The sequence below is a fragment of the Dasypus novemcinctus genome, chromosome 23 (genome assembly GCF_030445035.2).
Source record: "Dasypus novemcinctus isolate mDasNov1 chromosome 23, mDasNov1.1.hap2, whole genome shotgun sequence".
NCBI lineage: Eukaryota > Metazoa > Chordata > Mammalia > Cingulata > Dasypodidae > Dasypus > Dasypus novemcinctus.
In genome coordinates, this window is record NC_080695.1 from 15,583,428 (window position 1) to 16,105,517 (window position 522,090).

The 522,090-nt window shown below is 54.2% G+C and overlaps 27 protein-coding genes, 3 long non-coding RNA genes, 2 other non-coding genes and 2 pseudogenes across 66 annotated transcripts; 18 read left to right on the plus strand and 16 right to left on the minus strand.

Moving 5' to 3' along the window:
* The first annotated feature begins 4,328 nt into the window (after positions 1-4,328).
* AGFG2 (ArfGAP with FG repeats 2) lies at positions 4,329-28,881 on the plus strand. Of its 4 annotated transcripts, none has more exons than XM_012524650.4 (13): positions 4,329-4,706; positions 12,997-13,090; positions 15,012-15,127; positions 17,230-17,383; positions 17,943-18,108; positions 19,485-19,610; positions 20,402-20,434; positions 25,209-25,329; positions 25,481-25,563; positions 25,778-25,840; positions 26,863-26,991; positions 27,286-27,371; positions 27,730-28,881. In XM_012524650.4, exons 1-13 carry the CDS (start codon positions 4,486-4,488, stop codon positions 27,787-27,789), a joined length of 1,452 nt encoding a protein of 483 aa, XP_012380104.1. In that variant the 5' UTR covers positions 4,329-4,485; the 3' UTR covers positions 27,790-28,881. The 4 variants fall into 4 exon arrangements, with proteins under 4 accessions (XP_012380104.1, XP_058141849.1, XP_058141850.1 ...); XM_004457160.5 differs by having other exon boundaries at positions 4,338-4,706; positions 25,757-25,840; XM_058285866.2 differs by lacking the exon at positions 26,863-26,991 and having other exon boundaries at positions 25,757-25,840.
* Positions 28,882-35,269: 6,388 nt separating this feature from the next.
* SAP25 (Sin3A associated protein 25) lies at positions 35,270-37,042 on the minus strand. The gene is made up of 6 exons (XM_004457154.5): positions 36,715-37,042; positions 36,388-36,560; positions 36,176-36,282; positions 35,933-36,086; positions 35,714-35,811; positions 35,270-35,637 (listed from the first exon to the last, which is right to left on the minus strand). Exons 1-6 carry the CDS (start codon positions 36,858-36,860, stop codon positions 35,344-35,346), a joined length of 972 nt encoding a protein of 323 aa, XP_004457211.2. The 5' UTR covers positions 36,861-37,042; the 3' UTR covers positions 35,270-35,343.
* Positions 37,043-37,184: 142 nt separating this feature from the next.
* On the minus strand, positions 37,185-47,893 carry LRCH4 (leucine rich repeats and calponin homology domain containing 4). 3 transcript variants are annotated; one of them, XM_004457156.5, is made up of 18 exons: positions 47,611-47,893; positions 44,040-44,184; positions 43,762-43,888; positions 43,467-43,572; positions 41,688-41,824; positions 41,442-41,557; positions 41,203-41,302; positions 40,845-40,935; positions 40,692-40,765; positions 40,522-40,583; positions 40,283-40,417; positions 40,009-40,077; positions 39,812-39,912; positions 39,593-39,682; positions 39,297-39,382; positions 38,992-39,129; positions 38,817-38,894; positions 37,185-38,552 (listed from the first exon to the last, which is right to left on the minus strand). In XM_004457156.5, exons 1-18 carry the CDS (start codon positions 47,828-47,830, stop codon positions 38,355-38,357), a joined length of 2,073 nt encoding a protein of 690 aa, XP_004457213.1. In that variant the 5' UTR covers positions 47,831-47,893; the 3' UTR covers positions 37,185-38,354. The 3 variants fall into 3 exon arrangements, with proteins under 3 accessions (XP_004457213.1, XP_012380101.1, XP_004457212.1); XM_012524647.4 differs by having other exon boundaries at positions 37,185-37,564; positions 39,812-39,915; positions 47,611-47,890; XM_004457155.5 differs by having other exon boundaries at positions 39,812-39,915; positions 47,611-47,890.
* FBXO24 (F-box protein 24) lies at positions 46,863-57,106 on the plus strand. 5 transcript variants are annotated; one of them, XM_058285868.2, is made up of 10 exons: positions 46,863-47,123; positions 50,352-50,450; positions 50,557-50,740; positions 51,670-51,908; positions 52,142-52,376; positions 53,051-53,209; positions 53,470-53,591; positions 53,807-53,938; positions 55,997-56,167; positions 56,491-57,106. In XM_058285868.2, the coding sequence occupies exons 1-10, from the start codon at positions 47,073-47,075 to the stop codon at positions 56,848-56,850; spliced, it is 1,752 nt and encodes a 583-aa protein (XP_058141851.1). In that variant the 5' UTR covers positions 46,863-47,072; the 3' UTR covers positions 56,851-57,106. The 5 variants fall into 5 exon arrangements, with proteins under 5 accessions (XP_058141851.1, XP_012380098.2, XP_058141854.1 ...); XM_012524644.4 differs by lacking the exon at positions 46,863-47,123 and adding an exon at positions 48,010-48,408; XM_058285871.2 differs by lacking the exon at positions 46,863-47,123 and adding an exon at positions 48,010-48,408 and having other exon boundaries at positions 53,539-53,591.
* Positions 57,107-58,159: 1,053 nt separating this feature from the next.
* Positions 58,160-62,896, plus strand: PCOLCE (procollagen C-endopeptidase enhancer). The gene is made up of 9 exons (XM_004457150.5): positions 58,160-58,360; positions 59,157-59,265; positions 59,692-59,950; positions 60,796-60,920; positions 61,302-61,438; positions 61,669-61,922; positions 62,195-62,272; positions 62,365-62,535; positions 62,662-62,896. The coding sequence occupies exons 1-9, from the start codon at positions 58,266-58,268 to the stop codon at positions 62,826-62,828; spliced, it is 1,395 nt and encodes a 464-aa protein (XP_004457207.1). The 5' UTR covers positions 58,160-58,265; the 3' UTR covers positions 62,829-62,896.
* Positions 62,897-68,439: 5,543 nt separating this feature from the next.
* MOSPD3 (motile sperm domain containing 3) lies at positions 68,440-70,940 on the plus strand. Of its 2 annotated transcripts, none has more exons than XM_004457149.5 (6): positions 68,440-68,553; positions 68,922-69,189; positions 69,426-69,501; positions 69,699-69,928; positions 70,473-70,637; positions 70,729-70,940. In XM_004457149.5, exons 2-6 carry the CDS (start codon positions 68,985-68,987, stop codon positions 70,758-70,760), a joined length of 708 nt encoding a protein of 235 aa, XP_004457206.1. In that variant the 5' UTR covers positions 68,440-68,553; positions 68,922-68,984; the 3' UTR covers positions 70,761-70,940. The 2 variants fall into 2 exon arrangements, with proteins under 2 accessions (XP_004457206.1, XP_012380100.1); XM_012524646.3 differs by lacking the exon at positions 68,440-68,553 and adding an exon at positions 68,558-68,643.
* Positions 70,941-74,583: 3,643 nt separating this feature from the next.
* Positions 74,584-91,045, minus strand: TFR2 (transferrin receptor 2). 5 transcript variants are annotated; one of them, XM_058285874.2, is made up of 19 exons: positions 91,003-91,045; positions 89,825-89,875; positions 89,345-89,594; positions 89,059-89,245; positions 82,765-82,905; positions 82,484-82,595; positions 82,257-82,379; positions 81,745-81,861; positions 81,479-81,618; positions 80,945-81,108; positions 80,047-80,166; positions 79,669-79,751; positions 79,523-79,586; positions 79,361-79,428; positions 79,180-79,256; positions 79,002-79,086; positions 78,672-78,899; positions 78,239-78,379; positions 74,584-75,195 (listed from the first exon to the last, which is right to left on the minus strand). In XM_058285874.2, the coding sequence occupies exons 2-19, from the start codon at positions 89,855-89,857 to the stop codon at positions 74,950-74,952; spliced, it is 2,379 nt and encodes a 792-aa protein (XP_058141857.1). In that variant the 5' UTR covers positions 89,858-89,875; positions 91,003-91,045; the 3' UTR covers positions 74,584-74,949. The 5 variants fall into 5 exon arrangements, with proteins under 5 accessions (XP_058141857.1, XP_058141856.1, XP_058141855.1 ...); XM_058285873.2 differs by having other exon boundaries at positions 90,790-91,023; XM_058285872.2 differs by having other exon boundaries at positions 90,786-91,022.
* A 295-nt stretch (positions 91,046-91,340) lies between these two features.
* On the minus strand, positions 91,341-101,182 carry ACTL6B (actin like 6B). Its single transcript, XM_004457145.3, has 14 exons — positions 101,055-101,182; positions 100,542-100,618; positions 100,186-100,351; positions 99,802-99,902; positions 95,488-95,585; positions 94,781-94,875; positions 94,609-94,715; positions 93,855-93,944; positions 93,660-93,721; positions 93,428-93,542; positions 93,258-93,338; positions 93,074-93,169; positions 92,814-92,900; positions 91,341-91,630 (listed from the first exon to the last, which is right to left on the minus strand). Exons 1-14 carry the CDS (start codon positions 101,077-101,079, stop codon positions 91,550-91,552), a joined length of 1,281 nt encoding a protein of 426 aa, XP_004457202.1. The 5' UTR covers positions 101,080-101,182; the 3' UTR covers positions 91,341-91,549.
* Positions 101,183-103,810: 2,628 nt separating this feature from the next.
* Positions 103,811-113,966, plus strand: GNB2 (G protein subunit beta 2). Its single transcript, XM_058285882.2, has 10 exons — positions 103,811-109,088; positions 111,274-111,419; positions 111,609-111,647; positions 111,765-111,871; positions 112,150-112,213; positions 112,295-112,457; positions 112,531-112,597; positions 112,884-113,085; positions 113,171-113,387; positions 113,480-113,966. The coding sequence occupies exons 1-10, from the start codon at positions 108,341-108,343 to the stop codon at positions 113,584-113,586; spliced, it is 1,860 nt and encodes a 619-aa protein (XP_058141865.1). The 5' UTR covers positions 103,811-108,340; the 3' UTR covers positions 113,587-113,966.
* Positions 113,967-114,096: 130 nt separating this feature from the next.
* GIGYF1 (GRB10 interacting GYF protein 1) lies at positions 114,097-128,278 on the minus strand. 4 transcript variants are annotated; one of them, XM_071211164.1, is made up of 29 exons: positions 128,215-128,278; positions 125,180-125,254; positions 124,447-124,636; positions 123,591-123,747; positions 123,435-123,495; positions 123,195-123,308; positions 122,967-123,096; positions 122,748-122,843; positions 122,533-122,644; positions 122,314-122,422; positions 121,914-121,954; positions 121,546-121,716; positions 121,082-121,335; positions 120,855-120,960; positions 120,132-120,269; positions 119,849-119,949; positions 119,480-119,651; positions 119,191-119,357; positions 118,968-119,068; positions 118,779-118,883; positions 118,556-118,656; positions 118,288-118,370; positions 118,043-118,183; positions 117,732-117,959; positions 117,297-117,481; positions 117,040-117,200; positions 116,789-116,952; positions 116,512-116,644; positions 114,097-116,414 (listed from the first exon to the last, which is right to left on the minus strand). In XM_071211164.1, the coding sequence occupies exons 6-29, from the start codon at positions 123,227-123,229 to the stop codon at positions 116,362-116,364; spliced, it is 3,087 nt and encodes a 1,028-aa protein (XP_071067265.1). In that variant the 5' UTR covers positions 123,230-123,308; positions 123,435-123,495; positions 123,591-123,747; positions 124,447-124,636; positions 125,180-125,254; positions 128,215-128,278; the 3' UTR covers positions 114,097-116,361. The 4 variants fall into 4 exon arrangements, with proteins under 4 accessions (XP_071067265.1, XP_058141862.1, XP_058141864.1 ...); XM_058285879.2 differs by lacking the exons at positions 125,180-125,254; positions 128,215-128,278 and having other exon boundaries at positions 117,297-117,484; positions 124,447-124,584; XM_058285881.2 differs by lacking the exons at positions 123,435-123,495; positions 123,591-123,747; positions 124,447-124,636; positions 125,180-125,254; positions 128,215-128,278 and having other exon boundaries at positions 117,297-117,484; positions 123,186-123,274.
* A 10,982-nt stretch (positions 128,279-139,260) lies between these two features.
* Positions 139,261-140,359, plus strand: POP7 (POP7 homolog, ribonuclease P/MRP subunit). The gene is made up of 2 exons (XM_004457131.5): positions 139,261-139,480; positions 139,684-140,359. The coding sequence occupies exon 2, from the start codon at positions 139,694-139,696 to the stop codon at positions 140,114-140,116; it is 423 nt and encodes a 140-aa protein (XP_004457188.1). The 5' UTR covers positions 139,261-139,480; positions 139,684-139,693; the 3' UTR covers positions 140,117-140,359.
* An 11,275-nt stretch (positions 140,360-151,634) lies between these two features.
* Positions 151,635-154,009, plus strand: EPO (erythropoietin). The gene is made up of 5 exons (XM_004457179.3): positions 151,635-151,647; positions 152,165-152,325; positions 152,551-152,631; positions 152,889-153,068; positions 153,244-154,009. The coding sequence occupies exons 1-5, from the start codon at positions 151,635-151,637 to the stop codon at positions 153,397-153,399; spliced, it is 591 nt and encodes a 196-aa protein (XP_004457236.1). The 3' UTR covers positions 153,400-154,009.
* A 7,139-nt stretch (positions 154,010-161,148) lies between these two features.
* ZAN (zonadhesin) lies at positions 161,149-201,157 on the plus strand. The gene is made up of 47 exons (XM_071211460.1): positions 161,149-161,212; positions 161,295-161,345; positions 162,121-162,267; positions 162,397-162,668; positions 162,869-162,956; positions 164,119-164,271; positions 166,932-167,096; positions 167,407-167,498; positions 167,669-167,747; positions 167,851-167,949; positions 168,520-168,791; positions 169,100-169,184; positions 169,539-170,726; positions 172,392-172,576; positions 174,841-174,979; positions 175,125-175,241; positions 175,575-175,699; positions 175,877-176,022; positions 176,554-176,697; positions 177,054-177,161; positions 177,265-177,434; positions 178,052-178,254; positions 179,856-179,997; positions 180,888-181,135; positions 183,342-183,522; positions 183,799-183,910; positions 184,315-184,403; positions 184,618-184,794; positions 185,054-185,262; positions 185,404-185,548; positions 185,841-186,088; positions 186,180-186,344; positions 186,494-186,621; positions 187,409-187,701; positions 194,320-194,531; positions 194,994-195,135; positions 195,455-195,702; positions 196,387-196,516; positions 196,732-196,906; positions 197,153-197,323; positions 197,509-197,648; positions 198,028-198,227; positions 198,322-198,460; positions 198,874-199,014; positions 200,027-200,117; positions 200,202-200,254; positions 200,695-201,157. Exons 1-47 carry the CDS (start codon positions 161,149-161,151, stop codon positions 200,787-200,789), a joined length of 8,166 nt encoding a protein of 2,721 aa, XP_071067561.1. The 3' UTR covers positions 200,790-201,157.
* A 1,737-nt stretch (positions 201,158-202,894) lies between these two features.
* On the minus strand, positions 202,895-220,245 carry EPHB4 (EPH receptor B4). Its single transcript, XM_004457129.4, has 17 exons — positions 219,955-220,245; positions 217,450-217,520; positions 216,964-217,251; positions 215,806-216,202; positions 213,543-213,698; positions 213,019-213,351; positions 212,598-212,722; positions 212,048-212,213; positions 210,033-210,135; positions 209,768-209,832; positions 209,544-209,657; positions 209,205-209,452; positions 206,251-206,466; positions 205,821-205,970; positions 205,277-205,470; positions 204,970-205,125; positions 202,895-203,832 (listed from the first exon to the last, which is right to left on the minus strand). The coding sequence occupies exons 1-17, from the start codon at positions 220,004-220,006 to the stop codon at positions 203,703-203,705; spliced, it is 2,964 nt and encodes a 987-aa protein (XP_004457186.1). The 5' UTR covers positions 220,007-220,245; the 3' UTR covers positions 202,895-203,702.
* Positions 220,246-227,289: 7,044 nt separating this feature from the next.
* Positions 227,290-240,075, plus strand: SLC12A9 (solute carrier family 12 member 9). Of its 5 annotated transcripts, none has more exons than XM_071211165.1 (16): positions 230,797-230,907; positions 231,396-231,505; positions 231,619-231,841; positions 232,040-232,174; positions 232,549-232,680; positions 233,076-233,384; positions 234,346-234,453; positions 234,548-234,659; positions 235,226-235,383; positions 235,494-235,576; positions 235,755-235,879; positions 236,028-236,220; positions 236,408-236,582; positions 236,788-236,934; positions 238,776-239,317; positions 240,046-240,075. In XM_071211165.1, the coding sequence occupies exons 3-16, from the start codon at positions 231,661-231,663 to the stop codon at positions 240,067-240,069; spliced, it is 2,424 nt and encodes an 807-aa protein (XP_071067266.1). In that variant the 5' UTR covers positions 230,797-230,907; positions 231,396-231,505; positions 231,619-231,660; the 3' UTR covers positions 240,070-240,075. The 5 variants fall into 5 exon arrangements, with proteins under 5 accessions (XP_058141870.1, XP_058141869.1, XP_071067266.1 ...); XM_058285888.1 differs by having other exon boundaries at positions 238,776-239,308; XM_058285887.2 differs by lacking the exon at positions 230,797-230,907 and adding an exon at positions 227,290-227,322 and having other exon boundaries at positions 238,776-240,057.
* LOC131275477 (uncharacterized) lies at positions 237,110-239,673 on the minus strand. Its single transcript, XR_009182933.2, has 2 exons — positions 239,585-239,673; positions 237,110-238,157 (listed from the first exon to the last, which is right to left on the minus strand). It is a non-coding gene; the product is annotated as an uncharacterized lncRNA (long non-coding RNA).
* TRIP6 (thyroid hormone receptor interactor 6) lies at positions 239,701-243,977 on the plus strand. Its single transcript, XM_004481821.5, has 10 exons — positions 239,701-240,084; positions 240,501-240,702; positions 240,925-241,043; positions 241,161-241,286; positions 241,521-241,898; positions 242,194-242,287; positions 242,392-242,561; positions 243,040-243,218; positions 243,460-243,580; positions 243,711-243,977. The coding sequence occupies exons 2-10, from the start codon at positions 240,594-240,596 to the stop codon at positions 243,840-243,842; spliced, it is 1,428 nt and encodes a 475-aa protein (XP_004481878.1). The 5' UTR covers positions 239,701-240,084; positions 240,501-240,593; the 3' UTR covers positions 243,843-243,977.
* An 869-nt stretch (positions 243,978-244,846) lies between these two features.
* Positions 244,847-258,655, plus strand: SRRT (serrate, RNA effector molecule). Of its 7 annotated transcripts, none has more exons than XM_004481822.5 (20): positions 244,847-245,116; positions 245,371-245,504; positions 251,156-251,284; positions 251,551-251,697; positions 251,922-252,134; positions 253,956-254,125; positions 254,292-254,476; positions 254,696-254,794; positions 254,878-254,995; positions 255,183-255,340; positions 255,667-255,728; positions 255,850-255,928; positions 256,241-256,429; positions 256,786-256,959; positions 257,062-257,215; positions 257,312-257,505; positions 257,699-257,855; positions 258,047-258,148; positions 258,254-258,380; positions 258,466-258,655. In XM_004481822.5, exons 2-20 carry the CDS (start codon positions 245,383-245,385, stop codon positions 258,539-258,541), a joined length of 2,655 nt encoding a protein of 884 aa, XP_004481879.1. In that variant the 5' UTR covers positions 244,847-245,116; positions 245,371-245,382; the 3' UTR covers positions 258,542-258,655. The 7 variants fall into 7 exon arrangements, with proteins under 7 accessions (XP_004481879.1, XP_004481880.1, XP_004481881.1 ...); XM_004481823.5 differs by having other exon boundaries at positions 258,257-258,380; XM_004481824.5 differs by having other exon boundaries at positions 258,059-258,148.
* Positions 258,656-258,713: 58 nt separating this feature from the next.
* UFSP1 (UFM1 specific peptidase 1) lies at positions 258,714-259,535 on the minus strand (the record flags this gene model as incomplete). Its single annotated transcript, XM_004481834.5, has 1 exon — positions 258,714-259,535. A coding segment is annotated over one exon (678 nt), but the record flags the coding sequence as incomplete, so codon positions are not given.
* Positions 259,536-259,950: 415 nt separating this feature from the next.
* On the minus strand, positions 259,951-265,535 carry ACHE (acetylcholinesterase (Yt blood group)). 3 transcript variants are annotated; one of them, XM_012520958.3, is made up of 5 exons: positions 265,461-265,535; positions 262,820-263,901; positions 262,044-262,528; positions 261,105-261,274; positions 259,951-260,289 (listed from the first exon to the last, which is right to left on the minus strand). In XM_012520958.3, exons 2-5 carry the CDS (start codon positions 263,873-263,875, stop codon positions 260,168-260,170), a joined length of 1,833 nt encoding a protein of 610 aa, XP_012376412.1. In that variant the 5' UTR covers positions 263,876-263,901; positions 265,461-265,535; the 3' UTR covers positions 259,951-260,167. The 3 variants fall into 3 exon arrangements, with proteins under 3 accessions (XP_012376412.1, XP_058141875.1, XP_004481888.2); XM_058285892.2 differs by lacking the exon at positions 265,461-265,535 and adding an exon at positions 264,207-264,467; XM_004481831.5 differs by lacking the exon at positions 259,951-260,289 and adding an exon at positions 260,376-260,996 and having other exon boundaries at positions 265,461-265,527.
* LOC139437404 (uncharacterized) lies at positions 264,645-310,096 on the plus strand. 4 transcript variants are annotated; one of them, XR_011647176.1, is made up of 4 exons: positions 264,645-265,276; positions 269,742-272,288; positions 273,361-273,762; positions 309,636-310,096. It is a non-coding gene; the product is annotated as an uncharacterized lncRNA (long non-coding RNA). The 4 variants fall into 4 exon arrangements; XR_011647177.1 differs by having other exon boundaries at positions 269,742-269,817; positions 272,159-273,762; XR_011647175.1 differs by having other exon boundaries at positions 269,742-273,762.
* Positions 276,962-277,870, minus strand: LOC101433199 (complement component 1 Q subcomponent-binding protein, mitochondrial pseudogene; annotated as a pseudogene).
* On the minus strand, positions 304,079-305,422 carry LOC101430987 (suppressor of cytokine signaling 5-like; annotated as a pseudogene).
* Positions 306,583-306,709, minus strand: LOC111761464 (small nucleolar RNA SNORD22). The gene has a single exon (XR_002794826.2). It is a non-coding gene; the product is annotated as a small nucleolar RNA SNORD22 (small nucleolar RNA).
* A 5,505-nt stretch (positions 310,097-315,601) lies between the features above and the next one.
* Positions 315,602-361,394, plus strand: MUC3A (mucin 3A, cell surface associated). The gene is made up of 24 exons (XM_058285883.2): positions 315,602-315,901; positions 317,429-327,745; positions 327,837-328,025; positions 328,945-329,060; positions 329,190-329,248; positions 329,707-329,864; positions 330,226-330,291; positions 330,638-330,800; positions 331,232-331,402; positions 331,499-331,584; positions 331,893-331,945; positions 332,072-332,110; positions 334,105-334,393; positions 343,566-352,289; positions 353,057-353,158; positions 353,589-353,716; positions 354,021-354,085; positions 356,300-356,451; positions 356,717-356,791; positions 356,905-357,067; positions 357,846-358,007; positions 358,999-359,075; positions 360,893-360,981; positions 361,131-361,394. The coding sequence occupies exons 1-24, from the start codon at positions 315,766-315,768 to the stop codon at positions 361,170-361,172; spliced, it is 21,621 nt and encodes a 7,206-aa protein (XP_058141866.2). The 5' UTR covers positions 315,602-315,765; the 3' UTR covers positions 361,173-361,394.
* Positions 361,395-362,052: 658 nt separating this feature from the next.
* On the plus strand, positions 362,053-403,848 carry LOC131275511 (mucin-17). Its single transcript, XM_071211461.1, has 17 exons — positions 362,053-362,167; positions 377,037-377,138; positions 377,568-382,596; positions 382,719-385,573; positions 385,635-387,519; positions 387,594-389,071; positions 389,136-390,554; positions 393,135-393,323; positions 393,780-393,907; positions 394,215-394,273; positions 396,283-396,434; positions 396,984-397,049; positions 397,141-397,303; positions 398,214-398,375; positions 398,544-398,641; positions 401,635-401,714; positions 402,995-403,848. Exons 1-17 carry the CDS (start codon positions 362,086-362,088, stop codon positions 403,034-403,036), a joined length of 13,989 nt encoding a protein of 4,662 aa, XP_071067562.1. The 5' UTR covers positions 362,053-362,085; the 3' UTR covers positions 403,037-403,848.
* Positions 375,017-375,466, plus strand: LOC105745051 (large ribosomal subunit protein eL32-like). Its single transcript, XM_058285893.2, has one exon. The coding sequence runs from the start codon at positions 375,017-375,019 to the stop codon at positions 375,422-375,424; it is 408 nt and encodes a 135-aa protein (XP_058141876.1). The 3' UTR covers positions 375,425-375,466.
* A 459-nt stretch (positions 403,849-404,307) lies between the features above and the next one.
* LOC111761530 (small nucleolar RNA SNORA1) lies at positions 404,308-404,441 on the minus strand. Its single transcript, XR_002794871.1, has one exon. It is a non-coding gene; the product is annotated as a small nucleolar RNA SNORA1 (small nucleolar RNA).
* Positions 404,442-437,260: 32,819 nt separating this feature from the next.
* Positions 437,261-440,622, plus strand: TRIM56 (tripartite motif containing 56). The gene is made up of 3 exons (XM_023585636.2): positions 437,261-437,371; positions 438,068-438,194; positions 438,318-440,622. The coding sequence occupies exon 3, from the start codon at positions 438,319-438,321 to the stop codon at positions 440,584-440,586; it is 2,268 nt and encodes a 755-aa protein (XP_023441404.1). The 5' UTR covers positions 437,261-437,371; positions 438,068-438,194; position 438,318; the 3' UTR covers positions 440,587-440,622.
* A 23,061-nt stretch (positions 440,623-463,683) lies between these two features.
* Positions 463,684-471,231, plus strand: SERPINE1 (serpin family E member 1). The gene is made up of 9 exons (XM_004482116.5): positions 463,684-463,843; positions 464,696-464,967; positions 465,563-465,796; positions 466,300-466,494; positions 467,040-467,238; positions 468,293-468,393; positions 468,505-468,591; positions 469,164-469,247; positions 469,593-471,231. Exons 2-9 carry the CDS (start codon positions 464,697-464,699, stop codon positions 469,628-469,630), a joined length of 1,209 nt encoding a protein of 402 aa, XP_004482173.2. The 5' UTR covers positions 463,684-463,843; position 464,696; the 3' UTR covers positions 469,631-471,231.
* Positions 471,232-474,030: 2,799 nt separating this feature from the next.
* LOC131275478 (uncharacterized) lies at positions 474,031-481,189 on the minus strand. Of its 2 annotated transcripts, none has more exons than XR_009182934.2 (3): positions 480,965-481,189; positions 479,794-479,914; positions 474,031-474,540 (listed from the first exon to the last, which is right to left on the minus strand). It is a non-coding gene; the product is annotated as an uncharacterized lncRNA (long non-coding RNA). The 2 variants fall into 2 exon arrangements; XR_011647178.1 differs by lacking the exon at positions 474,031-474,540 and adding an exon at positions 478,607-478,832.
* A 6-nt stretch (positions 481,190-481,195) lies between these two features.
* Positions 481,196-487,200, plus strand: AP1S1 (adaptor related protein complex 1 subunit sigma 1). Its single transcript, XM_058285895.2, has 5 exons — positions 481,196-481,318; positions 483,088-483,266; positions 483,937-484,045; positions 484,929-485,066; positions 486,278-487,200. The coding sequence occupies exons 1-5, from the start codon at positions 481,316-481,318 to the stop codon at positions 486,323-486,325; spliced, it is 477 nt and encodes a 158-aa protein (XP_058141878.1). The 5' UTR covers positions 481,196-481,315; the 3' UTR covers positions 486,326-487,200.
* An 814-nt stretch (positions 487,201-488,014) lies between these two features.
* VGF (VGF nerve growth factor inducible) lies at positions 488,015-490,961 on the minus strand. The gene is made up of 2 exons (XM_058285894.1): positions 490,782-490,961; positions 488,015-490,281 (listed from the first exon to the last, which is right to left on the minus strand). The coding sequence occupies exon 2, from the start codon at positions 490,269-490,271 to the stop codon at positions 488,421-488,423; it is 1,851 nt and encodes a 616-aa protein (XP_058141877.1). The 5' UTR covers positions 490,272-490,281; positions 490,782-490,961; the 3' UTR covers positions 488,015-488,420.
* Positions 490,962-496,038: 5,077 nt separating this feature from the next.
* On the minus strand, positions 496,039-503,580 carry NAT16 (N-acetyltransferase 16 (putative)). 2 transcript variants are annotated; one of them, XM_058285897.2, is made up of 4 exons: positions 503,343-503,580; positions 499,574-499,973; positions 498,653-498,877; positions 496,039-498,056 (listed from the first exon to the last, which is right to left on the minus strand). In XM_058285897.2, exons 2-4 carry the CDS (start codon positions 499,967-499,969, stop codon positions 497,484-497,486), a joined length of 1,194 nt encoding a protein of 397 aa, XP_058141880.1. In that variant the 5' UTR covers positions 499,970-499,973; positions 503,343-503,580; the 3' UTR covers positions 496,039-497,483. The 2 variants fall into 2 exon arrangements, with proteins under 2 accessions (XP_058141880.1, XP_058141881.1); XM_058285898.1 differs by having other exon boundaries at positions 502,600-503,354.
* Positions 503,581-522,090: the final 18,510 nt, after the last annotated feature.

The following is a 522,090-nucleotide window of genomic DNA, read 5'->3' on the forward strand; positions in this document are numbered from 1 at the left end:
AAATAGAAAATTTGAACAAATAAGTTATTAGAGATAGAAAAAAAATCAAAAGAAGAAGTTAAAACTACCATTATTTGAAAACAATATGATCTATACCTGGAAAATGAAGAAAATCAACTGAAACAAGGGTACTTGAAATAATAAGTGAATTCAGTAGAATAATAAGTGGATTCGTAGGGAGGCAGGTTACACTCTTGAGGCACTAATCTAGTACCAGCTTCACAGGGAATCTGCCAAGGATCGGGTGGCAAGTCAACTCACTCACAGAAGGGGTAGTGATTTACATTCTCTGGAAGACGTTCCTGTATCTGGATTTTTCTTTCCCTGCAGGTCATGCCTCTGACTATTTTACCATTTTTGAAATTAATGACTGCATGACAAAGGTGATCCAGTCAAAATTGTCTTCAATGAAGGAATTCACTTCCCAGTGTAAGAGGGAAGACAGTTGATAACCTTGGGTTCACTGGTCTTATCATATTTCCCATCTACCAGAAGCAGTTGGCCTTAAAGAACAATGAAATGATCTACTGAAAACAGATTGAGCAGTGAGCCGGGGACGCCCTCCTGCAAAAAGTAAAATGTGCTCTCAAGCAGTGAGCCAATTGCATTGCCAGTTCTCCCTCAGCCAGAACAGAAACCAAGCTTTGGCGTGGGTGAAGGTGGCAGCTCTCAGTATTACTTCTCTCTTTGCTTTCCATCCTCCAAGTCATTCAAGTTCTGTGGATTTAACTGTTCAAGCATGAGCTGGGGTTTTTTTGTTTGGTTGGTTTTTTGGTTTGTTTTTTAACCAGGGGACCCAATATGGCCATTTGGGACACCTTCTGCCACTAAGGCAAGGGCAGTCCCAGTGCTGGCTGTGTTGCCCCTGATTAGGAAGGGGAAAGAGGGTTGTCACTCTGTGATAGGGCCTGGGAGTAGAGGTAGAAGGAGGATGGGGTAGTTGCCTCCTTGCACTACCACACCCAGTGCCAAAAATTAACAGAAAATTGTCAAAATCTATATTGATGGTTTAATTTTCCTCCCCCACAACTGTATACTTGGGGGGTTAGTGGCAGCTAAATTTACTCATTTGTTCAAATTTTCAGGACGGTAAGAAATAACCTTTGGCTAACAGGAAAGTATAGGAGGAAGAGACAGCATTTGGAAATTGCATGTTTTGAAGGAAGGAATATCTAAAGTGTTCTGAGACATCACATCTGCGTATCTGGATATGACTTAGTACTGCCTTATTTTAGGGATGTTGAGTGTATTTATGGCTATGATGACTGGAGAGGTAAAACAAAGTACACATGGGAGTGCCCCAGACTTAGTTCTGGGCCCTCTTTTTTTCTCTGTTTATATGTTCTCCTTAAGCAACCTCAATCAGTCCCATGACTTTAAGTAACTTCTGTATATTGATGACTCCTAAACCTACATTTCTAGCTCGGCCTCACTATGGACATCCAGACTACATGTCAACCTACCCACGTGATCTCTACCCTTGGAAGCCTTTCAAGCATCTCAAATCAACATGCCCAAAGCAAACCTATTGTTTCTGGTTATCAGCATCCCCTAACTTGCTCCTTCTTTTAACTCCCCATTTTTTATAAATGGTACCATAAGTCACCTGGCTGCACAAAACAAAAACCTAGAGCTGCTCTGTCTAATACAGTAGCCACTAGCCACATGTAGTCATTTACACTGTAATTAATTAAAAGTAAATAAAATTTAAAATTCAGTTTCTCAGTTTTACTAGTCACATTTCAAGTCCTCAATAGCCAGTGGTAGCTAGTGGCTACTGTATTGGACAGTCAGATATAAAAAATTTCCATCATCACAGAAAGTTCTATTGGACAGCACTTCTCTAGAAATGTTGTCATTGATTCCTCCTTCCCTCACCTCCTGCATCAAATCCATTGGTAAGTTCCTGTGGATTTTACCCCTGAAACATTCCCTGAACCAATCCACTTCTCTCCAACCAACTCCTAACACCCTGGTCGACCTCTGGACCCATTTACTAACTGTCTTCCCTGGTTCCAATCGTACCCACCTATAACCATCTTTCCTAGAGTGGACAGAATGCTTTTCTCAAAAAGAAAAATTAGATCATGTCTTTCCCCTGCTAAAACCCTTCCAATGGCTTCTGTGGCAGACTATGTTTTTATCCTAACATCTCATCTTTCCATCTACCTCAGCAGTGGAACCTCTGAAGTTTAGGAGAGCACATGGAAACCCAGAATAAAGAATACATTTTCCAGAGTCCCTCCCTGCACTTAGATGTGGTCATGTGACTAAGTTCTGGCCAATGGGCTGAGAGTTGACCTAGTGCTCTGTGTCCTGGAAAGTCCTTTAAAAGAGCTGTAATGCAAGCATGATGGCTGAAGCTGGAAGAGATCAGCTTGTGAGTGGAGGTAATGTATTGTGGAGCAACAAGATAGAAGGAGCCCATTTCCCTGACATGGAACAATTCACCAGCTCTGGAATGCCCACCTAGACATTTGTGAGAGAGAAATAAGCTTCATCTTGGTTAGGCCCTGTGGTAGTATGAGGCTTTTGTGGACCCCAGAAAATTACGTTCTTAAATTATTTCATTCCTGTGGGTGTGAACCTATTGTAGATGGGACCCTATGATTAGATTACTTCAGTAAGGCATAGCCCAGGGTGGATCTTAAACCTCCTATGGGAGCCCTTTATAAATGGAATGAATATACACAATAAAGAGACCACAGAAACAGAGAGAAACCCTCAGAAGCTGAGAGAGAAGGCCCCAGGAGGCAGAAGCTGAAATCAGTAGAACACAGAAGCAGAGGGAAAGCCACTGAAGCCAGAAGCCAAAAGCAATGAGGCATGGAGGAGAGGGGAGAGATGAGTGGACATTGCTATGTGCCTTGCCATGGGAGAGGAATTCAAGACCACCAGCAGCCAGTGCTCAGGGAGAAAAGCATCACCTGATGAAGCCTTGATTTGGACATTTTCACAGCCTCAGAATTATAAGCTTATAAATTAATAAATCCCCATTGTAAAAGCCAATCCATTTCTGGTATATTGCCGTGGCAGCCTTTACCAACCTAAAATAGGCCCCAATTACTTAGGATTTCCTGTCACAGTAGGACCTAATTCTAACTCACATAGTTTCCCATAACACTTAGAAGAAAATCCAAACACCTTACCAAAGTCTGGATGATACATGGTCTGGCCCCACACCAGTATCATCCCCACCACTCTTCCCTCACTCACCATGCTCCAACCAATCTGGCTTTCTTTTTTGCTGCTTCTACACACCAAACTTCTTCCTGTTTTTGAGCCTTAGCACTTCCTTACCCTCTGTCTGGGATGCTCCTCCTCAGGTGTCCTCATGGCGGACATCTTTTTGTTATTCAGGTCTCAGCTTATATTAAATAGCTCCCCTGACCAACGCAATCCAAACCACCCAAGATGACACTCTTTTACAATACTGTATTGTAATTCTTGGCATAAAATGTATCATTAACTGATGGTTCTTTGTTTTATTGTCTGCCTCCCTTAGAGGTGCTCTCCAGGAGGACAGGAATTTGTTGATTTTGTTCACTACCGTATTCCCAGTGTCTAGAACAGTGCCTGAAACATAACAGGCGCTCCACAAGGGGTTGTCAAATGAATGATCAAGTACTATTCCACGAATAATATGGTGGTTATGTGTTTCTAAAGTCAAAAGAGCCTGATTAAGGTAGCACCTGCTTCCCATGTATGAGATCCTGGGTCCAATCCCCAGTGCCTCCTTGGGAAAAAAAAAAAAAAAGACCCCAATTAGAATCCTAAGACTGCTTTCTTCTCTGTAAAATGGGGATTCTACCGATGGCATAGGGAAATATCAGAAAGCACTTCCTTTCCTTCTCCCTCCCTTTCCCTGAGAACTCCTTTCTTTCCCCTCTCTCCCTCAGCCCCTCACAGGGCCACTTCTCTTTTGCTTTGCACGCCTCGCCACACAGTCTAGCTAAGAGTTGGCGTTTGAAGTTTGGCGGGCATTAACATCATCCATCGTGAAGACGAGAACTGCGCACGCGCGAGACACCTACTCTTTCTCGCGCGCTAACTTTGCGGTCTTGCCAGCCAATCAGAGTTAGCGACGGAGGGAGTTGGAAGAGGACTCACCAATCAAAGCTGAGAGGCGGGCCGCAGAGAAGGCAGTGGCGAGAGAGGGAGGGGACAAAGAGACGACCCGCACGGTTCTCGCCGCGGTGGCTCCACCGCTCTGTGGGAGAGGCCTGAGGCCTTAAGCCGCGGGGCGTGGCGTTGGCGGCTCCCGCAACCCAGACTGTCCAGTGCAGGGCCAATCGGCGCGGGGAGGTGGGAGGAGACTAGCCAATCAGCGTGCAGGATAGGGAGGTGGGGGCTGAGGAGTCTCTCCCGGACGCGGACGCCGCCGCCTCCGGAGCTTCTGTCAGGGGCGCGGAGCGTGCGGAGGCGGCGGCGGTTGAAGGAGTGGCTGTGGAATTGCGGGCAAGGGGTTCGAGCGAGTGGGCAGCGATGGTGATGGCGGCGAAGAAGGGCCCAGGCCCTGGTGGCGGGGTCGGCGGGGGCAAGGCGGAGGCGGAGGCGGCCTCGGAGGTGTGGTGTCGCCGGGTGCGGGAGCTGGGTGGCTGCAGCCAGGCCGGGAACCGCCACTGCTTCGAGTGCGCCCAACGTGGGGTCACCTACGTGGACATCACCGTGGGCAGCTTCGTCTGCACCACCTGCTCCGGCCTCCTGTGAGTGGACCGGCGCGCGCCAGCCCCGGGGCGGACGGGCCGAGTCGGCGAGGGGCGCCCCGGGGGCCCGGGGCGGGCGGGAAGCCCACGCGGCGGGGGCGGCGGGGGAAGCCGAGGGACGCGCCCCATGCGGCGAGAGGGTCGTCTGCCGCAGAGGTGTCCTGCGGCAAGGGCAGGGGAGAGAGACGGGGCGGAGGAGATTGGAGTCGCGCCGTGGGGTGCGGATGGAAAGGGAGGAAACCTCGAGAGTAACGGAGAAACTCCCTGAGCGAGGCGAACTGAAAGTGGGGCGAAAGTGGGGGGGATTGAAAGGAACCCGGCCGGGGGTGTGGGGAGGCGGAGGTGGAAAAGGATTTAAAGGGCCAGGGAATGACATACACATTTAAAGGGAACTTCCTTTAAAGAGGTGGGGAAAGCTGGGCTCAAGATGAGGACAAGCCCATCCCTGGAGTGGGAGATGGAGAAACCAATTTAAAATAGATCATTTCACCCAGGATGACAGCATGGAAATCGTGGCAGGGAAGGAGCCATGTTCCAGTGGTCGGGGGCAGCTCCTAATCTTGCAGAACTTTAGCATGCTACCCGGAGGGGTAGCATTAAGAAGCCTAAGAAATAAGAACCCATGCTTTTCCCTGGTAGAGAGCTTAACGTTTCCAAAGGTATGGAGATCTGAATGAGTCATCCTTAAGAATCATAATTTACCCTTAAGCTCCTTGTTGCTATGGCTGCATCCTGGTGATGGCATCCAGCAAACTCTAGATTTGGGGGGTTTTGTTGTGTAATCTGCACTTCTACACTTGGCAGTGGCCCAGTATTTGGTCACACCTGAGCTAAATTAGAGCCACAGTTCTAGCCCAGCTTTCTGGTTTTAAGTTTAGTTCCTGCCCCCCCCCCCTAAGAAATTAATTACTTGGTTAAATGCATGACTAACATCTGATACCAGGCCTGGATCTCTGGATCTAAATTTATTGAGGGATTTATTTAAATTATTTTTTTAAGGAGGTACCAGGGAATGAACCCCAGGCCTCATACCTAGGAAGCTGATACTCAAACCACTGAACTACATTCACTTCCCAATGAGAATTGTTTTCTCATTTGTTTATTTTTAGGAGGTACTGGGGATGGAGCCTGGCTGGGAAGCAGGTGCTCAACCACCTGAGCTACATCCGTTCCCCAGTATTATTTTAATAGGTTTTTTGTTTCTTTGTTTTTTAATCAGGTAAAGCTTTCCTTCTCTCCTTACACCTTTAGGAGACAAGACAAAAAGGAGGCAGTATTGTTTTGCTTGCATGACAGATGGGAGAACAGCAGCAAAGAGAGATTTAGTAACTTATTCAATGCCATATGGTGAGGGGAGGGTTGCTGTTCTCAACATTTGGTGTTTGATATTAATTATTATCATGGCCGGCCAGAAATGAGGATCCAGGTATCCTGAGATACAGCTTAGGGTTATTTCTCTACTCAGTTTTTACCTCCTTTGGCAAACTTCTCTCTCTGTTCTGATCACCCTCACTTGTGTGTTGTGAGGATGGACTTGATTTTAGTCTAAGTCAATGTCTTGGGAGGATAATTTAGAACCAAGCAGGAATGTGCCATAAGTTTGAGACAAAAATTCAGATGAAGCAAGAGGATAGACTTGAGACCCGGACAAGGAAGAGGAGAAAAGGAGCAAAGTTTAGGAGTGTTTATAGTGTAAAGTAGAAGGGGAGAGAGCAGATTTCCTGAAGATCCTGCTGGGAAAAGGAAAATCTGATTATAAAGTCTAGAGAGAAGTAAAGAGAAGCAGAGGGATAAAATTGATCATATTTCAAAGTCTGGGTCCTAGGAAGAGATGCAGGGAAACAATTCCGACTGTTAGCTGTGATGGCATGCAAGATAAATGCCGAATAAATAGGAAGTGCTTACATCATTATCATTATTTTATAGCTCTTGGTCTAAAGTGCCCCATAAATAACATTTCCTTTCTATAACAAATATCCCTCAGTAAGGTCAGAAGGAGAACCAGGGGATCTGGGACACACTAAAAACCTGGTTTCTTTTACTGGAAAAGCTAATGCCTCAAATGTTGGTGCACAATTTGCAGAACTTTACCACTTCTTCCCTGTGGTCACCTTTATTGATCTCATTAATGAAAAGCCCAACACCTGTGCTCAGGGCATACCCGTGGTGAAGGTTATGATCCAAGGATTGACGAGTTGGTTTGAATTGAAAATACCTCAAGAGGACTGACTCTGTCCAACCTGTATGTATCTCATAATGACAGGTAGGAGGAATATACCAGCCCTTCAGTACTTTTTTAGTTTCCAGAGATTCTAGGAAGGAATTTTTCTTCATTATTTTGGTAAAGTATTATGAGAGTCATTCAGACTTTACTTTCTTTTTTAACTTTTTATTTTGAATACTTACAAACTTAAAGGACAGTTGCAAATATAATAATAAAAATAATATAAAACCAATATAGAGAATTCCAACATACTACCCTCTCTCCCCACCTCTGGGAGCGATTCTTGAGTTGATAGACTTTGGAGAACATATTTTGGTGGCTGGGAAGTGAGAAGCTAAGGCGGGCCCTTTGTTAACAGGAAATGAGTGTAAAGAACCCAGAGGCTGGGCCAGTAAATAAAGCTGAAATGAAGGCATGTTGAGATTAAAAGGAGAGAATTAGCAGAAGCAACTCTAGCCCAAAGCTGTGGCTTCCCTGGCTGTGACTGTCTCTCGGTTTGGTGATACTTCTCATTTGCTAATTGGAGTTCTAATTAGTATGGACTAGGGCAAGACAGATAAGCCTTTTAAAGGAGTCTTAAAATATCACTTGTGTCCCTTTGATGTGCTGTGGGAAGAGCTAGGAGCTGACAGATGAGCCATAGACAGAATATATAAGGCATCTTATGCTGATTGCCAGCTGCAAAGTGAGGGAACACCACAGTACAGCAGGTAGTGGAGAGGCATGGCCCCAGGTGGCGCACAGAGGACCAGCTAACATCTGAAATCCACAGGCGTGATTACCATAGATTAGGATTTTGTGAATTTGGAAAATGAATGTTGTGCCAGGTCCACTGCCTTGGTATTCATTCATTCAGTCAGCAAATATTTATTGTGTGCCTATCATGCCTCAGACACATAGGCATTGGAGATGCTAGGGCAGTGAACCAAATTGGCAAAGTTCCCATCTTCATGTATCTTACATCCTAGTAGAGGGCAATAAATAAATCATTAAAAATATTTAATCTCAGGTAACGATAAGTGCTATGAAGTAAAATAAAACTAAATACAGTATTCATTAGTGAGTGGTGGGGACTCCCACTGAGGTATGGTGAAAAGAGAAGAAATGTTCTTTGTTAAAACGAAGAGATTATTGGGAGCAGGTATAGCTCAGTAGTTGAGTGCCTGCTTGCCATTTACAAGGTCCCGAGTTTGATCCCTGGGACCTCTATTTTTTTAAAAAATGAGAAGAGGAGTCTGAGGGGAAAAAATTGAAGTCCCATCCTTACCACGGTAGCCAGAGAAAGGAGACCACAGAATTGGCTTTATTTTAAAAGCCAATTTTCTGACTGAGACTGAGTATGTTACAATTATTTCTACTTCCTAGGGGTACAGAGTCTTCTGGGGGCAGAGAGCAGAACTGCTAAAATTCCCATCTGGCTGGATTGGCTGATGTGGCAAAATCTGAATTTCCCAAGATCTGAAGAAAAATTCAGATTTAAAAATTGCTCTGTGGGTGTGACTGTGCTTTCATCCCTGAATGTGTGAGCTCATTCTTGCTCTTCTTTTTTTGAATTAGAAGTATTTTCTCAGCTGTAGCAAAGTCCCCCAACATTGGTGTGAGGACCTGAGAGAAAGGCTGCTAGTTTCTGCCATTTCTAAATTTACATACATGCTGCCACAATTGTAGGTCCCAAATTTGACCTAGTTTTACACATTTGGTTTCCTTCCAGTACCCAATTTCCTTAACCTGGATGTGGATCCTTTTTATCCAACATATACATATGCTTGCTTGTTTAGTTATATTTCTGACTCTTCTACTAGAGGGTGTGCCTGTTACTTGAAGCTTAGAATGGGTAAACATTGATGCTAAAAAGGCTCTATTTCCTCAGCATTGCTTCACACATCTTGTTTGCCTGGATGCCTCTATTGATAAACCACTCTTTTTTAGTAAGAAAATGGATGTTAAGGCCTGAGATCATGGGAACATCAGGGATGGACACTACCCTTGGCTTTGACACCCAAAATTTTCAATAAAGTTTTACCATGCTTTCCCAGTCTGGATGGTTTGGTTTGTCCTTTACTGCATTGCCCTCAGGGCTCAGTAGTCTTTCCTGTCTCCCCACACCTTCACCCCTGATAAAGAGAGTAAAAATCAAGAAGGAAAGAGCTCTGGGCCAGGTATCAAGAGATGCCCTTGACAGCTGTCTTATTTTGTGAGAAGTTCCTACCTTCCTTATGCCTTAGTTTCCCTGTCTTGCTCACTGTTTATTAGCTGAAGCACTTTTATCTCCATGGAAGGAAAAGTGTAGTATGTTGTTCAATAATTCAGTACTTTTCCGTCTGTCTGGGTTGGAGAGGCACAGGTGTACCCAGCTCCTCTTTTAGTCCCATCCTTCCATTCCCTTCTATCTCACCTTTCTTATTCACGCTGCTCTTTCACAGAGGTGAAAGAGTCTCACTAAATTATAGTTGTAGGCACTCTACCTTAAGGGGTACAGAGACCAAAGGAATAAGAAGGGGAGTGGAGTGTAAATTGAACCTGAAGATGAGAGCAACCAGTAATGTTATCAGGACTCTTAACAGGCTGGTATATAGAGTGGACAGTTGTTTATCATTGCCACTGGGAAGAATTAGAGGAAACAGATTGCAGCAGGAGAATTTAGATTAGAAATAGTTTTCCTAACATTAGTGAGAGTGACCCTGGAGCTAGGTAAAAGGGAGCCTTGGACTATTCTTCCTTATGTTTAAATTCAAGATACGAGCTAACCTGCTTTATCTGTAGCCTGCTCAGAGACCGTGGAGAGGCCTCCCAGGAGCAAAGGAACAATCTAGGATACTTGAATTTGAACACAAATATTCAGAGGCAAGGAATACCTAGATTCAAATTGGCACAGATAAAATATCTTGGGTGTTGGGGGTGGAAACTGGCTTTTTCCATTGTTGACCTGGCAAAACCTTTTCTGAGCAGCTGAGCAAGTTTGATGCTCTTATAAAGCAAGGTAGAAGTAAAATCCAGGCCAGCCTGAGGGTGATGACCACAGAAAAACAAAAGGTGGGATATTTGTGGAAAGAGTAATATGTTTAATAGAATCAAAGGGGAGGGGAGAGAGAAGGAAAGGGAAAATTGGGAAGACTTTAGGATCTAAAGTGGCTTCATTTGCTGAGTGTTTCAGACCACTGCAAATGCCATTTGGGTGCCCTGTGAAAAAGAAACTGAAGGAGATGAAGAGATAGGACTGGGAAAACATGGCTTAGTTCCTTCCTACTAATGTACTTTCTTTGCATTAGAAAAATTTACCCTACTCTGGAAAAATAAATTCACCTCTGTATTTCCCCAACACCTCCTTGTTGGAAATAACAATAGATTTACTGCGATAACTGGAAGAGCAATATCTCCTTTTAGTTCTTCCTTCTTTCGGAAAGAACCTGAGAGTTACATAGGGGAGATGAAGTAGGGTCAGAGAGTGAGTTGGGTCTGTAATTCCAAACCAATGGCTCATATTGACCCATTGCGTGACCCTGGGATGTGTACCCATTGACATTATATACCTGGACCATTTGATTTCAGCTACTGGGTAGAAAGGGGCTCTTATTTCTAAATTGAATTCTCTCAGCCTGCGATGATTTCTATACTTTAGACACAAACACTCTGACTCATAGGCCATGTAACTAGGCCCTCTTCCTGGGCTTCATAGTGTTGCCTTGTGGAGAATTCTCCCTGCCCCCAAACTGTGGTTCTGGTTATACATAATCCAGTCTACAGATAATCAAGGTCAGAGCAAGGCTTTTTGTACTGTGCTGTGGAAACATCCTGTTCCATCAGACTTATTTGGCCCAAAGCATCTAGATCTCTTATTTTCTCTGCCTTCCTCTCACCCCACCCTTCCCCCCAAAAACCTCCAATGCCAGCTCAGCCATAGGATGTTCTGTTGTTCTAAGCAGTCCCTCTCGATGGAGGCCTGGGGGGAGACCCCCCCCCTCCCCCTAACAAGGAAGTTCACCTCTCTGTTATGCTACAATTTGCTAACAGTTCCGGTTGTCCTTTCAGGAAATGTCAATGACCTCTTTGTGATAGGCTTAGAATCTGTTTTTCTAGTGTAACAATACATTTTACTTTCCACGTGACCATTTCTCATCCCTCCACCCATCCTGGAGTCACAATCTCCCTGAACTGTCTGTGCTTGCCTGAACTCACTCTACTGCACTGAGATACAGTACCCTAGTGCAGGCTTTCTGGGCCCTCCTTGCGAGCTCCTGATGCTCAAGGGTCAGGTCCTATTGTTTTTGTATCCCCCAAAGTGCCTACCACAATGCTGTGTATTTTGGCAAGTAAACATTCATTAATAGGAGATGAAGGGAGAGGTCAGCTCTGGCTAGTTTAGAAAAGCCTGGCATTCTGAGGGGAAAGGCCTAGTAGATAAGATGAGAAAGAGTGAGGGAAAGTAAAAACCAGGCTGTCTCAGATTCCAACCAAACCAACCCTTAGTAAGAGAGGCTTCAGGAGGGAAAACTGGAATATCTCTGAAATGTGATCAGAAGACAGTCCTCGGGGCAGATCAAGTTTAAGAGCTATTGTTTGACGTGTAGTAACAAAGCCTTCCTTTTGGTTTTCCCTGCCCTTCCCTTGAGGCATCAGACTTCTTATCCTTTTAAAGGGGTATTTCGAGACCCTTTACTTGAACTTGTAGTGGCAGAAAGTGGGTGGCTGAAAAACACCCTCAGTTATAGCCTCTAGTGTCCTGTCCTTTATTAATAGATTTCCATGATCAGTAATTTGTCATCGGAAAGAGCAGCCCTTCACCGTTCACTCTGTACTGTCATCTGTTCCCCCGCCCGCCCCCACAGCTGTCACTTTTGCTAATAAATATACTGCTCTTCTCCCATATTTGGCAGGAGCACCTTTATCCTGTGTGTTTGCGCCTATAAGCCTAAATGCATGCTTTCCCCACCTTCTTTATGAATCTTTAGGATTTCTACTTGATAAATTTTATCTCTTCCCTCTCCCTTGACTTTCCTGGAGATACCTGTCAGGCTCCTATTCTAGAGTTGCTTTTACTTTAATGTCTTGATTTGCCCATTTTTTCCCCCAGGGGAGTGAAAATCTAAAGAAGCCTTATCAGCTGAGACTCTCTTTCCTGCATATGCCACTAAACCAAGTTTCCGTGGTTCTCCACTACTGGTTCCTCAAGGGGCTTAAACCTGATAAGGGCAGTAGGTCTAGATCAGAGTAAAACTTGAAGTGTAAGGAAAAGAGAACCTGTGAAACTCTGCCTGGCTCAGCCCCAAGTTTCCCCTGTTAGAACACTCCGGAGACCAGCAGAGTGGGCACAAAAGAACATTTTTTCTGCCATGATTGCCACAGGGTCTCTGTGGGCAGAACTGGACTTCAAGGAGTTAACAGAACATACAGAGCAGGCACAAAAGCATCACTACAGGATATGTGTTCCTGGCATGTGCCAATCTCATATCTCATGGTTGAACTTGATTTCCTCCTGCTTCATCCTGCTTTCATTCTAGAAATAAGGAAGTCTGGAACATTTCTTTCTCCAGAGATCTCATCCTGAAAGAGAGATCCTCTACATGTCCTCCCCACCACTGTGTAGACAAGGGGAGGGGCAGCTTGCCTAGGACTCTGGTTTTTGTCACCAAATCCTATCTTTGTTAGTGGTATCGGGAATAGTTGTGGGTCTTTAGTTTCACATTCCCTCATTCTTGTGTTTTTGTAGGTTTTGGGGTCTTGGGCATGTGCTGTAAGTTCAAAGCAATGATAAAACAGGGACTGGGAATTGGCTGCATGTCTGAGCTCCCTGAAAGTACCCAGTAGCCAGCAGGCTAAATGTTAAAATTCTCCAGGTCTGAGCCACGGTGGAGGAGGATTCTGGGTGAGGAGGCTCTGCCCTCCCTCTCCAGAAAGGCCGGGGTTGCAATATATTCCTGAGGGTTTGGAACAGGAAGTAATTTCAGGCAAGGGGTTCTTTTCTAAGCTGAATTTATGGGCTGTTGTTTTATCTTTTCTTTCTCCCATAAGCAGACCTGCAGTGCTAACTGCATTATACTTCTATTTCTTTCTATTTCTCTAAACTAGGAGAGGCCTGAACCCCCCTCATCGTGTCAAGTCCATCTCCATGACAACTTTCACTGAGCCTGAAGTAGTATTCCTCCAATCTCGAGGAAATGAGGTGAGCTCCCAAGGATGGAACAGTTAGAAGGCGATGGTTACACTATCTGTTGGCAGATCTTTGTCTCAAGATGGTAGAAGAACCCTAAGGTTTTCTTCTAGGTCAAGTTTCTTTTCTTTTATTTTTTTAGTATGTAAGGTTTATTATCTTATGGATATTTGTATATTATAGACTTGTCTTTTTTTAATATATTTTTTATCCATTTTTAAAAGATACAAAGTTATACAAAACGTTACATTGAAAAAATATAGGGGATTCCCATATGCCTCACTCCCCACACCTCGCACTTTTCCCACATCAGCTTCTTTCATTAGTGTAGTACGTTAATTGCAATTGATGAACACATTTTGGAGCATTGCTACACAGCATGGATTATAGTTTACATTGTAGTTTATACTCTCTCCCACTCCATTCTGCAGGCCATGGCAGGATATATAATGTCCTGTATCTGTCTTTGCAATGTCATGCAGGACAATTCCAGGTCCCGAGGATGCCCCGTATTACACCTCTTTTTCCCTCTCCCTGCCTTCAGCAGCTCTGGTGGCCACTGTCTCCACATACAATTTCTTCCATTGCTAGAATCCCAATAAGTCTATAGTAAAATATCAATAGGTCTACTCCAGTCCATGTTTTGTTCCCCAATCCTAAGGATTCTGGGATTGTGATGCCCACTCTCCCTCTAATTGAGAGGGGTCTTCGATCCCATATGGCTGATGGATGGGATTCTCCTGCTTGCAGTTGCAGACTCTCTCAGTTCCTTGGTGTGATGGTTCGTGTGATGGTTGTCCATTCTCACCTCCTTGTTAGTTGTCCTAAGTGAGTCCAATGAACTGGAGAGTAGGTGTTCAACTCTGCTGAGGCTCAGGGCCCAGCTGGCACATGAACAGTCCAGAGATTCAAGTCTCTTGGACATAAACCTACCAACTCCAGCACCAACTACAGCTTCAATAAAAGGAACAGAAGAGGCATGTGTAGAGAAGTCACATCTGAGTGCAACTCTGTTACACTCAGGAGCACAAACTCCAGAGTAGGGCCCACTGGCAAGGTACCAAACTCCAGAGCTATCTGCCATGCCTGTAGGACCTGGGTGTCTCCGGAGCCCTCAGGAGCCCCACTATTTGAGGTGGTATCTACTTTTGTCTGTCTATGAGATACTCCTGAGACATGCATTAGCGTTACCTCTCTCATGAACTCCAGACTCATTTTGAAGTCTCTTAGACATATTACAAACTCTTATTATATAAACTGTGGTTTGTCTGGGCCCCCTTGCCTGAGGAAGCAGGGGAAGGAACACTGTCTGTAAGGGGTGGTACCTGGGCACTCTAGGGGGAAAATGGTTGAAGATTCCTGTTGATTGAGCACTCAGAGTTGACTGGGCCACCCCTCTGTGTGAGATCTTCACCAAACCAGCTTTGTTACCTTCAGCCTAGGCAATCCTCATTTCAGTCCATGTCATTTATTTGAAAATTAAACTCCTTCTCTGCTAAATCAACAGATTGTAAGTTGCCAGCCTTGGTGTTAGCAATACCCCTAGTTTGATTTACTTGGAGAGTCCAAACATCTGGAAGAGTCCAAACATATGGAAGATGTCCTGAAAGCCATAAGCTCTGAAAGTAGTCTCTGACCCCTCCCCCTTCCAACTTTAGTTCCTCATAATTTTCATGGTCCTCTGCTTTCCTTTGCAGTACTTGTCACAGGATGTAATTATAAATTTATTTTTTATTTACCTAAACCATGACCTCCCTCCCATTACACTACAAGCTCTGTGAGGGCAGGGATCATGTCTGTTCTGTAGGAATACCCAGATCCTTGCCCTGTGCCCATGCTGAATAAATAGTTATTGATGAATAAATTGAAGTGGTGTCTTTCCTATTATATGCTTTCTGTTCCAACCCTGTGTTACCTGACTCCATCCCTATAGGTTTGCAGGAAGATTTGGCTGGGTCTTTTTGATGCTCGGACCTCTTTAGTACCAGATTCCAGGGATCCTCAGAAGGTGAAGGAGTTTCTTCAAGAAAAATATGAGAAGAAGAGATGGTGAGGAGAAGAAAAGAGATTTCTGTGGAGACATTGAAGAAGACATGCTTCATCTGACAGTCCAGTTTCCAGAGTCAAATTTGGGGTTCTCTCAAAGGCTAGACTTTGGTGTCTGTTCCACTCAGAATAAGTTAGAGTTGAAGTCTGCCTGACTTCAAAACAATAAGTCTATGTAAAAGGACAACTTGTTCTCAGTCACTAATTCTGTAACTTGCTGTCCACTTTTTCGGTGTGAGGGTAGACTGGTTGGAATGGGGAGATAAGTCTGTGGGAGTGCATATTATTTTTATGACTCAGCTGATCTTTTATATGGGGAGAGATGGCTGGAAGTACATCTATAGCTTTATGCTTTTGACCCATAATTTAATTCATGATTTATATGTCTTAATTCTGTTTTCCTGGTGAAGAAAATACCATCTACATTCTTCCTTGCCTTTTCTTTCCCCTAGTGTCACTTCAGTTGTTTGTTCTCGGCTTTGTGCATGTTGGAGGTAATTGTAGGGTAGAGAAGAGAATGTAGAGAATAGCAGATTGGTGTGGATATAATAGCATATTGGAGTTCCTGGTAGGGATGTCCTCAGGATAAAGAAGGTACTTCAAGAATAGGCACCACATAAACTGGTGGAAGGGGATTTTTCAGAAATAGCAGGAGCTTATAAGATCAAAGTACCAGATTATGAGCACTTAGAGGATGAGGTGGCAGAAAAATTTTCTTTGGGACTAGGAGGGAGGAATCTGAAGATAAATAAAAAGGGAGATGTAGAGTAGATAGTTGGGAAATAGAATCTTTGTCCATCAGCATTATTTTTTGTCCTCCCCTTCCCCCACCCTACTGTTTTTTTGCTGTCCATGTCCATTTGCTGTATGATCTTCTGTATCTATTTCTCTTTTTTTTTTTTTTTTGGCTTCTTTTCTTGTCTTTCCTCTAGGGTTCACTGGGATTTGATCCTGGGGACCTCTGATGTGGAAAGAGATTCCCTGTCAATTGTACCACCTCAGTTCCTGGTCTCTGCTGTGCTTCAACTTGACTCTCCTCTTCGTCTTTTTTTTTTTTTTTTAGATTTATTTTGTATTTATTTCTCTCCCCTTCCTCCCCTCCTCCATTGTCTTCTCTCTGTCCATTTGCTGTATGGTCTATGTCCGCCTGAATTGTTGTCAGCAGAATGGGGAATCTGTGTCTCTTTTTGTTGCGTCATCTTGTTGCAGCAGCTCTCCTTGTGTGCTGTGCCATTCCTGGGCAGGCTGCGCTTTTTTCGCGCAGAGCAGCTCTCCTTATGGGGCGCACTCCTTGCGCATGGGGCTGCCCTATGCGGGGGACACCCCTGCGTGGCACGGCACTCCTTGCGTGCATCAGCACTGAGTGTGGACCAGCTCACCACATGGACCAGGAGGCCCTGGGTTTGAACCCTGGACTTCCCTTGTGGTAGGCAGACACTCTATCACTTGAGCCACATCTGCTTCCCCCCTTCATCTTTTTGTTGCATCATCATCTTGCTGCATGACTCACGCAGGCACTGGCTCACTGCGTGGGCACTCAGCTCACTGCACGGGCACTCAGGTCACCATGCATGGACTCAGCTCCCCACGTGGGCACTCACATGGGCACTCAGTTCACCGTGTGGGCACTTGGCTCGCAATGCAGGCACTTGGCTCACCACATGGGCACCACATGGGCCCTCAGCTCGCCATGTAGGCACTGGCTCACTGCGCAGGCACACTTACTCTTCTTTTCCACCAGGAGGCCCCAGGGATCAAACCCAGGTCCTCCCATATGGTAGGTGGAAGCTGTATCACTTGAGCCACATCTGCTCCCCTCCATCAGCATTATTGCATGGTAGTGTTACTTGAAACCCAGATGGTTTGAGATGTCAAAAAGAGGAAGAAGAGGGGAGAAAAGGCACAAGTCAGAGCAAACCAAATATGCCTGCAGAAAAAAATGAGCATCTGATGGTAAAGGGGGAGCTCAGGATTTAGTTCAAAAATGGGAATTAATAGAGAAAAGATAAGAGAAGACTTTGCTGTAGCTGTGTTTTCCCAAACACCTAAGCTGAAGATGTCCAAGGTTTCGCCTCTCTCCTTACAGCCTCTGTTCTTTCCCAAAGGTATGTTCCCCCAGACCAAGTCAAGGGGCCCACTTATACCAAAGGTAGTGCCTCCACCCCTATCCAGGGCTCCATGCCAGAAGGGAAGCCCCTGCGGACACTTCTGGGTGATCCCGTGCCATCTCTCTCTGCTGCTGCCTCCACCTCTAGCCAGGTAAATATCAGGTCTGCCCTCAAGTTGATTTTGGGATTTGAAAGATGCATGTCAGTTTCCCAAATCAAATCAAATCAAATTCCTGAACTTAGTAGACAGCAGTACAAGAGCTGTCTATCACCTTTGCACTCCTACCTTTTGGAAAGAAAGAACCTAACAGGATGAGGTATGTAGGGAAGTCAGAGTATCACCTATAAAATTCCTGACCATCCCTCCAAAGACACCCAGAAATGGGTTAGGACACTGTTTCAAATACTTAGGAAAGATGAGGTAAGAGGTGACAGCTTCAGGGGCACTAGTTGGCAACAATCCTGTATATCTCAGGATTGCCTTGACTAATAGACTCTAAAATGTGTGCTGGGAGCTGGTATACTGAGAAGTCAGGGGGATTAGGTATGAGAGGGACCAAGGCTGCTCTTGCCTGGGAAACCTCTTGGCTGAGGGCAGTTTCTTGCTTTCTTCTCCATCCACTTACCTATCGTGGGGCACTTGGGGAACCATGGAGGGGCCTGGGTCATGTCTGGGGTTCTAAGTGCTATATGTAAATTCCTTCTCCAAGTCTGTCAGTCAGTCCCAGGCTCGGATATCCCAGCCCCGGAGCTCCCAGCCACCTCCCCAGTCCTCTGTCAAGAAAGCCAGTACTGACCTGTTGGCTGACATCGGTGGAGACCCTTTTGCTGCTCCCCAGGCAGCACCAGCTTTTGCTGCATTCCCAGCCTTTGGGGGTAAGTGGGACTTGGGATGACAACCTTCCTACAGCTTATTTACCCAGAACACAGGGATTCCCTTCCTTGGGGTGGCCAAGTTTCATGTGGCTCTAGATCTCTTTATGTGAATGAACATGTTGGTAACTCCAGAGCATCTAGGCTAAGAGGGTTAGGGGTTGTATTAGTCTGCCAAAGGACTGCTGATGCAAAGTACCAGAAATCTGTTGGCTTTTATAAAGGGTATATATTTGGTATAAAAGCATACAGTTATGAGGCCATAAAAAGTTCAACTCAGGGTTGCTTTCTCACCAAAGTCAGTTACCTCTTGTTGAAGCAAGGTGGTCACCTATCTCTGGTTGGTCTCTGCCTTCCTCTTTGGGCTTCCTCTTCCTCTTCAAACTCCATGGGCCCAGCCTCTTCAGGCTTCATGCTTAAGTGAAGTTCTCTTTCTCCTGGCATAGGGCTTGTTTCTTCCCGGGTCTCTTAACATCAGTCTCAGTTGTTCTGCTTTCTTCCAAATCTCAGCTATAAGCTATCAGGCAAAATGTCTCATCTCTTCCCAGGGCTTTAGCTGTTTGAGCCTTCTCCTTTCTGTTACATGTCATTGAAAATGACAGAGCTGTTTCTTCCTGTGTGTCTTCTTGAGTGAGTGTCCCTTTGTATCAGACCCAGCAAGGGGGCAGGAACTCACCCTGAATCAACCTGAATCTGACATAGTCAAATCAAAAAGCCTAATCTTAGCAGATAATCTAATCAAAGGTTATCACATTCAGGGGGATAGATTAGTTTACAGCAGAGTCTTTCTCTTTTTGGGATTCATAAAATAATCTCAAGCTGCCACAGGAGTCAAATAAGTACAAAAGGGATTGTGCTGGGAGTTTGGCTGGAGTACATTAGCGTTGGGGGCTCCCAGAACTTTACTGTAGAACACTGGAATGGCTTTTTATTACTCTTTCTCTATATTCCAGTGGGGAGGGAAGTTGCCTGTGTTCCATTTCTCCTGACCAGTAATAGTCATTAGAGGGTTGAATAAAGCAATATCTAGTTTCCGTTTTTCCTTTTCAACTACCTCCTGACACACAGATTTTTTTTTTCATATGATTCTGCCCCAAACTAGGCCCTGAAAAAAATATATTAAGGCCCCATCCAGTATGGATAAAAGATGGTGGAGAGTGAACTTGGAGGCCTCTGAAATGCCCCTTTCCACCTAGCTTTGTCTGACTGCTCTGCTCCCTGATTCTGCCCCAAACCCCTACCATCTTCCTCTAAAGAGGACTGTGTGGAAAGGCAGATGTCCCATAAGAGAGTTACCTGTGTCCTTTAGAATTAGAAATATATATTATTTAGATACACATTTTATACGTATAACCTCTGTATTTCCTCCACCTATATAGGCCAGACACCTTCCCATGGAGGCTTTGCCAACTTTGATGCCTTTGGCAGTAGCCCCAGCTCGTCTGCATTTGGAAGCATTCCTCCAGCTGGCCAAGCCCCATTCCAGGTCCAGCCAACACCCACAGGTAAACTGCTCCACTGTTTGCCTTTCTTTCTCCAACTGCATCCAATTTTCCATGTCAGCCTTCATTCACTTCCCTACTAACCTAAAGAACTATGTAAAGGAGACAAAGAACAAAGAAGAAACCCAAGAAAGGATGACAGGAGCCTGCCAGAGATTCTTGTTAGGAAGAAGGGGCTCTAGTTGTCTTTTTTCATGTAAGGAAAATAGCTAAAATTATAGTAGGAGCTCTACAGTTTATACAGTAAGGAATTTCTGACTGGAAAGTATGGGAGACCTCAGTACTAGAAAAATTTTAAATTAGGCCAGTAAAAAGTATTTATTTGGGAAATGGAGGAAAGAACAGAGCTTGCTGAGACATGGAAGAGAAAGACGGAAATACACATGAAGATTTGGTGCAGGCTCCTCTAGGCAGAGAGAGCTGAGAAAAATTTTTGAAGTGCTCTGATGGTCTGTGTTAATGTACTGCCCAAAGGGACCAAGGGGTTGGGTCAAAGTTCAAGGTAGTCCCCAGAGTCCTCACACTATCCCTGTAAGAGCAAAAAGCTGTCAATTCTATGTTGTGTTGTTTAGCAATTGAAAGAGTCTATAAAGGCTCTCTTAAAGCATTCGCTTCCTCCCTAACCTCCCAGACATCAAATCTTATTTCCTTTGGACACAGTGAAGGCTGGGAGGGCAGCTGGAATGCTGGAAAGATGGGGCATCTGGGGGAAAGCCAGTGATGGACTGATATCTTACACGCTTTCTTTCTCCCTTCCCCTACCCGTCCTTTCTCTTCTTCCCCCTCCCTGCCAGCCAGTCGGATGCTAACTGGAAGTTATAGCTTTGGTAAGTTGTTATTCCAAAGTTATTCTCATGTCCTCTGACTACAGAAAGTTGAGGTCTGGAAAGAACCCTTAGAGTTCAGCCATTTGACAAATGAGGCAGTTAAGCAACTTACTTGATTATGTAGCCCACAGAGTGATAGGGCTGGGAACAGAACCTGGCCTTCTTTTTTCTTTTTTTTTTTAATTTTAGTAACATATATACAACATAAAATGTCCCCTTTTTAACCACATTCAAATATATAATGTAGTAGTGTTAATTACACTCACAATGTTGTGCTACCATCATTGTAATCCATTTATACCCCAAACAGAAATTCTTTATCAATTTAGCAATAACTCCGCCTTCTCTACCTCTTCCCTAGCCCCTGGTAACAGCGGAAACCTGTATTCTAGTTTCTAACTCTATGGATTTTCTTATTCTAATTATTTCTTATAAGTAAGATATATAATTTTCTTTTATGTCTGGCTTATTTCACGAACATGATGTCTTCAGGCTTCATTGATGTTGTTCCTTTTCATGACTGCATGATATTCCATTGTGTGGACAGACCACATTTTAGAGCCAGGTTTTTTAACTCTCATTCTGCCTTCAGCCTTCCCACGGTGCCACTGTACACTAGTGCTTTTGCTTTTATTTTATTTTTAATGGGACAAGAAGAGACATTTTATTTTGATAAAAGTTAAAATTCACAAAGAAGTTCTCACAGTCATGAACTTAAAGCACATAGCCTTGAATTCAAAAAGCAAAAATTAATGGACACAATGAGAATCTAGTAAACATAGAGTGGGAGACTGTAATGCATTTTTTCACAAAATTAAAAGATCCAGTAAATAGATAAGTACAATTATGATTTGAGTAACACTGGAGCACATTTTTTTTTTTTTAAAGACTTATTTATTTATTTAATTTCCCCCCCTCTCCTGGTTGTCTGTTCTTGGTGTCTATTTGTTGCATCTTGTTTCTTTGTCTGCTTTTGTTTCTTTGTCCGCTTCTGTTGTCGTCAGCGGCATGGGAAGTGTGCGCGGCACCATTCCTGGGCAGGCTGCTCTTTCTTTTCACGCTGGGCGGCTTTCCTCACGGGCGCACTCCTTGCGCGTGGGGCTCCCCCACGCGGGGGACACCCTTGCGTGGCACAGCACTCCTTGCGCGCATCAGCACTGCGCATGGCCAGCTCCACACGGGTCGAGGAGGCCCGGGGTTTGAACCGCGGACCTCCCATATGGTAGACGGATGCCCTAACCACTGGGCCAAAGTCCGTTTCCCTACTGGAGCACATTTGACCTAACAAATATAAGTAGAACTTTGTACCCAAAAGACAGAATATTCTTTTCAAACATATAGCCCTTATATAATTTGACCATATACTAAAAAACAAAATCTGCATTAATGCTAACATATAGAAATTGGATAGGTCACATTCTACATGAAAAAAGAAACCATCTTAAACAAAGCTTAAAGGCATGAAACAGATGAAGAGAAGACATTGACAGCATGGAAAACAGATGAGAAGTTAATATCCATAAAGTATTCTTTAAAACTCCTATATTGGGAAGCAGACTTGGCCCAGTGGTTAGGGCGTCCATCTATCACATGGGAGGTCCGTTGTTCAAACCCTGGGCATCCTTGACCCGTGTGCAGCTGGCCCATGCGCAGTGCTGATGCTCGCAAGGAGTACCCTCCATGCAGGGGTGTCCCTCGCATAGGGGAGCCCCACGCGCAAGGAGTGCGCTCCATAAGGAGAGCCGCCCAGCGCAAAAGAAAGTGCAGCCTGCCCAGGAATGGTGCCACACACACGGAGAGCTGACACAACAGGATGATGCAATAAAAAGAAACACAGATTCCTGTGCCGCTGACAACAACAGAAGCAGACAAAAGAAGAAGACACAGCAAACAGACACAGAGAACAGACAACTGGGGCAGGGAGAGGGGAAGGGGAGAGAAATAAATAAATAAATCTTTAGAAAATAAATAAATAAAACTCCCATAAGTAAGAAAAAGAATAGACAAGGAGACGAGCAGATAATATCTAGAAAGATAAGAAAACGTCCTGACCCTAACTAATAATGGGAAATACAAATCAAGGTAAGATAGTTCTGTACATTATATTGGCAAAAATGTTGGCCACTGTTGGGTGGGCAAATTGGCCCTTAAACAACTACTGTTGGTGTTTGCACAGGAATGTCCAATTTAGCAAAAGGGTGTGGAACTGGGAGTGCTAACCAAAACGATCTATACAAGGTTGTTATAGATTGGTCCCTTCAGAAATGTGTTTGTTGCACAGCTGATTGCTGTAATGATGGGCCTTACCTGGGCAGGGCCTGAGCAAGGATGCAGGGAAAGGCAGGCCCAGCCTTGCAGTCCTTCCAGGCACCAGACCCCTTGTCTAGTGTCTGTTCATCTCAGAGAGCAGGCAACCTGCACCAGCACCAGAAGCAGCCCATGTTTGTGAGGCTTTGCCACGCCCTGGCAATCCACCACTGCTAGGGGCTCTCGCATTCCTCCCCAAGCAAGGGAAGCACTTGCTCCATTCGGCAGTTGAGGAAACTGGCTCAACTTAGCCAGCGACGGGGCAAAAACCGAATGACTGACAAGTGGCAGATCCTGTTCAGTTTCCACCACACCAGGATCATGAGGGCATTTCTGTAAGTGTGACATAGAAAACTACCAGCTACAAAGTAGGAAGGGAGGTTTTGGTGAGAAGTAGGTGTCTCTTCTGAGACACCTGGTTTTATTTTTATATTTCTGAGGGGGAGTATGGAGAGGGGAGTTTTGAAAACTGCAGTTTCCTCTGAAACTGCTATAAGGTATGTGTACAAATCTAGTAGCTTGGATTGGGGCTCTGGAAAGATGTACGAAGCGAACAGCCCGGCATTCCTGGCAGCCAGGGCCCCTTTCTAAAAATCCCGCATGTGTGGGATGCTTGGGTCAGAGCCGGCTCTGCCCTCTAGTGTCTACAAAAGCATACAGCAGTGCCTGACGCCAGTGGGTTTGGGGACTGGGCCTCCATGGAAACTCTTTGAGCATGCAGGTCCCAGGCAGCAATGAAGAGGCTGACCTATATGAGGACAGCAAGCTGTGTTCGCTGGGAAATTCCATATTCCCCAAATCAGCCAAGCCCGAAAAAGGCCTGGGGCTTGGAGAGTCAGTGGAAGCTCCAGCACCACCCTGCAGACTTTCCAGCCAGCACAGAAGCTTGAGTGCCCAACAAGGGAAGGGGCTGTTGGAGACAGTTGATGCAGAAAGAAACAAACAAAAACTTATCATTACAAATATGTCAAGTACTATGAGGAAAAGAAAGGGTGCATGTGAGGAAAAGCAGGGATCAGGTTCACTTCAGTGGGTCAGGGAAGGCCCATTAGTCGAGACTGAAGAGCAGGCCTCTTGTCAGATGGAGGGAAGAAGATTGCAGACCCTTCAAGAGAGGGTCTTGGTTCACTTGTGTTTACTAACTGAGACCTTGTCTTGTTCTGACCTTGAACACAGTTTATCACTGGTACAATGACAGTACCTCACATTCATCCCTGTGAGATGATGAGGGGAAAAAGTGGGCTCAGGAGAGTGAGAGTGTTTGCCAAAGTCACAAGCAGCAAGTGGTAGAGCCACAACTAGGATCCAGTTCTTCTGACTCAACTTATAGAATATTCACTCAGCGTATAATTAGTGAGCACCCACATTGAGACAGACACTAGTGGAATTTGTTTTACTTCAGTAGCAATAAGCCTGCCAGCACTCATCCAAATAAAGCCTTTTCCTCACAGCCACTTGGAATGGTGGACGGTCCCGTTATATGGATGGGGACTTTGATGCACAGAGAAAGAGACTTTTTGGGAAGCAGATGTCACTCAAATGGTTGAGTGCCTGCTTCTCACGGTGAAGGTCCTGGGTTCGATCTCTTGTTCCTCCTAAAGCAAACAAATGAAAAACCAACTTTCATTGGGGAGAGAATGTAGCTCAGGTGGGTCAGCACCTGATTTCCATGTGCAAGGTCCTGGGTTCATTCTCTTGAGACTCTTAAAATGACAGGGGCTCAGGCCTCTTCCCATGAGACCAGATCATTTGGAATCCCAGGACTCTGACTTCTCAAGCTGTTCTGTAAGACTTCTGGGGCCTTGCCCTCAGTACTTTTTCTTTATTGATGTGAAAATCACGGAGGATAGGAGTCTTGCCATCAGCCCAGCCTAGAAGCAGTATGCTCAAGGCCTGGTGTAAGTTCATAGTGCCAGGATGCTCCCCCAAGAGGAGGCAGCTCTGATGGAAGTGGGCACAGTGCTGACGCCTGAAGGGGTATGCTTTTCACTTCCAGAAGTATCTTCACAGTCTGTGAGTGTCTCCTCAGTGTCCCCTGTTTTCTGGCCTTCACAACTCCTCTGCCCATCTTCTCTGCCTCCCCTTCATACATTTTTCAAGAAACAGAAATGCTGGATTGAGGAAAGGGCAGATTTTTCCATCTCCTGAGGAAAAATGGGAAGTATAAGCCAAACTAGAGCAGGAAAAACTACTACTTTTCTTTCAGCCATGGTGACTTTGAGCCCTCAGGAGATTGAAAAAGGCTGAGCTGTCACCTTGCCTAGAATGTGGGAGAAAAGCCCTCACAAGCTGGGGGGGGTGGGGGGTGGTTCCGTGGGAAATGGGAGAATGGGCTGGCTCTGGAAGCCAGGTTGGTGCCCATCGTGTACCACTCTGCTGCTCCCCAGTACCCCCACCTCCATCTCTCCTGCCCCTTCCCTCCTGTTGCCCCCTGGGCCCTACCTTGTTATTTCCTGTGATCGCCCAGGGAGCAGCCAGGTGACGCCCTGTGGTGCCTCTCCTTTTGCGCCTGCCAGCCAGCCAAACAGCCTCGTGGATATGGGCAGCATCCTGGGACCCAGGGCTTCAGCTGGAGCTGTCCCTAGCAGGTAGGTGCAGACCTTAGGGCTGGAAAGCCGGCTGAGAAACCCTGGCTTTTCCTGTCCTGCTTGCCTCTCCCTTGCTCCCCCATCTTGTCCTTGCTCACAAGGATGGGGTTGGTTGCAGAGGCCTTGCCTGCCAATTTCTCCCCATTTGCAGCATCTTTGGGGTGGCTGGCCAGGCCACCGTACTCCAGTCAGCCACCACTGGCGGCAGTGGCAGCACAGGACTTACCTTTGGAGGTGAGTTCAGCCTGTGGAGACCCAGGGAGGGAATCTGAGACCAGGAGAAAAGTGGGGGCTCGGGACAGGAAGGGAAGTGGAGTGGGATGCACACTGCAATTTAGAGGAATGCGCAGTGGTCACAGTATTAGCAAATCAGAGAAAAACATAATGATCTTGTTCTCCCACCTCAACCCCATTCCACCCTGAACAGCCTTCACCAACCCTTTCACAGCACCTGCTGCTCACCCCCAGCTGCCTTCCACCAACCCCTTCCAGCCCAACGGCTTGGCCTCAGGTAAGCCAACAAGACTGTCCCCTGGCCTTTTTAGACTCTCCAGGTTACAAATTCCCCTGTACCTCTCCCCTCTCCCCTCTCCCCTCTCCTCACATCTCACACCATTAGGGGGAGTGGCCAGGAGGCATGGGGGCAGCCTCAACCCAGAGTTGTCCTTCCACCAGTCTCCTTCCCTGCCAACTCTGTACCAGCTGGGGCCAGATCTGATTTAATTTCCAGACCACCTAGTGGAGAACAGGTAGAAGCACCCAAGTCACAAAATAAGAATTTTAGAATTAGAAAGAAACCAGACTGCTACTTAGCTTTTTGTGTTCATCAACAGCAGCAATGTTTCTCCTGCCTGTCCCCCTCAGCAGTGGCCCTCTGGGAGGCCAGCCCTTTTCCCCTCTGTGTCCCAAGCCCAAGCCACCTGAAACAATGACCCTCTTCCCTGCCTTGTCAGAGTCCTGTGGTCCTTCCCACTCTTCCCCTCCCCAGCCTCTGCTTTTCTCTCCTTAAACTTGTGCCTCCCCCCACTTTTTTTTTTTTCTAATCTACTTTATTCATTTTTTCCCCCCTGCTTTTTGACTCACCCAAACCTTGAGGCCAGCAAGAGAGTAAGAACAGCTTCCAGAGCTGACCCACATGCTGGACCCCATGCTGAGGACTTTACACTCACTGTTTAATTTCCACAACAGCCCTGAGATAGGGACTGTCCCCATTTCAGAGGTGGTAAGAGGTGGTTTGTAATTTGCTTAAGATTGTGCACTTTAATAGGTAGCAGAAAGCTAAACCCAGTTCTGTGCCCATACTCCCACCTGCTTCCTTTTCCATGCCCAAGCCGCCGTGGGCTGCGAGGGGCAGTTTTTGTGGTCATATGAGAAGTTAAAGAGTTCCATGACCAATTCAGAGGACTTCCCCCGGGTACCTGTTGTTAGGGAAAAATTATATCCCATTTTCCCACTTTAAAGGGATTTAAGAAAAACTGCTTTTCAACATGCCTTCCAGAAGTTCACCTGAGCCTCATGTCTCTCACTCCACAGGGCCTGGCTTTGGGATGAGCACTGCTGGCCCTGGTTTCCCCCAGACAGTGCCCCCCACGGGGGGCTTTGCCAGCACCTTCCCACCCCCTCTCTTCCCCCCACAGACCTCAATGGCTCAGCAGCAGAATGGTAAGGGGTTCCGATGGTGCCCTTCTCCCTTCCTCCCCACCCCAGGGGCATGATGGCTAGCTGGCTAGACCCTGAGCCACGCATGAATATCAGGGAGACAGACATCTGAGCTCCTTCCCTCTTTGACCAGTCGTAGGGGTCCAGAAGCAGCAAACCTGCCTCTGGGTTTGGACTTGGTCCCCTTGGGCTGCCAGCCTTGAGAAGGAGCCTGGGCCTGCGCTATAAGGGGACAGGCTGAGTCGGGCAGCGCCCGCCGGGGGCAGCTTCAGCTGAGCGATTGCTCTTGCCTCCTAGGCTCTTCCTTCGGGGACTTAGGATCAGCCAAGCTGGGGCCGAGGCCACTAAGCCAGCCAGCTGGGATCTCCACCAACCCTTTCATGGTGAGGAGGAGGCGCCTCAGGGGCCAAGGCGCGGGGCAGGGTGGATCTTCTATTCTGGGGCTTGGGGACTGGATCCTTCCAAAAGAGGGAGAAGTGGGGCGGAACTCCTGATGTCCCTTCCACGTGTACGTCTAAGTATTGTCCAAGCCAGGGGTGAGTGGTCTAGTTCTTGGGCCTCGGCTCTTCTTGGCCCTGTCACCTCCCATCCTCCCTGGCCCCATCCTTCGCCTCTCCCTCACTTTCCTACTTCGCCCAGCAGAGTGATTCTGAGGGAGAAAGGAATCCTGGACTGCATTTCTTCTCTGGCCTCTAGCTTTTCTCCCCCAGGCTAATAGTATTTTCTGTCATTTCTTTTCAGACTGGATCCTCATCGAGCCCATTTGCCTCCAAACCTCCAACCACCAACCCATTCTTATAGCACTGTGTCCTGCAGTGGGGGCCTTTCTTGCTTTCTGGGCCCCTCTGTTCCCCAGAGCTCTGGGACTGCTTGCCTGTCAGCATCTCTGAGGGTCTGAGCCCAGAATGGGCCTTCCTTTGCAGGGTAGGAGTCTTGGAGATGGTGGAGGTGCTAATGCTTTGCTTGGGGCTTGCAGAAAAAATGGTGGCTTCCAGGGTCCGCTGCCCCCAAAGGCTTCCTCCCTCCCTCCCTTCCTCCTCCACCCTTCACTCTGGTGGGAGGCCCAGCAGGGTAGAGGCAGGGCCCGGGCTAGAGGAGTGATGGTGTTTGTTTTTTTTCACATGATTAATGATGATAAAATAATCCTCCTCCTCCTTTGCTGCCTTCAGCACACCCAGCACGCACCCCTCACTCCTGATCTGGTGGCAGAGGAGGCTGTGGATACACACTGACCAGCTCAGCCTCCCCTATGGGAACATCTCTTCCCCACTCCTGAGCTTTTCTCCTCCCAGGCAGAAGCACAGTGGGAAAAGTAGGGCAAGGGCGGGAGGTGAGGTGTGATGTTGTGGGAGTGATCACCTGGTGCCCCCTTGTCCCCACCTCCCACCGGGCAAGGAGCCCTCTGTGTTTTGCTTCCCTAGCTCCCCTCCCTCATCCTGGCCACTCAAGATGCCCAGTTGTACCTGCTTACATATACATGCCCAACTCCCGTCAAGCACTTTAGTTAGCCGTTGGTGTCATGTTTGGATACCAGTGTTTTATATTTATATAGAGAGAATTTTCTAATATAGCCTATTATATACATATATATATGTACACACACACGTGCGTATAGCCATTCTCCCTCTCCGAGACAGCACTTTTACATGGGGAATGGGATGAATTCCCATCTGTGCCTCGACTGCCAAAGCCTGAGCTCCAGGCAGGAGGAGGGCAGCCTTGTATCCTGACCACCTCAGAGCCTGAGCTTTTCCAGGGAAAGGCTTTGTGCAATTGGCTGGGTTTTGTTTGTTTTTTTTCCATTTTCCACATGCCTCCCCCCCCCCCAAATCTCGGCACCAAAGCTCATTGCAGGCAATGTTGGAAAAGAACTGCATTTGAAAGAAAAAGAAACTGGCTCTTGTGGTCTTGTTTTGGGCCAGCTCTAGGGGTCACGTGTCAGTTACCATGACTGATCCTTGACTTGATTCCATCAGTTGGGACTTGCTGAGTTAATGGCAGTGCTGCCTTTGGCCAAGGACAGTACTCGTTGCCAGACAGAGCCGGTCCCTGTCTGGACCGCAGTTCTGTTGTTCTGCAGTGGCCAGGACAACCGGGTGGGAAAGGGGCAGAGTCCACAGGGGCTGGAGTTAGGAAGATGTAGTGGTGGTTCCTGCCAGGGGTAAGGGGTGGGCACATGAGGCAGGCACCACCTGGAAATGGGATCATGGGATGGGCACTTAGTCTGCATAGAGTGGACCACTCTGGGGCCTGGGGGCATTCTCAGCCCCTTCCTGGACTCTTTCCATCTGAGGATGTTGTGTCAACAGCCATGGTGTCTGGTCTGTTTGTGTGGAGACAAGGCACACTGCTTGGGGTAAATACTCCACTGGCGGAGGGGAAGCCCAGTACTCTCAGAGGCTGTTTAGCCCAAGGATCAGGAAAGGTTCTTCCCCTTTCCACTGCTGCCCTTTAGCTGCTCATTGTTTGAGATTTCTCTGGGTCTTTCCACCCAATAACCCCTTATAGAAGGGGATGTGGGGATTGGGTTGTCCCTTTTTTGACTTTGAGAATTCTTCTGGAAATATACCTCTATGCTGCTATTTGCCCGGCCAGACATGCCCCTCACCCTTTTCGAGGAATAATGACCTGATTTGTCAGGTCTGTTCCTATTTTCCCAGTCTCTGCTTTCCTGGTGGAACCTTCTAGAGTGGACCATCCTTTTTTGTTCCCTGAATCTTTCCTATTCTGAAAGAGTCCCCTTCTCCCCATTTCTCTCTTCTTTCTGCCTACAGCTAGGGAGGGGAAGGGAGCTGAACCCTGTTAGGGTGCAGTAGGAGGGGAATCTTATTTTTTCCCACCCCAGGAGCAGAAGTGCCTTTTCCTATATGCTTCAGTCACGCTTCTCTTTTCCAGGGGGCTCTTCCCTGACTGCTTGTTGCCTGGGCCTAGGGCCTCTCAGCTGTCCTAACACAAACCCCCACCCCTCCCAGCCACTGTCCCACAGGATGCTAGCCAGCTCCAAGTGGGAGAGGTTAGGTTGGGTCAGCCTCAGACCCCAGGGCAGGAAAATCAAGAGTTCCCTGGGCACAGGCCAGGACCAGCGAGCGCTGCGCGGACTGCCTCGGCTTGGAACAAGCACAGCACCTCGGATCCCAGCCCACCATCAGGCGTCCTCTCCAGGCTCATGGCAAAGGAGGGAAGACGTCCTGGTGTGACCGGAAGTGTCATGACCAGGCTGTGTGTACACACGCCACGAGGCTAGAGTGATTGACCCAGGCTCACACCAGGCTTCTGACCAAGTCCTCAGCATGTCCTGGCCAATGCTGTGACCATCCTCTGCAGACAGCAGGCTTGACCTGGCCCCAGCTTAAGCCTATCAACTGCGGGCTGCTCCTGTGGGGGAGGAAATGAGGGCCAGCCCCCAGGGACCTCTGTGGAGAGAAATGCTGCACACTGGAACCTGCCAGGTCAGGCCTGGGAGCCAGGGAGTGGGAAGGACTGTGGAACAGGGCTCTGGCCCCACACCTCCCCCACGGAGAGGTAGGGACTCAGGATCCAGGAGGAGGCCCAGGAACAAACAGCCTAAGCACCCTGTCCTCTCCTTGTAGTTCTGTCCCAGTAATGGGTTTTCTTCCCTAGGGACACAGAATGTGGCGGTTCCATCCCAAGGCTGCCCTGCCCCTGGCATTAGGATCCAAAAATAGACCACACAGGTTGGGAGAGGGACTTTCCCAGGCAGAGCTGAGGTTCTGCCAGTTCCTGCCCCTAGGTAGCAACTCAGGTTACCACGGCAACAGGCTAAGATAAGTCTGGTCTGGGTCTGGCCAAGGGTTGTGTTGCTAGGGTAACAGATTAGGCCAGTTGTTTTGACTCCCTGCTTTTCCTGCTACCCAGCAGGCTAAATGAGGTCACCTGGCCCACCTGGCATTGCTTACCAACACAGTCTACTCTTGCTTGCCCAGACCAGGTGTTCACGTCCCAACTGCTTCCTCCTCTATCTCTACCCAGCACCTAGGGGTTCAAGAACACAGGTTTGGGGAGCAGATGTGACTCAGTGACTGAGCACCTGTTTCCCATGTACAAGGTCCTGAATTTGATCTCTGGCACCTCCTAGAAAAAAAAAGTTGGAGCCAGACTGACTGAATCGCTGTGATTTCACAAGGACTGGGGTGAACAAGGTGTCTTAGGTGAGGGGGAGCAGGAAGGAGTGGTTATGAAGAAACCCTCCTATGATAGGTTCAAATCAAGATGGGGGGGGCAGAGTAAGGCTCACAGACCAGGAGCACGGCAGGCGCGTGTGTAGCACTGAGGTGGGGATGGGGAGGGGGATATGCAGACACCAGGTCCTTTGTGTCCCTGCCCCTTCTTACACTACACTTCACACCCAGGCCTTTGGCCACTCTGGGGCTAGGACCTTGGCCACTGTCCTGATTGGTGGTCACTTGACCCCATTGCATAGCTGCCTCTCACTGGCCAGTGCCCAGCAATGGCTGCTGTGCCACCTGCACTCCCATCACCTCTCCTGCTCTTTGATGGGGATTTGGCTGATGGGGAAGCCTCCAGAATGGGCACTGGGCATCACCTGCCCGCTGGTCCTGCTGCCCAGGCTTACAATGCCAGCTAGCTGTGCATCTCACCCTCAAAATGATCCTTGAAAAGGTGTTTGGGGATCCCAGCTACCACACACACTACATCACTGGCTTCCCCTGTATTCCAGCTCACAAACGAACCCCTTCTTCCCAGGAACAGGAAGTGAGGTTTGTGATTAGGAAGTCCTGGACCTTGGGCTATTCTAAAAAAAAAAGAGCAGGGTTTCTTGGCTTTCGTACCCCTGTATCTTGTGGCTGAGGGAGAGCCTCCCATCTTTAATAGAGACCGCCTGTTGCCCTCCCAGCCCTCACCTCCCCACTTGAGGTATCTTACTTGCCGCAGAAGTACTATCATGAGGCCCTCCCCTCCCACCACCTTGTGTGATCTGCTGGTATGTCTCGCACTGACCAACACCATCACCCCAAGTGAGTCGGTGGTCCTTGGGAAGATCAGGAAAGGGGTACAAAATGTTCCATCCTCAACCTCAGAATGCACAGGGCAACGCCACCCTCCAGCAGGGAATTGGCATCTGGCCTGTGCTCACAGTCTTCAGCTGGTCCCCAGGTGGCCTTCTGATCAGCGATGAAGGAGAGGGGCTGAGGGCAATGGACAACATGAGGGGGTGCCCGAGCTGAGCGATGGCCTCGTCGTCCCCACGTTCTCCTTCAGTGGTCCCTGGCCAGAAATTCTGGTGGGTGTGGTCCGCATGCAGGGACCAGCGCAGAAGTTCACTTATCCCCGCACACCTCCCCAAGATGAGGAAGAAAATGAACCTGCAGCTCCTCAGAAATCAACACAGCCCAAGGCTCTGACCAAGGCCCCAGCATTACTTGGGAAGGAAATATACAAAACATTTCTGGGTGGGAAGGGGAGTATAGGTGCTGGACGCCTAGAGCCCGCGGGGGGGCGGGTGCTGCTGTAAAGGCCCCGCTTGCCCACCCTCTAAATGCCAGGCCAGCGGACGCGCCGCCTGCGCTGCCACTACGCACTCAATCCCGTTTACCCATATCTCACAAGGTCTCCCAGCTTTCCCAGCTTCCCCCCGGCACAGGCAGGCGGAGATGCCCCACACTGCCCGCCCCTGGAAAGGCTCCCTGCCGGGGCGGGAGGACACGCTGCTCCTGAACTTCCCAGCCCAAACTCCGTCCCAGGACCCCGAACTCCAGCGCCCGGGCCGGAAGGGTTAACCCGGCGGGGCTGGCGATTCGGGAGCCATCGGCGGCGCCCTAGTTAGGGGAGCGAGGGGCAGGCGCCGCGGTAGGCCGGGGTCGGACCTCTGGGGCCGGTGCAGCCAGGCGCTCCGGGTGTCGCAGGCCACCCGCAGGCGAGGGGTGCTACTGCCCCTGGCCCCAAACTTGAAGGCGAGAGCAGGCGAGACGCTGGGAACCAAAACGGGTCACAGCCTGCCAGGATGCTGCCACCCACTGCCTGGGAACCGCCCGGGAAGAAGCCCGGGGGCGGCGGCAGCCCCACGGCCACCCAGAAGTCCAAGCATGCCCCTCGGCCCGCCACTGGCCTGGCCCTGCCCGGCCCACGTGCGGCTCCGCGAACGCCTGCGCAAGCAGAAGTCCCGGCGCCGCCGCGTCTTGGTGCTCCGCGCCGACCCGCCGCGCCTCGACGGCTACCAGAGCGAGAAGTTGTTCCTCCGCGGCGGCGACGGCGGCCGCAGCTCAGCGTGAGCCTGGCGGGCGCGTGCACCAGCAGCAAGGGCGCGAGCGCGCGCCAGCGCCACACCCTCGTCCTCTACACGCGCGACCGCAGCCTGGGCGTGGCGGCGGCCGGCGCGGCAGGCGTGGTACCGCGCCCGGCTCGAGGTGCGCGCCGCCCCTGGGGGGGCCCAACTCGGCGGCAGGGGGACGCGGGGTCTCAGGGGCCCTCCTCCTCCGTAGCCCGCCCCTCTGCCTAGGTCGCACAGCTCAAGTTGACGAGTTTGCACCCTTCCTTACGAGGTTGCACGTTTTCAGTTCTCCGGAAACAAGAAGTCCCAAGTCCGGGCTAGGGCACCCCTCTGACCGCCCATTCCTTGTCTTGCCAGGGCCCTGCTCCCCGGGGACCCCGGCGCCTGGATCCTCGCTCTTTCAGGACATCTGGCCGGTGACCGTGCGGCCCAAGGGGCCGGGCAGGACGCGAGGCCTGGGCAGCATTGGCTACCGCCTGTGCCTGGCGCCGGGGGCACGGAGCCTGCTGCAGAGGCCCGGGGACAGCGGCGCCCCGCCGCCCGCCCCAGGAGCTCTGCCGCTCGGCGCCCACGGGGCCGGGGAGCTGTGGCTGCAGGTGCCCGCCGCTGTGGTGGCCCAAAGCAGTCGCGAGATGGTCCTGGCCGCCCCGGGGGCGACGGCGCAGGCGGTGGGCCTGAGCCCCTCCCAAGGGCACCCTTGATGTGTACCTCCAGACCCTCTGTCCCCCAACCATACGAGAGCCCGGGCTTCGCAGCCCAGTCAAGCCGCCTGGGTGAGGTGAGCAAGCCACCCCCTCAAGGCCCCGGCGAGACCCGGGACTGCGGCCATGTGCCCCGAGGCGTTGGCGCGGGGCCAGGGCTGCCTAACCGTGGGAGCCCCGGGATACCACAAACCCATGAGGGGCGGCGAAGCGAGCGGCGACATGGCGACGGCGCCCCCGGCAACCGCCCTGGCCCTCACCCCGCCGCCCCCGCCGGCCGCTCCCGGGCTGGGGGCGCAACCGAATAGGTGCCCCTGGGCCTCTTTCCGCCCGGGCACCGCCGCCACTGGCAGAAGCTCAGCGCTGCTCGCAGCCGCCGCGCCAGCCGGCCGGGGAGTACGTGTGCCTCCTGGAGGAGGCGCCCACCGGCTCGGCCGGGTGGCCCCGGCGGCCGCCTCAACTACGTCGACCCGGACCTGGTCCCGCCTCTGCAGGCGCGCGGCGACGTCCCCGGGGCCCGCCCTCCCAGCTCCGCGCGCCGGACTTCTAGGCCTGGGGGGCCCCGGCTTCTCTGCGGCCGGGTCTAGCAGTGCACGGGAGGGGGGCGGGCAGCGATATGGACGCGCCCCCCTCCCGCGGCCGCGCGGCAGAGAGGTTCGAAGGCCCTGCCCCATCCAGCTGTGGTGCCTCAGAAACCTTCAGGAGGAAGCTCCCCCAAGAACTGGATTCTTTTAAGGAAGAAAATTCTAGAATTCACGCCTCCCCGCCGTCGCCGTTCCCCCCAAAAGGACAAACTTTTGGGCGTTCTCAGTGGCAGCCTTGACCCTCTGTTTCCCTGCAGCATCATTCAAGAGCCTCAGGTCTGCTCTGGCCTCCCCACGGACCCGCTCTTGGGACCCCACCCCCCCATCCTTGCAGTGCTCTCATGGCATCGCCTCTGAGCCTGAGAACCCTCAGCCCTGTCTCAGGATTGCAGGCTGGGGCCACAGTACAAGAGGAGTGAGAGCACAAATATCCAGTGCTGCGCCCCCAGTGCTGTGCCCCCCCCCCCCCAGGGCCAACCTCATGCTCACACATCCTTCCTTCTTGGCTGGAGAGCCCACTAAATCTTGGCCTCCCAGACTCTCCGCCTGGGGCATGGACCCCCCTCCCCGATTAAAGGTGCGCTGCTTGGTCAGCCTGAAAACAACTTAGGTTCATGGAGTCCCCTGCCTTGCTACAGAATTTGCAGACAGGACAGCCAATGCTGGGATGGACAAAGAACACACACACACACACACACACACACACGCTTCTATGCCTCCCTCTGCCACCAGCCACAGGGAGCCCCTTTTGCAAACCAACACTGCTTTATTGTCAACAGAACCTGCCTAAGGCCTAGGGGCCCATTCGGCCCCAGGGAGGCTATTGAGAATGGGTCTCTGGGGTGGGAGGAAGAGATGGGTCAGGGCAGTGAGAACCGCGTGGACCACTGCCGGGGACTGGGTGGCCAGAGACAGGGTGGGAAGAGCCAGCGGGGAGCATGGGGGCGGCCGGGGAGCTGTGTCTCGGCTCCGCCTGGCTCATCTGCAGCAGACCAGTGAGGGCGATCAGCTCAGGCCCACTGAGCCAGGTGGTGGAGCGGCCAGGGGACGGGGTGGGGAGGACCCTGGCGGACATGACGGGGGGTGGGGACAGCAGCTGCAGGGAGCCCATCACCTGAGGAAAGAGGAGGGGCAGTGTCTCAGGCTCTGCCTGAAGGCTGGGGCGAGGCAGGGGCAGGAAGAGCTCTCACCTGCTGTGGGGCCTCGGACAGGTACAGGGGAACACGGTGCCCACAGGGCAGCAGAGGGTCCGAGAAAAAGACATCTTCACAGCATGTCACCGGGAGCCCTGGGGAGGAGCCACTGCTGGGGCGACACTGGAGTCCAGGCTGGGAGGCCCACCCGGCCAGCTCGGCCCTGCGGGAGACCCGGGGCGAGCACACCCACCCGCTGGGGCAACCAGGCTGTACCTGCCTCCCTGGGCACCTGCTCTCCGTTCTGATGCCCTGCAGTGGGGGCCAGGGGCCTGAGGGCCCTGCGCGAGGCTGCCTCATACAGGGGCCAGAGTGACGGATGGCACAAAGTCCGGCTGGAGAAGGAGGCACCCGCCCCACAGCTGGCGCCCTGTGGAGGAGCAGGAAAGACCCCTGGAGCCTTCTCAAAGCCTGGCTGCCCAGCCCTGAGGCCCGGGCCACGTGGTGCCCCCAACTCACCCCCACCAACCGAGGTCCTGCTTCAGGCTCGTAGCTGGGGTCCCAGGGTGCTAGTAGGCTCATCTTTGGGGGGTCCACCTCCCAGGCTACCTGAGGGGAAAGGGGAACTGCGGGGGGATGGGGAGGAGGACATTTGAAGAGATTAACACAGACTCAAGAGTGAGTGGAGGGGTTTTGGAGAGTATTTAAAGGCCCCAAGGCCTTGTACGTACCTGGGGTTCCCAGGGACCGCTTAGGAGCCAGGCCTGGGGGACTGCCCAGCCTCAGCTGCTCCCCAGAGCTCCTGGAAGGGTTCCCCGGAGCTCCAAGCACTTGCTCCCGCGTCCACCTTTCCCCCTCCAGGTGTGAATATTTCCTTGAACCCAGTGGCAGGGCTAAAGGGTGCCTGGCGCGGGAAACAGATCATGCCGGCAGTTGCCCCCAACCCAGCCTCCTGTGCGGACCACCGAGACGTTCTCAATAGCAGGGAAAGCATGGGGCAAAGGCGTCGAGGGCCCCAATCGGATGCCCAGCCTCGTGCCTCCCGGCTTACCCCTCACCTGTCCTGTGGGGGCGAGCCTGGCTCCCCCGGGGCTTCCTCCCCGGAGCTCCAGGCCTCGCCCTGGTCACTGTCCTCCGAGGGGCCTCGCTGCTCCAGCGCCTCCTCCTCTCCTGAGCCCCAACGCGGAAGGGCCCAGGGCAACATGCCACGCCTGGGGGCACGGGGGCAGAGCAGCACGTCCGCACCCCCGGGCCCGGCTGCGCAGCCCTCCCCTCCAGCCAGAGGGCCCGTCTTTGTCTTCCGAGAGCCTCGCGCGACCCGTCGGGCACGTTTCCGGGCCACGTGGCCCACGCTCCCGCCGCGACTCGGGCGGCGGCCGGCGCCCCCTGGTGGTGGGGGCGCGGGGGTTCCCCTCCGCCGGACTCGGACAGGGTTGAAGCTGGAGCCCGCGAAGGACAAAGCAACTGCAGAACCCCGACCAGGAAGCCACAGCAGCTCAGACACTCACACATCCGAGGGCCAACAAGAGGACTTCCGACTTGTCTTTATTGCGCATGACACACCAGGCAACCATCCCAGACCCTCCGCCGCACCCAGAGGCGCCAGGCACCTTCCTCCTTGCAGGGCCGGCGTGAGGGCAGGGCCTGCTTCCGACTCCTTGGGCCCCGAGAGGTGCCGAGGAACAGGCCGCCCGAGGCCGCCCGAGGCCACCCTCGGCGGAGTCGGCGCTAGCAGCAGCAGGGCCCGGGCTGCCCGCCTTCTTCTGTTCCTGGGGTGCGAGCCGTGCGCCCCTACCTCAACCCCTAAGGCCGTTCCAGCAGCGCGTGGACGACAGCAGCGACGTACGGGAGGCCCCTCCCCGGGGCCCCCTCCTCTTCCAGGATGTGGTGGGGCTGGCACAGGGACTCCTGGGGGGAGGGGCCCAGGTAAGTTACCTCTTGTCACCTTCCCCACTCAGTTTCCCTGCCCCTGGCAGAGGGCCAGGTGTCTGAGACCAAAGTCCCTAAGGGAGCCTGGACCAAGGCCTAGGGTCTGAGGGGCTGGCCCTCCAAAGGTGGGAGGCAGAGGCCACAGGCATTCTGGACACACGCTCTGGGCCCACAGCTTGGGGACAAACGAGAGGCAAGGAAGCTGCCAGCAGCTAACAGAGGGAACTGCTGGAAAAGGCAGGACGGCAGAGAGACCAAGGGCCCGCCAGGCCAGCCTGGCCACAGCAGGAGCAGACGCACACACGTGCACACACACATACACACACAGAGGCGGCCACAGTCTGTACAGTTTATACACAGAGGCAGGGGCCCAGCCTGGGCCCTGCATCTCCTACAAATATAGTTCTCTCTACAAAATATAGATAATTTAGCCCCCAGAGTAGCCAGGGGGAGGGAAGGGACACACGGAAGGGAAAGATTCGAGCTCCTGCCCGAGAGAGAGGAGCAGGGGCAGGGAGAGGGCTCCAAGGCACCATCAGCGGTGAGAGGGTGAGGGGCACGGTGAGGGGCTACAAGAGGGCGGCCAGAGGCTGGGGACCCAGAGTCTGGGGGCACCAGAGTGGGGCCTCTGAGGTCAGGGTCTGTGAGGGAAGGGTACGCTAGTGTCTTTGGTAGGGGCTGAAGGCACCACTTGGGGGATGGGAGGGTTGTGTGGGAGTCTTATAAATAGAAGCAGGGCTAGGGCTGCTGGGAGGAGTGACTTCCGGTCCTAGGAACCCTGGAGCCGAGTGTAGACGACATAGAGCAGCAGCATGAGGACCACGTAGAAGAGGACGAAGCCGCCCAGACCAGAAGGGGGCCAGAGGGGCGGAGGGGCGCTGCCCTCCACCCGCTTCACGGCCTCCAGTGTGGTTCGCAGCCCCTGGGCGGTGCCCTGGAGGAGATCCGAGGGCGAGCACAGGTCAGCCTGGGAAGGGAGAGTAGGACAGATGGACAAGGACAAATGACAGACCAGCAGCAGCAAGGCAATCCCCCCACCCCTGCCCTCACGTGCCTGCGCCAGAAGTGCAGGGCCCTGCGTGCCAAGTGCAGGGAAGGGAGCATGCAGGACAGAGCATGCAGACGCGCTTCCTTCAGGAACAAGCACCGTGTGAGCGGAACCCTGCCCTCCATGCAGGGTGCTCAGAGCCCGGGATGTCGCCACTCTATAGTAGAGACCAGCCCCCCATACCTCAGGCACCCCAATTTTTCGACAGGCTTCTAAGAAACTCTCCACATTCTTCCGAGACTTGAGGGCACTGAGTTTTGGCTGGAGGTGGGTAAGAAGGGAAGGAGACAGAGGGTCAAGGAGAAGCCATAGAAGTCCCCTGCCCCCTCCCCTACTTCCTGCCCTCGGCCCGACTGACCACAGCAGGTGAGGGCACGTGAATGAAGGGCACAGAGCGGGGCCGGAGGTGGTTGGCCAGCTGGCACAGGATGACCCCATTGGCCAGAGCTTCTGCCAGGTCCTCAGGCAGGGGCCGCTGCAGCCGGGACTCCAAGACCTGGGGGTGGAGGATGGGGGCTCAAGGTCAGCAGGGACCTCAGGCTGCTCCTTTCCATGCTCAGGGGAAGTACTAGGGCAGGGGAGGGAAAGAGGGTGTTGAGGGAGGCCTGGGAACCGAGGACAGGGAACTCGAGGAGGAGCCACACAGATCCTTCCCCTCCTTACCTGGCGCAGCTGGGCCATTGCTTCCTTCTCATCCAGAACCTGGGGGGACCGCCGAGGTCTCAGCAGAGAGTCCGGTGAGGAAGGGCCTAGGGGAAGAAAGAAAGTTTGTGGGCTGTCTCTCCTCCCAAGTGTCAACTTTGTAGCTGGGTCTCAGTGGTCTGGCACCCACCTCTACCTCTCTGCTTGTGGGGTTTTCAACACAAAGGGACAAGAGACCCAGAGTACTCCCAGACCAGCAGCAGAGACAAAGCCCAGGGCTAGTACTGGGGTGGGGAAGGTGGGGAGTGGAGACCCACCTGAGCTGCTCTGAGAGGACGAACGGAAGAGGAAGCTGTTTGGTCTCTGAATGGAGCCGAGCGGCCGGGGCGCAGACACTGTTGCTGGGGCTGGAGTCAGGTGACAGAGCAAGAGACAGAGACATCCCCTCAGTGTCCCACTCTTCCCTCAGGCCACCAAGTCCCAGCTACCCCCTCACCTCCATGGGCCCCCACTTCTTCCCAAAGTCCCTGTCCCACCTGATCCTGCTAGAGGAAGGGGCTCCTGGTAGCTGGGGGCAGAGGCAGGGGCTCCCTGCCCCACTGAAGCTCCTGGTTGGGTGGCATTGGACTTCGGTGTGCTGCTGAGGAGAATCAGCAAGGGAATTGGGGGGGATGGTCAAGGGAAGGGTGAGCAGGGAGAAGACTCTGGGAGGGGACTGTGGGAGAAGACATACTTGTAGGCGGCCTGAGTGGATGGGGCAGCTGCACCTCCCCCAGGGGTCCGGATCCCCAGCTTCAGGAAACTAGAGAAAGAACAAGGAGATGTGGAGTCAGCAGTGCCAGAGCAGCGGCCCCGCCAGCGCAGAGGGGCAGGGTAGGCTGCAGGCGGGAGCCAATCAGGCAGCTCCGAGAGGGGGGCCGCAGGCCCTAGGAGCACTTGGCTCCAAGGCCCAGCCCGCCACAGCCCACCAGCCAGCAGCAGCCCCATCCCTGACCCTGTGTCCATACCTGTCCTTCCTGGGGACCCCCCACACTCCACTCTGCTGCTGCTGCTGCTGCTGCTGCTGCTGCCGTCGCTCCCGCTCCTGCCACAACTGCAGGGTGTCCGGGCGCCGCCGCTCCTCCCCTGCTGGTTCCTCCCGCCTGAAAGGCCAAGACAGAGAGACAAACCCAGGGAAAGGAGAGAAGGGTCCGGGGAAGTAGGAGAGGAGGGAGGAGGGATCAGCTTGGGTGGCTCCTAGTGATACCTGTTGCTTGGTGCCTGCTCCCCACCCCCTGCCACAGGGCGTGATTCTGGTGGCCGCTGCTCCTGAAAAAGAATGGCAGAGAGTTCAGGGACGGCCTGTTCCCCCAAGCCTCCAACACCTCCCTCCAGCTGGCCCCTCTCGTGCCTGAGGGACATGGGCTGGGCCCTCACCTGGACAGCATCTGGCTCTTCCTCCCCGGGGATATGGCTGTCGATGAAGTCAATCTGCTCAGGGTCTCCATCAGCTGGAGGGGCCAAGCGCACGTGAGCAAGCAGAAGGGAGCCTTCAGAACCTCGCCCAGGCCCCCGGCCCTCACTACTCACCAGAACCATCCTCCCTCCGTTCCTTGGGCCCTCGAGGCTCCCGGGCCAGCTCTGAGATCCGGAATGACAATTCTGAAAACTCATCTGTTGACTGGAAAGACAGTGATGCAGAGATAGGAGGCAGCCCCTTGGCAGTACTGAGAACTCCTAGCGGGTCAGGGTCTCAGGGACACTATGTGGGACCAAGAACGAGGCCTGCTGCTGAGTCAGCCCTTCCCCAGGACACTTGGGATAGGGAAAGGAAGAGGACAGCTCTAGCCACCAGCTCTCAGAGGTTGAGGGGCCAGGCACAGGGTCCTAGGCTCAGAGGTTCTCTCCTGGGGCTGAAACCCCCAGTCTCCCTTATCCTGGCCCTTACCTCATTTCCAGACCACCTCTTGCTGCCACTGTCCACGCTGTGGAAGCCTGAATCCAGCCCGCTGTCGTACCGACGTCCCGGAAATAAATCCTCAGCTGGGCTGGGGTCAGCCAGGGAGGTCTGGTCAGCCCCTTTCTGGGCAGCAACCCCCTCATCCTTCCCTCAGAGGCCACAGAGGCCCTGGTACCAGGAAGGGGCATCAAATGTCCAAATCGCCCTTCTTTTCCATTTGGCCTTACCAGGGACTGAAACTGGGGGGGCGGGAAGGGGCCAGGTCCCCCTGCACAGAACCCCCGCGCCGACCAGCCTCTGTTGACAAGAACTTGAAGATATGAAGCTTTCCCTTCAGGCAGATCTGGGCATGAGGAGGCATATAGGGGAGTTAGAGCAAGGAAGGGGTGGCTCCCCAGATCCTCCTTGGCTGCCATCTACTTGGCTGCCAAATGGGTCCATTCCCCCCCTCCCACCCACACCCACTGTCTCACCTGGGCAGGGGGGCTCTGCAAGGGGTTGCTGTCCAGCAGAATGACCTGCAGGTGCCTGAGGCGGCAGAAGGAGACTGGGATGCGGGAGATGCGGTTACAGGAGAAGTCCAGGCGGACAAGAGGAAGGTCCCCCAGCTCTGGAGGGTGGGTGAGGGAAGAGTCAGGAGCAGGCCCAAGGACGGGTGCCCTCTGCACTGGCATGCCAGGCCCCTCCCAGCTCTGCACTGACCAGATCACAGAAGCCCTCCCTGTTCCTTAAGTGACTACTACAGGACAAAAACCAAACTGGGACATCCCGTGGCTCCAAAACCTTCAACGATTGACAGACAGGGCAGCTGAGATTAAGTGGTCTGTGCCCTGCACAAAAGCGCCCGGTCAAAAGGGGGCTACAGTTCATCTGCCTTTCTGAGCCCAGAACCCTGGTTGTGACTGTGCCCATCCACAGGAAGGGGCACGGTAGAGATCAGCAGTAGCCCCAGACCCAGAAGAAAGTCCCAGATCTCTAGTGCAGCATGGTCAAGGCTTCAGATCTGGCTCAGCCCACATTTCCCACTGCACTGCCCCCACCCCACCCACCATATCGATCATCCAGTCTTTCAGCTTCTGGGCCTTTTCACATGCTGTCTGCTTGGCTGGAAGGACTCTGTTTTTCTGTCCACACATCTTTCAAGGTTCACCTCCACCGTGAATCTTTCCAGATACCTCAAACTCAAGTAGGACTGCATTACTCCTTCCTCTCTGACCCTAGGGCATTTTGCCTTGGTTTCTTTTATGGCCCAGAGAGAGCCCTGATCAAACATTTATTTGTACCCTTACTGACCTGGAAACAGGAAAAGAGGATAGATGCATAAAGAGGAAGACGCCAGAGAAAATTACACCTGACTCTCTACCCTCATTCTTCAAAACCGAGCTCACACTCTTTAGCATGGCATGAGGCCCTTCCTGCCCTAGCCCTGGCTTGCCTTTCTAACAGTATCCATGGACCACACTCCCTGCCCACCTCCAGGCTTTGCACATGTTCCTCTACCAGAGATACAGGTGGATGCAGAATTCTCCTTTAACAGTCAGCTCCTGCTGCACCTCCTAGGTGAAGTCTTTCCCAGTTCCCCAAGCAGAACTGAACACTGCCCCCATCTAGCACCCGTGGCACTTTAAACATCCTGCCCTAGCACTTCCCTTACTGCTCTATAAGTGTCTGTCCCTCCCCCCAACCCCCAAGCCATTAAATCCTTAAGCCTTGGCCCCAGATCTGTCATCTTCCACACCTACCCCGTTCCCACCTAAAACACAGAAACACATACAACAAGAATGCTGGCTGAACAAAGGAAGGTGTGCCTGCTTTGAATCAAGGCAGCCAAAGGGTGGTGTGTACTGCAATTAGCTCACCCAAATGGGGCTGCTTGGGCCCCAGCAGAGTCCACTGATTCAGAATCTCTGCTGAGGAAACCCAGGTCCCTGTCACTGCCTGGGTGAGTGGTGATGATGACCTTAAGGTCCCTTCCAACCTTGGGATCCTCCATGGTGCAGGTACACTCACCTACTCCCTTTCAGGGCCTGTTTCCACATTTTTAAAAAAGAGCTAATAATCCATGTTTTGCCAACCTCTGAGAGTCGCTAGTCAAGATCAAGTAAAATAATTTATAGATTGTTTGTTTATACACTACAAAATGCTCGGCAAATATGATGTGATTCTTCTTTGAAGATTCCTTGATTCTGACTTCTCTAGGGGAGATACACCCACTCACATGCTCACACCCTCTAGTTCTTCATTTGCCTCACCATCAGGAAGGGTGCTGAGATGGTTCCTCCGAACGTTGAGATCCCGCAGGGAGGTGAGGCTACACAGCTCTGCAGGAAGGGACTGCAACTCATTGCTGCTCACATCCTGGAAGGAGGAAAGAAGTAGGGAAGGGGCAAGGAGCCCAGCAGCAGCAGAACCTGCCCTCCTGTCTCTGGCCACCGCCTTTCATCCATATCTTTCCCCTAAGACTTCCCCAGAGCCATCCTACTTCCCTCCAAAAGGTCCCTAATATCTGGCTCAATAGTCTCTGTAACTCCCGTTACCCATCCTCACAAGCTGTCGCAGGCTTCCCAAGGCCCTGATGTCAGGAGGCAGTGCTCCCAGCTTGTTGTTGCTGACAATGAGCACCCGCAGGGGTAGCTGGCAGATGTAGGGTGGCAGAGATGACAGCTGGTTTCGGCTGCAGAAAACAGAAAGGCAGTGGGCTTGCTCCCTAGGCATGGGTCCAAGCACTGCCCTCCTCTCAGGGCCAGAAGGGTCACTCAGGGTGCTGGGCATTGGCACATGAGACTGAGGACAAGATCTCTCCCCTCCCTGGTCCTGCCTCCTACCTGAGATTGAGGTAGGTGAGGGCTGTGAGATTCCCCAAGGCTGGGTTCAGGCATCTCAGGCAATTGTGGTAAAGGCTCAGGCCCTCCAGGGACACCAGCTGGCACGCTGCCTCGGGCACCTCGGGGAACCGGTTCCGGGACAGATCTGGGGGAAGTAGGTATCAGGAGAGAGCTGTGGGAGGGCCCAGCCCTGGGCAGCAGGACCGTGGGCTTCCCCAGAGCCAGATGCCCAGCCCTGTGCCCTCTAGCAGATCGAAGGAATCAGGCCCCAAAACTTGTGCATCCTGGGGAAATAACAAAGCCTTCTGCAAACTGGAGGTCTTTCCAAGCATGACCAGATGGCAGAATTACCAGACTGGAGAAACCCAGGCTTGGGGCCACAAGTCATGAACACGGTCTTTAAATCCACATATGAAAGGCTAGCTACCCTGGAAGGGTGGTGGGATTCGATGACTTGTAGTTCCTGCTGTTCTGAGATGCCAAAAGAGGTAAAAGGAAAAAGGTAGGAGAAGGCTGACATTGGGGAGAAAATAGCAAGGTGATGATCTGGGGGGCTCAAAGTGAAAATACGGAAAACCCCTGGAGGAGAGCCCATTCCTCTTCAGCAGCTCTTCCTCCCAACCTCAACTTGTTTTCAACACAGTGGGCCACCACGGGGAAACCAACAGTCACTATATCCTGGCTCTAGAAATTAAGGCTCTTGACATGGGACAACAGTTTTTCGCCAGCCCCTAGGACCAACAAACCAGGCCCAGGGGACTGTGAAGGTATAGATCCCAAGGACCAGGAGGGAAAGGGCAAACCAACCAAGCTGGAGGTGGGAGCCTGGAGTCCTCAGGTCCCTCACAGCTGGGCGCCTCCTTCCCGGGGATGGACCTCCTTCCCACCATCTTCCAGGGCTCATCAGCTTTCCTCTATTTCCTCTCATAGTGACCCAGACTTCAAGAGGTCAGCTCTTTTGCCTGAACTTGGGCATGAGTGAGAAGTAGAGAGGCTGGAGAGAAGGGTCGAAGAGTCCATTACCACCCCTTTATCTCAAACAGTGGTTTCTGCTTAAACGCTAGGAGTCAGGCACTGGGATTCCCTCCAGTTTTAGAGCTGCTACCTTCTTGCACCCCTATGGAAGCCTGGATTTCTGTTTCCTCTGCTCTGCTTGTATGGGTAGGGGCCCCAGCCTGCTAGGGGAAGTCCCAGGGTGCGCTTCTTAGAAGTCCCTCCCCAGGGAGGGGCAAGCAAAAAGCCCAGGTGAGGAGGAGCTGGGGTATATCCCCCAAGGAAATGGGTCTTGTGACAGGAAACTGAAGTAGAAGCAATCTATCACGGTCTGTCTCTGACAGACCTGTGTCTACAAGGGCAAATAATAGCCTGATGCCCCAGAAAGCATTCTCTCCCTCTCTGCCCCCAACTCTGTTAATACAGATAGAAGATCCATCACAGAAGATAGTTCTAGAAAGGGGGGAGGACTGCATCTTATGCTCCCACCCTGTCATCACCCTCTACCTGCCTGCTTCTCTGTATCCACAAATGTGGATGAAGATGAAGGGGTGGAGATGGGTTATGACAGGGTAAGTGGGTGGGAGGGGGCAAGAGCTAGACCAAGAAGGGAGGCCAGGCTGGAGGAGGCAGGGCACAGGAGGCACAGGATGTGGTCTGTGAGAGAATGAGCTATACTTCTCCTTTGCCATTGTGGGCCCTCCCCCACACCCCAGGATTCTTCCCACTTGGGGCCCCAGGGACCTGAGCCATGGGAGACATGCTTGGGAGACACTGGTTCAGAAAAAGCTGGTGAAGCAGGAGAAAAGGGTTCAAAATGATTCAGGCAGCAGAGCATTAAAGCTGAGTCTGAACTGGAAGGCAAGGTGGTGTGGAGGACAGGGTATGGGCAACACTCTGTTTTGTCACTTCCCCTTTCCACCCTAGGCTACAAGCACCCTTGCTTGGGGAGCTGGGTCAGAAGAGAGTTCTGGACAAGATGGACCTCCCCCCCACCCGCCATGGCCGAGAACCCCTGGGCCCTGAAAGGACAAAGGATTCCTGCATAGAGAGTAAGGCAGAGAGGGGTCCTCAGGAAGCTGGGATTTTCCCATTTCACCACACAAGCTCACACACGGGGGAACTGGCTGCAGCCTGAGTGGGAATGCTGGGAGAGGAGAAGGGGAGGGGGAAGATGCTGAAGGAGGGGCTGAGGCGTTCTCGGTAGATTTCCCCACGAATCCACTGAGAGAGTCAGAGCCCTAAGGAAGTAAAAACTAGCATTTGGTCTTTGTCAGAAAAAAACAAGCAAGGGCGGGGGAGAGGAACAGAAGGCGAGTGTCACACAGCTGCTGGGGTCAATCTGGAGCTTGGGGGTTGGGCGCTGGGGGGCGGGGGGACAGTGCGGGCAAGAAGCGCCTCTTAGGGTGCTCTCATTCCAAAAACTCACTCACTGCACAGTGGGCAAGTTAAGTTTACCGAGCAACCCAAGACAAACGGAGAGGTTTAAACTGGTTCTCTCCCGGCGAGTAGGCGAAAGAGAGTTATCTATGCACCTTGGGTGTCTGCAGGTGAGTGGGCACCTGCTGGGGCAGCAATGCCCTCCCAGGGGAGGTCATCCTGCCCCGTGACCTCCACCCTGAAGAGGGAGGGGACTCCTCACACCCAGGGCTAGGCCGGGGTGGGGCTTGGGGAATGCAGTCTCACTCCCATCCTCTCCCCCTCCCCGCCCCCTCCGCTGCCAGCTCTAGGTCAGACGCTGCCTCCAGAGCAGTTGAGAACAAACTGACTCACCTGTCCTAGCAGGGGCCCCCACCCCCACCCCCACGGCCAAGAGGCACCAGGGTGTCGGGAGCTCGTTTAGAGGGATCCCAAGGGTGGGGCAGTGGAAGGACAGTCTCTAGTTTCCCAGTACTCCCAGCTGGGAGATAAGATTTCCTTTCTTCCAGCAACCGCCTCCAGCCCCTCCCTCGAGGGAAAGCAGAAACTGGAAAGAATTCCAGGGTCTCTGTGAGGTCACAGGCCCAAGTGACCTCACACAGGCAGGAGGAGTGGCTGAAGATGAAGGAGCCGGGGATACTAGGAAGAGCTCCGGGAGAAGAGTTGGGGCAAGTAAGGGATTTGCTCCTTTCCCCCAGGTGGGCTGGGTGAGGAGTGTGGCGGGCCAGGCACCTGAGAGGGCGGGGCTACAAGCGGAAAGCTCAGGTGCAGAGGGGGCCGGGGGCCGGGGCTGCTCGGGCCTCAGAGCAACAGGGGAAGGAGACCAAGGGGAGGGAGAGAAAGGCGTGGCTGTGTTAAACGGACCGGTCAGAAGGGAGGTGCCAGAGGTCAAGCGGATGAGCCCTGCAGGTGAGGGGCGGGCCCCGGCTACAGGTGCGCAGATATGCAAATAAAGAAAAGCGGGGGCTCGGCCGCAGAAGCTGCGCGGTCCGCGCGACGCGAGCGTGGGCAGCGCCCGGAGGTTCTCGGCGGGGAGGGGCGGCGCAGGCGAGGCCAGGAGGGAGGGTCGAGCGCCCCGACGGCCAGGTGAGGGGCGGGGCCCGGCGGGGCGGGGCTATGCAAATGAGGCCGGCCGGGTCGGGGGCCTGCGCGCACTCACCGGCCTGGGTGATGTCTGACAGGTCGTAGCTGCGGGCCGCGCCCCGGGGAAACTGCTTCAAGCGCCGGTTGGACAAGTTCAGGGTCCCGGTGGCCACGGCCTCCTCTAGGGCCCGCTCTGCGCTGCGGCTCCCGGGCAGTCCCGGAGAGCCCGGGACGGAGGTCGTGGCCGCCGCCTCCTCGCCCCCAGCGACGAGCGGGGCCGCTACTGCCGCAGCCATCCGCTCCCGGCGGCTCCCGCGGCCTGACTGACGGGACCGGCCGTCCCTCCTCGCCCCTCCCCCTCCTCGGAGCCGCCGTAGTCGCCTTCAGGGGGAGGAAGCGGGCTCAGGGACCCCGCGGACCAATCGCCGTCGCGAGACGCGTCGAGAGCGGCTAATCAGAACCCGCAGCCGGGTGGAGTGTCGGGCGCCGGAGGGAGGCGAGGGAAGGGCGGGGGAGGAGAACGGAGCGCTCGCCAACGGCCGACGCTCAGGGCCGGCCCGCCCCGCGCAGCCGCACCCAATCACAATGCTTAGAGTTGGAGGTGGAGCCAATCAGGTCCGACCAGGAGGCGGGGACACCGGCGCTCGACCAGAAGGGCTAGAGGCCCAGAGACCACACGCCGGGTGCACCCAGTCCTCGTCCAACGAAGCCCAATCGCAAGACAGATACAGGCGAGTGACTGTCAAGAAGGCCAATTAGATTCTCCGGAGGGACCCCGCCTCTACCCTGAGGAACGGCTCCACCTACCAATAGCATGGGCGAGAAGGCTGTCCCTTCGCTAAGGAGGCGGGTGAGCGAGAACTTTGAGACTGAGGTAAAGAATGTGAGCCCGGCGCGCGGGGCCCGGCTCGGAGCAGTGCAGGTGTCCCGGAGCGAGCCGGCGCGCAGGAGGGTTGTTGCAGCCAGAGGGACCGCCGAGGCCACGTCCGGCTGCGAGGGACCTCGGGGTCCCGGGCGCCGCTGCCTCAAGGAAGCTGTGGCCGGCCGGCCCGTGGAAAGCTGAGGGGAGCCGGGCAAAGCCCCTAGGAGGGGGCCTGGGGATACGAGCGTCTGCAAGGGACCTCGTCTGACCAGTGAGGAGACAGGCGCCGAGGAGGGTCAGTGGGTTAGTCAGAGGCAAGGCAGGGTCCTGCCCCCGACCCGGGCCCTTTCCCACTCCATCACCTTTTTCCAGGGGGCTTTTTCTCCTCGCCACTTCCTGTTGGCCTCCCGGAGGGGAAAGGGAGTGGCTAAAGGGGCCCAGATACCAGAGGAGGCTGAACGGGCTTTTTCTGTCTATTCTGTCCTCAAACCCAGTCCACTTAATACGTGTGTATGTTCACAGTTGCCGACCCACAACCATCTAATCTTCCTCATAAGGCACCTCCCAGTCGCTGATGTTCCTAGACATTTATTTAAACGGTTAAAATTACATCCCAGGAATCCCGACCTAGCTGTTAGCTAGTCACCATAAATCAGGGAGTTGGGATGGTTGACAACAGCCAAACGGGATTGATCTTGTAATGAACCAGGGCTGGTTGATCACCGGGACTGGATGCCGCAGAGCCCCTGGAAGAGCCGGCCACTCCTTAGGCTCATGGGCTCAGGCCTTCTGCCCCTACTTTTATAGAGGGGACCTGGACTCCTGCTGTTCCTCATAAATTTCACTGCACCCCTCCCCGCCAAAAGCAGGAAGACTCTGGAAGAGATCCTAAGCTTTCAGAGGAAAATCAATCTGCCCCTTTCTCCCACCGTAACAGCTTGCCCTTCTCACGTGCAATGATGTTACTGTCCCAGGAAAGCAATGTGCTCTCCAGGTGTGTTTTTCAGGAGACTGCAGGAGTTTGTGCTGACTGGTCTCCACTTCTACCTGCTGCATGCTTTGTGAGCTAGGTGGTCCTTGGCACGATCACCTGCTTTCCCCCTTGACTGTCAAACTGAGTTTATACTTTTAATTTATTTCGAGTTTACACTCAATCTACAAATCCCCTCGAGGCCCTGGCCTGCTGGGATATGAACTCACCAGTGTTTCTCTACAGAGTTAATGCTGAAAGGGGCTCAAGTGGAAAGCCCTCCTACTACTCCTTAAAAGAACAGACGTCATCTGCCAGTGTTCATGCTTTATTTCTCCTGTAAAATGCGCAGTCCATGAGCCTTCCGGTGGCTAGAGCTAAGCTAGAACCCAGGAGCTAAACCAGGAGATAAAGTCCTGGGCCATCTTGTGGAAAATAGGTCATAGTGGCAGGACGGTGAGGTCACAGAGAGGTCTGTTTGCCCCAGACTCCGTAAGGGGAGGGGCCTAGGAGGCAGAGGGGCCCCAGAAGTCCCCATGCCCAGGCAGGGGACATGGTGTGGGAAAGGCAACAGGGCCATGGGCCAGGGAGCTGAGTACAGGGGTCCAAGGGGCCTGGAGAGATGAGGGCAGGAGCAGGGAGGGGGCAGTCAGGATGGTGAGGAGAAGCTGGAGGCGGGAGGCGGTTGCTGCAAAAATTCTCAGGGCTGTGCAAATGGGAGGAGGGTCTCCGGGTGAGGGGCGGGAAGGCAAGGGAAGGGCCCGGGAGATAGCAGCAAGAGGTCGGGGCAAGGGTTCTTGGGAGAAGCTGGGACACAGAACAAGGCAGACCTGGAGGGCTTGCAGAGAGGGATGGGAAGATCTGCCAGTACAGAGCTGGAAGTCAGAGTTATGAGCCCCAAGATAGGAATTAGTGCAAGTAAGGCTGACAGGGAGAAAGCGAGGCATGACCTCACGGGACCCCTGTGCTCCCCCTTCTTGGGTAGGTGAAGCGGAGCTGCCCTTCATGTGGCCCAGAGCCTGGGGGTGAAGAAAAGAAGGGAAGAGGGAACCCTATTTCTGTTCAATTGTTCCCCCCAGAGCTGGTAAGTCCTTGGGGAAAGAGGTATTATGAAAAAAGGACTGGGGGCCAGGCCACTGAGGGGGTGCCAGTGACCCCCCCCCCCCTGCTTCTTCCTTCCTGTCCCCCAGGTGGAGCATATCATCTCATTCCTCCCAGTCAGAGATGTAGTTGCCCTAGGCCAAACCTGCCGCTACTTCCATGAAGTGTGCGACGCCGAGGGCGTGTGGAGACGCATCTGTCGCAGGCTCAGTCCTCGCCTACGAGAGCAGGGTTCTGGGGTCCAGCCCTGGAAGAGAGCTGCCATTCTTAACTGTACAACTTCCCCAGAACCTCCACTCCTCCTTGCCTCTGTCCTACTTTACTTTGGGATCCCTCCTGCTCCATAAAGTTGCCTGATGACCTCAGCACTCCCTGCCAACTTCCCAAGGCCTTTTTCTCTGGAAGAAACTTGATAGACTGAAACATGCTCCACTAACTACTTCCTCAAAGTCTCTAGAGCCACCTGTTGAGAGAAGCCCCACCCAGAAGTTCCATTACTTCTGTCCCTGCTCAGTCTCCCTCCATATACAAACTTTCTTCCACATCTTACCAAAGACCCTCTCTTCCCCAAACCCCTTGTCACTACTGACATTTTGGCCAAATAATTCTCTGTTGTGGGGGCCATCCTGTGCCTTACAGGTTGCTTAGCAGCATCCCTGGCCTCTGACCACTAGGTGCCAGTAGCAACAACAAAACGTCCCCTGAGGGACAGCATTACCCAGGTTGAGAACCTTGTTCCAAACCCTTTCCCCTCCCAGGGAACCCCTATCTGCTTCCTCCTTCCTGCCCCCTCAGGTGCCCTCCTCACTGGAAGATTAGGGGAGAAGATTGGCTTCCCAATAGCACATCCAGAGCTGGACTTGAAGGAGGGTTACTAGCCTTTCTCATCCTTTTTTTACTCTTCTTTTCTGCTTTTCTATGTATATTTCCCTCGATGTTTCTCAGGCAATGTTGGACCAAAGGAATGCTCACTTAGATGCACCCTGGGCTGAGGTGGGGCCAAGAACTAAAGTTCAGACATGGGGAGTAATTGAGGAAATTTATCCACTTTCCATAGCTCCTTCAGAAGGTGTCATCCTGCAGTCCTAGGGATGGGAAGGAACTAGATAATAGAGTGTCTGCAAAGTCTAGTTTGCCCAAGCTCTGACTTAGCTCCCTGTCACACCACCCCTCTGAACCTTCCATCTCCTTTCCTCCTCCAGACACGAAAGGCCTGTATTTCCAGGCATTTGGGGGCCGCCGCCGCTGTCTCAGCAAGAGTGTGGCCCCCCTGCTAGCCCATGGCTACCGCCGTTTCTTGCCCACCAAGGACCATGTCTTCATTCTTGACTATTCCGGGACCCTCTTCTTCCTCAAAAATGCCCTGGTCTCCTCTACGCTTGGCCAGATCCAGTGGAAGCGGGCCTGCCGCTATGTTGTACTGTGTCGGGGAGCCAAGGATGTGAGTAGCAGAGCCCTGGCAGCAGAGAACAACCTCTTCTCCAGGGACCCAGGGTCCACATCAGGCCTGGGTATCCCCTCAAGATGTCTGCCCTCCCACACCAGGAACCTCAAAACAAGTCCTCATTTCCATCCCTGGCCCAATATCTCATCTCCCCACCCCAGGATCCAGTCACCCCAACCTCAATCCGCTCCAAGGCTTGAGATCCCAGACATCCTCATCTTTTCCCACAGTTTGCCTCAGACCCAAGGTGTGACACGGTTTACCGTAAATACCTCTATGTGCTGGCCACTCGGGAACAGGCAGGAGTTGTAGGCACCACTGGCAGCCGAACCTGCGACTGCGTTGAGGTCTACCTGCAGTCCAGTGGGCAGCGCGTCTTCAAGATGACGTTCCACCACTCCATGAGCTTCAAACAGATTGTGCTGGTTGGTCAGGAGACCCAGCGGGCTCTACTGCTCCTCACAGGTGTGGCCTAAGGCAGTGGTTTTCAGATGGTTTCCTGCACATGCTTCAGGACCTTTTGTAGGGGATGGGGAGGGAGGCCTCTCAGGGCTCTGCATCCTGCCTCATCCTAGTCTCAAATATCTGCTTCGGTCTGTCTCCTAGTCTAGAATTCTGTGTAATATTTAATACAGATAAAGGGCCCTGCTGCCAAAAAATAGTTTGGAAACCACTGCTCTAGTGAACACCTAATTTTTAAAATTCTAATTTCCCTAACCTCTCTGCCAGGGACCTGACTTTATAACCCAAACTGCCCTTCCCACCCCTGCTCTCCAAGTGTGCCACTAAACTGAACCACACCCCCCAGTCTGACACCCTCTGGATTCTCAATGCCAAGGAGGGCCCTAAATCTCCAAACCTCGTTCTTCCTAACACTCAAATTGGATTCTTCCTAATCTGACTGCTAGGTTTTCTCAACCATCATTTCTCATGCTGAAGTTCTTCCCTGGTTTGCTTTTGGTGGTAAGAGGCTGGAATCTGGGAACTTGAGGTCACAGTTCCCTTATTTCATCTCTACCCTTTCCAGCCCTACTCCATGACAATCTGTCATCCTGTGGGGCTTAGGCAGTCTGTCGGGAAGGTAGCATGCTTCCTGGAGGGTCCCCTTCCCCACATAATTGCTGGCCTTCCTTCCCCAGAGGAAGGAAAGATCTACTCTTTGGTGGTGAATGAAACCCAGCTGGACCAGCCACGCTCCTACACAGTGCAGCTGGCCCTGAGGAAGGTGTCCCGTTGCCTACCTCACCTGCGTGTGACCTGCATGGCTTCCAACCAGAGTAGTACCCTCTATATCACAGGTAAAAATCACCTCTCTTCTCAAGACCCAGCCTTGAACAGACCCTCCAGAGGCCAACAGCTCCTATCCATATTCCAGCCCTATGCTGAACCCCCAGGACATTCTAGTTAAAAGATAGGGGTTCAGGTTCCCAGACAGAGCTGGTACTATCTTTGGTGGGTGTGAGACTCCTTGGGTCATGCAGCTTTCCTCCCAGGTGGGGCCTTGTTACTAGGAAACAGGTGCCCAAAGCTGCTGAGCTGAGGGCTCCTGACCCCCCAGACCAGGGGGGAGTATATTTTGAGGTGCATACCCCAGGGGTGTATCGTGATCTGTTTGGGACCCTTCAAGCCTTTGACCCCCTGGACCTGCAGATGCCGCTTGCTCTCTCACTGCCTGCCAAGGTAGGATCCTGGAGGGACAGGGTGGACCAAACGGGGAGGGGCTTTAGGGATTGGAAAGTGCTAAGGGTCTGAAGTATAGGCAGGAATCAAATGATTGATCAAGGAGGGAGAGGGGTAAAGCAAGCAGAGGGCAGGTTTGTAAGGGATCAGTTGGGGGTGGCAGGTGAGCAGTTGGGAGACTCAGAAGCTCAGAGTTCTTTGATCTCACCTCCTAGATCCTATTCTGTGCTCTTGGCTACAATCACCTTGGTCTGGCGGACGAATTTGGCCGAATTTTCATGCAGGGAAATAACAGATATGGGCAGCTGGGAACGGGGGACAAAATGGACCGAGGGGAACCCACTCAGGTGAGATTGTTTCCCAGCAACTCTCTTCTTGACCCCCTCTTCCTGCAATTCCCTAATCCCTAGATCTGTCCCCTTTTCCAATTTCTGTGGAATCCACTTTCTACTCTGTAGGGCAGGTAAGCCAACCAGTAGTAGTGGCTGTGATACCACTGCTTATCCTCCAAGGGCTGGCACTGGGAGGTACGAGTCTGTGCTGTTCTGTGCAGTGCCTGCTTTACACGCAGCAGGAATTTAGTGGAGGGGGATCAGGGTGGGCTGTGGTAACCAGAGGAGGTGAGGTATGAACTGGGCCTAGTGGCTGAGAAAGAGGGAAGGAAGGGGGTTCTGTGTAACTATGATGGAATGAAGCTCACACATACCTGGGACCATGTGGTCCTTTAGCCTGACTAAAGCAGAGGGGGTGTATCAGGAATCAGAAATGAGGTAGGAGCCTGAGAGGGGACAGATATAGATTGGGGACAGAGTCGGTATAGAGTCTGCAGGAGAAGGTAGCCCCCATGGGGTGGCTGAGGACAGGCCACCTGACAGGTAGTGCATAGGAGGCAGGCTGTGGGAGGGCTTCTGGAGGCTGATGAGTGATTGCAGCTCTTGAGACAAGGGCCTGGGACCAGTGTAGTGTCAATGAGAATGAAAGGAATGGGCACAGGAGATGTTTCCACAGCAAATGAATAGGCCCTGGTAACTGGATAGATGCAGGGAGGGAGGGGTGTGTCAGAGCTGGCTCTGGAAATAGATCCCTTGAAAAAGATGCTATGCCAACCAATGTGAGAGTTAAAAAGGGATGATGGCTTGAGGAGAGAGGATGAGTGTGAACCAGGACTTTTTGCAGTGATAGTAAAACAAAAGTACACATGTCTAGCTGGCAATGAAGAGCTAACCCAAGTTGGAACAAGGGTGAGATGACAAAAACAAAGAGAAGAGCAAATCCGGGGCAGTAGCCACCATGGCAGGCAGGGAGGATGAGGAGCTGACCCTGAAATGGGCAGCATGCCTCACAGATGCCATATCCCAGAAGCCACAAGAGCAGAATATTTCTAACAGGAGGTGGCTAATGGTGACAGTAATAATGCAGGAATGGATTTACTCTTTCTAGATGAAAAATCTGTTGGTGAAATGGTTTAGATAGTACAATCCCATTTTTGTTTAAAAAAAAAAAATGTATTATTTATATGTATGTATTTGTATAGGACACAGAAAGAAGAATACCCACCAAGATGCTAATAGTGGGTGGTGGGATTTCCAGTGATTTTTAAAATTTTTGCTTGCCAGTATTTTATAGTTTTTCTATAATTACCATAAATTCCTCATCTGTGTTCTCAAAGTTAAAGCACTAACAGTCTCAGGAGAATGAGCAAACAGGAGAAGCTCTGGGATTGGGCCACTGGTTGGTCAAGTACCTTTGGAGAGAGCATGTCAGTGTAGTAGGGAGAGAAGCCAGGTGTCAAAGGGACTCAGGAGAGCCCCGAGGTGGTGAGCAGGAAGGTGGTCAACCTCAGGTGGGCTGTGTGTCCAGTCCTGCTGTTTAAGAGGTAGGAAGCAGGTGGAGACTTTTTTCAAAGTAGGGTAGCCACTTTGGAAGGTAGTAGTATGACTAGTTGAAAATGTTCCTGAGGGAAGGGAGAACTGGACAGGAGAAAAGCCCTTCCTTGGGAGCTAACCTGGAATTCCACAGAGACGGGGAGAGGTTTGAGCCCTTGGGAAGAGGAGAGCTATTATATTCCTTCCCTCTGAGGCTGGAAGGCATGAGACGAGAGGCTGGACCCAGTAGACATAGACATATGTGGTGAGAACGAGGTTCCTCTTTCTTGGGGAGCAAAGGCAAGGGACCCACAGAACTGCTTGGCCCCCCTTGGCCAGCTGAGAAGCTTCAGGAGCACCAAGAAAAGAGCTCGCAGCCGATCCACATGCAGCATGGCAGACTTTCTGGGGATATACTGGACCCTATTTCTTCCCTCTCTATCTTCCCTCCTGCCCTGTGCCTTGCTGTCAACCTTCTCTGACCTCAGTCCCCAGTGCCCTGGAGTTCCCCCCTCAGGAACCCTGGTCCTGTGTCCTCAGGTACATTATCTGCAATGCCCCATTGCCCTGTGGTGCGGCCTCAACCACTCCCTGGTGCTGAGCCAAGGCCCGGACTTCAACAAGGAGCTGCTGGGCTGTGGCTGCGGGGCTGGAGGCCGGCTCCCCGGCTGGCCTAAGGGGAGCGCTTCCTTCGTCAAGCTCCACGTCAAGGTGAGAGCAGGAGCAGGCAACCAGGCAACCAGGCAACCAGGGAGGGCAGAGCAAAAGAGCCAGGTAGCCCTTAGGACTGGAGCTGGGGCTCCCGCAGGGACCCAGGAGTTCCATTTCCCCAGCACCACCCCACCTCCCTCTCCTGCCACGCACCATAGCTCTTGGTTCTCTCTGGCCTTACGTAGCTCCTGGGGCTCAGCCAGCTGTCAGCTCACTTACCAGCTCAGTTTCAGAGGAAGGAACACAACAGCCCTGATTTGCCAAACTTCCTGGGAACTCCTGCAGTAAAGGCCCACTCAGCTGTGACCCTTTTCTCCTCCAAGGTCCCTCTGTATGCCTGCTCCCTCTGCTCCACCAGAGAGTGTCTCTACATGATGTCCAGCCATGACATCGAGCACCATCTTGCCTATCGGGACCTGCCAGCCAGCAGGGTGCTGGGGACCCCGGAGCCCAGCCTGGGGGCTGGGATACCCCAGGACCCTGGGGGGGCAGCCCGGGCCTGTGAAGAGTACCTCAGCCAGATCCACAGTTGCCCCACATTACAGGACCGCATGGAGAAGATGAAGGAGATCGTGGGCTGGATGCCCCTGATGGCTGCACAGAAGGATTTCTTCTGGGAGGCCCTGAACATGCTGCAGCGGGCTGCTGGAGGGGCGGGCCTCCCAGAGCCCCCTGACCCCTGAGGGCTGACCCCCCTCTCCTAGCCTAACCCCTGGAGGGACAGTCTGGCCAGAGGCTAAGGAGAGGTGGGGTGGTAGCAATGAACATTATGTGTGTGCACGGGAAGGGAGACACAGCGGGGTGGGCACTGCCAGACATGGCAGGGTGGGGCAGGGAACTGTTTTGTAAAACGTTCAGGGGGCTGCCCAGGAGGGGCCCCCAACCTGACTATCGTGGACAAGAGATCTGATGGACAAATAGAATAAAAGGCTGAAGCAGGCTGGGTTTGGAAACCTGGGGCCTGGGCCAGGGGCATGGGGGTGGTGCAGAGGCCTGTTTGGTAAAGGGGGCCGGAACATGGCAGGGGTCAGATAGAGCAGGAGTGCTTCAAGCTTTCATTTGTTGTTGAGCTGACAGCACCTGAGTCCTTCAGCTTGCTTTTCCCTTCCCACTTCCTAGACCCAACCTAGTCTTTTTGACCTAAGAGTCCTAACCCCACCTTCTGGATCAGCTCCAACATGGACAACGTGGTTCCCCACATGGGTCCTGTCTTCCAGACCTTAACCTCATACTGAGAAGGCCATTTCCTTCTGACTTTAGAAAGCTTCCTGCCATTTCCCTTCATTCCTGTGAAGCCTACCCTACCCCCTGCTTTTTACCTCCCAGTCTGAGCTCACAGGTCCCTCTCTCCCTTTACTGTCTACTGCCTTACGGTATGGTGCCAGACAGCTGCTCCTTCTTTGGTCTCTGCCCCCTCCTCAGTCACCTCCAGGTGCCCTCTCCTTTGTTCCATCCCTTTGGCCGATGTGAGAAAGCAGACTCAGTTGACCACTTTGTTTCAATATTCCCTATCATGCTTCCTATGTGCCTTCAAATACTTGGAAGAGAAAAGGGGTGAGCATAAGTCTGTCTCCCTGGCCTATCTGGCCTGGGATGGAGAGAAGGGTAGTAGAAATTTGAAGTGGAATTGAGCTAGGGCAGGGGGAGGCCAGGAAGGGGGTGAGAGGGGGTTGGAAGTCCAAGGAAAGACTTGCTCTGGGTGCTGAGGGAGCCAGGATGGGGAGGGCCATGGGTGGGCTGGAGAGTCCCGGGGAAGGGCCAGAGTCTGTGTTTGCAGGATGCTTGGGCACTGGCCAGAGTGGGCTTCCAGCTGACACCACTGGATGTCTGGATTCTGCCCCTCATTGCTCCACCCCCTCCTTAGGGCAATATTTGTGTGTCCTAGACCTAGAGAGGCCCCTGGACTCAGCACTGTCCGGGCTCTGCTCTCCCTGTCCCGCCTCCCCCCACCCGCCCCACTGGCCAGTCCCCACGCCCACACACCCGAGGCTGCCTCATCTGGCACTGATTATCCTGCTGCTGCTGCCGCTCCCGTTGCTAAAGTCTAAAGTCGGCTGCTGCCTCTGTCCCGAGGACCCCAGCACCTCTCCCCGGGGCCATGCTGCCTGCTGCCACAGCCTCCCTCTTGGGGCCCCTCCTCACTGCCTGGGCTCTGCTGCCCCTCGCCCAGGGCCAGACCACCAACTACACCAGGTAGGTCTCTTGGTTGGCACTTTCCAGATCACTCAGTGAGCCCTGACTCCTGGCGGGGGGGGGGGGGGGGGGGGGGGGCGGGGGCGGGCGGTGTTAGGCCTGTGGGGCTTACGGATTCTTTTGCTAATTCCTGGCTCACAGCCCCCACCTCCCCCTGGTCCCCAAAGTCGTCACTCTGCTGCAAAACCACTGTCTCCCACAGTTCACCTCCACTCCTCATACCTCCCCGCTTCACCCTCTGCCCCCCAAGTCTCCCCATCTACCCAGACCCTTGGTCGCCCCTGGAAACAGAGCCAAGACTCTGAACTTGCCTGGTAGCTGGACATCTGGATTCCAGGAGGGAATTAGAAACTGAGAGGGAAAGGGGCCAGCGAGTGGGGCACTTGGGCAGGAGCCGGGCAAGGGTTGGGAGCTCAGGGAACCTCACCTCCAGGTTCACTTTGAGGGCTGCTGCTGCTCCCCTCGTCTCTCCGCCCCCTCCCCGCCCCCACCGCCTCGCCTCGTGGCTGTGCAGACATCTGGAAGTAGTTAGGCGGTTCCTGTCCCTGACTGCCAGGCTGGATGAGGTGGGGAGAGAGGATTCCGGGAATTCTAGTCGGGATGGGGGTGGGGACTCGGGCTTGGAGGGGTGGCCCAGTCACTGACCCCGACCTCACTATGTCCTTATCCTTTGCGGGAGTGTTTCCCACCCCAGTCCCATCCACGTGGCTGAAGCTGCCCCAGATCCCTTAGGCCTTGCTCCCTCACCCACCCAGCCCCCCACTCTTAACTGGTCCGTCTTCCCTTCCTTCTCCAGACCTGTGTTCCTGTGCGGAGGGGATGTGAAAGGGGAGTCAGGTTACGTGGCAAGTGAGGGTTTCCCCAACCTCTACCCCTCCAATAAAGAGTGCGTCTGGACCATAACGGTGAGAAGGTCCCTCTGGTCACTCATCCAAGCCCCCCGGCCTGGGTCCAGGCAAGCAGAAGGTCCAACTAAGAAAAGCCCTAGCACTCCCCGCTCCACCTGGGGAGGTCCAAACCCTCTCTGCTCTGGTCGCTGATGGCATCAGTCCAACAATAACACTTGGTGAACACCTCCACCCTTCCAGGGCACCTGCCTGAACTCAAATCTGGACTCTCCATTCCCAACTTCTTTCCTGTCCTAAGTTCTCTCCAAAGAGCTGGGGTCTTGCGCCCTGCACAAGCCAGGGCTGCAGAGCCCAGCCCCTCTGCTCTAAAGCCCTGCCGGCTCCCATACTGCCCCTTTCCGGTTCAGGCCCAGTTACCAGGAGAGAGGCCCTCTGCCTGGGTTGTGTGACTTTGAGGTTCCCTGCCCCTGTTCCCGCTGCCAGGTGCCTGAGGGCCAGACCGTGTCCCTCTCCTTCCGAGTCTTTGACCTGGAGCTGCACCCATCCTGCCTCTACGATGCCCTGGAGGTCTTTGCCGGGGCTGACACTTCTGGCAAACGACTCGGGCGCTTCTGCGGGACCTTCCGGCCGGCGCCCGTAGTCGCCCCGGGCAACCAGGTGACCCTGCGAATGACGGCGGACGAGGGCACGGGAGGACGCGGCTTCCTGCTCTGGTACAGCGGGCGGGCCACCTCCGGCACTGGTGAGACTCCCTCACCTCCGCCCCCCTCCTGGCCCCGCCCCCTGCGCAGGCCCCGCCCCCAGCCTTAACCTCCACCCCAGGACCACCCTTCGCCCAAGAGCCTAGGGCCCCCACTACCTCCCTTACCCTTTTCCCTCACTAACTGCCCCTTCAGTCCCTCCTCCCCGTCTTCTCTCCCCCCCTCCCGCTTCCACCCACCTCCTCTTCCAGGCCCCCCCCCAGGCGCCAGGCGGAAATGGGTCACGGACCCGCGGGTGGAATGGGCGGCCTGGGGTTACTGGGACGGTGAGTAACTGCCCGCCCTCATCCGCAATCGGGCACCCTCCAGCAGGCGCTAGGGGGCACCCCAGGGCTGAGGGGACTAGGTTCCCCCGCCCCGGAGCCCCCTACACCCAGCCCCGGCTCCCGATTGCGGTCCCATCACCCCCTCCTGGCGGCAGAAGTCTCTCTCAAAATGTTTCAGGGAGGTACCGCCCCAAAGGGACCTCGGGGGCAGCGCCCCAAATCGAGGGCACCCTCACCGAGCGGGGGCTTTGCAGCCTGTAGGAGGGGACTTTTCTGCCGGGCCGGGGAGATGGGATCTTCCAGGGGAAGAGGAGCGCGAGGCTGCGGGGCAGGGGAGGGGCAAGGAGGGAGCCTGTCCAGCTGACCCTGCCGCGCCCTCCACGCCCGCCTGGGCGCCCTCTCGGCGCCCCCTCTGCTAACCCCACCCCCGCCCCCGCTTTCCTCCCCCTCCCCTCTCCCCTTCCTCCGAACTTCCTGCAGGGGCTCCCGGCCTGGCGTTCTCCCCAGCTGACCCACGGTCTCCACTGCCCCCCACCCCCGCTCCTCTCTCCCCTCCCCAGAGCACCAGTTTTGCGGGGGGCGACTGGAGAAGGCCCAGGGAACCCTGACTACACCCAACTGGCCCGAGTCCGATTACCCCCCGGGCATCAGCTGCTCCTGGCATATCATCGCGCCCTCGGACCAGGTACCCACCCCCTGCCCGTCTGCCCTCGGGGAGCCAGGCGCTTCCTCCAGCCTGCAGCCAGCAGAGATGTAGTGACGGTCTGCTCGCTCCGAGCACTGAGCTCGCTCTGGCGGGGAGCAAAAAACAGACCCAGAGCTGCTTGCACGCAAACAACCCAAAAATGTACAATTGCACCTGGGACGAGTCTTAGGAAAGCGAGGTACAGGCGGCGGATATGAACTCTGTGCGTGAGAGGGGGATGTGTTCCGCAGCGCCAGCCAGGACCCGCCCCGCCGCCAGCTGCACGCCCAGGGCGCGGGCGCGGGGGTTCCTCGGAGGGGCTCCAGGGGACGTGGGCAGGGGAGAGGCTGCTGCCAGCACCGCCCTCCCCCCCGCCTCCAGGTGATCTCGCTGACCTTTGGGAAGTTTGACCTGGAGCCCGACACCTACTGCCGCTACGACTCGGTCAGTGTGTTCAACGGAGCTGAGAGCGACGACGCCAAGAGGCTGGGGAAGTTCTGCGGCGACACGGCCCCGGGGTGAGGGGGAGGGACCCACCGGGACCACACAGCGGTCGGGCCGGGGGCGGGGCTTAGCTGGAGCGGCGGGATCTGAACCCAGGGCCGCCGTCGCGTGGGCAGCGCAGGTCCAAGGCGAGGCAAGGAGGGAAGCAGGTGCTGCCCTGAGAGGGGCAGAGGTTAAAAAGGCCACCGTGCCACGGGGCGTGACCTGCTCTGACTCCCCTCCCCCAATGCCCCGCCGGCGGCAGTCCCATCTCCTCGGAAGGGAATGAGCTCCTTGTCCAGTTCGTCTCGGACCTTAGTGTCACAGCCGATGGCTTCTCGGCCTCCTACCGGACCATCCCACGGGGCTCTGCCGGAGAGGGGCTGGCGCGGAATCCCTCAGAGTCCGGCCCCAAACCAGGAGATGGGCCCAAAGTTAAGCCGCCCGCCGCGCCCCTACTGCCAGCTGCGGAGAAACCAAAGGCTGCGCCTGAGGCCAAGGCAACTCCTGTGGGCCCTGGTGAGTCTGGGAAGCGGGAGGAAGACAGTGTGGACCGAAGGGAGCATGTTTGAGAGAGTTCTCTCTGGACCCATTCAGTCATTCAGCCACTCACACTTAAATATAACACTCACTGGTGCCTCTTCCTTGCAAACGGCTGGTACAGGTGCAGGGACCCAGACCTGCACAGGGCTCAGAACAAGTTCAAATCAGTGAGGCTGTTACCGGGATAGCGGTTCCTCCTACCTGCTGGGTAGGTCACCCTCGACAAACAGCACCCTCTCTCTCCTTAGATGCCCGAAGTGACTCCTGCCCAAAGCAATGCCGGCGAACAGGCACCTTACAGAGTAACTTCTGTGCCAGCAGCTTGGGTAAGCAGCCCCACCCCCAAGGTCCCCCTTCTCCTGGTTCCAGTCCTGCCCTAGCCTTCTGAATCCTCACCTTCCACCCCCGCCCTCCCCAGTGGTGACTGCGACAGTGAAGTCCATGGTTCGAGGCCCAGGTGAGGGCCTCACTGTCACCGTCAGTCTCATTGGCGCTTACAAAACCGGAGGCCTGGACCTGCCATCTCCACCCACTGATGCCCCGCTGAAGTTTTATGTACCCTGCAAGCAGTGTCCCCCTATGAAGAAAGGTAATAGAGATGTGGGGAAATGGGAAGGGTGAGAATGGTAGGGGTGGTGGGCCCTGAGGGGCTCAGGTGAGGAACTGTGTTGACAGGGTCTCAGTAACATGAGTTCTCAATCCCTTCTTCCCCCAGGAGCCAGTTACCTGCTGATGGGCCAGGTGGAAGAGAACAGAGGTCCCGTCCTTTCTCCAGAGAGCTTCGTGGTTCTCTACCGGACCACCCAGGACCAGATCCTCGCCAACCTAAGCAAGAGGAAGTGCACCCCCCAGAGTGTGCCGGCTGCCAGGTCCCAAGCCTGAGACCCAGGCCAGCCTTGGCCCACCCCCTTAGCCCCCGTTCACATCCAAATAAATGTTTCTTGACTGAGGACAGGATCCGATCTCCATTTCTATGGTTTGGGAACCCATCTGGGAGTTTTTGTTGTTGTTGTTGTTTTTAAGATTCATTTATTTCTCTCCCCTTCTCTGTCCATTTGCTGTGTATTATTCTGCATCCACTTGCATTATTCTGCATCCATTGCATGGCAATGGGAAACTGCGTCTTTTTGTTGCATCATCTTGCTGTGTGTGGTGCCATTCCTGGGCAGGCCGCGCTTTTTTCACGCAGGACGGCTCTCCTTGTGGGGTGCACTCCTTGCGTGTGGGGGACCCCTATGCGGGGGCACCCCTGCATGGCACGGCACTCCTTGTGTGCGGCAGCAGCACTGCCCATGGGCTAGCTTACCACATGGGTCAGGTGGCCCTGGGAATCAAACCCTAGACCCTCCATATGGTAGATGGATGCTCTATCAGTTGAGCCATGTCTACTTCCCCATCTGGGAGTTTGTTTTCATTTATTTAACAGACATTTACTGTAAAGAAAACCCTTTTAAAATCTAAGTCAGATCTTGTCACATCTTTGCTCAGAGCTCTCCCGTAGTTTACCAACTGTCTCAGAATTAGACCCAAAGTCCTTACGTGGCTATAAGGGTCCAGTCGATCTGCATCCTTCCTCCCTCCTCATTGCCGCCTCTGTTCCAGCCACATGGCCTCCTCACTGTTCCTTGAGCATGTCTAGGACAATTCTGCTGGAGGGCTTTGCCTTTGCTGTCCCCTCTATCTGGAATTCTTTTCCATGGATACCTCTGTGGCTCCCTTCCTAACTTTAATCAGAGCTCTGCTCAAATTTCATCCTATTTTCTCATTCATTCATTCATTCAAAAAATAATTATTGGTGTTGATGGCAGCATAGGAAGCTCTAGGAATCAGTCCCTCCACCAAAACAACTATTTAACTGACAGGAACTATCCGATTCAACTCTTTTGAAACTCTGGAATCTAGTAGAACACCGCAGCATCCAGAGAAGATCTAGAGGAAGGGCTGGTAAATTGCCCTAAATAATGGCGAATTTTGCTCTTCATGCAGTAGTTACTATCCCCTATTCCCCACCCTCGTGTCAGGCAGTGGACATGTTGAGACTGGCCCCTGGTGCAGCTGTCAGGATGGTCTATAAGGACCTAGTCCTCCAGACTCCCAGGGAGAGTGGTCTGTTCTGTAATTGCTTTTCATCAGCAGCTTTTGATTTCTGGGGGCCTGGCTCTGAGGACAGCCACTGTTCAACCCCTCTCAGGCAAAAAAGCAACAGTGAGTCTTTAAGAGGCAGTATTTTTTTTTCCCTTTTCTCTTTCCATTCCCCATTGCAGAACATAAACAATTTGGAAAAGTCACAAATTGATGGCTTCAGCCCTCAACAACAAAAACTAGTGAGAAGTGGGAGAGTTAGATTTCCAGAGTTATAATACTCAAAAATCCAGTTCTCAACAACAAAAAATAACAAAACATACAAAGAAACAGGAAATTATGGTCCATTCACAGGAAAAGAAGAATTTGCTAGAAACCAACCCTGAGGAAAGTCATACAATAGAACTTTTAGAGCCAAGACTTTAAATCAACTGTCTTAAATAGATTCAATGAGCTAAAAATCCATATACAAAGAACTGAAGGAAATCAGAAAAACATTGACAAAATAAAAGGATAGAAATTATTAAAAGGATCCAAACAGAAGTTTTGGAGGTGCAAAATACAGTGATTGAAATGAAAAATTCACTAGATAGATTCAACAGCAGATTTGAATGGGCCAAAAAAAGGATCAAAAAATTTGAAGACAAGACAAATGACATTTTCCAGTGTGAAGAGAAAAAAAAATTATGAAAAACATTTAGAGCCTGAGGAACCTGTGGAACACCATCAAGCATACCAACATGCACGTCATTGGAATCCCAGAAAGATGAGAGAGAGAGGGGCAAGGAAAAAGCATTTGAAATAACAATGGCTGAAAACCTCCCAAACATGATGAAAGACATGAATACACACATCCGGGACGCTCAAAAAACTCAAGATCTCTAAGAGATCTACACCAAAACACATTCAAATGATACTGCCAAACTCTAACGACAAAGAGGATTTTGAAAGCAACAAGAGAGCAGCGACTCGTCAACATACAAGAGATTCCCAGTAAGATTAACAGTGGATTTCTCATCAGAAACCATGGAGGCCAGTGGGATGATATATTTAAAGTCCTTAAAGAAGAAAACTGTCAAGCAAGAATTCTGTATCCTGCAAAATTATCTTTCAAAATGAAAGAGAAATTAAGACTTACAAATAAACAAAAGGAGAAAGTTCATTACCAGAAGATCTGCCCTACAAAAAATGCTGGAGTATTTTAAGCTGAAATAAAAGGGCACTAGAGAGGAATCAAAAACCATAAAAAGAAAGAACACTGATCATATGAATATTTACATAGGAAAATATTAAACCCTATTATATTGTACTTTTGATTTGTAACTGTCCCCCAACCCCCATTAATTCAACAGGCAAATATGTAAAATAACATTTCGGTCTATGTTAATGGGCATAAGATGTATAAAGATGTAATCTGAGACAATAACAATATAAAGGTGGAGAGGTGGAAATATAAAGGAGTAAACTGTATACTACTGAAACTAGGTTGGTACTGGTTGAACAAGGTTGTTATTAGTTTAAGATATTAACTGTAATTACAGGGAAGCAGGTGTGGCTCAAGCAGTTGGGGACCCGCCTACCACAAGGGAGGTCCTGGTTCAGGTCCCAGTGCCTCTTAAAGAAGAGGAGCAGACACCACACATGCTGCAATGAGCTAGATGCCACACCTGCCACAACAAGCAGATGCCTAATGAGCAGATGCCACTAACAACAGACACCACAGCCCAGGCGAGAGCAGATATGGCTCAGGCCGTTAGGACACTTACCTGCCATGTGGGAGGTCCCAGGTGCAGCTCCCCGTGCTTCCTGGAGAAGACAAGCAAACGATGAGCAGACAGATGAGAGAACCATCTGGGGGAGGAAGGGGATAAATAAAAAATAAATAAATACAGTAAATCTTTAAAAAAAGACTGGTAATTACAAAGGTTACACTAAGAAAATAAGTAAATATATAGGAAAGAAAATAATGGAATCAAAATGGCATACAAGGAAAGTGGATTTCGCCCAATGGATAGGGCATCCACCTACCACATGGGAGGTCCAAGGTTCAAACCCAGGGCCTCCTGACCCGTGTGACGAGCTGGCCCACACACAGTGCTGATGTACACAAGGAGTGCCGTGCCACGCAGGGGTGTCCCCCAAGTAGGGGAGCCCCACACGCAAGGAGTGTGCCCCGTAAGGAGAGCCACCCAGCGCAAAAAAAGTGCAGCCTGCCCAGGAGTGGCACACACGGAGAGCTGCTGTAGCAAGATGACACAAGAAAAAGAGACACAGATTCTGGGTGCCGCTGACAAGAATACAAGCAGACACAGAGGAACAAACAGCAAATGAACACAGCAGACAAGTGGGGAGGGGAGGCGGGGAAGGGGACAGAAATAAATAAATAAATAATCTTTTAAAAAATGGCATACTAGAAAAAGCAACTAAATAATTTTTTTTTAATGCAGTAATGGAGTATTTAAGCAACAAAAACATACACGAGGAGCCAACGTGGCTCAGTGACTGAGCACCAGCTTCCCACGGGGCCAGGTTCAGTCCCCGGCCTGGTACCTAAGAAAAAAAAAAAATATATATATATATATATGAGATAGAGAAAACAGAAAAGAGATATCTAAAGTGAAAAGACAACCTACAGAATGGAGAAAATTGTTTCAACCTATATATATATATATCTGATATCCAGAATACATAAAAAGACGAACAACCCAATGAAAATACAGGCCAAGAACTTGAATAGACATTTCTCTACAGAAGATATTCAAATGGCCAATAAATATTTGGAAAGATTTTCAACATCATTAGCCACTAGAGAAATGCAAGATAAAACTACAATGAAATACCACTTCACTCTCCTAGGGTGGCTATTCTGAAAAAGACTGACAATAGCAAGTGTTGGCAAGGATGTAGACAAACAGAACCCTCATATATTGTTAGTAGGAATGTAAAACGGTACAGAAGCTGTGGAAACAGTCTGGTGTTTCCTCAGAAATTTGAACAGAATTACCATTTGACCCAGCAATTCCACTCCTAGGTATATATACCCAAAGGAATTCTAAGCAGGGACTCGGACATGTATTGTACACCAGTGTTCACCACAGCATTATCCACAATAGCCAAAAGGTGGAAACAACCCAAGTGTCCATCAACAGATGAATGGATAGACAAAAGGCAGTGTATCCCATATAAGGGAACATTATTCAGCTGTAAAAAGAAGTGAAATGCTGATACATGCTACAACATGGATGAACCTTGAAGACATCATGTTAAGTGCAACTAGTCAGACACAAAAGGACAAATGTCTGATTTACATGAAATGCTTAGAACAACAAATTCTTAGAGAAAAGTGGTTACCAGGGGTGGAGGAAGGGGAAATGGGGAGTTATTACTAAATGAGTATGAGTTTTGGTTTGGGATGATGAAATTAGTCAGGTGGAAAACGGATGTGGCTCAACAGATAGAGCGTCGGCCTACCATATAGGAGGTCCAAGGTTCCATACCCACGGCCTCCTGACCCTTTAAAAAAATAGTCTGGAAACAGACAATGACGCAACTTGCACAGTATTGGTAAAGTACTTAATGCCAACAACTATCCACTCAAAATGGTTAAAATAACTTTTATGTTGCGTATTTACTACAATAAAATAATTAGTTTTAAAAATAATTATCGAGTATCCCCCAAATGTTTTCGGTGCTGAAGATACAACAGAAAACAAAGCAATGTCCCTGCTCTCGTGGAGAGTATATTCTGCCGAAGAAGGGATAAACAATAAAATGACTATGACATCAAAGAGTGCTATAAAATATATGAAGAAAAATAAAACATGGTACGGGGACAGAACGAAGGGGGCTTGGGACGGCTCTTGGATGAGATCACCAACTCTTGTTTTTGCTCCACTGCTATCTAATGAATGGTGTGACGGGAGTGGTGAGATCCTTCATCTCGCTGAGGCCGTTTCCTAGTCTACAAACGGGGAGTTAACAATGAAATTGTTGAAAATTCGACGGGCAGATGTAAGGGGCGGAGCTTGGTAAATTCTTCCACTACAAACGTGATTTTCCAGACCAGTGCATGAAGGAGAGACGCAGGAAAGGAGATCCGGCTTCCACGTGGGAGCGACCTCCAGCTCGCACTACAGACGCTGGGCTTCGATTGCTGCAGAGGCTTCCAGGCGCGCTCGAATGGAACCAAGAGAACCTCGTGGGAAACCCAGCATCTCGGCCGCTCTCAGCGCCCGCACAGAGAACAAAGCCCAGCTCGCGGCCCCGCCCCCGGACCCTCCGGCTTCCGGCTTCAGCCCTGAACGCCTGTGCAGTGGTGACGTCATTGGGACCCAGCCAATCACGGCGCCAGGAGGGGGCGTTCTGTTATGTGTCTCAGCGCACCAATCGGCGTACACCGCTGGCTGAAACGAGGCCGCTCTGGCCAATCACAGAGGCCGTACGGCGGAAATGCGGAAAAGGCTTCTCGGGAAGATGGCACCCTTGGTCTGGCCACAAGCTGATTGGCAGGTCCTTTGACCAAAAGGTAAGCCGACCACCGCCGGCCGCCGTTCGGAAGCCGAAGCACTAAGGAGAGTGCGGGCCCGAGCTCGGGGGGCAGGGATCGCAGCCACAGGTGGACATTCCCCGGAGAACAGGAGGCGCAACCGGCAGCTCCGGAAGAGTCCGCGTCCGGCCTGAGAGGGGGCGCGGGGGCGGGAGGCCTGGAAGACCCGGATTAGCGGGGTGGGCGTGACCCATTAGGTGGGGCTTGGGGGCAGAGCTGCGGAGGGGAAGCGTTTGGGGCGCCTGGTCTGGCTCTGCCAGGTCCCGAGGTGCCGGCAGAATCAGTCCTGGGCCAAACCCCACCCCCACGAGCTCATCCTGTCCCCTTTTGCCTCCCTCGCCTCCCAGCTCTAGACTCCAGCCCCTGTCCCCTGAGCGCTGCCCTCGGATGTCCGACCGCCCAGAGTCTGCATGCGCCGTGGGGCGCCCCAGGACCAGGAGCTGGTGGGTCCGGGGCCCCCTGGGCGGGGGTCCCGGGGCGCCCCTCCTCCCGCGGGTCTCGTTGTCCCGGTCCTTGTCTTTCCCCCGGATCTAGTATTCAGGGCGGACCAGCGGAGCGGACCCCGACAGCTGCTGACCCTCTATAACCCCACAGGAGCTGCGCTGCGCTTCCGAGGTGAAGGGGTGGGCACTTGTGCTAGGGAGCTGGGAGCTGGCAACAGGACATTTGGGGGTCGGGTGGGCCGGAGGAATGAGAGCGGGAGGGTCAGATATCCAGCCTTGGAGGACCGGAAGAGTCCCGACCAGCCCTGGGATAGAAGGCCAGGGGGACTCTAGTGTCCCTCTAGGGGCAGGACTCCTGGGGGATCTGTGAGGCAATAGTAGGTGTCCGTGTGTGTCTTTCTCCCCCAGTCCTCTGCACAGCACCTGCCAAATACACAGTGTTTGACGCTGAAGGATATGTGAAGCCTCAGTCCTGCATTGACATGTGAGTAGGAGGGGATGGGGAGGCCGAGGGAAGCCAGGGCCGGAAGCCACTGTGCTGTTGTCTGAGGCCTGAGTCCTCTTCACACTGTCTCCCCCACCCTCTGTCTGCATGCTGAAGGGACACCGTCTCAGAGGGTCCCAGGGTCATTGCCTCTCACTCATTGCCTCTCCATGGCCTCTCTCCCGCCTCGGGACCAGAGTGATTCGCCACGTGGCCCCCATTCCCAGCCACTATGATGTCCAGGACCGCTTCCGCATTGAGCTGTCTGAGGAGGGGTCCGAGGGCCGAGTAGTGGGGCGCAAGGACATCCCCTCGGTTCTGAGGGGCCCGGCATACCCCCTCGAGCTTCCGGGACCGCCTGACCAAGCACCCCCCCCAGGGCCTCCTGCCTGGACGCCACCACCCACGGCCAGACACTTCCCGGAGAGTGAGTTGGGAGGCTGGGGGATCTTGAGTTCCTTAGGGAGCGAGGGGCTGGCACTGGCCTAGAGCCGAGCGGGACTAGATTGGAAGAGGTCTCCTGGGGCGGTCTTTCACCTTGTGGTGGAAACTCTCCTGGTGAGTTGGAATTTTATATCAGGTTAGGGGAGAAAAGACTTTGGCAGTTTCTGGTTTCTGCTTAGAGAAAAAGTTCTTTCTTGGCTCTAACTCCGGTACTTCTTATCATGTGCCAGCTCAGTTCAGTTCAAGGAGAAACAGGTATTGAGCAATGATGTACTAAGTGGAGCGCCAGGCATAGGGGATAGAGAGAGGTCCCTGCCTGTCAGATGGATACATGCTGAAGGCAGAGAGAAGAGAGGAAAAGGAAAGAATGCTGAAAGAGCGAAGAGAGGGGGGTCTCTCGTGCCTGTGGGGCCAGAGGCTCCGGGGGGAGGGTACACTTGAAGTGGCCTCCTGCTCCGTCTTCAGCTCCTCCCTGGAGGACCTGAGGTCTGGCTTGGGCTGGGCTTCTGATGGGCCTTGTCCCCCAGGCCCCCGCCCGCCGCTGGCCACCAGCTCCTTCGTCCTCTTCTTGCTGGCGGGCCTGGTCTCTGTGGCCTTCCTGCTGCTCCCTCTGCAGGACGAACTCGGCAGCCAACTGCCCCAAGCCCTCCACGTCTCCCTGGGACAAAAGCTGGTGGCAGCCTATGTCTTGGGTGAGCACACACAGAGCCCCAGAGAAGCGGGGTGGGGGGGTGGGACCCAGGCTCAGAGGACTGAGTGCTGAGTTGCTGTCCCCCCCCCCAGGCCTCCTCACCATGGTGTTCCTACGGACCTGAGCTTCCTGCTCGACCTCCGGGCCCCCCTCCCTGGCAGGGGCCTGAGACAGCCACTGTGACGCTCCTACCTTGCCTCAACTCCTGCCCCCTTCTCCTGCCTTCCTGACCCTTCCGCCCTCGCAAAAATACCCAGGGATTTGTACTCATTTTCCAAGTTAAATAAAAGGAATTTTAAAAATCCGAATGAGAACTGTAAGGAGCTGGCCCCTTGCTTCCCGCTTCTTTCTTGGCATCCAGGCATCCTGCAGTGCCTCCACTCCCAGGCCCAGGGGACGCAGGCCTGCAAGGCAGCAGAGGGGCCCAGCCCTGGCGCTGCGCTGCCAAGATTGTGCGGCCTTGACCAGTCATTTAATTTCTCTGAGCTTCAGGTCCCACCTCCAAAAGGAGGGAGCCAATTGGGCAAATTCATCCAAAGATCCCCCCTTAGCCCTAAAATAGGCTTTTGGCCCTAAGCCAACATACCTAAGCTTGAAAGAAACCACCAAAAATACTACCTCATCCGTGCCTGCTGTAGAACTCCAGTCTCACCACCTTGAGCCATCAGAACCTCTTCCCAAGGTACCCAGGATCTTTTCCTGCCTTTCTCCCATTTATCTGTTCATTGTCCCTTGGATGAGAAACACCAAGGTTCCTACCAAGATGGGGGAAATGGCATTGCCCGCCATCACTAGGCTGGGGGAGATCACAGCACAGAAGAATAGGAGTCTCAAAAGGCAGACGTGCAGCCCACCCGCCCCCCTCGGATGCAGTGACTGAAGGGGAGGACAGGAAGAGGACAGCCAATGACATGGGGCAGATGGTCAGCTGGGAAGAAAAAAATCAGCAAGATGTGGAGCAGGTAGAGCTCAGTGGCTAGTGTATGCTTCACATGTCTGAAGTCCCAGGTTCAATCCCTCGTACCTCCTAAAAATAAAAAAAAAGGCATCCTGGAGAATGGGAGAAAATAATTGCTAACCATATATCTAGTAAGGATTTAATACCCAAAATACAAAAGGAACTGCAACAACAAAAAAATAACCACAAAAAATCAGCAAAAGACTTATGTTAAGACTGGGCCAGTCTTTCACACCTGTGGAAGGTTATCGGTTGTTTCAGCTTCACTTTGGGGGGTCTTGGGACCTGCTCCCCTATCCTGGGAATCTTGTCTCACTCCAGATCCACCCCAGTGGGTGTGGCCCCAGTAGGCTGCAGGGAGATGGGGCTGCAGTCCAGGTCTAGGAGTAAACCCCTGTCATCAGTGACGCGTGTGTGGATGGATGGATGGCACCCACTGGCACCGGGCTGGCTGTGCCCAGGTACCCAAGATGCATTAGAGGAATCACAGGTGAACGTCCCTGCTAGCACCTGCTGGGAAAAGGGCTTTTGGCCGGTGGGAGGAGGAAGGCTTCCTGTGACACTGCTGTGAAGGGGCAGCCAAATTTATGGGACACGTACTTTTTTATTGGTATTATTTATTTCTTCCCACCCCCTTGTTGTTTGCACTTCTTGTGTCTATTTGTCTTCTTTTTAGGAGGCATCAGGAAAACAAACCTCGGACCTCCTAGGTGGGAGATGCCTAATTGCTTGAGCCACCTCCACTCCCTGCTTTGTTGTGTCTCATTATGTTTGCCTCTTTGTATTGTTGCATCATCTTGTTGTGTCACCTCACTCCACCTGCCTGTTGAGTCAGCTTGCTGTTTTGCTCATCTTCTTTAGGAGGCAGTGGGAACTGAACCCAGACCTCTCACATGGTAGGCAGGTGCCCAATTGTTTGAGCCATATTTGCTTCCCAGGCACTTTTTTTTGTTAAGATTTTTTTTTTTTAATTTCTCTCCCCTTCCCCCCCACCAGTTGTCTGCTCTCTGTGTCCATTCGCTGTGTGTTCCTCTGTGGCCGCTTCTATCCTTATCAGCAGCACCCGCAACCTGTGTTTCTTTTTGTTGGGTCACCTTGCTGTGTCAGCTCTCCGTGTGTGCGGCGCCATTCCTGGGCAGGCTGCACTTTCTTTCGCGCTGGGCAGCTCTCCTTACGGGGCGCACTCCTTGCACATAGGGCTCCCCTACTCGGGGGACACCCCTGCGAGGCACGGCACTCCTTGCGCGCATCAGCACTGCGCATGGGCCAGCTCCACAAGGGTCAAGGAGGCCCGGGGTTTGAACCTTGCACCTCCCATGTGGTAGACGGACGCCCTAACCACTGGGCCAAGTCCACTTTCCTAGGCGCTTCTTTTCTAAGGTGAGTTTTTTTGGAGAGCAGTGCTGAGCTTGCAGCAGTCAGCAAGGGGGCACATTCATTCCCGTGGCTGCTGTAATGAACAACCACAGACGTGGGGACTCAAATCAATACAAACTGGTTCTCTTGGATTTCTTGGGGTCCAGAATGACTCTTACAGGGTGTCAGCAGGGCTGCGTCCCTTCAGGAGGCTCCAGGGGGAAATCCAGTTCTTTGCCTTTTCCACTTTCTCGCGGGCACCCGTATCCCTCGGCGTTCGGCCCCTTTGTCCACCTTCAAAGCCAGCAGGGTGGCATCTTCAAATCTCCCTGCCTCCAGCCCTCGGCTTCTGTCGCCACATCCGCTCTGACTCTTGATGCTTCTATTACATTCTGCCCCTCCTCCAGTAACCCAGGGTTATCTCCCCACCTTAAGATCCTTAGTGTCACCTGCCAAGTCCCCTTTGTCTTGTAACCTTGTAACACAGTCACGGGTTCCCGCGGTCAGATGTGGACATCTGCGGAGGCCGTCGTTCTGGCTGCTACAGGAAGCGAATGGACAAGGCAGAGGCGGTTCCTGACCCTGGGGCAGGCTCCTGAGAACCCACCAAGTCAGGCTCGGGGCACTGGAGGGGACACTTCACTTCATCCTGGAGCCAAGGGCCTGGGGCCTCCCAAGCCTTAGACCAAGAGCTCTTCACTGCCCCGTGCCCGAGGGGCTGGTTAGGACCTCCCTCTCCACCTGGGAGTGGGCGAGGGGGGGGGGGGGCCTGCAACAGGCCCTAGGCTTTCTGTCAGCTGCTTCTAGGCGTGGGAGCCGGGACAGCAGCCTCGGAAACAGGGACTGAAGGTCTGGGGGTGCCAGCAGCACCCAGAACCTCCTGCCCTCGTGTAGTTTACGCCTCCTGCACTCCCCCTTCCCTGGACAAAGATCATCCAGATGGGATCCCGGGGCAGAGAAGTTCCTGGGCAGGGCCAACCGCACAGGTGTGTCCCCACTACGCCCTGCTGGGGCCCTGTGCTCAGAAGGGGGTGCTACGTGTGGGGTTCAACGTCCTGCGGGCACCGTCTTGAAATTCTCATTTCATCTCTGAAGTTAGGTTTTGTAAGTGAAGTCCAGGACAGTGGCGCGTGCAGGGCGGGGCTCGCCACCCACCTCCCCTGGCTGGGTTCTCCCGTCCTCTCAGCTCCCCCACCCCACCCAGCCCCAGCTGCCACCCTCCTTCCCCAGCAGGAACTTGAGCCCTGGGATGGTCGGCCTGAGTGCCCGCTGGGCTCTGCACTGGCCCCGAGTGCACCACTGCCCACGGGAGTGCGACCTTAAAGAGCAAATAAGAAACACTGTGACGGGAGAGTGTGGAAGCAATCAAATAAGCTTTCCCCCCTTCCTAGCAAGGGCCCTGCGTTTTGCTCTGGCCCTGCAAGTTACCCAGAGACAGGTCTGGAGCCAGCCCCCACCCCCACCCCGGATCTTTATTATTAGGTAGTTTCCTGTTTCTTGGGTAACAGGAACAGCTCAGAGTTTCCCCTGTGGCGACAGCTCCCACCGTCCCCTTCGGCCAGACTGCCCGCTCCCAGGTCTCTCCCCAGAGGGATGTGTGGGTGAGGCGGAGCGTGAGAAGAAAGCGTGAACAGACGTGGCGGGGTGGTTTACTAAGTCCAAACCCCACATGCCTCCCCCCCACAGACCCCGTGGTGGCCAGAAGGCAATGGTCCCACTTCTCGGTCCCACCAAGAGGGCCGGGTCCAGCCCTGGAGCCTTGGGGCCTTGGAGGGTGGTGTCAAGGTGTGGTGGGCCCTGCCCCCTGGTGCTGACAGCACGAGTGCAGGCCGGCCACATCGCAGGGCCAGGGATGTGGGTGTCTGTCCGCTGGGGACCCAGGGAGGGGCCGGGAGGGCTAGCGAGTTGTGCCCGGGCAGCTCCATCACCCCGAAATCGCTCTCAAGTGGGGAGAGGAGGCGCTTGCGCGTCTGGGCACAGGGGGGGCCCCAGGCGGGCCTCAGAAGTTGTTGTCGATGTTCCAGACGTCCCCGCTGAGCGCGTTGGCCGCCCCCTGCAGCGTCCAGGTGAGCAGGGCCAGCTGGCGCCGGAAGCGGCTCTCCTGGAAGCCCCCGGGGCCCTCGGTGCGCAGCAGCCGCAGGTGGTCGAGGAGAGCACCCAGCGTGTGGTCCCCATGGCCCAGGAAGATGTGGCGGAACGGGGAGTCGGCCGGCGACACGTACTGGGACAGGAAGTAGAACTCCACCTGCACGGAGGGGGGGTCAGGTCGGGTGGCAGCTCTGTCCCTGGCGCCGAGGCCTGAACGAGCCCTCCTGCCCTGCATCTAGCAGGCGCTTAATAAATCTTGTTTAGGTTAGAGATTATCAAGGGAGGGGGGAAGAGGGAAAGGGGAGTTGTTTGGCGCGTTTGGCGTGTTGGTAAATCCGCGGTGGGGGAGACGGAAACGAGGATAGGTACAGACGGATGATGATGGGTGGACAGGCAGGTAGAGATGTGCAGGTAGACACCGGGCCGCTTCCTCAAGGCCCACCTCCTCCCGACCACCCAGTCGGGGTGGGCATCCCGGGACGCCCCCAGCAGCCGAGGAGGAGGCGTCCCCTGGCTGCGTTTTGGGTTCCATCCCTTTCTACCTCCGGAGCCCCCGAGCCTCATCTAGGTCTCCCCAGTCCCTTCGGCCATTCGCTTCCCTGCCAAAAGCCTCTCGAGGAACAGCCCAGCGTCCCGCGGGTTCTCCCCTGGGTCCCGCTCCCCGCCCCTCACCTGTGCAACGGCCCCACCTCCGCCAGGTTCTCCGCCCAGAGTCGAAGGTCAGCCGGCGGCAGAGCCCCAGCTGCGCCCGCTTCTCCCGCCCTCACCCTCCGATCGAGGCGCCGCGCCCGCGTTGCCCAGGCGGCCTCACTGCCGGCCCGGTTCTCCCGCCACTTCCCTGCCGGCCACCCGGGCTCTTCTGCGCCCACAGTGGGCGGGGGCGCTTCCACCTCCACCCTCCGCTCTGCTCTTTACCTGCAGCCGCCGTTTCCAACCGCTGCAGATTAGCATCACCTGGGGGTGGGGTTAACTTGCCACCGCCTGAGGGCCACCCCGGCAGAACTGGAATCTCAGCACGCCTCGTCCCTCCGCTTACCGCGCTCATCCCCGCCCCTGGCTTCAGGCCGGACCCGAGGAGTTCAAACCAGCCCCGCGAATCCTGCCCACGGGGCACGGGAGCCCTGGACAGAACCTCACCTGGCGCACACGCACCAACCGCCTCCAAAACCTGATCCCCGCGCCGCCTCTGCTCCCAAGAGGCTCCAGGGTCGCAGGTGCGGCGGTGCCGCGGGCGGGGAGCTCCCTTGGGCCAGGCTACCTGGTGTCTACTCTCGCCTCCACCACTGACTGGGCCGGGATCTGGGGGGCGTTGGCCCCTCTGAGCTTTGGCTCCTGGGTACAATACTAGCAACCTCATAGCGTTTGGGGGAAAACGACAGAAGAAAATGAAGCAAAGCACCTGGCACATAGTAGGCCCTCAATGGCAGCTATGATGGTCACTCTCTCCTCTGCCCCCAACATCCCGTCTGGCCATTTCTCCTCAAAGGCCTCATGTAGTCTGTCCTCTCGTCCCCTCTCCCAAACGCAGATTTCATCGGCTGCATTCCCTCTTCAGGCCAGCTACACTCTGAGCAATTTCTTTCCCCAAAATTTCCCTTGCCCCCCCATCCCTACCCTGCCCAGAACCCTTCCTCATTTCCTTGATGCCCAGACCCTAAAGATCCAAACTTCTTATCCTGGCGTTCAAGGCTCCCCAAGTTGAGCCTCGACTGGCTGCCTGCCGCCCCGGGCCTCTGCTCTCCCGTCTGCGTGCTGCTCCCGAGGGAAGTGGGGCCTACTTCCCTGCCACGCCCTGCTTCTGGGTCCCTGCCCTGGAATGTCCTGCTTTCTCTGCACCAACCCAAATTCTTCTGTTCTTCAAGGCCCAAGACACAGGCTAAAGCAGGGGTCAGCAGGCTCTTCTCTAAAGGGCCAGAATATCCGTGTTTTAGGCATTGCGGAGCAGGCGGTGTGACTTTTCAACTCTGGCCCCGTTGAACGGTGGCATACAGGCAGTATGCCCACCGACGAGCACGGCTGTGTGGCCATGGTTTATTCACAAAAGCAGGCGGCAGGCCAGATCTGGCTTGTGGGCCGCAGCTTGCCAGCCCCTGGGCTGGAGCCGTGAGGCTGTCTGGGTCTGGCTCGGCCCAGGTTCCCAGCGTGGAAGTCCTGAGTCTGCAGCTCTGGACTTTTCATCTCTCTGAGGGCGGTGACTGCTGGGGGTGGGTGTCTTTTTGTGTTCCTGGGGTCTGACACAGCAGGGGTTAAAAACCAAGGTCTGTGAAGAGGGACGATGACCCCAGGGTCACAGGTGTCTTGGTGGAGGGGCAACAAAGGAAGGGGAGGAGAGAAAGAGATCAGGAGGGGGGCAGGGAGAAGGAGGAGACTAAGGAGGAGCGAGGAGAAGGGGAGAATGAGAGAGAGCAGGAGAAAGAAGCCCGGGGAGAAAGCGCGAAAGGGGCAGGTAAGCGAGCAGAAGGGATGCGGGAGGCTCAGGGGGCAGGTGGGGGCACAAGCAGGAAAAACCAGCTGCAAGGGGCAGGCGTGTTCTCAGAAAGCCAAGCACGCGTGCGCTCTGCGCCCCGTGCATGCTTCTAGGGTGCCCTCACCCCAGCTCGCTGAGGGCCTCTTGCTTATATTTTTGCTCTCTAGCTCTTTCTCCATGCCCAAAGTCCCGAACACCCCTTTTCCCACCATCAGAGAATTGAGGGGCTGAGTTCAGCAAGTGCGGAAATGATAGGAAGAGGTGGGGCTGGAACTGGAGTTAGGGCAGGTGCGGTGGAGGGAAGGTGCAAAGTATTCAAAGCTAAGCAGGAGGGATCTGCCAGGGAGTAATAGCTTGTACAACTTTCACAACACCTCCTCTGGGCAGCCTTTCTGGATTTCACCCATCTCAAGGGTGAAGAAGGAAGAGAGGTCTCATTTGCTGAATTTCTTTACCTCTTTGCACCTCCCAGCCCAGGACCTCGTGTCTCTCGTCCTGTGGACCACTGTGTCCACGCTTTGTCTCTCCAGAGGGGCGGGGAGGAAGTAGGGGGCCACGTGGGCCATGCGGGTGTGGGGATGAAGGGAAGCGCCTCGGCCCAGTCCCTACACATGGGCCGGGTGAGGGTGACTGTGCCCAAGGGGCCTGCCTCCCGGTGGCTAAGGTCCCCCCGCCTGGCGGGCTGTGAGCGCCCGCGCACCAGGGGGAAGGGGCGGGGCCGCGCGGGCCTCACCCGCATGATGCGCACGTTGTACATGCGCATCAGCCGCTCGTCGCTGTCCTCCGAGCTGTAGATCTCCTTCCGCAGCTTCTCGGCCGCCCGGATGTAGTCTCCCCGCGCCGAGTACACCCACTGCAGGGTCAGCCCGCGGGCCTGAGGGCGGAGGCGAGGGCTGGGCCGGGCAGCGGGGGCCTGGGCAGCACCCCCCGACAGGGAGCAGGGTCAGGGCGCGGGGCAGGGGGACGCGGCTGGGACCCTGGGCCCGGCAGGGGCCGGGAGGGGGAGGGGGAAGAGTGCCGGGCTGGGCCGCGGTGAGGGGCCTTCGGAGGGGTAACGGGGCCAGAGGGGACGAGAGCCCGGGGGCGGGGGGTGCAGGGGGCCCGCCTGGCCGGGGCACCAGCGCCCCCCACCCCCCGAGGCGGGGCGCCGCGCGGGCGTCCTGGACCTTGAGATCCCCCGCGAACTCGTTGAGGCTGCCCATGTGCCTGAGGGCGACGTCCCCGTAGCAGCCGAAGTCGAGGGGCAGCAGGTGGTCGTGGCTGAGCCGGATGAGGAGCAGCCCCGCGAGGCGGGCCACGGCCTGGGCGACGGCGGGCAGGCGGCCCCGCAGCGCCGCGTGCAGGTTGTCGTACGTGTCCTCCTTGGTGTGCAGGAACGGGTACGCCTGGCCGTCCTGAGGGGACAGCGCGGGGGCTGGGCCAGGGGCGCCGGGAGCCGGGCGGAGGGTCCGGGGTCGGGGGTTCTGGGTGGGGGGGGGAGGGCGCGGCGGGCTCACCTCCAGGAAGGAGAACTCCACGGCTGGGACCCCCGCGTAGGCCGTGAAGGAGTAGGCGCTGCTGTCCATGGGCAGGGGCCGGATCCTGGCGGCAGCGGGGAGGGGGGTGGTTCAGTGGAGCTCCGTGGGCTCCCGCCCCCCCCATTCTCACGCCTGGCCTCCCCCTACCCCCACTTACACCTCCGCATCCCAGCTGGAGTTGGTGAACACCACCTGCTCATAGAGGGTCTGCCCGCTGCGGTTAGGGGAGTCCACCTGGGGGCAGGTGGGGGCGCAGTGAGGCCCTGCCCCCCCTTCCCAGGCGCCCCCCCTCCCCAGTCTGACCGCCCACCGCCTGCGCCCCCTGGCCCCGCCCTTGCCTGCTTCAGGATGCTTTGGATGAGGTTGGTGAGAAGGGGACTGGTCTTGGCGTGGAACCTGTCGTCTCCTGAAGGGAGGGGAGGGGACAGACGGAGGCTCAGGGCCTGCCCCGGGCGTGGGGGTGGACCCAGGGCCCAGGAGGTGGCATTGCCGGGGCTCACCCAGCACTGCGTTGTCCAGGCTCACATAGACGACGGCTTTGAGGTGCAGGACGCTGAGGTAGCCCTGTGGGTGAGGAGGGGTACAGTGTGAGCACCCCCAGCCTCTCGCCACTGCCCGGCTCCCCTGCCCAGGCCCTCGCCGTCACCTCCAGCCACTCCGTGGAGCCCACGCTCCCAAAGTCGCCTCCATCCCAGCTGACAAAGAGAAGACTCCTGCGGGGCTGGAAGCCTAAGGGAAGCGGGAGAGGAACGGTGGGCTCACCTGGGGTGGGGGGCAAGCACAGAGCCCCTCTTTGTCCTCTGACTGTCCTGGCTCCCTGATTCCGGGGTCTCCCTCTGCACAGACCTCCAGCCCAGCCCGGGGCTCACCCCGAGTCCACCCGACCCCATAACGCGATGGTGGCGTGCAGCGGCATTATGTCCTCAGGCCCACGGGGCACCGCTCTTCCATTGTTAGCGGAGGACGTGGAGGTGGCGTCACTGCCCCTCAGCCCCAGAGCCACCGTCCCCGGCCCATGGCTCACCATCGCTCACCATGGAGGAGAAGGTCCGCACCAGCTCCAGCAGAATGGCGGTGCCCACCGCAGACTTGGCCGCTCCCGGGCCCCACGCGTCCCTCTGAGCCCCGATGACAACATAGTGGTCTGGGGGAGGGGGTGGTTGGGGCCCACCTCGTCCTGGTGGTACCCAAAGGCTTCTTCCACCTGGGGGAGGGTGGGTGCTCCCCGGGCCTCCAGTGGTCTCTGTCTCACAGCCCTTCACATCTCTGCAGCCCCAGCCCTGCAAACTCCACTGTCCCTAAAGAGACCCCTTCACCCCCCCAAAGGGCCTGCTGCATCTGCAGGGCGCCTGGGGTCGGCAGGCCCCAAGGGATTCTAAATCCTTCTCCACCCACCCCTTTCCCTGACTCCCACCACCAGCATTCCTCGTCCCGGGCTCCCTGCACCTCTGCCTAGGTACACTTGGGGGCCACACTCCCAGCTGCTTTTGTCGCCCACTTGCTTGCTCTTCACTGCTGCCTGCCGCCTCTAGTTACGCTGGGAAGTGCCCCTCACCTAAGCCTTCGCCCCCTCGTGCTCCAGCCTCTGCTCTAGCGCAGTTCTAAGCTGTGCTTGCTCCCCCCCCAGTGCAGGGTAGCTCACTACCGTGCAGACCACCCCTTCCGGCTCTGGACTCCTTGGATTGGGAGGTCCCTCACGGCCACGGCCATGGCCCCAGCTCGGCCTCGGTTTGCCGGCCTCCCTCCCTCCTGGCGCTGACCCCTGCCGCCCCGTCCACTCCAGGCAAAGCTGCCCTGCCCTCGCGGGCACCACTCCTGCCCCCTCTGCTGGGCTTCGTGCCCAGCCCCATCTCCAGCCAGCACCTGTGAGCAGCGGCCCCCGGAGCCTGGGGGGATGATGCTGGGTGAGGGAGGCAGCCCACCTGGTTCGGAGCGGCCCTCGATGCACCCGAAGATGTTGCTGATGGGCGTGGAGACCCTGCGGTTGTGGACCCCTAGGAGCAGGCCGGGCCCGGGGCCCAGGCGATAAGGGGAGCCTGGGAGGCGCCCCTGCCATTCCTGGGGGGCCACAGGACCTTCGAGCTTCCTAGGTGAGGGGCAGAAAGAGTTGGACATGGCAGAGGCTTAGGATATAGAAGAACCCCAATTGCCCCCCACCCCAGCTTTCTCTCCTTCCCACCGCCTGGCCTGCCTGGGGGTGGGAGGGAAAAGCGGAGGGCAATGCAGCCAGGGCCGTCTTGAACAGTTGTGCAAGTCGCATCCTGCTCAAGGGGGCCCCCCAGAGATGGGGGTGGTGGAAGCTGGAATGCAGATGAGCTCGTTACCTAACTGGACCCTGACAAGAGGGTGTGTGGGCTCAGAAGGGGCGCCTTTTCCAATTCCCCGAGGCACCCTCGGGCCAGCCACAGCCTCCCTCTCCCCGCGGCCTCCTCTCCTGGGCCCCAGGTGCCGCTCACCTCAGCAGGTGGGAGGCCACGTCTGCACTGATGGGCTGCGCTGGGATGCTGGGGAGGCCCGAGGACTGGACTGGAGGGAACTGGGTTTGATTGAAGGAAGGGAAGCCAGGGGTGTAGGGGTCCCCGGTCCCCAGGTGCACCTGGAGGAAGAGGGGTGCCCCCGCTGAAACTGCAGGCGGGACTCCCAGGAGAGCAGCGAGGCAGCCCCATCCAGGAGGCGCTGCCCCGGGGTCCCTGGCCCGCGCTGCCCACCTGCCCAGACTCACGTGTCCGTACACAGCCCGGTGGCTGGACAGGCTCAGTTTGTGTGCGTCCCAGGACAGGTCTGCTGGGTCAGGGTAGATGAGCACGCCGCTGGCCCCAAAGGCCTGGGCGCTGGCCACCTGGCGGAGGGACAGGGCTACAGGCCACCTCCCAGGGAAAACCCATTGCCAAGGGCGGGAGAAGCAGGTTCCAAGTGAAACGGGCCAGCCTTGGAGCTGCACCCATGGGACCCGCCTGGCCCAGGGAGCACCCTGCCGGGCAGCGCCGCCCCACTCTCCGACCTTCCAGCCAAGCCTTGGCATTCCTCAAACTCTCCCATATCCCCGAGTCACCCCACATTCCCCGTCGCCTCACTCCTCCAGAATTTTCGCAACTGCCTTTGTTCCCTGCCAACACTCTCTTTCAGTCCTCTCGGTTCTTTCCTTTCTCCTTCTGACAACCTTCTAGAGTCTACTCATTGGCCCCCTCCCTCTGGTTCCCCGCCCTCCCCCTCCCCCCAGGCAGGGACCCTCACCTTCTGGGCAAAGCTGACCTTCCCCACGCGCACCAGCAGGAGGCGCCCCGCCGGCTCCACGCCCTGGGCCCGCAGGTCCTGCAGGTCCGCCGGCCGCCCGTAGTGGGCGTACACCAGCTGTCCCTGGGGGGGCGGGGGCAGACTGAGGCGCGCCCCCCGCGCCCCCCTCCAGCTCCAGGGGGAGGCCCGGGCGGCCGCCGTCCCGGGGGCGGGGCAGGGGCGCTCACCGTGGCGTTGCCCGCGGCGCTGTAGGGACAGTACACGTCGGGGTCCTCCAGCGGCAGCGGCTCGCCGGCCTTCCCGGCCGCGCCGACCCAGTGCAGCGTGTTGGGGTGAGCCCTAAGGAGCGGGGGTGGTGAGCGCCGCCCCGCGCCCCCGCGCCCCCGCGCCCCCGCGCCCCCGCGCCCCCGCGCCCCCGCGCCCCCGCGCCCCCGCGCCCCCCGCGCCCCCGCGCCCCCGCGCCCCCGCGCCCCCGCGCCCCCCGCGCCCCCGCGCCCCCCGCCCTCACCGGTCCGGGAACTGCAGCCCCACGTAGTGCGTGTCGGCCCACACGTGGTCCAGCTTTTGGCGGGAGAACGCCGCGCGGATGTCCTGGGCCAGGGCGGCCATCCCCGCCGAGCCGGCCGCCCGCTCGCGAAGGCTGGTCTGCCTGCGCGGGGGAGAGGCGGGGTGGCGCGGGCTGGGGCCTGAGGGCACCAGGAGCAGAGGACAGGAGCGGGGCTGGGTGCCAGAGACGTGGGGTGGCTCGGCTATGGGCAGCGAGGTTCCTCCTCCTCGAACCCCCCCCCCACTGACCCCATCACCATCTGGGCCCGGAGGGTCTCCAAGGCCTCCTGCCTGACACCTTAGCCCCCGGTGCCAGGCGTCCTGTCCACCATCCTCCAGCTCAGGCCAAACTTGCCAACCCTCTGCTGCCCCAGAGCTACCCAGCAGTGGCAGCGCATCCGCCATCTCCCCAGTTCTCTACCTGGGCCACCCCGAGGCTCTGCCTCCTGGAGACCTCACCCGCCTTCTTCCATAGTCACCACCTAACAAGACTCCTTGTCACCTGAGCCGTCCCTGCCCTGCCTTCCATTTCACTCCTGCCACCGGCTGCCTGCGCATGCCTCTGCGCGCGGTTCTCTGATGCTTTCCATAGCAAACAAACCTCCCTCCCTCCTCCTCACCACAGCACACCCCTCCTAGCTCCTGCCTTGGCAGAAATCCGGCTCTCCAACCAAGTCTCCCATGGCCCTCTTAAGAGAAAGCCATCAGTGTCCCTCACCTGGGGCTTGGAGGGGAGGCTTGCCCCTGCAGCCACTTTTCAAATTTCTGATCGTTCCACCACAGGTAAAACTATTCCTTCCAAGGCCCTGCCATCCAGCTCTGCCACCCTGTGCCCCTCTGCACTGCTCACTGCTCGTTCCCCGAGGACTTTGGCACCTGGCCTCGCGTGGTTTGCCACACCTTCTAAATGCATGTGGACGCGGGACCCTGGTCTAAGCCACCCCCTCCCCCTTCGCAGGGCTCACAAGAACGACTGCGATCCCAGCCACGAAGTGGCTTCCTCGATTCCATTCCTGTCCTCTCCAGGGACTCAAGTGTTTGTCTGAAAATGCACAGGTGTCCAGTACCAACGAAAAGGGTATATAAAATACAGCGGTGGGCACTGTGGAAGAAACCAGAAACTAGGCGTACACGCTGAAGTGTAGATGGGCCTTTCAAGTACAGCGGTCTTAAGTTAAAAAAATGTCTAAATGAAGCACACACTAAAGTTTGTTGGGGGTGATGGAAAAGTTTGGAAATAGAGAGTGTCAATGATTGCACAACATGGTGCATGTAATTACTGCTACTGTGCTGTACATTTAAAAGTGGCTAGGGGAGCAGGCGTAGTAGCTGAGATGTTGAACACCTGTTTCCCATGTACAAGGTCTCGGGTTCAATTCCGGTGCCTTCTAAAAATAAATAAATAAAAACAAAAATGGTTCGATATCGTCCCAAATCCCTCAAGACTGAGGAATGAGCAAAAGTTGGGGGGGAGTATAACCACTGAGCACAGCAGATGTATTGTTATTGTAGTTATTATCCTGTGTTAACTGAGTAACTTGTAGCATTGATATAAAAAGGCATTTTTTAAATTGAAAAAAAAAAGGTTAATGTGGTAAACTTTATGTTTTATATATTTATTACAATAAAACTGTAAACACACGCACAGGCTAAAGATAATCACCACTGAATAGGGAGTCTTGGGGTGATCATTTTTTTTCCATGTTGCTTAAATTTTAAAATAACGAACCTATGGCAATTTTACAGAGACAATAATGCTTTTTAAATTGATGTATACACGTGAAACATTACGTACATGACAAAACCACAGGAGTATTTAAAGGTACACACACATCAGACACATTGGAGGAGAGGCTCCTGGGGAGGGGACAGAGAGGCGCGCTCAGGGAAGAGGGAGGAAATTAAACAGAAGGACTCTTGCTCTGGCCAAGAGAACATTGGGAAGGAGCAACTCCATTCTTTGCACTTAACACACACCCGCAAAAAAAAAAAAAACTTGCCCCCCTCCCATCTATTCATGATATTCTCTTGCTCGAAACTCTTCAGATCATTCTCTTTGCACTTGAACTAAAATCCCAAACAGCTCATGCAGCCAGTGGAACCCGTTAGGGCCTGAGCTGTGTCTATCTTCCCGGCTGAACGACCTTCTCTCACTTCCTTGAATAGGCTGCAACCTTCCCGCCCCAGACCCTTTGCACATGCTGCCTCTGGCCTGGAATGCTTGCCCACATTCTCTTTGCCTTTTTGCCTTGGTGAGCTACTCATCCCTGAGGTCTCAGCCTGTCCCTTCCTCCAGGAAGCCTTCTCTGACCTGCAATCTAAGGCATTCATCACATCCTTTCCTTTTCTTTCAAAGTTATGATCCCAGTAATCAGGATGTAGTCATTAGTGTAATTATTAGTTTAATACCATTTCCTCCAATGGACTATAAGCACCACGGGGGCAAGATCCAGACTGCTTGGTTCTCTGCTTTGTCACTACCACCTGGTACCTACCACGTGGTGCCAGGATATAGTGCCTTATACTCCACTTCTGGAATATTTTTCCATTGAGGATTTTTAAACAACTACTAAGTGCCAGGCACTCTGGCAAGTTCTGGGGGCTCCAAGATAAAGAGGACACAGTTTATCAGATAAATCTTAATGGCTCCAGAATCCCACTCTCTTCGCAGGGTCCAAGTAGTTCCCTTCCCATCACTAAACTTGCTCTTCATGCCCGCAGAGTGCTCCAGACTTCCCCATTTCCCATCTATCAGCTCCTCCCTGGCTTCTGTATCTTCCCCATTCAGCCTGGAGCTGCCATATCACGTCATTGCTGTTCCCCACCCACGGCCTCCCTGCCTTTTGAGGGCACCCACAGTGCTTTTGAGGGCACCCACACCGTCTACCGGCCCAGCCTATACTCAGACTATCAAATGCTGCTCAAGGAAAAAAAAATTAACCCTGAATGCTGTCAATGCCACAAACTTAAGGTCTTTCAGCAAGCTGGACCCAGCAGTCTATCAAATATACCTTTATCAAGTATAGCATTGATCTTATGAAGGTGAGGAAATCTATTAATACAAGTTCTACATAAACGTTAAGGGGAAAAATCATATCATCTCAGTATCTTCTGGAAAACATATATTTAAAAATTCCATACCTGTTCCTCCTTTCTGATCATTAAAATAAAATAAGTTTTGGTAAGCTAGGAATAGAAGGAAATTTCCCTAATTTGCTTTTAAAAAGCTATCCAAGGAAGCAGATTTGGCTCAACTGATAGAGCATCCACCTACCACATGGGAGGTCCAGGGTTCAAACCCAGGGCCTCCTGACCCAGGTGGTAAGCTGGCCCATGCACAGGGCTGATGCACACAAGGAGTGCTGTGCCACACAGAGGTATCCCCCACAGAGGGGAGCCCCATGCGCAAGCAGTGCGCCCCATAAGGAGAGTACCCTGTGCAAAAAAAAGTGCAGCCTGCCCAGGAGTGGCACTGGACACACGGAGAGTTGATGCAGCAAGATGATGCAATAAAAAGAGACACAGGCCCAAGTGCAATGGCAAAGACCAAAAAAGAAGGAAGGTCCAACAATGAGCCCTTGATACTAATGACTATACTTGTAAGCCTGTGCTCCTGAAATAAGAACAAGGCCTAGAGCTGCAGGGTGCCTAAAAGTTACCTCCTGAGAGCCTCCGTGTTACTCAAATGTGGCCAGTCTCAAAGCCAAACTCAGCACCTAAATGCGTTGCCTTCCCCCCAGCATGGGACATGACTCCCGGGGATGAGCCTCCCTGGCACTGAGGGATTACTACCAAGTACCAGCTGATGATGTAACTAGAAAATGACCTTGAATAAAGGGGTCAACTCGGACCAGCAGAATATCTCAGTCTACATATAATACCAGGAGTTAAAAATGCTTTTTGACCTGAATAAAAGGGGGAAATGGAAAGGACAAATGAGTTTATATGGCTATGAGTCTCCAAAAAGATCTGGGAGGTTATCAGAGGGGTTGCCCTTATGCACACCTGAGCAGAGTCCCAGAGACAGATAAAAGTAGATGCAATCCCAGGTATTGGTGGTTCTGAGGGCTGCAGAGACCCACAGGTTCTATGGTCATGGCAGATGGAGTTCAGTGCCATGTCAGTTGGCCCTACTTCGGAGTTTGTGTTTCTGTGTGATGGAACTGGACTCAGATGTGATCTTTGTCCACAAGCCTCTCCTGTTACTCTTACCAGAACAGCGTAGTTGGTGCTGGGGTTTAGTGTCTACCCAGGGGACCTGAATCTCTGGACTGACCATGTGGTAGCCAGGCCCTGGGTCACAACAGACTTGCAGCTCCTACACTCTGGTTTATTGGACTTACCCCACTCAGCTAACATGGAGGTGAAGAAGGTCAACCACTACACCAGGGAGCCAAGAGTGCCTATAACTGAAAGCAGGAGAATTGCATCCAGCATCCATGTGGAATCTAAGCCCCCTCTTGATATAGATGTGGAGTGGACACAGCCATTCTAGGGTCCACAGGATGGAGGAATAGAGAATGGATTAGAGTGGGCTTACTGATATTCTATTCATGAACTATTGTGATTAGTAATCGAAGAAAATGTGGCATTGGTGTGGAGAAAGTGGCCATGGTGGCTGCTGGGGATAGGGAGTGGAAGAAGAGATATGATGTGGGGGCATTTTTGGGGGTTGGAGTTGTCCTGGGTGGTGCTGCAGGGACAGTTACCAGACATTGTATGCCCTCCCATGGCCCACTGGGTGGACTGTGGGAGAGTGTGGGCTATGGTGTGGACCATTGACCATGAAGTGCAGCGGTGCTCAGAGATGTATTCACCAAATGCAATGAATGTCTCATGATGATGGAGGAGGTTGTTGTTATGGGCGGAGGAGTGGGGTGAGGGGGGTGGGGGGTATATGGGGACCTCATATTTTTTTAATGTAACATTAAAAAAATAAAGAGAAAAAAAAAAAGAGACACAGATTCCCAGTGCTGCTGACAAGAATCCAAGAGGACACAGAAGAACACACACAGCGAATGGACACAGAGAGCAGACAACGGGTGGCAGGGAAGGGGAGAGAATAAAAAATAAATCTTAAAAAAAAAAAAAAGCTATACAAATGAAAAAAAGAATACAGAAAAAAAAAAGTCTGGAGCAAAATTCATACTCAATGATAAAATATTACAAAAACATTCCTATTGAAGTCAGGAAATAGACAAGGACACCTGCTATCACTACTGCCAGTCATGTCCTCTCCAATGCAATAAGGCATGAAAAATAAACAAGAGAAAAAGAGGATCTGCATCTCTCACTAATAGCTCATATTGTTGTCTACTTAAAAGACCCAGAAGAATCCACTAGAAAACTATTCTGGAACCCAAAGAGGGCTATGGCCTGGCCTGACTGCCCCTCAATCTGGGAAGCTCCTTTCCTCTAGGGAAAGGTGACTCTGCAGCAGGACAAAAGAATTACAGGTCTACTTGAGAGTGGTTGAGAGGGCAGAGTTTTATGTTGCATATATGTTTCAAAGAAAAAAAAAATGACTAAAGATACAAGAACAATTAATCCAACTAATAATAGCGGAGAAAAGACCCCAAGCACATTATTGGGATATATGAAAGAAAAAAAAAAAAAGACCAAGAAAATAGACTGTAAGCTTTATATCAATGTAAAATTGCTTGAACCTGATAACTGTACTTAAAGGGGTTACGTAAGTGAAGATTTTTGTTCTCATGAAATGGAAGTAGTAAGTGTTCAAGGAACTTGATAGTTCAAGGAGCAGAGAACCTGCTCTCAAATATTTAGAAAATAAAGATAAGATAGGTAGAATGGTACAGCAAAAGTGGCAAAATATTCAAAGTGGGTGGCTCTGGGTATCTGGGAGGGAGGGGGGAGGGGGGGTTGGTGTTCTCTGTATGGGATTTGTTATTATTTTTGCAACTGTCCAGAAAACTTGAAAAGCTGCCACAGATCAAAATCTCAGCTCCCTGGAGTGCCAGGAAAGATATGGGTCTGTCCTACCTCGTGTCTCTCTGCTGGACCCCCCCTTCCTCATTCACAGTCAGCTCTGTCCTTTCTCCCATATGCCAGGATCACTCTCCCCTCTGGAACCGCCCTCCCTGCTCTCGACACCTGCCACCTGCCATCCTTCCCAGGACCCCTGAGCAGGGGGCCAGGAGGAAGGGCTCAGAAGGGGGACCCAGACATGGGGGTCCTGGATGAGGAAGAAGGGAGGCTGAGTCTGAGCAGGTGAGGGGAGAACGGTGACCCTTACCTCATGGTGTCCTCCAGGTGCCCCTCCCCCAGCAGCCGCAGGAACATGGCCTGGAGGTCGCTCCAGTACAAGGTGCCCTGGTGGGGGTCCAGGCCTGGCTCGTAGTTGACGTCCTCGCTGACCACCAACACGGAGTCCCCGCATGTCTGGCAGGACCCTCGGAAGGCCACGTATCCCAGAAGAAAGGCTAGCAGGTAGCACGACGGGGAGACTTCTTGAGCCCCCTCTGGACACCGGCACTCCCCCCTTCCAAGGCCCTGCGCTGGGGGAGGGGCATGATTCTCACCCCCGGTGAAGATCAGCAGGGCCATCAGGACCAGGTAAGGGGCAGCCCTCCGTCCTGCTGCTGCCCAGGATCCGAGGTTCTGCTGCCTGGGCCTAGAGCCTGGGGGCTCGGGGCCCCTCAGCTCCATGGGGCGAAAGTGGGCAGGCGGCTCGGACCCCTCCTCCCCGTCGTCGTCCTCCTCTAGGCGCCCCTGCTGGGTGCCTTCCACACGCCTGTAGATGGTCTGAGAGGGTCGTGGAGACAGCCCTTGCTGTGGGGGATGGGGTGGGCATGAGATTGTGGGGAGAGACCTGGCAACAATTGTGTTAGTGGCTTTGGGGTACAAATGACTACAAGGAAGGGAGGGGGGGGCCTGAGGGGCAGCCTGGGAGGGAGGGGCCAGGAGGTGTGAAGGGAAGGGGCCAGTTTGGAGGGTTGGGGTGGGGGCTCAGGGACCTGGAGAGAAGGCCTAAGGTGTCCCCCAGCCCCACTCAGTCTTACCGCTCTCCAGAGTGGACCCCAAAGTCGCTCCATGTTCCTGAGCCCTGCAGGCTGTCCCCCCACCCCCCAGTGATAAACCGTTTGTGGGAGCCCAGAGAGGGCCCCTTATCAGCCAGGGCAGGCCGAGCCTGAGGCAGGCCCTTCCTCCCCACCTCCACCCCCCAAGGGTGTGGGGGGAGTCCTGGCCTCAGCTCAGCCTTCCAGACCCGGCCCCCCAGAGCAGGAGGGTCTGTGCTCTCCCCCCCCCAATCCCTCCACAGCCCCACTCCTGCGCCTTCCTTGCAAAACAATCCATTTTTGACCTCAGGGCAGACTTTGGCCTCTTCGTTCCCGTCAGGGGTGGGGGAGGGGGCTGCTGGCTGGGAAGAGGGCGATATGGGTGCCCCCTCCCCTCTCTGGTCTTCACCCCTACCAGTGTCCTTGGGGACCCCTTCCTAAGCCCCCCACACCCACCTGAAGGCCCACCACGAGGACCCCTGCCCCTCCTCATCTTGCTGGCAGGCTCCCGGTGCCCAAGCCCTGTGACAATGACCTGCCCTTCCTGTCCTGGCCCCTGCCCCAGTGGGATCCAGAGGCGGAGCGCCACAGTGGGGTAACCTGGGGGGGTGGGTCTGGCCATGTGGATGCCTGTCTCACCGAAATCAGGCTCTACTGGCTGCTGGGGATGGAGGGGGTACGGGAGGGAGCCCATGGTCAGGAGGATCCGGGCTCCGGGAGGATTTGTGGGTCAGAGCCCACGAGGTGAGGGGAAAAGGTCCGGGCCAAGGTGTGGGCAGAGTTGGGTGACCTTGGACCAGTCACGCTCCCCCCACCCCCGGGGCCCAGCTCCTCTTTGGTGACCAAAAGACTTGGGTTCCACGGGTTTCGGTCTCCCGGGGGTCTCGGCCTCTCTGAGAGCCTGATGGAAGGCCATATGCCTTACCCCAGAAACCCTTCCCGGGCACAGCCCACCAAGTTTTACCTACAATTCCAGGCAGGGGGCGCAGACCCCCCAGCCCGGCCGAGGACCCCAGGACAAGCAGCTCTGGAACAGAAGGGCTCAGGGGCCCCTTGGGGGTCTCCCGTGGGAGACCTCAGCTCCTGAGCCTCCGGGACGCGCCAGTCCCCCAACTCCCCGCTCCATTGCGGTCACCGCCGACGGCCGCGGGAACGAGGAGCGCCGCGCCGCGCCGGCTCACCTGAGCTGCGGGGCCCCGAGCGCGCGAGCCAGGCTGCCCGGGAGCCCCGCCCCCGGCACGAGGCCCCGCCCACCGCAGGCCCCGCCCAGGCCCGGGCCTTCCCGTGCCCCGCCCCCGCCCGCCGCGCTGCTGCGTGCGGCCCCGCGCGGCCCTCGCCTCGTGTGCGTCCCCGGGCCGCTGTCCCCCTGCACCCTGACGAGGCCGTGGCTCCTCGGGCTCTGCCCCCCGCCGGGCTGTGCCCGCCGAAGGATCCCTGGCTGAAGGCAGGCGCGGCGCCCCCCACCTCGCTTCCTTCCCGCCCCGCTCCCACTCCCCACCCCCAAGGAGGCCACACTTGGTTTTTCTTAAAACGTTTTTACTCCTTTCACCTCAGAAACATCACAATCTAAGAGGAAGAGAGGGGAGGGGAGGGTGGGTGTGGGCGTGGGTGTCAGGGGACTTTGATTTGAACTTGGAGGCCTGGGAGAGCCCTCTCCCCGTCCCCCCCCTCCCCCCCCCCCCCCCCCCCGCTGCGGGCTGGCCTGGGAGGGGGGGAGAAGGGGCGCCCTCAGGGACACTTCCGCTCCACGCACTGCTTCCCGCCCTCCTCATACTCCTGCTTGGAGATCCACATCTGCTGGAAAGTGCCCTGGGTGGTGGGGACAATTCGGTAACCAGGGCAGCCCTGGGGGGAGGACCGGGCCCTGAGGGGGGTGTCCGCATCCCTCCCCCAACCGACCTCCCCGAGGCTCCCAGCCCCTCCTCCCGGCCTCTCCTTCATAATCAGAGGGAGAATACCCCCTTCGTAGCATTCAAGCAGTGATTCATTCATTCAACAAATGTTACTTGAGCCTCCACCTGCCTTGGGCCCAGCACTGCTCCCCGCTTCCAGCTGAGGGATGGCGCTTACAGCCCCCGCCCAACTGACCTGCACCCCAACACCCAGTGCCCTCACCTTCCTCCTCCACTGGGTCTCCCCTCCCTCCTTGCTTAGGAACTTGTCAGTTTCCCTCATTCCCAAGAAGAATCTTCCCCCACCCTGGCGGTGCTGACACCACCCAACTCGTGGCTAGACTTGCTTCACTCTGGCCCCCCACTCCCGCCTCCACCCAGAGGGCCTCCGACAAGGGGCATCTCACTCTCCCTTCTCTTGATGGCTGCTCAGCTTCTGCCGGGAGGCTGGTGTCCCTTTGTCCCTGGCTTCTGTCCCCGTTTTCTTCCTGGTCTTACAGGGCACGCCTTCCTGTCCGATCTCATCTTCCTAGTTCACCTCATGAGCTAACCGCACCCCCCTGCACCCCTCTTCCCAGTCTCTTTTTTCCAGTCCAGGTCTCTGTGCTGAACTCTGGATCCAAATACCTAACGGACTGTTGGACACCTCCCCCTGACGGTCCCTCGGGACACTCCACATGTCCACCCATTGCCACCCACTCTTTGACTCCCGGACCATCGAAAGGGCCCCATTCCAAAGTCCCCTCGCCTCCAGCTCACACCAGACCCTAGAGCCTCGCGCCTGACCTGCCCGCCCAGGTCGTTCCCCAGGCAAGCCCCCTTGGCCTACCCCTGTGTCTCCCTCTGCCCATCCAGTAGGGTCTCACCCTGGCACCCAAAGCCACCACCATCTCACCCCACCCAACCTCTCCAGCTTCCTGTCCTTCTGCACCCTGGTTTGTGTCTTGACCAAACCGTCATCCTTCCGGGATCACCGGCTGCCCTTTCCCTAAACTAAATATTTGTTGAATGAATGAAGGAGGAGGCAGGCGGGGCGGGGGGGCTGTCTGGGTCTGCCCCCTCCCCACGGTCAGCCCTGGGCCAGGCCCCCTCCCTCTCACCAGCGAGGCCAAGATGGAGCCCCCGATCCAGGGGCTGAACTTGCGCTCCATCGTGCTGTTGCTGGCGATGAGCTTCAGCCGCATGCTCTGGGGGGAAAGAGGGGCTGGGGGAAGCGGACACCTGGGTCCTGGGAAGGGCCGGGGAGAGGGAGACTGGGAGGCCCCCGGGGCAGCGGGTCTGCTCTGGCACGCGGGGAGGCTGGAGGCAGGACCCGAGTCGGAGCGGGCGGGGGTGGGGGGGGTCGGGGCTGGGCTCCTACCGGTGGGGTCTTCTGGGAAAGCTCTCGGTTGAGCCTGTCGGTGAAGCCCTGAAGCAGCGTGTTCCCGCCGGTGACAATGACGCTGCCGTACAGGCCCTGGGGACAGGGAGGAGGCAGGAGCGCTCGGGACGTGCCCCTCCCCCCCCCACGCTCCCGGGCACTGTGCCCCAGCCTCCAGCCTCACCGGGCGGATGTCGATGTCACACATGCCGATGCTGGTGGTCACCACGTGGCCCACACCCAACATGGTGTTCCCTGACAGGCCCTGCGGAGACAGGCGCCGGGGGCGTCGGGCCCTCTGCCCCCCTCTCCCAGCCCCCACCTCCAGGCTCCAGGGACTCCAGCCAGCCAGACCTTGACATTGGAGGGGTCAAACAGGCCCTCTGGGATGCGGAGCCGCTCGGCGCCGTAGTCCGTGTTGTAGCCATTGGGCATCTCGTAATGCACTGTGGGCATCTGTGCCGCCACCCTGCCCGGAAGCAGCAAGACCCTGCCTGGGGCGCTCGCGGAGGACAGCGTGGGGGTGGGGTGCTATCCCCTCGCGGGCCCTGCCCTCTCCCACGCTCCAGCCCGGGGCCCCACTCACTGCTCATCGTAGGGAGAGTCAGACACCTGCAGCACTGAGGCCTGGAAATCCTGGATCACCTCCTGAGGACCAGGGGAGGGCGTGAGGACCCGTCCTTCCTGCTGCACCCCTCCACCCATCCCCACTCACAGCAGGGGAGTAGGAGCTGGGGAGGGGCGGGGGGGGGGCCGGCGGGGACCCTCTCCAGTGCCTCACGTTGCACATGTAGTTATGCCAGGACTTGGAAACCTGGGGTAGCTTCTCCTTCTTCTTCCAGTTCGGGGGGGCACCCTCCCGTACGGGCTCCTGTGGGGGCACGGCCAGTGAGCCCCCTACCTCACCCCACACTCACCCTGCCTGCTCTGACCACACGCCTCGTTCCCAGCCGGCGGCAGTCTCTGCAGCCAAGTGGCCCTGGGATCTCGGCGCTGATGGCCAGGAAAGCTTTCTCCCCTTTCCCTGGCAGGGCGCAGAGGGACTGGGCAGAGCTCGACCCCTGGATGCCAGGCATGCTGGGGGCACCGCTGGCCTGAAGGGCCCCCGTCAGAGGAGGTGGTGGCCCAGGGGCCGCAGTGTTCTGAGCAGGGTCCCCTGTGGGGGTCCAGGGCAGACCCTTTGCTTGCAGTGTCTCCTGAACACTCACAACTTTACCAGACGGGAAACTGAGGCTCTAGGCCTGAATGTCAGGCTCTGGGTCACACAGCTCTTAAATGGCAGAGGCGGCACCTGAGCCCAAGGACCCCTCCCCCAGTGGCCCTCACGTAGCATGCTTCCAGCTGGCTGCGTGACTTCGTCAAGTCCCCCCCCCCTCAAATCTCTGATTCCTCGACTGCGAAACGAGGAACCAGACCCAGGGTCCTTGGGGGGCCCCGCCACCCTCTGCGCCGCGATCTGACGGGGCAGAAGGCTGATGGTGGTCGGGTGCCCCACACCCTGCAAGTGCAGCCCTGGGGCTCCCCGGAGGCCCCACCTTGGCTGCGATCATGTAAGGGGGAATGATGTCAATCGCCATCTCCTGGAAGAGCTCCCGGCACTGCATGGAGATGAAGTCCCCGGCCAGGGGGGACTTGACGATGCCTGGAAAGGGAGCAGGTGTCAGGGCCTGGTCCTCCCCAGCCCCCCGACCCCCGCCGAGGCCCCACCTTGCTGCAGGACGTAGCCGTCATGCACTGGGATGGCCGTGGTGTGGGTGGCCCCACTGTCCAGCACGAGGCCCGTGGAGCGTCCATTTGCAAAGCTGGCGTGGGTCACGTGGGTCAAAGAGACAGGGCAGCTGGTGAAGGGGCTGGGGCAGGGGTCTGCCTGGTCCTTCTCTGCTCCGCTGGGGTCCAGGCCCCAGGCCCGGCCTGCAGAGCTCGCCTTTACGACCCATCTCCTGGAGGATGGCCTCTGAGCCTCCAGTCTGAACGAAAATCTCTCCCTCTAGTCCTGGCCTCTGAGTTCCTAGCCTCTCTTTTCCTTGCTTCTATGTCCTGTGGGCTCCCTGAAGTGTGCAAGGCAGAGTCTTACAAATTCAATGTTTGCAGATCGGCTGTTTGGGAAGAAGTCTCTTTGGCAGCGTATACCCTTCCCTCCCTCCCTCTCTCCAGCCGCAGCCCCTGCTGCCTGCTTGGCCCAACTCTCCCTCTTCCTTGGCTCAGCCTGATCCCAGGAATGGGGATCTGATCTGGCCATCCCAGGATCCAAGGCACTTAGCCCAGGGGCCTTGTGCTCTGCTGAAGTCAGGGGAGGGGTCTGCCCACCCGGGACATTGACCTTCACTGGATCAGGCCCAGCCCCAGCTCAGAGCACCACACACCCCACCCTGACCCTCCTCCACCCGGGCAGAGCGGCTCAACCCAGAGGATACGCGGTAAGCACAGCTGTCTTGCATAAGAAGAAGGCAGGAATGTTGTACTGCTCGAACATCAGCTCTGTCAGCTTCTCCCGCTTGGCCCGGGTGTTCCACTGGGGAGAAAGTGTGGGACAGGATTCAGGGAAGAGAAGTACAGACCCAAGTACACACACACACACACACAACTTGGACTAGGGGACAGAGGTCAGTCCCCTTGACCCCCACAGACCTTTCGAATGGGAAAACTATTTAAAAAAAAAAACAACTGTAAAGGTCACAGTCCAAACGACCTAGCTGAGGAAAACAAAGCTCAGAGAAGGGAAGTAGCTTTCCCAAGAGCACACAGAAAGCTCTCGGCAGAGCTGGATCTAGAGCACAGGCTCTTGACTCCTGTCCCAGTAGCTCTTAGCTGTACAATACCCACTTCAGGCTCATCATCTCAGCGGCAAGGAGGATGTGGAAGAGGATTTCTGGGTAAAAATGGTGGATTGAATAGAAGCATCTAATCATTTTCCCTCCCAAGATCCCAGCAAAATTACAGTAAAAGAGCAATTTTAAAAGACAAGGCCACAAATGGCTGAGAAGCATGTGAAAAGATGCTCAATATCATTTGCCATTAGGCAAGTACAAATCAAAACCCCGGCGAGGTACCACGTCATACTCCTCAGAATGGAGATTAAACAAGCAAACAAAACAGAAACTAACAAGCGTTGGTGAGGGGAGAAATGGGAACTGTTATAAGTTCTAGTAAAAATGTAAAATGGATCAGCTGCTGTGGAAAACGGTTTGGCCTCTTCACATAGAGATATGATCTGACACTGCAGTTCTTCTCCTAAGCCTATATTCAAAAGAATGGAAAACGGGGACTCAAAGATACTTGCAAAATGCGTGTTCAGAGCAATATTATTTATCCAAAAGGCGGATCAACCCAAATGTCCTTCAGCCGATTAAGGGATAAACAAAATGTGCCATATTCAGAAAATAGGATATTATTCAACCATGAAAGAGAATGAAGTGTGGATACCTGCCACACTGTGAAAGGAGATTGAAAACATTATGCTAAATGAAAGAAGCTAGGCACGAGAAATCACAGATTGCATGATTCCATTTATAGAAACAATTCAGAGTAGGTAAATCACAGAGGTAGAACACAGATTGGTGTTCTAGCGCTGCTTAATGGGTATGGGGTTTCCTGTTGGGAGTGATGAAAATGTTGTGCAGCTAGATAGAGGTGATGGTCGCACAACACTGAGAGTATTCAGTGCCACTTAACTAGCCACTTTAAAATGGTGTGAACTTCACCTCAGTGAAAAAACACATAAACGCTCCAGATTGGGAATAAGAAAGGAGAAAATAGCAACACATTTTTGAAAGTTGGGAAACAGGGGAGTGGTAATGGACTTAACAGACTCAAGAAAGTTGACTCCTATATTGGTAATGGAAAAAGCCAGGAGGAACTCTGTTTTCAACTACAGAACCTTCAGAAAGGTCATAAATTGGTAGCTTCAGGTTTGTCTGGAAGTGGGAGTGAAGGGGAAGCTAATATAAAATTGTTTAAAGTTATTCAAGCGACCAGTCCCTAAATTCTCTCTCCATCTTCGTATGGCTGGGCTTTGCCTTACCCCCACCCCAGTAGAAGACTGGAGGTTTATTCTCTGGAGAGAATAAAACTAAGGGACTCTTAGGAACCCTTGACATAGTTGGGAGTGATGATACTATACTTAAAACAGGAAAATTAAGTGATGTTGTGCTGCAGACTGATTGCTGAGAAACCTGGTTTGGATGACCAGGCCTTGCTTTGGCATGGAAATGTTCTCTGTGGGATCAGACCAAAGATCTAAAGTTGCTAATATCAGAGGCTTCCCAACAAATGGCCCCATCAGATAACAGTAGCAAAGATCCTAGTCCACAATCCTTATCCCTACACAGCTTTTAATCAGGTTTTTAATCTCCCCACTCAAACATAAGCAAATAACCAAGGATTCTCAGAAATCTGAGCCCCACCTCTAAAATGAGATAGTAATCAAAAAATGGAGGTGAGTACAGAAGCAAAGCAACCTGGAAAAAATAGATGATCCAGGGAGACAAAAATTGCTGCCACCAAAAAATGCAAATCAGGGAGTAATATCCTTAGTAAGGTAACAGATGATACTGCACCTATGAAACAAGAATCAAAAGTAACATTCAGGGAACAAAAAAGATCCTTTGGAAATTAAAACTACAAGAGCAGAAAGGAAAAAGTCAGAGGAAGAGTTGGAACTGAGGGGGAATTCCCTGGAAATTAGAGCAAAAAGAAAAAGCGATGGAAAGCAGAAGAGAAAAGATAAGTAGAGAACCAAATCAGGTGGTATAAAATCCAAATAACAGAATTTCCCAAATAGAGAACAGAGGAAACTGAGAGAAATAAATCATCAAATAAATAATTTAAACTATTTTCACTGAACGGAAAGACACAGGTCTCCATATTGAAGGGACATACTGAGTGGCCAGAGTAATGGAGGAAAATAAACCACTATCAACACACGTAATTGTGAAATTTCAGAACACTGTAAGATTCTATAAACTTTTGTAAAGAAAAACAACCACGTGAAGAGTTGGGAATCAGATGGCTTCAGTCTTCTCCTTGACAGCAATAGAAACTGGTAGACAAATGAACTGCCTTCCAGATTCTGAAGAAAAATGATTTCCTAACTTGGAGTTTTATACCTAGCCAAGCTATCAATCCAAGATCAGATATGCAAGATTTCAAAAAATATCCTTCCCATGACCTTTCTAAGGAAGGTACTGAAGTTACTGGTACCTGGGTTGGGAATTAGATGGTTGTGGATAGCAGTGAGGGGGATCCTTGGGGCTTGGGCAGCCGAACGTGAGGGAGGAAATTAAAAGGATTAGTGAGAATAAGAAAGAGGGCCTCTAACAGCGGAGAGAGGCAAAAGGATTTTCCAAGATGATGGTGCAGGGAAATGCCAAGTGTAGAGGGGAGCTAGTCCAAAGTGAAGGTCAGTGGGCTCCTGGAGAGATTCTTGAAGATGAAATTGACAGAACACCTAATGAAATTAATGTTGTGAGAGAAGATATAGGTAACTAATGGCCAATTTAAGGTCGCATTATTGATAAGTAGATAGAAAACTAAGTAAAATAAAAACCAAGAAAATTTCTGTTTTAGGGAGCACAAAAGGTTGTGCAGGAAATGGAATGTAATCATGGTTTATTGCCTTGGTTAGCATACATAGTAATAAGACAGTAAACCTGAGAACTGATCTTTAAAGAAAACAAATTAAAATGCAGCTATACTTAAAGGTGGGGAATGAGAAATGTGTGTGGTATGGACTGAAGGAGGAAATTGAGCTGTGTGTTCGTTTTCTACAGTGGGAATTCCATAGATAACGCCCCAAACTAAAAAATGCACAAGCAATTTATGCATAATATGTAGACATCTGGAAGGAAAGACCAATAATAATAATAATAATAATAAGCTAAAAGATATAAAAAGTTGTTGCCTCTGGAAAGGGGGGATTGAAAGGAAGGGTGGGGAAGCAAACTTGGCCCAGTAGTTAGCGCGTCCGTCTACCACATGGGAGGTCCACGGTTCAAACCCTGGTCCTCCTTCACCCGTGTGGAGCTGGCCCATGCGCAGTGCTGATGCGCGCAAGGAGTGCCCTGCCACACAGGGGTGTCCCCGCGTAGGGGAGCCCCACGCGCAGGGAGTGCGCCCTGTAAGGAGAGCCACCCAGTGCGAAAGAAAGTTCAGCCTGCCCAGAAATGGCGCTGCCCACACGGAGAGCTGACACAACAAGAGACGCAACCAAAAGAAACACAGATTCCCGTGCCGCTGACAACAGAAGTGGACAAAGAACATGCAGCAAATAGACACAGAGAACAGACAACTGGGGCAGGGGGGAGGGGAGAAGGGGAGAGAAATAAATAAATCTTTAAAAAAAAAAACAAAAAACAACCTATTTTAAAAAAGAAAAAGAAAGGAAGGGTGTAGGAACTGCATTTTTTTTTCTTAACGTACTCTTTAAAGCAAATTGACTCTGTACATATATAATGTCAACAAAATTTTAAGTTAAAAGGTCAAAAATAGGTTTGGGGGGTTAAAGGGCATGTTTCAGAGGGACTAGGGGAAGGGCAAATGGATATAGAGCAGGGGAGGGGAGGACCAAGCCAGGAAGGACGGGAAGTGGTCAAGGAGCTCCCAAGTTGGAAGGAAAACCTGAGGAGGCAGGAGGTGGTGTGACTGATGGTAGGGGTGAGAGGTCAGAGGCGAATGGCAGAAATGAGCGCCTGGGCCCCAGGGCTGGACTAGGGGCTGGAAGAGGCACTTACCGGGGCCTCGGACATGAGCACTGGGTGCAGGTTTGGTTCGGACTTGACGTGTTTGCTGTAGGTGTGATCCAGGATGGCACGGAAGCACTCCCAGTCCTCAACTGGGGCCAGCAGACCAGTGACATGGGCGGCCAGCCATGGGTCCAGGAGGGACAGGAAGGAAAGAGGAAGGAGGGGGGCCAAGTCCAGGGGAGGGGAGACTAGCTCCAGGGGGAAAGCCCCTCTCCTGGCACTCGGTGGGCCCCTGGATTGGGAAGCAGGCAGCTGTGGGGAATAGTGGTGGTGGGGGGGGGAGGTTCCTGGGACTTGGTTGGTTGTGTCCCAGGTCTTGGGAAGTGAGCTACCGGTCTGTGTCAGGAGGTAGTGGGTGGGGGGGTCCCTTACTCATGCCGTTCTTGAGGGGTGACATGACCTCCGCCCCATCCCGAGGCACGTGCAGGGCGTTGGTGTCGATGTGGAAAATCTTGCCTTTCTTCTCTTTCTCCCCCTCCAGCTCCAGCCCGCCCCCCTCCTCCGCGGCCAGCAGCCCCACCGTGGTGGGGAAGTCAGCCTGAGGGGGGAGGAGAGGGGTCACCCTCGTGCCCCCCGTGCAGCCCCACGGCCAGGGCCTCAGCTTGCCCCTCGGGGCACTCCCGCGTTCCCGCTCAGCAGAGGCTCGGCTGGGAGAGCCCAAAGTCACCAGAAAGTCTGGAGGGGAGTCCGGAGCCCCTGGGATTTGGGGAGAGGGCTGGAAGGCTCACCTTGGGGCAGTCCTCCCCAGCGTACCCAGCGCGGACTGAGAAGGAGCCAATGTCAAAGACCAGCGCCCCCACCTCATCTGTGCGGGGAGACACATTTTGTCAGGGGCCCTCCCTCAAACTCTCTCGCCCAGGACAGCTCCGAGAGGTGGGCAGGGCTGAGCCACAGTCTCGCCACCTTCGGCGCCGGCCGGTACCGGGGGCAGGTGGGAGCTCGGCCTGGAGTCCGGGGGTCCTGGCAGTGGGGGGCAAGCCGGCCACTTGTTCCGGCCACTCTCCTTGGTGAGGAAGGACGGGGCCGGGGTCCCGGCGGCGGGGGGCTGAGTGGTGGAGAGTTGGACCCGGTGCCCGCGAGGCGTCCGGGAAGGACAGAAGGTAGGGGTGGCGCGGGACCCAAGCCCCGGGCCGTGCCCGCTCGAGCGCCGAGGTGACAGGCCTCGGGGGGCCCGGGGCTCGGGTCGCACGGGTCCGGGGCCCAGGGCTGCGGCTGCGGCCGGACGTCCGAGGCTCGCTCACCTCCGCCGTAGACGCCCCCGCTCATAGTGGCCTCTCCGCGCGGCCGGCGGCCCGTGGGCGGCGGCGGGATCAGCACCGAGGCGGCCGGACAGCTCCCGGGATCCCGGGCGGGGCGGGGCGCGCGGGGGCCAATCGGGAGGCTGGATCCCCCGCCCCCAACGGCGCTGCCGATTGGCTGCGAGGCGAGACAATAACGCGGCCGGGGGCCGTCGCTTTAAAGCGGCAGGAGCCTCGGCGCGGGGCGGCGGGCCGGGGCGGCGGGAGCGCCGAGGCGTGGAGACCGGCCTTAGAGGTAGACGGACCGAGAGGAGGAGTAGCAAAGAGACGACTGCCCGGCCATCCAGGGACCTGGGCTCCGCAGCGTGTCCGCTGGGGCCCCAGCTCCTTCACGGTTTAAGCGGGGTCGGGAAGAAGGCGCCGCGGTGCCGGAGAGCTGTCTCCCACCGTGGCTGATTTTAAGCCAGCGCTCGCGAACGTAGTTCTGCAAAGCCTGGGCCGAGAGAAGTCGACCGGGAGAGGGAGGAGAAGGGAGAAGCAAAGAGAGAAGTCCTGGAGGGGGTGTGGCCCCTTCTTCTCCCTGGTTCTTTCAACTCTCAACTTTCTGACGGCCCTTCTTCCCCCATCCCCACCCCGTCCCCTAGTGCCCCCCCTAGAGCCTGGGCCTTCCATATACACACCTACCTGTACACACACTCACACACAGGCGCTCAGCTAACCCAGTCTTAGCTTCCTTCCCCTATTCCTCTCTCTTCAGTCCCTGGCTCGGCCCTGGAGGCATTTATCAAGCAAGTGGGTCTCGAAGACTTCCAGGCTGGCCTGGGCTGTGGCTCAACTTCACCTCCACAGCGGGTTGGAAAGTGGTGGTGAGGAGCGGCCCTTATAGCTGGGTTGGCTAAGAGCGTCTTGTGAAAGCATGTGTGTGTGTAGGTGTGCGCCTGTGGGTACTAGTTCAATACGTGCGTGGGCAGGTGTAGCTCCGTGCACGGGGTGACTATTGCACGCGTATATATGTGGATGGTGGGATGCTCCCCACTGCTTGTTTGGGAGGGAGGGCTTTAAGACCAGAGAGGGCAGAAGAGGAGGATACTATGAGTATAGTCACCGGGTCCCTGAAGGCTCTCTGCTCACCAGATGCTCTCCCTGGAAGAAGCCCCGCCCTTCCCCAGCCAAAGGTTCTGCACTGGCCACAGTGGCTTCTGACATGCAGGGGTTGGTTGGTTCTGAGTCCAGGCTGGCGGGGTCTGAGCTGCAGTGGGAGGGGTGAGCTGTTGGGAGAGTACTGGCCCAGAAGCTGGGAGATTGAGGCTCTCCTGAGTGACCCTAGAGCAGTCATTGGCTTCTCTATAAATTGAGGTCTAGATGAATTGGGTGAACCCCTTAACCTCTCAGAGACTGCATTTCCCCACCTTTCACAGTGTTGAGGTGAGGATTAAAGGAACACTGGCGGAGAGTGAGTCCACTCACAGCCTGTGCCTCTCTATTTGTTGATGTTTAATGATGTCAACTTCACTTCCTGTGTACATTTACCTTGTCAATACCCATGATCACCTGGGGCAGCCACCTCCGAGTCAAAAACTGCCCCAGTTGGAGAAACCTCAGTGATCGTTGATCCAACACCCAGATTTTGCAGGGGTTTCCCCAGAGAGCAGCAGGGCCCTGCCTTGGGTCATGCAGCCCTTGGTGGGCAGAGCCAGGCCTAGAGCCCAGCTCTCTTGTCAGCCACTTGAGAGATGACCTTGTTTCTGTCCCTCCGCCTCCCGCCCCAAGCTTCACTGTCCTCATCTGCTGAATGACTGGTGGTGAAGACTTAACCTGACACCAGAATCAGGTGCCGGCTAAGAGCTGAGCATTGGGACTACTTGGTGGTCATCGGGCCTTCAGAATGTCCTTGGGAAGTCTTTGAGGCTTTACTATTACTAGACATAAGGCAGAAGATGGTAGTTTATCTGGTACTGAGAAGTGAATTTGCCTCTCAGGTCTGGTGGAAAAGCTATAATCTGCTATTACAGGTGGACTTGGTTTACCTTCCAAGCTACTGTAGCCAGTTTTCATTGGCCATGGGACCTGACAAGAGAACGCACTGTATTATGGTGGTGGTTGAGGGGAAGTTTGTTATATTTCATTTACCCATTTGTTGACTCAAGATACATTTTTTTTTTAAGATTTATTTTATTTATTTCTCACCCCCCCGCCATTGTCTGCTTTCTGTGTCCATTCACTGTGTGTTCTTCTGTGTCCGCTTGCATTCTTGTCAGGTGGCACCAGGAATATGTGTCTTTTTTTGTTGCATCATCTTGCTGGGTCAGCTGTGTGTGTAGTGCCACACCTGGGCGGGCTGTGTTTTTCCTGTGGGGTGGCTCTCCTTGCGGGGTACACTCCTTGAGCGTGGGGCACCCCTATGTGGGGGGGGCACCCCTGCATGGCACGGCACTCCTTGCCTGTGGCAGCACTGCGCCTGGGCCAGCTCACCACATGGGCCAGGAAGCCCTGGGTATCGAACCCTGGACCTCCTAAATGGTAGGCAGACGCTGTCAGTTGAGCCACATCCGCTTCCCTCAAGAGACACTTTTTATGCCTACTGTGTGCCAGGCATGAGATTACTAAGATGTATAAGCTATATCTCTGCTTTCAAGGAGTTTTGGTGCAGTGGGAGCTCAATCTAGAAGGTGGATTAACCATGAGCTGTTGGCAGAGGCAAATGTCATGTGGGGGTGAGACTGGGCAAGTAGTCAAAGAACAACTCTTTCATATCTGTAACTCTATTTTTATTTAGCAGACAAAGCATCTAGTATGTGCCAGGCACTGTTATAAAGGCTTTACAAATATTAAGTCATTTAATAAATCCCCATTTTGCAGATGGGGAAACAGAGGCATGGAGAAGTTAAGTGACTTGCCCAAGGTCACTCAACTGTTAAAGAACAGAGCTGGGATCTGAACCAAAGCATATGAAGAATGCTGAGCCTGGGGACAATGTTATGCTTTCATTCATTCCATAACTGTTCCCTAGGTGCCTGGTAGGCACTGGGAATAAAACACAGAATGACTTCACAGAGTTTGATGTCTAGCCAGGAAGGTTGGTGCTTGAACAATTCATTCAATAATGACATCCAGTGGTTCTTACATTTCACACATTCAGATGGACGAACTTGAGCACCTGATGATGACATCCAGGTGGTAGGAAAAGCCCTCTCAGACCCCATACCTTGGAAATTTGTCATCTTGTAGGGGTCTGTTCATTGCTTGCTGGGCTCTCATCTAGAATTCTGCCAGATAAAAAAGTGTGCCCAAGGGGGAGGGGGTGGGTTATGTGGGATTCCCTATATAAATGCCAGTAAAAAGAATTTATTGGAAAATGGGGGACAGAACAGAACTTGTTGAGAAAAGGGAGAGAAACATGGAAATATGCACCAAGAATTGGTATGGGCTCTTCTAGGCAGAAGGAACCCCCCCCCATATATATGTATTTTTAAATTGTTTAATTTTTTTCCCCAAGATACATGAGTAAAACAAAATGTTAAAAAATAAAAATATAAGAGGTTCCCATATACCCCACTAACCACAGCCCCCACTCCTCCCACATGACAACTTCTTTCATTAGTGTGGTACATTCATTGCATTTGATGAGTACATTTTGGAGCACTGCTATACCGCATCCCCCCTACGTTTTTTATTTATCATTTATGTAATCTACGGCTTCTTAAAAAAAAAAAAAAAGTCTGCCTTGGCTTCACCGGGAGCCCCTGGCCCAGAGCAGGTGGCAAATGCCCAAAAATAAACCGAGTCCAGGAAAGGCTGCATTGCAGCATTTCAGCGGGGCACAGACAACAGTGTACTCATGGAGTGCTTCAAGGAGAGACGGTATTTAGACTAAGCCCAAGAAAATGACCTGAATTTCCCCAGCTGCCAAGGAAGTGGAGTTGGAAGGCATTCTGAGAGGGGACAAGACCTAGACTGTGTGTCATCAAAAAAGTTTGGCCCTTTTCATGGAACTACTGCATGGTTTGAACAGAAAAGTTACATGATCCAATTTACATTTTAGAAAGATATCCCTGGGAGCTATTTGGAAGGTTGATTAGAGAGGGACTATCCTAGAGGCCAGGCCGAAATAGGCAAAAACCAAGATAAGAGTTATTGGCAAGTAGCAGAAGGGCTGGATTTAAACAATATTTAAGAGGTGGAATTGACAGGATTTATCCAGCAATGGCATGGCCTGCTGGCTCACACTAATATCTATCTCCTTTCTTTCTTTCTTTCTTATTGTTTTAGCTGGATACATGGCTGGAGACTACATTTCCCAGCCTTCCTTGTATCCGGCCAACTTCTGAGCAGAGTTAGTGATGTCTTTAAACAGGAAAGAACTTGTGCTCTCCATCCCCCCTTCCCAGTGGATGAGATTCAGATACGATGGTAGGAGCTGCCTGGACCATGGTGGATCCAAAGATGGAAGCTACAGGCTGAGGTTGGCAGCAATGACTCCACAATCTGGGCGTGGCTACTTTGGATTTGTTGCCTAAGTCACTGTATTTTTGGGCTTTTTTGTTTTAGAAGCTTAGACTATATCCTAACTAGTTGATCATCCTTTGGATGTGGAAAATGAGGGAATAGGAAGCTCCTAGGTGGATAGGGATGCTTTTAACTGGGCCAAGAGATTCTGGAAAGAGCAGGATGGGGCAGGGTGCAGGGCGGTGGAAGGTGATTAGTTATGAAGATAGTGAATGTGGGAGGTCTGTGAACACTGGTGTGAGTAAATGTTTTAGCAACCAGCTCTGGGGAAGTGGGGGAGGGGGAAGAGCCCTGGTCTGAGGCATTTGAGGATCTCCATGGTGTAAATAGTCCCACCATGGCTAATTTTAAGTTCCTACTATCAACATGACTTCACTGGACAAAGAGTTGGGGAGAGAGGTATACAATGTATGAGCTGGCTGGCACAAGCTGACTCCAGCATACCACTGTTCATGAGCATCCAAATGGAGATATTTGATCTGCAGTTGGACACACAACAATTCCGCACCCAGGGAGAGACTTCTGACTGGAGATGGAGGTTTGAGAGTTATGAGCAATTAAGAGGTAGTTCAGGGAAGTGGATGTGGCTCAAGCGATTGGGCTCCTGTCTACCATATAGGATGTCCAGGGTTCAATTCCTAGGGCTTCCTGGTGAAAAGCAAGCTGGACTGAGCAGTGAGTTGGCCCATGTGGAGTGCTGGCCCATGCAGGAGTGTTGGCACGGCATATGGAGGCACAGAGGAGAGACAATAAGAGATGCAGCAGACCAGGGAGCTGAGGTGGTGCAAGTGATTGAGCGCCTCCCTTCACTCTGGAGGGTCCTAGGATCGGTTCCCAGTACTGCCTCAAGAGAAGACAAGCAGACACAGAAGACCACACAAAGAGCAGACAGAATGTGCAAAACAATGGGAGGTGGGGGCGTGGAGAAATAAATATGTGTCTTAAAAAAAAAAAAAGAGGTAGCTCAAGTCACATTAGTGGATGAAGTCACCAATGAATAACAGAGTGAGGAGACTGAAGTCAAGATCATGGGAAACATCAATTTGTACAGGGTGCGCTGAGGAGGAGAAGGTCAAAGACAAGCCTGAGAAAGAATAGAGGAAGGAGGAAGTGTCCCACGACCCATCAGAGACACTTCCTCCACATGTGCTCCAGGGCTTCTGCCTTCTCAGGGAAGTTGGTCATCTGTTGGCCATCCCGTACCTCTGTATTGGCATCTAAACAAGCTCCAGGAGCTCCCATCAAAAAAAATGCCTTGACTCCACATTCTCTTCCACTACTGCCCTATCTTTCTGCACCTCCTCCAAACCAAGATACCCAATGGCTTGACCACTTTAGTTATCTCCACTGCCTCATTTCTTCATCACCCTCAGTCACTGCAAGCAGATTCCTGACACTACTATTTACTGAAAATGCTCTGGACAAAGGCACCCACCAGTGACCTCCATGTTATTCAACCCTACGTACACTTCTCAGTCCAGTCTTGCTTCATCTCCCTGCAGCATTCAACAATTGCCCTTTTGGAATGTGTTTTTCTTCTGGCTTCCAGAACACCACATTCTCCTCATTTTCTTCTTAGATCTCTGGCTTCTCCTTTGGCAACTGGTTCTCCTCTGCCTGACCTCTAAATGTTGGAGCTTCTCAGGGCTTGGTCGTAGGCCATCTTGTCTCTTCTCTGAACCTCTATGACTTCATCTGCTCTAATATGCCACTCACTCCCAAGGCACTATTCCAACCCAGGCTTCTCAGCTAAGTTCCAGACCTGCTTCTACAGCCGCAAATGAACGTGTCTCCTAGTGTGTCTCACAGGCATCTCAAACCAACACGTCCCAACCTAAAATTCTTGATCTTCCTTCCTAAATGTGTCCCCTCTAAAGTGCTCTGCTCTCAGTAAGTGGCACTCCCAAGCAACCCACGCTAATTGTTATTTCAATGACTACCCCACTCCTCTTTAGATTGTAAGCTCCATGGAGGCAGCAGATAGCACACATGCTATCCAGGGTTGAACCCTCTGTGCCTACCCCACAGCCTAATACATGTGTGGGGCTTGATAAATGTTTGCTGTATGAGTTAAAACAGGCAAGCATTTATTAGCACAGAAACCAATAGAGAGGAAGCAGCGTCAGATGCCCTAGAGAGATTAACAAAATTTGGTTCTGGTCCTAGGCTGCTAGTTTTCTGACTGACTTTAGGGAAGTCACTTTGCCCATTTATAAATTGAGGAAATTGAAATACATTACCTTTACGAGGTCTCTTCCAAATTTTAACAGCTGACTGACATCTATCATCTACCCTAATGTGTCACTGAATTGGGAGGTGCCAAAAAACAATTTATGCGCAACTAAGAATGTGACTTTTTTCTTAAAAAAGAAATTCTGCTTTGAGAAATTATTTGTAGTACCCTTAACAGAGGAGAAATGAATAGCTGCTACTTTTACTTTCAAATTGCACAAGGTTTCAAAGATTGTTGAACTTTCACAATCCATGGGGATCTCAGCAGTCCAAGACACTTGTGGGCGGGTAGCTATCAACACCCTCATTTTACAGGCCCTAAACTGAAACTGAGCCCTACCCCTCCATTCTCGTCGTTACAAGGATGGCCCACAGGGGAGTCTCATCAAGAGGCTAATACTGATATAATTGCACAATAAAGTCATTACAGCCGCCTTGGTTCACATCCCAGCTCTGCAGCCCTAGGTCTGTTTCCGCCACGATAAAATGGAGATAATGCTAGTACTTAACCTCACAGGATTGTCGTGAGGATTCAATAAATCTGAGCTGCTATGACAGGGACATGCGGCCCTGAAAAGGGCTCTCCAAAAGCCCACCGGGCCCCGCTTGGGCCCGGGCAGGACGCTCTTCACAGCATTCCCAAGGGTGCGCACAGGTCCCTCCGCACTGCAGCTCCGGGACCTGGGGAACCGCCGCTTTTCCCGCGGCCGCCTCGTGGAGGGCCCAGCCCTGTCCCGGTCCGGGGATCTCTGAGAGCGGGCTCGCCCCAGGGCGGGGGGCGATGTCAAACCCAGAACTGGGGCGCCGAGCTCCCCAGCCCAGTCCGGAGCCGCCCAATCCGGGAGGGGCAGGAGGCCTCTCACGTGACCACCGAGCGGGTTCCCCCCTCCGCGGTGCCGGTACCACCTCTGTTAGTCCCGGGGGAGACCCCGGCGGAGGTCTTGCTCTTCTTCAGGAAGCAAATCATTTCTTGGGGCCCACCTTTTTTTTTTTGGCGTCGAAAGAGCGCGGAGTCCTCCCTCCGTTGTGTCCGGTTCCACCGCGGCACCGAGGCGGTGTTTTTCCCTTTCGCCCTCCCCGCACGCAGGCGTTGGTCTCGTCCAGCCGGACCCTGGGCGCGGCGGCGGCGGCCGCGTCACCGGCGGGCGGGATCCCTCCGCTCTGGGGAGCGCAGCGCCGGCGGCCGAGCCTGGGCGACTGAGGAAATCCATCCGCGCCGCCGCCGCCGCCTCCGCCGCGGAGGAAGACAGGACGTGCCGCGCTCCTCCAGCGACCCCCGCGCAGAGTCCACCGCCACAGGTACCGCCGCGAGCGCGCTCGCGCTCGTGCCCCCAGCCCCACGGCCCCTGGGGGGCACCTCTCTCCCTTCGCCCTCCGCGGTCTGGCCTCTCGGGAGCGGACGTACCTCTCCAGACCTCTCCCCTCCCTTCCTCCGGCCCCGTCGTTCCCCAACCCGGAAGGGGAGCCGGCGGGAACCCCTCGCCCCCCAGTCGTGCCCGCGCTCCCTGCCGCAGAGGCAGCCTTCTGCCCGGCCCCAGGCCCCAGCCCCGCCTGCCTGCAGAAGTTGGGGGGCTGAATTTGGGGGTTCCTCTAGGCCCCGTCCCGCCCCCTGCCCTCCCCTCCGCCGCCCTCCCGCCGGGCCCCGGGCAGCACCCCGAGCCCCGCGTCCCGCGCCCCCGCCGGCACTCGCCTTGCCAAACTCCAGAAGCCTCGGGACTGCGAGCCGGGCGGCCAGGCCACCCCGTCTCGAGCCCGCCCTCCCCCCCGGGGGCCCTGCCCGTGGCCCCGGGCCCCCGGGCCCCCAGCCTGGCGAGCCCCCGGCCGGCGGCGCCCCCCGCCAGTCCTCGTCCCGAGCCCCGCTCCCGGGCGCCCCCGCCCAGCTGGCTTTTAGGCAAAATGGAGGTCGCGCGGGCCGTCGGGCCAGGCCCACAGCGCCTCGCAGCGCGGCCCCGGCCCGCGCCTTCCAGCCGCCCGGCCCGGGGGCCCCCGGCCCTCCCGCCCTGCGCCCCGCCAGACCTGCGGAGGCGGCGGCGCCCCGCTTCTCCTGGGCGCCCCAGCCGCTGGAGCCCCCGAAGCCGGGGGGCCGCCGAGGGGGCCTGGCCGGGGCTGGGGACCTTGGGCAGGGCGCGTCGCCCCCGCCCCCCGCCGCTTCCTCCCTGCCTGCTTCCTCCTGCCCCGGGCCGCTGGCCTGGCCGCCGGGCCCGGGCCGCCGGCTGCCGGGAGGAAGGGGCTTTGTCCCGAGCTGGGGGTGTGGGGGGGGTCCGGGTCCTCCTTCCCTTTCCTTTATTTGGGGGAGGGGCCCCGGCGGGCGCTGGCGGAGAAAGCTGCAGGCGGCGGGGGCACTGTCAGCGGGAAGAGGAACGCCCAGGGCCTGGGGGAAGTGGGAGCTGGGTGGGGGCCCCCGGGGTCGGGGGTGCTGGGTGCCGGGCCGCCGCACACAGGTGTCCGGGGAGGGGGGGGGCAGGACGCGGGCGCCGGGAGCGGAGCCAGCCGGGCGGGCGCCGAGGGGGCCGAGGGCGCGGGGGCCGGGCCGCCCGGGGCCGCCGCCGGCGCTGGGAGCGAGCAGCTCTGCGCCTCGGGGCCGGGGCCCTCTCTGCGGAGCCTTAATTACCCGCGAGCCGCTCCCGCGGGCCGCGTGCGGGCGCGGCGGGGCGGGCGGCCGCGGCGCCAGCGGGGAGAGGCGGTCAGGGGCCACCTTCCCCGCCGCCCTCGCCCCCTCGCCCCCTCCCGCCGCGGGCGGCTAATGGGGCGCAGCCGGCCCGGGGATTATCCGCCGCGAGCCGTGCCGAGCCTATTAGTGCCCGATCGGCTTGGCCTGAGCCTGTGAAGAGCCGCCCGGGCCGGTTCTGGGGAGGGGCGGGCACCCGGGCCGGCGGGGGCGAGGGGCCGGGGGTGGGGTCACCCACCCTACAGGTCTCTGCCACGGATGCGGTTGCCGTGGCAACCGGGCTAGGGTGGGGGCCCTTCACCAATGAGGTGCTCTCAGTCTGGGTGACGGTTGCCTAGGCAACCCCACGAACAGCCCAGCTTCCCCCTCTGGTCTCCCCCCTGCACACACACCCCCGTCGAAGCTGGGGGTGTGTGTGGAGGGTGTGCGGTGTGTGGGGGTGCGTTTAAAGAGCCACCGCCCATTTGAAAATGAGGTGCTTGGAGGGCGGGGCCGGGGCGGACGCCTGGTCTGTTTTCGAAGGGACTCCCCACCCCCCCAGCCCAGTTCCTGCCTTCCCGCCCGGCTGCTGTCCGAGGGAGGGGTTTCCCCTGCGCTTCCTCTTGCACTTCTCGCTCCGTTTCCGGGGGGCGGGAGGAAGATTGGGGAAGTCTGTGATTCCTGGGCCAGAGTCCCCCTGGGCCGCGGACCCTGTCCTGCCCGGCGGCCCGCCCCCTGCCCCTCCCGCCGCGGGCTCACCCCTTCCGGGCCGTCCACCCCGCCTCTCCCCCTGCATCCCCGCGGCCCCGGGCCTGACGTCAGCCCTGCATCCCCCAGGCCTCGGGCCAGCGGCGAGGAGCTGCCTCCCCCGGCCCCCGTCCCGCGGCCCCCCGCCGCCCCCAACCCCGCCCCACGGGCCCGGCGCCATGAGTGAGCTGGAGCAACTGAGACAGGAGGCCGAGCAGCTCCGGAACCAGATCCGGGTGAGGGCCGGGCGGCTTGTGTGCACTGCTGCCCCGCGGTCCGGAGTGGGCTGGAGAGGGGGTTGTGTTTTTTTGGTGGGGGGACCTAATCGTTCAGTGTCTACTCTTTTCCTGCCTGTCTTGTGTGTCCTTTGTGCCCCTCCCCCACTTCTCTCCTCTGTCCTCTGACTGGCCCACCATTTCTTACAGGATGCCCGGAAAGCATGTGGGGATTCAACGCTGACCCAGGTGAGGAGTCCAGGGCTGGGCTGGGGGTGCAGGGAAGGAGCCAGGAGCCCCCAGCCACTGTTTCCCTGGGGCCCAGCTGCCTGACCCTGTCTGAGCCCCTGCTGCCTCTGCCTCCAGATCACAGCTGGGCTGGACCCAGTGGGGAGAATCCAGATGAGGACTCGGAGGACCCTCCGTGGGCACCTGGCAAAAATCTATGCCATGCATTGGGGCACCGATTCCAGGTGTGTGCTGAGGGGGCAGTCTCTGTGTGCAGGTGCTCGGGGGCCGACTTGAGAGCAGGTAGAGGGGAGGGGAGGGGAGCTGTGCGAGTCTCTGGGGGGCCGGACAGGATGCCCACCTAGCTGGAGTCCACTGGGGAAGACTGTGACTCCCAGCATCCCTGTGGGTCATACCAAGGGCAGCTCCTGGGCCGCTGCTGGGGGTCATCTCCGAGGGCCTCCCCCAGTGGGGAGAGAGGGAGGGTGACCTGACGCCCCTTGCCCCTGCCGCCCTTCACCAGGCTGCTGGTCAGTGCCTCCCAGGATGGGAAGCTCATCATCTGGGACAGCTACACCACCAACAAGGTAGAGGCTGGGCCTGGGGCCGGGAGGGGCGGGCCGCGGGGCCGGGCTGGCTCTGACCCTGGGCCCTGCCGTCCTCCTCAGGTCCACGCCATCCCTCTGCGCTCCTCCTGGGTCATGACCTGTGCCTACGCACCCTCAGGGAACTTTGTGGCTTGTGGGGGGTTGGACAACATCTGCTCCATCTACAGCCTCAAGACCCGTGAGGGCAATGTCAGGGTCAGCCGGGAGCTGCCTGGCCACACTGGTGAGAGGGCACTGCTGCGGGGAGGGGGTGGGGCGGCCCTGTTGAGACCCAGCTGACCAGCCCCCTTCCCCAGGGTACCTGTCGTGCTGCCGCTTCCTGGATGACAACCAAATCATCACCAGCTCGGGGGATACCACCTGGTGAGCTGCTGCCAGGGCTGGGGAGTCTGGGCTCACTCTTCCTGCCTGGAGGGCCTGTGACCTTGGTCCTTAGCACGAAGTATCTGAAGTATCCGCCCTGAGAGTCGGGGCAGAGTCCTCTTCCTGAACACCTTGCGGTCTCCTGGAGGGCACAGAGAGGGTGGCCTGGGGCAAGAGCAGGCTTCTGTGATCTGGGGCTCCAGGGACCTGGTGGAGGGGGTTGGGGTCAGGCTGTCTGTCCTTCACCCCATCTCTGATCCCTCCTTTCTTCCGGTTCCCACTCCAGTGCCCTGTGGGATATCGAGACAGGCCAGCAGACAGTAGGCTTTGCGGGACACAGTGGGGATGTGATGTCCCTGTCACTGGCCCCCGATGGCCGCACCTTTGTGTCTGGTGCCTGTGATGCCTCCATCAAGCTGTGGGACGTGCGGGATTCCATGTGCCGGCAGACTTTCATCGGCCACGAGTCTGACATCAACGCCGTGGCCGTAAGTCCTGGGGTGGAACTGGGCTGGCCCCTTCCTTGGCCGGCCTCGGCCCTGCCCTGACCGCACCTGGTCCTCTGTCCTGCAGTTCTTCCCCAACGGCTACGCCTTTACCACGGGCTCCGACGACGCCACTTGCCGCCTTTTTGACCTGCGAGCTGATCAGGAGCTCCTCATGTATTCCCACGACAACATCATCTGTGGCATCACCTCTGTTGCCTTCTCGCGCAGTGGCCGGCTGCTGCTCGCTGGCTATGACGACTTCAACTGCAACATCTGGGATGCCATGAAGGGGGACCGCGCAGGTGAGGGCCGGGGGGCCTGGGGAGGGGGAGGGGTGCAGGCAGGGCTGGGGATACCAGATGGGATCCGTCCTCATCTCGCCCTCCCCTCCCAGGTGTCCTCGCAGGCCACGACAACCGCGTGAGCTGCCTGGGGGTCACTGATGATGGCATGGCGGTGGCCACAGGCTCCTGGGACTCCTTCCTCAAGATCTGGAACTAACTGCCCAACCCCAACCCCAACCCCAACCGGGCCCAGGCTGGGAGGGCCCTGCCCACGCCCACACTACAGGCCGGAGCCCCGGGGCTGGGTACACCGGAGCCTCCCTCCCCGGGCCACAGGGCCTTGGGTCCCTGCTCTCCCCCAAGGCTTGGTTCCTCCCGGGGCCCCCGCTGTGGAGATGAAGATGGGAATAGAACGGGGAAGGAGGCGGCGGCAGAACACCTCCTTCCTTCTGCTGCCTGGGGTCGGGGCCTCACCCCTCTGGAGGGCCAGAGGCAGGAGGTGGAAACTCCCAGGGGCTGGCTTTTTTAAAACTGGTTTTATTTTAATTTTTATTATATTTTCAGTTTTTCCATAAAGGAACCAATTCCAAGTCTGTACCTGGTCTCCACTCTGGCTCGTGTCTTCCTCACTCCAGCTCTCTGCTGCCAGGGCAGCCAGGCTGGAGGGTGCCCAGCCTTGACCTCCCACCCCCAGCATCCCCTTCCCCCAAATAAGGACAGAGGCATGGAGGGAGAACACACACCGAGATTTATTGGGGCAAGGGAGGTATTTACAAGGGCAGGTAAAAGAAAGGGCAGTCACACGGTGGAGGCTTGGGGGGGTACCAGGCAGACAAGGGAGTACAGCACGACCCCCTCGCCCCTGCACTACCCCAACCCCAGGAAGGGTGGGGAGGCAGCTGGGGCCGTGGAAGACTGGGATTGGGAAGGGGGCAATGGGGGTCTGAGTCCCTGGGCTGGGGGGCTCAGGGGCTTGTAAACATTGACCACTCTCAGAAGGGGATGGGGGTGGGAGAGGGCTCCCCCTACACTTCCTCACAGGGTTAAGGCCTCTCCAGGCTCAAGGGCCCCCTAAATTCAAAGTCTCTTCAGCTGGGGGAAAGGGGAAGGAAGGGACAGGGAAGAGTATCACTCCCCTCCCCCTGCACTGGCTGCAGCAGGGGTGGGGGCAGTTACATTCAGTCACAACAGTAGCCCCCCCCACCTCTAATGCCACCAAATACTGGCGAGAGGAAAAGGGGAGCTGGGGGGCCAGCAGCAGCAAGACATTCCCCCTGGCCCATCACCCCCTTATTGCTTTAGAGAGAATATTGTCTTTTCACGGACGCTAACACTGTTGAAACCAGGGAGAAGCAGCTGGAGGGAGCCCTTCACCCCCAAGGCCAGCTCTACCCCCCAACACTGACCCAGTTGCCACTTTGGTGCAAAAAAAAAAAAAAAAAAAGGATAAAAAAAGTCTCAGGGGACAGACAGGAAAGCAAACTGGGGGAGCAGCCACTCCCCAGTCCCCCAGGGCAGGAAGGGTAAATACATTCACGGCAGGGAGGCAGCGGCAGGAGCTCGCCCCAATACTGCGCTCTGAGCAATGAGGTCCTGGGGGGAGCCAGATGAGAAACCCAGGAGGCGAGGAAATGAAACAGTTTAAACCAAAAGAGCAGGACGAACCAGGTGGGTGATGAGGAAGAAGTTGGGGAGAAGTAAAAGGCAGCCTACCCCTGACCTAGGGCAGCCGCCTCCGTTCTTGACCCCTAAACTTAACATTAAAAACAACTTGGGGGTGGGGGTGCAGGGAGGGAGGGGAGCTCACTCCTCCCCCATTTGGTCAGCGGAGGGGTGCACGCGCAGAGCTGGGGGCACCACATGCCACCCCAGCGGCTACAGGTGGGGGGCCCCTGGTACCAGCCTCTGGCAGGGGGCCACAACCCCAAGGCCCGGCTGCCCCTCCCTTGCCCCCGGCCCTCCTGGCGGCAGCAGCTCCGCTCGGCAGGGGCACCTCCCTCCAGCTCTGGGGCGCCTGGGCCCCCACCTCTTCTGCTCAGGGCTGAGGCAGAGGCTTGGGGTCCAAAGGATACATTCATGTGGCAAGGCAGGGGGCTGGGGCCTCGGCTTCACACCCAGCCCCCTCCCCCGAATGGCAGCGGCGGGGAAGCCCCTCACCAGGGCCAGAGTCAAAGTTCTGCCGCCCTGACAGCCAGAGGTGGTTGGCACTGACCCGGCCCTTTCCCGTCGTCCCCGTCGGCTGGCGCAGGACGGAGCCTGGGGAGCGGAGGCGGCTCATCCGATTTGTGCGACTTTCCCCCACAGCAGCAAAGCCAAGGGGCTCCCCGGCACCCCGCCCACCCCGGACACTCCTGCCAGTCACAGCAACAAGGAGCCGTTCACAGCAACAAGGAGCCGTTCACAGCGGGGCCGGCAGGCGGGGCTCCGAGGGGCCTCGCTGTGCAAACTGCTGGCACCCCAGCTTCCAGTTACCCCCGAAGGCCCACCTCGCAGGGGCAGGGAGGGTAAGTGCAGCCTTGGGGGCCAGGCAGGACAGGTCCGTGGGGCCTGAGTCCCCACTGCCCCAAGATAACAGTGTGTTTTTTCTTTCAGTCTCCTAGCCTTTTTTCATTATTTTTCTTCTCTTTTCTTACAAAACAAAACAAAACAAAAAACAAAACAAAAAACTCTGTGGACCTTTCATGTCATCCCCAACTACCCCAGAGGGCAAAGGGGGGTTTAGAGTCTAGTTTTTAAAGATTTTTTTTTGTCTTCAATGTTGCTTAAAATTAAAAAAAGAAAAAAGGAAAAAAAAACCCTTCCCCCCCAATCTGTAAAGTGCCTCGTGGTGGGTGAGTTAAGGTGCATCGTGTGGTTTGTAACAAGTGCTGGGGACCCTGGCCCCGCCTCCTCCTATGCTCCTTGCGGGGAGCCCGCAGGCCGGGGACCCAAGGGTCCAAGCTGCTACCGCTGGCCCTGGTCGAGAGCCCAGGGGGCCGGCGGGCCGGGCTGCTCAGTAGTCATCCACGCTCTCGAGCTCTCCAGACGACCCGTGCAGGGAGTACCCTGAAGCCCGGGGAGAAGCTCGGCTTGAACTCCCCCCGGGGCGCCACCTGCCCCGTGTGGGGAGGGAGCCGCCCCCGCCACCCCAGTCCAGACTTACCCAGGATGCTGGGGTCTGAGTGGAGCATCAGGGCCCGCCTCTTGGCCTTGCTGCCCTCCCCAGGGCCGAGGGTCCCGGTGCTGTGGTTGGTCTGAAAGGCCGTCTGCAGGGAGGCACTGCTCAGCCAGGCCTCCTGGGGGGTGGAGGGGGTGGTCAGAGGGGCAGCTGGCCACCCTCACCAACCCCCACGGCTCAGTCAGGCCTCCTGCAGGTGGGGAGGGGGCGGCCAGAACAGCGCTGGCCACCCTCACCCCCACGGGCCAAGGCTCTGACTCACCTGCTGCTGCTGCCTCTGCTGGCTGGCTTTCTGCTTGGCCCTCCGCTCCAGGAATTGTTTGGCAAATTCTTTGGCTTCCAGCGTGTCCCCCAGGCAGGAACGGATATAGTCGTGGACGTCGTAGGGGGACTCCACCTCCTTCAAAATTGCTACAGCCATGGGCACTAGGGGGCAGGAGAGGGCTGTCAGGGCTGCGGTCAGATCTGGGACCAGGGGCCCACCCTGGTCGCCAGGACCCAGCCCGCCTGTACCGTCCAGGCTGCCTGTGGTGCTCAGTGTGTGCAGCATCTGCTCGCACCACTGGGTGAAGCCATCCTGGGGCCTGGGGATGCCCTGGAGCAGCTTCAGCAGCTTCTCCTCTTCCTCTGTCTTTTTGCGCACAGGCCGCCCCGAGAGGTGGCTGTAGGAGTCACTAAAGGGCAGCATGGAGGAGAGACAAGGGATGGGCTCTGCAGCTCAGCTCCCTTCTACCCCCGACCACCTCAGGCCCTGGGGCCCCAGCACCCACCTGAGAGATGGGCTGCTCCGGCTGTTCTTCAGGCCAAGGCTGCGAGCCAGGCTACCGCCACTCTTGAGGGTGTCCTCCCAGAGCCCCAGGCCACTGCTGTTGCCCCCACTCTTGTCGGGCCCGCCCCACAGCGGCCCAGCCTCAGATACCCACTGGGACAAGGGGGCGGTGCCTAGGCCCCCAAGCTGCTATGGACAGCAGGGAGTCAGGTTGGCTCAAACAAGGGCACCCGAGAAAGCCAGGCTTGTAAGGGTGGGCAAGGTGAGGGCCGTGCAGAAGAGGGAGCCTCCCAGGCAGATAAAGACCCAGGATTTGGGTTGGAAAGGTCTGGGCTTAGTGATTCCCCCTCCCCTATGTCACCCTGGAGGCTGACTGGAAGGGGAGTTCCCGAGGGCAGAGAATTCCAGTCACCCAGGGAGGGTCCAGGCTGCTCACCGCTCGGTGGTTGGGGGCCTGGGCCCGTGACGGCTCCCGAGGCAGGGGCTGCTTGTGCAGCTGCCGCTCACCCTCCAGCTGCAGCTCAAGGAGCGCCTTCATGGACAGTCCCTGCTTGGCCAGGCCAGCCCAGAGTGGGGGCGGGGAGCTGGGTGCAGGGGGCACGGGGACGGTGGCCACTGCCTGCTGCTGCTGCAGCAGCTTCAGCAGCAGTTCCTGCTGCCGCACCTAACCAGAGAGCCATGGTGAGGGCGGCCGGCCTGGCCCCCGAGCACAGGCCCGGCAACCCAGGGGCCCGGCTGGGGGTCAACCTGCTTGCGCCGGAACAACTCCTCCTCCTCCTGCCTCCGCTTCTGCTCCTCCTGCTGCTGCTGGCGCCGCTTCTCCTCCCGGCGCTTCCGCTCCTCCTCCTCCCGCTTCACCCTGAGCTCCACTTCTCGGCGCTCTTGGAACTGATGCCACCGAAGAGGTCAGAGATGAGGTCAGGGAGTCTCTGGCCTTGGGATCAAGTCCACCCCTTGACACCCGGGACTCCTGTTCTAGAAGGCCTACTCACTTTATGTTGCAGCTGGAGTTGTTCTAGAATTGGACCCTGAGTCGAAGAGTTAACTGGTATATCCCAAAGACTGGCCTCACCACCTGTGGGGGGCAAGGAAACTTCAGGAGGGAGCTCAGGCCCAGCCCCCTGGCCAACGTTCGTAGTCAGGCTGCTCATCCCCCGAGGCAGATGGAGCAGTGCCAGGGTGAGCAGCAGACCTCGGGCTCCCACCTGACCCAGAGGCTGCCAGGGAGGGCAGGCTGAAGGCCAAGGGCAGGCCACGCACCTGACTGTGATGAGGCTGAGGTATGTACATCCCAGAGGGAGCCCGAATCCGGCACTGACAAGGAACGGTTCATCGTTGGGAGCAGGTTCTGGTCCCCACCTCTGAAGGGCAAAGCACCGATTCTCAGGCCGTGGGCTCCACCTGTGGTCTGCCCCATCTCCCCTTAATCTTGAGGGCTGGTGCAGAGCCACAGAGACGCCCAAGGAGAGGGTGACCCACGGACCTGGGGGCTTTGAGAGCCTGGAGCTGCTGTAGGAATGCCGTGAGCGGTGGCGACGGGCCTCCCAGAGCTGCCTTTTCCCGGAGCGCACACTGTGGGAGCTGGCGGCTACAGACACACAGGAGGGCATGGGGGTCACAGGGCCACACACATCCAGTGCCCTGGCTACTTCCAAGCCCTGCTGGTCCCTACCTGCTGACCAGCTGGAGAAACTGCTGTTGCTGCAGCTGCTGGTACAAGGCGGCCGCTGCCAGCTCCTGCTGCTTCTTCAGCCGCTCCTGATCCATGTTTCCCTGGGAGAAGGGGTGAGAGCATTCCCAGAGGGGAAGGTGAGGCCCTCCTCGAGTCCTGCACCCACTACTCCTTCCTGCCCCAGCCAGCCCCCAAGCCCCTGCTCTCCCTCCTCCATGCTCACCAGCAGCGGTGGTGGCGAGGGCCCTGGGGAGAAGGGCACACGACCCCACATCTTGATCACCTCGCCCAGCGGCTGGAAGCCCTCATCGCAGCCCCGCTTCACAAGCAGTGACATTGAGAAATAGCCAGCCTGGAACCACTCTGCCATCTCCTGGGTGGTGAAGGGACCTGACCAAGGGAGAGAGGGAAGCAGGAAGGAAACGTCTCCCGGGGCCAGAAGGCAAGCCTTACACCCTGAATGAGTATGGCTTCCCAGCATGCCCCTGTGCCTCCCCGCATGCTGTGGGTACCTTGGATCTCCCCCTGCGGGTCCTTGTAGAACCACTTGCGAGCTGCACCATGGCTGAGTGGGAGGGCAGTGGCGGCTGCAGAGTGGCGCAGGCCCTGGGCCTGCATGGCGGCTGTGAACTGCTCTTCCTCCAGGGAGCTGTCCTGCAGGGAGGCCACCAGCTTCTCTGCCTCCTAGGAGGCCAAGAAGGCAGATGAGACTCAGCTGGCTAATCGTGGCACATCAGGATGGGGCTGAGGTCGGGACTGGGGTTGGGGCCAAGAGGTCAGGTCATGGTCAGTGCAGGAGAAGCGGAAAAACTTGCAATCTGGGGGAGGGACAGACAGACCACAGCAGGAAGGTTCCTTAGGACTCTCGGGCACCCCCACACCTGCTGCAGGTGCTTCAAGCCTTCATCATCTTCCAGATCTCCTGGTGGGCCAGGGGCGGAGGCCACCCCAGGACTCAGCTGGATGCCCCTCATGTCATCTCCTGGGAAGGAGGGAAGAGAAGCGGGGATGGGGTGTGTGGTCTAGAGAGGGGAGCAAGACAGACCCCACCCACTCTCAGTTCAGAAGAATGGGCTCTAGCTTAGCCCCCGCCGTTCAAATGCACCCCCCACCCCCACCCAGGACCCTAGCCTACATAGAAGAATGCCCCCTGCCCCTGTCTACCTTCAGTCACTGGGAGGTCTTTCTCCACAGCTTCGTCACCTTCCCCAGTGGTTCCCCAGAGTGGGCCCAAGGTGGGCAGCGGGGACGGGGAGCTGGGCTTCTCCTCCTGAGGCGGCAGTGGAGCCAGTTCCTTCCCACCTGCGAGAGAAGAGGAACCACCACAACTCAGAACACAGAGCTCCACCGCCCTGAAAAGGATCCAGGTAAAGCCTTCCTTTGCCGCCACAACTTGGTCTCTCAGACGCCCGTTTAACTTTAGTCGTTCTGTCAGCAAGTCCGGCGGTCCCCGTCCTCTGCACATGCTCTTCTGTCCCACATGACAGTGGCCACACCGTGTGTGTGCCATTTCCCTACAAGACTGTGTGTAACACCGTAGATTTGGTCCTGAGTTCTACAGCCTTTTGAATGAATTTTCAGGTCCTTTTATTTTTAGGCCGTCCCGGAAACTGAACCCAAGACCTTGTACATACAAAAGAGGTGCTCAACCACTCAGCTACACCCGCTGCCCAGAGGCCATTGTGACTGTGTTGGGTTTTTATCCGACATGCTGTCTTTACGACGACCTTCCCCACAACTGTCGGGAGGACTCCGCTTTCCTCCTGCTTCCCAGCAGCCTTATCCCAGAGGCATCTGGACAGCCAGTGTTCACCCTGGCAACGGGCCCCACCTGCCTGGCCCAGCTCAAGGCTCCCGGGCCACCTCTGCCCTGCCCAGCAGGCTCACCTGCCTCAGGCCTTTCCTCTTCTCCTTCCGCAGGCTCGTCCTCCTCTTCCTCCAGACCCTGGAAATCCAGCTCCTGCTCCTCAGGAATTGGCTCCTTCGGGCCCTTCTGCATGGGGTTAGGGAAGACGCCGGGGAGGTGAAGGGGGCAGAGGACGAAGGGGAGGGAGTGAGGGGACCCAACCAGGGCAGGTTCCCGCCCACCTCTTCCCTCGCCTCCCCACAGGTACCTTGAGAGGCAAGAAGGCCCCTGAGGCGTCGAAGGTGCCCATTTCTTCGTCCTCGTCATCCAGGCACCACTCCGGGAGCCCGTCCTTGTCGTCATCGAAGCCGTCAGGCCCCCGGCACCTCCGGAGGTGAGAGCTGACCCCCCCACCCCGCCCCTCCTCTTCACCACACCCTCCTCGATCCCCTCGCAAATCAAATTCAAACTTGCGACGCCGCTCCCCATGTTCCCGCCAGCCAGCAGAGCGGGGGCCACCATCTGGGCAGGAAAGTCAGAGAAGGAGAATCGGTAACCCGGTCCAGCCGGAGTCTTCGCTCTTCTGCTGCCCACCAGGATAACACAGGACTGCGCTCCCATGCACCCTACCCCGGGAACTGCTCTGCGACTGCCTTGTCATCAGGGAAGCCCACCCCGTGGGGACAGTTCTTGCCTCCTCACCCCCCAGGGCCCATCTGGCCCCCGTCTCACCAGGGCTGGCTGAGCGCCAGCGATCGCCGTCTCGTCGGGGTCCTGCCCCAAGCCTCCAACTGCCCTCCTCCTCTTCCTCTTGCTCCTCTCGGAGAGACCGCCAGTTCTCACTGTCGGAGCGGGCGTGCTCCTTCCTCGGGCCAGCCCCTCCCTCCTCAAACCCAGACCGGGCTTGGGGGGAGGGAAGGAACATACTGTTAGCAAACCTGGGAGCCCCTTATGATCTAATTATCACTCCTGCCGGTTATCGAGGAGCCCAGCTCCAGGCCTGCTGCCCCAATCCCCTAAGAAACATCCACTTCAGCCCCCTACCCCTGCCACCCGTTGACCTTGAGGCCCCAGTCGCCAGTCTCATCACCCTTCCTTACCTCCATCCCTCCTTGCTGACTTCTCAAATCGCCTCTCGCCTCTGCAGAAGGAAAGGTGATGTCAAAGCAGCACAGCGTCCCCTCCCCTACCTATGGGATCACTGCACGCCTTGCCCATTCTGCCCTGAGAAAGGTGAAGGGAGGAAGGGAACAGAAGGGACTCGGGGAAGAGGGCCCAAGGGGGAACCTAGAATAGGAGGCCAAGGCACCAATGGGCCCTATGAGAATCAGAAGGAAAGGGGAAGGAGTCAGAGGGCAAAAGGCTCTCTGACAAGGGATTATCTGGTGGGTTCACCAATGCCCTCTGATGACAAAGACCAGAGCCACCCTCCATGGGGCCCCGAGGCCCAACCCTGGAGCACCTCCCCACACTGCCTCTACGCCACCATTCCTCCTGCACCTGTCATCCCAACTCTGGCTACGCTGGATTTCCCGGGGGTTTCGTCCAAAGGCCCCATCGCCTTCTTCGATGCTTCTTTGGTAAAAGCAACTGTCACCGCGGCCACGGCCTGCAGATGAGGAGAAACATGTGTAGAAAACGAGGTGGTGGGGAACGTGCCGGATAATCCCCCCAGCACCCCTCCTCTGCCCAACCCCCGAACACTTAACTCCCTTCTACCTCGGCTCCGCGTGCTGCCCCTGCCCCGGGAGTTGCCACTGAGCGGGGGGGCAGCCCCCTTTCCCATCAGCCTCAGCACAGCTGCACTGTTCACTGACAGGGAGAAGTTCCTCTGAGGAGGGAGCCAGGGGTGGGAGTGAGGACCCAGGCTCCCGGGCACCCCCACCTCCACCCAGACCATAGCCTTTCTCAGGACCCTGCCGCCTCAGCCCCACCTGCTCCTCCTCAGTCAGAGGCTCCAGGGCCAGGGGTTGCAGGGGCTCCTCCTGTAACACGGCAGCAAATTCCTTGTCCTGCAGCTCCTCTGGGACCTGCCGGTTGGGGCGGGAGTGCCAAGATACCACCAGCTCCTGGGCCCTAGCTGCTGGTTGAGGCCCGTGAGCATCATTGCCAGCTACCACCCATGTCCACCCACCTGTCCCCTGCGTCCCCACCTTGTTCTCCTTGACGTAGAGGGCCAGCATCTCCTCTCGCCCGTAGCGATAGTCGGCCAGCTTGTATTTGGGCATGGCGGGGGATGGGGGTGGGGAGGCCACACTGCCCCCGCTGGAGAGGGCCCTCAGCCTAGGAGAGGGGTGACAGGGCAGGAGAGAGGTGGGAGTCACAGCAGCCCCGTCCTTCTCCCTGGCCTCTCCTCACCACCAGAAGCACACCTGACTCACCACTCAGGCCCAAAGTTGAGAGTCTCAGCGGCCATCGTGGAGCTAGGCTGGGCTTCCTTGAGGTGGGAGGGGAGGAGCAGGAGAGGCAGGACCTGGCGTTCACGCCCCAAGTACCTGGGGAGGCACAGGGAACATGGGGCCTGGAAGAACCTCCAGGAGGTTCGGAGCAGGTGTGACACCTGGCCCGGACAGCCAGGAGCCTCAGGCTGGTGGGCGGATCCCAGCCCCAGAGGGACTCACCTAAGCCAGTCCCGTAGCTACTCCCACCATGAGTTAAAGACCAGCCGAGATGGGGAAAGACCTGCGGGAGAGGAGGAAACAGGGACGCTCGAGCCCCTTCCCGACTCGGCAGGACTTGTGCGCAGGCGCCGCACCCTTCCCCGCTGGCCCACTCACCTGGCAGTCTTGTCCCAGGGCAGGGGGGCGGGTGGGGCCGGGCTCTTTAGGCAGGGGCCTGTGCTGGGCTGAAATGTGGTTTCTTGGACCCCAAGTGACAGGTACTGGGCTGGCCTTAGTAATGCCTGCGGAGAGACCTTCACATCTGGGGAAGGTCCTTTACAAGGAACAAGGGAAAGAAGGTCGGGTTAATCTCATGCGTCAGACAGGACTCCCTGCCCAGGATCCCCGGCCCCTGCTCCTCAACTCTCCCGACGCACCGCCTGTGGAGCAGTTAATTCATCATCACCCTGAGCAAGTGCCCACAACTGAAAGGCAAGAAGCCGCGCTGGAGGGACGACAGAGAACACACCAGGCACGGCCTCCAGGGCATCCGCCCTCTCAAAGGAAGGCGGCCAGAGGAGGTGGGGACAGTGTCCAGTAAAGGGGTGGTCAAGGCATGTACAAACATTCGGGACAAAGTGAAAACAAATGCGACCGTAAGTCCACTGGAGCTCCTGCTTTCCAAGAGGAAAGGTTAGTTATGGAAAAAAGAACTAGATATAAATCTGGGAGCACAACTACATCCCTCACAAAAAAATCAGGGCTGGCTGCTGGGAAGCTAGAACCCAGGAACTCGGTGTGGGGAGAAACCCAGGATGGGCAACAGGCAGACTGTTAGAGGGTCACAGATGGGACACACACCGACGGCTCCAGGCAGGAAGGTCTGGGCCAACCCCTCCTGGGACTGGAGGGCCAAACAGCCATCAATGCCTGGACCGCCAACCCCATCATGTATACGAAAGAAGTAAGGAGGGACAACATCGGGACAAGAGCTGGGGAAGAAGTTTCCTCACCATGAAGTAGAAACACTTACTGAGGCAGAGCTGGAAGAGGTGGCAGCGTTCTGTTTCTCTAAGGAACCAGAGAGGAGCCTCTCAGGAGCTGACGAATTCCTGGCAGGGCCCTAGCAGGGGCAAGGGTGGCGTCCCTAGGAGTGTCCCCAGGGCTTCTGTCAGTGGACCAGAGCGCCTCTAGGTACCCATGAACTCGCAGACTCTCCGGTTCTGGGGAGGAAGAAGAGTTTCCACGAGGGTCTCACCCACGGCCGGCAGACAGGAAGATGAGGCAAAACGGAATGACAAACACATCCACCCGCAGAAAAATCACAGCGTCTGGGGCAAAAAGCAGCTTTTAGAGCCGAGTCAGAGCTAGGCTAGGCCTCCCACCCCCACCCCCTGCCCCGGCATGGACGTGTTTCCACAACAGCTGCTGCTGGATGCTTCTGGCAACAGAGCACCTCATACTGCTCAAAGCCGTCACAGGAGACCCGGCTATCAAGAAGTTCTTCCACTGGCCGAATCAGAGGAGGTCCCTCAGAACCACAGGGGAAGGTTAGCGCCTCTCCATTCCAACCCTTGAAACACCTGAGGATACCTGCTGCACACCTAAGGCTTCCCAACGCCAAGAAAACGCCCCACAGACATTCAAACAAAGTTCAGGAGACGCCTCACTAGCCACTTCACCCCAGAAGAGTCCTTGTCTCCAGGGGGACAAAAACTGGTCCCCGTGGGAAGGAGAGGGGAGAAGAGGAAGAAGGAAAAACTCACCCTCCCACCTTCCAGGTAGTGGCAAAGGCAGTGCTCTGTGTGGTGTTTTCTGCTTCTTGCCTTCACCTTTTTGTCCTGGGCATAAGGAGCAGACAGAGGAACAGTGGCTCGTACCCAGCTGAGAAGGCAGCCTGCAGAGGCAGGGGAAGCCAGGCAGGGCTGAGAGGGAGGGACAGGGCAGCAAAGAGCCAAAGCCATCCCACCTGCTTGGAGCAAAGCTGGGAGGAAAAGTCCAAGTCCCGGGCCCAGACAGAGAAGGCTTTGCTCCCAGACGCGTGTGTGCGCGCGTGGGGGGGCACTGCCTGGCGCTTCCCCGACCCTGAAGAACCACTGTGAAGCAGCAAGCAGGCACGCCATCCCCCCACTTCCACCCCTTCAAACAGGGATGCTTCCTTCCCACGTGCTGCCTCAGAGCCAGTGGTTCACAAGTGGGGGGACTCTCCTCTCCAGGAGACATTTGGCAAAGTCTGGAGACATTTTTGGCTGTCACAACTAGGGGACAGCTAGCTACTGGCATCTAACAGGTAAAAGCCAGGGTTGCTGCAAAAACAACACACAGGGCAGCCCCTGATGACAAAGAACTATCTGGCCCCAAAGGTCCCACTGTTGAGGAACTGCCTCTCCACTATCAGCCCAGGTAAAGGCCATTCTGTGCTTGGGAAGGACAGAAGACCAGAGAAACCAAACTGACTCTGGTTCAGTCTCCTCTCTGAACAGCAGGGAACTCATTCCCTAATTACACTGTCCCGTGAGAGAAATCCAAAATCCTGCTGGGAGAAAAATCCTTGCAGAAACAGGCTACAAATAAACAAGCCAAAAACCCCCTGTCCTAAGTTCCTGTATCACAAACTCTCAAAATCAAGCATTTGGGCCCTTCCCTACCAAGGGAAGCGCTGAGAGTGGAGGCACAGGACCAGGGCTGCACAACTGTCCTTGCTGTCCCCTTCCATGGCTACCTGATCTAAAGGGCTCCCTCTCACAGGCCCACTCTGGCTTCACCACCACCTCCTAACTCTCCCCTCAGCCTTTGTCCTCTCCCTGCTCCCTGCCCACCTTCTCTTTCTGGGGCCTCAGTCTACCCTCACTAACCTAGCACCTAGATTATTGCTGATAGAAGGCTGCCCCCTGCTGGAGACTGGGGAGAGGACACACACCAGACTTTGGGGCTCACACCATGCTTGAGGTTAACAGGAAGAGGCTGTTCTGGGGGTTCAGGACTCACATAGAAGGAGAAGACCCAGAGACGGGCAGTGCCAGCGCGCACTAAGTTAAGAACATTATGTTGATCCAGGGCAATGTCCCTTGGCACAGAGGGTACCCCTATCAGCAGAAGTTGCCCAGCATTTGGAAGCCCTCAGCCCCGAGTCCAAGGGAGGGGCCTTAGCAGTTTTTCTCAAGATGGAAGGATTCTCCACAGAGAGCGAGGGCCCTGAGGCTTGAAAAGGGGTGGCAACCTGTGCTCTTCTCTATTAGTAATAGCTCCACCATCACGATAAATAAGGCCGCTTGGCATTTACAGACTATCTTAACAGGTGTCAAAACCCTTGCCCACCTGACTCTCACCTGGTGCCTTCTGCCCACTTGCCTGTTCTTGGGCTGCAGCATTGGGGAAACAAGCAAAGGGCGCTGCAGCTGCCCCGACCTCCCTATCACCCGCTCCAAGACCGGAGAGAAGGAGCGGGCATCAGCCATCACCACGCCAAGCTCTTGGCCAGACTTTGTGAAGTTTAAGCCCTTTTAATTTTGTTAGATTTCTGTAACCCTTCAAACAGCCTCCTCTTTTCATCGTCTGTCCTCTAAAGAGTGTGGCTATTTTTTCCTACTCCAAACTCTAAGGACAGACGTCAAAGCGAAGCCAAACTGGGGTCCTTTATCCACAAAATTACACACGACACTAATGCATCTGCTGGCTGAAAAAGCGAGGGGAGAAGTTCAAGCACAGGATTCATCAGACTCTAACCACTATGCGGTGTCCTCAGGGCCCCTGGTGCCCGGGCAATGGCAGGGACACAAAGTCCAGACCTGCCCCCCACGCCTTCCCAACTCCAAGACAGGACAAAGTGGGGACCAAGACCGCCTGTGAGGAAACAAAACGGGAGGCGGGCTGGGAGGACAGGCCGCCTGGGGCTGCAAAGAAAAGAGGAGCGAGGGCCAGAGACCAACTCCCACACGGTGCGGGCCAGGGGGGCTGAGGCCCCTGGGGTGCTGCCGGGGTTTCAGGTGCGAAGGTAAGTGGGGGAAGCCAGGTGAGTGGAAACGGCTTGGGGGGCCGGGGCAGGGCTGGGAGAAGCCCGAGGGGCGCAGGCCCGGGGCGGACGGAGGACGCGCAGCCACAGGTATTTCCTTCGCCTCTCGCGGCCTCCAGACGGGCAGACCCGGAGACTCACGGGGCCTCCGAACGAGGGGGGCACGCGGGGAGACCCGGGGAGCTCGGCCTCCTGGAAGTTACTTGGCGAGAAGGCCAAGGTGAGGGGCTGGGGCTCCCCGGGAGGGCCTGGCTGGGGGGGGGGGGGCGGCCCCCGCGCCCCTGAGAGGACGGCGCTCGGGCGCGCCACCGGCCGAGGGGACCCCGATGACCAAGCACTACCGCCGCTCGCTGACAGGAAACTCGGGGGGCGAAGCAGCCGCGGGGCCCGGGCGAACGGGAAGGGCTGCCGGGGGAGGGGGGGCCCGAGCCGCCGAACGCGGGGACTCCGCGGCCCGCCCCGAGCCCCGCGGGAGGCACGCTGCGGGGAGGCTCCCGCGGGCGCGGGGGTCGCGGCGCCCTCGGCGGCGGCCCCCGGGCAGCGCCGGGCCCGCAGGGGCGACCGTTAGCGCGCGGGGGTGGGCGGCGGCGGCCGGGCGGCGAGGACGGCGTGCCCTTCAGGGCGGGGGCGCGGGCCGGCGGGGGCGCGGGCGGCGCGGGGCGGGCGGCGGCGGGGAGGGCGGGGAGGCTCGCGCCGGCGGCCCGCGCTCTGCCCCCGGCTCCGGGCGCGCGGCGCGGCCGCCTGGGCGGCGGGGGCGGGCCGGGGGGCGGCGGCGCCGCGAGCGCTTACCGCGGGCGGGCGGGCGGCGCGAGGCGCGGGTCCCGGGCCGGGGGCGGCGGGCGGGGGGCGGCGGCGGCGGCGGGGGGGGGGCGCTGGCGCTCCCGCGGCGGCCGCTCCTCTCTGTTTGTGTTTGTAGCAAGATGGCTGCCCGCCTCGCACCACGTGACGCGGACGCGGGGACGCGGGGCCGCCCCCTCCGCCGCCGCCGCCTCCCTCCGCGCCTCGGGCCCCGCACGGCCCCGCGAAGCCCGCGGGGCGCGGCCCCCCGCCGCCCGCCGCCCCCGCGGCCCTTGGCACGTGACCCGGGTGCCCCGCTTGTCACGTGACGCGGGCCCCGCGGGCCGGGGGGGGGGCGTGGGGGGTGTCCCCGGGCGGCTTCCTGCGCCGGTCCCCGGCACGAGACGCGCGGCCGTCGGGCGGGAGGGTCGCGGCGAGTGGCATCGTCGGCCCCTCCTGGCCAGGCGCCCTCCTCCGGGCAGCCCTCCTGGGTTGAAGGAGACGAGCTCCCCTGGGCGCTAAGGAAAGCGGTGAAGCACCTCCGATTTTAGGGTCAGCCCAGGCGGCCCTGGCTCCTGAGACCTCGTGCTGCAGCCATTGACTAGCTCGTACACCTCAGGCACATGAGTTGACGCTTTCGAGCCTCAGTTTCCCTCTTGTAGATGGGTCTTAATGCTGTTCTCCTCCCCGCTTCTCCCCGCCACCCCCATCGCCTTCTCTGATGGCTTTCAGAATTAAAGTAGGTGAACGTGAAGGGTCTTGAAAAGAGGGCAACTGCCAAGCAGAGTGAGACGTGGACGGAAGTCTCCTTTGTTGGAAAGAGAGGTTTTCCTAATGGCTTTTCCGAGCTGCTGGGTTTTAGGGTGGAAAAGCGGAGTGTGTTTTCACCAGTCCCTTTGGACGTCATTCCATAATGGATACTCTCCTTGCCCGCGTCCTAAACCCGCTGCTGCCAAACACAATGCACTCCTCTTGACTGTGCCCAGGTAAGCTCCGGACTTGGAACTTGAGCCCCTGGTGCTGTCCTTTATAGAGCCCCTGGCAGCTCCCTCCCAGGTCCTTTGTTCCTGCACCTGGAGTTTTAGCGCCTGCTTTCCCGCCTTCTCTGGGCTCTCTCTGCAGGCAGAATTCTTGCTGCTTTATTGACAGACAGGCTGCTGGCTTCCAGGCTGGACAATGCAGCGATTGAGAGAGAAAGGGCTCCTGTGCTGGTTCCATCCCTTCCTGCTTGGGTCCTTATACCCGTCTCTCCTACAGCACTTAATAGAGTGGGTGGCACAGGGCGAGCACTCCACAAATAGTAACTAATAGAGGCCTCTGCTTCAACATGACCAGTGAAACACAATATTCAAGACTGTTAACACTGTATGAAAATGTATCAACAGCATCCAGGCTTGGTCAGAGAACTCTTCTCCTGGAAGATAATTTTACCACAGCTGTTTTTTCCTCATTCAAAAGCTTTGGTTGTTGGTTGGTTTGGTTGTTTACCATTCTGGATTGGAGCTGAGTTCTGGGAGGTAGAAGTTACCAGCAATGCAATCTCTGAACGAGTGGGCTCTTAGCATGGTTTTAATAGTTAATAAGCAAATATGAGATCATAGACTATGGTGGAGAAGGACATGGGGGTGGGAGAGGTGGTAGCCTTCAGGGACAGTGGTGGCTTGAGTGGATCTGGAGGGAAGTGTAGATTTAGGAAAAGTGGGCGTGGGTTTGGGAGTATCAGCAGTCCAGGCTGACCTGAGAAGAGGATTTAGATTGCTAGTTGGATAAGGAGTGAAGTGAAGCTTCAGTTGAGGGTCTCGAATGCCACCCTGAAAGTCTGTTTTGATTTGAGAGTAGCACCCTTTGTAGATGCAGCATGTCAAGGCCCTTGGAGTGGGTTAGAAGATGGGAGTGATCACTTGGGCTGCCTGGTGTCTTGGTGTGTGACCCCGGGCAAGTCATTTAGTCTCCTTCAACTGTTAAGTAGGGCTGCTGCTGCTGACACTGGAAACCGGATTGTGTGAGTGCCCACTTTGAGAAAGGAAACTAGGAAATCAGAATTGTGAATACCCCAGGCAGAATTGAAGAAAAAGATTATGAAGCAGCCATTTGGACCTGAAATACTTTTATTTATTCAGGGGCTATGCTGTAAAATGTCTTGGAGTGTGTTGTTTTAAATTTGCATGCTTTTGAACTAAACAAAGAGATTTGGCTAGATGATTAATCGAGCTGAAAGGACTGTCTCAGGGAAAACTAAATGACCAAGGATGCCTTTTTTAAAAAGGGTGGATTCCTCCCCGTGTTTTCCTTCAGTGAGGTGTAAAGAGATAAGGGCTCTATTGTTGTCAGATTGGTTTATTACAGAGCCTGGCTTCACCCACCTAAATTGTAAACCTTTGTATTTATCTGGATGTCAGATCTGTGAAGCAGATTTCAGCTCTCATGAAAAGACACACGACCTGAGTAATGTAGTGAGAGTTCATAAACTGTGCTTATTGTTAATTATTGCAGACATAATGGGCCTTAAAATTAATTTATTGCCAGCAGAATTGCTTTCCGCCATGAGCCAAGTGCTTTGGTCTCCTTATTTATAAAAGTTGCAGTGCTCCTGTCAACATTTGAAACGGCCCCTTTCTATTTACCCCTCCTACAGAGGGTGAAGTAAAAGTGCGCCTGACAATTTCATAACCTAAAGGAAATGGAGGTATCTTTATACCTAGAGAATACCCGCTTCCCAGGCTTGGTGCAAGGGCCAGGTGAGAGAATGTTCGGGACAGCACTGCCAGTGTGAGGTGCGGTGTTCACCACTGGACTTTTCTGAGCTTCCCTCTCTACTGGATCGTTTTCACCAGCACCCTGATTACAAAGAGAAAAGGAAAACAAACACAACTGCAAACCTCTGGTGACTGCACTGTCCCCTCCAAATCCCAGCCTCTCTCTGTGGGCCCCTGTGCAGCTGTTTCTCCGAGGGTGGCCTAAACTTGGAATGTGCATTTCCCGCTCCTTCTGCCTTACAGCCACATCAGCCAGGCATTGCCCCGACACTCCAGCCCACTCTGCCAGGCACGTCACCCATGAGCGCCGCGCGGCCAAATCCAGGGGACTCGTCTTCCGCAAGGCTTGAAGCTGCCCCGTCCGGCTTGCTTTTCCTCCTGCCTCACCAGCTCGGAGTCAAGCTCCTCCTGATTTCCCGGGTCCCCGCTCTTCTCCCCGGCCTCTGGAAGTGGGGTGCCCCAGGGCTCAGTCCTTCAACACTGCCCCTTGGTAAGAGGAGGGACTGCCCGGGATACGGGCCGCTGCTGGCAGGTCAGGAGGTGGATGCCGTGGTGGGTTTTGTGGGAGAGAATGAGAATCGCGTGAGCCAAATCCGAAGGGCGAAAGAATGGCTGGACAGCCCTGCCTCAGCTTAGCTATTGCTTCCTTAAGAAAACCCTGGAAGCCCCAGCCGTGTTTGCTGGCCCTTTGTTTTGGGGGGTGGGGGGTGGGGGGGGCCAACTGCCCCCTGCATGTACCTGCCCCTTGCATGTGCGGGTCACACTATCCTGCTCATCTTGTCTCCCACACAAAGCCATAGGCTGCTCAGAGCCCAGGATTATATAATATAACCAGGATTCCAGCAGGCTAGCAGGGCTCCTGCCTCCACCCTTTGCCCCCTACAGTTCGTTTTCAGTACAGCAGCCAGAGAGACCTTTTTGAAACCTAAGGGGAGCAAGCCTCTCCTCTGCTCCAGACACTACAGTGGTTTCCCATCGCGCTCAGATTAAAGCCAGAATTTTCACAGTGACCTCCAGGCGGGGGGGCAGGCCCTGTCATGATCTCCTACCCTCTTGGGCTGGTGTGAGAACAAAACGAGTTACTACACGTAAAGCTCTTAGCACAGGGCCTGGTAGAGGGTTAGCACTATGGAAGGACTAGTTATTGAGACAGGATTCTGCCTTGATTTCTGCTAAATTCTGAGCCCCCAGCACAGTGTCTGTCACAAAGTAGTTGTCAGTAAATATAGTTAGAGCTAATGAAGGAATATGTGAAGAAACTAATTCAAATGGGGACATCTGATGGGCAATTGTGCATGTAGATTATTTATTTTTTTAAAAGATTCATTGGGAAGCAGATGTGGCTCAGGCGACTGGGCTCCTGCTGACCACATGGGAAGTCACTGCTCATATCCCGCTGCCTCCTAAAGTAGACAGTGAGCTGGCGCAACAGGCAGACACAGCAAGCTGACACGAGACACAAGAGAAAAACATAATGAGAGACACAAAAAAGCAGAGAGCAGAGGTTCCCGGTACCTCCTAAAGAAGGCTGCAGCAAGCTGACATGACAGGCAGGCGCAGCGAGCTGACGCAACAAGAGATGTGGGGAGGAAAAACATAATGAGAGACACAACAAAGCAGGGAACAGAGGTGGCTCTAGTGATAAGGCACCTCCCTCCCACATCAGAGGTCCCGGGTTTGGCTCCCGGTTCCTCCTAAGGAAACAAGACAAACAGACACAGCAAGTGAAAAACAACTAGGGGATGAGGAGAGATAAATAAATAAAATCTTAAAAATTTATTTATTTTATACATTCTCCCCCCTGCCCCCCAAAATTATCTGCTCTCCGTATCCATTTGCTGTGCATTCTTCCGTGTCTGCTTGTCCTCTCTTTAGGTGGCACTGGGAACTGATCCCAGGACCTTCTGGAGTGGGAGAGAGGTGCTTAATCTCTTGTGCCCTGGTCTGCCATGTCTCTTATTGTCACCACTCTGTGTCTATTTTTGTTGCATCATCTTGCTGCACCAGCTCTCTGCACAGGCCAGCTTGCTGTGTGGGCCAGAACTCCCGCGCAGGCCAGCACTCCTATGCGGGCCAGTACTCCGCTCAGGCCAGCTCGCCACGTGGGCCAGCACTCTGTTCTGGCCAGCTCACCTTCACCAGGAGGCCCCGAGTATCAAACCCTGAACCTCCCATATGGTAGACAGAAGCCCAATCACTTGAGCCACGTCTGCTTCCTGCATGTAGATTATTGAGAACATACCTGTTGGTCAGCTTCCATTCTTTTTTTTACCTTTTGTTTTGGTGGGGAGGGAATAATTATAAATACAATAATTTGCAAAAATACTGCAGAAATTTTGTGCGATCTATGTATCTTTAAAAAAAGATTAAAAAACAAATACTGCAGAGAGGTAGTAAGGTCCTGGGTGCCCTGCTCCCACCTTCCCCGGATGGTAAAATCTTATATAACCACAGTACATGATCAAAACCAGGCAATGGACATTGGTTCAATACTATTAACTATTACTGGGATTTCACCGTTTGTCACATGCACTCATTTGCATGTATGTGTATGCACTTCTATGGAATTTGATCTCATGTATAGATTCGTGTAACCACCGCCACAATCAAGCTACAGAACTTTTCACTGCTACCAAAGAAGCCCCCTCTCGCTGCCTCTTTGTAGTCACCCCCCACATCCCTAATCTCTGGCGCCATCATGGGTTCTCCACCTCTGTAACTGTGCCGTTCTGAGAACGTTGTATAAATGGAACCCTCCAGTTCGTCACCTTCCACAATGGGCTTTCTTCACTCAGTACGCTGTCCTCGAGAGCCATCAAAGTTGTGGTGTGGAGCAAAGACTCCTTTTTCTTGCTGAGTAGTGTTCCGTGGTATGGAGGCAGTGCAGTTTGTTTCTCCAGTCACCCGTCAAAGGATGGGTTGTTTTGGCTATTACAAAGAGAGCTGCCACGTACACTTGCGAGCGGGTTTTTGAATGCCTAGGAGTGCTGTCACGAGGTCCCATGGTAAGCATATATCTGATTTGATAAAAAACAGCCAAACTCGGAAAATTTTCCAGGGCGACTGTACCATCTTCCATTCCCACAAGCAGTGTATGAGAGGCCCAGTTCCCCGGCATTCTCCTCAGCACTTGGGAGTGTCACAATTTTTTATTTTAGCTCTTCTTGTAGGTGTGTATTGGTATCCCATTATTGTTTTAATTTGCATTGTATTGATGGCTAATGATGTTGACTGTCTTTTCATGGGCTTACTTGCCATCCTTATACACTTTTTGCTGAACCATCTGTTAAAGACTTTTGTCCATTTTCTTTTTTTTATTTTTAAAGATTTATTTTATTTATTTCTTTCCCCTTCCCCCCTTCCTCGCAGTTATCTGTTCTCTGTGTCTATTTGCTGCATGTTCTTCTTTGTCCGCCTCTGTTGTTGTGTCATCTTATTGTGTCAGCTCTCCGTGTGTGCTGCACCATTCTTGGGCAGGCTGCACTTTCTTTCGTACTGGGCGGCTCTCCTTATGGGGTGCACTCCTTGCGCATGGGGCTCCCCTACTCGGGGGACACCCCTGTGTGGTAGGGCACTCCTTGGGCGCATCAGCACTGTGCATGGGCCTGCTGCACATGGGTCAAGGAGGCCCAGGGTTTGAACCGCGGACCTCCCATGTGGTAGACAGATACCCTAACCACTGGGCCAAGTCCACCGCCTGTCCATTTTCTAATTGGATTGTGTCCTTATTCTTAAATTGAGAGAGTTCTGGATACAAGTCCTTTGTGAAATCTGTGATTTGCAAATATTATCTCCCAGCCTGTGGCTTATCTTTTTCAGCTATTAACCTGTTCTTTCACAGAGCAAAAGTTTTAAATTTTGAGGGAGTCCAACTTACCAAAACTTTTCTTTTATAAATGTGCTTTTGGTGCCACACCTAAGAACACTTTGTCTAATACCAGGTGTAGCAGTTTGATATTATTAATGAATTACAAAAAAAAATACTGGATTATGTTTGCAAACTGATCTTTTCCTCTGGGCATATTAGATTATATTGGATTCAGAGGTTTACTTGATTATTTATTTATTTTATTTTATTTTATTATTTATTTATTTCTCTCCCCTGACCCCCCACCCCCACCCCCGTTGTCTTCTCTCTGTGTCCATTTGCTGTGTATTCTTCTGTGACCACTTCTATCCTTGTCAGTGGCACCAGGAATCTGTGTTTCTTTTTGTTGCATCATCTTGCTGTGTCAGCTCTCCGTGTGTGTGGCGCCATTCTTGGGCAGGCTGCACTTTCTTTCACGCTGGGCGGCTGTCCTTATGGGACACACTCCTTGCATGTGGGGATCCCCTACGTGGGGAACACCCCTGCATGGCACGGCACTCCTTGCGTGCATCAGCACTGCACATGGGCCAGCTCCACACGGGTCAAGGAGGCCCAGGGTTTGAACTGTGGACCTCCCACGTGGTAGGCGGATGCCCTATCCAATGGGCTAAGTCCACTTCCCAACTTGATTATTTATGTAAACCTCTTTTGCCAATAGGGTACTGAGTCCCCAGCCTTTGGTGGGTGGGAAATCACAGATAAAAGGCATGGCAAGGGAAACGGACTTGGCCCAGTGGTTAGGGCATCCGTCTACCATATGGGAGGTGTGCGGTTCAAACCCCGGGCCTCCTTTAAAAAATTTTTTTTAAAAATAAAAATACAATAAAAATAAATAAATAAATAAAGGAAATGTAAATAAAAACCACACTGAGGTATCAAAAAATAAAAATAAAATAAAAGGCATGGCAAAGGACAGAGTTAAGGGATTTTTGTTTTTGTTTTTTTATCTGCCCTCCCCCTTTGCGGCTTTTTGCTTGCTGTCTGCTCTCTGTGTCCATTCGTTGCATGTTCTTCTGTGTTTTTGTATTTTTTTTGCTCGTCTCCATTTTTGTTGCATCACCTTGCTGAGTTGGCTCTCCATGTCACTTGTGGGCTGGTGGCACTCCACGGCACCCACGGGCTGGGCAGCACACCACAGTGCCTGTGGTCAGTGGCTCTCACAGTGTGTGGGTGAGCCTGCCTTCACTAGGAGGCCCCTGGACATGAATCCAAGGCCTCCCACATGGTAGATGGGACCCCAACTGACTGAGCCACAGCCGCTTCCCAAGTTAAGGGTTTTTGATGTTGGAGTTTTGATGCTGGAGTTTGATACTGAAGCCTTATGCTGGAGCCCCAGGAAGTCAGCACACAGAGGAAAGAGAAGCCAACCCCAAGAAGGGAGGAACCCAGGAAGCCTGAACGCTCACAGACATCGGCAGCCATCTTGCTCCAACACGTGGAAATAGGCTTTGGTGAGAAGTAACTTATGCTTTATGGCCTCCTATCTGTAAGCTCCTACCCCAAATAAATACCCTTTATAAAAGCCAGTCAATTGCTGATATTTTGCATCAGCACCTCTTTGGCTGACTAATATACCAGGTCAAGGAGATTATTTTTTATGTTTTCTTCTGAAAGTTTTATAGTTTTACATTTTATATTTAGATCAACCATCCATGTTGTGTTAATGTTTATATAGGGCAGAGGTTCAATTCTTTGCCCGTGAGTATCCAATTATTTCAGGACCATTTGTTGAGAAGACATTCCTTCCTCTGTTGAATTGCTTTTTTACCTTTGTCAAACATCAGTTGGCTGTACTCATGTTAAGTCTGTTTCCTGGGTTCTCTATTCAGTTCCATTGGTTTTTGGGTCTAACCCTCTGCCAATACCATACTTTATTTTGTTAAATTTATACGTGTTTCCTTTTTTGGGGAATGTTTGTAAATGGTATTGGGTTTTTATTTAATTTTCTAGTTATTCATTGTTAGTGTATGGAAATACACATAATTTTTATATATTCCTCTCCTATCCTACAAATTTGTTATGTTCACTTACTAGTTCTAGGAGTTTTTAGATTTTTTGGTAGGTTCCTTGGGATTTTTTATGTCTACAATCATGTCATGTACAAAGAGTCAATTTTATTTCTTCCTTTCCAATCTGTATCCTCTTCTTGCCTCACTGCACTGGCCAGGACTCCCAATAAGAGTGATGAGATAAAACATCCCTGCCTTGTTCCTGATTCTAAGAGAAAAACTTGCAGTCTTTTACCTTAAGTATGATCAGGGCGAGGAATTTCTTTCTTTTCCTTGTTTGCTGAGTTGTTTTTCTTTTTTTATCATGGTATTTGTTAAATGTCTTTGCTCCATCAATTGATATGACCAATGTGGCTTTCTTCTTTAGCCTGTTAATATGGTGGATGACATGAATTGGTTTTCTTCTGTTGAACCAGTCTTGCATTCCTGGGATAAACCCTACTTGGTTGTGGTATATAATCCATACTGTGTATTGCTGTATTCAATTTGTTTCTGAGAATTACCTGTACTTTTCTTCTTTTGTATTGTCTTTGTCTGGTTTTGGTATTACAGTGAGGCTGGCCTCATAAAATGAGTTAGGATGTGTTTCCTTTTTTTCCATTTTCAGAAAGAAATAGCATAGACTCTTTAAATGGTAGAATTCATCATTGACGCCATCTGGACCTAGATACTTCTTTTCTAAAGGCTTTAAACTATGAATTTAATGGCTTTATAGTTAAAGGACTATTTAAATTTTTTATTTCATCTTGGGTGAATTTTGCTATTTATGGGTTTTTTTTAGGAATGGTCCATTTCATCTAAGTTGTCAAATTCATGTATGTAGAGTTGTTTATGGTATTCTTTTAGTATGTGCTATCCCTTTAGTGTTATTCCTTTTATTTCTGATAATCATAACTGTGCCTTCTTTCTCTTACTTTCTTTTTTGTCATTCTTGCTAGAGGTTAATTGCATCGATCTTTTCAAAAAACCAGCTTTTGGTTTGATTGATTTTCTTTTAAATTAAAAAATTTTTGGTCTCTTTATTATTTCCTTCCAGTTTTTTGAGCTGGAGGCTTGGATCATGCTTCCTTCTCTCATTTCAAATGCTGTCCAGCGTTTCTAGAATGCACTTCTGTTTCTAGGTTCCCTGAAGAACTTCTGTTTATCCATTAAAACTTAGATATCACTTCTGAGACAGAAGGAGTAGAGGTAGGAATATAAACTCTGGAGCCAGCCTTTCCTCCCTCCCCACCTTTTCCACATAAACCCAAGTTTGTGGTTAAAGAAAGAATATGAGGCAAAGGAGAACTACGGGATTGAAATAGTGCTCAGAGAAAAGTTCTCTTTGCAACCTCTAGTCAAATGGGGGCAGAAGCCGCCGTAGGCAACCAGAAGAAGGCTGAGGGGTATAAATATGCCAATTCACATGTGTAGGCTTATGGTTTACAAATTTACAGTTTACAAAACCAATATAGTTTTAGGAGTTATCACCCCATTTTGGGTGATGGGGAAATTCAAGGAGAGAGTTGTTCAAGGTCTCCAATGCAGGTACAACTCAGTGCGTTTCCGCCCGAATGCCCGGAAAGCTACACGGATCTGGCCGGAGACCCCTACCCAACACCCTGAGGTGGGAAACTCCTTCCCACCGCCTTGGAGAACCGCGAACCCTGAGCGCGCTGTCGCTCTCCCCTGCCCGCCAGAGGGCGCGCGCTTTTCTCTCGGGTCACAGGCAGCAGCGGAGGAGCTGGTGGAGTAGGGTTGAGGGGTGTATGTGTGTGAGGGTCCACGTGCTCCGGGGGGTGCAGCCCTGGCCCCTACAAACTCGAAGGCTACATCACAGTGAAGGCTAGCCTTACGGCCCGTGGGCTGGGCCCCTAAGGGCTAGCCCGGCACAGACAGGAGAGAGGGACCGGTCCCGGGGCGCTGTCCTCCGCCGAGGTGGCAACCCGGCCCGGCCCCTCAATTCCTCCTTCCGTCTTAGGGCAAGGAAACCTTGGGCGGGAGGTCAGTTCTGCCAACTCCCCCCGCGCCTTTCTGGCCAGAGGGACTGCGATGGACGCGGGAACCCCGACTTGCCTCCAGGCCCCTTCACGATCTCGTCCTCCTGAACTCAGCCCTCTCCCTGCTGTCTCTGGGAAGTCCCCCCACCCTCCACGACCTTAGAGTTGCCTCTTCTCAGGCAGGACCCCTCGGCGGGCCGGGAACGTCGACTCGCCCGAGGAGGGGCCACCCCCTGCCCGCTCCTCCCCTGCTGGGACTTGGTACACTCCTCCAGCCTCCTCGCCCCGCCCCCGGGGCGTACACGTGGTAGAGCCCGGCACCTCCCGAAGCCTCGCGTGACTCAAACCCCTCGCGCGGTCACGTGGCCCCCGGGGAAAGGGGCGGGGAGAGCAGAGCGGGGAAGGCGATTCGTGGGTTACGCGGTCGGGCCTGGGTACGGGGAGCGTGCGCGCGTGCGCAGTCCGCAGCTTTTTCAGGAGTGGGGCGCTGGCGTGGCGTGGCGTGTCGGGGCTGGTGTGCCGGCTGCGCGCGGCTTCATTTCTCTTTCCTCCTTTGGGGGTTTGGGAGTCGCGGGCAGCTCTCTCGTCTAGGGCCTGTCGGCGTCACCCCTCCTTGGCCCGCCGGGGAGCGGCAGCGTGCGCGCGGACGGCGCTGCTCCGGAGCCAGTAGGAGCGGGGAGGGGGCGTTGGAGGGCGCGGGGCTGGGGGGAGATCGAGAGCTGGAGGGCAGTGGGAGGGCGAGTGAGAGGCTGGAAGGCACGAGCGGCGTCGTGTGCGCCCCCTCCCGCGTGCCTCGTTTGGAAATGGGGTGGGAAAGGCTGCCAAGTCGCCGGTGGCCCTTCTCTGACCCCGCCCCTTTCCCGAGCCAGGGCACCCAGCATGGCCGAAAACCGAGAGCCCCGCGGCGCCGTCGAAGCCGAACTGGACCCAGTGGAGTACACCCTTCGGAAGCGGCTTCCCCACCGCCTGCCCCGGAGGCCCAATGACATCTATGTCAACATGAAGACGGACTTCAAGGCCCAGCTGGCCCGCTGCCAGAAGCTGCTGGACGGCGGGGCGCGGGGTCAGAGCGCCTGCACGGAGATCTACATTCACGGCCTGGGCCTGGCCATCAACCGCGCCATCAACATTGCCCTGCAGCTGCAGGCGGGCAGTTTCGGGTCCTTGCAGGTGGCTGCCAATACCTCTACTGTGGAGCTTGTCGATGAGCTGGAACCAGAGACTGACGCGCGGGAGCCGCTGACCCGCATCCGCAACAACTCAGCCATCCATATCCGTGTCTTCAGGGTGACACCTAAGTAATCGGACTGAGGCTGGACCCCCGTGGCCACCCACCCCCACCTCCCTCAGTCAGGCTCACCCGTGGCTCTCCCTGGACTGGGGGACTGCCGTGGACCTCCTAACTGAGGCCGTAAGGGGAGGCCTGCCCCCACAGCCCAGAGGACTCTGAACTGAGGAGGAGGTGGTGTCTCTTGTTGGACCCCAGCAGTGGGTGTCTGTGTGGTCTGTAACCATTGTCCTTTTCAATAAAAAGTATTAACTTGTGTTAGTGTCCTGTCACCACACTGCCACTGCCTGTCTCTCCTCTGTATACTTGGAAAGGAGAGTTGGAGACTACAAGTATTTAGCTGTAGAAGGGGCACCCGAAGGTTTCCTGCCCGCACAGAGAGCATAGATCATCCTGGGGCAGAGGTTTCTTACCTTTTTTGTCCCATGGACTCCTTTGCCAGTCAGGTGAAATGAATACTACTGTAATTTATTTATTGCATGCATTAATAAGTGAAGGAAATGCTAGATTTTAGAGATCAGAGAAAATAAAGAGAATTTTTTTTCACTTCTAGGTCATGGATCCCCTGGGGTCTGTGCCCCCCGACCCACTTAGGAACCTCTGTCCTAGGGCCTGGGTAATGTGAAACTGTCTAGTAATGCAGAAGCCTGACAACCCCAATATTTGCATTCAAATTTCTTGTCCTCTCAGAGGAAGGCTGGAAGGGTAAGTGCCCACTCTTACCCAGTGAAGTGCACCTGGGATAGTTGTAGGCTTGGGAAGCCTCAGGCTGCTTTGTTTCCGTTCCCAGGCACAGAAACAGTGAGGGCTTAAGGATGAAGGGAGAAAATTGAAGACCATCGGGGCCTCATTTTCACATTAGGAAATAGTCAACTGACAAACTGCCTCATTCAGTTCTTGGTCCTGCAGGGCTCACATTGCCCCTAAGAACCTGTGGGATGGGAAAGGTCAAGTGCTGCTGGCCAGGCCGCTCTGGTGGGAAAGGTATGCCTTCCCCTTCCCTGAGTAATCCCTAGACATGCAGGGAATACGTTCTTGTTTGGATATTTGTGGGATGGTCTGCTTTTTTCACATTTATCAAACTAGGGTCATCTAAAGCAATGTTTGCCAAAGCCGGTGGTTACTCATTTGTGAGCCTTCAGATCAGTTACAGGGTCACAACCTTCACAAGAAAAAAGTGCAACTAAGGCAGTAACTTTATTGAAGCTTCAGTTACGTATGCATATGTTTGCACGTGTACTAGTCGTGAAAGTTGTGTTGGTTGAGGTCACGAGTTTAAAAGCATCTGATCTAAAGGTTAGGATATTACTCTAGTTCACTTGCAGGTAGTTTGGTTTGGGAGTCTGAAGACGAGAATCTTAAGTTTTCACATTCCCTCTTTCGGCATATTTGTGTGTTCCTGTTGACAAGGGCCTTTTCATGCTGGGTCAGTGACTGCCCCCAGCTCAGGCAAGCAGACTCCTTGCAGGAGGACTACTGCCTCGTGCATATGGCTAAATGTGCTGAGTGAACAAGACCTGGGTTGGACTCCAGGGATATCAAGACGCGTATGAAGGGAAGCGAATTTGGCTCAACTGATAGAGCATCCGCCTACCACATGGGAGGTCCAGGGCTCAAACCCAGGGCCTCCTGACCCGTGTGGTGAACTGATCCATGTGCAGTGCTGATGTGCACAAGGAGTGCCATGCCACGCAGGGGTGTCCCCTGCGTAGGGGAGCCCCACGCACAAGGAGTGCGCCCCACAAGGAGAGCTGCTGCGTGTGAAAAAAGCACAGCCTGCCCAGGCGTGGCACTGCGCACACGGAGATCTGACGCAGCAAGATGATGCAACAAAAAGAGACACGAATTCCGGGTGCCGCTGACAAGAATGCAAGTGGACACAGAAGAACACACAGCGAATGGACACAGAGAGCAGACCACGGTGGGGGGGCAGCGGATAAGGGGAGGGAAATTTATTAAAAAATTAAAAAAAAGGCGAGTATGAAAAAGCCCCTGCCTTCAAGGAACTCATCATCTAATTGTGAACGAGTGGGAAGTGTTCTTTCAACTATGAGGTATGACATAGAAATGTGAAGAAGGAAATGGCTAACTTCCTGGTGAGATCCCAAATGGTTTCATCTTTGACCTGGGTATTGAAGTGTGAATAGGAGTTTTCCGGACAGAGATGAGAAGAGAGGGCAAACCTGGCAGAAAGTTCAGCATGTATACAGTTGGGGCTTCATGTGTGGACAGGGTGTGTTCTGGGACTGTAGACACATTGAGGGTGGCTAGAAAGCACGAGGCGCTGGGGAGACTTGGGGGAGATAAGGCCGGAAATATCTTTATCAGGCTACCCCCGCCCCCCTTCGCGTTTCATTGCAGGGTTTCCTTGTCCTGAAGCCCCCAGTAGTGGAGCAGGGAACCAGCAAGGCGCTGGATAGAATTATGTGTCTCCCTGCACGTATGTCTTCCTGTGTCTGCACTCCCGGCCGGAGGCCAGCCGAGGTGGTGGCAGGCGGCCCTTGCGCGTTCGGTTTGTCTTGGCAGTTTCCACTCCCAGCCTGTTATTCCATTCCATGTTCTCTCACTGCTTGCCAGTGGGGCTTCCCTTGGGGCAGGTCTGCAGAAACAGCCCCTGGATGTTGCCCCTGAAGGAAGATAGGTTCTGGGGGCTCACCGGGTGGGTGTGGGGGCAGACCGGGAGCATGGGGCAGGTCCCGGCGTCCCCTGGAGTCCACATGAAGTGGGCAGGCGAGGGGACTCTGCTCCCCGCTGTGGGCCTCCCATCTGCCCTCTGCTGGCTCCCTGGTGGGACTTCCATGGAAGCTGGGATTGGGGGGGAGGGGTGGGCTTGGGGGTGTGTCCAAACGCAGTTCCCCTCCTGTCTTTTCACTCAACTGCTGAGAGCCCACAATGAGTGTGAAAGACCTCCTGCAGCCACACATCCCCGGAGTCCAATGCTGATCGTGGGGGGACTAGACATTCCACTTACCCATAACTTACCCGTAAACATTTGCTGAGCCTCCACTAGATTTAGAGACCTGCGTGAGATGCCAGGCCTGCAGGAGAGGTTCAAACCACCGGTCCTGCCCTTAAGAGATTTGCAGTCTAGTAGGATGTAGGACAGAGAGATTTCAAGAGACAAATAATTTGTAGACTGTCAGGAACTGTCTTGGCAATAGTCAGGGCTCAATAAATGTTGGCTACTGTTGCTCGTCAGAGCCATTTTGCTACGAAATGGTTTTGGGTCTCTTCAGGGGGATGGCGAGAAGGGAAGGAGTGTGGTTGAGTGTGCTCGACTCACCAAGCAAGGCTATTAGTTCTGCTTGCCTGGCAGGGCCAGGCCCTCGGGACACCAGCGGGTTGAGATGGGCTTGACGATCCTCCCAGGAGTCTCCTGGCACTTCGTACAACCCAGGTGAGGACCTGGGCAGAGCTGGGGGGAGAGTGGCCTGTCCCACAAACCCTTGATTCTCCAGAGGAGTTGGGTGACACGAATGTGCTGAAGTGCTCCTTGGGGAACAGGTGTCCACCTTCACCGAGTGAGGCAAAGGGCATCCCACCAAGACAGGAATCTGAGAAAATGGCCGCCTAAGCCACCATCTTCCCACTGGCATGATGGATGCTTTCTCATTTATGTTTTGGGTTAACCCTTGTGATGGCTACCTTTATGTGTCAATCTGGCTAGACTAGGGTGCCCAGTTGTTCAGTCGAACACTAGCCTAGTGGCCATGAGGGTACTTTGAAGATGTGCTCAGCATCTACCAGCAGGTGTCTTGAAGTTAAGGAGCTGGCCCTCCGTAAGTGGGTAGACCTCATTCGCTCCGTTGAAGGCCGTAAGAGCAAAATCTGAGGTTTCCTGAGAAGAAGTAATTTTGCCTCAAGATTGCAGCAACTCTTGCTTGCCTGAGTTTCCTTCCAGCTTCCAGCCTGCCCTGTGGATTTTTAGATTTGCCAACCTCCACAATTGCATGCACCAAGTCCTTAAAATACATACATACATACATATTATACACACACACACATATATATCTCCTGTTGGTTTTATTTCCCTGGAAAATCCTAATACAGGACTGTGTCTTCTATTTTTTAAAGGATCATATATTGTTTTTATTTTTTAAAAATATTTGAATCAAATTACTTTTTTTGTTTTATTTTTTATTTTTAAACGATGCTTAGATTACACAAATATTACATAAAAAATATAGGGGATTCCCATATACCCCACTCCCTACCCTTCCCACACTTTCCCACAATAACAATATCCTTCATTAGTGTGGTACATGTTACAATTGATGAACACGTATTAGAGCATCGCCACTAAGTGTGGATTATAGTTTACATTATAGTTTAAACTATCTACAGCACAATTTTGTCAGTTGTGGCAAGATATATAATGGCCTGTATCTGTCATTGCAATGTCATTCAGGACAATTCCAATGTCCTGAAAAATCCCCCATATTACATTTTTCCCTCTCCCTCCCCTGAAACCTCCATGAACCATATTACTTTCTTTTTTCTTCTTCTTTAAATGTTACATTAAAAAAATATGAGGTCCCATATACCCCCCACCTCCCCCCCCACCCTTCCCACATCAACAACCTCTTCCATCATTGAGGCACATCCGCTGCACCTGGTGAGTACGTGCTGGAGCACCGCTGCACCACATGGACAGTGGTCCACATTGTAGTCCACACTCTCCCCCAGGCCACCCAGTGGGCCAATATTGTTTTTATAGTAAGAAAAAGTTGGGAAGCGGATGTGGCTCAATCAATTGGGCTCCCATCTACCATACGGGAAAGGGCCTCCTTGTGAAGGTAAGCCGGCCTGCACCTGCGGAGAGCTGATGGCCCACGCCTGCGGAGAGCTGGCGAAGCAAGATGACGCAACAAAGGGAGACAAGCAGACACAGAAGAACACACAGCGAATGGACACAGCAGAGGGCAAGCAAGCGGCAAGGGGGGCGGGGAGATAAATAAAATAAATCTTAAAAAATGATAAGAAAAATTTAATTATTTATGAAACCTGTCTGATTGATTCCTGTTCTCTGTGGGGTGATAAGGGCTTTGGTTATAAAATTGATGAGGTAACTTCAAGGAGAAGAACTCATTTTATTGCCCAGTCCAGTAACTAGTAAATATCTGATGAATGAAGGCAGAGATGGCTGGATGCACAGATGAATGCACAGGACAACTTGCCATCTACTCAATGACAACAAACCTCTGCTCCCTTGAGAAACACCACACGTCACGTCAACTGATGGATGTAAGCAGAGGCTGGACCTTCACTGTCAGGGGACCACCTAGGTTTCTTCCAACTTAGACTCTATGAATCTTGCTTGTTGCAAGAAAAAAATATGCTTTCTTGAACACACTAAAACTTTTCAGTGGTTCATGAACACAAGCAGTGGGACTCACATATATAAATCAGGGAATGCTTATGGGGTCAAACAATAATGGTGATTTCTTGTCCCCAGCAACCATGAGCAGTTTGGGAAAATATCAGCTAAATGGATGCTTAAGAGTGTGTCTGAGGCAGCTCTAAACTTCCCTTAAGTAGATTTTTTTTTTTAAGATTTATTTATTTTGTCTCCCTCCCTGTCTGCTCTCTGTGTCCATTCACTGTGTGTTCTGTGTCTGCTCGTATTCTCATTAGGCAGCTCTGGGAACTGATCCTAGGACCTTCCAGAATGGGAGAGAGGCGATTACTCTCTTGCGCCACCTCGGCTACCCTGTTCTGCTACATCTTCTTATTTTCTCTCCTCTTCTGCGTGGGGCTGCATTCCTGCATGGGCTGGCACTCCACGTGGGTCAGCTCACCATGTGAGTCAGCTCACCGCATGGGCCAGCTTGCCCTCACCATGAGGCCCTGGGCATTGAGCCCTGGACCTCCTATCTGGTAGATGGGAGCCCAATTGATTGAGCCACATCCGTTTCCCTCTCTTTGTGGCATCATCTTGCTGTGCCAGCTCTCCGTGTGGGCCAGCACTCCTGAGCAGGGCAGCATTCCTGCGTGGGGCAGCACTCCACAAAGGCCAGTACTCTACATGGGCCAGCTTGCCACATGGGCCAGGTTGCCTTCACCAGGCGGCCCTGGGTATCGAACACTGGACCTCTTATATGGTAGATGGGAGCCCAATTGGTTCAGCCACAGCCGCTTCCCCCTGAGGAGATTAAAAAAAAATTTTTTTTTTGAGGCACCAGGGATTGAACCCGGGACCTTATCTCATGAAGCAGGTGCTCAACCACTGAGCTACACCTGCTCCCCATCCCTTGAGTAGATCTTGACCTATATTTCTCCAGTTAGGAAGGGTGGTGAGCACGGATAGGGCTGCTCTGTAGAGTTCATGCAAAAGCCTCAAAAAGTCACTGAGCCCCAGGGGAACAAAATGAAACGTCCACGCACACAACAGCACACCTCCAAAGGCCTTACCTGGGAGGACAACAACAACAACAACAAATCCCTCGCATTTGTATTGCCAATAGTGTTCTGCTTAAGTTAGGACTCGTTAATTTTATTTGGAGAGGAAAGCTCTTCTGGTCGATTTACCGACTATCTTCTGTTATAGGATGGGTGACGTGGGAAGGGGTGACTTGGGAGCTGGAGATCCTCGCACGGGGTCTGAAGCTGTTCACCGAGACCCAGCCGGGGGTTCAGGAGCGGAAGGCTGAGTCCAGGCCCTCCAAGGAGGCAAGTGTTTGGGGGATTCAAGAGACATGGAACCAAGGAAGGTGGCCCTACGATGCTTCAGGGCTCCTCTAGGGGGGGCGCAAAGGTCTCGCTCAGCCCAAGGCCTTTGGAGCTTCTCTCCAGGCCTTCCTAGGAGGCGACCCACGCTTCCAGGGCAAGCTTAGAAATTCCTGGTTGGCCCTCGGCCTTGAATAGACAAGTTTGAGACTGTCGTGATATACGCCGCTCACTGCTCCCCTCCCCCCTGCCCCCAGCAGTCACTCCATTTCACTGAGTTGTGTTCAGGGGCACGTTTCTCCAAAGTGTGGTCAATATACACCCATAGAAACTTCCACCCACACCCCACTATTTTGATGACCCTTTTAAGTGAATTGCTTGGTGAGGGCAACTCCAACACCAGAGAGAAGGTGCCATAAAATCGTCCCCAGCTCCCAAGAGGGAACAGTGAAGGCTGCTGGAGGAAGGCTGAAGAATACGCTGGAAATCTGACCCCTCGGCCTCCAAGGAAAGGACACGTAGAAGGAGGAAGGACGGGAAATATAGCTAGCGCTGATTGCGTACCATATGCCAGGCATTATCTAATCCCACGACAACCCTGGGAGGCGATTCCTGTCACCGTCACCATCCCTGCTCTACAGGGGTGAGTCCCAGGCAGGCGCTGGCCCAGGCCAGAGCTCAGGCCTCAGACCCAGGCCGCTCTCCGGTCAAGCCCCTTCAGCTGCTGGGCCCCAGGACAGAAGACTGCACTCCTGGCTCCACCTCTCACGTGACGACTTTGTGACCAAGAAAGTAACCTTTGCCTCAGTTTCCCCAAGCGGAACTTCCCAAAGAACATGGCCCCCATTCTCCAGCAGGAGTCCCTTCCAGTGTCCCTTCTCCCTTTCCAGCCGCCCCCCCAGCCACCTCACTTCCCAGCACAGCAGGGCTTCTGGGCCTCTGGCTGAACTCCCCAGCTGAGCCGAGAAGCCACCGCTTTGGCGGGAGGGGGGAGAGGCCCGCAGGCCCCTCCCCCCAGCTCAACCGCAGGCAGCTGGGGCTCCGTGCTGCCTGGGGATCTGGGACAGCTCAGGGGGGCTGTAAATTTGCTTCTCCTTGGACTTTCCATCTGCCTTGGCTGCCAGGAGCAATCCATGGAGCAGAGCCCACCTCCACCCCCGCCATCCTCTTGTCACGGTCGTCCCTTTCCAGCCCCTGCCTCAGTGGCTGCCCGCTCAGGAAGTGGACAAGGCCTCACCAGCCCCTGGGCTCCCAGAGAACTAGGTTGTCTGGGGCAGGCTCCAACCTCGCTACCCCGCCTAGGCCCCCCATTCTAAGGCTGAGGAGTCTGGAGAGGAGGGACCCCGTAATGCACCTCCACATGCCAGAGATGAACAGGCAGGCAGCGAGTTGGGTGCCTGGTGGGTGCGGAGGTGAACAAGACCTTCCAGACCCATGCTTCTCCCCTTGACAGGGCACCTGTGCTGCATGACTCCAGAGGGGACCATTCCCATCAGTGTCTACACGAAAGGCACCCCCTGGAGTTGTGCAGTGCTCAACCTTGACAGTTGTACATGGGAGCCCTGCAGGTAGACGGCCTAAGCCATATACTGAAATGATGGACATGCAGAGGAAAGAGGCAGTACTCCCTGAAGGGGAATCGGGAAAGGCTTCGTGGAGGAGGTGATGCTTGGAGGTGGGCTTTGAAGATAGGGGTGGCTTTTGTGGAAGGGCAGTCGATGTGGAAAGCATAGAGGTAGCCCAGCTCAGGAAGCTGCAAACTGCCTGCGTTCATGTGATGGCAGGCGTGGAAATGAGCCCCGTGGGAGAACAGGCTGGGAACGCTGGGTTGATGGGTCTTAGAAATGGGGCAATGGGGAGCCACCGTAGGCTCAAGGGGCACGAGGCACACAGGCCATTCGATGGGAAAGCTTGAGCTGGCAGCACTTGGGGCATGAACTGGAGTGGTCCGAGAGTCAGTGAGGGGCTCCTCTGAGGGGTGCTGGGACCAGCTCAGCATGTCAGAGGAGTAAAGCAGGCCATTGGAGTGGGCGCTGGGCAGGTGGGCAGCAAAACGGGGGCCCCAGGTAGCTTCTGGGCTTTTTTTCCTGCCCCTTAGGACCAGCTGCAGTGGAGGATGGCTGCGTAGAGCCCGGCTGGGCAGTGGGCAAAGAGCACCTGGGATGGAGTTGGACCACCAGGCAGCCCCACTTAGCAGGGTTGCTCCAGCCCAAGGAGTGGGCGCAGGGTAGACCAGGACTCTCTCTCACCTCTCACCCAAGCTGCAGTCATGGCTCTCTCTCCAAAAGCCCCAGGAGCTGGGCATGCCAGCACCACCAGGCTCCAGCAGGCCCCAGCATCTCGGAGGACGTAGGGGCCCATGCTTAAGCCTGTCTCCATTCTCTTCTCACGGGCAGGGGCCAGGAGGTTTGCTCCAGGCCTGTCAAGTTTCAGGGAGGGGAGGAGCAGGCCCAACAGCCAAAAGTCTCCTTCCTCTCTCCTCTCTCCTCAAGCTGTGTCCACCAGCCCCCCCCCCCACTGTCCCTGCCCCCCTCTTCATGGTCAATTCAGGGCAGTGACGCAGGAGCCAGGGGACTGGGAGAGCAGAGCACTGGCGGGGGGGGGTGGGGGGTGGGCTGGGGGGTGTCGGGCCAGGACGCACGTGCGGACGTGTGTGGACGTGAGAGCGCGCGTGCATGTCTCACAGCTGGCTTCTGGAAAGGAAGCAGAACCTGGCTCCCGGGCCGCGCGGGGCTGGGAGGGAAACGGGGACCAGAGCACATAGTGGAGTGCGCAGGAGTGGGGGCCAGGACGTCAGGTTCAAGGAGGGTCCCGGGGCAGGTGAGGTGTGGGCAGAGGAGGCGGGTTCCTGCCTTCCAGCCCGAGAACGTCACCGGCGGCCCTGCCTCCTCTCTGTGCATCTGCCCCACCGTGCCCCTTTCTAAGCCCCTCTTTGACCATGCTCACCCCCTGGCACCTTAGAGCTCCCTTCCACACCTGGGACCACCTTCTCAGGGTGGCATCACTAAGTCATCTGAAATTCAGTGCCCCCAGCCCCCCGATCTCCCCTCAGGGCCTTTTCTCCTTAGTTCTGAGTGCCATACAACATTCTTATTCATTTCCATTTACTCTCTGCCTCCCCACTAGAGTGTCAGCTCCACAGGGGTGCACATTCTTATCTGTCTCATCTCTGTCACCAAGTGTCTAGCCAGGAGTAGGTACTCCATAACTATTTCTTGGATGAATGAATGAATGCTTCCCACTCTTTCCAAACAAAGTCCAAATTCTTTGGAGTAGCATACCGGGCCTTTCACAACCAGGCCCCTCCCCTGGGCTCTGGCCCAATCTCCCCCCTCCCCATGAACAGCCACCCCAATGCACCCAGCCCTCCATCTGCTTTTGCTGAATCGGCTTCTCCCACCGGCCTCCCATCTCTTCCACTGAAATCCCACCCACCCTCCAAGGCCAAGCTCACTGTCACCCCTCCATCAAATCCCCTGTGAATCCCCCAGCTAGAGGTAAGCTCCCCCTCTTCCAAACTTGTGCCGCCTCCGAGCTGCACAGTTCAGCCCTTACACACAGTCCTGCCTTCCTATCTTGTCACAAAGTAGAAGCAACAAGCTCCAGGGGGGCAGGAGCTGGCTCTCAACATGTCTTTCTGTCCTGCAAAGCGTGTAGCCAAATGTCTTGCCCAAAGTGAGCACCGAATGCATGCATAAAATATCTGGTACTGTGGGGCAGGGTAGGGAATGCATAATCACCGAGATTTGTAGGGTTTTCCTGTCGTTTGAGACCTGCATGAGGTGCAGCTGAGGCTTTCTTCACCCCCATTTGACAGATGAAGACACTGAGGCTCAGGGACTCAGGCCACTCCCAAAAGTTTGAGAGTCCAACTGGCTTTGAACTCCTGGTCCCCAGGGCTTGCCAGAAGCCACAATGGCTTAGCTGTAAATCCAGATTCCCATTGCTCCTGGGGTTCCCTCTCTTTCAGGGTTCTTAAAAATCTTGTGACACAGGCTCACCTGTATCACAGGTGGAAAAAATGGATGTCGAGGTGCACATGTGTCCTGCCCAGCGTGCCATGTGCCCTAAAAATGAAGGTTCTGTGTTCTTGGGGTTCTAGAAATTAGGGATGGGAGGAACCCCAAATTCCTTGCTCAGTTCACCCCCATCGAATTCCTCAAAGACACCCCTGGGATGGTGAGAAGGAAGGCGACAGACGGGGCCCTGCCAGCAGCCTCCTGGCATCCAGCGGCAGCTCCTGTGCAGGAACCCGGGCACTCCCAGCTCTGAGCTAAGGCCCAAGGTTGGGACCTGCGCCCCCACCTCCCGGGGAGCTTGGGGGTCCCAGCCTTTCCCAGAATCGCCCTCTTCACTCTGGCCCAGGCATTCTGCTAATCCCGACGGGTGCACCCCCAGCCGCGTTGCCCTCCCAGAGCCCGGGGGTCCCGCGGGCGAGCGCCCCGCACCCGCGCCTGCGGCGGCTCCCGCTCCCGCCCCGGCGAGCCCCCGACCCAGGCGTCCTGCCCCCCGGCTCTGACCCCGTTTGGCCCCCACCTCCGGCGACCCCTCACGCACACACCCTGGCCCCCACCCCCCCCCCCACACGCACGCACACACGCTGATAACAGCCCCGACCCCCGGCCCGAGCCGCACAGTCCCGGGGCCAAGCCGGGGCGGCCGCGTCGCCGCGCCTCCTCCCGAGCCCGGCCAGGGGCGCCGCGCTCGCTCCTCCGCGCCCGGCTCGGCGGCCGCACCCCGACCCGCGCCCCGGGGCCAGCGGCCCCTTCCTTCCAGCCTGCCCCGCCGAGCCGCCGGGGATGAGGGCTCCCGGCCGGGGGGTCGGCCGCGCCCCGGGTCGCTGAGGGCCCCCGGCGAGGCGCGGAGATGGGGGTGCGCGGTGAGTACCTGCCGGCCAGCGCCGCTCCCGCCGCTGCCGGCCCCCTGTTTGCGGAGGGATTTGCCGCTTGGGGCTATTGACCGGGAGGTGGCTGGGTTCAAGGACCCGCGACTTGCCAAGGACCCCGGAAGGGGAGGGGGTGGGGCAGCTCCACGTGCCGGCAGGGGTCGGGGAGTCCCTGGGGGCGGCGGAAATCCGAGACCGGGACCAGGTTTTCGGGGTTCGGGGAGTCGAGGGGGCTGCCGTGTGGGTGGGGAGGAAGCTGAAAACGGGGTCCCGGAGCTGCGAGAGGGGCAGCCTGTCTCCCGCCGGGATTGAAGTTTGGCCCCAGAAGTGGATGCGGGTGGCTGGGGGGTGGGGTGCGTGGGTGGCGCGCGAATGAATGGAGGCCGGGGAGGCAGAGCCGCGGGGCTTGGAAGCTTGGGGTCAGGGGGGAAAGGGGGACGCGGAGGAGCGGGATGTGCCAACGTGGCCCTCCCCATCACCCCCTTTTCTCCCCTCCCCGCCCTGCACGCAGCCTGGCTCCCTTTGCTGGGCCGCCCTGCCCTGCCGCTCCTGCTGGCTTTGCTGCTGCCCCCCGCCGCTCTCCCAGCCCTGGGCTCGTCCCCTCGCCTCATCTGTGACAGCCGAGTCCTGGAGAGGTACATCCTGGAAGCCAGGGAGGCCGAGAATGGCACGGTGAGGCGCCCCCCACCTTCCGCAGGTGGTCCCGGGTCTCCCACGGGATCAGGGCACCTGGACTTCTTGCGGGCTGGTGTTCAGGGTGCAGCGGTGGGGGGAGGCCAGACACCCCCTCCCTATAAAAATGACAAAGCCGGTAGCCCCCGAAGCGTGCGTGGCAGCTGAGAGAGGGGCCAAGCCCGCCGCCAGCTCCTGGGCTCTGATGGGGACTGTGACTTTCAGGTTGGCTGTGCCGAAGGCTTGAGGGACAACCTCACCGTCCCAGACACCAAGGTGAACTTCTACACCTGGAAGAGGATGGAGGTGAGGGCGTGGGCGCCTTCCTCGTGGGGAGTCTCCTTTTGGGAATCCGACTGGCTTGGGAGGGAGAACGACAGATGAGGCTGAGCAGCTGAGGCGGGAGCTGGGTGGCGTTCCTTCACTCATTCACTCATCCTTTTAGTCATTCAACAAACCTTATTGCACCCCTCCTCGTGGCTCCTCTTGCAGCTTGGTGCTGGTGGCGGGGAGCAGGGAGGGATGGGCCTGGGCCAGCTGACTCCACGTCCCGCTCCCTTTAGCTTGGCCAGCAGGCCGTGGAAGTCTGGCAGGGTCTGGCCCTGCTGTCTGAAGCTGTCCTGCGCGGCCAGGCCCTGCTGGCCAACTCCTCGCAGGCGCCGGAGGCCCTGCGGCTCCACGTGGACAAAGCTGTCAGCGGCCTGCGCAGCCTCACCTCCCTGCTCCGGGCGCTGGGAGCCCAGGTGGGTAGGACTGGACCCCCTCACGCTTGTGTCTGCCCCTTCCGTGAAGTGGGGGGGCCGGGCCCCTGCCCAGGAATACTGGAGCTCTCTTCAGTTCCCTCCCCCTGACGCTGTCCCCAATCTCTTTGGGGTCCCTGGCACTGCACCAAGCAACCTCCTGTTCTCTCCTTGGCAGAAGGAAGCTGCTTCCCTTCCAGATGCAGCCGCTGCTGCTCCACTCCGAACGTTCACCGTTGATACTTTGTGCAAACTTTTCCGAATCTACTCCAATTTCCTTCGGGGAAAGCTGAAGCTGTACACAGGGGAGGCCTGCAGGAGAGGGGACAGGTGACCAGATGCCCTCAACCCCTGGGGCACATCTGCCACATCGCCCACCACCCCTGCCTGTGCCGTGCTTTCTCACAACCACTCCCACCACCCTTTGCGGAGCCATCAGCGTCAGCCTGTCCCAGGGACACTCCAGTGCCGACGGTGACATCTCAGGGGCCAGAGCTCACCTCTGAGATCTCAGGATGTCACAGGGGCAGCCTGAGGCCCCGGAGCAGGAGGAATTCAGAGATCAGCTTTCAACTCAGGGACAGAACTGTGCTGGGGCGTTGACACGTAAACTCATTTCTGTGCCCTGCAGAGCTGCGATGCCACAACAAGCTTTGGAAGGAAAATTCCTTTTGCCCCCACTGCGCAGGGCCTGGATGGATGGGAGAATTTAGGTGGTGAGCCATGAATCCTCCAGGTCCAACGGGGACTCCCACGATAGCAAGCACCCACTGGACGGCGGGGGTGATGGGAACTGTGCAAATGGGATGGGGGCTGGCCCCTGGCTCACACGGGGTCCAACGTTTCTGTATGTTTCAATCTCACTGGCAAGACCCGAAACCACCAACCCGTCTCTTGGCTCTTCCGTTTCCCCTGCCTCTTCGGCTTTGTCCCCGTAGCCTCCACAGTGGCCCGTCCCGGCGGTGGGGCAGACGGGGGGAGCCCGAGGTGGAGGGCGGCAGGCCCTACGTGCCGCCTCGCACGGCCGGGCCGACCTCATGACCCCCTGGGCCTCAGGCCACAGCTCTGCCCACACCGGTCAATAAGGCGTCTCCAGTCAAGGCCTTCTTTCCGCAGGCGGCTGCCAACCCACCTAGGCCAGGCCTGTCGTGAGCCCCGCGGCCCTCGAGGAATCGGGAGCCACCACCGGGGTCCCCAAATCCTGCCCACCGGACCCTGGTGGTTTCCCACCTCTACAAGGCCCCCTTGGGCAAAGGCCACGCGCCCGGCAGCCACCTCTGCCCCTTCAGCGCTCTCGCCCCCTCTAAATGCAGCTTCCCGCCTGCACCTCCACCGGGGATGCGCCACCCTGGCACCCCCAGAAGGGTCACGGCGGGGCAGGAGGAGCCGCCGTCACCGACGGCGCAGCAGAGCAGCGTTCTGTGCCCAGCGCCGCTGGCCCCCGGGACCTCATCTTATTCCAAACGCGACACTGCGAGGCAGGTTCCAGCTAGCATTCCCACCATACAGATGACGAAGCGACGTTGCTTGCCCAAGGCCAAGAAACCCAGAACCCCCAGCAGCCCCCAGCCCCCTCTGCACCCTGCCCTCACCAGCAGGTTCCCTCTGTGTGCGGCAGAACAAGCTAACTCAGCCCCTGCCTTTTAAAAAATCTTTTATTGCGGCAACATGCCCACGACTCAAAATGTCCCATTTTAACCACTTTCAAGGGTACAATGCAATAGTATGAATTAAATTCACAATATGGTGCTACCCTCTGTTAGCCGGTCTTTTCCATCACCTCAAACAGAAACTCTGCCCCCATTAGGCAATAACGCCCCTGCCCTTCCCCCAGCCTGCCCCTGGCCACCTGGAAATCTACCTGTAAACTAGCTGTCTCCATGACAACCCTCACTCCTGTTTTCTTTCGAGTTTAAACCCTCGCTCTTGATGCCTGCTCCCTACTTCTAACATGACCCTTTCCTCTGACCACCGATTTCGAGTTCCCTCCCAGAAGGAACCCTTCCGCTGAAAATCACCGCGCAGAAGAGAGCTGTCACTGAACTGATCGCGTCCCCAGTCCTGACCCTTGACCTGTACATGAGGATCATGTACATGAGGATTCTATCACAAAAATGAGAGAAATCGGCTGAGCCGGGGGAGGGGGAGAGGGGGGAGCTGCGGTGGGAGGGGGCGGTGCAGAGAGGGACCCCAGGGGGCCGCCGGCGCTGCCGAGCCGCTCTTGGGCTGCGGTGCCCTCTGCAGGCCCTCTCGGGAACTGTTGGAGAAACCCGTAGGTAAAAGCCTTTGGGCTTTGAACACATCCATTTCAACACAATCCCCGGGGGGCATCTGATTCTTGCACCCTCGCCAGGAGTCGGTTAGGCAGGAATCGCCTCCTGGGGCCAGGGAAGTGGAAACTGAGAGTTCTTAAGTCCAGGGAATCCCAACACAAGACTTAGGGCTCATCACCCCAAAGCCTCGTCCATGCCTTAGCCTGATGGGTGCCCAAGCCCGGGAGCCCTCCTCTCCAATACCTGGCTCTTTCCTCCAGGTGATTCCCTGAAGACTTCTTCCTGCTTTCTAGTTTAAAAAGTAGTGGCTGTCAAACCTGAACTCCCCGCTGCCAGTGGGAACACGCTTCATTCACTCCACCTCTGGGGAGTGCGTGCTGTGGACCAGCTGCTCGCCAAGGGCCAGGATGGAGGAGGTGACCCTCGGCCTGGGCCACGGCTGACAGCTGCTCACGGCGTCTCCCAGGCCCTCCCACGCGGGCAGGCCCGTGGGGTGGAAAGGTGGGAGCACTTTCATTCGGGCGCAGTCGGCCGGGCGTGTGACCGAGGTTGCCGTGGGCGGGCTGCAGCGTTCTCACCCGTGAGTACGCCCTAGTGAGGCAGAGTCATTGCTAAGGGACACGGCGGCGCAGGGAGGCTGCTGCCAGATTCCCGAGGCTCTTCAAGGGCAGGCCAGGACTGCGGGCCTTATTCTGTGCAAATCTGATGATGATGAGCAGCACACTCCATCTCTGGTTCCTTTGTGATCGACCACGATTCTCACAACAAGCCCACGAAGCAGGAGCACAGAAGGCATCATTCCCACGTGTCAGGTGGGCAAACTAAGTTCTGCGAGGTAAGTGACCGTGCCAGCTCCCGTCGGGGACAGGAGCCAGCCCATCACGGTCCTGAGTCAGCAGGATTGTTCAACGGTGGTGCCTTCTGTTTATGGAGAGCTCCATGCTCAGCAAGGCGCTTTCCCTTCCGTTCTCTCTCCTGCTCTCCTGATCCTGCAAGGAAGGCAGGGATGGTAGAGGAGCCCCATTTTGCGGGAGGAGACGGGGGTCTAGATAGATTAGTGGTCTTGCCCAGGTCCTGAGACACGGAGAGGGACACCCAGGACCAGAAGCCAGGCTCTCTGACCCCAGAGGCCCTCTTCATCTGAAGCACAGCGTTGGGGACGTGTTCAGGTCCCCCCACCGGGTCCTGTGGATGTGAACCTGTGGATGTAAATAGGACCTTTGAAGCTGTTATTGGTTAAGGTGTGCCCACGCCAAACAATAGGGTTGAGGTCCTTGAACAGAGAAGACTGGCGCAGAGGTCGAGAAGCTACGGGGAGCAGCCAGGGCTGGAAGTCAACGGAAACCGGAAGAGAAAGGCAGCGATGGGCGCTGCCACGTGACGACAAGCCAAGGAACCCCAAAGATGGCCAGGCAGAAGCTTCCGACCCTGGGAAGAAGCAAGCCTTTTGCCTTTGAAACCAGGAGCCCATCAATTCCTGTTGTTGTCAACCCATTGCATGGCATTTGTTTTAGCAGTTGGGAGACTAAGACACACAGGGCGAGGAGCGAGCAGAGGGAGTGGACCACAGGAGGACACAGCTGCGGCCATCGAGGTGTTAGGTCTGTCCACCCCTCACTACCTCAACTGCAGCCCCTGGGCCTTTCCTGGGCCTGAGCCTCAGGCTGCCGGAATGCACCTGCCCGACCCCTAGGATTTTTACTGGAACTGCTCAGGCTAGTAGTCTCACCACGGTGGGTGATCATTGCCAGAGCTGAGTTAGCTAACGGGGGTCTCTTAGACAGTGGAATCTCTGCTGAATGCTAGTTCTGTTATTTCAAGTTGTTCAAGGCTAACGCCACTAAAAATCCATCATAAAACTGTGACCGTATGAAAGACAACTGGCAAAAGAAACCAGGACAGTAATGGTTTCCCAACTCATGGCTGTGAGTCATGCCCAAATATCTATAACCTCCCTTCTTGTAAAAAGGAATTCTTGGGGGAAAAAATTATGGAACACTCCCTCCACACATGGATTTCCAATTACCAACAACAACAAAAAACCCTGGGTTGTGCTGATTCAACATCCCTCCTCCACCTTACTAGGAAACTAAGGCCCAGAGAGGATGAGCAAAGTGTCCAAGGGCACAGAGTGAAGTCAGGACTGGGGTTCTCTGGGGTGAATCCCAGGGCTTTCCCACCTGCGGGGTCTTCACACCAATTCCTGCAGCTGCTGGCCTCGCCGCGTGCCAACCCCCTCGCCCGGACCTGCCCATTTCTGCCTTGCCTTGAGCATCTGTCCTGGGCTGAATAGGGTCCCCCACAATGCATGTCCTCCTGGAACCTCAGACGGTGACCGACTTTGGAAATAGGCTCTTGGCAGATGTAATCAGCTACGTTAGGAGAAGGTCCTGAATCCCACATGACTTGTATCCTTATAAGAAGAGGCGAAGAAAATAAAACAAACAAAAATGAATCAATAAAAGAAAAAAAGAGAAAAGAAGAGCCACAGAGCCAGGAGGAAGATGGTGGTGTGAAGGTGGAGGCAGAAGATGGGGTGACGCGGCTACAAGCCAAGGAACCCTGGCCACTGCCAGAAGCCAGGAAGGGGCAAGGAAGGGTCCTTCCTTCCCTAGAGCCTCCGAAGGAGCAGGGTCCTGCTGACACCTTCTGTTCTCCAGGACTGTGAGTCATTTCTTCCAGCAACCCCAGGAAACTAAGGCCGCTCCCAGCCCCCAGCTCCAGGCAGAGGGACGCCAAGCTCTCCAGCCCTTGGCGCCAAAGGGAGGTCAGCAAAAGCTGCCCTCAGGGGACCTGTTGCCTAACCCCAGGGGGCTGCAGATCGATTGCCTTCTGCAGTCAGTTAACCCTTTCCTGGCGCTGTCCTGTTGATTGCTCTGCTAACCTGCTATCTGGGTAGATAAAGGTTTGGGGTGGGCACCCTTTGGCCCTGCATTTTTGTCCCAGTTTGACCCTGGCCTGGGCCCCGTCGGCGTTCCACGGCGGCGCTCTCCAGCCTGGTCTGGGCAGGGGACCCCGGCACTGCACAGGGGCTTCACTTCTTTCCTGGACATCACTGTGTCGCTGCTTCCCGACAGCTCTGGAGAACGGCCATGGTCAGGGGCAAAAGCCAGGCACTCTGGGTGCAGATTTGACAGTTCTCGAAGTCCTGGGTGGGGAGGGATACAAGGAAACTCAGCCCAGTGTCCCGCCCCAACCCTCCAGCCTAGAGGCAGCCCCGTGTGTGCTGGGGGCCTCCACAGACTTTTGAAGCAGCACAACTGCCCTTTCCGTGAGATCGCAGGTAGACCTGCTGCCTATGAAACTGGTAAAAGCAGAGCCCTTCTGGCAGGGAGGGTACCCTGTCCTGCTCATTTGGATGTCCCCAGCAGCCCCGGGTGCTCTTCTGCAGAGCTGTGGATCTCAGCTGAACACGCATGGGGGCCTTAGGGGTGGTGGAAAAGCACCGGCTTTGGAACCAGCCTCGTGACCTCACACTGGGCAATCGGCTCCATTTCTTCACTTTCACATCTGGGAAACGAAGACGAGAACATCTGCAGTGAAGAGGAGATGAGCTTTGGTTGGGTTAGGTTGCAAGAACTGGAAAGCTTCTGGATCCACTTGCACCCCCAGCCCCGCTGCCTCGACTTTGGACTGTAGCGTGGGTGGTACCACCCATCTCCTCCCAGACCCTCTTTAGGCAGCTGCCAGAGCAACCTTTCAAAAATGTGAGTGGGTCAAGCCACCCCCATGCCTTAAAAACTTTGGGGGGCTCATCAGAGCTTGGGGCATCAAGGTCCTTCAAGAGAGTCTACTATCTACATGCACACATGCATGAGCCGTAAGGAACACTCCTGCCTTTCTCCAAAAGTGCCGTGCTGAGGAGTGGGGGTGGCTCAGTGGTTGAGCGCTTGTTTCCCATGTACGGGGTCCTGGGTTCAATCCCCAGTACCTCAAAAAAAAAAAAAAAGTGCCGTGCTCCCCCAAGCTTTGCCTATCCCCTCTGCCTGTTAGGCTCCTTCCCTCCTCCTCTGCCTAATTAACATATCCTTGTCCTGCAAAAGCAAACCAGGTGTCACCTTCCACAGAGTGCCCTCCCTTCCTTTAGCACAGGGGCTTTTAACCAGGGGCCATGAGCTTGAATTGAAATTCTTTTTTAATTTTTTAAAAAGATTTATTTTTATTTTATTTATTTCTCTCCCCTTCACCTCCCACCCCCAGTTGTCTGCTCTCGGTGTCCATTTGTTGTGTGTTCTTCTGTGTCCGTTTGCATTCTTGTCAGCAGCACTGGGAATCTGTGTCTCTTTTGTTGCGTCATCTTGCTGCGTCAGCTCTCCGTGTGTGTGGCGCCACTCCTGGCAGGCTGGACTTTCTTTTGCGCAGGGCGGCTCTTCTTTCAGGGAGCACTCCTTGTGCACAGGGCTCCCCTACGCAGGGGACACCCCTGTCTGGCACAGCACTCCTTGCGTGCATCAGCACTGTGTGTGGGCCAGCTCACCACTCGGGTCAGGAGGCCCGGGGTTTGAACCCTGGACCTCCCATGTGGTAGGCGGACGCTCTGTCAGTTGAGCCAAATCCGCTTCCCGAGTTTCCTCTTTGAATTCTTTGCCAATGGGCATTTCCAGTTCCCATTCCCCTTGACCTTCCAGTAGCCTTTGCCACTGTTGCCAACTATAGAATGTTAGGTTCAAAACGATATTCCCTTGGAATTCTGCAAAGTTCCACTGCCTTTTAGAATCCACGGTTACGATTGAAAAGCCCAGTGCCATACGCGTTCCTGATCCTTAGTATGTGACCTGATTTTTTCTTTCTGAAAGTATTTAGGATCTTCTCCTTACCCTTGGCATTCTGAAATGTCCTGACCCAGCTCCCCTGGGGCTCTGTGCCTTCATCGTAGTAGGCACCTTTTCATCAAGAGAGGCGTGTATTTCAGTTCTGGGAGATTGTCCTGTCTATATATATATTTTAAAATTTCCTTTCCTCTGTTCTCTTTTTCGGGGGTGCTAGACTTCCTGGACTAACCCCCATGTCGCCTGCCTTTTCTGTCACTTCCCACCTTTCTTCCTTCCTTTCTCCCTTCTTCCCTCTCTCTGCTGGTTTTCTTGCCTCGACTGATTTCAGTTTCTAACCCTTCCCTGGATTTTAAATTTCGACAGCATAGATTTGGCTTCGCAGAGCTTGTCCTTGTTTCTGGTTGCCCATTTTCCACAGCGTCCTGGGGAGGGGGGGCCGGGCGAGGAGGGTCCCGGGCATGTGACACTGTGCCCCCCTCTCCCCTGACAGCCGCCTCTGAGGTCTCTCATGCTGCCTCCAGTCTGGACTCTGGTGCTGCTGGTGGGGGCTGCCTGGGGCCACGCCCCCGCCCCCTTCCGGTAAGCTGGGCTCAGGGGGTGACCGAAGAAGAGCTCGGGCAACGCTGGGGGAGGCCGCGGGGACGTCGGTGCCCCCTGGGGCGAAACACAACTGGGGCCCAACAGCCGGCATTTGAGGCAGGGGTTCCAGGTGGGAGAAGCGGGACAGAGCTGAAAGGGAAGGGGACAGGGCCCCGGGCTGGGGAGACAAGGCTGAGGAGGGGAGGGCGAGAAGGTCGGGCCCTCAGAAAAACAGGCAAAGCCTGTGGGAGACGCAGCTGAGGAGAGAGACTTCCAGTGGGAGGCAGCAAGGAAGGAGGGCTGGCCTGGTGTCCAGGAGCTTGTTTGGGGCAATTTGAACGGGGAAAACAAAGGGCGGCCGGCTTCTCTGTGGAACTGGGGGTGGGTGGGGGAGGTGGGATAGGGGTGGTCTCCTCTTTTTACTCATTTATATGTCCAGTCACACGTAGCCGGAGAACCATGCCCCTCACCACCCACCTGGCGAGGGGCACCGACGCAGTCCCTTGGCTATGGGGAAATGGAGGTATAGCTCAAAAAAGACCTCCATCAGAGGCAAGGAGATACCCAGGGCACAAGCCTCTCAGGCACCATGTGAGAATTCCCAGGCACGGGGGTGGGCTCCTCCCGCGCGCTGTGCGACAACTCTGAGGCCCAGGGTGAGTGGAGAGGAGCTCGGAGGGGCTAGGAGGCGCCCACTTTTTAGGAGCTTGAGAAGAATTTAAGGTGAGGAGGCTATTGGGTGACCTTTGTGAAAAACTTAAAGACAAGTAATATCTGTTCACTAATATGGTATAAAAAAGAGAAGGCTCTTTCACAAATCACTGTAGAGAACGCTTGTAACTGTAGAGCCTTATAATTCTTGATCACGGCAAGGATTGCCTTTTCTCTCCCTCCAAATCCACCCCAAGAAGAGAGAAGCCTCTGGACTGGAAGCCGGTGGTTCGCAGAGCTAGGGAAAGCTGTGAGTTAAGACCAGGCCTGCTCGGGCCTCCTCTCCCCGCTCAGAACCAACGTTCGGGCGCCGGCTCACCAGGTCCCTGGCCCAGGAGGGGCCCCCCCAAGCGCCCTGGGGCCCTGGACCCTGACCTAGCCGTGTAATGTGCATGCCAACAGCAGCCTGGGATGCCAGGCAGGGAGACAGAGCACCAGCCCTGCCTGAGAGAGTCGCATTCAAATGAAAACACAACATGCTGTACTGCCAGACAGACAGAAGCTGTCTGCCCAGCTGACTTGAGCCCCTGGTTTGCAACCCTGACCTGGTCATTCTGGTCCCCCCAAGAGATGACTTATTTCTCTAATTCCTTCTCCCAAATCATTGCTTTGGACCCTAAATCCCAGGAGGCCCCCTAGTAATCGTGTTGACCTTGACCCCCCCACTTTGGCCTGTCCCCCATCCTTCTCCTCGGCCTCACAGCGTCCCTTTCCTCCCAGCCGTTCTCACACAGTGTAATTTTGAGAATGACTCCAAACCCCTCTGTGGCTGGACCCAAGAGTCTGAAGATGATGGGGACTGGACTCGAAAGAAGGGGTCTGCCCGCAGTGACATTGCCACGGCCAAGGGCGGGTACCCCAACGGAGGTGAGGGCCAGCGGGCTCCCCTAGGTGGAGGGAGGCAGTTGCAAGTCAGCCTGCCTGGGCTCCAGGCAGGGAGCGGAGGGGGCAGGGCCTCACCGCCCCCCCCCCGCCCCGGGACCCTGCCTCCCGCAGAGGGTGCCTACCTGTACCTGAACTCGAGTGCCATCCGCTATGGCGGGGTGGTCCGCCTGCGCAGCCCCCTCCTCTCGGTGTCTGGCCCACTCTGCGTCCACTTCGCCTACCAAGTGTTCGGGCGGCCGTGGGGTGCCCAGCTCAAACTGCTGCTGCTGCCCGGCCTCTGGGGCAGGCCCCGCCAGCTGCTCTGGAAGCAGACGGACACCCAGAGTGCCACCTGGATGCCCGTCATCATCACCGTGCCCACGGGGCTGGCCCGGAGCCGCCGGGTGAGGCCGAGGGCAGAGCCTGGGACTCCAGTGCTGGGGATCTGGGGGCGGGGGGTGAAGGGGGTCTGCAGCGAGGAGCAGGTGTTGGGGGGGGGCGTGCCATCTGTATTCAGGGGGGAGCCTGGGAGCCCGAGGCAAAGGGGCAGGAGGCCTGGCCGAGAGGCTCACGGGGTGGAGTCCCCTGTTCCTTCCTGCTGCAGCTGATATTCGAGGCAGTGAGGGGCAACAAGGCTTACTTAGACTTTGCCCTGGATGCCGTCTCCGTCCGTCGGGGGACCTGCAATCAGGGTGAGTCCCTGTGCCCCTCTCTCTCTGCCCCTGCACATCTGCGGGGCTGGGGGTGTGTGCAGCGGCAACTCAGGGAGCAAAACCCCGCGTTCTCCCCGAGTTGGGGCTACCTGCTCCCCTCTACTGCCACACCCCATACCTTTGACTCTTGAAGCAGTCCCACCTAGAGAGGTTCTCGTGTAACGCAGAGTTGTGATCATGCCCAGTTAGAATGACCAGCCACCCCAACTTGCCCTGAAAAGGGAGCCCTGAAATCTCCACATGGGTGGGAAGCCCTCAGCCCTGGGCCAACAGGGTCATTTGGTCACCCTAGCTGTTACCCCAGATCTATCAAGAGCTAGTCCTCGGGAAGCGGACGTGCCTTAATTAATAGAGCATCTGCCTACCATAGGGAGGGTCCAGGGTTTGCTACCTAGGGTCTCCTGACCCGTGTGGTGAGCTGGCCCAGGCGCAGTGCTGATGTGCGCAAGGAATGCCGTGCCATGCAGGGGTGTCCCCAAGTAGGGGTGCCACACATGCAAGGAGTGCGCCCCTCAAGGAGAGCCACCGCACGTGAAAAAAAGCGTAGCCCGCCCAGGAGTGGTGCCGCACACACACAGAGCTGATGCAGCAAGATGACGCAACAAAAAGATGCAGTTTCCCAGTGCTGCCTGACAATGCAAGCAGACACAGAAGAACACACAGCAAATAGACACAGAGCACAGACAACAGGGGGAAGGGGAGAGAAATAAATAAAAATAAATCTTAAAAAAAAACCACAAAAAACTAGTCTTTTAAGCTGAATAGAGACTCAAGGAGAGGAAATGCAAAGGAAGGAAAACTCCAGAAGCTGGGTGAAGGGTACTAACATTTGCTGAACACAGGCTCAGAACTAGATGCTTCCCGTACGTATCTGATTTACGCCTTGTGACAGCTTGGTGAGGTGGGCACTGCTATCCCCAGTCTATAGATGAGAAAACTGAGGCGTAGGTAGGCTAAGTCATCTTACCAGGAATCCAGCCAGCAGGCAGTGGGGCTGTAGCTGGCTCGAAAGCCCGCTCTGGCTCACAACAGGATCCATCCAGATTTGAACTCAGAATTCCGACTCCACATCGAGTCGTACTTTTCTGAGCTGCCTCCTCTTAGAACAAGCTACATCTTCCCTTCCTTTCTTTGCCTGCAGTCTGTGTGATGCAAACCTGCAGTTTTGACATCTTGAGTGACCTCTGTGGCTGGAGCCTGATTCCAACTGTCACAGGGGCCGGATGGGTCCAGCAGCCAGGGTCATCGGGGAAGCTGCAAGCAATGCCCAAGGACGACTTTTCTAAGCCTGGCAGTGAGTAACGGTGGATGCCGCATCCTTTGACTTCCAGTATTGGACGCCTAGTGTCCCCCTGGGGACTTTACGGTGTCTGTCTTACAACTCTACAGTAACTTGGCCTTGGGACAGTCTGAGGTGAACCCCAGCAACCTCAAACCTCTATTAGCTCAAGCCTCATGGCAAGAAGCAAACTCCAAGCACCCACCCAGCTTCCACTGCTATCACCCCACTAGTTCCACTTGGAAAAAATGCAGCCTGCCCCTCACTTCCTTCCCTTCACTCATTCAATCATTCATTCAGCAAACACTGTGGGGCATTTGAAATACATCAGGGTACAAGCAGACAAGGAGCAGTGGGGGACAAGGGGAGACAGTTACTGAAACAACAAATAAGGAAATTATATCATTATAAGGTGAGCAGTGCTATTGAAAAATAAAAAGTTGGACAGAGTGAGGGGGTTGGTAATGCAGGGGCGGGGGCGGGTGGCATCTTTTAAATAGGGTAGTCAGAGTGGGGCTCATTCAGCTCACATTTCAGCAAAAACTTGAAGGAGGTGAGGGAGTGAGGCATGGAACTATCAAGGCAGAAGGGCCAGCCATGCAAAGGCCCTGAGGTAGCAGCAGGCCTGAGGGGCTGGAGGAGAGCGCAGGGAGCCAGTGTGGCTGGGATGGAGCGAGAGGGAGTTAGCGTGATGGACACAGAGCTTAGACAGGTCATGGGAGGGGCAGATTGCCAGGCTTTTACCCTGTATGATTGGGTAGGCTTTGAGGGATTTTGAGCAGTGGCATGACTTGATCTGATTTATATTTAAAAATACCACCTGGTTTTTGGGTTGAGAAGCCACTGAAGGGAACAGGCAAGGGAAGATGCAGGGAAACCATTCAGGAGGCTTTTGCAATAATCTGGGCAATTCTCTTTCTCTTCTATTCCATTCCTGTTTACCTCCAGCTTCCTTGTCAACACTGCCCTGCACCCTTGCCTGGGTTGTTCTTTTTTTTAAAAAAAGATTTATTTTATTTCTTTCTCTCCCCTTCCCCCCATTGTCTGCTCTCTGTGTCCATTCGCTGTGTGTTCTTCTGTGTCCACTTGCATTATCTGGTGGCACTAGGAAACTACGTCTTTTTGTTGTTGTGTCATCTTGCTGTGTCAGCTCTCCGTGTGTGTGGTGCCACTCCTGGGCAGGCTGTGCTTTTTTCACAAGGGGCGGCTCTCCTTGCAGGGCGCACTCCTTGCGCGTGGGGCTCCCCTACACGGGGGTGCCCCTTGTGTGGCGCGGCACTGCTTGTGCGCAGTAGCACTGCGTGTGGGCCAGCTCACCACATGAGTCAGGAGGCCCTGGGTGTGAACCCTGGACCCTCCATATGGTAGACGGATGCTCTATCAGTTGAGCCATGTCTGCTTCCCTGGGTAATTGTTCTTTCTACTGTTGACCCCTCCCTCTCTCCTTTCCTTCCCTTCGGGCCCCATTTTCTCTTCCCGTTTTCTCGCTCACTCCCCTCCATACGACACGTATGTCCAGCCCTCGTTGAGTATGGGCTGTGACAGGCTTTGTGGTGAAACACAGAGGACCAAGCTCCGTCCTAGTTTGTACCTCTTCTTTTGTCCTTTTTTCCATTGCATCTCTCCATTCTCCATCCTTTGCCTTCCTTTTGCCTTATTTCTACCTTTTCTTCTCTCTTCTCCACCTTTCCCTCACCCCTCTCCATAAGGCCTTTCTGTCCCCTCCAACCCCCCGGGCTCTCCTTCCTCCTATCTTTCCTGCTGCCTGAGGTCTGCCTTCTGGAAAGGCCTCGAGAACCACCACCTCCACCTTCCCCCTGGCTTCTTGGTCCCGGGGGCGCCAGGTCACCATCCCCGGGCCCCACAGCAGCTGGCTCTGAGCCCAGCAGTTGCCGTAAATGTCGGTTGCCTTCACGTTTTTCCTTCCTCTCCCTCCCCCTTTCACCGGGCTTACTGCCTTCTACTTTTTCATCTTTTCCATTTCTCATACGTCCCCATTTTTCTGCCATCACTTTACCGTTTCTTTTCCGTTCTCTCCCCTCCTCCCTCCCACTTGTTTCCCCTCTATTCTCTTCTTTTCCCTCTCTCCTCTTCGCTCTCCTCTCTCCCTTCCCACAGCCCGCCTTCCTGGTCCCGCAGTTCAGAGCACAAGGCTGGACCCAGTGGCCACCGGGCACCGGGCACCGGTGCGCACGCGCCCCCCGCCACCCCCACGCATCAGCCCCTGCTTCAATTTTCTCCCTGGCTACTAGTTGCGTCACAGAGCGAGGTCCAGGCTGATTGGCTGGCTGAGCTGGAGGCGAGGGGTTGGATAGGAAGCCCGCCCTTGGACCTCCCAGCGGTCCTCTTTCACGCGGGGGTGTGATGCGCTATATCCAGTGAGTCAAGAAAGGGAAGCGAATGTTAGGCTAGGGACCCTAAGAAGCCATAACCCAAAGAACAGGAGTCTTCGAGCTGCGGCTTGGGAGAGGACGCCCCCATTTCATGCGGTCGCCCCAGCGTCCTCACCTTGCCAGTCATGCACTTGGAAAGGCAGGGGGCCCCAGCCAGTCTTGGCTGATTCTAGGCTGCTGTTGGGGCTCCCCTGGGCCAGTGTCTCCCCAAGGTCCCCTTGGCTGCCATAGTCCCCCAGCTCCATCCCTCCTTCCCCTTAACTGGTCTCTCTTCCTTCCCAGAGGGTTTCTACCTGCTCCTGGACCCCAAGAATGCCAAACCGAAGCAGAAGGCTGTGCTTCTCAGCCCCCTGAGCCTCTCCTCCGGCTGCCTGAGCCTCACCTTCCACTACACCCTCTGGCCCGAGTCTCCTGGCGCCGGCCTCCACGTCTTCGCTGAAGTCCTGGGTTAGAGTGGGGAATTCACGGGGTGACGCTGACCTTCTGGGGCTCATCTCCCAGAGCAAGGGGTGGAAGGTGAAATACAGGGCATTCTTCGGGGTCCAGGGAAATCGGGGACAGGTGAGAGATTATCCCACAGAATGGGACTGGGGACCTTGGAGAGCCCTGGCTAGATAAAGGTGCCAGGCCTTTCAAGAAGGATGAACTTGCACTTGGGGAAACATCCTCCAGTTATTCCCTCTGCTCTGCACCCTCCTGAGTCTAGGTTTAAAGTTGCTTCCCAGAGCCCTTAATCTTGCTTCTCTCCTCATTTTAGGCAGCATCCAGAAAGACATTCTCTTCTCAGGAAAACCTGGACCCAACTGGCAGCCTGCTGTTGTCAAATATACAGGCCACGGGCAGATCCAGGTAGAGTGGAGCAAGGGGCCAGGTCTCCTTGTCCAGGCACCCGCCAAAGTCGAAATGTATGGAGGGTGTGGGCTCTAGGAGCGGGCTGTCCCCAGTTCTCGAGTGGACGAGAGTCAGGTGGGGGGCTTGGGCCGGAGCAAGCACATGGCCCACTCACCCTCTCTCTCTAGTTCATCGTGGTGGGCGTATATGGAGAGACCCCAGAGCCGGCTGTGGCGGTGGATGCACTCGCCATTGCTCCCTGTGGGGGTGAGAGCAGAGCCCCGGGGGACCCAGACCTCTCTGAATCGGGCCGGGGGAACGAATGGAGAGCATGGAGGAAATTTCCCAAATCTCCCATTTTGATCCCCAGAGAGCTTTCCTCAGTGTGACTTTGAAGATGATGACCACCCTTTCTGTGACTGGACTCAGGTGCCAGGGAATGGTGGACACTGGTCCCGGGGGATAAAAAGTACGTCCAGGGCAGGGGCCCTTCTGGAGGTTACCCGGTGGGCGATGAGGAGTTTGAGGGCCCTTCAAGCCCGGGGGTCATGGGATATGCTCCCAGCTCTAGGACAGGCTGGTGTGGCCAATGGAGGAAGAGGCCTTAGCATGTTGTAGATGGTGAAGCTCAGTCAGCAGCTGTTCATTGGGAAACCACCATTTGGCCAGGGCTGTGGAGGTGACCAAGGTAGAATCAGTTGAGGCTTCTCATGGTCAAGGGATCACTGAAACCCCCCAACAAATCCAGGCGTCTCACTCCATTGAGCCCCGGGCTTCAAAATCCCACCTTATTTTCAGTCAAGCCCCTCGATGCTATGGCCAGCAAAGGAAGCTGGCTTCCTGGGCTGGCTTTCCCCTCTCTTTCCCATCCTGCCTTCTTCGATTTGAAGTGCAAAATGAGCAAGGGGGAAAAAAAAGCCAGAAGAGGGGAACTTGGATCTGCCTCCGACCCCCGTTTGGAAATCCCGGAGCTGCTCAAGCAGCAGTTGTCACGACCTCTTGAGATTTCTCATCTGGCCTGTCCCCTCCCCTGGTCCAGAGCTTCACTACATCTACGTCAAGGCTGACAAGGAGTCCCCAGTAGGAAATTCTGTCCGACTGATGAGCTGGCCCTTTTGTGCCACCGAGACCATCTGCGTGGATTTTTCTTACCGCTTGTTTGGCCCTGGAGAGGGAAGTGCCCTCCAGCTCCTGCTGGCGGGTACTGGAGGGACGGCCGCCAAGTCTCTCTGGGCCCGCGTTGGGTCTCAGGGCCCTGCCTGGCAGCACGCCAGTGTCACCATCCCTTCAGGACAACTGCAGCCCTGGCAGGTGAGAGGTGGAGGGAGTGCACGCTGCGTGTGTCCGTGGGGGCGGGGTGAGCGAGGCAGGATACCTGGGATCCTGGGGGACGGCAAAGGCTGAGCAGGTGGAAAGCTGGAGGGGAGCAGGGCAGAGGGGAGCTTAGCGTTAGAGAGAACATCTGGCTCCTGCCAGGGAGGGCGGCAGGGCTGGACCGGTGGGGCCAGGACAAGGCGTCCCGTTGGCAGAGGACAGACTCGATGCCCAGTGGTGTTGCCGAGCTGCGAGGGGTCGTTTTCATTTCTCTCTTCCTTCTCCCCCCGCCCGGTCTCCTTCAGCTGATACTTGAGGGCATCACAGGCACCAACGTGACCTTCGACATCTCTGTGGGTTTCATCTTAATCCACCCTGGGGTCTGTCCAGGTAAGACCAAACTCTGGGCCCTGGAAGGGGGCCGGGCCCGTCTTGGAGCTCCTCCATCCACGCTGGTTAACGTGAGTCTCCTTAGTGCTGGAGATTTCACACTGCCGACCCTCGCGCCCCCATCCCCTTCCATGGTCCTGAAGGCAGGAGCCACCTCCTCTACCTTCCTGGAGCCTGGGACAGTTCCTGACGTTTAGTAGGAGCAAACTGTGTGTTGAGTGAGAAAAGGTTGGTGATGGCATGGAGCGGAAGAGATGTGAATAGTTAGGCCTTTGAGCCCACCTACTCCAATTATGTGTGACTGAAGAGGGCGGTGGTATGATTTTGACTAAACTCCAGGAATGTTTTTTTCAGCACCTGTGCCCACAGTGCTTCCTACTACAACTGCCACCTCTAAAACCACTCTCCACCCCCAGAAGCCCACCACTCCCACTGCAAAGTCTACTCTCCCCACCAAGAAGACCACCGTCCCCACAGAGACCACCGCCATCTCTACTGTTCCCACAGAGAAGACAACGGTCTCTACTGTCCCCACAAAGAAGACCACCGTCCCCACAGAGACCACCGCCATCTCTACTGTTCCCACAGAGAAGACAACGGTCTCTACTGTCCCCACAAAGAAGACCACCGTCCCCACAGAGACCACCGCCATCTCTACTGTTCCCACAGAGAAGACAACGGTCTCTACTGTCCCCACAGAGAAGATCACCGTCCCCACAGAGACCACCGCCATCTCTACTGTTCCCACAGAGAAGACAACGGTCTCTACTGTCCCCGCAAAGAAGATCACCGTCCCCACAGAGACCACCGCCATCTCTACTGTCCCCACAGAGAAGACAACTGTCTCTACTGTCCCTACAGAGAAGACCACCATCCCTACTGTCCCCACAGAGAAGACAACAGTCTCTGCTGTCCCCACAGAAAAGACAACGGTCTCTACTGTCCCCATAGAGACCACCACCATCCCTGCCGTCCCCACAAAGAAGATCACCGTCCCCACAGAGACCACCGCCATCTCTACTGTCCCCACAGAGAAGACCATTGTCCCCACAGAGACCACCACCATCCCTACTGTTCCCACAGAGAAGACAACTGTCTCTACTGTCCCCACAGAGAAGACCACCATCCCTACTGTCCCCACAGAGAAGACAACAGTCTCTACTGTCCCCACAGAAAAGACAATGGTCTCTACTGTCCCCACAGAGACCACCACCATCCCTACTGTCCCCACAGAGAAGACAACAGTCTCTACTGTCCCCACAGAGAAGACAACAGTCTCTGCTATCCCCACAGAGAAGACCACTGTCCCCACAGAGACCACTGCCATCTCTACTGTCCCCATAGAGACCACCACTGTCCCCACAGAAAAAACCTCCACCCCCACGGAGAAACCCACCGTCCTCACTAAAAAGCACCCGGCTCCTCTGACACCCACCCCCAGCCCAACACTGCAGCCCGTCGGGCCGGCAGTCTGGTCCGTTTCCAACAGCGCGGCCCAAACCACAACCGTGAGCAGCACCGAAACCCCTGCGCCATTTCCAGGTAGGAGGCAGAGCGTGAGGCGCAGCTGAAAGTTAGAGATAGTTACTGAGAGAGTTAGGGAAAGGGAGTCTCTGGTAGGAAATTTCGTTCTGAGAGGCGGGATGCATCAGACCATGACAGCTTTAGAAGAAAGTGGGGACTGTGATTGGCAAGAGGGACAGCAGTGCAGGGGTGAGGGATGGGGAGTGGCAGGAACCAAGTACCTGGCTCGCTTCTGTTTTTTTCTTTTAAAATTGAGATTCAATTCACATGCCATAAAATTCATCGTTTTAAAGGGTCAAGTGTTTTTTCAGTATATTCACAAGGTTATGCAACCATCATCACTTAATTTTTTTTAATTGGAGAAAAATCATGCAGAAAGTAGAATTCCCATGTTACCCCCATTTTCCTTATTACTGACATCTTGCATTAACCTTTATTAACAACTGATGAAGAAATATTACTATTATACTCTTACTTTAATCTGTAGTTTACATTAGGGTTCACTGTTGTACACTTTTGTGGTGGTTAACATTTTTTATTCTGGTAACATATATACTGCTTAACATTTCTCATTCTTACCACACCCAAAAATGCAATTGAGTGGTAATTACATTCGTAATATACTTGCAGCACTACCATCCATTACCAAAATTTTTCCTTCACCCCAAACAGGAAACTCTGTACCATTTAAGCATTAACTACCCATTCCCTACCTCTACCCTGGCCCCTGGTAACCTGTATTGTAGTTTCTGACTCTGTGAATTTGCATATTCTAATTATTTCATATATGCAAGATCATACAGTATTTGTCCTTTTGTGTTTGGCTTATTTCTCTTAACCGGATGTCTTCGAGCCTTGCGTGTTGTAACCTGCATCAGAACTTTATTCCTTTTACTGGCTAATATATCACTGTATGGATAGACCACATTTTTTATCTGTGCCCTGTTGATGGACACACTTGGATTGCTTACATCTTTTGGCAGTTGTTAATTAAGCTGCTAGGAACATAGATGTGCATATGTGTGTCCAAGTCCCTGCTTTCAGTTTTTTTGGGTATATACGCAGAAGTGGAATTGTTGGGTCGTATGGTAGTTCTCTACTTAACTTTCTGAGGAAACCACAAACTCCTTTCCACAGTCTGCCCCATTTTACGTTCCCAACAATGAACTGGTGTTCCTGTTTCCCCACAGCCTCTCCAACTCTTCCTATTTTCTATTTTTCAGGAGTAGGCATCCTAGTGGGTGTGAAATGGTATCTCATTGTGATTTGATTTGCATTTCCCTAAAGGTTCATGATATGTCCTCACTTTTTGATTCCAGAACATTTTCATCACCCCAAACAGAAATCCCACACCCTTAGCCTTCACCCCCTATTCTCTCCTTCCCCAGCCCCTGGTAATCACTTGCCTACTTTCTCGCGCTATGGTTCTGCCTATTCTGGACATTTCGTATATAAATGGAATCATGCAATAAGTGGCCTTTTGTGGCTGGCTTCTTTCCCTTAGGGTAATGTTTTTTAGTTCACCCGTACAGTACCGTGCTTTAGTACTTGGTTCCTATCTACGGCTGGACAGGACAGACCTATTCTTAGAGAACTTGAGTTTGGGGGTACAGGGGAAATAGGAAAGCTCCCTGATGAAAGCTGTAGCATGGAGGCTTGATGGTGGCTGTGCTTTCCCCTTAGTGAAGTGTCCCCCAAGAGCCCACCTTGAATCCTGTGCCTGCCCTGCCTCCTGCCAGAGCCCCAAGCCCCGCTGCGAGCTCCCCTGCAAGGCAGGCTGTGTCTGCAACCCTGGCTTTGTGCTTAGTGGCTCCCGCTGCATCAGATCCTCTTCTTGCAATTGTTTCTACAAAAACTCCGTCTATAAGGTAAGACCGCCGGGATGCCTGGCTCCCCTGCCGGAAACTGCTAGCAGAACACCTGGGTGTCAGCTCCATCTGCTTCCCAGGTGACGTGAACTTGGATCAATGGGATCAGTTTAAAAGCTGTAGCTACAGCCTTGGAGTCATCCAGGCAGCATGAGGTTTTTGATGATCATCTCTGTTCAGACAACACATATTTGTGAAGCACCCACTTTGGCCTGACATGAGGCTGGGAAGAAGATTCGGCCGTGCTGTGCTCAGTGGCCCTCCCAGCCTCGTCTTCCCATACTTTGTGCCCTGCAACGGCAGCCCTAATGATGTGGTGTGGGACCCTCCTGGCCTTCCTGAGGACAGCTGGGGTCCCTGCAGATACAGAGAGCACTGGCTGCTGGGTAGGGTGTCGGGAGTTCTAGGGCAAGACCTGGCATCCTAGAGTCTTGGCCTTTTCTTCCAAAGGCACTTGCAAATCCCACTAGGTCAAAAAGAGAGAATGGATAATGGCCTCCTGGAGAGGCTCAGCCAGGGTAGGCGCTCTGGAGGGGCCGCAGGCTCTGGAGCAGAGCTGTGCCATGGAGAGAGCAGGCGAGCCGCGCGCTTTACGTTTCCTAGTAGCCACAGCTGAGGTAAAAAGAACCGGGTTAAATGAGTGCTCGTGAGATACTAAATGCCAACTACAACTATTTCAACATTGGATCAGTGAAATGTTAGTTTACATTCTTTTTTTTTTTTTTTCATACTAAGTCTTCAGAATCCAGTGTGTATTTTAGGCTCACAGCCTATCTCCATTTGGACTGGCCATGGTTCAAGAGCTTAGTTGCCTCACTGGCCGTGGCTGTAGCAGCACAGGTCTAGTCAGGCAGAGCCAAGTTCAAATCCTGGCTCCAGCATGCATTCACTGGGCGACCTTGGGCAAGTTTTTGGTTTTTTTTTTACCTCCCTAAATTAATCTCCGGATCTATAAAATGTGCACAATAAGATTTTCTGCCTCATAAGATTGTTGTGAAGGTAAAATTAGATCCTGACACATACCCCTTACTTAGTAAACGTTAATTATTATTATTAGCAATTTATGATGAGTAGCATATGCCACCTACTTATGAAAAGTGCATTAAGCTCCTCGTTTGCGTCCCTGCCTCTCCCTCATCCCCAGCTGTTCTTCCTGTCGCTGTTCAGAGCTCCTGCTTGTCTCCTCTGGGGCCGCCAGGTCCCAAGCCCCTTTCCCCGGCCCCCTGGCTCTCCCTGTGGCAGGCTCGTGGTTAGCTGCACCTGCAGCCTGGGAAAGCCCTGTCACGCCGGCAGCGTCAGGCGGCTCCTCCCTCTGCCGGGGAGACGTTTATGGACTTACTCCTGGCCCTCAGGTGGTCTCGGATTCTGAGGGGCACCCCAGCTCTTGGTTCATTCTTTCATTCAACAAGTTTTTTTTTAAAGATTTTATTTTTTAAAATTTATTTCTCTTCCCTTCTCCTCCCTGCCCCCCGTCTCTGCTCTCTGTGTCCACTGGCTCTGTGTTCTTCTGTGTCCATTTGCATTCTTGTCAGCGGCACCCAGAATCTGTGTCTCTTTTTGTTGAATCATCTTGCCACGTCAGTTCTCCACGTGTGCAGCCCCACTCCTGGGCAGGCTGCGCTTCTTTCACACGGGGCGGCTCTCCTTACGGGGTGCACTCCTTGCACGTGGGGCTCCCCTACGCAGGGACACCCCTGCGTGGCACGGCACTCCTTGCGTGCATCAGCACTGCGCATGGGCCAGCTCCACACGGGTCAAGGAGGCCCGGGGTTTGAACCACGGACCTCCCATGTGGTAGACAGATGCCCTATCCGTTGAGCCAAGTCTGCTTCCCTCATCCAACAAGTATTGACTGAATGAGAGCTCTCAGCTGGGCCCCAAGCTCCGGGGTAAGGCTGAGGTGGCAAGCAGAGCCAGACACGCTCCGTCACACAGGGCGCTTCCGGTCCAGCAGGCACACAAATCCGTGTAAAAGTGCACGCGGGGCCCATCGTCTCCAGGAAAGGGCTCCACCGGTCGGGGAGGTCTGAGAAAGTGCCCCTTGAGCTGAGTTCCGCGGGCTGCATAGGGACGACTTAGCGAGCAGGGAGGGAAGAGCGGGCCAGGACGTGAGGAGGACATGTGCCAGTGTCCTGCGGTGGGAGGGGCTATACCTGGGAGGCGTGGGACGAGGAAGCCTGGGGGCAAGGGCGGGTCTGCGTGGTGAGAGGAGAGCCCAGAGCGCCCCAGGCTACAGCCGGGTGACCCTGGTTCCTTGCTCTCAGGCTGAGCAGGAGTGGTTCGGCCCCAGCTGCACAGAGCGCTGCCGCTGCTCAGGCAGTCAGGTGAAGTGCTGGGCCTCTCAGTGCGGGACCCACAGAGTGTGCCAGCAGCGGAACGGCCAGTATGGGTGCTACCCCCAGGGTGAGACCCTCCCCTCATGCCGTCCCTGCCTGCCGGCCTGTCAGAGTGGGCTCCCCAAGTCCCCCCTTGACCAGAGGAGGTGGCCAGGTCGGGGAGGGGGGCCGTGGCACCAAGCGTCACGCCGCCCCCGTTTTCCCTTCCGCAGGCAATGCCACCTGCACGGTCTATGGAGACCCTCATTACCTCACCTTTGACTGGAGGCCCCTGACCTTCACCGGCAAATGCACCTACATCTTGGTCCAACCCTGTGACAACTCGACAGGTAGGGCCCCGGAGAGCCCGGCGGCAGCCTGGGAGAAGGGTCTGAGTTCAGAAGTGCCGGGCCTGGGGTGGCACGAGCGGGGGCAGCACAGGGCAGGGGGCTGGCGGGTGTGGGGGGAAAGAGGCAGAGGAGGCGGCAAGGCCTTCTGAAGAGCCGCACCCAGAAGCGGGAGCTTTCTCGGGGACCAGGCGGCGGCCCGAACGCAGGTGGCGCGACCTGCTTCTCCAGGTCATCGCCGCCTCGGGGGCCTCTGTTGGCCTGGTGGAGGGGCTGGCCCCCGCTCTGGGCCCGTGGTGCCCGCAGTCGGCGCTCAGGGGTGCCTCTCCCGCGCAGACCCGTACTTCAGGGTGGCAGCCAAGAACGAAGAACGAGGCCAGGGAGACGTCTCCTGCCTGAGCAGAGTCTACGTGACCCTGCCCCAGACCACTGTCACCCTGCTCAGGGGCCGGCAAACGCTGGTAAGCCCCGTGTGCCCCGCACCTGTGTCCGCCGAGGGTGGCCTCAGCTCCAGCAAACACGGCGGAAGCCCCCCGGGAGAGGGCTGTCCTGCCGTGGAGGAGAGCAGCGGAACGCGCTGGGGGGCTCTCCCTGACCCAGGTGTGTCTCTCCGTCCCCTCCCTCGCCCCGCCTTCCAGGTCGGGGGTCAGCAAGTCACCCTCCCAGCCGTGCCTTTTCAAGGGGTCTCCCTCAGTCTGAGTGGGCGATTTGTGGCGCTGCAGACGGCATTTGGCTTGCGGGTGCAGTGGGATGGCGACCAGCAGCTGTCCGTGACTCTGCCCAGGTGAGGGGTGACCAGGCACCTGCCATGTCTCCTCTTCTCTTTCCCCCCTCCATTCTCAATCACTTATGGACCTCCCAAAGGGTGGGAAGCAGTGAGCCCGAGGCAGGGGACGCGGACAGACACAGGACGCTTTAGGAATGTGCTAGAAGGAGTCGCGGGTGGGCCCCGGGGGCTTTCAGGAGGGTGGCCCCTTTGATCCGGGTCTCCAAGGAAGAGCGTCTCCCCGATGGACAGACAAGGGAAAGACAGACTTTATAGGAACAGTGAACAGCCAACGCAAGACTAGAGTGTCTTAGGGCCGGTGAGAGGTTTGCTCAAGGTGGGAGATGGGGTGTGGGCAGAAGAAGCAGACGAGGGCGGACTGGAAAGACGGCTCCGGGGTGCGGGCTGTGAGGTGAGGGCCTTCCTGGTGGGCCCGGCGCCCCTGTCCAGAGGCCACAGCCAGCCGGGGCTCCCCAGCTCCCCTTCTCCACACGGTCCCTCAGTGGCTGGCCCGCTTTCCACTCCCTGCCTGCCCCGCCCCCGCCACAGCACCTTCTTCTCCAAACTCTGTGGTATCTGTGGAAACTATGACGGCGACAGCGACAACGACAACCGGCGGCCGGATGGCCTCCCCGCGGCAGACGACCAGGAGCTGGGGAACAGCTGGCAGACAGAGGAGGATGGGGGTGCCAAGTGAGCGGGGCCACCCCACCCCTCTCTGCCCTCGCTCTCCTCTGCCCTGTCAGGAGCCGTGCCCCCCGACTCCCATGCCTCCCCGCCACTCCTTCCCCGACTTCCTCCCCTAACTCTCCTCCCCTGCCCACTCGACCAACGCCCTCACCCCCACCGTCAACTGGACTCAAGCTCTGCTGCCTTTCCGGGGAGCCCAGCTTGCCTGTGACTGAAGATTCCAGGCCTTTCCGCCTCCTGTGGGGCTTGGGGTTCAAATGTTCCCCACGGGCTTTGCCGAGACCCGCGGGACCCTTTTCGGCCTTGCTGCCTGCCGGGCCCTGGCCCATGGGGTTTTTTTTGGGGGGGGGTTCTTTCAGGTGCGAGAACAACCAGGAGAACCCCGCGTCCTGTGGCAAGTCCTTGCAGAGCAACCTGACCAGGTCACAGTTGTGTGGGCAGCTCATCAACACCCAGGGCCCGTTTGGGTACGTAGGAGGGCAGGGGGGCCCATGCGGGGCAGCTTGGAACCTGGAACCCCCCCCCCCCCCCCCCGGCACCACCCCCTGCTGACTTTGCCCCTCTCCTCAGGACATGCCTGCCTCAACTCCGGGACTCGTTTTACTACAACAACTGCTTGTCCGACCTGTGCAACTTCCAGGGGCAGCGGCAGAGCCTCTGTCTCCACATGGCGGCCTTGACCGAGGCCTGCCAGGCTGCCGGCCACACGGTGACGCCCTGGAGGAGCCCCCAGTTCTGTCGTGAGTGGCGCCGAGAAGCAGGGGAGAGGGCGCGGGACCCCTTCCTTCAGACACGGGCGCCATCCCTGCCCCGGGATCTGAAAGTATTAGCTCGAGCTTGGAGGTGGCCTGGTCGAACCCCTTCACTTGCCCCAAGGAGGGCGAAACCTGGAGAGTTAGAAACAGCCACGGATGAAATCACAGAGTCACACGTAAACTCAGAAAGCCTCAGTGACACGAGGCTGTGTTGATGTATGTACTCTCACGTGATACACGCAGAAAACACAAGTGCGTGGCAGGGGTGCCTGCCAGGACTTCCATTTCTTCGTCGTTGGTGCATGTAAAGCGGTGCCACTGAGGCTCAATCTGCTTTCCATGTTGGTTCTTGGCCCAAGCTGCTTGGTTAGCTTCCTGGATCCTTTGATCCAGTAATGGAAAGATCCAGAACAATCCAGAATAATCCAGATCTTGGCCGGCCCGCCAGGCCCGGGGAGTCCACTGTGTCTTCTCAGTTCCGCTTCTCCGAGTCACTCTCTCTTTGAAGATCGGGCAGGAGACTCTAGTCGTGGTATTGGGCGCGTGCCCCCCCATCCTGCCTGCCCTGGCCCCCTTCTCACCCGACGCGCTCCCTCCTCCAGCTTTGGCCTGCCCACCCAACAGCAAGTACACGCTGTGTGCCAAGTCGTGCCCTGACACCTGCCATTCAGGATTCTCCGCCCTGTCCTGCCCAGACCGGTGTGTGGAGGGCTGCGAGTGCCTCCCGGGCTTTGTCCTCAGCGGTCTCCAGTGCGTCCCCCGGAGCCAGTGCGGGTGCCTCCATTCTTCAGGGAACTACTACCAGGTGAGGGGGAGGGAGGCTCCTCCCTCCTCCAAGGACATCCGTGGACCAGGGCCCAGGGCGGGAGGCCAGAGAAAGAAGGCCAGGGGGAGAGCCGGGGATTTGGGCTTAGGGCGGGGGGAGCTGGCTCCCATCTAGTTTCCTCTTTCCACTTTTCTTCAGCTGTAGCGCTTCCCCTGCAACAGCCTCCGTTCGCTCAGTGCCTCCCGCCCAGGGTCTGTGGAGGCTGGTTCCCTCCCCTGCTGCCTCTCCCTGCTCTTCAGGACATGAGTCATTTTGCCCAGCTTTCAGATTTTCCCATCTCCAGAGACCCAAGCTCCCGCCAGTCACCTTGTCTTCTCTCCTGCAAGGCGCCTTCCTCCACCAGAGGACCTCGGTCCCTTCCTTTGCCCCGGTTGCCAGCCTTCTCAGGCGGCGTTTGGAGCCAACCCCTCGCCTGGGCCCTTCCCTCTCTTTCTTCTTTGCCTGCCCCTCACCCAAGGCCAGGAGACGGGGCTGGCCATCAAAGCCCACCCCATGTCCGCTCAGCTTTCCTCCCCATCTGCCCCACCCCACTCTAGCACCCCCGAACCCTCTTCACCCGCCTTGCTCTTCTCCCACTTTTGCCTCCGGCCCACCCCTTTTCGCCCTGCTCCACCTCCCAGCCACCCCTGCCTGCTGGAATCCTTTTTTTTTAATTTTTTAAATTTTTATTTAAAAAATTTTAAAATTGTTTGTATACTTTTTTTTAAAGATTTATTTTTATTTATTTCTCTCCCCTTCCCTGCCCTCCCCCCACCTAGTTGTCTGCTCTCTGTGTCCATTCGCTGTGTGTTCTTCTGTGTCTGCTTATATTCTTGTCAGTGGCACCGGGAATCTGTGTCTCTTTTTGTTGCGTCATCTTGCTGTGTCAACTCTCCATGTGTGTGGCACCATTCCTGGGCAGGCTGTGCTTTTTTCACACTGGGCGGCTCTCCTTATGGGGCAAACTCCTTGCATGTGGGGCTCCCCTATGCGGGGGACACCCCTGTGTGGCAGTGCACTCCTTGTGCGCATCGGCACTGCGCATGGGCCAGCTCATCACACGGGTCAGGAGGCCCGGGGTTTGAACCCTGGACCTCCCATGTGGTAGGCGGACGCCCTATCCATTGTGCCAAATCCCCTTCCCTGGAATCCTCTTTTGACGCCCTGCTGAAATGCTGCATCCTCCTTGGATCCTTCCTGATAAGCCGAGTTGGAAAACATCCCTCTAGACTCTTGTCGCAAATGCACATCATCGGCGTCGACGGTGCGAGACTCTTACTGGGTTCCTTGATTGCCTTATTTGGGTGCACACTGCATTTGAGCCTATTGTGTATTCGTTTATTGTCCCCCGCCGGATGGAAAGGTCTGTTCAGACAGGGGCCTTGGCCATCATGTTCATTACTGAATCTCCCACGTTCATTACTGAATCTCCCCCTGTGAATGACCTGGCACGACGCTGAGAGATTAAATAGCTGTCGAAATAGGGAGCAAGCAAAGGAATGACCGAAGGGCTGAACGGCTGAACTTCTGGAAGACAGGCGTAACAGCACCTGGCTATTGTGTCCGGCCTGGAGATGACCCCTCTCCCCTCCCGCCCCCAGGTAGGGCAGGAATGGTACCTGCCAGGGTGCAAGCAGCGCTGTTATTGTGACAAAGACAGCAAAATTCGCTGCGTGCGGTGGAAGTGCGAGCACCCCTATGTCTGTGGCACAGAGGACGGCATCTTTGGCTGCCATACCCAAGGTGAGCACTGGGGCTGGCTGAGCGGCGGTGCCCCGGCGAGCCCAGCCTCGCTCAAGGGGGAGGGGACACCCTCAAGCCGCGCAGAGGCCTGGCCAGGGGCTGCCAGGCCGTTGCCCAGAGAGGAGGATCTTCAAGGCCCCGGAGGGTGTGGTGGGCTGGAGGTGGATGGAAATCTCTCCCTCCTCGCCAACCTCAAGTCGAGGAACTCACCGCCTAGGGCAGGGTTCTTAAGCTTCTTCCTTCCACGGACCCCTTTGCCGGTCAGGTGAAAGCCACCGACCCCTTCTCAGAATGCCGTGGCAGATAGTTTTATGACATTCAGTTAGCGTCTTGTCTAACAAGTACTGTAATTTCGAAGTGCGGATGAGTGTACGCGATTTTTTGAGATCCGCAACAACTGTAATGTGATAGGAAATGAATACCACTGTAATTTATTGCATACATTCCTAAGTGAGGAAATGCTAGATTTCAGTTTGAGGTCAGAGGAAATAAACATAATAAGTTGTTTTTTTTTCAGTTCAAGCTCACGGACCCCCAAGGGATCCGTGGACCCCTTGTTAAGAACCGCTGGGAAGTAGATGTTGGGCGTCCACCTACCCCATGGGAGGTCCCAGGTTCAGTTCCCTGTGCCTCCTAAAAAGAAGATGAACAGACACGGAGAGCACACAACGAATAGACACAGAGAGCAGACAGCAGGCGCAAAGAATGAGAGACGGGAGAAATAAATAAATCTTAAAAAAAATAAAAGAACCCCTGCCCTAGAAAAGCAGGAAGGCTGGCCTTGGGCACCATCCTAACCCAGACTCACCAAGATGGCAGCTCTGGATCAGGGGCTTTCTGGGTGTCCCTGACGGGCAGCGAATCTTGGAACCCCATCTTTTCGTCCCCAGCTACTGGCACCTGCGTTGTCTCGGGTGTCCCCCACTTGCAGACGTTCGATGGAGCCCTGCACCACTTTATGGGCTCCTGCGCCTACACCCTGACACGGACCTGCTGGTCTGGGCACCCAGAGGCCTCCTTCGTTGTGAGCATCACCATGGGGTTCCGCGGCGGCAACCTTGACCTTTCCTACATCAGAGCCGTCCACGTGCAGGTCTTCAACATCAAGCTCAAGCTGTTCAGAGGCCGCAAGGTCATGGTGTGTGCCTTCCCCTACCCGGCGGACCCCGCGCCCCTGCGCAACCCCTCGTTGCCCACACACCCACTGTCTGGCTTCTTGGAGCCCCTGGGGGTGCCCCAGGGCAGGCCCAAGCCCACTGGGGAGCACCCACCACCCCCCTCCTGCTCTCATGGGTTCTTGTTTCATTTTTTATTTTTCTTCTCTTTTTTTTTCTTTTTTATTTTTGTTATTGCCTTTTTAAAAAGATAAATAGACCACACAAAACGTTGCATTAAAAAACATAAGAGGCTCCCATATACCCCACTCCCCACCCCACCCCACTCCTCCCACACCAACATCCCCTTTCATCAGTGAGGCACAGTCACTGCATTTGGTGAATACACCCTGGAGCACTGCCACGCCGCATGGACCAGAGTTTACATTGTAGTTCACACTCTCCCCCAGTCCATCCAGTGGGTTATGGCAGGATAAACCATGTCCTGCATCTGTGCCTGCAGTATCATTCAGGATAACGCCAAGTCCTGAAAGTGCCCCATATCACACCTCTTCCTCCCTCTCCCTGCCCTCAGCAACTCCCAGGGCCACAGTCTCCACATCAATGATACAATTTCTTCCATTGCTAGAGTCATAACAGTTCTATAGTAGAATTGGATGTGGCTCAAGCAGTTGGGTGTCCACCTGCCACATGGGAGGTCCACATGGAGCAAGTCCACTCCAATCCATATTTTATTCCTCCATCTTGTGGACCCTGGGATGGCAAGTGGACATGTGGGGCTTAGATCCCACATGGCTGATGGATGTGATTCTCCTGCTTGCAGTTGTAGACACTCTCAGTTCCCTTGTGTGGTGGCTGACCATTCTCGCCTCCCCATCTGCTGACCCAGGTACCTCTAGTGAACCAGAGAGTAGGTATTGCAACTCTGCTGAGGCTCAGAGCCTAGCTGGCACATGGATAGTCCAGAGATTCAAGTCTCCTGAGCATACACAAACTCCAGCGCCAATCACAGGTTCAGTTAAAAGTGACAGAAGAGGCTTGTGTAGAGAGGTCACATCTGAGTCCAATTCCATCACAGGAGCATAAATTCCAAAGTAGGGCCCACTGGCAAGGCAATGAACTCCAGAGTCATCTGTCATGACCATTGAATCTGAATGTCTCTGTAGCCCTCAGGAGCACCAGTAACTGGGGTTGTACCTACTTTGGCTGTCTCTGGGGTCCTGCTGAGACATGAGTAAGCGTGACCCCTCTGATGACCTCCCAACTCATTTTGAAGTCTCTTAGCCATATAAACTCATTTGTCTTTACCATTTCCCCCTTTTATTGAAGGTATTTTCCTAGTTGCATCACCAACTGGTGGTAATAGTAATCCCTCAGCACCAGGGAGACTCATCCCTGGGAGTCATGTCCCATGCTGGGGGGAAGGTAATGTATTTACATGCTGAGTTTGGCTTAGAGAGTGGTCACATTTCAGCAACATAGAGGCTCTCAGGAGGTAACGCTTAGGTACCCTGCAGCTCTAGACGTAGTTGAAATTTCAAGCACACAGGTTCATAAGCATAGTCATCAATATCAAGGGCCCATCATTGGACCATTCTTCTTCACTGGTCTTTGTCCTTGCACTTGGGGGATTGTTGCTGTTCCATTGGGGAATGCAACAGAGCTCCCCAGGATGGGAACTCAGCACTTCCTCAGTTGTCATTATGACAATACCCAATTAATTTTTTTTATGGAACATATGCACATAACATAAAAATCACTTTAGCTGTTTTTACTTGTGCAACTCAGAGACATTAAATACGTTGATGATGTGGAGTAACTGTCACCCCTGTGTCTTTCCAGAACATTTCCATCCTCGTACCCATTGAGCAAAAACTACCCCCTCTCCTCCTGGCGTTTCGTTTTGCTTCCTGTTTTAGCCGCCTTTGAGGGTGTAATTCAGTGACATCTGTGACCTTCACAATGCTGTGTGACCGTCACTGTCCCCATCACCAAAACCTTCTCATCGCCTCAAACCGAAACTCAGTCCCCATTAAACAGTGACTCCCCACTGCAGCCACCCCCTGCCCCTCGTAACCTCTGGCCTCCTTTCTGTCTCTGAATTTGCCTGTTCTCGGTGTTCTTGATCAGCGGGAGCCTACGTTTGTCCTTCTCATGTGTTTGCCCCCGTGCTGTCCTACTCTCAAGTTCCTCTCTGACCCCCCTGTCGTGCCCCCCCCAAACCTGCAGCTGAACGGTCGCCGCATGGCCCTGCCCCTGTGGTCTGCGCAAGGCCGCGTGAGCGTGGCGCTCAGTGGCTCCTTTGTCCTCCTCCAAACCAACTTTGGACTTTGGATCTACTATGATGGCTACCACCTGGTTGAAGTGATAGTGCCCTACTACTACACCGGCCAGCTCTGTGGGCTGTGTGGTGAGCTCCCGGGCGCCCGCGGGGAGAGACAGGGCGACAGGCGGGAGCCGGGTGCTGGGCCCAGCGGTCGCGACGCGTGTGCTGGGCGTCCTGAGGGCTGGTCACGGACAGATGTTGCTCAGGGCAGGACCGCAGGGAGGCCAGAGATGGAGGAAAAGAAAGCGTTGGCCTCGCTTGGTTGAGTGACTGAGTGAGGGCTGCCTCTTCTGGGAAGGAGGCGGGGGGTGCCCACGCCAGGGCGCTGTTGTCCCCATCCCCACCTCCTCCCCTCTGCAGGGAACTTCAACAACAACAGCCTGGATGACAGTCTGCGCCCCGACGGGCAGCCCGCCGAGGACTCCGTCCAGCTGGAGGTAGCCTGGATGGCGACGGACCTTTCGGAACCCGGGTGAGTGGCGGGGACGAGGGGGAGCCAGGGACGGGGAGCTGGGCCCAGGGGGGAGCCTTGGGGCTGCCCGGACGTGCTCCCTGGGCATCCGCGTGCCCGCGGGCCGCCCACCAGGTCTCTCCCCGTTGTTCTCCCTGAGACTGGAGTTGGCGAAAAAGTTGTCCCGACCTTCCACGCCCCTGCGTGTTGAGTTCTCCTATGCTAACTGATCTGCCTGTTTGGAGACCCCTCTTGGGAAGTCCACCCTGAGAGCTAACCTTTCCTCCTCCTGCTGCATCTGCCGGCCGTCCTCCTTGAGGGCGCCATTTTGTTCTCTTCCCTCTGTCCCTCTTCACTTTGGCTCCAGCGTTTTGGGGGCGTTTCCTCCAACACGGTACCCCTATCCTTCCTCCCCTCCCCTGCAGCTGCTACGCTGTGGGTGGCAAGCCCCCCAGCTGCCCAGGGAACTCGGACACCTGGAGTAAGAAGTGCGAAGTCTTAACCAGTCCCCTGGGTAAGCCACACCCCTTCCTGACTGGTGTCTCTTCCCCGGGGTGGGAGACAAAGGGGGGAGACTGGGCCCGAGGGAAAGAGGGAGACGCGTGAGGAGGAGGAGAAAAAGAAGTCAGAGTCAGCGCAAGGCAGCCCAGGGCCGAGGCCGAGCTTCAGGGTGCTGCCCCCTCTTGAGCTCCCCTCCTCTCTCTCGCCCCCTCTGCTGCCTCCCCCAGGACCTTTCTCCCAGTGCCACAAGCTGGTGTCCCCACGTGCCAGCTTTGACACCTGTGTGTACGGCCAGTGTGGGAGCCGGGGCGACCCCCTGACCCTGTGCCATGCTCTGAAGACCTACGCCATCCTGTGCGCCCAAGCCGGCCAGCCCCTCGCCTGGCGCAACAGCACCTTATGCCGTGAGCGCCCCGCGGCCGCACCCGCCCTCCCCCGTTCCCCGCACCTCCCCTCTCTCTCAGCCTGCCCTGGGCCACGCGGGGCCTCCTCTCGCCAGGCACAACCCCTTCCCCGGGCTGCCTGCCCGCCCCATCTGGCTCTCACCTGGGCCCCGCGTGCTGCCCCCATGCCTTGTCTCCCATCCTGGGCCTCCGTGCCCTGCGGTCGTCAGGGAGCCAGGGAGCCCCCTTGCCCTCTACCTGACGCTGCTGTTCCTCCCAGCTCCACGGTGCCCCCCAGGCAGCAGCTACAGCCCCTGCGCCAGCCCCTGCCCCGTCACCTGCCTGAGCACGAGCTCCCCAACCAACTGCCCCTCGCGGCTGCGCTGCACCGAGGGCTGTGAGTGCCAGAAGGGCCTGGTGCTGAGCGACACGACCTGCGTGCCCGTAAGCCAGTGTGGCTGCACCCTCCAGGATGGCACCTACCACCCGGTAAGCGGCCCGACCTGGGAAGCACGCCCAGGAGCCTGGAGGCCTGCAGGGAGCTGCGAGGGGTGCGGCCTCGAGAGGGGTACACACAGGGCCCTGGTGCCCGCCCAGGTGCCGAGTATCCCCGCCCCTGGCTCCCCGCAGGTGGGGAAGAGCTGGTACTCAAACCAAGCCTGCAGCCAGCTCTGCACCTGCTCCAGCCAGAGCCAAGTCTCCTGCAACCACAGCACCTGCAGCAGCTGGGAGAGGTGCTGGGTGCACAACGGGCTGCTGAGCTGCCGGCGCATAGGTAAGACGGTGCCCTTCACGCCCACCCCCCACACCCACCCCGCCGGTGGCTGTCCTGCCGAGCCCCTAGGGGGAGAGGCGATCACCCCCCTGCCACCCGGAGATGGACTGTTAGCAACCCCTCCCCTCGCCTGCGGTCCTCGCCCCAGCCCCAGGGCCTGGATTCTTTCCTTGAACATCTTCCTTGCCTTTAGTCTTTAGCACATTCTTTCCCCACAGGCAGAGAGGACGCAGGGCTGCCTCCCGGGGGGATCCCATCCCGCCAGCCTTCAGCCGTCTCTCCCCCTCCACAGGAATGGGGATGTGCCACGTCTCGGGGGACCCCCATTACGTGAGCTTCGACGGCAGTTACCATTCCTTCAGGGGCACCTGCACTTACATCCTGACGCAGGTGTGCCACCCGACCATGGACTCCTTTTCCTTCAAGATCACGGCCAAGAATGAGAAGTGGGGAGGCCAAATGCCGACTTTCTACATTAGCCAAGTCAACATTTACATCTACAGTGCCCGAGTCACGTTGGAAAAGGGCCACCGCGTGTTGGTGAGCAGGGCAGCGTGGCTGGAGGAGGGCAGGGGGCCTCGCGGGGCCCTCCTCCTCCTCATGTCCCCCCCCCCGCCATGCTCCCCCACAGATCGATGGCAGGCCCGTCTCCCTCCCCTCCAAGAACCAGATCTACGGGGTCTCCATCACGTCCAGCGGCACCTACACCAAGTTCGCCACTCACTTTGGGCTGTTTGTCACGTACGATGGCAGCCATCTCTTAGAGATCCAAGTCCCGCAATCCTATTACAACCGGGTGAGGGGCAGGCAGCTGGGGAGGGGGGATTCGCATCTTGATAGACCAGAGAGGTCAAGCCCAGGAGCGGGGAGGGCTGGGGAGTCTGCCTGTTTAAGGAGAGTGGGGAGGAGGGCTCCAGACCCTGAGAAACCCCTCTGCCCACCCAGGTCTGTGGCATGTGCGGAAACTTCAACGGCGAGAAGGAAGATGATCTGATGATGCCCAGCGATGACCTAGCCAGGAATGACATTGAATTTGGCAACAGCTGGCAAGATAGGGATGACACTGACCCAGAGTAATTGTCCCCTAAGACTTGGGAACAAGATTTGGGGATCTTAGTCTACAGGGCACCTCTGAGAAAATACCGGAAGCTTCTCTTCTGTGTGTCATTCAAGGGGATGGTTCCTGGGTTCCACGGCTGCAGGAACCTGTGGGTGAAAACGTGAAGGTCTTGCTTTCTTTGCTTAGAAACTTGGGAGTGGGGATGGGAAGCGGATGTGGCTCAAGTGATAGAGCTTCCACCTACCATACGGGAGGACCCGGGTTTGATCCCTGGGGCCTCCTGGTGAAAAAGAAGAAAAACTGTGCCTGTGCAGTGAGCCAGTGCCTGCCTGGTGAGCCGGGGGCCCACGCAAGTGAGTCACGCGGCAAGATGATGATGCAACAAAAGAGAGGAAGGGGAGAGTCAAGGTGAAGCACAGCAGAGACCAGGAACTGAGGTGGCTCAATTGACAGGGAACCTCTCTCCACATCAGAGGTCCCCAGTATCAAATCCCGGTGAATCCTAGAGGAGAAAGACGAGAAGAGAAGACAAAAAGAGAAATAGATACAGAAGATCAGACAGCGAATGGACATGGACAGCAAAAACAGCAGGGCAGGGGGTGGGGGGAGGGAGGGAATAAATAAATAAATCTTTAAAAAAAAAAGAAATTTGAGGGCCAACCTGCCCCATGGAAGGTTGGCCAGAGCTCAGGGGGCTCCCCAGGGAAGAGAAGAGGGGTGGGGGACACTGGAAAGTTCTCTCAGTTTTCCTAGGTGGGGTTGTGGCTGACCCTGTGCTGACACCCCCTCTCCCTTCCCAGTTGCCACCCAGATAAGCAGAGCCAAGTAGACTCCCAGGTGATGCTAAGTCCAACCTGCAAGCCAGAAGACCTCGCGCAGGCCCACCTGCACTGCCAGAGAGCCTTCCGGGACCCCGGCTGGGCGCAGTGTGCCACCAAGGTGGTCTCCAGGCCCTACCTGCTCGGCTGTATCCATGCCTTCTGCGAGCTGGGAAACCTGAGGCATGCCCTGTGTGACACTCTTCAAGACTTTGGCGCTGCCTGCCAGGCGCAGGGGCTCAGCACCCCGAAATGGAGAAACAGCAGCTTCTGCCGTGAGCCTCCCCTGCGGTCACCTTGAACCCCTCCCACGTCCCGTTTCTCCTGCTCTCCTTCCGGTTGTGCCTGGCCTAGATCTGACCGTGGTGTCTGTCACGTAGACTACTGACGATCCCCTCTTTACTGGTGACCCTGCCATCAGGATGGCCCAGGAGAAGCACTGTGTGTCTCCAAAGGAAATAGCGGGGCGCAGCTCTCCCCTGCGTGGCTGCATCCTGCAGGCTGAAGTCCAGGCACTTCCTTTGATGGACAGGACCACTGCCCCAGCCTCTCCTCTCCCACTGCCCCCCCACCTCTTGCCGTTCACGTCAGAGACACAAACCACCCCATTCCCCATGCAGGCCTTGGAGTTTTTAAAAAATAAGGGCAGTTTTAGGTTTACAGAAAAATTGCACAGAAAGTATAGAAGGTTCACATACCCCCACTCTTTATTTAATTAAAAAATTTTTTTTCATGGTCAAAAAACATATATATTTAGAATTAGCCAGCTGGACCCAGTTTAGATGATCCCAATTTTGTTGGCAACATCCAAAGCATCATAGTCGGGAACCAGTCGAATATAGGCCTTCTTCTCTCCACCAGGCCCGATCAGGGTGTTGACCTTGGCTATGTCAAGGTCATGGAGCTTCTTCACAGCTGCTTGCTCTGGTGCTTGTTGGCTTTGACATCCATGATGGACACCAGCGTGGCGTTGGCTCCAGTCTTCTTCATGGCTGATTCAGTGGTCAGGGGGACCTTGTTGATGGCACAGTGGTCACGCTCGTTTCTCCTGGGGGCGCTTTTCCGAGGATATTGGGGCTGTCTCCTGAGACGCAGCACCTTAGGCCGCCGGAAGGCGGGTGATGGCGGATCATCTTTTTCATGTGGCTGTGGACGAGTCCTGCCTTCTTGGCTTTCAAAGCTTTTGCTTTTGCTTCGGTTTTGGGAGGCTCAGGGGCTTCCTGCTTCGCTTTCGGCCCATCTTCATGAAAAGCCCCACTCTTTATACTAAAATAATTTCAGACTTACAGGACAGTTGCAAAAATAACGCATATCCCATTCAGAGAATTCCAACATACCCCTAACCCTCAGATATCCACAACCACCAATTTGAATATTTTGCTATGTTTACCGTATCGTTCTTTTTTTTTACACTCTTTTCTTTAAGTTAATAGATCACAAAGAATGTTACATTAAAAAACATAAGAGGTTCCCATCTAACACACTCCCCACCCCCACCCACATAATTTTTGTAAATTGTATTGCTTTGAAGATATATACATCTCAAAAAATGTTACATTATAAAACATAAGAGGTTCCCGTCTACCCCCCCACCCCACTCCTCCCACACCAACAACGTCCCCCATCATTGTGGCACACTCATCGCACTCGGTGAACACATTTTGGAGCACTGCTGCACCACGTGGATAATAGTTTACTGTAGTTCACACTCTCCCTTAGTACATTCAATCAGTGGTTTATGGCAGGATATATAATGTCCAGCATCTGTCCCTACAGTATCATTCAGGACAACTCCAAGTCCCAAGAATGCCCCCACATCACACCTCTTTTTCCCTCTCCCTGCCTTCAGCAAGTCCTGTGGCCACTGTCTCCACACTGATGATATAATTTCTTCCATTGCTAGAGTCACAATAATTCTATAGTAGAATACCAGTAAGTCCACTCTAGTCCATATTTTATTCCCCAATCCTGAGGATTCTGGGATGGTGATGCCCACTCCTCCTCTAACTGAGAGGGTCTTCGATCCCACATGGCTGATGGATGGGACTCTCCTGCCCACAGCTGTAGACTCTCTTGGTTCCCTGGTGTGGTGGTTGTCCATCCTCACCTCCCTGTCAGCTGACCTGGGTCAGTCGAATGAACTGGAGAGTAGGTGCTGCAACTCTGCTGAGGCTCTCTTTCTATTTATATATTTTCTGAATATTTGAGAGCACTTTGCACACATCATACTCCTTGAACACATAATAACACGTCCATGCACATTTCCTAGGAACAAGGCTATTCACTTACATAACCACCTTAAGTGCAGTTTGTCAAATTCAATAAGTTTAGCATTGATATAAAACATATTTTATAATTTAATTTTTTCATGTGTCTCAGGAATGTCCCAATAAAGTCCTTTTGGGTATTTTTCTCTTCCTGCTTAGGTCCCATCCAAGATCACATATTGCATTTACTTGTCATTGTCTTCTCAGTTGCTGGCTCTTTTTAAAAATATATATATATTGCGGAAACATATGTGCAACATAAACCTTCCTATCCCAACCCTCCCCAGCAGACCGTTCAATAGGGTGACTCACAATGGCAGTGTTGCAGTGCCCTCACCCCTCACCACCACCATCACCAGAACTTTCCCTTCACCCCCGACATAAACCCTACACCCCTTAGGCATCAGCTCCCCATTGCACGTGTCCCATGTCTTTGGCAACCTGTACTCTATTTTCTGTCTCTATGAACTTAACATTTTCTCCAGTATTCTCTTTGTGGTTACCATGGGGCTGAAATTTGACATCCTAAATCTATAAAAATCTCATTTGGTTTGATACTATCCTAACTTCAGTAGTACACACGGACTGTGTTCCTGTACTACTCTGTCCCCCACCTTCTTGTGGTTCTTATGACAAATTACATATTTATGCATTTTGAGTCCCAAACCATTGGTTTAGCACTACCTTTTATGTATTTGTCTTTAGAACCTGTAGGAAGTAAAAAGTGGAGTTAAAAACCAAAACTGCAATAGTACTCATATTTATATTTATCCATCTTGCCATTATCCTTACTGAAATTTGCTGTTTCTCTGTGCAACTTCAATCTTTCGTCTAGTTTCCTTTCCTTTCAACTCCTTTTAGCATTTCTCAAATGGCCAGTCTAGTGGTAATGAACTCCCTCAACTTTTATCTGATTTTCTTAACCTTATCCTCAGTTTTGAACGACAGTTTTGCTACATATAGGATTGTTGATTGGCAACTTTTTCCTCTTGGTACTTTATGTCATCCTGCTGCTGTCTTGCCGCCAGGGTTTCTAGTGAGAGAGCAGCACTTAATCTTTTTTTCCCCCGATGCACTCGGGGCTTGTCCCTCTTCCACTGTCCTTTATTTATTTATTTATTTATTTATTTATTTATTTATTTATTTATTTAAATATATTTTTTACTTAATCTTGTTGAGGCTCCCTCATACATAATATATTGTTTCCCTCTTGCAGCTTTCAGAATTCTTCACCTTTGGTATTTGACAGTTCAATTATAATATGGCATGGTGTGTGTCTATTTGGGTTTATGCTGCTTGTTGTTTGTTGAGTTTCTTGGATGTACATATTCCTATTTTTCATTACATTTAGGAAGTTTCTTTTTTCTTCTACCCTTCTGGTAGACTACTAGGCATCCTTCTCTAGATGTTTTCTTAAAAAATCACTATCTAATTCCAGGATCTTTAAGATTTAAAAATAGGAATTTAAAAAAATGCTTTTAGTGTGTACATTCTCATGGTTCAATACCTTTGAAAGTATTAAGAGGTACTCAGTGAAAAGGCTCCTTCCTGGTAGTTAGTGCTTAATGGGTACAAGTTTCTGTTTGGGGTGATGGAAAAGTTTGTATAATGGATGGTGAGGGCAGCACAGTATGGTGAATATAAATGCATACCACTGAGTTATGTACTTGAAAGTAATTAAAATGGGAAATGTTATTTTATATATATATATATTAAAATACAAATCAAAAAAACTTTTTTAAATTTCAAAAATCTCCTTCTGAAACTGACCCCAATTTACCTAGTTCCCAGCCTGCCAAGGTACCTGCTCCTATCAACATTAGAGTATTCTTTGAGATCTTTTCATTCATTCATAACACAAACAAATACAAATGTATATTCTTTGTTTTCTCCTTATTTCTTACAAATGGTAGCATACCAGACAGTATTTTTTTTTAAATGATATATTTATTTCTCTCCCCTTTCCCCCCGCCCTGGTTGTCTGTTTTCTCTATTTGCTGCGTCTTCTTCTTTGTCCGCTTCTGTTGTTGTCAGCAGCACAGGAATCTGTGTTTCTTTTTGTTGCATCATCTTGTGTCAGCTCTCCATGTGGGTGGTGCCATTCTTGGGCACACTGCACTTTCTTTCGTGCTGGGCAGCTCTCCTTATGGGGTACACTCCTTGCATGTGGGGCTCCCCTACGCGGGGGGGCAGCCCTACGTGGCACGGCTCTCCTTGTGCGCATCAGCACTGTACATGGGCCAGCTCCACACGGGTCAAGGAAGCCCAGGGTTTGAACCGTGGACCTCCCATGTGGTAGATGGACACCCTAACCACTGGGCCAAGTCTGCTTCCCCCAAACAGTATTCTGCACTTTTTTTTTTTTTTCATTTGACAATCTAACTTGGAGTTCTTTCCATGTGAGATATATGAAAACCTTCTTAATTCTCTTTTAAAATTGCTGTAATTTATTTAACTAGTCTCTGATTGAAGGACTTCCTAGTCTTTGGCTATTATAAATGGTGCCTCGGTGGATAGCCTTGTGCATATGTGATTTTGTAGGTGTGTGACTGTTTCTGCAGGATAAATTCCTACAAGTGGAACTGTTGGGCCAAGGCCTGTATGCATCTGTACTTTTGTGAGAGGTTGCCAACAGCTTTCCCAGGGGTCAAGGAATTCACATTTCCACTAGCAATGTATAGTAGTGCCTATTTCTACACAGCCTCACCCACGTAGTGCATTATCAATCTTATGGGTTTTTTGCCAATCCGATAAGTGAAAAATAGCTATAGTCATAATTTGCATTTTTCTTATTGTGAGTGAGGATATGCATCCTTTCAAACAAACTGTTTGAATTTCCTTCTCTAGGAACTCTCTGTTCACATCCATTCACCATTTTTCGACTGGCTTGTTGGTCTTTATTTTACAGAAGTCATCTATTACAGAGAGTAACCCTTTATTAGTGCTATGAATTATAAAAATTTTTCCAGTAATTTTTCTTTTGTCTTTTGACAATTTTTTTTGTTTGTATAAAGTTTATTTTTATGGGGCTGAATTTATTAATCTTTGTTTTAAGGCTCCTGCAGTTTGAGCCATAGTTACAAACGCCTTCCCCACTCTGAAAAACAAAACAAAATGAAGAAAACCGTGCTTTACTCTTGTACTTTTATGGTTTCATTTTTTTATTTAAATTTTTGATCCATGGGAATTTGTCTTGGTGTGTAGTATGAGATCTGAATTAATCCTGTTTTAAACAATTTCCAGATGGCTAGCCAGTTGTTCAGCATTCTTAAATGACTAATCTCTCTTTTCCCCACTGACCTGAGTTACCACAATGTATCACATACTGAATTCTCATATGTATTTGGGCCTATGTCTGGGCTTCGTCTCCCACCAGTAACAAATGTTGTGTTTACTGAGCGCTTAAAATGTGTTTTAATTTCTGGTGGGAACATTCACTACTCACCACTCTTTTTTATAGAGTTTTTCTGACTTTTGTAGTTAATATCCTTACCCCAACTTTAAAATCATTGCCCTACTAAAAAAATATATAAAAAATAAAAATCAAGCAACCCTGTTGATATATTTTACTCGAGTCCTATTAAATGTATTAATTAACTCAGGGAGAGTTGACAGCTTTCTGTTGTTGACTCTTCCTATCCATGAACATGGTAGACCTTTCTGTTCGCTCACAACTACTTTTGCTTGAAGGACTTTCTTTAACTCAGTCAGATTTAATACCCTCCTGTACACACACACACCTTTTTCTACTTACTGACCTCACACACTTAATTGAGATGGCCATTCTTTTTATTTATTTTTTTCATTTTTTTTTGTAAAAATATTTTATTGTGGTAACATATATATATATATATATGTAACAAAATTGGCCATTTTAACTATTTTCAAGTGCACAGTACAGTGGCATTAATTACATTTACAATGTTGTGTTACTATCACCATCCATTATCAAACTTTCTCATCACCCCAAATACCCAAAACCCTTTAAGCAGCAACTCCCTGTTCACCCCGCCTCCCAGTCCCTGGTAATATAGTTTGTCTTTAGGGAGTTGCCTATTCTGGACTTTCATATAACTGAATGGATGTCATACAATATCCATATTGTTTGATCCTGGGATCATACAATATGCGGCCTTTTGTTTCTGGCTTATTTCACCTAGCGTCACATCTTGAAGGTTCATCCATGTTGTTGCCTGTCTCAGAACTCTATTCCTTCTTTGGCTCAATAATATTCCATTTTGTGGGTAGACCCTGTTTTGTTGATCCGTTCTTCTGTCTATGGACACTTGGGTTCTTTCTGCCTTCTCACTATTGTGCATAACACCATGGTGTACATTGCATACAAGTAACCGTTTGAGTCTCTGTTTTTCTATTCTTTGGAGTATATAACCAGAGTGGAGTTGCTGGGTCACGTGGTAATTCTACGTTTAACTTTACGAGGAATCAGGGACGTCCATTCTTACTCCTTCTTTCTTCAGCACCTGGCAAGGCCAATGCTCAGGAAGTTTATTGAGGGAATAAGGAAAGGAAGAAAAAGTCCCAAGTCTCATGATCATCATCAGCCCCAGCTCAGTTTTCAGAGCCGCTGCCCCCTCCACTCACGTCCTCTCCACTCTCCCCCCGCAGCTCTGGAATGCCCTGCCCACAGCAGCTACACATCCTGCGCACCCACCTGCCAGCCTTCCTGCCAGGACCTGGAGGGCCGGTGCAAGGGCTCCAAGAGCAAGTCCACGTGCTTGGAGGGCTGCACCTGCGAATCTGGCTACGTGCTCAGCGAGGACCAGTGCGTGCCCAAGAATCAGTGCACCTGCAGGGACACCAACGGCTTCTCCCTCCCAGTGAGTGGGAACGGGTCACACCTTGTGGACGGAGCTTTTTCTTTTCCTTAATCTCGCAGCCTGGGGTGCCCGCACTTCTGCAGCTGGCCCAGGGCCCTGGAGCCTGATGAGCCTGGCCTGGGCTGGGGGTGCATGGTTCAGGTTTGGATCTGGGGAATTCCACTGACTGGCATGTGGCATGACGCTGCAGAAAGGCCTGGGTGTGAACCCTGATTAAGCCAGGTTGCCTCTGTGACTTCAGTTTCCTCACCTGTGAATTGGCTCCTGAGCAACCTATGTGGGACCCCAGCACAATGCCTCGCCGGGTGGGGGAGGGGGCTCAGGGCCCCCCTGGGTCCAGGTGGCACTATCCCTGCCAGTTGGGGCGGCACAGGGTTCTGACCTTGAGCTTCAGCTAAGGGGGCCACGGGAAGGAGGCCCGGTCAGCCCTCTCACTCCCTGGCTCCTCGTGGGGCTTCTCAGGTGGGCATGACGTGGCTGTCCTCTGACTGCACCCAGAGCTGCACCTGCACGAGAGGGGTCATCCAGTGCCGGAACTTCCAGTGCCCCTCTGGCTCCCACTGCCAGCTCACCTCCAAAGGCATCAACAACTGCGTGCCCAACTGTAAGGGTTGCGGCTCCGGCAGGCAGAGAGGGAGTGCTCAGAGCTGAGGTGGACAAGCGGGCGGGGACAAAGGGGCTCAGAGTGGGGGCGGGTGCTGGCGCTGGGGGGCGGGCTGGGTCCTAATTCTGGCTCTCCCTGCTCTGGGCCTTGTGCAGGTACTGGTCTTCTCTGGGGCTCCTTACCTAATGGGCAAAGGGGCTGGGAGAGGGAGAAAGCTGATGAGCCAGTACCAGGGAACCCAGGACCAAGAGCGAGGGTGACGGGAACCCGGGGTGGACCTCAGGCGGGGTCTCTTCCCAGCGCCCGGCCTCCTCGGCAGGGTTGGATCACTGCTCGGTCTTCGGGGACCCGCATTACCGCACGTTTGACGGCCTCAGCTACCGCTTCCGGGGCCACATGACGTACGTTCTGATAAAGACGGTGCCCGTGCTGCCCGATGGCATGGAGGCCCTGCTCGTGGAGGGGCGCAACAAGATGTATTTGCCCTGGAGCCCGGTCTACCTGCACGAGGTGTTGGTGACTGTCTACGGGTACAGAATCCAGCTCCGGCCTGGTTTGGAGCTTGTGGTAAGAACTGAGAGGGTCTGGGGAGGCCCCCGGGAGCAGAAGCAGCCAGGGCTCCCCGTTCCCTGGGAAACTCGCGGCAGGGGCAGCCTGAGCCTGGAAGCCGGAAGCAGTGCCGGAAGTGGACATGGCTCGACGGATAGAGCATTCACCTACCACATGGGAGGTCCAGGGTTCAAACCCAGGGCCTCCTGGCCCGTGTGGTGAGCTGGCCCACGTGCAGTGCTGCAGCACACAAGGAGCACCGTGCCACGCAGGAGCACCCCCGTGTAGGAGTGCCCCACGTGCAAGGAGTGCGCCCCTCAAGGAGCGCCGCCCCACGTGTAAAAAGCACAGCCTGCCCAGGATCGGCACCGCAGTTTCCCAGAAGCAGTGCCAAGCTCGCTCCCTGGGTAGAGGCAGAGGAGGGCAGTGGGATCAAGCAAAAGGCTGGAGAGAGCCACAGGGAAAAGAGAGACAGTGGCCAGAAGATCAAGCCCACATGGAAGAAGTGCCAGGGCATCCGCTGCACCAGTTTTTTTGCAGGGAAGGGGCGGGGGCTGCAAAGGGCGTCACCTTTGCCCCGTGGGATAGCAAGGCCTACTGGGGCATCTAGTGCTACTGCACGACCCTGCCTGAGGGGTACCAAGCAAGGTGAGGGCAAGCACGACAGAGGGCTGGGTTGGCGCTTCTGTCTTCCTCCTCCAGGTCAATGGAGAGAAGGTGGCCGTCCCCTACCAGCCCAATGACCATCTGCAGGTCTCCCTGCGGGCCCACCGCCTGTACCTGACCACTGACTTCAAGCTGGGCGTCAGCTTCGACGGAAGCAGCAATGCAGGTGCGGGGTGTGGGGAGGGGAGGGGGGAAGGGACGGTCCTGGGATGGGGGCGGGGACGCCACCGCTGAGGCAGGCAGGTCCCGGGGGGAGGGGCCCTGCCTGGGCACGGGGCACCCAGCTGCAGGTGGGGAGCAGGAGGGGGTGGCAAAGAGGAGAGGCTGGAGAGCCCAGAAGCGGGGTGCCCGTCAGCCCCGGGCGCCCCCCCTCTGCTGCAGTGATCACCCTGCCCAGCGTGTACCAGGGGCTGGTGCGCGGCCTGTGTGGCAACTTCGACAGGAACCTGGGCAACGAGTTCATGCTGCCCAGTGGCGCCATCACCCAGGACCCCAAGGCTTTTGGCAACAGCTGGGTGGTGAAGAGCGACAAGGCCATCCCCGCCCGCTGGCGGAGGTGAGAGGGCTCAGGCTCTGGGCGGGGAGGCCGGGGCCCTGGCGGGGGCAGCCCTGGGGCAGGTGGGCGCCCACCGGGTCCCTGTCCCCGCCTGCTCCCCCTCGCCGCCCTCGGCGGAGAGCCCAGGGGACTGGCCTGTTTCCTTCCGTCATTTGCTCTCCCAGCCACGAGCGAGAGGCCCTGGGGGACCCTTGGCCTCGGGCCCAGCTCCCCCTGCCTTAAGGCTTCCCGCGGCCTCTCCTCCAGGGCCCTGCAGGAGGAAGAGGCAGGAGAAGGAGCAGCAGGCTTCCGGGTGTCAGGGTGCAGCCCGGAGCAGCTGGCGCTGGTCAACAGCTCCCAAGCCTGTAGGGTGCTGGGGGACCCCCAGGGCCCCTTTGCCGCCTGTCACCAGACTGTGGCCCCGGAGCCCTTCCAGGAGTGAGTCGGGGGCCCCACTGCCCGCTTTCTGCGCTCTGCTGGGTTTGCTTTTTCTTTGGGCGGCCTCACGTCCCGGGCACCCCCACCCCCACCCCGCACACCGCCTGATCTCCTTCTGCTCCAGGCCCCCTTCCCCAGGGCGGGGTCTTCTGGCCTCTCCCTCTCTGATGACTCCCCCTCCCCAGGCACTGCCAGTTGGATCTGTGTGCCGCCCGGAGCCCAGGGGAACGGGAGGAGCTGCGCTGCCGGGTCCTCGGCGGGTACGCCGCCATCTGCCAGCAGGCGGGCGCCACCCTGGCCCGCTGGCGCCACCGCACACGCTGCGGTGAGGCCCCCACCCCCGCCACCATTCCTACCCTCTGCTCTACAGCGGCGTCCCCTGCCCCTCAGCTCAGCGTTTATAGGTCAGCGCAGCCTTGCGCCCCATTCCAGTCCCCCTAACGTTCCCCCCCCCCCCGAGAAGGCTCCCCGCCGCGGGTTACCCCTCCCTGTGCCTTCTCCCCAGCGCCCATCTTTGCTGTGGATGTCCCTTCGCAGGCTTCAGTGTCCCCAACCAAGACGTGCAAACAGCCAGCCCAGGCCCCGCCCCCGCCCCGGCTCCCCGGCCTGCAGCGAGCTCTGCTCTTGCCCCTCGTGGCCCCCAGATTCCCCACAGCCCGTTGGGCCGCCGCGGCCGCCCCCTGACGGCAGCGCTGTCCCCCCAGCCCTGGCGTGCCCGGCCAACACCGTGTATCAGAGCTGCATGACAGCCTGCCCCGCCTCCTGCGCCAGCCCGCGGGCCCCAGGGGACTGCGACGGCCCCTGCGTGGAAGGCTGCGCCAGCGTCCCCGGCTACATCTTCAGCGGGGCCCGGAGCCTCCCGGTCGCCGACTGCGGTTGCACCCGCGACGGCGTCTACTACCAGGTGCGCCTGGGAGCCGGGGACTCTGGGCAGCCGAGAGATCAGCCCGGGGCTGAGGCCCAGGCCTCTTCCCCCCAACCCCTCTCCCTTTTTCCAGCTGGGTGACAGCTTCGTGACCAGAGATTGCTCTCAGCGCTGTACGTGCGCCAGGCGGGGGGTCCTGCGGTGTGAGCCCTTCGGCTGCGGCGCCGGGGAGACCTGCACCCTGGCCAACTTCACCCGCGGCTGCTTCCGAGGTGAGCCTGCTCCAGGGCTGCAGGCTGCACCCCCCACCCCGGGCCGTGGGGTGTCCCTCCCCGTCCTCAGGAAGTTGGTGCCCTTCAGTCGTGCTCTTGCACTTGAGGCCTCCTTTTCAGGGAGGGGCGGAGGGAAGGCCCCTGGGGGCCCCCACGCCTGTTCCTTAGGGCCCTAAGCTCTCTTCCAAGCCTGTCCTCAGCACCTGGTGGTAAGCGCCCTGTCCCCAGGTGGGGACGGGGAGCGCTTCCCAAAGCCCGGGGCCCGGAGCGGGCTGGCCAGAGCTCTGCCACTGCCCCTGATCCTGGGTCCCAGCCCCCCGCCAGGTTTCTCCCTGGCTGTGGATGTCCTCCCAGAACTGGGGGGCTCCCCCGACTCCCCTCTCCTTGCTCACCACCCCCCTCCGCCTTGGCAGAAAGCCCCTGTCTACAGAACCCCTGTCAGAATGACGGACGGTGCCGAGAGCGCGGAGCCAGCTTTGCCTGCGAGTGTGAACTCGGGTACGCCGGAGACCTCTGCTCTGAGCCCTGGGACACCCCAGCCCCCGGAAAGCCAGGTGAGCGCTCCATCCGGGGCCCCTTCCTCACCAACAGCCGCCCCCAACTGGTTTATTATTAGTATCATTAGAACATTCTCCCTAGAGATGCGCAGGACAAGGGGTCCTCGAGGAACCAGAGTCCCCGTGCCCATCTCGTGCTCAGGAGTGTCGAATCTCTTCTCTGACACCCCCCTCCCCATTTGGGCTGTTTTCTCCTCCCGGCTTGGAGGCCTCCTTGCCTCTCTGCTGACTTCTGTTTTTCCCTCTCAAATCCCCTAGAGGCCCTGGGCCAGTGCTTCTCAAGCTGTTAGCTTTATTTTTTTTCAAAGATTTATTTTATTTATTTCTCTCCCCTTCCCCCCGTTGTTTACTCTCTGTGTCCATTCGCTGTGTGTTCTTCTGCATCTGCTTGCATTATCCATTGGCACTGGGAACCTGCGTCTCTTTTTTTTTGCGTCATCTTGCTGCGTCAGCTCTCCGTGTGTGCGGTGCCACTCCTGGGCGGGATGCACTTTTTTTGTACGGGGTGGCTCTCCTTGAGGGGCACACTCCTTGTGCATGGGGCACTCCTACACGGGGGACACCCCTGCATGGCATGGCACTCCTTGCGCGCATCAGCACTGCACGTGGGCCAGCTCCACACGGGTCAAGGAGGCCCGGGGTTTGAACCGTGGACCTCCCATGGGGTAGGCGGACGCTCTATCCGTTGAGCCACAACCGCTTCCCATTAGCTTTTATCTCACCTAAGATTGAGGGGAAAGGTAGCTTGTTGAAAATGTCCAGTGCAGGACCCCCCACAGATGGGTCAGGAGCGGGCCCAGAAATCTGAATTTTTAACGAGCCCAGGTGACTGATGGGAGTGCTTCCGGGCTGCTCTTGGATGCCAGGGGGCTGGCCAGATGAACAGCCCCTAAAAGGGCTTGTGGGAGTTGTGTATCTGGAAACAATGTGTTCTGGTCTCCTCCCCTACCCCTTGGCCCCCCACGCTTTCCTTTCCCATGTCCCTATTTCTGTTCCCTGCGCCCAGAAGCATCCAACCATGTGGCCGTTCTGTTGGGAATGGTGGCGCCCATCGTAGTGGCAGCACTGGCTGTAATCAGAGAGCGCCTTCACAGGAAGAGGCGAGTTGTGGGGAAAGGGGGTGCGCGGGGCGGGCGGGGAGAGGCCCCATGTTCTGCTGACCTGGCCGCGGCCCGTTCCCCAAGACCTCCCAGGGTGAGAGCGCAGAGCCAGGACCGAGCCCGGCTGGCGGACGCAGGTGAGAGCCGCCCCCGCCGCCCTGCCCTCGGCGTCCCCAGGTGCGGTGGCTGTGCCTCTAAGGCAGGTGTTCTCCCTTTCTCCTCAGAGTTTGTTCCAGAGAGTACCTCCAAAGACACTTAATTTTTTGAGTTGTCCTCAGAAAGGGAGAGGGAAAATAAAATGATTTCTTTTGGGATGGGGATGTCCATGTGATTACGGTGAGGGGACTTGGGTCTGAGGTGGGTTTGGGGGGTATGAGGTGGACAGGTAGGGGGCCCAGGCAGGGCACCTGCCCAGCTGCCATGGGGGCGGGGCTAGGTGTGAGGAGGTGGGGGCGCCTGGGGTGGGTGCTCCTGCAGCCCCGGGGACGCCTCATCTGTGGGAGGGGCAGTGAAGGAAGATGGGGGAGGAAGGGTGGGAGGCAGGAGGGAGGTTTCCCTTTTCCTGTGTCCACTGCAGAACCCCGACTCTTAGAGGCTCCGAGCACCGCCCCGGGGAGAGAAAAGCGAATTCTGAGACTTTGTTCATCTCTCCTGATGAGTTCAATTGGTTAGGGGAAGTGGATGTGGCTCAACGAATAGAGCGTCCGCCTACCACATGGGAGGTCCAGGGTTCAAACCCAGGGCCTCCTGACCCATGTGGTAAACTGGTCCACGTGCGGTGCTGATGCGCACAAGGAGTGCTGTGCCACGCAGGGGTGTCCCCTGCATAGGGGAGTCCCATGTGCAAGTAGTGTGCCCCGTAAGGAGAGCCGCCCCATGTGAAAAACATGCAGCCTGCCCAGGAGTGGGGCCGAACGTACGGAGAGCTGATGCAGCAAGACGACACGACAAAAAGAGACACAGATTTCTGGTGCTGCCAAGCATGCAAGTGGACACAGAAGAACACACAGCGAATGGACCCAGAGCAGACAACTGGGAGGGGGGGTGGGGGGAAGGGGAGAGCAATAAATAAAAAATAAATCTTAAAAAAAAAATTGCTGGTTAGAGGTTAAGGATGGGGAAGTGGCTTCTTCCAAAGGGTGAACTGGCTTGCGACCCCCTGGGGAGACCCCCTCCCTAGGTCCCACTGCTGTTTCCCTAAAGGGCCCAAGAGTTGCTATGGTAACAGGGTGAGGTCTGGTAAGGGGCTTGCTGAGGAGCTGAGCTCCACCCATCCAGCGCGAGGCCAAGGAGTAAGCACCTGCCCCCTCCCCTGTGCTTCCTGCCAGGCGGGTCCCAGCTTGAGGGACCCGGGCTGGGACATCCTGTTCGGGCTCTAAAAGGGGTCAGGATATAGGACCCAAAGGCCAAGGGGCTTGGGTTTGGGGATGCCAAAGCAGACAGTTCACTGGGTCCTGGGAAGGTCTCCTTACGGTGCTTACCCTCTGGTTGCGCTGCCAGCAGCCACCTTCCTTAAAGAGCCCCAGGGAGGAAGGGAGGGCTACCTCCCCAGGCCCCCTGCCTGGCTTGCCTTTCCCATCCCGTATGGGTGGGGGCAGCTCACACTCGGGGGCTGCGCAGCCGCATGCTTGGGGCAGCTTCTGGGCTTGGAGTGGGCCCGCTTTTACCTGGGCACCGTGGGGCACCCTGCTGCACCCTCGCCATGAGGCCGGGCTCCCTTCATCTGGCCCCTGACCCTCGGCTGCTCTATTCTTTCTCTGCCCCGTTCCCTTGACCTTTGTTTCTCCCCTCGCCAGCTAAGGTGGCCTTATCTAGCCCGGATGTCTGCGTCCCGCTCCTGGCCCCCGCTCCCCTCCTCCCTTGGCAGCACCGAGTTCCTCCCGCTCCGCCACCTCCTGGGGGTGCCCAGAACATGGGTGATATGTCAGCAAGGGAGGGGACAGAAGACCCGAGTTCCAGGGACCCCAGAAGAGGGTCTTGGGCTAGGAAGTAGGGGCAGGATGACCGCTGAGGCTCCCAGGCCTTGCAATGACTCTCACACGACAATAGGGGGCAGGTGAGAGTCTCGTGGAGATGGGAAACCCTGGGAGCCGCTCTGGGACGGGCGAAGGGGCAAATGGAGAAGGTGGGGCTGGAAATGGGGCTGAGCGTGGGAAGGGCCCATCCCATCTTCCTGTTTGGGAGGGAGAGGTCGAGGGTTCCCCCTTCCCCTCCGGGAGCTGGGAGAACCTGCCTGGCAGGATCTTGAATAGGGGAATTGTCTGCCCGACCCAGCTGCGTGTGCGTGCGCGCACATGGGTGTACGTACACGTGGGGGGTCCACCTTCGCAGCGCCCAGCTCCCCTCCTCCCTCCCCCACAGCTAACCCAGACATCGCCCCCACTGCCTCTAGACCAGCCCCAACTGTCAACATCTGGCCCACATCTGTCTCCTCCATCTGACTGGACTCCCGCCCCAGCCTGGCTGCCCCTCCTCCCTTTCAGGGGGCTAGAGGGCAGGGCCATGAGCTCCACACCCCTTCCCCCACCCGGGCCATGGTTAAGGAAGGGGGAGCAGCGGGAGGGGGCAGCCCCACCCCGGAGGTGCCCCGGGCTCTTGGCAGAGCCAGCTGGAGCCGTTAGAAGCAGCTGCCAATGACTCACCTCCCAGTACCCCTACCCTGCTGGCTCCAGCCCTCTAGCCCCTCTCAACGTGCCATAAAGCCCCCCAGGCCCGACCCTGCTCTCCTCAGGACCCCAGTCTTTCCACTGCTCCCAATCACCCCCCAAACTTTGGGGCACTTCTCATTTTCTTTTATTTATACAAAAAAAAAAATTAAATATAATTTAAGAACCCCTCCAAGCACCGATGTCTGCTGTTCACCACCTCACCCCTCACATCCCCTCACAGACACAGCTTGGGGGTACCTGGGAGACAGGGAAATGCCTGGGGGTTTGTGGCCGGAACAAGGCACGGTTCTGGAAACAGACACGATGGGTCCCTGTTTCAACTCGGGCAGACGGAGATCCCAGAGAAACAGGTTCCCTCCAACACAAAAAAGTTATGACAAGGACGGTAGAAAAACAAAACAAAAATTAAAATTATTAAAAAAAGGAAAAATAAGACCAAAAACAAAAAATAAAACTCAAAAAACCTTCAATATGAAGGCAACAGATGGGGGAGGGGCATTTACAAGGAAAAAATAGAGTTCGGTGGTGACAGCAGCAAGGCCCAGATACCAAAGTCCAATGATTTTGTCACTGGTCATGACACCCGTCCCTGCCGAGCTGGCAGGCTGGTCGCCCCCCTCTCTTTGGTCTGCAGGGGCAGAGCTCCCGAGGTGAGGGGGAGCACCTGGGAGCCCCAATCGGGGATCAGAGGGTTGCCACGGGGATCCCCGCCAACCCTCAGGTCACACCCAATCCTGGGGGGAGGGCAGAACCCCCCAATCCAGTCTCTCCACATTGCCCCATGGGTTCAAAGTGCAATCCAGCGGGGCGCAGGGATGGGGCCTCCCGGAGTCCCCACCGACTCTGCCCCAGGAAGAAGCGGGGGGCTGCGGCCCCGGGGTAGGGGGCGCCCGGCGCTCCAGGGCTGTGGGCCAGGTCAGTACTGAGGGGCTGCTCCTCCGGTCCCGCCCGGCGCTCCAGGCTTGGCCTGGGCCTTCATGTGCTGCACACTGGCCAGGATCTTCTTCTGGTGTCCTGCTAGAGTCACGCCAATTCGCAGCAGGTCCCTGTGGGAGGACGACGGGCGCGGTGAGGCCAGCCCGCGAAACCCGATCCCCGCCCCGGGGCTGCCGGCCAATCAGGAAGACCAAAGGGGGACGGGGTGAAACGCCAGCAGTTGCGGGGCAGATTCTGAAGGATTCAGGAGGCGGTGCAGACATTCTGCGCAGCTGCGGGTAGAGGTGGGGCTAGGTACTTCACAAGCCAGGGCAGCAGGGGGCGGCGGGGAGGGGGACCGGGGCGCTGAGGCCTGGAGACCTGGATCCTTGAGTCCGGATTAAGAAACGGTGGAAAAGGCAGGGCAATCAGAAGAGAGGCTGGAGAAGCGCCGGCAAAGTGCGGCTGGGGGAAGGGGCCGCACAGAGTGCTTTAGAGGGGAAAGGAGAAGCTCCAGAAGAGAAGGGACCAACAAACCCAACCCAAACCAACCAAACCCTGTCATGTGGCACCTCCCCCAATCCTGAGGCCTGGAGACTGAGATGAGGGAAGGACAGAGGTGGAAAATGGAGAGAAAGAACCTGTATCAAGGAGAGCCCAGCTCAGCTTGCCTGGGAGGGGCCCCCAAGGACCCTTCTAGTTCCAAAGTTCTAGCCCTATTTTTCTTATTCTAGGAGAAAGGAGAGACTTTGGGAAGGAAATGGAAAGAGGAGGCAGGAAGGAAGAGTACCAGAGAGAGGCTGGCGAGGGAAACAGTATTTGGGAGACACCAGAATCGGAAAGTCCTTTTACTTTAAAGATTCTTCTCCCAGTCCTAGCCCAACCTCCTTTAATGGGTGGGAAGAAGAGTTGACACGCTGATGCTGTTGACATGAGAGCTGGGTTTGGAATGTCGATAGCTGCACAGAGACAGATGGAGAGAGCAGGGGGGGTCGTGAGATGGGGGCTGTGATGGAGCTAGGAGGAGAGGTGAGCTTGGAGCATTCTCTGGATTCTCAGCCCCAGCAGCTATTACTGTTTTGGGAGGCTCTCCCAGGCTGGCATATGGGTCCACTCTTCCTTGACGTTGCTCCACTGACAACACAAGAGTTGGCACCCGAATTTGACCCCAAAGGTCCCTGCTGCCTCGCCCGGCGCCCACTGTTCCCAGGCTCCCCTCTGGCTGCTCAGCTCTCACCACTGCCCCGCGAGCTCCTGGGATGACTTACTCAGCGGAGATCTGGCTGACCAGCTCGAAGGAGCCAAACCCAGCGGCTGCAAAACTTTCTTCGTATCTTCCCATCTTGATGGCTCGAAGCCACTCACCCACGGAGCCGAAAGCCGAGTAGTGAGGCTGCCGCTGATCCAGGAGCGGATGCGAGGCCCTGGGCGGCAGGGACGGGGAGGACGCACTGAGCCCGCGGCCCGATGTGGACGGGAAGGCGAGCCAGCCTTGGAGAGGAAGACAGACACCGCCTCCCCCCCAAGGGTAGTGGCAGCGCATGGGAAGGAAGGCGACTCCTCAGGGGCCCTCACCCACTGTTCTCCCTGGTCACGATTTTGAGGCTGGCAGGGTTTCGGATCATCTTGTCGAGGGCACTGACCACCTGGGGGAAGCGGGGTCGGGCATTCCGGTCCTTCTGCCAACAGTCCAGCATGAGCTGGTGCAGGGAGGTGGGGCAGTCTGGGGGTGGGGGCAGCCGGTAGTCCTGCTCGATGGCGTTGATCACCTGAGGTAGGGGGAAGGGGACAACGAAGATGCCAGAGGGCCCCAAGGAAATGGTGACCTCGTAGACACAGATGGGAGCCACAGCCCCCCATCGCAGAATGACAGCTCTGTGAGTCCTCTGGGCTGGGCCCGAGGCTGGGGAGGGTTGGCTGTCCAGCAGCTCTGGGGTTACGGTCTAGACACGTGACTCCCCAACTTGCTATATCTGACTCTTTGATACTAAGAACACCCCTTCTTCCTGCCACTCTCAGCACTTCCGGGACCCAGCAGGGGTGAGGTCTTTCGGAACCCCAACCCCATATCCCAGGTGAGAACATGCCAGAAAACCTTGGGAGGCCACGGGACACTTACATCCTGATTGCTCATATCCCAATATGGCCGTTCCCCAAAAGACATGACTTCCCACATCACAATCCCGTAACTCCAGGCGTCACTGGCAGATGTGAACTTGCGGAAGGCGATGGCCTCGGGGGCGGTCCATCGGATGGGAATCTTTCCTCCCTGCAGGAGGCGGAGGAAAAGGTGAGCAGAAGGACTCCTACCTAGGCACCCAGGCCCACTGCCCACCCCCACTGCTTTTCCACCTAGCCCCCCCAAATGTTCTTTTCTTAGCCACCCTGGAGCCCTGCTCCCCAAGCCCACTGCACCCTGAGGTCTGCATTCCTAAAATTCCTGGGCTCCACCTCTTAGTCTGCTTCTCTGTCCTCTCCCTGGACACAGCTGTCAATCCCCGGCCTCCTGCCTCTCCAGCCTTCCCTCCCCACCCACCTCCCAGTCTTACAAGTGAGCTCGTGTAGGTGGGATCCGAGGAGTTCTCCTCCAGGAAGCGTGAGAGCCCGAAGTCAGACACCTTGCAGACCAGGTTGCTGTTGACCAGGATGTTGCGGGCGGCCAGGTCGCGGTGGACGTAGCTCATCTCGGCCAAGTACCGCATGCCCGAGGCGATTCCCCGCAGCATGCCCACCAGCTGGATGACCGTGAACTGCCCGTCGTTCAGCTGCGGGGGCGCAGGAGGGGCGCGGTTGGCGCGGCTCGCTTGCCGTTCCCGTCCTTCCACTTCCTACATGGTCCCCGCCAGGCCCATCTGACAACTCACCCGCCTGCTTCTCCGGGGAGCCCTCCTCTTTGTTCTCCCCAGAGGCCTCTCGGCCACCACCGTATTATGACACCTTGTTTATGAACGCCCCTGTTTCAATATGTGCATTTGGCTTCTCTTGATTAGATGATAAGGAGATGCTGTTTCAATTTTTTGCTCCATATAACCTAGGACGGTGCTTTACACCCAAGAAATACTCAACCAATGCTTTTTTTTTTTAAAGGAGATAGCGGGGATTGAACCCAGGACCTTGTACATGGGAAGCAGGCACTCAACCACCGAGCTACATCTGCTCCCCAATGCTTTTAATTTAATATGCTCCTTTGATAGCAAGAGATTTCTCTGGATTAGGAGCATCCTTTGCACCACCTGCCTGCAGGTGGAGCTGATCCAGCTGCAATCTAGCGCAGCGCACTGGACCCACTATGTGTGTTCTTGCAAAAGAGTTCTGAGGAACTGGGGTGTGGTCGGTGCCCACAGGGGTAAAACCCAGGCTCTAAAGCCCGACCTTGACCTTTTTATAGAGTTTGCTCTCACCAGTTGAGCCAGTCATGAGATGATTAACTGATCCCATCTTCTGGGTTCAACCGGGATGCAGGGGGCCCTCTGCAGGCCCGTAGCTCGAAGACACAGAGCCCAAACATCGGGTGCTTAATCCTGCCAAACCTGCACCTGCCCAGGCCTCGCATCTCAGGCCACCCAGCTGCTCAGCCAGAGCACCCAGCTGCGTCTCCGTCAACCTGTCCCTCGCCCACCACTGACAGCTCACCAGCAAGTTCTCCTGGCTGCTTCCGAAACACATGCCCCAAGACGCAAGCACTGCTCTGCACCCCCGCTGCACCCCCACTATGCCCCCGCTGCATCCCTGCTCCCAGAATGACCATAGCTGCCTCCCCTTGGCCTCCCTGCTTCCCTACTGCCCCAGCAGATGGCCAGAGGATCTTTCAGTCACCTCACCCTCCTGCCTCAACCCCTTCCCTCCAATGGCTTCCCCTTGCACTTCCCATAAAATCCAGATTCCTGCCTGAGGCCACAAGGCCTGGCACAGCCTGGCCACCACCCCGCCCGCCACCTGCCGTCAGTCCTCCGCTCGCCCGGCCCCGCGTGGCTTCTCAAACGTGCCCAGTCCCTCCCGTCTGGGTCCTCACTCTCTGTCCTAAACACACTTCTGCCTCATCTTCTCACTGGCTCTTCCTCAGGTACCCAGACACCATCTCTTCTAAGCCAGATGCCCCCTCCTCCGTTCTGCAGCGGGATCTTCGCATAGTACCAGTGCCACAACGCAGACTCCTGGGTCCATGCGGGAGGGATTGGCTGGCACCACCCTAATCCGGGGGCCCACCTCTGCCTCGCTCGCGCACGAGCCCAACAGGATGCAGTCAGAAGGACAGGCATCCCTCATGCAGCCCAGCCATAGACGCTTAATTCTGAACTTATCAAAGCGTTAGAATGTTCCAGAAGGCAGAATGTTCAAGAACACTGGCCCGCTGAACTGTTCTGAACTTGAAATGGCTCAGAAATAATAATGAGGAGCAAGGCCCTGAACTGGATCCTGGTTTGGATAAACCAGCAAAAAAGGGCCTTTGGGGGACACTTGGGGAAATGTGATTATCGACAGGGTATTAAATGATATTATGGAATCAATGTAATTTAGTAAAGTGCAATGATGTTACTTTGCTGTGTAAAAAGTATTTCTGTTTTTTAAAACCATGCATGGTAAAAGTTAAAAATAATCAAGTTCTGGTGGCGGACTTGGCCTAATGGATAGGGCATCCGTCTACAACATGGGAGGTCCGTGGCTCAAATCCCAGGCCTCCTTGACCCGTGTGGAGCTGGCCCACGCGCGGTGCTGATGTGCGCAAGGAGTGCTCTGCCACGCAGGGGTGTCACCCGCATAGGGGAGCCCCACGCGCAAGGAGTGCACCCTGTAAGGAGAGCTGCCCAGCGCGAAAGAAAATGCAGCCTGCCCAGGAATGGCGCTGCACACACGGAGAGCTGACACAAGATGACGCAACAAAAAGAAACACAGATTCCCGTGCCGCTGACAACAGAAGCGGACAAAGAAGAAGACACAGCAAATGGACACAGAGAACAGACAACCGGGGTCGGGGGGAAGGGGAGAGAAATAAATAAATAAATAAATCTTAAAAAAAAAATCAAGTTCAGTAAAAACGGCTAAGAAAGTGACATTAGAACAAGCTCGTCCTGCCTCACCCCCAGCCACTTTTCTATTCCGCTGTTTTTCTCACCTCTGTAACCACGTATTTACTTTTTAAAAAGCCACCCTACTTTTTTACTTGTCAGTTCTCCCCCATTAGACGGCGCCAGCCCTGCTTGCGGTGTCTCCCCAGTGCTGAGAACAGTGGCTGGCCCCTGGGGGGCCCTCAGTAAAGACTGAACTAAAGGACAAGTGATGACCCCACGACGTCCTGGAGTCAGCCACCCCCGAGAGGCCCACGGATCCGCCGCCGAGGGACAGGCCAGTGCAGGGGACTCGACGCTTCCCCAAAGGAAAACCCGGGGCAGAGGTCCAGGGTACGGCGGGGGGTGGGGGGGAACGCTGTCTGCCCCGGGCTCTGCGCCCGAGGCCCCCCGCTCCCCGGCTGCCCTGGCTGGCGGGGTGGGAGGCGGGGGCTCACCCGCAGGAAGGAGTCCAGGGCGCCGTTCTCCATGAACTCGGTGAGGATCATGACGGGCACGCTGTTGGTGACGACGCCCTCGAGGCGGATGATGTTGGGGTGCTCGAACTGGCCCATGATGGAGGCCTCGCTCAGGAACTCGCGGCGCTGCCGCTCCGTGTAGCCGCCCTTCAGCGTCTTGATGGCCACGCAGCCCTCCTTCTTCCCCGGCGCCTTGAGCCGCCCCCGGCACACCTCGCCGAACTCCCCTGGGGGGCGGACGCCGGGCTTGGCTCTCCTCCCGGCCCTGCCGGCCCCAGCCCGCCTCCCGCCCAGGGACCCCAGCACCTTGCCTCTCACCTGCGCCAATCACCTCTTCTATTTTGACGTAGGAGACGTCGATTTCTTTGGCAAATTCCCTCACGGCCTCATTAGGGTCTTCGTAAGTGAAGGGGTCAATGTAGACCTTCGTACCTGAGGAGCCAGGCGGGGCCCGTTAGGAGGAAGCGCCGCCCGCGGGACCCCGGCGTCCTGCTCCCCGGCTCTTCCCCAGCCCTCGCCGCCTCCGGGACAAGCCCACGCACCGTGCCCGATGAGGTACTGCCCGTGCTTGTCTGAGTACTCCGCTTCTCTCCCACTGCTCTGCTTCCTGCAGCCAACGAGAATGGAGCAAAAGGGAAACCGAGTCACGCCTCTCTACGTTTCCCGAGGGGCAGTTCAGGCAGGCGGAAGGGATCAGCTTCCCGCTGCGAACAGGCTCGTGGCGCATCGCGGACGTCCGCTCTGCGGCGGCGGGGCGGGTGGCCCCCGCTTCCCGGGGTCTCCCTGGGGTCTGCCCGGAGCCCTCACCTGAGGCAGAGCACGGCGACCACGACCACCACCAGCACGAGCACCACGCCCACGACCGCCGTGCCCGCGATCAGCGCCAGCTGCTCCCGCCAGCTCTCGTGTTCTGGGGGGGGAAGAAGCTGGTGATGAGGGAGAGCCCACCGGCCCCCGGAGGCCACCGCTCCAGCGCCCGGGAACGGGCGTGAGTCAGCGGTGAGGGATGGGGGAGAGGGCACAGGCGAGGCCGGGTCAGGGAGCCCAGTGGTCTTCAAACTGCTTTCCACAGGGTCCTCCCAAGTCCCTCAGGGCAAGCGAGGGAAGTCTCCCAACCTTGTTACCAATTTTGTTTTCTTATAAATACTGGTGTCCACAAAAAGTTCTATTTGAGCAAAAGATACTAAAGGTTAAATGTCCTAAGGTCTATACCCCAAAGTGTAGACAATCCAAATATCCTTCAACTCACAAAAGGATAAACGAAATGCAGTCTATCTGTGCAATAGAATATTACGCAGCTGTCAAAAATAATGAAGCTATGGGAAGCAGATTTGGCTCAATGGATAGAGCATCTGCCTACCACGTGGGAGGTCCAGGGTTCAAACCGAGGGCCTCCTGACCCGTGTGGAGCTGGCCCACACGCGGTGCTGATGCGCGCAAGGAGAGCCGTGCCATGCAGGGGTGTCCCCCGCGTAGGGGAGCCCCACACACAAGGAGTGTTGTTGGAAACTGTGGTACAGTGGCCTCACAGGAGAGACGTGCTGTTTCCATGGCTATGCTTGCAACCTAAGGAATGCAGTAATTAAGAGTTCCCAGCAAATGGAATGAAACTATTAAAGGCTGAAAGAAAAGATGGGCACATACCTTTTGTAGTAAATAGAACACTTAGACTTTGTACCTTGAGATAAGATTTTTTAAAATTCCTTAGACTATGGGTAATACTGATAGTTAACTGCATGGTGCTGCTTGTTGTCCTGTAGACTGGGGTATATAGAGAGCCCCTTGTAAACAATATAAAGTTGTCTAGGAATTATTACTTGCAGACCCCCTGATCCCTGCTCTCTCGCTCGTTCCTTCCCCCTTTCCTCTTTCTTTCATTCCCGATACCCTTCGGGTCCAAATCTCCAACAGAGTGTGCCCCGCAAGGAGAGACGCCCTGCATGAAAAAAGTGCAGCCTGCCCAGGAGTGGCGCTGCACACACGGAGAGCTGACACAGCAAGATGATGCAACAAAAAGAGACACAGATTCCCAGTGCCACTGATAAGAATGCAAGTGGACACAGAAGAACACACAGCGCATGGACACAGAGAGCAGACTACTGGGGGAGGGGGTGGGGAGAGAAATAAATAAAAATAAACCTTAAAAAAAAAAATTAATGAAGCTCTGATTCATGATACAACATTGTTAAACCCTGAAAATCTGTTGGTAAATGAAAGAAGCCAGAGCAGACACAAAAGGCCACAAATTGTCTGATTCCACTTATAGGAACTGTCCAGAACAGGGAACTCGACAGAGACAGAAGGGAGATTAGTGGTTGCCTAAGCTTGGGGGCCAAGGCTAGCGGGTACAGGGCTTCTTGCCCAGGTGCTGAAAATGTTCTAAAATTTTGATCCTGGTGAAGGACACACAACTCTGCGACTGTAACTAAAAGCCACTGATTGTACACTTTAAGTGGGCGATATGTATGGTATGTGAATTATATCTCAATAAAGCTTCAAATTTTTTTTACAGGTTTAGAAAACCACCAACCCAGCCCGTTACAACTAACCCCCCGTTACTTCACGTAAGACAGCTTGACCATCTTCCCATCTTATCGGATGAGGGAGTGGGGACTCAGAGGTCAAGTTCTTGCTGAAGGTCACATAGCCGGTGAGCGGCCGAGCAAACGTCCCACCAGGCTGTAGGTGTCTCAGCCTCATGCTCTCCTCACTAGGGCATGATGCCTTGTGGCTGCTGCCTGCAACTCAGGGGGTTCTATGGGGGCAGAGGCGACCTTCCCACCTGGTGGAAGGCGGCGCCCACGCCCGGCTCCCAGGCTCACCGTCCCGCTGCGTCTGGCTGTGGTGCTCTTGGCCGAAGGGCCCGTAGCCAGCCTCGGAGCGTGCCCGCACCTGGACCAGGTAGCTGGCTCCCCGCTTCAGCCCCTGCAGCTCCACCCGGTTTTCCGAGGTCTTCAGGAAGTGCACATTGCTGGGGCCTTCTGCGCCCTGTGCAGGAGGAGGAGGGGGCTGGGTGCAAGGCAGAGCTCCCAGTTCCTGCTGCAACCCCTGCCTGCCCCGCTCGGCTCTGTTGCCCCCTCACCAGCCCCTCGGGCCTGTCGGGTCACAGGTGAGCCTTTGTGCTCGTGCCCTGTGCTGGGGGCTTCCCCCCGCTTCTGTCATTTGATCCTTGTAGCAGCTCTGTGTGTAGGTACTGTTCCCAGAAGCGTGTTACAGCGAGGGGGGCTCAGAGAGGCCATGGGGTTTGCCCTGGGTCACTGCGCTAGTCATGGCAGAGCCAGAGTTCAGCTGCCGGCCTGAGGCTTGGGTTCAGGCGCCCCCACCCCCGGCCCACTGCCCACCCCCACTGTCAGGATGGGAGCCTCATCTCACCTTCTCGTGGTACTTGACCTCGTAGTCTAGCACGGCCCCCCCAGGCGCCCGGGGAACAGCCCATGCCAGGCTCAAGCTGCTGGGGGATGACCGTGTCACCCGGATGTCAGACACTGGCGGGGGCACTAGGGGAGATGGAGAGAGGTCGGGGACTTGTCGTCTCTAAGTCTTCCCCCGCTGGGTGCACTTGTGCCAGTCCTTCTAGCAATTTTAGTAATTCTGACTTCCCTGCTCCAGCCCGCTCGGAGAGCCCGCCCCATCCTTGGCTCTCCAGCCAGCCTTTGCTTTCTTTTCCCTTCCTCTTTGCGCCCCAGCCCCCTCCTTTTCCCTCCTGGCCTTGACCTGCACACACCCCTCCCTGGCCTACCCGGCCAGCGTCTCTCCCACCCGACAATGGCCAGCCCCCGGCTCCCAGACTCACCCTCACGGTCGGTGGTGACGTTGACCGGCTCAAATGGTGCCGGCCCCGCAGCCAGAGAGGACACCCCGTTCAAGGCAGTGACATCGAAGGTATAGGTGAAGTCGGGGCGCAGCCCACGGATCGTCACCCAGGGTTCGACCAGGTCCCGGGGGCCAGGGTCGAAGGTCAGGTCTCCCCCACAGGGCACGCAGGAGCCCCCGGGGCGGCACTCCCGGCAGCGGAGGGCGTAGGTGAGGTCCTCTCGGCCCCCAGACTCCAGGGGGGCGCTCCACTCCAGGTGCACGGAGGAGCCGTTCAGGCGGGAGACCACGCTTCGGGGAGCAGAGGGGGGCGCTGCGAGAGACCGGGGCATCAGCTGACACGATGAACAGGTGGCCCCTCAGACTTCGCATCTTTGGTCCACCTGCTTGTCCACGCTGGGCACTGGCATGCCAGGGGGCACGAGGAAGCTCTAGGAGGACGGGGCCCACCCAGGGGACTGAGCTCCCTCCCTGCTAAGCTCTCCTGGCCCATGGGTCACTTACTGGTGCAGGGTACTCCCCGCGGGTCCGTGCGAGCCCGGAAGTACCCAACGCGGCACTGGCAGACGGACGAGCCAACGGCATTGGAGTTGCTGTTGGGTGGACATGGCTGGCAGGACCCCTCCCCTGACAGAGGCTTGAAGGTGCCCTGGGCACAGGCTGAAAAAGAGAGAGGCTCGTCAAAACCATGCAGCAACCTGGGCTGCCCATGTGCCGGCTGGGTCCTGAGCCTTAGCGGAGTTGCAACATCTACTCTCCAGTTCATTGGACTCACCCAGGACAGCTAACAAGGAGGTGAGGATGGACAACCCCCCCACCAAGGTGGTCTACAGTCACAAGCAGGAGCGTCCCATCCATCAGCCATATGGGATCGAAGACCCCTCTCAGAAGTGGAGTGAGCATCACCATCCCAGAATCCTCAGGATTGGGGGAAAAAATATGGACTAGAGTGGACTTACTGGTATTCTACTATAGACTTACTGTGACTCTAGCAGTGGAAGAAATTATATCATTGATGTGGAGACAGTGGCCACTGCCGGTGCTGAAGGCAGGGAGAGGGAAAAAGAGGCATACTATGCGGGCATTTTCAGGACTTGGAATTGTCCTGAATGACATTGCAAAGACAGATACAGGCCATTATATATCCTGCCATAGTCCTTTCTTGATAGAAACACTTCAAGCGATAGGCACAGCTAGCACTGGATGAAATTATATCATTGATGTGGAGACAGTGGCCACTGGAGTTGCTGAAGGTGGGGAGAGGGAGAAAGAGGTGCAGTATGGGGGCATTTTTGGAACTTGGAGTTGTCCTGAATAATATTGCAAAGGCAGATTCAGAACATTATATATCGTGCCATAACCTACCAAATGGAGTGGGAGAGAGTGTAAACTACAATGTAAGCTATAATCCATGCCGTGTGGCAGTGCTCCAAGTGTGTTCATCAACTGCCATGAATGCACCACACTAATGAGAGAAGTTGTTAATGTGGGAAAAGTGGGAGGAGTGGGGAGTGGGGCCTAAGGGAATCCCCTGTATTTTTTTATGTAACATTTTATGTAATCTAGGCATCTTTTAAAAATAAGTTAAAAATATATTTAAAAACAAAAAACCCCACAGCTTTCTTCTCAAGTGCACCAGGGTCACGTGCAAGGACACACCGAATGTCAGGTCACAAAACAAGTCGCAATAAATTTAGGGTTGAAATCGTACCAAGTATCTTCTCTGACCACAATGGAATGAAGCTAGAAATCAATGACAGAAGGAGAACTGGAAAATGCACTCATGTGTGGAACTAAACAGTATACTCTTGAACAACCAAAGAGTCAAGGAAGAAATCCCAAGGGAAATTCAGAAAACCATGTTGCCTCCTCGCTGAGGAGACCCAGCTGCTCGGAGTCTGTCTGAAGCTCTCAGCGGGGAGTAGTTTAGAGACCTCCTGTCCAGGAGAAGGAGACCCTCCCTCCAGAGCCGCCTCTGACCTGGAGCCCTGGACAGCCTGGTGGAGCCTGAGGACCCCTACTCAGAATGATTTAAAACACATACCACGAAATAGCCAGGCTCGCAGAGGTCACCGATTATGTTGAAATGAAATGATCAAAACACCAAGAAGACAAGTTAGGGACGGGGAAGGGGTGGGGTTCTTTACTAACAAGACAGAGCTGCCGGGCTAATAGCCACCAAAGTCGAGGTGAGCAAAAGCAGTACTCTGGGATTCTTGCAGCACCTTCAAGGGGATACAAAAATATCCCCGCTTTGTATGGTACCCACAGCTGAGGTCCTGCGACAACCGCCGGCCTCTGCGGCCAGGTTCCATACGGAAGGCGTGGCCGGGTTTCAGGTGGAGAGTAGCAAAAATAAAGTCATCTTGTCCTCTATCACAGCTCATAGAGCTGCTGAATTTTCCACAAAACCCAGGCTAAGAACCCCTGCTGGAGCCAGAATTTAGCATCAGTAAACCTGAGAAAACCCACAACGAGCAAGAATTGAGGCAGTGATGCCACCAACGTACCTAGACCCTGACGAGCCAGCTTCCCCTGCCCAGAAAGAAAATGAGTTGGAAATGGTTAGGGGGAAGATTCTGGAAGAGAGGAAGTGTTCACAGCCATGGCAAGAGCTCTGAACATAGGCCTTTCAGCAGCCAGACGGGAGAGGGAAGTGTGGGCAAGACGGAAATCTTCAAGAATGGCTGGAGGGGTCTCAGCGAGGGGTCCAGCAACCCTCCCCCACGGATGCAGGCGCACTCTGCGGGAAGGCGCCAGCCCTCACCTCGGCACCTGGTGTTCCCCTCGGCGGCCTCGAAGCCCGGAGCACAGCTGCAGCCGGTGACGGGCTGCTCAGCCCACTGGCCGTCCTCCCGGCAGTAGAGGCTGGGGCTGGGGCCGGGCACGGGGATGGCATTGGCTACGCAGCTGCCTGCCACGGGCACCACCAGCTCCCGAGGCACGGTCTCTGGGAAGCGGGTCAGGTTCACGGTCAGCTGGGCGCACTTCTTGTAGAAGAGGTGCAGCGACAGCAGGGCCATGCAGGCGCCCTGGTCCTGGAAGGCCAGGTAGAAGCCGGCCTTGGTGAGCGGGCCCAGGCGCAGCGTCTTGACGTTCACCTTTCCCGTCGCCTCGGCCCCAGGGCGCTTCCGCGTCAGGTGCTCGGCGGCCACTGTGTCCACCTGCCGGGAAAGACACTCACTGCTGCTGTCCTCCATGCCCCCCAGCAACTGGGTGGACTTCTGCTTCCTAATGTACCCTCTCCCTGACTTCCTTGGCTCCTGTTCCGGAACCTCCTTTCTACCTTCCCCAACATGCCCTTTCCTGCAGGTGCTGACATGATCCATTAATACGAGCTCCTCCAATGTGCCCAGACTTAGCCCTGCACCCCATTTTCTGTTCATTCACTCATTCCACCAATGTTTATCGACACAGGCTCTGTGTCGAAATGGAAGCGAACGGAACACAGACAAGCTCTAAAGCACAAGGAGCGCTAACACGGGCATATGGACGGAGCGGTATGGGACCCCAGGGCAGGGAGAATCTGCCAAGGTGCCACAGGAGGCCTCTGAAGCAGAACGTAAAAGACAAGTAGGAGATAGGTAAAAACGGCAGAGAGACGGCACCCCAGGGCAAGGCATCGGCCGATGCCAAGACACAGGGCGGTGAAAGGACAAGGCGCGGCCGGAGGACAGAAAGGTGGTGTAGCCCAAGCCGTGGGGCAGAGCGGCCAAGGTGGCCAGAGAAGCAGGAGGAGGCCCGGGCCTCCCATGGGCGCCAGGCCAGGCAGCAGGACTGATTCTGCTGCTCCTACCCAGCAGCCCCCCTCCTGCCCTCCCCAGACTTCAGCCTCCTGTTTCCCAGCCCCCCAGTTCTCTCTTGCCCTTCAGACCACATGCCTGGCCCCGAGCTCCCACCCTGGCCGTGGCCCTGGCTCGGGTACCTTGATGTAGGGGTTCTCCATCCAGGGCGGCGTGACCGCCGTGGCGGTATCAGCATCGCTCTCATAATAGAAGACGGTGAAGGTCTCCTTGCAGGAGCGGCCAGCCCGGGGCAGGGAGAGGCACTCGAGCATGGTGAAGCGCAGTGTGGCGTACACGTGGACGGCACCACGCCGCGGCACCCAGCCCGTGCGCAGCCAGTGGGCCAGGCCCGGGGTCCGCTGCACGTCGCACACTTCGTAGGTCCGCACGCTGTGCTGCTCCTCATCCAGGCCGCTCACCTCCTCCCACTGCCACGGGGACAAGGGGTCAGCTTGGGGACTGTTGCGGAGGGGCCACTGGAGAGGGGCTGTTGGGGAGGGGACTAGTGGGAGGGCTGGTGGGAAGGGGCCACTGGGCGGGGCCTGGGGGCTGATGGGGAGATCTGGGACGCCCTCCCTTCTCCCTCACGTCCCCCCAGAGCCCCAGGCCCCGGGCCCAGCTCCTACCTGCCCCTCCACCTGAGGAAACGTCACCCACTGCAGGTCGGTAGTTTCCAATTTTGTGTTCAACAGGGTCTCTAAGACAGACAGACAAAGTCAGCGGCTGGGGGAGTCGGGGAGGACAGACCCCTGGGAACTGAGAGGAAGGTGAGTGGTCAGGAGGAGGGGAGCAGGTCCTGCCTTCGGCCACCCCTGGCTCCTCCTTCTCGGTGCCAACTCTGCCCCTAACAGCTGGTAGGCACCCCGAGGCCCACGCCCAGCTCTCTCAGACCTAGGGCTCCAGGAACTGGTGGATGTGGGAGGAAGGGGCACGACTGTTGGGAGGCAAGAGGGTGAGCTCAGGTAAGGGTTAAAATTCGAGCCCTGACCTGGCCCAGACCTGGCAATAAGCAAAGGGAAAGGGCTACCTGACAGCCAGGGCAGCACCCTACCCAGCTCCTGCCTCCCACCCCCCAACTGCCACACCTCTTCCAAGAGCCCGCCCCTTTCCAGATCCCTGGCACGGATCTGTGGCCCCCAAGTTTTCAGGTGATGCCCGAGCCCCCTGCCGCCCCCCACCAGCGAGCTGCCAGGTGAGGAGGTTGGGAGCGCTGCAGGCTGGGGCGCCGGGGTTCCCGCTCTGCCACCCGCCCGCCCGCTGGGGCCTCACATCTGGATTTGGTTCCGGGAAAGAAAAGGGGAGGAGATTTTAGGGGTGTTGGGGGAAGGCGAACACACCTGGCTGTGCTCTGGAATGGGGGATTAGGAGAAACCACAGAGCCCCTGGCGGTGGAGGGCAGGGAAACCCCTTGGAGGCCAAGACAACGTGAGGGCAGGAGGCCGGGCCCGGGAGGGGGCCCCCGGGATGTCCCAGCGACCCCGCAGGTCGGCAGGAGAGAAGGGAAGGTGGCATGGGGGGGAGGTGGCCTCCTCCTGGGGCTAGGCGGTGCCCACAGGGCAAGGGGTCAGTCTGGCCAAAGCGCCAGCCTGAGGTGAGGCCCAGGCTCTCCAGGGGTGGAGAGAGATGGCCCAGCACGTTGGGGACAGGATGCCCACGTTCTGGGAAGGGGGGTGGATGAGGCTGCCGTCCCCACCCTCCATTGTTCCAGCCAGGACGGTGTTTTCCTGTCTCCCTTCAGGGCTGTCTCCCAGCGCCTCACTTTCTCTCATCCAGACTCAGGCTCCTCTCGGCCTGTCAGTCCCCGCTCTTTCCCGCTCACGGCGCCTCTCTAGTGCCACCCTGTCACTCCCTCTCCTTCGTTTCCGGCCTTCTACCTTCCCTGGGGCACACGGCTTTGCATAAACGACTCAGCTCTTCTCTAAGCCTCAGTCCCCCCATCTGTGCGATGGGGGGTAGCGAGCCCTCCCACCCAGGAGGGGAAAGCCCTGCTGGCAAATGCTCAGCAGGGGCCTGCAGCCTGAGCCCGCAGGTACCAGGCAGGTACCAGGACTGGAGCCGCTTGCCTCCTCTCCTGGCACTGTTTTCTTTCCCGTCTTCTTCCCCTGCCTGCCTTCCCCTTTCCCTCTCCCAGTTTTCCCCCTTCTCCTTTCTTGGGGCTGCAGGGGGGGGCTCCCCTTAAAACCCACCCCCATTCCCATACTGGCCAGCTCTGCCTGGCCAGAGGGAGACGGGTTTTTCCAGCTACTTCGATTCTGCCCTTCAGCAGCACCCCAGGGTCCACTCCCTGGAGACCCCTTTGATTCTCGACAGCAAAAGGGGGAAAGAGCGGCTCACTGGGAAGATTAGGGATGCAGGAGGGGGTGTGCAGGGCTCCTGCCCTCCCCCCCGGCCCAGGACGAAGAGAGGAGAGAGGGATACCGTGCAGAAACATGTGGGGGATAGAAAACATCTACACTGGGAGATTAGGAGGTAGGCTGGGAGAGGGGTCACGGGGGGCTGCCTGGAGGCTGGAGGAAAGCAAGCTTCTCCAGGTCCGGGGTCTAGATGGCATTTAAAGGGATGGGGCACGGCCTGGGGGGAAACCCAGGAGAAGCAGCTCTGCAGCCAGGGCCGCGGCTTTGAGGACACGAGAGGGGACTGGAATGTGAGGGCAGAGCCGGGGGCCTCTGGGGCCGCGCAGGATTTTGGGGTGAGGCCAAAGGCCTGGGCGTGGGGCATCTCCTGGCCTAGCCTGAAGGTCTGCATTCATCTGCAAGTTTTTCCTCCAGAATCGTATCCTTATGTTTGGCGGGAGGTAGGAAGTGGGACAGAGACTTGGGGGGCAGTTTTGAAGCCTGGGGTGGGGAGGAAAGGCGAGGCTGCCAAGGACGTGAGGAGCCCGGAGCCACAGTTCGGGGAGCGGGGATCGGGGAATGTCCCGGGACCGAGCCCGACTCCCTCTTTCCCAAACAAAAGAAAACTCCACTCCCCCGCTGGGCGCCTCCTCCCCGCCCCCCTCTCGCCCCAGCACTATTGGTCCGAAGTGTTTGGGATCGGGGTGCGGTGGTAGGGGTGGAGAGAGGTCAGCCCCTCCACTCTGAGGCCAACTCCGGGGGGCCCAGGCGTCTCGGGGTGCCCCCGAGCAAACTCACCTTCCAAAGCGGCGGCCAGCGAAGCCCAGCAGAGCAGCGCCCGCAGCTCCATGGCGCCGTCTCGTTCCGTTCGGATCTGATCCGACTTTTGGGGGGGCGCTAGCCCCCCCAGGTCTGAACCCCCTCCCCCCCCCCGAGCAGGTCCGACGCCGACTCCCCGCGCGGGCCGCCCCGTCGGACCCTCAGCGCGCGGCCATGCGGGGCACTAGCGCCCAGGTGTGGCCCCGCGTCTCGGCCACCGGGCCGCGCCGAGCGAGTCGTGGCTGGAGCCGGGGGTCCCTGCGGGGCCTCGGGGGCCCGCCCCGGCCGCGCGCGCTCTCCCCGCCCCCCCCCCCCGCGCCCTGGACTCGCCGCTCGCGCCGCGGGGCCGAGTGCGCCGCGCGCCGCCGGGGAGGGTGGGAGCGAGCGGGGCCGGCCGCGGAGGGCGGGCGAGTGGCGCGGGCCGGGCGGGCCGGGGGGCCGGGCGGCGCCGGGCCGCGCGGGAGGGGCGCGGGGCGCGGGCCGGGGGGCGGGCGCGCGGATTGGAGCGCGCGCTGCTGAATAATTCATGAGGCAGCGGAGCGCGGCGCCGAGCGGAGCAGGTCGGGAAGTTGGGAGAAAGTTTGGGGAAGGGGGTGGGGCGGCGCGCGGGGAGCCCCGGGGCCGCCCGGACGCGCGCGGACGCGTGCGGGGGGCCGCGCGGGCCGAGCCGCACCCACACAAAGCCCGCTCGGACCTGCTGCGGCCTCCCGCTCCCACGCCGGGATTCGCCCGCGCCCCCCTAGTTGGCGCAGGGGACTGTGGGGGGGGGGAAAAGGGGCGTGGAAAAGGCTCGAAACTTTTGAGGACGGAGGGTGGCCCATCGGGCCGCGAGACGGTGACCCAGTTTAGGTAATCCTGGCGCGACGTTCACACAGTCACTCAACAAACAGGACGTCTTGGGGACCTACTGTGCGCGCCAGGCAGCGCTGAAGAAGGTGGGGGGGAAGTGAGGCGCCTGGGTTGACCTGGGAGGAGTAGAAAAAAGTCGAGGGACCCAGAGTAAGTAATGGAGGGTGAGGGGGACGGCTCGACCTCCGAGTCACCTCCCGCACTCTCACTTGTGCGTGTGTGCTTGGGAGACTCCGCCGCCTGCAGCCCTGACCCCTGGGGGGCGTGGCCGTGGCCGTGACTGCTGCTGTCTTTCCTGAGGCTGTTTCCTGTCTGGCTTCTGGGGGCCCTGGGGATGGCTGGGAGGGGCCCTTCCTCCCATTGCCAACCTCCCCCAATCCCATCGGTTGGGGGGCAAGGCCCGGGGATGCAGTGCTCCTCCCACCCCACCTCCCTTCTAAAGCTGGGCACCTGGAGTTAGAGTGTGGGCAGGCGGTGAATGGGGGTGTCGCTGGAAGGAAAGGGCTTAGGCTCCAAAGTTATGACGGGGAACCCAGGAGGAGCAGAGAGGGAAGGCGGAGTCTGGAGGAGCCTGGGGGGCTGCCAAGTGCCTCTAAGCCCCCGGAGAAGATAACCAGACCTGCAGTGACCTCTTGTCGCAGCGCACTTATCTTCCTGCTACAAGAGGTGCCCCATACCCCTGCCCTTCCTCGTTGCCCTGCCTGGGTTCTGCTCCGGGGTGGGGGGTCACCGGGGGCAGGAAACAGCCGGCTCTGCTGGAGCCAGGCAGACCAGGGCAGGCTGGGAATTCCCTCCTCCCTCCCTCCCTGGCCATCCCCGTGAGCCTGGTATCCCCTTCTCTGGTTCAGCCTCTCCCTCCGGTCCACCCCTCGCCCCCAGCCCCCTTGGCTGCTCAGATTCTCTAGCTTCTAAATCTGTCTTCTGGCTCCTCCCAGCCTCTGCCCTCCACTGCTCCCCCCTTCTCCCCTGGCCCTTGAACTCTTGAATGTTCTCATTTGGTGGGGAATGCAGTTCATCCTTAATGGGGGAAGGGGCAAGGAGATGTGGGGAAACTAGGCCTGGACGGTGGGGAGACTGAGGCAGGAGGGAGTAAGAGATGGATGAGTCTGAGGGCTGAGGAGATATCAGCAGTGGGGGGAGAGAGGAACTGCTCATTGGAACTTGGACTTGAATGTCTGGGGCCCAGATTAGAAAACATCCCATCTGTCCCATCACCTGGGCTCACCAGCCCAGCAGGTAATCCAGATCCTACATCCTAGCAGGAACCAATACAAGAATACTGTTTGAACATCTACTATGTGCTCTGTGAGCAGTGGGCTAGTTTTCAAGATTTGGAGAACATGGACTCCTGGCCTCAAAGATCGTGTAATCGGATGGAAACCCCATGATTCACTCTCTCTGTGGAGAGGACGCCTGAGATTTCCGCTCAGGAATCATCCTTGGTCTTTCTTCTGGGTGCGATGTCATTATCTTCACCCTCAGACCACACAGGACCCATTTCCCAGGCAAGTGGATTTGGTGGGTATGAATTGCACAGGTGAGCATCGCTGTGCCCCTCTGCAAATCTCGGGACCCTCCTTTTCTACATCATGAAAGTACGTCACTGTCACCCCACCCCAAGTGCTGGACTGTCACCCCTCTTCCCTGCCCATGAGCACTCTGGTGCCATCACATACTTCTGTGCAGGACTTGGTCCATCCCCAAGCAGCCAGTGTCTTAAGTTTTTAAAGTGGAGTTTAATTTTTGCTCTTCGCTTCTTTGCAGTTGTCTTGTGCAGTCTTGTAGTTAGGACTTTTCCTTTATGTTTCGGCAACACACTACCAATCATCTCTTTTCACCGTACACTCTAGAAATGGCCACTCCTCTTCCCACATCCCAGCCTCCCCTCTTCTAGTCCCCCTAATTGCATCAGGTCCAGAGTTAGGTTTACCTGGAAGCTCATGAAGTGTCAGCTGCAGCTCCCCTGCATTGCCTGGCTCCTTCCCTGAGCCTGGTGAGCCAGAGCCATCAATTTAAACAGCTTTTAGCATGTGACCAGTTTGGGTTTACAGCACAAAGACGCTTGAAATGGCCTGAAGTCTCACAGCTTTTAGGAGAAAGGGACGGCGGTTTTGGCATTACCAATGTTAAGGAAATTTTTACCAACTCTCAATAATAAACAACAATAATTCAATCAGGCATACTAGAGGAAAGACTGAGCTAGAGAAGAGAAAATAATATAGAATCGTTAGCCTATGAAGAGGTGATCAAAGAGTATATATCTAAGAAAAACATAGGAAATAAGTCTTTTAGAGGTGTGTCGGGCAATCTTTTACTACTAACATTAGGTTATTTTTCTGGATTTTGTCATGTTCTAAACATTTGCAACTGGTTGTGATTCTTTAATCGAAATAAACATTAACTTATATACCTAATTTTATACCGATAATTTTGTATCCGTTTCCTCAAAGAGTGGTCGCCAAATTGTGTCAACTTTCAGGCCCCACAAAACTTGAGTCCACCCCTGGTCTGATCACCACAAACCTTCCTGAGGTGGTCATTTACAAAGCCGTAACAGACATGTGTAGAAGGCTTTCTTACTTCATTAGTGATTGCAAATTCACTTGTACGTGGCTCTAAGTTTCAGGAAAGCAGGCACAACATAAGTTTTGTTCATTGCTGTAAGTCCAGTGCAGGCCTGGCCCATAGTAAGTGCTCAATAAATAGTTGACACTTTAATTCCTTTATTGACTAGTCATTCTCTAATTTAGTCAGCAGTTATTTATTGAGCACTTAGTATGAGCTAGGGCTGAGAACACAAAGTCATCTTTGCCATTCAGAATTTAGCTGAAGGGTAGAAACGGTCTTTTTTTTTTTTAAAGATTTATTTTCCTTTCCCCACCCCCCTGCCCCGGTTGTCTGTTCTCTGTGTCCATTTGCTGCGTATTCTTCTTTGTCCGCTTCTGTTGTTGTCAGCGGCACGGGAATCTGTGTTTCTTTTTTTGTTGCGTCATCTTGTTGTGTCAGCTCTCCGTGTGTGCGGCACCATTCCTGGGCAGGCTGCACTTTCTTTCGCGCTGGGTGGCTCTCCTTATGGGGCACACTCCTTGTGCGTGGGGCTCCCTTACATGGGGGGCACCCCTGTGTGGCAGGGCACTCCTTGCGCTCATCAGCACTGCGCATGGGCCAGCTGCACACGGGTCAAGGAGGCCTGGGGTTTCAACCACGGACCTCTGATGTGGTAGACGGACGCCCTAACCACTGGGCCAAGTCTGCTTCCCCTAGAAACTTCAGCAGACCCCAGGCTACATGCTGTACCTCAGCTGACCAGACAGCTTTCTGGGGAGGGCACCGCCGTTTGAATGAGTCCTAGAGAAGCCTGGCTGACAGAAAGGCCTTTAGAGGCAGAAGGGGCAGCAAATAGAAAAACATGGCGACAGTGGATGGCCCATTCCGTGTGCTGTCCAAGTTTATGACATCAGAGTGTAGAGTGCTAGGTCAGTGACAGCCAGCCTCAGACATCGCAAGGACCCTTCCAGGGCAGTGGGCTTGTCCATGCCTTGGGGACCCACCAAAGTGCTTTAGGCAAAGAAGCATCATCATCAGATTTGTATGGAAAGATCCCACTGGCATGACTTTGGAGAATGGATTGAAAGGGCTCAAGACTGAAGGTAGAGAAATAGTTGCAGTTATCCAAATGACAATGAGGGCTGGCCAGGAGGGGGGTGTACGGGTGGGAGAGGAGCGAGGGTTGGTAAGGAGTGGCAGTAGGTAAGCTGTGGGCTGCAGGATCGGAGCCTGGCTATGGGGTTGGGAGAAAGGATGACAAGTTTCAGATTTGGGCAGCCACGTAGGAGCTAGCGACACGGCACATGGGGGAGGGCAGTGGGGGATAGACTGAGGTTCCCCGTGCGCCCTCTGGCCAGCAGGACCAGAAGTCAATGAGAAGCCTGCGTCTCGAACTCAGAGGTGGCTCTTCTGGCTAGACATGCGGGTTTGGGAGTTATACGATGGCGATGGAAGGGTGGTGTAGAGGGGACTACAATTGGTGAAAGACCTAGGCAAGTTTTGCAACCTCATTTCTTCTTTGTTTTTTAAGAAGACAAACTTTGTATTTATTTATTTATTTTTTAAGATTTATTTATTTCTCTCCCCTCCCCGCCACCCCAGTTGTTCTCTGTGTCTATTTGCTGCGTCTTGTTTCTTTGTCTGCTTCTGTTGTTGTCAGCGGCACGGGAATCTGTCTCTTTTTGTTGCATCATCTTGTTGTGTCAGCTCTCCCTGTGTGCGGCACCATTCGTAGGCAGGCTGCACTTTCTTTCACGCTGGGCGGCTCTCCTTACAGGGCCCACTCCTTGTGCATGGGGCTCCCCTGCGTGGCAGGGCACTCCTTCCGCGCATCAGCGCTGCACATGGGCCAGCTCCACACGGGTCTAGGAGGCCCGGGGTTTGAACCGCGGACCTCCCATGTGGTGGAGGGATGCTCTAACCACTGGGCCAAGTCCGTTTCCCAAACTTTGTATTTAAATCATCCTAAGATCCTTGCAAGGGAGGCAGGACAGGGAGGCAGGACAGGTCCGGTGAAACCCATTTTAAAGACGGGTTTAAAGAGGCAGGCGCAGAAGGTCAGGAGACTTCTTAAAAGCACTCAGCTAGTAGTTAGCCTGTGTCTGCCGCCTCCACTGCCGGGTCCTGCCCCCGCCCTCCCTCCTGGACGACCTTGGCCTCCAGCCCACCTCCAAAGACCTGGACAACCAACCCCTCAGGTCCTTCCCCTCCTTCCTCCCCCAACGCCCAGGGTCAGGTACAGGAGGAGGCATTTGCCTGCCTCTGCCTTCCAGGCTTTTTCTTGCTGAGCTTCTGCCTTCCATTCGTCAAGAGAGGAACTTTCCAGGGTGCCTTTCCACCCCCGGGTCCAGCCACAACCACAGCGCTGTGGGGAGAGGCAGGGACCCTGGCGCTGACGGGATGGCAGGGAACTGACAGAAACAGCGGATAGGGACTGGGGTAGGGGAAGGGCAGGGCTCACAGCAGGGCCTGGGACTCAGAAGGGCACCGAGAGGAGGAGGCTAAGGGGCTGGGGCCAGCGCTAAGGAAGAGGGGTGGGGTGAAGGGAGTCCGAGGTGGGGGCGTGGTGGTGGGAGGCTCATTGTCCCAGCAGGGGGAAGTCTTTTGTTTCCTCTCTTCCCCTGGCAGCCTGACAGGATATGAGGCCAAGCCCCCCCCATGCCAGGATCCCCCCCCCCCCACCCAGTGGCCCTTTCCTTGCCATTGTGTCCTTGTCAGGAATGGGGGAAGGGGTAAGCAGGAGACCGGCTCTAGGAGGAACTAGAAGCGCTCTTCGTGGTTGGGGGCTAGGCTGCCAGGGTTCCTGAAGGGATGAGGAGCCCTGGCTGGTTAGAGGATTTGGCAGGGGAAGATCTGCTTCTGGGGAGAAGCAGGAAGCCAGCCTTGGGTGGGGCCAGAACAGGGTAGCAGGGTGGGCCAGGGGCGGTAGCCTGGGCCGCAGAGGAGATGACGCAGGGCTTCAGGCCTCTCCCAGCCCCCACCATTCCAGCGGGTGGGGGGAGCGGGGGAAGGCACGTGCACCTCACCTGAACCTCAGTGCCCCCACCGCCCCCTCCATTCCCTGAGGTTGACATCACTCTTGCCAGGGCAGCTGGGATCTGGTGGAGCCCAGCAAACCCAGGTATCCTGCCCCAGCCCCCCACATCCAATTCCCTAGACTCCCTCCCCAGGATCCAGGAATTTGGCCTCCCTCTGGTGTCCTCCAAAGAGCCTGGAATTCCATCCCTCCTCTCCCTCCTGGGCCATTTTGCTCCATCAGCCGTTCCAGCAGGAAGGGCGCCCTGCTCTGCCTCTCCTCCCTTCCCGAGCCTTTTGTTTGCTGGGTCTGCAGGAAATTGGAGGGGCGGTGGCCAAGGGCTCATCTGCCCCTGGGGCCGGGGGGAGGGGTACCTGAAGTCACCCGACTTAATCCTGGGGAGCGGGGAAGCACGCCCGGGAATTAGCACTTAACCCTGAACTCGGAGCGGAGCACCCGGGAGCTGGGCGTGTTGGACCGTGTTGTCCGTGGAACGTGTGTATTCGGGTGCTCCTGGGACTGGAGGCTGGACGGACACCCGGGAGTCATTTTAAATGTTGATGGGAGAGGGGACGCCAGCGGAGCAAAACCCAGCTACCGAGTCCCACAACCCCGTCCTCAGAACCTCGGATCCTGGGGAACACGAGGGGTGGGGAGGCGGCAGGTAGGCTGCATACCTATACCATGCACTCGGAGGCTTAGCTCATTTTTTTTCCTTAAAAAATGGTGGGGAGAAGGCCCAGCCCGGAGCCCCGGAATTCGCGCCTTCCCAGGACGCAATCGCAGAAAAAGCGCCGGCGTGGACGCTCTGGTAGGCAGGCGCCCTCTCGTTGGTTGCCCTTACCCTGAGGCCACTCCGGGCGCCGCCATCTTCCCTTCTCAGCTGGCGGGGCTGCTGCTGTCACGTGACGAGCGAGCGCCGACGCCGCAGGCTGGTGGGTACCGGGAGAGGATGGGGCGATCCCTTCAATCACGGCCAGTGAAAGATTAGTCAGGGCTAATCAAGTGCCAGGGACTGTTCGAGGCACCAGAGCTACTGCAGTGAATAAAACAAAAGCTTCTGTCTTGGTGGAACTTAACTTTGTATTGGGAGTAGGGAATGAACAGAATATACAAGTGAACAGTATTTGTTAGATGACGTGAAGTGCTAGCGGGGAGATAGGAAATGGGGAGGGGGAGTGTACTTACACCGGGGAGGCAGAAACCTGGGCTGAGTCAGGTCACCCTAGTCCTGGGTAGTTGGCGTTGACTCTAAGGGTTGGAAGTCATTGGAGGGTTCTGAAAAGAATTATGTCCGGAGCGGATAGTTGCTTTAAAAGCATCACTCGAACTGCTATAAAGAGAATAGAATGTAGGGGCCAGGGCTGAAGCAGGAAAACCAGCTAAGAGGCTGTTGCAGTAACGCTGGTAAGAGAAGATGGTGCCTTACTAGGATGGTGAGACGTAATTGGATACTGGTTATGTTTTAAAAGTCCAGGTGAAAGGAATTGCTGATGGATTTGATGTGGCCTGTGAACGAGTATTCAGGCATGACCCCCAGGTTTTTAGCCTGGGCAATTGGAAAGATCGGAAAACCATAGGAGTAGTTTGTGGGGATATGATCAGGTATTTAATTTGGGATATACCAAGTTTGGGTTACCTGTTTGATGTCCAAGCAGAGATGATAGGAATTTTGCTATAAAGAATAACAACAAAGAAAGGGGTTGCTAGCTGGGATGGTGTAGTGGAATCAAGAAAAATATATATTTTTAAGACAAGAGAAATACCAGTGTATTTGTATACTGATGGGAATGATCCAGGGGAAAGAAAAAACAAGATGATGAGATGGGAACTAGTGCACAGAGGCAGGTTGGCCTTAGCCGGGAGCATGAACAATTCATCCCTCGTATCAGAGGGAGGGCAGAGCCAAGGGCATTGATTCAGGAAGGTGGGTGATTGGAGGGATGGGAGCTTTTAGAGTCTCTTCAGATGGCTTTGGTTTTCTCAATGAAATGGGAAGAAGACAATCAGCCAGAGGGTTAAAGAGAGAGGCATGAAAATTTGAATAGTCATCCAGAAGTGTGGGAGAGTGAATGGACTAGAGAAATGTCAGAATGCTGGGCAGCATGAAAGACTCACTCTTAAGTTCAAGGTCATGAATTTGAAATGTGATGGTTGCCACACATGTGATGGCGTTTTCTCCAGCCACATTCAGGTACTTGGGGCAGGATCAGAGGAGGTAGAGAGGCTGTTGTTTTGCCAGGTAGGTAAATAGAGAGAGAGACAAGAGAGGGAGGGTATCTGCAAGGGAGTGATTATAATTGACTGGGAAATTTAATCTGGGTAAGAAGGAAAGTACAGCCATGGAGGGGGTAAGCGAGGGAAGAGAGTAGGATCAATGGATAGGGTATCCAGTGAGGTGGAGGATTGTTGGGGTCAGGGCATACTAGAAGAGGTGAACTGAAAGGGAAGAGATTGGGGAGGGGCTGCTGTTACCAGTAACAACATGGTCTAGGGCACAACCCTTGGGGTGATTGTCTGAGTAGAGTAGAGGGTGAGCTATTTGGAGAAACAGCGTTCAGGGAACTAAGGGTCCAGGGTGTTTGAAGTCTCATCCGTGTGGGTATTGAAATCACCACAAATGATGACAGGTGTGGTGTTGGAGAGGTCCAGGAGGTAAACTGAGGCATGAGCAGCAGAGATGACCACTGAAAATCCCAGAATGTAACTGTCAATCAAACCTCTTCCTGAAATGATCAGAGGTGATGGGAGCACATTGTCGTGAATGTAATTAACAGCACTGAATTGTGTGTGTACTCGGAGTTGAAAGGGGAAGTTTGGGGTCATATACGTCACTAAAAGGAAAGCTAGAGGATGACACATGGGACTGTATAACATAGTGAACCCTGTTGTGGACAATGAATGTGGTTAATAGTACAAATATAGGAATGTTCTTCCATGAACTAGAACAAATGTATGTCACTATTACAAGGTGTTAATAATGGGGTGGTATATGGGAAAAATATATCTAATGTAAACTATGGACTCTAGTAAGTTAACAGTAATATTTTAATATTCTTCCATCAATTGTAATACAGGTACCACACCAATGCTAAGTGTCAATAATGGGGGGGGGTATAAGGGGTATGGGGTTTTTCTTTTTGGAGCAATGAAAATGTTCTAATATTGACTGGTGATGAAAACACAACTCTGTGATTTTACCAAATACCATTGATTGTATACACTTTCGATGGATTGTATGGTGTTGAGCTGCTTTAAAAATGTCAAAAAAACCCCACAAAAACATATATATACAGTTTAAAAAACAAAATAAAACAAAAAAACACCTGTCCCTGGCAAAACCACATTTGGGCTGGTTTGAGCCCTTCCTCTCCTAGGCAGATGTTGCAGATAACCTCTGGGGGCCATCGGTGGTAGGAAAGGCGGGGTTGATTTCCGAAGATTCAAAAGACAGCATAACCATAAAAGACCATATGAAAGTTGGGAACTGAAGCGCCTCAAGCTGCAGTTTCCTGACTTGTACAATTGAGATAATAGGAGTAGCTGCTTCCCAGAGTGGCTATGCATATTTCATGTAGGACTGTATGCAAAGAATTATTTATTGAACCTTCAGGCAGCGTTCTAAAGTGCTTTGTGTCTCTTGGCTGATGGAGCCCTCGCAGCAAACTTATGAGGTAGGTTGTTGTTACTTCCCATTTCGCAGATGAGGAAGCGTTGGCAGGAGGCGCCAAGGTCGACCGCACCTGTTTAAGAGCGAGGGGGAGGGTCCCAGCTCTCCGAGGTTTACTAGGATTTGGGCTGGAGGTGAGAACACCCTGGGGCGAGGCAGGGAGAGCTGGCGGCCGAGGGCGCCGCCCGATGGTGGCCCGCGCCTCCGCAGAGCCGATGGCGGCCAATGGCTCCCTCCGGTGGCGACGCGAGGGGCGCACCTGGGGGCCGCACCGGGCGCGGGCGAGGGGCCCCGCGGTCCAGAGCGGTGAGGCGCGGCTCGGGAGGGCATTCTGAGATATTCTGGGATGGGCTGGAGGGCTGGGAGCCTGAAGGCGCCGTCCGACGTGGCCCGGGGTCCGGGGCGACGCACCTGAGCAGGTGCCATGGCTCCACCCACCTCCAGGCCGCCCTTTCGCCATCGAGTCGTCTGACGACCTCCGATCTCCGAGTGGTGGCGCTGGTTGCAGCAGCCACGCCAGGTTGGGGGGGGTCGGTGGGGACTGTGGCCCACACTGCGCCTGAGGGGCACGTCTGAGGGGGCGACCTGGGGCGGTCTCGGGGCGCGCACGTGAAACTCCGGCAGCGCTCGCAGCCTCCAGCGCCTGCCGGGGGCGGGGCTTCCCTGGGCCCGCCTGCGGGGCGGGGCCCGATCTGGGGACCAATGGGGAGCCGGTGCTGGGGGGGGGGGGGCTCCCGGCCTGGCAACCCGGTAGCCGCAGCTGTCTTTCCCGACAGCCGCCCCCTCTCCGCCGTGGCGGTCCCTGGGCACCCTGTGCTCCTTCCCGAGGGGCCGCGTCCTCCGGGCCGGGGTGAGTGCCGCCCCCGAGCTGTCAGCCTGCTCTCCGCACGGTCCGACGCGCTCGGGGAGAAAGTGGCAGGATGGGGTGCGGGCCGGGGGAGCCGGCGGCTCTTGGGTAGCGTGCTGCCAGCGGCCTGTGTGTTTGGGGGTTGAGGGGTGTGCTCAGGTTGGGAGGAGAGTTTTGGGGGCGCCTTGTGTGGATGGGAGGGATTGGGTGGGACTGAAAAGAGGGGGAGGAGGAGGTTTGAGGGCGATTAAGGAGAGGTTGGGGGGGGGGGTTGGGGAGATGTGGAAGTTTGGTGCTGCCCGGGGGCCAGGTGTAGGCATGGGTGGCCCGGGAGGAGGGCTCCGGGCTCAGGAGGAGAGGGCGTGAAGGGCTGCCTTCCCAGAACTCACTTCCCTTTTGGTGGGCTGCTTCCTCTTGTTCTGCTCGTGGAGGGAGAGGACGGCAAAGGCTTTGTTGCCCGAGCATCCTTGGCCCTTCTTGGCCCTTCGCAGAGCCGTGGCTAGCCTCGTCCCCGGGGGACCCAGCGGCCTTGATATCCAGGTGCTGAGGGGTTTTGAGCCCACCATTGTCCCGTGTACCTGTGGACTCTTGAGTGTCGCTGGTAAGTGTGTTCGTGTTTCCTGCCATTTGAGGGGGCTTCTGGGTGATCAATGACGAGGTAGTTTTTGGGGTGCCCAGAGAAGCTGCTTTCCATCGGCACAACCTCTCTTGCAGGCCCCGTCACCCATCTGTGGCTTCCCCTGCTTGCGCTCAGCCATGGCCAGCGAGAACTCCCCTCTGCTGGCCTACCGGCTCCTGGGGGAGGAGGGAGCCACCTTCCCAGCCGCCGGGGCTGCGGGTCCTGGGGGGGCGTCTCCCCGGAAGCTCTCCACCTTCCTGGGGGTGGTGGTGCCCACCGTTCTGTCCATGTTCAGCATAGTTGTCTTCATGAGGATTGGTGAGTGGCTGGGGACTTCCCTGGGGTGTGGTGGCCGAGGAGAGGCGGGCCTGGGCCGAGGCTGGGGAAGGGCCCCGGGAGAAGCGGGTGGGTGAAGGGTTTGGGGAGAGGGATGCCCATTTGGGTAGAGGGTGGGGTGGGGGTAGGGGGCGTGGTGGGTTTCCCACCCTGTGACTTGCTTTCCTGCTCCCGTCCCAGGGTTCGTGGTGGGCCACGCCGGGCTGCTGCAGGCCTTGGCCATGCTGCTGGTGGCCTACTTCATCCTGACGCTCACCGTCCTCTCTGTCTGTGCCATCGCCACCAATGGAGCCGTGCGGGGGGGCGGAGCCTACTGTATCCTCCCACAGCAGGGGCCCGGGGTCTGCCTTCTAGGAGGGCTGCGTGGTGGGGGTGACCCAAAGCCCCCTTTGCATTAGAGCCACTTTCTGATCTGCCAGGTGTGTCCCTAGCTGTCATAGCTTGGTTCTCCTAATGCCCTTGTCAGTGACAGGTGAGGAAACTGAGCTCCTCAGTGACTTGTGCAAAGCCACGTGGCTGGGCCGTGGCGGCGCTGGGACGTGGCTGCCCTGGGATGTGTTGCTGCCCTGGCGTGTGCAGGGAGACAGGGCCGCGGAGGCCCAGCCGGAGCACGTTTTGTTCTTTGACCCCGTCCTCACGCTCCATTTGTTTCTCTTCCCTTAACGCTCACCCCCTGCTTCTGCTTCCAGTCATGATCAGCCGCACGCTGGGGCCGGAGGTTGGGGGCAGCATCGGCCTCATGTTCTACCTGGCCAACGTCTGTGGCTGTGCTGTCTACATGCTGGGGCTGGTGGAGGCGGTGCTCGATGTCTTCGGCGCTGGTCTGTGAGCTCCCCACGCCGGGCCTGGTTTACTGGCGCTGGGATTCTGGGATCTGAGGGAGAGGGACCGCCTCTAGGAGAACGGCAGAGTGACTGATGAGCTGGGCATTCTCGAGCTTCTGCCATGGGCCCAGCCTTATGCAGGAGATGTAGACGCCCACAGGGAGCTTCCCATCGAGTCAGGGTGCCGGGCTAGCACCCCTAAAATAGAGCAAGATTGGTGTTCCCTTGCAGGGAGGGCAAGGGTGCTGGGGGAGAGCTGGGAAGGGGACGTGGGAAGGTGGCGTCTGAGGACAGGTGGGCCGGGAGGGGGTCTGCTCCTGCGCTGGGTCGTGATTGGGGTTGGGACCCTCCTTGGGGCCTGGCCTTCTGACTCGACCCCTGCCCCTCTGCAGATGCCACAGGGCCCAGCGGGCTCCGGGTCCTGCCCCAGGGCTACGGCTGGAACCTCCTCTACGGCTCCCTGCTCCTGGGCCTCGTGGGCGGCGTGTGCACGCTGGGGGCTGGGCTCTATGCGCGCGCCTCCTTCCTCACGTGCCTGCTGGTCTCCGGCTCCCTGGCCTCTGTGCTGCTCAGCTTTGTGGTGGTGGGGCCCAGGGACATCCCCCTGACTCCTCGGCCTGGCCCCAATGGCTCCTCCCTGCCGCCGCTCACCGGTCACTTCACCGGCTTCAACAGCAGCACCCTGAAGGCCAACTTGGGTGGTGAGCGGGGCGCTGCGGTGCCAGGGCTCCGGGGCGAGGGGCAGGCACCTGTGGGGGCACCTGTGGGGGACTCCCTTCAGAGTCCCTGGGTGGGGACAGATGGCGGAGAAAATTGAGGGCAGGGCATCGAGACCTTAGAGCAGCACAGTTTGATTACACCTGCCTCGCGTGGGTGCGTGGGGCTGGGTGTTTGACCTGGCAGGGCACGAGAGAGAATGCAAGATGGTCCCCGCAGGAGAGGAACTTGGCTTCTCGATGGAGAGAGAAGATGCACATTCAGGAAACAATTAAAAAGCAGAATAAGACAGTGATTCAAGCAGACAAGAATCAGTGCATGGGAAGTGGATGTGGCTACAGTGACAGGGCCTCCATCCACCATATGGGAGGACCTGGGTTCAATCCCTGGGGCATCTGGTGAAAAAGAAGAGAAAGCGTGCCTGTGTGGTGAGCCAGTGCCCACGTGGTGAGCCAAGAGCCCACGTGGTGAGCCAGTACCCGTGCAAATGAGTCACGCAGCAAGATGATCACGCAACAAAAGAGAGACGAAGGGGAGAGTCAAGGTGAAGTGCAGCAGAGACCAGGAACTGAGGTGGCACAATTGATAGGGAACCTCTCACCCCATCAGAGGCCTCCAGGATCGAATCCCGGTGAATCCTAAAGGAGAATGATGAGAAGAAAAGACAGAAAGATAAATAGATACAGAACATCACACAGTGAAAGGACACAGCAAAAACAGCGGGGTGCGGGAGGGGAGAAAAAATTAAAAACAAAAAAGAATCAGTGGCGCATAGAGCAGGGAGAGCTGGGGGTGGGCCCAGGAGGGTCAGAGCATCCAGCGAGGAGCAGGGAAGCCAAGAGCGCCAGCTAAGCCAGGTGGGAGGCGGGGGGGGGGGGGGGGGGGGCCTGGAGAGTGGGGAGAGGGGCGCTGACGTCCTGTCCCGCCTGGGAACACTCCCCTCAGCGGAATACGCCCGCGACTACACCACGGGCACCGTGATGACCTTCGCCAGCGTCTTCGCTGTCCTCTTTAACGGCTGCACGGGAATCATGGCCGGGGCCAACATGTCAGGTGAGAGTCCCTGCTGCCCTGCCTCGGGGGGCAGGCCTCGGGGGGTGGCCTTGGTAGGGTGGGCTCACTTCTCCCTCTGCTCCTCTCCCTCCAGGGGAGCTGAAGGACCCCAGCCGGGCCATTCCTCTGGGGACGATCATGGCCGTCGTCTACACCTTCTTCATCTATGCCCTGCTTTTCTTCTTCTCCAGCTTCACCTGCGACAGGTACCCAGGGAGGGGCTGAGCCAGGCCCTGGGGAGGGTGGGCGCAAGGTGTCTGAGCAAGGCTGGTACACCTGGGTCACTGGCGGAATCACAGGTTGGGGAGCAGATCGCCACGCTTTTGGGGTGAAGGAAAACAGGGACTCTCTCCCCCATTGGGAGTTAGCGCTGGAGCGGGGTCTGACACTGATGGAAAGGCCAACCAGGTGGGGATGGCCCACCTACAGCCAGCGTTTGCCATGGACCTGGTTCTGCTGTAAACGCTTATTTGGGGGGCAGAGGGTGGTGGCCTTTTAGACAATTGGCATTTTTGCAAACAATTGGCCTCCTGTGCACATGCTGTTGGGAATGAACTCCACATAACTAACTCTAAAGCAGCCAAAGGAGAACCAACGAGTGCCAGGTAAATCCCTTCGGCGCCTTTGATCCATTACAGGGATCCTTGGCCTTGGCCCTGGACTTGGTTGGGAATACACAGCTCAGAACTGCAGAGCGTTGCAGACACTTGTCTATCAAGGACCCCGGGACATGGGCACGTTTGTTATCTACGGCCCCCTCCTCCCCTCCTAGGACCCTGCTGCAGGAAGACTACGGGTTCTTTCGCGCCATCAGTCTGTGGCCTCCCCTGGTGCTGGTTGGCGTTTACTCCGCGTCGCTCTCGGCTTCCATGAGCGCCCTCATCGGTGCCTCCCGCATCCTCCACGCCCTGGCCCAGGATGATCTCTTCGGTGAGTCCCCCATCACCTCCTCGGCAGCTCTGTGTACACCCCATATTTTGGTCCATTTTGGGCCCTGCTTGGCCCAGGCTGATGTGTCTGCCCCGTTTCTGTGTCTCCAGGGGTGATCTTGGCACCGGCAAAGGTTGTGTCCCGAGGAGGGAACCCCTGGGGGGCAGTGCTGTACTCCTGGGGCCTGGTGCAGGTAAGCACCCTTCTTTGAGCTCCCCTTCCACACACCCCTACAGTCAAGGGTGCTGGTTCTCGGCATCAGGAGGGAACTGGGTGGGCTGATGTGTACCAAAAGCTAAGGGGGGGGTGGCATTTTGGGGGTGCATATTGGCACAGTGGAGCAATGCCCAGCCTCTGTGGTCCTTGTCCAGCTGATGCTCCTGGCTGGGAAGCTGAACACCTTGGCTGCCATCGTCACCGTCTTCTACTTGGTGGCCTATGCCGCGGTGGACCTGTCCTGCCTGAGCCTGGAATGGGCCTCAGCCCCCAACTTCCGGTGAGAGAATCACATGCCTGCGACCCCAGAGACCCAGGAGGAAGCTGGAGGCCTGGGATCATGGAGGGTGGGGTGGGGGATTGGCCTGGCATGGCCAGGAGTGCAGGACAGGTCCTGAGTTTCCTTCCTCCCCTCTGCCCATCCCCAGCCCCACCTTCAACCTGTTCTCCTGGCACACCTGCTTGGTGGGGGTGGCCTCCTGCCTGCTCATGATGTTTCTCATCAGTCCTGGGGCCGCCGGCGGCTCCCTGCTGCTCATGGGTCTGCTCTCTGCCCTGCTCACAGCGCGAGGAGGCCCCAGCAGCTGGGGCTACGTCAGCCAGGCTTTGCTCTTCCACCAGGTCAGGGAAGCTTGGAGCAGGGTGGTGGGAGGGACGCAGTCTGGGCAAGTCCACCTGCCACGGGGCCTCCTCTTCCCTCGGGGGTCGGGATTCACGTTCCTGCCCTTCCTCCCCCCACTTCACCCCTGTGTGGTGCAGGGGCTGCCTCTTCCAGCCCTTCCTCCCCCCACTTCACCCCTGTCCCCAGGTACGCAAGTACCTGCTGCGGCTGGACGTCCGGAAGGAGCACGTGAAGTTCTGGCGGCCCCAGCTGCTGCTCCTGGTGGGGAACCCCCGGGGCGCTCTGCCTCTGCTGCGGCTGGCCAACCAGCTGAAGAAGGGGGGCCTCTACGTGCTGGGCCACGTCACTCTGGGGGACCTGGGTGAGCGGCGCCCCTGCTCGCCTCCCTGTCCTTCCTCGCTGCCTCTGTCTCCACGTTCTTTGGGTCCCGGGCCGCCTCTAGCCTCTTCCCGCATGACCCACCGGCCAGCCACAGCCCCGCCCAGGCTTCTTCCTCTGTCCGTTTGGGGTTTGGTCTCTACAAGAAAGTGAGTTTGCCCAACACTGGCTGCCTCCCTTCCCTGCAGACTCCCTCCCCTCGGACCCCGTGCAGCCGCAGTACGGGGCGTGGCTGAGTCTGGTGGACCGGGCCCAAGTCAAGGCCTTTGTGGACCTCACCCTCTCGCCGTCCGTGCGCCAAGGGGCACAGCATCTGCTGCGAATCTCGGGCCTCGGTGAGCCGCTTCTCTGTTCCCCTGCCCCTTTAAATCTCAGCTCCCCTGTGCCAGAGAGTAAACCACAAACCATAAACCCCAAAAGGAACTCACAGTCTAGTGCTGCTAAGAGGCAGCTGTTCAAAGATAAGGACCCTAGGCAGTGGATGATAAGAACTAATCGGAGATGCAGAGGTCTAGAAATGAGGTGACATCTTTTTTTTTCGGAACCAAAAAACATAGGCTCTGATGAGTATGTTGTACTTTGGGGGTCAGTGGAAGAATTGAGTTTGGGGCTGCCCCATCCTATTAAGGCAGATAGTTTCTCACCACCAGAGTTCAGGGAAAGGAAGACCGTTCTGCACTGATGTGCGATTGTGCAAAGGGACAGTATCAGGGCCCCCTTAGAGGGTAGAGAAGGTGGGGGTGGCGCAATGCCGTCCAGAGGCCACAGCACAAAGAGCTGATGCTTTCAGATGGGGGCAAAGGTCCCCAGCTTGTGACTGTGTCTTAGTGCTGCAGCTTCTGGCCTTGTCCGCCGGTCCTGCCAAATCCACGCTCAGCTGCCTTCTTCTCCGTCCATCCCGGGGCTGGTGTCTGTCTGCTCTCTGAGTGCAACCTGCCTCCTCCTTTTAGAAACCGGCTCACGTTCAACAGTACTGGACATTGCCCTGTTCAGTGCAAGTCAGAACTGGAAAAAGCTCAGGAAGGGGTATGACTGGTATAATTTGCAAGGTCAGCTGGAGTTCAGCTTGCCTGAGACATGCTGGGGTGTTATCCACCCTAGCAATAGTGGGTAGCCCTGGGGCATCTGAGAGCCACCCTTTGCCAGGAAACCTGTGCAGAGACCACTGCTTTCACGGAAGGCATCCTAATTCAGGTAAAAGAGAAAGGATCGCCTCTAAATGGGAAATGGTCCCAGCACGTAGAATTTGACTTACAGGTAAATTTTTAGCGACCCATTTGTTTCTCAAGAAAGGGGTCTTAGAGGTCTCAGAATTTTCTTGCAAACTCAGTCCTTTTGAAGGAGGGGAAGGGGAAATTGTCCAGTTCCACACTGATGGTTCAAAAATTAAAACTCAGGTCCTCAGGGACTGAGGACGCTGCCGTTTGGGCACACCACAGCTACCAGTGGTTTCGAGAATCGGTCGTGGCGCTGGGCTGTTCTCATGCGGGTTCCGGTGCTCACTGGCGGGGAGACTCTGGGGATATCACTTCACTGCTCTGTGCCTCACTTGCCTTGTCTGTGAAAGGGGGAGAACAGAGTGCGTTGTTTCAAGGATTAAATGAGGTAAAATACGAGGTGCTTCCAGCAGGAGCTGGCCCCTGGTACGCATGGAGGCTGTTAGCTATGTCTTTTTCCAGGACTCTTCCATGGCAGACTATCATTAGGGCTTTGCAGAAGTGGCAGCAGACTGCACAGCTCCCCGTTCTCCTCCTCCCTCAGCGGGGTCAGGAGTGCTGTCCCCGGGAACTGAGGCCTTGAGCTTGACTAATTAGGGTGCTGGGTCTGCCCCGTGGAGTCAGCCTCTCATCTTCCACTGTCCAAAAGGTGTGCTGCTTAAAAGCTTGGGGGTAACTAGCCTGCTGTCTGCGACCAGGAGTGCTCATTAGCTAGAAGAATGGACTTGGCCTATTTAAGTGGAGGAGACTAGTCGTGCAGATAATCAAATAAATGCTTGTGAAAGAGCGTGGGAGAAAGTAGCAGTCACTATGCACACGTGCACAAGGAGGCCTTAAGAAGCCCAACCCGTAGCAGACAGATGTAATGCCTCCCGGCCGCCGCGGTCATGTGCGTCCACCACCACAGTCACACGGCTCTGATGCCCGTGACCTTCCCGCCCCATCCTCTCGCCCCGCAGGTGGCATGAAGCCCAACACGCTGGTGCTGGGCTTCTACGACGACGCCCCGCCGCAGGACCATTTCCTGATTGACCCCGCCTTCTCGGAGCCGGCTTCGGGCACGCCGGAGGGCAGCGCCCCCGCCCTGAGCACCCTGTTCCCTCCTCCCCGGGCCCCCGGAAGCCCCCGGGCCCTCAGTCCGCAGGACTACGTGGCCACCGTGGCGGACGCCCTGAAGATGAACAAGAACGTGGTGCTGGCCCGGGCCTGCGGGGCCCTGCCCCCTGAGCGGCTCAGCCGGAGCTCGGGCGGTCCCTCCCAGCCGCACCACGTGGACGTGTGGCCCCTCAACCTGCTGCGGCCCCGCGGCGGGCCCGGCTATGTGGACGTCTGTGGCCTCTTCCTGCTGCAGATGGCCACCATCTTGGGCATGGTGCCTGCATGGCACAGCGCCCGGCTCCGGATCTTCCTGTGCCTGAGGCCCCAGGAGGCCCCCGGGGCGGCCGAGGGGCGGCTCCGGTCGCTGCTGAGCCAGCTGAGGATCCGGGCCGAGGTGCAGGAGGTGGTGTGGGGCGAGGGGGCCGGGGCGGGGCCGCTGGAGGAGGCGGAGGAGGAGGAGGGGGACTTCGTGAATGGCGGGCTGGGCGACGCGGAGGCCGAGGCCCTGGCATGCAGCGCCAACGCCCTGGTTCGCGCGCAGCAGGGGCGCGGCAGGGAAGGAGGGCCCGGGGGCCCTGACGGGGGGGACGGAGACGCGGGGCCTGCCACTGCCCTGACCTTCCTGTACCTGCCTCGGCCACCGGCGGACCCTGCCCGCTACCCCCGCTACCTGGCCCTGCTGGAGGTCCTGAGCCGGGACCTGGGCCCCACGCTGCTCGTCCATGGCGTCACCCCTGTCACCTGCACTGATCTCTGAAGCCTAACGTGACCCGCTCCTCCAGGGGGCACCCGCCTGCCTCGGTTAGAGGAGGAGGAGGAGGGAAGCACCTCCTCCTGCTGCCTGCCCGGGTGCCTGAGCCCAGTGACCTTTAGGGGGCGCTGGGTCCGGGCAGCCCCCTCCCTGGGGTATGAGGGCCAGGCAGCTCCACGTTGCTGTCCCCACATGCCAGGGGATGGGGGGAGTCCGCCGTCCTCTCCCTTCACTGGTGCCTTGACGGGAGGGGCTGGTTCTCCTCTTTTGACTCTAGGCTACCTCAGTTTCCCCCTTCGTCGCTGACAGACTCACTGATATCCTGAGGTGATGTTTTTGTTCTGTTTTATTTTTCTAACTCTGCTGAACGTGAATAAAAGACCCAAACATTATGGGCTGGCTGAGCACTGCCTGATGGGGTAGGTGTGTGTGGGGGGCCCAGACGGGCTGGAACTTTGGGGAACAGAGAAATCTGCTTGGAGGGTGCGGGAAAGAGGAGCGCTGTGCCGTCCCTGCAGCAGGTTCTGTGCAGGAGTTGGGGGCGATGAGGGGCACAGAGGCTGGTTTGGGGTGGGGGGTTCTTGGGAGCTGGAGGCAGGCCGGGGCCTGGCGCCCCCACCCAGGAGCTGGGCGCAGGGCCCGTCTCCCCAGGCTGGCGGGTGGAGCCCTCCCCACTCTGCACAAGGGGGCCAAGTCGGGGAGGGACGGCAGTTTAGGGCCTAGGGGGCCACGTGACCCTCCCCCAGGAATGCGGTGACGTCACCGGGGGCGGGGCCGTCCCCAAAATTGGGGAGGAAGAGAAAAAAAAAAGCTAGAAAAAGTTTCTTTCCTGGAGTCCCAAACGAGGTGTGGAACTGCAGAGGGGGCCCCGGCTAGAGGACTCCCTGGGGCCCTGACCACTCGCTGGAGCGTTCCCCGGTCCCAGGCCATGTCGGGGCCCACCTGGCTCCCCCCGAAGCAGCCGGAGTCCACCCGAGCCCCTCCCGGGAGAGCGTCCTCCCGAGGCTCCCCAGGGCCACCGCCTGCCCACGGAGCAGGTAAGGCAGCCCTGCGCGATGTGTGGGGACCCCCGCGGCCTAGCACTTGGCTGCCTCCCTCAGCAGGGCCTGCTTCCTGCCGCCCCCTCCCCCAGGCCGGGCTGGGACTGGCCGCCAACCTCCCCCGCCCTCCCCAGCCGGCAGCCCTCCCGCCTCCTCGGGCCCCAGGTACAGCCCTCCTCTCCTCCCTCATCCCACCTTTGGTCTCTTTTCTCATCCCAGCACTCCAGCCCCACCCCAGGGTCAATTTTTGCCCCCTCCCATCTGAGCAATGTTACCAGGCCCCAGAGGATCCCGGGCCAGCCTGGGTGGGGTCCCATGGAGCACCCCAGCGCTCACAGGTGAGAGCTGGGATTACGGGGCGGGGTGTGAAGGGTCCCCGGAGCAGAGCATGAGGGGACCCAGGGCAAGAGGAGACACTGTGATCTGCATTCTCCCTGCTTTTGTTCCATCTCCAGGTGCTCCCCCCAGACAGGGGGGGCTTACACCCAGGAAGTCTGGATGCTGAGATTGATTCTCTGACCAGCATGCTGGCCGAGCTGGACGGGGGTCGTGGGCACGCCCCACGGCGACCAGACAGACAGGTGACCCACCGCCCTGCCCCATTACCCCCCCAGCCTGCTTCCTCCCCTCCATTCTCCATCTGCCCCTAACCGCCACCCCCATCCTACCCCATACACTGATATTGAAAAGAAACTGGGACACAAGTTCTTACTAAGCTGTCAGCTGCTTGAGGCAGGACCTCCTGGAAACACCAGGTGGGGTTTCCACGTGGCCTGGTATAGGCCGTGCTCACTGTGGTCTGTGCTTCCCCCCAGGTTTATGAGCCCCCTCAGCCCTCCGCCTACCGCACGAACTCCCTGAAGCCGAACGGAGGGGGTGTTCCAGCCCCACAGCTCCCAGCATCCCCCTATGGGGGTCCCACTCCGGCCTCCTATGCCACTGCCAGCACCCCGGCTGGCCCTGCCTTCCCCGTGCAAGTGAAGGTGGCACAGCCAGTGAGGGGCTGCGGGCTGCCCAGGCGGGGGGCCTCTCAGGCTGCCGGGCCCCTCCCAGGCCCCCACTTCCCTCTCGCAGGCCGAGGGGAAGTCTGGGGGGCTGGCTATCGGAGCCCGCGGGAGCCAGCGGGTAAAGAGGAGGCTGCTGGGGTCTCTGGCCCTGCTGGAGGAGGAAGAGGAGGTGGTTATGGGCTCCAGGTAAGCCCAGGGCACTGCTGGGTACTGACTGGGTTGGGGTGGGGGGGTGGAGTCTAATGGTCTGATTTAGGAGCAGAGACAGAGCTGCGTGGCATCAATGCTCTGGCTCCCCAAAGGGTGAGAGGGGTGTGGGCAGCCTGGGAAAGAGAAGGGAGGGGGCCGGAGCTTCTCCTAGTTCATGAGGCACCCTCCTGTACCCTGGTCTGGTGTGTTCTCAGGTGAGCTTTCTGGGTTGAATTGCTTGTCATTGATGGTTGGCAGAGGTAGGACTAAACCCCTGATCCCTGCCTCCCAGGCCCCCCTGAGCCAGCCTCCCGAGGAGGAGTTGGAGAGGCTGACCAAGAAGCTGGTGCATGACATGAACCACCTGCCCAGCGGGGAGTACTTCGGTGAGCAGGGTGGTGGGAAGGGGCCGGAGTACTGGAGAGTCACAGGGATAGCAGCCAGGCTTTCTGGGTCTGTGCAGCCTGATTTGGTCCCTCCCTGTCCCTAGGCCGGTGTGGGGGTTGCGGAGAAGATGTGGTCGGGGACGGAGCTGGGGTGGTGGCGCTGGACCGAGTCTTCCACGTTGGCTGCTTTGTCTGTTCCACGTGCCGGGCCCAGCTCCGGGGCCAGCATTTCTATGCTGTGGAAAGGAGGGCATATTGTGAGAGCTGCTATGTGGTGAGTGGCTGGGGGGCGGGAGCCGAAAGCAGGAGGCAGGGGGCTTCCATCCAAGCTGGGAACTCTATGTCCAAGCCTAGCAGAGGTACAGGTTCAAAGCTGGGGACTGGACATTGAGACGTAAGAAGAGAGGAATTAAGAAAGTAGCTAAAGACCTGAGCTGTTGCTGCTGGGGGCAAAGGACAACAGTCCCTTCAATTGTGCGGCATTTTAGAGTTAAGGGGATGTGTTAAATTCCCACAGACCCCTGCCACGCAGATATTACTATTGCTTCCCGTTTCATAGGAAACTGAAGCTCAGAAAGGTGAAATAACTAGTCCAGTAAGCTGCAGTGCTGGGACTTGAGCTCAGGTCCTCTCCAATCTATCTTTCATTGCATCATGTGAAAGTGGGCTAGATAGATGGGTGGGCTGGCAGTGTGCCTGGGGGGGGGCGGCTGCCGTGGGGCTCCCTGACTGTCCTGCTCTCCTCCCCACAGGCCACCCTGGAGAAGTGCTCCACGTGCTCCCAGCCCATTCTGGACAGGATCCTGCGGGCCATGGGGAAGGCCTACCACCCTGGCTGCTTTACCTGTGTGGTGTGCCACCGTGGCCTTGATGGCATCCCCTTCACAGTGGATGCCACCAGCCAGATCCACTGTATTGAGGACTTCCACAGGTCAGGCCTGGCTCCTCCCTTTCTGTCAGGACGCCTGGCTCTTCCCTTCTCCTTTGCTTCTCCTGCTTGCCCCAGCAGTAGTCCTGGTCCTAATCCCTGGCCCTGCCTCTTGCTCTTCAGCCTCACACTTCTCCAAGACCTATGTCCATACCTCTGGCCTCTCCCATTCCCTCCTGCATCCCATTGTTAGGCCCCTCCACCCCTGCGTCTTCACAGCCTCCTTGGTCCCCTTCCACCACAGGAAGTTTGCCCCACGATGCTCTGTGTGCGGTGGGGCCATCATGCCTGAGCCGGGCCAGGAGGAGACTGTGCGAATCGTTGCTCTGGATCGCAGTTTTCACATTGGATGTTACAAGTGTGAGGTCAGGGGGCCTGGGCAAGGGGAAGTGGGGTTTGCAGTCTGGGGTGCTGGCGATGGTTGAGTGATCTCGGCTAGAGCATGGGAGAAGGAACTCAGGAGCTGATAGAAAGCTGTTGCTTCTTTCTCAACAGGAGTGTGGGTTGCTGCTCTCCTCTGAGGGTGAGTGTCAGGGCTGCTACCCGCTGGATGGGCACATCCTGTGCAAGGCCTGCAGCGCTTGGCGCATCCAGGAACTCTCAGCCACCATCACCACGGACTGCTGAGTCTTCCCAGAAGTGTTAGCTGCATTCTCAGCTCCCGTCTGCCACCCTCCTGACATCTACCTTTACAACTTTGTCACCAAATGCTGTCTTCCCTTCTAATCACGAAATAATAATCCCTCAAGAGTTTACAAAACATTTTCAAATTTGTCTCATCTGATTCTCACAGCAGCCAGACACAAACAAGCGCCATTGTTATTTCTGCCTGCATTTCACTGTGTGAGAAGGCTAGAGTTGAGAGGTCACTTCCCCAGATGGTGGGGTTACCAAATGTTAGAACCAAGATTCGAACATGGGTCTTAGCCCTTCCTGTTTCAGCTTTTTTTTTTTTTCCTCAACTCTACTATACTCTTTAGTGCTGGTTGATGTACAGACATCTCTCCTCTCAGGGCTGGGAGCAAGGGTACAGCAAGCTCTAAGGAGCCAGCGTTTCCTCCTCTTAGCCTTCACACTCCATTATTTAAAAAGAACTTGGTGTTATCACCCCACGGTGTTGGTGCATTTAATCTGGGGGAAGACAAGATCCTGCCTGGCCATCAGGACCTCAAGTCTATAGGTTGACTATTGGTTGGGGATAAGACTGGGGTTTGCCAATTTTGTTTAAAGATGGGGCGCCTTTGCCAAAGAGCAGGATCGCTCGGTTTTGAAGGCAGCGCACGGCTGTGGTACGGAAAAAGGCTGTTCTCTGGTGGCAACACGAAATGGTGGGAGGAGATGCTTTAAGATGGTCGCTCCCTCCCCCTAAACGCCCCCCGCTCCCCAAGCCCATGCCCTGCCCGAGGAGAGGAGCGAAACCGCCCCTAGATGAGGTCAGAAGGAGCCCCGATCTAAGATTCGAGCTTAATGGCTGAAAGCCAACCAGCTTAAGGCGCGGACACATCTGGCAAAGCGCGACCCCCAATCTCACGCCCAGCGAGCTCTACCGCCGTCGCGAGGACACGTTTGGCCCTGCCCGGTTCCCGTAGTTTGTCTCCCTCGCGCAGTTCTCGTTCCGGAGAGCTCGCGGGACCTCCTGGTCCCCACCCCTTCCCATCATCCTTCAGGTCTCCCCCGTTAAGTTCCAGTTCGGCGCGCGCTGGGAGCGCTCCCAGTGTCCGGGCTCCTGGCGCAGGGGCAGTGCTAGCGGCGAACGCCAACCGCCCCTCGCCTGCAGGCCCACGCCCCTCCCGCCTCATCGGCCCCTTTTGTTATTGTCTGCCGGTGGCAAGCTTCGGGCCCGAGTCACCGGGAGAACAGGCCCGCCCGAGCGTGAGGCCAACGGCTGCGACCGCTTCCAGGTGGGGGAGGGGCCGGGGAGCTGGAGCCGAGGGCCGGTGGGGAGCTCCCTGGAGGGGGCTGTCGGGTCGGGGCCGACGGCGCTGGGGCGGGGAGACCCTTGGGGGGCAGTGGAAGTGTGGTGGCCGTCCACCTGCCGGGGAAGAGGAGTTAGGATGGCTGGGACGGCGGGAATGGGGCGGTCGTGCTGCTCTTGAGGGGCGATCCTTTCATCTTCATGTCATTGTTCATCACTGCCCTGGCCACCCCTCCCCAGGCCCTTTGAGATATGGGTGACAGTGATGACGAGTATGATCGCAGGCGCAGGGACAAGTTTAGAAGAGAGCGCAGCGACTATGACCGTTCCCGGGAAAGAGATGAAAGACGTCGAGGGGACGATTGGAACGATCGGTGAGACGCTTTCCTTTCCCTTGGCCTTCTGACTCATTTTGTTTCATTCCACTCTCTTTACTTTTCTCCTATAATTTTGTTGGGGTGAACCTTATGAAATCGCCAACATTGGGCCGTTCTGATGTACAGAAGCCGCAATTTCATATGGTGCAACCTATTTGCTGTTGATCAAAGTATTGGTTATGTACAGCTTGACAGTCGGAAGGTTCTGAAGATCAATTCAGTATAACTAGAAGAGGTTGAGTGTGAAAAGGCAACATTTATACATTGTAGCTAAAATGTATGTTATATGTTGTAGATTACATCTCTGAAAGGTTGGTTCAGAAAAGTAATGTTGTAGAACTGACCTTACTGGAGAGTTTGAATGACCAGTTCCTTGGCAGGATATGTTTAAAATTTTTGTAATTGTTTTGCCAAAAATCTCCAAATGAATTCTTTGGGCAGTGCTAGTTGAGTTAATTGATTAGCTTTGACTCAGCGAGTGGTTAGTTTTCTGGAGTGCTCTTGAGTGGTTAAGGTGTTACCCTTAGGAAGGTTCTTAAAGGGTTTCAGATAGTGAATTAGTGCAGAGGAAATGTGGAAAGCTTTTTGTCTGAGGGGCTCCACAAACATTTGTAATTGTGGCTTAATTTGGAAATAGATTGCTATAAAGTGTTTGAGGTGTCTTATTGTAATAGCATTTATTTGTCTAAAATCAATTGGGAAATGAGTTTGTTAAACCATTCAGTCTGTCATTGCATCTTGTGGAGACCGTGGCCACCCTATTTTCCTTGGTATTTTTTAAGAATGTCGGAAGAAAAGGGTATTTTGAGTTCTGAAGGTGGAAAAAATGTGGTCATTTCCCTTAAGGAGCTTACACTCTCGGGCTTGGAGTGGGGGGCAAAGTGGGCTTGAATGTATGCTGCTCACGGAGTGTATAGAGAGAATCATAAAGACGGCAAGCCTGGAGGAACAGTTTTTCTGGGGGCGGGGGAAGGAGTGGTGAAGGTGGTGTGTCAGGAAGAGCTACAGGAAAGTGACACTAAACTAGACTTGGAAGGATGAATGGGATTTCCCCAGACACAGGTGGAGTGAACAGCTTGGAGTTGCGGGTGTACATTGTGTGAAGGAGGCATCTCATTCTAGTTTGTTTAGAGTAGCCATACTCAAATGTGGTCCACAGACCCCTGTTGGTCTCTGAGACCCTTTGTGTGGGTCAGTGAAGTAAAAGCTGTTTTTATAGTAATATTAAGATATTATTGCTATATTCACCATGCTGACATTTGCACTGATGGTGCTACAGCACTGGTGGGGGTAAAGCTTTTGGTACCTTAGCACAAATCAAGGCAGTGGCACTAGTTTCACTTTTGAGTGTCCTTGATGAAACAGTAAAAGTTGTTAATGAAGTTAGACTTTTAATACCTGCAATGAAATGGGAAGATGCAGAAAGCATAGTAGTGGTATCTTGAGGAAGAACACTTGTTATTATTCAGTTGAGTTGAAACTGACTGCTTTTTTTCCCATGGGATGCCACTTTTAATTGAACAAATGTCAAATTTGGTAGATATTTTCTTGAAAATGAACTAAAAGAACCTGTTCAAGGAAAACAATTTGTTGCTAATGATGAAGTAGAACTTTCAAGTGAAAATTAAAATTGTGGAAAACTTGTATTTACCATTGTGAAAGCTTTCCAATACTTAGATTTAAATGATAAGATTGGTGGTAATTTTAATGAGTATGATATATATTTTTTTAATTAAAAACAAAATTTATCGACCCCCGTTGTCTGCTCTCTGTGTCCATTCTCTGTGTGTTCTTCTGTGTCTGCTTGCATTCTTATCAGGCAGCACTGGGAATCTGTGTCTCTTTTTGTTGCATCACTTTGCTGCATCAGTTCTCCATGTGTGTGGCGCCATTCCTGGGCAGGCTGCGTTTTTTTTTTGCTCAGGGTGGCTCTCCTTGTGGGGTGCACTCCTTGTGCATGGTGCACCCCTATGTGGGGGGCACCCCTGTGTGGCACGGCACTCCTTGTGCGTGGCAGCACTGCACTTGGGTCAGCTTATCACATGGGCCAGGAAGCTCTGGGTACTGAACCCTGGACCTCCTATATGGTAGGCAGACACTCTTTTCAGTTGAACCACATTCGCTTCCCATGAATATGGATATTTTAATGTTATATAATGAATGTGTCAAGATCCATTCAAGGAGCAAGATATAACAGTGGGTTTTAATGTAGCACTGTATGAAATGGTCATTGAGAGGTTTCAGATTCCATATTGTAACTAAACTTTAGGAGACTACCACTTAATCGAGTTTGGATCAAAGAAGACTATCCCCAATTTTCTGAAAAGGCATTCATTCATTCATTCATTCATTCATTCATTCATTCATTTATTTATATATTTATGCAATGATTTATTTTTTATTTATTTCTCCCCTCCCCGCCCCCAGTTGTCTGCTCTCTGTGTCCATTCGCTGTGTGTTCCTCTGTGACCACTTCTGTCCTTATCAGCGGCACTGGGAATCTGTGTTTCTTTTTGTTGCATCATCTTGTTGTGTCAGCTCTCTGTGTGGGCAGCGCCATTCTTAGGCAGGCTGCACTTTCTTTCCCGCTGGGTGGCTCTCCTTACTGGGCGCACTCCTTGTGCGTGGGACTCCCCTATGCGGGGGACACCCCTGCATGGCAGGGCACTCCCTGCGCGTTATCAGCACTGTGCAAGGGCCAGCTCCACACGGCTCAAGGAGGCCTGGGGTTTGAACTGCAGACCTCCCATGTGGTAGGCAGACGCCCTAACCACTGGGCCAAGGCTTTTAAATTAAGCTACTTCCTTTTCCAACTGTGGCAAGAGCTTGGATTTTCTTAAATGTACTTCAACTAAAACAACATGTCACAACAGATTGATCATCTGTTTTTTTCTTTCTTTCTTTTTTTAGGTAGCAGAGTCAGGGATTGAACCCCCTGGGACCTTGTATATGGGAAGCTGGCTCTCAACCACTGAGCCACAGTGGCTCCCCAGAGTTTTTTTTTTTTTTAAGCAGTTTGAATGTAGCAACAAATGTGAGAATCCAGCAGTCTTTCATTAGCCAGACCTTAAATAGATTTACAAAAATGTAAAACTGACACTTTCCTTACTAATTTTTTGAAAAATAGTTATTTTTTCTCAAAAACAAAACTTTTGTTAATAACTTAAAAATTAATAGATACTGTTTTGGCAATGTCAGCGGTGGGTATAAGAGGAGGCAGCACAGAGCACTGTGCTTGCACAGCTGCACAGCAGATGTCCTGGGGGAAGGGTGGCCAGCTGGACTCTGCAGTGACCAGCTGGGCCTGGAGCAGAGAGGGAAAGGATCAGGATGGACAAGGATGTGCTGACACCTTTAAGGTCCTCATTGTTGGTGAGAGTGGGGTGGGCAAGTCCAGCCTGCTCTGGAGGTTCACAGATGATACGTTTGTTTTGTTTTTTGTTTCTGTTTTTTAAAGATTTATTTTATTTAGTTCTCCCTATCCCCTTGTTGTTTGCACTTGATATGTCTGTCATCTTTTTTCTTTAGGAGGCACGGGGAACCGAACGTGGAACCTTTGGTGTAGGAGGGAGGCACCTAATCACTTAAGCCACCTTCATTCCCATTCCCTGCCTTGTTGTGTCTCTTGTTGTGTCATCTTGTTACGTCAGTTCGCCGTGCCTGCCCGTCGTGCCAGCTTGCCATCCTGCTCGTCCTCTTTAGGAGGCACTGGGAACCTCTGCTCCCAGCTTCGTTGTGTCTCTCATGTTTTCTTTTGTCTCTTGTTGCATCATCTTGTTGTGTCAGCTTGCTGTGCCTCCCTGCTGTCTTATTTTTTTAAAGATTTATTTTACTTATTCTGCCCTGTCCTCATCCCCCCACCGTGTGCACCCACTGTCTGCTCATCCTCTCTTTAGGGGGCACTGGGGAACCAAACCTGGGACTTTCCATGTGGGAGAGAGGCCCTCAATCACTTGAGCCACCTCAGCTCCCTGGTTTGTTGTGTCTCCCATTGTCTTTCATTTTCATGTCTCTTTGTTGCATCATTTTGTTGAGCACTAGCTCACCTTATCCAGGAGGCCGTGGGAACTGAACCTGGGACCTCTCATGTGTAGGCTGGAACCCACTCGCTTGAGCCACATCCGCTTCCCCAGATACTTTTGTTTCAGAACTTGCAGCTATAATAGATGTTGACTTTAAGGTGAAGATTTTAGTGCATGGAAATAAGGCTAAACTAGCAATATGAGATACTGCTGGTCAAGTGAAGTTAAGGACGTTAACTCCCAGCCATTATAGAGGTGCACAGGGTGTGTTATGTTAGTTTATGTTACAGGAACAGACATCTTTGTTAAACTGGATAATTGGTTAACTGAATTGGAAACAGTGCAGTAAGGTTTTTCCATCTTTGTTTCAGAAGTACATTAGCAGTGTTTACAGTAATTCATACAGTACTTAACAATTTTCAGATGTGATACTTTTTTTCATAAATGTTGGTAGTGTTTGTCTGTGTACCTTAATTGTAGCTTGTTTAATGTTTATGATGATTTGTGTTTTAGACTTCTGTTAATGACTAGTTGACATTCAGAAACTTATTTCTGTGTTTTGAGGGGTAAGAGAAAGAAAATACTAAATGACAACTTGAGAAAGGCTTGTTGCTTCTACAGGGTGATATGTGTGGTACTGTTGTAATGAAAATCTTGATAATTTATTGTAATGAAGTAGCCAGTAGTTTATCAACACTGACTTGTCCATAGGAATAAAATCTTTTCCACATTATTCAGTTTTCAAAAAACCAAAGGAAGATATTGAAACTTTTGTTTTGAGTATGGCAAATATTGATAGAAAAACCCACGTAAATAAAACCTTGATGTCCTTAATTATAAGAGTGTAAGGAGGTCTCAAGGCCAAAAAGTTTGCAAGCAGCTAAAACATCTGGGTTAGTGCAAAGATTTTCCTTTTTTTGGGAATGGTGGGGTGTGTGTGTGATGATGGTGACTGAGGAGAGACTGGAATGACAGCTAGGAACCAAAGTTTTGAACAGTGTTGTTGACTGGCATTTAAGCAAGGACACGGCATGATGAGATTTTTGTTTTGAGAGAGATGCTTGACAGCAGAACAGAGAGGGGGAGAGATGAGAGGCAGGTAAAGCCATTGCTGCTGTTCCTGGAGAAGCAATAAGTGTTTGTGAGGATGGCACAACAGAGGACAGCTCTGAGAGGCTTTTTAGCAGGGGATTATCAAGAGAATATCAAGTCAGCCGTGAGGGCGGTGAGGGTGGTGCTGAGAGCTGGAGAGATGAGGCTATGTTGCTAGAACACACAGGGAACAGGAGGGAAGCAAGTGTGGGTGTCTAGTGACAGGACTCAGGCTCAGTCCTGACATGTAGAATGTGAGGTGACAGTGAATGCCATGTGGAGGGTTATTAATGTGGGTCTGGAGCTCAGGGAGAAGACCAGGCTGGAGGTGGATGGAGCTGACGAGCCGTCAGTTTGTGGGTAATGGTTGAAATGGTAGAAGCTAAGTGTTAAAGGTAAGAGTCTTTTTCTGTTTACAGTGTAGCTTTGTAATTTAAGGCTTTTAGTCAAATATGTCAGGAAAAACCTGTCCAGGAGGGTGGTCTTGGGGTGTCCAGCTGTCTCTTGAATCACTGTTACTTGTCCTTACTCCAGAGAGTGGGACCGTGGCCGGGAGCGTCGCAGTCGGGGTGAATACCGGGACTATGACCGCAATCGGCGAGAGCGCTTCTCTCCCCCGCGCCACGAGCTCAGCCCCCCGCAGAAGCGCATGAGGCGAGACTGGTGAGATGGCTCGTGTTGAACCGTATCCCCTCCTTAGTTCATTTCCATTCGGGCCTCTCGGCTTTCTTCCCTCACTTCTGCTGAAAACTTTTTTTTTTGTCATTTTCTTTTTCTAATTTCCCATAAACCCATTGTTTTCTTTGTCCTTTGTAAACCCTTGGGTGAGAGACCACATTCCCTAGATGCCCCTCCCTGCGTCCCTTCCTCCTTCGGGCTCTGGAGAGACGGTTCCCTTCTCTGTCTGACTTTCGTGTCCCCTGCCTCAGGGATGAACACAGCTCTGACCCATACCACAGTGGCTATGAGATGCCTTATGCTGGGGGAGGTGGGGGCCCAACTTATGGCCCCCCTCAGCCCTGGGGCCACCCAGATGTCCACATCATGCAGCATCATGTACTGCCTATCCAGGCCAGGTAAAGACCTGGGGTTCTTGGGAGAAGGGAGTTGGTAGGCTTGGGGGTTGGATGGGGGTTACTGACGACCACGGCTGGAGCCAGGTAGCAGGTCAGGCATGCAGAGACATGCCTGCAGTGGGTGGAAGCAGTTGGTGCCTGGCATTTGTCCATGGTGGGCCAGGAAGGGGGCAGCTGGCTACCTCGGCCCCCCCATCCCCCCACCCTCTTCCCCCACAACCAAGACCTCCTGACCGGGCCCCCCCCAGGCTGGGCAGCATCGCAGAGATCGACTTGGGTGTACCACCACCTGTGATGAAGACCTTCAAGGAGTTTCTCCTGTCACTGGATGACTCTGTGGATGAGACAGAGGCAGTGAAACGCTACAATGACTACAAGCTGGACTTTCGAAGGCAGCAGATGCAGGATTTCTTCCTGGCTCATAAAGATGAGGAGTGGTGAGTGCCCCTATTTCCCTGCTACTTCTTCCCTGGCATGTGTCCCCTGGCCCAGCCAGTGGAGCCTGCAGCCCTGTCCTCTTCCCATTTCCCCAATCCAGAATTTCCTGGGGGTGGGGGATGGGAAGTATAACAGCATTGGCTGATGGGGTCTCCTCAGTTCAGTGACTGCCATGGCCCCCCACTCCAGCTCCCTTCCCCACTGTCCTCAGTGAGTGGGACACCTCCGGGCAGCTGACTGCAGCCATCTGGCCCCTTGGGACAGCAGACAGACCTGCTTCCCACTTGCTGGCATTGGGTCGTTGTCATCCCTGATCGCCAGGACCCTGTGTGGCTGTGGCATCCTCCCAAAAGCGGCGAGTAAATCCAGACAAGAAAAGCAAAGCTTCTCAGGGTCATTTGACAGAAAAAGAATTTTAATTTTTTTTCCTTTTGTGGATGTTTTAATTTTAATCAACCATCTTTTCCCCCCTTCCTGCTCCTCCTCCTCATCCTCTTTCTGCTCCTCCTCCTTGAAAAGAGCCAGAACTGGGAACTACACCCGCTCATCGACGGAGCTCGGAGCAAACCCACCTCCACCCCCACCATACCCAGCCCATACATGAGCCCCCTGGGCTGAGCCGCGCTGCCCCGGCCAGGCAGACAGGCAGGGCACTGCTGTGCACAATGCAGCGGTTTAGCTGAATGTGATTGCTCAGGCAGTTAGTCAGTCAGGGCCCCCACCGCGGAGTCCCGCGGGGGTGGGGCATCCGGGCCGGGACGCCCAGCCAGGAGCCAGCCGGTGGCCCACCAGCCAGCATGGGCCCTGGGCGCGGCTAGTTAAATCTTGAGCTCTGTTTGACCAAGCAGCCAAGGTAAAGATCCTGGAGGTGATGCCTACGGCTTTTCCTTTTCTCTCCCGCTGAACTGTGGTTCTGTTCTGCTTTTCTCTGTCCCCTTCTTTCCTCCTCTGTACGTCCTTGTCTCAATCTCTTACATACCTTTTGTTCTTTATCTGTCCCTGTTCCTCCTCCTCTCTTGCCTAATGCTTTCCTGTTTTTCAGTTGTTCTCTGTCTGGTCTTCAGTTTTCCCCTTTGTTCTTGATTTCTGGGACTTTATCTCTTCTTTCTCCTTTTTTCCCTCATACTCCTCTAACTTTTCCTGTCTTTCCCTCAAGGTCCTATTTTAAATGTTTGCTTTTTTCCTGCCCCACCCTCATCCTCCCCCCTCACCTTTCTCTGTCCGTGGGCGATACTTGAGGCTATAGGGGCACTTCAAATTCTCCCTTTGGTCTTCCCTGTCCTTTCACCATCTTGCCTGTCTTCCCTTCCCAAGGGGGGAGAAAGGTATCCTGCCTCTTTGGCTTCTCCTACCTGGTGCATTTCAGGTTGCCCTCTGTCTTGCCCCTAGGGATGGAGGGAGTTGGTGGGAACAGTCCTTTTAATGACTGTAGTTCGGGATTGGCAAGGAGAGGGAGGTTCTTTGGGTCCTAATATTTCCTTAGCCTTCCTCTCTGAAGCTTTGGGAAATTATACCCATTAAGTGTTTTCCTGAGACTTGGGACAATTAATCTGCCTCCAACCCTAGCCTCCCCCTATAGCCATTGCTCTTCCCAAGTCCAGAGCTCTTGGTTCTCCCCCAGATCCTTTCAGAGCACCACCTCTAGTTCCCTTTGGGGTGAATGGGTGGTCCTAGGGCCCCCCTCCCCTAATCTCTGCTTTCATGGCCTTTTGTGGGTGTGAGAGATGGGGGCTATGCCCTGACTTTCCTGGGCCCCTCCCCTCATCCTGGCCCTGGCCTCCAGTGACTATTTTGTCTTCCCTACCTCCCTCCCTTCCCAGGTTTCGGTCAAAGTACCACCCAGATGAGGTAGGGAAGCGTCGGCAGGAGGCCCGGGGGGGCCTGCAAAACCGACTGAGGGTCTTTTTGTCCCTCATGGAGAGTGGCTGGTTTGATAATCTCCTCCTGGACATAGACAAAGCTGATGCCATTGTCAAGATGCTGGATGCAGGTGTGTAGATTTGGAGTGGGGGCAGGGGTGTAGACATCTGAGCCCCATGGGGGTGGGGAGTGTCTGGTGACCAGGGTCTTCGCTGGGAATCAGGAGCAAGTTGACAGAAAGCCAGAGCCCTAAGCCGGGGCTCTTGAATTGTGACATCTGCTTCCTTTGTTGGTAGCTGTGATTAAGATGGAAGGAGGCACAGAGAATGACCTACGCATCCTGGAGCAGGAGGAAGAGGAGGAACAGGCAGGAAAGCCTGGGGATCCCAGCAAGAAAGAGGAAGGCCGGGCTGGACCAGGGCTTGGGGATGGAGAGCGCAAGGCCAGTGATAAGGACGACAAGAAGGAAGACAGCAAACAGGTCTGTGTGATGGGGCCTCTGGGGCCTGGGGAGAAGGGCAGCATTGGAGCTTTTCTGGAGGTGGTTGGGATCCAAAGGAGCTGGAACCTAGGGCGGCTGTGTATAGGGTAGGAGGGGAAAGAGGACAACTTCTGGACTCAGCTGTGACAGGTGGGAGGGGGCCTTCTGAGAAAAGTTGAAGGGGAGATTTGACATCCCTATGATTGTCCCTTTCTGAAGGCTGAGAATGACAGTTCTAATGATGACAAAACAAAGAAATCTGAGGGTGATGGGGACAAGGAAGAGAAGAAAGAAGACTCTGAGAAGGAAGCCAAGAAGGTAGGCTGTCTCTAGGTGGGGTGAGGATGTCAGGGCTGGGGGCCTGGCTGGCTGACTCATCCCTCCTGCTGTGGCTCCCACAGAGCAGCAAGAAGCGGAACAGGAAGCACAGTGGTGATGACAGCTTTGATGAAGGCAGCGTGTCAGAGTCGGAGTCGGAGTCTGAGAGTGGCCATGCTGAGGAGGAAAAGGAGGAGACGGGTAGGCTTTATTTTCTGCTTGCAGGCTATTCTCTTCCGATGGAACACAGTGTGGAGGCATGAGAGGTTGGTGAAGTTGAGGCTGGGGTGGCTTGTACCAGGAGACTTATCTGGGAGGGCAGTAACCACTTATACTTCTCCACTCTCCCCTCAAATAAGATTCACCAATTCCACCACTTTCTTCACAGAAGAAACACTCAAGGAAAAGGAGAAGACCAAGGAAGAAGAAAGGGAGAAACCTAAGGAGCCTCCAGGGCTGGAATGTAAACCCCGGCCGCTGCATAAGACGTGTTCTCTCTTCATGCGTAATATCGCACCCAATATCTCCCGGGCTGAGATCATTTCTGTGAGTGGAGAATACTGTATGGGGAGCAGGGATGCCACCTAGGTTCTTACTGCAGGCTCTCCTTGGGAGCCAGAGATGGCACCTTTCGACATGTCTCCCTACCCCTCATTTCTCTAATAGGGAAGGCCCCCTTCCCTTGTGTTCTTACCCTTATACTGCCGGCCCAGGATTGCACCATTTGCTTTTAAGTGCTGGCATTCTTAAGCCCTATATTGGGTTTTCCCGGCCCATTAAAAGGCAATTCCCCAGGGTTCTGAGGACTTGGTGTTTGGAGAAAGACGTCTATCCTTGAATCACTAAATGCAATTTCTCTTGCGCTCTTTCAGCTTTGTAAAAGATATCCAGGCTTTATGCGTGTGGCACTCTCAGAGCCTCAGCCAGAGAGGAGGTGAGGAATTGAGAACAGTGGGACCCTGCATACCTGGCAGAAAAGGTCAGGCCAATGCTATCCTTACCCTTACCCCTACCCCAAGGTGACATCGAGGTTTTCTTGTGTTTCTCTCATTTAGATTTTTCCGTCGTGGTTGGGTGACTTTTGATCGTAGTGTCAACATCAAAGAGATCTGTTGGAACCTGCAGAATATCCGAGTGAGTATTAGGAGTGAGGCTCTTTTGAGGAAGAGAGTTTGGCTCTGCCTGTCCCATATGATCTCTGATGTTTATGCATTGATTTGGTCACGCTGCCCCTGGCCCATCCATTCAGTTTGCTCACAGGGACTGTTAACTCTTGTCTCTGGGTTAGGCTCTGGGGCAGTTACTGTGAGCAAGATCCATTTGGTCCCTTTCTTCAGGGATCTCAAAGTCTAGGCCCTGGAGCTCTATCACCAGGGCCAGTCTTTGAGCTGCTGCTGCTTGGGTAGTGGTGGTGGGGCAAGCCTTCTGAGTACCTGTTCCTTACAGCTCCGGGAGTGTGAGCTGAGTCCCGGCGTGAACAGGGACCTGACCCGGCGTGTCCGCAACATCAATGGCATTACTCAGCACAAACAGATAGTGCGCAACGACATTAAGCTGGCAGCCAAGCTGATCCACACGCTGGACGATCGGACCCAGCTGTGGGCCTCTGAGCCTGGAACACCGCCTCTGCCCACAGTCAGTGACTCCCCAGGGGACTTTTTCCAAATCAGCCCACCCATCTCATCTGCTGTGGGCCTTTCTGACCTCATTTGATCTAAAGCATTGACTCCTGTGCCTGTGCACTCCCCTCCCTTCCGCCTGGGGTGAGGGGTACCTCCTCCACCTCCAACATTGACATTAGCAATTATTTGTGGGTTAGGGTAGAACAAATATAAAAATGAGGACAAGTAGTGAGGAGGCAGAGGTAACAGTGGTTATAGTGACCCTCACGGTACCTTCTATGCCAGGAGGTTCCTGGGCTATCTACCTGAAGGGCTTTTCTTCCTCACTTGTCCCTGCTCATCAGCCCCACCTTCTCCCCTCCCCACCAGAGCCTGCCCTCTCAAAACCCAATTTTGAAGAACATCACTGACTACCTGATCGAGGAAGTGAGTGCTGAGGAGGAGGAACTGCTGGGGAGCAGTGGGGGGGCCCCCCCTGAGGAGCCTCCTAAGGAAGGGAACCCAGCTGAAATCAACGTGGAGCGGGATGAGAAGCTGATCAAGGTGCCAGCTACGGCAGCACGTGGGTGGTGGAGAGTGGGTCTCAGGGCAGCAAAGGGGCAGTAGAACCGACAGGTCCTGATGTGCCTTGCCGTTTCCTTTTAGGTTTTGGACAAACTCCTGCTCTATTTGCGCATTGTGCATTCCTTGGATTATTATAACACGTGCGAGTACCCCAATGAGGATGAAATGCCCAATCGCTGTGGCATCATCCATGTTCGGGGGCCCATGCCACCCAACCGTATCAGTCATGGAGAAGGTGAGCGTTCAGGGTCCCCGTTTTGATTGCCCTTCCCACCCCTTGCTTCTCGCTGTCTTCTCCAACCTGCTTTTCATCTCTCTCGGCTAACCACAGTGCTGGAGTGGCAGAAAACGTTTGAGGAGAAGCTGACTCCATTGCTGAGTGTGCGGGAGTCTCTCTCGGAGGAAGAGGCCCAGAAGATGGGTCGTAAAGACCCTGAGCAGGAAGTGGAAAAATTTGTCACCTCCAACACCCAAGAACTGGGCAAGGATAAGTGGTTGTGCCCTCTCAGTGGCAAGAAATTCAAGGTCTGCGATGTTAGAGTTGGTTTGTTAGAGTGGCTGGAGGAGGGGGTTGGACCAGGAAGCCTCCTAAAGGCTTGGGTAGCAAGTAGGGCTCCCTGGAGACTGGTAGGAGGGGAGGTTGATTACTCCTGATTGGGTGTGAGGAGAGGGAAGCCACATTCCTTGCTCTGTCCTGACCACTCCATTCTTCACCCAGGGCCCCGAATTTGTGCGCAAACACATCTTCAACAAGCATGCAGAGAAAATTGAGGAAGTGAAGAAGGAAGTGGCATTTTTTAACAATTTTCTCACTGATGCAAAGCGCCCGGCTCTGCCTGAGATCAAGCCAGCTCAGCCACCTGGCCCTGCCCAGAGTAAGATACGATCCATGAGGGTCTGTCACATTCCCTCTACCTTGACAATATCCAGGAACTCCTGTTGCTCAGTAATCTGTCATTCCCTAAGAAATTTCTACCCCACCCTCAGGCCGTATTTCTAAGTGCCGTTTGTGTTTGTCTGCCTCCCCACCCCCTCCCGCAGTAATTCATGTCCCTTGTTCGTATTGTACTCCCCCCAGGTTTAACCCCAGGACTCCCCTACCCACACCAGACACCCCAGGGCCTGATGCCCTATGGTCAGCCCCGGCCCCCCATCTTGGGCTATGGAGGTAAGTATAGGAGGGAGGAAAGGGCTTGGTTATGTGGGAAAAAGAAAACTAATTAGGTAGGACGAAGTTGAGGTGGGTTCAGCCTCGCATTGACCTTTTCCGCAGCAGGTGCTGTCCGTCCTGCAGTCCCCACAGGAGGACCTCCATACCCCCATGCTCCGTATGGTGCCGGCCGAGGGAACTACGATGCCTTTCGAGGCCAGGGTGGTTATCCTGGGAAACCCCGCAACAGGTAACAAAGAGCTAAGAGGTCCACGTTTTCTGACTTGTCTTGCCCTCTTCAAAGGGATTCTCTACTCACCTCATCTGTCTCACAGGATGGTTCGTGGAGACCCAAGGGCCATTGTGGAATATCGTGACCTAGATGCCCCAGATGATGTTGATTTCTTTTGAGCCGTCCACTTTTCCTCACGTACGGTATCTATACTTGTGACTGCCTTGTCCCATTGAGCTCTGAGAATTTTTGTACGTTCAGCCCTACTGCCAATAAAAGCACTTCTCCAGTGACTCCTGACTGTGTCGTATGCACCTCCCTGATCATCCCAAAGATCCACCAGGGCAACAGTTAGCTAGGACTTGCCACTTTATTGATGTCAGAGGCCCCAGGTTCTCCTGGGACTTCTAGGAACCTGACATCAGGCAGCCCTCTCTGCCTTTGAGAGGTGCGAGATGTGCATGTATGGGCCCAGAGATGGTTCTGGAACCATCCTCAGGCCAGGGTGTGATGTTGCTTTTCAGGGTTATGGCTGGTTAAGCACAGATTGTAGAAAGAGTTGGTGTCAAAGGCTGTGCTTATCTCTCGCCAACCCACCCACCCAGCAATCTGTAGTTGACTGGCGTTTTCAGGAGTGCCCCAGCAGTGAGGGTCCAGTACCAGGACATAGGCTTCTGTGCCTGGCCCCAGGCAGACTCCCAGCAACGCCTTGGCCTGGGCATCCGCATCGCCCCCCACCATTACAGGTCCCCCACCCCCTGCGAAGTGGGAGTAAAGCCTTTCCAGTTCCCCCTGAAGCCCCGCTCCACGTGGTACGTGGCGTAGGCGCCCCTGGGGCCCTCCGAAGTGGCCCAGGCAGAGGCTGGCCTCTACACAGCCGATCCAGCTCGGGGAGCCCCGGAACCCAGGAGGCTTGTCGCCCATGTCCTCCAGGGCCGCCTGCATGTCAGCCAGCTCGGGCACTCCAGCGGGCTGGCCCTCTGGCCACGAAAACAGCGTCTGCAGCGTGCGGTAACCGCAGCCCCAGCCCCGGTCATCCAGCCCATCGCAGCCGTAGTGGTAGTAGAGGTAGTGGCCCGAGACGAGTGCTAGACGAGCAGGGCCGCGGCATGGCGGGGCCAGGCCCAGGTGGACATCCCTCAGCGGCTCCAGCGCGCGTGGCGGGAGTGACGGTCACTAAGGCGGGCAAATGCGTCCTCCCGGTGGTGTGGAGCAAACTCCAGGGAGATCCAGGCTCCAACGCGTGCTCTCGGCCCCGGTCTTGCGTGAACTCTGGGCACACGCACCCGGCACTAGACAGCCGCAGAGGAAACGACAGGCACCCGTACAGCGGCCCCTCCCTGCGCGGCTCCCACAATGCACCGCCCCGCTGCTGCGTATCCCACGGCGCGGCCTTACGGCGCAGGCGCGATCTCCATGGGCCGGGGCGGGGCGGGGCTCGGCTCCGAGGTGGCTGTGGGGCGCAGGCGCGGTGCACACCACCCCGGAGAGGCGCGAACCCCACGGCCTCTGGCCCGTTCTCCAGTTCTTCCGCGCAATGATTCAGGCTTTGAGCCCCTACCCCCGGCCCCCCAGTCGCGCACACTCCTCTAGCTGTAACAGTTTATTGGCAGCCCAGAGGGGCGAAGGCACCGCGGGGAAAGGAGCGCGACCCGAGACATGCAGAGGACGGGGAGTCCCCGGGGAAAGTCGGGGTGGTGGGCAGGGCCGAGGGCTCCGCAGTGTGATATCCCAGCCCTGAATTAAATAGTATATACAGCTCGGGGCCGGGCGGGCGCGCAGGCGGGTGTGGGGTCCCGCCTGGGTCACAGGTCTGAGCAGCGATCCTGCTTGCTGTAATGGTCGAACTGGTTCTTCCAGTGCACCATGTAGGAGCTCCAGCGGTGGAACTCGGCCTTCCACTGGCGCTCCGCCTCGTCCAGCGTGTCTGCGGCCAGGGCGCCGGCAAGTGGGGGGGGGGGAGCGGGGGGAGACATGGGGAAGGTCGGCAACGGACGTGCGGGGTGGGGGGGCGCGTGAGTGCGAGGACGGCAAGACACACAAGAAGGTAGAAAGCCGCGGGGGACGTGGAAAGAGGATCCGGAGAACAGGGAGAGGGAACGTCAGGGCAGAGGCGGGGCAGAGCGGGAGGGCAGGATGGGAGCGGGTGGAGAAAATGACCAGGGGACACGGCGACAGGGGGCCAGAGGAGGAGGGTCGGCGGGGAAAGAGAAGAGACAGAAATGGTTGACTGTTATAGCCCCAATGGGGGTGCATTCCAGCCCCGGTTCTTTACTCTCCCCCCAGCATCAGGCTCAGGCTCCAAAGCATCATTTTATAAAAAAATAATTTTTTTTTCCATTTCCATTTAAACAATTAAACATTTAAAGGGTCCCTGAGGCGGGCCGGGGGGTCACTCCTCCCCCCTTTCCGGTTTGAGAAGGGAGTGGGCGCTGGCTTGGAGGTCCCTGAGTGGGGCCCTTCCATGTGGTCCGATCACTCATTAGAGGAGGGTCCCCTGAGGCCGGAGGGCAAGGGGCCGTGGTCACAGCTGCAGGAGCCGGGAGAGGAGGAGGAGGAGATGGATGAGGGGCACAGGGAGGCCGGGCCTGGGCCTCCAGGCGGGGCCTGAGCAGGTGCGGGGAGCCTCCAGGGCTGGGGGGAGAAGAGAGGGGTTACACCCGGCCGGCCCCACTCTCTGTGCGCCCTCCTCTCTCCCCTACCTCCCAGGCCCTGCCTGGCCGGTCCCGGGTCCCCGCGTACCGGTGGCGCTGAGCAATTTGGGCAGGAAGCGGTTCCAGAAGGCGCAGGCCTGCGCACGCAGCCCTCGCCGCACCTCCAGCGGCCGCAGGTTCAGGCTCACGTACTGCTGCGCTCCCGCCGTGTACGGTGGCCACAGCGGGGACTTGGGGTCCCGAGGGTCATTGGGGTCTCTGCGGGAAGAAAGGGAAAGGGGAAGACTCAGACCCCTGCAAGCCTGCCTGTCCTGGGGGGTGGGGCTGGGGACTGACCATTACCGTTTTCAATTCCCTGGAAAACCCTATTCCTCCCTTGCACCCCTTCTTTTCTCTTCTCCGGGGTCCCCCGTTTCCCGCCAGTCTCCCCCTTTCTCCTGCTCCTACCCTCCCTCTTGCTGCCTCTCTCTTTCCCTGTTCTTCTACTCCTCTCTCTGTTTCTCGCATTAAAACATTTGCTACGATTTACTGAGTTCTTAATATGTCCTGCCTCTACAAACAACACATTTACTTTTGCGACACCCCTTTGATGGCCGACCGATTGTCCTCTTCTTCCGGCCAGTAAACTCATGCTGGGGGAGAGGGGGGTGTCACACAGCTAGTCAATCATCCCTGTTCCATTTAACCCAGCGGGAAGTTCAGCCTCTAGCTGCTATCTTGACTCCTCTGGCTGCGTCTCTCTGGCCACCTCTTTGCTTTTTCCTCCCTCTGCTTGTCCCTTCAGGATCTGCCACCCTGTCTTCTGCTTCCCCCCCAACCCCCCACCTCCCTGCTGCCCGCCTTGCTTTCTCTCTGGATCTCTCTCCTTTGTTTCTCTCTCCTTTGTCTCCTCCCTTTTGTGAACTTTCCCCTCTGCCTCCTTTTCTGTCTCTTGGGCCCTCTCCTCCTGCCTTCCCTCTCTCTGTCTCTCTGTCCCCCTCCCCCTTGCTGGTCCCCTGCGGCCCTCCTCCCCCTTGGCACTGCTGACCCTGTGCGGGCGAAGTTGGCCCAGTATCTCATCAGCCGCTGGGCAAAGCTTCTCTCCTCGACGGTGTAGTTTAGTGAGGGTTTCAGGGGGAGCCCAAAGATGAACTCGATCTCGTAGCCGTGGGGCACCCCCATCCAGAGGGGCCAGGAGAGTGTGGAGGCACGGTGGTCGAAGAGGTAGGCGTAGACGCGGGCCCCCTGGGCGGCCAGCCGCCCGGCCAGCTGGGCCACGGGGCATACCACGTTGTGGTCGCCCACCACGTCGCTCAGGGCCTCCCTAAGCCGTGCCGGGTCCTCGGGGTGCAGCCAGTCTGTGTAGTGCAGGACCACGGCCTCGGCCGCCAGGTCACTCACCTGGGGGACCCCGACTCGCACCCCCGCCAGGAACTGGGCTCGGCTGATGAGAGACTCGTTGTCTTTGCTGAAGCCTGGGGCCCCGTAAACCAGAAAGTAGGAGCCCTCGTCCTTCACCACGCCCACCAGCACCTGGGGGACAAGATGGAGGGATGGGGGCACAGACAGACAGGAGGACAGAAACAAAGAGCCAGAGAGGTGAACAGTCATAACCCAGAACCGTGGAGGAAGAGCGTGCGAGGCTGGGGAAAGGACAGAGAGAGAGAAAATGTACCCGGACTTCCATTCCTCTCTGCCCCCCCTGGCCCTCCGGGCCTCTGGGAGGGGATCTTGAGGCCAGCTCATGCTTGAGTCCTTGGGGAAGGGACCGGCGGGAGAATGGGCCAAAAGGAACCAGTGCCCCCCCTTCCAGCCACCAGTCACCTGCAGGCCGTGGAAGTCCCCGGCGTTGATGAGGGCGTCAGGCGTGTCACTGAGGAAGTCTCCGTCCACCACGGGCACGAAGGAGAAGCGGAAGACACTTTCTTGCGGCAGCACATGCCACTCATGATCCACCAGGTCCTGGGCTGGCCGCGCCCGCAGGCAGGCCACCAGCTCCGTGTCATTGCCGCCGGCGCCGCCGGGGGGACAGCCGACGAGGCGGGCCAGCAGTGTGGCCCTGCGGCGGGCCTCTCCCACGCCCACGGTGGCCCAGGGCCCGTTGGGCGCCCCGCTCTGCAGGACAGCCCTGTGGAACAGGCTCCGACTGGGCGGGGACAGCAGGTGCATGCCCACAGAGGCGGCGCCCGCGCTCTCCCCAAACAGCGTCACCGACGTCGGGTCTCCCCCGAAGGCCGCCACGTTCTCCTGCACCCACTGCAGCGCCAGCCTCTGGTCCAGCAGACCCACATTGCCTGGTGCCTCCCGGCTCCCCGGCAGGGCCAAGAAACCAAAGGCTCCCACCCTGTAATTCATGGACACCAGCACGGTCCCCTCGGCCTGTGCCAGGAAGCGGCCATCGTACACGTCCAACGAGGAGGCCCCGCTGTAGAAGCCGCCCCCATAGATCCAGACGAGGACGGGCGCGGGGGACGCAGGACGGGGGTAGGGTGTCCATACGTTGAGGTAGAGGCAGTCCTCACTCAGATCACGGTTGGGGTTCCACATCTCGGTGCCTTCGAAGCCCGGGTACAGGGTGTCCACGTATTGGTAGCAGACACTCTGGAAGGCTGTGGCGTCCAGCACCCCTGGCCAGGGTCGCTTGGGCTCCGGCGGCAGAAAGCGACGGGGGCCCACGGGTGGCTCCGCATAGGGCACGCCCAGGAAGGCAGCGACAGGGCCCCCAGGGGCCAGGAGGCGGACACCCCGCAGACGGCTCCCCCGCAGGGTCACCAGCAGCTCTGGGTCCTCTGCCCGGGCCCCTCTTCCCAGGAGGAAGAGGAGGAGAAGGAGTGGGGAAGTCAGGCAGGGCCTGTGCGGGGGTCGCCCCGGGGGCCCCATGGCTGCCTGGGCGGGGAGGAAGGCTTCTGCGGGAGAAAGAGAAGCACAGCGTGAAGGCGTGAGGCCTCCAGGAAGGCGCGGTTAGGTAACAATCTTGTCCAGGCGTTATCGCGGAGCTGCAGAGGAGGTGGGGCAGCTTGACAGCGAGGAGAGTCCGGGAGCGAGGGAGGGAGGCAGGAGGCGGCAAGGACACAGGCAGGCAGGGAGAGGCAAGAGGGGACCGGACCAGGCAGACATACACCCGCACAGACAGCTGCGGGGTGGGGGGTGGGGGGGGGAGCGCGGCTAGGGAGTACTCCCCACCCTGCCCGCCGAGGCCCACTGCCCTCACCTCCTTCCCCCGGCCCGGTGACTGAGCTGGGCCCGAGCGTGCAGTGCGGGCACCAGAGGCCGCAGTCCACGCACGGGCACCGCGACAGGGGCGGGGCCCTCACTGACGGGCGGCGCTGATGGAGGAGCTGGCTGCGGCGTGAGGGCGCAGCCCAGGCTTCTCCGGGGCTGGCCAGGGCCGGGGACCTGGACGGGGTGGCTTGGGCATTCAGGGGCCCCCCAAATCCTGCTTACTGTGCCGCACCCTGCCGCGCCCCAGCCACTGTCTGGTCCAGCGCTCCGGTGCCAGCCGCGCCCGCCCCCCCTTCCCCCCCGCACCTAGCCCCAGCCGACAGGCTCGCGCGCCTTGGCCCCCCGGGACTCGCGGGCCCTCCATCGGTCCGAGGCTGCGGTGCACGCCGCCGCCAGCGGGGGGCAGTAGAGACCGAGGAAAGGACGGCGCCTCCCGCCCGCATCCCGCGAGCCGGGAACTTGGGGCGGGGGTCTAGGGGTTCGCGGGCGTTGCACAGGGGCCCGAAGGGCGAGCCGGGACGCCTGTGTTCCCGGAGCCCCCGAGATCCCGGGCTGCAGGGGCGGCGGCGCTATTTTGGGGCAGCAGCTGCCGCGGATCCGGCATCTCCAGCCAAGGGATCAAAATTCCCCGGGTCGGAACTCCCCTTTCTCCCGGCGGCCACCCCGCAGCCCCCGCCGCCCTGAGCTGGGGGTGGGGATGGTGGTACTGGAGATTAACTAGGAAACCCGAGTGGAGCTAATTATAACTCGGGGCTTCCGCTGAGCCTTCCCTTCCCCCCAAGCAGAGACGGAGTCCCCGAGGGAGGGGGGCGCCTGAGCCTCGAGGGGGCCTGGGCTAGACGCTGCGCAGGGGCGCTGGGGTCCCGGCCCTCGGGAAGTGGGGGGCCCAGTCGGGCGCAGGAACCTGCGCAGCTCGGGGTCCGCCCCAAGCAGGGGGCGTCTTCCAGTGGCCCCAGACTTGGGGGCGAGCTGGAGAAGCGGTGCTGGGGGTCTCCGCAGGACTTTCAGAGGAGAGGCGGCGGCCAGTCCTGCGGGGTGCCTGCTCCCCCGCGGGCGTCCGTAAGTATGCGGCGGAGAGGGAAGAGGGAAGGATGAGTGGGGGGCAGCTGTGTGTGTGGGGTGTCCCTGGGCAGGTCCGGGGGCACGGGGGGCGTCCCGTTTGGGGACCTAGATCCCTCCGGGGCGCACCGTCCCCCGGACACCGGCTGGGCCGCGGGCCGAGGGAGGGACCCGGGAGACTCACCTGGGCAGCCGAGCCGGGCCGGGCCGCGCCGGGAGCTGGAGGCGGCCGCTGTTCCCCGGCGCAGGCTGAGCCGACTCTGACAGCCGCCGCCTCTGGCCCCCCGCACACACCCCCTCGGGGCCGCACGGCGCCCCCGCCCGCCCCCGCCCACTGTCTCCGCCCCCGCCCCTCCCCGCTGCCCGGGGCTGCCACCTCCCCTCCCTTTCCCTCTCTGCACCCCTGGGGCCTCCGAAGTGGCCGAGGCCACAGGGAGCCGGGAGGCCCAGACGGACTTCAGTGACAGACACGACAGAACGACCCGCAGCGGAGGAACAGACACCTACGGTGACCGGCGGACAGAAGCCCGCGGTGACAGACACACGCAGCGGACGGTCTCATGCAGCGCCAGACACAGACGCAGTGACCGACATTCACAGACGGCCGGACACACCCGCACACATGGACAGCCTCGGTCGAGGCTGGGGAAGTTGTCGCCAGGCCTCGAGACCGAATAAATGAGCCTCCTGGGCCACGACACAGCCAGAGGGGGCGTGGGGGGTATCTGCACGTGACAGTGTGGCTGAGGGCCTACAGGGGACGGGGTGGCACTGGAGGAGAAAAGGTGACGGGGACACTCCTGGGATTGAAGGGACACCTGTGAGAATGAAGATGTGAACATGCGCTCACCAGTGGAAAGGAGGGGACCCCGTGGGGGAAGCAGACCCCAGTGGGGAGGGGAAGAGGAGACTCCGGGACACCGCGAGGCAAGGCCGAAGTGGTGGCACGCGCAAGGCTGCGGGGCGAGGCCGCTCTCCGCTGCCGCAGTGGAAACTTCTGGAATCCCTGCGGGTGGGTGTGCGTTGGTTCCGTGACGGGTGACCTCGGACTTTCGTCACCAGAGTCCGGCCGGGGCATGACATCACCAGGCCACCTTCCCATTGGCCGCCGCGGCCGGCAGGTGGGCGCGGCCAGGCCGAGGCGCCCCCAGCCTGCGCCGAGGGCCTGGGCCCTCCAGGGGATGCCCAGGGGGACGGGACGGCGGCGGCGTCCCCGCGCCCGAGCGGAGGGTGGAGGAGGCGTGGGCCGGGTGACCGGCAAGGTCGCCGCGCGAATGGGTCTTTCTCTCCGGGGTCGCCGGGCTCGTGAGCCCGCCAGCCACGGCGTGGGAGACGGGCCGGCGCGCGTGAGCGTCCGGGCGTGCGTGCGCGCGGCTGTGCGGGGCGCTGCGTGGAACGGGCGCGCGCACAGCCTGGCCACCGTGCGCCCCGCAGCGCCTTGGACCTGCGTGCCCGACCGTGAAGGGCCGAGGGTATCCGGTCTCGGCGTCCGGTTGAGAGTCGCGGGGCTCTTCCCGTGTCCAGGGACGTGCCCTGCCCCGGGCCGAGCGGTTCCTGGTTCTCCAAGCGGGGCGCGCCCCAGCCCGGCCCCGGGAAGCGGCCCCCCGCGGGCCCGGGAACCCGCGCCGGGTCCTCTCTGCGCTCGCCGGCGGCGGCCGCCAGGTGGCGCCGAAGGCAGCTGCTCGGGCCTGGGAGAGGCGGGTGGCGAGGGGGCGCTGGGGAGATGAACCCCTCGTCGTCTCTCGCCACAGTCTCTGGCGCTCCGCGCTCCAGTCTTCGGGCGCCCCAAGTCACCTGCCTGGTCACCGAGGCCCCGCTACCTCCGGCCTCTGGCTGAGGACTCGCTGCCAGTCAGTCCTGGTCCTGCGGCCCAGCTCTCGGAAGAACGGGCAGCAGGGCTGTGGGTAGAGGTGGGGTGGAAAGACGGACAGTGGGTGTTGCTTCGGGGAGGAAGGCTCCCAGGCAGGCTCGGGTCGTGCTCATTATGCCTTATTAGAGTGGTGGAAAAAACCACGAGCCAGGGAGCGGAGCGCTGCCCCAGTCCTAAGGCCGGAGGGCGCCGTGGCCCTAAATGCCCGGCTGGTGACGGGCTGGTGCCTCCTGGCCACGCTCCGAGACCGGCTGGGTCCTCCAGGTGCAGCAGGTAACGGGCTCCACGCAGGCGTCACCGGGTGTGCAGTGGAGATGGTGAGGTCAGGGACAGCTTATCACCCAGGGTTATTACCAAGGAGTGAGCCACGAAGGTGCTGAGAAGGTGAAAGGACAGGGCACCGTCCTAGGGGCTGGCCCCGTGGAGACCTCCTCGGAGAGGTCAGCGCTGACCCCAGGCTGCCCTGTGGCTGGAGTCGAGGACAGGGTGCCCAGGTGTGGGGACCCAGGGCCCCCTCTAAGTCCTCAGCACGGAGCTGCCTAGGAGACCTTGGCCTAAGTTACAGGTTCCCCCCAGCGGAAAGGCTGTCTTAGACCAGCTCTCCGCGAGGAGGAGAAACTCAATCCTGGGGTAACGTCCCCAGACCCCGGGTGCACCGTCTTGGGACCCTAACAGGAGCTCTGTTCTCATAGCCTATGGAATGACTTTGTTCTGAGACCCCCTCGATCGCCCCTCGTTTTCTCCCGTCCTCCTGCGGAGCGCCAACTTCCTGCTTTGACCTGCTGCCCTCAAGGAATCGTCTCCTGTCTCTAAGTCCCACTAAAGCTGATATCGGATCCCCTGCCTGGTGCGGTCTTTGCTCTCGCGGCCTTGCCAGCTTGTGCCCTTCAGGAGTTGGGCTGGATCCCCCAGGGAGGAGGGCCCTCTTTTCAGCTGCGTGGGGGTGAGTGGGTTTAGCCCAGATCTGCTGCGGCAGACAAGGGCCGATCCTGCCAGCTTGGAGGTGGCAGCAATGGGACAGCTCCCGTGGGGGACGCATGACTGACTTCTGGAGCTTCTGAAGCCCATCAGGGCGTCATTCTTTTCTCGGGAGGCAGCTCTGGGACATCAGTGGGCAGGAGATGGAAGAAGTGGAGTTTCAGAGGCTGCTTGAGAGTCGAGCAGGAGGAGTATGCGACCATTTAAGTCAACACCCCCTCCCCTTCCCAGGTCTGCGGAGGACGGGGAGGGAAGGGGAAGGCAGCTGGGCCCTGCAGGGCAGTGGGCCTGGGCCCAGGAGGCGTTCCTGCTCCCGGGGCCCAGGAGCTAGTACTGGCTGGTTACAAACAGTATGTGTGCTTTCACCTTTTCTATTCATTTTCCAAAGATTAACATACGTCCTTTTTACCAATTCTGCACAAGTTAGCCCTCAGCTTTCCATTCTCTAACCTCATTCTATTTTTCCGGTGCTGCATATTCAAGTTATTAACTCCATGAAATTACACGGTATATTTAGTTCATAGTAGCAGAATCATGCGGTATTTGTCTTTTTGTGTCTGGCTTGCTTCACTCAACATAATCTCCTCCATGTTGTCATATGCTTTCTGAATTCTTTTCTTCTTGCGGCTGCGTAATATTCCGTCATGTATATACACCACTGTTTATCCATTCATGGGTTGATGGACACCTCTCCCCATTGAATATGATGTTAGCTGTGGGTTTTTCATATATGCCCTTTTTCATATTGAGGAATTTTCCTTCTATTTTCCTATCTTGTGAAGTGTTTTTATCAAGAAGGATGCTGGATTTTATCAAATGCCTTTTCTGCATCTATCAAGATGATCGTGCATTTTTTTTCGTTCAATTTGTTAATGTGATATATTATATTAATTGACTTTCTTACGTTGAAACACCCTTGCATACCAGGAATAAATCCTACTTGGTCGTCATGTATGAGTCTTTGAAATGCTTTTGGCCTTCTGTATCTCTTATAACATTTTCTCATTTAAAGTCTGTTTTGTCTGATATTAGTATAACTACCCCTGCTCTTTTTTGGTTACTGTTTGCATGGAGTATCTTTTTGCAACCTTTCACTTTCAGCTAGACTCTATCCCTGGACCTAAGGTGAGCCTCTTGTAGGCAGCATATGAATGGCTTGTTGTTGTTTTATTTTTTAAATTATACAAACATACAATTTTTAAAAAATATTTTAAAATTTATTTCCTTCCCTGATATGGCTCCCTTATCTGTTAGATTGTTGTTTCTGCTCATTGTCCACTTGCTATGTCTGCTCGTTGTGCTTGTGCATTGTCCACTCTTTATGTCTGCTCATTGCCTGCTTGTTGTGTCTGCTTGTCTTCTTTAGGAGACACTGGGGACCAAACCTGGGACCTCCCGTGTGCTTGAGCCACATCCGCTCCTCTGGCTCATGTTTTTTATCCATTCCGTCATCCTTTATCTTTTTTTTTTTTTAGAATTAGTTTCCAGCCTTTATTTATTTATTTTCTTCCCCTCCCCCTTCCCCACCATGCTGTTTTTGTTCTCTGTGTCCATTTCCTGTGTGATCTTCTGTATCTTTTTCTCTTTTCATCTTCTCTTCTCATCTTTCTCCTCTAGGATTCACTGGGATTTGATCCTGGGGACCTCTGATGTGGAGAGAAGTTTCCTGTCAATTGAGCCACCTCAGTTCCTGGTCTCTGCTGTGCTTCACCTTGACTCTTACCTTTGTTTCTCTTTTGTTGCATTATTATCTTGCTGCATGACTCACTTGTGCGGGCACTGGCTTACCACATGGGCACTCACTCGGGCACTTGGCTCACCATGTGGGCACTTGGCTCACTGCATGAGCACTTGGTTTGCCAAATGGGCACTGGCTCACAGTGCAAGTGTGCTTTCTCTTCTTTTTCGCCAGGAGGCTCCAGGGATCAAACCTTGGTCCTCCCGTACGGTAGGCAGAGGCCCTATCACTTGAGTCACATCCACTTCCTATCCTTTATCTTTTGTTTGGGGAGTTTAATCCATTCACATTCAATGATATTTCTGTAAATGGATTATTCATTTCCACTATTTCTTTGGTTTTCATATGTTATATCTTATTTTCATCTGTCTTTTTTTACTCTTTTGGTTATCCTTTCTACTATTCTTCTATACTCTACTTTTAGCCTCTCTCTCCTTTTTCTTTCAGGCCATAAAGCTCCCTTTAATATTTCCTGTAAACGTGGATTCTTTTTTACGAACTTCCTTAGTTTCTGTTTATTTGTGAATATTTTAAATTTGCATTCATATTTGAAGGGAAATTTTGCTGGATAAAAATTCTTGGCTGGTAGTTTTTCTCTTTCAGTATTCTAATTGTATAATTCCACTGTTTTCTTGCCTCCATGGTTTCTGATGAGAAAACTACTAAGTTTTGTTGGGCTCCCCTTGTGTGTGATGATTTGCTTCTCCCTTGCTGTTCTCAGAATATTCTCTTTATCTTTGATGTTTGATATTCTGAGTAGTATGTGTCTTGGAGTAGATCTATTTGGATTTATTCTGATTGGAGTATGCTGCACTTCTTGGACATGCAAGTTCATTTCTTTCATTAGAGTTGGGGAATTTTCAGCTACTATTTCCTCAAATACTCTTTCTGCCACGTTTTCCCTTCTCTTCTCCTTCTGGACTCCCGTGACATGAACATTATTGCATTTTGTGTTATTATTCAACTCCCTGAGCCCCTGCTCAACTTTTCCTGTTCTTTTCTCTCTTCAATTTCAGTTGTTTTGTCTTCTGTATCACTTATTATTTCTTCTGTCATTTCAATCTGCTGCTTATGCATCTAATGTGTTTTTGATTTCACCTATTGTGTCTTTCATTCCCATGAGCTTTGTTACTTTTCTATTCCTGGTTTCACATTCTTCTTTTTGTTCACTCAGTGTCTTCTTGATTTCCTTTATCTCTTTAGTCATATTGCCTGTCAACTCATTAATTTGATTTTGGAAATATGTGTGCATCTTGGTGATTAGTTGTCTCAAATCCTATGTCTCTTCTGGGACTTTGATATATTCCTTTTCTCCAGCCATTTCTTCCATTTTCTTAGTATGGCTTGTAATTTTTTTCTGATGTCCAGGCATCTTATAATGTTGATAAGTTTATTCTGATGCTCAATTTCTCCCTCTTGTGTAGGGATTTAGTGGCAGGAGACTATGTTATTGCCGTTCTTACATTCTTCATTCAGCCTGTTCTAGGTCTTTAGGATTGTCCCTGTTAGTTCTTCAAGTCTGGGCCCTGGACCCAGTAATGTTGTCTGCAGATTCACTTCCAAGGGCCTTGGGGTGGCAGGCTATAAAGGCCAGAAAAAGCCTCTCATTTACTTTTTTTTTCTGTAGATACTGGAGATTGAATCCTGGACCTCGTACATGGGAAGCAGGCACCCAACCACTGAGCTACATTCGCTCCCCCTTATTTACTTTTAATCCACTAGCAGATGGCATTCTTTGGCAGGCTTCTCACTTCAAACCCTGTTTGGAGTGTGTTCATTGCCACAGGGACAGGATCAATGGGATGGAAGATCCTGTCTGGAGGCTAAGATCCTCATAATTCAAATTTTCTCAGAGGCAGTTCTCCAACCTTTGCTTGTAGCCCCCTCCATTTTCCAGGGTAGGGTGTAATTCTGCTCCCCTCTGTGTCTTCAACAACCAGTCCCAGTCAGTAGAGAGGGAGATTGAGAGGGTCGGATCTCTTTAGTCCCTTGCTGGCTCCCAAGGCAAACAATGGTGCATCCCACCTAGTCTGGAAGGGCTTGTGGGACACAGCAGACCAAATTTTTGGGTCAAAAGCTGAATCAGCCTTATGCTGTGTCCCTCTTTCTTTTGTTTCCTGGGGAGGTGAATCCCTAGGGCCGCCTTTCTCTATAGCTGCTGGCCCATGTCCTGGAAATTCAAAAGTATTCATAGGGTTGGGGGAGGATGCCAGAAGTTGCAGCTGTCACTTTTAACTCACAGTGTTGCCATCATAGTTCTTTTCCTTTGCCTCTCTCTTCTCTGGGTGGTGTCCAGCCTTCCCCTGGAGTCCTGAACTATAGAAGATTTTTTTCCATGCTGTTTCTGCCTGTCCTCTAGCTATTTTATTGGGAAAGAAGAGAGTTCTGTGTTTTTCTAGTCCACCATCTTTTCAAAATTCCCCCAGGTAAGTAACTTTTGATTGACTCCCTCAAGGTTTGTGCAGATGGGTTATTAATGTTTTGTAACCCAGTTGCTTGATTATAAAGCTTTTGTATATTCAACGCAGTTTGGATTGAGGTATTTAGCCAAGTACAACAAGAGGTGTTAGCTATTGTGCACACTCCTCCTTTTCTGATAGGAGATGGTCCAAGGCTGTTTTGTTGTCCGTGACCACATTGGTCAAAGTGTCGACAGAGATTCAGATAGTCTCTAATGCTGCAGAGGAGTTAGCCAGTTCTTTCACTGCATCTGTCAAGTTATGCAGAGCTGCTTCTTGATAGGCCAACCTGAACCAAGGAACTTAGAGTCCTCTTGCTAAACCTAAGCCAGCTATGATCGTATCTAGTGCCTGTTTACTACGATGATGAAGGGTAGGTTGGTAAATAGAAATATCCAACTTTAAATACCTTCAGGTACTCTGGCCCTTTATCCAGGCATTATTTACACATTGGAACATTCTGACTTGAGTATCAGAAATACTGTATTCAAAACCTTTAAAAGGTAACCAGCTCCTTGGGCTTCCAAAGAGAATTTCCCAGGAAGTTCTCTGTAGAGCCTGCAATTGACCAGACACTTAAGGGCTATATAAGGTTTTGTTACGATCTGGGCAGAGAGCTGACAAAGGGCCTTCTTTATAGGGTTCATGTAAACTAAGGTCTTACTAAGGGAAAATATTCCCTGGTTTGGAGTGCCGTTCTCTATTCCAACTGATAACGAGAGCACCTTCATCACTAATGTATTTAACACTTTAGGAATTGATGGGAGGCTACATCCATTCTGTAGACCACAATCCACAGGAAAAACTGAGAAAATGAATCATACCCTAACCAAGATCTTCCAAGAGAGAAATTTAACCTGGGACAAAGCTCTGCCACTTGCCCTGCTTAGGATAAGGGTAGCTCCCAGGAGCAAGCTTTGTTTGCACCCATATGAAATAATGTATAGGAGACCCTTCCTTAGAACCCACTGCGATCACAATGTAGACAGTGAGCATGTTCTTACTGAATTGCAAACTGTAAAATCTGTTTAATCCTTAGGAGCTGCTCTCTCTGCAGTGCACCGATACGTCTCTGATCAGCTCCTGTTTCCCACAGATGTCCCCCTGCATCGTATCAATCCAGGGGACTGGGCACTTTTTAGAAATTGGAAAATGCAGCACCCAGATAGCCAATTAAAAGCCCAATAGGATAGACCTTATCTAGTCTTGCTTGTTCCTCATTCTTCTGTTAAGTTACAGGGCATCCAGCCCTGGATCTATCACTCGAGGGTGAAACCCGTTGTCATCCAAGAAGGCGATCCTCCATCTTCCTGAAAAAAGCCTGAGCTTCACGTTTTTTGGCACCAGAGCAATACTGCCTCCCCAATCAAGGTTCTCCACCCCTCAGTGACACTGCGAAGCCATCACAGATGTAAGACCGCTTTTCAAAAGGAACAACAAGGTAAGTGATGTCTGATGTAGATTGTACTGCTTGGCCATGTATTCTTCTCTTTTTTGTTGCTGGATTCTTTTAAATAAATAAATAAATTCAAAGACATTTTATTTGTTTATTTATTTTTAAAAAGATTTTATTTATTTATTTCCCCTCCCCCCTCCCCAGTTGTCTGTTCTCTGTGTCTATTTGCTGCGTGTTCTCCTTTGTCTGTTTCTATTGTTGTTGGCACGGGAATCTGTGTCTCTTTGTTGCGTCATCTTATTGTGTTGGCCCTCCTTGTGTGCGGCACCATTCCTGGGCAGGCTGCACTTTCTTTTGCGCCGGGCAGCTCTCCTTACGGGGTGCACTCCTTGCACATGGGGCTCCCCTACGCGGGGGACACCCCTACGTGGCATGGCACTCCTTGCACGCATCAGCACTGCACGTGGGCCAGCTCCACACGGGTCAGGGAGGCCCGGGGTTTGAACCGCAGACCTCCCATGTGGTAGACGGACATCCTAACCATTGGGCCAAGTCCGCTTCCCTTAAAGACGTTTTAGACTACAGAAAAATTACATAAAAAATGTAGGGTACTCTCATATCCCCCGCCCCTCCCCCTCTCATATTTCCCCCTCTTTTTAATAATATTTTATGGGCTAATGAGGGCATGCCTCTTATCTAAAAGCTGGAATCATTCTTCTGTGTAACGAATCATCTGGATTCCTCAGTACCGTAGACTAAGTATCAGGTTGTAACCACTAGTTAAACCCTTTAGATTAGATGATAAAAATGATTGGTATTGTTTTCATCCTTATAACCTCGTCTGCTTGTAACCTCCCTTGTCACATGGAAAAGTGGAAGGAACATTTCACTGTTCAAACTTTCCAAGCCCTGGCCTGGAGAGGGCAACTGAGGGATTGTTGGCTGTGTCACCCAAATCCTTCTGCAGAATCCTCTTCCTACCTCACATACCAGTCCCAGGGTTCCTCAAGTCCCAGAGTGAGTCCTCGGAAGGGTCGTCGGTCCCTTGCCCTTGCTCCAGTCCTGCTTCCTCTCATACCTGCTCCCCGGGGTGAGGCGGAAGGTTTGGAGCCCTGCTCCTCAGCGCCCCCAGCTGCCTCGTGTTATTTGTGAGCACGGAGCTGATACATCCCGGGTCTTGCAGACAACCGTAATCAAACAACCTGTGATGATGCAGTGAGTGGGGCCCCTAAGGAGGCGGCAATTCGTTGGGACCTAATGAGAGAAACTATAAATGTAGAAGGAAGGGATTATACCTATTATACCATTGAAAGGTCTGATAATGACCAAAATTGGGATTTGGCATAGAAAAAGCCAAGCAATTGGAAAAAGTGGGAAAGACCCTGCAAGAATCCCCCCTGCAAGTTACTTCAGACCCTCTTTCTGTTTGGCAAGGGAAAGCCTTACCCCACCTGAGGGGTCCACAGAGGCGTGCGGGTACTGGTAGTTTCCTTGGGCCTTTGGCATAACAGTGACGTCTATTTGCCAGCCTTGCCCTAATCCTGTTCCTTGTGCTTGAGCTCCGCTCCCCAGTTCTAGGAGGTACCGGGGATGAACCCAGGACCTTGTATGTGTGCAGCAGGTGCTCAACCACTGAGCCACATCCGCTCCCCTGGAACCCCTCTTTTAATCAGGGGAGGGCCTGTCTTGGGATTGATTCTGGCACAGACAAGACCCTCTTGAGTCACTCTTTGCGTAGTCTTTCTCATGCCAGGACTACCACAATGTAGCCGCAGGTACAGGGTCCCTCCCACAGTGAGTGCGCTGGTGTAAATAGGTGATAACTCTTTTCACTAAGTTTTCTGGAATCAGGGCTACTCCTTCCCTATGAATCCAGCCCTCTGGAGTGATCTGCACGGGCTCCTCTGATGCCTCTGGATTACACTGTGGATGTACAGCTTTGGAAGGAAAACCCCATTCCTTGGCTTTTTAAAAAAAGATTTATTAATTATTTTTTTCCTCTCCCCCTTCCCTGCCCCTGCCCTGCTGTGTTTTGCTGTCTATGTCCATTCGCGGTGTGATCTTCTGTATCTATTTTGTCTTCTCTTCTAGTCTTTCTCCTCTAGGATTCACTGGGATTTGATCCTGGGGACCTCTGATGTGGAGAGAGGTTCCCCATCAATTGCACCACCTCAGTTCCTGGTCTCTGGTGTGCTTCGCTGTGACTCTCCCCTTCGTCTCTTTTTGTTGGGTCATCATCTTGCTGGCTGACTCACTTGTGCAGGCACTGACTCACCACGCGGGCATTGGCTCACTGTGCAGGCAATTGGCTCACCATGTAGGCACTTGACTTGCCGCGCAGGCACTGGCTCACTGCGCAGGCATGCTTTCTCTTCTTCTTCTTCTTCTTTTTAAAGATTTATTTTTTATTTATTTTCTCTCCCCTCCTTCCCCATTTGTCTGCTCTCTGTGTCCATTCACTGTGTGTTCTTCTGTGACCGCTTCTATCCTTATGAGCGGCACCAGGAATCTGTGTTTCTTTCTGTTGTGTCATCTTGTTGTTGCATCAGCTCTCTGTGTGTGCAGTGCCATTCTTGGGCAGGCTGCACTTTCTTTCGCGCTGGGCGGCTCTCCTTATGGGGTGCACTCCTTGCACGTGGGGCTCCCCTACGTGGGGGACACCCCTGTGTGGCAGGGCACTCCTTGCGCGCATCAGCACTGCACATGGGCCAGCTCTACATGGGTCAAGGAGGCCCGGGGTTTGAATCATGGACCTCCCATGTGGTAGGAGGACACCCTATCCATTGGGCCAAGTCTACTTCCCTCTCTTCTTCTTTTTCACCAGGAGGTCCCAGGGATCGAAGCTGGGTCCTCCCATATGGTAGGCAGAGGCCTTATCATTTGAGCCACATCTGCTTCCCATTCCTTGGCTCTTGACAGATCATTTGAGGAATATTGGGGTGTAAATGGTGTGTCAAATCAATACTTGGAATAAGAGCTACAATAATTACTCTAGGTGCCTGAAACTTTGCCACCTCTTTTGCTACATGATCTGCTAATAATAGATTGTTTCCTGTTGCTATTATTCCTTTGATGTCCAGGGAAATGGATGACTTTTTTTCTTTTTATTTTGAGAAAAGAAACCAATTTTATTTTCCATCAAGTTATATAAAAATCCAGAAATAAAAGTTTTGTAGAGAAGGAACAAATGAATAGTAAACAAGGGTGGAAGAGAATTTAAATTTGAAAAAATTTTCCCATGCTATTAGGATGATAACCATTTCAAAGCACATATAATGTCTGGCCTTCGGAGTAGGTTTTTATTCACTGGCCAAAGCCTGCCCCTAAAATGAAGGTTTTCAACGCCTTTGCTCTGCTGGCTCTGGACAAAACTTCTGAGGTCTTCTAGAAAGGTAAGGCAATCCTGTGCTGCAGGGCAGCGCTGAGCTCTACCAGCTCACCTGCCTTGCTCGTCCACCAGGAGACCCGTTAGATTGTCCTACAAGGCCCAGGCCAGAGCGTCTGTGGTGTGTAGCTGGTGTCTTTCCAGGCAGGCCTGCTGGTGGACTGAAAAGGTCCCTCTCGTCCTCCTCTTCTTTTCCGGCTTCCTCCTCTGGATAGTGACAGTCCAGCACGAAGCCCCTCTTGCCATCCCTCTATAACTTCAGCCCCAAAACTGGGAGGTGGATCCACTCAGGCTCCTGCTCTTCAGTCTTCTGCCCTTGTGAGGGCTCCAATCCCCATCGCGTGGCAGAAGGGACGCTGTTGTGAACGTTGAACATGACAGTGACCTTTTCCCTGGCAACCTTCAGCACTAATTCAGCTTCTTCCCATTCACTTCCAGCTCCAACCTCCGGACATCTTGGGGAGAGACTTCATGTCTGGATTTTCTTCTCCTCCTTAATCTCGTCACTCAGGAATTCAGCAAAAGCTTTGTCCTCTTCAGAGTGCAGCACACCACAACTGCAGGCACAGGCGCAGGGCTGCGGGGCCGCAAGAGGCCGGGTCGCTGACGCCACCAAGCACTCTCGCTGAGCAGCCCTGATGGCCATGCACACCCCTGGGGCACCTGCTGCAGCAGCTGCCAGAGTGGCAGGGAGGGCGCGGTGGCGGGGAGGCTGGTGATGGCAGAGCTCAGGGCACAGGGTGCGCCACACAGCAGAGGTGGCCTCATGGGGCTGAGGCCCTGGCATGTGTAAATACTGACTGCTCCTTCTTGAGGCTGCCTTATAGCATCTAATGGCCAGAATTATGAGAGCATGTTTTATCTCCTTTTCCCCGAGGTTAACAGAATTCTTTCCTTCCAAATGGCCAACCTGATGATGCTTACCTAGAGTACTTTTCTTTCTTTCCCCAAGTGTAGGGCCCTGGTGAGGGCTATGAATTTTCCTCTTTGAGCAGACGTACCTGGAGGGGGGACCTCGGTGTTCAGCAACTCTCGCAAGGTCACTATCACCTACCCAGCTGTTCTGTGTCCCTGGCCCGGGAAGCTGCTTCCATTGGTGAGCATCTCCAAGTCTGGGATCTCTAGGGGTTGATCTGTATAATCAGGGTGACTAGAATCCACTTCCTCAATTAACTGTATATAGCCATGCTCCAGGCCTGCTTGGTGGTTGGGAAGTCATGTCACCAGGGTTAAAGAGGAGACTGCTTTTAACCCCACATGGGGTTAGGCATCTGCCTAACCTCCCAGGTGTGAGCCAGCACACTCCTTTGTGCTCACGGAGGGGCAACACACAGTGTGGGGTTGTCCTAAGATAAATTTCTCTGCTTCTGGCAGCAAATCACAAGTAGCTGCCTCTGCTCAGAAGCAGCACAGCCAACCCCATGCTCCTGCATCAAGTTGTTTCAAGAAATAGGCTTCCGGGTGCGACCAAGGCTCTGGGTTAATAGCCCCCCCTGACTCCTTGCCATGAAGAAACAAGTCAGAAGACTTATTTTTTTTTCAATTTATTTCTCTCCCCTTCCCCGCCTCCCCCTCTCCCCGCAGCTGTCTGCTCTCTGTGTCCATTCCCTGTGTGTTCTTCTGTATCCACTGGTATTCTTGTCCAGAAGACTTTTAAGTAATTTATTTTTTATGCCTGGGAGAGGATATTTGTCAGGCTTCTCTAGGGAAACAGAAGAGACGGGAGAGATCTGTAATTAGTTTGAGATTTTAGAAGATTATCTCACGTGACCGTGGGGACGCACAACTCCAAGTTCTGTAGGGCGGAACGCAAGCCAGCGCCGGTCCTTGCTGAGTTCCGCAGGAGATGCTGCTATCTGAAGTCGAGATGGGAATTCTCTCCCTGAATGCCGAAACAGTGTCTCCTTGGAAGGCCTTCAACTCTTTGGACGAAACGTCACTCATTGCCGATGGCAATCTCCTCAGCTGATTGTAGCTGTAACCAGCCTTTTATGTAACCAATTTACTAATGATTAAAGTCCATGAAATGTCCTTGTCTTACAGTCAGCCGGAGACGTAACCAGCCATTTAAGTAATCAGCTTCCTTGTATTGCAGTCACCCAGTGCTTGCCAACTGGGGACCATTACCTGGTTGAGTTGACACATTAGCTTAATCCGTCACAGAGATCTAGGACGTGGCAGTAAGTAGTTTCTCCTTTAATTTATAGAATGCTTGTTTGCATTCAGGTGTGTACTTCAGCAGTTCTTGGTGTCCGCCGTTTAAAGCTGCATACAAGGGTTCAGCTAAAACCTGGTATCCAAAACCAGGTATCCAAACACAGCAGAATCCTGCCATTCCTAGGAACCCGCGCAGTTGTCTCCAGGTGGTTGGCTCAGCCACTCTGGCTAAGGCTTCCTTCTGTCTGGCAATAATAAGTTTCTCTGCTTTTTTGACAATTTAAACCCCAAATAGCTTCACAGTAGGTTATGAAATTTTATATTGCTGGTCTGCTAGGAAATTTAACATTAGAATGGTATTTTTTTTAAAAAAGATTTATTTTTATTTATTTCTCTCCCCTTCCCCCCTTCCTCCTGCCCCAGTTGTCTGTTCTCTGTGTCTATTTGCTGCGTGTTCTTCTTTGTCCGCTTCTGTTGTTGTCAGCGGCACGGGAATCTGTGTTTCTTTTTGTTGCGCCATCTTGCTGCGTCAGCTCTCTGTGTGTGCGGCACCACTCCTGGGCAGGCTGCACTTTCTTTCGTGCTGGGTGGCTCTCCTTATGGGGCGCACTCCTTGCGCGTGGGGCTCCCCTATGCGGGGGACACCCCTGCGTGGCAGGGCACTCCTTGCGCGCATCAGCACTGCGCATGGGCCAGCTCCACACAGGTCAAGGAGGCCTGGGTTGTTTTTTTTTTTTTTTTTAATTATTTATTTATTTATTTTAATTACATTATGAAAAATATGAGGTCCCATTCAACCCCACCGCCCCCGCCCCCCACTCCCCCCACAGCAACACTCTCTCCCATCATCATGACACATCCATTGCACCTGGTAAGTTCATCTCTGAGCATCACTGCACCCCATAGTCAATGGTCCACATCATAGCCCAGACTCTCTCACGTTCCATCCAGTGGGCCCTGGGGGGATCTATAATGTCCCGTAATTGTCCGTGAAGCACTATCCAGGACAACTCCACGTCCCAAAAACGCCTCCACATCTCATCTCTTCCTCCTGTTCCCCACACCCAGCAGCCACCATGGCTACCGTTCCCACACCCATTCCACATTTTCTCTGTGGACATTGGATTGGTTGTGTCCATTGCACATCTATGTCAAGTGAGGGCTTAGATTCCATATGGGTACTGGATGCACTCCTCCCGCTTCCAGTTGTAGACACTCTAGGCTCCATGTTGTGGTGGTTGACCTTCTTCAACTCCATGTTAGCTGAGTGGAGTAAGTCCAATAAATCAAAGTGTAGGAGCTGAAGTCTGTTGAGGCTCTGGGCCTGGGTGTCATATTATCAGTCCAGAGATTCAAATCCCCTACATATATCTTAAACCCAGCACCGACTACAATTCCAATAAAGTAGCATGCAAGTCTTGTGAAAAGAGATCCCCTCTGAGTCCAATTCCATCACGCAGAAACACCAGCTCCAAAGAAGGGCTATCTGTCATGGCAGTGAATCCCTTCTGCCATGACCATAGAACCCGTGGGTCTCTTTATCCCTCAAAAGAACCAATACCTGGGGTTGTATCTACCTTATCTGTCTCTTAGACTCTGTTCAGTTGTACATAGGGGTATTCCTTCTGACAACCTCCAGACTCTTTTTTAGAGACTCACAGCCTTATAATCTCATTTCTCCTTTCCATTTCCCCTTTACATTAGGTCAAACAGCTTCCCGAAGTCATGTTATTATATGTAGACAGGTATATTCTGCTGTTCCGCATTGAATCTTTAATTCAAGGTCATTTTCTAGTTGCTTCTTCAGCTGGTATGTGGTAGTGATCCCTCGGTGCCAGGGAGGCTCATCCCCGGGTGTCATGTCCCACGCTGGGGGGAATGCATCGCATCTACACGCTGAGTTTGGCTGTGAGAGTGGCCACATTTGAGTAACATGCAGGCTGTCAGGAGGAAACCCCCAGGCACAATGCTACTCTAGGCCTTGTTCTTATTGCAGGTGTATAGGCTCAAAAGTGTAACCATTAGTATCACGAGCCCACTGTTGGGCCCTCCTTCCTTCCTGGTTCTTGCCGTTGCACCTGGAGGATTGCCGCTGCTCTCCCAGGGCCCACAACAGTGACCCCCCGGCCAGGAGCCCAGTACCCCCCCAGCTGTTGTTTTTGTTTCCACTATGAGTATATATAGACATTACCATATACCCTGGGCATATGCCCTGTATAACTCCCTGTCAACCATATATATCCTGTCAATAACATCCCATATCAGTATTCCTCCGCTGCCATTGTTGAACCACTCTGTGATCCAAAACTTCCCGTAAAGTGAATCTCAACATAATGTCAGCTTCAGAAGAGTCTTAGATCACCGAAATTCATATATACAATATACAGTATTTCCCCAGATCCACCATAAAACCTTTTCCCTTGCACAGCAATAATCTTTTAACTTATTCATATCATATTTCCTGAAACTGATGTACAGATTCCAACACTATAGTTTTCAAACAAGGTGACATTTGTGCTTACTATGTGGTCCATATTTTAGGCTGTACAGTTTTCTAAATTTTTTAGTTATCCTATGTTTTGTCTTATGGTTTTCATTATTAGTCTGTCATCCCCTATATGTTTTTGGTGTAATATTAGCTGTTTTATATTCATCCTCGTGTACTCTCACATAACTCCTCTTTTTCCCCCTTATTTACCTTTGTTCCATCCATTCCACATCCATTTTCCCCTCCCCTTAGGCCCACAACGCCTGCCAATCTAATACCCTGGGAGCCGTCCTTTCTCACGAGAGATACAGTTCTCTCTATTCAACGGCATTAGTCTTCCCCAGGATATGGGTCCACCCCACCCAATGGTAGAACCCACCTTGGCAAAATGAGCCTTCAGCTATTCCCTCCGGAGTCCGTCACGCATCAGACCATACCCCCTGAGCGTCCTAACCAGGTAACCCTCCTACTTATACTGTGATACGTTTTACTCAACATTTAGTTCTCAACGAACTTCTGACACTCTCCCATATTCGTATGTTGCCCCTCCCTCCCACCTATTTCTTGGACAATATTACCCCTCTTCCCATCCCCAGCCCCCCTCAAACCCAGAAAACCCCACCCGAAGGTAACCCCTTGCCCCCATTTTGTCCCTTCTTTGTGCTCATACTTACCGCCAGCTCATCACAGATTCCACCCCTGCAGACATTAACTCACATCCTTCCTCCACCCCCCGATTTCCTGTAAGCCACTTTTCCAGACTCTAGCTCTCTGAGGCAGTTAACTTATTTCATATCATTGAGGTCATATAGTATTTGTCCTTCAATGCCTGAGTTGCTTCACTCAACATAAGATTCTCAAGGTTCATCCATGTTATCACGTGCGATTGTAGTGTATTGGTTCTTACAGCTGAGTAGTATTCCATTGTGTGTATATACCACATTTTATTGATCCACTCATCTGTTGATGGACATTTGGATTGATTCCAACTTTTGGCGATAGTGAACAATGCTGCTATGAACATTGGTGTACATATATCGGTTTGTGTCCTTGTTTTCAGATCTGATGGGTATATACCCAGCAGTGGTATTGCTGGGTCATATGGCAAATCTATGGATAATTTTTTGAGAAACCGCCAAACTGTCCTCCAGAATGGTTGGGTCCTTCTGCATTCCCACCAGCAATGGATGAGTGTTCCCCTTTCTTCACATCCTCTCCAGCATTTGTATTCTACTGTTTTTTTCATGGCTGCCAATCTTATGGGAGTAAGATGGTATCTCACTGTAGTTTTGATTTGCATTTCCCTGATTGCTAGAGATTTGGAGCATTTTTTAATGTGCTTTCTAGCCATTTGTATTTCTTCTTTGGAGAAGTGTCTGTTTAAGTCTTTTTCCCATTTTTTAAATGGGTTGTTTATCTTTTTGTTTTCAAGATATATGAGTTCTTTATATATGCAAGTTATAAGTCTCTTATCAGATATATGGTTGCCAAATATTTTCTCCCATTGTGTGGGTTCCCTTTTTACTTTCTTGACAAACTCCTTTGAGGTGCAGAAGGCTTTAATTTTGAGGTAGTCCCATTTATCTATTTGTTCTTTTGCTGCTCGTGCTTTTGGTGTGATATTCATGAAGCCATTTCCTATTACAAGGTCCTGTAGATGTTTCCCTACACTGCTTTCTAAGGTCTTTATGGTCTTGGCTCTTATATTTAGGTCTTTGATCCATCTTGAGTTGATCTTTGTATAAGGTGTGAGATGGTAATCCTCTTTCATTCTTCTACATATGGCTATCCAGTTCTCCAGGCACCATTTGTTGAATAGGCCATTCTCTCCCAGTTGAGAGGGTTTGGTGGCTTTATCGAATATTATATGGCTATATACATGAGGTTCTATATCTGAACTTTCAATTCGATTCCATTGGTCTGTGTGTCTCTCCTTATGCCAGTACCATGCTGTTTTCACTACTGTAGCTCTGTAGTATGTTTTGAAGTCAGAAAGTGTGATTCCTCCTATTTCGTTTTTCTTTTTCAATATGTCTTTGGCTATTCGGGGCCTCTTTCTATTCCAAATAAATTTCATAGTTAGTTTTTCTAGTTCCTTAAAGAAGGCTGTGTTGATTTTTATTGGGATTGCATTGAATGTGTAGATCAGTTTTGGTAGGATAGATATCTTAATAATATTCAGTCTTCCTATCCATGAACAGGGAATATTCTTCCATTTATTTAGGTCTTCTTTGATTTCCTTGAACAATCTTGTATAGTTCTCGATGTATAAGTTTTTTACCTCTTTAGTTAAATTTATTCCTAAGTATTTGATTTTTTTATTTACTATTGTGAATGGTATTTGTTTCTTGATTTCCTCCTGATCTTGCTCATTATTGGTGTATAGAAATGCTACTGATTTTTGCGCATTGATCTTATAACCTGCGACTTTACTAAACTCATTTATGAGTTCTAGGAGCTTTGTTGTAGATCTCTCAGGGTTTTCTATATATAGGATCATGTCATCTGCAAATAATGAAATTTTGACTTCTTCCCTTCCAATTTGAATGCCTTTTATATATGGTTCTTGTCTCAGTGCTCGAGCAAGTACTTCCAAGACAATGTTAAATAGGAGCGGAGACAATGGGCATCCTTGTCCTGTTCCTGAGTTTAGAGGGAAGGATTTCAGGATTTCGCCATTATAAACAATGTTGGCTTTCGGTTTTTCATATATACTCTTTATCATGTTCAAAAAGTTTCCTTGTATTCCGATCTTTTGGAGTGTTTTTATCAGGAAGGGGTGCTGTATTTTGTCAAATGCCTTTTCTGCATCTATAGATATAATCATGTGGTTTTTTTCTCTCAATCTGTTTATATGGTGTATTACATTGATTGATTTTCTTATGTTGAACCATCCTTGCATACCTGGAATAAATCCCACTTGGTCATGGTGTATAATTCGTTTAATGTGTTGTTGAATACGATTAGCAAGTATTTTGTTAAGTATTTTTGCGTCTAGGTTCATTAGAGAAATTGGTCTGTAATTTTCCTTTCTTGTGGTGTCTTTGTTTGGCTTTGGTACTAGGTTAATGTTGGCATCATTGAAGGAATTAGGCAGTGTTCCTTCTGTTTCGATTTTTTGGAATAGTTTCAACAGGATTGGTGTTAGTTCTTTCCGGAATGTTTTGTAGAATTCACCTGTGAAGCCATCTGGCCCTGGGCTCTTCTTAGTTGGGAGATTTTTAATGACTGATTCTATCTCTTTGCTTGTGATTGGTTTGTTAAGATCATCAATTTCTTCTTTCGTCAGTATGGGCTGCTTATGTGTTTCTAGGAATTTGTCCATTTCCTCTAAATTGTCATTTTTGTTGGAATATAGTTTTTCAAAGTATCCTCTTATGATAGTCTTTATTTCTGTGGGGTCAGTGGTGATATCACCTTTCTCATTTCTTATTTTGTGTATTTGCATCTTTTCTCTTTTTTTCTTTGTTAGTCTCGCTAAAGGTTTGTCAATTTTGTTGATCTTCTCAAAAAACCAGCTCTTGGTCTTGTTTATTTTTTCAAGTGCTTTCTTATTTTCTATTTCATTTAGTTCTGCTCTTATCTTTGTTATTTCCTTCCTTCTTCTTCCTGTTGGGTTACTTTGTTGTTGTTTTTCTAATTCCGTCAAAAGTGCAGTTAGTTCTCCAATTTTTGCTCTTTCTTCTTTTTTGATATATGAATTTATGGCTATAAATTTCCCTCTCAGTACCGCTTTTGCTGCATCCCATAAATTTTGGTATGTTGTGTTATCATTATCATTTGTTTCAAGGTAGTCATTGATTTCTTTTGAGATTTCCTCTTTGACCCACTGTTTTTCTAAGAGTGTGCTGTTTAATTTCCAAATTGTCGTGTGGAGTCTGGGTCTCTGTCCCTTGCAAATTTCCAGCTTCACTCCACTGTGGTCAGAGATATTGTTTTGTATGATTTCGATCTTTCTGAATTCATTAAGCCTTTCTTTGTGGCCTAGCATATGGTCAATCTTGGAGAATGTTCCATGTGCGCTTGAGAAAAATGTATATCCTGCTGTGTTTGGGTGTAATGATCTATATATGTCTATTAGATCCAGCTCTTCTAATATACTGTTCAAATGTTTTGTTTCTTTAGTGATTCTCTTTTGAGATGTTCTGTCCAGAGTTGATAGTGGTGTATTAAAATCCCCCACTATAATTGTAGATGCATCTATTCTTTCACTTAGTTTTTCCAGCGTTTGCCTCACATATTTAGAGGCGCCCTTGTTAGGAGCATAAATATTTATGATTGTTCGATCTTCTTGACAGATTGTCCCTTTCACTAAAATATAGTATCCTTCTTTGTCTCTCACAATTGTTTCGCATTTAAAGTCTATTTTGTCTGATATTAATATAGCTACTCCTGCCTTTTTTTGGTTGTTGTTTGCTTGTATGATTGTTTTCCAGCCATTCACTTTCAACCTCCATGAGTCTCTGGGTCTAAGATGTGTCTCTTGTAGACAGCATATAGATGGGTCATATTTCCTTATCCAGTGTCCCAGTCTGAATCTTTTAATAGGTGAGTTTAGTCCGTTGACATTCAGTGTTATTACGTTTAGAGAGTTATTTATGGTAGCCATATTTTGGTTGGATTTGTGTTTGTTATATTTTGTTTGTATTATTTTATTTTCCCCTTCTATTTTTGTCTTTCTTGTTGCTTTTACACTCTCCTCCATCTCTGACTGTCCTGTTTTTTCCTTTCTTCCTGCAGAACTCCCTTAAGAATTTCTTGAAGGGGAGGTTTCTTGTTGATATACTCTTTCAGTTTCTGTTTATCTGTGAATATTTTGAACTCTCCATCATTTTTGAATGCTAGTTTAGCTGGATAGAGTATTCTTGGTTGGAAATTTTTTTCCTTTAGTACCTTGACTATCTCATACCACTGCCTTCTTGCCTCCATCGTTTCAGATGAGAAATCAGCACTTAATCTTATGGAGTTTCCCTTGTATGTGATGGTTTTCTTTTCTCTTGCTGCTTTTAGAATTTTTTCTTTGTCTTGAGCATTGGATAATTTGACAAGTATATGTCTTGGGGTGGGCCTGTTGGGGTTTATGACCAGTGGAGTGCGCTGTGCTTCTTGGATATGTACATCTGTCTCTTTCAGTAGATTTGGGAAGTTTTCATTCATTATTTCCTGCAACAGTCCTTCTGACCCCTTTCCCTTCTCTTCTCCTTCTGGAATGCCTATAATACGTATGTTTGAGCGTTTTACGTTATCATTCAGGTCCCTAAGTCCTATCTGGATTTTTTCTACCTTTTTATTGACCACTTCTACTATCTGTTTGATTTCCAATGCACTGTCTTCCACATCACTAATTCTCTGCTCTGCCTCTTCTAGTCTGCTGATATTTGCTGCAAGTGTATTTTTGATTTCTTGAATTGTGGTGTTCATTTCCATCATATCTGTTATTTTTTTGCGCATGTCTGCAATTTCCCCTCCAAGTGTTGTCTTCATGCTGTTAACCTCTTTCATTACTTCATCAAATTTGTCGGTGATAAATGATCTGAGATCTTTCATTGCTTGTGTGAAGTCCTGCCCCCCTTCCTGATTGGATTCAGCCATGTTTTCCTGATTACTGGTTTGGTTTGTAGATTTTTGTTGCTGTCTTGTCAACATTTTTTCTTGACGGGTTTAATTAGTTCCTTAGCTTCTTTGTCTAGTCTTGGAGATTAATTAGCTGTTGTTTTTGCGTAAGTGTTATATCTTCTCTTTGTCACTTTGTTCTTCTTATTCCAATTTCTTATTGCTAGTTAAGCTCACTTTAAAGGAAAGTATTAGTGCTGGGGAAAGGCAATTGTGTAAGGGAGGAAAAAGTGTGAAGTAGTATTGGTGATATATGTTAACAAAGCAACAATATGAGTTCTGGGAGGATGGAGGTTAGATCATGTAAATTGTGTAGAGTTATAGTAGTAGGAAAGTACCTATAATGAGGTAGACGACTGAATATGGGAGGAATGTGGTACGTACTAAGAGGCTATTGTTTCCGTGAGAGAGGGAAAGAGAAAAGAAAGGTAATAGTTTCAGGGACGAATACCAGATGGAAAACTAAACAAAGGTATTAGAAATTAAGAGTTAGATAATTTGCGGATCAAAGAAAGGGAGATGGAATATAGGAGAGATAGCAGATGGTGGAGGATATCAAGTTGTAGGGGAAAGGGGATAGTGTAGATAGGCTAAATCTATTCACAGAAAAATGAGGCAGTGGAGGGTGAGGAAACCCAGCAAATGTGAGGTATTTCCTGTAGGACCTATTGTATTGTTAAGATAAAATAGTATAAGAAGAATATTGGGAACAGGAAAGAGAGGATTAAAAAACAACAACAACAACAACAAAAATAAAATAAAATAAAAAATAAAAAAAAACAAAAAAAACCAAAAAAAACACAAAAAACAAAGAACAGAAACCCCGCCGCCAGGCTCGGCTGGGCTCGGCTGGGCTCGGCTGGGCTCCGGTCCCCTGCCCTCCACGGCTCGGCTGGGCTTGCCTGGTCTTGGCTAGGCTCGGCTGGGCTCGGGTCCCCCGCCCGTCGCGGCACGGCTGAGGCCCGGGGTTTGAACTGCGGACCTCCCATGTGGTTTGATCTGATACTTCCTTTGATCGACCAGCTATCAAGGTGTCATCTACAAATTGCACAAGTGCTCTGTCTTGGAGCTGTAACTCTTTTAAGTCCTTGGCCAAAGTGTCCCCAAATAAGGGAGGCGTGCGTTTTTTAATCCCTGAGGGAGCAGTCCAACAGTATTGCTGTTTTGCTTTCTTCTCAGGATCTTCCCATTTGAAGGCAAATACTCAGATTCTAGGCTTAATAGCACACAAAAGAAAGCAGCTTTTTGATCTAACACTTTAAAACAACAAAGGGGAAAACAGATATTGGGCTCCCGTCTATCATACAGGAGGTCCAGGGTTCGATTCCCGGGGCCTCCTGGTGAAGGGGGGCTGGCCCACGTGGAGTGCTGGCCCACACAGAGAGCTGGCCCAGCAAGATGATGCAACAAAGAGAGACACAGAGGAGAGACGACAAGAGATGCAGTAGACCAGGGAGCTGAGGTAGTGCAAGAGATTGAGCACCTCTCTCCCACTCCAGAAGGTCCCAGGATGGGTTCCTGGTGCTGCCTAAAGAAGACAAGCAGACACAGAAGAACACACAGTGAATGGACACTGAAAGCAGACAGTGAGAAGATAAACAAAGGGGGCGGTGGTGGAATAAATAATTCTTAAACAATCACAGCAACAACAATGGTCTTCGGACAGAGTAGTTAACGATGTGCATGGATTTGGCACCACTGGGTGGACCTCCTCTACTATTTGATTGATGGCTCTCAAACCCTGCACGAACCGAACCCCCCTTTTGGTACCTGGCTTTAAGACGGGTAGGATGGGGGTATGAAATGGACATGGGCAAGGTTGAATTCACTGCTGTCTAAGGAACGAGTCTGGCGGTGGGTTTATACCTTCCCAGGCCTCTCTTTTCAGCGGGTCTTGTTTGACATTAGGAGCTATTGCGTCAGGCTTGACTCTTACCGGAACTGGCTCAGCATTTCTAGGTCTCCCTGGAATCCCATCCACCCATACCTCTGGCTTTATCTTCCAGAGGATGTTTTCAGGGGTTTCCAGCTGGACTCCTTTTCCTAAGTTCAGCAAAGCGGACTGGAGGGCACAAGCCTGGTTGAGGACACTTCAGAGTCCCATCTATCTGCTGGAAAGGCCACTCGCACATCCAATTTAGTTAGTAAATCCCGTCCCAGTAGTGGCATAAGACACTCAGGCACATGAAGGCATCTGTTTCAGATGGGTGTTCCTAGCCGACATTCGCGTGCTTCTAAGAGAGCCTTACTATTCGAGGCTCCAGGCATTTCAACCACTGCATCTGGTTTTGGAGACAGAGTCCCTTGCTTCTGATTTAAAATGGAGCCAAGTAGCTCCAGTGTCAATGAAAACGTCTACAGGTTTTTTCCCACTAGTATAGACATCCGGGGCTCCTCGTGGGAAGTGAGGATGTGTCCACTAAGCACAGGTCCCAGGCATATGAGGGTTACTTGCTAAAGTGCTCACTTCTGGCTGTGGGTTCACGTCCCCCTCCGGTCTCTTTCCTACTGACATACTGGTTGTAAGATCTCTGGTTAAGGCGCCATAGATTAAAATAGTAATTATGGGAAATGTTAACAGTACTGATGGCTGCAGCCATTTAAATTGTGTTTTGGGGAAGCGGATGTGGTTCAAGCAGTTGGGCACCTGCACGGGAGGTCCTAGGTTCAGTTCCTGGTGCCTCCTGAGTAAGATGAGCAGGACAGTGAGCTGGTGCTATGGGCAGGTGTGGTGAGCTGATGCAGCAAGATGACACAACCGGGAAACACAACGAGAAACGCAGCAAGCAGGGAACAGAGGTGGTCAAAGGATAGGGCCCCTCCCTCCCACATGGGGGGTCCTGGGTTCCGTTCCTGATGCCTCCTAAAAAGATGAGCAGACACAGAGCGCGTACAACGAGTCGACACAGAGAGCAGACAGCTCTCTCTGGCTGTCGTGGCCGCACTCCTACCTGGGCTCCTGGTGCCTGGGCTGCTGTATGGCTTTAGTCAGTAGGCCCGGATGGTCTCCCGGTGTCGGAGATCAGGATGTCGGCAGGGCGGGGCTGCCCCTGAAGCCTGCCTCTTCCTGGTTTCTGCAGCAGCTGGCGATCTTTGGCGCTCCTGGGTGCGGGGCAGCAGCCCCTGGTCTGTGGCTCTGTCTCCGCATGGCCTCCTCCCTGTGTCGGCCTCTCCACTTGGCGTACTGCCCTCCTAGGTCTGCTTCTCTGTGCCCACCTTTCCTCTCCTCATGAGGTCGCCAGTCGTATTAGACTAAGGGCCCGCTCTGGTGGGACCTCGTTTTAGCTTTAATTCCGTTTTCTTTTTTTTAAAGATTTATTTATTTTTTATTTCTCTCCCCTTCTCCTCCCCCCCGCCCAGTTGTCTGTTCTCTGTGTCTATTTGCTGCGTGTTCTTCTTTGTCCGCTTCTGTTGTTGTCAGTGGCACGGGAATCTGTGTTTCTTTTTGTTGCGTCATCTTGCTGTGTCAGCTCTCCGTGTGGGCGGCGCCATTCCTGGGCAGGCTGCACTTTCTTTCGCGCTGGGTGGCTCTCCTTATGGGGCATACTCCTTGCCTGTGGGGCTCCCCTACGCGGGGACACCCCTGCGTGGCAGGGCACTCCTTGCGCGCATCAGCACTGCGCATGGCCAGCTCCACACGGGTCAGGGAGGCCCGGGGTTTGAACCGTGGACCTCCCGTGTGGTAGGCAGACGCCCTAACCACAGGGCCAAGTCTGCTTCCTAATTCCATTTTCAATAACCCTGTTTCCACATGAGGGCACGTTCCCAGGCGCTGGGGGCCTCGATTCCACCCAAAGCTGACACCACGCAGGGCCAGCACGGGCAGCGCAGGCCCCGGACCTGTGCCCCGTGGGAGAGGCTGAGGCGCTCTGCCCGTGGCCGCAATCGCAGCTTGGTCACACCTAGGGAGGTTTTAGGGTGGGGGATCCGGGACTGCCAGCCGTCTGCTCATGTCCTCTTGTCTATCATTGTAGTTTCTAGATAAGGACTGGCTTAAAAATTATTGTCTTAAGTTGGGTGCCCCCAGCTCCCATGTTGTGGGTCAGAGCCCCAGTTTCCAGGCTTGGGACAAGCCTCTGGAAGTCGCCCTAGAGCTCTGGCAAGAGTGTAGAGAAATGGCCAGGGTCTGAGGGCTGTCTGGACATATTTATTAAAATGATTGTTTGGCTTCTTTGCCAAGTGATGTGTACAGGAAACTACTGCCTCGTTTCTTAATGCGACAGAGGAAGCCACTGAGATGGCCCCCAAGAGGGGGCTGCTTACACAGCGTGCCATGTCTGCATTATGGGGTGCTCTGCGGCTGGTACAGCAGCACGGAGTGGTGACCCCAAATATCGTTAAGTGAAAAACGAAGCAAAACAAACTGCAGAAGAGCAGAGGCTTTTGGCACTTGTTCCTCTAGGCATTTTGGATAACGCTAGCCGACCCTCTCTTTATACTGTAATCAGAAGAGACATTAAAAAAATTTCTGGGGGAAACGGACTTGGCCCAGTGGTTAGGGCGTCCGTCCACCACATGGGAGGCCCGCGGTTCAAACCCCGGGCCTCCTTGACCCGTGTGGAGCTGGCCCATGCACAGTGCTGATGCGCGCAGGGAGTGCCCTGCCACGCAGGGGTGTCCCCCGCATAGGGGAGCCCCACGCGCAAGGAGTGTGCCCGTAAGGAGAGCCGCCCAGCGTGAAAGAAAGTGCAGCCTGCCCAGGAATGGCGCCGCTCACGCTCCCCGTGCCGCTGACGACAACAGAAGCGGACAAAGAAACAAGACGCAGCAAATAGATACAGAGAACAGACAACCGGGGAAGGGGGGGGCGGAATTAAATAAATAAATCTTTAAAAAAAAAAAAATTTTGGGGAAGTGGATGTGGCTCAACAGATAGAGCGTCCACCTACCATATGGGAGGTCCAGGGTAAAAAACCCAGGGCCTCCTGGCCCATGTGGTGAGCTGGCCCACGCGCAGTGCTGATGTGCATGAAGAGTGTCGTGCCACGCTGGGGTGTCCCCCGTGTAGGGGAGCCCCATGCGCAAGGAATGTGCTCTGCATGGAGAGCCGCCCTGTCCCAAAAAAGCGCAGCCTGTGCAGCAGTGGTGCCGCACACACGGAGAGCTGACACAGCAAGATGATGCAACAAAAAGAGACACAGATTCCCCGTGCCGCTGACAAGAATGCAAGTGGACACAGAAGAACACACAGCGCATGGACACAAAGAGCAGACAATTGGGGGAGGGGGGTGGGAAGGGAAGGGGAGAGAAATAAATAAAAAATAAATCTTAAAAAAAAATTCCCACAACATAGCATTAGGTGAAAACAGTATTGCAAAGCAGTAAGTTAGGTATTATGCTATTTTTCAGGGAAAAAAAATCTATTCACACAGATAAAAGTACAGAAAGATAAACCAAAAGAGTAACAGTGGCTCATACTGGCTGATTGGTTTATAGATGATTTAAATTTTCTTCTTTATAGCTTTTTTCTCCTCGAAGATTTTTTTTGACAATGAAAAGGCATTCCTTTGGTAATAAGACAAAACAAGACAATGAGGGCCATCTTTTTTTTCTGGCAGGGAGATGGATTTATTTTGAAAGGGCCGCTAACACGATAGCCTCAGGAGAACGCAGCGGGCACTGGCTTACAGATGCTCAGAGCACGCTCTGTCCGTCCAGGCCTCTGTCTGGACGTCGGGACAGTCCTGTCTCTGGGTCGGGAACAGCTCTGGGGGTCTTGGCCCGGCATGGGATTCCCAGCAGCCTGCCGCTGGAGGTGTGAGTTCTTGGGTCCGGCTCGGCGTCTGGAACAAGCCAGGCGAGTGGCAGGTTCAGGTAACCTGCTGGCTTCTCACTGGAGGGGACTCAAGAGGGTGGGGCTCTCTGCCTCTCCCGGGGCCCCCTGTGCTCCTAGGCCCCCTTGTGGCCCTGCCCTCAGAGCCGCACCACCGCCACCACTGCTGCTGCCTCTTACCCTGCCCTGGTGTCCCGGCTGCTCCACTGGCGGGTGGCTGGACGTAGCCTTCCTCCAGTTCAGCCCATCTGCTACGAGTGGGAGGCCTTTCCTGTACGTTGTAGCCCAAAGCTGCCTTTTCTCTCCTAATGATGCTGCCCTTTGATTAAAAAAAAAAGCTTTTCATTTTAAAGTAATTTCAAACTCACAGGACATTTGCAAAAGTAATACAAAAGCCATACAGAGAACTCCAACATACTCTCTACCCAGATACCCAGCTCCACCAACTTTTTAAAAAAAAAAGATTTATTTATTTATTTTTCTCCCCTTCCTCCCCACCCCGGTTGTTTTCTGTATCTATTTGCTGTGTCTTCTTTGTCCACTTCTGTTGTTGTCAGTGGCATAGGAATCTGTGTCTCTTTTTGTTGCATCATCTTGCTGCGTCAGCTCTCCATGTATGAGGCACAATTCCTGTGCAGGCTGCACTTTCTTTCGTGCTGGGCGGCTCTCCTTACGGGGCGCATGTGGGGCTCCCCTAAGAGGGTGACACCCCTGCGTGGCACGGCACTCCTTGCGCGCATCAGCACTGCACATGGGCCAGCTCCACATGGGTCAAGGAGGCCCAGGGTTTGAACCGCGGACCTCCCATGTGGTAGATGCCCTAACCACTGGGCCAAGTCCACAGCCTCCACCAACTTTTAACATTTGCCATTTTTCTGTTTCTTCCCTCCCTCCCGCCCTCTCTTTCTTCCATTATCCCTCTCTATCATTTATCATCTATCAATCAATCTATCTATCTATCCATCCAACTATCTATTTTAGCTTCCTAGGCTGCTCAAAACAAATACCATTGGGAAGTGGATTTGGCTCAACTGATAGAGCATCTGCCTACCACATGGGAGGTCCAGGGTTCAAACCCAGGGCCTCCTGACCCATGTGGTGAGCTGGCCCATGTGCAGTGCTAATGTGCACAAGGAGTGCCATACCATGCAGAGGTGTCCCTCGCATAGGGGAGCCCCATGCACAAGGATTGCGCCCCATAAGGAGAGCCGCCCAGTGTGAAAAAAGTGCAACCTGCCCAGGAGTGGTGCTGCACACATGGAGAGCTGATGCAGCAAGATGATGCAATAAAAAGAGACACAGATTCCTGGTGCCACTGATACGAATACAAGCAGACACAGAAGAACACACAGCGAATGGACACAGAGAGCAGACAACGGGGGGGGCGGGGGAAGGGGAGAGAAATAAAACAAAAACAAATACCATGAAAAGGTTCAGGTTAAACAATGGGAATTTATTTGCTCATGGTTTTGAGGCCGGGAAAATGCCCAAATCAAGGCATCACCAAGGCTACCCTTTCTTCCTAAGGACTGGCCTCCTGGAGCTGGCTGCCAGTGATCCTGGCTCCCCTGTCACATGGCGAGGCACATGGTGGCATCTCCAGGCTCTGCTGATGGTCAGCCTCTGGTTGCTCCATCTGCGGCCCTTTTCCTCTCTCTGTTTGAATTTCATTCTTTTATAAAGGCCTCTAGTAATAGGATTAAGACCCATCCTGAAGGAGCTGGGCTGCACCTTCCCTGAAGCAGCCTCCTCAAAAGGCCCTGCTTACAATGGGGTCCCACCCACAGGAATGGAGTAAGTTTAAGGGCATGCTTTTCTGGGGTCCCTACAGCTCCAAACCACCACAGCATCCTTCTGTCCCCCTTAAGGTTTACTGAAGGGCTGACCCCATCCAACTCCTTCGCCTCTTTAATCTACTCAGGGCTGCCACCCTCACCAATCTTTCCCCTTTGGACAAAGAAGTCACCGTGTGTAGCCTTGGGACCCTGCCCGTCATGGTGCTTTTCCTCCACTCAGGCTTTTGTAATGAAGCTTCTCAGAAAGCCTTTGCTTGAAATGTTAGTCCAGCCAAGCAGGCTTTCGATGTGTAGGAAGTGGCAAGGAGCTTGTGAGGTGCAGAGGTCGATGGCCAGGTGACGGTGAAGGGTATTTGAGGGAGAGTGCCTGGGTCGAATCCGTCTTGCGTTCTACAAAGTTGGGTCTAGTGGGGTGTGGAGGGAGGAAGGACGGGGGCAGGAGGTGGGGACAGACATCCCTGCCCAATGGCAGGAACTACTAATACCAGGCTCCTAGAACCAAGGGGGCAGGATGGCCCAGCCAGCACTACTTTGACCAGACTTTTTTCTAGAGTGGTCTGTGAGGCCTGCCTTAGCTCTCCTGGGGTCCATAAAGCTTCCAGGTCTCACCCTCTGGGTGGGGAGACCAGTGCGGAGACCCAGCTGTCCCCTCCTTTGCAGTGTCCCGGGTCTGATGACTAAGCCCTCCCTATTGTCTGCCTGCGGGTTAGTCCCTGCATTTCCATCCCACTCTCTCTGGGAGCTTTCCAGGTCAAGCCAGGGCAGCAAGGAAATTGATCAGAAAAACCAACATTTCCCCATCCTTCCATTTCCAGTTTTCCCTCTTCTAAATAAGCTTTTATTCCCACATTTTAAAATAAAGATTTATTTATTTCTCTCCCCTTGCCCCCAACCCCGTCATCTGCTCTCTGTGTCCGCTCGCTGCGCGCTCTTCTGTGTATGCTTGTGTTCTCGTCAGTGGCATCAGGGATCTGTGTCTCTTTTTTTGTTGCGTCATCCTGTGTGCGGCGCCCCTCTTGGGCATGATGTGGGCTGTGGGTGGGAGGCTCTTTGTCTCTTCGGAGATAACCTTAGCCTAAGCTGTCTGTCCTGGCTTGTGGGTGTGGAATGGTGAGAGGCTGCGGCCCTGCCCTTGGTAACCATGGCAACGACTCCGGTCCCAGGAAACAGTTTATCAATGCAAACTCTATAAATTTTAAATATTCAGGGGAAATGCAAATGCTAAAAGCTTATTTAGGAATGTATGAAGTCCATGCTAAAAGCTTACCTAGGATGTGGAAGATATATGCTAATTCAAGCCTATTGAGTACTGAAACAAAAGGACCATTTGGCCTTTCCTCTCTGTATAAAAGGGACTCAAAAATCTTTTTTTTTTTAATTTTATTTTATTTATTCATTTTTTAAAAAATATTACATTAAAAAAATATGAGGTCCCCATTCACCCCCACCGCCCCCACCCCACCACTCCCCCCACAGTAACACTCTCCCCCATCATCATGACATATCCATTGCGTATGGTGAGTACATCTCTGGGCATCGCCGCACCCCATGGCCTGTGGTCCACACCATAGCCCACACTCTCCCATGTTCCATCCAGTGGGCCATGGGAGGACATACAATGTCCGGCAATTGTCCCTGCAGCACCACTCAGGACAACTCCAAGTCCCGAAAATGCCTCCACATCTCATCTCTTTCTCCCATTCCCTGTCCCCAGCAGCCACCATGGCCACTTTTTCCACACCAATGCCACATTTTCTCGATTATTAACCACAATAGTTCATGAATAGAATATCATTAAGTCCACTCTAATCCTTACTGTATTCCTCCTTCCTGTGGACCTTGGCTTGGTTGTGTCCATTCCACGTCTATGTCAAGATGGGGCTTAGATTCCACATGGATACTGGAAGCAATCCTCCTGCTTTCAGTTGTAGGAACTCTAGGCTCCATGGTGTGGTGGTTGACCTTCTTCAACTCCATGTTAGCTGGGACTCAAAAATCTTGTTCGGGGCTCGGGATTCAAACAGAAAGCTCCCGAGTCCGGCCGGCTGTCAATAAACCATTTTTCCTTCTTAAAATCATTCCTGAGTCCTGGCCTCTCTATACGCAAATAATTGAACCTCTCTCAAATTCTACAACAGGCAGTCTGTTCTTTTCTCACGTGGGGGTGGCTCTCCTTGTGGGGTGCACTCCTTGTGCGTGGGGCACCCCTATATGGGGGCACCCCTCGCGTGGCACGGAGCACTCCTTGGCGTGGGAGCACTGCACATGGGCCAGCTCACCACATGGGTCAGGAGGCCCTGGGTTTGAACCCTGGACTTCCCACATGGTAGGCGGATGCCCTATCAGTTGAGTCAAATCCTCTTCCCCTACACATTCTTTCTTGATGGACATTGGCTCATTCCTCAGTTTCGACTGTTAGGAGGAGGGTGCCCTCACAGGCCGATCCACAGAAGTGGGGGCAGGAGTGACTTGTTGGATATTTTTGCAAGGTTATGCTTTTTATTTCACAACATTTCCCCCCTCTGATGCCCCTATACACTTTTTATAGGGAGTCACTCATGCTAAGTGGAAAAATGACTTAAGGTAGTAAAGCATTCTACAAGACACAAGTACACTATTAAGACTAGTGTCCTTTCAGCTACGCTCCAGTCTCTGGGAGCTGCAGCTGCCAGTCCATTCCAAACAGCAAGCCGAGCAGTCTGAAGAGGAGCAGGAACCAAAGGGAACAGTTTATCTAGGCAGGTGGTGATGATTCGCGCTGGCTCTGGGTAATTTGGATTTTCAAGGGGCAGTCAGGTACAGGGTGAGTTGTCCAGTTGTTTTGTTTTTCATTGGAGTGTGCCCTTTTAATTTTAGTATGATGAATCCAAGGGCCAGTACCTGAAACTTTGAGAGCAGTGGGGGTTACAAAGATAACAGTATGTTGGCCCACCCAGGTAGGTTGCAGGGGCTCTTTTTCGTTTTTTTTTTTTAACCCAAATTAGGTTTCCTAATGAGATGGAATCCCGAGACAGGATAGTTTTGTGTATTTGGGCTAGGATTTTTAACTGCTGGAGGATAGAATCCTGGTCAGTTTTTCCTAGGAGCCTGAGATTTCACTTGAAGGTTTGAGTAATTGGGGGTGCTTGTTTAAATAGAACTTCAAAAGGTGAGGAGGCTGAAGGCCTGGGGGCATGCAGTCTGACTTTAAGGAGGGCTACTGGGAGTAGACTTACTCACAGGAGGTCAGTTATTTATTTTTTACAGACCTTGGCTAGGGTGGTTTTGAGGGTTTGATTTATGTGTTTCACTTTCCCTGAGCTATAGGCCTATATGCTGTGTGGAGTTTTTATTTAATTCCAACATTTTGCTAGCTCTTGGACAACAGCTGACACGAGAGCTGGCCCATTGTCACTGCTTATGGATAAAGGTATCCTGTGCTGGGGAATTATTTTCGGAGCAAAGCTTTGGTTACTTTTCTTGTTTTTCAGTGTGGGTGGAATAAGCACCTATACCTTTGACCTGGTTTCACTTTTGCAAAGTCCGCTGTTAAGTTTTAAAAAGGGGCAGTTCCTGTGGGTTGGGTGCTGGCCGGGGCCTGGGGAAACTGGGAGGGGTTGCTTTCAGCGCAGGTTTGGCACCGGCTGCCCACAGTGGTGCAGGGAGAGGTTAGGGCAATGTAGCAATATTTTCTGAGCAGGGCCTTTAAAGCAGTTTTTTTTTTTTTCAAGTAGGTGAGCTGTGGTGCTGTTGAACAAGGGTGTACACGGCCCCTCTGGGATGAAGACCTGGCCATCCGGGAGTAGCCAGCCCCGCTCTGGGGTCTGGTGTCCCTCCCCTTCCTTGCCTACTCCTGCTTCCCCCGGGTACAGTTCAGCCTTTCAATGCATTGTTTTAAAAGGGACAGGTGAGGCACCGGTGGTGGGGCTGCAGCTCGAGGGCCCCCGTGGTTGCCTGTCGAGCCGCCCCATCGGCCAGTGCATTTCCCCAGCAACTGCATCTGTCTCCTCTGATGCTCTTTTTTTTTTTTAAAGATTTATTTATTTATTTAACTCCCTCCCCCTCCCCAAGTTGTCAGTTCTCTGTGTCTATTTGCTGCGTCTTGTTTCTTTGTCTGCTTCTGTTGTCGTCAGTGGCACGGGAAGTGTGTGCGGCGCCATTCCTGGGCAGGTTGCACTTTCTTCCGCGCTGGGCAGCTTCTCCTTACGGGGCGCACTCCTTGCGCGTGGGGCTCCCCTACGCGGGGGACACCCCTGCGTGGGGCGGCACTCCTTGCGCACATCAGCACTGCGCATGGGCCAGCTCCACACGGGTCAAGGAGGCCCGGGGTTTGAACCGCGGGCCTCCCATGTGGTAGACGGACGCCCTAACCACTGGGCCAAGTCCGTTTCCCTCCTCTGATGCTCTTGACTGCGCATGACGGCGCCCCTGCCTGGCCTCCAGACCGCCTTTAGCAGTTGAAGAATCTTCTTTTTTCTTTTGCCTGCAGTTAGGAGTCCCTTCTCCTTATAAATTGCTCCATGGATAGGTACAGCAGCGAATGCACACTTAGAGTTAGTGTACGTGTTTACTGTTTGCCCGGTGGCCAGTTGTAGGGTTTGTATCAGTGCCCAGAGTTCTGCTTGCTGTGCAGACCACCCCCAGGTAGGGGAGCCCCTTCACTACTTATTTAGCTGCGGCGACTGCGCTCTTCGGAAGCCTCTCCTCATTGCTGACAAAACCGCTGCCGTCCTTGAACAGGGCTTGATCTGGGCAAGGAAGTGGCCCGGCCTGAGGTTGGGGCGGCCGGTGCACGCCTTCTTGTCACTTGTGCGCAGTTGCGCCCAGGAGGTCCTCTTTCGGTTGGCAGGATTTAGGAAAAGAGGTGGGGGAGTTTTTTGTTTTTGTTTTAAGCTCGGCGGGAGCTGAGTCCAAGTTAATTGGGTCCTTTAAATCCAGACACGTAAACCAGGTGGCCCCAGGCGGTACTGGCCGCAGCGGGGAGTTCCACGGTGACGTGTCCCCCCTTTGCGGGGTGGCCTTTCTCGATTGGGTGGGTCTGGATTTTGAAGGCTGCTGCTAACAGGGAGACCTGCTGTTTCATTGGCTTTTTGTTTTCCCTCAGCAGTTTTGTAAGTTTTTGTGTGATGTCTGGGGCCGCCTGGATGACGAGAGCTGCGCTGTCACTTCTCCGGCTTTCTGTGGCTTCTGGGTAGAAGGCGGTGTACATTTTGAAGGCTTTGCAGAGTTGCTTAAAAAATTTCCTGGAGGTTCTTCAGGCTTTTGAGTGACGGAGGCCGTTTTGAACCTGTTTGCGGCCGCCTCGTTCCTTCCATAGCCCCCGAGGAGGGCTTCTCGATCCACTGAAGGGCAGCCGCTCCTGCTCTGCGTGGCAGTCTCAGGCCGGCTGGGCCTCCTGGGCCGCCTCTCGGGCCCATTCCTCTGGCCCCAATTCACCTGCGGGGCCTGTTCTCGCACCCCCTTTCTGGCCTCCGTGGGGACCCGGCGTCTCTCCTCCGCACTGACCAGGGTTAGGGGGAGTTGGTGGCAATCATCCCGAGGGGGCGGTGGGTTTGGAAAACGGACGCCACGAGGCCGCTAAGAGCCTGAGGCTTTTCTGAACACGAAGGGGTGTGGTGCTTCCAGTTTAAAGATCTGCAGTTGCGAAAGGCTGATAGAGCAGGCTTGGCCTCCTGGTGGGCAGTCCTGCCTACACCGATCTGGGCTGGGCCTGTGGTTCACGGAGGGGCATCTGGAATGCAGGCTGTATAGACCCAAGTCTTTTCATCAAAGGGTCTCAGGATCCCCCCTGGGGGAGGCTGATGGGCCCGGGGAGACTGAAGGTGGAGGGGTCTCAGGGAGACCTGCTTTCAGAGGATCCAGGGCAGGGAGATGCCCTGGAACGGCTGGAACAGAGGGTGGGGGTGAAGTGTCTTCCTCTGGAGGTCCCTGTAGAATAATAGGCTTCCGAGGTCTGGCCATCTGAGCTACTAGGACCCTGCTCTGACCCTTCCTTTCAACACAGAATCGAACCTAAGGGGGCAGGGTTTGGGCAATTTTTAACCAGGAATTGATGTAGGGAAACCAATCAGGGTGGCCAGGGGCTTCGGTGACTGCCTGCCCAACTGCACAAACTGTGGCCATCTCTAGGGTTTTCTCTGAGGGCTAATTAACCCTAAACTTAGGCCACTTGGCTTTGCGCAGAGTCCGGAGAATTTTGGGGGACATATGGACACTGTAATTCCTGGAAAAGCCTTTTTCGAGTTTTTTTTAAAAACATATTCTCTAAGACTGTGAGTTTGGACTGTGATCCCATCCCTGAACTGGTGTTGCAGGACAAAGGAGAGGGGCCCCTCCCGAGGCCACTCAGATGCCCGCCTGTCCAGTCTCTCGTGAGAACTCAGGCCCTCTTAGCTAAGGCTTCCGTGCAGAGTCCGGATTAGCCGTTATGCCGTCTGACGCAGCCGCGGAGGGAAGGTTGGGGCCCCCTCAGACTCTGTAGCGCAGGCCGTGGAGCCACAAACTGGATCAGTGAAGCAAGCCTCTGCAGGCCCCCGTCATTCACTCAGCCACTCAGAGGTTACACAGTCCCACCCAAGGGACTGCCCTATCCTGGAATCTCGAATCTTGAGATTTTGGGGGGTGGTCAGTCTCCCCTTCCATCCTGAGATGGGCCTGACTGGCACTCAGAACCCCGGGGCTTTACCTTTCCAACGTTTCCTGATGTTGCTTAATCCACCTCTCCACCGAGTCAGGCCGGGGTGGAGGACGCGGCCCACAGGGGTCCTTTCCCGAAGCAGGCCCCATCAAGGGGACAGGTGGCGCCACCTGGTTCTTGTGATCTCCGCAGGCCGCGCCTGCCAGTCCCAAATCCAAGGCTCAAAGGGCCAGTGAGGTTGGGTTTCCCGGTCAGGGAACCAAATGTTGCAGCAAAGCCAGGATCTCTGAACGGCAGAAAGGCTCAAAACCGGCACTCCAGAGGGGTGGAGGAACAGATTTATTACACGCAGGTCCAGAGCAGAGTTAATCTCCAAATTTTGAGCCCTGAATTTCAGTTTTCATAGGTTTATATAGGATTTCAGGTGGGATCAGTAACTTTTGCTCATTGGCTAACATATTGCTAGGCGGAATTTTGCAAGCAGGGGGGTTACAGGGGCAGAACACAGCTGCAAGGTTGTGGGCTGATTTACAGAAGTGGGGGGGGAGTCACTTGTTTGATATCTCCTTACTAGGCCATGTTTTCACAGGCTGATTTACAGAAATGGGGGCAGGAGGTATTCGTTTGATAGTCTCCTGCAAGGCCATGCCCTCACAGGCCGATTCATAGGAGCAGGGGCAGGAGGGACTTGTTAGATATTTCAACAAGGTCATGCTTTTTATTTCTCAACATTATTAGGTGTTATTCATTAAATCAGAAACAATAGCATATTGCGTCACATTGTAAACAGAAACTGGCAAGCTCTCTTACTCATTCCCCTTACTTTCTTCTCTCAATGATGTTTGCAGCAGATCATAAAGCTAATGATTCATAGAAACCTACATTAAATTAGTGGTGATAAGAGGAAAATGATAATAAAGATAAAAACAGAACTGACTGCCACTTGAAATGCCACTTAGTGATCTTAGTTTCCTGAAAATTTCAGTTCAAGTGTGAGCTAATTGCTTGATTTTATCCCAGGAATCACTATGTGTGTACAAAAGAACAAAGTAAGGAAGAAGAGAGAGAGTTAGGGAGGGCAGGGAGGTTAAAGGGAAAAAAAAAAAACTTCCCATGGAAACCGAAGTTAAAAAATATATTGAAAATCACTTTGCCTATGGCGTTCCTATATCATAAATATACTACAGAACCCATAAATAACCAGCGCTATCATACTCAGTCAATTCTAAAAGTATCTTTGGAAGCATTTAATATATAGTGACCATGGGAATAGGGTTGAACAACTTAAGTTTTTTTTTTTTACAAGAACACCAAACATGCTTTATTAGCACAGAAAAGCAGCCATAACAAGGCACAGCAAGCAGAAACATACATTAGCAGTCAAAGGGTTAGTGTTGCATACAAATATAGCTTTTCTTTTTTTTTTGTAGCCTTGGCGATAGCCATAGGGGGTATAAAATAACATTCTGTAGCAGCAGGTAAGGAAACTAAGGAGCACTCACCAGTGGTACAGAGCACATTAACAAAAAGACACAAGAATGGAGTTGACTACTTTAGGGCAAAATGTCTAGGAAAGAACTGTAAATTCAGTTCAATACTAAGAAGCAAACACTAGAATTCGGTATTTCTTCCAAAAAGAGCGTACTCAAGTAGTATTGCATACTATTCTAAGTGACAAAAAGGTGCTAAGTAAAGTTATTTACAGATACAATGTTGTCAAGTACCTTTAAATCTGTAATTTAGTTTCAGACTTTCCATTAAAATTAACTGCACTGAAATTCTACAAATTATATTTCAGCAATTCAGCTATAAGAGTTTAGGACAGTGATGAATACCACCATCCAAATTATTAATTACATTTTAACAATAATCTTGACATCAGCAACCACTGTAGTTGTTATTATCTGACTCATCTGGACATCATTTATCCTCATTTTCTTCATGGTTCACAAACTCATCATGGGCATAGGAAAAGATCCAACTTTAATGAATCTACGATTAGTCTGCACATGTCAAATTAAAAAAAAAAATCACACGCAGGACTACATTGCAGAAGCTATTCCAAATGCCTGTTTAAGTTAAAGCGTTCATTAAAAAATTAATACTTAGGGCCTTTAAATAAATTTCTACTACTAACTTTGTAAGTTTAAATTTTAAGAACTACTATTTAGAAAACCTGGTTTATGTAACAGTACCTTTTGCAGAAGAGAAAAGGACACTGACTAGAAACTATATTAACATTTAAGTGAACTGCACTATGCCCTTGTGGCCAGAAAATTGCATTTCTTCTCAAAGGAAGGCAGTCTTTGTTTTTTGGGCTTCCGAAGCTTGAATTATAATACCTACAAATATCACTATTTTTGGAAGGTTATAGAAAAATTCTTAGAAAAAAAATAATTTCAAACATTAGTCACACTGTTGAAATACTCATCCAATATTAATTTGTTTTTCAGTAAGAAATAGAATTCTTCATAGCAGTGCCCCATTGCTTCACTCAGTTACCAAAGCCATTAAAAACCAAAACTTTAGCTAAATGTTTTTATAGGCCTTCCTGAACACCTGTAGCTCTCTCCTTTGTTGTTTCAATAAGCACCAGGTTTATTTGAGTAAGTAACAGCAGATTGCACCTGACAGACACTATCACTAAGTTTACATACTGTACTGAAAAAGCGTAATACTGATACGTGTGCTTGCTATAGGTGTACTGTCAGATGCACATAAAAACAGATCTAGTTCATGCCCTTTGGGGACAAGGGAGTTTACTTTGCCTTGACTGGCTCTCGTTCTAACCAGCAAACCCTAACTTTTTGTTTATAATGATATTCTTTTTAAAAATCCTGTAACATTGATGGTAAAGGGAGTCCATCAATTCCATCATATGTAGTGCATCTGCAGATTACTGCACGACAGATATACTGAAGGCTAAAAGGAAAAGTCCTATTTAATGATATAGTAAGCAAAGGTTCGAAAAACATGCAAGAACTGGGATCTCTGTAATGTTCCAAAAGTCCTGTTACAGTGGAGGAGTGAAATACACATGGGTCATGGACATCGAAACTAAAGTTGTGATTCCACTGTTCAATGCGGGCATGCAGGGATCTGTTGTAGCGACGGGAGCTCAGAGAAGAGGTAGTCCTCTTGTGCAGAGTCCCTGAGCAAAAACGTGCCTTCAGGTTTCCCTTCGAGAAGGGCTTCTGCTTCATATCGGTCCATCACTCCCCAGTAACAGGGATTACCCGTAATCTGAAGCAAATCAGGCACGAGGCAGTGTATGTGATCGATCTGTGTATGGACTTTCCAAGCTCCCTGTCTGCTAACACGGGCATGGCTGTCTCCAGATACCTGGCGTTGCTTCTGCCTACGTGACTGCAAACATAGGGTGGTTGTGTCCTCTTCTGAGTCACAATTAGCTTGTGGAATTGCAGAATTGTCCCCACTTATTTCAGTCATTCCAGGAGCTAACTTTGGTCCAAGTTTATATAATGGATTAACCTGTGCAGTAGCTTCAACTGTATGTATTTGTGCATTGGGAGGGGGGTCAACCCCTTCTTCAATACTAGCCGTCTTCTCTCTCTAAGTCTATCTTCTTCGTCTTCTGTAGAAACCAAAGACTGATCAAATGTATCAAAAAACATTGAATGTGGGCTTACAGGAGCTGGATGCTGTTTAATCAAATGACATTTTTGGGCTAAATCTGAGCCAGCAGGAAAGGGGCATTTCTCAAGCATTAATTCAGAAAGATGTATTTTTCTTTTATTAGAAAGAGGGGCTTTGACTGCTTGTTATAAGTTCTCATGGGAAAACACAACCCAACAGTGTCCTTCAACCTTTGTCTCAGAGAGCGACTACCTACGGTTCTGCTGGAAATGCTATCCATACCGTGTACAGAGCTTACACCATATCGCCTTTCTCTCTTTTGAAGTCCACTTCGAGTTCTACCAAACTTTTTATCAGTATCCAATGAGCTTTGTGTCTTTGTAGAACAGGAATGTTTTTTCTTCCCACCCCATGGAGCATGTCGAGAATAGGAGTCTCTTCTTGCAAGTCTTGTTCCTGGGGTGACGCATGAATCATTATCCTTTTCAATGCTTATTTCAACAATCTGAGTGATGTCAGTGGCACAGTTTTGGTTTCTCCTTGAAGAATTCTTTGAAGGGCTTAATCCCAGTTGTAAGGCAACATTTTCTCTTAAGGGACTGCTTTGTCGCTGAGGAGTTGAGTCTCCTATACAGATGTTCTTCTCTTTGACAGACAGACACCTGTTGGAGCTCATGTCCCCATTTTCACTACGGCTTCCTCCCTCATGACTGAAGAGATTCTGACACCTGTATTTGACGTTATTCCACATTTTCCCCACTTTATCCGTTGATTACAGTATCGGTCGGGCACACGGGGCGGCCTCATCCAGGGGCACCTGCGGCCAGGCAGGACGGGCCCGGACGGCGCTGCCACAGAGAGGGCGCCCGCCGGCGGGCCCCGTCCCGTCCCCTCTGACTGCCCGGGCGAGCGCAGTCCCATTTCCTCCGCACGGAGCCCAGGGACCCCAGCTCCGCCGGATGCCCCCGCCAGGCCTCCACCCCCTTCCCTGCCTGCCTCCCCCTCTTCCCCCCCTTCCCCTCCCCCCTCTCCTCAACCCCCACTCGAATGGAAAATCGCTTTTTTTTTTTAAGATTAAAAAAAACTTCATTTGGAGACAGTAGAAAGGCTGAATTGTATTCTAATTTGAACAGCTACACTGGACTGCCTTGAGGTCCTCCAAGATTTGAGTTCTTTAATGGCAGACAGGAGTCCAGCAGAAATATGACTCAAGAATTTCCCTCAGATCACTGCTTGGGCTCCAGGCAAGGTGCTGGACTTTTTAGCGAAAAAACTGCTTACTAACAGCACCTCCTAAGGTGGGAGTCTTCATTTGTTATTCTGAAACAAGCTGCTTCTGAATCAGAAAACCATGTTAATTAGTTAAGAATTCTAAATATCCAAAGTGCTCTAACATGGTTACTGGATACGGAAAACTAAACAAATGCTGTAGCCATCTATGTACCTCAGACAGTTCCTTACGGGACAAGTTCTCGTCCTCTCTCCCAGTTAGCCCCAGTGTGTTCACCATTTACCAGCTCTGTGACCAGAAGAGGGGTTAAGACAAGATGTTTGTTCCTCACAAGCAAACTTAAGCTTTTTAAAAGATCACTTTGTAAATGCTGTTTGTCTTTTCAATCTTTTATCTGTCTTTCGCATAGCAAATCATTCCCCTCCAGGCATTCTTGGTCTACTTTCTGTTGTTTTAGGTATCTTTTCCCTGCAAAAATGTTAATATTCTTAGGTAGAAGAACATGACTACGTTTATTTTTATAGTTTTTAATTTTCTTGACTTTATTACAATAATCTCCTCGGCTACCAAGTCATATAGGTAGCCCGAATTTTCCTCTAGGATATGTACCGATTTTTCCTTATGTTTTTGATTACTTTGCTTTAAAATTTAAGGTCATAAGATAAAGATAGAACTTTGTTTTCTTTTATGTGGATAGTCCATTGTGTTATTAAGTAAACCATTCTTTCCTCTGAATTAAATTTCACTTTTGTTTTATATTAAAGTGATGGGATCTATTTCTGGCTTTTCCACCCTGTTTCATGGATCTATTGTTTATTATCATGTCAACACCATGCTGTTTGGATTATGGTAGCTTCATGGTTATCTCTTTTTTTAAAAAGATTTATTCCCTCTCTGCCCGCCCCACCACTGCCGTTGTTTTGGGCTCACTGTCTGCCCTGTTAGTCTTCATTTTAGGAGGCACTAGGAATGAACTGGGGAAGGAGGCACCCAATCACTTGAGACACCTCAGCTCCCTTGGTTACCTGTTCTATTTTTCACAATGTTCTAGTATATTCTCAGCCATTTCTTCATTGACATGAACTTGAAAGTCACTGCATCCATTAAAACCTTTAATCTCATTGGGATTTTAGTTAAAATTGTGTTAAATGTATATATTACTTTTGGGAGACAACATATCTGTGTCGCTAAAATCTTTATACCCAAGAGTGTGGTTCATACTTTTCATTGTAGTACTAGAAAAACCTAGTGCAGCCTACATATTGAGGCATTGGACCGAACCTTTGTAACCAAGGGTTAAGAATTATATAGATGCTGTATAGTATGAAAAACAGCAAAAGGTTAGTATCTGAAATGGCTGAAACTAGCTGGATTTAGGCTAGACCTGCTGTGATGATGGTCCTTCTAAACAGGTCTCACCCCTGTTGAATGGCCACTCAAAACTTAGCCTCTCCCTTGAGTACAGCCACTCCACCCTCCTGTTTGGTCTCCATATGGACCACCTCGTGACTGACCTCTACTCTACTTTCCTATCCCAGAATCTCCATCACTGATAATGGTCATGACTTTGTGACTCACCCTGGTTTGGTACCCGCCCCACCATGTTCAACCCCGTAATGTTTATTAACGAAGGAACCTGTGTCCAACTCTGCCTCAACTATCCATTAGCATCCCGATGGTGTAAAATATTAGAATTTCTGCAGTTGGTGTAGGCTGATTTGAGATTGTACCTCTTCGGTCTCCCACCAGTGAATAAACCCTCTTTTCCTCCCTACCCTAGTTCAGTGTGTTTCTCTATTCTGCTGTTGAGCAATGGAACCCAGTCCAGGACCACCCTGGTCCCTTTTCATCATTTGTTTAGATCTTGCTTTATGCCCTTGAATAAAATGTTATAGATTTCCTCATATGTGTTCATTTTTATTAAATTTATTCCTAAATAATTTTCTGTTTGACTTGCTATTGTGAATGGAACATTTCATCCAATTTATGTTTCCAGCTGGTTATTTCTGGAATGGAGAAAATTATTTATATTATATCCAGCCACCTTATCAAGGACTCTCATTAATACAATGGTTATTTTTTCCAATAGCTTCTTTTGGATTTTGTAATTGCACAATAGTTTCATCATCACAAATGGGAATACCTAAATTTTTCTGTTTATGCCAAATATTTATTTTTATTTTTGCTTTATTACATCAGCTAAAACCTCCCAAATGATGTTGAAAAATAATGGCAATAACAAGCATTCCTGACTTGTTTTTGTTGTCAATAAAAATACCTTGAGTAGTTGATTATTTAGAATGTGTTGTTACTTCCTATTTCCTTAACTTGTGTTTTTTAATTGAGAAATATATCGTTCATCCAAAAGAATAATAATAAAAGAATATCCACGTACTCACTACCCCGCTTAGGAAACTGAAAATCACATACTTAAAAAACCCTTCAAATGCTTCTCACCAATTACATACTCCTCCTTGTGCCATGATAACTGCTATCCTAAATTTTCTATTAAAAATTATGTTTTCTTCATAGTATTACTCTACATATAGATAATCCTAATCAAATACTATTTAGCTTAGTCTTTAAAAATTCATATAAATAAGAGTTGTACTGCATGTGTTCTTCTGTGAACTGATTCTTATGCTTACTATTACTCTATTTCTTGATTTTCTTTCTTTTTTTTTTTAAAGATTTACTTATTTTTATTTAATTCCCCTCCCTCCCCCGGTTGTCTGTTCTCTGTGTCTATTTGCTGCGTCTTATTTCTTTGTCTGCTTCTGTTGTTGTCAGCGGCACGGACAGTGTGGGTGGCGCCATTCCTGGGCAGGCCGCACTGTCTTTCGCGCTGGGCGGCTCTCCTTACGGGGCACACTCCTTGTGCATGGGGCTCCCCTACGCGGGGGTCACCCCTGCTTGGCAGGGCACTCCTTGCGCACATCAGCACTGTACGTGGGCCAGCTCCACACGGGTCAAGGAGGCCCGGGGTTTGAACGGCGGACCTCCCATGTGGTAGACCGACGCCCAAACCACTGGGCCAAGTCCGTTTCCCTATTTCTTGATTTTCAGATGTGAAACACTGTGTTCTGCCATCTCCCACAACACCAAAGTACTTCCCATTACTGTCATCATCTCTTCTAGAAAATTCCAGAAATGACCCAAGTCATTACCTCTCTCCTTTTTACCCTACTCCAGATATTGACACGGGATCCAGTATTGAGGTTACCTCCCTCCCACTGATAGTAATTTCTTCTCATCCTTCTAGGAGCAAGTCATTGAATTTCCCCAAATCCAGCCGGCTCTCCTCTCTAATATGACCAGAAAACCCAGCTTCTCCAGTATTGTTGGAAACAAAGACATAATGATCTCATATGGACAGACATGCTGTTTCCCTGGTAACGCTTGCACTGTTAGAAGTTCGGCAGTTGGGGAGTGTTGGGAAAGAACACTCAAGCAGGATGAAGCTGTCACGGGCTACGAGAGTAATGAATACATGTACCTGGTAGATATATAGAACATCTAGACTTTGTACTCTGAGATAAGGCCTTTTACTTTCTTAGGATGGATGGGTGACTTGAGACAATAGTCGACTGAATTCTGTAGGTTATAGGTAGTATTAATGTTTAACTACATGTAGCCGCTTGTTCGCATGTATGCTGGGGTATATATAGAAGCCCCTCTGAAGCAATAAATTTGTCTGCTGAGCCTTACTCACAGACCCCTTGATCCCAGCTCTCTCTCTCTCTGTTTCATTCCCGATACCCTATGGGCCCTAGTCTCCAACACAGCATAGTTTTTCCTCCTTCCACTATGGGGGTTCTCTGCGATTACTCTCTTGTGCCACCTCAGCTCCCCTGTTCTGCTACGTCTTCTTATTTTCTCTCCTCGGTGTCTCTTGTTGTGTCATTTTGCTGAGCCAGCTCTCTGCATTGGCCAGCACTCCTGTGTGGGGCAGCTTTTCCTGTGTGAGGTGGCATTCCCATGCAGGGCGGTTCTCCTGCAGAGGGCCACATTCCCACATGGGCCACCACTCCACATGGGCCAGCTCGCCACGTAGGCCAGTTTGACCTCACCAGGAGGCCCTGGGTATGGAACCCTGGACCTCCTATATGGTAGACAGGAGTCCAATTGGTAGAGCCACATCTGTTTCCCCCAGTGGGCTCTTGTTTAACATAAGCCCTAGTCACTCCCAGGATCTCAACTGTGGCAGATCATTCAAAATATTTGCTCTCCCTCCCTGGACTGAATTACACTTCCCTGCCAAGACTTTATCAGGCTCGGCTGCCTGACTTGTGGTGCCTCTCCCTGATAAGGGATTTTACATCTGCCTGGTTAACTCAGGGGCAATCCTGGGACTTGCCTTGCCAACAAAACATGGCTGGAAAAGATGCACATCACCTCTGGAAAGAAGCTTTAAGAGTCAGGCATGGCTGTGCTGTCTGTCTTTTTCCACTGCCATGACACCGGCAATGTCACAGATGGGGGTTGCTCCAGCAGTCTGGGTCCCAGAGTGAAGATGACATGGAGGATAACATGGGCAATGCGATGGCAAATCACATTAGTGAGAAATGGCAAGTTGCATTGCGAGAAATAAACCTTTGCTGTTGCAAACCTCTGAGACTTTAGTGTTGCTTGTTACAGCAGCATAACCTAACATCTCCTAACTGATATTCTCACTGGCTTCTGTTTCCTCAAAGCCAAGTATCAGCTCCACCCTACGTAGTCCACCTGCAATCATGATGTGAGGGACAACACTGGGCAGCATCTTGACTGCCACCTCCTGACACCATTCGGGAGACAACTGCATTCACAATTCAGACAGTCACACAGTGGAGGGGATGGCGAGTTCACTGGCCTGACATTCCCAACCTCCCCCATTCCCCCCTCACTCCTCGGGCGAGAAGGAGTGACCTGTTCCACTAGCTGAATTTAGAAGCAGAAACTGGTCAAGCATCACTAGACCCTCCCTCTGGAGATGAGCTGCCAGCTCAAAGCAGCTCTTCTTCCTTGCTCCTCCATGTTTAAGGCTTCAGGGGCAGACCTCCCATGGGGAACCCCTAGTTCAACACCGTCTGGAATCCAGTGGGTAAGTTTGTCTAATTGTGAGGTCAGGATTAGGAGTCCCGCTTGCCAGCGATATAAGCCACATCCTCCACACAAGCTTTCTAAGTAATAAAGATGACAGTTTCGTTTCTGATGGGAGTCTAAGATACCTGATTGGTATCCTTATTTCTTGATGGACTTAAAAGTCAGGTGGGGACAAAGGTGCTATTTAGTGCACCCCCTCAAACACCAGCATTAAGAGCTGACATGCCCTTGGGTTGGTTTGTTGTCAGTTCTATGTCCTCCTCCCCTTCCCCCATTCCTTCCCCTCTTGCCCACCTCAAATATCTGGATTCCCAGCCTGTCATTCACACTTTATCCCTAATCTGTGACATTTGGGGGGGTGAGGTTGCCAAGGTACGGGTCCCAGCTTGTACTTTCCCATCTTCCCCCGGGCACCTGTGACAATGGTGAGACCTTAGAGAGAGGCCAAGGGCCCTCAGTGATCTCCTGTGGACCCCACTTTAGCCTGTGGAGTGAGGAGCCCAATGGTGGGTGCCGCTGATGATTGGGCCAACTCCTCCATGCTCGCCCATGGCTTCCCAGCTCTGCTCCTTCTCCCCAGCAGCCTCTCATCTATCTTGACCTCCAGCAGGTGGCTGGGGCCATTGTCACTTCTGGGGTCACCTCTGGGTCTGAGGCATGTGGGTGGACTAAAGAAAGGCTCGTGCTTCCAAGCCTGGTCTTGCTCAGCAGGGCAAACAGATGCGGGGCCTGCTGCTGGGTCTCTCCCTTACGTCCTTTCCCACGAAGGCTGGGCCCGAGGTGGGGCTGAGGAGCCCTGAGACAGCAGCAAGAGGGCTCCAGCCTCTTAGCTGGTCCATCTTCTCTCCAAGTGGAGCTGGGGCTCCCCTGGTTGCTGCCCCAGCTGGGAGGGCAGTGGTGTCACCTTCCCCTCCCCCTCCTGGGCAGGCACACAAATGACTCACACCAGCCAGAGACTGATAAGTGAGTGTCCTGGGAGATATCACTAATAAGCACAATTACAGTTCTGGAGAGAGAGGTGTCAATTCCTGGAGGGGAGGCAGTGCGAAAGGATGAGTAGGGTTTTCAGAGCTGAAAGAGAAAGAAAAAGAGAAAGGAAGGGGGCAAAGGCCGGAGTCCCCTGAGTCCCGGAGGTCTGCGGCCAGGAGGCCAGTTTGGCTGGGGCAGCAGGAGGGGGTGGGCAGGAGAGGGGAGGAAGCTGAGACGGGGTGGGGAGGGATCAGGAAGCTGGGGTTCGACTTCCCCAGAGCCTGGGTGTTCCTTACCCCCAGGATGCATTCACGGGGCTGATTCTCACTTGTGTCTCCAGCACAGTGACTGGCATTTTGTGGTGTTTGATGCTTTTTCTTTTGTTTTTAGATTAAAAACCCCCCAAACCTCCAGTTTTGCTTCCAGCCTCTTGGCCAGTGCTGGCTGGAGGTGCCTGAGGACAGAACCCCAGGCCCATGGAGATGTCTCTGAAAAACCAACAACACTGACACTTCTTGAACATTTTAATGCTGTGCGAACTGGTCAAACACGTTAGGAAATTGGAGTGGCAGACCCCAAGAGCGGCCCAGGCTCCTGGCTGCTCCCTCCCTGATCTGCAGCTACTGAATCTTCGTCTGGTTCTGGACTCCACCTCATCCGGGTGCTCTCTCTTTTTACTCCTCTGCTCACTGCTCCAGCTTGACTACACACCTCAGGGGCCGGGGCAGTATCTAATGTACCCCCAGATTTCAGCGCGGCTGGCAAGAGGCACATTCCCCTCAAGTTGCTCCCCACGAGCCTGGCAGAGGTGAGCTTTCTCCCTTCTGCTTTGTTCCTCCCTGGCCCCCCTGGGTGGAGGGGGATCTGCAGGCTCCCTCGGTACAAAGGCTCTTCCCCAGACCCTCCGGACGGTCATACTTAATTTCATAGTCCTAATTTTGTATTCTTGTTTTGAAAGAGAAACCCCCAAATTGTATAAGCTTCAGATCCCCAAAACCTGAATCTGGCCCCCAAGTGTGGTGAAGCTGGCACTTCCAGCTCTGCCCTCAAATCCCCTGTCCCCCCTTCTCCGCCCACCACCCCCGAACTCTAGTCCTTCCGGCACCAACGTGGCACTCCCCTGACTTGCCCCTGCTGGCTCTCTGGGCCTCTCCGACCTTCGCCCCTCCTGGGTTCACTGTGGACAGAGAACCCTGCGGAAGCTGATAGCTTCACCGCAGGTGTGGACTGACACGGGCTGGGATCTCTTTACCAGACATGGCCTCCGGGGCAGACGCCACTTCCCTGACCACCAGCCTGCCTTACTCTAGGTTTTCCAGTTTAGATGATCTTCCAACACAGAATAGAGTTTCTGAGTAGAAAGTGAAACTACGGAGAGGGCTCAGGTTCTGGGACCCTAGTTCCTTCCAGCTTCCCAGAGCTAACCTGAGCCCCGGGGTCATATGGGTGGGGCTGCTTCCACATTTTGCATGCATCTATACATCTCTATATATATCTGTATGTATCCGTAGGAAATATATTCCTGAGTATGTTTTAACAAATGTCTCTCTATTGCTCTCATTCAACAAGAGGTTCTTTCCATGATAGAACCTTGTTGTTCTGGATGGGAGCCTAGCAGAGAAGGATTCCATAGTCTTTCTAATCTCCTCCTGGATTGCTTCCAATTTGCAAGTTAAAAGTCGAACTGCAATAAACACCCTCATGCATGTCTCCTTGAAGTGCTTCCTGAGTGCAGAGAAGGGCATGGACTCCTCTGTCTAGAGTGAATGAGGTCACTGATAGGAAAATAGCTAGAATAAGCAAACCCACAGAGGCATAAACTAGACTCTAGATGACCGGGGGCTGGGGCGGGGGCAGGGAGTAGAAGTGAAGGCTTCAGATGCACAGAGTGCCTACTGGGAATGAGGGAAAGGTGTTGGTGATGAATGGTGGTGATGGTAGCACAACACGGTGAACAGAATCAACAGCACTGAAATAGATATATCTGGAGGTGGTTAAAAGGGGGAATGTTAGGTTGTATATATGGTACTAGAATAAAACATAATAAAAATAAAAAAAAAAAGAGTCCATTTAATTGCATAACACAGTGAACCCTAAGTTAAACCATGGACTATAGTTAATAGTACAATTATCATAATGTGCTTTTATCAATTGTAACAAATGTTCCACACTGACGCAAGGTGTTAATAAGAGGGGGGCATATGGGAATCCCGTATTTTATTAAACCCACAACTTCCCTAATTAAAAAAAATAAAAAGAGAAAAAATGGAGCTACAAGGTGTTAAGAATATGGAGATACATGGCAAAAACACAACTATTGTAACTTAAAGACTATAGTTAACAGTAATAGTGTGATGTTTTTGTAGCAAAGAAGGTACTATATCAATGCTAAAGGAAAAAAAAAGAATATGGGATTTAGTCTTATGAGATGTGAATATGATCGAGCATTTTTTTTGAGCATTTTTTTTTTCATTGTCCTCATTAACAAGGACACCTTGGTCATGGCATTTAAAACCCATTTCTGCTCATTTATTTATCTTTCAGAAGACTGGAGAAACAATTTTGTTTTTAGGATTAAATAACATAAATGTGCCTGGACAGGATTGTTTAAAATAATTTGGTAAGCTGCCTTTTGTCTGCTATTTTATTTTTTGAAGTTCAAATAAAGTTTCAAAAAAAAATTCATAGATGCCACCAAATTACCACCACAAAATTGCCTTTTGAAAGCAATCCACCCCACTTCTGCTCCCTCCAAGGGTACCGGCGTCTACTCTTCCCACCTTTGCAAGGTGGAATCAAGCTGTTTAACGTTTGTGTCCATTACCCACCCCATTTCCTTTCCTGGGACCCGCCCCGGCTCTTGGACTCCTGGTTGGATCCGGTACTGTCCCGTGCCTTTGTGTGGCACTGGTTGCAGTCCCAGAGTCCTGCTAACGGTGGGATGGCAAGAGTGAGGCGCGAGGGACAGAGGCCGAGGGACACAGTGACCAGGGGAGATTTCTACCCCCGGCTGGGATGGAGGAGCCGGCGCTGGGGGCAGGCTCCAGAGTCCAAGGCCTCGGCCAAGCCTGTCTCCCTCCAGGTGTGCAAGTTCCTGGGGGGAGGGGAACTGCAGGCAGGGGTGTGGCCACCAGCGCTTCGCGGGCCTGACCCCTGCCGCCCCATTTGTTTCTGGGTGTTTTCCTCCCCACCGTGCTGAAGTCGGGATCCAGGCGGGAGGGGGCAGCAGGCTGAGGTGGGGAGGTGCAAAGGTGAGGCTGCGCTCATCCAGTACCCAGCAGGGTAGAGGGAAAGCCGTCACTTTCACTTGCGCTGGGTGCTGAGCGCAGCTGGGAACGATGGGGTGGCGTCCCTGCCTGCTGCCCCCCCTGTGCTGGCGCCCCTCTGCACCCGCCCCCCAGCCCACGGGGCCCATGAGGCCACTCAGGTTCCTCGGCCTCCTCTGGATGCTCGGCGCCTCCCCAGGGCTCGCAGGTGAGGAGGACAGGTGGGGGGGGCTGGAGGGAGCCTCCTGGGGGGGGGCCGAGGAGCGGTCACTCAGAGCGCTGGGAGAGGGAGGCTGGGACCAGCGGGTCGTTCGCCCCCCAGGACTGAGCAGTTTGCAGCTGTGCTCACACCCTGGAGGCGGGGGATCTCCCCTCCCTTCGTTCACTCCCTTTCCGAGCCCCCCCACTCCTCGTCTGTCCCCCGGCTTCCCTCGCCCCTGGACTTCCTCACCCCGGGACCTATCCCTCCCTCTCCTTCCATCGGTGGCCCCCTTCGCCTCTGTCCCTGGTATCCCTCCTCTCCCTTGGGCTTCCCCACTTTGTGCCCCCAGGTCCCCCTCCCCCAGCCTGCCCCCAACTCTCCCAGCCCCCACCAGGACCCACAGCACTTGGACAGGAGGTCCCTCGAGTCGACGGTGCTCCCAAAGGTGGGGGGTCTGAGACCACTCAGTGTGAAGTCCCGGACCTTCCTTCAATCCCACTTTCCCCACCGAGGGCCCCGCAGGTCACCCTGTCACTCACCTCCAGGGCCACATCCTGGTTCCAAGGGCTGTAGCCCTAGGATCTTTGTGACCCTCACCCCGGGCCTTCCTGACACCCCCGAGCGAGCGGGGCTGAGCGTGAATCTCCAGCTCTTGACGGAAGCTGCACTGTCCCCTGCACTGTGCCCCAGAGAGGGCGAGGCTGATGGGGCGCAGGCCGGAGGCGGGTGGCGCTGCCCACTCGGCACTGCCGCGCCCGCGGAAGCTCCCCTGGCTGCCCGCCAGCCCAGGCCCGTCTCGGAGCCTCCAGGCCACCATCTGTAAAGAGGGGCTCCCGCTGGCGCACTAACTAATCCAGGGTCCCTCAGAGCAGGTGGCACAAACCACGTCCATGTTTCTTAGTAACACCCTAGACCTTACCATCTCCAGAACTCGGACCTGCCTGAGTTACCCCTTCCTAGAAGCTTCCGTCTCTGTCCTTTCCTTCAGCCTCTCGGTGTGGCCCTCTCTCTAGGTCCCTCGAGCTCGACAGTCCTTCTCTCCCTTTACCATTCTCCAAGCTCCTTTCCCTCTGGTTCCCCCTTCCTGCAGGGGTGGCAGTGGGTCTGCGGAGGGGTGAGGGGCAGGGCAGAAGGAGGGGGGCAGAGAGGCAGGGGGGCAAGTGGAGGAAAGAGGCAGAGGAAGAAATGGCAAGAGGTGCCCAGAAGACGAGGAACGGGTGTTGGGGATGGGGGCGGCAGGTGGGACCTGAGCGCAGCTGACCTGGGACAGAAGGTGGGCAGCCGGCCAAGGCAGGGCAGGGAACGGCAGGGGCCGCTTCTCTTGGAGAGGCCCCTGGGAAAGACAGAGGGATGGCCAGGAACCAGATGGCTCCCAAGGCCACACTCCCTCTGATGGGGGGAGAAGTGGTGATACAGTTTGCCCTTGGTGATACCCATCTGGAAATCAGAGCGGAGACTAAATGAGGGAGTGCTACCACGAAAAAAAGAGCTGCAAATTCACCGATGAATTCCTCTATTCTGCTGCCAATACAGGGAGCCTATCCATGGCTATCTCCGCCCCTAAAGCACATTCCTGGGGTGCAGAAGCAGCCCGCACAGCTCTTGACAGCACCCCACACTCCAAAGGCCCAGCTGGGTGGCCTCTCCAGAGGGCTGCAAACACTTACACCTTTCCAGGCAATAGGAAAGGCACTCCGATGGTGACCATGTCCCCCCGTTTCAAACTCATGAATGAGACACTGCTTGAATCTCCAACTAATGGGAGAACGTCGAGCAAGTTTGTTCTCAGAGTGGACACGAGCCCACAGACCCTCATTCTCTACGATACCAGGACAGAGTGCGTTTCACAGACCACTCTCGTAGTCACCATCACGTACCCCACAACCACCTGCGTGACACAGACAAAAGTAAGCACCACAGCCTCTTACACCACCAGGCCAGGGACATTGGAGACAATGACAAGCACCATTAGCAGTACCGCTCATCCCACCACCACAGGCACCCTTGAAACCCCATCGACTGTCCACAGCACTATCACAACATCCAGTCCTGCCACCACCTCTGCCCAAACTCCCACTGAGAGAACCACAACCGTCAGCACTGTCACCACTCCTTCCCGTCCTCTCTCCACCACCGCGCCATCCACGTCTGCCACCTCTTCCTCCACATCGACCAGCAGCACGACAACCACCAGCACGCCAACCACGCTTCCACCCACCACTCATTCTTCCACAGAAACCCTCAGCACAGGAACCACCGGCACCTCCCCACTCACTTCTTCAATCACCCCCACGGCGACAGTCGTTTCAACACCCACCACCTCCACCCCCACAACCGCCGCTACCGTTCCATCCTCCACCCACGTGGCTACCACCTCTCCCGTTGTCACAGGCACGCAGGAAACCAGTGCCACCACCCACACCAGCCCCACCACCACCCTGGCCACCTCACTTGGGACCACCACTGCAGCGTCCACACCGACCCCTGTGACCACCCTCTCTGTGACTACCACTAGCGCCTCCACAAGTCCCAGGACAGAATCCACTTCTCTGCCCACTAGCACTGACACATCCCCCAGTACCACTTCTAGCACCACAACTCCTCCCACAACCCCAACAGAGCAAACAGCAACCACTGCTACCACAACGGCTGTGACGTCTTCCACTCACACCTCTACACACGGTACACCTACTGTCCCTTTGACAACCCCCTTCTCCACAACGAGCACGCCCACCTCTGCCACTACCACCACACCCACGTCTTCTGTTACTGGGGCGACGGCAACTTCTGCAACACCTTCCTCTCCGAGCACAGAAAGTCCTTCAACCACACCAACAACCATCACCTCCTCCACTCCGGGCACGACTGGCACACCGAGCGTGACGACAGGCTTGACTTCAACACCCACAGACAGCTCTACCCCGGCGACCCACACGAGTACACTTCCACCCCCATCGACTGTCCACAGCACTGTGACAACATCCAGTCCTGCCACCACCTCTGCCCAAACTCCCACTGAGAGAACCACAACCGTCAGCACTGTCACCACTCCTACCCGTCCTCTCTCCACCACCGCGCCATCCACGTCTGCCACCTCTTCCTCCACATCGACCAGCAGCACGACAACCACCAGCACGCCAACCACGCTTCCACCCACCACTCATTCTTCCACAGAAACCCTCAGCACAGGAACCACCGGCACCTCCCCACTCACTTCTTCAATCACCCCCACGGCGACAGTCGTTTCAACACCCACCACCTCCACCCCCACAACCGCCGCTACCGTTCCATCCTCCACCCACGTGGCTACCACCTCTCCCGTTGTCACAGGCACGCAGGCAACCAGTGCCACCACCCACACCAGCCCCACCACCACCCTGGCCACCTCACTTGGGACCACCACTGCAGCGTCCACACCGACGCCTGTGACCACCCACTCTGTGACTACCACTAGCGCCACCACAAGTCCCAGGACAGAATCCACTTCTCCGCCCACTAGCACTGACACATCACCCAGTACCACTTCTAGCACCACAACTCCTCCCACGACCCCAACAGAGCAAACAGCAACCACTGCTACCACAACGGCTGTGACGTCTTCCACTCACACCTCTACACACGGTACACCTACTGTCCCTTTGACAACCCCCTTCTCCACAACAAGCACGCCCACCTCTGCCATCACCACCGCACCCACGTCTTCTGTTACTGGGGCGACGTCAACTTCTGCAACACCTTCCTCTCCGAGCACAGAAAGTCCTTCAACCACACCAACAACCATCACCTCCTCCACTCCGGGCACGACTGGCACACCGAGCGTGACGACAGGCTTGACTTCAACACCCACAGACAGCTCTACCCCGGCGACCCACACGAGTACACTTCCACCCCCATCGACTGTCCACAGCACTGTGACAACATCCAGTCCTGCCACCACCTCTGCCCAAACTCCCACTGAGAGAACCACAACCGTCAGCACTGTCACCACTCCTTCCCGTCCTCTCTCCACCACCGCGCCATCCACGTCTGCCACCTCTTCCTCCACATCGACCAGCAGCACGACAACCACCAGCACGCCAACCACGCTTCCACCCACCACTCATTCTTCCACAGAAACCCTCAGCACAGGAACCACCGGCACCTCCCCACTCACTTCTTCAATCACCCCCACGGCGACAGTCGTTTCAACACCCACCACCTCCACCCCCACAACCGCCGCTACCGTTCCATCCTCCACCCACGTGGCTACCACCTCTCCCGTTGTCACAGGCACGCAGGAAACCAGTGCCACCACCCACACCAGCCCCACCACCACCCTGGCCACCTCACTTGGGACCACCACTGCAGCGTCCACACCGACGCCTGTGACCACCCACTCTGTGACTACCACTAGCGCCTCCACAAGTCCCAGGACAGAATCCACTTCTCTGCCCACTAGCACTGACACATCCCCCAATACCACTTCTAGCACCACAACTCCTCCCACAACCCGAACAGAGCAAACAGCAACCACTGCTACCACAACGGCTGTGACGTCTTCCACTCACACCTCTACACACGGTACACCTACTGTCCCTTTGACAACCCTCTTCTCCACAACAAGCACGCCCACCTCTGCCACCACCACCGCACCCACATCTTCTGTTACTGGGGCGACGTCAACTTCTGCAACACCTTCCTCTCCGAGCACAGAAAGTCCTTCAACCACACCAACAACCATCACCTCCTCCACTCCGGGCACGACTGGCACACCGAGCGTGACGACAGGCTTGACTTCAACACCCACAGACAGCTCTACCCCGGCGACCCACACGAGTACACTTCCACCCCCATCGACTGTCCACAGCACTGTGACAACATCCAGTCCTGCCACCACCTCTGCCCAAACTCCCACTGAGAGAACCACAACCGTCAGCACTGTCACCACTCCTTCCCGTCCTCTCTCCACCACCGCGCCATCCACGTCTGCCACCTCTTCCTCCACATCGACCAGCAGCACGACAACCACCAGCACGCCAACCACGCTTCCACCCACCACTCATTCTTCCACAGAAACCCTCAGCACAGGAACCACCGGCACCTCCCCACTCACTTCTTCAATCACCCCCACGGCGACAGTCGTTTCAACACCCACCACCTCCACCCCCACAACCGCCGCTACCGTTCCATCCTCCACCCACGTGGCTACCACCTCTCCCGTTGTCACAGGCACGCAGGCAACCAGTGCCACCACCCACACCAGCCCCACCACCACCCTGGCCACCTCACTTGGGACCACCACTGCAGCGTCCACACCGACCCCTGTGACCACCCTCTCTGTGACTACCACTAGCGCCTCCACAAGTCCCAGGACAGAATCCACTTCTCTGCCCATTAGCACTGACACATCCCCCAGTACCACTTCTAGCACCACAACTCCTCCCACAACCCCAACAGAGCAAACAGCAACCACTGCTACCACAACGGCTGTGACGTCTTCCACTCACACCTCTACACACGGTACACCTACTGTCCCTTTGACAACCCTCTTCTCCACAACAAGCACGCCCACCTCTGCCACCACCACCGCACCCACGTCTTCTGTTACTGGGGCGACGTCAACTTCTGCAACACCTTCATCTCCGAGCACAGAAAGTCCTTCAACCACACCAACAACCATCACCTCCTCCACTCCGGGCACGACTGGCACACCGAGCGTGACGACAGGCTTGACTTCAACACCCACAGACAGCTCTACCCCGGCGACCCACACGAGTACACTTCCACCCCCATCGACTGTCCACAGCACTGTGACAACATCCAGTCCTGCCACCACCTCTGCCCAAACTCCCACTGAGAGAACCACAACCGTCAGCACTGTCACCACTCCTTCCCGTCCTCTCTCCACCACCGTGCCATCCACGTCTGCCACCTCTTCCTCCACATCGACCAGCAGCACGACAACCACCAGCACGCCAACCACGCTTCCACCCACCACTCATTCTTCCACAGAAACCCTCAGCACAGGAACCACCGGCACCTCCCCACTCACTTCTTCAATCACCCCCACGGCGACAGTCGTTTCAACACCCACCACCTCCACCCCCACAACCGCCGCTACCGTTCCATCCTCCACCCACGTGGCTACCACCTCTCCCGTTGTCACAGGCACGCAGGCAACCAGTGCCACCACCCACACCAGCCCCACCACCACTCTGGCCACCTCACTTGGGACCACCACTGCAGCGTCCACACCGACCCCTGTGACCACCCTCTCTGTGACTACCACTAGCGCCTCCACAAGTCCCAGGACAGAATCCACTTCTCTGCCCACTAGCACTGACACATCCCCCAGTACCACTTCTAGCACCACAACTCCTCCCACGACCCCAACAGAGCAAACAGCAACCACTGCTACCACAACGGCTGTGACGTCTTCCACTCACACCTCTACACACGGTACACCTACTGTCCCTTTGACAACCCCCTTCTCCACAACAAGCACGCCCACCTCTGCCATCACCACCGCACCCACGTCTTCTGTTACTGGGGCGACGGCAACTTCTGCAACACCTTCCTCTCCGAGCACAGAAAGTCCTTCAACCACACCAACAACCATCACCTCCTCCACTCCGGGCACAACTGGCACACCGAGCGTGACGACAGGCTTGACTTCAACACCCACAGACAGCTCTACCCCGGCGACCCACACGAGTACACTTCCACCCCCATCGACTGTCCACAGCACTGTGACAACATCCAGTCCTGCCACCACCTCTGCCCAAACTCCCACTGAGAGAACCACAACCGTCAGCACTGTCACCACTCCTTCCCGTCCTCTCTCCACCACCGCGCCATCCACGTCTGCCACCTCTTCCTCCACATCGACCAGCAGCACGACAACCACCAGCACGCCAACCACGCTTCCACCCACCACTCATTCTTCCACAGAAACCCTCAGCACAGGAACCACCGGCACCTCCCCACTCACTTCTTCAATCACCCCCACGGCGACAGTCGTTTCAACACCCACCACCTCCACCCCCACAACCGCCGCTACCGTTCCATCCTCCACCCACGTGGCTACCACCTCTCCCGTTGTCACAGGCACGCAGGAAACCAGTGCCACCACCCACACCAGCCCCACCACCACCCTGGCCACCTCACTTGGGACCACCACTGCAGCGTCCACACCGACGCCTGTGACCACCCACTCTGTGACTACCACTAGCGCCTCCACAAGTCCCAGGACAGAATCCACTTCTCTGCCCACTAGCACTGACACATCCCCCAATACCACTTCTAGCACCACAACTCCTCCCACAACCCGAACAGAGCAAGCAGCAACCACTGCTACCACAACGGCTGTGACGTCTTCCACTCACACCTCTACACACGGTACACCTACTGTCCCTTTGACAACCCTCTTCTCCACAACAAGCACGCCCACCTCTGCCACCACCACCGCACCCACATCTTCTGTTACTGGGGCGACGTCAACTTCTGCAACACCTTCCTCTCCGAGCACAGAAAGTCCTTCAACCACACCAACAACCATCACCTCCTCCACTCCGGGCACGACTGGCACACCGAGCGTGACGACAGGCTTGACTTCAACACCCACAGACAGCTCTACCCCGGCGACCCACACGAGTACACTTCCACCCCCATCGACTGTCCACAGCACTGTGACAACATCCAGTCCTGCCACCACCTCTGCCCAAACTCCCACTGAGAGAACCACAACCGTCAGCACTGTCACCACTCCTTCCCGTCCTCTCTCCACCACCGCGCCATCCACGTCTGCCACCTCTTCCTCCACATCGACCAGCAGCACGACAACCACCAGCACGCCAACCACGCTTCCACCCACCACTCATTCTTCCACAGAAACCCTCAGCACAGGAACCACCGGCACCTCCCCACTCACTTCTTCAATCACCCCCACGGCGACAGTCGTTTCAACACCCACCACCTCCACCCCCACAACCGCCGCTACCGTTCCATCCTCCACCCACGTGGCTACCACCTCTCCCGTTGTCACAGGCACGCAGGCAACCAGTGCCACCACCCACACCAGCCCCACCACCACCCTGGCCACCTCACTTGGGACCACCACTGCAGCGTCCACACCGACCCCTGTGACCACCCTCTCTGTGACTACCACTAGCGCCTCCACAAGTCCCAGGACAGAATCCACTTCTCTGCCCATTAGCACTGACACATCCCCCAGTACCACTTCTAGCACCACAACTCCTCCCACAACCCCAACAGAGCAAACAGCAACCACTGCTACCACAACGGCTGTGATGTCTTCCACTCACACCTCTACACACGGTACACCTACTGTCCCTTTGACAACCCTCTTCTCCACAACAAGCACGCCCACCTCTGCCACCACCACCGCACCCACGTCTTCTGTTACTGGGGCGACGTCAACTTCTGCAACACCTTCATCTCCGAGCACAGAAAGTCCTTCAACCACACCAACAACCATCACCTCCTCCACTCCGGGCACGACTGGCACACCGAGCGTGACGACAGGCTTGACTTCAACACCCACAGACAGCTCTACCCCGGCGACCCACACGAGTACACTTCCACCCCCATCGACTGTCCACAGCACTGTGACAACATCCAGTCCTGCCACCACCTCTGCCCAAACTCCCACTGAGAGAACCACAACCGTCAGCACTGTCACCACTCCTTCCCGTCCTCTCTCCACCACCGTGCCATCCACGTCTGCCACCTCTTCCTCCACATCGACCAGCAGCACGACAACCACCAGCACGCCAACCACGCTTCCACCCACCACTCATTCTTCCACAGAAACCCTCAGCACAGGAACCACCGGCACCTCCCCACTCACTTCTTCAATCACCCCCACGGCGACAGTCGTTTCAACACCCACCACCTCCACCCCCACAACCGCTGCTACTGTTCCATCCTCCACCCACGTGGCTACCACCTCTCCCGTTGTCACAGGCACGCAGGCAACCAGCCCCACCACCACTCTGGCCACCTCACTTGGGACCACCACTGCAGCTTCCACACCGACCCCTGTGACCACCCTCTCTGTGACTACCACTAGTGCCTCCACAAGTCCCAGGACAGAATCCACTTCTCTGCCCACTAGCACTGACACATCCCCCAGTACCACTTCTAGCACCACAACTCCTCCCACGACCCCAACAGAGCAAACAGCAACCACTGCTACCACAACGGCTGTGACGTCTTCCACTCACACCTCTACACACGGTACACCTACTGTCCCTTTGACAACCCCCTTCTCCACAACAAGCACGCCCACCTCTGCCACCACCACCGCACCCACATCTTCTGTTACTGGGGCGACGTCAACTTCTGCAACACCTTCCTCTCCGAGCACAGAAAGTCCTTCAACCACACCAACAACCATCACCTCCTCCACTCCGGGCACGACTGGCACACCGAGCGTGACGACAGGCTTGACTTCAACACCCACAGACAGCTCTACCCCGGCGACCCACACGAGTACACTTCCATCCCCATCGACTGTCCACAGCACTGTGACAACATCCAGTCCTGCCACCACCTCTGCCCAAACTCCCACTGAGAGAACCACAACCGTCAGCACTGTCACCACTCCTTCCCGTCCTCTCTCCACCACTGCGCCATCCACGTCTGCCACCTCTTCCTCCACATCGACCAGCAGCACGACAACCACCAGCACGACAACCACGCTTCCACCCACCACTCATTCTTCGACAGAAACCCTCAGCACAGGAACCACCGGCACCTCCCCACTCACTTCTTCAATCACCCCCACGGCGACAGTCGTTTCAACACCCACCACCTCCACCCCCACAACCGCCGCTACCGTTCCATCCTCCACCCACGTGGCTACCACCTCTCCCGTTGTCACAGGCACGCAGGCAACCAGTGCCACCACCCACACCAGCCCCACCACCACCCTGGCCACCTCACTTGGGACCACCACTGCAGCGTCCACACCGACCCCTGTGACCACCCTCTCTGTGACTACCACTAGCGCCACCACAAGTCCCAGGACAGAATCCACTTCTCTGCCCACTAGCACTGACACATCCCCCAGTACCACTTCTGTCACCACGACTCCCCCCACGTCCCCGACAGAGCAAACAGCAACCACTGCTACCACAACGGCTGTGACGTCTTCCACTCAGACCTCTACACACGGTACACCTACTGTCTCTTTGACAACCCTCTTCTCCACAACAAGCACGCCCACCTCTGCCATCACCACCGCACCCACGTCTTCTGTTACTGGGGCGACGTCAACTTCTGCAACACCTTCCTCTCCGAGCACAGAAAGTCCTTCAACCACACCAACAACCATCACCTCCTCCACTCCGGGCACGACTGGCACACCGAGCGTGACGACAGGCTTGACTTCAACACCCACAGACAGCTCTACCCCGGCGACCCACACGAGTACACTTCCACCCCCATCGACTGTCCACAGCACTGTGACAACATCCAGTCCTGCCACCACCTCTGCCCAAACTCCCACTGAGAGAACCACAACCGTCAGCACTGTCACCACTCCTACCCGTCCTCTCTCCACCACCGCGCCATCCACGTCTGCCACCTCTTCCTCCACATCGACCAGCAGCACGACAACCACCAGCACGACAACTACGCTTCCTCCCACCACTCATTCTTCGACAGAAACTCTCACCACAGGAACCACCGGCACCTCCCCACTCACTTCTTCAATCACCCCCACGGCGACAGTCGTTTCAACACCCACCACCTCCACCCCCACAACCGCCGCTACCGTTCCATCCTCCACCCACGTGGCTACCACCTCTCCCGTTGTCACAGGCACGCAGGAAACCAGTGCCACCACCCACACCAGCCCCACCACCACCCTGGCCACCTCACTTGGGACCACCACTGCAGCGTCCACACCGACGCCTGTGACCACCCTCTCTGTGACTACGACTAGCGCCACCACAAGTCCCAGGACAGAATCCACTTCTCTGCTCACTAGCACTGACACATCTCCCAGTACCACTTCTAGCACCACAACTCCTCCCACGACCCCAACAGAGCAAACAGCAACCACTGCTACCACAACGGCTGTGACGTCTTCCACTCACACCTCTACACATGGTACACCTACTGTCCCTTTGACAACCCTCTTCTCCACAACAAGCACGCCCACCTCTGCCATCACCACCGCACCCACGTCTTCTGTTTCTGAGGCCACGTCAACTTCTGTAATACTGTCTTCTGTGAGCACAGATATTACTTCAACAACAGCAACAACCATCATCACCACGTCTCTGGGTAGCACTGGCACATTGAGTGTGATGACACCTCCTTCACCCAGTACCAACAGTATTCTCACAACTTCTTCCAGATATACACCTCCTTCCTCTACTGCAGAAACTATGGAAACTACAGGAACAACCTTCACAACTCTCTCTACTAGAACTTCTTCACTTACTTCTCCTCCCATTTCTATTCATACGGCAACCACACCCATTCATTCTATCAGTGTTCCTTCCACCACTCCATGTCCGGAAACTATACCAATTACATTAGTCTCACTCTCTCCCACTACTCCATGTGTTGAAGTTGATTCCAGTACTGAACTTACGAGCACCCACTCCATAACCACCTCACATATCCCTGGCTTCACCAGCATGTTACCCACAACAAAGCCACCCGTCAGCCTTCCTGCCATGACAACTTCAAGCATATCGACCCACTCTACCCCAATCCACATGAGTACTTCACAAACTCTGATATCCACCACCTGGACTTCTACTACCCTGATGTCAACCAAGACAACTTCAACCTCTACGCAGACGTCCACACAGTCAACGTCAACTGCCACTCCAGGTTGGGCTTCCTTCCTTTTCCCCTGCCGATTTCCTCTGCTACCTCCTGTCATACTCTAGCATGAACTGCCCTTGCTTCTTGTGCTGCCCAGGCCCCTGTCTGAATGGTGGGACCTGGGAGCAAGGCCGTTGCCACTGCCACTCGGGGTTCTCTGGGGACCGCTGTGAGTCCCAGGACTTCGAGTGCAAAAACGGGGGAACATGGGATGGCCTCAAGTGCCATTGTCACAACACCTTCTACGGCTCCACCTGCGAGTTTCCAGTGGAACAGGTGGATCTGGGTGAGTCGCCACAATGATCATCTCTGTATTTTTTCCACTGGCCCGGTCCCGTTGGTGGCCTGGAGGAACTCAAGTCGTTTTGGCCAATCCCTCCATCTCAACTCCAGTCCTTCTCTGCCTTCTCTCCCATCCCTTCTCCTACCCCATGACAGACATCCCTTTCATCCTCACCTGTAGGAGGACCACACACCTTCCTGGCACTTCCTCTCAGTCTGCCTGTTTGGCAGTTATGTTGGTTTCCAGTTGCTCCTGTAACAAATTACCACCAACATAGCACACGAACCCCTTATCTTACAGTTTTGGGGATTAGAAGTCCAACATAGGCCTCCCTGGGCACACTCAAGGGACCTGCAGGGCTGTGTTCTTTCTGGAGGCTCTCGAGAAGAGTCCATTTCCTTGCCTTTCCCAGCTTCTAACAGCTGCCCACATTCCTGTCTCAAGGCCTCTTTCTCCATTTTCAAAGGCAGCAACATGGCAACTGTCTGTGTCTTTCTTCCATAGTCACATCTTCCTCTGACCTCTCCTGCCTTCCTCTTCTGCCTTTTTGGATGCTTCTGATTAAACTGTGCCCATCCGGATAAGCCAGGCAATTTCCCTATATTAAGGTCTGCTGACTGGCAACCTTAATTCCACCTCGCTCCTCCCTTGCCACGTGACATTGCATATTCACAGTCCTCGTGAGTAGGGCAGATTCCCCTTTGGGGGCCATTATCCTGCCAATCACAGGGTCAGGCAAGGCGGTGGCACAAGCCACCTCCCACCTTCTACCCCAGAACTCCCAGCTGCCTCCTGCTCGAGTCAGTCTTCAGAGGACCTGGGAGGGCAGAGGGAGGAGCCCCTGGGTGGTGGGGACCGGGGGGACGGGAATGTCGGCAGGAGCCGATGGGAACACGACCAGAGCAGGGCACATTGTGTGCAGACAAGGTGGAGGCTGAAGTGGGCATGGAAGTGTCGGTGGACGAGGAGTTCTCCGATGACCTCAAGGACAACACCTCACAGGCCTTTAAGAACTTCAACGCCACCTTCTGTGCTAAGGTGAGGGGACGCTGAGGGGAACGAAGGGCCCAGGGAATTCTAGGTCCTCCCCTGGAACTGGACTGGGGCCCCTGGGTGTCCTCAAGTCTGGAGGTTCGGACATGAGCCCAGGGGTCCTTGGCATTGCAGGTGAAGCAGATTTACCAAAACGTGAAGTCGTTCAAGGCCGTGGAGATCCTGGCTTTGAGGTAGAAGACCCTTCTGGGGACACAGGGGAAGGGGGTGCAAAGGCTGGAGCATCCATGCTCCGCTTTCTGAGCCATGAGGTGTCACAGAGAGAGGGAGGGAGGACGCACGTGTATCACCCCAGCGGGGATTTTGGCGTTTGTCTGTAGGAGGGCTGCCGTCCCTCTTCAAGCATGTTGGAAGGAGGGCGATTGCCTGGGGCCAAGCCGCTGGGGCACGAGGGCTGCTGGGAAGCCTGCTGACTGGGCCTCTCGGGCTGGCCCCCGGCCTGTTGGGCAGTCAGCGTGAGAGAGGCAGGACCTCCACAAAGCAAAGAGGATGCCTTCTGCAAAGGATGTGCTGGCATCCCTGCTCCTTGCTCCCCACCCCACCCTGATGCACTGCTGGCAGTCCTCGAGGGGCCCCTCCAAGGACTTATTTGTCTAAGCCTGGGTGCCCTCTAAGCCCCTGTCACCCTCAGGAGTGGCAGCATCGTGGTGGACTACGTGGTGTTGCTGGAGCTGCCCTTCAGTCCCCAGCTGAAGACAGAGTACGAGGAGGTGAAGATGGCGCTGCAGAAGGAGCTCCAGAATGTCAGCCAGAACGAGGCTGGCTGCTCCGGTAACCAGAGCACCCAGAGTGAGCGGGGCTGGAGGCCTGGGGCCAGAGGAGGCGCAGGGGCTCAGTCACCACCCCAGCCTGCTGCAGCTCCAGCAGGGGCGCTGGCTCGGGCTCGGGCCTGGTGGTCCCCGGGGCGGGTTGGGAGAAGGGGCACAGGCACTCACCCAACTGGGTCAAGGGCGAGGCTGGACAGGGACCCGGGGCGCTGAAGAAGGGGCCCTTGACAGCTATGGCCAGGGACGCCTGATTACTCAAGGGAGATGAGGGAGGCCAAAGGAGTCTTCCCTTGGGGCGGCTCCACGCTCCCCCGTACTGACTGCCTTCTCTGCCCCTCCCCGGGCCTGTGCCCTCCATCCCCGCTGTGCCTGCCCACACCCAGTCCTGTGTTTTAAGCCTGACTCCATCAAGGTGAGCAACAGCAGCAGGATGGAGCTGACTCCGGAAGGTGAGTGTGGGGCGGAGGGCTAAGCGCCCCCAGGAGGCCGTGACCCCTCCCATCAGGACATCTGCCCACTGAGTTTCCCTGGGAAGGAGGGGAGACCTGGCGGGGGGCGGCAAGCGATGTGGCCCAGGGCTCCCCTCCCGACCCCTGCTAGCAGCGTGCCCCTGAGGACCAGCGGGGAAGATGAGGCGCCGGTGAAGGTCCTGGGGGCCTGCCCTCCCCTGGCCTAACCCCTGGGCCTACCCCACAACGCCGCTCTCGGAAACGGAGTCCTCCCATCGCCCCCAGGCCCCAGAGTAGACTGCAGGAGGCCCTTTCCCCGCGCAAACCCCTACCTAAACCTCCCCAGCCATCTGCCGTCGCTACGCCGCCAAGGGCTACGAGGATTTCTACTTGCCCGTGGTGGAGGAGAACCGACTTCGCTGCGTCACCAAATGCGCGTCGGGCGTGGACGGCGCCGTCGACTGTAACCAGGGGCATTGCGTTCTGGAGAAGAGCGGCCCCGCCTGCCGGTGAGGCGCGCCCGAAAGGAGCCCCGCCCCGGAAGGAGCCCCGCCCACAAAGAGCCCCGCCCCGGAAGGAGCCCCGCCCACAAACGAGCCCCGCCCCGAAAGGAGCCCCGCCCACAAACGAACCCCCGCCCACAAACGAGCCCCGCCCTGAAAGGAGCCCCGCCCACAAACGAGCCCCCGCCCCGAAAGGAGCCCCGCCCACAAACGAGCCCCCGCCCCGAAAGGAGCCCCGCCCACAAACGAGCCCCCGCCCCGGGGCCCCGCCCACCACGACCCGCCCTTGAAGTCCCGCCCACTTCTCGCACCCCCACCCGCCCACTTGCCTTAGGCCCCGCCCACCCGCCGGCCCCTGCTGAGGGCGCACGTGAAGACTGGCGGCAGGTTGGGGAGGGGGCTGCGGGGAGCGCCTGTGACCTTTGACATCCCCGCAGCTGCTTCGCCACCGACACGCACTGGTTCTCGGGCCCGCGCTGCGAGGTGGCGCTGCACTGGCGGGCGCTGGTCGGGGGCCTGGCCGGGGCCGCCGCGCTGCTGCTGCTGCTGCTGCTGCTGGTGCTGGCGGGGGGCGCCTTCCTCGTGCGCTGGCGGAGGCGGGGCGGCAGGTGAGCGCCCAGGGCGGGCTGACGGCAGCGCGGGGGGGTGGGGTGGGGGGGAGCCCGACGCGGTGGCCCTGACCTGGCCGCGGCGCTCCCACCCAGGACCGAGGATAGGAAATGGTTCAAGATGCTGGATCAGGACCTCGTGGGGACTTTTTCAAAGTCGGACTTCGAGGACCACGGATCAGGTGAGCCCGGCCTCCTGGGGAAGGGGATGAGGGCCTTCGCTGGGCCCCACGGCGACCCGGGCAGGACCGGGCCACCTCCCCAGCTCAGGACAGACACACGTACAGTGCCGGGGAGCTTCTGGCCTGCTCCCCGGCGTCCCTCTCGTGGAAGGCCCAGATGCTGCTAGGGTGGCCCCTGGGGGCAGGCCCAGGAGCACAGAGCCCCTTGAGACCCCACCTTCCTTATTTTTCCCACCCCTTCCCCTCCTTTTTCACCCCTTCCATGTCCTTCCCTCCTCGCCCCTCCCTCTCCTTTTCTTTCTTTCTAGTAAAGAATGAAAACTTCCATGTGGACTTGGAGAATGTGGACACTAGTAAGAAAGTGAGTGGGGCCAAAGGGGCGGGCTCAGGAGCTCTCCGTGCACCCCTCTCCTCCCCTCCCTCCCGTCCCCTCCACTTGCAGGGTCACTTTCCTCTTCTCACCCCCCTCCCTCACCTGCTCTGACAGGTGCTGATCCAGAGACCTGAGGTGACCTCGTCCTGGGTGTGAGCCCTGCGGGGGCCTCTTCGCCACCCCTTCCCTCCGGCCGCGGACAGCAGGAGGGCGCCCCGGAACAGAACAGCTTCTTTGACGAGAGTCGGAGAGTCAGCCCAGGGACCTGCGATGCCTGAGGCGAGTGTCCTCAGGCAAAACTAGCCGGCTGCTCGCACCGCCACCCTTCTCCCCTCTTGGCTGACTCTCACCTGGAAACTCAGTTCAAATCCGGGCGCCTCCACACTGTGGCACCGTGGGCAAGTGGCTGGCCTCCCCAAGTCGGTTTCCTCGCCTACCTGCTGGCCGCCCGTGCAGTTACTGTGAAAACCAGCGGGGGCCTGGTCCGTCAGCCCCCTCCACCTCCACTCCTGCTGATGTTGCCTGTCTCCGGGCCCAGCTGCCCACAGCCCCGCCTTGGTCTCAGGCCTCAGCCCCCGTTTCCCTGTTGGCGCCTCTGCTTCCTGGCCCTAGCCCCATCCTCTACCCTGTACCCCTTGTCCCCAATTCCTAAATTGTCCCCCCCCCATCCCACACCTCCTTCCCTTTCTATCCCCTCCCCTCCCCAACCTTGCATCTGCAGCCCTAAGCCTTACTTCCCCCACCCGGGCTCCAGTCCTAAATCCCCCCGCCCCCTCTCCCCCCTCCTTGTCCCTAGATAGGTGCCCCCTGCTTCTTAGAATCCCCCAGTTGGTGTTCCCCAGGCCCTGATCCACCCCTCCCCCCTTCTCTGGCTCCATCCCTTCCTCCCCTCCCCCCCAAGGGCTTCTGGTGACCTGAGTGTCCTGGACCTTTTCAGGGGTGGGTGGGGGTGGGTGGGGGTGGGAGTTTCCAAGGGCCCTCTGGAGAAGGGGAGCTGGGCCTGGAGTGGGGATAGCCCCTCTGCCCCTCCCCCCCATTCCCCTAATGCCCCCTCTGTCCCTTACTGCCCCACCTCCTCCTTCCCGGCCCCTCCCTGCCCTCCCCCCCCCTTTCCCCTCCCTGGGGTCCCCTCCATCCCTGCAGCCACTTCTGAGCCCAGAAACTTTCAGCCTTTGCCAGGAAGATGTCTGGGGTCAGGAAATTGGCTCATGGCTCATTTTCTGAAGCAAACACAATATAGCATTGATTGTCAAAGAAGTTGCCGTGTGTCGTTGTCCTTCCCAGCCCCTGGTGGTCTCTGCTCAGTTGGAGAGCATGGATCCTTCTGGAAGAGATGCTGTGGGAGGGCCTGGGGAGCATCTGTTTCTCCCAGAGGGGCAGAAGGGAGTCTGCGGGCAGCCCTTGGGGGGCGGTGACTCTCAGAGAACACAAAGATGAGGGGGTCCATTTTGTTGGGCAGGGGCCCTTTGGGGGTGGCCATCCGTGCCCCCCTCCCTCCTCCACGCTGGGTGCTAAGGCCTGGGGCTTTGGCAGGAAGCAGACCCAGGGAGGTGGTTGGAAGGTGGGGTGGCCTGCCTGAGTCACCTGCCAATTGCAGAGACCCGCCCCCAAAGACCTTTAGCCCCGCAAACCTGGGACCCAAACACACGCACGCACGCACGCACACACGCGCATTTCTCTCCCCGTTCCTGTGGGTAGCCAGGCCTGCCCGGAGCTGAGGATGTTTGGAAATATTCTGTTCCCTTGGCAGATGGGAAATTCTCGGGGTGCGGGTTAGGGAGAGGCTCCCAGGACCTTGGCCCCAGCAGTGGCTGGGGTGCGAGAACGTGACCGTGAAGCCTTGGGTGGGAAGGCTGGGTGGTCGAGGACCCGCGAGAGGGCACTGGGAAGTTGGAAAGGGTGAAGCAGAGGTGGGCGATGGGGAGGGCAGGCTGGAGGAGAGGGGCCTCGGGGGACGGGGCGGAGGCACCCCTGGGCATCCTTGGCCCGGCAGGCTGCGGCCACCCCCTCCGGGGCTCTGTCGCCCCTCCCTCCCTGGGCCACCCCTCCCTGGCATTGCCCGGGTTCCTTGGCAACCTCCGCAGACACCGACACCTCCAGCTTCCTCCTGGGAGAGGCTCTGGAGTGGCCAGCGCTCGAGGAGTTAGCCGGGAGGAGGCTCGAAGGCCGCCCATTGGCCAATCCTCTGTGGTCACCACGCGCCACCCAGCTGGCCCCCTCGCCGCACCCACGCTGGGCCAAGCCCTGTCCTTCCACAGGGCAAAGGTCTCTGGGGTCCTTTATATATCCGGACCTCCCTGGGACGCTCTCACTTCTCGGTCCCTCGTGGCGAGGAAAGCCCCTGCTTCCGGGCCCGCTCCCGGGAGATGCTGGCCGCCTGGAAACTGCCACTGGTCCTCGGGCTCTGGGCATCCACCGCGGCCACAACGCCACAGGGTGAGTGAGACCGGCTGCCGGACCTCCCCAGTGGGCCCGTGTGTGCCCCCACAGGCGGCCCGGGGTGAGGGGGCAGGGCCAGAGACCCGTGCCCTGAACTCTGGGGTGCTAAAGAGCTGAAGGGTCGAGGCCGGCGGGTGCAGGAGGAGGGGTGCGGTTTATGGCCTGACAAAAATGGGCCGAGTGGGGCCGAAATCCCTGCCACCTGCCTGGCCGGCCCCTCCCTGGAGTGAGAGGGGCCCCTCCTCCCGGAGGCCTTTAAATCCAAACTGCGTGGGGTACTCCTTGGGTGGCTGGGCCTGGCCGGGGAGGGAGGGGGCCTCTGGGGACGTCCTGCAGCTTCCTGCTGCAGTCCTTCTACTTCGCAATGGTGGTGGTGGGGGGACCAAGGCTTGGGGACACTTTGTCTCACCTTGTCTCAGGTAACCCCTTCCAAGCTTCTTTCCTCTGGGATCCCTCAGGCAGATCAGACTTCCTGGCTTGCTTGAGGCAGGGAAGAATCGCAGGGATGGAGCTGGCAGGGTGAGGGGAGGTGAGGGAAGAGGGCCACTGAGTCAAGGGGCCCAGGGCTAGGCAGGGGAGGGGACGAGAGGGCAGGGGAGGTTAGAGCTGGGCAGGAGGGGCTGGCGGCCGGTGTCCCGGGCTCTGCAGACAGTTGTGAGGTGACCCACCCAGGGAGTGCTGGCTGCCATCCCTGTCAGGAATGGTGGCCCTCAGAGCCCCCAGCCTGCCAGACCCTGACACACCTCCCCAGATGCGGTGGGGGAATGGCAGGGCAGGCGGTGGGGAGCAGAGAGGGGCGAGGGCCGGGGGTGGCAGACTGGGTGGATCTAGGAGCACCGTGAGGGCAGGTATTTCTTTTATGAGTTTGAAGGCGATACCCAGAGAGGAGGAAGCTATGGGCAGGTGCCCTCCCCACCCCTGCCCCCTGGGCACTGCCCCGCCCTCCAGGGCCTCTCTCTGGCCAGGTCCTCTGTGGAGAGGGCTGGTGGTGATGATGACGATGATGAAGGGTCCGGCGGTCAGCCAGTGCATCGCCACGGTGTGCCCGGCCAAGTGGCAGAGACAGCCAGTGACACAAGCCAAGGGACTCAAGTCACTCCCTTTGCGTGGAAAAGATGACCTGACACAAGGGATTCACTTAGTGTGCAAAAGAGTCGGAAAAACATCTCTGATAAGTGCAGAGCACAGTCAGGAGGGGGCGAGGCCAGGTAAGTAGGGTCCTTTGGGGGACACCCAGTGGTCTTATTGTACCATCCCCCCTTGCAGAGGCCTCCCCTATTTACAAAGCCATGTCGTAGCAGGTGGCTCATTTGATTCTCACAAGGAAGACTGCATAAAGAAGTCAGGACAGATGAGGAAACTGAGGGTCACAGAGGTCGACTGACTTACCTGGGGTCACAGAGCAAATAACCAACATGGGCACAACCATCTGACACTGGGTTCACCCGTGCCTCCAGGACCCCTCCTCCCATCCTTGCCTGTACTCAGAGACCCTCAGGGAGAGTTCCGGACATCCGGTCAGAGCACCAGTGGCATCTGTAGTTTAATCTCCACTCTGAGCTGGGCACTCCTCTGGGTACTCGAGCTCACCGCCAGGACTGATGAGGCTTTGGACAAGCACACAGTTGGCAGGAGGAATTCCAATCCGGGAAGGTAGGGAGACACCGGCACAGACGTGTGGGGCTGCTGAGGAGGTGTGTGCGAGCGGGTGTGGAGTCTGGTGGGAAAGTCACCCTGTCGGTGGGTGACGGGGGCTCTGAGAGTCAAGCCTGGCCCTCAGCCCCCGAGGGCCTGCCAGGAGCAGACCAGCATCAGAGTGGCCTGCCCGGGGGCGCCAAGATCCCTTCTGGCCTGCGGTGCCACTTGGCCTTGGGGCATCAGGGCCAAAGGGGGCTGCCAGCCCTGGCGTCTGTGCCCCCTGGGCGGACAGGAGCCTCTTTTTTTGGTGGTGTGGAATTTGGGGTGACCCTGTGCTTCCTTGGGGTGAGCTGTCCTTCAGGCCTGGGGCTCAGGGGAGAGGATAGGAGTAGGGATCTCCATTCCCCGTGGGCAAAATCAGAAAATTGGGGGCCTGAAGTCAGGATTGGAACCTGTATTCCGCTTTGTGCAGAGCATCTGTGTTGTCGCTAAGTGTCAGCTGTGGGTTCTGGGGCGGGGAGGGACAAAGAGCTCCGCTGCAGGAAGGCACAAGAATCCTGGGCAGGGGCCTGGCCCGCAGAAGGGACCCGAGCTCTTTAGCCTAGAAAGGCCAAGGCTGAGGTGGCAGTGCTGGACAGCTGTAAAATCGCCAAGACTGTGGGTAAGGTGAGAGCAGACTCCTTGACAATAGACAAAGAGGCAACCTTTGAAACAGTGCGATGTAGATTCAGAGCTAAAAGGAAGTACTATTTATACAGAGTAATAAACTTACTTATTCAGGAAACACCTGGGGCTGGCTCTGGATGGGCAGGTGCTGGGAGCTGGGGACCAGGTAGGATGAATCAGCCCGTTTATAGTCGGATTAACGAGATGGGAAACGGGCAGAAGGGACCTGAGCCCAAGGCTGGTGCCCCGGCCGAGAGAGGCGCCAAAGGGCTGGAGGAGTCTCGGGCCCCTTCCTTCTGGGGTCATGGGGGGCTGCGGGGAGAGGTGGCATCTGAGCTTGGTGGAGGAAGAGGCACATTACGGGGAGGACATAGTAGCAGATACTTGAAGGCTGACAAGTTCAGAACTGACAAAGCCACACAGAGCTGCAGCACGTCTTAGAATATTTAAAGAAAGATCCCCTGGGGTTTGGCCAGTTGGGGAACCCACACTGACTCCGTAGTTTCCGTATTGTGGGCATAATAAGGAACGTGGGTGTTCTTTGGGGTTTTGCTGTTTGCTAGACACTGTGCTAAATAATACCTGTTCATTACCTCGCTTAGTTTTCATAACAACTTGGGGGAACGTGCTAGTACTGGTTTCTGGTTTAGGCACGGGGACACTGAGGCACAGAGGTGCTAAAGCATTTGCTCAAGGTCGCACATCCGTGAAGTGGGGGAGCCAGGATTTGAACCCGAGTGGCCCAGCACCCACATTCGTTGCCCTTTGCTGTAGCACGGAGCGCCCTTGCGAATTAGTTTCCTAGGACTGCTGCAACCAATCACCACAAACTGGGCAGCTCGGAACAAAGGACGTTTGTTGTCTCACGGTTTTGAGCCCCGAAGTCTGAAATCGAGGTGTCGGCGGAGAATCCTTTCTTGCCCCTTCCAGCTCTGGGGGGGCTCCTTGCGCTTCTTGGCTCTGAGCAGCGTCACCTCCATTTCTGCCCTTGTCTTCCTGTGTCCGTCTCCCTGGGTGTGACGAATTCCCCTCTCCTTTCTCTTATAAGGATGCCAGTTGATGTACTGGGGGTCCACCCTAGATCCAGGGTGATCTCACCTTTAGATTCTTAACTTGATCACATCCGCAGAGATACTTGCAGATCTCCTGGTCACAGGTTCCGGGGGTTAGGGCTTGGGTATATATATATGTATACATTTTGTTTTTTAAAGATTTATTTTCTTCCCTTCCCCCTGTTGTCTGCTCTCTGTCCATTCGCTGTGAATTCTTCTGCCTCTGCTTGCATTATCCAGCAGCACTGGGAAAATGTGTCTTTTTTTGTTGTTGTGTCATCTTGCTGCGTCAGCTCTCCGTGTGTGCAGCACCACTCCTGGGCAGGCTGCGCCTTTTTTTTCACGTAGGGCAGCCCAGCACGGGGCGCACTCCTTGCGCGTGGGGCTCCCCTACGCGGGGGACACCCCTGCGTGGCACGGCACTCCTTGCGCGCATCAGCACTGCGTGTGGGCCAGCTCACCACATGGGTCAGGAGGCCCTGGGGATCGAACCCTGGACCCACCATATGGTAGACGGACGCTCTATCAGTTGAGCCACATCCGTTTCCCTGGGCATATATTTTTGGGGGGGATACAAACCACCAGGCTTTGGCCACAACTGGATGGTTCCCACTTCAGGGAAGCCGCGGGCAAGAACAAGGGGGCTTGGCCTGCTGCAGCTCAAATCACACCCCATATATGTGGGCGGGAGGGGGCACAGTGTCAAGGTGACCTGGCCCCGGCTCCTCTGCTGCCAACTCTGCCAGGGAGGAATGACCTCCCAGAGTCTTCCCAGGGGTCCCCACAACACTTCTCGAGCAGAACACTCCAGGCTGAGCAGGGTGGTCACACCAGGCAGTGCCCATCCTGTGGTCTAAGGGGACACGGAAGTTCAGAGAGGTTAACGGTCTCTCAGGATCACACAGCAACTTAGAGGCTGGTCCTGGAGCCTCCAAACCCGCAGGCCTAGCAACCCTGTGGCTGCCCCTTCGAGGTGACTCCTGCCGCCCCCACTGGCTGCCTTCCCTTCAAGCAGAAACGGGGACAGTCACGTAGCTGGGGGGTGGTCTTCAGACTTCTTGTCACCTGGGAGCCTTCTAGTGCACCTCTTCTAGAACGCCACGATGGGGAAGATTTGCCTGGCAAACCAGCTGCCTTAATTATATGATAATCTTTTGAAGAAAAATTCAAATGCATATATTACAAAGAAGCAATAAAAACTGTGAACGGGGCACTGGGCTTTCCTGGAGCAGGTTTAATGGGAGAGCTGGGTGCGACCCGGGCTAATATGTGATTTCTGTTAGGCGTTTTGACCACAAAGATCTGAGGAATCCCAGCTTGAAAATAATTGATAGAGGGTGATTTTTTCCTGGTTTCTCCAAGGGGTTGCGTCGCACATACTTAAAATTGTATTTATTAATAGATTTTTTAAAACTTTATTACTTTTTATTTACAAACTTTCTATATACCAAGCAAAAACTCGTTTTCTCTGCAACCCCCTCCCTCCCCAATACCCAGCTAACCTCTAGTGTACCCTGTGTCCCTGCCAACTTGCTAAGTCTCCTTATCTCACCTGAGTGAGACACACAGAAACCTAACGTTATTTGTCCTTATCTGCCTTGTTTACTTCAGCTAGCGTATTGTCAAGGTTCTTGCGTCCTGCAGCATATGCAGGGCTTCACTCCTTCTTACGGCCAGTCCTGTTCCGTTGTGTGTATGTGCACATTGGTTTAGCCGTTCATTTGTTGATGAACACTTGTGTTGTTTCCACCCGTTGGCTATTGTGAGGAACGTTGCTATGAACATTGGGGTACCCATATCTGCTTGAGACCCGGTTTTCGCTTTCTTTGGGTGTATGCTAGGAGTGGAATTTCTGGGTCTATGTTTAAGTTTTTGAAGAACCGCCATATTGCTTTCCACAGTGGCTGTGCCATTGTAGGTTCCCACCAACAAGGCACCAAGGTTGCAATTTCTCCACAACCTCTCCAACACTTGTTATTTCCATGTAAAAAATAATAGCCATCCCCGTGAATATGAAGTGGTACCTTTTTGAAAAAGTATATACATTTTCTGTGTTTTAAAGTTATAACACAAATGTATATTTTTGGCAAAACTTTTAGAAAATATAGATAAACAAAAGGAAGAAAACCTGCCTTAACGTTACCACTCAGATAAGCATTTTAACATTTTTGGTCTATTGTCGTATATGTATTTAGGTTTATTTTACAGGCAATTTATAGTTTAATGACTGATTAATAGTCCATTCTGTGGAATACCACAACCATCCAACTAGTCCCTTACTCTCGGACATGTTTTCCTTAATTTTTTTGCTGTAATAAATAATGATGCAGCAAGCATTCTTGTATAAAAACTTTTTTTTTTCTGCATCAGATTACTTTTTTAGGATCAGTTACTAGAAATGGAATAATTAAAACAGTGTGACTATTTCTGTGGTCCTTGACACCTATTTTCAGATTATCCTTCAGAAACAGGAAATCAAGTTAACACCCGTCGGCATTATGGGCGAATGTCTTCTCCTTGTCCCCACCAGCTCCACCTGTGTATCTAACATCCTGTCAGGGGCAAATTGGTAGGTAAGGATAGATAGGATCTGGCTTTGCTTTGAATTTCTTTGCTTCCTGGTGGAGTTGGTTTCCTTTCTCCTTTTCCTAGCGTGTTGATCGTCGCAGTTTCTTAGGAGGACACCTGTGCTTCCTTCCCCAGCTTCCTTGTGGAGCGTCCCTGGCCCGGGGCATTGACCTTGGGAAGGACAGCCTCTTCTGTCACATCCCTTGGGGACCCTGCTGCCACCAGCATCTGGGTGGGAGACGTCTCTTCACCCAGGGCATTGTTCCCTTGCCCCCCACAGAGGAGCGAGTGAATTGGGCTGGAGGAAGGTGCCTGCCCAAAGCCATTCCCAGGGCTCCCATCTGGACAGTGACAGGAAAGAGCCCAGGAGGAGGCAGTGGTGTCCTGGGACCTGAGGGAGTGAGAGACCCCACAAGGAGGAAACACAGACAGCGAGAGGCATGGGGCTTTGCTCACTTGGCGATTGTGGGCGCGACCCGAGGGGGAAGTTTTAGTAGAGGAAATTGGTGTGAATTCAGGAATCAAGAGAGCAGGTGTCTCCAGAGTCCCTCCATCCAGTGAGCTCATCCAGCCTCCGTTGGATGCTCTGGGGGACCCACCACGTCCCCCCCAGGACCTCCTCATCCATCTCCTGCCTGCCACGCTACCTCCGAGCCTTGCTTCCTAGGCACGATTTGGATCCTGGCCTCTTGCTGCACGTTTGCAGCTTGTGCCCAAAGCCCCTTCGCAGGCCGGGGTCACGCCCGTCTGCAGCCCCTGCCCTGCCTGCCCTCCTCCGCACACGCCAGGCCCTCGCTCTTCTCAGGGTTTTTGATCCATTGGCTTGAAAACCTTTTCCTTCCTCTTCTCTACCCCACAAACCCTTTCCTCCCTTTCACAGTGAGAGCCAGCTTTAGCTGTCCTTGAATTCTCTCTTACTAGCTGGGCGGCCTTGGGAAGCACGTAACCCTCGGAACCTCAGTTCCCCTGTAAAACGATAGATTGATATCTACTTCCCAGGGTTGTCGTGGGGGTTACGTGAAAAAAAAAAATTAAGAGAAAGTGCTGGTGAACTTCTGGGTCCTCGTCCCCTCGTTTGGCACCTGGTCTGGGCCAGGTGAACTGGGAAGAAGTAAGTGGTCTCTCCTCTTCTGAGCCTGGGGGGGCGGGGTGTTACAGGACAATCACATAAAGAGCCACAGTGATGACAGTGATGTGCCCTCCCGCAGGGCCAGGGCGGGAATTCCAGAAGTCACCAATAAACACGCCTCTCCCCACCCCTAACTGTGATTCAGTGAGGGACCTCGTAAAGGTCTTTATTTTGCCTTTTTATTGTTTGACTTGTCACAACAAAGATATTCTACTTTTATACCTTAAAACTCCCAGTGAAGTTTATAATGAGGAAACCCCAGAAACTCCTTCTTTGGAAAGAGGAAGAAGAGAAAAAAGACAGTTCATGGATGACCTCCTTCTTCAGGCCTTCTTGACAAGAAAGGCAGAGGGGCCAGCGGCACCCCTTGCCCCTGACACCCACTTCTTTCCTCTGGGCCTCTGCGGCTCGCTCATCGCACTGGGGGTGCGTGAGCCCCAGCGAGGGCTGGGGCTGCTTTGTCTTTGGCCCCGGTGGTCAAAACCGCCGTGCAGTGATTGCTTGTCCAGTGGAGGCGGGAACAAGCAGTTGGGAGAGCTGGGAAGTGGTCTTGGCGGTGGGTGCGCGAGAGGCTTAAGGGTGAGACACAGAGGGGCTCCCCGTGGGGAGTGGGCCAGGCGTCCTCAGAGGCCAGGAGGCAGGGGGAAGGAGGAGCCAGGAAGGCGGCCTGACAGAGGCAGTGGGGCTGAGATCCTACCTCCAGGCCTGGCCTTGCCCTGAGCCTGCCACCTGACACCTTGGGTAGACCAGAAGGCTCACACTCTCTCCTTGACCTCTCAGTGCCCACTGCTCTGGGGTACCCTGACCTCCACCCTTTGAGGCCTCCTGAGCTCAGCCCCTCCACTTCCCCGTGCTAAGATTGACAAAATCTGCTTTATAGGCAAGAGGATTGGGCAAAAGCAAACCTGACGATGACTCAAACAAAAACGAAAAAATCTCGACTGGCCATCTTTTAAGACATTTTTCATACATTTAGAATTCCAGAAATCTTAGGCACCTTGGACGTGCACTGCATTTGTCAACAATGTTCCCCTAAAGTCCGGTGGTCTGCACAGCCAGAGATCCAGAACTGTTGAAGGCGATGGCTTACTTTAATTGTCCACCCCCCGCCCTGGCCTCTCTCTGTGACCATTCTGTCTCTTTTCAGGACCTTGTGAAAATGGGGGCGTCTGGGAGGGTGGAGGGTGCTTCTGCCCTGAGGGCCTCGAGGGCCCCCTCTGCCAGGGGCAGAGGTTGGTGTCCCTGAGAGGTGAGAAGAGCTGCAGCTCCAGGGCGTCTTAGGGGAGAGGAGGGTCAGGGGCACTGTGGACAAGTGGCTCCAAGCCCTGCCTCTTAAGGAAGTTCCCAGTGCACCACCCTCTAGAGTCCCTAACACGTCCTAGGTTAATGGCACGTCACCATCAATCTTCTTTCCATACATGATCTTACTCACTTCACAGGCGAAGTGAAGAGGGCCCAGGGGTTATATTCCCATTTTACAGTTAGGACAACGGAGTCCCACACACTTGCAGAGAAGGCAGAGAGGATCAAAGACAGAATAGGTTCTCCAGTCCCAGGGTCCCAAGCCTTCTCACCACTGGACAATGGTAGCCCCCTGAGTGGGCTGAGGGGCCCTGGGTGGAGGAGGAGCCCACCTGGGCAGGTTGTGAGGGCACAGCACGGCCAGTGGGAGTGCTAGTACTTCAGGTAGGGTGGCTGGCCCTTGTGAGAAGGTTTCTGGAGAGAGGGGACATGGAAGGAATTCTCCATGCTAATGAGTGACCACCTTAGAGCTCCCTGTCCCCTCTGGGGTCAGCGTGAACCACTTAGTTGAAGGCTAAGCCAAGTGATGTGAAATGAGTGAAGGGACTAAGAATCACAGCGCACTAGGGGCAAAAGGAACCAGTGAAGGTGCATTTGTACATCGGTGGGGCCTGCGGGAGTGGCAGCAGGCAACAGAAGGCACCTTGTATGTAGATGTGGCGCCACACAGCCATCTCAGATTTCTCAAGAGCATAGCCATGAGTCTGACAATTCAAGTCATATATGGCAGTGCCTTGCCCTCTAGACAAAACGTTATAACTCCCAGAGAAGTGACAAATATCTATACACTTTTGTGATCTCTCCAAATCTACAGGAACCAAAACATATGGATCGACTAGTTCTACAGCAAGTTCTGGTGAACCCACTACCACTTCAGGAGGTTCTAGCCATGGGACCACATCTGCTTCTCAAGGATCCACTTTCTATACCACCAGTTCAGGGGTTTCCACATCAAGTTTTGACAATACTTCCCACATGAGCAAGGAGAGCTCCTCCTTAGGATTCTTGGAAGAATCCAGCACCACCGTGGTCTCCGGGCAAACAGCCACGCCGCTCACAGGGGAGCCCACTGTCCACACCACTGTTTCTGGTTTGAGTGACTCAGCAGTTTCCTCTGAGGCCTCTGACACCACAGGCACGGAGAGTTCTGCAGCCACTTCCAGCCCTGCAGAGGCAGCTACCAGTCCGGCTGACCCAGGACAGACTGCCGCCACCCTCACCCAGAAGTCCACGGGTCACAGCACCCTCACTGATTACTCACCACCCACAGATTCAGCTTCAACCTCCCACACCAAAGGGGATGGAAGTCCTGCACCCACATCAAGTCCTGGGACATCCTTTCCTACTTCTGGTGGTGATGGGGAATCAGCCACATCTGACACTGCGGAACCTCCCGTGTCTATCACACTCTCAGATCCATCCTATCCTACTCTTGCCGCTGACACCACCCGTACTGCCAACAATGCAAATCCTACATCCCCATTTGGTCCTGGTGAACTAACTGCCACTCCTCGCGTCTCAGGACAAACAGTCACGGCTTTCACAGAAGAGATGACTCTCTATGCCAACATTTCTGATTTGTCCACACTCACCGTTTCCTCTGGCACCTCCTATACCAGCGACGATGGAAGTGCTGTGTCCTCTTCAAGCCTTCACCTGCTCCCTTCCACCCCTGCTGTGTCAGGACAGACAACTGACTCCATCACTGAGGGATCTGCTGTTGCCACAGACAGTCCCGAGTCTTCTGAATCTACAGCTAATTCGGGTACCACCATTACCCAAGAGGCCGAATTTTCTACTCCCACGTCAAGTCCTGGTGACTCCTTTGCCACCTCACATGGTGATGGAGAAAAGACCATGTCTTCTTCTCATGGATCCACCTTCTATCCAAGCACCTCTGAGGTTTCCATGACAACATTACCCACTGACTCTTATGGCACAGGCAGTGCAAGTCCTGCCTCCCCAGTAATCCCCACTGAAGGATCCAGCACCACTGTGGTCTCTGGGCAAACAGCCACGCCGCTCACAGGGGAGCCCACTGTCCACACCACTGTTTCTGGTTTGAGTGACTCAGCAGTTTCCTCTGAGGCCTCTGACACCACAGGCACGGAGAGTTCTGCAGCCACTTCCAGCCCTGCAGAGGCAGCTACCAGTCCGGCTGACCCAGGACAGACTGCCACCACCCTCACCCAGAAGTCCACGGGTCACAGCACCCTCACTGATTACTCACCACCCACAGACTCAGCTTCAACCTCCCACACCAAAGGGGATGGAAGTCCTGCACCCACATCAAGTCCTGGGACATCCTTTCCTACTTCTGGTGGTGATGGGGAATCAGCCACATCTGACACTGCGGAACCTCCCGTGTCTATCACACTCTCAGATCCATCCTATCCTACTCTTGCCGCTGACACCACCCGTACTGCCAACAATGCAAATCCTACATCCCCATTTGGTCCTGGTGAACTAACTGCCACTCCTCGCGTCTCAGGACAAACAGTCACGGCTTTCACAGAAGAGATGACTCTCTATGCCAACGTTTCTGATTTGTCCACACTCACCGTTTCCTCTGGCACCTCCTATACCAGCGACGATGGAAGTGCTGTGTCCTCTTCAAGCTCTGACGTGCTCCCCTCCATCCCTGCTGTGTCAGGACAGACAACCGACTCCATCACTGGGGGAGCTGATGTCTCCACAGACAGTCCCGAGTCTTCTGAATCTACAGTAAACTCGGGTAGCACCGTTACCCAAGAGGCCGAATTTTCTACTCCCACGTCAAGTCCTGGAGACTCCTTTGCCACCTCACATGGTGATGGAGAAAAGACCACGTCTTCTTCTCATGGATCCAACTTCTATCCAAGCACCTCTGAGGTTTCCAGGACAACATTAGCCACTGAATCTTATGGCACAGGCACTGCAAGTCCTGCCTCCCCAGTAATCCCCACTGAAGGATCCAGCACCACCGTGGTCTCTGGGCAAACAGCCACGCCGCTCACAGGGGAGCCCACTGTCCACACCACTGCTTCTGGTTTGAGTACCTCAGCAGTTTCCTCTGAGGTCTCTGACACCACAGGCACGGAGAGTTCTGCAGTCACTTCCAGCCCTGCGGAGGCAGCTACCAGCCCGGCTGACCCAGGACAGACTGCCACCACCCTCACCCAGAAGTCCACGGGTCACAGCACCCTCACTGATTACTCACCACCAATAGACTCAGCTCCAACCTCCCACACCAAAGGGAATGGAAGTCCTGCACCCACATCAAGTCCTGGGACATCCTTTCCTACTTCTGGTGGTGATGGGGAATCAGCCACATCTGACACTGTGGAATCTCCCGAGTCCACCACCCTCTCAGATCCATCCTATCCTACTCTTGCCCCTGACACCACCCGTACTGCCAACAATGCAAGTCCTGCATCCCCATCTGGTCCTGGTGAATTAGCTACCTCTCCCCTGGTCTCAGGACAAACAGTCATGGCTTTCACAGAAGAGACGACTCTCTATGCCAACGTTTCTGATTTGTCCACACTTACTGTTTCCTCTGGCACCTCCTATACCAGCGCTGAGGGAAGTACTGTGTCCTCTTCAAGCCCTGGCCTGCTTTCCTCCACCCCTGCTGTGTCAGGACAGACAACTGACACCATCACTGAAGGATCTGCTGTCTCCACAGGCAGCCCTGATTCATCTGAATCTACAATGCGCTCTGCCATGACCGTCACCAAAGAGGATGGCACATCTGGTCCTACATCATCACAGTTGGGTGAATTTTCTCGTTCTACGTCAAGTCCTGGTGACTCCTTCCCCACCTCCCATGGTGAGGGAGAAAAGACCACATCTGTTTCTCAAGGGCTCACTTTCTACGCCACCACGCCAGAGGTTTCCACACCAACGTATTCTATCAATTCTTCCTATAGCACAGACAGCGCAAGTCCTGCTTCTCCATCAGCAACCAAGAAGGGGTCCACAGTCACTGTTGGCTCTGAGCAAACAGCCGTGACTCTCACAGGGGAGCCCACTGTCTCCACCACCATTTTGGATTCATCTTACTCAACAGTTTCTTCTGAGGCCTCTGACACCACAGGCACGGAGAGTTCTGCAGCTGCATCCAGCCCTGCAGAGGCATCTACCAGCCTGGCTGACTCAGGACAGACTGCCCCTACCCTCACCCAGAAGTCTATGGGTCACAGTACCCTCTTTGATTCCTCACAACCCACAGACTCAGCTCCAACCTCCCACACCAAAGGGGATGGAAGTCCTGCACCCACATCAAGTCCTGGGACATCCTTTCCTACTTCTGGTGGTGATGGGGAATCAGCCACATCTGACACTGCGGAATCTCCCGAGTCCACCACCCTCTCAGATCCATCCTATCCTACTCTTGCCGCTGACACCACCCGTACTGCCAACAATGCAAGTCCTGCATCCCCATCTGGTCCTGGTGAACTAACTGCCACTCCTCGCATCTCAGGACAAACAGTCACAGCTTTTACAGAAGAGATGACTCTCTATGCCAACATTTCTGATTTGTCCACACTCACCGTTTCCTCTGGCACCTCCTATACCAGCGCTGAGGGAAGTGCTGTGTCCTCTTCAAGCTCTGACCTGCTCCCCTCCACCCCTGCTGTGTCAGGACAGACAACAACCACCATCACTGAGGGATCTGCTGTTGCCACAGACAGTCCCGATTCTTCTGAATCTACAGTTAACTCAGGTAGCACTGTTACCCAAGAGGCCGAATTTTCTACTCTCACATCAAGCCCTGTTGACTCTTTTGCCACCTCACGTAGTGAAGGAGAAAAGACCATGTCTTCTTCTCATGGATCTACCTTCTATCCAAGCGCCTCTGAGATTTCCACAACAACATTAGCCACTGACTCTTATGGCACAGGCAGTGCAAGTCCTGCCTCCCCAGTAATCCCCACTGAAGGATCCAGCACCACCGTGGTCTCTGGGCAAACAGCCACGCCGCTCACAGGGGAGCCCACTGTCCACACCACTGCTTCTGGTTTGAGTGACTCAGCAGTTTCCTCTGAGGCCTCTGACACCACAGGCACGGAGAGTTCTGCAGTCACTTCTAGTCCTGCGGAGGCATCCACCAACAAGGCTGACTCGGGACAGACTGCCACCACCCTCACCCAGAAGTCCACGGGTCACAGCACCCTCACTGATTACTCACCACCTACAGACTCAGTTTCAACCTCCCACACCAAAGGGGATGGAAGTCCTGCACCCACATCAAGTCCTGGGACATCCTTTCCTACTTCTGGTGGTGATGGGGAATCAGCCACATCTGACACTGTGGAATCTCCCGAGTCCACCACCCTCTCAGATCCATCCTATCCTACTCTTGCCGCTGACACCACCCGTACTGCCAACAATGCAAGTCCTGCATCCCCATCTGGTCCTGGTGAATTAACTGCCACTCCTCGCGTCTCAGGACAAACAGTCATGGCTTTCACAGACGAGATGACTCTCTATGCCAACGTTTCTAATTTTTCCACACTCACTGTTTCCTCTGGCACCTCCTATACCAGCGCTGAGGGAAGTGCTGTGTCCTCTTCAAGCTCTGACCTGCTCCCTTCCACCCTTGCTGTGTCAGGAGAGACAACCGACTCCATCACTGGGGGTTCTGCTGTTGCCACAGACAGTCCTGAATCTTCCAAACCTACAGTTAACTCGGGTACCACCATTACCCAAGAGGCCGAATTTTCTACTCCCACGTCAAGTCCTGGTGATTCCTTTGCCACCTCACGTGGTGGTGGAGAAAATACCACGTCTTCTTCTCATGGATCCAGCTTCCATCCAAGCGCCTCTGAGGTTTCCAGGACAACATTAGCCACTGAATCTTATGGCACAGGCAGTGCAAGTCCTGCCTCCCCAGTAATCCCCACTGAAGGATCCAGCACCACCGTGGTCTCTGGGCAAACAGCCACGCCGCTCACAGGGGAGCCCACTGTCCACACCACTGCTTCTGGTTTGAGTGACTCAGCAGTTTCCTCTGAGGCCTCTGACACCACAGGCACGGAGAGTTCTGCAGTCACTTCTAGTCCTGCGGAGGCATCCACCAACAAGGCTGACTCAGGACAGACTGCCACCACCCTCACCCAGAAGTCCACGGGTCACAGCACCCTCACTGATTACTCACCACCTACAGACTCAGTTTCAACCTCCCACACCAAAGGGGATGGAAGTCCTGCACCCACATCAAGTCCTGGGACATCCTTTCCTACTTCTGGTGGTGATGGGGAATCAGCCACATCTGACACTGTGGAATCTCCCGAGTCCACCACCCTCTCAGATCCATCCTATCCTACTCTTGCCGCTGACACCACCCGTACTGCCAACAATGCAAGTCCTGCATCCCCATCTGGTCCTGGTGAACTAACTGCCACTCCTCGCATCTCAGGACAAACAGTCACAGCTTTCACAGACGAGATGACTCTCTATGCCAACGTTTCTAATTTTTCCACACTCACTGTTTCCTCTGGCACCTCCTATACCAGCGCTGAGGGAAGTGCTGTGTCCTCTTCAAGCTCTGACCTGCTCCCTTCCACCCTTGCTGTGTCAGGACAGACAACCGACACCATCACTGGGGGATCTGCTGTTGCCACAGACAGTCCTGAATCTTCCAAACCTACAGTTAACTCAGGTACCACCATTACCCAAGAGGCCGAATTTTCTACTCCCACGTCAAGTCCTGGTGATTCCTTTGCCACCTCACGTGGTGACGGAGAAAAGACCACGTCTTCTTCTCATGGATCCAGCTTCTATCCAAGCGCCTCTGAGGTTTCCAGGACAACATTAGCCACTGAATCTTATGGCACAGGCAGTGCAAGTCCTGCCTCCCCAGTAATCCCCACTGAAGGATCCAGCACCACCGTGGTCTCTGGGCAAACAGCCACGCCGCTCACTGGGGAGCCCACTGTCCACACCACTGCTTCTGGTTTGAGTGGCTCAACAGTTTCCTCTGAGGCCTCTGCCACCACAGGCACGGAAAGTTCTGCAGCCACTTCCAGCCCTGTAGAGGCAGCTACCAGCCCGGCTGACTCAGGACAGACTGCCGCCACCCTCACCCAGAAGTCCACGGGTCACAGCACCCTCTTTGATTCCTCACAACCCACAGACTGTGCTGCAACTCCCCACACCAAAGGGAAGGAAAGTTCTGCACCCACATTGACTCTCAGTGAATCCGTTCCCACTTCCAGTGACTATAAGGAATCGTCCACATCTGACCCTCTGGAATCTCCCATGTCCACCACCCTCTCAACTCCATCATATCCGACAGTTTCCCCTGACATCACCCGTACTGTTGACCACGCAAGTCCTTCTTCACCATCTAGCCTTGGTGAATTAACTTCCCCCCTGGTTTCTGGACAAACAGCCACCATCTTTACAAAAGAGACAACTCTCTTTGCAAACACTTCTGATCTTTTCACCTCTACTGTTGTCTCTGGCACTGCCTATACCAGCGATGATGGAAGAGCTGCCTCCCCTTCAAGCCCTGACCTGCTCTCTTCCATCCCTGTGGTATCAGGACAGACAACCGACACCATCACTGAGGGATCCACTCTTGCCACAGTCAGCCCTGATTCATCCGAACTTACGGTTGCCTCAGACACAGCGTCTTCCAAAGAATTTGAATTTTCTCATCCCACATCAGGTCCTGGTGACTCCTTTACCACTTCTGGTGGTGAGGGAGAAAAGACCACATCTACTCCTCAAGAATCCACGTTCTACACCACCACCTCCAAGGTTTCCACAGCCACATTCAGCTCTGATTCTTCCCACAGCACAGGCAGTGTAAGCCCTGTTTTCCCTTCAGGACCCACTGAAGGTTCCGCCTTCACTGTTGGCTCTGAACAAATGGCCGTGACTCTCACAGGGGAGCCCACTGTCTCCACCTCCATTTTGGATTTGTCTTACTCAACAGTTTCCTCTGAGGCCTCTGACACCACAGGCACGGAGAGTTCCGCGGCTGCATCCAGCCCTGCAGAGGCAGCTACCAGCCCGGCTGACTCAGGACAGACTGCCACCACCCTCACCCAGAAATCCATGGGTCATAGCACCCTCGCTGATTCCTCACAACTGACAGACTCAGCTCCAACTCCCCACACCAAAGGGAAGGAAAGTCCTGCACCCACATCGACTCTCAGTGAAACAGTTCCCACTTCCGGTGGTTATAAAGAATCATCCACATCTGGCACTCTGGAATCTCCCGTGTCCACCACCCTCTCAGCTCCATCATATCCTACAGTTTCCTCTGACACCACCCGTACTGCTGACCATGCAAGTCCTTTCTCCCCATCTAGTCTTGATGAATTAACTTCCACCCCTGTTTCTGGACAAACAGCCACAATTTTTACAAAGGAGACAACTCTCCATGCAAACATTTCTGATTTGTCTACACCAACCATTTTCTCTGACACCTACCAAACCAGCAATGATCTAAGTACCATAGACCTTCTCAGCCCAGGCCAGCTCTCCTCCACCGCTGCTGTGTCAGGACAGACAACTACTATTTCTCAATTGTCCAATCCAGCAATTTCAACTGAGCCTCCCTTTACCGCAGACAATGAGGTTATAGGTTCTGCTTCTACATCAACACCAGACCTGTCATCTCCCACTACTGTCACCTCTGGACAAATGGTCACATCCTTTCTTGAAGAATCCACTGTCTACACAACTATATCTGACTCGTCTCTCCTTACAGGCCCAACTGACACCTCTTCCACTACTTTTAATGCAAGTCCTGTTTCCACATCAGGCTCTGGTGAATCTTTCCCCACCTTCTTGGTTTCTGAGCAAACAGCTACAATTTCTACAGAAGAGCTAAGTGTCTACACCACCATTTCTAATTTGTCCAAATCAACAGTTTCCGTCGACACTGCCCAGACCACTCACAGCAGTGGTCCTGCATCCCCGCCAAATTCTGGCCTCTTGCCCTCCACCACTGCCACAACTGTCAGCGAGGGGTCCGGTGTCTTCGCAACCACCAACTACCTCTCCTACCCAACTGATTCACCTAGTGCTCCCTTTGCCACCGAAACTCTTAGTCCATTGCCTTCATCAAGCCCCACTCATTCCTCTTCCTCTACAGCCATCTCTGGACAAATGTCCACCACCTTGGGGGAGGATTCCAGTCTCCTCCTCACCTCCGGGGACACTGCCAAGCTCACAATTCCTGCTTTCACTCCCTCTGCCACAGATGGTCCTAGTTCTGCACCCCTGTCAATTCTTGTGTCATCCTCTACATCAGGAACCACCTCTGAACAAACAACCCACCCCCTCAGTGAAGGATCTACATTCTTCCGGACTGACCCAGGTTCATCCAGCACAATGCCATCCAACAGCACAGTGTCTGATGTTCCTTCTTTGGTCTCACCTACCCCTGGGTCCTCCTCCGGGCCAGTCTCTAACTCTTCTTCAGCCATTACAAACTCTCCTCCTCTGTCCACTGGGCTCAGTACCACATCGACTCTCCGTCCCCCAGTCACTAGCACCCTTACAACTATGACGATGGCCCCCTTTACAGGTCTCACAGGTAAGTCTCTTTGTTTTTATTTCTCTCCCCTTTCCTCTCCCCCTCCCCCCAGTTGTCTGCTCTCTTGTATCCATTCGCTTTGTGTTCTTCTGTGTCTGCTTATATTTTTGTCAGCGGCACTGGGAATCTGTGTCTCTTTTTGTTGTGTCATCTGCTGAGAAAGATCTCCGAGTGTGCACAGTGCCACTCCTGGGCAGGCTGCACTTTTCTTGTGCGGGGCGGCTCTCCCTATGGGGCGCAGTCCCTGCCTGTGGGGTTCCCCTACACAGGGGACACCCCTGCGTGGCAGGTAACTCCTTGCGGATGCTCTATCAGTTGAGCCAAATCTGCTTCCTGTAAGTCTCTTTGTATGTCCCACGATGGCCTTTTCCCTTTCCCTCTTCCCTCAGCAGCCAATCTACCCTGACCTCTTTGGGGCCTTCTAGTTCCACCCATCTGGTTCTCTCTCGTCACCAATGCACATCTTCCCTGACGATGGAAGTGTTTTTGGATGTGCAGGGCTCCTTTTTCTTTGCTTCTCTTGTAGCTCTTGCATCTGTAGTCATGGTTTTCTCTCTCCATGTCTTCCTTCCCTCATTCTACCCCCTCCTTTCCCCACTCTCTGCTGGGGGTTGGGGTAGAGGCGCAGGGCCTCCCTTTCTGTCTGATCATCTGGTCCCATGCCCCCTCTCCGTGCAATTGCCTGAGTGATGGGACCCAGAACAGGAGCTGGTGCCTGCGTGCCTCGGGCTTGCATGGTGACCGCTGTGAATTCTGCCTCTCCCCAGGGCCGTGCCAGAACGGGGGCACCTGGAATGGAAGGCAGTGTGTCTGCGAACAAGGCTTCTTTGGTTCCTATTGCCAGTCCCTCTTGGACTCCTTCTTCATAGGTAATGACCTTCCCCAGGCCCCTTAACCACTTAAACTAAAACCAAGACCGCAGGGCATGTGGGGATCACCCCCCCAGCCCCTTGTTTGGCAGGGAGAGGAGCTGGTGTGGCCTTTGTCCCAGGCCACGCTGCATTTAGAACATGACTTCCACCTCCATGTTCAGGGACCCTTTCACTGGCTCACCTGCCCCTCTCGTTGGGAATCGCTATCCCAGCCCTTTCGGGGGCCCTTTACTTGGCTTTCCCCTTGGTACCAGCTCCTCGTGTCACCCAGGGACAAGGGGCAGAAGTCTCAGTGATGCCCGCCTGCCTCTTGAGTTCCCAGCCTCCCCCCTGCCCACTTCCTCTGCCTCCACGAGACCCGCAGGCAGGCGGTGAACCGGGCACTGGGCGGCTGCCATCTCACGCATAACGTGGCCTCTTCCCACAGATATCCCGGAAAAAGTCAACGCCTCCTTAGAGGTGACAGTGAAAGTGACGAACAGGATTTTCACAAAAGACTTGCGAAACACATCCTCCCAGGCCTACAGGAATTTCACGGAACTATTCAAAGAGCAGGTAAGAGCAGAGCAGGTCCAGATCCCCCACGAGGAGGTGGACGGCAGAGGGGGTGCAGGGGCTCCTCCCAACGTGCTCATCTGAGTTTCCCAGCTCAAGGGGCCCCTGATTCTGCCCGAGTCCTGAGCCACGATGCCAGGAGGCCCCCCACGCCGCCACGTCCTGAGCAGAGGGAGCGTCCCTTCCTTCTTTCCTAGCGGCTAATACAGGGGTTTTGTGGAAGGGACCCAGGACTCTGTTCCTGAAACAGAGAACAGGGGCCCGCCCTGCAAGAGGAAATAGCCCAGCGCCTCGTTTCTTTCAGATGGATAGAGTCTACAGGACCGGAGACCTTCCCCAGTACAGAGGCGTGCGCATCAGGAACCTGCTGTGAGTATGGGGGGAGGCGGATTGCGCTGCTGGGGAAGGGCCCCCCTCCGGGTCCTGGCTCTCTTGCCTCCCTTGAGCACGACTGGTGAGAGTATCAGTGCCGGGCTGAGTCAGAGGGGCTCCCACTCCTAGGCTACACCCCTGGGTCCTGAGGCCGTTTGCTCTTTCATTCATTCAACAAACAGTTTTTGACAGCCTGCCCTGAGCCAGGCCTGGGGACAACACAGACAGGCTGGCCTTAGGGTAAGGAACTCACAGGGTGCGAGGGGAGAGGGCCCTAAGGTGGGCACGGTGGGGTGGAGAGAATTCTTCCTGGAAGAAGGGACAGCTAAGCTGAAGCTTGAAGAGCGAGGGGTAAGCCAGGGAGAGGGAAGGGAGGGGACAAGGGTTATAGGCGAGGGAAGAGCATGACCAAGAGGTCGGTGCTGAGGGGGGGGGGGGGCCAGATTCCAGGAGCCTGAAGGTGTTCAGAAGGTCCCGGGGGAGGGGAGGTTGGAGGGACCACCGCGGCAAGGTGCTGAGGCTTAGAGCGCCAGCACTTTCAGCCCACGAGCCTGCGATCCGATTGGCACTGCAGACACATGGGTCGGGAGGGGTGTAAATGGGAGATGACTAGGGGCCTTTCCCTGTCCCCTGGTGGGGGGTTAGAGAGGCGACGGTGCAGAAGGAAAGGGTAAAAGAGCTTTAGGAGGCAGGACCGAAGGGTCCTGGGATCTAGTAGACTTGCAGGGAGAGGGGGAGCTGTATTAGTCAGCCAAAGGGGTGCTGATGCAAACTACCAGAGATCGGTTGGGTTTTATAAAGGGTTTTTATTTGGGGTAGAAGCTTACACAAAGCATAAGTTACTTCCTTCACCAAAGCCTTTTGCCTTGTGTTGGAGCAAGATGGCTGCTGACGTCTGCCAGGGTTCAGGCTTCCTGGGGTCCTCTCTTCCCGGGGCTCATTTCTCTCCAGGTTCAGCCCCTCTGTTTTCTCCACAAGGTCAGCTGTAGTCCTATCAGGTGACTGGCTCTGTCTGTCCCCCCAGGGCTTCTGCCATGTCTAAGGAGCCTTCTCTGTTCCTCTGTGTTCTTTTCCTGTGTGTTCCATTCCCAGGCTTCAGCTCAAAACTCCAGCGTCAAAACTCCGACTCTGTCCTTTGTCATGTCTTTTGCCTGTGAGGCCCCACCCACCCAGGGGCCGGGACTCAACACGCTACTGATGTGGCCTAATCAAAGTCCTAATGTAATTTAATCATGCCCAGGTACAGCCCAGTTTACAGCATAATCCAGTTTCTATTTTTGGAATTTTCATAACTATATCAAACTGCTACAGGGACATAGCATGACACCCAGATTTCTGGGCTGCCGAGGGGGTGGGGCACCCTTTGCTGAGATAAGGACCATCGGGAGCAGAAGGGCTGGGAGAGGAGAAGGGGAGTGTGGTGTGGGCTGCGTCAGCCACGTGGCGGGGTTGAGCTACGGAGACCGGGGCACTGGCAACGTGACTCAAAGGGTGTGCAGCGGGGTCACAGGCTTCGGCTCCCTGCACGGAGGGCAGTGGAAGCCCCAGGAGCGGATGAGATGGCCTGGGGAGGGTCTCCCAGGAAAGGGGCGAGGGGAGCACCAGCATTTCAGGGCTGGCAGGGAAAGCAGAGTCCCCAAAAGAGAGGGGCAAAAAGCAGACTTAAAGGTGGGAAGGGAACTGGGTGTCGTGTCCCGGGAGCCAGGGGGAGAGAAATCCTGAGAAGGACATGTGCTTTCAGCTAAAAGGTCCCGTAGCTCAGTGCCCCCTACCCACACCCAGTGCCATTAGGTCCCTCTCCATTTGGGCTCAGGATGTGTTTGGCTCGAGTCCTCCTGAGTGCTGCTCCTGCTCCTTTTTCGCCATGACCGAGACTGGCTCGGCCAGCTAAAAAGAAGCTTCTGGGTTGGAATCTACATTTCTAAAGTGACCCCATTTCTCTTCGTTTTAAAAAAGCTTGCTTGTTTGAAGTTTTAAATCTAGCCCGGGAGCCTCTATTTTCAGTAGCTGAGCTCACCCACTGGCACTGGCCCAGACCACCCGTGTCTTGGGTCTGAGGTCGCTGGGCTCGAGGGAAGAGTCTCCGATCTTTGCTCCCTTTGGGTCACCTGGCTGGTTTGTCTTCCATTGTCCCTCTTCCCACCTGGGCCCCACTTGCTGGGAGGGCGGGCGACGCGGGGACACTGATGAGGCCACCACTTCTGGTTCCAGCAATGGCAGCGTGGTGGTGGAACACGACGTGCTCCTGGAGGCGAACTACACTCCAGAGTACAAGGAGGTGTTTGCCGACCTCGCCAAGATCGTCAAGGTCAAGATCTTCGCTGAAACCAAAAGGCTACCCACCACTTCTGACAAGTGCCAAAGTAGGCCCCCCCGCCCCAGCCCCTGGACAGTGGGGGGAAAGGAGGGAGGGAGCCCTTAGAGAGGCCTTGCCACAGGAGCCAGGGTGACCCCCAGCCTCGCGGGGCACCCCCCCGGCCCCTCCCCGGCCCGGGTCTCCTGATGGGAGCCTGTTCACAGGCCTGGTCGTGGCCCAAGGGCACAGGATAGAAGAAAGGGGGGGTTGGCTACACCCGGAGAGACTGAGGGCCGCCCTTCTGGTTTGCTCTTTCCCACTGCCCTCTGCAGACTCCTCAGTCCTGTGCTACAGTGAGGAGGAGCCCACAGTGAACCAGAGCGCCCAGCTGAGCTTTGACCCCCAGGGTAAGCAGCCGCGGGCGGTGGGGGCCCGGTGGGCGCGGAGGCGGGCAGAGTGTGTGCGGTGCAGTGTGGGGCTTCGGGGTGCTCCAACCAGCGGATGCTCGTTCACCCCCCAGAGCAATGCACCAGCAAGGCCGCAAAGGAGTTCGCCCACCTCTACTACCTGGATGAGCTGGAAGGGAAGCTGGCCTGCGTGACCAAATGCACCAAGGGGACAAAGACACAGCTGACCTGCCACGAGGGCATGTGCCAGCTGCATCGCAGCGGTCCCCGCTGCCTGTGAGTGTCCACCCCCTGAGCCCGGCGCCCACCCCTTCTTGGTGGGGGTGGTGGGAGGGTGGGCAGAGCTTTGAAGGCGCCCCTCCTGCTCGTCTCTCCCCACACCTGTCCAGGTATCCTCTGCTCAGGTGCACCCCTCTTTCCTCTCCCCGTTTCTCCCGTGGCCCTACCTCCAGCCCCTGGAGTCGGGGGTAGAGTAGGCACAGCTTCCTGGACATGCACAGCCCAGCGCTGAGCAAGCTCCTTCCTGGGAAACTTTTTTTTTTTTAAAGATTTATTTTTTATTTATTCCTCTCTCCTTCCCCCAGCCCAGCCCCAGTTGTCTACTCTGTGTCCATTTGCTGCATGTTCTTCTGTGTCCACTTGTATTCTTGTCAGTGGCACCAGGAATCTGTGTCTCTTTTTGTTGCGTCATCTTGCTGCATCAGCTCTCCTGGGCAGATTGCACTCTTTTTGCACAGGGCGTCTCTCCTTACAGGGCGCACTCCTACGCGGGGGACACCCCTGAGTGGCAGGGCACTCCTTGCGCGCATCAGCACTGCGCGTGGGCCAGCTCACCACATGGGTCAAGGAGGCCCGGGGTTTGAACCCTGGACCTCCCACGTGGTAGACGGACGCTCTATCCGTTGAGCCAAATCCACTTCCCCCTCGGGAAACTTGGAGTTATCAGTTTCCAGAACGGGTTCCCTGTGCTTCAGTCATTTCATTTTCCCTGTGGGAGGCTGGGTGGGTGCAGTGCCAATGGCCCGGCCCCCAGCTTGCGGGTGCCGCCCCCCAGATGCCCGACCTCGGACACGCACTGGAACTGGGGGGAGACCTGTGAGCGGAGCACCAGCAAGAGCGCGGTGTACGGCAGCGTGGGCGCCGTGGCCGCGCTGCTCGTCATCGTGCTGGTCATGCTGACCGTCCTCCTCGGCCAGTCCCAGAGGAGGCTGCGCAGGTGAGCACCCCACACCCCAGCGGGAGACCCAGGGACCCCCAGCGGGCCGCTGCCTGACCACCCCACGGCTCGTGGAGAGTCCCCATTGCAGGGAGGGCCCGGGAAGCAGCTGGGAAAGATCGAGAAGGATGAGGCACTGGGAGGCCGCCCCTCCCCGCCAGGCACCCACCCAGTCCAGCGCTTTCCGGTCCTTACCCTCTTCCACCCTTGAATCAGGCCTGCGAGGTGGGGCGGGGGAGGTGCCGGCAGCACAGAGACGGCGGGTGGCCTCCCGGGTGGCAGCGGTGTCTGGCCCCTCCCAGCTCTGGGGACAGCCAAGGGCAGCCTTGGTGATATAACACATCCATTTGCCGGAGAAATGGAAACAAAAACTTATGTAATGCAATTACTGGCTCTCTACCCTCTGCCCCTCCCGGGATTTGTCATCGCCTTGGTGGCCACAGAGCACCATCGTGGCTGGGGAGAAACCATCCTCTCGCTCCTCCAGCTTAAAAGGGGGTTAGGTGGGGAACGGATGTGGCTCAAGTTGAGCGCCTGCTTCCCATGTGTGAGGTCCCAAGTTCGATCCCTAGTACCTCCTAAAAAAGAAATAAATGAAAAGACTGACTCTAATTGGGGAGCCGGTGCGGCTCAGTGGCTGAGTGCCAGAGTCCCACATACAAGGTCCCAGGTTCGATCCCCTGCCCTGGTACTTTGAAACAAAACAAAGCCAACAACAACAGCCACAAAATAATAAAGGAAACTGAGGCCCAGGGAAGGTCAGAAGGGAGTGGGGGACAGCCCCGAGACCCAGCCAGTGCCCAGCATGGGGCAGGCACGGTGATGGAGATGAGTCCTTTTGCTCTGCAGCCACCGCTGAGGGCAGGGCCTCCCCTCAGGGTGGTTCCATTGAGGAAGGCCTGCTGAGCCTCCCGAGGGTCGGGGCCCTCTACATGGTCCCCGCCGTCTCCCTGCCACCAGCCGGGGGGGCTCACGGCATTTCCATCGACAGGCGGGAGTACCCTCTGTCCCAGGAGTGGCAAGGAGAAGACGTCCCCGGCACTTTCCAGAACCCGGGCATCTGGGAAGGTACCTGTCATCGGGACAAAGGTGGGGCAGAGCTGGGGCGGGGAGAGGAGCAGGGAAGACGGCCTGGCCCTGGAGAGTTGTGGCCTTGGGTGACACAGGTGTCCTGCCCCCTGACACGCTGCGGGGTGACCAGGCATCCTGCCAGCTCGCCCCACGCCTATTGCCAGGTGCACGCCTTCCTCTGCTCAGCCACCTGCTGTGGTGTCCCCGGGCACAGGGCCAACCGGGGATCATCCCAGCCCTGCAGCCTCCTGACCCAAGCAGCCTCGGGGACCTCTGGGCTCTTTGCCGCCCCCCTTGCAGCCTCCGCACCCAGAGGGGCACTGGGCCCGCCGCTGGGCATTCTCCGCGCCTCTTACACATCCCTGGAATGTTCCGCTCACCCAGCAGACTCTGGCTGCCCCAGCCCCACACTTCTCCGAGCTCCCGTCTGTTCCAATGCCGCACTCCATGGAGCCCCCTCCTGGGGCCCTCTGTCTGGGCTCTTCTTCGGCCTTGGAGACTGGTCATGTTATGTCCCATCTCTCTCTGGACAGACCTGAAGCCCCAAGCGTGGCCCATGGCCTGAGCAGACCCCAACCCCACCTTCCCACTTCTTTCTAACAAACACCATGGAGCAGCTGCCCCGCGGAAGCCCTACCTAGAGACCCCTGCCCCATCCCCAGGGGCTCCAGCCCGTGGCGGGATAGGCCGTGCCCGGGGCACGACGGGAGCTGGGACGGGGGCCGAGGGATCCTCTGAGCTCAGTCTGGTCCATGCACCGTGGCCGGGCGTGGCTTCCGTGAGCTGAGGAAGGCGGCAAAGGGCCAGGGCGGTGCAGGCCGGGGGCTCTGCGTGCGAAAAGGCGGGGCGGGGCTGAGCACAGAGTGGCCTTGACTTGAGGCAGCCAGGGTGGCCCGGGGCCCTGCGGGGGCTGCAGTCAAGGACCACGACGTGGCTGGCTGCCCACAACAGGGTCCTGGGGGCCAGGGGATCCCAGTGGGCGCGTGGGTGGGGCCGCGCCCCTCGGGCTGCGGTGGGGGAAGCTTCCGGGCCTCCCGCAGCTGAGGGGCTGGGGGGCAGCTTGTCGTTCCCCAGCTTGCAGGCGCCTCACTCCGCTCTCGGTGTCCATCACGCCCTGGCCGCCTTCTCTCCTGTCCGTCTGTCCAGCGTCCGAACATCCCTCTTCTTTAGAGCACCCCGGTCATTTTGGATCGGGGCCCACTCCGCTCCAGTTTGGCCTCATCTTAATGAATCAGGTCTTCAGAGACCCCAAAATCAGGTCCCGTCCACGGGATCAGGGTGCAGGACCCGAAAATTTCATTTTGAGGGACACGTTTCCTCCCACACAGAGGGCTTTGTGGGGTGGGGGTGGGGCGCCACTGCAGGCAGGCAGCGCCTCAGGACCCAGAACGGTTTTGGGGGGGCAGGGAGAACCCGGGAGCCGGTGGTGGCCGAGCCCGGGGGCTCTGCAGTGTGGGGGCTACCCCGAGCCAATCAGGATGGAGGACGCGAATGCTGGACACCCATGAGCGAGTGGTGGGCGCGCACCCAGGAAGATTCCCGCAAAGCGGCTGTGGTTACGTCGCCACGGGCAGCACTGGGCGGGCCCAGGCCCCGCTTCTGTGCCTCGACTTCTGGGGCGCAGCTGCTATGGCCTCCTCTCCCAGCCCCAGCCCCCCTTGGGGGCCGACTCTAAAGGTGGAAGGACAGACAGTGGGCAAATCGTTTCAGGCCGATACCACCCTGGCTTTTCAAACCTCTTTCTCTGCCCGGAAAAAAAAATCTCCCAAGGGAAGTGTCTCCCCACGCTCCTCACTGCGGGGCTATCCCCACAGATAAGAGTTTGAAAGAGGACAAATTCGGCCTCAACTCCGTCTACAGCCACTTCCAGCCTTCCCTAGAGAACGTAGACCTGACTGCAGAGGTGACTCGGGGGCGGGGTCCCAGGCTTGGGTGGGTGGGGGGCGCTCCCCTCCTGTCCCCTTCTCCCGGGGGGACGGCCACCACGCGGGAGGCAGGACACTGGCCACCCTGTGAGCCCACACGGCTTAGCCCCCGTCTCCCCATCCCCAGCTCCGCTGCCAGAGGCCTGAGGTGGTGATGCCCCGGCGGTGAGCGGGACGGCGGCTCCCTTCCCGCCCCTGGACCCGAGCGAGAGGACAACGGCCGGCGGAGCGGCCAGCGCAGGGCCCTGCGTCCAGAGAAGGCAGTCGCCGGGACCCACCCCGGCCTTGGCCACCCCGTTGCCACAGGGCCGTCCCGGCACCTCGAAATGCTTGTTTACTCTCACAGTGACTCCCCACAAAGGAATTTCCCTACCAATAAAAGCAAGTCAAAGTACAGAGTCTGCGTGCGTGGTTTCCCTCCCTCCCCTGGCTGAGCCTCCCTGCTGGGATCATGCCAGGCGCAGGATGCTCTCGGGCCGCCCTGGCCCCGCCCGGAACCCCTGGGCCCTTGCGGGTCCTGGGGAGGGGTGCTTGTCTCTGCTGGCCTCGAGGTAGGGCCTTGGGGGCCAAGGCTCAGCCCTGCACCCACTGCCCCAAGAACCCCCAGCCAAGCCACGACTGGGCAATGGTCCAGGCAAGGCTCTGCCCTGCACCCCATGTCCCGGTGAGGTCCCTGTACAGAGGGCTTGAGAGGAGCAGAGAAGGGGGTTCCCTTTACCAGGGGCTGGGGTCAGGCACAGAAACCTGCTCAGGCCCGACCCCGTCCCCCTGCCCCAGGCGTCTCCCCTCAGCCTGCCGGGCGCCTCCGGGGACCTGTCGCCAGCCCCTCCGGGGTGGGGGCAGGGGGCTGTGACTGCTGCGTGCCTTTGGGCTCCCTCTGCCCTTTGGCCTGGGACAGGCCCCACACTCAGTCATGAGAGTGGAACTCCAGGACTGAGTCAGGTCTGGGCTGGCCCAAGAGCCCCCAAGTCTCAGGGGTCAAAGGGCTCCGGGGCGCATTTATTTCTGGGGTTTCTTGGCCGGCGTTCACTCTGCCAGCCTCCGCGAGGGTGAAGGGTCGGCGCACGGCACTCCAAGGTCCCATGTCGAGGCTGGCGACGATGGCGCTGTGCCTGCTGGCCCTGCTCCTCCACCTCCTGACCCCCCACGCCACTGCCCAGCAGGGTGAGTGACCCCCACCCCGTCCACTGCTGCACCCCGCCTGCTGCCCGGATCTGCCCGCAGCCAGAGAGGGTACTCCGTGGGGAGCTCTGCCGAGTGCCCGTTCCCCTTCTCTCCCCTACTCCAGTGTGGCTCGGGGGTAGAGCCGTGGCATCCAGGCCAGCCCCCCCAGTCCCTCCTCCTCAGCCGCTGCTTTCTCTTGGAGAGTGAGAGTAATGATGCCTACCCATCAGGGTGCTGTCAGGATTAAGGGGGACCCCACATTCACCCTCTGGGGGGCTGTCCAGTCCCCTCCCGCCATCTCCCCTTCCCCAAAGGTCCTCCCCATGCCTGGGGTCTGCCTTCCAGAGCATGAGACCCACGTCCTCCACTTTTGCCCTCTCTAAGTCTGGTCTTGGCCCTCTCTGCACCCCAGGCCCCCCCCTCCCCAAGGAGGTCGCAGGGCTGTCGGGGATCCCAGAACCAGAAGAGGGCTCCTCTCCGGAGCACAAGACCGAGTTTTGGGAGGGTCGGATGCGAATTCTGCCGCGAACCAGCTGTGAGCCATTGGGCAGCTCAGCTCAGCTCCAATCTTTCTCCCCGTGAAGGGCAGGGACGGGACCCCCAAGGCTCCTTCCTGCCCCGCTGCCCGGGCTCCACGGCTGTGGGGAAAAGGCTTGGCCAGCAAGGGACCGGAGCCCCGGGAGCTGCCCGAGCCCCTCGCTGGCCTCAGGATTCCCACCCGCTTTGGATGTCATCCCACCGAGGGCCCGGGAAGCCGAGGGGGCTCTCCTGCCGGCCCTGGAGGTGCCCCGCGCACCGGCGCACCCTGGCCTCGGTCCTCACCTGAGCTCCAGGTGCCAGGAGCAGGGGGGGCCCTTGGCCCCCAGACCCTGGCCAGCTCTTCACCAGGGAGAGAACGTCTAGGGCGTGCGGGTGGGGGAGCTGCCCCTGAGCGTAGCCCTTGGCCTGGGACCTCCGGCTTTCTTTGGGGCCAGCTGGTGGGGCCACCGGGGGAGGATGGGTGGACACAGGGAGGGGACCGAGGCGGGTGGGGGCGCCGCTTGGCTGGCTCTAAAAGGCTGGTTTGCTGACCTGCCCAGACCTCCGGGGCCACGTCACGGGGAGTGGGGGGAGGGCGGTGTCTTCTTGCTAATAATGGCGCCCCTTGCTAGACCTCAGCATTGCGCCTCTAACGGTGGCTTCTCGGGTCGATGAGGGTGGAGGTGGGGGTAGGGTCTTCCCAGCTCCCTCTCTTCCCTGCCCCGATGCTCCTCCCCTCTTTCCCTCCACCTCTATCCCTGGCCTTCCTGCTCCCCCGCCCTTGCCCTCCACCCACATTCTGCACTGTGGGGCTCGTTTCCTCTCCAGCCTCAGTCTCCACGTCTGTAAAGTGGAGGGTCTCAGACTCTCCCGGGAATCTGGGGTCCCCCTGCCACCGGGCCTGGTCTTGGCTGGTCTGTGGGGTGCTGGCCACAGTGAGGGGCATCTGACTGTCCCCTTGCAGGGCCCCAACACCCCCTTCCCCTCGCCTCAGGCCAACCAGGGGTGACGGGCCTGGGGACACAGGGTGGGCTCCGGGCCTCGGCCTCGTGGAAATGCCCACTGACCCGGGTATCAGCTCCTCTTGGCAGACACACCCTCCCTCCGCCGCCCCCTTCCGCTGGCGCACATGTCCCTGTTATATTGCCCGGCAACGACACACAGTGTCCTCTCGGCCCAGCCCGTTTCGGCCCTGCCCAGCCTCACTCCCTCACACTCAGCACAAATGTGACTCAGGCCAGGGAGCTGTCACCTGTCCAGAACATGTGTCCCTCTGCCTTTTGCCCCCAGCCACACTCACCTGTCCTGAGCCCCTCCCTCTCCCCACCCCCTCTGCTGTCCTCCTCCTCCTGCCCAGAGTCCAAGGCCCCTGCCCCTCAGGTCCACTCCCCATCAAGACCCACCTCCCCTGGGAGGTCTCATCCCGCACCCCCCACCTGCAAGCACAGGTGAGCAGGAGAGAGCCCCCAGGGAGGGGCGGCTCCTCACAGAAAGCAGAGGGAGGGGTCCCGGAGGGAGGAGATTCCAGCTGCTCCTTCTGCCCCCCCGCCCCCCCCCCCAGGAGGGCCCTAAGCGGGGAGGCAGCCCCTTATCCCTCACCCACGGCCCTAACACTGTGCAATCTAGAACCCTTTTCACCTCAACACATCCAGTCTACTCTGGGGGAAAAATTAAGGGAAAACAGAACCGACTTGAGAATGGTTGGAGAAGCGTCCCCTTGGAGTTCTCTGGTGCTGACAGCTTGCCTGCACGGCGGCCTCAGCTGCTTTCCAAGGCCCAGTCCCTGCAAAGCCCTGCGCCCTCTCCTCGCTCTCAGAGCCCTCTCCCCACCCCTTGGGGGGGCCGCGTGCCAGGCTCCGCTGGGGGGCTGCCCAGGCTGGCGGGCCACCGCATTTCTCTGGGGATGCCGAGGTCCCTGGGTGTGGGGTGGGACTTCCAGCGTCCTCCACCAGGGGAGGGGGTCTCTTCCCTGCAGAAGGTGGGGGGGGCAGTGGGGCCCTCAAGGGACGAAGGGAAGCGGCAGCCAGGTGCCAGTGCGCCCCTTGCTGGCCGGGGCTGGCGGTGCCCAGCTGAGCTCCTAGTCCCTCTCTCCGTGCCCGGGAGACAGGGGTGACATCACATTTGTTCCCGCACTGTGGCATGCGGACCCGGCTCCTCCTGCTGGCTGGCCCGAGGACTGAAGGGGCAGCTGTGGACAGGCTTTAAGCAGGACCACGGTCTCAGTGTGATGGACATGGCCTTGGAGCCAGAGCAGGGTCCAGGGGCCCCGCTGGACCAGCCATTGACTCTTGTTTTTTGGGTTTTTAAAAAAGATTTATTTTTGTTTATTTCTCTGCTCTTCCCCCCACCCCCCAAGTTGTCTGCTCTCTGTGTCCATTCACTGTGTGTTCTTCTATGTCTGCTGGTATTCTTGTCAGCGGCACCAGGAATCTGTGTCTCTTTTTCTTGCGTCATCTTGCTGTGTCACCTCTTCGTGTGCAGCGACACCACTCCTGGGCAGGCTGGACTTCCTTTCGTGCAGGGCAGCTCTCCTTACGGGGCACACTCCTTGCGCATGGGGCTCCCCTATACAGGGGACACCCCTGCGTGGCACGGCACTCCTTGCGCACATCAGCACTGCGCGTGGGCCAGCTCACCACACGGGCCAGGAGGCTCTGGGTTTGAATCCTGGACCTCCCATGTGGTAGGCGGATGCTCTTTCCGTTGAACTGAGTCCGCTCCCCCCATTGGCACTTTTGTTTTTGGGACACGGGGAAGTCCAGGGGGTCCAAGAGGAGGATCTGGGGCCCCTAAGATGAGAGACACATCGGGGCTGTGGCTGTTCACCAGCTGGCAAGGACAGCCCAGCCCTGCCTGTAATCCTGCACAGCCCACCAGGTAGAACTTTCTGGTCCAGATGACCTTAAGTCCTCACACTCCCAGAGCTGCCTTGACTTACCTCCCGGAGCCAGGTGTGCCCAGGGATGGGCTAGTGCCGGGAACACCTGCATCCAGGCCTGCGGCCTTTGGCCCGTCCTTGCCGTAAGGACAAGCCATTCTGGGAACCACTCCCAGTCTCTGTCACTCGGCTTCGCGCGTGCTTCCCGGGAACTGCGCTGGCCTGGGCGGCTGACCCAGGCCACCGCCAGAACCACTCTCCCTGAGTGACCTCAGGCCACTAACGGCCGAGACGATGGGCCTGGAGCCCCTCACCTGTTCAGGGCTATGTAATTTGCAGGGCACAGTGCAAGATGAAAATGTGGGATCCCTTGCTCAGAGATTATTGAGAATCTCAGGACAACAGCAGAGCCTTAACCCAAAGCCAGGGCCTCCTGAGCACGGGGCGCGGGTGCCTGCCCAGCCCACTCCCCAGGCGCCCGGGCCTGGCTCCAGGGGCTTGACGGAAAACAAGCTGGACCTTTTAAATTGACTCCCTCAAAAGTGACCCAGAAATACATTCCCAGTATTTTCACCTATTGCAGTGGGCATTTGGGTGCACCACAGTGGGGACTTGGCAAACTTTTAAGTATGTCTTTAAGCAGTTTTGCCAGTTTTTCAAAATGGGGGTGTTGGTTGGGGGGGGTGCTTTCTTTTACCGTTTTGATTTTACATTTCTTTAGACTGTTTTTTTTTTTTCAACTTTTTACTTAGAAAAATGTCAAACTGACAAGAAGTTGCAAGAAGAGTATTTTTTGCAAAGGTCTAAAACATTTTCAATGTTTCAATAATTGAAAAAAATTTGACTCCAGCTCTAAGCCAACAACTGTTGGAAAGAGAGCAGTCATATGTGGACACTTCCAGTGAATTTTCTCGGTCTCTTCTACCTCTCGTACAATCCAGGGTGATTTATACTTTTATGTGTTTCAGTCCTAAAGCAACTTTATCAGCTTTTTGAGGTTATTTGGGTTTTTCATTATTTTAGATTTGAACATATAACTTCACGATCGCTTATATTTGACTCTAATTTTCCGTTATTTAAAAAGAGCAATGATTTTCTTACTTTAAATTATTCCAGTGTGGTTGGAGAGCAGCAAGTGGGGTGGGGTGTGCTAGGAGCAAGGCTAAGAGGTGGTAGGTTGTGGTCGGGGCTTCTGGGAGCAGACTGCGATGAAGGGACGCCGGGGATGGTTTACAGCATGGAGGTAACATGATAAAACGTGTGTTTTAAAGCTACCACCCGCGGGGGTATGGAAAATTGATTGGTAGGGAGGTGCCAGCGGGGACACAGAGAAGGATTAGGGGCGCCATGGCAAAACTCTGGGTGAATAATGGTGGGAGCACAGACCCAGTGGTCCCGTGGGAAATAGAGAGAAGTGGACAAATTCAGGGTGGGCTTTGTAGGAGGCGCCAGCAGGCCTGGCTGATGGAATGGGTGTGGGAGGAATGACGGCCGCACCCCGACATGTTGGTCTTGGGCAACTGGTAGAAGGCAGAGGCATTTCCTGAGCGGAGTCCAGGAGGGGAATCGGGAATTCTGTGCTGGGCAAGTGACATCTGAGCTGCCTAATTACAATCCTGACGTCCCAGGGGAGGTCAGAGCCAGAGAGGCACTTAGAAACCCCCGACTTTGGGGGGCATTTATGGCCGTGGGACTGGATGAGCTCACCCTGGAAAGGGCAGAGGGAGGGGTAGGAGTTCTGGGGCAGGGCCCTGGGGCGTGCCACCGCTCCCCAAAGAAAACCCAGAAGGACTTGCCAAGAAGCGGGAGGAAACTGAGAGTGCGGTGACCCCGAAACCTAGGGGCACAGTCTTTCAAGAAGGACAGGCTGTGGGCAAAAGATAAAAACCCCAACTACAAAAAGATGCCATCTTCCACCCTGAGACTGCCGAGCTGGGGTGGAAGAAGCTGGGCCGTCCCTCTCGAAGGGCCATTTAGAAAGAAGCAACAGAATATTCAGTGTGTCTGCTGTGTCACCCAGCAGCTGCCACGTTTGGGAAATGACCCTAGAGATGGACTCACACTGCCGTCCCAGGGCGTGCGTACAAGATACAAACAGGAACTGTGGCGAAAGGCAGGGCCCCCCTTGCTCGGCTTTCTACTGCGGCCAGGGACCAAGTACCAAGACTTCGCCCCTGAAACAGCCCCCCTCTATTACCTCACAGCTTCCGTGGGTCACAAGGCTGGGCAAAGCGCGGCTCAGCTGGGTTCTCCTTGGGGTCCACGTGCTGGAAGTCCACGGCAGGGCTGTGCTCCTGGCTGGAGGCGGTGCCCAGGATTCCATTTCCAAGCTCGTTCAGGGGGTCGACAGAATTGGGCCCCCCTCGTGGCCCCGCTCATCTTCAGAGGCGCCTCCCGGGGACTTGGCTCCTTCTGGCTTCCCCTCCTCTGAGCGTCCACCTAGGTGGTCCAGCTCATCTTTTTAGCTGAAAGTCAACACCAGGTGACATCGACAAAGTCCCTTTTGCCGTGTAACATAACATGTTCATGGAAGTAACACGGGGTGGGGCAGGGTGGTGGGGGCCCAAATCCGCCCACCGCTCAGCCTCCCCACCCACCTCTGGGAGACTGAGTAAGTCAAAGCCAGCACCTCCAGAGCAGGGGACCCTGCCACCATGCCAAAGGAGGAGGCGGCTTGCTCTGTGCTGCTACAGGGGTCCGAGATGTTAAGTGAAAAAAGTAAGACTCAGAACCACGTGGACACTCTTCAGCCATGTAGACGTGTATATGTACCTAAAGAGCTTACAGGTGTACAGGAGGTCCCCGGAAGGAGTCCCTAGAAACCTGGAATAGTGGTTGCTTTTGAGGTGGGGAATTAGGAGAAAGGGGAATGAGCGAGACTTATTTTTCAATGTATGCCTTTTTACTTTTCAAGTTTTGCAGAATGCATGCATTACTTATTCCCCAACCATGCAAGACCAAGGCCTTCCTATAGGCAAAGGTTTTAAAATCAGCTGCCCAGGGACATGACCCATGTTAGATGACCTCACAAACTTCATCACCGTCTGACTCCCCCTGCCCCATGTCCCTAGGATGACTTTGGAGGACAGAAAAGATCTACTTTGGTTTTATAAAGTAACAGTCATAAACTCAAAACCCTAGTTCTTCCTTAAGCTATTGTTTTTTTATTGTTGAGTTTTTATATATATTTTAGATACATGTTCTTTTTCTTCTTTACTTTGCAAAGATAGTTCCTAGTCTGTGGCTTATCTTTTCTATCTCTTAACAGTGAATGAAGAGCAGCAGGTTTAAGTTTTTGTGTTTTTTTAAGATTTATTTTATTTATTTCTTTTTCCTCCCCCACGGCTGTCTGCTCTCTGTGTCCATTCCCTGTGTGTTCTTCTGTGTCCCCTTGCATTCTTATCACTCAGCACCGGGAAAATGTGTTGCTTTTTTTGTTGCGCCATCTTGCCACATCAGCTCTCTGTGTGCGGCGCCACTCCTGAGCGGGCTGCACTTTTTTTGCGCAGGGCAGCTCTCCTCTTTGTGAGTGGGGTACCTGTATGCGGAGGACACCCTTGCATGGCATGGCACTCCTTGTGTGCGACAGCACTGCGCGTGGACCAGCTTGTCACATGGTTCAGGAGGCCCTGGGTGCTGAACCCTGGACCCTCCATATGGTAGGCGAATGCTCTATCAGTTGAGCCACAACCTCTTCCCTTTAAGTTTTGACAAAGTCTAATTTATCCCTTTTTTTCTTTTATGAATTATGCTTTTTGTGTTGTAGCTAAGGAATCTTCTTTGTGACTTAAGGTCACAAAATTTTTCTTCTATATTGTCTTCTAAAATGTTTATAGTTTTAGCCCTTAATGTTTAGGTCAATAATTCTTTCTGAGTTAGTTTTTATGTACAAAACTAAGTGATGGCTTTTTTTGTTTTGTTTTTTGCTTGTGGATAATCAATTATTCCTACGCCATTTGCTTAAAAAAATTACTCCTCATCAACTGCATTGCCTTTGTACCTTTCTAAAAAATCAGCCCACATGGGTGGACTCAATTCTGAAATCTACTGAATTCTATTGATCTATTTGTCTCTCTTTACACCAACACCACACCGTTTTGATTACTCTAGAGTTATAATAGTTCTTTTCTTAATTTTAATTTTTGTGTTTTTTTTTTATAATAATTCTTGAAATCAGAAAGTGTTGGCTCTCCAACTGTTTTTTTTTTTTTTTCCAAAGTTGTTTTGCCTATTCTGGGTCCATTGCATTTCTAGATGAATTTTAGAAACAGTTTGTCAATTCCTACAAAAATAAAATGACTGCTCAGTTTTTGATTGGGATTGTGTTGAATCTATAGATCAATTTGCGGGGGACTTGGACACCAAGTCTGATTGTTTGTTGGTAGTATATAGCAATACAATTGGCTCTTGCATAACGATCTTGTATCCTGCGATCTTATTGGTATTAGTAGCTTTTTCACAGATAGCATCAGATTTTCTACATAGATGATCATATTGTCTGTGAACAAAGATAGTTTTATTTCCTTTTCAACCTGGCTGCCTTTTATTTCTTTTTCTTGCCCAGTTGTCCTGACTAGAACCTCCAGGACAATGTTAAACAGATTTGGTGAGGGAGGCATCCCTGTTTGGTTTCTGATCTTGGGGGTGGGAGTGGGGGGAAGCCATCAGTCTTTTACCATGAGGTATGATAGTAACTGTAAGTTTTTATAGATACCCTTTATTGGGTTGGGGAAATTTCTTGTATTCCTAGTTTGCTGAGACTTTTTTTTTAAAATCAGGAATTGATGTTGGATTTTTTTCATTTGTTTTATTTGTGTTTGTGGAGATGATCATATGGTTTTTCTGTTTTGGTTTGTTAATGTGGTGAGCTACATCAATTGATTTTCTTTTTCTTTTTCTAATTTTTAATTTCTCTCCCCTTCCCCTCCACCCCCGCCCCCCCCCAGTTGTCTGCTCTTTGTGTCCATTCACTGTGTGTTCTTCTTTGTCCGCTTCTATTCTTGTTGGCGGCACCAAGAATCTGTGTCTCTTTTTATGTTGTGTCATCTTTCTGTGTCACCTCTCAGTGTGTGTGGTGCCTCTCCTGGACAGACTGCACTTTCTTTCATGTTGGGCAGCTCTCCTTATGGCCGCACTCCTTGCGTGTGGGGCTCCCCTATGCGGGGGACACCCCTGCGTGGCAGGGCACTCCTTGTGCACATCAGCACTGTGCATGGGCCAGCTCATCACGTGGGTCAGGAGGCCCTGGGTTTGAACCCTGGACCTTCCACGTGGTAGGTGGACGCTCTATCCATTGAGCCAAATCCGCTTCCCTGATTTTCAAATCTTACACTAATAGTGCATTCACAGGAAAAAACCTCACTTGGTCACAATGTATTATCATTCTACTATATTGTTCAATTCAGTTTGCCAAATTTTGTTTAGAATTTTTGCATCTATGTCCATGAAGATTATTGGTCTATAGTTTTCTTTCCTTGCAATGTCTTTGTCTGGTTTTGGTATCAAAGTAATACTGGCTTCCTAGAATAAGTTGAGAATTATTTCCTCTGCTATAATTTTTGGAAGGATTTGTGTAGAATTGGTGTTATTTCTTCCTTAAATGTTTGGTAGAATTCATTCATGAAGATATTTGGGCCTGGGATTTCTTTGTGGGTAGGTTTTTAAAATACTTTAATTATTTTTTAATGTGATAATATATATATAACCGAAAATTTGTCATCTTAATCATTTTTAAGTGTGAAATAGAGTGCCATTAAGTACACTCAAAATGTTGTGCTACAAATAACCATCTGGTATTACCAAAACTTTCTCATCACCCAAAACAGAAACTCCATACCCACTAAGCAAAAACTCCTCTCACCCCAGTCCCTGGTAATCTATCATCTACTTTCTGCCTCTAAAAATGTACTTATTTTAGCTATTCCATATAAGTGGAATCAGACGATGTTTGTTCCTTTGTGTCTGGCTTATTTAACTTAGCATAACGTTTTCAAGTTTTATTCTTGTTGTGGCATATATCAGAACTTCATTCACTTTTATGGCTGAATAATATTGCATGTGGGAAGGTTTTTAAACTACAATTTCGATTTCTTTAATAGATATAGTGATATTTAGGTCATCTATTTCTTCTCGAAATAAAAGTCTCTTGAGCTTTGATAGTTTGTGTCTTTCAAGGAATTTGTTCATTTCATCTGAACTGGAAAATTCATTGGTATAAAGTTGTTTATAAAATTACTTTTTAGTATACATAAAATCTGAATCAATGCCGTCTCTTTAATTCCAGAGATTAGTAATTTGTGTCTTCTTTTTTTCTTGTTGGGAGGCTTGGCTAGAAGTTTATCAATTTAACTGATCTTCTCAGAGAATGGCTTTTGGTTTTAGTGGTTTCTCTGTTTTCTATTTCTAGTTCATTGATTTCTGTTTTTATCTTTCTTATTTCATTTCTTCTGCTTAATTTAGGTTTGATTTGCTCTTCTTTCTCTGATTTCTTAAGATGGAAGCTTAAGATGTCATTGATCTGAGACTTTTTTCTTTTCTAATAGAGGGTTTTGTTTTGTTTTTTAAGAGATACTGGGGATTGAACCTAGGACCTTGTACATGTGAAGCTGGTGCTCAACCACTGAGCTATACCTGTTCCCCTCTAATATAGGCATTTAAGTACTATAAATTTCCCCCCTAAGTACTGCTTTAGAAACATCCCATAAATTTTGACATTTATTTTCACCAAGGCCTGAGAGTGAATGTGTCCTTAAATTTTAAGCCCTACATGTCTTGCTCTTAAGGAGGCACTCACTCTCAGGCTTGTGCTAGTGCAGGGTTGGGATCTGAGAGTTAGTGCCTCCTTAAATTTTGCAGCCTAGGTATCACTCTTGCCACACCTTAGTTCTGGCCCTGGTTTTCATTTTTATTCAGTTCAAAATATTTTCTAACTTCTCTTTGGATTTCTTCTTTCATCCATGGGTTAATTAGAAGTGTGTTATTTAGTTTCCAAATATTTTTATTCTTTCCAGAGATATTTCTGTTATTGATTTTTAATTTTAAATTTACGATGGTCTGGGAACATACTTTGAATGACTTGAATTCTTTCAAATATATCCAGACTTGCTTTATGGCCCAGAATATGGTCTATCATGGTGAAGGTTCCATGTGCACGTAAAGAATGTATATTCTGCCACTGTTAGAAGGAGTGTTCTATAAATGTCAAACAGGCCAAGTTGGTTGATGGTCTTGTCCAAGTCTACTACATTCTTGCTATTTTTTGTTCTACCAATTATTGAGGAAAAGGTATTGAATCTCTGACCATGATAGAGTGGATTTTTCTATTTATCCTTACAGTTTTATCAGTTTTTGCTTCACGTCGTTTGAAGATCTGTTTTTAGGTATATAAGTGTTTAGGGTTGTTATACCTTCTTGATGAATTGATTCTTCTATCATTATAAAATGTCCTTCTCTATCACCACTAATATTCTTTGCTCTTACATGTACTTTGTCTTTTATTGACATAGCCACTCCAGCTTTCTTTTGACTCTTGCTAACACAGTATATCTTTCCATTTTCTTTTCTTTTTATTCTATTTGTGTGTTTCTATTTAAAGTGCATTTTTTGTAGGCAGTAAAATGTTAGGTCTTGTTTTTTAAATCCAATCTGATAATCCCTGTTTTTTAACTGATGTGTTTAGCCATTTACACTTAATGTGTTATTCATATACTTAGTTTGAGTCTATCATCTTGCTATTTGTTTTCCCTTTGTTCCATGCATTCTTTGTAGACTTTTCTTTCTTTTTCTGCTTTCTTTTGGATTAATAGAATCTTTTTTATCATTCCATTTTATCTTCTTCATTGGATTATTAGATATAACTCTTTTGCTTCATTAGTAATTACTTCAGAGTTTATAGTAAGTATCTTTAACTCATTTCAGTCTACTTTCAGGTGACATTATACCACTTCATGAATAATATCAGAACATTAAAATAGTGTACTTTCATCTCTCCCTTCTGGCTTTCATACCATTGCTGTCATGCATTTTATTTTTACATACATTATAAATCCCACAATTATTATTATTTTCATTTAAAAATCTATTCTCTTTTTAAAAGTTTTAAATAATAAGAAAAAACATCTAACATATTTCCCTGACAGGTATCAGTTTTTGGCATTCTTCATTCCTCTGTGTAGATCCTGATTTCCACGTTTTCATTTTCATTCGGCCTGAAGGTCTTCCTTTATTATTTCTTGAATTATGGTTCCGTTGGTGATGAATTCTTTCAGCTTTTGGTATGTCTGAAAACATAGTTATTTTACCCTCAGTTTCAAAAAATATTTTTTCTGGACATAGCATTCTAGGTTGACTGGTATTTTTCTTTCAGTTCTTTAAAGAAGGGGCTCCACTGTCTTCTCATTTGCATAGTTTCTGACAAGAAGTCCGATGTTGTCCTTGCCTTTGTTCCTCTGTATGTAACTTAATTGCTTTCTCTGGCTGCCTCAAAGCTTTCTTTTTTCACTAATTTTGACTGTTGATTATTATGTATTTTATTCATTTTTCTTGTATTTGGAGGTTGATGAATTTCTTGAATCTGCAGTTATATAATTTCATCATTTGGAAAATTTGGGGCCATTGTTTTTTCAAATATTTTTTGGTCTCCCTGTCTTTCCTTGCTTCTGGGGGCTCAGTTGCCCATATGTGAAGCTGCTTAGTGTCTCAAAGCTCACTGGTGATCTTTTAATTAAAAACTTTTTTTTCCTCTCTGCATTTCAGTTTGGATCATTTCTATTGCTATGTTGTAGAAGTTCATCTTTTTTCCTTCTTCTTCAATGCCTAATTTGCCATTAAGTCCCTTTTGTGTATTTTTACACAAAAATAGAAGTTCAATTTAGGACTTTTGTAATTGCTTCCATAATTCAATTTTTCACATATGTGGAATACAACTATAATGGCTGTTCTAATGTTTTTCTCTGATAATTCTAATTCCATGTCATTTCTGGGTTGGTTTCAATTGATTGATTATTCTCTTCATTATGGATCTCATTTTCTTTCCTCTTAGTGGCTTGGTAATCTTTGACTGAATGTCAGATATTATTAATTTTACTCTGATTGGTGCTGGATATTTTTGTACTCCCATAAATCTTCTTGAGCCTTGTTCTGGGATGTAGTTAGGTTACTTGGAAACAGATCTTTTCAGATCTTTTTTTTATGATTTCTTAGATGGGTTCAGAGAAATGCTCAGCCTGGGATTGATTATTCTCCATTACTGAAACAAGACCTTCCTGAGTACTTGTTTTAGTTTCCTTGACTGCTCAAGCAAATACCATGCAATGGGTTGGTATAAACAATGGGAATTTATTAGCTCATGGTTTTGAGGCTAAGAAAAATCCAAATCAAGGCGTCATCAAGATGCTGCTGCTCTCTTCCTCGGTGCTGCCGACTGAGGTGGCCGCCATCTCTGACCCGGCATCATGGCTGCTCTCAGACCCCTAGTGAAGCCGAAGATCGTCAAAAAGAGGACCAGGAAGGTCATCAGGCACAAGTCAGACAGATATGTCAAAATTAAGTGTAACTGGTGGAAACCCAGAGGCATTGACAACAGGGTGTGGAGAAGATTCAAGGGCCAGATCTTGATGCCCACCATCAGTTATGGGAGCAACAAGAAAATGAAGCACGTGCTGCCCAGCGTCTTCCGAAAGTTCCTGGTCCACAATGTCAAGGAGCTGGAAGTGCTGCTGATGTGCAACAAATCTTACTGTGCTGAGATTGCTCACAACGTTTCTTCCAAGAACTGCAAAGCCATCGTGGAAAGAGCAGCCCAGCTGGCCATTAGAGTCACCAATCCCAATGCCCGGCTACGCAGCGAAGACAATGAATAGGCAGCTTATTTTCAAGTTTTATTTGTATGAAATAAAACCATAAAAAGTTAAAAAAAAAAAAAAAAGGTGATGCTTTCTTTCCAAAGGCTGGCATTCTGGGGCTGGCTGCCGGTGATTCTTGGTCCTGGGCTCCTCTGTCACATGGCAATGAACATGGTGGCCTCTTCTGGCCTTTTCCTTCTCTTCACAATTCCATTGACCTTCAACGTCTTGCTCCCCATGGCTTTCTTTCCATCTGAATTTCATTCTGCTTATAAAGGGATCTAATAGTAAGATTAAGACCCAACCTGATTGGGGTGGGTCACACCTTCACTGAAGTAAGCTCATCAAAGGACCTGCTTACAATAGGTTCACACTCACAGGAACGGATTAAGTTTAAGAACATACTTTTCTGGGGTTCACAGCTCTAGACCTCCATAGTACTTTACCAAATGTCCTGTGATTTTTCAGTCCAGCTGGTAGGAACTGGCTCTGCTCCCAGTCCATTGAGATAGCCAGGTGCTGTTTGTTCTCTCTAATATTTTCTAATAGTCTCTCCTTAGCCTTGAGTAGTTTTCTCCTAAGCACACAATGCTCAGTGCTGCATTTAATTCTCAAGGAGGGCCCAGATTCCTGGGGAGCTCTCTGTGCGGCTCTCTCCTCTCCAGTAATTCTATTCTTTGAACTGTAACTGCCTTGGACTCCCCAGACTCTCAGCTGCTTCTCAATTCAGGTAATCTTCTGGGTTCCACCTGGATTCACCTGTCCTGCTCTGCTGCTTGGAAACTCTCTCAAGTCAGTAAGCTGGGACCTATTACAGGGCTCACCTCATTTGCTCCCCATCACTAAGGAATCACTGTCCTTTGTTGTCAGATATTCAGCATACTTAAAATCATTATTTCATGTCTTTTGTGTGCTTCCAAGATTGTGTTTTGTTCATGTAGTTGCTGTTTTATTTCAGGTAGAAGGGTAAAATCTGACCCATGTGACTCTCTCTTGGCTGGAGGCAGAAATCCAAAACATGCTTTTAAGAGGGCTTTTGATTAGTGCTTAATCAATTTTACACACTCAGTTAATTAAGTTCCTTTAAACATTTTAAGCTGTATTTATAAAATTAATATATTCTATTTCTGTTTAAAGACTTCAGTTGTCTGGTTAAAAAACAAAACCTTTGCAAATACTTTCTTAAAAATTCTATAAATCTAATAAAATAAATGACTAAGCTTTGCAAGTAACTATGTAATTCTATAAACCTAATAACTAAATGTTTAAGTGTAGTGAATCTTAAGTTCTCTTAACTGCTCTACTATTGTTTACAACCTTAGCAAGGTTTCTAAGTAAAATCACAAATTTAAACCAATTAACGATATGTTTTAAATAGGAACTGCAAGGTTGACATGTAATTCTAAATGGTCAAGTTCTCTTGAACATCTCAAATATACTAAGTGGTAAATATGAAACGATTCTTTAATACAATAATAATAATAATAATAAAGCAGGTCGAAGGGCCAAAGCCCTTTCCACACTGGGTGGGCTGTGAGGCCAGCAGGAACAGAGGTTTTGAGAATGAAGTCCCAAGAACGGGAAGGAGTGTTACGATGCTAGGAGAATAACTCCTCTTTCTCTCTTGCAGACCTTGGCAAGGACACATCTATTTGGGATGGGGGAGGGTGTATCACTAGAGAAGACCGGCTGGACCCCCAGTGCACGCCGCTGTTGGAGAGGCAAGTGGCAGGTGAGGCAATAGCAGCCGTGGGACGCCTCCTGCAAAATGGCTGGGGGGGTATCTGGACAAAGCTAAAGGGAAACATTCTACAGCCCCTGTGCTCAGACACTTTCAGGATGCTTTAAGGGTGGAAAAGACTTGGGTTGAAGAGCCCCGTATCAGAATAGAATGTACAATAAGTGGGCACAGCTACATACGGGAACCGATTTGCAGGTAATACCAGAAAATGGATGGTAACACTGTCATGCGTTGGCAAACAGGTTCACAAAAAGCCAAGGTTTTAGGTCAAACAATGAAGGACCATAACCACTGTTGATGATGAAATGAAATAAATTCTAATGATTTAGACAGGGAATCGTACACAATCATCTTCCCATGATGATTCCACTGATATATTGAATGAAAAAACATTGAAAAAAACCACATTCACCTCCACAGCATCCTTGACCAGTGCGACGTCCACAACCCTGACAAGCTCCTCCAAGGGCACTTCAAGCACCACGGCTCCCCCAAAAGCCACCTCCACAGCATCCCCGACCAGCACAACGTCCGAAGCCCCGACACCCTCCTCCACAGGCACTTCCAGCACCACGGCCACCACCACCGTCACCTCCACAGCATCCCCGACCAGCACAACGTCCGAAGCCCCGACACCCTCCTCCACAGGCACTTCCAGCACCACGGCCAGCACCACCGTCACCTCCACAGCATCCCCGACCAGCACAACGTCCAAAGCCCCGACACCCTCCTCCACAGGCACTTCCAGCACCACGGCAAGCACCACCGTCACCTACACAGCATCCCCGACCAGCACAACGTCCGAAACCCCGACACCCTCCTCCACAGGCACTTCCAGCACGACAGATCCCACCACCACAGTCACCTCCACAGCATCCCCGACCACCACAACGTCCAAAGCCCCTACACCCTCCTCCACAGGCACTTCCAGCACCACGGCCACCACCACTGTCACCTCCACAGCATCCCCGACCAGCACAATGTCCGAAGCCCCGACGTCCTCCTCCACAGGCACTTCCAGCACCTCGGCCAACACCACCGTCACCTCCACAGCATCCCCGACCAGCACAACGTCCGAAGCCCCGACACCCTCCTCCACAGGCACTTCCAGCACCACAGATCCCACCACAGTCACCTCCACAGCATCCCCGACCAGCACAACGTCCAAAGCCCCGACACCCTCCTCCACAGGCACTTCCAGCACCACAGATCCCACCACCACCGTCACCTCCACAGCATCCCCGACCACCACAACGTCCAAAGCCCCTACACCCTCCTCCACAGGCACTTCCAGCACCACGGCCACCACCACCGTCACCTCCACAGCATCCCCGACCAGCACAACGTCAAAAGCCCCGACGTCCTCCTCGACAGGCACGTCCAGCACCACGGCCACTGCCACCATCACCTCCGCAGAATCCCCGACAAGCACAACGTCCGAAGCCCCGACACCCTCCTCCACAGGCACTTCCAGCACCACGGCCACCACCACCGTCACCTCCACAGCATCCCCGACCAGCACAACGTCCAAAGCCCCGACACCCTCCTCCACAGCCACTTCCAGCACCACAGATCCCACCACCACCGTCACCTCCACAGCATCCCCGACCAGCACAACGTCCGAAGCCCCGACGTCCTCCTCCACAGGCACTTCCAGCACGACAGATCCCACCACCACCGTCACCTCCACAGCATCCCCGACCAGCACAACGTCCGAAGCCCCGACACCCTCCTCCACAGGCACTTCCAGCACCACGGCCAGCACCACCGTCACCTCCACAGCATCCCCGACCAGCACAACGTCCGAAGCCCCGACACCCTCCTCCACAGGCACTTCCAGCACCACAGCTCCCACCACCACCGTCACCTCCACAGCATCCCCGACCAGCACAACGTCCAAAGCCCCGACGCCCTCCTCCACAGGCACTTCCAGCACCACAGATCCCACCACCGTCACCTCCACAGCATCCCCGACCAGCACAACGTCCAAAGCCCCGACACCCTCCTCCACAGGCACTTCCAGCACCACAGCTCCCACCACCACCGTCACCTCCACAGCATCCCCGACCAGCACAACGTCCAAAGCCCCGACGCCCTCCTCCACAGGCACTTCCAGCACCACAGATCCCACCACCGTCACCTCCACAGCATCCCCGACCAGCACAACGTCCAAAGCTCCGACACCCTCCTCCACAGGCACTTCCAGCACCACGGCCACCACCATCGTCACCTCCACAGCATCCCCGACCAGCACAACGTCCAAAGCCCCGACGCCCTCCTCCACAGGCACTTCCAGCACCACAGATCCCACCACCACCGTCACCTCCACAGCATCCCCGACCACCACAACATCCAAAGCCCCGACACCCTCCTCCACAGGCACGTCCAGCACCACAGATCCCACCACCACCGTCACCTCCAAAGATTCCCCGACCAGCACAACGTCCGAAGCCCCGACACCCTCCTCCACAGGCACTTCCAGCACCACAGATCCCACCACCACTGTCACCTCCACAGCATCCCCGACCAGCACAACGTCCGAAGCCCTGACACCCTCCTCCACAGGCACTTCCAGCACCACGGCCACCACCACCGTCACCTCCACAGCATCCCCGACCAGCACAACGTCCAAAGCCCCGACGTCCTCCTCGACAGGCACTTCCAGCACCACGGCCACCACCACCGTCACCTCTACAGCATCCCCGACCAGCACAACGTCCGAAGCCCCGACACCCTCCTCCACAGGCACTTCCAGCACCACGGCTCCCACCACCACCGTCACCTCCACAGCATCCCCGACCAGCACAACGTCCAAAGCCCCGACACCCTCCTCCACAGGCACTTCCAGCACCACGGCTCCCACCACCACCGTCACCTCCACAGCATCCCCGACCAGCACAACATCCAAAGCCCCGACGTCCTCCTCGACGGGCACTTCCAGCACCACGGCTCCCACCACTGTCACCTCCACAGCATCCCCGACCAGCACAACGTCCGAAGCCCCGACACCCTCCTCCACAGGCACTTCCAGCACCACAGATCCCACCACCACCGTCACCTCCACAGCATCCCCGACCAGCACAACGTCCGAAGCCCTGACACCCTCCTCCACGGGCACTTCCAGCACCACGGCCACCACCACCGTCACCTCCACAGCATCCCCGACCAGCACAACGTCCGAAGCCCCGACACCCTCCTCCACAGGCACTTCCAGCACCACGGCCACCACCACCGTCACCTCCACAGCATCCCCGACCAGCACAACGTCCGAAGCCCTGACACCCTCCTCCACAGGCACTTCCAGCACCACGGCCACCACCACCGTCACCTCCACAGCATCCCCGACCAGCACAACGTCCGAAGCCCCGACACCATCCTCCACAGGCACTTCCAGCACCACGGCCACCACCACCGTAACCTCCACAGCATCATCGGCCAGCACAACGTCTGAAGCCCCGACACCCTCCTCCACAGGCACTTCCAGCACCACGGCCAGCACCACCGTCACCTCCACAGCATCCCCGACCAGGACAACGTCCGAAACCCCGACACCCTCCTCCACAGGCACTTCCAGCACGACAGATCCCACCACCACAGTCACCTCCACAGCATCCCCGACCACCACAACGTCCAAAGCCCCTACACCCTCCTCCACAGGCACTTCCAGCACCACGGCCACCACCACCGTCACCTCCACAGCATCCCCGACCAGCACAATGTCCGAAGCCCCGACAACCTCCTCCACAGGCACTTCCAGCACCTCGGCCACCACCACCGTCACCTCCACAGCATCCCCGACCAGTACAACGTCCGAAGCCCCGACACCCTCCTCCACAGGCACTTCCAGCACCACAGATCCCACCACAGTCACCTCCACAGCATCCCCGACCAGCACAACGTCCAAAGCCCCGACACCCTCCTCCACAGGCACTTCCAGCACGACAGATCCCACCACCACCATCACCTCCACAGCATCCCCGACCACCACAACGTCCAAAGCCCCTACACCCTCCTCCACAGGCACTTCCAGCACCACGGCCACCACCGTCACCTCCACAGCATCCCCGACCAGCACAACGTCAAAAGCCCCGACGTCCTCCTCGACAGGCACTTCCAGCACCACGGCCACTGCCACCATCACCTCCACAGAATCCCCGACAAGCACAACGTCCGAAGCCCCGACACCCTCCTCCACAGGCAGTTCCAGCACCACGGCCACCACCACCGTCACCTCCACAGCATCCCCGACCAGCACAACGTCCAAAGCCCCGACACCCTCCTCCACAGCCACTTCCAGCACCACAGATCCCACCACCACCGTCACCTCCACAGCATCCCCGACCAGCACAACGTCCGAAGCCCCGACGTCCTCCTCCACAGGCACTTCCAGCACGACAGATCCCACCACCACCGTCACCTCCACAGCATCCCCGACCAGCACAACGTCCGAAGCCCCGACACCCTCCTCCACAGGCACTTCCAGCACCACGGCCACCACCACCGTAACCTCCACAGCATCCCCGACCAGCACAACGTCCAAAGCCCCGACACCCTCCTCCACAGGCACTTCCAGCCCGACAGATCCCACCACCACCGTCACCTCCACAGCATCCCCGACCACCACAACGTCCAAAGCCCCTACACCCTCCTCCACAGGCACTTCCAGCACCACGGCCACCACCACCGTCACCTCCACAGCATCCTCGACCAGCACAACGTCAAAAGCCCCGACGTCCTCCTCGACAGGCACTTCCAGCACCACGGCCACCGCCACCATCACCTCCACAGAATCCCCGACAAGCACAACGTCCGAAGCCCCGACACCCTCCTCCACAGGCAGTTCCAGCACCACGGCCACCACCACCGTCACCTCCACAGCATCCCCGACCAGCACAACGTCCAAAGCCCCGACACCCTCCTCCACAGCCACTTCCAGCACCACAGATCCCACCACCACCGTCACCTCCACAGCATCCCCGACCAGCACAACGTCCGAAGCCCCGACGTCCTCCTCCACAGGCACTTCCAGCACCACGGCCACCACCATCGTCACCTCCACAGCATCCCCGACCAGCACAACGTCCAAAGCCCCGACGCCCTCCTCCACAGGCACTTCCAGCACCACAGATCCCACCACCACTGTCACCTCCACAGCATCCCCGACCACCACAACGTCCAAAGCCCCGACACCCTCCTCCACAGGCACTTCCAGCACCACGGCCACCACCACCGTCACCTCCACAGCATCCCCGACCAGCACAACGTCCGAAGCCCCGACACCCTCCTCCACAGGCACTTCCAGCACCACAGATCCCACCACCACCGTCACCTCCACAGCATCCCCGACCACCACAACGTCCAAAGCCCCGACACCCTCCTCCACAGGCACGTCCAGCACCACAGATCCCACCACCACCGTCACCTCCACAGCATCCCCGACCAGCACAACGTCCGAAGCCCCGACACCCTCCTCCACAGGCACTTCCAGCACCACAGATCCCACCACCACTGTCACCTCCACAGCATCCCCGACCAGCACAACGTCTGAAGCCCTGACACCCTCCTCCACAGGCGCTTCCAGCACCACGGCCACCACCACCGTCACCTCCACAGCATCCCCGACCAGCACAACGTCCAAAGCCCCGACGTCCTCCACGACAGGCACTTCCAGCACCACGGCCACCACCACCGTCACCTCCACAGCATCCCCGACCAGCACAACGTCCGAAGCCCCGACACCCTCCTCCACAGGCACTTCCAGCACCACGGCTCCCACCACCACCGTCACCTCCACAGCATCCCCGACCAGCACAACGTCCAAAGCCCCGACGTCCTCCTCGACAGGCACTTCCAGCACCACGGCTCCCACCACCATCACCGCCACAGCATCCCCGACCAGCACAACGTCCGAAGCCCCGACACCCTCCTCCACAAGCACTTCCAGCACCACGGCTCCCACCACCATCACCTCCACAGCATCCCCGACCAGCACAACGTCCAAAACCCCGACACCCTCCTCCACAGGCACTTCCAGCACCACAGATCCCACCACCACCGTCACCTCCACAGCATCCCCGACCAGCACAACGTCCGAAGCCCTGACACCCTCCTCCACAGGCACTTCCAGCACCACAGATCCCACCACCACCGTCACCTCCACAGCATCCCCGACCAGCACAACGTCCAAAGCCCCGACACCCTCCTCCACAGGCACTTCCAGCACCACAGATCCCACCACCATCACCTCCACAGCATCCCCGACCAGCACAACGTCCAAATCCCCGACACCCTCCTCCACAGGCACTTCCAGCACCACGGCCACCACCATCGTCACCTCCACAGCATCCCCGACCAGCACAACATCCAAAGCCCCGACCCCCTCCTCCACAGGCACTTCCAGCACCACAGATCCCACCACCACTGTCACCTCCACAGCATCCCCGACCAGCACAATGTCCAAAGCCCCGACACCCTCCTCCACAGGCACGTCCAGCACCACAGATCCCACCACCACCGTCACCTCCACAGCATCCCCGACCAGCACAACGTCCGAAGCCCTGACACCCTCCTCCACAGGCACTTCCAGCACCACGGCCACCACCACCTTCACCTCCACAGCATCCCCGACCAGCACAACGTCCGAAGCCCCGACACCCTCCTCCACAGGCACTTCCAGCACCACGGCTCCCACCACCACTGTCACCTCCACAGCATCCCCGACCAGCACAACGTCCGAAGCCCCGACGTCCTCCTCCACAGGCACTTCCAGCACCACGGCTCCCACCACCGTCACCTCCACAGCATCCCCGACCAGCACAACGTCCAAAGCCCCGACGTCCTCCTCGACAGGCACTTCCAGCACCACGGCTCCCACCACCGTCACCTCCACAGCATCCCCGACCAGCACAACGTCCAAAGCCCCGACGTCCTCCTCGACAGGCACTTCCAGCACCACGGCTCCCACCACCGTCACCTCCACAGCATCCCCGACCAGCACAAAGTCCGAAGCCCCGACAACCTCCTCCACAGGCACTTCCAGCACCACAGATCCCACCACCACTGTCACCTCCACAGCATCCCCGACCAGCACAACGTCCAAAGCCCCGACACCCTCCTCCACAGGCACTTCCAGCACCACGGCCACCACCACCGTCACCTCCACAGCATCCCCGACCAGCACAACGTCCAAAGCCCCGACACCCTCCTCCACAGGCACTTCCAGCACCACGGCCACCACCACCGTCACCTCCACAGCATCCCCGACCAGCACAACGTCCGAAGCCCCGACGTCCTCCTCGACAGGCACTTCCAGCACCACGGCTCCCACCACCGTCACCTCCACAGCATCCCCGACCAGCACAACGTCCGAAGCCCCGACACCCTCCTCCACAGGCACTTCCAGCACCACGGCCACCACCACCGTCACCTCCACAGCATCCCCGACCAGCACAACGTCCGAAGCCCCGACACCCTCCTCCACAGGCACTTCCAGCACCACAGATCCCACCACCACCGTCACCTCCACAGCATCCCCGACCAGCACAACGTCCAAAGCCCCGACGTCCTCCTCGACAGGCACTTCCAGCACCACGGCTCCCACCACCATCACCGCCACAGCATCCCCGACCAGCACAACGTCCGAAGCCCCGACACCCTCCTCCACAAGCACTTCCAGCACCACGGCTCCCACCACCATCACCTCCACAGCATCCCCGACCAGCACAACGTCCAAAACCCCGACACCCTCCTCCACAGGCACTTCCAGCACCACAGATCCCACCACCACCGTCACCTCCACAGCATCCCCGACCAGCACAACGTCCGAAGCCCTGACACCCTCCTCCACAGGCACTTCCAGCACCACAGATCCCACCACCACCGTCACCTCCACAGCATCCCCGACCAGCACAACGTCCAAAGCCCCGACACCCTCCTCCACAGGCACTTCCAGCACCACAGATCCCACCACCATCACCTCCACAGCATCCCCGACCAGCACAACGTCCAAAGCCCCGACACCCTCCTCCACAGGCACTTCCAGCACCACGGCCACCACCATCGTCACCTCCACAGCATCCCCGACCAGCACAACATCCAAAGCCCCGACCCCCTCCTCCACAGGCACTTCCAGCACCACAGATCCCACCACCACTGTCACCTCCACAGCATCCCCGACCAGCACAATGTCCAAAGCCCCGACACCCTCCTCCACAGGCACGTCCAGCACCACAGATCCCACCACCACCGTCACCTCCACAGCATCCCCGACCAGCACAACGTCCGAAGCCCTGACACCCTCCTCCACAGGCACTTCCAGCACCACGGCCACCACCACCTTCACCTCCACAGCATCCCCGACCAGCACAACGTCCGAAGCCCCGACACCCTCCTCCACAGGCACTTCCAGCACCACGGCCACCACCACCGTAACCTCCACAGCATCATCGGCCAGCACAACGTCTGAAGCCCCGACACCCTCCTCCACAGGCACTTCCAGCACCACAGATCCCACCACCACTGTCACCTCCACAGCATCCCCGACCAGCACAACGTCCGAAGCCCCGACGTCCTCCTCCACAGGCACTTCCAGCACCACGGCTCCCACCACCACTGTCACCTCCACAGCATCCCCGACCAGCACAACGTCCGAAGCCCCGACGTCCTCCTCCACAGGCACTTCCAGCACCACGGCTCCCACCACCGTCACCTCCACAGCATCCCCGACCAGCACAACGTCCAAAGCCCCGACGTCCTCCTCGACAGGCACTTCCAGCACCACGGCTCCCACCACCGTCACCTCCACAGCATCCCCGACCAGCACAACGTCCAAAGCCCCGACGTCCTCCTCGACAGGCACTTCCAGCACCACGGCTCCCACCACCGTCACCTCCACAGCATCCCCGACCAGCACAAAGTCCGAAGCCCCGACAACCTCCTCCACAGGCACTTCCAGCACCACAGATCCCACCACCACTGTCACCTCCACAGCATCCCCGACCAGCACAACGTCCAAAGCCCCGACACCCTCCTCCACAGGCACTTCCAGCACCACGGCCACCACCACCGTCACCTCCACAGCATCCCCGACCAGCACAACGTCCAAAGCCCCGACACCCTCCTCCACAGGCACTTCCAGCACCACGGCCACCACCACCGTCACCTCCACAGCATCCCCGACCAGCACAACGTCCGAAGCCCCGACGTCCTCCTCGACAGGCACTTCCAGCACCACGGCTCCCACCACCGTCACCTCCACAGCATCCCCGACCAGCACAACGTCCGAAGCCCCGACACCCTCCTCCACAGGCACTTCCAGCACCACGGCCACCACCACCGTCACCTCCACAGCATCCCCGACCAGCACAACGTCCGAAGCCCCGACACCCTCCTCCACAGGCACTTCCAGCACCACAGATCCCACCACCACCGTCACCTCCACAGCATCCCCGACCAGCACAACGTCCAAAGCCCCGACGTCCTCCTCGACAGGCACTTCCAGCACCACGGCTCCCACCACCATCACCGCCACAGCATCCCCGACCAGCACAACGTCCGAAGCCCCGACACCCTCCTCCACAAGCACTTCCAGCACCACGGCTCCCACCACCATCACCTCCACAGCATCCCCGACCAGCACAACGTCCAAAACCCCGACACCCTCCTCCACAGGCACTTCCAGCACCACAGATCCCACCACCACCGTCACCTCCACAGCATCCCCGACCAGCACAACGTCCGAAGCCCTGACACCCTCCTCCACAGGCACTTCCAGCACCACAGATCCCACCACCACCGTCACCTCCACAGCATCCCCGACCAGCACAACGTCCAAAGCCCCGACACCCTCCTCCACAGGCACTTCCAGCACCACAGATCCCACCACCATCACCTCCACAGCATCCCCGACCAGCACAACGTCCAAAGCCCCGACACCCTCCTCCACAGGCACTTCCAGCACCACGGCCACCACCATCGTCACCTCCACAGCATCCCCGACCAGCACAACATCCAAAGCCCCGACCCCCTCCTCCACAGGCACTTCCAGCACCACAGATCCCACCACCACTGTCACCTCCACAGCATCCCCGACCAGCACAATGTCCAAAGCCCCGACACCCTCCTCCACAGGCACGTCCAGCACCACAGATCCCACCACCACCGTCACCTCCACAGCATCCCCGACCAGCACAACGTCCGAAGCCCTGACACCCTCCTCCACAGGCACTTCCAGCACCACGGCCACCACCACCTTCACCTCCACAGCATCCCCGACCAGCACAACGTCCGAAGCCCCGACACCCTCCTCCACAGGCACTTCCAGCACCACGGCCACCACCACCGTAACCTCCACAGCATCATCGGCCAGCACAACGTCTGAAGCCCCGACACCCTCCTCCACAGGCACTTCCAGCACCACAGATCCCACCACCACTGTCACCTCCACAGCATCCCCGACCAGCACAACGTCCGAAGCCCCGACGTCCTCCTCCACAGGCACTTCCAGCACCACGGCTCCCACCACCACTGTCACCTCCACAGCATCCCCGACCAGCACAACGTCCGAAGCCCCGACGTCCTCCTCCACAGGCACTTCCAGCACCACGGCTCCCACCACCGTCACCTCCACAGCATCCCCGACCAGCACAACGTCCAAAGCCCCGACGTCCTCCTCGACAGGCACTTCCAGCACCACGGCTCCCACCACCGTCACCTCCACAGCATCCCCGACCAGCACAACGTCCAAAGCCCCGACGTCCTCCTCGACAGGCACTTCCAGCACCACGGCTCCCACCACCGTCACCTCCACAGCATCCCCGACCAGCACAAAGTCCGAAGCCCCGACAACCTCCTCCACAGGCACTTCCAGCACCACAGATCCCACCACCACTGTCACCTCCACAGCATCCCCGACCAGCACAACGTCCAAAGCCCCGACACCCTCCTCCACAGGCACTTCCAGCACCACGGCCACCACCACCGTCACCTCCACAGCATCCCCGACCAGCACAACGTCCAAAGCCCCGACACCCTCCTCCACAGGCACTTCCAGCACCACGGCCACCACCACCGTCACCTCCACAGCATCCCCGACCAGCACAACGTCCGAAGCCCCGACGTCCTCCTCGACAGGCACTTCCAGCACCACGGCTCCCACCACCGTCACCTCCACAGCATCCCCGACCAGCACAACGTCCGAAGCCCCGACACCCTCCTCCACAGGCACTTCCAGCACCACGGCCACCACCACCGTCACCTCCACAGCATCCCCGACCAGCACAACGTCCGAAGCCCCGACACCCTCCTCCACAGGCACTTCCAGCACCACGGCTCCCACCACCGTCACCTCCACAGCATCCCCGACCAGCACAACGTCCAAAGCCCCGACGTCCTCCTCGACAGGCACTTCCAGCACCACGGCTCCCACCACCGTCACCTCCACAGCATCCCCGATCAGCACAACGTCCGAAGCCCCGACACCCTCCTCCACAGGCACTTCCAGCACCACGGCCACCACCACCGTCACCTCCACAGAATCCCCGACCAGCACAACGTCCAAAGCCCCGACACCCTCCTCCACAGGCACTTCCAGCACCACGGCTCCCACCACCGTCACCTCCACAGCATCCCCGACCAGCACAACGTCCAAAGCCCCGACGTCCTCCTCGACAGGCACTTCCAGCACCACAGATCCCACCACCACCGTCACCTCCACAGCATCCCCGACCAGCACAACGTCCGAAGCCCCGACACCCTCCTCCACAGGCACTTCCAGCACCACGGCTCCCACCACCACCGTCACCTCCACAGCATCCCCGACCAGCACAACGTCCAAAGCCCCGACACCCTCCTCCACAGGCACTTCCAGCACCACGGCTCCCACCACCGTCACCTCCACAGCATCCCCGACCAGCACAACGTCCAAAGCCCCGACACCCTCCTCCACAGGCACTTCCAGCACCACGGCTCCCACCACCGTCACCTCCGCAGCACCCCCAACCAGCACAACGTCCAAAGCCCCGACACCCTCCTCCACAGGCACTTCCAGCTCCACGGCTCCCACCACCGTCACCTCCACAGCATCCCCGACCAGCACAACGTCCAAAGCCCCGACACCCTCCTCCACAGGCACTTCCAGCACCACGGCTCCCACCACCGTCACCTCCACAGCATCCCCGACCAGCACAACGTCCAAAGCCCCGACGTCCTCCTCGACAGGCACTTCCAGCACCACGGCTCCCACCACCGTCACCGCCACAGCATCCCCGACCAGCACAACGTCCGAAGCCCCGACACCCTCCTCCACAAGCACTTCCAGCACCACGGCTCCCACCACCGTCACCTCCACAGCATCCCCGACCAGCACAACGTCCAAAGCCCCGACACCCTCCTCCACAGGCACTTCCAGCACCACAGATCCCACCACCACCGTCACCTCCACAGCATCCCCGACCACCACAACATCCAAAGCCCCGACACCCTCCTCCACAGCCACTTCCAGCACCACGGCCAGCACCACTGTCACCTCCACAGCATCCTCGACCGGCACATCCTCGACAGCTCTGACACCCTCCTCCACGGCCACATCCAGTGCCACAGCCACCACCCCCGCCACCTCCCCGGCATCCTCGACCACCGTGACATTGACAGCTCCGATACCCTCCTCCACGGCCACATCCAGCACCACGGCGACCACCCTCGTCACCTCCCCGGCATGCTCGACTGCTGTGACATTGACTTCTCCAACACCCTCCTCCATGGCCACATCTAGCACCAGGACCACCAACCCCACCACCTCCACAGCATCCTCCACCAGTGCGACCTCGAAACCCCCAAACTCCTCCTCCATGGCCACTTCCAGCGCCACAGCCACCACCCCTGTCACCTCCACAGCATCCTCAACCAGCGCCACATCCACAGCCCTGACACCCACCTCCATGTCCACTTCCAGCACCACGGCCACCACCCGTGCCACCTCCACAGCATCCTCTACCGGTACAAGCACGATAGCTGTGACACCATCCTCCACGGCCACTTCCAGCACCACGGCCACCACCCCCGCCACCTCCACAGCATCCTCGACCAGCGTGACCATGACAGCCCCGACATCCTCCTCCACAGCTCCATCCAGCGCCACAGCCACCACCCCCACCACCTCCACATCATCCTTGACCAGTGGGACGTCCACAGCCACGACACCCTCCTCCACGGCCACTTCCAGCACCACGGCCACCACCCCCGCCACCTCCACAGAATCCTCGACCAGTGCGACGTCCACACCCACAACACCCTCCTCCACGGCCACTTCCAGCACCACGGCCACCACCCCTGTCACCTCTATGGCCTCCTCCACCACCTCGATGTCGAGCACACGAATCACTTCTTCCCCGGTCACTTCCACCCCTAAAGGTTAGATATATTTTAAATTTCCCTATTTTTTTTTAAGATTTATTTAATTATTTCTCTCTAGTCCCCGCCCCCCTCAGTTGTCTTCTCTTGTGTCCATTCGCTGTGTGTTCTTCTGTGTCCCCTTGTATTCTTGTCAGCAGCACCAGGAGTCTGTGTCTCTTTTCGTCGAGTCATCTTGTTTTATCAGCTCTCGATGTGTGCGGTGGCACTCCTGGGCAGGCTGTACTTTCTTTTGCGCTGGGTGGCTTTCCTTATGGGGCGCATTTCTTGCGCGGGGGACACCCCTGCGTGGCGCGGCACTCCTTGTGCGCATCAGCACTGCGCATGGGCCAGCTCCACACGGGTCAGGAGGCCCGGTGTTTGAACCGCGGACCTCCCATGTGGTAGACGGATGCCCTAACCACTGGGCTAAGTCCGCTTCCCTGTATTTTCCTTTGAATGTATTTTCTTTTAATCTTACCCCTGTACATTCTTCAAATCTTCTTAAACGTCTACTCATCCTTTGTTTGTTTGTTTTTTATGCACCTTTAATTCCCTCTCCTCTTACTTGCCTTCCCTTAAGTAAATGTTTTCTGATTCTGTCATCCTTCTTTGTATCTTCTCCGTCTCCTTCTTGAGTTATCTCAAACTACTTCTTTTTCTTCATAGAAAACATTAATCTCTCTTTGCCTGGGTATCTTCAAAGCCCAGGAAACAGTCATTACATCCTACTTTCTTTTATACTCTGTAAATCTCTGCTCTTGGTGTTTTGGCATGGCATAACTTCACTATCCTGGTAGCTTTCATTGACTTTCCTTCACATCTTTTCAATGATTTTTCTTATTGATTTTGCTCGTACTTAAGTGCAAAGATTTTCTTTGCAGGTGGGTGTTGCCTCTCTTGTTCACATGTACCTGGTGGCCACTCTTTCCCTTCCACCGTTCACTTTTATTCTCTTCTTATTCCTTGAGTTCCTGCTGCAGAGGCCCTGGAAGGTTCTCTTCCCTTCCCTTGCATCAGCTCTGAACTCCCATCCAGGCCTATGTGTGTTCCTCTGCTTTCTGTATCCCTATTCTTTCTGACTCTAAAACTTTCACTACTCTCTGCTCACTCATGGCAGGATGACAGCAGAGTTCTGCCCCCTGTGTGCTGATGGTAATATCCTGCTGTACCTGTGCATAGTATTCTCCAGTTGACCAGGGATGTTTGACATAAATTAAAAGAAGTATACAATTAAAATACTTGAAAGCACGCATTGGTTTCGATGAACTCCACGAGCGCCCCCTTAGATGACCCTGTCTCTGTCTGCCCAGGGCTCTGCTCAGTCCTGTCCTGAGTTGACAGAGATGAAGGTAGTTGGTTCTTCAGTTTTTAGCTGCTTCCTTCACTCGGGGATTTGTGGTTGAGTCGTTCCACTTTGCCTGGCCCTCCTACTGTGTGGCTTCATTCTTTGTTTTCTCTCCATCATTGTGCGCTCTGGTTTTCATGGCCCTGAGCTGCTTTGGGTGGGTGGTCTGATCCTGCGGTTCCTGGGAAGACCCACAGGCTTCTCACCACAAGTGCCAGGTGACTGCCACCCCCATGGGCCCACAACCTGGAGCCAGCCACCGCCCTGAACGCACGCCGTCCACCCTCCATCTTTCTTATCCCCCTGGAGGCTGACCTACCTTTTAGATTGTTGAGCAACAGGTGAGCACACGCCCGCAGCCACCCTCCCTCTTCCTCAGCAGCCACCTCGGTCACTTAGAGCAGACGTGGATATCTTCAGTAACACACATGCAACAGAGAGAGCAAGGGAGGCGTGGGGGGGCGAGCACAGGGACATCTGTTTATGATTCCAGTTCATGGGTCTCAGTGTGCCCAGGACTCTTGACCCCTCTATGCCATTCTTTCTGAACGTGACAAAGGTGCACTGGCGGAGGCCGCGCAGCGTGGCTGTCTGGCGTGGCGTGGCTGTCTGACTCTCCAAGTCTGGCCAGGGCAAAGCGGGTCTGAGCTGGGCATGCGCCCACCTTCTTCGCCCCCCGGGCAAAGCCCACCTTGCAGAGTGGTCTCCATAGGTACAACCATTTTTAGGAAGCGCCTAAGAGAACGGAGCTTTTCTGTTCTCCCCAGATCTTCCTGGCTAAAGGGCGCAGCTCTCCGGCAGCTGTCGATAGCCACCTCCTGTCTGTTTCAACTACAGCGAGTTAGACCTGCACTCCTCCCTCAAAAGCCTCATCCCCAAAACAAGAAAGGAATCACGAGGACTCGCAAGGGGACTCTTTCCAGTCTGGCTTTTCCAAAGCAGGTGTTGGCAGGACAATCCCAAGGCTTATTAGAACATAAATTTGTCAGTTAATCTGGGACCTCTCGAATCTGCCCCTCTTTTTCCTCCTCGGTCCTGCCCGGCTCATCCCTCACCAAAGAAGCGGGATGAGGCTGCTCCAAATCAGGGTCCACTGGGTCCCTCGGTCTCATAGCACCCAGGTGATAGGAACTGTCCTGCTTAGCCCTGGGTCTCATGAGCGCATCATAATAGAAGGGGTCTGCAGAAGCCCAGTGCACACTGTAAAGTGAGGTGCAAACCCATGTGATTGACAGGGGTCTTGTCCCTTGCAGTGATCTGCCTCAACGGCGGCAAATGGAATGGAGAGTCCTGCACATGTCCCAGCGGCTACGGGGGAGACCGGTGCCAGGACCGGCTTAACATCTGCGAGAACGGAGGCTCCTGGGATGGGCTCAAGTGTCAGTGCCTTGAGCCCAGCTACGGATCGAGGTGTGAGCTGATGATGGATAACTTCGAGATAGGTGAGCCGAGACCTCGCGGCCCTCCCCTCCAGCCCCGCCCTCACCCCTACCCCAGGCCCACCTCCACGCCAGGCTCCCACTCCTGCCCCAGCATGGGCCTCGGCGTGTCTAGCAAGGGAAAACATTAAAATCAAATTTTTAAAAAAGCAGGGCTATTTGGGAACAAGAAAGCAAATTTGGCACAGAATCTTACAGTAAAATACACCTTTAAAATAAATGAGTCTATTGCGGAGCAGAACGCACAACGTGTGGGAGATTGTACAATCACATATAAGCTCCCGACGCCGTCAGGAGGGCAGCGGGCTCTTCCCTCCTTCCTGGGGGACTTTGGGGAGAAAGTCAGGAGCCCTGGGGTGCAGGCTCAGGGCCGGATGGCCGGGGCTCTCTCTCCCAGCCAGGGCGGGTTGCCGGGCAGATGTCACACTGGATAAACAGTGCTGCTGTCCCCTGCCACAGAGACGCCAGCTAACGTCACAGCCCAGGTGGAATTGTCAGTGACAGTGACCAGTGAGAAATTCACCAAAGACCTTGAAGACCGGTCTTCCCAGGCGTTCCGGAATTTCAATACGACATTCACCAAGCAGGTCAGCCTGGGAGAGCAGGTGCCCAAGGGCCCGTCCCTGGCCCCCAGGGAGGCGTCTCCAGGGGGCGGAAAAGTATCCGAGGCCCGTTCTCTTTTAGATGTGCCAAGCAAGGTTCCATTGGGGGCTGTCGGGGCCCCTGGGGCAGGGTCTCTGGGAGGGACCACTCTACCCAGACTGGGTGCCAGAGCCAGCTCAGGACCCGGAGCGGGGGGAGCTGCAGGGTGGGCGGTCTGTCCTCCGCCCCCTTGGGGTTCTCCAGCAAGGCCCAGCAGGAGCTCTGGTGACACAGCGGCCCCTTGCTTTTCAGATGGATGAGGTTTACAAAGACATCCCCGAGTATGCAGGTGTCAACATCACAAGGCTGTCGTGAGTATCCGGGAAGAGCTCCCACTGTAAAGAGCGCTGTGTTAATAACTGTGCCCCCCACCAGGAGAGTTTCTTGTACGTTTTCCCGCTGACATCTCATAACCACCCCATGAGCCAGAGGACTGTCCCCATCATGCAGATGAAGAAACTGAGGCCAGAGAGAGGAAATGAATTGCTCGAGCGGTCCATTACGGAGGGGTAGGGCCAAGATTTAAAGAAAAATCTTTTTGTGCTGGAGACAGACCAAGAAACCAGCAAACCTTGAAGCTTCAACTTCTAGGGTGGCTGCCCCATCAGTTTTCAGGGATGAGGCCAAATCAGCGTGTGCCGGGAAATCCCAGGAAAAAGTTCCCAAGTCCACAACTGTCTTATAGTCAAGTCCACTGCCCAAAGGCGGGATTCAGGCCTCACAGAATCCTTCCCCCATTATGGATCCCAACTTTACAAAACCTTCCAATGGTCCCGGCCATCGGGCTCTCAGAGCAGGAGGTGGGGGCAGCCAAGGAGCCTGTGCAATGCTGGAGACCCTCCATCAGGGTTTCTTTTTTTTAGATTTATTTTATTTTATTTCTCTCCCCTCCTCCCCACCAGTTGTCTGTTCTCTGTGTCCATTTGCTGCATGTTCTTGTTTTTGTCTGCTTCTGTTGTTGTCAGTGGCACGGGAATCTGTGTTTCTTTTTGTTGCATCATCTTGTTGTGTCATCTCTCCATGTGTGCGGCACCATTCCTGGGCAGGCTGCACTTTCTTTTGTGCTGGGCGGCTCTCCTTATGGGGTGCACTCCTTGCGTGTGGGGCTTCCCTACATGGGGGTCACCCCTGCGTGGCAGGGCACTCCTTGTGCGCATCAGCACTGCGCATGGCCAGCTCCACACGGGTCAAGGAGGCCTGGGGTTTGAACCATGGGCCTCCCATGTGGTAGACGGACGCCCTAACCACTGGACCAAGTCCGCTTCCCACATCAGGGTTGCTTCTTGGGGTCTCCACTTCCATACTTGTGAAGGACAGCCTCGAACTAGAAGATCTCCTGGTCTCTTCTAGCTCTAACATTCTAATGAGGATCCCCCCAAATCTAGTACTTCTATTTCAGGATCTGCATATAGCATTAAGGAGACAGAGAGGGTTTTTTTTCATTCCAGTATTTGGGAATCTTGGGCAGTGAGCACAAGGAAGACTGGACTTGCTACTCTGTTTTCAAATCCAGAAAACACTTTTTAGTGGGGTGCAAATAATCCTATACTCCTATACTCAAGAGAAAGAAGTAATTTGCATTGTGGATCTGAGCTTCTTAATTCAAAGGCGTTTCTGATTCCTTTTTGGAAATATAGATCGATTACTCCAGGTGGAGATTTGGAGTCAAGGAAGAGGAAAGTAAGGAAAGGGGCAAGGAGCTATAAAAATTGCTGAGACCAGGCTCGCCCAATTGTATTGCTACTGCCTTCTCCTAACTCAAAAGCCAAAGGATCTTAGTGTTGCGAACATTTACTCTTTTGGGGGATCAGAGACAAATACTTGTGTGATTAGAAAAATGCATCTATGCACCTTCAAATTTTGCATGCGGTTTCAGAGGTTGACAGATCTCTGCAGCTCACCACTGAGCCCTATGGCCCTGTGACCTCACTAAGAGTGCTTGGTGCAGCCTCTTACCCTGTGGCCAAAGGCTGCTGCAGGATGCCTTGCCAGCAGCTGCCCAGTCTCCGTGCTTGAATTCGTCTAGCGACACCTTGAGGACGACCTAGACCCCAGGCCCCGTCCCTCTGTCCATCTTCATCCCTGAGGCCTCCCTCTGTCCAGGCCTTCGCAGACTGTGGGCTGAGGTCATGAAATGAGGTTCTGGGTGGGAGGTGCCCAGCACAGTGCCTGGAACAGAACGTTCACCCAGTAAGCCCTGGAATCATCACGCCCAGCTGCTCTGCAGAGCGGGCAAAGCCTACCTGGGAGGGGGCTGGAGGAGTGAGTGCCAGTTCTGAGTGTGGGAGGATGCCCAAGGATGCCTTCTCCCCCACCTCAGGTCTGGCAGTGTGGTGGTGGAGCATGACGTCATCCTGAAGACCAAGTTCACTCCACAATACGAGCAGGTTTTCCAGTCGCTCTCCCAGAAGGTGGAGGAAAAAATCACTGCTGTAACCAAAGAGCAAATAAGTGTCGATAATAACTGCTCAGGTAAACTCCTAGGCTATAGGGAGGGAAATGAAAGGGTCTTCAAAGAGCCTTTAACCTTTGTCATCATTCCATCCATTTCATCCTTGGAAAGAGGGAAGGGAGGAAGGTGGGTGGGTGGCAGGATACTGTGAGTGCTGGGATCAATCGGTGCTAAGGCTTGTTGCCCGGACTGGAAGCTCCAGAGACCTTGAAGGGCAGGTACAAGGTCAGGTGTACAGGTGTGCTCAGTCCCATGGGGCGCCAGCCTTTTCAAGACCAGAGGCTCAGCCCAGATCAGGGGCGTCTGCAGGAAAATCCGGGCCTGCATGGTTTATTAAGCAATGCGTGCGGACCTGGGAGGAGAGAAGGGGGGTCCAGGGCAGGGGGCAGGACACTGACAAGGTCACCGCTCTGGCCAGCCGCATCTGAGGTCAGCATTGTCCTCCTGCAGGGACCATTTTCCCGCCTCCCCCCATCCCAGCCCTCCTCCCCTCTCTCACTCTCACACCTCTTTCCACTGAGGATGCTCAACGAGCTGGTTGTAAGGGACTTTGTGCATCTTCCTTGCAGCTTTACTGTGTTTCAACGATAATGCCACTGAGGTGAAAACGCTTACAGTTGAGTACAATCCTGAAGGTATGTGAGCTGGTGGGGGTCGGGGGGCCCAGGATGAGCCGGGAGGCGCTCCCAGCCCCCTGACCTTGGCTGTTCCTCCTTGCCCCGTCAGCCGAGTGCAAGAAGAAGGCCGGGGAGGACTTTGCCAAGTACTTCACAGTGGAGTACAAGGATCAGAAGCCCATCTGCGTCAGCGCCTGCACGCCCGGCTTCAACGCCTCTAAGGACTGCCACTTCGGGGCATGCAAGCTGGAGCGCAGCGGTCCTCGGTGCTAGTAAGTGCCCCTCCACCCCCACCCTCCAGCTGCTCCCCTTCACCCCTCAGACCCCGACTCCTCAAGACTTAGGGGCCAAGGGAGGGAACGGGCCCTGGCCTCTCTCCAAAGCACCCAGCCACAGAGGAGATGGGGGGGAGAAACGCACAGCCAGAGCCCCGAGGCCAGCTCAGGACAGGCCTTTCGTGGCCCCGGAGCTGCCCTCCCAGGTGTCCTCTCTGTGCTGAGCAAGGCTGAGGACTGTGACAAGTTCCCCAGATGGGACAGGTCGCAGCACCACCCCTGCAGGTGAAATGGGGGAGGGTGGTCACACCCCTACAGGGGGAGGGTGCAAAGCCGTAAAAACTCGGTTACCAGGATGTGAAGGCAGAGAGACCGACAGGAGCACCAGGTGTCGGGGTGGGAGTCCCACGTCATGCAAAGGCCCGAGCAGTTGTTCCGGGAAGGCTTCCTGGAAGAGGGGCTCCCAAGCTGGTAGAGGGAGAAAACGACCAGGGTTAGAAAGGGCATCCCCAGGGGCGGGGAGGAGCTCCAGAGGGGGAACATGGGCTCTGGGTCAAGCAGGGGGACGGTTTCTCCTACAAAGACAGAGGCCGAACAGGAGATTGTTAGTGGGGGGTGGAAGGACCACTTTTGTGTCCTCAAGTCCCTGGGGCGAAGCCTAAGGGAGTCCCGGAGTGGGGGCCCGGGTTCGCAGACCTGGGGTTCTACTGGAGGCCTGGTCCTGGGCGTTGGGCCCCTGGAAGCTGGACCTCGCCTTCGGGGAGCCTTGCTCTGCCTCCTGGCAGCGCCCCCTTCACCCTTTCCTAGTAGACACCCGCGGGGTCAGGGCGCTGCCCTGAGGCTGGAGGCAGGGGCGCCGGCTCACTCCGGGTCACCCTCTCTCGCCGCCCCTTCTCTCCCATCCCAGCTGCCTGAACACAGACACTCACTGGTACAGCGGAGAAACCTGTGAATCGGGCGTGCAGAAGAGTCTGGTGTACGGGGTCCTGGGGGCAGTGGGAGTGGTGGTCCTGCTCGTCCTGGCTGCTCTCCTGGTATTCACGTTGCGCTCCAGGAGGGAGGTACAAAGGTGAGCCACCGCTGCCGCCGCCTCCTCCTCTCCCTCCAGGTCCTCCTTTCCTGACCCCTCCGTCTCCGATCATTCCACCTTTGGGTGGACAGTTGGGGGATCTGAAAGCAGGGTCCTGTCCCCGTTCCCTGCTCGTAACGGGGGTCTCTCTGGTGTTTCCATCAATAGGCAAAAGTCTAAAGTGTCTCGGTTGTACAAGTGGCATGAAGAGGACGGTGGACCAGCCCCTGGGACCTTCCGAAACATTGGCTTTGACATCTGCGACGGTATTGGCCGTCCTCGCTGGGTTCACGATGGCTCAAAGGGTGGAGACACCTACGGGAGGCGTTGGGAGGGCGCTGGGCTTTGAAGGGGCGAGGGGAAAGGCGTTGCCGATCTCCAAAACTTTCGAAACCCTATTCCCACCCCTGGCTCCTGCGGAGTCCTGGATGGAGCACAAGCATGGGCACAGCATAACCAAACGATTGGGGAGGCATAGATTTCTTGATGGGGTGGATTTCTCCAGAACACAGAACTCTGCATAGGTAGAGACAGGTAAATGCTCAGCAATGGGCAAGTTCATTAACACGTGAGTTATATCCCAGTAAATATATTAATTTTAGATTTTGTTAGGTTCGGTGACCATGTTAAAATTTCTAGAGTCTTTAAATTCTAAAGAAGGGTGGATTTGAATGAGGAAAGAATTCAGTCAATCCACAAAAAAGGCAAGAAAAGGGAAAAAGGAAAAAAAAAAGGTAGGGCAAATGGAAGGCACAAAATAAGATGGCCGAACATCCTTAAGTGAAATATACAGAACGCCAAGTTCAATGGCTGGAGAGTGCACTTGCATTACGAGAGTACATGGGAAATGTATTAGTCTGACCACATACAAGGCCATTAAAAAATTCCAACACATTTAAAACTATTTATTTAAATCAGACTACATTATCTGGCCACAATGCAAGTAAGAAGTCAATAACAGAAATATTTCTGAAAAACCACAGAACTCCCATATGTTTGGCATCTAAGTTTCTAAATAACTCATGGAACAAATAAGAAGTCATAATGGAAGTTAGAATATATTTGGATCTGAATGACAATGAAAATACTTCCTATCAAAACTTGTGGAATGTAGTTAAAGCTGTACTTAGAAGGAAATGTATAGCCTTACAATGCTCATAGCAGGGAAACAGAGAAAGACTGGAAACTATTGACCTAATTTTAAAGATTTTCTTTTTTTTCTTGGAGGTACCAGGGCAGATGATTGAACCTGGGACCTTGTACATGGGAAGCCAGTGCTCAGCCACTGAGCTATACCCATTCCCTATTCTTTTTTTTTTTTTTTTTTTGAGGTTCCACAATTTTTCAACTTTTGAAGTTAAGAGAACCCCAGGTAAATCCAAAGGAAATAGATGGAAAGAAATAAAGACAAGAGCAGAATCAATAAAACAGAAAGCAGAAATACAATAGAAAGGATCAACAAACCAAAAGTGGGTTATTTGAAAAGATTAATAAATGTGAATAATTTCTGCTGAAGACTGATGAAGAGAAAAGCAGAAAAGCACAAATTCTCAATATCAGAAATGAATACAGGAGTATCACTAAATTACAGTAGTTATTAAAAGGATATAAAAGTTTATTATGAACATCTTTGGAAGCAATAAATCTATAAACTTGGACAAAATTCTGAAAACCAGAATGGTCTTCCAAAAAAAAGAATCAGGTTTTACAAATAAGTCCTATTGACTAGTCAAGGAACAGAAATGTACAATTTATACAAACTCATTCAGAAAATGGAAATAGAGGGAATTCTCTCCTGCTAATTTTATGAGCCTACCGTAAACCTTGATAGCAAAACCAGACAAGTATTGCACAAAAATGCATATTTAAAAATCAAATTCCTTTGTAAACAAAGGTGGAAAGATCCTAAACAACACAAAAAACATTGGCCTACCATACCTTGCAAGTATAAAAAAAATCCTGACTAGATGACTGTACTGTAGAAAGCAGGACTCAAAATCAGGCAATCTATTCATAAGTTTACCACATTAACAGAAGAAAGAGAAAAATACTTCAATAGATGCAAGAGAAAGTATTTAGTAAAATCAATACCCATGCATCATAAAAGCTCAGCAAATTAGGAAAAGAAGAGAACTTCCATTCCCAAATCTCCACACAAGCATGGAAAAATCATTCTCACTTGCAAAACATTAAAAGCCATTCCATTTAACCAGGGGTCGCCCAACTTTTTCTATGAAGAGTGAGACAGCATATTTTGAGTTCTGTGGACTACTCAGTCTCTATCACAACTCCTCTACTCTGTTGATGTAGCATGAAAGCAGCTGTAGACAGTATGGGCATAAATGAGCATGGATGTATTCCAATAAAACTTTATTTATGGACACTGACATTTTTATTTCATATAATTTTCACATGTCACAGAAGATTAATCTTCCTTTGATGTTTTTTCAACTGCTTTAAAAGGTGAAAGGCATTATTAGCTCATGGGTCTTGTTGGCCATAGTTTGCCCACCTGCATTAAACCAGGAGCAAGTCAAGGAATATCTGTTATCACCAATTCTAGTAATCATTGTCTTGGGTGTCACAGTCAGTATAATAAAACAAGAACAAGATATAAAGGGTTTAAAGATTGGAAATGAGGATATGATCATCTCACATAGAAAACCCCAAAGAACATTAAACAAATCGATTCTTACAAGATCAATTATATTTCCATGCCCCAGCAGCAAACAGAAAATTTAGTTTAAAAAAACATACTTTTCATAGAGCAAGAAATGAGTAAGATACCTAGGAATATATCGAACAAAATATGTGCAAGACTTTTCTGTAGAAAAGTACAAAAAATTTGAAACCATTGAAGAAACCCTAAATGAAAGAAAAGTCTTATGTTATGGATTTTAGCACTCAGTATCATAAAGTTGTCACACGGCTCCCTCAATGCAGTGCAATTCCAGGCCAAATTTCAAAGACCTTTTCTCCGAACCTGAGAAGCTGCTTGCAAAGCACTTGTGATTTTTCTTTATTTTTATGTGCTCCATTGAATTTTTAAACATGGTTTTTCACATCTCCATGGAATCAATTAAGCCATTTGCATAGGTTGGGTAACTTTGGTGGTAGTCTTTCACGTCTAAAACAATTTTCGGTTTCCTGGGAAGTGGGGACAGAAACCCACCACCGTCCCCGGGGGTGGGATTAGAGGACAGGGTGGAGAGCTTGTCTTCTTAACCACGTGTCTCTGCGGTACTTTCCCCTCCTCTAGAACAAGAGGATTCGATCAACTTGGACTCCATCTACAGCAACTTCCAGCCCTCCCTGGGCAACATAGACTCAGAAACAAGGGTAAGAAGGGCCTGGGAGAGATGGTCGCCTCCCCATCCCCTGAGGCCCATTTCCCCGCCCACCACGATGGGACCTTCAGGAAAGCAAAGCCATCCTTTTGGTCTGCTAGCCCAGGTGATCGTCCCAGCCCGATGCTGCCAAGAACTGGGTGGTAAAAGGTGGGAGAGAAGAAGAGCGAAGCAGCAGGTTGTACTCTACCTCCTCTAAGACACCTGCGGCTTTAGGCTCAGCGGTTTCCTTCTCCACTTTAAGTATTTCCTTGATGGCCAAATTTTATTTTAATTTTCAAACCACGTAAAAGTCAAAAGAAGAGTACAGTAAACACCTATATACCCCCATCTAGATCAACAATGTTTAACACGTTGCTATATTTGCAATATATATAAATACATATGTACTATATATATGTATATGTGTGTATATGTACATCTATATATGCACAATTTTTGCTGAACCATTTGGAAGTCAGTTGCAAACATTGTGACACCTGATCTCTAAACACTTCAGCACACATTTCCAAATATCAATTATCATACCCAATAAATGGATAATTCCACAATTTCACACAATATTCAGTTTTTCTAGATATCCCAAAGACACTTACATTGATATTTTTCAGACAAGGATACAATAAACTTCACTCAGTGAATTTTGTTACATCTCTTTAGAGTTTTAATCTAGAACTGGCGCCTACCTTTTAAAAGTATATTGATTTTTTAAAGAATCCAGGATGTTTGCCTTGAGAAATGTCCTACATTCTAGATTTGTTTATTTCCTCGTGATGCCATTTAACTTGTTCCCTCAGTCCTCTGAATTGCCTATAAACTGGCAGTTAGGTCTAGAGTCTTGGTTAGATTCAGCTTAAATACATTTTTTAAGAATATGTTATAGAAAATGCTATCACATCACACCAAGAGGCACCTAATATCAGATTGTCCTACTATTGAGTCTGATTGGTCACTTGGATAAGAAATGGCAACTCTTGATTACTACTTTATCATAATTTCAACTGGATGGATATCTGAGGGTATAAGAAATACCAAATGTGACTGGCTCCAGACCGTGCACTCCCTAGAAAGAGTCTTGGGGCAAAGATGAAACCCCAGCCGGGATACCTGGAAATCTACCTGACTGGGAGGGGAAGACACAGTTAGTTTGTTGGATACCAGGTAACAGGGCAAGTTTTAAGCCAAGCACTCCCCCAGTCCCAAGCTTCTCACACTTGCAGATCTCAGGCTCCTCACAGGCCCAGCCTCACCTTGTACTCTCTCTCTTTCCAGATCCAAATCCAGAGGCCACAGGTGACGATGACAGCGATTTAAGACACAGCAGTTTTGCAAGGCATGTGGAGTGTGGGAGGGAGGAGACCCACGCTTGGAAAGCTTGGTGGAACAGGAGTATGAGAAGAGACCACCCCTGCGCTTACCAAGGAGGGAGACCCAGGGCTTGGAAATGCTCACATAGAAACTCCATGGGCGGAGCGCGTGTGGCTCAAGTAGTTAAGCCCTCGCCTTCCTGAACTGGGTTCAGTTTCCGGTGCCTCCTGGAAACAGCAAAAACAAACAAGCAAAACAAATAATAGAACCAACTCAGGGAAGCCGGTGTGGCTCAGTGGTTGAGGCCGGCTTCCCACATAGCAGGTCCCGGGTTCAATCCTTGGCCACCAGTACCTAAAAAAAGAAAAGAAAAGAAAAAGGAAAAGAAAAAGAAACCCCATGGACGCTACCTTGGACCTTCCTACCAGGCCCTGCAGAGCATTTCCTGGGCATTTCCTCCCCTGCCCACTTCAGCACCAAGGACAGCACCTCGCCACCGCCTCCATCCTATTACACACCGCACTGCAATTTAGAGTTTACAGAACACTTGTGTTCCATATTCGTTAGAAAACACTTCTACGAGGCATCTTTATATGAATTTATCTTCGGATGTATAGGATTATGGACATTTATTTTTACCTGTTGTTCCTGATCTTTCGTTAATTCTTGTAGTCATAGCTTGTATTTTTGCATAATTAAAAACAATAAAATCTACTTCATTAAAACTTTCATGGTTTTTGGACCTTTCTCCAGTCAGCACCCTATATGAACTCCTGTTTCTCATCTCCCAGGCTCTTTCTCCTCCTCTCCTCCAGGATGGAGGGTCTGATGAGTTTTGTTTTGTTTTTGTTTTTAAGAGTATTTTTATTGTGTGTAGCATATTATATGTTAATAAACTTTTATTTATGGAATTCCACATGTGGCCATTCCACTGTTTAATTATCAAAGTCAACTTAATTCCTCTGAAGCTTGAAACAAGCTTTACCTTCAAGATAGCCCCTTTAATAAGAATCCATAGCTGTGTTCAGTCAGCCTTTTCACGATCCTTTTAGATGGACTTCCTTTCATCTCCACCTGTGTATGGCCAAACGGATATATACTTCAGACACTTCCCCTTATTACTAGAATTCTTGGATCCTAATTTCTTCAAATTATTCACTTTAGGCCCCTAAATTGTATTTTGGCAAATGCTCTAAAATGCACTAGCCTTTAATCTGTTTACAGGGTCGAAAAGTCTTGTTACATCCATTTTTAAACTCATGACCTCAGGGGGGAAAAATGGTTCCCGGTCTCTTTGTCACCACTGCAATACATTTGCTGTGATGGAAGCATAACCTGTGTCTCAGCTTAGCCCCATTAGCAGTTCTGCACTCCACGATCAACCGTGCCCATTCTCACTGGAAAAGAGGCTGGGTCTGATGAGTTCTGGACCAAAGCGGGCAAGGGGAGCTCTGCACTTGGGCTGAGCAGCACCCCTGACCGTCCCCAGCTGCCCGCTGCCCACCGAAGAAGCCACGAGGAAGCCCCACACTCCCCCACACGACTCAGGACTCGCTTCTTCCTGGGGGAGAACCTTCTGGGAACGGGCTCGTGTTTCTTTCCATACATCTAAAGAGATGGAGTCTTGCCTTCCATTTCCATCTTTGTCGTGACTGTGGATTAAAATTTGGGAAATTCCGTTGACCGTTTGGACTCAGGCTGGTCTTCTACTCCATAAGGACTAGGTGATTCCTAAAAATCGCCCTCATGGCTGATTTTTTAGATGCTTTATTATGATTCCAGCCGTGCAGCTCTGGGTTCAGTTTGTTCTGGAAGCTCTCTCCCAGAGGCCGCACCACTTCACCCTTAATTTGAAAAAGAGCCTACACTCTGCTGCCCCCTCATGGACACTCAGGGCATCTGCAGACACGGTTCAGCTTCCCATTTCCCCCAGGCCTCTTTTCTCTCCAGGAAGGCTCTTTAGACTTGGCTTGATTCATTCCCATATTTGCCACCAGAATCCCGAGGTCCTAGAACTGGGCTGAATTCAGAGGTCTTCACTTCCAGACCTGCCTCCCTCCCCACAGGTCCGGGTGTCAGAGGCCATGCGTGGGGACATTTGAACAGCTACGGCCCCCACATCCAGGCTGGGCCCGTGTCAGCCATCCCAGCCCTGCTCTCTTCTCACGGCTGCTCCATGGAGAGGCAGCTGGAGCGGCTAACAGCATAGGTCATCCAGGTCCAGCTCTAACAAGCCATTAGCGAACTGGGGGAGCTTAAGAAAGTAGCTTCTCTTGGGACTTGAGCTCCCTCATCCGTAAAAACAAAAAAAGAACAAAACAAAACCCAAAAAACCTGAGTGACCCCTGCCCACATGCCAAGCACTGTTCTAAGAACTGCACTTTTTACCCACTTATTCCTCACAAGCCTGCGAAGTGGAGATTATTGTCCATTCTACAGATGCCCATTCTGCAGATGAGGGAACTGAGGCAAAGAGACTTGCCCCAAATCCCACGGCCAGTGGTGTGAAGCTGGGATCACGAGCCTGTGCTCTTGGCCGTCAGTTTTGAGCCCTCCCTGGGGGGCTGCTCTTGGGTTTAGCTGGACTGATATATATAAAGTACTTAGCACCATGTCTGGCACAGAGAAAGTTCCCAAAAAACAGAACATTAGTTAATGACACGTCAGCTTCCTCCCTCACAATTCTCTCTCCAGCAGCCTTTTCTCTCAAGTCTCCTCTTCCTTCTGCAACCTTAGAAGAATGATGGGGGAAGGAAGGGGCAGAGATGAAAGGAAATGTGGAAACTTTGCAGAAACAGGGAAATCCAAATGTGCAGGGTTCTTTTGGTTGGAGGTGAGTAGACACCTAGGCCCAGAGAGGAGGGTCCCGTGGGGGCTTAAAGGCAAAGAGAAGTTTGGGGGCTGCCCCTCCAGGATCCCCTCTGACCCCCTGCATCGCCCTTCCCAGGCCACGGCACCACTCCTGCGGGGACCCTGCGGGCTTGTTCACGACACCCCCTCCGACCCAGCCGTTGCCCTCGTGCCTCGTGGCTGCTCGCCCGCGGGCTGGCCACTGGCCCATCTCCCCTTGCTCCCACCATGAGGCAGTTCACCTGCCCAAAGAAACGTGTGCAAAATGCCCACACCTCAGCACGATTCTCAGGGTCACTGGAATCTGGGTCTGCCCGCTCCCCAGGAACTCCATGTCCCAGCCGTGTGGACAGCCGAGCTGCCACCTCCTCCCCTCGGCAGCTTCTTCATTCTGCAATGCCCTCTCCACACCCTCCTCTAACACCTGACCCATCCTGCCACTCCAGTCCCTCCTCCTCCAGGAAGCTTTCCCTGATCCAGCCCTTCACGATTCACCTCTCTCACCCACGTCTCGTAACACTGCTCTGTAGGCACCTCTCATCACATTCGTCACCTCTCCTACGTAGGGGTCCCCTTCCCCGCTCCAGGGTGAGGCCGGGACTTCGTTCCCCTCTCTACCCCCACAGAGCCTAAAACGGCGTCTTGTGCATAGAAGATGCTACTCATGCTTGTTAACTCGAATCGAATCAAGACAGCTCCACCAGGTTTTTAGAAACTGTCACGTCCACCTCGTCCTTCTCTGGCCTCCAGTGGGGCTTGTGTGACCCCAACATCATCGCATGCTCCCTGCTCTCTAATTGCTCACGCATGTCTAATCGCTCACGCATGTCGATCTCCAAGCCCCCGGAGAGCGCCAGGCTCTGTGCCGCAAAACCTCGCGCGGGTGGTGGAAACGAGCGCGCCCTGTGCTTCCCTGATCTCCTCTCTCCTCCCACGGCCAAGCCCCTCCTTCTCTGGAAGAGAGGAAGAGGAACGGTCAGCAGAGCTTACGTCCCCCTCCCCAGGGGGCCTCGTGGAGGGGACATAACCAGCAGCGCCGTCCCTCGCCTCCTTCTCGGGGTCCTCTCAGGTCCCTCTCGGTGACCTTGGGGATGGGGCAGGTACAAAATGAGGCTCAAGTTCAGGGACCACCCCCGGGCAATGAACTAAGACAAACGCCACTAGCCCACCCTCAAAACACGGGGGGCAGAGGGAGATCATTTTCCAAATCTGCTCCTAAAATCCAGCTCTCTCGCAGGCCGACTGCGGGGTAAGCCTTGGAGAGCTTTAGCGCGTCAGGGCCTGGGGAGACGTGAGCATTCGGTTTGGCTGCCCGGGGTGAGGTGTCTCTGTCGATGGCGTTTAGACACCCCCAGGCCCGGCAGGCCTGATTCATCTGCAGTGATAGAGCAGGTCGCCTCGTGCCTGCGGAGGGGGCGCCGGCGGCTTCCTAAGCAGGCTGCCTGATGAGAGCCCAGCAGCCGAGAGGAAATTTACTGTGCGGCGGAGCCAGGGAAAGTGGCATTGAACCTGGATGATCATCAGCCTGATTAGCTCGGCGCCTCCCGGAGCGAGCCCAGGGCGGGGCGGCAGGGCAGCGGTGGAGGCCCCGGCGCTGGGGTCTGCTAAGGTCAAGAGCGGCTGGGAGGGGCCGTGGGCAGAGCTGGGGTGCTCGCTGGGTGCTGACTGCGGGGCAGGCGCCGGCCGGGTTGAAGGCTCAAGATGCGACGCTAGCAGCCCCCTCTCCAAGCCCCAAACAAAGCAGGAGACCCCAGCTCTGCCCGGCGTACCCGGGCACGAGCGGAGACCACCAGCCTGCGCTCACTTGGTGGCCTCAAGGTTTTGAGGGGGAGCGGCTGGAGCCCCCTTGCCGCAATGGCTGTGTGAGATAACCTTCAGCCTGCTGCTTCTAGCGCCCCTGTTCATAGAGGATTACGATTCTGAATCTTTGGGAAAAGAGGGCCTGGGGTGGTTTAGAGCTGTATGAACCCCAGAAAACCCAGGGTCTTACATTTCACCCATTCCCGTGGGTGTGGACCCATCGTGAATGGGGCGTCCTGATGAGGGGGCTTCAGTTAAGGCGTGGCCCAGCTCAGCCCGGGTGGGTCTTAACTCTATTACAGAGACTTTATAAGAGTGAAAATCAGACCGAGAAAAGCAAAGAGGAAGCAAGAGGCTGGTCATCGATGAAACCCAGAGGGGAAGGAAGAGACCTGGAGGCACGGCCCTGTGACAGGGGGCCGAGAATCGCTGGCAGCCAACCCCGGAACCCCAGGAGGACAAACTGCCTTGTTGAGGCCTTTGATTGGGGCCTTTCTTTTTTGTTTGTTTGTTTGGTTGGTTTTGTTTTAAAGATTTATTTTTTATTTATTTCTCTCCCATTCCCCCCCACCCCCAAGTTGTCTGCTCTCTGTGTCCATTCGCTGTGTGTTCTTCTGTGTTCGCTTGTATTCTTGTCAGCGGCATGGGAATCTGTATTTCTCTTTGTTGCGTCATCTTGCTGCGTCAGCTCTCCGTGCGTGCGGCGCCACTCCTCGGCAGGCAGCATTTTTTTCGTGCAGGGTGGCTCTCCTTGAGGGGCGCACTCCTTGCACGTGGGGCACCCCTATGTGGGGGGCACCCCTGCACGGCACGGCACTCCTTGCCTGCTGCAGTGCTGCGCATGGGCCAGCTCATCACACGGGTCAGGAGGCCCTGGGTTTGAACCCTGGACCTCCCATGAGGTAGGCAGATGCTCTATCCATGGCGCCATATCCACTTCCCCGATTGGGGCCTTTCTTTTAGCCTCAAAATTCTAAGCTGATAAACTCCCATCGTTTAAGCCAACCCATTTTGCCGGATTTGCTTGAGCAGCTCAGGCAACTGAAGCAGGACCCATAATGTCCTGGCAAGGACTGAGTGACTTTGGCCTCCTCAACCATTACAGGCCATTGATGGACACTGCCAGGGACATCCCCAGGCCTCCCAATTGTCCCGATGGGAACAGGAGCTCGTGCATTCGAGCCCTTGGCGTGTGCCAGGGCTGGAGATCGACAATGCACACGCATTATGAGTTCATAGCTTCCCACCTGGGCTCCCCAACCCAACGTGCCCTAAAGGGTTACAGGTGAGCCCCCCGCCCCTGGACCACCGGACCTGGCTTGGAAGGGCTGGAGCCCCACCCGTAGGGAACCTCTAGCTTCCAGCCGTATGATGTCATCGCTCTTCACATATGCCAAGCATGGAAAAGGTTAGAAAGCAACCCCATTTTAAAAATTTGATCCTGGAATCAAGGTGGTAGGTGGTTTGCTGCAGCCACCCAGCGAGGAGGGGGCCGATCTGCCTCTGGGCTTGTCTGACTCCAAAGCCCCCCGTGAGAGCCAGCCTCGGGGAAAGCAGGCTGCTCTCTCTCCAGTGCCAGCGCCAACGCTAGGTCATTCAGCGCTAGCAGAGCCAGCTTTCTCCAGACACTTACGTGAGGCGGGGGCTGCCTACCCGGGGAGGGGCCCTCTTTCGTAGGATCAGAAGCCTCTGTTTCTATGCAAGACAGATAGACCAGAGGCGGACAAAAGGGGAGACACTCGTGCGGCCCTTGAAGGGCATTCTTGTGCCCGGGGTTTAGCTAGAACCTTCCCGGGGAGGCTCAAGCATGTCAGCTGCTTTCTCGTCGCCTCCCTTGCGAGGATGGGACTGTGCCCCGCAGAGGTTCATTTTGAGGAAAGTCAGACCTGGGGTTTGGTCCATAAATCAGACATGCCCAGAGGTGTCACCACCCCGAGAGGGGTAGAGTAGGCAAGTCAGCCCCCGCCAACAAGACACGGTCACCAGGCACCGGACCAAGATCTCACACAGACCCCGGGGAGGGCTGACCCCCTTTCTCCTGGAGCAGCGGTTCTCATATTTTGCCGGGGATTAGAATCACTGAAGAGCTAACAGGACCCCAAAGGGTCAGGCTCGTTGACACGGGAGAGCGTCTGGGTGGTTCTGATGCCACCAAAGTGTGAGAAGCTCTGTCCTGAGCTGGTGGTCCAGCTCAGCTCACCCCATCGCCAGCAATCCCCACAAGGCTCGATTCTCAGGGGATTCCCCCCCATTCCGGTGCCCACCCCTGCCACGGGAACCACACCATTGTGTTGAATATCTATTAATTATACCTTATTATCTTAGTGTACCTTGAAATGCATATTGTTCTAGCAATGTGAGCTTTTTTTTTTTTTGGCTTAAACAATAGGAAATTTTTAATTTACCAAATTGTTTAAAATTTAATTTTATTTATTTCTCTACCCTTCTCCACCCCCCCACCCCGTTGTCTGCTCTCTTGTCTCCATTTGCTATGTATTCTTCTGCGTCCACTTGCATTCTCGGTGGCACCAGGAATCTGCATCTCTTTTTTTTGGTGCGTCATCTTGCTGCGTCAGCTCTCCATATGTGTGCGCCACTCCTAGGCTGGCTGCGCTTTTTCCGCGTGGGGCGGCTCTCCTTGCTGGGCACACTCCTTGCATGTGGGGCTCCCCTGCGTGGCATAGCACTCCTTGTGTGCGGCAGCACTGCACAAGGGCCAGCTCACCACGTGGGCCAGGAGGCCCTGGGTTCAAACCCTGGACCTCCTATACTGTAGGTGGACACTCTATCAGTTGAGCCACATCCGTTTCCCATATTTACCACATTTTTCTATTGTCTTTTTTTTTTAAGATACATAGATCACATAAAAATGTTACATTAAAAAATATGAGGTTTCCATATACCGCACTCCCCACCCCCCACCCCACATCAACCACTTCTTTCATCAGTGTGGCACATTCATTGCTTTTGGTGAATACATCTTGGAGCACTGCTGCACCGCATGGATGATAGTTTACATTGTAGTTTACACTCTCCCCCAGTCCTTTCAGCGGATATATAATGTCCAGCACCTGTGCTTCCAATATCATTCAGGACAACTCCAAGTCCCAAAAATGCCCCCATATCACACCTCTTCTTCTCTCTCCCTGCCCTCAGCTACTATTTACAGATTGGAATGGATGCTGTAGATCTCGGGGTTTTTGCCAATTTTTTTAGGATTTTAAGTCCCGCCCACTTGAGAGATTTTCCAGGACTAGGATTGCTGACTCATGGGGATTACAGACACTCAGTTTCACTCCTTTACCAGATGGCCTTCCAGAATGGCTGCGCTTGTGTGCAGCTTCCCCTGTCTCCGTCTCCTTCTGCCAATCTGGTGGGGAATAATTCCCCATTACCAGCGAGGCTGAGCGTCTGCTAAACGACTGCACCAATTTCCATTCCCACCAGCAATGTGTGAGGATTCCAATTTCTCCGCTACCTTGCCAACACTTGCTGTTTTCTATGTTTGTTTTCTACAGTCCTCCTGGTGGGTGTGGGTGTACAATACGTGTTCTTTTGTGTCTGTTTTTTTCCTCTGCAACAGAATGTTTTTTAGATTTTTTTCATAGCATTTCATGCATCAGCAGTTTGTTCTTTCCTGTGTTGTATTCTACCATGTGGCTATACCAGAATTTGCTCATTCATTCACCGCTTGATGTACAACTGGCTTATTTCCAGTATTTGGCTACCAAGAATGAAGCGGCTATGGACATTTTTGTGCATGTCTTTTGGTGTCTTTTCTATTAATTGAGGTTCAAATCGGGCAAAAATCACAATGATAGAAGTCAGATAGCAGCTCCCTGCGGGGTGGGCACTGGCTGGGAGTGGCCTGGGGTGGTGGAAATGGACTACATCACGTGAGTGGTGCTTACACGGACGTAAACACACACAAACTGGTCCAGCTGTAAGCTTAGCGTGAGTGCACTTTACTCACTTTACGTATGTTATGCCTCATCAATTAAAGTAAACACAGACAATGAGAAGAGAGAACCAGTGGTAGTGCTTGCCAGGTAGAGACTGGAGAGGAATTCATATACACCTTTGTTCTGCTTGAAATGTCACTGCCTCATGGTTGGATTGCTTCTTGAGTTAAGATTTTAAAAAACAAACTATATAAATAAACAAATAACCAAATCTGTAAATCCACCCATCAGACAAAGAAAAGTTAGGCTACAGTCTTGCTTTACTGTGGAAGCAGTGGGGGGGTCCAAGGGAAATAGACATGGAGGGAGATTCCTTCAGTAGGAAGTGCAGAGAAGGGGAGGGAGCCCGTGATGGTCAGGGGTCAGAGAGAAAAGGGAAAGGGGAATTGCTTGCCCTTATGATTTCACTCTGCAAGTCAAATGCTATGTAGTAGCCTTTTTAAAGCTGGATTCCAGGCCCAGGGGATGTAGCTTGGTTAACCCTTTGCTATTAATGTGTGTTTGTTTGTTTTTTAAGGTTTATTTTATTTATTTCTCTCCCCTACCTTATTGTTTGCACTCACTGTCTGCTCTCTATATCTGTTTGTTGTGTGCTTGTCTTCTTTTTTGTAGGAGGCACCAGAAACCGAACCCAGGACCTCCCATGTGAGAGGAGGTACCCAATGGCTTGAGCCACCTCTGTTCCTGCTTATTGTTTCTCTTATTGTGTTTCCTTATTGTGTCTCTTTGTTGCGTCATCTTGTTCCATAAGCTTGCTGTGCCAACCCATTGTGTCAGCTCGCTGTCTTGCTCATCTTCTTTAGGAGGCACCAGGAACTGAACCCGGGACCTCCCATGTGGTAGGCAGGCACCCAACTGCTTGAGCCACACCTGCTTCCCTGCTATTTGATGTTTAAAGCTATTCATTCTAGTCTGAGTCCATAGTGTGTATGAGGCAGGTTCTTTGCAAAGTCTGGAGGTTCCTTCATAACCTAGTACATGATCAAGTCTGTGAATGCCCCGTGTGTGTTTTCAAAGTATGGGAAGTCTCTGTTTCTAAAATTCTGTCTCTCTCTCACTCAAGATAAAATACATATATATATATAGTTAACTGTCATTAGTTCATGTTTATCAAGAGTTTATTCACATATGCCATATCTTCCTTAAGCTGAAGACAGATTTCCTTAGGAGAAAAATATGAAAGAGAGATTGAGTTCCTGAAAGTCAAATAGACTTTAAGGAAAAAAGCATTATACTGATAAAAGGTTCAGTTGAAATTAACATAACATATTAGCATAATGGTAAAAATGTTCAATTTACTGGAACAATATAACCATTCTAAACATGTATACATTTACTATAGCTTTAACATATAGAAAACAAGTTCTAGCCAGAGCAATTAGGCCCAAAAAGAAATAAATGTCATCCAAATTGGAAAGGAAGAATTAAAACTAAAAGTACAGACTCTATGATCTTACAGCTATAAAACCCTAAAGAATCCACACACAAAAAACCATTAGTGCTAATAAATAAATTCAGCAAAGTTGCAGGATACAAGATCAACACACAAAAATCAGTTGTACTAGAGGCTATAGAGAAATTGGAACCCTGCTACATTGCTGGTGGGAATGTGAAATGGTGCAGCCACTGTGAGAAACAGCTTGGAGTTTCTTAAAAAAAAACAATTGAACAATGAATTGTCATATGACCCAGCAATTCCTCTACTAGGTATATACCCCCAAACAATTGAAAGCAGGAACTCAAACACTTGTATTGCAAAGGTCATAGCAGCATTATTCAAAATTGCCAAAAGATTGCAGCAACCCAAGTGTCCCACAGATGGGTGGATAAACCACTTATGGTATAGACATCAAATGGAATATTATTCAGCCATGAAAAGGAATGACGTGCTGATATATGCTACAGCATGGATGAACCTTGAAAACAGCAGGCCGAGTAAAAGGTAAGTCAGACATAAAAGGACAAATACTGTATGATTCTGCTTATATGAAATAACTAGAATAAACAAATTCATTGAGACAGAGAGTAGATTAGAGGATACCAAGAGCTGGGGGGAGGGGAGAATGGGGAGTTATCACTTATTAGGGACAGAGTTTCTCTTTGCAAGGGATGAAAAATTTGGGAAATAAATAGAGGTGATGGTTGTATAATACTGTTGATGGACTTAACACCACTGAATTATATACTTAAAATGATTAAAATGGCAAATTTTATGCTATATATATTTTACCACAATAAAAAGGTTTATAAATATGTGTAGATAAAGCACAAGGAGAAACTGACAAATTCATAACCTTAGTGAGATATTTACAAAAGCATGCATTGGTTGCTAATATCTCAGGCAGAAAAACACTTACATTGGGAATACAGAGGACTTGAATAAGGCAGTGAAACATTTATAGAATCTAACCACATAGCAGTCCACAAAGCAGGTCTCGGGCGATGTCAGAGGAAGGTAGAAGCTGGAACAGGAGACCAGCGAGGTCACTGCAGCAGCTCAGACAAGAAACGACGGCAGCAGGTAACGGGGCGAGCACGAGGGAAGAAGAGGAGTCGAGGGCACCTGCAGGACTGGGGTCTGCGCAGGTGAAGGATGGAGTTCCGTCACTGAGACTGAGATGCCTGCAGGGTGGGTTGGGGCTGCAGGTGGGGAGCGGGGGAGCGAGGGCTCCACTTGGGGCCGTGGTGGTTAGGCTAATGTGTCACCTTGGTCAGGTAATTCTGCCAGTTGCTTGGTCAAGCAAGCACTGGGCTAATTGCATAGGTGGCTGATTACATCTACAATCAACCGAGGAGACTGCCGTCAGCAATGAGTGACTTTTAAAATATATATATATATATATTTTAAGATTTAAAGGGGGAATTAAATAAATAAATAAATCTTTTTTTAAAAAAAGATTTAAAAAAATTTCTCTCCCCTTCCCCACCCCCCCACTCCCGTTGTCTGTTCTGCGTCCATTTGCTGTGTGTTTTTCTGTGCCTGATTGTATTATTGTCGGCGGCACCAGGAATCTGTGTCTCTTTTTGTTGCGTCATCTTGCTGCGCCAGCTCTGTGTGTGTGGCCCCACTCCTGGGCAGGCTGAACTTTTTTCGCACAGGGTGGCTCTCCTTACAGGGCGCACTCCTTGCGCGTGGGACTCCCCTACGCGGAGGACACCCCTGCATGGCAGGGCACTCCTTGCGCACATCAGCACTGCGCGTGGGCCAGCTCACCGCAAGGGTCAGGGAGCCCTGGGTTTGAACCCTGGACCTCCCGTGTGGTAGGCAGATGCTCTATCCGTTGAGCCAAATCTGCTTCCCAGTGACGTTTCCCAATCAGTTGAATGCCTTACAAGGGGATGTGATTTCAGCATTCACAGAGAATTTCCAGCTCAACTTTGGACAACCAACATCTGGGAACTCATCAAGGACCTTCATCGAGCTCCTGGTTTGCAGCCTGTGGAATCTGGACTTGTGCATCCCCACAGTCACATGAGAGAATTTTATAAAATCTCATATTATTTACAGATACCTCCTGTCAATTCTGTTTCCCTAGAGAATCTAATACAGAGGCATCGAAGAATGGAATGCTGTACTAGCCAGCCAAAGCGGTGCTGATGCCAAGTACCAGAAATCTCTTGGCTTTTATAAAGGGTATTTATTTGGGTAAAAGCTTACAGTTATAAGACCCTAAAGGGTCCAACTCAAGGTACCATAAGAAGTATTTTCTCACCAAAGTCTGTTTCCATGTGCTGAAGCAAGATGATTGCCAACTTCTGTGAGAGTTCAGCCTTCCTCTTCTCTTAAGGCTCGGTGGACCCAGCTTCTTCTGATCTCAGCTGTAGGCTGGAGGGCTCATTTCTTTCCAGATCTTCTCAGCTGCTCAGGGCTCTTCAGCTGCAAACTATCAGGCGAATGGCTCCGCTCTCCCCAGGGCTGTAGCTGTCTGAGCCTTCTCCTCTCTGTCACATGGCGGGACTGAAATGACCAAGCTCTCTCCTCTTCCGTGGCTATGGAGCTCTCTTTCTTCCTTTGCTTTCTTCTGTATGTCTTCTTGAGTGAGTGTCCCTTCATAGAGCTCACCAAGGGGGCAGGGACTCAAATGCCTTTTAGACTTACAACTGGAAATGACCAGGGGGACAGGAGAAAGTGATAACGGCTTGAGAATTGCCATCAGACAACTGGCCTTTAAGGCCACCGGGCTGGGCGACACCATCCAGGGAGAGTGTGGAGGGAGAGAAGGTTTGAATACAGGCTAATGTTTAGGGTCAAGACGATTAGGAGAATCCAGAGAAGGAGCAGCCAGTGAGGCAGGGTGAGGGCTAAGCGAGGTGGGCGACCAACATGCCCAGAGAAAAGGGTTCCCAGGGTGGAGGGATGTCCTCTGCCAAATGCTGTGGTCAAACAGAGGGAGCACGGACTAAGCGGAGGTCACTGGTGAGCTTGACATGAGCAGCTGCAGAGGAGCGTTGAGATCAAAAGCTTAACAGGAGTTGGTTCAGTGCGAGGGGGTCTGCAAGGCCCAGTAGGGCTCTGGTTGTCTTTGGATTTTAGATGGGAAACAGGCCGAAGGAAGGGTCCGGTAGGAGAAAGGCGAACACAAGAGAGAGTTCTTGAGTAGGTGGGATGGGGAGAAACCCAGCAGTGCTGCACCGGACCATAGGGAAGCCTGAGGCAAAGGAAACACCCATGATCTGGATTCATTTTTCACATGAATTTTTAATATTTTGCCCATCATATTTTTTTGCATTAATTTTGACTTTTTAAAAAATACTGCATTAAAATGTTATTTATGTCGGTCAGTGAGTTTTCTGGTTTTCCTTTTGAATTCTGCCCTTGAGACCTTGTGGAGGGAGCACATAGAGGAAGAAATGGGACCTGCCAGGGAGATTGCCTGGGGTAAGAGGAAGGGGGAGGGCAGGGCCTCGGGTGGGCGGACCGTATAGAGGACGGCATGGGGTCTCCAACAGCTGGCAGGGGCCCCCACAGGCCCACAGGGACCCCATAAGGCCCTGGTCTATTGGCCTCACCCACTCTCCACCCTTCTCCAGCTTCCTTGCAGGAGAGTCTAAAATTCAAACCCCTACAATCGCTGATGCGATTGCGGCTGAACCTGCAGGGCACGGGGTCCCCTGTTGTCTCGTGAAAGCTGTGCGGACGTCAAGGGGAGCCCCACGCAGGAGAGGAAGGTCAGAAATGAAAAGGAGGACAAGAAAAGGAAGGCGGTCGTTGCCATGGCAACAAACGGCTTGTCGGATGCAACGCTGTAAACCCCGGAGGGGGGACAGGAATGAGGACCCGCCTGATGCTCAGGAACAGGGGTGGTGGTCATCACCGGAGGCTTGGGAATTGACCATTGGATCAGCTTCATCAGGGGCCAGAGCGCCCTCTGGTGGGCCCTGCTGGCCAAGACAGGCTACGCAGCACACCGACCGGGAGCGGGCAAGCTGTGGAGACTGGGGTGTGCAGTGCACCCCACGACCCGGAAGCAGGCAGAGGAAGAGAAGCCGGCCAAGTAGACGGAAGGCGTGGTCAGAGAAGGAGAAGGAGGGCACAGTGCTGGAGAGTTTAGAGAAGGACGTGACCAACAGTTTCAGATGTCAGAGAGGTCAGTTAGGACAATAGGGGGAAAAGGCTACTGTTACCTGGTAATTCAAACCCAGGGCCTTTGGCGCTGGGCAGTAAGGGATGGCACTAACAGATGTGTTTTGATGTGTTTGAGACCTTCATGTTCCCGGTGACTTAGAACAACTTTGATTGCTTATCAGACTGACTGAATTCCAGCACTACACCGAGGAGAATAGGGGGCTGAGTCTGGCAGCTCCATTATCCAGAAGGTGAGCCAGAAGCTGGACATTGGGAAGCGGACTTGGCCCAGGGGTTAGGGCGTCCGTCTACCACATGGGAGGTCCGCGGTTCAAACCCCGGGCCTCCTTGACCCGTGTGCAGCTGGCCCACGTGCAGTGCTGATGCGCGCAAGGAGTGCCCTGCCACGCAGGGGTGCCCCCTGCGTAGGGAGCCCCATGCGCAAGGAGTGTGCCCCATAAGGAGAGCCGCCTAGTGCGAAAGAAAATGCAACCTGCCCAGGAATGGTGCCGCACACACGGAGAGCTGACACAACAAGACGACGCAACAAAAAGAAACACAGATTCCCGGTGCCACTGATAAGCATAGAAGCAGTCACAGAAGAACATGCAGCAAATGGACAGAGAGAGCAGACAAATGCGGGGGAAGGGGAGAGAAATAAATAAATAATAAATCTTAAAAAAAAAAAGAAGTTGGACATTGCTGTCAATCTCACTTGGACAGCTGGCGGTAGGAACAATTGCTTTGCAACAGGAGGAGAGCATCAATCAGATCCTGACTCCATCTCAGCTAAAGAAAACACTGCCAGCCCACGGCTTTAAGATGGACACAGACCTGAAATAGATGTCAAACCCACACCATCAGCTCTGCTGGATGGCGAAAGTACCAATGCCAAATCTTCCACCTTGGTCTTGGATTGTAATTTTAATTTTAAATGAATGTTATAAAATAGTTTCATTTTTAAAAATTTTGTACCATAGCTGTCGTCAGAGTTTAATGATATTTGTCTAGGATGCAAATATTGCTAAGTATCCTTTAGACCTGCATGCACAGGTGAAAGCCAAGAGAGCCCGGAGAAAGGACAGGCCAAGGGAGGCTTAAGCGTGAACTCTGAATGGGCCCCCAGCCCACTCACGGGTCAATTAGTAGAGGCTGGAAGCCTTAAGAGCTCCAAATATTTGAGCACAACTTCTGTCCAAATCATTGACGGAAATTAAATTCTACAGACACAGATGAGACCCAAAAACCAGACTAAAAAATGAAAACAAGAATTAAAATCTGAACAGAGATAGCAGTTACCACTGAGAAGACAAAATCCAGAAATTAAGTTTAGTAAAAACAACAACAACAACACACAAAGAAAAAAAAAGTCCAGCCAAGGACTGTGGGAAGATGGCAAGCTGAACGCTCCCACAAAAACAATGGAGAAAGTGCCAAAAGCTATTGAAGGGACCTTCTTTGGGAATCGGCAGACCAGGACAGCACTACATAACTCCCAGGAAGGTGAGGGACAGAAAGATGAAGAAGCTGAAAAGATGAACGTGAGTTACCAAGCCCCTGTGGTGGCTGGGAAGGGCTTCCCTCCCCCACCCCCAAGAAATTAAGCTGGGGTAAAAACCCCGGCTCAGTGCAGCTGACCGAAGGGGAGCAGACATCTTCCTCCCTGTCAGCTGTTTCAAGGGGAAAGGGAGGGGAGGTCGGGGTGCATGTGCTGGCCAGTCTGGAAATTGCACGGACAAAAACTGTCCTCCACATTCTCTCTATCCGGCCCCTGGGAGAAAATCTCGCCTCATTAGTGAGTCCCTGGTCCAATTTTGGAAACCTAAGCCGGGCGATTTTAAAGACGGAGAATAAGTTGAACCAGATATCAAAGAAGAGCTTTGGGAAAAATCAGGGAAGAGAGAGAAATTAGCCATCAGTGTACATTCACAAACATATTCAGATGCCTAGACTTGAGCAAAAAATTATAAGCTATGCTAGAAACAGGAAGAGATGGCCCAGCCAAAAGAACAAACCAAATATCCTGAAGAGATACAGGATTTAATGCAATTAATCGAGATATCACACAACTCTCCTAAATTACTTTAAGAATTTAAAGAAAATATGACTAAAGAAATAAAGACACTGAGAGAGCATAAATAGCAATTTGAAAGCCTGCAAAGAAAAGTAACAGACCTTCTAAGATTGAAATATGTGATGGGGAAACGGACTTGGCCTAGTGGTTAGGGCGTCCGTCTACCACATGGGAGGTTCGCGGTTCAAACCCCGGGCCTCCTTGACCCATGTGGAGCTGGCCCATGCGCAGTGCTGATGCGTGCAAGGAGTGCCGTGCCACGAAGGGGTGTCCCCCGCGTAGGGGAGCCCCATGCACAAGGAGTGCGCCCCGTAAGGAGAGCCGCCCAGCATGAAAGAAAGTGCAGCCTGCCCAGGAATGGCACCACACACTTCCCGTGCCACTGACGACAACAGAAGCAGACAAAGAAACAAGATGCAGCAAATAGACACAGAGAACAGACAACCGGGGTGGGGGTGGGGAAGGGGAAATAAATAAATAAATCTTTAAAAAAAAAAAAGATGTGATGGATGAGATTAAAAATACATTACAGGCACACAGGAGAAGACTTTAATTGCTTGAAGACAGAATTAGTGATCTGAAGACAGAACATCTGAACTGAAAAAGGCAGGAGAACAGAAAGAGAAGAGAATGGAAAAAGTGGAACAGAGTCTCAGGGAATTGAACGCCAATGAGAAACGCACAAACATTCACATTATTGGTGTCCCAGAAAGAGGAGAGAATGGAAAAGGGGCAGAAATAATATTTGGGAAAATAATTATTGAAAACTTCCCAACTTTTATAAAGGACATAAATATCAATATCCAAGAAGAACAACACAACCAAACAGAATAACTCCAAACAGACCTACCCCAAGACACCTACTATTCAGAATCATGAATATCAGAGATAAAAAGAGGATTCCAAAAGCAGCAAGAGAAAACTAAAGCAACACATACAAGGGAAACTCGATAAAATTAAGTGCCAACTTCTCATCAAAAACCATGGAAAAAGAGAAGAAAGTTGTATGATGTATTTAAAGAGAAAAAACTGCCAGCCAAGAATTCTGTATCCAGCAAAGCTATCCTTCAAAAATGAGGGTGTGTTCAAAGTCTTCACAGACAAACAAAAACTGATAGAATATGTTACCAAAAGACTAGATTTGCAAGAGATACTAAAGGCGATGTTGCAGCCTGAAAGGAAAAACCAAGGACAAGAGACTTGGAGAAGAGTTTATAAATGAAAATTATTAGGAAGGGTACATTAAAGGATAAGAAGACAGACAGTAGAACAATATGACAACAGAGAGCCAAAGGACAAAATAGATGAAGTAAATATTGTCCTCACAGTAATAACACTGAATGTTAATGGATTGCACTCCCCAATCAAAAGACATAGACCAATTGAAGAGATTAAAAAATATGTGCCATCTATATGTTGTTTACAAGAGACCCACCTCAGACGTAAGGACACAACCAGGTTGAAAGTGAAAGTCTGGAAAAAGATATTTCATGCAAATAGCAACCAAAAAAGAGTGGGAGTCAACGATAACGACATTTTAGTATATGAATAATAATTACTCAGTGCAACTGGTTAATTTTTCCTGTGATCAGTATCTGTAATTTTTTTTCATACATAATAAACACTTGCTTTTAATTGAAAAAAAATCTAGTCAAGTTCCTAAACAACCCAACCCTCAGCACCAAATATTATAAAACATCCAAAGAAGCATGAAAGTGTGAGCCATACTCAGGCAAAGGAGTAGTCAGTAAAAATAGATTCTGAGTGGACCCAGATGTTGAATTTAACAGACAAACACTTCAAAGCAACTATTATAAATATTTTAAAGAATTAAAAGTAAACAGGATAATGGGGATTCAATAAAAATAGACAATCTCCACAAAGAAACAGAAACTACAAAAAAAGAACAAATAGAAATTCTACAGTTGAAAAGTAAAGTAATTAAAATTTAAAAATTCATTAGATAGGCTCAACAGCAAATTTGAGATAGCAAAATAAAGATTCAGTGAACTCAAAGATGAATGAATTGCCATTCAATAATTCTCTATCCAGAATAATTGTCCTTCCAATATGAAAGTGAGTTTAAAATATTCACAAATAAGCAGAAACTGAGATAAATCATAAAAAATAATCCACCTTTGCAGGAAGCATTAAAGGAAGTCTTACAGCCTGAAAGGAAAAGACAGGAAAGAGAGGCTTGGAAGAAGAGTGTAGAAGGGAATACTATCAGAAAAAATAACTAAAAGAGTTAAATGACAAAAGAAAGTAAGATACAACTTATGAAAGCCAAAGAATAAAATGGTGAAAGTAAATAATGCATTGACAGTAATATCATTGAATGTGAATGAATTAAACTCCCCAGTCAAAAGATACAGACGGACAGAATGGATTTTAAAAAACATGAGGGAAGTGGATGTGTCTCAAGCAAATGAGCTTCCATCTACCATATGGGAGGACCCAGGTTCAATCGAATTCAGGTCCCCCTGGTAAAGGCATGCCTGCGTGGCAAGCCAGGTCCATGCAGCAAGTGACACAACAAGATGATGATGCAACAAAAGAGAGACATAGGGGAGAGTCAAGGTGAGATGCAACAAAAGTCAGGAACTGAGGTGTCACAGGCAACAGAGAACTGCTCTCCCACATTGGAGTCCTCGGGATTGAATCCCAGTGAAGTTTAGAAGAGAAAATGAGAAGAGAAGACAAAAAGAAACAGACATAGAAGATCACATAGCAAATGATCACACAGCAAAAAACAGCAAGGTGGGCGGAGGGGGAGAAAAAAAGATTGAAAAAACCATGAGCCATCTATATGCTGTCTACGAGACTCACCTGAGATCCTGGAATAGAAATTGCCTGAAAGTGAAAAAGTGGGAAAATATAGTCCATGCAAATAGTAACCAAAAAAGAGAAGGGTTATTAATACTGGATAAAACATACTTTAAATGCTAAAAAAAGTTATGAGATGCAGAAGGTGATTATATATTAGTAAAAGGAAAAATTCACCAGGAAGATGTAACAGTCAAAAATATCTTTGCACCTAACCAGGTTGCCCCAAAACACGTGAGGCAAACTCTGGCAAAACTGAAGGGAGAAACAGATATCTCTACAGTAATAGTTGGAGATTTAAATGCACATCGTTATAAAGAGCCACTAGACAAGATCAACAAGGAAACAGAAAACCTGAACAATATGATAAACGAGCTAGATGTAACAGATATGTACAGAACGATGGACCCAAATCAGCAGGTTATACATTCTTCTCAAGTGCCCATGCATCTTTCTCCAGGATAGACCATATGTTGGGTCAGAAATCAGTTCTCAATAAATATAAAAAGTTTGAAATTATACAAAGCACCTTCTCAGATCATAATGGAATGAAGCTAGAAATCAATAACAGACAGGAAGGGGGGGAATTTGCAAATGTGTGGAGGCTAAACAATACACTCCTAAACAATCAGAGAATAAAAGAAAAAATTGTAAGAGAAATTAGTAAATATATTGAGACTAATGAAAATGAGAACAGAACTTATCAAAACTTATGGAATACAGCAAAGGCAGTGCTGAAAGGGAAATTTATAGCCTTAAACACCTATATTTTTAAAAAAGAAAGAAAGAAAGGCCTAAAATCAAAGACCTAACTGAACACCTGGAGAAACTAGAAAAAGAACAGCAAACCATTCCCAAAGCAAGCAGAAAGAAAAACCTATAATAAAGATTAGAGCAGAGAAGTGGATGTGACTCAAGCAATTGGGCTCCTGTCTACCACATAGGAGGTCCAGGGTTTGATACCCAGGGCCTCCTGGTGAAGGCAAGCCGGCCTATGTGGTGAGTTGGCCCATGTGGAATGCTGGCCCGCGTAGGGAGCTGGCCCACACGGAAAGCTGGTGCAGCAAGATGATGCAACAGTAAGAGACACAGAGGAGAGACAATAAGAGATGCAGCAGACCAGGGAGCTGAGGTGGCACGAGAGAATGATCGCCTCTCTCCTACCCCACAAGGTCCCAGTATTGGTTCCCAGAGCCGCCTAATGAGAAGACAAGCAAACAGAGGAACACACAGCGAATGGACACAGAGAGCAGATGATGGAGGGAGGGGGGAGAAATAAATAAATCTTTAAAAAAAATCGCTATCAATTTGAAAAAATTAAAGATTAGAGGAGAAATAAATGAAATTGAGAACAACTACAAGAGCAATAGAGAAAATCAACAAAACCAAAAGCTGGTTCTTCGAGAAGACCATTAAAATTGTCAAGCCCCTAGCTAGCTAGACTAACAAATAAAAATGAGAGAAGATGCAAATAAATAAAATCAGAAATGAAAGAGGGGATGTTACGACTAACCCCACAGAAATAAAAAGGATCATAAGAGGATACTATGAGAAACTGTATGCCAAAAAAACAGCCTAAACCGACACCACAAGAAATACAAGAAGTCAACAAACCAATCACATTTAAAGAAATTGAATCAGTTATCCAAAAAAGAAAGAAAGAAAAGTCCAGGACCAATTTGCTTCACAGGTAAATTCTACAAAGCATTTTGAGAAAAATTAACACTAATCCTGTTTAAACTCTTCCAAAATATTGAAGAAGAGAGAAAATTACCCAACATATTTTATGGGGCCAACATCACCCTAATACCAAAGCCAGATAAAGATGCTGCAAGAAAAGTACAGACCAATCTCTCTAATGAACATAGATACAAAAATTCTCAACAAAATATTTGCAAATAGAATCCAACAACATATTAAAAGAATTAGATTTACTCCTGATAGACAAAAGTGGTTCGAAAAAAAAAAAACAAAAAAAAACAAAACAATTTTAAGACAAAGGTGGTTCAACACGAGAAAATCAGTTAATGTAATACTGTAATGTAATAATGTAATGTAATATAATAAACAAATTGAACCATATGATCATATCAATCGATGCAGAAAAGGCATTCAATGAAATCCAGCATCCTTTCTTGATTAAAAAAAAACACTTCAAAAGATAGAAATAGAAGGAAAGTGCCTCAATATGATGAAAGGCATCTATGAAAAACCCACACCCAACATCGTACTCAATGGGGAAAGGTTGAAAACTTTCCCTCTACGATAGGGAAGAAGACAAGAATGCCCACTGTCACCATTGTTATTTAACATTGTACGAGAAGTTCTAGGTAGAACAATTACACAAGGAAAAAAAAAGCATTAAAGGCATCCAAATAGGTAAAGAGGAAGTAAAACTCTCACTGTTCGCAGATGACATGATCCTATATTTAGAAAATCCTGAAATGTCTACCACAAAGCTACTTAAGCTAATAAACAACTTCAGCAAAGTGGCGGGATACAAGATCTACATGCAAAAGTCAGTAATGTTCCTGTACACTTAGTACTGAACAATCTGAGGAGGAAATCGGGGGGAAATTCCATTTAACAATAGCAACAAAAAAACTCAAATACCTAGGAATCAATTTAACCAAAGAAGTACAGGCCTATATATGCAGAAAACTACAAAATGATGCTAAAAGAAATCAATGAAGACTTAAACAAATGGCAAGACATTCTGTGTTCATGGAACACTAAATATTGTGAAGATGTCAATCCTATTCAAACTGATTTATAGATTCAATGTAATACCAATCAAAACTCCAATAGCCTACTTTATAGAAATAGAAAAGGCAATTACCAAATTCATTTGAAAGGGAAAGGGCACCCGAACAGCCAAAAGCTTTCTAAAAGAGAAGAGTAATGTGGGAGGAATTTCCCTGCCTGACCTTGAAACACATTACAAAGATACAGGGGTCAAAACAGCATGTTATTGGCATAAAGATAGACACATCGATCAGTGGAATAGAATTGAGGGTCCAGAAATAGACTCTCGCCTTTGTAGTCTATTTTCATCCTGTTATTGGTTTCCAGTTTCATTCCATTATGGTCTGAGAAGGTCCTTTGTATAATTTCAATCTTTTTATATCTATCGAGAGCTGTATTGTGACCTAACATGTGGTCTATCCTGGAGAAAGATCTATGGATACTTGAGAAGAATGTATAACCCACTGAGTTTGGGTGTAATATTCTGTATATGTCTGTTGGGTCTAGCTCATTTATCATATTGTTCAAGTTCTATGTTTCCTTGTTGATCTTCTGTCTAGTCTATCTAATAATGTGAATGGTGTGTTGCGGTCTCCAACTATTATTGTAAAGATGTCTATTTCTCCCTTCAGTTTTGCCAGTTTGCCTCATGTATTTTGGGGCACCCTGGTTAGGTGCATAGATATTTATGACTGTTATAATCTTTCTGGTGGGTTGTCCCTTTTATTAATATATAATGGCCTTCCATATCTCTGTAACAGTTTGATATTATTTATGAATTCCAAAAAAAGATATTTGATTGTGTTTGTAAACTGGCCTGTTCCTCTGGGTGTGAGTGATTCCCTTTGATTGTATTAGATTCGGCTGAGATGCCTTTGATTAAATTATGTTAAGATTAAGGCATTGATTTGATCACATCATTAGGGCATGCAGGGTTGAGTCCCACCCCCTTGGTGGACTAATAAAACAGACTCTCACACGGAAGTACATACACAAAGAAGAACACAGAGGAAGAGAGATGGCTCGTTAGACAGCAGAAGCCCGGGGAAGAGAGATAAGCCTGATAGTCTCTACCTGACCTTGTAAAGAGAACAGAGCAGCTGATCCCGGAAAGAAATGAGTCCCAGGGAGAAAGATGAGCCTTATGCCAGCCTACAGGTGTTAGCAGAAGAAGCTGGAACCATGGAGCCTTATGAAGAAGAAGGAAGGCTGAATCCTCACAGACGTTGCCCGCCATCTTGCTTCAAAACGTGGCAAATGACTTTGGGTAAGAAACTACCTCTTATGGTTCCTTGAGTTGGGCTTTTTAGGGCCTTCTGACTATAAGATTCTACCCCAAATAAATATCCTTTATAAAAGCCAACAGAGTTCTGGTACTTTGCATCAGCACCCCTTTGGCTGACAAATATAGTATCTTATAATTTTTTGCATTTATAGTCTCTTTTGTCCAATATTCATATAGCTACCCCTGCTCTTTTTTTGTTACAGTTTGCATGGAGTATCTTTTTCCAAACTTTCACTTTCAGCCAGTTTGTATCCCTGGGTCTAAGTTGAGTCTCTTTTAAGCAGTGTATTGATGGCTCATGTGTTTTTTTAATCTATTCTGTCAGCCTGTATCTTTTGATTGGGGAGTTTAATCCATTCACATTCAATGATATTACTGTAAATGCATTGTTTACTTCCACCATTTTATTCTTTGATTTTCATATGTCATATCTTATTTTCGTCTGACTTTTTACTCTTTTGGTTATCCTTTCTGCTCTTCTTTCTTCTATACTCTCCTTCAAGTCTCTCTCTCCTGTCTTTTTCTTTCAGGCTCTAAGTCTTCCTTTTTAACATTTCCTGCAAAGATGAATTCTCTTTACGAACTCTCTTAGTTTCTGTTTGTTTGTGACTATTGTATACTTGCCTCCATATTTGAAGAACAATTTTGCTGGATAAAGAATTCGCAGCTGGAAGTTTTTCTTTTTCAATATCCTAATTGTATCATACCACTGTCTTCTTGCCTCCAGGGTTTCTGATGAGAAATCCACAGTCTTACTGGGCATCCCTTGTATGTAATGGTTTACTTCTCCTTTGCTTAGCTCTCAGAATTTTCTCTTTATTTTTGGTGTTTTACATTCTGAGTAGTATGTGTTTTGGAGTAGTTATTCAGATTTATTCTAATCGGGGTACGCTGCATTTCTTGGACATGTGAGTTCATTTCTTTTGTGAGAATTGGGAAATTTTCAGCTATTATTTCCTCAAATACTCTTTCTGCCCCATTTCCCTTCTCTTCTTCTGGAACTCCCATGACACATATGTTGTTGCATTTCATGTTGTCTTTCAACTCTCTGAGCCCCTGCTCAATTTTTTCCATTCTTTTCTCTCTTAATTTTCAGCTTTTCTGTCTTTGATATCTATCTTCTTCTATCATTTAGAGTCTGCTGTATGACTCTAATGTGGTTTGTAGTTGTTGTTGTCATCATCTTGTGTTTTTCTCTTTCTTTAGGTACTGGGGCCAGGGGTTGAACCAGGATCTCATGTATGGGAAGCTGGCACACAACCTCTGAGCCACATTACTCCCCTGAGTTGGTTTTTCATTTGTTTCCTTGTTGTTTGTTTGTTTTTAGGAGGCACCAGGGACCAAACCTGAGACCTCCCATGTGAGAAGCAGGTGCTCAACGGCTTAAGCCACATGTACTCCCACATCTAAACTGTTTTTGATCTCACCTATTGTGTCTTTCATTCCTATGAGCTGCATCACTTTTCCCTTCCTTCCTTCCTTCCTTCCTTCTGTTTATGTTTTATTCTGTTATTTTTCTATTCAGGTTTTCAAATTCTTCTTTGTGGTTGCTCAATGTCTTCTGATGTCATTTATCTCTTTAGACATATTGTCTTTCAACTCATTAATTTGATTTTGGAAATTTGTTTCATCTCATTAATTAGTTGTCTCAAATCCTGTGTCTCTTCTGGAGCTTTAATATAACTCCTTTTCTTTGGTCATGTTTTCCATTTTCTTAGAATGGCTTGTAATTTTTGACTGATGTCTAGGCACCTGATTAGGATGGTGAATTTACTCAGATGCCCAGTTTTTCTCTTTCTTAGGGATTTAGTGATGGGAAGCTGTGTGTTACTGCTCTTCTTTGATTCTTGATTCAACCTGAGTCTTAGGCTTGTCCCTATTAGTTGCTCAAAACTGGGCTCTTGACCCAGTAATGGGTTACAGACCCGCTTCCTAGGGCCTTGGGGAGGGAGGCTATAAAGGCCAGAAAAATCTTTTACTCATTTAGGTTTAATTTCCTCACATGCACTTCCTTGGACTGCCAGCAGATGGCGATCTTCAGCAGTCCTCTCAGAAAGTGTGGTTGGAGAGCGTTTGCCCCCTCCCTTTCCTGGGTAGGAAATAATTCCACTTTCCTCTGTGTTCTCGAAATCAGTCCTGGTTAGTAGAACGGGAGGTTGAGGGGGTCTCAGCTCTTTAGTCCCCTGCGGGCCTCCAGGGCGAAACAGGGTGCGGCCCCGCCCAGCCTGGAAGGGCTCCTGGGACCCTGCAGACCAAATCTGTGGGTCAAAAGCTGAGTCAGCCTGGGGCTGTGCCCCTCTCTCTCCCCTTTCCTGGGGAGGTGGATCCCTGGGGCCCCCCTTTTCTGTAGCTGCTGGCCCCAAGGCCGGAGAATTCAGAAGTGTCTTCAGCATGGGGGAGGGCGCTGGCACTAGCAGCAACTCACAGCTTTGCTGTCGGGATTAATGCCCCTTTCTCTTCTGGCCAGTGTCCAGCCTTCCCCTGGTGTCCTAAACCCTAGAAGGTTTTTTTCCAGGCCGTGTCTGCCTGACCTCTAGCTATTTTTCTGGGAGATAAGAGTCCCATGTCCTTCTAGTCTGCCATCTTCCCAGAAGTCCCCGGTTTTTTACAAACCTGCCAATTCTGCGTTAATGGAGAAAACAGTCTCTTCAACAAATGGTGCTGGGAAACCTGGATATCCACAAGCAAAAGAACGAAAGAGGACCCCTATCTCACTCCCTACACAAGGATCAACTCAAAATGGATCCAACGCCTAAATATGAAAGCCAGGACCATAAAACTGTAGGGAAACATCTTTGAGATCTTATACCCAAAGCACGAGCAACAAAAGAAAAAATAGATAAATGGAACTTCCTCAGAACTAAACACTTTTGCACCTCAAAGGACTTTGTCAAAAAAGTGATAAAGCAGTCAAATCAATGAGAGAAAATATTTGGAAATGACATATCCAGTAAGGGTTGAATAGCTGTGATATTTAAAGAGAGGCTACAACTCAACAATAAAAAGGCAAACGATCTGATTTTAAAATGGGCAAAAGACTTGAACAAACATTTGTCCAAAGAAGAAATACAAATGGCAAAAAAAAAAAAAAAAAAACACGGAAAAAAAAAGTTCAATATCACTAGCAATTGTGGAAATGCAAATCAAATCTACAATGAGATATCATTTTGCACCTACTAGAATGGCCACTATTAACAAAGCAGAAAACTGCCAGACTCGAAGAGGATGTGGAGCGAGAGGAACGCTTATTCACTGTTGGTGGGAATGTGGAATGGTACAGCCACTGTGGAGGACTATTTGGCAGTTCCTGAAGAAGTTGAATATAGATTTGCCATGTGACCCGGCAATACCACTACTAGGTATATACCCAGAAGAACTGAGAGCAGAGACACGAGCAGACATCTGCACCAATATTCATAGTGGTGTTATTCACAATTGCCAAAAGATGGAAGAGATTCCGACTCAATCCTTATCAAAGTCTAAGCAATTTTTTTTAGTCATTTATAAGTTAATCCTAACATTTATATGGAAATGCAAAGAACCTAGAATAACCAAAACGTTTTGAATAAGAACAAAGTTTGAGGACTCACTCTACCTGATTTCACCCTTACCATGAATCTACAGTAATCATGACAGTATGATGTTGGCATAAAAAACAATGAAATAGAATAGGAAGTCCAGAAATAAACCCTCCATTTATGGTCAATTGATTTTTGACAAAAGCGACAGGACAATTCAAAGGGGAAAGGATGGTGCTGTAACAATTGGGACATCTACAGAAAATAAAATTCACAACACATACAAAAATTAACACAAGAGGTATCAAAGACATAAATGTAAATTTAAAGGTATAAAACTTCTAGGGAAAAAAAACAGGAGAAAGTCATTGTGACCTTGGGTTAGTCAACAATTTCTTAGATATTACACCAAAACCATGACTCATAAAAGAATAAATTGATAAACTGGACTTCATCAAAATTAAAAACGTGCCTTCTACAAAAGACACTGTTAACAGGATGTAAATACAAGTCACAAATTTAGAGAAAATATCTACAAATCATATATCCAACAAAGGACATATCTAAAATATATAAAGAACTCTCAAAATTTAATAGTAAAAAAAAATCCAATTTAAAAATGAGGACAAGACAAGAACAGACACTTCACCACAGAGGCAATATGGATGACCAATAAGCATGTGAAAAGATGCTTTTTTAGCCATTATGAAAATGCAAATTAAAATCATGAAAAGATATCACATCTATTTGAGCAACTAAAATAAAAACTACTGGCAATTCTGGTGATGTGGAGAATGGGATCTCTCATACATTGCTAGAGGGAATGTAAAATGACACAGCCACTCTGGAGAAGAGTTTGGCAGTTTCTTATAAAAGTCAACACACACTTACCCAATGACAATCATACTACGACAAAAGAATTATAACAATCATATTCCTGAGAATTTATCCCAGAGCAATGAAACTTATGCTCACACAAAAAACTATAGCCAAATCTCATGGTAGCTTTATTTGAATAACCATAAACTGGAAACCATCCAATTATCTTTCTTTTTTTTAAGATTTATTTTTTATTTCCACCCCTCCCCTCATTGTCTGCTCTCTGTGTCCATTTGCTTCTGTGTTCTGCGTTCATTTGCATTCTTGTCAGCGGCACTGGGAATCTGTGTCTCTTTTTGTTGTGTCATCTTGCTGCGTCAGCTCTCCTGTGTGTGCAGCACCATTCCTGGGCAGGCTGCACTTTCTTCGTGCGGGGTGGCTCTCCTTACAGGGTGCCCTCCTTGCACGTGGGGCTCCCTTACGCGGGGGACACCCCTGGCACGGCACTCCTTGCGCGCTTCAGCACTGCGTGTGGGCCAGTTCACCATACAGGTCAGAAGGCCCCGAGTTTGAGCCCTGGACCTCCCAGCCCTGGGTTTGAACCCTGGACCTCCCACATGGTAGGCGGATGCTCTATCTGTTGAGCCAAATCCACTTCCCCAATTACCTTTCAACAGATGAACAGATAACCCGACTATAGTACATCCAAACAGAATACTACTCAGCAATAAGAAGGAGCAGACTATTGACATGCACCAAGAACTTGGAAGGATCTCAAGGGCATTACGCTGAGCACGAAAGGCCAAGTTCAAAAGGTTTCATACTTTATGATTCCATTTATGCAACATGTTTGAAATGACAAAATATATTATAGAGATGGAGAACACATCTGTGGTGCCAGGGCTTAGGAAAGGCGGACAGGTGTAACTATAAAGCAGTGTGAGGATTTCTATGGTGGTGCTGACTTGCACCTACACCTGGGCTAAAACTGCGTAGAACTACACACACACGTGCACTGACACACACACGGGTACCTGTGAGTGAAAATTTGTGGAATCTGAATGAAGTCTGTAGTCTAGTTCAGAGCCCTGGATTGATGTTAATTTCTTATTTTTATATTGTACTATAGGATGATTGTGGTGGTAGTTACAGGACTCTGTACATTTATGAAAATTCATCGAACAAGATGCTGACATTGATTAATGTTATTGCATGTAAGTTATTCCTCAATAAAGCTAATTAAAAAAATAAAATAATAAGTACCACAGTCACTGAAAAGGAATGGAAGGAAGGAAAGAAGAGAGGGAAGGGGGAGGGCATAGAAACCATGCAAGAAGAAGAAAACGCAACAATATTCTCAGGGAGATAAGATATTGATTCCATGAAGTAAAAATAGGATGCCAAAAACAAAAAAAGAGGAACATTAAGTTAACTCTTCAGAATGAAAAACCTGTGAGCAGGTATGAAAAACACAAGAGAAGGGGTGGAAGGGTTACATGTCCATTCATTTACATGTATGTGTACATTCTTCTACAAAATTAAAAAGAAATGGAAATTAAGAGAAAGGTAAAACGAGAAGACCCTTCCGGGCTCTCCAGAGACAGGGGGTGGATTCCCCAACAAGCAATTGAGGAGGATTTCCCCAGAATGGAAGCGCCTGTGTTGCCAGATCGAAAGAGTCCACTAAGTGCCCAGAGCAATGCACTCACCCCTAGACCCACGCTGGCAAATTCAGGAGAGGGGGGACAGAGAAGATCCCAAAAGCTGCCGGAGGGCTGGCTGCTGAGGGGCCATTGTTGAATTTTTAGAATTCAGCGGATTGTTAAATCGTTGGTAGCATGAAATCGACCGTGGCGGGAGTATTTACACAGTATCTGGTACTGACGTCAAGGAAATTGGCAAACGTTGCAGATCAGTGTGTGTGTGTGTGTGTGTGTGTGTTAGCAGGAGAAGCCAGTTTACCAGCAACGTACTGAAGAGTTTACGTGTATTATGGGATATGATTTACTCGGCCATTAACACCAGCAACTGTGAAGAATATGTAGAAACACAGAAAATGTTGATATGACATTATAGAAAAAAGACCAAAAATTATATGTATGTTGTAAATACATTTATGCAAAACATATACATACATATATATATATGGATGGACTCCAAAGGAAATATTCAAGATTTAAAAATAGTTATTTTTGTTGCAAGGATGAAATTGTGTGTTACGTTTTCATGTTAAATTATCCTTATTTTTTATGCCAGATTAAAAACCTTTGCTTGCCCCCAGTGCCTATAGAATGAAAGTCTACACTCGCCTGAATAAAATCCTCTATTGGCGTCCGCTGACCTTGAGGCTTTACAGGATTCTAATCCGGGTGGTTTGTGCATCAGTCCACACCCATCTCCCGCCCGCTGCAGTCCTTCAATCCACGAGGCTACTCTGCTGAGCAGGCCTCCCCCAGGGACCCCCTGCCATCTGGCAGTGTTCTCCCCCCTCCCAGGCTCCTCCTCTCTGCCTTCTGGTGGCATGATTTTACCGTCACGTTATCTGTTGATTGAAAAGAAGGATTTAGGAGTCTGTTTCTCCAGAGCGGGAAAATTGTCTCCCTCCGACCTGGCACACAGCAGGCACTTGCTTTCTTTTTCCTTTTTCTTTTTTGTATTTTTGTATTTTATTTTGTTTTCTTTTATGGCAGGCACTTGAAACAATTGTTCAACGTTGAGGTTTTCTGGTGGGGAGGGAAAGCACCCATTCATAATGCCACCTCTTCCGGGAAGCCTTCCTGATTCCCACACCACTGGCATTCTCTGGGGAAATGAAGCTCTCCCTCTTCTCTGCTCCCATGGCAGTTTCTATGACCTTGGGTAGCTGACTCAGTTTCCTCATCTGTAGAGTGGAGGCAATGACGATACCTATCTCCCCAGTTTATTGTGAGGATTAAATCAGCTCATGTTTCGACACCCCATGCCCAGTGCCAACAAAAGGAAGGTTTTGTAATCCTCACTTGGACACCTCAGCATGACATTGGACTTACTGTCTCATTGCCACAAGGGCAGAATTCGTCTCTCCTCTTAGACTGTAGGCTCCTGTGGGCAGGGGACTTCTCTTGCCTTTGGGAGTCCCACAGGGAGCGGCACACTCTCTGGCTGCAGCAGGCATTTGACCGCCCTCTTGAAGGCCCGCTAACCAGCACACATGGAGACCAAGCATGCACTATGGACCCACACGTACAAATACACTTTTCTGTCCCCAGCTTGGCTGATCACCATGGCATTCAACGGCGCCAACCACCTTCTCCTTCTGGATATGTGGAAAGAGTATGGAAGTCCCGACCTGGGCGCCGCCAGCCCAGCCCCCTCTCCTGACCGCTGCACCTGCAAAATTGGAGAAGCTTCCTGCCCTCCTTCCTTCGCCTCCCTCCCCAAGGCCAGTCACCGGTCCTGTGGCTTCTTAGCCTCCAGACTATCACTCAGATGTGAGGCTTCCCTCGTCCACCCTCCTGTCCCTTGGCCACTGTGCCCGCTCGGGCCCTGTGAGGCCCCTGTGAGGCCATAGAACAGAGAAGCCATAAATTCCTAGATAAGGGGGGAAAAAATAAACCCTCCCTGGAGGTGTATCTTAAAGCACATGCGCATGCACCTTGCCAAGCCCGAGAGCTACCTGGACTAGAACCACTCCTGCTATATAAAAGAAACTCCAGGGAAACGGACTTGGCCCAGTGGTTAGGGCATCCGTCTACCACATAGGAGGTCCAGGGTTCAAACCCCAGGCCTCCTTGACCCATGTGGAGCTGGCCATGTGCAGTGCTGATGTGCGCAAAGAGTGCCGTGCCACGCAAGGGTGTCCCCCGCGTAGGGGAGCCCCACGCGCAAGGAGTGCGCCCCATAAGGAGAGCCACCCAGCGCGAAAGAAAGTACAGCCTGCCCAGGAATGGCGCCGCCCACACTTCCCGTGCCGCTGATGACAACAGAAGCGGACAAAGAAACAAGATGCAGCAAATAGACACAGAGAACAGACAACCGGGGGAGGGGGGGGAATTAAATAAATAAATAAATCTTAAAAATAAAATAAAATAAAATAAAAGAAACTTCAGAGGAACATGTTTCCCATCTTGCAAATCCCAGCGCGGCTCTGGCCTGCCTTGTTCTCTGCCTGCAGGCCCCTGCTTGGCACAGTTCTGCCACTGCCCGGGGCCAGCTCCTGGTCTGTAAGTTCCTGAGGAAACTGTCACTATTTTGCTCCTTGGAGTGGCCTGCTTTGTTTTTCCATCTTAAGTGCCCATCAGACTTTGGCAGAAGCTATCCTGTCGGTTCACAGGCCCACAGCCACCTCAGCGTCGCCGCACCTGCTGCCTGGGTGAGCGCCCGTCCTGGGTGGATAAAGGAATGGAAACCCGAATGGATGTGTGATCAGTCAAAGAGGTGAGATGCTAACTGTAGAATCAAGGTGTGGGTATATGGGTATTGGTCGTGCCATTCTGCCAACGTTTTTGCATTTGAAATTTTTCATAAAATGCTGGGAAAAAATTCTTCTATGGTTTCTTTAGCTGTCCTCCTTCCCGTCTTGGCTTTCTTTTTTTTAAGATTTATTTTATTTATTTCTCTCCCCTCCCACCTCCATCCACCCATTGTCTGTTCTCTGTGTCCATTTGCTGTGTGCTCTTCTGTGACCACTTCTATCCTTATCAGTGGCACCGGCAATCTGTGTTTCTTTTTGTTGTGTCATCTTGCTGCATCAGCTCTCTGTGTGTGCGGCACCACTCCTGGGCAGGCTGTGCTTTTTTTCACGTGGGGTGGCTCTCCTTGCGGGGCACACTCCTTGCACATGGAGTACACCTACACGGGGGACACCCCTGCGTGACACAGCACTCCTTGTGCACAGCAGCACTGCGTGTGAGCCAGCTCATCACACAGGTCAGGAGGCCCTGGGTATCGAACCCTAGAGCTCCCATGTGATAGGCGGAATCTCTATCTGTTGAGCCACATCCACTTCCCTGCCTTGGCTTTTTAGATAAAACTCAGACTGTTTAATGTAGACCATAAGCCCCCTTATAATCTGGCCACTGCCGCCCTCTATAACCTCATCTGCCCCCACTCACGTGTACCTTTCCCACAAACCATCCTAAATTGCTTGGCACCATCCAGGAGAGTCACGGCACCCCTGTACCTCCACACCTGCTGTGCCCAATGCCAGGCACGCCCTTCCCTGCCCTCTATCCCTTGTGCACTCTACCTCTAGCTCTTCCAACTCATCTCCAGTGACACTGCTGAACCTCACCCAAGCCCTGTGTTTCTGGAAAACAGCGAAATTGAAGGACCCCTCCCAGCCTTCGTGTTCCAGAAAACGGCTTACTGCAAAGAACCCCCTTCCACACGTGACCTCGGTAAGACTCACAAGTGCCCCCTTGTTTTCCTAGGTCAAGGCGGGACCCTGGCCCTCCGCATTCCCTTTCTTTGTCCCATAAATGATTAGCTGAACTGCTGGTCCCCTCGCACCTATTGGAGCAAAATGCATGGAAATCAGATTTGCTTAAGATTTCTCTCCTTTCCCCAGACCCCTGGACTTGGGCCTTCCCTCAGCCCGAGCCAGCCTACAACCCCCTGCCCATACAGACTGCCTCAGTGGAAACACTGGCAGGTCTACCACTGGGTCACGCCAACCCTTCCTCCCTCTTCCCAGTACCTGGTTCTTTCCTCTCTGCAAAAGAAAAGCCCTTCCTGCCTAATGCCCCAATCAGAGCTTTCCCCTACCCCTCCCTCTACTGAATAGCCCCTCACCCTCGTTCAAGTATCCTTTCGAAGAAAGTCTGTCCTTACTGGAGCCGAGGGTTGAGGATGAGCAAGTAATGAAATGGTTACTGAATCGTATTATAGATGCCTTTATATTATAAAATAGCCAAAGGTCAATATCTGAAATTGCTGAAACTGGCTGGACTTAGCCTCCACCTTCCATTGGGATGGCCATTTTAGACTGATCTTATCCTTGTCTATGGTTACCCCAAAACTAGGCTCAGCCTTGTGTCTGCTGACTTTTGAGGTGACGACCGCTCGCCCTCCTCGTTTAACATCCGTATGGAAAACCCCGGAACCGGCCTTTGTTCAGTAACCCCCTCCCCAGGTCTCTGATAGTGATTGTAACTTCGGGACTCACCTGGTTGGTACCCACCCCACCTCCTCCAGCTCCTAAATGTTTATTAATGAAGGGACCTGTGCCAGCTCCACCTCTAGTTATTCATTAGCATCCTGATGTTATAAAATATTGAAATTCAAGCAGTTCCAGGAGGCAGTTTGGGGGTCAACAAGGCCACTGACCTCCTTTGCTTGTGCAAACTATTTTGGGAAGAAAAGAACCAGCATTTGCTTGGTTTCACTTTCCAAGTCCATTTTTAAAAAAATATGACACAGGGATGCCTCCCCCAGGATGCCCTCAGGCTGAGGAGCCCCTGGTCTGGGCGCCACTGCCAGCTCAGCAAAGGTGCAGGGCCGGGAGGCTGTGCCGCAGTGAGCAACACTGGAAACCTCCCTCGGGGCCTGGGGTGCAGCGACCTCTCTAAGGCCTTCTCCAAGCAGCCCCTGGCTTCTCTCCCCAAAGCAGCTCCCGCTTGCACACACAGCTGGGTCTGAGCAAATCGGAAGGCGGGAACTGACAGGTCGCCTGGGGTGGCAGGGGAGGGGGGGCAGGGGGGGGCGCGGAGGTTTGGGGCCCCGCGGCCGAGGTCCGGCCCGGCAGGGGAGAAGGCGGGGCCTGAGGCCGCTCGAGCGGGGTCTGGGCTGGAGACGGAAGTTGCACCACTAGTACAATTAGTTTCAGTTTTGTTTCTCGCTCAGCACTCAGCAGCCCCGGCGTCCAGGCCGCGGGGCCCCCGGACCGGGCAGCAGAGCCCACCGCCAGCCCTGGCTAGGTAGGGGGGGGCTGGGGGGGGGTAGGAGAGCACCTGGAGGGGGTAGGGGGCAAGCAGAGGGGAGGGGAGGCGAGAGCATGCAGGAGGAGGGGGAGAAGGGAGGGGCAGGAAGGGAGGGGGAGGCAGAAGCAGCCCGCGCCCCTCCCTGCAGCCCACCGTGGCCGGGCGAGAGGCTTCGCTCCCAAAGCCCCCCTGCCGCTCCCTGACCTCTCCTCCCAAAGGGGGAGACTCGGCCAAGTTCCTTTAGTGCTAGGAGCTGGGGGGATTCAAGAAGGAGCCCCCCTCAGTTCCCACCCCTCAGAGGTGTGCAAGACAGCCTTTAGCAGGAAGGGGGGGGCAAAGGCCAGGGGGCTCCTTCAGAGGGCAAAAGGGGGAGCAGGAAGCGGGGTCCCCGCCTCCCCGCCTGCTGGTCCTGGGGTCGCCAAGAAGAGGGTGTAGGGGGGCGGGGCTGGGGTTCATTATGAGAAGAAGGGGTATGGGGGGGGGAGTGGGGTTCGTCGTGCCGCTCCGCCCCCTCGCCCCTCTTCCGTGGGGGCTCCCGACTCCGCCCCCGGCCCCCAGCAGCGTCCCACCCCCCGCACCTTGTCACGCGTGGCAGGACGGCCTGTCCAGGAGGCCGGTCGGCTCCACGCCCTTGTCGTCAGGTTCTTGGGCCTCCAGCACCGCCAGAGCTGACTGGTCTTGTCATTTCTACAGCGCTGGACACACGGAAGCAGAGCCACCGGGGACCTGAACGCCCGCGAGGAGGAAGTGGGCACCTCCCGAGCTCTGTAGCAAGCACTAAAGGGCCCAGAAGACCAGAAGGCAGCTCCTGGCCGTCCAGGTGCCAGCCCAGACCCGGGGATCCCCGCAGGGCTGGAGACCGGGGTGGGGGCGCGGCCCGAGGGCAGGCGGGGGGCGCCGCGGGGTGCCCTCTGCCCCCTGACCCGGGCCCCTCCGCTTGCAGCATGCTTTCCCAGGGATCCTCCTCGTCCCTGCTGGAGGCCCTGAGCAGCGACTTCCTGGCCTGTAAGATCTGCCTGGAGCAGCTGCGGGCGCCCAGGACGCTGCCCTGCCTGCACACCTACTGCCAGGAGTGCCTGGCCCAGCTGGCCAAGGCCGGCCACCTGCGCTGCCCCGAGTGCCGGGAGGCCGTGCCCGTGCCGCCGGGCGGCGTGGCCGCCTTCAAGACCAACTTCTTTGTCAACGGGCTCCTGGACCTGGTGAACGCCCGGGCGGGCGGGGACCTGCGTGCAGGGAAGCCGGCCTGCGCCCTCTGCCCCCTGATGGGAGGTGGCAGCGCCGGAGGACCCGCCACGGCCCGCTGCCTGGACTGCGCCGACGACTTGTGCCAGGCCTGCGCCGACGGGCACCGCTGCACCCGCCAGACGCACGCCCACCGCGTGGTGGACCTGGTGGGCTACCGGGCAGGGTGGTACGACGAGGAGGCCCGGGAACGCCAGGCAGCCCAGTGCCCCCAGCACCCCGGGGAGGCCCTGCGCTTCCTGTGCCAGCCCTGCTCCCAGCTGCTGTGCCGCGAGTGCCGCCTGGGCCCCCACCTGGACCACCCTTGCCTGCCCCTGGCCGAGGCCGTGCGCGCCCGGAGGCCGGGCCTGGAGGAGCTGCTGGCCGGCGTGGACGGCAACCTGGCGGAGCTGGAGGCCGCCCGGGCTACCGAGAAGGAAGCGCTGAGCCGCCTGCGGGAGGGGGCAGCCCGGGTCGGGCTGCAGGTGGAGGAGGCGGCGGAGGCCGTCCTCCGCGCCCTCCTGGCCCAGAAGCAGGAGGTGCTGGGGCAGCTGCGGGCCCACGTGGAGGCCGCCGAGGAGGCGGCGCGGGAGAGGCTGGAGGAGCTGGAGGGCCGGGAGCAGGTGGCCAGGGCGGCGGCCACCTTCGCCCATCGGGTGCTCAGCCTGGGCCGGGAGGCGGAGATACTTTCCCTGGAGGGCGCGATCGCTCAGAGGCTCCAGCAGCTGCAGGGCGGCCCCGGGACGCGCGGGCCGGCCCCCTGCCTGCTGCCGCAGCTGGAGCTCCTTCCGGGGCTGCTGGACAAGGACTGCCACCTGCTGTGGCTGTCCTTCGAGGAGCAGCCGGCCCTGAAGGACAGTGGGCAGGAGGGACGCGGTACCCAGGCCGATGCAGGAACCCAGGGCCGGAGAGAGGACGGAGCCCAGACGGAGAAACGGGGGTCGGAGGCCCCGCCCCAGGGCAGGGATGGATCCAAGCTCCAAGAAGAGAACAAAGGCCAGAGGCAGAGAAAAGAGGAAGCCCCGACTCCGAAAGAGGACAGCGGTCCCATACAGAGAGAAGACGGAGGTGCCCAGAAAAACGGCAAATCCAACAAAAAGAGAAAGTTCAAAGGAGGCCGGCTCCAGTCTCTCTCCCGGGAGCCCAGCCCCGCCCCTGGGGCAAACCTGGAAGGCTCGGGCCTCTTCCCCAGGCCGGTCTTTCACTGCAGCTTCCCCACCCGCATGCCCGGAGACAAGTGGTCTCCCCGCATCACCGGGCTGGCTCCCTTCGGCCCCCAGGAGATCCTGGTGGCGGACGAGCAGAACAAGGTGCTAAAGCGCTTCTCCCTCAAGGGCGACTACAGGGGCAGGGTGCCGGTGCCCGAGGGCTGCTGCCCGTGCAGCGTGGCCACGCTGCAGGCCTCCGTGGCCTTCTCGGCCGGCGCGCGGCTCTATCTCATCAGCGCCGACGGGGAGGTGCGGTGGCGCCGGGCCCTGAACCTCTCGCAGAACAGCCACGCCGTGGCCTCCCTGCCCGGCAGGGACCGCGTGGCCGTCAGCGTGGCCGGCAACGTGGAGGTGTACAACCTGGAGGGGAACCTGGCCACCCGCTTCACCCCGGGGGGCAAAGCCAACCGGGGCCTCCGGGCGCTGGTGTTCCTGGCGACCGGCCCGCAGGGCGAGTTCGTGGCGTCGGACTGGCAGCAGAACAGCGTGGTCATCTGCGACGGGCTGGGCCAGATAGTCGGGGAGTACAACGGCCCCGGCCTCTACGGCTGCCAGCCCGGCTCGGTGTCGGTGGACAGGAAAGGTTTCATCTTCCTGACCCTCCGGGAGGTCAACAAGGTCGTGGTCCTCGACCCCAAGGGGTCTCTGCTCGGCGACTTCCTGACGGCCTACCACGGCCTGGAGAAGCCCCGCGTCACCACCATGGTGGACGGCAGGTTCCTGGCCGTGTCTCTCAGCAACGGGACCGTCCACATCTTCCAGGTCCGCCCTCCAGACACTTAAAGAGGGGAGGGGGCGGCTGGGGCGGGCGGGCGGGAGCGGGGTGGGTGGCAGGGAAGCAGAAGGGCCCGTGGGGGGCGGCGGGCGGGGCGTTTTCCTAGAAGCCAGGGGCCGGCGGCTTTCCCGCGTGGGTGACCGGACTGCCAGGCCCTAACCTGGCGTGCGGTGGCGGGCGCCGAGGAAGGGGGCGGGGCCGTGATGAGCCCTCCCTGCGGCTGGGGCGGGTACGGCCCCCGTCGCATCTGCTGGTGACCGCTGCGGCTGCAGTCTAGTTTCTAAGATGGGGGCGCTTGCCCTCATTTGCATTCTTCAAAACCATTCCCGACGGAGTAGCCAAGGGAGGGTCTTGGGGAGGTGGGCAAAAAAGTGGTCCCCCCGGGCCCAGGCAGCTTGGGCATTCCCTGGCTCGGGGTGTGCCGGGCGTGTGTGTTCATTCGAGAGCCTGGTATCTGGCGCCTTGCAGCCTGGGACAGCACGTCCCGGGTCAGGAGAGGCCTGAGATTCTGAAACGGCATTTTCCACCCGCCGCAGCGGGAGGTAGAGACCCCTGTGCAAAGGGCATCCCCGGGGAAGCACAGGGTGGGCCTCGAGTGGGACCAGTGCAGGCACCAGCTGAGCCCCAGAGGTGCCAGCTGCCAAGACCACGGCGTGTCGTACGCTCCAGAAAAACCGAACCAGGCAGGGTCGGCGTCTGGAAGGCTCGGAGTGCCGGAGAAGGCAGCCCCCCACCCCGGGCCGATCCGAGGCAGGAGGCCAAACGTAAAATCTCTAGGAGGCCACGCTTCTGTTTTGGTGTCTTTACGTTTCCTGGAGCTTGTTTTTTGTTTCCGTTTCGTTTTCTAGCAAAATTCCTTTTGAGAAATTTTGGCTTCCACTTGGGTGCGCTCAGGGGAGCAGGGAATTTGTCCTTTTCTGGGCCCTGACCCCTGGGGAATGACGTAACCCTAGAGGCCGGGGGGGATTGGGGTGGCCAAGGCAGGCAGAAAACCCGAGAAGTCGGTGATGGGACTGAGATAGATGGAGAAGCAAAAACGGGAGCTTCCGCCCTTGTCTTCCCTACGGCGGTGGTGGCAGGGGAGTTGGGGGGCTCCAGGAAGCTGCGAGGACGGCTGAGGCAGGGGCTGTCGAGGAGACAGCCAGAGGGAATCTTAACGCAGATATTGTGGATGTGGGGACATTCATGGGAACCAGAGGGATTTGGGGCAAGTCCAGTTGGAAAGTGCAGGAGTAGGGAAAAGAAAATTCTTTCCAAGGAGGCCGTTTGTTTGTTTTAGGTGGTACCGGGAATTGAACCCAGGACCTCGTGTATAAGAAGCAGGTGCTCAACCACTGAGCTACACCTGCTCCCTAAGGAAGCCATTTCTTACTTATCCAAGGGGAATCCTCAATGTTCCACGGACAAATTCAATTAGATAAAAATATAAACTGTGTGCACACCCACACACACACAAAAAGGCTCGCTGATTTAAAATTTGCTCTGATTGAGGCAAATAGATATTTTTATAACATTTAAAAACAATTTTCAAATGTTTTTCTCAGGTATAGATTAATTTAGGGATCAGATTCTATAACTTTTGCTTTTGCAAGAATGAAAAAAGTAGAAAGTACTTGGTATACCCAAATCTGTACGTGTATTACTCATCTTTGAGAACTTAGGACCAAAATATTTTCATGGCTTTGGAAATATATCACTATAAGGCTATTGAAAAAATTTATTTCCATTTATAACTAAGAAAGCAGTGAGTGAATTGTTATCATGAAACTTTTTTTTTTTAAGATTTATTTTTTATTCTCTCCTTTTTCCCCAAACCCCTCCCCAGTTGTCTGCTATGTGTCCATTTGCTGTGTATTCTTCCGTGTCCACTTGTATTCTTGTCAGTGGCACCGGGAATCTGTGTCTCTCTTTGTTGCATCATCTTGCTGCGTCAGCTCTCCATGTGTGTGCAGCACTACTCCTAGGCAGGCTGCACTTTTTTTGCACCGGGCAGCTCTCCTTACGGGACACACTCCTTGCGCATGGGGCTCCCCTATGCGGGGGACACCCCTGCGTGGCACCGCACTCCCTGCACGCATCAGCATTGCGCATGGGCCAGCTCCACACAGGTCAAGGAGGCCCTGGATTTGAACCTTGGACCTCCCATTTGGTGGGCAGAGAGACGCCCTATCCGTTGAGCCAAATCTGCTTCCTCAAACCATTTTTGATGTTAATGTGACAGGTATAAAATGACAACTTAGAGTTAGCTTGAGTAACATTTCTTTGGAAGACTGAAATGAGTATTTCTCCATGTGTTGTTTTCCGTTGTATTTTTGGAACTTTGAAAGTCCCTCTAAAATGCAGAAAAATTGGCTGTAAAAAACAAAAATTTTGAAAAGTATGCACAGCAAAGGGTAAAGAATAAAAGGGGAGAGGATGTGGCTCAAGTGGTTGACTGCCTGCTTCCCACACAGGAGGTCCCGGGTTCAGGCCCCAGTGCTGCCTAAAAAACAAAAACAAACAACAAGCAAAACAAATGAATAAATCAACTCAGGGGAGCAGATGTAGCTCAGTGGTTGAGCACTGGCTTCCCACATATGGGGTCCCAGGTTCAATTCCCAGCCCTGGTACCTTAAAAAAAAGAATAAAAGAAAACCAGTAAGATGAGAAAATTACACAGAATTCATTTGAGAATTAAATGAGTCAAGGACCAATGAATGAAAAAGATACAACTCTAAAGCCACTTTTAGTTGTCAAAATTAAGTTTAAAAGAGTATGTTCTGGAGAAATCAATAGACTCCTGGCATTGTAAAATGGTGCAATCTTCCTGTAGAGCCATTTGGCAATACTTGACAAGGGACCAAAAAAGAAAGAAAAAGTTGTCCCACTTTAGGGAATACATTCTGGGAAAATCATTTGAAAGTGAGAAAACACTTTCACAGAGCTATTTGGGGCTGCCCCCTCTGTGTTAACAGTTGTTAACTGGAAACTGTTCAGTTGTGAGGCATGGAGCTAGGGAGACTGAGGACAATGAGATATTGCCTTCACGTATGTCAACTATGAAAACTATTTAGAAGAAATAGAATTATATGATGCAATTATAAGCCAGAAACAGGGAGCCTTGGGAACTATGGTCACAGGATGACAGCCACAAGGTACAAGTATGTCTCAATACTCCTTGAGTGAAAGTGAGCTCATAATTTGTAAATAGTTGGTGATTTGGGAGATTGGGTTCTTTCGGAGTTATTTCATGCTGTTATTCACATACGCAGATTTCTACATCAGTTATTATTGTCCAGCAAGGAACATATACTTGACTGTTTACTTCAAAAGGGAATATGTAAATGATATGCAAGGAGAGCTACTGATTCGAGCATGAGTGTGTCAGCACGGATGAGGGAGGAGTCCGGGGAGAGAGTCACAGCTGGGCGGGGTCAGTGGCAGAAGGAGGAGCTGGTCAAGGACAGGGAGACTGACCAAGACTAGAAAGGTCTGCTGACTGCAGGCGGCCCTTCAGGGCATCCAGCTGGTTGCGAAGTGTGCAGGCGCCAGGGTTCACCTGACCTGTCTCGTCGGGTTCACCAACTGGCTCAGACCAATGGACCAAATGGCGGCTCTACCGCGCCAAGAGGTAGAGGCGAAGTTGCGTGGGGATAGGGACGGTGTCGTTTTTGCAGGTGTGTCTCCAGAGCTAGCAGGGTGCTGGCACAGAGTGGGCGCTTGATAAATGTCTGTAAAGTGGCTTAACCTCAAGAAAAGAGGCATGATTCTTTCCAGAGCTCTCCCATCTCAGATGCCCCAGCTCACCAAGTTGTCCAAAGTCTTGGCTGGTGGGAAACCTCCGGGAGGGGCTCCGTGGACACAGCCCACCATATGCCTCCCCAGGGGTGGTTCTGCTCCAAGTCAGATGAGATTGGTCGTGCTTCTGCGCCCGGGGAGGAAGGCCTGGGTGACACAAGCCTGGGGGACCACACGGCTTCAGGTTGCAACAGCCGCTCCCCAGAGCTGCAGAGGAGCCAGGCGTGGAGGGCCTGGCTGGTGAAATGGGCCCAGCCAAGCAGCCCCTCCAGTGGCAGAGCGGGTGCAGGCACCCTCAGAAATGAAAAACGACGCAACTGTGAGACGAGAATCCACAGATGCTCTAGAATTGAAGGCGCCAAGAGGGTTCCCAGGAAGGTGTAGGGATCCTGGGAAGACGGCATCGGAAGACAGAGAGAAACTACATTTTCTTCAGAAAGAAGTAGGGTTGGGAAGAGCACGGAGCACTGGCAAATTGCAAAAGAGTGATGGAAAGGGGAGCACGGAGCATTATTTGGAGGTAAAACCCCAGCAGCCCGCCTGTGACCTGGGAATCCTCGTAATCCTGCCGAAAGTGCAGGCCTTCTTGGGTGGGTTTCAGGTGTTAAGGAATCAGGGATGACATGACAGAGGCATCAGCACCCCCACCTCCACCCTGCCTTGGCCCATGACAACGAACTTGACCAATGGTTCCGTTTCCTCTTTGGAACTGCCATGTCGTGCGGGTACCAGCGAAATGAGAATGTGGTTTAGGTGGGGAGAAAAGAAGGTTTCTCTTTCATATTTTTTGTATATAAAAAAAGGAAAACCTCTTTCATATTTTTTGTATATAAAAAAAGGAAAGGGAACAAGGTAGCATAGTAGCTGGCTTTTCCACTAAATAGCTGTGTAATCTTAACCTCTCTGAGCCTCAGTTTCTACATCAGTGAAATGGGGACGATACTCTCTCCCACGCCCACCTCACAAGGTTGTTGTGAGGACTGTGTGAGAAGTGTAGAGAAGTATTTTGAGTATCATAAGGTTCAAATACAAGGGCTTGTTTAGTAAAACGTTAGTCTTACTCGTATAGACTTACTACTTCCTTATCAGTATGAACTTGAATGAGGATGTTAGGGCCACGTGCTGTGAGATCAAAGCTCTGGAACATCTGGGGTAGAGTTATCTGCCAGCCGTCTTCTCCTTTGCAGGAGACCATTTTGTTTTGACTCTCTGGCAGTTTTTTGAAGAAGGCAGATGCTAAAATACCACTGTGGCTACAGAAACAGAAGGGACCACTGGTCTGCTTGCCAAGACTCAATATTGACCCTAAAAGCGGACTGGGAATCAGACTGCACTAACCATAGACATTTAGAAAAATAGACATGCTTTTAGACATTTAGAAAAGGTTTAAAATGGCAAGAGTGGCCCAAGCTTTTGGTAATCTAGAGAAAATACAATTTGGGAGAGAATAACCCTCCTTCCACTGTCGTCTTAAAATTGCTGTACTCTTAAAGCCATGCCAGATTATCCACAGCAGTTAAATTCCAGAGGGCCACAAGTTGAAGAGAGAAGTCCAAGATTTTCCGAGGAAATTGGTGAGGTTGGTGACCTGAGCTGGGCAGGGTTTGGTCAGTGGTTACCAAGTTGAAGGTGTTTGATCATCAATCCACGGCAGGTAAGCCGAGAATTTAGAGGCAGCCATTACATTAAGCGGGAGATTGGACAGGCGCAAAGACTTCTGTATTGGGGAGAAAACAGTCTTGGATTCGCTGGAGCATTGAGCTGCCCGGGAGGGCTCCCGAGATGTTGCCAGCAGGAAAAAGACCAGTCGAGATGCGGGCTTAGGAAAATAGGTAAGTTGAATGAAGGTAACAGAACCAGCCGATCCAGCTGGCTCATGACTTAGTTTAATTAAATGGATCAGGACAGGAGCAAAAAAAATTTTTTTTAAAAAGCAGGTGTTCTTGGGGCCACAGGATTCCCCTGATGCCTTGGGTGAGGAATGTCTGGGACCAGACAGAGAAAGGACTTGTGCATCGGGAGGGCCTGTACATAAAGGGATAGGAAGCCGGTTTGGGGAGGTTTGGAAAGCAACTTTAACTTGTCATGGAAGAAAGTTTGAGCTGGTGGGTTGAGCAGCCAACACAGACGGGGCTGAAGGAAGGGAGCTGGGGGCTGGGTCCCCGTGCATGTCCAGCCAATTTCTCTCGGTTGCCATGGGGGAAGGGATCTGTGCTGCAAACTCTTTCATTCCTTTGGTTTTGTACTTTGTATTTTGCCTCTGTTTCTTAATAAAGTTCTTTTAAAAAACCTTAACCTTTTCTCAGATGGGGCCGTGAATACGGAGACTTGTCTACATCCAGGCCAAGCTAAAGGGCTTCGCATCCTTGGGGCCACTCAAGCGACAGCTCCAAAGGTGCCAAGACATTGGGGACATTGCAGGAGTTTTGTGACCCCGCCCTTGCCTGGGCCCCCCCCCCCCCAGGACTCTGCAGGGCACAGATAGTGTTTTCCAGACCAGCCCTCCCTGCCAGCCAGAGGGTATCGGACCTGGCCAGGACTCAGGGGCACCCAGGCAGAAGGGTGACTACGTGAGGCGGTGAGGTGCAGGAGGAGGCCGGGGTCCCAGGGGAGGGGGCTCTGCCCACCACAATGGCTCTGCCTGTCTTCTGGTTTTGGGGCCAGGTCAGCATCTCGGCACCTCCTCCCATGGGGCACCGGTGAGCCTACAGCGGCCTCGCAGGGCTGGGGGTCACCAGGGCTCTAGGAATACCTGCCTGCTGGCCAGCCCTCTCCGTCTGAGGGTCCCCTCCTCACCTCCACGTTCCTGGGAAGAAGACCTCTGGTCCTTGTTTCTCACTCAGTTTGCACAACCCCTGGCTCCACCACCAGACTCGGCGATGAGAGAGCAGTTAGTGAGTGCCCGCTGTCGGGCGGGCATCACGGCCTGCAAGGCCCGAAGCCTCGAGCCTACAGAGTGGGCATCGTTGGCACTATTTGACAGAGAGGACCCTGAGGCCCGGAGAGGCTGGTGGCGCATAGATGTGGCTTCAGACAAGGGTTAGTCCACCTCCAGAGCTGCCCTCTTCAATGGTCTACACCAGGTCTTCTGCCTTCCCTGGCCAGCTCTGAAGCCTGGGCGCTGGGCCCAGGCCGGGTCTCGGTTTTCTCATTTATAAAACGAGAGCATTGAACGAAATGAGACCCGAGGCTCTCTCCTGTGCTGACCGACCAGACCCCCGCCCCTGTAAGAGCGGGCCTGGGGTCAGGACACAGGAAGGGCTGCCGAGACTGGGCTCCCCCCACCCCAGGGCCCAGGTCGCAGGAGGAGTGACAACTGCAGAGCGATTGTTTTGAACGGCTTGGGGGGAGGGGGGGAAGCAGACGAGGGGGCCCGGGGTTCTCCGCTGCTGTGGTGACAGGCAGCAGAAGAATTCTGCAATTCATCCGCGAATGACTCAGCCGGGCCCTGGACCGGCGCCTCCGCGAACCCGGGGGAGCGTGACTCAGCGGCCGAGGGGGCGCCTGCCGCGGGCCTGGGAGCCGTGCCGTGGGGAGGACGGCCTGTTCCCTGCTCCAAGCCACAAGGCGGAGCGTCTGCTTCTGCGGTCAGACAGCGGCCCGCAGGCCCCAAGCCATCTGGCCGGGCCTCCGCCCTCAGACCCAGCCTCCCCTCCTCTGCATCCAGATGCCATAAGCCCGGGAGGCCCCAGGAAGCCGCCTGGTCACCCTGCAGGGGTGAGGAAGGAGGGGGCGAAGCACAGGCCGGGCAGAGGGTCTTGGCACCCCTCCCCACTGCTGGGGGCTGGCGGAAGGGGGGCTCTCGGGGCTTGATTTTGCTCTGAAAACATCTCTTCACCCTCAGAAATAACTAGCTTTGTCTAGTTTATCTCTCCCAACACTAGTGGTCAGTGCACCAACTTACCAGGTAAAAACTCAGCCAGAGGGGGGGGCGGCCAGCGCAGACCAGCCTGCCTCCACCGCCACGGCCCCCGCCTCCCTCGCCCTGCTCACTTGCTACCTGAATTTATCCACGTGCAGCTCTCCCCTCCCTGGCAAAGCCAGGGACTTGTGATCCCTGGTGAGCACTCGAGAATCCGGCATTTGGTAAATACTTGCTGATTGAAGGAACAAATGAATGGGTTCCCACCAAAGCTTCCTCACCTCCACTGCTCCCCACCATTCCTGCTGTAATGTGGGAGGCGCTGGGGCGAGGTGTGGGGGCCGAAGAGGCTGGTCCCTTCTAAGGAGAAGGGAGGCGTGAAAAGGTGTGAGGTGATCCAAGTTCTGGAGAAAAATGTAATAATCTCAAAAAGACCTCTTTTTTCCCCACAGCAGTTCTAACTTCTTCACTCATGTACTTATGTATTCTGCTTGTTGGTTACGGTCTCCCCCGCCCCTGTGGAATGCAGAAGGACCGGCAGTGCTCTTTGTTTGAGTGACTGAGGGATCTGACAGCTCAGCGGCTTTGGGGTGGCGGGTGCGGCATGAATGAATGGCATCTACTGCCCGTCGCCTCTGAGTCGGGCCCCCACGCGCCGTGCGCTTTACGTATCTTGGCTCGCCCGGTCCCCTCGACATTTCCGAGTTACTGTTATTACCCTGGTTTGGAAGATGAGGAAGGTGAGGTTAAGGGAGATGATGGATCGAGGACAAGAGCATCCGTAGCTGGGCATGGGCCAAAGGTGGCCGCGGCCGCCCAAGATCCGCTGTCACCACCGGCCCCAGGAGGCCTTCTGGGGAAGCCGCACCCCGATTAATGATTTCTGGCGAATGTTTTTCTTTCTCTCCCTTCCTTGAGAAGAGCCTCGTCATGGAGCTCCCAGGGTTGAGGTGACAAAGGTTCCCCAACATTGGAGCTCACCTTTCAGCAGGAAACCCACGGTTGACCTGCAGGGGCTTAGGGGGCGGGGTAAGGGAGTGAGGCAGGTACAGGAGCGGAACCCCCCACCCTGTCTTGAGGGCAGGGAGTCTCTGTGCACCCTGCAGAGGACCCTCGCCCGCCACTCGCCCCCCAGTTCCCTCTCTCTGCCCTGTGCTTCTTGCCAGCTCTTGGCCTCCAGCCGGGAAAGTCTTCCCAGCTGAGGAAAGTTGGACTTCAAAGCAGAGATGTCTGTCTTCAGGGGGTGAAGGGTCACTGGGAAGTTGGCCGGGAGGGAGAAAAAGGAAAACATTTGCAGGAAAAGATTAAGTGGGGTGCGGCTTCCCCAGAAGGTCTCCCGTGCCCCAGCACCTCCCAGGGGAGGGGTGGACGGGTGATCCCGGCCAGACGTGGTGGACTTTGGCTGATGTCCAGCCGCTTGTGCCCACATGGTCCCGGAGCAAAAGCCTGCCGCAGGGTCGCAGATGCCTAGGGGTGCCTAAATCCACGCTCCCAGGGTTGGGGGTCCTACATCTCCATCCGTACGCTGGAAAGGGCCGCTGGAAGCGGTGACGTCCGTGCAAGACCTGGGAGGGGGTTGTCCGTGGAAGCGGAGGCAGGATTTGTGTTTGTCATGGAGAGCCTGTGTACAAGGTGATGTGTACGCTGGAGAGAGCACCGTGGGCCTGGGGTATGGTGTCCGCATGTGCCTGCATGCGTGTTCAGGGGTGAGGAGGGTGGATCTCAGAGGTCTGCGAGTGCACGGGGCGTGGGGGAAGTAGAGGCACGCAAGGCTGTGCCCTGGCAGCGCGCCATGCCAGCTCTCTCCTCATCGAAGAATCGAGACTGGAATTTCCCTAAAGCTCATTTCCGACCATTTAACGTTCCCCCAAGGATGGCAGCGGCCAAGTCTGGAAGGACAGATGCTGGGCGTGGGCAAGGAAGCAGAGCTCTGGTCCTCCAGGCCCCCTCCAGAAGCCCCCCTCTCCTAGCCCAGAAGGCGCGTGCTCCCCCTCGGGGGGCCTTTCTTCCCTCAACTCCACGAAAGGGATGCCGGGTGGGGAGGGCTGCGTTTCATACCAGCCTCCACTGCTCACTACCCTGAGCCTCTGTTCGTCGTCTGTGAAATGGACACAATAAGAGACATCACAGGGCTCCAGGGCAAAGGGGGCGGTGAAGGCCGGCGTGCTCAGGCATTCCGCCAGTGTTCACACGCTCGTTCCCTTCTTGGGAACGCGGGTCTTCTCCCCTCGCCTTCCCGACACCGAGCCCCCCACTCCCCTCGGTCAGTCCACCCTGTACTTACCGGGCCCAGACTCAGAGGACCCAGAACTAAGTACCTAGTGCAAACGGCGGGGGCAAAAGTGTTCGGGGATGATGCGGCCAGTGAGGGAAGACGCGGGCCACCCAGACAAGGTGGCACCCTGGCCATGCCTTCCTCACCGCCCGGCAGCTTGTCCTCAGCTGATGGGTTCTCACCACGGACAAATCCCACCCAGGGTAAGATGGACAGGAACCGAACCCCCAAAGAACAGCCTGTTGAACCAGGGAGCTTGCCTACTGGTTTGCTGGCAGAGCCACCAGCCACAGGGGCCCGGAAGCATCTCTCCTGGGGGCCTCGGACCAGGCCAGGGCATTGCCCGGTCTTCACAGCTGCTATCGTCAAAGAGGGAGGAATCCGGGCCGCCGGGGCACACCTGTCTGGGGCCTGCCCGCTGAGGTTTGGGGGACGGGGCTCCGACTCTCCTGGACAGCCCCGAGACCCATTCTTGGTCTCCCTGGGTCCCCCTTTGTAACCTCCCACAGAGGACGTCCCCACGCTGATACAAGGCAGGTGCCTAGATAAGTCACCAGCACAGCCGTCCTCCTGCCTGATGGGGACCTCTGATCGGGAGGCTGCCAAGGCTCAAAGGATAAATGGCTTAGCGTGCCCTGGAGGAGTCTGGGAAGGCTTTATGGAAAAGGTAGAACTGAAGCTTTGGAGGCTCCGAGGAGAAGTGATTTACGTAAGAAAAGCAGAGGGGAGTAGAATGTTCCAGGGGTGGAGGCGGGGCAGGTGTCTGGACCCTCAGGGACATAAGCTGCAGAAGGGAAGGGAACAACGATGCCCACTCTAAGGGGTGGCTAGAAAAACGGAAGCCAGAAGGCGTCGGGAGGGCATGGGGGGCACGGGGCCGATGTGGCAAGAGCGAGACTTCCCCATTTGTGCATCCCACGGCCCGGTCCACTCCCTCCACCCACGCTGGGCAGGACCTCAGGGACGCCCTACAGTGACCACCCCCTGGCGTCCCTCCATCTCCCACACACTCTGTCCAGCCACGGAACTCGGGGTGCACGGGGCAGGAAAACCTTGGCGGGAGCACAGGAAACCCTCCCCCCAGGCCAGGAGGCCCGGCCATGCCTGGGTCCACCTGCCCCGGAGCTCTGGAGACGAGCCCTGATTTCAGGCCGGAAAGCCAGCCCTGCCTGCTAAGGCCGCTCCCTGCCCCTAGAAGCCCCTCGCAGTTCCCTGGAAATGACCGCAGGGAATTCCCAAGTCAGGGGCTTTCCAAGCCCGCTCGGCCCCTGCCACCCACCTCTACCCCGTTTCCCTGAGGAGGCCCGTGGCCAAAGGCAGAGGGGAGCAAGTGGGGGGTCGGCATTCTGCTTCCCGAAGGGACGGGGACTTGAGGACACAGGGCCCCGAGCCCAGTTCCAGTTTGGGGACAAGAGGCTTGGGACATCCAGAGCAGAATCTAGTCTGAAGCAGGTGCTCAGAATGAGCATGGCAGGCCCCCAAACTTCCTAGACCCAGAGGTCCCCCTGCTGGCCTCTGTGTGACCCCCCTGGTGTCACCGCCGAAGGACAAAGACCCTGAGAGCAGGGCCCTCGCCCTGAGACAGGCCCTTCCTCTTGTGACAAAGCGGCGGGCAGTCCAGGGCTGAGGGTGGGGGGCGAGGGTGGCCCCCGCCCGCAGGCCCCCCAGCTTCTGCCGCCCCTGGCACAGCCAAGACAGTGAGGAGCGGGCCCTGGGGCGGTGAGCCGGCACCTGGGCGGGGGAGTGAGTCCCGGGGAGCCAGCGGTCGGGCTGTGAATAACGGGGGCCTCATCGCCCCAGAGCTGCAGGGGAGGGAGCACCCAGCACAGGTGCTGACTAAGAGAGCAGGCGGGAGCAGGTCCCGGCTGGCGTAGGGAGAAGGGCTGGCGCAGGAAGGCTCCTGCAGGCTCCGGCACGTGGGGCAAAGCCCTCCCACTCCCGACCAGCTCTCAGGGGGGGGGGGGGCTCCATTTCCAGGCCCTTCTCCCCAGTTCCTGCCCACAACTCTCGGCGTCCCCAGGCTTGAGATGCTCCCCCACACTCCCCCTCTGCACTCCCCTCTGCCCCGCCCCGAAGGCCTGCACAGCCCGCAGATGTCCCCTCGCTGGATGCCTGGTCTCTCGGGCCACACTCGAGGCCGCTCCTTATCGGCATGAACACCTGCCTCCTTCCCCTGGGGACCCTCAGTGCCTGAAGGTCAGGGCCACAACCCAGCCCATCAGCTTGGTACCCACCTTTCCTGGGCAGGAAAGGCCAGAGAAGCCGGCTCCTGGCAACGCTTGCAGATGACACTTACAAATGCCATCGTTGTGCCTGATTCTCCAGAAAGGAAACTTTCCCTCCCTTCCAGCCCCTACATCCTGGCTGTCCCACCAGCCCGCTGCTTCCCCTTGAGCCAACAGGGGCCTCTTTTCAGGCACTTGAGGCTCTGAAGGTGCAGAGAATCCCTCCATCCCCCGGGGCCAGCTTCCCATTTTCTCTCTCCCTTCTCCACCCACGTGGAGTCTAGTCTGAAGTCCAAGGCTGGCATGAAACCAGCCCACAGGCGTGCAGAGGGCAAAGGGCAGGGCGAGAGAATGGCTCGCTGGGTAGGTGGGCCAAAGGGCAACACGACACGTCCTCCCTCCCCCACCCACCTCCACAGGCTGGGGCTCCTTGTCACCAGACCACCCAGCCTCCGTGGGCGAGGGGGACCCCCTGGGCCTACCCTGCAATGGGGGACAGGGAGTTGAGGGGAGAGCGGGACGGGGGCTGGTGAAGGGCCCAGGGCTCTGGAGTCAGCTCTGCTCGTGGCCGAGCGTCCTCGGCAGGGGGCCAAGTCTGCACTTGAGCTTCCTTGTTTGCAGAATGGAAAGGTAGCATCGGAGGTCAGAGGAGCGTGAAATGGGATAATGACTGTGAAGCAGGGCCTGGCACTCAGCCACTGCCGCAGAGAGGTGAGCCATTCTTCTGGGAGGCTCAAACGCTACCATTCTAGACTCCTCGAACCTTAGAAATGAATGGCGGGCATTTTTTGGAACATTGGAATTGTCCTGCATGACAATGCAACAACAGATGCAGGTCGTTGCACGTTTTGCCAAAACCTGTAAAATTGTGCAGTGCCAAGTGTGAACCCATAATGTAAACTATAGTCCACGGTTCGTAGCAGCGCTTCCGTATGTGTTCCTCGGTTTTAACAAATGTACCACAGTAATGAGGAATGTTGTTAATGGGGAGAAGTGTACGTGTGTGGGGTGGGGTATATGGGAATTCTCTATATTTTGTACATAAACTTTAAGTACCCTAAAGCGTCTTTAAAAATAATAAAATAAGATAAAGTGGAAATGAATGGCTCTGCAGACCAAAACTGCCTAACCAAACGGACAGGGCAACCACAAACCCAACCGCCAGGTGTGATTTTCCTGGCTCAGCACCAACTCCTCCCCCAGCCTTGCCGCAGGGGCGGCTGGGAAGGGGGTGCTGCGGTCCCTGCACCCTGCTGGTGAGTATCTCCCTCTGTTCCTATTGACGCAGGCTTCGTGGGCTCCAGCCCTGGTTTGCCTCATCCCCGCTCTGCTTCCTTAAAGCTAACTGGGCCTGGGCCCCCGAAAGAGGAAGGAACTTTCTCCTCTGGTGCCACGGAGGGGCCCCTGGGCAGGCCTCCACTTCCGCCCTGCCATCCTTCACCCCTAATGGAGTTCTCTGCAGGTGTCAGGTCCTGAAAACCCTGCCCGCCAACCTGGAGCCCTCTCTTTGCCATTCGGGGTCTGCGGCTACTCCAGCCTCAGCCGCAGCTTGGCCTCTTTGGCCAGGTGCTCCTTCGGTCCTGCCCTTGGCCTCCCTGGGATCCCCCTGACCTTGGCCGCGGACCCTGTTTCTCCCCGTAGGGGCTCAGAAGGCCAGGAAAGGCTGCCAGCGCCCATTCCTTCCAGTTGTCCCAAAGCATCCACTCCTGGAGGACATCGGGGGGGCTTCCCCAGCTCTGGGGCTGTTTACCCACTTGGGGCAGGAAGTCCCTGTCTCTCTTGCCCCCTTGCTCCCCAGTGAGTGATTCTGTCCCCTACGTATTGTTTTGTTTCCGGTGGAATTTCTGCCATCGCGGACTCCGTGTTCTCCTGCTGCTGCTCCTCACGTCCCGGTTTCCTCCTGTCCAGACACCCCTGGCCACCGGCCAGGACCTCCGACCGTTCGGCGAAGACAGGGGCTGAGGGCAGCTCAGCGTTGACACAGGAAGGCCGTCGGTCAGGGCCTCTTCGGCAGGACCCCAACTGTGCCCACCCAGTGTGGGCAACGTCCACCCCCCCCGCCATGGTGAGGCCTTGTGGGCCCAGGGAGCACGCGAGGAGGCCCCCGCCAATGGGACACCCCTGCAGCACTGAGCTTCAGACTCCCAAATCAGTTTCCCCCCTAATTTGGTGCAAGCCCCTTTTGGCTCAAGGAGGAAGGCGACGGGCTCGGTTGGACAGCTAAGATTGCACCCTTCGCCCGTGTTGTCACAGGGCGGGGGTGGGGGCCCGCTCCCCTGCATTTCCCCTGGGGTCTTACGAGGGGGCCTCTCCTGACCTAGGCCCAAGCTCCCAGCCAATTCCAGAGGAGTGCCCCAGCCGGGATCGCCAGGTCCTTGAGTGACCCCGGCCAACCCGTGCCTCCAGCCCTGGAGCCCTTTGTCGCGTCCGGGCTGCCTCATCTCTGCCACCTCAGCTCCCCTCACCCCAACAGCCTGGCCCCCTCCCCCTCCGGCCCTGGAAGGCGGAGCTGCCACATGTGAATAACAGTTACTCGTCCCGCCTGCATCAGCCCTTACTCACGCGGCCCTGACACCAGAGGGGGCGGGGTAGGGGGCTCCGTGGGGATGCAGCTGGGCTCCCCAGGAAGGGGACTCACAGGAGGACACGTGATAATTCCCAGAGGGGGCTTTGCTTCCAGGCGTGGAAGGGGCAGCAGAGATTGCCATGTGGAGCATCTGCTTTCAATGGCCGTTCTCCACCAGCTAGCCAGCTTTGCCCTGCACCCGCCCCTCGGGAAGCCTGGACCTGACACGAACCAGAGCCCTTGGCCCCGTGGATGGCCCTCCTCACCCAGCCCCACCTGCTGAGGCTCTGCGGTCTCCTTACTTGAGGACCCAGTTAGCTAACCCCACCTCCCCTCTAGCACAGAGGTACCCGTCTCTACACACCAGGAACAAAGAGGCCCAAGAGAAAATACACTCAAAAATATGTGTGTATAGTGAAGTGGACATGGCTCAATGGATAGAGCATCCTCCTATCATGTGGGAGGTCCAGGGTTCAAACCCAGGGCCTCCCAGCCCGTATGGTAAGCTGGCCCACGCATGGTGCTGCCGCACACAAGGGGCGCTGTGCCTTGTGGGGACGTCCCCCGCATAGGGGAGCCCCATGCGCAAGGAGTGTGCCCCGCGTTGAGCTGCCCTGCGCGAAAAAAGCGCAGCCCGCCCGGGAGTGGCGCCGCACATATGGAGAGCTGATGCAGCAAGATGATGCAATGAAGAAAGAGACACAGTTTCCCGGTGCCACTGAGAATGCAAGCAGACACAGAAGAACACACAGCAAATGGACACAGAGAGCAGATAAGGGGTGGAGGCAGGGAAGGGGAGAGAAAAAAATAATCAAAGAAATCTTAAAAAAAAAAAGTGTGTGTGTGTATATACATATATATATCTCCAACACAGCCGGTCATTTCATTCGTTCCCTCCTTGGAAATCCTAGAAACTCTTTAGTATGCTCCCTCCTTTGCAGAAAAGGAACGGGCCTCTAGGAAGGGCAGTAAAGGAAGTTGCCCAGAGTTTCCTGTTGCACTCAGGCCGGCCTGCCTCTTTCAGTAGAAAGCATCTTGCTCAGCCCTGCACGCCCGTGTGAGAAGAGGGAGGCCCGGGGAAGGTGAAACGACTTCCCCGGGACCGCCTGGCTCTCTGGAGCCAGGACCCGCCTGCCGCAGTGGTGGCCCCCAGAAAACCCTGGCTCAGGAAATAGCTTTGATTCGATACTCGGGAAGGGAAGGCTCAGCTTCAGGTGGCCGTGGGTCTCTGCTGGGGGCTGAATCCTGTCCCCCATGAAGACAGGTGCAAGTCCTCACCCTGGCCCGGCCTACGTGAACCCTTTGTGAAAAAGGACCTTTCACCAGTTAAGGCGTGGCCAAGTCACAGGAGGGTGGCCCCGAGCCAAGGCGGCTGAAGTCCTAATAAGCAAAGGGACTATTGATGACTGAACGAGAAGCCAGAGGAGGAGGCAGAAGACTCGGGCGTGGGACGGAGGCAGGGATGGAGCCTCCGCCGGAAGGTGGCGAGAAGGCACGGCCCGCCGAGCGCCCCGTTTTGGACACTTGGCCTCCAAAACTGTGCATAGCCCGCAGGCTGTGGTACGTGTCTTAGCAGCCCTGGAGAGTGAGGAGAGCCTCTTCTAAGTCGAGTGGCCTTCCTGAAGGTCAGGGGAAGGAGGCCATCCTGGGGACGGTTAAGGGGAAGAGAACCCCCAGGGTCCTGTAAGGGAGTGGGGGCTGTGGCGAGGAGGAGTTGATCTTCCAGAGAAAGGAGTAGGCACAGGAGACGGGGAGCAGGGGTGGTGAGGAGGCTAAGTGGAGGCAGTTAGGAGACTTTCCATCTGGCCTCCAGCTTGCCCTGGGGTGGAGGCTCAGCTGTACAGTCCTCGAAGCAAAGACGTTTTGTTTTTGTATGAGTTTATCTTTTTTTTTTTAAAGATTTCTTTATTCTCCCCACTTCCCTTGTCTGCTCTCTGTGTCCATTCGCTGTGTGTGCTTCTGTGTCTGCTCGGCTTCTCATCAAGTGGCCCTGGGGATCTGTCTCTATTTGTTGCGTCATCTTGCTGCATCAGCTCTCGTGTGCGTGGCACCGCTCCTGGGCGGGCTGTGCTTTTTTCATGCGGGACGGCTCTCCTTGGGCAGGGGCCACTCCTTGCGTGGGGACACCCTTACCCAGGGGCATCCCTGCGTGGGCCGGCACTCCTTGCGTGCAGCAGCAGTGCGCGTGGGCCAGCTCACCGCAGGAGCCAGGAGGCCCTGGGATTGAACCCCTGGACCTCCTAAATGGTAGGCGGACGCTCTGTCAGTGGAGCCACATCCACTTCCCAACAAGGACAGTTTTCACCCGATGCTCTCTGACTAGCCCATAAGAGCCATCGTAGAAAGATCCAAAGATCCCACCGACGAGTTGATCGTGTGGGAGGAAGAGGGTGGCTGTCGTGGCTCCCAGGGGAAGGCGGCCAGGCCCAGGCACCTGGCTGAGCAGTTCAGCTCCTCCTGCTCCCCTTTCTCCCCCACCCCCACCCTTCACAGTGGCAGAGCTACCTGGAGGGAAACGGGAAGGGTCCCGGGCCTGGGTCCCTCCAAGCGAGCCAGCAGCCTGGGTGCATCTCTGCTCACCAGGCCCACCAAGGCGGCCCAGGGTGACTCAGGCCAAGAGACATGCAGGAGGCGCTGCTCCCTTACGGCGAGGAAGTAAGGGAGAAAGGAATGGCCAGTGACTCGCTGCATGCCTGGCTGTCCAGTGGCAAATTCCATCTGTGCTGTATCAGCCATGCAGCCTGGCCTGGAGGACCTTTGCCCCCCACAAGGCTCTCACTGACCTGGGGTCACCGCCTCACTGGGCGACTGCCCAGCTCAGTGGGAACTCAGAACGATAGCCACGTGCAGAGCTAGGGTCTACAGTTCAGGACAGGAACATCCAGTTCTAGAACGTGGAGAGGAGGATGCAGAAAGAGCAGACACTTATACCGCCAAAGCCCAGGAAGAGAGCGTGACAGAGCCGGGGTGCCTCAGCCGGGAAGGGATAAGATCGCTTCCTGGAGATGAAGACATAGGGAGAGAAGGGGAATATTTTCTTTCCTCCTCTTCCAGAGCGCTCCGCCTCCCCAGGCCCCCCCATCCATCACCCAGGACATCTCAGCCACTTTTTAATTCCCCCGTCTCTTTCCTTAGGAGAAAACACAGAGGTTTCCTGTGCTTAGCAAGTTTTTGCACTGTGGGTTAATCTGCCTCCAACAAGTGTGCGCTGCCTTCCTTTGGTATCTCTTTATCAAGCCATTGAGCCCAGATTGTCAAAAAATATTTAGCTCGGATTCTCAAAAAATATTTGGCCTGTAAGGGAAGCCAAGCGTCACCGGACAGCCAGAGGGACAAACAAAGACGAGTATCCAGGGAGAGGAACCTGAGGAACCTGGGGAATGAGGAACCCGTCGTGGTCCGGGGGCAGGGAGAAAGTGGACCGGGGTCAGGCGCGCCAGCCACGCGGGGAAAGGAGCGGAAGGATACTTGAAAGTGGGCCAAGGGTGGAAGCATACGCGGTATAGATATTACCACAATAAAACATTTCTTAAAAACGTAGAACAGTACAACAGGAGTAACCCGAACATACGCAATGCATGTAGTTATCATCATCTTGCCTCATTGATTGTAACTAACGCACCTCGCTAATGCAAAAGGCCACTAATAGGGAAAGTTGGGAGGACCTGGGAGCTGGGGGGGGGTTGGATATGGGACCTCTGTACTTTGTGCCTGATTTTTCTGCAAACCTAGAACTACTGTAAAAATTAAACTTTAAAAAAATTCAATAAAAAAAGAAGTGGAGGGGAGGGAAGCAGATGTAGCTCACTGGTTGGGCACCTGCTTCCCATGGACGAGGTCCTGGGTCCAGTCCCCAGTACCTGCTTAAAATAAAAAATTAAAATACATTATGAAAAAGAAGTGGAGAGAGGGCATCTGATGAGGATGGCCGTCAGGCCCGTGGCTCCAGCCGCCCGAGCCCGCCTGCGCCACCCTTCCCGACTTCGGGGGCCCCATCGGCCTTGTTCTCCTCCTTCCCCTCCTGTTCCTTCTCCCCTGGGGCTGAGAGAGCCATCCACCCTCACGGCGCCCCTCTATTCTGAGAGGCCCAGCACTAAAGGTCCTCAGGAAACGGGGACAAGCAAGACAGGGGATGGCGCCGCGGGTTTAAATCCTGCAAGGACTCCAAAACGAGCGGATGGGCAAAGGCCCAGAAGTGGCTCAGGCAACACAGGGTGGGGGGACCCAACAAAAGCAGATGTGGGTCAGAGGGCCTGGACTGGAGGAGGGGGTGAGCGGAGGCTCTGTTCTCATGCCTCTCCTCCCTGGGACGACTGAGAGGTCAGGACTGGTGTCACCTTGTCCGTGGGGTCCGCATCTGATCCCCCAGCCCAGAGAAGAAGCTCTTCCCGGGGTCTCACACCTGCAAGGCTGGCCACTGGGAAGGTGTTGTTTTATGGTTTTTTTCAGGGTGTCAATTCTGGGGTAAAAGAGGTGGAAGGCGTGCCCGGCAGCCGTTCTCTGAGTCACCTGCCACCACCTTCAGAGCATTTAATGCCAATATGCAACTAAACTTCAGAGGAAGGAGAGAAGAAGGCCTCAGCGCCCCTCCCTCCAGGAGCCTGCCTTCCGCCAAAATGCAGAGCTCAGAGGGGCTGGGCCCTGTCCTGGCTCCCGCCTCTCCAAGACGCTGAGAACCTAGAATGTTCTGGTGTTTTACAGGCACCATCTCATTTAGTCCTCACAACGACCCCGAAAGATGGGCCTTTTGCAAATAAGAAAGCAGGCTTGGGAGCAGATGTGGCTCCATGGTTGAGCTCCGGCTCCCACGTACAAGGTTCCAGGTTCAATTCCCAGTGCTGGTACCTCAAAAAAAAAAAAAAAGAAGAAGAAGAAAAGAGGCTCAAAAGGCTAAGTTCTGCCCAAAGACACATATTCAGCAAGTGCCAGGTCCTTGAAGCCACGTCTCTCTGAGCCAACGACCACAGTTTTTCCGACTGTGGCCCTGTCACTGGGTGGCCGTGACCGTGTCCCTGGACCTCTCCAGACCTGGTGCTCTCACCTGGAGAGGAAAAGGATTGTATTAAACGACTGTCAGAGCTCCTCCCAGTTCTGAGACCCCAGGATATGATTAGAGGAAAAGCAACTCCCTACAAGCAAGGGCTCGGCCGCGGGGGGAGTGGGGTGCAGGTTTAGGGACATGGGAGTTGAAGGAGACGTGGCCGGCTGGGCACTGCACACGCAGCAAGGGGAGGGGCTAGCAGAGACGAGGCCGATCGGAGCAGGGGACCCTGCCCAGGCCGGGGCCTGCTGGGCCGGGCTGGGCCGGAGCCGCGGTTGTGAATGAGCAGAGGCTGGGGTACAGAGCCCTCCGCAGCTCTGTAACAGGAGAAAGAGCCGAACCCAAACACAGGCTATTTTTGGAGCGGTGCTGTTTGGAGAGCAGGCCAGAAATAGTGCTATGAGTTAGCAAGAGAATCCCCTCCTCACCCACCCCCAGCTCTCCCAGTGAAATCACCAAAACTCCGAGGCCTTTTCCAACATTCCAGGGAGCCTGTGTAAGTGCTCACAGGAAGGGCCCCGGAGCAGAACATTTGACTGTAAAAGGGATTCCAGAAGAGAGAGAAGGAAAGAGGGACTGAGTCAGAGAGAGCGGAAAGGGAGAGTGGAAAAAAGGGGGACGAGCTCCCTGAGAGGAGCAGGAGAGAAGAAAGGGGACAGTGGGAGAAAGAAGGATGAGCTTGCAGGAGAGGAGCAGGAGAGAAGGAGGGGAGAGAAAGCCGGAATCAGGGTGCTGGGGGAGCCCCAGCCAAAGTTGTCTCAGAAAGGGAAAGGGAAAAAGAAACAGATTGGGGGGGTGGCAAAGAAGAGGCAAAGGAAAGAGGAAGCGCAGGGGCCAGGCAAAGGGCAACTCGAGGGCTGGCGGGGAAGAGGTGGAGGGGAACCCGGGGTGCTGAGAGCCGGAACGGAACCAGGGCCCGCCGGGGGCGGCAGCGCCAGGGTGGGGGGCTGTCTCGGAACGCGTGAGGCAGCCGCAGCTGCAAGCCACCTGCAGAGGGGCAGATGGAAACTCCATCCCCAGCTGTGTGGAACTGGAAGTTTCCCCAGAAATCCACAGCCCTGTAACTCACCCGCTTATCTCTGACACTTCAGCGATCAGAGGTCTAAAGTATTTCGACAGCAGGGACTTTTCCTTTTTCTTCTCTGACCCCTGACCAAAGAGCCGGGGCTTGAAAGAGATGATTGGGTCAAGGGGTTTGGGGCTCGGCGAGAGCAGGGTGACAGCCCCTTGAGTCAGGCCGGATTCTGAGAAGGGTGTCGGGGTGAGGTCTGCGGGGAGTGGGCGAGCGGCCTGCACGGCCCCCCCCTCGGCGCCGCCCGCAGCGCCCTGACGTGAAAGGCCCGGCCTCCGGTGGGGCAGTGGAGGCCGCCGCAGGTCCATCCGAGGGCGGCACAGACCACAGTCGAGATTCGAGGGGCGCGGGCGGCCGCCTGGCCCGGAGGCTCGCCCGGGCTTCGCCTCGGCGCCTCACGCATGCCCGCCATGTGCCCTCACGTCCCCTCCATCTGCAAAAAGGCCCCTTCGAGTTTCCAGACTCGAGAGTGCCCCCACCCCGGCCCACTCACTCCAGGACTGGGAACCGAGTGTCGTTTCGAGAGCAGCGGCAGGACTGTCCACCGTGCCGTGAGCAGGACAGCCTTAGTCACTGGCCTGGCCCAGGCCACCCACAGAAGGCAGCGGCCTCCTCGGGCTGAGGGCTGGCAAGGCTCCCGGAACGACGGGCCGAGGATGGGCTGGTGGCTTGGCGAAGGCGGCCAGAGAGCTCAGGGCACCTCGGGGACGCGCTCCCACCTCCTCTGGAGTCGGTACCCCCCAACCCAGACCCCTGGAGCCCCAGAGCCCCACCCCCTCTGGCCGCTGGGGACAGAGGGCGAGGGACTGGGGGCGTTTCAGGGGATGGGAGACGGGGCTGGGGCTGGCCTTCCGTCTGCCCCAGGCTGGAAGTCGAGGCAGCGACCGCCTGCTCGCCACTAACCACCTTCTCAGGGAGTCCAAACCACAATGGAGAGAAGGAAAAAGGCACAAACAAGCAGCAGTTGCACAGGAAGGGCCCTGCTACGCGTCTGCAAGCCTAACTTTCCAGCCAAGATTTCCCCTTCTCTCCCTGCCACCCTGCACCCCCACCCCTCCCGGGAGCCACCGGGAAAACAAAAGCTGAGGTGGGGTGAAAATGGGAACGCCGCTCAGCCGCGGTTGCCCTTGGTGTCTGTTTACCGAAAATATCCAAAACAAATATCCCGACGCCTCCGCCCACGCACACTTCCTGTGACTCTGCTGTCAGCTGTCCCTCCGTGTGCTCCCAGCCGAGTCTCTCGACCGGCACACAGCAAGACAGCGTGTGGCCCCCAGGGTCAAGTGTACCATCTCCCCCGCCGGACCCTTCTGGCACCCCTCGAGCCACCCTACCTCCATGACACCCAGGCCAAGAGCCAAACCCCAAACACTCTAGCCCAATGCTACACCCACGCCTCTAGCCTGTTCTTCGGAATTCACGGGTCCCTTTCCGAAACCCAAGCCGGCAAACCTGCCGTGAAATGCCTCTTTCAAGTCTGTCCCTGCCGCCTGCAGCCCGCCGAGGGTCTGTTCCTGGGGAAGGACGGGGCTCAGCTCCTGGCCACACGGCGGGCCGCTCAGAGAAGCAAGACCCTTCACGCTTGGCTCCGAAGCCCCTGCCGAGGCTTTGCCACGATAACCTGGCTTCCACCACCCCACCCAGCACACCTCAAACCCCAGCCAGACAGGGTTGTTGACACCGAGAAAGTCTGGACACGTGGAGGGAGTCAGCCCTGCATCACCGGAGGCCAGGGGGCAGGCAGGCACATGGCCCACGCAGGGGGCACGGCAGGGCGTCCTGGCGGGCTCCAGGCAGGCAAATCCAGACAATCAGCGCCACGCATGTTGACGTGCCCTCTGGCCTCTGGGAGAGGGCCAAGAGAAGGGAGGGCTGCTCTTTCCTGGAGGCTGGCTGGGGTGGAGAGCAGGGGAGGAAAAAGTGCACAGGATTATTAACTTATTGATAAGGAAAAGGGAGGAAATGGCACCGTGTCTCCCCAATCCAAGCACTGGGGAAGGTGGCTCCCAACACTGAGGGTGCAGGGCCCACGTGGACACATCAAGAGAGAGGGACAAAGGCGAAGGCAGCGAGGCCAGGGGAGGCCCTGGGCCAGTGACAATCGGGGTTGCTCCATTTCCCCCCGGAGCCCTCTTGCACACACACACACACACACACGCACGCACACTGGTCAGCAATCTCTGCCGGGGGCCGACCAGCTGTGCAGACGGTTCTCCAGCCAGAAAGTGGGTGGGGCTGGAACATGACTTCATCTCTTCCTGTTCACATCTGGTATAAAGGAGACAGCAGCCCAAGAGCACAGCTGCATCTGGCTGCAGGCTCAAGAGCGGCTGTCGGAGAGTCTGGTCCCCTCCTCCAGCAGCCGGCAAATCCAGAGTAGAAGCGCCACAAGGCAGGAGCCACCGCCGGACACACCACCAACCTCCAGGCGCTTGGGAGAACCTCAGGTAAGAGGAAAGCAAACGCCCTCCAACTCCCAGCTCAGACTCGGGGAGGAGGCCCCCTCCCCACAGTCTCCTCCGTGGCCCGGGAGCCCCACTTTTCCTCTGCTTTCCTGAAGAGCCACTGCCTCGAGTGCACCCCAGCGGCACCCATCGTAGGGGAGTGGGAAGGCCGCTGGGCCCGCCGACCACCTTCTCCCCAGAAGCACTAACCTGGACCCTCGTCCCTGTCAATCACACACATGCCTCCTTTCAGGAACCGGGTTTGTCTTACCTGCTTACCTGGATGAAACGAAAGTTGTGAACGCATTAGGAGAGAATGAAAAAGCATAAAGCAAATCCAAGATGTTCTTAGGATTTATCTTTCAGCCCCTTGCGGGGGGGTGGGGGGGAGAGGAGGGTGGCAGCAGCGAGTGCTAAGATCCTCACTGGTGAAAGTGGGTTTAAGACACCCTGGGGCCTTGAGATGGTAGGCAGGGCTGACCACTTTTTTCTTTCTTTCTTCCTTTCTTCCTTTCTTCCTTTCTCTTTCTTTTCTTTTTTTCTTTTCTTTCTTTCCTTCTTTCTTTCCTTTCCTTCTTTCTGTCTCCCTTTCTTTTTTCTTTCTTTCTTTCTTCTTTCTTTTTCTTTCTCCTCCTCTTCCCCCCTCCCCCTCTACCCTTCTCTCCCTCCCTCTCTCTCTCTGTCTCTCTCTCCCCCTTTCTCCATGCTTTCTGAATGGACCTCGTCCCTCAAGGTCAATATCAGCAGAGGGCAGAGGCCAGGGGAGCCCTGGCCCTTGGCTGGGGAGCCAGCTCCCCTCCCCCCGGCCCATCTTCCAACACCCTCCCTCACCAGGCCCTTTCCGCCCGGCTCTAGGATGCAGATGTCTCCAGCCTTTGCCTGCCTGGCCTTGGGCCTGGCCGTCGTCCTCGGGGAGGGGTCCACCTCGCGCCCGCGCCACCCACAGACCTCCCAGCTGAGCGCCGACTTCGGCGTGAAGGTGTTCCAGCAGGTGGTGCAGGCCTCCAAGGACCGCAACGTGGTTTTCTCGCCCTACGGGGTGGCCTCCGTGATGGCCATGCTGCAGCTGGCCGCTGGAGGGGACACCCGGCAGCAGATCCAAGCAGCGATGCGATTCCAGATCCAAGGTGAGAGACGGGGCCGAGCCGGGAATCACACCATCGTCACCGGGCACAGGCCTGACCAACCGGAAGCAAAGGTCCTCACCCAAGCTTAGGACAGGCTGGCTCCAGCTGAGCCAAGCCAACGCACGCAATGATCTGGAGACCGCCCATCTTCCTCCAGCTACCCCTGAGACACTTGGCCCTCAGTAGTGTAAAGCAGCCTGGTCTCCCCACTTAGGAGCCATGTGACCTTGGACAAGTTACTGGACCTCTCTGAACCTCAGTTTCCTCATCTACAAAACAGGGTTAATGAAAGTATCACAAAGGGCTGTTCTGATGATCAGATAGAATTATGCATGAAAATGCTTAGCATGGGGCTGTAATTATAAGAAAACATTTAGGGTTCATAAATAAAGAGCAGAGAAAAATATTCTAACCCAAAGGAAGGGTTCGAACCTCAGACTTTTGAGCGAAAGAGGGGGCTGCAGAAAAGAGAGGAGATTTGAATGGGCTCTCCCTCCAGACGCCCTTTGGGGAGCAGGAGAGCCACCCATCAGGGCAGGGTTGGGGCTTCTCGTGGGGGAAGTTGGGGGCCTAACGTGACCTTTCCTTGGCACAGAGAAGGGCGTCGCCCCCGCCCTCCGCCAGCTGCACGCGATGCTCATGGCGCCGCGCAACAAGGATGTGGTCAGCACCGCGGACGCCATCTTCGTCCAGCGGGATCTGGAGCTGGTCCCGGGCTTCATGCCCCACTTCTTCAGCCTGTTCCAGAGCACGGTCAAGCAGGTGGACTTCTCCGAGGTGGAGAGAGCGAGGTTCATCATCAACGACTGGGTGAAGACGAACACCAAAGGTGAGCGGGCAGGGAAAGGACCCCTGTCCCCAGGGCTTGCAGACGAAGGGCACTTGGAGACCAACCCCGGAGCCTGGATTCTCCCTTTCAGTGTGGGCTTCTCTCTGGGCAGAGGGCAAAGACTGTCAGGGCCAAAGCAGAAAAGCTGGCATTTTTCTAATTAGGTCAACTGACCGACCAACCCCGGAGGCACCCCTGAAAAGTGTGGGATTGACTGAGAGCACCAGTGGCCAGGGCAGGGAGAACAGTCTTCGAGGCTGCAGCTAGGGGGCGAGGCAAGGGACCAAGGCAGGAAAGATTTAAGTTTCAGAGTCTGATTTGGGGCAGGATCCCAGGCCTGAGGTCCCAGACCCTTGGGGACTCTTAGGAAGATGGAAGCAGTCGAAGGCGGCTGGACGGATTCCTTTAAAGCCCAGTTGGCCCCTCCGCCCGGATGTCTTCAACATCCATCCCCTGGAGAACTGACGGCTGAAGAGAAATAAGCACACCTGCCTTTCCCCTAGGCATGATCAGTGACTTACTTGGCGAAGGGACATTGGACCAGCTCACGCGCCTGGTGCTGGTGAACGCTCTGTACTTCAACGGCCAGTGGAAGATGCCCTTCCCCACCTCCAACACCCACCACCGCCTCTTCTACAAGTCCGACGGCAGCACCGTCTCTGTGCCCATGATGGCCCAGACCAACAAGTTCAGATACAGTAAGTGCCAGGCCCCCTTCCCCAAGCCCCACGACTGCTGCACCTCATCCCTGGGTGCTTGAGGGATAGCCGAAACATTGCTCTCTAAGGGAGGACAAACCCTAGGGTACACCCCAGCTTTGACAGAGAGTCCCCAAGTGGGAGCTCCTGGGATAAACGGAGCAGAAGACAGCAGCTTGATCTCATGCAAGATGAAATCCAGAAATTCCCACGGGCTTACACTTGACCCCTCTCTCCCATCTTGACGTGCTTCTGCTGTGATGACCTGGGACCAACAAATCTTGCTGGGGGACCCTGAAGTTAAGGGATTAAGGACTGGAATGAATTAGTGCCTGGGTGTCTGGGAGGGGGACATGGAAGTAAAGAAAACCAGAAAGATATAGAGAAACCAGAAGATGCTGGGAATCCGCAGAAAAGAAGGGAAATGGAAATAAAAGTGCTGAATTGGGGTGCCTCGAAAGGGGCGCTAGTTGAACCCCAGTGCAAGGCTGGACTCCACCGGAGCCATGGCCGTTGGTCAACGTGCTGTCTTCGTGTCTTCCCAGCGGAGTTTTCCACCCCCGACGGCCACTACTATGAGATCGTGGAGTTGCCCTACCATGGAGAAACTCTCAGCATGTTCATTGCTGTTCCATTTGAAAAAGACCTGCCTCTCTCTGCCCTCTCCAACGTTCTGGATGCCCAGCTCATCAGCCAGTGGGAAGGAAATATGACCAGGTTGCCGCGGCTCCTGATTCTGCCCAAGTAAGCTCTCGCCCCCCCCTCCCAAAAGCACCGCCCCAGTACTGAGCTTCCCATTCTCAGTTGCTTGCCATGGCCAGGGCAGGAACATGTGTGGGAGGCTGATGGGAAACAGTCTGGCCTGGGTGTGATCAGGACGCCTCTCCCTGGGCCACTCCCCCTGTTTCTGCTGCAGGGCAGGGGCGAGCTTTTCTAGACCACACCCCCACATTGCCCACCCCCAGAATCTCCAGGAAAGGAAGAGCCAGAGAAATGCTGGGGGCCAAGGGCTACCTCGGGCTCGGGCTCGACCCTTTCCCCAACGCCCGTCCCTCCCACCTCCCAGTCCTCAGTGGAAACAGAAGGAAGCACCTCTTCGGGGGGTGCGGGGAAGCAGCCCGAATGACAGCTTCTTAGCTGCCTCGGGGTTGATTTTTAAAATTCCTCTGCAGAGACCAAGGGGTGGAGAAGGGTGGGGCTGGGCAACTCCAGAATTGCAGGGAAACCTCTTGCCACTGTTCTCCCCAATTTCTTGGAGCCTATAATGCCAGGCTTGGAGAAAGAGAATTTAGTTGGTGAGGTTTTTCTTTCTCTCTCTCTTAGAAAAATCATGGTAATTAGTCACCCCCTGGTGGGAAGCAGAGAAGCCCCGAAGCCTCTCTGCTTGAGTCCTCTTCAGGCTGGCTCTCAGAAATTCCATTTACAGACCGGGATTTTGCTCAGATATCCTTGCAGGAGGATTTGCCCTTGTCCCCACCCCCACCCCCACCCCATCCCAGCCAGGCTGAATAAAATTATGCTGAAACTACTGCCTTATTTGAAGAAAGCAATTAGTCATCATAGGTCTGAGTACAGAAGAATGTTCATTAATTTTAGAAACCACCAGTGACGAGAGAGAGACATGGCAAACAGATTTCAAAAAACAGGCCCCCTCGTCTATTCTCACGTGAATGTCCATCATGGCCGCCCACTTGGGGGGGATACCTGGAGGGGACCGGGGACCCCCCCCCCAGCCTGGAGGGCTGGGTGCCACGGCAGGACGGGGCCCTGGCTTGACTGGTGCCCTCCTGCCCTGCAGGTTCTCCCTGGAGAGTGAAGTTGACCTCAGGAGGCCCCTGGAGAACCTGGGAATGACCGACATGTTCAGGCCGGGCCGGGCGGACTTCACCGGTCTTTCGAGTAAGAGGCATTCCGTTCACTTCCGGGGGACTGTGGGGCCCCCACGAGGACAAAGGGTGCTTCTTCCTGAGAACGGCGGCTGATCTGCCCTCGTACCCCACTCTGTTTCAGATCAAGAGTCTCTCTACGTGTCACAGGCGCTGCAGAAAGTGAAGATCGAGGTGAACGAGAGCGGCACGGTGGCTTCCTCCTCCACAGGTGAGTCGGGCTCACCTGAGACCCTTGACCCGCCCCACCCCCGGGCCCCGGGCACCGAGTTTCAGGGCCGAGGCCTCCAGCAGGGGGTGCTGCCGGGAGCCTGGCTCGTCCTCCAGGATACCTGGTCCCCAACCCAGGGCGAGGGGGCGTGTGGCCCGGGCGTCGGCTGGCTGCGCCACCGAGGAGCTCTTCCTCTGCGGGAGGAACAAAGGCCTGCAGCCACACTGTCCCCACTTGCGTTTCTTGGCCCAGAAAATGGGCCCCCTCCCCCTGGGACCCTGTTCCCTCACCCCCTGGCTTCTGAGATGCCCTCAGTGTGAAAAGGCCTCCCACGGCAGGTCCTCTTTGTTCCCACGGGGGGCAGTGAGCCTAAGGAGCTCGATTTAGCCCCGAGCCCAGAGCGGGCTCGGCCACGTAGGTGTTCGGCATTGAAGAGCTGATCCACCTCTGCCCAGGATGAAGCCGGGTTCCAGAGGCCCTCCCTACACCAAGCCACCTGCCTCACCTGTGACCGGCCAGGGGCGGCCGTGCTGGCGCGCCTCGGCTCTGCAGCCTTGTCTCTTCTCTTCCAGCCATCATCGTCTCCGCCCGAATGGCCCCCCAGGAGGTCATTATGGACAGACCCTTCCTGTTTGCGGTGCGGCACAACCCCACAGGTGAGCCTGGAACCGCCCCCCCCGGTGCTCCCGTCCTTCCTCCCAGGCTGGGCACCGACCCAGCCTGATGGGGACACCCCTTGGCACCCCGAGAGGACTCGCATCAGGGAGTCCATAATTCCCCTGGGTTATCCAATCTGTCCTGCTTTCCCTGCTTGGAGGAGGGTGGCGCTCTGGCATGGACAGAGCACTGTGCCAGGAGTCCACTTCTAGCTTCGCGAAGCGGCTTGGACTCTGGACCACTCGCTTCTCGTCTCGGGATCTCGGTTCGGCCACGGCCACTGCCGGAGGGGAGCTGCCCGGCCTCTTCGCTCCCCTAACGCCCCCGTTGGTTTCCTCCCTCAGGAACGGTCCTCTTCGTGGGTCAGGTGATGGAGCCCTGAGCGCGGGGAGGAGAAGCCCTCCTCAGGGGCACAACTGGATACGTCTCTGCAAAGAAGAAACTGAGGGGAAAAAAGCATTTTCATCTTAGGCACTTTTTTCCTGCAGAAAGACTTTGACCCTTTATTTTTTTCTTTCGGTAAATCTTTCAAATCTGCCTCAGGCCTCAGCCTCTCCCGGCAGAGGCTCCTTCCCAAAAGACAGGAAAGAGGAACACAGGACGAAGCTCCCTGGGGGGGGGGGGGGACCCTGGAAGGACACTCGGACGTCCGGAAGGGCTCCCGGACCAACAGAAAACCTCACAGGACATTTGCACAGCTGCTTCTGCCCTTTCCCCCCCTTCAGACCTGGTTGCCACTAAGACCCCGCAGCTTCTGTGCGCTCGGCAGCGCCGATTTGTGTTCCAGTCACGTCGCTGTCACTCTCGCACTGTCTGCCGCTGCTGGGGCGCCTGGCGTCGGGCCAAAGGCCGGCAGAAGAAACACCCTTTCGTGCCAAGGTCCGCTCCGGCCCTGGCAACCCTCCCCGAGCATCAGAGGTGCTGGGACTGGCAGAGCCGCTGCCCGCCCGGGGCCGAAACCCGGCCTGACCCCAGTGTGCAACTATTATTTTGGAGTGTAGGAGACTTGTTTACTCATAGAAGCAGGTTTTTGCTTCCCACAAACTTTCCTCTGTAGGACTAGAGAAGAAAGGTCAGATGTGTGCCTGGCTCTTGGGCGGACGCCAGGGGTGTGCTTGAGTATTTATCCCATTCCTCCCTCGTGTGCCTGTTAGAAGTAGCGAGAAAAAGACATGATTATTTAAACTAGCTTAGTGTGCTCCTTGGTGGTCTGTGAGCGGCGCAGGTGGTGTTTGAACCCCGGGAGGCTCTGGCCCTCTGACCGGAGCCCCTTCGGGGCCTCGCGAGACGGGGCCCACACTGCCACCTTGTGGCCGCCCGAAGCCCGTGGGCGCCTCTCCTTTCTGCCTCGAGCTTCCGGCCCCTGACAAGATGATCCAGCCTGTCACTTCAGGGACCAAAAAAATAGGGTGAGGGAAATGGACTAGAGCGAGGACAGAGTGCTTTCAAATTTTTCCAATGCACGTAGGAGCAGAAGTGGAAGGTGCTTTAAGACCTACCAGGAAAGAAAGAAGTTTCCCCAATTAAGGGTGACTCACAGCCGCATGGGTGACTCACGCCAATGTGTCATTTCCGGCTGCTGTGAGTGAGCAGTAGACACGTGTGAGAAAGAGAGAGAGAGTGTCAGCGAGCTCAGGCCCAGCTATCCTCTTTAGAGCATCTTTTTGAAAACCTTTTAGCTAGGGGGCATGTCAAGAAGATCAGTTCATCGAAGAATTGCACGTAGATGTGAAATGAATGTGACTGACGGAAACCCTCATCGTCCCACTGTTGCTAGTTGGTGAAAAATCCTCCTTTGGGGTTTTTGGTTTTTGTTTTTTTCATTATGCACTGGACAGTGACAGCCACCTGCAGGACCCATTAGTGTACCGAAATGTGGGGTCAAATGTTCTTTTGTTTGTTTATATGGTTTTTCACTTTTGATATATAAACAAGGAAAAATGTAAAAAATACTAAGAAATAAATATGGAGTATTTAAAAACAGTCCCCACCTTTTCTTTCAATGTCGCAAAACAAGATCTCAAAATCCTGTGGGTTCCTAGACCTTTCTGGCAAAAGGGATCTTTATGAAACATGCGCCCACAAGCCCAGGCACCCTGACACCCAAAGGGCAAGTCCCCGGGACTGGCCTCAGGTCTCTGCAACAAAGCCCCAGAGACACATTGAAGTAGGGCTTGATTCTCCCTCAGAAAGGCAAGAGTCCCCCAGACCCCTTCCTCCCAGCTTGCCAGGCCTGTCCATGTCGCTCTCCCTGTGAGTTCCCATCTCTGTGGTGCCATTTGCTTCCACCCTCGGTGTCCCCCACCTCCGACCAGCCCTCCACCCACTGCCCCACCTCTCAAAACCCAGGTCAAGCCTCTTTCCTCCACCTAGAGTTTCCATGGCACTGTCGACATCTTCCCTCTCCACCTGACAGTGCTTTTTCCTTTTCCTGGTTTGTAACAGTGCTTGTATTCACGTTTGTCCTTTCCTTTGTGTGTATCTTACCTTCCCCACCCCCCTCATCTAAATATCCGGTGCCTTGAAAACAAGGATCTTTCAGTATATATATATTTGATATCTTCCTTAAAAGGGCTTCCTTAAAGGTCTTTTATTCTCTTCCTCCAGTATCTTGAAGGCCCTTGCCAGAGGACATACTTCCCTCCATTACTTTCGGTTCATATATTCAAAAGTAATTTTTATGATTTTTTATATTAGAGAAGTTAGAGGTTTACTGAGAAGCCATGCAAAAAAGAACAGAGTTCCTATATACTCCCCCTACACACACATGCAGTTTTCCCTATTCTTAACACTCTGAATTAGTGTGCTACTTTTGTTACAATTGATGAAAGAATATAATTATAATTATACTGTTAACTATAATCCATAGTTTACATTAGATTTCATTGTGTCATACAGTCTTATGGTTGTTTTTAAAATTTTTACTCTAGTAACACATATACAACCTAAAATGTTCCTTTTAACCATGTTCAAATATGTCATCCATGGTGTTAATTATATTCACAATGTTGTGCTACCATCATCACCATCAATTACCAAAACTTCCCCATCACCCCATACAGAAATCCATACTAATTAAGTATTAACTCCCCTTCACTACCCCTAACCTGACTCCTGGTAACCTGTATTCTTGTTCTGACTCTAAGGATTTGTTTATTCTAATTATTTCATATCCATGAGATCACACATTTGTCCTTTTGTGTCTGACTTATTTCACTCAACATGATGTCTTCCAAATTCATCCAAGATGTCACATATATTAGATCTTCATTCCTTTTTTACGGCTGAATAATATTCCATTGTATGTATAACCCATTCTTTATCCATTCACCTGTTGATGGACACAAGGATTGCTTCCATCTTTGCAACACTGAATAATTCCACTAGAAACACTGGTGTGTAAATACCTGTTCAAATCCCTGCTTTCAGTTCTTTCGGGTAATGTACCTAGAAGTAGAATTGCCAGGTCATACGATAATTCTATACTTAAATTTCTGACCAACTGCCAAACTGTTTTCCACAGTGGCTGTACCATTTTATACCCCCACTGACAATGAACAAGTGTTCCTATTTCTCCACATCTTCTCCAATGCTTATTTTTAAAACAGTAATCATCCTAGTGGATATGAAATGGTATCTCAGAATTTTGATTTGTGTTTCCCTGATGTCTAATGACATCATGTGCTGTTCATGTGTTTTTTGGAGAAATGTCTATTCAATCTTTTGTCCAATTTTTAATTGGGTTGCTTTTCTTTTTGTTGTTGAGTTGTAGAAGTTCTTTATATATTCTGGATATTTAACTCTTGTGGATATGTGGTTCCCAAATATTTTCTCCAACTGTGAAGGTTGTCTTTTTACTTTTACTACGAAGTGAAATATTTTACTTCCATGATGTACAAAAGTTTTTAATTTTGGTAAAGTCCCATTTATTTTTTTCTTTGGTTGCTCATGCCTCTGGTGTGTGGAGCACATTCCTGGCTGCAGCATGTTTCTCTTCAGTGAAGCTGATCTGCCTGGGAAGCAGTCTTGTACAGAGAAGGAAGCAAGTGGGCTTCTTTCTTGCACTGCCACTTTGAGGATGACTACTGTTCATTCTGAAGATAAGTCCAAAAGCCAGATTTGTCTAATTTTTTCATGTTTATATAGGGAGATGGAATGGTGGTATTGGGCATGACTTCAAGGAATTGTGTTTATCCCTTTTGGAATTTAAGTGAATGTTTAGGGAATATATTGTGTTTGAGCAAAGAAAAGGATATCAGTGGAAGAAATTTTATGTGAAAAAAAAATCAAAATGTGTACCCTCTTTCTTTGTGATTTAAAAGAACCTACTTGTTGGCGGCGGACTCGGCCCAGTGGTTAGGGCGTCCGCCTACCACATGGGAGGTCCGCGGTTCAAACCCCGGGCCTCCTGGACCTGTGTGGAGCTGGCCCATGCGCAGTGCTGATGCACGCAAGGAGTGCCGTGCCATGCAGTGGGGTCCCTCGCGAATGGGAACCCCACGTGCAAGGAGTGCGCCCCATAAGGAGAGCCGCCCAGCGCGAAACAAAGTGCAGCCTGCCTAAAAATGGCGCCACCCACACGGAGAGCTGATACAACAAGATGACGCAAGCAAAAGAAACACAGATTCCCGTGCCGCTGACAACAACAGAAGCGGACAAAGAAGACACAGCAAATAGACACAGAGAACAGACAACCGGGGTGGGGGAGGATGGGGAGAAAAATAAATAAATAATCTTTTAAACATAAATAAATAAATAAAAGAGCCTACTTGTGGATTCTGGTGATTTGATGTAAATCTTTAGTATTTATATTGCTTTAGTATAAGATGCTTTCAACCCATAATACACAATGAAATTTATTTCCATAGACTGTCTCCCACAAAAGATTATGATCTTGTCTAATCAAAGCACATGATAGGAACTTAATGTAAGGAATTTAAAATACAAACAAGAATGAACTAAATAAAGATGTCTAAGAAACCATTGCCTAACACAAGGTCCTGAAAACGCTTCCCTATGTTTTCTTCTGGTTTTATAATTTTTGGTTCTTATATTTAGGTCCTTGATCCATTCTGAGTTAATTTTTGAATATGCTGTAGGGGTCCACCTTCATTCTTTTGCATATGGATATACAGTTTTCCCAGCACCATTTGTTGAAGAGACGATACTTTCCCCATTGAGTGGACTTGGCATCTTTGTCAAAATCAATGGGCCATTGGGAGCAGATGTGGCTCATGCAGTTGAGTGCCCATCTCCCACATGGGAAGTCCTGGGTTCAGTTCCTGGCGCCTCCTAAAGAAGACAAACAAACAACAAGCAGACAATAAGCAAAAACAAATAAGCAGAGAGTGAATGAGGCTCAGGCAGTTAACACCCACCTCCCACACAGGAAGTCCCAGGTTCAGTTCTTGGTGGCCCCTAAAGAAAAACAGACGAGCAGACAACAAGGGGAAAAAAACAAACAAACAACACACACAAATAACAAGCAAAGACACTGAGCGAATAGACAAGGGAGCCACCTGGGGGGGCAGGCGCGATATTCTTTTCTTTCACGCAGAGAAGATCATACTACATACTCTACGATTCTGCCGCTTGCTTTTTTCACCAAATGATATGTCCTTCCCTGATTCTTTTTACCAGTCACGTATATAGCTGCGATATAAGTCCTTAATTATTATTGATGGACATTTTGGTGTGTCAGGGCTTTTGATATTGTTGTTGTTACCAATAGTGCTGAGGCAGACACCCTTATACAGTTTCCCCAGTGCACATGTACCTATGTATCCATAGGATAGTCTCTTAAGAAATGGCGAATCCTGAAATTCTGTGATTCTGATAATACTAACGTTTTCAAATGTGATCATTTTACCTGGTGTTGGGGACTGGATTATGTACCCTACAAAACACTTATCTGCATTCCTGTGGGGATGAACCCATTTGTAATAGGCCCTTTGAAGAGGCTGTTATTACAAGGTGTGGTCTCATGTGTGAATGAAATCTTCAAAGATCCTATTTTGGATGAGGTCTAATTGAATCAGGATGGGCCTTAGTCTGCATGACTGGAAGCCTTATAAAAGAGAGGGAAGTCAGATACACTCTGTCAGAAGGAGGAAAAAGCCTGAAAAAGCCACAGAGGAAAGAGAGATTGGCATATGATGAAAATCTGCCAATGCCAGAATGGTGCTGAGTCTGGGGTGACAGCATGACCTTGGGACACTTTGATTTTGGACTTCTAGCCTTCAACACGGTGAGACAATAAATGCTTATTGTTTACACCAACTCATTGAGTGGTATTTGTCATAGCAGCTCTGGCAAACTAAGACACCTGGCTAGAATCTTACCTCTTCTCAAGCCCAGATAAACCTCCACAACTTTCCTAAATAAATCCACTGCCATGAATAAAGATAGATTTTGGATCTTTTTTTTTTATTTTTTAAAGATTTATTTATTTATTTAATTTCCCCCCCTCCCCCTGGTTGTCTGTTCTTGGTGTCTATTTGCTGCGTCTTGTTTCTTTGTCCGCTTCTGTTGTCGTCGGCGGCATGGGAAGTGTGGGCGGCGCCATTCCTGGGCAGGCTGCTCTTTCTTTTCACGCTGGGCGGCTTTCCTCACGGGCGCACTCCTTGCGCGTGGGGCTCTCACGCGGGGGACACCCTTGCGTGGCAGGGCACTCCTTGCGCGCATCAGCGCTGCGCATGGCCAGCTCCACACGGGTCAAGGAGGCCCGGGGTTTGAACCGCGGACCTCCCATATGGTAGACGGACGCCCTAACCACTGGGCCAAAGTCCGTTTCCAGATTTTGGATCTTGAACTGGAAGAAGCTTCACATTATCTTTTTTTCTGAAGTGCTGTTAGAAATTTCTTGGAGCAAACTCTGACCATAATGTTTCTAAGAATAAATCCAGGAAGGTTATTCATTTATCTAACCACTCCTTGATCATTCAACAAATGCCAGCCTCTGGCCTTCTTACTCCTCTCCTCTCCCCTTCCCATTTCCTTCTCAGGAGTCAGCTCAGGAACGTTTTTGAAGGTCTCCCACATCACGAGCTAAGAAGTTTAAAGGATATGCAATTGCTTGGTGCCTTCTCCAAAGGAGTCTTCTCTTTAGATTTGCCTTCTTCAAGCTTCTCTTCTCCCATGAGGCTGATGTAGTATGGGGAGCCTCAAAGTCTATTCAAGCCTGGAAGGAAGGGTCTTCCTCTCTCCTTTTTAAGTCAGTGGGAACCAGGGCAAGACCCAGAGAAAGGAGACCTGGAAGGGGTGGCTCACTAAAGCTCCTCTCGGCTTAGTGAAAGATACTCTCTTGACCTCAATCAGTTTTTCCTTTTTCCTTTCCTATTTCTACTACACAACTGGCATGCTTTGTAGTGCCATGATATGGTTGTGGAACTAAAAGAAAAGGTCATCAAGACCATTAGACCTCAGCCCCACCCGAACGCCCCTTAGACCAGGGACGCAAAAACTGGATGTGGCCTAGTTCAGGTCACAAGACGTAGTCCTGTGCCAGGATTTGTGCTCAATAATCCAGGTGGCACTAAGGGGATCCTCCTCCTGCCTCACTCTCTTGCACAGATCCCCCTCTAGGCCTCAGAGAGGCTGGCTGGGGTCATGCTGGGCAACGCTCCAAGAATTCAGGAATGCTGGACCCAGATAGGTCTGTCCAGTTCTTTACGTTCTGAAAAAATGACCAAGTCCAGCCCATGGGTAGCTGCTGGGGAGTTACCCACCTCTAACAGACTTGCTAGAAACCTAAAGAGCTTTTGTTTGCACATGACATTTCAAAAAGCAGAGCAAGTTTGCCTTAATTCTGCAATATACAGTTTAAAAATGGCCCATTCCAGCTGAGAAGGTTCAGAAGAAAAGAGTTCTTCAAAAGGCCTCATCACCACAGAGGATGTTTATTCCAGGAAGCTCTTCTCAGATAGTATGAGGACAAAGAAAATGACGCAAATTTACAAAGCTGACAAAATCCCAGGCCCACTGTAAAGCCTGCCCAGCCCTGTTTGACTTTTGCCCAGACCCCCTCCTTGGCCATTCTAAGTTTCTCTTCCTCTATTTCAGTCGGGATAAAAAACAAGCTCTGCCTACAGCCATCACTGCTACAGATTTCTTATAACCCTTTTGCAGCAGAATTGCTTACCTGCTCATTCATGGGCAATGAGTATGAATTTTGTAAATCCCTCAAAGGGAAAAATATTCTAGAAAAAAAATATTCATCAGAATGAAACTTGCAAGGAGACTATCTGTTTTCCAAAACATCTTTAGGTGGTTTCTGAAGACGGTGGTTTCATTGTACAAATAGTAGCAAATACTTCTGTAGTGATGAAGAAACAAAGGCACAGAGGCTAGACTTGCTGCTGTTAATACTTTACAAGCCCAGGCAGATGAGCTCCTCTGTGCTCCCAAGTTGTTCCATTCTCCAGGGTACTGGTGAGCACAGGTCTCCCTGCTCACAGAGGGGCTGAGAGGCAGGGCCCAAGGTGCTGCACTCACTCACCCGCCAGACACCACCCCAGATCTGCTTCTACACCTTAGCCTATTGGTCTCAACAGCAGCCACTAAACTAGTCTTTTTATCACCTGGCCACCAGATGTCGCTTTGACTCCAACGGAAAGTTCTCCCATAATGGAAGGCAACTGTGGCTTCTTCCAAAAATCTTGCCAAGTTTGAACTCAAGTCCCTTTAACAAGTATTTCTTTAAAAGCCTGACTTTTACTGGGTACGGTGCAGCATTAAAAAACAAGAGTAAGCAATGTTCCTTCTTACCCAGCACTTAAGGAAAAGACACCAGCAAACCCAGAAGGGATGCAAGTCACTGCAAAAATGATAGAAAGGAATGTTGTAGAAACGCACATGAGTCTAGACTAGACCGTGAAGGCGGATCCGAGGAAAGACTGCATGACTGAGACTTTTAAGGGTAAATACATTGGATTGTGGTCAGTGGAGAGGGAGAGAGCAAGGCATTCCAGAAAATGGTGTAAAAAAAATCACAAAGGAAAAATAAGAGCAAGGCAGGTCCAAGGGACACCCGGGAGAATGAAGCCCCGCGTGTCCAGGGGAGTTTCCCAGCTGGCCCCTGCATCCTCCCGCCACCAGCCAGTTTCTCTCCTACGCTTCCACACACCCTCCCAGCCTGCTCAGGCCGATCTCATCCACACCCCTCAAATGGACCAAGGCTTTATGTTATCCTTCATGTCCCAGGTTAATAGTCTGTGTCTAGGAAAAGGGCAGTGACAGTGACTACAATGGGAAATTAAGAGATGGGATGGCTTCGGGCAGGGCGAAGTGGAAGGAGGAGAGAACTCATTTTGGCCAGTAAGGTCTGAGGGGCACTGAAATTTCCAAATGAAGGATCCAATAAACAATTATCCACCTATGGTATGTGAGGCACTGTTCTAGGCATGGGGAAAGCAAAAAAAGACAGTAGATCATCTAGCAGGAGGAATAGGTTTTAAATCCATAAGATTAAACATGAAATGATAATTTAGCATAGTTTGGATGGGAAGAAAGATGTAAGTATCTGGAGTTGCCAATCATTGAATCAGCTCATAACTGAAGCCAATCCATGAGCACTCTACTGGGTCCTGTAAAAAAAATAAAAGGTTTATATAAAAGCACCCCACAAAGAGTCTACCATCTTGTTGAAGACGCAAGTCATACTGTCACATGTAATCAATGGACGATGTGGCGTGATAATGAAGTTCACCAGGCAGAGTTCTCTGTTACAAGCAACAGAAATTGCATAGTTCAGGGATTATCAGGAGGGCCAGAGACCCAGGTTGGAGGTCTCACCCAGGAACAATGCCCCAAATCACACCTGTGCCTCCACCCCACCACCTCACTGGACACAAAACCCTGCCATTGGCACCCCTCCACTGCCAGCCTAAGAACCTGAACCTCTGGCCCTCTGCCAGTCTTCCCTTCCCTCCCATCACCCCACCCCCATCTCGTCCCCTACTGGACCAAAGTCTGGGGGGAGGGTGCACGGACTGGCAGCAGAGATGCCTGTGCTGCTGCTGCAAAGGAGGCTGCAAACATGAATAGCTAAAATTTTCCAATGCTACCATGGCAGGTCATTCTCTCTCCCCCTAGACTCATGAGGTGACGATTCCCAAACAAGAAAGCAGATTTAGAGGCTGAGAGGTGAAAAAGAATTCTGACTAACATCTGCTGTAGAAAGTGTTCAAATGTTCAGGACTGACAGGAACAGGATTGATGAAATACTGATTGCTCAGTAAAGAAGAAACTTAGAGAGAGAGATCATTGCCTATGACCTACTTAACAAATGGGCAAAAAAAAAATGTGTGCAGAAAGCACCACAGGAGGGAGAGACACAGATCATAGACTCATAGAGATAAGAGGGCTTCAGAGCCTGCCGGGGTCACCCCTCCAACCACCACAGGAAACTCCTTTTCAATCAAATGAGGGAAAGCCTGAGGAGGTGTCAGCATGGGTTATATGGGGCAATACAAACTCCACGTCTACCCATGGCGGAGAATCTCACCTCTTCCATACTTCTCCCTATATACAAAAGACACCACTAACCTTCCGGGCTCATCTTGGATTTTTTTCCCTGCTTCTTTCCTTAGATGACTTATCAACTCCTGTGGCTTGGTCCATTTTAAGTGCCTCTCTGACTTCTCTCCATTTCATTTCATCCTTGCGTCTGAATTACCAGAGAAGAGGGGGAAATGAAAAATAAAGAAGAAAAAGTAGAAGAAAGAGGGTGGGAGAGGGAAATAATGCTAATAGCCATCATTAGCGTGTCAGATACCTTCACATATATACGTTTTAAATACCCTTACTCTGTTCCCTAGTAGCCTATATTCTAGAGTCTAACTCTAGGCTTATTCTAATTACTTTCTATCAGTGAGATCATAAAATATTTGTCCTTCGGTTACTTTCTATACTGTATCTCTAATCCTTAGAACAACCTTGGAAGGTAGGCATTGCTGTAACCCCAGGTTACAGGTTAAATGACTCGCCTGAAGCTATACATCTAGTAAAATTCAGAGACAAGATTCCAGCAAGGTGAATTTGCCCCCAGAGCATCTCACCTCCATAACGAAGAACAAGAAAAAAGAACATAAATTGGGGACAGCAGAGATCTTACTAGCAAGTGCTTCCAGAGCCATTCAAAAATAATAGTATCATCAGTTGCTAGCCATTATCTAGAAATAGTCAATTCATTTATCAGCATGACAAATATAAGATTTTCTCTTATCCTTATCCATACCGCTTTAGCTTACTACACGGACACACGCACACACATACAGCCTCAGCTAAAAAGCTCCTCTTAGGGTTTCCAGCCTCCTCATCTTTACATTTAGGTCTGGGTCACATCTGTCCCTCTTTAGTTGGGGCACATGCTAAACTTTTAAGAGTCTCCTTATTTCTCCCCCTTGTGCCTGAATTTTCCTCTGTTTCTCCCTCTTCCCTTACATCTCTTTTACATCATCTCCTCCTTTTCTTCTTTCTCTTCTCCCTCGTTTCCTACACATTTCTCCTAATTTTAGAGAGTGATGCACCCAGCAGGTTCTCAAAAGATATTTATTTTAAGCGCTCTACTTTTTTCAGGTGGGCCCCACCACTACCTTTTGTCTTCCTCCTCTCTTGCTTCTAAACTTCCAAATGCCACTCTTAACTGCCCACGCCCCTGCCAGGGGTCCCCCTCGCTTTCTCACAAATTCCAACGGTAGTCCCATCCACCGCTCACCCCTTTTCCCGCCTTTTTCCCTCCAAGGTTCCACAGCTCGAGGGCTCATTGTCCTCCTTCCCCATCCTCCAACCAACCCACTCGACTGCCTCGTTGCCATGACAGCAGAGCTCCTCAAAGCCGAAGTCAAGGGCCGGGTTGCCAGGGCTTCCGCTTCTCCGCCTCCAGCCCCGCCCGCGCGCAGCACGGCGCTGGCGCCTGCGCAGTAGGCCACGCGGCCGGCCTCGCTGCGGGGCGGGACGAGGCGGGGCTTCAGCGGCAACGGCAGGAAAGAGCCGAAAGGAGAAAAAAGCGAACGGAGCTGGCGCCTACGGTGGCCGAGGAGGGACGCGCCGAGCCGGAGGCTGCAGGATGGTAGGCTGTGCGAGGAGGGAGGGGAGGGGGAACAGAGGGGCGTGGGCTGCACCTGCGGGGGTTCTTGGGGGCCGCCCTGGGTAGGAGCCGCTCCTTCTTCCCTCTTGTCCTTAGAGGCCTCGGCGGCCTCGGCAAGAAGAGCTGGAAATGGCATTAGAAAGAAAGAAGGGGCGACGAGGGGGCCGCGTTTGTGGGGCGAGAGGGGGCTGAAGAGGGGACGGCGGGAGCGGACCGAGCCTGGAGGAGCGGCCAGGTCTCGGTCCGGGGGACCCGGCAACTGCCGCAGGGAGGTCGCCTGAGGTATAGGGGCGCGGGGGTCTGTTCGTGGAGGGAAGGAGTGGAGGTCGCCCGGCACCAAGACCCTCTGTCCCCGTGTATCCCACGGTGGAGAGGCGGCCCGTGGGGCCGAGCGGTGTGTGGGAGGGGATAGTTTCCTGTTCCGAGGAGGGACCGTCCTGCCTCGGTTTATTGCCATGCACACCTAGAAGCCGGGGTGAGGTGCGGAAGCCAAGTGGGCTGGAGATTTGGCTCTGAGGGACCCAGGCTTCGGGATCCCCGGGTCTGGCGCTCCTCGCTTCCCCCCCCCCCCCCCCCCCCCGCCCCAGCCCATTTTCTTTCTGGAGCCCAGGCCTTCCTCTTCCTGCTCACACTCCTTTCCCAACCCCCATCTTAGACGCTCACGGCTCCCGGGCGCCTTCTCTCCCTCCCGCCATACCAGCCAGCCCCACTTCCCTTTCCCGTCCACCGAAAACCCCGGCCTTGAATTATGATTTTTAGCCTACTAAAATCGTACTGTTCCAGACACCCAGGAGAGGAGAGCCCCCTGGAGAAGATGCTGAGTCCGGGTTGTGGCCCGGACCCCCCTGAAATGGGGAAGCTGGAGGGCCGGGGGAATGGAGGGTTGGACTCCCCGCTCCCGCACCTTTGAACTTGCTCCTTGTTGGGCACACATTCCCCAGGGGGGCCACCCTGTGTGCCTGTGTTCCAGTTCAGCCGCTGAAAAGCAGGTTGGTCTCCTGCAGTCTGAGGAATGGGCACTAAGCAGGAGGCCCTTCAAGAAAGAAGAGTTAAGAGAAGGAAATCAGGGGCCAAATTCCTGGAGCACTGAGGAGAGAAGAGGAGAGAATTTGGGGACCTACCAAGGGGCTGCTGTAGAGACCGATTCTCCAGGGCATAGGACTGGCACTGGAGAACAGTGTGCTTGGGATAGCAGAAAATCTTCGAACTCAGATGGGGAATGGAGATGAGCACTGAAGAGATTCTTTAGTATCAGCCATGGGCTGCTTGTCACTTGGCTAGGCATTTTACTTCAGTTTGGAGGAACAGAGCTAGGAAGCAGGACATCATAATTCCTAACAGGTTATAGTGCTTTCCACAGGCATACATCAGCTCCTTATTCCTTCCTGACAGCTTTTTGTGAGGTTGATACTTCACTTATCTCCATCTTACAGATAAGGAAACTAAGACCCAGAGATACAAAGTAATTTCCTCAAGGCCATACACACTAGTCCAGCCAGGATTTGAACCCAAACAACAGACTCTTGGAAGTCCTGACTCCCCCAAAGGGAAAGGCAGTTGCTGGGGACAGGTGTTTGGGTATACAGAGTTAACAATAAGGGGATAGATTTTTTTTTGAAGGTATTGGGGATTGAACCTGGGACCTCATACATGTGAAGCAGGCACTCAACCACTGAGTTATACTCACTGTCCAGGGGGATAGATTTTTAAAGAAAGTTTCTAACTCCCAACTCTATCCCCTCCTCCCCCAGATGCGATTCATGCTGCTGTTCAGCCGGCAGGGCAAGCTGCGGCTACAAAAGTGGTACCTGGCCACGTCTGACAAAGAGCGCAAAAAGATGGTTCGGGAGCTTATGCAGGTGGTCCTGGCCCGCAAACCGAAGATGTGCAGTTTCCTAGAATGGAGAGACCTCAAAGTCGTCTATAAGAGGTGAGTGACACCACCTATTTGCAGCCCCACCTAGATCTTGCCTGATGGGAGTTCGGCAATGGGTTAAGAGGGAGGTGGCTACAAAACCCGGGCCCCTAAGGTCTAGAAGAGCTGGGAGCTAAAGACTAAGTAAGGATGGCTGGAGGCAGTGATCTAATTCATGCTGCCTTTCCTTCCCAGACTCTCCTTGAAGATTCCTGTTTCCCACTTGGTTTGACTTAAGCCTCACTCGCCTCAGGCACATACCTCTGTCTGCTTAGGTCCTGCCTGGTCCATTGCTTATCTCCCTCAAAGTCCCAGGCCACAGTCCTAGATCCCGCCCCACTTTTCCCAACACACATCTGTACACACCTTCTCTGGTTCCTTCTCCTTTAAGCAGGTGAATTAATTGTCTCAGGGTTTTGCTGAGTCAAACTGAACTGGTCAGAGGGCAAGAGGGAAAGAGCCTATCTTTGCCTTGTGTATGAGATAAGAGTTGAGCCAAGAGGCCCTGGGAGTTACTGTTTTGCATACCCTGGGGCCACCCTACCTGTGCTTTCGAGGCCCTTGGACCCTGGGCAGGCAAAACTGGAGACTTGAGCCTGGCAGCAGGCCCAACAGCTGCCGAACTATGCCTCACTCAAGCAGGCCCAAAGCCCCCCAGCTTTGCCTCACTCACTCCTCTCTCCAGATACGCCAGCCTCTACTTCTGCTGTGCCATCGAGGGCCAAGACAATGAGCTCATCACGCTGGAGCTGATCCACCGATATGTGGAGCTCTTAGACAAGTATTTTGGCAGCGTAAGTCTCCCCACCTACCCCAGTGTCCATGCCCAGCAAATCTTCTCTTCCTCCCGAACTTGGGGGCCCTCTCCAGCCTCTACCCTGGAAGACTCAAGCAAGAACAGTAATTAACCTCTCTTTTTAAGCCTTTGGCCTATTAGTCACGCGCCTTATTCAGCTCTGGGACAGTGGGCTTGTGGACCAGAGCCTGCCATTTCATCTCAGCACACAGCTCAGCCCAGGACAATGATGGAGGCCACATTCAGATTGTATCAGTGTTTCCTGACTTTGGCTACACATTGGAATCTCCTGGGGAGCTTTCTAGAAATACGGGTCCCTGGGTCCCACCCCCAGAGATACCTGTTGTGGGGTCTATCCCCAGCTTGGCAGACATCTCAGCTCTTGGATGGCGAGTAATAATAACTCCAAAATGTGTACCCCATTCAACAATCCACAGAGTATGCCCATGGCATCCTCTGGATTGTTCCTCATGAGCAGGTGGCACTATCTCCATTTTCAAATGAGAAAACTGAGGCCCAGAGGCATTGAGTGTCGCGTACTGTCCTGTACTGTTCAGTGGCAGAGTCCCACTCGGAATGCAAGTCTTCTACCCATTGCCCAGAAGCTTGGCTTTCCTTGCCCCACAGTGCTCAGGGAAGGAGGCTAGCCCAGTCTTGGGTGGGCCGATGGCACAGATTGGAGGGGAAGCAGCAGGAACCACAGACGAGGAGACTGGGGCAACTACTACTTCATGATCGTGGAGAAAGAGGCAAGAGCAGGAAACGAACCCCAGATGTGGCCGCGCAGAAGAGCAACTATGAGACAAGAAGTGGGAGCTGGGGTGGGGCTTGGGCTGGAACGTACCTCCATTCTCAGCGCTGCCTTCTCGCCCCCTCCCCAGGTGTGCGAGCTGGACATCATCTTCAACTTCGAGAAGGCCTACTTCATCTTGGATGAGTTTTTGATGGGAGGGGACGTCCAGGACACCTCCAAGAAGAGCGTGCTGAAGGCCATCGAGCAGGCTGACCTGCTGCAGGAGGTAGGGGCCAGGGACAGTGAGGAGGAGGAAGAGTGCGGGGGTGGAGGGTGCCCGCCCTCCCCTGGGCACCCTGCCCGCCGACGACCGCTGGCCCCTGCCCACCGCCCCTGTGGCCACCCTCCCTGTGGCGTCTGGCCCCCACGGCGCCCAGCCCTCAAGCGCTGACTGCGCAGAGCAGTGATGGCCCACCTGTGCCCATCCTCCCCTCATTCCAAGCTCTCTCTTCCCAAGACCCAGGTGTCTCATCCAGGCCCGATCTCCCTTTGGCCCAGGCTTCTCTGGACATCAGGGTTTGCTCAGAGAATGGAGACGGGGACACATGGTGGAGGGCTCTTTTCTTCTTGGGTTCATCCCCATTTTTTTTAAACACATGCTCAAAAGCCATTGCTTCTCAAGAGCAAAAGACTATAGGGATTTGGGGACCAGGGCCAAGGGTCCCCGGCTGCTGGTTTTCCCCGCTCTCTGGTGCCCCCGCCCTCACCCCATTACTGCCTGCCCCCTCTCTCCTGTGCCACTGCTGAGACTTGGTGCAGGGAGATGAGTCACCGGAATCTGCAGTGACAAGCAAGCTGGCCTGAGCTGGCTCTGAGGAGGGGGAGAAATGGGGGCGGGGGCTCATCTCTGCAATAGGAGGAAGGGCAGAGCTGGACTTGCCACCTCTTGGTCCCCTTCCCCTCAGACAACACGTGTACATGCAGGCACACGCCCTCCTGCTTCCGGTGCCCTACCCAGGCCCTAAAGACTCATCCCTCTGTGGTCTGGTTCACCTTCCCTTGGGGGTCTGAAGCCAACCTCTTACTCCCACCACCTCCAGAACATGAGAGGACCCAGTCATCTGCCAGCCCCGGTCCCCAGAAAGTAGTTTCTTACCCCCAGCCCCAGCTTTGCCCCCTTTCCCCACAGGTACTGAGGCTGAGCCCCCTGCTCACTAAGCTCCTGGCTTTGGGGTCTCTGGGAGGTGATGGACTGACCCCGGAACCCACCCTGCCACACTTGGTTCTGGGGGGTGGACCTGGGAGGCGGGTGAGCTCCCTGAAGGGCTCCCTGCGGTTCGGGCCTTGGGCTCACGTTGGCTTCTCTCTCCCCTACCCCGTGTCTCTGCTTTCCGCCTCGCCCTCCCTCCTGACTGCTGTCCTCTGGCCTCCCCCTCCTTTTGTTGCCTGCCTGCTTCTCCTGCTGTCTGCGTCACCCTCTGTGTGTCTTGGCCTTAGGAGGATGAGTCGCCGCGCAGCGTGCTGGAGGAGATGGGTCTGGCCTAGCCCCCGGCCTGGGCCGCGTGGAGATGTGGGAGCTGGTGCAGAGGTGGGGCGTGAGTGGCTGCTTCTCCCACGCCTCTCCAAGGGCCCTTTTCTTGGCGGGACCAGCGGCTCCCTGTGCTGCTTCACCTTCTTTTGGAGTGAGCTGTGGGCTCAGGACCCTTCATCCTCCCCTTCCTCCAGCCCCTACCTCCTGTTTTCCCTTTTCCCGCTGAAAGTTGAAGGAGCCAGGAGGTAGGAAAGTGTGACCAAGATGGGGGTGCTATTTGGCTTTCATTCCCTGCCTTCGAAGAACTGATGTCACCCCAGACTTCCTCTCCCTTAGGACTGTAAATATATAAATATGTCAGGTTAAAGGGAACCGGTTTTCAGGGCTCTTCTCTATCCCTTGCCCCCATGACCTACCTCCACCCGCTCCCGCCAGCCAGCCTGCTGGTGCAGCTTCTGTGCCTGGGAGAGGGGACTTCTGTGTGGTGAGAGGGAAGGCCGTCTCCCTCGCCTGCCCCGTCCTCCTCGGCTGCAGCAGGTCCAGGGCCAGGGCCAGGGGGGAGCACAGAGTTGACTTTTTTTTCTAACCATGTCACCTTGAGGCTTGGGAGGGCTTTAAGGGAGACGGGGCCCTGTCCCTCACTCCTCATTCTGGGTGAGGCGGGAGCTAAGGGGGCGGGGTGGGGGAGTATCTGACTTCATTTCCTTAACTCTGAAATAAAAGGACAAGCGTTTCTGAACTTGGCCTTCCTGGGACTCTGTGGAGGAAAGCGGGACTGCTGGCACCAGGCAGGAGGGAGGGAGCACTGCAATTCACTTCTTCCCCCAAACTAGGCTCGCTAGATTTTGTTCAAAAAATAAATAAAAGACAACCAGGTTAATGTAATCATCTCAGGCAACACAACGAATAATTTTTTAGTGTATGGGTATTGTGTGCAATATTTGGAACCCACTTAACACCAAAAACGTATTCACCGTTTATCTGAAATTCAGGTTGGACCGAGTGTCCTGTATTTTATGGGGCAACCCTCGCCCAAGCAGGAACGGAGGCCTAGTGCCTCTCGACCACGCTGTCCAGCCCCGGGAGCTGCCTTCACAAAGGAAAGAGCAGCTCGCGATGAAGCGGTCCATGCTTCTCGTTTTCGTTGTGGAAGGTTTGTCTTGTGGGTTTAGTTTTCCTTGGGGGAGAGGATTGTGAGTTCAAGGGTGCTTAGGGAATGGTTGAGGAAGGGCTAAGCAGGGTGTTTTTGTGGCCTCCAGCTCCTCCTCTCCATGGTTCTTGTGAAGCACGCAGGGCCAGGAGTTTAGGAATCAGTGAAGGTGAAGTGAGGAGGAACGGGCTGGGGGGAAGCCACCCAGGCCAGAGCCTGGGACCCTGGGTTCATGGGATGAGGCGGCCCACTGTTGGCCCTGAGGCAGCCTCGCCGTCCACACAGCTCCTGGCCAAGACCTGAGGACACAGCACCATTGAAGCCCCATCCTTTCCCCCCACCCCCCAAAGCTGGAAGTGGAACTTAGGGTGTCAGAGTGCATGTGAGCTTTATTCTACACCCAATAACACGCTATAAAATGTTTTCACCCCTCAACTCTTGCTTCTCTTTGGGGTAGGAGATGGGTGTTGGTCCTGGCACTGCCCTCACCGCCCCTTCCAACGGGCCAGGCAGGCCCAAGGGGTCGGGTGAATAACCGAGAACAAAGTCCTAATAAAATAGTCACTTTTATTTCTTAGCAAAACTATTTCCTCCGTGAGGGGTATATACAATCGAGAAGGAAAAGAAGGGAGAAATTCACAGCGATCTGGAGAGGGCGGGGGTCCCCAAGGGAGGGAGACAGACACTTAACACATCTAACTGGAACTGCTTTTTCCGGTTTAGTCCCTAGAGGAATGAATCGGGGACCAGGCCCCGCAGAGGGAGGGACTTCGCACTGACCCGCTCGCCTGGACTGGCCTCGGGTCACCACGACTGAGTTCCCGGAGTTTGGGCTTCGGACCCAGAAGAGGTCCGACGGGACTCGGCCCACAGACGAAGGAGGGTGGTGGGGACAGGGCGCATGCAAACCTCGGGGGCGGAGGGGAGCGACACGGAGGGGGGCGGCGCGCGGGGGCGGGTCACGGGCGCCGGAGCAGCACGTGCTCGATGTAATTCTCCAGCTCCTCCTGCTCCTGCAGCCGGCGCTCCTCCGCCTCCGCCGCCTCCTGGGCGCGCCGCGCCTGGGCCTCCCGGCCGGGAGAGTAGCGCGGCGGCGACAGGGCGTGGTGGTAGTGGCGGCGGCGCGCGGCGGCGGGCGGCGGCAGGGTCCGCGGCCGGATGTAGTTGGGAAAGGGGTGGTAGGGCCCGGGGGGAAACAGCTCGTCGTCCTCCCGATCCCAGGGCGGGAGCACCTCGTTCCAGTCCGGCAGCTCTTCCCGGGCGGGGGCGGGGGCGGGGGGCGGGGGCTGCGGGGAGCGGACGTGGGTGGGGGCGGCGCGGGGGGCGGGCACCGGCTCGGGAGGGGCGTTCTTCTTCCGCTTCCGCTTCTCCTCCACCTCCTCGATGATGCTGACCACGTCGTCGGCGGGCAGGTGTAGCTTGGTGGACAGCTCGATGAGGCTGTCGATGGTCTGCGGGTCCATCTCGTCGTCGTCCTCCTCCTCCTCCGCCCCCTCCCGGGCCCCCTCCGCCTCCGTCCGCCGGTAGCCCGGCGTCTCCTCCTGGGAGCGCTTGTCCTCGGCCCCGGCTTCCCCGTCTTCCTCCTCGGCGAAGAGGAGCGCGTTCTGCCGCGCCCTCTCCGCCTCCTCCGCCTCCGCCTCCGCCTCCGCCGCCTCCTCATCCTCTTCCTCCTCCCGCTCCTCCCCGCCGCGGCGCTCCTGCTCCGCCTCCCCGGCCTCGCGCTCCCGCTCGCCCTCCTCCTCCGCCTCCTGCAGCCCCCGGCCCCCCAAGCCGTGCTGCCGGACCCCGCCCTGCAGCAGATACTGGAGCAGCAGGTCGGAGGCGAGGTCGGCCAGGCGCTCCTCCTGCGCGGCCGCCTGCCGCGTCGCCTCCGCCTGGCGCCGCCCGGCCTCCACCTGCGCCAGCCCCTGCTGGAAGAGGCGCTCGCCCGCCTCGGAGCCGCCCAGGAGGGAGCCGGCCGGCCGGCGCGCCTGGGGGAAGGCGGCTCCCAGGCCTTGGTGCGCCTTGGCCAGGGGGGCCAGCGCCTCGCCCAGGTGTGTCTTGGGGGAGGGCACTCCTTCCCCGAATTGGTGGGGTTCTGGAAGGAGCCCGCTCTCGGGCATTCGCGCCTGGAAGTGCTGGGGGGCCGGGGGCGGCAGGGGCGCGCGTTCGGGGACGCGCGCCTGGAACTCCCCCCAGGAAGCACGCCACACGCGCTCCGGCCCCGGGCTCTCCAGGTTGACTCGGGTCAGCGTGTGCGTTCGGGTTTCCGTCTCGGCTGCCGCGGTCTCTTGCTGGCGCTTGCCGCTGCTCGGACTGAAATCTCGCAGTTCCTGGAGCAGGGACGCTAGTGCCTCGAGCTCCTCCGAGGGGTTGCCCGCCTCAGGACCACTCTCCTCCTGAGTCTGGGGGCGAGACGGGGCCGCGGACGCCTGAGTCTCTGGCGCCGGGAGGCTGTGGGTCTGGCTGCGCACGGTCTCGGTCAGCAGAGCTTCTGCTGCTTCTTCCGCCGGCCCCTGCGGGGAGCCGCCCAGCGCGGGGGGCGAGGCCGGGCGGTCGAGAGCCTGCAGCAGCACCGCGGCCAGCGCCCGGGGATCCACGCCCTGGAAAAGCTCTCCCTGGTCCTGCTGCTCGGAATTCCGAGCGGCTCGGAGCTCTGGGGTGCTGCCATCCTTCAGCCCGGGCACTGCGTCCCCAGCCACCCGCTCTTTATGCTCAGAGCCGAGGGGAGGTGGCTGCGCCTCGGGGTGCCCCGGGGGCGCTGCCCCGAGCCCCTTGATCAGCAGAAAGAAGCAGAAGAGGGCGGAAGCCGGCAACTGGGGAGGTTTCATGACCAGGAGACTGTGAAAGAGAAGGAGCCAGAGAGAGAGGGGATTTCTGTAAGAATTCGCCACCCGCTAATTCTACATTCCCGTCCCCCCACCTTTAATCAGGAAATCGGGGCTTCCCCGATCCCCCAACCTTACCCAGAAGAGGGACATTTGGGAGCAAAGGAGGAAGAGGTTGTGCTGATCTCTGGAGTCGTGTAAATGAAAAAGGAACGCCCGCCAACCTGGCTTTCCCCCAGCTCGCCCCCTTCCCTGAGCCATCTCACTGCCAGCGCCCACGTACTTAGCAGCAAGGATAAGGAGGAGAAAAATCTCTGCCCCCTTCCCACAGGACTCCCCGGATGGTGCGTGGGCGACTTCAGCAGCAAGAGAAAAGCGGCAACTCCCCCATTTACCAGGGACCCTTACCGGGGGCTCCCCGCTGTGTTTCCAACACCCCGGTCCAGGAGCAGAGAGAACCCTCCCTCGCCCACGGCTGTCGAGGGTTTGAGGGACGAACAGCGAAGTATTTACCAGCTGGTGTCACGACGCGGGAGGTGGAGGAGGGTCGGGGCGGGATGGGGACAGGGGAAGGTCGGGTCGCGTCCGGCTCGGCTCCGAGCGGTGGATGGGGTCCCAGCGACGGTCGAGGTCTGGCGTCCAGCGGGCCGGGCTCGGCGGGATCCGCGCGGCTCCGGGCGGCTCGCTCGCTCCGGCTTCAGCACGCTGGACAGCGCCCGCGCCGCCGCCGCTTTATAAAGGGGAGCGCTCGCGGTCACGTGGGCACGCCCCGCCCCATTGACGTCAGTGTTCATTCATGGGGAAGCGGGCGGGCGCCGAGAAGCTGGAGGGCACCCAGCGATTGGAGGGAGAGTGCCTCGCCAGTCCTGCGCCTGCGCGCTGGAGCCCTCGGCTGGAGGGGCGTGCGCTACCCGAGCGCCGGAGAAACGAATGAATGAATGAATGAATGAACCGCCGAGGCGGGCGGGGGAGGGGGCTCTGAATGAATGAAGGACGGACGAGGAGAAAAGGATGAATGAATGAATGGGAGGATGAATGGAAGGGTGAACGCGAAGACCCTGGCAGGCGGGAGGGTGGGTTACAGGGCTACTTGGCGGCCGCTAGAGCCCGCGCCGCTGCGCGGAATAGGAAGGCGGCACTCCCAGCGTCTGACTGGGCACCAGTAGGAGAGCCATACTGGGGAGGGGAGGATAAGGGTTCGCGAGCCAGGAAGGGGACCGGGCTCCCCGCCCCCCGTCCCCGACCCCCGATCATTCGGTCCTTGGGGAACACACCCAAGGACAGCGGGAACCCGTAGGAGAGGGAAGGATCTGCGCGCCTGCGGGCGCTGTCCGCGAATCTGCGGTGCGGGGCGCCGGCCCTGGGCCGGGACAGATAGATGGGTGCATCTTGCGGTTTGGGTAATCCCATCGGGAAGGGTCCGCGTCTGAGAGGAAGGGGAAAGACTGAGGATCTGTGTGTCTTTGGGTCGTGTCTGTTCACGGCTGGTGCCTGTCTGCAGAAAAAGGTGTGTCTGTCCTTCTGCCCGGCTGATTGTGCCACGTATGTTGGCGCCCCCGCTGTACCCCTTTTAAGCCCCCCTCTCCCCACCCTCCTCCTGCTTCTTTGCCTCCCGCCGCTTCTGCTCCCGAAGGACGTTTGGAGGGCGAGACCAGACCAGGTGGGGAGGGGGTTGGGCAGGTGGGGTGCGACTCAACTCCTGCTCTCCCCTTTGCTTAAAGGGAAGGCTTGAACGCGGTGCGGGATGTGGGGACTGCAACGTCAGCTCTCGCCCCCTCTCTGCCACCAGACCCTTCGACCGTATCTCCTGCCAAAAGGGGTTGAGGCTGGGGGCTTGGGCAGATAGAGGTTCCGGAGGGGGGGGGTGGGGGGCGATGACGCACGGATTGCGCAAAGAGAATCCATCAGCCAGCCGGGTCCGGTGAAGGGAGACCAGCCGTGGGCGGGGGTATGGGGGACGGAAATGGGGAGGGGGGAGAGGAGAGGGAGGGGAGGGGAGCAGACACTGCAGGAATGAAGGGGAGGGAGGGAGACCGGAGGGGGCTGCGGTGCAGGCAGAGAGCTGTGCGGGGGCGTGGGCAGGGAAAGGGGGGAGTGACAATGACACACACCAGACACACAAGAACTGCGGACACAGGGTGCCTGTGGGCACGCATAGGGCACCCGCGCCCTGAGACTCAGGAAACTGAAATCAGGACTGGCTGTCAGGGGCTCAGGGATACTTTCCAAGTCAGTCTGTCCTTCTCCACCCTCCCCCCCCCATCTCTTCCAGCACTGACCCTCATTCTCCCCCATTCTCCCCTACACACACACACACACACAGTCACACACTCACGTGCTTTCCCTCTATAGCCAGCAGTGGCTTCCTGCTTCCATCAATGTTCCATCAATGGCTCGACTTTCCCAGAAGAAAACCCATCAGCTCTGCGCGGAAAGAGGTGGGGAGGAGTGGCGAGAGGAAAGAGAGAAGGGATGGCGGCAGGAGAGAGGGGGAGAAAAGGAAGGGATCTGAAACAGGTAGAGCGAAGAGGCTCAAGGAGGAAGATGCCAAAAGAGAGGGGGCAGGAGACCCCCTGCACTGCCACAACCCCCCTTCCATACAAATCTCCAGGTCCTCTACTGTCCCCATCCCCTCCTTCCCCTTCTCTGCCTCCCTATCCCCCCCCCACGCCCATCTCCCCAGCCTGGTGACTGAGAGGGTGGATTGGGGAGGGGGTCACGTTACCTTCCTGAGGAGGATGAATCAGAGAGAGATGGCTCAGACATCTGGAGAGGGGGAGGGGAAGTCATCCAAGGGGGGGGAGCCAAGGGGGACAGAGAGGCTGATGGAGGTGAGACAGAGACCAAATGAGATGAGGAGAGCAGGCACCTAGAGAGACTGTATGTCTGTGTGCTTGCGTGTGCACCTGCATCTGTGTGCATGTACATGTGTGTGCATGTATGTTTGCGTGTATACAGAGGTTAAGACATAGGGGACTGGGAAGCGAATTAGAGGGAGAACTAGTTGTATATTTCATTTGATAGAAAGGAGATGGGTAAGGTAGAGTTTCCAGGTTAAATATGTAGCCATCTCTTCCCATCGGCATGGCTGTTTTCGCCTGTTGCCAGGTGTCTGTGTGTCAGTGTGAGTATGTGTGTGTTCTCATCCCTTCTGAGTGCTTATATACCTGTGTGACTGGGAGTGCCAGAGTACACCCAGTTCTTGGCATCTGCTTGTGTGTCTGAAAAGTGTGCCTGACTTGGTATGTCAATAATACGAGTGAGTGTGCATGTGTGTGTATGTCTGTGTCCCTCCTTTGAAGTGTTTCTTTGTGCCTTTCTCTGAATTGGTCTATACCTGCTGCTGGTTGTGTGTACCTCCGAGTGCCTTTGATCTCTCCCGGCCCCTTCTGCCCCTGCCCTTCCACCCCAGAGTCACCTCTATCTCTAGATCTCCATGCAGTAAAGGTTCAGTAGCCAAACCCCCATCTGCAGCCCCAAGTTCCGGGTCCTCACCCCTTCTTTCCAGAGTCTTTGCCCATTCCTCCATTCTTCCCCACTCTCCTACCCCTCCCTTTCACCCAAACCTGGAGGCCCAGGGGAGCTTCCCAGAACGCAACATCCCAAGAACCTCAGTCATCACAGAGGAAGGCAGGTGGGGGCAAGTGGAAGCCTGGGCACCAAGGGTGCTGGGCTTGGTGACTCTACAGTCCTGACCTCATCCCCACGCCTGCCTGAGCTCTGGACCTCTGGAGCTGCTTCTGTCACTCTCCATCCCAATTCCCCACCCCGGTCAGCTCATTCACCCACCCCAACTCCTTGGATGTGCTGTGCCCTTCATACCCTGCTGCTTCCAGGGGCTTCTGGGAAAGAGCTGGACTGAAGGGAGGCAGGCTCTTGGGATGAAGGAGAGGAGGGTGATGGCAGGAAGGAAAGAGAAATGGAGTGAAAGCTCTGGAAAAAAAGCAGCTGAGGTGGGGACCTGAAGGGGACTCCTGGCACTTGCTCTGAGTTGTTTGTATGAATGCCTCTCTTTGTCTTTGTTTCTGAATCTCCCATGCTTTCCATGAAGGTAGTAGGAGAAGATGGGGTCCAGCAGAGCAGCATTGGAGCTGAAGATTTGGAAAAACCCGGGAGGGGGGCAGACCACTGGGTCTTTTCCTTGAGAAGGGCTGGGAGAAAAAGAGAGGGCTTGCCCCCGCCCCACCCCCCCCACCCCCGCAGCTCACCGGGCCCCCTCCCCTCCCCCCACTGGTGACTCACCTCTGCAGCCTTTCATTGCGTCAGTGCGAGGGGACAGGCGAGGAGGGGGCACTTTATGAGAGGGGCAGGGGTCTCCACTTTGAATTGAAAGAAAGTGATGAAGGTACCCCCTCCCCAGAAAATGCCCAATTAGAACCCTTGCTCCTGCCCACCCCAGCTCCACAGGGAGTCAAGAGGACTTAGGAGAGGGCTGGGGGCTGCTGGTGGGTCTGGAAAAGATGAGTGAAGAGAACGGGGTGCTTCCTCTGGTTTTCAGCCCTGGGGTCCCATTCTCTTAGGCCCCCACCCACTTCTGCGTGGGGGAGGGGAGACCCAGCAAGCCGGAGGAGGGCAAGCCGCAGAGATGAGTCACCAAGAAAGGGAGGGAGAGAAAGAGACAGAGATGGGAAGAGACACAGAGACAGCCGAGAAGAAGAGACTGAGAAAGGCAAACACGCAGGCACCCCGAAGGCGGTGTCCACGAACTCACAAGAGAAAGAGAACGGTGCGCTGTAGTCCTGAACACAGCTCCCTCCAACGTCCACCTGTCGTGCGCACACAACACGCTACCACTCAGAGTTGTCCTGAGATTCGGAGACACACCCACTTACACAAACACAATGTCACACCCAGCCTGGCGGAGACTCGCGGACCTACGCCGGCGAGGGGACCAGGGGAACGGAGGTTCGCGGGGAGAGCCCTCATTTCCTACACAGAGGGGTGGGAGGGGGTCACGTGCTCAAGGAATGCGACTTCAAATAAGCCAAGACGCGGTTGCAGGGACTCACAGGCTGCGCCGTGCACACGCGCCGATTCGCACAAGTTGCCCGCCTGCCAGCCACACGTACAGAGTATACCGAGCATCGTCCTCATCAAAAAGCCCTTTGGGGTGCCTGCTTCGGGGGTACACCAGACACGTTGTCCCGAATCCATCCCACCCGGTCACCCCCTGCCCGGTACAGACACGTACAGAACGCAGGCACACAAAGACGCCCCTGCACACACTCACACGCACGGAAACCACCTTGCGCTGCCTCGCCCGCGTCCGCGCGCGTTCCGGCGCCCCCGCGTGGTGCTTTCCGGGAGCGCAATCTCGGCCGCTTCCGAGCTCAGCTCCCCGGGGGGCGGTGCCCAGGCTCTCGCATCCCTTCCCTCCTCCCGGGACCGCCCCCCGCCACCGCGGCGCGTCCACCCAGGAAGGGTGCAAAAGAGAGAGGCTGGCCCCCGGGCGAGTCGAGAAGCTGCGAGCTGAACGCCTGGATCCCGGGACGGAGGGAGGCTGGACTTGGAGGCCAAGGGGAACTTGGGAGAGTGGAGGAGCTCACAGAATTTGGGGAAAAGCCTCGGTTCTGGGTAGCCGCTTCTTTCTGCCGCTTGGCTGGAGTAGGGGTGGGGGCGCCCCAGCAGCCCTCCCTCGCCCTCTCCCCTTTCCCCCTCCCCCCAGGGGAAGTCATTAGCCTCTTTGCCACGGGGCTTAGAGATCCTCTCGAATACAGGCTGAATACAGGCTGCCGAAGCCTCCCCACTGAGAAGTGAGACAGACACAGGGTGCGCACAGCGGGTCCGTTTTATTGCAAAAGGGCCTTGGTCCAAGCGATAGGGAGGGTGGTAGCATGACCAGGTGCAGGAGGCAGTGAAGGGAGAGCACACGGAACTGGGGAGAGTGGTGAAGCCGGGGTCCGCCCCTTCGCCCACCTTCCTCCACCTCCTGGCGCCCTCCTCTGCCGGCTTCCTGCATCCCAGTCCTCTCCCACCCGGTGCTAGCTGTCCAGGGATTCCCAGCAACTGTCCATTGCCCAACAAGAAGTCCCAGCTACTATCGTCACTCAGAGCGAGGCTCTGGGGCGTGCTCTGGGCTCGGGACACCTGGGTTCCAGTTCCTTCAAGGCCCCCAGGCTACTTTGAGGGACTTCAAGATCCCTTTGGGCTCTCTGAGCCTCAGTTTCCTCCCTTTGTGGTGGATCCAAGAGACTGCGTTGTGCAAAATGCAGCACTTACTACTCGCGTTTGAAGGGGAAGACTCTCAAAGTGCAAAAAGCAGAAAGGGCTCAGAAGGGAGAAGTATCCAGAAATATCTGGGGCTGGGGGAACCAGGAGACAGCCCTCAGGTACCTGCCCTCCACTGCACCCTGCTTGCTAGTCTGAACCCCCTCTGGATTGGAGGAGGAGGGAGAGGAGCTGTGAAAGAGCAACACCATGCAACGCTGGAGGAAAGCCCAGGCAGAGGAGCAGGCTCAGGAGGTTGCAGCGCCAGAGCATAAAGCAGCCAAATTGGGGGGGGGGTGTTACCCACAGATTTCATTTACAAGGTCTCTCTCCACATTGCACACAGGATGGGGGGTGAAAAGGTCATAGGAAAGGGAAACTTGGGAGAGGGAAAAATGGGCACTAAGGAGCTAAGGGTTGGGGAGGTCCAGAGGGAAAGCGGAGTCAGAGAAGGGGGCGAGGGCGCAGGTCCAGAGGTGCAGGAGGCCGTGGTGGCGGTGGGGAGAGGAGCGCTGGGCGAGCTGCGGGGGCTTCAGAAAGGGCGGCGGGAAGAAAAGTGACATTTCCTGAGCAGCAGAGCCCCAGGCCCACCCTGGGCGTTGCACCCGCCGTGGCCCACTCCCACCCACAAAGAGGCAGAAGGGAGAGGCAGGAGAAGCCAGGAAGGGCAGGGCGACACGGTTAGGGCGAGGCTTCTAAGCCAGGAAAGGATCCGCTTTTTGGTCGGGAAGGGAGAGGGTGCAGAAGAGCAGTGCAAGGAGCACCGCCAAAGCTGGCAGTCAAGGCGTGGGCCACGGTGGCTGGGGGGCACTAGAGGCCAGATGGCAAGCCCAAGGCGAAGGGCTAAAGGCCAGGTGGAGGACACAGGGGCACGGGAGGAGCCGGAGCCGCCGGGTGAGCGCCAGGGAGGAGCCGAGCTTGGAGCAGGGCAGTGGCGGGGCTGGCTGGGGATCCGCGGAAGCGGGCGGGTCTAAAGTGCTTCTTCTCTCTCGGCTGGGAGTGGAGGCCTCAGAGGTCGGCCTCCAGCAGGTACTGTTCGGTATAACCCTTCTCCAACTCGAGCCCCAGGCCCGCCTGGCAGAAGGTGGCCAGCTGGGGCCACAGCTGGGGCTCCAGGAAGAGCTGGCACATGACGTTGAGGCCGCCGAGGCGCGGGGCCTGGCGCTGCAGGTGCCACAGCAGCTGGCTCTGCACCTGCGGGCCGTCGCAGCCGAAGGCGTCGATGCTGAGGCAGCGCCACGTGCCGTCGCCGCCGTGCGGGATGGGGAAGGGGGGCGTGCACAGCGTGAGCACGCGCGGGCGCGCGCGGCTGTCCACGCGCCACTCCAGGCCCTTGGCCGCCAGCAGGCGCAGGTTGCTCTCGCTCGGCCGGTAGGGCTGCCAGTCCTGGATGATGGTCCCGCCCGGAAGCACGTCGCGCTGCACAGCGGGCGACAGCAGGAGGCGCTCCACGTCGCCGCCCCCCTCGGACACGGCCTCGGTGCGCAGCGGCGAGAAGGTGCCCGAGGCCCGCAGCGCCGCCAGCCGCGCGCCCAGCCCCGCCAGCAGCGCCGACGCGTTGAATCGGACCGAAAGGATGGCCTGCGGGGGGCACGAGTGAGCGCGGGGCGGGCGGCGGGAGGGCTGGCGTGCCCGGCGCCTCTCGGCATCTTCACGCCCACGGGCCCCACCTGGGCCCCCGGGAGCACCGACCCGCGTGGGGCCGGGGCGGAGGAGGATATGACAGTCTGGGTCCCCGAGGGGAGCGTGGGCGGACCCGGGGCAAGATGTCCGAATGCCCGGACCCCCAACGAGAGGCAGGAGCAGTGGGGAGTAGCCAGGGCACTGGGAGTGTGGGTCCCTGGGTCTCCGAGGGGAGCGGTAGCGAGGGAGGGCAGGCAGTTCGGGGGGTAGGATGGGAGGGGGGGCGCAAAGGCTCCGGCCTCTTCACGGGGGGCGGCCAGGGTCGGAGAGATCCGGAACACCTGGGCTCTCCAGCCCTCCGGAGTGACAAGGACTGAGGGCTTGAGGGCTGGGGTCGGAAGCTCTCTGGGTTCTCCCGGGCAGAAGGGCCCGAGTACGGAGCGGGAGCCTCTCGCCGGGCTTAGGGGCCGCTCCACTCCGTAGCGCCCGGGGAGCAAGCCCGCGGCGTGCCCGGGGCAGAGGCCCGGCCGTCGGAGCTCCCAAGCCCTTCTCACCTGCTTGGTGATCAGGCGGTATTTCTTCAGCTCCCGGGGGCCCAGACGATCGTCCCGGGTGAGGCGTGCCACCCTGACCCCCGGGTGCTGTCGCTTGACCAGCTGCGAGCAGAAGCGCTGCAGCAGCCCCGCCACGCCCTTGCCGCGCTCCCAGGGCGCCACGCGCAGCCCCTCCACCAGCGCCGTCTCCCCGGCGTCGACCACGTGCACCGACTCCAGCGCGATCTGCGGACCGAGGCCGTTAGGGGACCCCCTCCCCGCCTCCGCCCCTGCCAGCGTTCTCGACGCCCGGGGCTCGCCCCTTCCCGCAGGCCGATTGCTCCGTCGTCAGCTCGGATTGCACAGCCGGCAGATCGGTCACTCGCCGGGGTCTCGTCCACCTCTGAAGACGCTCCAGCTCAGCGCGCGCCGAGTCCCGGGCGCCTCGCCACGCCGCCTCGCCTCGGCCCCGCCCCCTGCTCCCGCGCGGGCATCCTCCCGCGCCTGGTTCCACCGCCCAGCTCGTCCTGCTCGCCCCCACCGCAACCGGGCCTCTTGGTGCTAGAGATGCGTCTCCTTAAGGGTCCCGGCCCCACCCCAGCTGCTTCCATCCCCAGCCTATCCCTAAACACATGGTCTGTTCCCTGCTTTGGGGACACTACTCACACGGGTCCTGGAACCCCGAAACTCCCACCTGAACCCTGTTCCTTCGCTCCTCCGGGTTCTCCGGCGCCCCCCACCCCACCTTCACTGGCCCAGTGCCTGGATCCGCACGCCCTCCTCTGGGATCCCAAAGCAGGCTCTTCCCTCCGCGATCGGACGAGGGCTGGGGTCTTCCCTCCGCGATGGGACGAGGGCTGGGGGGGAGGATCGCCGCTCTCCTACGGAAGACCCACTCGCCCCAGCGGGGCTCCACCCCTGCGCCCCGCCCCCGGCTCTCACCACTCTTCCGTCGCGCTTGGCCAGCACCACCGTGCGGTAGGGATCCCGCAGCCAGCTGCGGTAGCGGCTGGGAAGGTAGTCGAGGCCACCGTAGATGCCCCCCGAGATGGCCAGCACCTCCTCAAACTCCCGCTCCGTGGCCACCACGAAGTCCAACCGCTCGGCCTCGTGTCCCGAGCCGGAGCTGGCCTTGGCGCCCAGGGACTTGGCCTTGGGCTCAGTCCCTGACTGGGCCCCCCTCGGATCAGCCGCAGTCTCCCGCCCCGAGGCGGGCAGGGTGCTGGCCCCCGACCCCTGTGGCCGGGTCTGCGAGCTCGGCTCGGCGTCCGGCGCAGCTTCCTTTTCAGGCTTAGGGACCTGTGAGGTGGGGACGCCGCTGCCGGTTTCCAGCTTCATTGCTCTGCAGAAAAGAGAGAAGCCCGGGATTAGAGTCCCCAACCCCACCCCCGATTCACGGCTGCCCCTAGACGCTCTCCCGCCCTACACAAACGCTCCTTCTCTTCTGCTCTCCACCCTGGAATGCAGACTTCCCAACCGCCCCGATACCAAATTTATCGCCCAAGTTACCTCCCCATGTGCAAGAGACCCCCCTTCCCTGGCCAGCTCCCGGCGTCCCCACCCCTGCTGATCGGCTCCCACCAGCATGCACCCCAAAGGTCACAGCCTCGGGAGCCCTCGCGGAGCGCCCCAGAGACTGGCCCCAGAAGTCCTCCAGGCCCAGTCAGCTCCCAGCGACTCTGACACAGGAGAGAAGGGCCTTGGAAGGAAGGGAAGTAAAACCTGGAGCCACACCCCCCCAAGGGCCCCGCCTCTCCAGCCAGGTCAGGGTGAGAAAGGAACTCCCATCAGCACCGCTCCCCTGCCAGAAGGCTCCCCAGGGAAAAGCAAGGGACTCACCCTCCCCCTTTACTGCCCCGGCCATCATCAGCCCAGATCTCCTCCGTTTTGCTGCCCCGTACCCCCTTCCCCTCCCCGACCCACAGATTCTAAGATAAGCCAAAGGAGGGACAGAGGGGCAGCTCCGTGGGACCCGTTCAGGCCGTTCCCCCCATGCCACTCAAAAGCCCCCCTTCCCTCCTTCTGCTTGAGCCTGTTCCCCTCGACCCCAGAGAGAGACTTGGGCTCCACTCCAGGGCTAGGGGGTCTTTTTTAAAAGGAGAGACAAGGGGGTTCTTTTGGAGCTCTAGCAAGGAAAGCGCCCACCAATCTCCCTCACCCCCTCTCCCTCTTAACCTCCCTCTTCCTTCCTTCCTTCCTCCCTCCCTCCCTCCTTTCCTCCCTTCCTTTCTTAAAAATCTCTTCCTGTAATTCTTGCCCCACCTCCCACTCAGATTTTCCCCACCTTTCCTATTCCTCAAAGTTTCCTTTTGGTTCATTTTCATATGGATCTGGGGCCCCTTCTGGCCTCTAGCTCTTTTATTTGTCTTGCCCAGAGACAGGGCCAGAGAAAACTCTGTATTTCCAAACTTCCCAAATCAACCACATGAACCATTCACATAGACTCGCCTCTCTCAGCCAGCCACAGTCCTTCCCTCACATACTCCCAATGAAGCCTCATTAGCCCACACCCCGGGGACACCCATCCGCCACTCTGTGGGGGCGGTATGGACTCAGTCGGACTTTTTGGTGGTGGTGGGTTTTTTTTTTCTTTTACAAGAACACTACTTAGATTTGAGGGAGGGCATCAGCAATGGCACCAAGGGATGGTTTGAGCTTTCAGGCCATAAACACAGCCTAAGTCAACGCAGAGCTTGCTGTAACGAGCTTCAGATCAAGAGCTCCACCTCCCTCCCTCTTTTCAATCGATTCCTAGGCTCAGGCTGACCCAAGGGGTGCTGAGACATCACCCAGGATGCGGCACTGGGCCAGCATCCTCAGGGGAGAGTGGGAAGCACAGGCTCAGATTTTCGAACCTCTGCTCAGGCCATTAGAGACCCTCAGGTTCAACCCATTCCTTGCACAGTGAGGAAGCTGAGGCCCAAGGAGGTTAAGTCCCTTGTCCAAGGTGACAGAGCTTGGGCAGAGCCAGACTACAAGTTCAATGCTCCTGGCTCCCAGGCCAGTGGGGGTACTTCTTTTTGGTGTATGTGGATCTCCAAACCCAGCTTGAGGAGCAAGGACAGGAAGCCCTGGGTCCTTGACAGGGGGCAGAGGTGCCAGGTGGGCTAAAGGGACTCAGAAGCCCTGCCCACACTGTCAGTAAATTTAAGCCAGCACACAGGCCTCCAAGCCAGGACCAGCCACCAGGCCACCAGACTTCTGGCACCAGGCTCGAGGAACCACACGTCCCAGAGATAAGCAGGTTCACTTTTGGCTCCGACCAGTGTCTCCAGGAAACTCCACCGGCTGTCTGTGGGCCCCGGGAAAATACAGCCAGTGGTGACTTCAGCCACTGCTGGCAGCCAGCAGCCTGGAACGCATCCCACTAATTCAAGACATTCTACTCCAGCTCCCCTCCCTGGCTTTCAGGATGGGGAGACGATTTCCAAAGGGTGTTTCTACATCTCGGATTCTTTGGAAGAGGGGGTGGTTCCCAGGGTGACACGGAAGAAGGGAGCTCTTGCCAGCTCGACCCCATCTTTTCTCCCCAAGCACTCCTCTACTCCCATTCCCCTTTGGGGGGACATAAGCTCCGGTTCCAAGGTCCTTTAACTCGGGGAGATGGGCAGGAACAAGGAAGGCCAGGGGTTCCAGGTGAAGTCCAAGCAGTGGGCCCTGCTCCACATTCTGGCCACTTCTGTCGGGCTCCAGCACAGGGCTTCCAGCCTGGCTCATGGGACCGTTCAGGACCACGGGTGCTTCCTGGGCACTGGGGGAGCAGGGGTCCCTGCACCTCCTGGCCAGAGTTCCAGGAAGAGGGTCTGCGTTTCCCTCCCCATCCCTAGCCCCACACTCTTGCGTCCATTCTTTCGAGCTCATAAATACAAATGGTCACTCAAGGGGCGAGGATGGGAGCCATCGCCAGGCATGCCGGGAGACCGTCCCCCACCCTCCGGCCCTCCCCACTCCCACCGCATCTCACACACCTGAAATATTGAAGCCCTTGAGGCCGACAGCTTCTCGGAGCTGGGGGAGGGAAGGGGGGGGGGGAAGGGAGCAGAGACGTGGAAAGGCGGAGACAAAGGGAAGGCAGCTACACAAAGCGCCCCGAGACGAGTGCGCAAAGGACCGAACGGAGGCGGAGAGGAGACAAAGGCGGCCGGGGAGATGCGGGGCCGCAGGAGGTGGGAGCGCGAGGAGGCTCCGGCGCCGAGTCACAGACCTCGACACCTCGTGACTCCGGGCCCTACATCCCCTCCCCAGGGGGATCAGAAATAGAAAGCAGCGTGACACACCCCCTTCGTCCCGGGGAGCGTGGCGGGGTGGGGAGGGGGAGCGGAGGAGAAACCCGGAAAAGAGGGGGGAAGAGACCCAGATGGGGTGGGGTGGGCTGCCGGGCCGGGGGGCAGAGGCAGGGGACGGCGAGAGGGGGAAGGGGGCTACTCCGGGGGCCGCAGCCTTGGGGGAGGGGGCTGCGGCCTGTCTCCCTGGCGAGGGTCATCCCCGCGCCTCTTTCCCGGGTCGGGGGGAGGCGGGGAGGGCAGGAAGGGAGCAGGTGCGAGGGAGGCTCAGCAGGCCGCGTCTACGCGGCAGGGGGCCCCTGGGACCTGGGCGAGCGCCTCGGGACGCCCGGGCAAGTCTCGTCGGTTATCTAGGTCACCGGGCCGCAGGCGGCGCAGCCGCTTCCTGCCCCCCGCGGCCCGCGGCCCCCAGGCCCCGCGCCCCCTACCTCGCTGGAGCCGGAGCCCGAGCCCGCGGGGCGGCGAACGCGGCGGCGCAGGGTTACCCCGAGTCCCTCGGGCCAAACGGGGATTCCTCGCGGGGGCCCGGCCACGCGGTCCGGGCCCGACCCGGAGTTCCGGGGCGAAGCCTGGGTCTGCGCGGCGGCTCAGTTCGGGGCCCGGACTTGCCGCGCCGGGGTCGGGGTGCGGGCGGTGCTGGTGGGTCCCGCGGCGACGCTCGGGCTCGGCGGGGGCGGCGGCTCGGAGGGGCGGGGACCCCCGCGACGCGGAGGAAACACGGGACGGATCCGGAGCGGACTCTGGTTCGGCAGGGGCACCGGGGGGGGGGGGGGGGACACTGGGGGGGGGGAGCCCGGGGGCGACGCGGCGCGGGCGGCGGACGCGACTCTAGTCGTGTGGGCGAGACTCCGCCCCTTGTCCCGGCTGGGGAGCTGCGGGGGGCGGGGGGGGCTCTTGCGTTTCAGCTCCCTCAGCACCACTATCCTGTCTGGGAGTCCCCGCCGACCCCCCCCCCGAGTCCCCCTCTTCTCGGGGATGCCCTCCTCGCCGTAATCCCCGCCCTCTGGACACCAGATCAGAAAGAGCCCCTGAAAGGGGCGCTCGGAGCCAAAACCTGGGGGTGACCCTCTCAGAGCAACTGACAGAGGAAATCGGAAACCGGAGAATTCCGAGAAATGAAGAGACACCGAGAGAGAGAGAAGCGGAGAGGAAGGAGCCGAGCGAGAGGGTGAAGGGTCGCGCCGTCTTCCCCACCGCTCCCCGGGGGGGCCCCAGAGCAGCCGTGCCCCGGGGTGCACAGACCCTCCCAGCTCACACTCGCCCCGCTCTCTCGCGGCCATCAGGCAGCCGTGCCCCGGGGTGCACAGACCCTCCCAGCTCACACTCGCCCCGCTCTCTCGCGGCCACCAGGCAGCAGGAGTCCCTCTGGGGAGCGCGGGGTCGACTCCCTGGTCCACCCGTGGACTCCCGAGCCCACCCACGCAGACCTCTGCGCACGCGCCGGGAGCTGCGCCAACCTGGCCCCCTGCTCAGCGGTGGGTGGAGAGAAGGATGGCTGGGAGGGCGCAGCTGCGACCTGAGGTCTAGTGGCTGGAGCCCAGACCCTGACCGGAAAGAGCTGGTGGCCTGGACTCTCACCTCCCCAGCGGCTGTCTCCCCCACCTATGGAGTGAAGTGATTCCTGCCGGTTCTCCCCTGTAAGGAGTCACCGGAAGTGGAAACAACTTGAAAGCACTGAAGTAACTGTAAATTTTTCTAGAATGGAGGGAATGTCTAAGGACCACTGAGGATGAGTACCCGCCCTTGTCTACCCCCAGGGTCTGCCCAGCTCTCAGGCTCCTTTCTTGGCACCAAAGTTTCTCTCCTGCGTATTTTGTTTCATTTTTGTATTTTCCAAGATGATAATTCCAAAAACTTGGTCAACTGACCCAATTGTGCTAATGTGATGAGAGGGAGGAACATATTCCCCAATCTAGGCCCAGCTAGGCCAAAAAAGTAACTGACAAGTCACTCGTCCTCTTTTTATAGGGTTTTCCTCTGCATTGGGGAGGTTTGAAACTGCTAACACACTGTGTAAATCACAAAGCTGCACTTGAGAGGGAGTAAGCTCGTAGTGGGAAAGCACTTCCAAAAGTTAAAGGTGTTCCAGAAAAAAGTCACTAGTGGTTCCCGGGAGATGCACTCATATTCTTGTCCTGCAGCTTTCACCAGAAGCCTTGCCTTCTGCAACCAGAAACTCTTTGATTGGACCAACACTCACCCACTTCCAGTCCCCCCAGCCAATCAGAATTGAAAGTTCCCTCAAGTTCCAATTCCCTCCTGTCCAGACCACACAGAAACAAGATGTCACCATAAATCCTGCTTCCAGACTGCTCATCGGGGCCAATCGGAAGGCTTTCTAATTTCACTATGCTCAGCATCTCTCCATCCTGGCTCCCTTGAGGATACAGGATGGTGATGGTGGTGGTGGTGAGGAGTTAAAGGATGACTTTAATCAACTGGCTGTCCCAGAAAGAAAGAACAAGTGGCTTTCAGCACTCTAAGTGCTCAGAGGATTCAGGGAGCAGGAGTTACAGTGTTGCTGGGTAGGAGGTGGGAGAACACTCTTTCTGGAAGAGGAGGGAGCCCAGGCTTTGCAGGCCTGGGTTCCAGGACCACCCTGTACACAGTCCTGACGGTGACATGCCATGAGTTTCAGAATCATCCAGAATATTTACAAAGCACTTTGGTTTGATCCTCACACCACGGTAAGAGGATGGGAGGGACTGAAGAAAGTGGGTTCTGAGAGGGTCTGTGCTTGGGCTGTGACTCAGGTCCCACTGCCCACTTAAGTTGCAGATGTACAGGGAGGGTCAAAAGAGACAAGCCATGAGAAAGGACTTTGAAAACTATGGATACCTGTGTGAATGCCAGTCCCTATTATTAATACTGAATCTTGCCTTCCATCAGTCCGAATTTATCAAGTCTGATTTGTAAGCTAACCTTTGGGTATTAAGTGTTTGGCTTTCACCTGTGAGGTTGGCTTGTGCTTTTCCCCTCTCAGTTTGGACCAGGTATGCTTTATTGTCCCCAGGGTGGAGGGATTACTCCCTGGCAACTCCATTTGGCCTCCCCTCTGCAGCAGTGCCAGGCCCACCCCCTCTTGTACTCCTATCCCTCCTGCACAAGGGGCCACCTTGAATCTTCATCTCTGACTTTCTGAACATCTCTATATCCTGGGATTCTGGCCACCAGGACTTCTCTTCCAGGGTTTTGGTTTTGAGTGTCCTCCTCCTGATTCCTTTTCTCCCTCTGGCTCTCCAGGCTCCGTCCTCTACCCCTTACCCATTGTCTGCTTCTCCTCATCCACATCTTGGCCATTCCCTGCTCTAGGAGTCAAGTCTTGACTTCTCAGGCTCTCTCCAGGTATGTATGGAGCTTCAGCATTTGTAGCAGGGAAGTAATAGATGAGAAAGTGCTTTACTGGACCTGAGCTGGACACTTCATAGGCTTCATGCCATCCAATCTTCACAACCAGTTCATTTGGCAGAGAAGGAAGGAGAACAAAATTCAAAGGGATTAAATGATTAGCCCAAAGTCACAGAGCCAGAGACTGCCCAAAAGCCTTACTCAGAATGACAGCACTTGAAGGAATCATACAGATCATCCCAGAAGGCAGGAAATTCAGTGGCCACACACTTGCCAGTGACTCACCAAGTCATGGTTTCCCCATCTATAAAGAGGGCAGAACACCTAACTTCTGGGAAGGTTGAAATAAGACAAAGTAAGTAAAGTGCCAAACACAGCATAGAAATTCAATTAATGGTTGCTATTGGTACTTAGCCAACTGGAGCAGCAATTCTCAAATGGGGTGAATTACAGCTTTACCCTGGAATTCAGGCACAACTGGAAAGCCTGTCTTGTTTATTCTATAGCCAGGACTGTCAAACTCAAGACACACTTGCAGAAGCCTCCTGAATCTCAATGTGTGACAGGGGTAAAAAGGTGGAAAATCATTTGAACTTGCCTATGTGCTTTTAGATGGCATCAGAGTTATCTTTATACCTCTAGTACTTAGTTACATTCTTACCCCATGGTACATGCTCAATAACTGTGTTCTGAATGAATCATTGACTCCAATCTGCTTCTGAAGTGGGGGAAAGTGAGACCAGACTGATCATTTATCTAACATCTCTAAGTTGGTTAGAGGTAAAACCAGACTCCTGGTATTCTAACCCCAAACCAACGTGTATCCTGGCCTCACACTACATGTCTAAATGTCAGGTGCGACTCTTGGGCTTGAAGTATCTGAAATTTCACGTCTCTTTTCCTCCAACCAATAGATTCCTCTATCCGGGTCACATAAGCCATCACCTGCAATAATGTCTGCTCATTAATTCAGCAAGTAATAGTGTCATTTCCCATGAGCCTGAGTGATTTCAATTCTGCTCTTCAGGAGCTCAGTCTAGCAAGCCATTTGTATTAGTCAGCCAAAGGGGTGCTGATGCAAAATACCAGAAATTGGTTGTTTTTTGTAACGGGTATTTATTTGGGGTAGGAGCTTACAGATACCAGGCCATAAACATAAGTTACTTCTTCCCTTGCCAAAGTCTATTTTCACATGTTGGAGCAAGATGGCTGCCAATGTCTGCAAGGGTTCAGTCTTCCTGGGTTCCTCTCTTCCAGGGTCTTGTTTCTCTCTAGGTTCAGGGTTCCTCTCTTCCCAGGGCTTGCTGCTTTCTGAGCTCAGGGTTCCTCTCTTCCTGGGTCTTGCTTCTTTTTCCTCTGTGTGCTTATTTCCTGGGGCTCCAGCTTAAGGCTTCAGCATCAAACTCCAACATCAAAAGTCCAACATCAAAAACCCTCAACTCTATCCTTTGTCATGCCTTTTATCTGTGAGTCCCCACCCACCAAGGGGAGGGGACTCAATGCCCTAATGATGTGGCCCAATCAAAGCCCCAATCAACTTAATCATGCGCAGATACAGAACAGATTACAAACATAATCCAATATCTATTTCTGGATTTCATAACCACATCAAACTGCTATACCACTAGAAACAAAAACAATGTAAGCCATGTAATAAAATTATTTTACCAAAAAAAGCCACACTTTTATTTAGGAGAATATCTAAAATACAGAAACATAGAGGGAATGGTGTAATGATGCTCCCTGAATCAGGAGTCAAATAAATTGAGACATGGCAATTGGCTGATTTGGTAGCCAATTTCCAAGATTGTCTTCAAGGATCCTGCCTCCTGGTAATCAGTTGTGCTTTGTTTTTTTTTATTTCTCTCCCCTTCCCCCCCCCCCCAACCACAGTTGTCTGTTCTCTGTGTCTATTTGCTGTGTCTTCTTTGTCCGCTTCTGTTGTTGTCAGGGGCACGGGAATCTGTGTCTCTCTTTGTTGCGTTATCTTGTTGTGTCAGCTCTCTGTGTGCGCGGCATGTTCCTGGGCAGGCTGCACTTTCTTTTGTGCTGGGCAACTCTCCTTACAGGTGCACTCCTTGCGTGTGGGACTCCCCTATGCGGGGGACACCCCTGCGTGGCACAGCACTCCTTGTGGACATCAGCACTGCGCATGGGCCAGCTCCACACGGGTCAAGGAGGCCTGGGGTTTGAACCGTGGACCTCCCATGTGGTAGACAGACACCCTAACCACTGGGCCAAGTCTGCTGCCATGTGCTTTGGAGTGTTGTGCCCTCCCATATTGGACCAGGACTGGTCTGTGCTGACAGTAGGATAAGGCAAAAGTGATGGGGTGTCGCATTGCTTCCAAGATGAGGCTGGAAAAGACTGCAGCTTGTGTCTTCAACTCTCTCTGTTGGAACACTTAAAACTGGCTATGGGAAATCCCAGCTGCCTTGTCTTGACACTCAGCCCTGCAGAGAGGACCACTGGACAAAGAACTAAGGGCTCTATCCAACCATAAAGAACCAAGACCTATCAACAACCACGTGCTTCAACTTGGAAGCAGATCCTTCAACCCGAGTTGAGCCTGGAGATGACATATTCCTGGCCAACAGCTTGACTGCAAACTCTTAAGAGTCCCTAGGACAGAACTGACCAGCTAAGTAGCTCTGATTCCTGACCCATAGAAACTGTGAGATAACTTTTATTGTCTTAATCTGCTAGTTTTGTGGGTAATTTTTTACCCAGTAATAGGTAACTAATACAGTTGACAGGTATTTTAAGTTTCTTTTTGTCTATAGGTTATCCCTCTGTTTTAGTTTCCTTGGCTGTTCAAACAAATATCATGAAATGGATTGTGTTAATGGGAATTTATTAGTTCATGGTTTTTAGGTTAGGAAAAAGCTCAAAATCAAGGCATCACCACAAGACTCTGGTGTTCTGGGGCTGGCAGCTGGCGATCCTTGGTCTTTGGCTTGTCACATGGCAAGGCACATGGCGGCCTCTCCTGGCCTCTCCGTTCTCTCCCCAGTTCCATTGACCTTCAGCGTCTGGCTGCTTCCTGTGGCTTTCTCTCTGCCTGAACTTCATTCTGCTTACAAGGACTCCAGGAGTAGGTTTAGGACCCATCCTGATTGGGCTGGGCCACACTGTAACTGGAGGAACCTCATCAGAATGTCCTATTTACAATGCGTCCACACCCACAGGAATGGATTTAGTTTAAGAACATGTTTTTCTGTGGAAATCTTGGAAATTGGCTACCAAATCAGCCAGTCACCATGACCAAATCATCACACACTCCATCTCTGGTTTCGCAACTTATATGTTGAAGAAACGAGATTGTTCATCCTGTACATTATCTATGATCTACATTTTCCTGATTGTATCCCAATTATGTTGTGTAACATACCCCTCTCTCCTCTGCATTGCTTGTAGTTGGACCTATTGGCCTTATCAAGTATGGTAGCCATTTGCACACATGGCTACTGAACATTTGAAATGTGGCCAGTGCAACTGAGGGACTGAATTTATAAAAATTAATTTAATTTTAAGTCATTTAAATTTTTAAAATGGATACTCAGTTCAGTTATTGGGGAAAACTTTTAGTACATTCAAAACAATTTGGGCATGTGAATCTACTTTTTCAATTGTGAATTGTATAAAATTGAATTACAGATCAAGTATTTACAATAAGCATTTAATATCTAAACTGAAATACATTTTAAGTGTGAAGTACAAACCAGAGTTCAAAGACTTTGTACAAAAGAAGAATGTAAAATAGGGCATTACTACTATGATGATTAGGCTAGTATGTCAGCTCAGCCAGGTAATTGTGCTGAGTTTTTTGGTCAAGCAAGCGCTGGGCTAATTCATCAGTGGACATTTATGGGCCTTAGTCATCAGTGAGTTTACTGTATACATGGCTAATTACATCTATGATCAACTGGGGAGATCAGCAATGAGTGATGTTTTATCCAATCAGTAGATTGCCTTAAAAGGGGAAGTGATTTCAGCATTCAGAGAGAATTGTCTAGCTCCTCTATGGACCGCCAACTTCTCCCGAAAACTCATCAAGGACCTTCATTGGACTTTCATCGGAACCCCTGGTTTGCAGCCTGCCTGTGGAATCTGGACTTGTGCATCCCCACAGTGACATGAGAGACTCTTATAAAACCTCATACTATTTACAGCTATCTCCTATTGATTCTGTTCCCTAGAGAACCCTGACTAATACAACTACTTTTTATATTGATTACATAGTGAAGTAATAGTTTGGATACATTGGGCTAAATAAAACATATTCTTTAATTAATTCCACCTGTTTCTTTTTGCTTATTTAATTTGACTGCTAGAAAAGTTCCTGTCATATATGTGGCTCCCATTAACTTTCTATTGGACAGTGCTGATGGAGGATCTTGATAAGATCAAGTTCCACTTTTGGAAAGTCTGTTCCATAGGTGATGATGTATTCTCCCATCAGAGGCTCAAAGCAGGTTTTCTTGTTAGAATGTTATCACATGCCAATGGTCAAGATCTAAATCCAGTCATTTGTTAGGAGTTCGCAAACTGGTGATATATTTCATCATTCCATTTTTATTTATTAGTTGGAAAACTTCTTCAGAAAGAAACTTGCCATCATTACTGATAGCATAGTCTGTAAAGGAAAGGCAGGATAAATGCTCAATTTTCAAAGCAATGAGTGGCAGCTTTGCATCAATCGATGGTAATTTTCAAAGCAATGAGTGGTAGCTTTGCATCAGTCAATGGTAATCAATTCCTTTTAGTGCCATTATGAACTCATGGATTTAAATATATTCAGTGTGATTTGACCTAATGCAGTTACTATGCTTATTTGTGCTTAAGCTATCTGATCTTTGGATAAATGGGTGTTTTGAAGCAGGGGGAGAGGACTGATCTTTAGGAAGGGTTATGGAAATGCAGAGCAGGGTCTCTGGAGAGGTTGGCAGGTCAGGGAAGGTGTCCTGGAAGTGGAACCTGGACTCAGTCTTAGGCTCCCAGGGACAGTGAGGAAGGGAAGGGTCTCAGGCGGAGGGAAGAGCTTGAGCAAAGCTTAGCTTTGCAAGAACAAGCAGTTCAGGGTTGCATTAAGGGTGAGCTGTGCCTTGGACAGGGGCTGACCAGCCAGTGGACGGTTTTAAGCAGGAGAGTGACAGAGTGGCCTTTTGAGTAGAGAGAGCTTCCTGGTGGCCACAATGAGGATGGCACGGAGGGAACAAGCCCTAAGGTGAGGCGATACGCTAAGCTCATAACGCGCCTCGAGTTCATGTATTTATCAACCAGGCTTTCCAGATCGCCAGGAGAAATCACACAGTGTTGGGGTTTGTTATCCAGCTACAAGGAAGCCCCGGCCCCTGGACACAAACTAGAAGCTCAGTGCCCTCCAGGACACAGTGTGGGCTCTCAGGACCCAGCGTCTCTCTGTGCACCTGCCATTTGCACTTCCTCAAAGAGAAGAGCCCTTGGGGAATGTTTGCCACCTTCCCACATGGAACGTTCTCTCATTCACACAAAGGCCACCACGGGGAAGGGATGGGGCTGTGAGGCAGCCTCAGGCACATGGCTTGCCCAGAAGACAATGCCTTGTGTGACTTAGAAAAAGGCACCTTTTCTTCCCACGGTGGACACAGCCTGCCCTGGTGTGTCTGGCTCTGGGCGGGGGTCCCCACTCCCCCGCACGCCCAGCTGGGCGTCCTTATGGGGGGCACTCGCTACTCGCTCCTTCCCCACGCCTCCCTCTGCTCTGGCCTTGGGGGCGTGCTCTCTTGGTTTAGCACTCCCCGAGTACCAGGCGCCGCCTGCACCACGACCACCATGACGTGGTCCCAGTGCACAAAGGAAGAAGACACACGTCCTGCCCTTAACCCTGGCATTTCCACGGGGAAAATGAAATAACGTGATAAAGTATAACAGACAGGCTATCGGTGTCAGGAAACCACTGGTGACACAACATGTTCCACCCGTGTAGACGGGATCCCTGTGATGTGGTCATGGTTGGGCAAGGCTTTTGTGGGAGAGAGGTGGATGAGACACTAGTGACAGTAGCCAACATTTATTGACTGGTCTGTCAGGTTCCATGCCGAGCATTTTGTAGATGTATCTCATTTAAAGCTCGAGACAATGACTTTATTTTATTTTATTTTTTTTAAAGATTTGTTTATTTTATTTATAAATAAACGTTGTCTGCTCTTTCTCTGTGTCTATTTGCTGTGTGTTCTTCTGTGTCCGCTTCTGTTGTTGTCAGCAGCACGGGAATCTATTTCTTTTTGTTGCATCATCTTCTTGTGTCAGCTCTCCGTGTGTGCAGCGCCATTCCTGGGCAGGCTGCACTTTCTTTCGCTCTGGGCGGCTTTCCTTACGGGGCGCACTCCTTGCGTGTGGGGCTCCCCTATGCGGGGACACCCCTGCGTGGCACGGCACTCCTTGCGCGCATCAGCACTGTGCATGGGCCAGTTGCACACGGGTCAAGGAGGCCCGGGGTTTGAACCGCGGACCTCCCATGTGGTAGACAGACGCCCTAACCACTGGGTCAAGTCCGTTTCCCAAGGCAGTGACTTTATGATGGCCGTGGTGACCAGGCTTAGAGAAGTGGCATGAGCTGGACAAGTCCATGTCTCCTGAGTGGTGACTACGGGCAACTGAGCTGCAGTGATGACAGGAATTCCAAGGATGGTGGGTAGAGTCAGTCAGATTGGCAGGGCAGGCTGTGTTAGAAACAGCTGGGAAGCTAGGATGGTGTAGTAGTTTGGTATTATTTATGAATTCCAGAAATAGATAGTGGATTATGTTTATAAATTGGTCTGTTCCTCTGGGTACATTAGATTATATTGGATTCAGAGGTTTCACTTGTACTTGATGGAGTTGTGATTAGGGCTTTGATTGGGCCATGTCCATGGGACATCAAGAGAAAACTAGACCACAGAGGAGTTGGTAGGAGTTTTAATGCTGGAGTCCCAGGATGTAAATACCCAGAGAAGCAGATACATGAGGAAGGAGAAAAAGCTCCATTAAACACGGCAGAGGCCCCAGGAAGAGAGATGGGCTATTAGCCAGATAGTCTACAGCTGGCCTTGTACAGAAAGCAGAACAGCTGAGCCTGGAGAGAGATGAGCTTTATCCCAGCCTACAACTGATATTGGAAGAAGCTGGGACCATGGAGCCTTAAGAGGAAGAGGACGGCTGGACCTTTGCAGACGTCAGCAGCCATCTTGCTCCAACATGTGGCAACAGACTTTGGTGAGGAAAGTAACTTAGCTTTATGGCCTGGTAACTGTAAGCTTCCACTCCAAATAAATGCCCTTTATAAAAGCTAACAGAGGGAAGCTTATTTGGCTCAACTGATAGAGTGTCTGCCTACCACATGGGAGGTCCAGGGTTCAAACCCAGGGCCTCCTGCCCCATGTGATGAGCTGGCCCATGCACGGAGCTGATGTGCTCAAGGAGTGTCGTGCCACGCAGGGGTGTCCCCTGCGTAGGGGAGCCCCACAGTCAAGGAGTGCGCCCTGTAAGGAGAGCTGGCCCACATGAAAAAAGTGCAGCCTGCCCAGGAGTGGCGTCGCACACACGGAGAGCTGACACAGCAAGATGACGCAACAAAAAGAGACACAGATTCCCGGTGCTGCTCATAAGAATGCAAGTGGACACAGAAGAACACACAGAAAATGGACACAGAGAGCAGATAACGGGGGTGGGGATGGGGGGAGAGAAATAAGAAAAGAAAAAAAATCTTAAAAAGAAAAAATGCCAACAGATTTCTGGTATTTTGCATCAGCAGCTCTTTGGCTGACTAATCCAGCTGGATTCTGTTAGTGGGTACCTCAAATGTTGTGCCGAGGAGTTTATACCTTTTTCAAAAAATATACTTATTTGTTTATTTATTTTCCCCCCTTCCCCTCCTCCCACCCTGCTGTTTTTGCTGCCTGTGTTGTCTTCTCATTTTCTTTCCTCTTGGATTCACTGGGATTCAGTCCTGGAGACCTCTGATAGGGAGAGAGGTTCCCTGTCAATTGCGCCACCTCAGTTCCTATTTTCTGCTGTGCTTCACGTTCACTCTCCCCTTGTCTCTCTTTTGATGTGTCATCACCTTGCTGTGTGACTCACTTGTGCGGGGCACTGGCTCACCATGCGGGCACTGACTCACCACGTGGGCACTCACGCAGGGACTGGCTTGCCACGCGGGCACACGTTCTCTTCTTCTTTTTCACCAGGAGGCCCCAGGGATTGAACCCAGGTCCTCCCATATGGTAGGCGGAAGCTCTATCACTTGAGCCAGATCCACTTCCTGAGTTTTGACAGTGAGGATCCAGTGACAGTGTCTGTGTAGGGAAAATGGCATGATGAAATGGGCGTTGTAGGAAGAGAATGTTACCAGCATGAGAAGGAGTTAGATGGGAGGAGATGAGTGGCAAGATCTCTGATCTCAGAGAGTCCTTGAGGGGGGATGGCGAGTGAAAGAAGCTAAAACCTTTTAGGAGGAAGACAGAAGAGGCCAGGAAGTCAGACTGGAGTTCCAGAAGGTGGAGAGAGAGGAAGGAGGGAAGGGATATCAAAGGCAGCGGGACTTTGGGGTCGCTGGGTGCACAGATGGCACGTTCAGCCTGTGGGTCTGATGACCCCTCAGTGGGGAGGACCTGCAGGGGCTCCAGCTCGGGAGGCAGGACCAACGCAGAGTTCCAAAGCATTGAGGGTCTCCAGAGGTGCCCAGTGAGTGGGGATGGCCCAGGGCTCAGGACTACGGCTAATGGGATTCTGTCTGGATCTGGAGCTTCCCAAACAGCCGCAGCAGTTCCCTAACCTGTGTTCCCCTGTCTGCCGAGACCATTTCCTGCCCAGACACTACAGGACACCCGTGGCCACCTCCTCCAGCTGCTCTGAAGTCTCCTCCACTAGCCCGCTTCAATGCTCGCCTCTCTCCCCTCCTCCAAGAATCCATCCAGATGTCTCCTTCCAGCTTCTTTGTGCAGGAGTGCGCACCTCACCAGGAGAGAAACCCAAGGATAGAGAATGGTAGGAAGCCAAAGGGTGACAGTTGACCTCAACCTAAATCCAAAGATGTCTGGTCACAGGTCTTGTCCCATGAGTTTGTGTTCATCTCCTTCACCCCTCCGACAAGTCTGCGTATGACCAGTTCTTGGAAATCCAAGCTGTACCCTTGTGATCTGTGCACTTTCCTGTGTCGTATGTTAATAAGAAAGCAAAATAAATAAAAAACAAGGATAACTCTGTGAAGTAGGTGGCTCTATTTTACAGAGGGGAAAGCTGAGGCTCAGAAAGGTTAGGTAACTTGTCCAAGGTCACAGTTAGTAGCTGGTGGAGTTGGCATTCAAAGCCAGGTCTGTGGGAGGCAGATGTGGGTGCTCTGTCCTCTCCGGGCTCTATGGGCTGTTCTCCTTGCGTGGGTGGAGCATCCAACTAACTTTCCTATTTCTGTTCCCAAAAGCGGCCCTTGTCAGGGAAGTTCCAGGAAGTTGGTGGACTAGAAAGACACGGGACTCTCTTCTCTTCCAGAAAAATAGCTAGAGGACAGACAGATATGGCCTGGAATTTTTTTTTCTAGGGTTTAGGTCACCAGGTGAAGGCTGGACACTGCCCGGAAGGGAGAGGGGATAGTAATAAAGTCCTGAAATAATAGCTAGTGCGAAAATTCAAGGCAGGGAAGCAGATGTGGCTCAAGCAGTTGGGTGCCTGCCTACCAAATAGGAGGTCCCGGGCTGGGCTCCCAGTGCCTCCTAAAGAAGACGAGCACGACAGTGAGCTGACATGATAGGCTGGCCCGGTGAGCTGACGCAACAAGATGATGCAACAAAATGATGCAATGAGGAGAGGCAACAAGGAAACACAATGAGCGACATAAAAAGCAGGGAGCAGAGGTGGCTCAAGGGGTTGGGCACCTCGTTCCCACATCAGAGGTTCCTTCTAAAAATTAGACAAGCAGACACAGAGAACACACAGTGAACAGACACAGAGAGTAGACAGCAAGTCCAAAACAACAAGGGGGGTAGAAATAAATTTGAAAAATTTTTTAAATCTAAAAATTTTTTAAAAAATTGTAAGTGAAGAGTTGACAGCAAGATGGCGGCGGAGTAAAAGCTCCTAGAGTCAGCTCCTGCTACAGGGCAGTTAGTAAACGCCCAGAGCTCCCTGGAGCTAGCTGAAGCACCTGTTTGGGGACTCCTGAAGGCCAGAAGAGCATCCTGCCATATCCTTGAAGGAATGGGAGAAGGAGGTTGCCCATCTGCAGAGAAGACTCAGAGGCTCCACGCCCTGGAGGCCTGTCCATCCTCCACTGGAGGCACAAGCTGCCTCGGGAGCTGTTCCGTGGCTGGAATGAAAGCTCCACTTCCCAAAAACGGGGGAGGAAGAGACGGTTGGGCACAATTTCAGCTACTGATGAGTAAAATTCCGTGGGCTACAGTATAATCCTGAGAACAGCTAAAGCTTGAGCCTGTCCAAGTCTGAAAGAGGCCGGGAGCCGCGATCTTAACTCCATGCCTGGTACAAGGGAAGCGGGGCGGACTGAGGATCCCAGCGCTGGTGGGGACTGGCTTCTTTCCATCCAGGTCAGACTGCAGCTCCAGCCTAGGCCCCGTGTCACCTCCAGCAGGGAGGAAGCTGCGGGGACCTGCGCCAGCCTCTCTGAGAAATTGCCGGCCAAGCCGTGGAGGCAAGTGACTGTCCTACGCTGGTGGTGCAAGCCACCCCAGGAGCTGCTCTCTGCCCAGAATTGGAAGCTCCATTTCCCAAAAACAGAGGCGAAGGAGACGGTTGGCTGCTGATTTCAGCTACTGATTGGTATTGATTGGTAGACTCGCCTGGCTAAGGAATAACCCTAGGAACAGCTGGGATGTGAATCTGTCCAAGTTGGAAAAAGGCCAGTGGCCGCCATTTTGATGCCACCCCCAGCCTGAGGGGAAGCCAGCCTGACTAAATATCGCAGTGACAGTAGGAACTTGTTTCTTTCATCCAGATCAGCCTGCAGCCCGAGTCTAGGCTTCAGTTCCACCTCTGGCAGGGAGGAGGCTGGCTAGCTCAGCGCCAGTCTCTCCAGGTACCTGAGGGTACCTTTGGCTGGCGCAAACTGAATAATTAAAAGTCTACTGGGGCACCTGCATAGATTGCTGCCCACACCTGCAGCTCCATCCCTGCCAAGGGAGAAACGGGCGTGAAGCTTTTTCAATCTTTCTGGGCAACTACAGTCAAGGCCTTCATGACTTCGATTATTCCACACAGCTGTGACTCTGTCCCTATCTCTGGGAAAGGAGAAAGTTGGGAGAAGCTTCATCTGTCCCTGGGGCAATGAGGGCAGCTTGAGCCTCCACAGTTTATAGCACCAACTACATCCTTGGCTCCTACTGCACAACCAGCAAGGGAGAAAGGGCAGGAAGCCCTAAACTAAAGAGAAAAACTGCACCCTGAATAAATACTCTAGTAAGCCAGATGCCAAGACACCAACAGAAAATTACAATCCACACCAAGAAACAGGAAGACATGGCCCAGTTAAAGTAACAAGATAAGCCTCCAGATGACATAAAGGAGTTGAGACAACTAATAATAGAAGTTCAAACAAATCTCCTTAATAAATTCAATGAGATAGCTAAAGAGATTAAGGATATTAAGAAGACACTGGATGAGCACAAAGAAGAATTTGAAAGCATGCATAGAAAAATAGCAGATCTTATGGGAATGAGAGGCACAATAAATGAAATTAAAAAAACATTGGAATCATATAATAGCAGATTTGAGGAGGCAGAAGAAAGGATTGGTGAGCTTGAAAAAATGGTCTCTGAAAGTGAACATACAAAAGAACAAATGAAGAAAAGAATGGAAAAAATTGAACAAGGTCTCAGGGAACTAAACAACAGCCAGAGATGTGCAAACATACGTGTCATGGGTGTCCCAGAAGGAGAAGGGAAAAGGGGCAGAAGGAATACTTAAAGAAATAATGTCAGATAATTTCCCAACCCTATTGAAGGACATAGCTATCCATGTCCAAGAAGCACAACGTACTCCCATCCGAAAAAATCCAAATAGACCAACTGCAAGACACATACAAATCAGAATGTCAAATGCAAAGACAGAGAGAGAATTCTGAGAACAGCAAGAGAAAAGCAATTCATAACATATAAGGGATACCCAATAAGACTAAGTGCTGATATCTCACCAGAAACCATGGAGGCAAGAAGACAGTGGTCTGATATATTTAAGATACTATGAGAGAAAAGTTTCCAGCCAAGAATTTTATATCCAGCAAGAGTCTAGAAATGAAGATTATATCAATAAAAGTAACTAAAAGTGTCGAAAGAGTGGCAAAAATAAAATATGACAGATAAAACTCAAGTAGTCAGGAATAAACTTAACCAATGATGTAAAGCACTTGTATTCAGAAAACTGCAACCCAATGTTAAAAGAAAAAAAAAAGTCCTAAATAACTGGAAGAACATTCCATGTCATGAATTGGAAGACTAAATATCATTAAGATGTCAGTTCTACTCAAATTGATATTCAGATTCAATGCAACCATGATAAAAATTCCACCAGCATTAAAAAAAAAATTTTTTTTGAAGCACAATTAACAAATTTATTTGGAAGGGTAAGAGATACTGAATAGCCAGAAAGATCATAAAAGGAAATGCGAACCTTCACCTCCAGACTTTAAACCATACTACCAAGCAATAGTGGTAAAAACATCATGGTACTGGCATAAAGACAGAGACATAGACCAATGGAACCAAACTGATGGCTCAGAAACAGACCCTCATATGTATGGTCAAGTGATTTTTGACTAGCCTGTCAAACCCACACAGCTTGGGCAGAACAGTTTGTTCAGCAAAATTGTGCTGAAAGAACTGGATATCTATAGCCAAAAGAAGGAAAGAAGACCTCTGTCTCACACCTTATCCAAAAATTAACTCAAAATGGATCAAAAACCTAAAAATAAAAGCAAGAACCATAAAAATTCTAGAAGAAATTGTGGGAAAATATCTTCAAGACCTGGTGGTAGGTGGTGGATTCTTAATGGAGATAAGAGAAGGACTGAGATGGACTACTGATGTTTAATGTCTGTAGAAGTTTTAATTAACTTTACTGTAAAAGTGTGGAAATGTACAGAATGGATGGTAAAAATAGGTAAAAAAAATTATAAATAGGGATGTGGTTGAAAATGGTAGTCTAGGGATGTAAATGCCAATCGATGGAATGCTAGAAAATAATGTAGGAGCTGAATAGCACAGTAAACCAAGAGGTGTGTGAGAATTGTGGTTGATGGTACAGATGCAAGAGTGTTCTTTGTGAACTAGAGCAAATGTATATCACTACTGTAGGGTATTGGGAATGCATGGGAAAAATACAACTGGAATGACCTATGGACTGTGGTTAGCAGTAATAAAATATTCTAGCATCTATGCCAAAGATGTACTGTGTTGATAATGGGGCAGTATGGAAAATGTGAGCCAAATATATACTATGGATGTGTAACAATCAGATGATATTATCTTATCTGTAACAATTGTTCCATCACAGGTGTGTTGATAGAAGTGTGTTGCTTGGGAATTCTGCATATGTGTATGATTATTTTATAAGTTTACAACTTCTGTCATAAAAATATTTTTTTAAAATAATAATAAGGTGTTTTGGGGGAAAAACACACCAAATGCAAGATAAGGACTATAATTAGTAGTAAGATTTTGACAATATTCTTTCGTAATTTGTAACAAATATCTCACAACAATGCAAGGTGCTGGTGGAAAGTTGATGTATGGGACCCCTGTATGATGTTATGCACGTTTGCTTTGTAAGTTCACAACTTTTACTATGCAGTTAATTGTTCATATTTGGTCATATATAAATGACAAAAAGATAATAATAGGGAGGGTTGGGGGAAAATACTTTGGTCAATAGTAATATTTTGACAATGCCCTTTAATCATTAGTTAAAAAGGTTTAACAACAATGTAAGGTGTTGATGGTAGGGTGAGGTGTGAGAGTCCAGTATGATGTTATAAATGTTTGTTTTGTAAGTTCACAACTATTACTATACACTTATTGTTTATGTATGTTTGTGTGTTGGTGATATATTTCAATAAATTAATCTTTTAAAATTGTAAGTGAAATTAGTAAATATACTGAGATGAATGAAAATGAGAACACAATTTATCAAAACATACGGGGGGAAGTGGATTTGGCTCAATAGATAGAGCATCCGCCTACCACATGGGAGGTCCAAGGTTCAAACCCAGGGCCTCCCGACCCGTGTGGTGAAGCTGGCCCACGTGCAGTGCTGATGCGCGCAAGGAGTGCTGTGCCACGCAGGGGTGTCCTCTGTGTAGGGGAGCCCTATGTGCAAGGAGTGCTCCCCTTAAGGAGAGCCGCCCTGTGTGACAAAAGTGCAGCCTGACCAGGAGTGGGGCCGCACACATGGAGAGCTGATGCAGCAAGATGACGCAACAAAAAGAGACATAGATTCTCGGTGCCGCTGACAAGAATACCAGCCGACACAGAATAACACACAGTGAATGGAACCAGAGAGCAGACAACTGGGGGGGGGACGGGAGGAGGTGAGAGAAATTTTTAAATAACAACATATGGGATACAGTGAAAGCAGTGCTAAGAGGGAAATTTATAGCCCTAAATGCCTATATTAAAAAAGAAGAGGGAAGCGAATGTGGCTCAGGCAACTGGGCTCCTGCCTACCACATAGGAGGTTGCTGGTTCTGATTCTGGTGCCTCCTAAAGAAGACAGCAAGCTGGTGCAACAAGATGACACAAGAGGCTCAGGGAGGAAAAACACAATGAGAGACACAACAAAGCAGAGAGCAAAGGTGGCTCACGTGATTAGGTGCCTCCTTCTCACATCAGAGGTCTTGGGTTCAGCTCCTGGTGCCTCCTAAAGGAATAAGGAAGATGAACAGACACAGCAAGTGCAAACAACAAGGGGGTGGGGAATGGATGCAGCTCAAGTGGTTGAGCACCAGCTTCCCATGTACAAGTTCCTGGGTTCAATCCCCAGTATCTCCTAAGAAGGAGAAGGGGAAGGGAAAGGGGAATGGGAGAATTAAAATCAAAGCTCTAAAGAACAACTGGAGAAACTAGAAAAGAGCAGCAAACCATTCCGAAAGCAAGCAGAAGGTAAGAAATAACACAGATTAGTACAGAAGTAAATGAAATTGAAAACAAACAAAAAACAATAAAGAAAATCAACAAAACCAAAAAATGGCTCTTTGAGAAGATTGATAAAATTTACAAACCCTTAGCTAGACTAACAAAGAAGAAAAGAGAAAATGCAAATAAATAAAGTCAGAAATGAGAGGGGGGAAGTTATGACTGACCCCCAGAAATAAAAAGGAGAGTGATAGGATACTATGAAAAGCTGTGTGCCAACAAACTGAACAACCTAGATGAAATGGACAAATTCCTAGAAATCCACAAACAACCTACACTGACACTACAAGAAATACAAGAACTTAACAAACCAATCACATTTAAAGAGGTTGAATCTGTCATAAAAAACCTTCCAACAAAGAAAATTCCAGAACCAGATGGTTTTGCAGGTGAATTCTACCAAGCATTTAGGGAAGAATAAACACCAACCCTGTTTAAACTCTTCTAAGAAATTGGAGAGGAGGGAAAATTACCCAAAACATTTTATGAAGTCAACATCTCCCTAATACCAAAGCCAGATAAAGATACTACAAGAAAAGAAAATTACAGACCAATCTCTCTAATGAAATAGCTGCAAAAATTCTCAACAAAATACTTGCAAATAGAATCCAACAGCATATCAAAATAATTATACACCACAACCAAGTGGGATTTATTTCTGGTGTGCAAGGGT

Coding starts and splice junctions, on each gene's coding strand:
- EPO (XM_004457179.3), top strand. Junction 152,632..152,888: donor ACACCTGGAAGAGGATGGAG/GTGAGGGCGTGG, acceptor CGCTCCCTTTAG/CTTGGCCAGCAGGCCGTGGA. Junction 153,069..153,243: donor TCCGGGCGCTGGGAGCCCAG/GTGGGTAGGACT, acceptor TCTCCTTGGCAG/AAGGAAGCTGCTTCCCTTCC.
- LOC131275511 (XM_071211461.1), top strand. CDS start 362,086: ATGTCGAGGCTGGCGACGATGGCGCTGTGCCTGCTGGCCCTGCTCCTC. Junction 362,168..377,036: donor CCACGCCACTGCCCAGCAGG/GTGAGTGACCCC, acceptor TCTCTCTTGCAG/ACCTTGGCAAGGACACATCT. Junction 382,597..382,718: donor GCATCCCCGACCAGCACAAC/GTCCGAAGCCCC, acceptor CCTCCTCCACAG/GCGCTTCCAGCACCACGGCC.
- ZAN (XM_071211460.1), top strand. CDS start 161,149: ATGCCCCTCACCACCCACCTGGCGAGGGGCACCGACGCAGTCCCTTGG. Junction 162,669..162,868: donor GGCTGGCCCGGAGCCGCCGG/GTGAGGCCGAGG, acceptor TTCCTGCTGCAG/CTGATATTCGAGGCAGTGAG. Junction 184,404..184,617: donor AGTCTTAACCAGTCCCCTGG/GTAAGCCACACC, acceptor TGCCTCCCCCAG/GACCTTTCTCCCAGTGCCAC.
- POP7 (XM_004457131.5), top strand. CDS start 139,694: ATGGCCGAAAACCGAGAGCCCCGCGGCGCCGTCGAAGCCGAACTGGAC.
- AGFG2 (XM_004457160.5), top strand. CDS start 4,486: ATGGTGATGGCGGCGAAGAAGGGCCCAGGCCCTGGTGGCGGGGTCGGC. Junction 13,091..15,011: donor TCCAATCTCGAGGAAATGAG/GTGAGCTCCCAA, acceptor CCATCCCTATAG/GTTTGCAGGAAGATTTGGCT. Junction 18,109..19,484: donor TGCATTCCCAGCCTTTGGGG/GTAAGTGGGACT, acceptor CCACCTATATAG/GCCAGACACCTTCCCATGGA.
- GIGYF1 (XM_058285879.2), bottom strand. CDS start 123,229: ATGGCCGCTGAGACTCTCAACTTTGGGCCTGAGTG. Junction 119,652..119,848: donor GCTTGAAGCACCTGCAGCAG/GTGTGGGGGTGC, acceptor TTGGCCTCCTAG/GAGGCAGAGAAGCTGGTGGC. Junction 117,960..118,042: donor AGTTGTTCCGGCGCAAGCAG/GTTGACCCCCAG, acceptor CTCTCTGGTTAG/GTGCGGCAGCAGGAACTGCT.
- AP1S1 (XM_058285895.2), top strand. Junction 483,267..483,936: donor CTCAAAGTCGTCTATAAGAG/GTGAGTGACACC, acceptor TCCTCTCTCCAG/ATACGCCAGCCTCTACTTCT. Junction 485,067..486,277: donor AGGCTGACCTGCTGCAGGAG/GTAGGGGCCAGG, acceptor TCTTGGCCTTAG/GAGGATGAGTCGCCGCGCAG.
- NAT16 (XM_058285897.2), bottom strand. CDS start 499,969: ATGAAGCTGGAAACCGGCAGCGGCGTCCCCACCTCACAGGTCCCTAAG. Junction 498,878..499,573: donor CCAAGCGCGACGGAAGAGTG/GTGAGAGCCGGG, acceptor CTCGGTCCGCAG/ATCGCGCTGGAGTCGGTGCA. Junction 498,057..498,652: donor ACCGCCTGATCACCAAGCAG/GTGAGAAGGGCT, acceptor TGCCCCCCGCAG/GCCATCCTTTCGGTCCGATT.
- SLC12A9 (XM_058285887.2), top strand. CDS start 231,661: ATGGCCAGCGAGAACTCCCCTCTGCTGGCCTACCGGCTCCTGGGGGAG. Junction 232,175..232,548: donor GCGGGGGGGCGGAGCCTACT/GTATCCTCCCAC, acceptor TTCTGCTTCCAG/TCATGATCAGCCGCACGCTG. Junction 234,660..235,225: donor TCCAGCTTCACCTGCGACAG/GTACCCAGGGAG, acceptor CTCCCCTCCTAG/GACCCTGCTGCAGGAAGACT.
- MUC3A (XM_058285883.2), top strand. CDS start 315,766: ATGGGGTGGCGTCCCTGCCTGCTGCCCCCCCTGTGCTGGCGCCCCTCT. Junction 315,902..317,428: donor CGCCTCCCCAGGGCTCGCAG/GTGAGGAGGACA, acceptor CTGCCAATACAG/GGAGCCTATCCATGGCTATC. Junction 332,111..334,104: donor AGGTGACCTCGTCCTGGGTG/TGAGCCCTGCGG, acceptor TCGAGGAGTTAG/CCGGGAGGAGGCTCGAAGGC.
- SERPINE1 (XM_004482116.5), top strand. CDS start 464,697: ATGCAGATGTCTCCAGCCTTTGCCTGCCTGGCCTTGGGCCTGGCCGTC. Junction 466,495..467,039: donor GACCAACAAGTTCAGATACA/GTAAGTGCCAGG, acceptor GTGTCTTCCCAG/CGGAGTTTTCCACCCCCGAC. Junction 467,239..468,292: donor CGGCTCCTGATTCTGCCCAA/GTAAGCTCTCGC, acceptor CCTGCCCTGCAG/GTTCTCCCTGGAGAGTGAAG.
- LRCH4 (XM_004457155.5), bottom strand. CDS start 47,830: ATGGCTGCGGCAGTAGCGGCCCCGCTCGTCGCTGGGGGCGAGGAGGCG. Junction 41,303..41,441: donor CCCCCCAGTTTCAGTCCCTG/GTAAGGCCAAAT, acceptor GGCTGACCCCAG/CCCAGCTGAGGATTTATTTC. Junction 39,130..39,296: donor CAATGGCCCAGCTGCGCCAG/GTAAGGAGGGGA, acceptor CTCCACCCCCAG/GTCTTGGAGTCCCGGCTGCA.
- TFR2 (XM_058285874.2), bottom strand. CDS start 89,857: ATGGAGCGACTTTGGGGTCCACTCTGGAGAGCG. Junction 89,246..89,344: donor CCTGCTGATCTTCACCGGGG/GTGAGAATCATG, acceptor GCTACCTGCTAG/CCTTTCTTCTGGGATACGTG. Junction 79,752..80,046: donor CTCCTCCATGGTGAGCGATG/GTGAGCCATGGG, acceptor CGCTTCCCTTAG/GCTTCCAGCCCCGCAGGAGT.
- SAP25 (XM_004457154.5), bottom strand. CDS start 36,860: ATGTTGCCCTGGGCCCTTCCGCGTTGGGGCTCAGGAGAGGAGGAGGCG. Junction 36,561..36,714: donor GGCTCGCCCCCACAGGACAG/GTGAGGGGTAAG, acceptor TTCCCGCGCCAG/GCACCCTTTAGCCCTGCCAC. Junction 35,812..35,932: donor GCAGGTGCCCAGGGAGGCAG/GTACAGCCTGGT, acceptor GCTCCTCCCCAG/GGCTCCCGGTGACATGCTGT.
- ACTL6B (XM_004457145.3), bottom strand. CDS start 101,079: ATGAGCGGGGGCGTCTACGGCGGAG. Junction 93,170..93,257: donor GTGACATCGACATCCGCCCG/GTGAGGCTGGAG, acceptor CCCTGTCCCCAG/GGCCTGTACGGCAGCGTCAT. Junction 91,631..92,813: donor GCTCCATCTTGGCCTCGCTG/GTGAGAGGGAGG, acceptor CCCACCACCCAG/GGCACTTTCCAGCAGATGTG.
- ACHE (XM_012520958.3), bottom strand. CDS start 263,875: ATGGGGCCCCCGGGGCGACCCCCGCACAGGCCCTGCCTGACTTCCCCA. Junction 261,275..262,043: donor GCCAACTTCGCCCGCACAGG/GTCAGCAGTGCC, acceptor TTCTTCCCGCAG/AGACCCCAATGACCCTCGGG. Junction 260,290..261,104: donor CAAATTGCTCAGCGCCACCG/GTACGCGGGGAC, acceptor CCCTGGCCGCAG/ACACGCTGGACGAGGCGGAG.
- PCOLCE (XM_004457150.5), top strand. CDS start 58,266: ATGCTGCCTGCTGCCACAGCCTCCCTCTTGGGGCCCCTCCTCACTGCC. Junction 59,266..59,691: donor AGTGCGTCTGGACCATAACG/GTGAGAAGGTCC, acceptor TCCCGCTGCCAG/GTGCCTGAGGGCCAGACCGT. Junction 61,439..61,668: donor TGCGGCGACACGGCCCCGGG/GTGAGGGGGAGG, acceptor CGCCGGCGGCAG/TCCCATCTCCTCGGAAGGGA.
- MOSPD3 (XM_004457149.5), top strand. CDS start 68,985: ATGCGCCGTGGGGCGCCCCAGGACCAGGAGCTGGTGGGTCCGGGGCCC. Junction 69,190..69,425: donor AGCTGCGCTGCGCTTCCGAG/GTGAAGGGGTGG, acceptor TTTCTCCCCCAG/TCCTCTGCACAGCACCTGCC. Junction 69,929..70,472: donor GGCCAGACACTTCCCGGAGA/GTGAGTTGGGAG, acceptor CTTGTCCCCCAG/GCCCCCGCCCGCCGCTGGCC.
- FBXO24 (XM_012524644.4), top strand. CDS start 48,349: ATGGGCGAGAAGGCTGTCCCTTCGCTAAGGAGGCGGGTGAGCGAGAAC. Junction 51,909..52,141: donor TGTGTCGGGGAGCCAAGGAT/GTGAGTAGCAGA, acceptor CTTTTCCCACAG/TTTGCCTCAGACCCAAGGTG. Junction 56,168..56,490: donor TCGTCAAGCTCCACGTCAAG/GTGAGAGCAGGA, acceptor TTCTCCTCCAAG/GTCCCTCTGTATGCCTGCTC.
- SRRT (XM_004481822.5), top strand. CDS start 245,383: ATGGGTGACAGTGATGACGAGTATGATCGCAGGCGCAGGGACAAGTTT. Junction 254,126..254,291: donor TGTCAAGATGCTGGATGCAG/GTGTGTAGATTT, acceptor CTTTGTTGGTAG/CTGTGATTAAGATGGAAGGA. Junction 257,216..257,311: donor CCGTATCAGTCATGGAGAAG/GTGAGCGTTCAG, acceptor GGCTAACCACAG/TGCTGGAGTGGCAGAAAACG.
- TRIP6 (XM_004481821.5), top strand. CDS start 240,594: ATGTCGGGGCCCACCTGGCTCCCCCCGAAGCAGCCGGAGTCCACCCGA. Junction 240,703..240,924: donor ACCGCCTGCCCACGGAGCAG/GTAAGGCAGCCC, acceptor TTCTCATCCCAG/CACTCCAGCCCCACCCCAGG. Junction 243,581..243,710: donor TTGGATGTTACAAGTGTGAG/GTCAGGGGGCCT, acceptor CTTTCTCAACAG/GAGTGTGGGTTGCTGCTCTC.
- EPHB4 (XM_004457129.4), bottom strand. CDS start 220,006: ATGGAGCTGCGGGCGCTGCTCTGCTGGGCTTCGCTGGCCGCCGCTTTG. Junction 205,471..205,820: donor GGGATATGAGCAATCAGGAT/GTAAGTGTCCCG, acceptor CCCCTACCTCAG/GTGATCAACGCCATCGAGCA. Junction 203,833..204,969: donor GTCAGCCAGATCTCCGCTGA/GTAAGTCATCCC, acceptor GTCCTCCCACAG/GGACCTGCTGCGAATTGGCG.
- LOC105745051 (XM_058285893.2), top strand. CDS start 375,017: ATGGCTGCTCTCAGACCCCTAGTGAAGCCGAAGATCGTCAAAAAGAGG.
- TRIM56 (XM_023585636.2), top strand. CDS start 438,319: ATGCTTTCCCAGGGATCCTCCTCGTCCCTGCTGGAGGCCCTGAGCAGC.
- GNB2 (XM_058285882.2), top strand. CDS start 108,341: ATGACAGGGACATGCGGCCCTGAAAAGGGCTCTCCAAAAGCCCACCGG. Junction 112,458..112,530: donor GGAGCTGCCTGGCCACACTG/GTGAGAGGGCAC, acceptor CCCCTTCCCCAG/GGTACCTGTCGTGCTGCCGC. Junction 113,388..113,479: donor CATGAAGGGGGACCGCGCAG/GTGAGGGCCGGG, acceptor CTCCCCTCCCAG/GTGTCCTCGCAGGCCACGAC.
- VGF (XM_058285894.1), bottom strand. CDS start 490,271: ATGAAACCTCCCCAGTTGCCGGCTTCCGCCCTCTTCTGCTTCTTTCTG.